General features: G+C 40.7%; 2 protein-coding genes, 1 non-coding gene and 1 pseudogene across 3 annotated transcripts; 1 reads left to right on the forward strand and 3 right to left on the reverse strand.

Moving 5' to 3' along the window:
- Positions 1 to 3,959: 3,959 nt before the first annotated feature.
- Positions 3,960 to 5,854, reverse strand: Sp5 (Sp5 transcription factor). The gene is made up of 2 exons (XM_027946003.3): positions 5,804 to 5,854; positions 3,960 to 5,105 (listed from the first exon to the last, which is right to left on the reverse strand). Exons 1-2 carry the CDS (start codon positions 5,852 to 5,854, stop codon positions 3,960 to 3,962), a joined length of 1,197 nt encoding a protein of 398 aa, XP_027801804.1.
- A 56,282-nt stretch (positions 5,855 to 62,136) lies between these two features.
- On the reverse strand, positions 62,137 to 436,825 carry Myo3b (myosin IIIB). The gene is made up of 34 exons (XM_071619301.1): positions 436,800 to 436,825; positions 436,166 to 436,349; positions 435,166 to 435,300; positions 427,939 to 428,043; positions 427,611 to 427,710; positions 424,946 to 425,022; positions 404,671 to 404,816; positions 329,773 to 329,838; positions 299,001 to 299,156; positions 285,497 to 285,593; positions 284,445 to 284,561; positions 283,293 to 283,397; positions 279,935 to 280,018; positions 278,859 to 279,061; positions 274,337 to 274,435; positions 273,890 to 274,004; positions 267,799 to 267,925; positions 265,867 to 266,077; positions 264,931 to 265,078; positions 263,363 to 263,516; positions 259,328 to 259,416; positions 257,412 to 257,541; positions 227,476 to 227,555; positions 218,632 to 218,709; positions 216,142 to 216,347; positions 188,458 to 188,569; positions 187,346 to 187,508; positions 184,588 to 184,668; positions 170,505 to 170,607; positions 147,094 to 147,154; positions 146,065 to 146,161; positions 63,507 to 63,613; positions 63,086 to 63,132; positions 62,137 to 62,272 (listed from the first exon to the last, which is right to left on the reverse strand). Exons 1-34 carry the CDS (start codon positions 436,823 to 436,825, stop codon positions 62,137 to 62,139), a joined length of 3,945 nt encoding a protein of 1,314 aa, XP_071475402.1.
- Positions 315,558 to 316,150, reverse strand: LOC114101198 (PRELI domain containing protein 3B-like; annotated as a pseudogene).
- Positions 436,826 to 495,660: 58,835 nt separating the features above from the next.
- LOC114101245 (U6 spliceosomal RNA) lies at positions 495,661 to 495,764 on the forward strand. Its single transcript, XR_003584253.1, has one exon. It is a non-coding gene; the product is annotated as a U6 spliceosomal RNA (small nuclear RNA).
- The last annotated feature ends 30,729 nt before the right edge of the window (positions 495,765 to 526,493 follow it).

The following is a 526,493-nucleotide window of genomic DNA, read 5'->3' on the forward strand; positions in this document are numbered from 1 at the left end:
CAATTTTAGAACCTATATAACTCGGTAGGTATTTTCGTGAATTTGAAGACTTAGCTACTTCTGTTGTAACATTCTGTGAAACTCTCACAACAGAACCAAAATAAATGAAAAATGCTGCTGCTTTAAAATGATGATTTAAAAACCTATAGTATTTCAAAACAGTGCAATCTGGGGTCGAAACTGCGTTTTCTATAAATGTCATTGTTTGAAATAGGTATCTGCAAGAATCATGCTTCAGCAAGATTAATATTTTAATTGACATGTCTTGTTTAACTTAAGGCAAACAAACAATATAAGCCACATAGTTATAGATTTAAACTCTAGGGGTTGGGGATGTAGCTTGGTGCTTACCTAGCATGCTCCTGGCTCTGGGTTTGACCTTCAGCATCTCAAAAAAGATTTAAACTCTAGAAAAATCTAGAAAAGATTAACATAGAGGTGAATAACAGATATATTTTCCTTAACATAATTTACTTTCATCCATTACCAGAACTATTAAATATTAGTGGTTAGCGAAAGGTATATTTACATAATTTTCCCTTGAGAAAAGCAAAAAACTCTGTTAAGCTCATAAATACACCATTCCAAATTAGCTAATTTGCTGGTTACTCAATTTCTGTTTCCATGTTGTTGATCAAAAGATTTCATTGGTTCACGAGTATAAAGTTTAAAATAATATATCACTACTTTTAAATTTTTCTAAAATATAGCATTCTATATTTGGCATGCTACCAAAACAGTTGCTTTTAAAGATCTAAAAAGTCTAGTGACATTAGGCAATCATTAGCATATTCAATTAATTTTTAACACTTAATTGAATTGTGTGCTATCTTTATGTAAAGCCTCGAATAAAGTTGGTGAATTAAACTTGGTTTTTGGATGCTGGCAAACCCCAATTTTAAAAATTTAGTTATATTAATAGTAGCTTGCTACCAAAATTCTCATTTAAATTTCATTAAATTTTTCTGCTCCAATGATACTTATGCATGTTATGTATAGTATTAATTCTTGCATACTGGTATGTTTAAAAATATTTTTCATGCCTTAAATTGTACTCTGGTTGCAGTTTTCTGAAAATGTATACAGCAGCAGTTCAAATTTTAACAGCTTGTAAACTAATACATTTCAAACTTGCATTTGAGCAGTTAATAGCTTATTTTCAGTATCAACATGAAATTCCTTCCTATGCTTGGATAGTAATATCACATTATTATGGCTTCTTGATTTCCACTTGGAAAATGGCATAAATAATTTTTTTTCTGAAGTAACTAGAGCTAGATTTGCAGTGGTAAATGAGCAACATGTTTTCAGCTATATCAAGTTAAAGACGAATTTTACTGTAGTTAAAAATATTTGTAGGTTCTATTAAGCTCAACCATAAGAAAAAAAAGTTATTGCCATAAATGACTTTGTTTTGCTTTAAAATTGTATGTGCCTTATTTTTGGTAAATTCCATACCTTTTACCTTGTCCTTTAAACAAACACATGGTTATAAGAAAACTATCTTCAATACCTCATCGGTTTAGATTTTAAATTCCACACTTTATAGCTATTTTCACTGAATTTTATTTTCAACACTTCATCCCTTTGAATACTATATAAATCATACCCGTCAGTAATAGCCATTAGACTCATTTCAAAATTGCTGTTTTTCTTTTCTACCAAAGGCATTCTCTCATATGTGATAATCACTTCAAATTTCCTGAGTTCAAAGCCCTTGGTCTTTTCACTCTCTCACAAGGATTCCTTTCCCCATCACCTGCCAAGAAACCTTTTCTGATTCTGAAGTTGATCTTAGGGCATGTTTCAGCTGTGAGAATTTCTGTAACTTCATGGAATGGAAGTTTCTGTAACTCCTCACATTGAGTTGTACAAGTAAATGTATACTCTCCATCTAAATCAAGATTAGATTAACTAGAATAGGTCTAGATGAAGAATACACATTTACATGTATATTACTATTACTGTTCGGCAACTTTATTATTATTGCTTGCAAAACTGCCACACCCTTGAAAATTGAGCCTAAATTGCCTTTCCTAGATAAAGAACCAGAACCACTCACATTCCTATGTCATTAAATAGTTCCAAAATCTAAAATGAAAGTAAATGGCTCCAAGGCATACTTCCACAAAGAATCTAATATTCATTTGTTATCTTGTCCATTATATAGTAAAATTCTATTTCTTAGGAGTATAAAAGTAATTTTCATCTCAATTATGTTCATGTTGGAATATTATTTAATGCAAGTCTTAAGACCAACCCTGTTAACTTTTAAGCATTTACTCTTTGATTTCAAACAAAATACAAAGGTAGCAGTAATTTGTAAGTTATGAAATATTATCCATTTACATACATCTCTATTATGAAAAGATTATCCATTGAAATTTGTCATTTATGATGTTAATATTTTAAAAAAATTTAAGCCATTTCCTTTCTGTTTTATCTCTTTTTGCTAATTCTAAATCAAAAGGTTTAACTGCTCATTAAGATTCAAGTTTCAGGCTTAAAAATTCAAATATTAGCAAACACCAATAAGTTAGTTGAGACACTTGAAAAACACACTGTAAACTTTAAAATTTCAAATTTTAGAGAAAGATGAGAAGTTGAGATAAAAAATATCCTGTTTCCACATTTCCAAGCTGTAAGGTCCTCCCTGAGAATAATCTTAGTCTACTCTGATGATTAAAAAAACAAAATAAAATCCCAAGATACAAAATGGAATTAAATGTCCTGGCCTAACCAGATATTTCTAGTTAGTTACTTTGATACAAGACTTGTTAATATTTCCATAGCAAAAAGATTAAGAAGCAAGCAAGACAGTAGTTGTAAATGTTGACTGGGCTGAAATATGGAAGTGACACCTGGGAATGGTTATATTTCTGGTTCTCTTCCAGGCAAGGAACAATCATAACTAGGGTCCCCAGTTTCTCTGTTCCCTTTAACTCCAAATCTCACCCTGTGAACAGATTCTTACATCTATCTATTCTTACAACCTGTCTCCCTGACCCAAGTACAACCAAACTCCAGGGAGATAGAGCACCTGTGTGTGACCTGTCCTGAGAGTACCAACAAATGGAAAGCCTCAGGGAATTCGCCACTTAAGAAAAAGAATGGTTATTGTTATTTGCACAGGTTTCTGCAAACACAACCCGACAGTGAAGTCCTAAAGCCGCAGGAGAAACTCAAACTGACGGGAGAATCTTACCCTAGCCTCTACTACAAATCTGACCTTGCCCTACTTCTATCCATGCACCCAATGCTTGCCCATGACTTCGCAAACCAAAGAAGCCGCCGACACATGCAGCACACTGGAGCCATCAAATTCCCAGTGAAACCTGACCGCTTTGTAAAGCCTCCCGGAAGAAGAAAAGATCAAATGAGATCTACTCTGCGGGGTCTTCCTAAGGTGACCCTAACGTATTTATTTTCACGCTGCAACTGCTGGTCGCTTTACAGAGACATATCATGCTGTAGCTCTGCGTGTAGCTGAGGACAAAGAAAACATTTTATTAATGTTATAATTATTATAATTACTCTTTTAACAAAGCTATTAAATAACCTGTACAAAGCCCGAAGGGTCCTAGCGAAAACCCGAGCAATATTTAAAATCTCCCAAGGTCCTTTCGCTTTCATTCAGCAGCGTTTCCTATATACAAGGCCAGCTCTGGGTGATACCTCCCAACTGTAGGTCTCCCAGATGGTGGAAATGATTCAGAGTTTAGAACCACTCCTAGGGTAACTCAACATCCCAACCATGACCCTACAAGTCCCAGATCCCAACCGTCCCTCTGTTCTAGGGCTAAGGAAAGTGAGAGCCCGGCTCTACTTTGGGAGGCGGACAACTGAAGTTCATCTACTAAGTCTCTTGCGCCTGCTGCCCACAGACCCCGGGACCTCCGCAAGAGGTACTGGGAAGGGGGTCTGAGGCGGGAGTGACCTCGGGGCACCCCAGGATGGGCTCACAGGTCCCGCGGGTTCTCCCGCTTAACCCCGGTCTCAGCAACTTTGAGCTTCTTATTTTGGTGCGTTTTGACGTGCTTGGCAAGGTGGTCGCTCCGCATGAAGCGCTTGCCACACTCGGGACAGGCGAAGCGCTTCTCGCCGGTGTGAGTCCGCAGGTGCCGCTGCAACTCGTCTGAGCGCGTAAAGCTCTTGCCGCAAAAGAGCCAGTTGCACACGAAGGGCCGCTCACCCGTGTGCCAACGCAGATGTGCTTTCAGGTGCGACGTCTTCCCGTACACCTTGCCGCAGCCCGGCACGTGGCACACGTGTTGCTTCTTTTTGCCCGGCTCCGCCTCAGGGGCGCCGCCCGCCGCCTGGCAGTTGGGGCAACGGCAGCGGCGGCACCTCCTGGCCGTGGCCGCCAGGGGGGCCTTGGTCTGCAACAACGCGGCGATCTGGCTCTGGTACTGCGCAAAGTCCGACGGGCCTAACACCAGGCCCCGTTGCAAGGCGGCGGCCGCGGCAGCGGCAGCGGCAGCAGAGGAAGGGAAGCGCGGAGCATGGGGGGGCCCGGCACAGGCGCTGGAGAGGCCGCCCCCTGGAACCGCGGAGGCCCCTGGCCCAGCGCCCGACTGAGGAATGCTCCACCACGGGAGGTCGTCGGGGGCCGGGTTGGGGGACAACTGGCGGCAGGTGGGCGGCGGAGGCGGAGGCGGCGGCGGGGGTAGGAGGTTGGAGTACCCCGGCGGTAGGGCAGCCTGCGTAGCGTAGGGCACGTAGGCCGGTGCACAGCTGGCAGGCAGACCTGCCATGCTCGAGGGCAGCATCTTGACCGGCGAGAACTCGTAGGGATACGAGGGGTCAGCTGGGGGTGTGAGTGGTAGCTCGTGTGCAGCCCCAAAAGAAGGCTGCAGGTGCGTTTTCTGTGGCGTCAGCCCCAGGCTGGGATGCGGGGGAGGCAGCGCGCCCGGTGAGTGCGCCGGCATGTCCGCGGTCCAGGGGTGGAAGAGCCTGGAGGGTGAGCCCAGCGCTGGGTCGTAGGGCACCTGCAGGAAGTCCGGGGCCGCTGCCGTGCCTGGCTGGCCGATCCGGCTACAGGTGGCGGCCAGCAGCGCCAGGGGCGAGTGCTTGCCCAGGTCCGGGGAGGCGCTGGGGGTGCGGTCCTGCATGGGCGGCGGCGGGGGAGGGCAGAGAAGAGACAAAAGGTTAGCGCTCCTAGCGCTGGACTCTGGGCCGGCCCGCCACCCCCACCTCGGCTATTATACCTCCGCCCCTCCTCCGCCCGGCCGACCCTCCCCCGTACCTTACACGCACACCCACCGGTCTCGGGAAACTTTTAGTGCCTGCGTTACCTGAACGCGGGGCGCGCGAGCGCTTCCTGCTAAACTACTTGGTGCAAAGAGACGCCATCCAGCCTTTAAGGAAGGCTCAAATAAGGAGGCGGAGGGATCCGACGGGCGGCTCCCGGGTCCTGGGTCAGTAAGAGTCTGGGAACACCCACAGTCCCGCGGCCCATCCTCCCGCTCTCGCATCTTTTGAGCTTTCTTTTTGGCGCTACCCTGGCGCTCCTCCTCTGCCCGCCCCAGGCTGAAATCAGCAGGACGGCTCAGCAGGGTGAACTGAGGCCCAGTTCTCTGTCACTCGCGCACCTCCGGACCCCTAGATTCACGTGCCCCCCCCCCGCCCCCAGCCACATTCTTGACACCAGGTTAGGTGTGAAGTTGATGTGGGCATCTCTAGGTCTGACTCCAGATGCACCCGCCAATGGGACTCCCTTTGAGATTCAGGGTGCACAGAATATCCAGAAAGGTGGGGAAGGCACTTCCCACCTGTTCCCGCCCTCTCCCGGCCCGTCCCTGACCTGGAGGAAGGCCTGCAGCGAGTCGTTCCGGAGGACAGCCACGGCGGCCATGGCTACAGCTTGGAGGCCGCTCGCTGTGGAGCGGGGCGCCACCGCCGAGGCATGGACACCCGAAGGCGAGGACGAACGGCCGCCCAGCGTGCCTCCCCGGCGTCCGCTTTGCGTGCCGGGGCCCTCCCCGCCCGCGCCAGCTCGCTCGCCCCGCGCGCGGTCTGAGCGCTTCAGGATCACCTCCAAGAATTTGATAAGGACTTTGCTGGGCCGCCAGCCAGTCAGAGGGAAGATTTATGGCTTTGAAGTTTGCCGCTACCCAATCATCAAAGAATAGCGGCTCTTTCAGAAGCGAAAGCAAATCCTTTGAATCCACAAAGCTCCTATGGTGTGTTTGTTGGTCTGGATAAAAGAACTGATTATTAGGGGGGATGGGAAGGGAGGAGATAAAGGCGGGACAATTAATGAAGTAATCACTATGTGGGAAATGTATATACACAAATAATTGGATTTTCCTGATCAAAGGGGGCCTTGCCGCCTGGAGACTCGCGCTTGGGTTGCTCTAGACACTCGATCACCCCGCCCCCCACTTGCAATTAAAGATTTTCACCGAGGCAGCGCCCAAAGTGACAAAGTGTCTTTGTTATCTCTAGAAAAATCTGCCTTCAACTTTCAGGCGCGGGACTCTGAGACCGGGATGAAGATAACTCTTCCTGGTAATTACCCCGAACCGGCACAACACACTCACCCGCCCGCGCCTGCCGCGGACCGGAGCGAACTCCCGGGGCAGGGCGTGGGACCGACCGCACTCGGTCGGCCGCGTGTCCCCGCGACCGCCGCAGGCAGGGCCGTGACCCGGGGCGGGGCCAGGCAGCTGCCGAGGGCGGCAGTGGGTGGCGCGCACGCTCCAGGGCCGCCAGCCAGACTTGCTCTCTCATGACGTTACTGCTGGCGACCTGGAAGTTTTCCTCAGGCCACAACTTTTGCAAAGAGTGAGCTTGGGGAAAAAAATCCGCGCCGCGCTTTACTAGCAGAGCTGGGTTTGGAAGGACTCCAGACCAACTCCGCTTTACCACCCCGCTCTCTCCAGGCAGGCTGCCCTGTATGCTGAGGAGGGCCGGGCAGGCATCGGACCGTTATTAGGCCCCACCGTGAGTCCCCAGCAATGCTAGCAATTTCTCCCCGTGCTTCTCCAAGAGAGTGCACGTTGTTGAAAGCTGGACAGACTAAGGAGATCAAGTACTCGGAAAAAGGCACAGCCAAGAAAGCCTTTTTTGTTGTGGTGGTGGTGGTTCAAAAAATCACAAATCATACAAGGGACACCCCTGGAGGGGAAAGAAAAGTCAATACAAACTCTTGTTCCTACCATTTGTGGGAAAAAAAAGAAAGTTTTCCAGGTGCGGGGCGTGCTTCTCCCTGGTGCAGAGAAGCGCTCTTTGGGACATCTCCCCCGCCCCAACGTTTCTACCTACCGAGGTCCAGCAAGGGAGGTACAATTGGCGGGCTGTCTGCCTCCCTTGGGGCGCAGGGTGCATCTTACTGGGGTGGACACCCAGATCCGACACACTGGGGTCGCTGAAAGCCAAAAGAGGAAGAGGCTGGCGGGGTGTTGCGGGGTCCTCGCCGCAGCGGTGTTATTGGGCGCCGGGAACCGCCTCTGAGGCCTCGGAGCCACGTTTCACGTGCCTGCACAACAACGTGGGCCGCCTGGGCTTTGGCATATCCTGATCCGCCAGCTGGAGGACAGTTTCCTCTCCCCAAAGTCTCCAGCTCCTGGGGAAAACCCGAACCAGAGCAGCTGGCACCTGGCCTTTCTGCGTGTTGTCCTCTGGGGACCACAGTGCGACCAGGACTGGCCTTCGAGGACCAACGAGCCTTACTCCCCGTGCAGTGCCAGAGGTTAGCTTAACTCCAAGGGTTTCGGAGTCTGGACTGTATATTGGTACCCTTCACAATTCCATCAAGTGTGTAGACTTTATGCCATCAGGAAAGCCCACATTCCCCCACGCCCAGAGAGCCAGGGAACTAGAAGGATCTTACTGCCTTTTGTGACCTGAATACGATGAACGCTCTTCTCCTTTTCCCCAAGGAGACCTCATTTCTGAAACTGTGATCAATCACTCTAAGCTCGGAAACGCGGCCTTGCTCCTCCTGAATATGATGTCGGGGTGCTCTGGAAACGGAAGGGGAGAGGGCTTAGTGGTTTTGCCCTGGGGCTTGACAGGCCTTCCCCTTCCTTCACAAGTCAGGCCAAGAAAGGTATGGGGTCCCTGAGAAACATGGTACCCGTGGGAGCCCTTTATAGGCTGCAAGCCAGAGGTCAGGGAGCCCTGTGATGCGCACCCACACTGGCACTCTGTGGTTGCTACTTCACGCCCAAGCCTGGTACTTTGCCTGGAGTGTTTCCTTTCAGCAACTGGACACCCACAACTCCAACCATACACTCTACTTTTTTTTTTCTTCTTCAAATCTGTACATTATTTAGGTTATCTCAACAAAGTCTTCACTCACTGGCCTTTTACAGACAGCAGTGTTCTGGCCCCCTCCTGACAGCTTTCCAATTGCCTACACCCTCGAAGTCGGTTTGATTCTTTAGTTTTCTTCTTCTCTGGCTCCTTGGAACTGTTGGAACTCACCTTATCCAGGAAGTGGGTAGGTTGGGCTAAGCAGGCTTGAAAACATCCTCCTTTGTGTTAGCTATTTTACCAAAAAGGCTAGAAGAACCAATTCACATCTCCTTAGTTATAGCTGTTAACTTTTCTTCCAAGATACCCCATTAGACAATTAAGTCACCATTAGTGGCAAAAGAGCGGTGGCTAGATGATTGAAAGCTCAGAGTTTGTAGCCAGGTTTTCCCCACCTTGCCACTTTCTAGTTGGAGATCTTAATGTTAATAAGTCTTATAGTGCCTCAGTTTACCCATCTGTAAATGTGCTGCCTCTGTAGAGTAATTGTGAGCTTAAAAGAGCCACTGTATCTTTAGGACAGTGCCCTGGCTCACAGTAGGACCATTCTGGAGCGTTCGCAGTCGTTGCTCTTCTTCGTGAAAACTCGCGGGGGGGGGGTGGGGGGGGGTGGGATCCAGCCCTCCCAGGCCCTAACTGAAGTTTGAAGAGAGATTTTGCTGAACTGCTGTTTAACCTCCCTCCCTTCGCACTCGGAGCTCCAGAAAAACTTCTTCCTAATGAAGTAATGTTTGGAGCGTCCATTAAAAATGCAATGCCGGGAGATCAAAGTACAATATTTATTTTAGAAATTTGTTGCAATCACCAAGAGATACAGGTATCAAGGCCAAATGTCAGTTCCGTTACACAAAGCCCGGCGCAGGGGAAGAGCGTGTGGCTGCTCTGCCATAATGTAAAGAGACATCAAAGACCAAGCGCGCTGCAAAAGTGCGCAGCCGGGAGGGAGGGAGAGAGCCCGGGAGGGCTAGGAGAGCCCCAAACAGCGCGGAGGCGGCGGGGGCGGGGGTCAGTTCAAAGAGGTATCCGCTGGGGCGTGAGTTCACAGGAGGGAAGATTTAATGGGCTTTCCTTTGTTGGTGGGTGTATTTGTGCACCGCGGACCCAGGAACTCCTATGCGGTCCTCCCGCCTAGGGGCGGAGGTGGGGGAGCGGCGAATCCGGAGCAAACTTTCACGGCGGCGGGGGCGGGGAGGTTGAATACCAGTCTCCCGGCGGCCTCGGGCACAGCGGAGCGGCTCTCCACGCAGCTCTCCAAGCAGCGGGGTTCCGAGGCTGGGAAGTTTGCATCTCAGTTTCTCCGCAGGCAGGCAGGCGGCAAGAGCCGACCAGGTGCAATCTGGGAAAAGAGGCGGGTAGGTGAACCTGCAGGGGCGCTTGTGCCAGGGCACTTGTATAAGGGGCAGCCCTGCTCAGCTCGCTGTAGGATCCCCTGTGGGATCACCTCTGTGGGTGCTACTTCGCGCCCAAGCCTGGTACTTTGCCTCGAGCGTTTCCTTTCAGCAACTGGACACCCACACCTCCAACCATACACTCTACTTGATTTTTAAAAAATCTGTACATTATTTAGGTTATCTCAACAAAGTCTTCACTCACTGGCCTTTTACAGAGAGCAGTGTTCTGGACCCCTCCTGCCAGCTTTCCAATTGCCTGTATCTGCCTAGTTAGTACCAGTCCTTGCTTTATTAAAGGTGCTGGGAGGGAAGGGGAAAGATTTTTCTTCGTGCATTAATGGGGCTCTGAGCCGCCAGGGGATGCCTATGCGTTCTTTAGTCATCTACAACCAAGCGTTCTCAGAGCAGTCCCTCAGCAGCCTTTTGAAGTCGTGCTATAGCAGAAAGCTTCTATTGTTCTCAGCTCTCAACATGGAAGGGATCAAACTTTGCCTCTTCAATTTGAAAGATTTTTTTTTTTCTTTTAAATGGCGGTTGGGTGGAGGGATTGCAATCTGATACTAAGTTAACTTGGAGGATTTAGAGCTGTCTCCCTGTTTAAGCTGCAGACCAAATCACAGATGCCCCAAAGCCTATGACTGACTTGGGGGCTCTTTAACATTAATACGATGGAGAATTCAGTGGCAAGCAGTTGTCACACTGGGAACCTGGCTTGGCAATCAAGTTTTCCCTTGGAAACTTTTTCTTCCAAGGAAAGGGGAATATTTCCCCAACTAGAAACCTTGAGTTCACTGTAAGCTTAAGCTGAAATAATCACCATGTAAGTGACATAAAACCAGGAGGGCTGCATTATCTCGTCTAATTCTACTTCATTTGATGGCAAGGGGAAAAAGCATTTGCATGATTTTGTGCTGCGAACTTCAGTTGATATTCAATAAATGCTTACTGGTAGTGGGTGGTAGAGTGGAATTGTGTGTTCCAATGTCACTTGTATCATGATTGGTGCCACAGAGCACACTAATACCTCATGTCCTTTCCCATCTGTGGAAGCTAAAAAGTGGATTTCATAGATTCAGAGAGTTATCAGAAGCTGTGAAGGGTAGGGTGGAGGGAGAATAAAGAGAGGTTGGTTAATGGGTATAAAATTACAGTTAGAGAAGGAATAAGCCCTTGTTCTGTAGCACAGTAAAGTGACTATAGTCAACAATAACTTATTGTATATCTCAAAATACCTCGAAGACTTTGCATGTTCCCAAGACAAAGAAATAATAAATGAGATGATGAATATGTTACTTATTCTGGCTTGATCATTACATACCATGTACATATATCAAAATATCACACTGTACCTCACAAATTACATGTGCCTGTAATCCCAGGGACTTGGGAGACCGAGGGAGGAAGATCACAAGTTCAAAGCCAGCCTCATCAATTTAGCAAAACCCTCAACAATTTAGTGAGACCCTGTCTCAAGAAAAAAAAAAAAAAGGACTGAATGTAACTCAGTAATTCAGTGGTAAAGTGGTCCTGGGTTCAATGCCCAGTACCTAATAAATACAATGACTATCAATTTCTTTTCTATCATTTATAAGCTTAAAGAAAGGATAAGGTGAGACCTTTTCCTTACACAGAAAAAATTAACCACAAGTTGATCATAGTTCTTAATATGAGTCAAACTCTAAAACTCTTAGAAGTCAATCTTTAGGACCTTAGATTAGACAAAGACTCCTTAGGTATGACACTGTTATGATTTGGATATGAGGTGTCCCCCAAAAGCTCAAGTGTGAGACAATGCAAGAAGTTTCAGAGGAGAAACAATTGGGTTGTGAGTCTCAACTTAATCAGTGAATAAATCTCTGATGGGATTAATTGAATGGTAACTGAAGTGGTAGGGTGTGGCTGGAGGGGTGGAAATTGAGGCATGGCTTTGGAGTATATATTTGTATCTGGCAAGCGGAGTCTCTCTCTCTCTGCTTCTTGATCAGCATGATGTGAGCTGCTTCCCTCCACTATACTCTCCCACCGTGATGCTCAACCTCACCGTGGGCCCTGAAGAATGCAGCCCCTTTCTATGAATTAAGGCCTCTGAAACTATAAGCCCTTGAATAAACTTTTCCTCCTTTATAATTGTATTGGTTGGGTCTTTATGTCACAGCAACAGAAAAAGCTGACTAAAACAGAAACCAAAAGCTTAAATGACAGAAGAAAAATATATATATTGAATTTTGCCAAAATTTACAACTTTTGGTGTTTCAATGGATGACATTAAGAAAACGAAAAAGCACAATTCACAGAATGGGAGAAATAACTGGCAAATTACTAAAGGGACTTGTATTCATGTACATAAAGAAGTCTTACAGCTCAACCATAGACAAAGTACTCAATTTAAAAAGGGACAAAGGATTTAAGTAGTCATTTCTCTAAAGAAGATATGTAGGTGGCCAATAGGCACATGAGAAAATGCTCCACATCATTAGGTACCCCTGAAATGCACAATAAGGAAAGACTTCATACCTACTAGGATGGCTAGATTAGAAAAAAAGATAATAACAAGCATTGGATAGGATGTGAATGGAAACCCTCATGCAGTGCTGGTGGGAAAGTAAAATGGTATAGTCTTTTTGGAAAACAATTTGGCAATTCCTCAAAATGATATTTAAACAGAATTATAATTCCACTCTGAGGTGTATACCAAAGAACAGTGAAAACATACATCTGCACAAAAGTTTTTACATGAATGTTCAATAGCAGCATTATTCATAATAGCCAAAGGATAGAAACAACCTAAATGTCCATCAAATGATGAACAGATCAAATGTGATATTTCTATGCAATGGAATATTATTCATCCATAAAAAAGAATAAAGTCTTAATACAACTATAACATGATGAGCCCTTAAAACCCTGTGCTAAGTGAAGGAAGCTCATCACAAAAGATCACATGTAAGTAGAACTTACATAAATGTTGAGCATGGAAAGATCCAGAGACAAAGCACATTAGTGGTTACCAGCTACTTGAAGGGTGGTGGGGGTTTAAAAATGTCTGAAAAAGGAGGGCAGATGAGAATGCTCATACCTATTTGTGACATGGGGGCAAGGAGCTGTGGGTATTTAGTGAGGAGGGGAGTCTCTTTCAGAGAGAACTTCTGACTTGGAAGATGCCAAACAAAGCTCAAGGTGAAGCTTTTTATGCATTGGAAAGTATAAGGCATAGTCACTGTGGAGAGTAAAACGAATTGACATTCAAAGGCTTTTTGGTAGAGATAAACATTTTTCTCAAATTGGGATGATAGTTGCATAACCGTGAATGTACTAAAAAACACTGAAACATACACTTGGAATGCATTAATTGTATGATATGTGATTATATCTCAATAAAGCTGTTATTTAAAATATCAAAAGGACCCTTAGGTTTTGGCCCGAGGCATAAGAATAAACAACTCAGTTGCTGACAAAAGTGGGAGAACAAGGGGCTGGGGTTGTGGCTCAGAGGTAGAGTGCTTGCCTAGCATGCGTGAGGTTTGATCCTCAGCACCACATAAAAATGAAATAAAGAGTATAACTAATTAAAAAAATAAAAATTAAAAAAAATGAAATAAAGATATTGTGACCACCTATAACTAAATATATATATATATATATATATATATATATATATATATATATATATATATATATATATTTTTTTTTTTTTTTTTTTTTTTTTTAAAAGAGGGAGAATAAGGAAAGGAGACTGTTTAGCGTTAAAGAGAAGGCTGAATTCGGTTTGGGCTATTGAGTCAGAGATTATGCCTGGCTGCTTATGGGGAGATGCCTGCAGAAAGCTGAGAATGTGGGGAATAGGCAACGCATGCAAAGGATAAGGCTAGAGAGAAGAATTCTGAACTCTCACTAAGTAGGGATGCTGAATAATAAGTGGGCTCCTAGGAGTGAGTGGAGATCATGCAGGTAGAGAAAAGCTCCAACAGAATTTACAGGAAAACCACAAGTAGAAGATAAACAGAGGAAGATGAGCCATCAAAACAACAAAAGGAAAAGAGAGGCAGGAGGAAACAAAGTAGAAGTGGGGGGAGAGCAAACAAGGCCACCGGCTTGTCCAAGGCTGGGGAGGGTCTCAGGGTGAGAGGTCTCAGGCTGTGACAAACAGGAAGTTTGCCTCAGCAGGGAGCTTTGAGCAGCCACCTTCAGAAGTGAGGTGGGAACAGAAGGCAAGTCCTGAGTTTAAGCAGAAGCAAGAACAGATAGCAGGGGAAAGGAAGAAAGTTTTGTTGTGTGTGTTTTAGGCTGTAGTAAAAAGGAACTGTCAGAAAGGGGGCAGTTGATTCATTCTGTATTTTGCAGGTGCCAAAATACCCATAAAGTTGGCTTTGAGTACTTGAATAGGCAGCTTCTCCCATGTTGTTTTGCTGAGTTTCTAATTTTTCTCTTACCACTTATCAATATCCAGAAATTGAAAGCCAAGTTGTCTTCAAGGTATATCCCTCTTACTGGTGCTTCTAATAGTGACAGTACATTAGCCACCGGTGGCAAAGAATGTTCTTTGTGGGGAGAGTGGCCCACCAAGCCTCACAGCCTAGGATGTGAACACATCTTCTGTTATTACTGTGTTAAGAGTAGTTTCTTACTTGACATGTTCTTTACTTGTCCTAAGTGTGGCACAGAGGTACACAGTGTATAGCCATTGAAATCAGGAACTGAGATGTCAGAAGTGAATGTTTCTTAGGAAGTAAAATTGTTTCCTCTAAGGAACACTGTATTATATATAAATCCTTAACATTAGTCATCCTAAGTGTAGTACTTAGATGTCTCTTATAAGGCTGGTACTTGCTAGTCACTGTCTTCCTTCAGAGACACGACTAAATTCTAATCACTGGAAGCCACATGATTCCAAATATATATATATATATATATATATATTTTTTTTTTTTAAGAAAGGGGGCAGTTGTAGGTGAGATTCTAGATATAAGGGGAATTTGCAGTGGAGTTGTGAGTTTTCTTCGGTGAGGAGGGGAGTCTCTGCAGGAGGGAACTTCTGACTTGGGGAATGCCAAACAAAGCTCAGGGGGAACTTTCTTTGAAAGTATGAGGTACAGTCACTGCTGAGAGTGAAACAGGTGGCCACATATTAAAAGGAGAAGCACATCAGCTGTAATCCCCACTACTCTTGGGGAGGCTGAGGCAGGAGGCTGCAAGTTCAAGGCAAGCCTCTACAACTTAGGGACACTCAGTCTCAAAAGAAAAAGAAAAAGAGAGATGGAAAGAGAGATAGAGTAAAGAAAAAAAAAGTAGGAAGCTGGTGGCAGATGAGGATGCTTATGCCTACTTAAGTTAAATTTTGTCCTTGCTGTTGAAGTCGATGGCATTTGCACGTAAGTCCTGTCTTCTGTTCCACTTTGCTCCCATTTGGTTCCCTTAGACAAAATGGCAAGGAGAGGGGTAGCATTAATGTTCTGCTGTGAGGCAGTGAGGTGTGGCAGGGGGAAGAGCCCTGGGGTGCTACCTCCCTCCCCATGCAGGTGTTGAAAGTACTTTCAACAGCATTGCTATGGATATGAATGATCTTTAGAAACATCTAAGGCCACGTTCCAAAAGACATACCTCAGGAAAAGATGGTACCAAAGTTCTTATGTTAAGCATATCATTTTCTACTTAGTTTAGTCAACAACTGCCATGTAATTAAAGTAACCTTGTGCAAAGTATCATGTGATGCCAGAAGAAATAAAGGCACTGAGAAATCCACAGACTGGAGGTCATGGCAGGAGACTGCAGAAACTCAAAGTGTCATCACTGTGTGGTTCTCTCTTCTGTCTGTCTTGGTGCAAGGAACCAAATCTTTACTGGGTACAGTGTGGATATGCCCATTGAGCACTGCAGAGTCCGTGATAAAGAGGGGACACATCCTGCCCTCAGAATTAATAATCCAGACCTGAGGAAAATTGAGGTTGTAGGGAGCCATTAGGTCCTAGGATCATGGGAAGAATACTGAGGGTGGGAAGGGCCTTGCCAATCATCTTTGATTGAGGAACAAACTGAGACCCAAAGAAGTGAGGAGGCTTCCTGAAATTACCAAGCACAAAGAACTGAGGTATAAATACAATGTATTTCTAATGCTGATAAAGGAAATCTTGTTCCTTATCAAGGAAAAGATTCTCCATGTCCTGTTACCCATTTGTGGTGGCATTTATTCCCTGAAAAGAGATGAAAGTGATTAGTTGTTCTTTGAAGCTAAGTAATGACTTTACAGATAAAAAAAAATTTCTTGAAACTTGGTCTGGATATAGCAATAAAATAAAAACATGCATTAATATGTAGGAAAATTACTTTGGGTACAAGCCTAATAAAACTTTAATGAAAAACATTCTGTCCATGTGTCAAGAAATACAAATAAATTCTGAGTCCTCCGTTTGTAACCCTTTAAGCTGAGCACCCCTGGGTGGGTGGGGGGTGGAGTTGGCTAAATCAGGTTGGGGAAAGAGGTGCTGGTGAGGTCATGGTTTGCTCTGGTTTCTGGTAGTAATCTGCTGGGTGGCCACACTTATACTCTCTGTGTTCACACACAGGAACTTTCATACATAATGTGCTTATGTGACCATGTGGCTGGAGGGCCATGATGTTACTGCCCATCTCAACAATGTGGGATCTTGCAGAATCTTCTCTTCTACTCTGTGTTGTAGATGGGGGAAAGTGTAGCACAGAGTGGTTACGTAAATTTGTCCAAGGTCCCACATTGTGTTATTTGGATCAAGTCCAGGTAATGTCACTCCAGAGGCACTTTTTAACCATCACAGTAGAATGCCTCCCTGGGTGAATGCAAATTTCTTCCTATAATGGGAAAAGCAATTTCACGTGTGTGATGCAACACTATTAAATAGGGAGCCTGGGATAATGAATTGGCCACGTTACAGGTTATTATTTGCTGGGTGGTAAAAATGTCAACCCCATGTGAGTTGTCTGGATTTACCCAAGGGGAAATATGGGTCTTGACCTCAAAGATTATAGTCTCAATCCATGACTTTTCCTTTCATTTCTGGATTCTTCTTTTTCCTCTTTACCCCTGCCCCATGCCACCAGGGGGCACACAGAATCAGCTACAGTATTTACCTTGAAAGTTTTGAGGTACCAATTTTAAGGAGATAGGTAAGTATTAGTTCAGTACTTTTAGGGGTACACTGGGGACAGATTAATATAAGCATCAGGTCTTTATCTGTCCCCCTTTCCATTTAAAAGTTCATCTCTACTTCCTCTAGAATGGGCAAGAGTTCACCCTTGGGCCTTTTGGTCTTGAGGAAGCCATGATCCTTTTATTTGGGTCCAGTATTGTGGTTTAGTTTCGAGTTAGACCTGTTTTCTTTAGCCTGTGTCTTTCTCTGCAAAATCATTTAGATTTTGTCCTCCCTTTCATGGTACCACCATCCATCCCCCCTCTTTAATTGTTCTCCCCCTTGACATCTTGCTCATTTGTAATTTTTTAAAAGTTCTTCTAGGTGGCTGATACAAAAGTCCCCAAGATCTACATCAGGATCTCCATTAGCATTCAGTTACAGTGAACAGGATTCACCCTACCCAATTGAAGTAAAAAGGGATCCATTACAAGGTATTCAATCTCCTGGCGAATGACTGAAGAAACAGTCTCAACTGAGCTTTTGGAAATGACTGCCCAAGTTATGCCACAGACCTAGGTTGACAAGGGGACACTGCCCCTGCCAAGATCAGGAGCTGTGGAGTAACAGAGCTGCCTGCCTGTTGGAAAGCCACATTGACAGCTGCCCAGCTTCAGAATCATGCCACCTCTACCGTGATCTGTATCTTGTCTCTTGATAACTATGGCTATTGGGCAGGAACTTGGACTTCTGTTATAGTGGTCATACAAAGAGTACCACCACCATGATTACTAGTAGGAACAGCAAATGAAGAATTCCTGCATTTACTTCTGCCTTCCAGATTTGGTGTGCTATGTCTGGTCGGGGCAATCTAATCATATATCTGGAATCCTAGCTGCAAGTGAATCTGGGAAATAATTTTTAGCTTTCTAGAAAAGAAAGAGAAAAGCCCTAGAGATTGAAATAGTGATTAAATGAGCCAATCCAAGTATCTTCTATGTTTTCTGACTATGCAGTTGCTCACTTTAATTCCTAGCTTCCATTCCTAGACCCTTACTTCTCCCCCAAGGAGTTGCCCAAGAACCAACTGTTCTTTCTTTTCATTACAAAAATCATGGTTCAGTGTTATGGTTTAGATCTGGAATATTCCCACAAAACTCATATGTTGGGCAATGCAGCAGTATTAGGAGGTAAGGTGATTAGATCTGACCTTCTCAGTGAATTAATTCATTGAATAGACTACAGGGAGTTGTGACCTCGTTGGAGGAAGTAGGTCACTGGGGGCATGCCCTGGAAGAGTGTATCTTTTCCTAGTCTGTCTGTGTGTCTATTTGTCCCTCTCTTTCCTTCCTGGTTGCCATGAGCTGGCTAAACAGCTTTCCTTCACCATATCCTTCTGCCATGATGTTTTTGCAGTGGAGTTGAACCACCATGGTCTGAATCTCTGAAACTGTGAGCCAAAGTAAATATTTTTTTCTATAAGTTGTTCTTGTCAGGTATTTAAAAAAATTTTTTCGTATAGATGGACTGTATGCCTTTATTTTATTTATTTATTTTTATGTAGTGCTAAGGATCAAACCCAGTGCCTCACATGTGTTAGGCAAGTGCTCTACCATTGAGCTACAGCCCCAGGTATTTTGGTTGCAGTCAGGTATTTTGGTTGCAGTGATAACACTCTAATATACCTAGCCTCAGTGGGGTTGTGCCACCCAATCAATGTTTTATTGAGTTTCTACCATGTGCATCCCCTTGGTCATAGGTTGCTTCTGGTTTTAACCTTGACCCTTCTCTAGAGTTTCAGCCTTGAATTACTAGCTCCCTGATATGGCCTCAGGACACCTGCACCAAATTCTTCAAAATATGTACATCCCAGCAGGTACAGTGGCGCATAACTGTAATCCCAGTCAGGAGACTGAGGCAGGAGGATTGAAAGTTTGAGGCCATCCTCAGCAATTCAGTGAGATCCTCAGCAACTTAGCTAGTTCCCATCTCAAAATAAAATTAATTAATCAATTAATAAATAGGACGTGGGATGTAGCTCAGTGGTAAAGTACCCCCCGGGGTTCAATCCCCAGTATCCTCCAAACAAACAAAAACCCAAAGAAACAAAACAAAACATGTACAATCCCAGGAAACATGTTCCCTCTTCCCATTTCCCAAATCACCTCATTTCCACCAGGTTTCTGATTGATATTTTAACTTGGCTCAGGTTAAACTCCTCTGAGCTTCCTCCTTCTTCCCTCTCTACTTCCATCACTGCTAATTCTACCTCCATTCGATTGTTCAGTTCTTGCTTCTTTGTTCCCCCACTTCCATTTTCATGGTGGAAACCTTCGTTATCTCTCAGCTCCCATTTCAAGGTCCTTGTGGCAGACTGTATTTCCCAGGGATGACCATAGTATCTCCCATCCCATAATTAGCCTAGCTTCAGTGACTCATTTCTAATCAATACAATGCAGCAGAGGTGACTTTGGAGGCAGTAAAGGCAAGTGGCTTCTCTACCTGGTGTTCCTGGAATGCTTACTCTCCAGATGCTCTCCCAGGGACACTCTGTCTTGGAATCTAGTGGGAGAAACCCAAGCCACATAAGAGGCTATCTGTCAGTGCTTTGGCCAAGAGTCCCAACAGAACTCAACCTTCAAGCTATCCTAGCCCAGGAGCCAACATGTGAGCAAAGAAGCCTTGAAGTGATTCTACTTCCAGCTGTTTGAGACACACTGGCTGAGGTGCCAGACATCATGGAGCTGAGATGAGCCATCCTCTCTATGCTATGTCCAAACCCTTGACCCAGAACATCCATGAGTACAGTAAAAGAACTCTGTTTGTTATATAGCCAGAGGGAATCAAAACAGTCCCCACACCTATGTTGTCCATTATCTAATGACTGTCTTTCCAAAACCCAAGCAACTCATATTTTCACCCTGCTCAGAAACATTAAATGGCTCCCCAGGGAGCATGGAATTAGTTGTATCTTCTTCAGATTTGCATTCAAGATGCCTCATCTTGAATCCTTCTACCTTATCTTTCACTTCCGCCCACTACTCACCTTTCATTTCAATCTTATGAGTTATTAGATTTTTACCTGGTGATAAGAGACACTTTCCTACCTCCATGAACTTCCACAAACACTCCAAGACTCTGCTAGTATCCAGCTAGTACCCCTTAATGAGGGTGTGGTAGCCAGTAGCCAGGATCCACATACGGCTATTTGAATTGAAAATTTAGTTCCTCAGTGTCACTGGCCACATTACCAGACTCAGAAGTCACATCACCCTGGACAGCACTGTCTTTTGTGCTTTCCCTTTTCAATTAATCTCTTCCACACAACTTTAAAATTGCCTTTTTAGCAATTTTGATCTGAATGATAAGTTGAAGTTCATAATAACCCAATGTCGTAAAATTACAGCTGCATCTTGGCTTTCTACTCTCTTGGTGTGTTGCTTGGTAAATTGTAGGTGGCTCCAACACTTATTAAGTTGCCGGGAAGCAATGACGAGTCTCTGTATTAAGGAATTAAATGACCTCTTAGAATCTTTCCACTAAAATATATTCTCCCAGGAAAGCTAGGTCTCAACTGACTAATGATTTGGGAGGAGGGTCTTTTGAGAAGGGCATCCAGTGTAGCCTTTCCTGTTTTCTCTAGTTGCTATTTTAGGGATGAGAGAGAGAGAGAGAGAGAGAGAGAGAGAGAGACTCTCAAAGTAGGTCAAGTTTTGCCTAGTTGTCATGACATCTTAACACCTGCCAACTTGACGTGTCATCAAGCTAAGGAGGAATTTTCTTCTCACTGTCCACTGTCCTCACTGTCCCTCCTCTGACCAAGCAGGACATGGGGATAGTCCATTATTGAATTGACGTTTTCTTAAATGTCCAATTTAAGAAAAGGGTATTATTTATCTTTAAATTATTAAGTTTATGTAAATAAAGCAGATGAAACTAAGCTCTAAAATCATGTAGTATGTTACAAGACTACTTTGTTGTGTGTGTGTGTGTGTGTGTGTGTGTGTAGACAGAGAGAGGGATGAGAGTGAGAAAATTAATCATTCTAACATTAACCATCTAAATTTTACTTGTATAGTAAAGCACAGTTATTAGGCATGTAAATCACAGACACAGCCTTCTACAAGCCTCATAAAAGAGGTGCCCTTTGATGATGTTTCTATATGACACTATGTTCCTGTTACAGTGTTTTTTGTTATCATTTCCCTTCCTTCTTAACCACTGAGTGAAACTCCTATTAAAATGAGACATTTTTGAGGTTAATATTTATTTAATCTAAACATTCCATTTTAAACATAAGACCTGGACTCTGTACCAAAAGCCCCTTTTCAGTCACTCAATAACTTTGCTCTTATTTGACAGTTTTGACAATGATAAATGGGAATCTGTTTACCTTTTTCTGCTGAAAATTAGTGCATTGCACTTTGGTTTTAGAGTCAATGACTTTTGAATAATTTTGGGCTACATGCCTAACTTATCTGTCCCTTTAGATACTTTTTTTTTTCTTTTTGGAGTGCTGGGGATTGAACCCAGGGCCTCAAGCATGCTAAGCCAAGCTCTACCACTGAGCTACATCCTCAGCCCAGCTGTCCCTTTAGAATAATTATCATTTCAATCACAAGGGCAACATCTGGTCCTTATTTAGTTAGAATGAGTTTTTTTTAAAAATATATATATATTTTAGACAATGATGGACCTTTATTTTATTTATTTGTTATTTATATGTGGTGCTGAGAGTCGAACACAGTGCCTCACACATTCTAGGCAAGCACTCTACCACTGAGCCACAAACCCAATCCTAGAATGAGTTTTAAGATGCAGATAGCATTAACTTTTCTTGATATTTTAGAAAGGTGTTTTCAAGTCTCATCATTATTATGAAGCATTTTAGTGAAATGCTTTTGGGGCTGAGGCAAAGTCCGAGCCTGGGGCATCTCAGTGTAGCTCAAGCAGGTCAGCCATAGCCCCCAATCTACCGCCAGGCCCCCTTCTGCCTTCTGAGGGTGCCTTCATTGTCTGTCTTTACCTGGGAGTCTCTGCCAAGTCAGTGGTGCCCTGGACTCTCATCGCAGGAACAAGAGAGTGTTTTAATATCTGTCTATGTCATATGCCTTAATGACAACATCACTCTTCAGACTCCAACAACTTGAATATGATGGCTTACGTATAAATCTATGTAAAATATCTACCTATATTATTCTTTATTAGCCTAATTAATAATTGACAAAAATATAAGTTGCTCTGTTCTCTGGGCAAAACATGAAGGGTTACACAATTTTATTCTACAAGCAGTATAGGGAAACTACAGAGTTTTAAAATTACTCTCCCCTATTTATTTATTTACCTCTTTTTTGATGCTGGGGATTGAACCCAAGGCCTGGCACATGTTAAACTTGTGTTCTACTACTGAGCTCACCCCCTACCCATGTTCCTATTTTTAACTATCCAAACATGAAGGAACCCAGTCTGTGCATATACACAGTCATAGCTGTGTGGACTATAGGCAAGGTTCTTAACCATTCTGGGCCTAATTTTCTTCACTCAAGGAACTAATTCTCTCTCTCTCTCTTTTTTTCCTTTCTGTATTCCAACAACACAGTAACATTGTTTTTTTGTTTGTTTTTGATATGTTACATTGGAGAAGGTTTTTTCCCCTTTAAAAAAATTAATTTTGGTAAAGAATGAAATTGACCATCTTAACCATTTGAGTAGTGGTTAAGTATATTCACAGTATTGTATAATCTTCACATCTTGCAAAACTGAAACTCTCATTAAATCATATTTCCCTATTTTCCCTCAACCCCAGCCCCTGGCAAGCAACATTTTGCCAGATCCCTCATATACATGGAATCATGCATGTTTATTCTTTTGTGTCTGGCTTACTTTCATAGACCATAATGTCTTCAAGGTTCATCCACGAAGTAGCATAAGTAAGAATCTCCTTCCTTTTTAAGGCTGAAGTGATGACCCTAAGGAAGGAAGGAAGGAAGGAAGGAAGGAAGGAAGGAAGAAAAGAGAAAGGAAAACAAAGGAAAAGGAAAAGAAAACTTATTCCTGAAGGTAGCTAGGATTGTAACGTTTTAGGATAGAACAGGCTTTGAAATCCAATCTATTATTTTCACACGTGGAGGTTGAAGCCCAAAGAAGGTAAGTGACTCACAGGAGCTCATCCAGCAGGTTGGTGAGGAGTCTGGGTCAGAGCCCAGGTTCTGGGAAATGCAAGTCCTCTACCACAGGAAGTGCTGGGGCTGCATCAGGAGAATTCTAAGAAGAGTCACCAGGTTTAAATAACAAGAGGTAGATGGGAAACAGCTTTGGCTGCAGGACACATGGACCTGGAATGCAGGTCAGACCCAGCTGGGGTTGGGGTGTGGGATGTTGAGGTGGGGGTGGAGGGATGGAAGAATAGTATGGGGAAGGGGAAGGCAACACAGGAGGAGAAAGGCAGGTCAGGCACTGAGAACTGAGCCTTGGGGGAGGAACCAGGCTTTGAAAGGTGCTAGTGAATAAAAACATGCAAATAACTCCACCCTATAGGAGCTAAATCAAGTATTTTTCATGCCCACCTCCTCCACTAAGTTTAGTGAAGAAATCATGGAGTTCTCAGTGATTCCCCTCACCTGTCCACAGATGCTTGGCATACCTGAAAATAGGACAAAGACATTAAGGCTACCCAGAGAAAAATCCTAGCTTGCAAATGCCTCCTTGGGGAAACAGATTGACACTCTGGCCCATTAAACCATAATCAACACTCTGACAAGTGTGATGCGATTTCATCAGGAACTTTCTTGTTTGGGATAGAACACTTGAGTTGCTGGGGTGGCTATAAGGGGTGATATTCATTCAGAAGAGAACAGAAGCAGGAAGGAAACCCAGAAGAGGGATCCATGCATGTGCTCCTCTGCTTGATCTTGGCCTCATTTGTCTGCAGTTGTGGACCTGGGTATTTGGTGGTTAATCTGCCTTGACCAGAACAGTCTGACTGTGAATTCCTACAGTCTCCTGATTTATGATGATTTTACTTTCTCAACCCAGTTAATTTTTTCTTACACCAGAGTTTTGTCTCAGATGATTCATTAATAGTGGTATCAGGCAAAACATTACATAATGTGTATGTTTTATAGGCACCCAGAATGTATTCCTGCTACCCACGGGAACTCTAATTTGATGTTCATTTATTTCGAGAGACTTTGTTTTCCAAGAACTAATTCTTCAAAGACTTATCGAAGAGAGCTAAGCCACCTTTATGGTGGACACAATTTTCTTTTTCTCCCATGCTCCAATTCCTGGCTGGCTATAAAGCTATCAGCCTCATTTCCATATCAAACAAAGAGGAGGCAGAAAAATACTCCCCTGATCCACATAAAAAGACACATTACTGCAGATTGTCTAAGAACTTGTTTTTATGGCCAAAATTAGCAAATTATTCACAGTAATAGGTGAGTCAGATGACAATAGTATTTAAGAGAACAAAGCTGTTCCTCAGGACTCTGACCCCAAAGGCAGGTCCCCAGCTGCCTGAACATCTCTGCATACTGACAGCCAGAAAGCTACGGGGGGGGGGGGGGGGGGAGAGGGAGGCGCAACCAGGAAGTCTGCCACTTAGCCGGCGCAGCTACTAGAAAATACATTCCAGGGCTTGCTCCCTGCCTGCCCAAAGGCTCCATGGGTGGCCACTGTGTTAACTTAGTGGCACACATGGCTCCCATCTCGATAGTGGTCCCAGGGAAACTGGGGGACTTCAGTCACCCAATTGCTATTTCCTTCCTTGATCTGAAACCTTTCTGGAGGTTTTGGAGACTCTCAGCTGAAACAGGAGCTGCCAACTGCTAGGTATGAGCAGAATACTCTTGACCTGCTCTTAATTGATATTGATTTAATAACTCGCTTGGAAATGTACACTGGGGTGCAAGGTGTTAAAAACATTCTTGGCACCTTTCTGTATGAGACCTGTCCTGGGGACAGTTTATCCAGCCAGGGTAAATTGTTGTTGACCATCTGGGATTCAGCTACCCTTCCAATGAGGCCATGGTAAAAGATGAAATAAATATGCCCTGAAACTGGACCTAGTAACTTGGCCCTCCAGAAGGGAAATATGTCCTCAGGCAGGAGCTGGAATCCATCTGTGGGCAAATGGGCCCAGCATTCCAGAAGTAAAACCTGCAAGGAGCCCAATGAAGCGAGCAACTTGAGAATTTAGGCTGCTGTTTGTTGAACAAATACCTAAGATCAGTCCCCACTGTCCATAAGTAGAGGATATGTCTGGTGTCCTGGCTTCTCAGGGACCTGTCCTCTGACAGTTGGCAGCTAGGGCTCTCCAAGAGTGCCTTCAACCCTAGGGATTCTGGGCACTAGCTCAGAGGTGCTTAGATCTGGCTGCAGGTGAAAATCACTGAGGAGATTTCAAACATATCAATAATCCAGGCCTCGTTTATACTAAGAAAATCACAATCTGTGAGGCCTAGGCACTGCTTTTTTTTTTTTTCTTTTCTTTTAAAACTTTTACATTGAAGGTCTGGGAGGTTTCCTTCGTGGTAGAGTGTAAGTTTAATATGCAAAGACCCCAGGTTTGATCCCCAGCACCACAAACACAAAAATAACCTCTTACATTAAAGTAATTACAGATATACAGGAAGTTATAAAATACAGACATGTCCCACGTACCCTTCATCCAGCGTCCCCCAATGATCACATCTAACTATAGTTGAATATCAAAATCAGGAAATTGACATTAATATAATATATGTGTATAGTCTAGGTCATTTTATCACATGTGTAGATTTTTGTAACCACTGCTGAAATAAAGACACAGAAATATTGCTTTATTGCAAGACTCCTTCCTATTACCCCTTTATAGTCAAATCTACACTTCACATTCTATCACCAACCCCTGGCAATCATTAATCTGTTCATCTCTCCAATTTTATCATTTTGAGAATGTTATGGAAATGAAATTGTATAGTATGTAACCTTTTGACACTGGCTTTTTTTTTTCCCCACTCAAAATAATCCCCTTGAGAGCCATTCAAATTGTTGTGTGTATCAGTTGCTCCTTTTTATTGCTGCTTAGCATTCCATTGTATGGACACACCATTATTTATTGATTCACCCAATAAAGGACTTTTTGATTATTTCCAGTTTGGGGTTATTATAAATTAGGTCTCTGTAAATATTTGTACTTTGTATGAGTGTGTGTGTGTGTGTGTGTGTTTTCATTTATTTCACTTTTATAAAAGCTTCCTAGGTGACTCCCATGAGAATCAAGGCTAGCAACCCTTGGACTAGGGGAAAATAAAAAAGTGGCTACCAAATGTCTCAACTATTTATTAAATCCTCTTTGTGACAAGGTTGGTTGTGTATCAGAATGCATAAGAACACAGATGCCAGAGTCAGGCTGCCTGGATTCAAATCCTGGCCCTGCCACTTAATGGCTTAACCTTACTATGCCTTAGTATCTCATCTATAAAATGGGGCAGTGACACAAACCTCACAGTGTTTTAACATGTATTATGTAACGAATGCATAAGATATGTAGAGGATTAATACACAGCTCAATAAATTGGTGCTTATTATCACACTGGATATTGCCAATTCTTGGCTTAAAACTCCTCAATGACTATTACAATGGATGTCTCAGATCCTACACATAAGCCTACATGAACTTGTGTTGATGACTTACTATGGTGCTAAGGTCTAAGGATGGGTGGCACTTTCTCCTGAAAACCTTCTACTGGTTTTGCCCCTTCCCTATGCTCCTCAACACGCCTGGTTGCCCGTTATGCCCATTACTGTTATGCCAGTTCTCCTGGACATTGGAATTGCCTTTTTATATGTTTGCCTCCATCTGTTTATACTTGAGAGCTCCTTAAAGGCAGGGGCTTGGTGTCTTGCTTGCTGCTGCATCTCTGGTACCTAGCATGGTACTTTTCAGTCTTCATTAAATATATGTTGAACAAATGAATGAACCAGAGTCCTGTTAGTGTGAGTAGCAGGAAAGGATTTAAAGCCTGGTAAGTCCCTGGGGAGGTCCTGATCTGCTGCTTATTCAGGAAGCCTCTGCAGAAGGTGGAGCCCGGGGTCAGTCCCTGACTTGCTCCTGCTGGGAATTGCAAGGCCCTAAGTTTCCTCAGGAGCTTGCTCAGCTCCATCTGAGTAAGACACCACAGGCTGGGAGGATGCAAACAAGGGCAGCAACATGTCATCCTGAAGTCTGTAAAAGCGAATAAATTTGGACTCACAATTAGAAGAGACAAGAGTGTGAAGTGGTAGACCAAGTACTTTCTCGCCCCTAGGAGTATTTATCTGGAAAATGTGGAAAAGAATACCTTCTGCCCAGATTTTGGGGTCAGAATGCCTGGCTCCCAGCTGCTCCACTTACTACTTTGTGACTTTGGACACTTAACCTCCCCATGCCTCATTTTTTCATCTCTAAGATGTGTGTAATCACAGTACTTACTTTCTACGGTTATGAGGATTAAAATAGTTCATAAATATTTAGGATGATGCACAGAATTAATATTAATCAAATTAAAGAAAAAACCCACCCAAATACAAGAGGTTAAAGGATGGCTGTGGGAATCAGACAGAAGGAAAGCGCAGCCCTGTTGTCCATATGATTCTGTATGGCTTTCCAAAGAAGATTTCGCTCGCGCTTTTAGTCTACATTCAAAATTACACACTCGAATAAATACCCAGAAAATGGTGAAGCTGTAGCAAGGAGCCGTGGGACACCATGGAACCAATCCTCTCAGGAGGGACCAGAAGTTGCCACCATCTGATGTCTGCCTTGTGGCTGCTTGAAAGGAAGTTGGGGGTAGAAGTCCAGCTCCTAGTGGACAGGTGTTTGAAACCCAGAGCCATCCTTACAGTTGGCACCTCGGTGAGGTCTCCACAGACAGGCGCGGATTAAGTCGAGAGGAGACCAAATTGCTCTTCCACCTGGTGCTGGTGGCCCCAGCAGGACAGGGCTGAGGCTCAGTGACAGAGTGTGGGCAACCACAGCTAAAACCTTCATTTGCTTATGTTCTGTTCTGCAGAGAAATCTCAAGTTCTGGTCCCCAGAGCAGTCAATCCAACAACTTTCATAGATACTGTCATATTGGCATTATACTTCCATCTGGCCACAACTGTTTCAAAGAATCAGCCGCATCTCTTTTATTATCAAAAGAATAATGTAATTAATGCAAAATTTTAGGCCCTGAATTTAACTGTCAGAAGCAAAATAAAAAATCAGTACCATGGTCATTACCTTTCCTTAGAAGTTTTGATGTGAGTTAAAGAAAAGAGAATACCAGAAAAGAAAGGAATTTTGAAGTATTTTATTCTTGTTTTCTATTAGGAATTCAATCTCTTTTTTTTGGTGCAGGGGAGTACTAGGGATTGAACTCAGGGGAATTTGACCAGTGAGCCATATCCCCAGCCCTATTTTGTATTTTATTTAGAGACAGGGTCTCACTGAGTTGCTTAGCACCTTCCATTGCTGAGGCTGACTTTGAACTTGTGATCCTCCCAAGCTGCTGGGACTACAAGTATGTGTCACCACACCCAGGAGCAGTTCAATTTTGACTTTATTGATTTTTATTAATATATAGAGGTTTTTCAGAACTCAAGTAGAGCATATAGGCAAAATTGGGAACATAATAAGAAAGTAAGTTCCTCTGAAATTGAAATATAAATATTTATGAAATGGTTGTATATCTTTGGAAGTTTCTCAAACTGCCATAAGAAATGATCTGCAAATGTGACTGATAAGACTAACTAAGATGAACAGGATTCTAATTAGTGGTGTTTTGCTTTTCCTAAGACACTGTTGTAAGGTCAGAAGATTGTGGTGATGGAGGTAGAGAATGGGCAAGAATTTTGAAGGATGGAGTATTTGTCAGTCATGGGCAGATGATGCTCAGCTGGCCTGACTGAGGCAGGGTTTTCCCTGTCTTCAGGAAAACTCCCCTGAGCAGAGAGCCGCCAATGGAGATGATGCCCAGTTATCCTAACTGCACACTGGCTCACTTCAGACAGGGCCCCTTGAAAGTGCAGAGGCCTGCGCCCACCTTGAACACTGATCAGTCATCATGGCTAAAGGCTTGGGACTCAACATTTCCATGCATGGCCTGGGTGGCTGTAATGCAGAGCCTCCCAGCCAGCACTTGAGCACCTTCCTATGGCTCCTCTACCTCATGGACTTCAGCCTCTCCAAACACTCATCCTAACTTGGAGTGTGGTTAGATTTTCCTACTGACAAAAAATTCCCTTTCTGTTTTATTCATTCATCATCTGATAGATTAGAAAGAGAGGTTTCAGCTCTCCTAAAAACTCAGGAGGGCAGCAGAGGTGTCTCAGGGATCAGGGGTTGAAGAATCCATGGGAGCAGCTCGGCCCTGCAGAACTGTTTCACAGACTTTCTCCCAGGCTTTCCTCACACTTCACAGGAAGAAAAAGATCTTGACTTAAAACATGATGAAAACTTTTAGATTACACTGATCAATCCTCCAGAGCCAGAATATCACATGATAGTCTGAAGAAATTGAATCCTGAAGCGTGCCAGGCTGAGGCTGCACTGTGGGTAGGTGGTGACCCTACAAAGGCACAGGCCCCCACGTCTTCTGGTCTAAATCTTCTTGCTTCTATCTTATATCAGTCCACTCTGAAGTCTCACACAGCCCTTGTTTTTTGTAATTTTCAGAAGTTCCAATGAAAACAGAAGAGATGGAATCCATCTTCTCGCTGTGGGAAGTCTATCCATTACCTGCTATGCTCCACACCTGTCCTTGAACTATGGAAACCAGAGTGTACATCACGCACAGCCTTTTATATTCTTTTACCATAAAGATTTCTCCCTGGTTTTACATAGTTAACGAAATCTTAATTTCTAACAGTTACACAATAATCCATTATTATGATGTGCCAAATTTATTCATTGACTAAAAATGCAGTTTGTAAGGCCTTTCCTCAGGAGGATTGGTGGCAAGTCCATTCATAGAACCTTTTAACAAGAAAGAGAAAGATTTAAAACAGGATTAGATACTGTTAAAAAGATTACATGGAAAAGTATTCTACATTCAAGAATGAATGAAATTATAGTTAGGTTTCTTCAAATACAAATAATATACATCTAATGAAGGGAAAAGGGTCAGCTACTCTCTTCCCTTTAATATTTCTTACCTAATAATGACTACTGAATATTCAATGCTGGAATACCAACATTGCCAACCTTTTAGTTTTCATGGTATATAGGCCTGTTTGGAAATTGAAAATAGTATTTATACTGTTTTTAAGAGTATACTATAAAAATTTTTTGTACTATTTTATAACCAGGCTTCTTTTTCCTCCTTTTTGAGCTATTTTAAGACTAGATAGTATTCCATTATATGGTTACACTACAATGCCCTACTTGTGAATATTTAAATGATTTCCAATGGGGTTTTGTTTGATTGTTTTTGCTATTACATACAATGCTGCAAAGAACAATATTTTGTACATATCTCAGACTGGTCTCTCAGGATATATCCCTTTTGGGGGAACAGCTGAGCAAAAAGTAAGCATAATTTTAAGGCTCCTGATATATCTGGAGTTGTAGACAGGGACTCGATGTCAATGTATATCCCTACTAGCAGAGTTTGAGAGTACCCATTTTCTAATATGCTCACAAATAGCACTTCGATTAAGAAAACATTGCCATTCCGAAAGTAAAAAATGATACTCCATTTATAATTTCTAGTTTATTATTAGTGAGGTCTAACACTTTTTCATAATTTATCAACTTGTGTGAGCTGTCTGTCTTTATTGGGATGTTTTTCTTTTTTCTTAATAGTTTGTAGGAACTCACTACTCTCCATGAAGATAAGACTGTAACATCTTGATCTTCATGTATTCTTAGTGCATCATAGAAGTCAATACAGACGGATTAAGTGAAAACATTGTTTTTATGCCACAAATGTCATTTTTCAGATTATATTTACAATCTAATGTTTTAAAATATAATAACAAAACTTACCATTTAAACATTTTTAGCTGTACAATTCATTGGCATTCAATACATTTACGTTGTTGGTAACCATTGCCACCATCCACCTCCACCATCCACCTCCTTAGCATCTTCCCAAACAGAAATTCAGTACATATGGAAAATAAATTTTATTTCCCCAGTGCAATTTGATTACAATTTAAAATCATAAGTAGTGAAACCCATCTTTTAAAAATTAGATGTAATTTTTAACTGATACATAAAACTACAAAAATTGTAAATCCATTATTCTTTTTCCATTAGGTTGTCTTTAACATTATGTTTGGAAAGGTCTCCCTACCTAAAAAGTATGGAAACATTCATATATATTTTCTCCTACTTTGTTATAATTTCTTCTTGTTTTCTTTTCTTTCTTTATTTTTTTTTACGTTGATCCCTTTCTTTATCCAGATTTCTTTAAAAATCAAGCAAAAGTTAATGCCTGTGGGGAGACCATTCTCCTTGTATGTGTCATGTTGCTGCATGTCTCATGAGCAGACTGCCATTATCCTCGGCTAACTTTTCAAGGATGTTTATGTGGTGAACAGACTTGGAAAGTAGAGACAATGTCTCCTTAAGAGCAGAGGGCAGGTTTTTGGTTGTGCAATATTAATAAAGATAATACCACCATCTGGGGCAAAGATCAGGCAGGCTTACTGCCCATTACAAAAAGACTAGATTTCTTAAGCTTGGGGTACCTCGCCTGTATCCCCGGCACTGTATGCAGGCAGCAGCTGGCCCCCAGCTTCAGCCTGTGGGAATGGGAGATTGGAAGAAAGGTGCAAATGCTGGCTCTCTGGCTACTACTGCTGCTGCAGTGGTCTGGGACCTGGGAACTTTGTGCCTTCTGCTGTGAGCCAATGGCAGACAAACTTGGGGGTTTGCAAGCAGGTAGTTCATAGAGCTTGAGAATGACACTGAATTTTTTTTCCAAAAATTCAATTAATTTTCGAATCATTTCTTGACTGATTTGAAATTTCACCTGGATCATAAAGAAACACTTAGATATGGGGGCTGCAGGTGTAACTCAGTGGTTGGGCGCTTGCCTAGCACATGTGAGACACTGGGTTTTATACTCAACACCAAATAAATAAATAAATAAAATGAAGGTATTTTGAAAAAAGACAAAATTACAATTTAAAATAAAAAATAAGAGAAAAACTTAGATATACTTATGTTTATTTTGTATCTTTTTTGTTGTTCTATTTTTCTATTTGTCTACTCTGGAGATAATAATATATATATAAATTTTATAGTACATTTTAACATCCAGTAAATAGTTTCTTCTTTATTTTCCTTCACCTTATTTCTTCTTTTTTCCCCTCTTCCTGTCCCTGTAATATTTTGGGGCTCTTTGCATCAGAAGAAAGGTATCTGGCACATAGTGAACATTCAATAAATATCTTTTGAGTGATATTAATGAGATTGAGAAATAGTTCCTTTTCAATGTTTGCAATTATATTCATTATAGCAATGAAACTGGAAATAATTTGATTTCTCATGTGCTACAAATTTAAGAAAATAATTTAGTTGGATGTAATGGCACATGCCTATAATTCCAGTGACTGGGGAGGTTGAGGTAGGAGAATTGCAAGTCAGAGGCTAGCCTGGGATATAGCTCAGAGATGAAATACACTTGGATCAAAAGAAAATTATTTTATTCTATTAGAAAATGCCTGATATGAGGGTTCTTATACCATTTCTCTTATTTCAGAATTTCCTGGATATTTGGAGAATTCTGAAAGTAATATTTCCCAACAATCCTAAGGTGAGTTACAGGTCAATATTTGTCACCTTTTTATGGTCTTTACTATTTCATCACTCCTTATTTTCATGAGCATAAACTAGTGTTTTGTCTTTGCTAGGAATATTGCAGTTCACTGTCTAAGGGGAGTCTAGTAAAACAACAACAAAAAGTCAAATATAGCATTTTTTTATGAGGGTGCATTAGGAAGCAGCATAAGTGTTTGGACTTAGTATTCTGCCACAACTGTACTTATTCTTAGGGGCTTCTTCACTGACTTTATTCTTAGGGGCTTCTGCTTTTGGTGCCCTTCTCTGAGAACTATTTAGTTGGTCACTGCTTGGGCAGGGGCCTTGGCTGGGAAGGTGAAATTGCCAGCCACCCCCAAGAGTGGCCTACTACTCGGTAGAGAAACAATGAATTACCTGGCCCAGTTTCATCTGGGTTTTGCATGAATTTCTAATTTCTCTCTTGTATTCAGGGTGAACTGTACTTTTACATTCTGGAAAATTGGATAGAATTTGTGTCAGTATTTAATTTGACTCGGGTAATCTGAAAGTGCTTCATATAGAAATGAAGGTATTGAAATATTGGAGGTGGGACTAAGTTGAAAGTTTCTATCTTCCACGCACAAGATAAACCTAGTTTTCAGATAGTTTTAATACTTCTCTTTCTATAAAGTCAGGCTCCATGTTCTTTATTTTTTCTAATCGAAACTGTTTATTCTCCAAATTTAGTAAAGTACTTTGTCATGTGTGAGAAAAATACATGTAATTTCTAGATACATATAACTTCTAGATAATCACATTTTAGTGAGGAGCTTGTGATCTCTGAAACCAGTGACTGGAAAAGAAACATTCACATCAAAAAACCAACTCTTTGCCAAGGGTTGCCAGGATGAATTTGAAGTTGCTTCCTTATTCTTGAATGTGGAAGTCCCCTTGCCCCAGATTTAATTGTGAAAGGCATCTGCATCATGTGGGTAATTTTGAAGTTGCATAGATGGAGCTTAAACAGTCCGCTGTGGATGTTTTATGTTTGTAAACTTTCTCTAATGTTTATCCAGTGACAATGTGAGCTATATAAGCTCCAAAGGAATAGGGATCTCGTGTCTTTATCCCTTTGCTATTCCAGCTCTTGGCACAGTACTTGGAGTGGAGTAGGTACTCATTAAGGATGTGTTGAATGAATGGTGTTCCCTTGTTACAGACTGGAGAAAATACCCTGAAGGAAGGACTGTAATTTGTCTAAGGCATGTCACAAATCATAGTAATTAAAGAATTAGAAATGGCATTCTGTTAATTTTGGTAACTAGCCTTGATGACTGAACTAACTTAATCCGGGTAGAATTATTCCTTATGCTTCTATGACCACCTACACTTTGCTATCTTTTTTATTTTTATTTTTCTGGTACCAGGGATTTAACCCGGGGTTCTGAACCACTGAGTCCCATCCCCAGCCCCCCCTTTTTTAATATTTTATTTTGAGACAGGGTCTTGCTAAGCTGTTTAGGGCCTTCCCAGGTTGCGGAGGCTGACTTTGAACCTACAATCCTTCTGAGTTGTTGGGATTACAAGGCATGCGCCACCGTGCCTGGCTTCTTTGCTACTTTTTTAAGGAGCCAAAACATTACCAACAGTCCAGAAAGGAGGGAGGCTAGAACTAAGAAAAAAAAAAAAAGGGATCAACGAGATATAATGAAAGCTGCATATGCTTTAGTTCTCTAAAAAGATGGTCTAATCTAATTTAAAAAGAGTTTACATATTAGTATTGTAATTTACTTGCAGTGATACAGATCTGATATCTACAATGGGCCTGTGGACAGAACAAAGCTTTGTCAAAGGAAAGTGGCTGTCACTCAACCAGGAATCAAGGGCATTTTCAAAAGGAAGAGTTGTGTTTGTAGCCATGGGGAGAATTTTTGCAAATAAACTCTTTCTCCCATAACCAAGGGTTGCCATTTTACTGGTGGGAAAACATTGCCAATTTTATGAAACATTTTAGGCACAAAAGCAAAACCTCTTAGATCCTCTTCTGAAAATAACTTGACATGAGCATTTCCCCCATTCCCTGAGGTCTGGAGCAGAGCTCTGTAATTTACAGGACATGATTAGGAAGGTTCTATGCCATTTTAGACTAATTATGTAAATTGGAAGGAATTTACCCTTTCATTCTTTATAACAAAGTATTTCCCTTCTGTGAGTACTAAATTCTAATGAAGCTTTAGTTTGTTTCCTTTTGTAACTGCTGCCTTACAGTGCTTTGTCAATGAGCATTAAACAAATAACCAGGCATCTCTTTTTGAAAGACCAAAATTAAAATCCCAGATAAAGATGGTGAGACAAAACACGTTTTGCCAGTAGTTAGTCACCTCATTTGGCAGGGAGGGTTTGTTTTTGTTGCTGCTCTCTAAAAAGACACAATGATAATATAGTCGACTAGATTCTTCCCCCTTTAACTTTTCCTAACGTTTCCAGGCCTTACTACTTGGCAAACACAACTTGGGACAGATTTCTTTATTTTCTCCTCTGGCCTAAAACGAAAAACCCCCACTTTCCAAACTGTTACCACCGAAGAGTTTATTAAATGGCTGAAAAAGACAGCTGGTCCTACCATCTGTTAAAAATTTTCAGGGGCCAAATAAAACAGGTTACACCTTTCGCCATGCCAAGTCTTGTGATACCCCCTTCCTCTCACAGCCTGGGGAGGGCTAATCTGAATTTCACGCTCTGATTTTGCTATTGCTAATGTTGGAGCTTCTTATGCTTGCTTCTCCACATTGCTTACATTACCTCTCTTTTTTGAGTTACAAAGCTATTCTCACATTTCAACCCGACTCATTTGCAACCTATTACCTTACCCTTCTATAATCTCTATAGTTACACCAGTGACTAGAAGGAAATCCACAGATACCTAACTAATTTCTGACTTTTCAAGCCAAAGGGGAGAGCCAAAAGTACGTTTCTGTTGTTTTGCAACCATTTTTTTCTATAAGTGCTAATGGAGGTAATTCAGATTTTGGAACAAAGGCTTAGCTCACCACACGCTGCAGGTGTGAAAGGGTTGAAACAAAAGAGATGCTAACCCTAATGGTATTTCTTGTCATTAACAATTCTTTGATGTTCACACTGGAGCCTCCCTTTTATCTTTTAGTTTTTCAGCCATCTTTGTTAACACGCAGCTCAATTGAATCTTTTCCCCCCACCTCCCCCTGGCCTTTAAAGACATCTGCAAAATGTTTATGCTAAGTTAGTTTCCACTGCATCTTTTAGTACCAAGGCAAAGTAAAATGAGATAAAGCTTGTGAGGTTATTATTAAAACATCAGTAAGTTTCTATCATTAAGCTGAAGGGGAAGATCAATAAAAAAGGAGCACTTAATGTTACTTTAATAAGGATGAGTTTCCTGTAACAGGACTTGGGATTAACTTTAGGATCGCTGAAGAGCACTTCACAATAAAGACGTTGCTGTGATCAGAAAAGGGTGACTTGCCTTTACCCAATTAAACAGTTTGCAAATACTTTGAATGCACTTGATCTGTTATTTCCTGTTTCATTGAAAGCCTTCATCATGAACATATTTTAAGAATATTTTACCACTGACTTTTCTTCTCTTCCCTGTGTCATCCCTGGCAAGCTGCCAAAGATTTTTTTTTTTTTTTAAGCAGGTTTGCTTGTCTGTCCTTCTGTCCACTTAGGATTGGGGGAGGAGGAGGCGGGATGACAGGGCTTCAGAAAAGTTTGTTTAACTTGCTTTGATGACAGCAAAATGTAGGGAACAGTCAACACTACATAATATACTGTCCTAACCTATTCAGCAGCCGGATCTGCAACCATACTGTGGGAGCAAAGTAGAATCATATGTTTCTCACCCAAATGATTCAGCTAATCTTGCTAGTGTATTTTGCATTGTCTTGAACAAAACAGAAATGCTTGTTAATTACTTCTGAATTGATACATCTTTTATCTGTATGTGTGTGTGTGTGGGGGAGTGAATTGTTTAACTAATTTAACATTTTCACCAGTGTAAGTGGGGATCTCTGTGGACAGTTAATTTGTTTCAGTCTGAGAACTTGTTTTATGGCAAGTATTAATTTGGGGCCAGCACAATACTGAGTCACAACTGAGATAGACAAGGAAACTCCCCCGGCCTTTATATATAGTTTAGCCCTAAATGACAGATACTAGGGGAAAGATAATAAGCAAAGATAAAATACAAATTAATGTTAACAATGTATCTATTTTCTGATTTTCCTCTCATATTATTTAATAATTCTTAGCATTTATATGATGCTTTTCATCTTCAAAGCGCTTTACAAATGTTAACTAATTAACCATGAGGTAATGAGGCCTGGGTGATAATGCTGCAGTCAATTTTCTCTAGCTCAGATTATAAAGTAAAAATGGAGATGTATGTATTCATACATTTTAAAAAATAGCATTAGGTGGTCGTAGAGATTTTGTGAATCAGAGACTCAGGCAATTTATCATCTATGTACAACTTCTGTGTATGTCTTTGTGCAAAGAATACCTTGGGCATTTCGGAAGTGGATGAACTGTCAGGATTTTCCCACCTGGCAGGTGGTTGGCAAACTTTCTGTCATTTCATCCTTGATGGTACTATTCCTTGTTATTTTCACCTTGGACTCTCTCTTCTCATCTAATAACACAGACAGATCCAAAAGGAAGGACACTCACAGTTGGGAATTAGGGACAGACACCCATTTTCTTTTTTTCTCAGATTTTCCATGGACAGATTTTAATGAAATACATGCTAAAACACCTGTGTTATTTTGCACTACCTTTTATAACGATGTTGGTTAGTTGAAGTCCATTATTTTAGAATGTGTGTATGTGCTCTGTGGACAGTTAGTCTGACATTATTTAAGGCCTAAGTAATATACTTTTTATTTTTATGGTTTATTTTTTTTGGTACTAGAGATTGAACTCAGGGGCACGACAGGGTCTCAGTGAGTGGCTTAGGGCCTCACTAAGGCCCTGAGGGCTGGCTTTGAATTTGCAGTCCTCCTGCCTCAGTTTCCTGAGCTGCTGGGATTACAGGTTTGTGCCACAGCACCTGGCAAATGATATAACTTTTAAAAAGAAAAGCATACTTTATTTAATCAAAACTATATCATCTGATATGAAATGAACACTAGTAAAAAGTTAAGTGATTAATAAAAATGTTTTAGTTCATGGTAGACTTCAATTACAAACTAGTAAATATACCCCTTTATGAGAATGAATTGCTAGACTCAGCCTCTGAGGGCAGGTCTTGTTTTCCTGACAACTTAATTTGGAAAAGCTGAGAAAGTTTATTAGACTTCATGAATAAGTGTGTGTGTGTGTGTGTGTGTGTGTGTGTGTGTGTGTGTGTGTTGCTGAGGACCAGGCCTTGCTTTTGCTAGGCAAGCACTCTGCCATCGAACTACCCCCCAGCATCACATGAATTGATCTTAATGATTCAGAGGGAATTTTATTTAAACCACTGAAAGTCTTATGTGCTCTGTCTAATTAAAGAATTCTAGTTTAACAGGATTTATCTTATTTACTAAAGGCTTTTTCCTCTTTTCTCTGAGTTATGGTGTTAAGTTATGACACATAAGATTAACTGGTAGAGGTCTGTCTGCTTCCTCTGTCCTCCCAATACTTGGGGGACCTGTGGACATTATTTGGAAAAAGCCAGTCTAGAGTACAAGAGACAATAATGGGTTAAATCTTTTACTTTTCATTCTGATACTTTTGAAGTCCTGAACACTTAGTATGTGCCTCTATGTCTTCACTATAATAATAAACCAACCAAAGGGAAAGCTCAAGACTAGGGCATACTGAATCTGACTCATTTGCAACCTATCTGGTTGTATAAATGTCTTGTGCTATGGCTTTTTAAAACCAGTGCCTGCTGATAGATTGGACATAAAATCTACTGTTGTTGTAGGAGTAGATGCCCCCAAGAAATGAATGACATTGAATGGCTAAGAGGAAAAAAATCATTTTGGAAAAGATGATAAATGTGATGGAATGTTCTAAATTACGTGTAGAGTGCCAAGTCTTAGCCATGCCAAGGCACTGTGTTACGTGTTCCACACATAGCAACAACATGTTAAATATTTCCTGGTTAATTGATGATCTGGTTTAAAATCTGGGAAATTTCCAGGACAGATCACCTATCCTTGTTAAAATGAATGACTTAGCTACATGTGTAATTTCAGTGACTCAGGAGGCCAGTCTCAGCAACTTAGCAAGGCCCTATGGAGTTTAGTAAGACCTTGTCTCAGAAAGAAGATAAAAAGGACTGTAGATTTAGTTCATTGGTAAAGTGCCCCTGGGTTCAATCCCCAGTACCAAATAAATAAAATAAATGACTCAAATATATTCTGAGGTCTCTAAGACTATTTTTTTTTTTTTTTTTTTTGGTGTGGCCACTCTGGCCATATCAGCAGAAATGGTGTTGCTATTTTCCTTCATAAGGATAGTAAAAGGGGACTGATTTACTCTGGAGTAGTATTCCATGTTTAGGCTCTGTATGCCCTTTCTGTCCATCTGGAGGGCTGTTTTCTCTTTTTAGTAGGCAAAATTCTCTATTTACATTTTAATATTTTTTTTCATGTAGTTTTTTTTTTGGGTGGGAATGAGTTAAAACATTAATTAAAGACAGCTTTCCTGCATGGTCTAATTTCATTTTCTTCCTAATATTTCCCCTCTCAGATATTAACCAATAGCTCATGCTCAATTAGTTCCTGCATAATCTCTACTTAATTTTCTTACTTTACTATACTTATATACATGTATATAACTGGTTTAACACAAACATGTATTTTCCAGTACAGGAGGGAACTAGGTAAGACTGTGCTTTAGCTGTTTGGTGCCAGAAAACAGAGAGAGGTAAATATCTACTCTAACATTGTTCTCTTATTTATCTCTCCCCTTTTGTATTTTTAGTTTTTTGGTACCAGGAATTGAACTCAGGGGTACTTGACCACTGAGCCACATCCCCAGCCCTATTTTGTATTTTATTTAGAGACAGGGTCTCACTGAATTACTTAGTGTCTTACTTTTGCTGAGGCTGGCTTTGAACTCGCAATCCTCCTGCCTCAGCCTCTGGAGCCACTGGGATTACAGGCATGTGCTATTGTACCTAGTCCTCCCCTTTATTTTTGTGTAATTTAAAAGCTACCTTAGTTACTTCAAAATAATACCATGAAGCCAACAATATTTTTTCTTCAAAGTCGAAGTAAAACTTGTACATAGTTTAAAAAATTATTTAAAAGGATTTCTTTACCAAATGTCTTTTCTTTAATGTAATGCCCCACCAAAGAAGCTCTTTCTCCTTTGCAAAATGTTTTCAGTAATATGTGGGAAAAATAGTGCCCAGAAAACAGTAAAGGGCCCAGGAGAAAAACTGCAGAGTTCACGGTGGGCAGAGAGGAGAAAGAGAAGGTGTTGAGGCATGGCCAAGAGGATCCCACTGGAACTAAACAGGGGGTTTAGATGTCTTTAACTGCTGTTCCCTGCAGATGGCACGAAGCTGGAGGGCAAGGAAGCTGGAGGGGCGTAGGGATCAGAGGTAAGCTAGTAAGCCTGGCCAATGATGGTGGGGTCGCTAATATGGGACAAAAGGCAGGAGGAGGAGAAAAGAGAACACTGAGTGTCAATCTGTTTAGGCAGCTCCCAGAAGTGGCAGAGAGAGACTGAGGAAAAATCCTACTTCTTGTAATAGGGAAAACAGCAGCCATATCTGTAAGTCTCCTCAAGATGTTTAGGAGTGTGCAGTGATGCAACCGTGTAATCTCAGTGATTTGGGAGGCTGAGGCAGAAGAATTGCAAGTTCAAGACCAACCTGGGCCATTTAGTGAGACCCTGTCTCAAAATAATAAATAAAAAAATAAAAGGATTCAATCTCTAGTAGTATAAAAATAAATAAATAAAAATAAAGAAGCTTAACTTCAGAACAACTCAGAAGGAAATTCCTATTTCAGGGCTAAATTTTCCAGTTTTGTTAATCTCTACAGATTATAGGTGATTTAGATAGATAGATAGAGAGGAAATGTTTACAACAGAAACTTAAATATTTTGCCTTCTGCTTTGATCTTTTCAGGGACAGTTTCTTAGAGCTAATGCCTAGTCCTGCTCTGCAGCTAACCTGCAGTCTTTACTGCTGCTGCTATTAATTTTTAGCCCGAAGGGACCATTCCTTTGTCCAGAGAAAGGGGAGCTGGAGAGAAGAGTTTAGGAAAAGAGAAATTCAGAGACCCACTCCAAGGTAAATTTTTGACACTCAACATGATAGTTTAAGATCTTGAGTTTTAATAAACTCCACCCCAATATTTCCCACACTACTTAAATCAATGTTTTAGTCCATTAAAAGTTAAAAATGTGTAAATTTATCCATGAAGATTTGCAACAGAAGTTCTCAAACCTGTTGTGCAAGGGAATCACTAAGAGAGGGGTGATCCCTTACCTACCTCCTGAGCTCTAATTGCCAACGATGTATGATAGGCTGGGAAAAGGTCTCCACCAAGCAGGACTGGTGGCTCTGGTTTACCATGAGGAGGCTCTTGGATAAGCACTGGTTTAGCAGTCACTATCTTGACCTGTCCTGGGCTGGGGCAGGCCTCAAAATCTTCTTTCACCTGTCTCATCTTTTGAAGCAGAGGAGGTGGCTCTTGCCACCAAGACCTCTCTCAGCCCTATGGAATTGAGTGGGACAGACAGACTTCTGTGACCTCAATCACTTTGGCTCTTTTGTGTATATCCCAAAGCTGAAAATAGCAGGCTCCTTTCCAGCTAAAAATGGAATGGGAAAAAGTGGGCACTACTACTGAGAAAATGGGATTGGTTAAATGCGATGTGACAATATGACCCCCTGGAGCCAAAACCATCAAGAGAAAGTGGGTAATGTCCCTGAGGTCCTTGCAGGAAGTGATTTTTCCCTGTGATCTTTGTGTGAAAACCTTATCAAGTGGACAGCTCAGCATTTATCAGCAGAATCCGAGAACTTGCCTAGTGTGCTTATTTATAGCAAGAATGCAGAAAGAAAAGAAACATAAAATAATATAAGGGTTCCATGTGTAATGGAGATATGAGTTTAACCCAATCTCTGGCATAGACATAGGCATTCTATACATACTTATTGAGTAAATGAATTTTTTTTAACAGATCCAAGCTCCATTTCAAGCTATATAATATAAACATATGAGATACACAGATAATGTCTATCACACTTCTTAAGAGAGCTCTGACAGTTTTTAAACTCTCAGTTGGATTGATATTTGGTCACATGATTGGAAAGAATCTATAAGCACTGAGTTGCAAGCACAATGATTGGCTGCTCCAAAACCATACAAGTGTCTGTGTTAGTTGTTAAGAATATCTGCTGAGGTCTTTGAGAAGTTGAGGATCTGGTGGTGCTTGAGAAAATGGTATCTTATCATAACTTGTATGTGTTAGTATTGGGGAAAAGATGTGAATTGGCTAAGAAAAGTTATTAAATCACACAGACATGCTATTTGCGTAGAAACTAAAGATGCTAAATAATAAGAAATCAGAGAGACCCAGAGTACTCACTCTGCATTCCCTGTTGTTTTGTTCACTGTCACCAAGAGTCAGACATTTCTCTGCAAACCCATCTAGGTTCTTGCATACTACCTCAAAACCTCCAGTCATTTCATATTTCATAAACCAATACTCTAGAAACTTCAAGTTCATTTCTAATTCTGCCTCCATGAAGGTTCTGATAATCCATTCTGGACTCCCCACAACTTTCTTAATGGAGGCCCTCCTACACTCCCTCAGCAGACCTGCAGAGCCTAGAGTTATTTCCCAGAAAGCTCTGGAGCCCAACTGCACAGATTCGAATCCTCACTCCAAATTGGCAGGGGGGCTCTTGGATGAGTCACTGAACGTTTTCCACCTCAGTTTCCTGTAAAAATGGTACTAATCATGATGGCATTTATCCAACAGGTTACTGTGGAGATTAACTGGATCAATGAGAAAAAGCCAGGTCTTGGCACACAATAAGTACTTAATTCATGTTAATTGTTACCATTCTCAGATAAAAAATTAGATGAAAGCATCAGCATGTTTTATATTGAACTACATTTTGATCACTCTGGCCCCAGGCAGATTTCAGTCCACTATCAGCATCCATTAAAGACACTGAAATGCAGGCTACTAACTCCTGGAAAGAGCAAGGTGTAGGACACTGACATACCTGGATTTGTATGCTTGCTCCTCTCTGCCAGTAACATGACCACTCTGAGCTGACCATCTGTATTTTTGCCTACTTAGCATAGCTGGTGGGAAAATTACAGGAGAGATTACCAGTGAAATTGCCCATTTAAAAAAAAAATTTGGTAGTTGTAGATGGACAGCATACCTTTATTTTATTTGTTTATTTTTATGTGGTGCTAAGGATTGAACCCAGTGTCTCACACATGCTAGGCAAGCACTCTGCTGCAGAGCCACAACCCTAGCCCCCAAATTGCCCATTTTTGTTAAACATTTCACTTCTAATAATGGCTTTAGATGTCCTCAGATTATATCTATAAGTATCTGGGAAGTTCTTGAAAGGCAGTAGGCTTGGTGTCAATACATATTAGAAGAATTACATGTTAGAAGAATTTGGAAAATAGTTTTGGAAAGAAGAACATCTCCTTTCTCTACCAGTTTGATGTCTTCTCTGTGTAGAGACAGGCAGGTGCTAGATAGCCTGAGGTCACCAGGAAATCTGGTAGGTTGGTACAGAGAGCTCAGAATGCAGAATGAACTGACCTCAAGTCTCGTTTTGACTCTGTTACTCACTCATTGCATGGCCCTGGGGCAAGTCACTGGGCCTCTGTCTTGTCCTCTGTAAAGAGTGGATTGGGCCAGCTGTTTCCCAAAGGTTATCACTATTCTAAAATATAATCTTTCTGAGTTTAGGACAGTGCCATTATTTATATCCCTAAGCTGATCTGGCAAGTGGCATCCAACCATCCAGTGTTGTCAAAGGAAGGTTAATTGGTAGAAGTATTTTCTTTGCTTTAAACACTGTGGGGTAAGTGGCAATAAGAGTTTTGTTGTTGTTTTTGTTCTACTCCTTTTGTTTTCAATGGTACGTGGTCCAGTAAAACTCCAATATGTGTGAATGAAGAGAATACCCTGTGCCACTCAAAAGACCAACATTCTTGACTGTCATTGTTCAAGGGACTGGTGTGGAGAACAGCGAATACCAGAAGCTCTTATAAGTGGGAAGCACTACCCAGATAAGCAAGTAGAAGATCCTTCCCAGTTACCTTGAATTCATTGCTTATCACTGGTTTATGTAGGTCAAGGTAAATGCACAAAACCCTTCTCTATTTTCAACATGAGCATCCTAAACCCCTGAGCTGGCTGGGCCTGCAGGACAAACAGTCCCATGTTTTGACATATTGACAATCTTGAGCTGATGACCTATTCAGTCATTCAACCAATTGACTTGGTCAATAACTACTCGGTGGCATTATTGAGAGGTGCTCAATGAATCAAATGACTCAAACTACTGGGTGTGATTAGATATGGTATCGTGCGTGAGTCATGATACAAACAAGAAAAAAAAATTGGGAGAAAATCTCAACAACCTTTTAATATTTCCACTTTACATAGAATTTAATTTAGGATAAAAAACTAATATAATTCTGTCTATTCTACACAGAAAGGGGGTACCCTATGTAAATATAAAAAAAGAAGTCCCCAAACATTTACTTTAGGAATAGTCTCTGAACTTTGAAATGTCTATAAAATGGTGTAGGTGATATGACAGTCCTTTTCTATTGGAGGTTATTATGTTAATGGTCACTAGGAAACTGGTAATAAATACCTTACGATATCCCACAAATCAACATTAGCAAACATGGCTCTGAGCAAGCCACCTTTCAATGACTAATGATTAACAAGAATCCAATGCCCAGCTAGTAGACTAATTTTTCACTTTTGAATGCTATCTACTTCATTAAAAATAGAAAAAAATTAGTTCCTCTCATTCTCAAAGTCTTTTTTATCTTGAGATGGGGCCTTACTAAGTGACAGAGGCTGGCCTGGCACTTGTGATCCTCCTGCCTCAGCTTCCAGAGCTGCTGGGATTACAGGTGTGCGCCATGGCACCCAGTTTGCAGTTTAAATCTTAATCCTGATCCTTTTCTTTAATCTCTGTTCATTTCCATCCTAAAAATGTGGCCAATCCTGCAACCCCCTTGGATTGCCTTTCTACCCCTTTCCTTTCTTTTACCTCCAAATTTCTGGAGCAGTAGTCTTCTGCTGTAGGAAACTGAAGTGACTGAGCCAAACACCCAGTTAATAAAATGTGGAGTCAGATCTTAACCCGTTTCTTTTGCCTGGGACAACCCTAATGTGTCCTTCATCCACCTCCCTTCCCCAGCCCCGGCACCCTGATGTGTAAAGGATATTTTCCCAGGATGCATTGGCTTTGTGCCCCCTTCTGTTCTTTCACTCCAGTTCAGCCTTTCCTTACCTTTTGCTTCACTATCACGTGAGTCTTCCAGTCAATCTCCTGGCCTCTTGCTTCTCTCCTTTACACTACTGCCAACAGGCTCTTTCCGAATCCCAGCTCTGTTCATGGTAAGCTTCTGTACAAAATCCTAGAGGTTTCTCATTGCCTACTGCAGAGTCCCAACTCCTTAGCACAGAATTAAAACTCCTCCACAATCTACTTCTCCAGTTTTACCTTTTATTTAAGGTCTGAACTTCAAACCAGAACAGGGCTAGAATTTTCTGCTTCAGTCTGATTGGGCTCATCAGAACACTTTTGGTTGCCTGGTTGCACCAGGGTGCTTGAAATGTGGGGGAAGGGGCACTGTCCTTAAACCACACCAAGGGCCCTGTGTCTAGCATGACACCAACAGTCCTGTCACCCACATGGTAGGCTGTCAGTTTGTCCTATCTCAGTCCATTTCCACTCCACTGACCATTCAAGATTTTGGTTAAATACTAATGTTTTCATGGAACATTCCTTCCTGTGCCCTCCTCTGATCTTACTTTGCATTTCCTATTGTAAAAATCTACCTATGTCTCACTTCTCCCCTTCAATGTTGTCAGCTCAAGAGGAGCCCAACAACAGTATCTTAAACCAGTGGTATCTGGAGATTTGTCATCAGGTGTGGCACAAATAATTGACTCTTTATTATAGTTCAAGTACATTGACTTATTCAGTTTAAAAAGGGGAATTGTATGGTATGTGAATTATATCTCAATAAAACTATTATAAAATAATAGTTCAAATGCTTGTATTTGTAAATGATTTATTTAAAAATAATTTTAGGCAGGACCTGCTACAAAGACGAGATATAACACACTCACTCACATTTGTTTCTACTATTTCCTAAAACCTTATTTAAATGACAGTAAAAAAAGATTAAAGAGAGTAGGCTCAGTGGCAATGAAACTACAAGAGGGAATCAATAAGGAAGGAGAGATTTTAACATATTTCTGGAAGATAAAATATGATGGAAGAAGATAATCGCTTCGGTAATTCAAACTGCCCTCCCTTTATGCTAAAATAGGAAATTAGGATAAAAATTAAACTTGCCTGATTGAAGGCACTGGAGAGCTATGAGGGAGTAAAGAAACACGCGAGACCAAGGTCAAAGAGGAGGACTGAATTCAGAGAGGAGAATTTAGCATTTGCAACAACTTTTCATCCAGCCAAAACTAAGAGGTCATTGAGAAGCTGTGAGGCTGAGACATGTGGGGCTGAGGGAACAAATATTGAGAGTTTTACACACCTGTCTCTTAACACACACACACACACACACACACACACACACCCTGACTAGGGATCATGAAGTGCTGCTCTCTGAGAGAAAGTGAACCAAACACAGACTGCCTTAACAGGCACTGCAATTTATTCCCTTCCTTCCTTCCTTCCTTCCTTCCTTCCTTCCTTCCTTCCTCCCTTCCTCCCTTCCTCCCTTCCTCCCTCCCTCCCTTCCTTCCTCCCTTCCTCCCTTCCTTCCTTATATTTTTTAGCTGTAGATGGACACAATATTATGTATGCATGCATGTATGTATGTATGTACGTGGTGCTGAGAATTGAACCCAGTACCTCACATATGCTAGGCAAGTGCTCTACCACTGAGCCCCAGCCCCAGCCCTTGCAGGCCAATTTCAACCCATCACCAGCTCTGACACTGGATGAAAATGGTCCCACTTACTTATGCCCCTGGTATATATAACTGTTTTATGGAGAAAAGGACCGTTATCCTGGGCCTCCAATTTTTTTTTTTTACAAATAATTTTGCAGATATAATTGCCACATGCAATAAATAAATAACCAAGGGAATGAAAAGACACAAGAGAGAACCACAGTGTAGTCAAACTACTAAAAACAAAACCTTAAAAGCCAGGGAAAAAGACAAATTATATTCAAAGACATAACAAGTTGATTTACAACTCATCTTCCAACAGAAATAATGAGAACCAGTAGATAATGAAGTACTACCTTTGACTTTTAAGATAAATAACTGCCAATATAGAATTCTGTACCAATCAAAAATATCTTTCAAGAATTAAGGTTGATTAGAGAGGGAAGATGGCGGCGAGGGGAGTGCATTGCCCCCGTGTGCCGCGTCACTGTGTGGGAGAATGACGAGTCAGGACTGCTAAAGGCTATCTTGTTAGGAATTTCCAGCAATAGTGGGGTGCTCCGGAACCTGGAGGAAGGATTTCCATCGCATGAGGATCAGCTACGGGGACTCAAACGCGAGAGATTTGTCGCACGGAGGGTAACACTGCTTATTCAGCAAATCGCCCCGTGGCTAGAGTCTGCAGCGCGCGCTAGGAAACGAGGAGATAGCGACGCAGGGATACAGCGCTGCAGTTTCTGCCAGCCGTGCAAGCACCGTACTCAGTGCTGAATTCTGGGTTCGAGACGGGGGAAGGAAGCGGTCCAATTCGGTTCTCCACACCGGTCAGATCACAGAGGAGGCCAGTGGCCACCATCTTGGAGAGCTGACATCACCATCCCTGTTTTCGACTGACCGCAGCTCATTCAGCCATAGAACAGGTAATTTCAGGCTGCCATTCGCCTGCGGCTTGCAGACAGATTACTCAGGCTCAGTGCTAAATAACCCGCGGAAACTGCTTCTTGGAGCCTGCACTTATCAGAGCATACACCGAGCACGGAGTGGCCGAGTTCCGACTCCCGGAACTGATCTGGCCCAGGGCTAAGGAGACCGCGGAAACTGCTTCTCGGTCCGGGTCCTGCTGAGTACTGTGGAGGTAAATACCAACCGAGCCTTCGTGGGAAGTGGCAACAGGACTGAGACGGGGCCTGTGAGGGCCGGTCAGGACTCACCCGTTGCTTTGGTCACCCGGCAAAGGGAACGAAATGCCGCCATTCGCATAGGATACCAACATGGCAGAGATTTGATGTCATCAGAAAGCGGCGGAGGAGAGAACTTCATCAATACCAGCGGCAACAGAAACAGTTGGTCTCCTGGTAGGGAGGGTGAGTCACAGACACCCGAGTCTCTCTTGCTTTGTCTTCGAGCCAGAGGGGAGGAGCCAGGCTGCTGCCCGCGCCCGGAGCAGGCCCAGCGGCTCGCCGGCGTGGTGGTCGCATGACCCCAATTGGAGAGGGGGCGGAGCGGAGCCACCACCCGCGCCCGCAAGGTGGGCAGACCTGCGACCCAGTGGTACGCGGACTTGGTAGGAGGGGCAGGGCAGAGCCACCGCCCGCGCCTACAAGGTAAGCAGACCTGCGACAGACTGGCGGGTCAGGCCCAGCGGCCTGCCAGCGTGGTACACACGTCACCCCAACTGGAGTAGGGGCAGAGCAGAGCCTTCGCCCAAGCCCGGATCAGGCCCTGCCGGTGTGGTGGTCATGTGACCCCAATTGGAGTGGGGGCGGAGCGGAACTGCCACCCGTGCCCGCAGGGTGGGCAGACCTGGGACCAACCTGCAGATCAGGCCCAGCGGTCCACGGGCATGGTAGGAGGGGCAGGGCAGAGCCGCCGCCCGCGCCTGCAAGGTAGGCAGACCTGCGACAGACCGGCAGATCAGGCCCAGCGGCCTGCCGGCGTGGTACACACATCACCCCAATTGGAGTAGGGGCAGAGCAGAGCCGCCGCCTGCGCCAGGAACAGGCCCAGCGACCTGCCGGCGTGGTAGTCAGGACACCCCAATTGGAGTAGGGGCAGAGCAGAGCCGCCACCTGTGCCCGAAAGGTGGGCAGACCTGAGACCGACCAGCGGGACAGGCTCAGTGGCCTGCCTGTGCGACAGACACGTCACCCCATTTGGAGTAGGGGCAGAGCAGAGCCGCCGCCCGTGCCCGCAAGGTAGGCGACCGACCAGTGGAACAGGCCCAGCGGCCAGCCGGGGTGGTAGGCACGTCACCCCAACTGGAGTAGGAGCAGAGCAGAGCCTTCGCCCGCGCCCGGAACAGGCCCAGAGGTCCGCAGGTGTGGTAGACAAGTCACACCAATTGGAGGGGGGGCAGAGCAGAGCCGCCGCCCGCGCCTGCAGGGTAGGCAGACCTGCAACCGACCAGCGGATCAGGCCCGGTGGCCTGCCGGCGTGGTACACTTGTCACCCCAATTGGAGTAGGGGCAGAGCAGAGCCGCCTCCCGCGCCTGGAATAAGCCCAGCGACCCGCCGGCGTGGTAGACACGTCACCCCAATTGGAGTAAGGGCAGAGCAGAGCCGCCGCCCGCGCCTGCAAGGTAGGCAGACCTGTGACAGACCGGCAGAACAGGCCCAGGGGTCCGCGGGCGTGGTAGACACCTCACACCAATTGGAGAAGGGGCAGAGCAGAGCTGCCGCCCGTGCCTTCAAGGTAGGCAGACCACCGCCCGACCCTGCAAGGGAGACTTTTCAACTATACAAGAGCAATATAAATATATAGGGGGGAAAACATTTCAAAAACACAACAGTTTCACCAAGCAGAAAGAAACGCAAGCAGTATGAAAAGACAAGGAAAGAAAGGACCACAAGCAATGCAGGTCAACTCAACTTTAGAAGAGGTAACAGCTGCAGCAGATGGAATGTCAGATAAAGAATTCAGGATATACATGCTTCAGATGATCTGGAGTATCAAGGAAGACATTAGACAGCAAAATCAGACAATGAAAGATCACTTCGACAATGAATTACACAAACAAATCCAGGAAGCAAAGGATCAACTATCCAGGGAGATAGAGGTTATAAAACACAAACAAACAGAAATCCTAGAAATGCAGGAAGCAATAAACCAACTTAAAAACTCAATTGAGAATACTACCAGCAGAGTAGAACACTTAGAAGACAGAACATCAGACAATGAAGACAAAGTATTTCAACTTGAAAAGAACATAGACAGCTCAGCAAGACTGTTAAGAAACCATGAGCAGAACATCCAAGAAATATGGGATAACATTAAGAGACCAAACTTAAGAGTCATTGGGATACAGGAAGGTATAGAACTCCAAACCAAAGGAATGAGCAATCTATTCAATGAAATAATACGAGAAAACTTCCCAGACTTAAAGAATGAGACAGAATCCCAAATCCTAGAAGCCTACAGGATGCCGAACGTGCAAAATCATAAGAGATCCACACCTAGACACATTATAATGAAGATGCCCAACATACAGAATAAGGAGAGAATTTTAAAAGCTACAAGAGAAAGGAAGCAGATTACATTTAGGGGTAAGCCAATCAGGATAACAGCTGATCTTTCAACACAGACTCTGAAAGCTAGAAGATCCTGGAATAACATATTTCAAACACTGAAAGAAAATGGGTTCCAACCAAGAATTGTGTATCCAGCGAAATTAAGCTTCAGGATGGAAGATGAAATTAAAACCTTCCACGATAAACAAAAGTTAAAAGAATTTGCAGCTAGAAAACCATCTCTTCAAAACATCCTCGGCAAAACATTACAGGAAGAGGAAATGCAAAATAACAATGAAAACCAACAGTGGGAGGTAGGACAGTAAAGGGGGGGAAAATAATCAAAGAGGAAAACAAACCATGTTTAGTAACATAAATAAACAAATATGGCTGGAAGAACAATCCATATCTCAATAATAACCCTAAATGTTAATGGCTTAAACTCACCAATCAAGAGACACAGGCTAGTAGAATGGATCACAAAACAAGACCCAACAATATGCTGCCTACAGGAGACGCATTTGATAGGAAAAGACATACATAGGCTGGAGGTGAAAGGTTGGGAAAAATCATATCACTCATATGGACTTCGGAAACAAGCAGGAGTGTCCATACTCATATCAAATAAAATAGATTTCAAGCCAAAGTTAATCAAAAGGGATAAAGAGGGACACTACATACTGCTTAAGGGAACCATACACCAACAAGACATAACAATCATAAATATATATGCCCCAAACAATGGTGCAGCTATGTTCATCAAACAAACTCTTCTCAAGTTCAAGAGTCTAATAGACCACCATACAATAATCATGGGAGACTTCAACACACCTCTATCACCACTGGACAGATCTTCCAAACAAAAGTTGAATAAGGAAACTATAGAACTCAATAACACAATTAATAACCTAGACTTAATTGACATATATAGAATATACCACCCAACATCAAGCAGTTACACTTTTTTCTCAGCAGCACATGGATCCTTCTCAAAAATAGATCATATATTATGTCACAGGGCAACTCTTAGACAATATAAAGGAGTAGAGATAATACCATGCATCTTATCTGATCATAATGGAATGAAACTGAAAATCAACGATAAAAGAAGGAAGGAAAAAGCATACATCACTTGGAGAATGAACAATAGGTTACTGAATGATCAATGGGTTATAGAAGCCATCAAGGAGGAAATTAAAAAATTCTTAGAGATAAATGAAAACACAGACACAACATATCAGAATCTATGGGACACATTGAAAGCAGTTCTAAGAGGAAAATTCATTGCTTGGAGTTCATTCCTTAAAAAAAGAAAAAAAACCAACAAATAAATGATCTCATACTTCATCTCAAAATCCTAGAAAAAGAAGAGCAAAACAACAGCAAAAGAAGTAGAAGGCAAGAAATAATTAAAATCAGAGCTGAAATTAATGAAATCAAAACAAAAGAAACAATTGAAAAAATTGACAAAACTAAAAGTTGGTTCTTTGAAAAAATAAACAAAATCGACAGACCCTTAGCCATGCTAGCGAAGAGAAGAAGAGAGAGAACTCAAATTACTAGCATACGGGATGAAAAAGGCAATATCACAACAGACACTTCAGAAATACAGAAGATAATCAAAAATTATTTTGAATCCTTATACTCCAATAAATTAGAAGATAGTGAAGGCATAGGTAAATTTTTTAAGTCATAATGTCTGCCCAGATTGAGTCAGGAGGATATAGACAACCTAAACAGACCAATATCAATTGAGGAAATAGAAGAAACCATCAAAAACTACCAACTAAGAAAAGCCCAGGACCGGATGGGTATACAGCAGAGTTTTACAAAACCTTTAAAGAGGAACTAATACCAATACTTTTCAAGCTACTTCAGGAAATAGAAAAAGAGGGAGAACTTCCAAATTCATTCTACGAGGCCAACATCACCCTGATTCCTAAACCAGACAAAGACACTTCAAAGAAAGAAAACTACAGACCAATATCTCTAATGAACCTAGATGCAAAAATCCTCAATAAAATTCTGGCGAATCGGATACAAAAACATATCAAAAAAATTGTGCACCATGATCAAGTAGGATTCATCCCTGGGATGCAAGGCTGGTTCAGTATACGGAAATCAATAAATGTTATTCACCACATCAATAGACTTAAAAATAAGAACCATATGATCATCTCGATAGATGCGGAAAAAGCATTCGACAAAGTACTGCAACCCTTTATGTTCAAAACTCTAGAAAAACTAGGGATAACAGGGACATACCTCAATATTGTAAAAGCAATCTATGCTAAGCCTCAGGCTAGCATCATTCTCAATGGAGAAAAATTGAAGGCATTCCCTCTAAAATCTGGAACAAGACAGCGATGCCCTCTCTCTCCACTTCTGTTCAACATAGTTCTCGAAACACTGGCCAGAGCAATTAGACGAAAGAAATTAAAGGCATAAAAATAGGAAAAGAAGAACTTAAAATATCACTATTTGCAGTTGACATGATTCTATACCTAGCAGACCCAAAAGGGTCTACAAAGAAACTATTAGAGCTAATAAATGAATTCAGCAAAGTGGCAGGATATAAAATCAACACGCATAAATCAAAGGTATTCCTGTATATCAGCGACAAATCCTCTGAAATGGAAATGAGGACAACCACTCCATTCACAATATCTTCAAAAAAAATAAAATACTTGGGAATCAACCTAACAAAAGAGGTGAAAGACTTATACAATGAAAACTACAGAACCCTAAAGAGAGAAATAGAAGAAGATCTTAGAAGATGGAAAAATATACCCTGTTCATGGATAGGCAGAACTAACATCATCAAAATGGCGATATTACCAAAAGTTCTCTATAGGTTTAATGCAATGCCAATCAAAATCCCAATGACATTTCTTGTAGAAATAGAGAAAGCAATCATGAAATTCATATGGAAAAATAAAAGACCCAGAATAGCAAAAACAATGCTAAGCAGGAAGTGTGAATCAGGAGGTATAGCGATACCAGACTTCAAACTATACTACAGAGCAATAGTAACAAAAACAGCATGGTACTGGTACCAAAACAGGCGGGTGGACCAATGGTACAGAATAGAGGACACAGAAACCAATCCACAAAACTACAACTATCTTATATTTGATAAAGGGGCTAAAAGCATGCAATGGAGGAAGGATAGCATCTTCAACAAATGGTGCTGGGAAAACTGGAAATCCATATGCAACAAAATGAAACTGAATCCCTTTCTCTCGCCATGCACAAAAGTTAATTCAAAATGGATCAAGGAGCTTGATATCAAATCAGAGACACGCCATCTGATAGAAGAAAAAGTTGGCTATGATCTACATACTGTGGGGTCGGGCTCCAAATTCCTCAATAGGACACCCATAGCACAAAAGTTAATAACTAGAATCAACAAATGGGACTTACTCAAACTAAAAAGTTTTTTCTCAGCAAAAGATACAATAAGAGAGGTAAATAGGGAGCCTACATCCTGGGAACAAATCTTTACTCCTCACACTTCAGATAGAGCCCTAATATCCAGAGTATACAAAGAACTCAAAAAATTAGACAATAAGAAAACAAACAACCCAATCAACAAATGGGCCAAGGACTTGAACAGACACTTCTCAGAGGAGGACATACAGTCAATCAACAAGTACATGAAAAAATGCTCACCATCTCTAGCAGTCAGAGAAATGCAAATCAAAACCACCCTAAGATACCATCTCACTCCAGTAAGATTGGCAGCCATTATGAAGTCAAACAACAACAAGTGCTGGCGAGGATGTGGGGAAAAGGGTACACTTGTACATTGCTGGTGGGACTGCAAATTGGTGCAGCCAATTTGGAAAGCAGTATGGAGATTTCTTGGAAAGCTGGGAATGGAGCCACCATTTGACCCAGCTATTCCCCTTCTCGGTCTATTCCCTAAAGACCTAAAAAGAGCATGGTACAGGGACACTGCTACATCGATGTTCATAGCAGCTCAATTCACAATAGCAAGACTGTGGAACCAACCTAGATGCCCTTCAATAGACGAATGGATAAAAAAAAATGTGGCATTTATACACAATGGAGTATTACTCTGCATTAAAAAATGACAAAATCATAGAATTTGCAGGGAAATGGATGGCATTAGAGCAGATTATGCTAAGTGAAGCTAGCCAATCCCTAAAAAACAAATGCCAAATGTCTTCTTTGATATAAGGAGAGTAACTAAGAACAGAGTAGGGATGAAGAGCAGGAGAAGAAGATTAACATTAAACAGGGATGACAGGTGGGAGGGAAAGGGAGAGAGAAGGGAAATTGCATGGAAATGGAAGGAGACCCTCAGGGTTATACAAAAGTACATACAAGAGGAAGTGAGGGGAAAAGGAAAAATAATACAAGGGGGAGAAATGAATGACAGTAGAGGGGGTAGAGAGAAGACGGGAGGGGAGGGGAGGGGAGGGGGGATAGTAGAGGATAGGAAAGGCAGCAGAACACAACAGACACTAGTATGGCAATATGTAAATCAATGGATGTGTAACTGATGTGATTCTGCAATCTGTATATGGGGTAAAAATGGGAGTTCATAACCCACTTGAATCAAAGTGTGAAATATGATATATCAAGAAACATGTAATGTTTTGAACAACCAAGAATAAAAAATTTAAAAAAAAAAGAATTAAGGTTGAGTAAAGATATTTTCATTAAACAAAAACTTAGAGCAGCATACCCATGCTAAAGGAAACACTAAAGAGCACTGTGTAGGCAAAAGAAAACAGAACCCAGAAAAGGAGGTCAGAGATGTAGGAAGAAAAGAAGCAATGAGGAACAATGAAAATGGTAATTAGAAATTTAAACAACCTCTCTTGGGCTAGGGATTTAGCTTAGCAGTGAAGCACCTATTTAGCCTGTGTGAAACCCTCGGTTTGATCCTCAGGACCACAAAAAATACAAACAACAACAGAATGCTTCTCTTAATAAGAGATTGATAGAAAAAGCAATCAAAAACTAGTAAGATGACAATAAACTTGACTATTGCATATTATAGAAGACTGAAGAATACAATTATTTTTTAACTATGTATGGAATATTTACAAAATTTATTATATGATTTGCTGTGTCATCTCAACAAATTTCAAATGCTTAAAATCATACTGAGTTTGTTTTCTGGCTGTAGATATTTAAGGTAAACCTGAACAACAAAAAGATAAGAGATAATCAGCATCACAAATTAAAAAGGGCATCTTACTATACAATGTTATAAAATATCATATGAGATATTTCAAATGGTTCTAACCAAACTTGAAAATGTAGAAGAAATGGAAACATTTCTTGAAAAAATAAGCCTATCAAAACAAATAGAGGAAGAAATAGTAAACATGAAATCTTATTAAGATGAAATCTGAACATTGAATCTTAACTTATTGTTATTTATTAATCACAATTAAAACATTCCCTTTTAAAAAAAAGAAGTCACATATCACTCCCCAAGTAATTAAAAATATCTAAGAAAGAATTAATGTCACTTTTATAAAAACTCTTCCAGCAAAAGACAAATTGGGATATGAGTTGGAATAAGAGATTAAATAAATTTATATGTTAATCTCATCATGAGCATAGATATTTATTTTTTAAACTAACAAATTAACTCCAATGATATATAAAGGGATAATAAAACATGAAAAAGTTGGATTTATTGCAAGAATGCAAGGTTAGTTTAATGTACTCACTACATTAACAAAATAAATGAGAAAATAATAGGATTATTTGAAAATATAGAGAACAATATTTCATAAATTCAATGACTCTTAAGGAGAAAACCCTCTTAAGAATCAGAAACAAAAACAAATATCATAATTATTAATACAATACTGAAAATTTTTCCTTTTAGACTGGGAAAAAGACAAAAGTGTGTACTATTAGACTTTCTAATCAACAGTGTACTAGAAATCAGACCCAGGTAAGTGTGGAAGATTGATTACAATGATGGTCCCAATGCTGTGTCTTTCCCTGTATTCCTGCACTTTGCATTTCCTCCCCTTAACAGATGACTTCTATTTGTCCACCTCTTGAGTCTGGGCTGGCTTTGTGATTTGCTTTGGTTAAAGAATGTACTAGAGGGCTGGGGTTGTGGCTCAGTGGTAGAGCACTTGACTAGAAGGTGTCAGGCATTCTCAACACCACATAAAAATAAATCAGTCAAATATAGAAGGCCCATCAACATCTAAAAAAAATTAAATAAAGAATGTACTAGAATTGACAATGTATCAGCTCTGATCCTCAAGAGACAACTCTTCTCTCCCTCTCCACCCCACCCCTTTTCTTGAGGAGATTCTGCCAAGGGAATGAAAACACACAAGAGAAAACGACAGTGTAGTCAAACTACTAAAAACAAAACCCTGAAAGCTAGGGAAAAAGACAAATTATATTCATGGGGGAAAAGAGCAAGTTGGAGGATAAGACCAAGTAGAATAGAATCAAGTTAGCTAAGTTATCTCTGCTGTGGCCCCAGGCATGAGAGGAATCAGCTAGAGTCAGCAAAGCAGCAGAGCTGACCTAATTGCAGACACAAAAGTGAGCCTTGGCTATATTAGCTAAAATTAGCAGAAATATTCATCCAACCCAGCAACAATAGCTAACTGATACAGGCAGTAAGTCAAGAAGAAACAGGTATAGTCTGGGGATGTAGCTCAGTTGGTAGAGTGCTTGCCTTGCATACACAAGGCCCTGAGTTATATCCCCAGTAGAAGAAGGAGAAGGAGAAGGAGAAGGAGAAGGAGAAGGAGAAGGAGAAGAAACAGGTATAAAGATTGGAAAGGAAGAAAAAATCCATAGTTATTGAATACGGCATAATTGTATATATATAAATCTAACATTATCTATGGATATATTATTTGAATTAATTAATTAATTAATTAAGCAAAATTGCTGGATCTCAAATGGAAAATATCAATTGCATTTCCATATTAACAGCAAAAAAGAGAAAATAAAAGTCTTTAAAAAGCATTTTAAATAACATCAAGTTACATGTGGTACATGGAATGAAACTAACAGAATCTCTTCAATTTATAAATCATTTTTGGTAGAAGAGAAGGAGTAAACAAATGGAAGGATATACCACATTCATGGACTTTCCAGGCATTACTGGAAAGATAATACCAAAGAAATTCCAACAGCTTTTTTTTTTCATTATTTGATTCTATAATATTTAAAATCTCTTTCTTAGAGAAGAAAACAAAAACAAAAATGATGGGGCACTTGCTGTGCCATATTCTGAGGCTTATATTACAAGGGCATAGCAATTAAGTCAAGGATAAAAAAAGAAATCAGTGGAATAAAATGGAGAATTGAGAACAGACTAAATTGAGAACAGAATAAAATAGAGAATTGAGAATGAACACTTGATTTATATAATGATGGAATTTTAGAACAGTAGAATAGAATCACATTAATCTCATTAAATGGGGCTGAATAGTTGAATATAAAAAAATATGAAAATGGACCCTTACTGCACACCATTCACAAAACCAGTCTGGGTAAGTTGAAGATCCCAAAGATATTTTCCTTTAGGATCTTCTGGAAATGGAAAATATCTTTGTGATGTTGGGGTAGAGTAAGATTTCTTAACTAGCCATAAAAAAAGCACTAATCAAAAAGGAGATGATTGATAAATTGCATTATTTTAAAATCACACACACTTTTTTTTAAAATCAAGACACTTTTATAGAAACTGAAAGGGCAGTCTATCTAATAGAGACAATATTTTCAATATGCATAACTGAGAATATAAAATACTTGCTTCTAATTAAAAGAAAAAAATTGTCAATCCAATTAAAAATAGACATGTGACAAAAGAAGTAATCTGAACTGGCCATGAAATGCCCTCAATATCACTCTTAATGAGGGATATGTAAGCTAGAATCAGTGAGATTTGACTAAATACTCATCGGAGTGCTTTGATAAAAAGGACTTGTCATAGGAAGAATTGGGGAGAATGTGGATCAGTGATTGGACTCTTACAGAACTGGTGGGATTATACATTGGTGGGGTTACTTTGGAACACAGTTTGACATTATCTACTGAAGTAGGGAAACATATACCTTATATTCTGCAATTCTAATTCCACGTATATAGCCAACAGAAAACCATGCCAATACTAAGAGACAAACATAATGCTTATGGAAGTAATTTCCAAAATAGCCCCAAATTGGAACCAATTCCTTATTAAAAGCAGAATAGCTAATTAAAAAGAGAACAAAATAAAAATAAAGAAAAAGAAAAATTATGCTGTACTGCAGAGATCTGCATTAAAAACCAAAGAAAAAGAGGTAAAATTATTTTAAAAAGCCGAATAGCTAAATCAATTTTCATATTCATAGCCTAGAACACTACATAGTCAAGAAAATGAGTGAGTCCATACGTTTACATTTCACAACATAGATGAACTTCACCAATAGTACGTGGAATGAAAGAAAGAAGAACTAACAAAATCTCTCACTGCATGATTTCATTTGTCTAAAGTCCAGAAAACCTAACATAAGAGGCAAAACCTAAATAGTGTTTAGAGCTGCATGTACATGTGAAAATCAAGGAAGTGTTTACACTTAAAGCCAGGAGAATGGTTGCCTTGAGGGAGGTGTGGGAATAATGTTTGGGAAAAATCAGCAGGGAGACTTCTAGCGTGCTCAGAGTGGTCTATTCTAGACTGGAGGGGCTGTTACACAGATGCTCACTCTGTAATAATTCATGGAGCCAAATCTTAGGATTTGTGCCCCCCATCCTTTTTTTGGTATATTTATTATATTTTAAAAGAAACTTGGATGGAAGTGTATCTACAGATGAGCCAAACGGACAAAAGAGTGGCTCAGAACATGAGCAGCAAAGGGTCTGTAGTGAAGCTTTTAAAAAATGTTCTATGTCCAGAATTATTTGTGTGACCTGACGTGGTCTTGCAGCCTGCTGACTTTCTTCATGTTTGGTATCCTCACAGAGATACCATTGAAAGTTGACAGTTCAGAAAAGTAAATTTTAATTATATAGTTAAAGTTTACAAGGTCAAAGTAAAAAACAATGTAAAATTATTAATACTGGGGGAAATAAGGTGGGGAGCTGAAATAAAATCTATATTATTCATAGAGGGAGAATTAATGTTATTTAAATGATGAAACAAGCAAGTAGAAGCAAATTACAGTTGCATGTCATTTAACAATGGGATATATTCTTAGAAATGTGTCATAAGTTGATTTTGTTGTGTGAATGTCATTGAGTGTGTTTATACAAACCTAGATGGTCTAGCCTACTGCACACCCAGGCGCTATGGTATAGCCTATTGTTCCACAGGGGTGTGCACAGTTCACTGTTGACCAAAATGTCATTACATGGCACATAACTGCATTTAGAGATATGGTGGAAACCATTAGAAAAATTAGAATTAGAAATGATTTTTAAAATGGTGGCTTCTGGTGAGGAATGTGGAGAAGACTGCTTTCCACTATTTCCTTTGCTTTTTGTGTGTATTACTTTGATAAATCTAGTAAGACAGTTATGAGCTTCCAGGATGTATTATTCTCATCTACTTGAATTAGGAATTGCTTTTTGAGTTTGTGGCATTATGAATAACCCAAGAATAATGTCTACAGTCTTGTCTTATCTGTGCTGCAGCCGATAGTGACCACTGTTTCCAAATTACTTACAGGAATTATAGCTGTATCACTGCTTAATTATTACAGAGCTTCTCAATTATGATTTTACAATTACTTTCTTTTCTTATAATTACTTTCTTCTTAACTTTATTTATAGAGACATTTTATTTATTTAATTTTTTTTAAAACCTTACTTTTTTTTTAAGAGAGAGAGAGAATTTTAATATTTTATTTTTTAGTTATCAGCGGACACAACATCTTCGTATGTGGTGCTGAGGATTGAACCTGGGCCGCACGCATGCCAGGCAAGCGTGCTACCGCTTGAGCCACATCCCCAGCCCTATAGAGACATTTTAATTAGAAACAAGCAGGTTTACAGTTACATTGTATACGGACAAGTGGAAAGTTATGAACATCTGAAAAACAACTAATTTTATCAAATTGAAAGTAGACTAATCAGTCACCAGGTATGGTGGTACACACTTAATCCCAGTGGCTTGGGAGGCTGAGGCAGGAGGATTGCAAGTTCAAAGTCAGCCTCACCAATTTAGTGAGGCCCTAAGCAACTTGGTGAGACCCTATCTCTAAATAAAATACAAAAAAATGAAGGGGCAGGGGAGGAGCCTGGGGCTGTGGCTCAGTGGTTAAGTGCCCTGAGTTCAATCCCCAGTGCCCCCCACAAATAGACTAATCAATGCTAAAAGTGAAATTTCTAAAAGCATTCATTTATTACCCTGCCTGAGGTATTATTTCTTAAACAATGAAATAAAGGTAGTTTTGTTTCTTATAAACATTGCCTTTTGAGTGAAGAGCTGAAAAAAATCCAAGATTCATCTTTTAAATGTAAAATTTAGCTATTGAAAAATTGACTATAGGGCTGGGGATGTGGCTCAAGTGGTAGCGCGCTCGCCTGGCATGCGTGCGGCCTGGGTTCGATCCTCAGCACCACATACAAAACAAAGATGTTGTATCCGCAGATAACTAAAAAATAAATATTAAAATTTTTTCTCTCTCTCTCTCTCCTCTCTCACTCTCTCTTTAAAAAAAAAAAGAAAAATTGACTATAACTTCTTTTCCTTTTAAAACTATAATTTCTGAGATCTTTAAAAGGCATTTCACTATTTCTGTTCATAAAATGTTTATTAATACCCTCTCTTTAAAAACTCTGATAATAATTTTTCTATATATTTCAGGGTTTCTTTTTTTCCCCTCAAAATCTAGATACCCCAATGCATACTATCTGCTAAGTATTTTAGAGCTAAGAACCTCTATTCTGAGAAAGGATCCTATAGGTTTTTTTTGTTTTTGTTTTTTTTTAAAATCACACAACAATCTTATATATTATTTCACATAGAGGAGGTCAAAAAAGCATGTCATACTGAATCATATTAAGTATTAGAATATATCATATGATATCATTATAATAGGACTAGCTCAACCTTGAGTGAAAAGAACAGCTTATGATGTAAGATTGATCAATCACATATACCATATAATTGAAAGTAACTGTTCTGTCAGATGTGTTTGTGTGACCAAATGAAGTCTCTCCATCTATTCTGTATGCACTGGTGTCTATTCTTCCAGACACTGTGCTGGGTTCCTATGCCCACAAAGATGGACAAGATCCCTCCCCCCGCAGCCACTCCAGCCAAGTGGAGACAGCTGACCAGTGAGTGGAGTTACAAAATGATGTGCCCCAGACTTGGACAGGTCTAAGTTTTCTTTCCTTTTCACTATTTGAGTGATGGAGGTGTCTTGGCATTGAAGCCTTCATTGAGAGTGAAGGCTTTTCAGCATAACAATTAGCAAGAGAGGTGTTCATTTACCTTGTAGAAAGAATCTGATTTAGGCCTTTGTGCTGAAACAGAAAATTATTCTGTGCTAGGAGACCTCAGGGAACTCCTCCAGGATGTGGGGCCCTCAGAAGTGGAGCCCTGACCCCAGGGGAGGCAGGAGGAGTGGAAAAGCCCCGTGGGGGCGGCGGGTAGAGACAGGAGCAGGAAGGGGACTCCTAGACCTCTATAGGGGCGGATTCTACATGGATTGAAAGGTGACTTGGTGGGAAATCAAAGGCAGCTTATCTGCATGATCGGCCTACTTTAAGACTTTGCTACCTTCTTAGATGCTGGGGACATGAACTGTCATTACTGTGGTGCAAGAGTTCACAGCATCCCACAGGGACCCATGGGATGAGAAAAGGAGGGACTGCCCAGCTCAGGCTGCACAACAGATGTGAGAGAACAATAAAGACAGAAGAAGATATTTAGGAATGTGAATGGTTCAGCGAGGCTCAGCACAGACCGTGCATCCAAAGAAGCCTTCATGTTCAGTAACAATAAATTATCGACTCTTTTTACCTTGGGCAGATTTGGGGCCAGGAAGTGCAACTCAGTGTTGAGCAAAAGAATTTCCCTTTGAGGATGAAGAAAAAAAGAAAAGGTGGGCTGCGATATTCTCAGGGATACCAGCCACTGGGGACAGAGACTTGTAGTATTCGTCTTCCCCATCCAGCACTTTGAGATGGCTGCAACAAAGAAATGAAGAGGATTTTTCATCAGAAAAAGCAAACAAATGGCATAGTCTTCCTGGAGGCAGCAAAGTTATGTGAGAAGTTGGAATGGGATTGGGTTCCAATCCTGGAGGGGAGGGCACTTAGGTATCACAAGGTCTCACAGCACAGAGGTTGGGGGTTCCGTCTCTGGGTCACATACTGACAAGGGGTCCATTTTAGTAGAATCTAGAAGTTGTGATCACCTTGAAACTTGATTTGTGTAATTAAATTGCCTGTCTCCATCTGGTTTCCTCTAGATAAAAAATTCTCCTCCTGATCTCCCCCAGTTCTCAATACAGTACCGATTATCTACTTCCCTGCTATTCTCAGTAGAGATGCTAACAACAGATGAGCTACAAGCTAACTTCTTACTGTCCTCTCTTTCTCCATTGGGGGAAATTTTCTTTTGTGCATGTTTTAAGGCCCAGGGTAGGATAATGCGAGCAGGAAGCAGCCCATTTGCACTCAGAAGAATCCTCTTATTTGTGGAAAGAGAATTTAATACAACCCGCTACCTGTCTTCAATTATGAAGAAAGTACAATTCCCTAGAATAATTAGGAGAAATAACATTTGCCCTTAGGTGACAATCTCAGCCTTTCCGGACAAAATAGATGCAAGTTTTGTATACTTGCTACTGTGAAAAGTCGTTTCCAATGTCAATAACAGTGGCAATATCCGGATTGAATATTTTTAGAAGCCTCTCTGGAAAGTTTTGCCTTTTCTGTAATATCACAAAGGACCCCTTCTGTTTACAGTTGCTTAGAACTAAGAAGACAGATATTTACCCAAGTTTTCTTGGCTTCCTCTTGCTCCCTTGATATTCTAGAGTTCCCTGTGGAGAGGGCCAAGAACACACAGTCAAAGCAAAGCAGCAAGTCGTTAATTTTTAATTCAAAGTGATTTTGTGTTGAATGCAAGCAGATGCTGATAATATCAGAAGTCACAGCATAATTTTTTTGATCAAAGGGCTCAAGTGAGCCTGATGAAGCATGCATCTTGCTCGTCTTTGATAAACCACATCAATTATTCACCGTGAAGGCAGACATCCTGACATGAAAGCAACAGATAAAGAGCCTAAGCACATGTTCACGAGGAGAGCATAAGAGAGTGGGGGTGGGGCTGGAGGGGCTGGAACAGGTATTAATAACAGAATTATTAACTGGAAACAAAGCCAGCGAAGCAGCTTTATGGCCACTTTGAACTCACATTTAACTGGTTATAGTACATGGTGTCCTCAGGGCTACTCAACATTTTGGGCTGCTGACAGCGTCGGCGAGGTGTTCGCTGCTTCTGTGCAAGACCATCTTCTGAACCTGCAACCAGACAGCAACACTTGACTGTAAGCCGTCCCAGGTGTGGGGGGAATTAAGTGAAAAATGGCTTTTCACACAAATGCACTCAGGAGGAGCTGTGACCTGTTTTAATGGGCGCGGGGAGCTTTGCAGCAACTAGGAGAAATGTCATCTGAAAAGCACACGCTCAGGAATCGCTAAGTGTAAACACCGGCTGCGGTCTGTAACTTTGCCTTCATATTTCTGATCTGAATCAGCAGTCTGGCGTGACAAAAAGCAAATTGGTGTGTCCTTACTGGTGAGGGAGAGGTTGGTGGTCAGCCTCTGCCAAGGAGAGCACCTTCGGTGCAATAACTCCATTAGGATGACCAAGGCAATCTGGGATTGTTTGCACCACATCCTACAGTGAGAGTTCAAAGACATCTGGAGCACACATACTCTTGGGAAGATGAGAAGCAAATCTTTTGGTGGGATACACTTTGGGGGAAAATAGCTTGAGCTAGTATTTACCAAAGTGCTTTGAACACTACCACTGATCCATGCAGTTTCTGTAGAATGTGTCTAGGAGGGGAAGGAGGGTGATCCCATGTCATGGAGCAGCCTCTCCCTGTTAGTCTTGATTTAAGAACCCTGGACCAAGAGTGCACTGGAGATTAGGAAACCACGTGTCAGATGAATTTCTGATTCATTCCCCTCCCAAGGGAATGATTTTTGTGGACTCTGCTGCCCTTTTGGTCGTATATCTGAATCCAGATCCAGCAGTTCTAACTGCTCGCCAACACTCACACTCACAGATACCGTCACAGAACACTGTCTGCGGGCGTCCCAGCGCTGTGAGGAAGAGAGTGTTTCCTGAACAGGGTGTTTATGATGAACTAATTGTTCATCAAAAAGAGTCAGTGATCTGAATTTTGAATCTTCTTTTAAGCTTCAATAGAGATTTTCATTACTGAAGGAAATTCTGGGGGATTCTTTTCCCTGTACATTTTACATACTCTGTTTTGGAATTTAAATTTATTTTTAATAGTTACAAAAAAAAACCATTAAAATTTACATATTAATGGGGTACCATGGGCTGTTTCTGTACTTGCATATACACCATGTAATGTTTCCATCTGGTTAAACATATCTATCTCTTCATTTATCATTTCTTTTTCTTTATGGTGTAAAGAGTCAACTTTGTTTCTTCTAGCTTTATGAAATGTACAGTAGATTACTGTTACCTATAGTCTTCCAACTGTGGGATGGCAAATCAGAACTTCTTACCCCTAACTATAACTCAGTACCCATTGATCAACCTTTTACCATCTTTGACCCCTGCTACTCTTCCCAGCCTCTGGTAACCAGGATTCTACTCTCAGCTTCCATGAAATCAACTTTTTATATTCTGCATATGAGTGAGATCATGCTGTACCTGTCTTTCTCATCCTGACTTATTTCATTTAGCACAATTATCTCCAGTTGCATCTGTGTTGTTGCAAATGACAGAATTTCATTTTTTGTTATGGATTAATAGTATTCCATGGTGACTATGTACCACTCCTTCCTCTTCCTTTCATCCCTTCTTTTCTTGGAGATTGAACAAAGGGCCTTTCACATACTAGGTAACTGCTCTACCACTGAGCTACATCTGCAACCCTTTTTAATTTTGAGACAGGGTCTAAGTTGTTCTCTGATCTTGAATTTGCAATCCTCCTGCCTTGGCCTCCTGAGTTGCTGGGATTATAATAATGAGCCCTGGCACCGGGCCTCCACATCTTCTTTATCTAATCTTCAGTTGGTAAGATGCTCAGGTTGTTTCCATTTCTTGGCTTAATGAATAGTGTTACCATGAACATGGGAGGGTAGATGTCTCTTCAACATATTCATTTCATTTCTTTTGGGTAAATAATAAGATTACTGAATCACATGGTAGTTCTATTTTTAATTTTTTGAGGAACCTCCATACTGTTTTCCAAAATGACCACATTAATTTATATTCCTACAAATAATGTACAAGTGTTTCTTTCTTTCCACATCCTCAACAGCACTTGTTATCTTTTGTCTTTTTAGGAACAGCCATTCTTGGCAGGGCAGAAACACATGCTTGTAATCCCAAAGTTTGGGGAGGCTGAAGCAGGAGGATCACAAGTTCAAGATCAGCTTCAGCAACTTAGAGAGACCCTGCTTAAAAATAAAATAAAATAAAATAAAAAGGGCTGTGGATGTGTACTCAGTGTTAGAGCACCCCTGGGCTCAATCTCAGTATTGCCAAAAAAACCAAAACCAAAACCAAAACCAAAACATAACAAAAATCTCAAAGAATAACCATTCTTACTTGAATGAAGTAATATCTCATTGTGGTTTAATTTGCATTTCTCTTATTATTGGTAATGTTGATTTAGTTTTTTATATACCTGGTGACCTTTTCTATATCTTCTTTTGAGAAATGTCTATTTAAGTCTATTGCCCATTTTAAAATTGGGTTGTGAGTTTTTTGGTTTTTTTTTTTTTTTTTTTTTTTTTTTTTTTGCTATTGAGTGTTTTAAGTTCCTTACATATTTCAGACACTAACCCCTTGTCAGATGTATAGTTTGCAAATATTTTCTCCCATTCTGTAGGTGGTATCTTTGCTTGGCTGATTGTTTCCTTTGCTGAACTGTAGCTTTTTAGTTTGCTTAATCTCATTTGTCTATTTTTGCTTTTTTTTTTTCTTCCTAGGGTTTTATTCAAAAAATCATTGCACATTCCACTGTCCTGTAGCATTGTTTTCATATTTGGGGGAAGTTTTAAAATAGAGAGCTATTAGGCAAGGACCATAGAAAATAGCAAATTATCTGTTTTCTAAGTGTTTGAAGTTTTTTTGGGGGGGAGGGGTTATGGGGATTAAACTCAGAGGTACTCAATCACTGAGCCTGAGCCACATCCCCAGCCTTATTTTGTATTTTATTTAGAGACAGGGTCTCATTGAGTTGCTTAGCACCTTGCTGTTGCTGAGGTAGGCTTTGAACTTGTGATCCTCCTGCCTCAGGCTCCCAAACCACTGGGATTACAGACATGCACCACCATGCCTGGTTAGTATAAAGTTTTGTGTCTTGATTTTTCTTGAATTGTATACATGTGTGTGTATAATGAATATACAATTATATATAATATACATAATTGTATATATATTTGGACAATATTAATCCTCGATTTTCTTGAATTTGAACATATCTGTGTTTGGAAAAGACTACAGATTTTAAAAGTTGTTCATTTGACTACTCATTTTTTTTTCAACAGAAAGACTGAGGTCCATAAATGTTGAATGACTCATTTTAGATCAAGTGGCAAGGTGAAGACCCAACCCTAGATCTCTTACACATCGTGTGTGTGTGTGTGTGTATGTGTGTGTGTTTAACCTCAGCATATTGTCTTACAAGAAACTTTTAAAGCCAAAAGTCGAAACAGAAGCTTCATGAAAACACATTAATTAACATAGCAAACCCCCTTGCTTTCCCAGAGTTTCCACAGCTTTCACAAACAATCCTGTCTTCAGGAACACGGTACAGAGCCTGGTCTGTTGAAGTCTTTGTCAGAACTAACATGGGTTCCTTTTAATGGTTCCAACACACCTACTTCCTGTTAGCTTTGCAACATTCATATTCTGAAGGGTGGTAGTGTGGGGGTAGGTGTGAGAACCCTTGTGTCGTCTCCTTTCTGATTTATAGATTAATGAACAGAAGTCTCCAGAGGTCAGGTTGCTGGTGTGAACAGGCACTAGAGGTCTGACATCTGCTCTTTCTTAGACCTTCCAATATTGCTGGAATTCTATACATGGCAATTCAAAAGACTGATCTAAAATAGTTTTTGGGTTCAGCTGGAGTTCAGCCCAGTTCAGCTGGACTTTATATAATGTTTACACTTGATCAGAGGCTTTTATTTATATTCTTTCAAGTGGCAAAGTTTAATATAAGATGTGGTTCTCGACTTTTGCTCTGGATGACTTTACTCTTCCCATGGGCTGGTATTCTCCTGATTGTTGGAAGGAATTAAGTTATTGGCTAGAATTTTATCAATTCTAAGACATCTCACATACATTAAAAAGAACTGTTGTGATCATATGGCATCTACACTATACTAGAATCTGGCAAAACTGATTGCCTAGTTTAGCACTGGATTTTAATTTTTTTTAAGTTCAATATCTCCATGGCACGACATTCTGCAAGGAGTGCTGCAACTTCTAGGTGTTTTGCCATTGGGAAAAAAATCTAAGTGTCACTGATACATGACCAATTTTAAGCAACCAAATAAATAATTGGAAAAAAGTTATTATGTAATAAAAACTGTTGGGCTGGGCTTGGTGGTGCACACCTATAATCCCAGCGACCTGGGAGGTTGAGGCAGGAGGATTGCAAGCTTAAGGCCAGCCTCAGCAACTCAACGAAGTCCTACATAACTTAGTGAGACCCTGTCTCAAAATAAAAATATAAAAAGTGCTGGGGATGTGGCTCAGTAGTAAAGTGCCTCTGGGTTCAATTCCCTGTACCAAAAATAAATAGATAAATAAATAAATAAATAAATAAAAACAGTAAATACTGTTGGAACAATTTGATATTGGTATGAAAAATACATAAATTAAATTAAGATATGATAACACTTAATCCTATATGCAAGGTACTTTGCTGAATGTTGTGGGGGAAGACAAAGGGAAATAGACAAAGTACCTGCTTTCACTCTAGTAGAGGACCATGAGTCTTGAGAAGGTAGCAGCTAGTGCTGCTGAACCCAAATTAGTTGTTTAAAAAATTCTAAATCTTTATTTTTCTTAATGAACCTCTTGATTTTACATGCTGCAAAAAAATTCAGATGAGCTCTACAGTTAAACATTTTAGACATTCCCATACAAACTTTAGAAAGAAAGAAAGACTGTTTATTTCCACTGTGGAAGGAGATATTAGTGACAAGGATGGGTTCAATTATATAAAGTCAAATATTCCAGATGATGAACACTTGTACAACTAAAATAAAAGGAAATTCAACAGAAAGATAAAAAACAATTAAAATAAATACCCAGAAAAGTCTAAATCCATAATATAGATGATCTGAAAAAAGAGAGTCAGAGAAACATTTATAATCATCTCTGTATCTGCAGATTTCATATCCATGAATCACAAATATGTGTGTGTGTGTGTGTGTGTGTGTGTGGCCCTGGGTTCAATTCCCAGAATCAAATATAATATGTTCCACACATAATATATTATATATATAAATATGAAATATATAATACATACCATATACATAATATGACATATATTTGGTACTGGAGATTGAATCCAGGATCTTGTGTATGCTAAGCACACACTTGACTATAAGCTCTACCACTGAGCTATACCCCAAACCTCAAAAACATTTGAAAAAAAAGATTATGTCTCTACTAAACATTTACAGACTTTTTTCTTGGCAGTAATCTCTAAATAGCATAACAACTATTTACGAAGCAGTTAATGTTGGATTAGGTATTATAAGTAATCTAGAGATGCTTTAAGGTGTATGGGAAGACTTGCATAGGTTATATGCAAATACTATGGCATTTTATATAAATGACTTGAGCATCCTCAGAACTTAATTTTTGTTGGGTCTTAGTGAAGTCCCCCACAGATGCCAAGGGATGACTGTATGTTGAGTTATAGTTAGGAAATGAGATACTGAATGATGTTCAGTGACCCCAACAAAGAATTGAATGAAAACAATTACAACTACTTCTCTATTAATGACTCCAAAGTTCAAAAGACAATGGGGGAGGGGTCTCAGTAAACAGTGAGTCATGAATTCACAGATTTCATCCCTCCTCAAGTGACACTTCACAACAAATATCAAGAGCTAAGCAACTTGTCCATCTCTCATAAGTGTCTTTCAGCCAAAACAAACTCTCCAGTTTGTAATACATAGGTTGCTGCATCCCTACTGAGCTTTTTAAAGTTTATTATGTCATGAATCTCAGTTTGTACTTAACATAGGTCTATTTCTTTTTTCAAGAATCCCTGTGCCTTTTGAGTTCATATTTGAGATCTTCAACATATCCTTCTTTTCTGAGTTATAGATTTTTACAATAAACTAAAGCTAAACTTCAAGAAAAGCAAAAAAAATCTGAACAGCATTTCAGAGCACTGGGAAACTCAATACTCCCTACTCCTGAACCCCAAATCCTCACACTGTGTGACTGCACTCTTGTCTAAGCCTTGGTGAGAGATAAATAACTGAATTCAGTCAATTTGTTTTATAACTTCAAACAATGGGTTTGGAACTTCCATATTTCTTTTCTCTGTATTGGACATGCAGGTAGATCCAAGCTAGAGTTGCCACTTAAAGCACAGGTAACCCAGTTAACTTTGGTAGCAAATGATGCTTTTTTTATAGTCTTAATATGTCCCATGCCATATTTGAGATATACTTATGTTAAAAAAAAAAGGATTGGTTGTTTTTCTAAGGTTCAGACCTAGAAATTTGGCACCTTGAAAGGCACAATTTTAAACCACAAATCAGGCTTTTTGTTCTCTCCTATGATCCTAAGAAAATGACTTCCACTGCTCCATTTTGACTGCTGAGTTACAGCTATTTTGGCTACAGGTACTCTCCCCTACACTGTCCTCTAAAACTGAATGTTTTACTTGGCACAGATATACCAGTTTTGGTAAGTTTCCTAGCAAGATTGCAGGTACACGAGATCATAAGGGCGAGCAGGATGGGACATGCAGCCCAACATTCCCTGGCTTGGTGGGATGGTATGGGTCTCTGAGAAATGAGTAGGTAGTGAGTAGGAGTCCTGGGATGCAGGAGAGAACCCGTGGGAGGGCTACCATCCCTGGCACCCCCTGTGGGTCCTCAATCGGCATAGATATCTTCTGGATAGTATAACTGCTGATCTGATTGCCACTTTGTGGATGAGGCATTCCCAGGGTCACCTGCCAAGCAAAACATCTCCTTGAAGCAAACAGAGGGTTCAGTGTTCTAGATTTACATATGGCAAATCCCATAAGGGTTACCAGATATACTCCTGGGGTATTAAATGGGATTAGTGTTACACAATTGATTTACAGAGCTCTGCCGATTCTGCATAAAGGGAGGTGCATAATTTCTCTGACTATGGTTCTCAGGGCATTTGAAGGTGACAATAACCCAGCTGTCAGCTGGGCTCCCCCCTGCCCCCCAAAAAAGCGGCCCATGCTACATGGTTCTCCAGAGGATTCCACCAGTAGCTTCCAGATGATCTGTCTTTTCTGGCTCTGTACCTCTTTCCCCGATCATTTTGTCTTGAGGTAGCAAATCATGTTTTGTAAAGAATCTTTTTCTTTACTTCATCTCATTTTGGGAAGGACAAATAACCTGAGATAACAGAGGCATAAGGAGATTGAGAGATTACACAGAAGTTAGAGGCAAAGCTCAACTAGGAATTCAGGTTTCTCAATATCTGAATGGAGGATTTCTTTTATACTATACCAGTTATTCAACTTTTAACATACCAATGCCCAGATCAAAGCTTGGACAACAACATTTTTATATTAAAAAATCTCTTTAGGTGCTTCACATGGGCAACCAGAGTTGAGAATCACAGTACTTAACCATATTAAATCTTTCCTTCCCAATAAGTACCACATTGGCAGAAAGTCAGTGCTAATCTATACTACTTTACAAATGCAGTCTAAGGAAGGATCTTTCCAATGTGTTGCAACACGACTTGTTTCTGATAGGCCTTGAGGCATGGGCTATTTCAGAGCCTTCACACGGAGGATGAGGGGGAATTATCAGATTTCTAAATTTAAGTCATGACATAGGGAGAATAAGCCTCTGGGGTTTGGCCCCTTGCTTTCATTGTGGAGGGACAAGAGGACTAGGAAACTTAGGTCCCTCCATTTCTCCCATCAAAGACAGGGCTAGAGCTCACGATTCCTGATTCAGAACCCTGATCTATGCCTCTGTTATAATGCATATTGTTTTACTGAGACTTTCTTAGAAGTTTTCACCTCACCAAGTCTAACTTCACAGGGGACTAAGGAGTTTGTTCAATGGGCTTCTGGAAAACACACACACACACACACATACATACACACACAACCAGAAAGACAGATTTTCTCTTGGGGTGCATGTAATTCAGATCTTGCTTTCTAAGATGAAAGGAAAGCTACAAATTTTCCCAGTTGCCATGTTATGTCATGAACAATCTTCTTCAAAATTGCAGCATTGCTACAAAGAAAACAATCCTGAGTTAAATTAGTGCCTGTGGAAGATGTTGGAGTTATAAACTGTCAATGTGGAATTTTCTACTTATTAGTTAGGGAGGTGGCAAGAACTTTCTCAGAAAACCGTTCCATAGCTCAGGGCTTGGTACCCATTCAACAAAAAATGATTGAATGAATGAATGAATGAATGGTGACTATTCCCCATTTTTGTTTAGATCTCTTCCATTTATTGCAGCCTACCCTTTGATTCCCAGACTCTTAATCAGGATGTTGTTGTCAAGGCTTCTAATAGGAAAAGGGCCTTTCCTATCCTGGGACACCTTAAGAACTTGCAGTATACCAAAGAGGGAAATGAAATCAGCCTTTTAAAAGCAAAGATCTTTAGTATTTTTTTAAAGGGGTCTGTTTGGTATTTTTCTGGACTATGTATTCAATTTTGAACCAAAAAAATCAGCCATCCATTTAATTTGGGTTACAACTTTTGCCCCCACTTAATAATAAAGTCATGAATATTTTTCCATGCTATTAGCCTACTTTAAAATAGTATCTTTTAGAGTTTTATTTTTTACCATAATAAATGAACATGATGTTCAAATAAATGAAGTATGAAAAGTCCAATTTTTTTTGACCCTCTGATTCTCTTTTCAAAATAGTAGCAACTGCTGGGACAAGTTTCTCACGTTTTCTAGAAAGAGTTTAAATGTCATAATTTCTAATGGTTCATTGGTATTTCATTTAATGGATGAATCATAATTGATTTACATAATTTCCTGTTTGGGGTATAGAAGTTGTTTCCAATATTTTTCTAAAATAAACAAAACTTTGAGGAATGTATTTATAGTTTAATCTTTGACAAACCTGCATTCTTTCTTAAGATAAATTTCTAAAAGCAAAACTATTGACCAAGAAAGATGCATATATTTAAAACTTTTGTTTTTCCATTTGTCATCCAGAAAGTATGTAGCAAAATATTATTCTGCCTCTTGCTTTTAAGATGACCTGTTTCGACAGTCCTCACCAGCATGGGACAGATCTATATAAAGAAATCTAGTAATTCAGTAGCTGCAAAAATAGCAACACATTTATATTTTTATTTGCTTTTCATTGATGACTTGAGAGGCTGAATATTCCCTGCCCATCACATTTATTAACCATTTGTGATCTAGGTTCCTCTGAAGCTAGGAGCAAGCAGCAGCAAACTTCATAAGTGTTGGCTGTGGGTGGAACAGGTCATTGCCTATGTGGTGGGATGGTGGATGAGTGGCCCCCTTGGCTAACTGGTATTGATATTTTAAAAATTAGCACGTTGTAGGTGAGTACACTATCATCAATCTACCTCTCAAACAGTTTTTTACTTTATTCAGCATTCCCTGTATTATTATTATGTCTTTATTATTTTTGATACCAGCTAATTTCCTCTTTAGTTAAATATGCTTCTTTTAAAATGAAACTTTATGTATCTATAAATTCAACTCAGTCATTTGCCATAGTTAGAAGTCAAGCACATAGTAAATAAAATGAAAACAAAACAATACCACTGTGCCTATGTAATATTCCTATAGAAAGTTCTGGGCTTCTTCTTCCTTTTTTTTTTTTTTTTTTTTTTTTGTGTGTGTGGGAGGTACTAGGGAATGAACCCAGGGGCACTTTATCACTGAGCCATATTTCTATCCTTTTTTGTTTTTAATTTTGAGAAAGGGTCTAGCTAAATTGCCTATAGCCTCGCTAACTTGTTGAGGCTAGCTTCAAACCTGCCAATCCTCCTGTCTTAGCTTCCAGAGCTACTGGGATTACAGAAGTACGCCACCATGCCTGGTGGTTCTGTGCTTCTTAAAGAAGATCTAGGGACACCTTGATCATTCTAGCCAGTGTTCCAGATCTCTGTGAGTCAGACTATTCTTATTACTGTTTGACTCTTCAGTCTCATGGTAACCACACCCATTGTGTCTTTGATGATTAAACGCTATCACTTGGTCTTGCCCCCTGGGATCTAATTATCTGATTCTCTTCCGAATCTCAGTTTGATGACAGCAGTTTCCACTGTAGTCCCTGATCTATAGAGACAGACCACAGAGCTCTTCAAGGATGCTGGGTTTGTTTCCATCACAAATTTGTCTATTTCTCACAGGCTTCATGTGATAAATCCAGCTTAACATCCGAAGCCTATGGATACTTTTCTCTATAGCACACCAAAGCAGTGCTGGCATCTCACCTTTATTTAGTCTACCTTTTTGCCCATGTTTCAGCCAACCAACCTGACTGTTAGAGCCCTTTCTAATCTTTTGAGTTACAGCATTGAATCTAGAATCTCTGCTTCATGGCCCCATATCAATAAATTCAACCCAAGCCAACTCTATATTCCTTCCACAATTATGCCACATCCTTATTGTCCATTTCCACACATGTTCTCTGGATTTCTATTGGTATAAATTGGAAAAATATTGTAGTTATTTTGAAGTGAAGCTCAGTTCCTTTAAGGTCACACTTTAAACCTTGCTTTTGGAGCCTGTGAGACTTAACACCCATTATAGTTTCAAAACCAAAGATATGTGGTGGAGTGGGTCCTGAGGAGAATCAGCAGTACCTTTCAAGGCAAGATCTGTATCCTCTTCCCTTATTTCCTCATCTCAGATTACCATATTAGTTTTGCTTGATTAGGTTTCAACGGACATTTTCCTTATCTGTTCCCCCTCCCAGGGTGCTCTTCTGGAAGTTGTAGTAGTGAATCAGAACAAAGCTGAAAAGTCATTCTGACTTAGAAAGACTCTTCACAGTGAAATATAAATTTAGGGCAAAAGTCGAGGGTCTCAGGAAGGTTAGAACCAGCTAAGTTTTAAAAGACAATCAGAGTGCCAGCCATGTTTTGCTTTGGGTCCTCTTTCTTTTTGTTTTTGCATAGCACTCAGAATATTTGCACCATGTCACACCTTTTATTTTAGGAGTTTTTAAATTGCTTATTCTGAGACCTTCCTTGCCATGTTCCCTTATATCAGGTGCTTCCACTTGGTGATGACCGACATTATCTGTGTCTTCTTTGATGATGGTTGTTCCCTAACCTCAGTCACAGGAAGGGCAGGATTTAAGGAGAAAAAGGAGCCCGAACTGTGCCCAGCAGGAAAAGAGCATTAACTCAGCTTTTTGAAAAATGTCAACATGAAAACTCTGAGACCTGAGTCTGATGCTTAGTGGACCCATAATAGGCAGCAGTCTGGGAGGTGTCATTTCTAGATCTCCTAATGAGATGCAAATCACCTAGTGAACTATGGAGGAGCTGGGAAACAATGTCCTGGGTAAAAGCTGATAAAAATGGAATGAAAGAATCTCTTTGAAGACTCGAATGACATTTTAAATGCTTGAGGGTATGGAACACTAGATAGTGCTGGTTTTACTAAACTAATTGTGCCTGGGTCTTTGATTCCCCAAGGCTGGGGACTCTGGGGCCCTCATCCCCAGCTCTGCTTCACTGTCCTGGTTTGGGTTCCTGCTGATAGTGTGCAAAGCCTGGTCAGCTGTTGTGAAAGCATAGGCCATGGTGGCAGGGTGGAGGGGGTGGTCAGAAGACCTGAGTATACAAGTTCAAGTTTTGGCATTTACTGGTATATGACTTCGGGCAAATCCCTTATTCCTCATGGGTTGCCTGCAAAACAAGGGGAGTTGAACTGGTGGTATAGTGATTTTTTTTTAACAAAGGATGGTGATGTGGCAAATTACACATTCTCATCTGGAGATCCTAAGCTGTTCTCATTGGAGTCTTGCTCCTTTTTGGTGTGTGAGGGTCTGTGAGCTATGAGAGGCACGTCTGGTGGAGATGTGTTGCTAGAAGTGTGTGAAGGTGGGAAAAGGGAGAGAACCATTAGCCGAGAGGCTTTTAAAAAGTCCCTTCCAACTTTAGGTTGCTGTAACTGCACAGTAATAGCTACTTAACCTCGTGGGGCCCCATCTGTGAAACGGACATCAATGCTTTTGACCCTCAGCTTGCTGGAATTTAAAGACAATGAATCAAACTTTGTTCAGGCTTCAGAAGGAAATGTTCTCCATAAATACAACAGAATATCCTTCTAACATGAGTCACTCATTCAACGAGCACGCTGCACAGAGTGGGCTCCTCTGAACCCCTTTCCAAGTCATTTGGTTACTGATGGACTAAAAGTCCTCATGATAATCTTACCTACTCAGCCTGTGCCCAGCTGTGAGCAAAGACTGCTGTGTACAGGTTAATACCTCACAGCTGTACAAACACCCACCCAGGTCCATAAATTCTTAACTATTTCACACATAAGGAAGGGCAGTCATTAGTATGAATGAGGGCTTGGGGGAGGTTATGCACACAAATGACTAGCAAGTGTGTGTGTGTGTGTGTGTGTGTGTGTGTGTGTGTGTGAAAAACAGAGAGAAAGAGCACTTGATCTGAAATAGAAAAGAATGTGACTGATAGACCCAAATGGAATCACAGGTGTGCTTTTCATTTTGCATAAATGAGATGCACAAGTGAAATCATTAAAAAAAATTGGGAGTGAAAAGACCCATTATTGTACTTCTTTCAGTCTTAATCTCAAAGCCAAGAAAATAGTCTTTGGGTGGTGGGGGAGTTAAATAGAAAATAGTTGTTGGATTATTTTCCTATCTTGGGCTGACTATTGGGACAAATTTCCTCAGTACATTATAAAATTCAATTTTGTCCAACTCTCTGGTAAACATTTAAAGAGTGGGTACAGATCATTTAGTTCTCTGCTCCAACAAAGAATTTAGACTTCATTTCTTCAGGGTCACACTGACCTCCTAAATTCCTTTGCATCTTTCTCTCACCATCTGATATGAAGTTAATGAAAATCATTATGGAAGCAACGCACAAAAACTTGGCCTCCCTGACCTCCATGTACTGAGGAAGTTAGTGAGTCCTGAGCCTCTCCCCTCGACTCAATATTCTCAACAAATGGATGTCATCAACCTTTTTCTCCTTTTAAATTCCCATTATCTGAGTCATTTACCTGATCAATATAGTTATAAGCATGTTCCACTGTTTTTGTCTCCCCAAACAAGCCAAGCTTAACCATAGGAAATACTGCAGCGGTTACCAGTCTCTGTGTACTTGGATACTTGGGTATCTTCTGTGTTAGACAAGTAATGTAGCCCTTGACAAGGACATTAATCATTGCCTTCCCTCAGGCTTCTTTGCCCTGACTTTGTATAGGGACACTCCATGAAATGCTCTGGTTGCTAAGTTTGACCAGACTCAAAGACAGTTCCAGTGTAATTTAAGGTTTCCAAAGGAACCTATTTCAGGAGGTTCAAAAGAGTGGCCCTGATCCCAAAGGAGACATTCTCTCAGGGACTTGTTTGTCTTGACTTTGTCAAATAAAATATTAACAACCAGAAGCCTGGTATCATTTATCTGACAATAAAGAGAAAATTGTATTCACAAGAGCTCTCCACTGGAGCGATCTTGGACATCAGTGACAGCACTGGGAAATGGGCCACCAGCTCTGACGGGGTGGGAAGCCCTGGCTGACTTGGCAGCGTCTCACCTCCAGTTTCTTACAGCCTCATCCTGTGTGAGAGAGGGACCCAGCAGGGAGGGGTTAAGTGGGTTGAGGAGCCAGTCCAGCCAGGGGTCACTAGCAATCAAGGACCAGCATTAAAAGGCAGCAGGAGACTAAGGGTCTCTGACAGGCTCAATTCCAGGCACCATCTGGAGGATGGACACTGGCTTAAGAGAGAGAGGAAAAAAAAAAAAAAAAAACATAAAAATGAGTTCATGGAAGCCCCTGTGTGGAGATATAAACATGAGCACTTGTCATTTCCAATACAAGTCCTTCACTGAAAGTTATATTATTTTCAGAGTGGTCTATTTTTGGGGAGAGGGGGTACTGGGGATTGAATTCAGGAACACTCAACCACCGAGCCACATCCCCAGCCCTATTTTGTATTTTATTTAGAGACAGGGTCTCACTTTTTGCTGAGGCTGGCTTTGAACTCCCTATCCTCCTGCCTCAGACTCCCAAGCTGCTGGGATTACAGGTGTGCACCACTGTGCCCAGTGAGTTGTCTATTTTTGAGAGTAGGGACAGTCAGCCACATTTTCAAGTCAGTCCCAGGCCACGATAGACCAGTTACTGGTACCTGGGTTAGGATCAGCCCAGGACCAAGTGTTTGGTCAGGAAACTCCTAAGTCTTTGCCAGTGGCTAGAGTTGGTGGTCAGTGGTCATAACACACATACTGAATACCCAGGTAACCCACAGGTGTGAGGCCTGAAGTGTGGGCAGGGCTTCTACAAATAAACATACTTAATTATATCCCATACAACAATACCATTGGGACTAAGAGGAAAAAAGCCAGACAACTTTACTTAGGCTGTGTCCAAGTGGATCATTTAAGTTGTCATTTTTGATGCAGTGAAAATTTCAAAACAAGTAGGAGGCTGTTCATTTCCTCAGGTAAATCCAAGGTGATCTGTATGAGGAGATGGTAGTCAGGGTGTCGCATGTTGCGTGTATCTATCTGGTCATGGGCTTGGTTTACATTACTGATTAAATTGCTTTCTCTTTTTTCTTTTCTTCTCTTTTCTTTTTGGCACTGGTGATTGAACCCAGAGATGATTTACCATTACCATCGAACCACATCCCTTGTCCTTTTTATTTTTTATTTTGAAATGGGGTCTTGCTAAAGTTCTTAGAGCTTCACTTAAGTTGCTGAGGCTGGCCTTGAACTTGCAATCTTCCTGCCTCAGCCTCCCAGGTCACTGGGATTATAAGCATGTGCCATCACCCCCAGTGCTTTCTCTTTTTTCTTTTAGACTTTTGGGTCTCCTCTCCCATTCCTATTATCTATAAACATGTAGGAAAGCAAAAAAGGTATTAAAACACAGGATTTTATTTCTTTGTCATAGACCGAGAATGGAAATGACTTATAAGGTGATCCTTAAGCTAATATTACACAGCTTATTTAGACAAGCTTCTAACCTCATTGTGAGAATAACTAATAGTATAGTTGAATTCATAAAAAGAATTTGCATTCCAGTTCCTTGTAGCGTGGTTTAACATTAGTCTCTAGTGTATCTCTTGTTCTGGTATGAAAGCAGCCAGAGTAAGGGAGAGAATTCCAGACTGTATTTGTTTTTAGATGGGAAAGTACTTTTCTGATTTTGCTGTGATTACCCTTAGGAAGCTTTAGGAAGGTTCTAGATGGCTGGGATAGGGAAGGAGTAACAGGAAAGGCTGTGGACACTATCCTGAGATACAGGATCCCAGAGAGGTTGGGTCAGGTGATACTGGCTGCTGATCCAATGGTACTGGGGCCCCTGCTTGGAGGAGTGCTCAAGGTAGCTGCAAACCAGCAAAAACCCAAGATTCTGAGTGTTGAAGTTGGATCATTTTTAATCATCCTATGCTAACTGTATCCCAATTTATATCCATAATTGGCCAGCCTGTCAGAGATAACATATTAATTAAAGGTCCAGTTATAAAGAACAGAGCTTGTTTAAAGAGACATGCCAAGTCCCAGAGAGGGAACACTGTGGCCATAATAAAAGGCACAGATTCTGTCCTTGAGGTTTCCTCTCATTTTCGTGGTTCTCATGGAAACTTTCAGTTACCCTGGGATATAAATAGGACTATATGAACATGAGTTTTAAGTAATGGAAACCCACCAATGATTAGAGTTAAGGGGTTCCTTGTTTATTTTGTATTCACTATGCTGTTTAATAAAAATATCCAAATTTGAAGATTTCTGTTAGTGTGGATGATCCTTGGTAAAAGGAACTTCTAGGATGGCTTTAATACCTGCAGTGACTATAGATTTTATAATCTTTGGATGTGATTTACAGGAATATATGAATATAGACGTGTATTTTCTTGTGTATTAATAGTACAAGAAACTGTTAATAGGGACTTGGGGAAGGCTTGTGAAAGAATTGTAGTTTTCACTGTATTCCTTTTTTTTGTTTAATTTGAGATTTTTGTTTGCTTTTTACACATGTACATGTATCACTGTACATGATACTGACTTTTTTCCCCTCTGTGGTGCTGGGGATCAAACCCAGGTCCTTGCACATGCTGAGCAAGGGCTCTACCCCTGAGCTATGTCCTCAGCCTCACTGTACATGATACTTAAAAGTGATTCTATGTTCCATGCTTGTACAATTATATCAAAATGAAGCCTACTGTCATGTATAACTAAAAATAACCAATAAAAAATTAAAAAACAAAAATGAAAGACAAAATATTAATTATAGTACTAATAAAATGATTACATGATAAAAATAAGTTAATTATATGTTTAAAAAATGATTCTTTTCAGGCCAAAAAAGGCATGTTGATTCTTTTCTAATTCAATTAAACATTGATTGAGGGTATTTTAAAGTAAGTCACTTTATAAGGACTAAGGCATCATCTTTAGCCTCTGGATTATAAGGATAGATTAGGATCAGAAACCTTATCAGTTATCACTGAAACACTGAAAATTACTGATTTTCTGAACATTAAATAGTTTAAGCTTTCTTATATGAATGTTGAAATGTGGGCATTTTTCTTTTGAGAACTATGCAAGGAAAGAAAATGAAAATCAGATTATGGGTATTTAAAAGTATAGGACCAATTTAAAGTTAGAAACATTGGCCTAGTTGGTTTTTGGAATTAAGACCAAGGTCTATCCATTTCAAGTTCCAAGACTACTTCCTAAGGGTCAGCTAAATGCAAATACAAGGAATTTGAAATCTAGGGAATGGGTGGCATAAGTAAATAAATAATAGAAGGCATAATGTGGTGTGTACCTCAAGACAGGTACAAGATTCAGGTGAGAAAGGTCAATTCTAGTAAGTGAATCAGTAAAGGTTTCACATAAGAGGTCATTTTAAGATGGAGCCTGAAGGATATGTACCAGGTGGGAGAAACAGGCAACTTGTAAGTCAAACCTTCTACTGAGAGAAGGTGTTATACCAGAAGGGCACATGCCTGTAATCCTGGCAACTCGGGAGGCTGAGGAATGAGGATGGTAAGTTCAAGGCTAGCCACAGCAGTTTAGCGAAGCCCTAAGCAACTTAGTGAGACACTGTCTCAAAATAAAAATTAAAAAAGGGCTGGGGATGTGGCTCAGTGGCAAAGAGCCTTTGGATTTAATCCCCAGTACAAGAAAAAAAAATGAGTATTGAACTCTTATTATGTACCAGATACTCAACACAAATTAACTTACGTAAAGCTTCTTTGTGTGTGTGCTAGGGAACAAACCCAGGGCTTCAGGCATGCTAAGCACATGTTCTACTACTGAGCTCCACTCCAGCCCCTTATTGAAGTAACTTACCTGGGAACAGTTCTCCATGACTTTCTACAAATTGGTGTCAACTTTTGGTGACTATCTTTTCAAACTATTTGTATGGCAAACACCCTGCAAGAACAGAGATGTGTTTCCTCTAGAGCAGAGTTATTTCTTGACTAGGGTAATCAAAAAAGCGTGTCCCTTTAGGCCAAAGGTAGGGGAGGTTTGCCAGCATCTCTTTATGAGCTTGGGCATTTTGAAGCTCAGAGTGCCTTCCCCGTGACGAAACCCACCTGTGTGTGCATGATATCCGCCTGGGCCATTTCCCATCTACTACATGGGACTTGGGACAAGGGGAATGAGCGTGATTATGAAGTGGTGATGCTCTGGTGTCCTTAGTAATAAAGTCCTTGGTCTCTGACCTAGGAGTTTCATGGCATCTGCCAATTTCTAAGAAAATATGGCAGGCTAATTTGTTAGCCTGTAAGCAGGACAAATCTCAGACCCTTTGCAGTACCCATCTTATATAGAGAGAAAGGGGCAGAGTGAAGTTTGGTGGCTTGCCTAACATAGTTCATGAAGGGAAGAGGAGCTGAGACTCCAACTCAGATGCTAGCTCTAGAATGATTATAATGAATCAGCCTCCGCCTGAGTTATGTGTGGTGGGATCACAGATGTACAGTCCAGAGAAGCAAACTGGAGTCTTGCCTGAATGTTAGAATGAGGTGTTGGTATGAAATTCTTATGAAGAATTGCTCTTTGGTTTGGCAAAAGCAAAAGCAAAAAAAAAAACATATTATGGTGTTGCTTGACGCTCTCCAGAGATTTCTCATTTTAATTGGAGAAAACAACAGAGTCTTACAAGCCTCACCTCCTATTCTGGGGGACAGCCTTTAAGGAGGCCCTCTAATGAGTCCCACCTCCTAGTGTCATACAAATTCTCTCTCCTTGGGCCCAGCACCCTATTTCTCATGAATAGGACATGGCAGAAGTGATGGGCAGAGATTAGGTATCAAAAAGACTGTGGTTTCTGCCTTGTGTGCTTTCTCTCTCTCTCTCTTTCTGGGGAAGGACAGTTGCCATTTTGTAAATCAGCTGTGAAGAGGCCCGTGGTGGTGAGAGGATGCATTGGGAGTGAGCTTTGGAGGGGGTCCCAGCTCCTCCCGTGAGACTTTAGATAAGACTTCAGCTGTGGCCAGCAGCTTGGCTGCAACCTCATGACCATGAGCCAGAAGTACCCAGCTAGGCTGTTCCCAGATTCTCAAAACAGAAACTGATATAATAAATATGTTCTGTTTTAAACCAGTAAGGTTTGGTATAACTTATTCAATATTCCTCTCCTTATTCACTTCCCTTAGTCTATACTGACTCCCCTGCTGTTTCTTGAATGTAACAGCTTTGTTCTCACCTTAGGACCTTTGCACTGGCTATTCCCTCTTCATAGAAAGCTCTTCCCTCAGATATCTTTGTGCTTCTGGCACACCCTGTCTGGTGTTCCTGATTTGTGGCATAATTTTCCACCTTCTCATATACAAGTTATTTTATTTTCTGTCTCCCTCCCTCCACTGTCAGCTCCCCAGGGGCAGGGATTTTTGCCTGTTTGGTTCACAACTTGTCCCCACATTGTCTAGAACTGTGTGTGGCATCTTGCAAGCACTGAGTAAACATTTATGTGTGGGGAAGGGAAGGAGATGAGTCAGGAACAGGATTTCTGGATTTGGGTTCCTGTGGGAGTTGCAAGTTCAGAAACAAGTGCGAATGGGATCTGCGAGGTGGGAGTACAGAGAAAAGTGGTGAGGGGAGGGTGGGTTTCAAAATGAAAGGACAGCTCCATAGCCGTGAATGGTGCAGAGAGGCAGAGGCAAAGTCGAGAACCAGAAAGGGACTGTGATATTTACTAACAGCAGTTTCAAGAATGTGTGGGAGACAAAGCCAAATGGGTGAGAAAGGGAGTGAGTAGGAGGTGAACAAGGGCCAGGAGCATGAGCAACTCTGCCAAGGAGGTTGGCTTTGAGGAGCAGGGACGAGAACAAACAGGTGAAGGGTTGGTGTTGGGAGGGGACCTTGTAAAGGTATGAGACTGAGCCCGAGTCTCCCCTGTGCATCAGGAGGGAATACAATATGGAATCTTCTACTTAAAACGTGAGCCGTGAACCAGAAGCATCGGCATTACCTGGAAGCTTGTTGGGAATAGGGAATCTCAGTCTGGCACACTCTGTCTGGCACACCCTGAACCAGAATCTGCATATTAAGGTTCTAGCTTGTTTTTGTGGACATTACATTTGAGAAACTCTGGTGTAGAGCCCAGAGAAGTGCTGGTGGGATGAGGAGGTGCAACTCCTCTGTGAAAATGGGAGGGGCAGCTCATGATGGGTGCAGCTGGACCAAACAGCTAGAAATCCCTGCAGGAAGCAAAGAGGGATCCTGCCTAGTGACCTCTCTTCACTACAAAGAGAATACAGGAGGGCAGCGAGTCGGCTGGCCCTGATGAAGAGCACCAAGTACATAGCTGTTGGGTACCAAGCTGCCATCTCAGGTGGGATATCCCATCTTGTGCAAATGATCTCGTTTAGTCCTCCAACAAGGTGAGAATGAGATTATCCTCATTTTGTAGAGAGGATAAACCACTCAGGTTTACTCAACTAAGAAGCACAGAGCAGAAGCCATGATTCATTTGCTACCAAAGCCCACCCCTTTTCTGTTATGCTCTATTATTTCCCTTGCACAACCAGGGTAGGAGAAGTGGAAAAGAAAAAGGATTGAATATGGCAGCTGCCCCTCCCATTTTCACAGAGGAGCTGCACCCCCTCATCCCACCAGCACTTCTCTGGGCTCTAGACCAGAGTTTTTCAAATGTAACGTCCACAAAAACAAGCTAGAACATTAATATGAAGAAGGTTAAAATCAATGCCAAGGGGAATGGGGGAGATACTTGGGACTAGCTCTTGGGAGGGTGCTACAGGCCAGCTGGGACGGGAGGTGATCATTTTGAGTGGTGTCCATCTGCACTGATGTGCTATATATATATATATATATATATATACACACACACACACACACATACACATATATACACACATATATACATAGATTAGCATATATACATATATTATATATATACTAATATATATATATATATATATATATATATATATATATACACACACATATGTTGGTGAAGCAGGCAAGAGGCCTTGTTAACATATGTATACTTATACATATGCATATATGCACACACATATATATGTGTATATATATGTGTATATATGTATATATAATATATACATATATATACTAATACATATATATATATATATATACACATAATATACGTATATGTGTGTGTGTGTTGTTGATAGACCTTTATTTTATTTATTTATATGTGGCGCTGAGAATTGAACCCAGTACCTCACACATGCAAGGCAAGTGCTCTACCACTTGCTGAGTCCAGCCCCTGCCCTGCACTGATGCGCTTTTTAGCCACAGCTTGTGGGAGCTCTGGGGCAGGAGGAGAGGAGGAAGGATTAACCTGAGCTTGGTGTTCTGGGTAGCAGGTGGAAGGCCTGAGGTGGGTGGCGGAGTTGAAGGTTGCTTAAAGTATCCAGTGGAAGCACCTCTGCTGGGAGACCCTCTGAGCCAGTGTGAATTCAGGTCCCCAGCAGGTGTGGGAGCCAGGAGCTAGCGGGCTGGATGGTGTTCAGTGCTCCAAACCAAAAGGTGGGACGGGGTTAATAGAGACCATCTGGTGTTGGTGTCTAGACTAGTACTGAGAGTTGGAAGGCAGCTGAGAAGTGACTGAAGGGGTCCAGGTAGAAGGGCAGATGCTGGATTGTGGCCCTGTCTTCCCCATTGCCACAGTCACCTGCTCTGTAGGTCAGTCCACTAGGCTAGAACTGACCTCGTCCCAACCACTCTGCCTGGGCCTCTCCCCATCCAGAGGATACATCCCTTCTGATGCTCCAGCCCATGGAAGCTAACTGTCTTTAAAAAGACGGTGTTTGGGTTTTTTGTTAAAGTGAGAAGAATTCTGCCTTGTGTCCTGCTCTGCTGAGGAAGGCTGCTGGTGGCCTGGGGGTTGAGGAGGTTAACAAGGCCTCTTGCCTGCTTCACTAACATGGCTCTTCCTCCCCTGCTACCCCCGATATACCCCAGCTGGGTGACATGGGACCAGCCCATCGTACCCAGAACGGAGCCTCTCTGGCTCCATGGCAGTGTATGGGTCAGTGCCACAGACTCCTTTTCTTTCTGATGGTACAATCTGTCCCTTATTGTGTATTGGATTTTATTCAGTGCTTCTCTGAACCAGGCCTCGTTCTACACACTGAGGATGTGGCGGTGAGCAAAGGTCTCTGCCCTTAACAACTTTACCAGCCACTGGGGCGAGATACAATAAACAACAGGGAAAATGCATGTGAAATTTAATTAGTTAGAAACCGATGGAGATGATTTGAAAAAAAAAAAAAAAGGAAGAAGAGTAGGGCAGGGCACCAGGACTAGCCCCACTGTCCCTAAGGTGCTGAGCACCAGCACTGCTGGATTTCCTTCTCAAGGCCTGGGGACACTGACACAAACCCTTTGCTGCAAACATATGCCAGGTGTGGCCCTTGCTCCACCAGCTGGGCCTGGACAGTCCTGTGTTCTTCTCTGGAAAACATTTAGGCTCATGGGGGCTGATCAAAGTAGGTGGCAGACAAGACAATGCATTTCTTCACGCTGATGGGCACAAGTGCAGCTTCGTAGGGAAAAGGGCCCAGCCCAGGCTCTCCTGTCCCGCCCAGGTGTAGAGTGGTGGTGAGACCCAGCAGCCCTCTGCTGCAGCACCAGTGAAACCCAGTGTCCTTAAAAGCTGGCCTAGAGACCCACTAGGATGCTAAGAATATTTTAGACTTTTCCAAAAGAATTCTTGGGCCAAGGAGGTAGTGGATTAAAAAATTGATTTATGAAATTCACACATTTGATCGGGGATCCACACACAGGAGGGAAGCCCCAATTCGGTCTGTGTTAGAGTCTGTAAACAAGTCAGGATGGCGCCTGGCATTCTGCCAGAGGGAGTGGTTTGTGAAGTAACTCCAGCGAGCCATTAAGTGTGGAGATTCCTTATTGGTTGACTGCTGTATTGAGTTTATGTTAATTAGATAAGCTGTGTGGAATGTATAAATACCTCTGTTGTCCTACAATAAAAGGCTCCCACTCCTGCTGTATCAATGTACACAAGTTGTTCGTCACCCCCAGGTTATTTTGCTGCAGCCGGACTGCGGCAGGTCTGCATGTTCTCTGTAGCACAGGAAAATAAATCTGTAAACCCTCCTTGAAGCTGCAGGGAGGGAGGACTTGACATCTTACGAACAAGGGGTGGGTTATGGAAATTAATTGTGCTATACCTGTGATTATGATTTTCAAAGATTTGTCTTATGTTATTGCTAGTCTCTTCCACATGCTGTCTTTTATTTATTTTATCAAATGCAGCAGGAGGAGGCTTTTGAATTCTCCTACCTTGTCCTCTCCTATCCCCAGGAATGTAACCTTGAAGGAAAAAAATAGAGAACTATTCCTAATCCCATGTAAAGTTCCCAGAGGTTCCACTGTTCCCCAATACCCCTGTTTTGTGCAGTTTTTATTTTCACATACGTTTCTTATAAATTGCTGCAATAAGCATTATTTTAGGGGCACATTATTGGGGATATCAGTTTGCTAAATGACTCTGGTCCTTGCTCTAAAACAAATAAATGAATGAACCCCTCGAATCATTCAAGACTTATCACTTGCTGACAGAATCTCTACTGAAACAGGTTATCCCAGCCATGGGTTAAATGCACTTCTCCTATGCAGTGTCATGTAAGTAATTATGAGTGGAGTGTTTTTAATCAGCCAGATCTCTGCCTGCTAAGGATCTAGGTGGTACCCATCCAGTTGCCTCAGGCTAGCCTGCTAATTCTATCCATTCCAGAACATGGTTTGTTTGTAGTCCTGATGAATTTGCCATGCTGTTACTTGGGGTCGATCTGCAATCTTCCATGGAGGTTTATAAAGCAGAAGCCATGCTTGTACGGGCTACCCTACAAAGCTGAGAGACTCCGGAACTCCTCGGGCCTCCTAGATCCACCCCTATTTGGTTCAGAGTCTCTTTTCTGTGATAATATAGCTTCAGAGAGTGTGTTTTCAGCTCTGTCTCACATAGTGAAAGATCTATAACCTCCCTCCACAATATATAAATTGCTCATTAACTAGAACATGCATCTCACATCAAAATATGCAATTCAGATTTTATCCACTACCCAAATGCACCGTCCTCCAGAGTGCTGAGTGATGAAATTGTTCAAACACAGAAATTAGCATTTTAAAAGTTCTCAACTGATAAGAAGTACTGTGCTCTGTTTATTTTTCCTGAGTATGTCTTAGTAATAGCAAGTGATAAGATATTGAGCACAAATGCATTCCACAAAGTAGAAAGTAGTGGAGAGTAGGAAGGAAGTTGTTTGGATTTGAGAGTGCTACCAAAGCTGGGGGAAGGAATATACTAGGCCTCTTAGTTTTGCTATTCAAGACCCACAGGGAGTGTATGTTTAGACCTTAATAGAAAATTACTCGACTACCTGATAGAGGGGATCAATTTTGTCAACCAAGTTGGATTGACTGTGTGCACCAGGCCACTGTCTCGGCCTCCCCTTCCATGAATTGGCTGCACTCAGCAGTTGAGTACAATGAATATGCTGGAAATAAGTTTTTCAGGTGGATGTTGCTGTTTTGGCCTAACCTCTCCATCCCTCGGCTGTTGTAAGAGAGTCTTCTCTTTACCAAAGGGATTTGGTATTTGGATATGGCCGATCCTTCCCTCTGCTCCCCATAAGTCAGTCTTAACACAGCGCCCAGGCCTGGCCCTGTTCCTGGCCTGCAAGTGGTTAGCTCAGGAGTGGGCAGAGGGCCCAGCACACTAAAATAGAGAGGACCCCTTGCTCTTTGGGATCTTGAGTTCTACCTTGTGGTTTGGGCTCAGGGCTCTTGGGGGCCACTTGATAAGCATTCAAGATGCCAGGTGCTGAGAGTCAGTGCTGAGTGATGAGGAGAACAAGATGGCAGCCTAGCAATGTTGCTGGAGCCCTCCCCAATTGCATTTTGGCTTAAGCTAGTTTGAGAAGGGTTTCTGGTTCTTGTTTCTAAATGCATCCTTACAAAATGAGTAACTTCCATCATTTTTGCCCTTCTTGCTAATCATCAGCAATGACACTCCATACATGCACACTGTGGAGTGTGGTATGGGGCATGCCAGAGACCTTTGTCAGCAATTCCCCTTAGAGTGGGCTAGTCTATAACATATTAGGTCATTTGGTCCTTTTGAGCTACTAATAAGGTAAGGTATGAGGTTCCTGAAGGAGGATCTGTTTGTATGGTATGTGTATGTGTGTAGCGTTTCATTGTTTTAATATTAAGGAAGTAAACAGTGGCATTTGTGAGGAAGCATGAGCCAGGAACTCAGCAAACACGTGGGTGATTTCCCACCTACATCAGAGGAAACATGAAAGAGCAACTCTTAATTACAACCAAATATTAGCTCTGACTCCTGGGAACTCATCATCCCATCTCAAGGTCTATATTTATGAAAATTTAAGCAATGTCTTAAAACATGTTAATTTGTTCTTTGTTTATTTCTTTCCCTGACAGATTAATTTATTCCAAGGGACTTTGGTTCTCAAGCGCTTATATATCGATTGGGCCCATGTACGAAATAGCTAACAGCCTGGGGAGGAGATTTTGGTGGAAAACAAAAGTCTTTCTTGTAGTTTTCCTTAGGTAATTAACTTTTCATTGTGGGCCCTGGAATGCTTCCAGTTTTCTCAGGATTTGCATCTCTGACTTTTAGATCAATGGTTAATTTCATGAGAGCCTAGCAATGCTTGAAATCTCTCTCTCTCTCTCTCTCTCTCTCTCTCTCTCTCTCTCTCTCTCTCTCACACACACACACACACACACACACACACACTCTCTCTCTCTCTCTCTCCAGGCTTGAATGAGCCAGTTGGAACACACTGGGACCAAAAGGAAAGTTTTGTGCTGTTCACTACTGAGTTATGTCCTGAAAGCTTCCACATAAATGACATTTTGACAATAAGAATCTGAAGTACTGATTCTGGAGAAGCAAAGGAAATGGTATGAGAAATGCTGTTTAGCAGTGATGGACGATTCTCTTAGTGGGTTTTGGATCCCATTAGAAAGTCAAAGTAAAACTTACAAAATGCCATCTTTTTCCTGTCTATTAACTGATTGCCAATTCTTTTGTGGTCTCTAACTGTACTGAGAAGTCTATGACGCTTGCACATTATAAGTATCAGTATCTCATAGAAAGAAAAAGTACATTAAACAAGTAAATGATGAAATTAGCCCAGAACCCATATGTACCCAACCCCCCCTAATGTCTGTGATTATTCTTTACCTCATAAGATTAGCTTTGTAGAATAGTAATCCTCTAGAAATGCCCTGATCCCTAAATTTTAGGCAACCTAAATCATCCTTGAATTTTAACTCTAGGTAACTTTAAAAGTAAACAAGTTTGAAACAGAACACCAAAAGTCAGTGACCTTTAAAGATATTATTTACTCTTTACAAAACAAATATTTTGAATCAGCAGAGAAATATGTCACTTTATAGAATTCCTGATTTCTATATTTTTTCTTTACTAGAGCTTCTAGTAATTTTTTTAAAAGCCTACAATTACTTGTAAAATGTTAAATACAGGTCAGAACATATGTTGATATTTTTATAATATTGACATATAAATAGGCTAAATGGCATAAGCCTAGTCCTATGTATGCTGGGACACAGATTTGAAATGTACATAGCTACTACTATCCGGTGAAAGCAGTAGCTGTTCAAGATAACTAGGATAGACTTTATTCTTCCTTTTACACTAAATATTTCTTCCTCCCTTTTTTGGGAGATTGAACCCTGGGGTGCTTTAGCACTGAGCTACATCCCAAGCCCTTTTTATTTTTTATTTTGAGATAGTTGAGGGTATTGCTAAGTTGCCCAGGTGACCTTGAACTTAGAACTTAGATCCTCCTGCCTCAGGTTCTTGAGTTACTGGGATTACAGGTATGCACCACTACCATGCTTGGCTACGCTAAATATATCTGTTCTACTCCCCAAGTGCTTCTCCCAGAAGAAAAATTCACATCCCCACCCTATTGAGCTCTGAGCTCATGTGACTTCCTTTAGTCAGTGAAAGGGTGTAGGCATTTCTAGGCAAAAACTAGAATATTATTAGCCAAGTCTTGGCCATAGTGAGGATATGGCTAGAAACTGCTCCAACAGAGCTGGGACCGGGAGGGAAGGTGACAGAGCAGAGCCATAGCCAGCCCACAAACTGTAGCACTAGGGAGAAAGAGACCTCTATGGTTTTAAGCCAGTGAGTTGTGGGCATTGTTTCTGCATTATCATCGTATTTATTCTGAGACAGTAGCTTCAACTAATTACTAGTTTTTAGTTTGCACCTAGAAATTATTATTGGATAGTAACAAACTAAAAGCAACAATATCATATAATTCAACTTATTATAATTGAGAAAAGTAGGAATATAAATTTCTACTCACGAACACTTTTCCTTCCCAGCTTATAATTGCTTATTAAGAGAAAAGAATATTTACTATGACTTTTATATATATAATATTTTATATATATAAATATACAAATATATATATATATATATATATATATATATATATATATATATATATATATATATATATATATATTAAGGAAGATTACAGAAGAGTTAGGTTGGAAAACACCCCCCCAACCCCAGCCCCACACTACTAAGCCCAGAGCCATACTCATCATAGCTTGTCTTCCATGAGTCATAGTCTAGAGCTGCTCTGGGAGCAAGACACACATGACTCAGACCTTCAGAGAGATTTCAATCATCCTAGTGTTGAATGGAGTTCAATAATAAGCAGGTCAATCATTACAAATTATGACATTTACACAGAAAAGGAAACAAATAGGTTGTTTTAAGTCAGAATTATAGAGCAAAGGGAACTAAAGGAAACGGTGGTAGGAGATAAATCTGGTCACATAAAGAGAGGCAGACATGGGCATATAGGGGCATTCCAGGCTGAAGGAACAGAGTATGCACGTAGCACTTCTATGATATTGAGGAAGATCAGGCCTGAGCAGTGTTGCTGGGCTGTAGTGAATAAGGAAGTCATGAGAAAGGTTGTGGACATGTCACTTAGGCCATAAAGGAGTTAATTTGTTTTTTAAACGCAGATCACTCTGTCTGATGGGAATCCCACAGATGCAGTGAAATAGAACACAAGTGAGTTGAGTAAGGAGGTGACTGCAGGTTAGAGGCAATGTTCGTCTGGACCAGGGTGGTGGCAGTGCAGAGAGGTGAACAAAATCAAGATATGTGCAGAAGGTCAAAACAAAACTTGATGGATTGGATGTGCAAGGTGAGGGGAAGGGAACGATCAAGAATGATTTCCATTTCTCTAACAGCTAGAGATATTGAACATTTCTTCATATATTTGTTGACTGATTGTATTTCTTCTTCTGTGAAGTGCCTGTTCAGTTCCTTTGTCCATTTATTGATTATTTTATTTTATTTTTTGGTGTTAAGTTTTTTGAGTTCTTTATCTATCCTGGAGATTAATGCTCTGAGGTGCAGGTGGCAAAGATTTTCTCCCATTCTGTAGGCTCTCTCTTTGTGTACTTGTTTCCTTTGCTGTGAAGAAGCTTTTTAGTTTGATTCTATCCCATTTATTGATTCTTGATTTTACTTCTTGAACTTTAGGAGTTGTGTTTAGGAAGTAGGTTCCTAAGCTAACATGATGGAAAGTTGGGCCTCCATTTTCTTCTAGTGAGCTCAGGGTCTCTGGTCTAATGTCTAGGACCTTGATCCTCTTTGAGATGAGTTTTGTGCAGTGTGAGAGATAGGGGTTAAATTGAGATTCCATCTCACTCCAGTCAGAATGGCAATTAACAAGAATACAAGTAACAATAAATGTTGTTGAGGATGTGGGAGAAAAGTACACTCATACATTGCTGGTGGGGCTGCAAATTGGTACTACCACTCTGGAAAGCAGTATGGAGATTCCTCGGAAAACTTGGAATGGAACCACCATTTGACCCAGTTATCCCACTCCTTGGCGTATTCCTAAAGGATTTAAAATCAGCATACTACAGTGACACAGCCACATCAGTGTTTATAGAAGCTCAACTCGTAATAGCTAAGCTATAGAACCAACCTAGGTGCTCTTCAACAGATGAATGGATAAAGAAAATGTGGTACATATACCCAATGGAGTATTACTCAGCCAAAAAAAGAACGACTTTATAACTTTTGCTAGTAAATGGGTGGATAGGGAAACTATCAGGCTAAATGAAATAAGCCAATCCCAAAAAGCCAAAGGCCAAATGATTTATGGATGTCAACACACAACAAGTTGGGGGTGGGGAGAATAGAAGTTCATTGATTAGACAAAGGGGAATGGAGGAGAGAGAGAGGGGGATGGGAATAGGAAAGATAGTAAAATGAATTGGACATAACTATCCTATGTTCATATATGAACACACGAATAGTGTAACTCCACATCATGCACAACCACAAGAATGGGATCCTAATTAGAAGGTAGAAGTTATACTCCATGTATGTATAAAATACATGTGTCAAAGTATACCTAGGTGTTTGTCAAAATACACTCTACTGTCATATATATCTAAAAAGAACATATAAAAAAAGATTAAAAAATAAGAAGAAAGACTTCCAGAATTCTGGCTTGGATTCTTGGTTGATGATGCTATTTACTGAAACAGGGAAGACCAAGGGAGGATTGAGTTTCCTGAGATGGTGAGGAGATTGTGTTCAGTTCTGGACAAGCAAAGTGTGGATGCCTGGGATACATCTGAGAAGAGATGTGGGGTGGGACATTCCCTGGGCAGTTCTGGAATTCAGGGAACCCAGCTGGCTGCCTACATGCACTGGGGAGTCATCAGCACATCAAGGGAACTTCAGGTTTGGGGAGTGGTTGGGGTGAGGGTGGGGGTAGGAAACAAGGTTCTCTGATGTCTGGAGAATTCCAGGGTTTAGAGGATTTGATAGAAAATAGGGAGAAGCTATGATATTTTGTGGGGAGCCAGCAGGGTGAGTCTCCATAGATGAGAAAAGAATGCAGTTTTAAAAGACCACAGAGGTCAGCCTCCTCACATGCTGCTGACAGGTGGAATAAGAAAAGGATAGAGAAGGCTGGTGGATCTGGCAACCTGGAGATCTATAGTGACCCTGACAATGTGTTTCAGGAGTGAGGGGTGCTAAGAAGATTCTGCAGGAGAGGAAATACAGACAGTAGGTACAGTCTCAAAGTGCTTTAAAATATGGCTAAGAGGCTAAGAGAAGAGGAGGAAAAAAGGAGAAGCCTGAATTAATTATTAAGGAGAGACGATGAAAAATCCTGGAGGTGACTAAGTTTCCCTAGAAGCTACCCATAAAAATCAGAGGCTTGAGCACTGGCTAGCCACAGGTACGTGTGTACCTGGGGAGGTGGTGATGTTATGCTGAAGATGAAATAAAATGTGAATGTGAATTTTTAAAGATATTGTCTTTTATCCCAGGGGCCCTGGGGAGTCATTGAGGCCTCTGATCAGAAGAATGGCATATAGAAATTGACAGTGGCATGTAGAATAAATTAGAGAAGCTGTAAAAGGGAGAGGACCAGAAAGGACATTGCCGTGGTCTAGGGTGAGATGATGAAATTGCTGGCTTGAGTGGGAACAGCAGAAACAGTGAAAAGGACCCGAGAGTGAATTTGACCTTTCTTCTGCCCTAACGCCCTTGAGAAGACAAATCCCATTAACCAGCAGTGATTCACTCTATCCAAATTTTGTTAGAAATGCAACAGAAAAGCCAAATTAAAAGGCTAAACCATTAAAGTGAATTGCAACAAGTCATTCAACTATATATAACCAAGAGATTGTCTTCAGGACTCCCTGGTGGCTTGCGTTCAAGGGACAGTCTTCACGCATGGTCACTGGTGACTTCCATGAGCCATGCCTGTGGCAAAGCGGCACTGCAAGACCTCCAAGTGGGGACAATAATCAACAATGATTCTTGACTTATGAAGTTTATAACATGAGCAAGGACATTCTAAATCACTTCATGATAAACATTTCAAGGATTCTTCAATTTCAACATGAAAAACAGTTTTAAAGTGATAAAAAGATTTGATCCCCAGCATTGCAAAAATAAATAAATAGAAAAGAAATACAGTTGTATATAAAATCGTAGGGGCAGAGACCAAAGGTAGGCACTTTAAAATGTGGAGCTGACTACATTAAAATTAAAAAAAAAAACCACATCCCAAACCCAAACACCCCTTTAACAGTGCAAACAAGCACGCAAACAACAACAAAAAGAACCTAAAAGCAAAGTTAAAAGGCAAGTGATGAAGTGAAAAAAAAATATTTGTAAGAGTCATATGAAACAACAGAACACCATGTCTAATATGTAAAGAGCTCACAAATCATTGAGAGGAGAGGAGATTTTCTACCAGAGCTCTTTTCTGGAATTCTTGTCTCCTTTGATGTAGCTGCCCAGAGAATAGCCAAACAGGTGGTACCAGTCCTTATAGAATTCTGTGCCTTCGCTTGATCTAGGCCAGTCTCCTGGGTAGTGAGGAGACAGAGGGTGGCTAAGACATGACCAGGGTGTGAGGGGAAATGTCTTTACAGTGATCTTGTACAGGCAGGATGTAGAAGAAAAGGAAGAGAGAAATAAGAAAGTATTTTTGTAGTCCCTCAACACACTGGGGCTTAAAAGCATTTATCACCTAGAACCTGAACTACAGTTGGCACTTGAGTAAATGTCACTGAGTTTAAAAAGAGGCATGAAAACCCTTGAGGCCAAGAGGTGGAGGTGGAATGGGTCCTGTATTTAATAACACAATAGTAAAATGGAGCAGCATAGCTAGCTTATCAGGTACCAGAGTCTCAGTTCAGCTCTGGACATTGGTAATTTCATTGAATTCCCATAGTAATGTTGGAAGATTTGTATAATTCCCATTTTACACATCCAGAAACTGAGGCTCAAGACCACTTTACCCATGTTTACATAGCTAGGAAATGGCTGGGTGATTAAAATTTGGGCCATTTAACTCCAGGGCTCATATTCCTTAACCACACCACTGTACTCACTGGGCATCCCTTGTCAGCAGGCACACTGCATGTGGCCTCAAGGGACTCAGGCCCACGGCCTGCAGTCACAAGTGTGGCTTAGCCAAAAGACTGCAGTTCAGAGTTTCCACATAGGATGGCTGGTTCTCCTGGGGCCATGAAGCATCAGGCTAAACTAGGGGACCAAGAGACTGAAAAAGGAAGAGCTGTCACAAAATAAATGATGTTTTCAGCCTTCTGATCACTCTAATCCTACTTTCCAGTGACCAGACTGCGCTCTGTTTATTCAGATGGAGGGGGCCGTGGTGCCAAGCACTGTACATTGCAGGGGAATTTATTCGTGAGGCCCTTTGATGTCACATGCATCCCAGGAACATGGGGTTGAGGCAGAGAGAGCAGCTTTGTGTTTATCCCTCTAAACAGAACCATTTGAGTACACAGACCAGAAGACCTGGTCCAGGAGCGCTGCGTTTTCTCCAATAGAGTGATTCATTGCTAATGTCTTCATTTTGGACACTGCAGTTGAATGTGGAACCATATGCTTTAAATTAAAAGCACACTAAGCAAATCACAAGTTTCTCAAGATGGTGCTTAAAGTCTGTTTTGGCATCTGTTGGTTGCCAAAAGACCCATATGATCCTGTAATTAAACAACAAATATTTTCTGCAAAATCAGTCATTTTAGATGTCCCCAAATGTTACGATTACGATTTTTAGATGCTATGTTAAGAAATAGGTTGCACAACTGGACCCGTTTAGAATTGTTTGTTCCCTGATCCAATGTTGTCCTGATATTTCTCTGGCCATCTTATTCTAATTCACTGTGTTAGAATGCAACCTTTTAGTTACACGAGCTATAAACAGCTGAACAACAGAACTGGAAGTGTTGGCCGGAGAACCACCAGTAATAGATGCTATTATATCTACTTGGCCAGAAGATTCATTCACCTGGAGGTTGATACTAGAATCAGTGAAGGTTCTTGGTTGCAGTCACCAGAAACCAACTGGGATCATCTTAAATAATAAGGGAACTCAAGGGAGGGAATGAGGGACTCACAGGATTAATGGTAGAGAACCCAGTTTGGACAATAGGCCGGATCCAGGGGCACTCTGGAAGGTCAGGTAACCAAGACAGGCCTGCCCCCTGCTGTGCTCTAACCTCCTCAGGTCCTTCCTGGTTTGGCTCATGAATCTGGGAGGAGAAGCAGCATGGCAGAGGTGACTCTGCAGTAGAAGAGGGATAGATGGCCTCTACATCCCTCCTGGACAGTGAGGAGATCCCTCTGAGAGCTGGGATGGCTGAAAATGAGGCAAGGGAATGCCAAAGATCCTCTGCCACACTCTTAAAATGGAGCCCCTGGCTCAGCCATGTTTTCCTGACTATGCAGAAAAATATGCAGACAGTATACCAACCCCAGGCAGGTCAAAGGGAGGTGAAGTAATGCCCAGCACCTAGTTAGCAGGAACCACCAAGATAAGGGACTTGGTTCTGAAGGACTCAAAGCTTGTAGGCCTGTATGCAGTGAGAACGATGGCTTCTCAAGCCTAATCAGCACGCAGTTTGCCTTACGCCTTCCCAGGGCCTGCTCTGGACCCTGGAGGGTAATGAGGTGTGTGGGGTAGTGGTAGTGGGGGCAGAGGATGGAAAAAAAAATAGAGGAACAGATGCTTATTCAAAAGTGTTCTTCCCCCATGAACCCTATGGGCAGGAGAAAACATACAGTCAGAATTAAGGAATTTCATGGCCAAATCAAGCCCAATTAGGAATGTGTGGTAATGCTTAGGTATGTGGAACACTTAAAAACGCCGTTCTGCACGATTTATGTTGTACTCAGAGGCCAGCTGAACTTAGGTAAATGCCTGCTGGAGTAAGAGAAGGCAGAGGGACTGGGAATGGTAAATGTGAACAGAAGGCCTCTTCCGAATGAGATGTGAGGGGCTCATGGGCCATCCCTCTCTCAGACCTGGTACTGGAAATGACAGCATTTGGAGTGCTTAGTGGAGGGTTGCCCTTCCAAAAGATTGTGATAAGGTTTCTGAGATTATTTGTAATACCCCAACAAATCCAGTCAGAATCACAATCAGGCTAATTAGAACAAAATAATTATAATCTTGGGAAAAGATTTAAGTGTCAAAATGCAGCATCTGCAAGAAGAATAAAGGTCTTATAGGTGGCAAAAATGTGGGAAACATCTAGATTCAGGCATTTTGACTGCAAAAGTCCCCTAATAATATGTAGTTGTATTAGAAATGGATTCAAAGCAAAAATGACTATAGAAGCCTCATTCATTATCTGGATTAGTGGAGTGATTTACAGGATGGGTTAAGATAAGAGTAAGAAGGGAACCCTACAAAGGCTCAGATGGCATGCTCTTTGGCAATGGGGGCCCTGGATATCTGAGAACACCCTTAACACTTAGGAATAACACATAAGGAGCAGAGGGACAAAATTAAGAGGTGGCAGAGATGTAATGGCTTCTACCTCATCATAATTTAGTCTTGCCTGTCCCAAAGTTATACCAGGCAATTCATCTCCCTAGTGGCCATAAGATTTTCCCCTCTAACCATCTGGCCATCTTTAGTTAAGGCTGTCAGGAAAGAACTACTACTGTTTTTTGGACGTGTTCTGCATGTAAAGGACTGTCCTTATGAATGGCATACACTATCTTTACGCTGCACCACAACCACAAAATGATGGTTATTTTTCCTACTTTGCAGAGACTGAAACTTAGATTCTGGGAGGATGAGGGACTTGCCTAACATCTCATGGCTAGTCTACGACAGAGCCTCTGTCCTTTCTGGGTTGTTCTCCTGTACAGGTTCTGTGGAACCTGCGATATGACCCTGTCTTTAGGCTGGCTCCACAGCACCCTCTTAGCTAGGCTGTGTGCAGCCAATAAGGATTAATAATCACCATCACTGCCCAGTACTACGTGGCCTTCAGGAAAGTAGACAACAAAGTGACAGATGAAGGTATGCAAATCTGGTTCAGCAATCTGCGAATCTGGCCTCAGGTACTCTAGGGACTAAAACCATGTAGCCTGGGTTTCTCCTCTCCTGCATCCCTGTACCCCACCATCTCTCCTCTCCCTGTCTCTCAGCTCTTCCCTCCCTGCACATTAGCCATGCTGTCTAATGTCTACAGTGTGCTCTCTACAGCCTTTCTCTTTCTCTGGCTGTGGAGGTGGCCATGGCTGTGGTAGGGCAGGAGGATATGGTTTGGGTGGGGATGGGATGAGAGGGAGTCATATATAAACCTCAGATAGGCCACATGAGGTATTTACTCCACCCCCGACCACAGAGACCAGAGGAATAAATGATTCTGATGGAGCAGGCCAGGGTTCAGTGTAATTTGCCTGCAAGCTCTATCAGAATCTCATGACAGTATCACTGTGCACATCAGGATGTACAGCATCACTGAGCTCCATGAAACAATAAGGATTCTCATCGAAAAAGGGTCAGATGTTTCACGATAGAGGAAAATCTTACAGATGCTCTTGACTAATAACTACCAGGGTGCACATCAGAGACAGCTGGAGACAAAGCAAGGGAAAGCCAAGGGTGCATCACGTTCAAGTGTATGGAGCTCATTTATTTTAAGATGTGCAGTTCTCTTTTAATTACTTATGATACTTCACAGCATACTGTAAGTGGATCTCAGTATGTTCTGTGAGAATAATAATGTGTTAGGAATAACAGATCTCACTCAAGTCACTGTTTTCCAGTTCTTGCAAAGAGATGAGAACGAGTCAGTAAAAGTCAGAATTCAGGATCTGATTAGTGAAGTACCTTTTCTGTACTAATGGGTACAAAGGGTTGTGGGGTTTGGAGTCAGATGACTTTGGTAAACTCTGTGATCCTGATTAAGCTCCTTGGGTCACTGCACCTCAGTTTTATCATTTCCAAAGGGGAGATGCTAAGATGCTAACTCTCCTGAAAGCTGGTGAGGGATTCACTCATTCATTGTATTCAAACAGTCAGACATATTTACTGAGCATCTGCCACAGCTGTGGGACAGCCGCCAAGGATGCAACATGAAACGGTGTGGACATGATCCTACCCTTGTGACCCTTATGGTCTGTGAGGGAGACCAGTGAAAGGATAAGATAGTCAGAAAGCACCTGGCCCAGAGCCAAGTACTCAGGAAGTGCTCAATGAATGTAAATTGCCTTCCCTTTTCTTTCTTTCTTTCTTTAAAAATGTTTTAGTTGTTGATGGATCTTAATCTAATTCATTTATTTACATGTGGTGCTGAGAATTGAACCTTTGCCTCACACATGTGAGGCAAGTGCTCTACCACTGAGCCACAACCCCAGCCCTTGCCTTCCCTTTTCTTTCTCTGCCAATTCATTCACTCATTTCTATAATCTGAATGTTTGTGTCCCTTTGACACCTAATGCCCAAGGTGATGATGTCAAGAGAGGAACTCTTGGGAGGTGATTAGGTCAGGAGGTGATGATATCATGAAAACAGGATTAGTGCCCTCATGAAAGATATTGAGGACTGTCCCCACCCCACCCCTTTTAACCCTTCTGCCATGTGAGGACACACAGAAACTGCCATCTATGAGGAACAAGTTATCATGGGATACCAGATCTGCTGATGCCTTATCTTGGACTTCCTGGCCTCCAGAACTGTGAACAATAAATTACTGTCTAGTAAATATTACCAAGTACTTTATACTAAGTTCAAGATATTTTGTGATCACAGATTAAATGAACTAAAACACCCACCTTGACCTAAAATTATAAATTTTCTGCAATTCTAAAATTGCAGAAACAATGATCTGCCTTTTCTTTCCTCTGAACTTCATTGTTCTCATGGATTGATTTATGGGTTTGGAGAGACGTTTTAATGTTCCCTCTTTGTCTAAAATTCTGCAGATTTTTGGTTTCCATCCCTCTTCACCTAGGGCATGGGGAATGGGCTTGTTAAAGGGAATCTCAATATTTCTGCCAAGCTGGCCCTGCACCATCAATCCATTATGAAGCACATTAGGGATAGTTCCCTTGTCTCATCTGAAACATCTTCAGAAAGCACTTCTATCAACAGATGGACACATATAAGGGCAGTTTTACCACATACATTAGAGATCATATGCCTTGAGTTGAAAGATAACTGCATGCTCATTGCAAATAGTAGACGTGAGGAAGGAAATCACCTGCAGCTGGTTCCAGATTTCTACCATCAGGCTCAAGTATTTTTAAAGACTCCAACACATAACTATTGGTGCATTTTGTAGTTATGTTACTCTTTTAGCAGAACGCTGGGGAAGAGACCTGAAGAAAGTTAACCAGCAAGTATGATGGCCTGGGGCCAAATGCATGCTCTGGGCTTTAGTTGCTCACCTGCAGAACAAGAGGGTTGAACTAAATAGTCTCTAAGACATCTTTTTAAATCCTCAAGTTCTATGATTCTGGGTCAGAATATCTGTGGGAGAATTTGCCAAAAGAAAAAAAATAGAGTTGGATTTTTGGCTTAGTGGTGGAAAGCTTGCCTAGCATGTGCAAGTCACTGGGTTCAATTCCCCATGATACACACACACACACACACACACAGAGAGAGAGAGAGAGAGAGAGAGAGAGAGAGAGAGAGAGAGAATATCTTTGTTATGCTCTGCCTCTCCTTCCAGTGCCACATCAGGCCTGCCAAATGACAAATACGTTATCCACCCTTTGTTATAACTAACCTCATGTTTTCATAGAAAATCTCTTTCGTCCACTGAAATATGAAAGGGTGTGGTTTACAACCCTGGCATTGCTTTGATTTTTAAAATTTTTGATCTCAGAGAAAGTGGTTTGAACTCATTTAGCACAATCATGAGAAATACTAGCCCTCTGTACCTTTAACACAGGACTCAAGAGTTCTAGGCTTCCTGGGAATGAGATGAGCCTCTGTGAAGGTCTAAAATTGCAGGCACATATTGATACTGTACAAGCTCTTAAGTCCACAGGAGTCTGGCGGTGCTCAAAGGAGAGCAATCAAAAACCTAAATTAATAATTATGTCAATAGATTTTCCTAAGGAAAGAAAAAATTATCTATGCCTGAGGCTACTAGGAAAAAAAAAAGATTCCAAATAGGGAGGGAGAAGTAATAAAGTATCCAAAGGCCCAGTTTGATAGAGTTCACTTTTAAATGTGGAGAACAAATGGGGTGTCATGACCTTTTTTCTTCTAGCAGCCCATAAAACAGTGCGTATATATCTGTATATACGTTCACACATACACATGTATTTCTAATTTTTGTTAAGCACACATAAAATATACACACACAAAGGACATTGGAATTAAATGACTTTGAATATATACCTATTATTTATGAACATGTGTATGTACATAATTTGGACAATGGTTGTAATAAAAAAATTAACTATTGAAAGTGACAAGTTTGAGATATATTTTAACCAAGCTCATAAAAATGTAAATTCCCCAAGGTTTCATGTTTGAGAATATTGTTTTCCTTCCTGTACCTGTGTTAGTGTGAATTCAACAAAACACTCCTAAAAACCCAGGGTGTATACAGTTGCAAAGGCAGATGTAAAAAGTTATATCGACCCTTTCTGTTATAGTTGGTTGACATTACTTTTCTGTATCACAAAGTGGCCATTTAGCAAAAATGCCAAAATTCTTGCTTTGTTGGCATCAGACAAACTTGGCAAGAGAAGAAATCAACATATCCATTCATTTTCTTTAAATCCATCCAAATGCTTTTACTAGAGTGTTGTTTATACAAACTGCTAAATATTTAGGTAATCAATTGTCAAGGTAGCGGTTCCTGGAAGAATCATGCTCTATGAAGCTGCCAAGATATCTGATTTTGACATCAAAATTAATTTCACAAAATTTTAGATTTAGTTTAAGTCTGATTCAGATTTGATTCAGAGCCATCAGTAATGGAAGTTCATCAATTAAGGTTTCAGGACAGCTGAACCCCAAACTTTCACCATGTGCCCTTCATTCAGGGGGCAGATCCACTTTTGAATTAAGAACATTTCATCTCACAGAAAAGGAAAAATAACGAGCCATTTCTTTGGGTCACGTATCTCTGTTGCCAGAAAAATAAAAGACATCAAAATTTTTTAGTAACATACATAAGAGGCACCATTTTTGCTTTTATGTAAAGTATCAATTCCACATGTAATTGCTGAATATTTTCTAAATTAAGAGCCCATGTGGTGAGCGGGTGCACACAAAAAGATAATCAGAAAAATCTCAGCATTAAAATATAGTCTCCAAGTCAAAACACATAAATCACGTTGGCGAGGCCCAGGCTGCTGTGAAAATTATTGCTCTCAGCCTCGTGTTTCTGTTGAGTCTGGTGCAGAGGAACTGCAAAGGACTAGGTCTGTGAACTTTAGGTCACAAGGTAAGGCAACCAGCACAAGTGGCTACAGGCCACAATGTAAGTCCAAACACAGGGGTAGAGATGTGCTTCAAATAGAGCCTTTACTAGAGGATGACTTGTATTCTAGTTCCTAGTTCTCAGTTCACTGGTTAGAAAACTCACTTACCCAAAGGAGCCACTTATCTAACTGAAGAAAATAAAACCTTTTCTTCTTGAACAAACACTGTGTAATTTGTTAACTGATTCCCAACTCCAAGAGGTGTGACTACTTATTTCTTTCAGCTATAAATTTTTCTGATCCCCTGGTGTCTTAGTCTATTTTCTGTTGCTATAACAAAGTACTCGAGGCAGGGTAATATATAAAGATAGTTTATTTGGCTCATAGTCCTAGAGGCTGGGAAGTCTAAGTGTGGTGCCAGCTTCTGCTTGGCACCTGATAAGGTATCACATAGTGAGACAGAGAAAGAATGCTCAGCTTAGGAGTTGCTTTCTTTACTTATAAAGCTTCCTTTTCTTATAAAGTCACCACTGGGTCCCTCCCTTATGACTTTATCCATTTGTAATAACTTCCCATAAATTCTATCTCCAAATACATAGGAATTAGGGGATTAATTTTCCAGCACATGAATACTAGGGGGACACACTCAAACTGTGGCACCTGGACTGTTCCATTGCCCACAAATGGTGCCCCTGTTGCTGGCTGGTTATCTCAGATGTTACAAGAGGGTTAGCCTGAGAAGTACCAGTGTGACTCCATATTCATTCCTAGAAAATCACAAAGGGGTGTACACTACTGAGGTGTTGTGGTTTGGTTGTGGTGGCCCCCAAAAGCTCAGGTGTGAGAGAATGCCAGAAGATTTGGAGGAGAAATGATTGGGTAATAGCTTTAACCTAATCAGTGGTTAATTCCCTGATGGGATTAATTGAAAGGTAACTGGAAGCAGGTGGGATGTGGTTGGAGCAAGTGGTTCATTGAGGGCTTGGCTATGGGATATATTTTTTGTATCTGGAGAGTGGAGACTCTCTCTCTTTGCTGATCACCATGTGAGCTGCTTCCCTCTGCCACACTCTTCCACCATGATGTTCTGCCTCACTTTGAGCCCCAAGGAATGGAGCCGGCTTTCTGTGGACTAAGACCTCTGAAATTGTGAGCCCTCAAATAAACTTTTCCTCTTCTCCAGCTGTTCTGGTTGGGTCTTTTAATCAGAGCAGGGAAAAAGCTGACTAAAACGTGAACATTGCTCTGTGAGATCTCAGGCTCCATCCTGTAGGCAGGGCTCAGAGGTGATAGGACTCAGCCTCCCACAATGTTCTGGTTTTTCAGACGTGAGCCAGGGTAGAAACAGATGTTCTTTTGGCCCCCCACCGCCCCCATAAGAGAAACACAAGCTCAAGGGATTCCTGAAACAAAGAAGCACTAGGAATACATTATTCACCTGGGATACATTATTCAGGCTAGTAGAAATATTTGAAAATGGAGGACAGGTTAGAATTTATTTGTGTGACTTATTACCAGTTTTCTTCTTTGTGCATGTCCCTAGAGCAGTCATTTTCAACCTTGGCTATACATTAGAGTCATCTGGGAAACCTTAAAATAATCCCAATGGCCAGGCCACACCCCAGAACAATTACTCAGGGTCTCTGGAGGTGAGACCCAAGCAGATCAACTTTTTATTTTAATTTTATTTTTTTACAGCTCCCTTGGCAATTTCAATGTGCAGCCAGCCAAGGTAAAGAACCACGGCATGGAGGACTAATTTGTCAGTACTACAGACCTTGGTCTCAGGAGCTGAGTGCAGAAGGGTGGAAGCAGTTTCAGGTACGATAATTTGTTGAAAAGAGTTCTAGATATGTAGGGTAACGACCTAATGTCTGCTGAGAACTTATTTCAGTTTTCCTCCTAAGGGTCTGAATCAAAGGCAGAGATGGCCTAAAAATAGCAGCAGTTTGCCTGGCTGATGGCAAGGCTGGAGATTCTAAGCTGCCTTTTAAGCTTATTGCCTTCTCTCTTTAAAATACTGTAACTATCAAGAATCAAGTTACAGGTCAATAAAAGTTCTTTTTAATTATATTAACAAGCGGGAAAGGTCCAAACCAATGCCCACCCTGTGTGGGTATTCTCTGGTACTTACATAACCCTATTACCTGAAATCCAAGAAACCCTTTAATGGGGGAAAAAAATCTACCACCGCCACCAAAAGGGCACAGATGGTTGAAGAGAACTGAATTTCCTTAAAGGAACCACAAGTGATACATTTTCCACTTTAATTTATATCTGCCCTTCATCTCCACAGGCTCAATTAATAAAAGTTATGCATAAATCATATGAGAGACCATTAAATCAACCAGTTCACAGTGCTGACTAATTGGTAAATAAATACTTTATGAAAATGGTGACGGGTGTACAGATTGTTTTTCCCTTTTTAAAGCGGGGTGGGGGGATGGGAGGCAAGGAGTGAGGGGAAGCTAGATAAATAGCTTTAGTACAGATGCTTATAACTCATCCAATTCGATTTTAAAATATTTTTCTTTTTTTTTTTTTTTGAGGGAGATAAGCTATAAACATAGAGCCCTACAGACAGACCACAATCCTGGATGAAAAGTTTAAAAATCAAATAAAAAATTCAGATTTATTTAATTAGCTAGATGCCTAGTAGCATGTATGTAAGATTTTCTAAATCTGTGTGTTACCAGGTTTTTGTTTTGATCCATTAGTTTGGCATAACTTTAGGAAGAGGAGAAGAAAACAAGATGGGGACAGGAGAGGTCAAATCCCAGCTCTTTGCCAGGATACCTCAAAAATAGAAAAGGTCTTTTGTAAATTATTTTGATTGCTGAGAATTAGTTTTCTCCAAAGATTACTGCTATATATGAAAAACAACATCTTCAGGATAGAAAACTTATTTCTGCCTCCAACATCATCATGAAGTCAGCTGATCTGCAGGCCAGCTATGTGTGGGCAAGGTGCTAAACCTGTGTCCTCATCAAGAAATACGAATGGTACCTACTTACTAGGATGTTGTTAGGATTAAATACGATATTGTATAAAACAAAACAACAACAACAAAATAATAATAACAAAAACCAACTTAACCCAGGTGCAGGAACAGAGTATGAAATATGTGTTATTATTGCTGTTATTTACTATGCATGGACAATTCTAGCCCCAGTATGGATTTTTCTACTGAGAAACACGATGCTAGTGTAAATGAGTCCCTTAGTGCAAAGGCTTGGGCTCACAGCTGCATTGAGACAAGCGGCCTCAGGCAAAATGGAAATTTAGAAAAACTATTCTCTGGCCTTGACCTGACATCCCCATCTCTCATGGAGACTTTGTGGCCAATGGAATGACGGAGACAAACTCAGAAATGAAAAAGTGTTCCCAAAGGCCTGGAGGAGAAGGCTCAGCCAGAAGAGGCCCAACCTCTGCCTAGAGAGCAGGTGAGGGAGGTTGGATCTCTTCCCTGAGCACCTGCTCTGCATCAGCACTCAGGTCAGAGGTGGAACTAGTGTAGGTCCCGGCTCTCAAGATGACTCAGTGTGTTAAGGGATGCAGGTGTGAGGCACACGTACATACACCCATACCCTTAAAAACATTAAAGTCCAATGGAGTTTTCTGAGGACACAGGCAGGGACTCAATGTGGCAGTAATCCAGGGACAGAAGTGACCAAAGCAGAGGCAAGGGGCACTCGGCTAGGTTCTGTGGTGTCTCTGAGCCCAGCTGCTGATTTTACACCCTTTGAAGTAACCTTGTTGGAAAGAATCTTATGCTCTCCAGAGAGGTCTCCTGAGGGGCTTCTGTGGGAGAGTGAAAGAACACCCCATTGTTTCTCTCCCCAGCCTCTAGGGGAGCAAGGCCACGGTGACAATTGTTTTTCTTAACCAATTAACAAAGGTTTAAATACTTAATGCCTGTTGTTGAGTACTTATTTCACTATTCAGGGGAACCAAGTAACCATAGTCCTGCTGGGATTTTTTTTTTTTTTTTTTTCACTTTGAAAGAAAAAGCAGGGGGGTGGGAGCCGAGGAAGGCAGCGGGCAAAGTGAGGGAGGGGAAATTAGGGGCCACTTAAGGAAATTGGGTTTCTTCCTGGGCTTGAGGGAGAGCAAGTACTTTCTGGGTACCGGTAGATTGAATGTATTTTAACATATTGTACATAGTCCCCAACATCTGTTTGTGTAGGGATTCTGGAGTCGGTACCACCCACAGCTAGTAGAGAAGCAGTGTTTGGAGTTTTCCACTGACTGAGGAGACACATAAGAGAGAAAGACATCCATTTGACTTTTGTTTGGAATCATTCAATAAACATTGGTTTCCACCCGTGAGCAAGGAGCCTGACAAAGATTCTTTGCTTGTCCAAATTTAGGCTTCCGATCCTTCTACGAGGCCCATTTGTGTACTTCCTTTAAAAAATCCAGTTAAAGGAAAAGAACCCTGATAAGTCAGTTTAGCCAGACCCTCTCATCCTGACATCTGCCCTGGTTTCTCATCTTCAGATGATTTCTGATCATCTGACCTGTCTTGTGCCAGAATCCTCTTAGGTTGGTTTGGCCAGAATCCCCCTCACCCCTGATATTTCCCCTTAGTAATTTCCATCCGTTGACCCTATGCAGCTCCTTGGCTATAAATTCTCACTCACCTATGCTGTATTCAGGGTGGAGCCCTTTCTCTCTCTCCCTCATTGCAAGACCCTGTTGCAGTGGTATCTATATCTATTGTGATAATCCCGAATAAAGTCTTATTTACCATGCTCTAACAAGTATCATTGAATACATTTACTTTAACAAGTTCTATTAAGGTGTCATGGAAAATGCTCTTAGTATGAGATCCAAAATCCTTAGCCTGTTGGTAGTTCTGTCCCTTGCCTATCTTCCTAAGCATATGGTACACTATATATCAGGCAGATGGACTTCTACTTCCTTGTGTATTCCCTACTGGCTTTTTTTTTATAGCTTCTGGACCTATCCCTCAACCTGGAACACACTTCCCACTATAAAGAATAAGAATAATTTCCAATCATCCTTCAAGTCTTCATTATAATAGAGCTTCATTATGATTTTCCTAGGACACTCTTCCTGAGTCCTGGGATCAGGCTGTGTTCTCTTGCTATATGTTCCTGTAGCAATCTAAACTTCCCCTTTTAAGGCACTCCTTTCATGACTACCATGGCTTAAAAGCCTTTCCTCATTTCATGAGAGCAGAAACTATTTCTATCTCATTTACAGATTATGTCTCAAATAGCCTAATACTTCATGCCTAACATATAATATTTGTTTCCTTTTTAGTTTTTAGAATGATCTCAGTCTATAATGTATCCTATAGTAGGAGGGCACTCTATTGTCTTATAATAGACACCACTGAATAGCTCTGTGTGCATATGAAAGTACCCAAAATTTAAACCAAACAACACACACACCCCTCAAACCAAGATTGGCCAGTTTTTGATTTTCCTAATACTGAATATCATGTGGGTTTAAATCTCTAGTCATGTTAATTGCTACTGTTGCAGATATTTAGCTCCTATCCCTGAGAAGGAGTAAAAAAATCACAGTCTCTGAGTACTTGCTACTGGTTACACTATATAGCTTGTTATCCTTTGAATATGAGGTATTCCTCACAAGCTCCTGTGTCAATGCAAGAATATTCTGAGGTAAAATGATGAGAAATGCAAGCTAATTAGTCCATCCTAATTTGAATGGACTAACTGGGTGGTAACTGTAGGCAGGTGGAGGAGGTGGATTGCCCCTTCCTGTCTCTCTGCTTTCTGGCCTCCGTGTTCCTCCACCACACCCTTCCACCAATGGACCGTGATGGACTGAACTTCTGAAACTGTGAGCCAGAATAAGCTTTTCCCCCTCTAAGTTGTTTTTTTTTTTTTTTTTGGGGGGGGGGTATTTTGTTCACAGTGATACAGAGCTGACTAATACATAGATCAAGCTTACTTTTTATTTTTCAGTTTTTCCTGCATAGATAAATTATTCAAGGTGTTATAACTAAGTGAAGTAGTAACACTAGCTTTGGCAGAAAGAAAGCACCAGAGTGAAAGAGAACCCAAGAGCTCTGCCCGCCAAGGTTCTGCAGACAAACTTCTGTAAAATATTTACTGAAGTCTCTGATGCTAAAGAACTGTGCTGAGCTCTGAGGAGAAACTATGGAAATCATTCATAAGTAAAATTCAGAAGGGTCTAAAAAATACATTTTGATTCAGTAGAATTTATTTCAGAATGTAAAGGATGGTTCAACTTTTTTAAAAAAGTCTACTGATTCTGGGTATGGTAGCCATGCCTGTAGTTCCAGCGACTCAAGAAGGAGGAGGATTGCAAGTTCAAGGCCAGCCTCAGCAACTTAGTGAGAACCTGTGTCAAAGTAAAATAAAAAGGGCTGGGAATGTAGCTCAGTAGTACAGTGTCCCTGGATTCCATCTCCAGTATCACAAAATACCTAAAAAAGAAAGGGTAGAGGAACAGACTGGCATCTAACCTCCCTTGACAGTCTGCTTCCCTCTCTGGGTTCAGACCTCCACCTGCTAAGGTCTTCTATGAGGAAATCCTACTTCCTGTAAAGTAGGTTCCACATACTGAAGCTCGCTCAAGTCCTCATCAATAATCAAGGCCTTATAACTGTGCCCAGGGTCCCCAAAACTGGTGCCACAGCTCTAATATGCAGAGAAAGGGAGGTCTGGCCATTCCTGGAAAGTTCCAGAACTCCTTGTAGGAAAGTCAGATGACTGACTCTGCTCAATAGAGAAAAAAGGGCAGTAATCTCATAGGGAAATACAAAAGTACAAACAGTGAGAGATAGATGGAAACGTAGAAATATATTTTTTTAAAAGTCTACTAATGTATAAATACCAATATGCCACACTACTGGAAAGTTAAAGAAAAAACCATAAGGTCTAAAGTAAAACTTTAGTCCTGTGGTTCATTCATCTAAATAGATGCAGAAATACTTCTGACAATATATAATCTCTTAAGAATTATCAAACAAGAAATAGAAGATAACATACTTTATCTTATAAAATCAATTTGTTGAAGCTTTACAAGAAAAAAATCATACTTAATGGTGAAACTTTAAAGTATCTTTTTAAAAAAATTAAGATCAGGAGCTGAATAGCCATTCTCATTAATTTTGCTTATATTCAATGATGTATTGATACTTCTAGACAATGTGATAAAGCAAGAAATAAGAAGAGCATAATTGGAAATAAAGAAATACATATTTCTATGTAACAGTAATGATAGGCTATATAGGAAATCTGAGACAATCTACAATGAAACTAAGAGTCTAGAAAGTTGATGTTAAAAAAAAAATCAACATACAATAATGGGCATGGTGGTGCATGCCTACAATCCCAGTGACCTGGGAGGCTGAAGCACAAGAATGGCAAACTTGAAGCCAGTCTCAGCAGCTTAGTGAGGCCTAAGTAACTTAGCAAGACCCTGTCTCAAAATACAAAAATAAAAAGGGGTGGGGTTGTAACTCATGGGTATAAACAGTAAAGCATCCCTGGGTTCAATCCCCAGTATATATATATAAAAAAAAAGCATACAAAACCCAATAATGTTTCTATATCCCAGCAATGACCAATTTAAATATATAATAAAAAACCATTTATAATAACACTAGAAAATGTAAGCAGAGTAACTAGTCTCCAAGGTGATCCCCAATGATGCTCCTACCCCCACCACCTTCTTGGCATTGGAGTACTTCTGTACTTGGAGTACTTCTGTACTCCTCTCCTATATTTGATATGACTGATATGTGTAATCAATGGGATCACAGAAATAACTGTGTGTGATTTACAAGGTTGGGTCATATAAAATATTATGGCTTAGGTCTCTCTCTTGATCTTGTGGGTAGAAGCAGCCACCATGTCAGGAGGACACTGCAGCAACCTGAAGCAGAGGCCCACAGGGTGAAGAACTGAGGCCTCTTGCCAACGGCTAGTTAGAAACTGAGACTTCCTTCCAATAGCTGTATTGGAATTGGGTCCCCTGGCTGTAGTTGGGCCTTCAGATGACTGCAGCTCTGGTTGTCTCAGGAAGGATCCCAAGCTAGGATCACACAGCTCAGCTGCTTCTGAACTTCTGGCCCTTAGAAACTGAGAAATAATAAATGTCTGTTTTGCTTAACCATGAAGTTTTGGGGGTGGTATTGCAGCAATAAAATAAATAACTTTAACAGAAATTAATAAAGAAGATTTATGAAAGACATAAGAAAAACATTTAAAAAACATTAACAATTTAAACTACACATCTAGGGCAAAATTCAAACCTACTTCCTATGCAACTTGATGAGCAAATCCTAAAATTCATATGGAAGGTCACAAGAGCAGGGATATTGAGGGAAAAAAAATGAAAAATGCCACATATGTGGAAAGGGATGAGATTTGTCTTCCAGATATAAAATTTATTATGCAGCTACTATAATTAAGACAGTGTGGCATTGGCACAGAGATAGACAGACAAATCAATGGAATATAATGAAAAGGAAGTCCAGTAATAGATTAGGAATCTTCATTCATGTGGTGGGCAGAATAAGGCCACTTCCCTCTTCCCTGGAAAGACATTCACATCCTCGCCCTTTGGATCTATGAGTATGTTAGGTTACACAGTGAAGGGGAATTGATGTTCCAGATGGAATGTCTGTTGCCAGTCACCTGACTTAACCTTAGAATATGGAGCCTTTCCTGGAGGGTGGTGGGCCCAATGTAACCCAGCTGAGACCAATGGAATCAATGGGTCCTTAAAATAGGAAGTGGAGGTAGAAGTTGGTGTTGAAAATACAGCCTCGGGAGAAGGACTTGGAATACCATTGCTGGTTTTGAAGATGGAGCCAAGGAATGCAGGAGGCATCTAGAACCTGGAGAAAGCAAAGAAATGATTCTCTGCTGGGGCTTCTGGAAGGAACACAGCCCTAAAATCACCTTTTTGGACATTTCAGATTTCTGACCTCAAGAATTATAACATAGGGGTGTTAGTGTTAAGGTTCTGGGTTCAATTCTCAGCACCAGAGGAAGGGGTATGTGAGGAGGAGAATTGTCGTAAATCTGTGTTGCTTTTAGCTACTAGGTTAGTGGTCATTTGTTACAGCAGCAATCGGAAACTAGAACAATCTACAATAGAGATGGTTTACAAATCAGGAGGGAAAGGATGCAATAAGCAGAGTACGACCAATCGGTTATCCATAGAAAAAAAAAGAAAATTAGATTTTATATATATATAAAGATATATATATATAAAGATATATATATATATAATATATGAAGAAATTATATTATATATAATATATTATATATATGAAGAAATTCAAATAGCATATTATAAAGTATTTATCTCTCTTATCACTTTTTTTTGCTATGTCATTATGTTTCTGACTCTTTTTTTTTTTTTAAATCTGAATATTCCAGGAGTTGGTGAGGACACAGAGAAAAAAAAGGCTCTTAATCTGCAGGTGAGGGTACAAATTCTTATTGTCTTTGTAGAGAGCAATATTCTGAACAGTGGAAGGTGTACATTCTAGTGGCTGAGCAATTCCTTTCTAGGAGGTACATACCCTAGAAATCTCTTGCCTTTATATACGAGGAAGCAAGTACAAGAACCTCATTTGTTTATTTTAAATAACTTTTTTAGTTGTTGATGGACCTTTATTTTATTTTGTTTATTTATATGTGGTGCTGGGAATCGAACGCAATGCCTCACATATGAGGCAATTGCTCTACTGCTGAGCTACAACCCAGCCCCTCAGCATCATTTATAATACTGAAAATCTTAAACAACCTATATGTCAATGGAAAAGCAGAATTGTGTTGTCTCTTACAGTTGATGAGCAAGTTCTACTTGCATCAAAATGGATAAATATTGAAAACATTTTAAGGAAAAAACCCCAAATCTACAGAATGACAAATACATTCTGCATCTGTACAAAGTTTTAAAACATAATGTTTGTGCTTTCATGTATGTAGGGTTTTGCAGGACCGAAGCTTATACGATTTGAGGGACTCTTTAAGAAAGAGAATATATAGCTATAAATTGGGTGCAAATGTGAATATTAATTTTGAATAAGAAAAAAATCACAACACATTATAAATTAAAGCTGACAAATGCCACAAAAAATAAAATCCAGAAAAACAATGTAATACTCTGATTAATGATTAGACATACCTTTATAACACCATGTTCTTACATTTGTTGGCTGCATTCCTTTTGATTCCAGTGTTGTAATAAACTTTTCTATAGAGAGTTAAAGGAGACTTCTCTCTTTTATCTAGCATGATTAATCAAGAAAATGGGAAAATGGGTCTTTAGAAAAGAACCTTTAAGCATCAAAACTCTGTAACTTCTGCCCTTCTTGCACTACAAGGTTGTTTGTCTGACCTCTCAGGGCAGCCCGGGCTGTAGGCTCTGAGCAAGGAGCACATCCTTCTCGAATGGTTGAGCATGGGAATCGAGGCACAGAGCATCTACCAGGGGTAGTTCTCCTTAGCTACTGGAAGGTTGTGGAGGTAGTGCTGGAAGTGTCTGGGCCACCCACTCCAGACCTGGAGCTGTCCCCCAACTGGAGTGGCACTTGAGGCTCCAAACCATGGTGAGGGCTCCTACCTGGCCACTGGCTCTGCAGCTTCTGAGCCATGCAGCCCAAGATTCCTTATCTTCAGGAAAAACTGGCTCCACCAACACTTTTAGTAAAAGTAAATACAAGGGAATGAAAAGAGAATTCAGGACAGTGATTACTACAGGGATCAGAGAAGAACAGGGTTGGGACAAGTTAAGATGGGATTTTAACAGGTTAAGATGGGATTTAGAATTTTCAAATTTTTTTGTGTATATGATATATATATGTGAGGGATCTAATTTTCTTTTTTTTTCCTCTCTGGATAATTGATTGGTCCCACTCTGCTTATTGTATCCTTTCCCTCCTGATCTGTAAACCATCTCTATTGTAGATTGTTCTAGTTTCTGAGTGCTGCTGCAACAAATGACCACTAACTTAGTAGCTAAAAGCAACACAGATTTATGACAATCCTCCCCCCACCCCTTGTGCTGGGGATTGAACCCAGAACCTTAAAACTAACACCCCTATGTTATAATTCTTGAGGTCAGAAATCTGAAATGTCCAATTTAAAATGTAAAATTTTAATTTTAAAATTTGTGGGTAATTTTTGTATTTTTTCTTTTCTTCTGGGTTATTGAAATATTTTATCATTATTTTGTAAAATAAAAACAAAGTCTAACTGAGAGCACTTGGTCCATGTCAAAAGGTCTCATCCAAAGAAGTATATTGTTTACAGAACATGAATCTTTACATGTGGTGAATCTGATTCCCCAGTTCTTTGCTGGCCATAGTTTTTCCATTTTACTAGTTATAGAACCAAGAAGTATATTTTTATTACCTTTATATGAATAGTTGCTTCTATAGTGACGTGTTCCACAACCATACTTTGAAATTAAATCCAATTCATGACTTTTACTTTGCCTGGGATCTAGAGACTAATTAAAACATGGATTTCTTAAAAACAATAACTTGTTGATCCCTACAGTGTATAGAATTTTGGTAACCAACTCATTTCTCTAAGAAAATGCTGAGCATTTTTGAGCAACTGCTAAAAAGCTAAGCTTGGGTGAGGGGCTTAGGCCCGCCACGTAAGGCTGCCACCGGCTGGAAATGGCAGGATTCCTGGGGGCTCTGCTCACACAGAACACAGTATCTACTCATCTCAGCAAGGTTCACACATAAACTAGGTGTTAGCTCAGAGAAATCATTGCAAATTGTGGATAATATAATGAATATATTAACAGCCTAGGATACTTAACACACTTTTAACAAAGCGTAAATTATGCAAAATGCAAATTTGAGCAGTAGTTAAGAGTGCCCATGTGTTTATCTTAGGATGATTTTAAAATATTTCACCAGAAAGCAAACACTAAGTTTCTAATACCTCTTCCCTGGGAACTACTTTTGATATTATTTTAAAACAAAGATTCTTCACAGCTGCTCAGGAGAGGGGGATACTTCTAATATGGAACAGCTGCTTGGTTTTAAGTCCAGGTCATCCCTAAAACTACTTCAGCACCAGGGATAAAATCATAATTAATGTGCCTTGTCCCCCTTTTGTCTACCCCTGCCTCTTCCCTCCAAACAACCCTCCTTAAGTTTCATGTCCTCAGACATCACAATGCCCAGAGCCTTGGTCTGCCACTGGGCGTCTGTGGGAGCCCTGTTTCCCTCAGGCCGACAGCTCTTCTGAGTTGTGGAATGAGCCTATGCCCCTCCTACTTCTTCCTAATTTAACCCTGAAGGTTAACAACTGGGGACCAATAAAGTCAAAATGGTGTTTATTTATACAACCTTGTTTAGAAAGGGTTTGGGCATACTATTATATTTATTTCCAAAATATTAAACAGGTAAAACATACATGCATGGGCAGACACACACACGCACACATACACACATAGTCTCACATCCCCTGAATTTCTAGAACACTTTGCAGTTTAAGCAAAATCTTTCCTCTTCACATTTAATATTTGGAAGTGCTTGAGGTCAGAGGAAAACACTTTCATTAGGCGTTTGATGTTGGGAAGGAGCTCCAGGCAGTGCAAGACAAGTTGGCTTCCATTTTAGGAGCTCCTCGGGATGTGGGAAGAGCAGCTAATGAAATGTTTCCCTGGTTAAAGTCATGGGAAAATGAATCTTCTAAAGTGGGAGATATTCTATTTTAAAGTGCACAGTAAGATTAAACACTACCCCAAAGCTAGAATATTCTAAAGGGAAGTAGGGACCCACCAGCTCCTCCAAGGAATTTATATACTTGAAATCATCAACCAAAGGCTCATCAATGGAATTGCTGAGTCACAGATTACTAGAGTTTATTCCTAAAGCAAGAGACCAAAGAAACCCAGCTTTCATGTGTGAGATACCAAGGAAAATGAAAATAAAAACAGATATTTTTCTAATATAGATGCCTTCCAATTCTAACCAGTTAGCCCATATCTAGCTACCCATCAACCTAGGGGTTACTGGGTACATTCTACCAGCATTCATCTGCCAGGTAGGTAACAGGTACTATAATAAGGCCCACTGGGCAGGCAGATGGGTAGCTTCAGACTTTGCCCCCAAGGAGATTCAAGTCGAAGGTAAAAATATATTTTCAGGAAAGTGATAAATCAAAGATAATGGGTTTACTCTGAAATTTTATTGGTTTGAATAATTAAAATGGTTTTATATAGAATTTTTGCTCTTTGTTCCCATAGTTTTGAGTTCTACTGAAGTGAAGGTCTTGCTATTCAAGAGAAGAATGCTTCCAACAGGGGACACAACAATGGTTGCATGAATTAGAAAACAGATTGCCAGTTGGCATTTTGGGGCTCTTCATGCTACTGAACCAAGAGGCAAAGAAAAGAGATTGCTCTACAGGACGTATTGATCCCTATCAGCTAGGAACTGGACTTACACAATGGTAGAAAAGAGGAGTGTATGCAACCCAGAAGATTCTCTGGGTATCTCTCAACACTTGTAAGTTTAATGGTAAAAGTTAATGAAAACTACAACAGCAGAAATATGCAGAACCACTGAAGAATCAGATCCTTATGAGGTTTGGGTTGCCTTGTCAGGAAAAGCATCTCAGCCAGCTGAGGTTCTTGCTGAGAGATCATAGAGTATGGAATAAGGAAACCATAACCATCAACTTTATGGCTTTGTGACCATTTCATTTCTACTCACAAGGATTACAGCAGCTATGCATGTTTTCTTCTTGCTTTTTAAAAAATGCACAAGCATGTATACACAAGCACACTAACTTCTTTATTCTTCCATTCTTGTCCTAATGTTATTATTACTATTACTCTCAGCTTCACACTCTGTGATGATGGAATAGGATCTTGCAAATCCTTTATCTCCTTTGCCGCATGACACCCTGTTAGACTCTGTCAACAGGGGGAGCTAGGGAGAGACTGCAAGGCAGCATAGGGAAGGAGGGGCTGCTGCATCTTTTATATGTCACATGAAGCAGGTCTTCATCCTTACAGCAACAGGTGATTATAGCAGTAGCAGTGTTCCCACACTATGAGAACCAGCCACATTGGTCCCCTCAGATCACTTGTTGGACAGTGACATTACTGAGAAGTCTGGGTTTCAATTTTATAAGGCCCCTTTCAAGGCTACAAGCTAACAATCACATCTTTTTGTTCTTCAAGTTTTAGGAGTGGTAGACACTTCTTAAAGTGTGTCTCTGGGACACTGCTCTGTCTCCCTTTTGCCCTTTCAATTGTTTTTTTTTTTTTTTTTTGGGGGGGGGGCGGTAACTGGGGATTGAACTCGGGGGCACTCAAACACTGAGCCACATCCCCAGCCCAACATTGTATTTTATTTAGAGACAGGGTCTCACTGAGTTGCTTAGTGCCTTGCTTTTACTGAGGCTGGCTTTGAACTTGCAATCCTCCTGCCTCAGCCTCCAGAGCTGCTGGGATTATAGGTCTGTGCCACCATACCCAGCTCAATTGTTTAATATTGGTTAACAGTTAAAGAATTATTAAAATCTTGCCAGGTATGGGGTGCATGCCTGAAATCCCAGCATCTTGGGAGGCTGAAGTAGAAGGATTGTTCAAAGCCAGCTTCAGCAATAAAAAGGGCTGGGGATGTGGCTCAGTGGTTAAGCACTCCTGAGTTCAATCCCTGGTACCAAAAACCAAAACAAAAAAAGAATTGTTAAATTCTCTCTGTGAAAATAATCGGCATGGTTTCTGTTTCTTGATTTGGGTCTTGACTGATAAAATGAACACTTGTCTTCCCACTACCCATCTTACTCCTTCCACAGTGTATAGCATTCATGCATTTGAAGAGATCGAGTCCACCCGCAGATCCAGAGATGGATCTTGGTAGGCCTAAGTCAGGGTAACTCCATTCCTTTTTTTACAAGGGATTGGTTCAGATAACCCAGGCATCATTGAAATGGCCCACAGCATCCCCCTGGCTGGAAGGCTTGATTAAGGGAGGTCTAATTCAGTTCTGAGACACGGAAGCTCCAGCTCCTTATGAACAGTGTTTTGCTTAGATATAAAGCCTAGAACTGCTCCAGCCATTTAGCCACTAAATGGGGAACCAAAATGAGGGTGAAGCTAATCCTCCAGGATGACAGAGTTGTGGGAATTGTAAAGGACAGAGTGTGAAGTCCTGATGAAGTCATGCCTCATGTACTCAGGACATTGCAATTAAGTGAGTCAATAAATCTTCTTTATTGTTTTAGCTGGTTTGAGTTAGGTGTGCAATTACTTGCCAGCAAAAGACTTACAATAAAGTCACCAAACTTATTATAAAGGCCATGCTGTTTTATATTAAGAGACAGCATTATTGTACACCTAAATTAAACAGTCATGGAACATTGATGGGGTTCAGGACACACTCTCTCAAAATATGGCACGTGGTGTTTGGAAACAGCAGAAGCAGGAAGGTCTCTCTGACCTTCTCTGCCATTTTCCCCTGAAGCAGAACATGAAAGAATTCTCTGACCTTCCCTTGAAATAGATGCCTAGACCAGGAGAAAAGGAGCTAAAGACTCGGAGACACAGAGAAGCATCTTAAACAGGCCTTGCTAAGTTCCTCCAGCTTATTGCCATTAGATCACACACATTTTTGTCCAATCATGCTTTTCTATAACTGTCCACTTCTTCATTAGACCTAGCATAAAACACACAGGTTTTCCTGTTTCTTTGGTTCTTCGTTAAGAAGGCTCTGTGTCACCTAAAAATCTATATTAAATAAATTTATGACTTTCTCTGGGTAATGTGTCTTTTGTTATAGGGGCCTCAGGCCATGAGCATGGCAACAGGTGAGGACCAGGTCCTACCTTTCCTCCCCTACAATGCATCTCCCATGTGAGGTGTGCACCATGAGGATGGGGAAAGGACTAGTTCCTTCACTTTGGACCCTTCAGCTAGATTCACTTTTACACAGTTTCTCCTCTGCACCTTGAAAATGCCAGAATCCTTTATCTGAATAGGAACAGTTTTCCTAAATTTGTTCTTTGCAATCATAAGGATACAGGCATCTGTCTGTTTTTACATTTTTCAATTGGTAGTTTTAATATCCTGAAAATATGAATTCAGGTCCATCTAGCACACATTAAGTTCAGATTAATCAGGGCTTGTACGCGACTTGACTTCCCTCAACTTTACCTTGCCCTCCTTATGCTGGCAGGGGGTAGGCCAGGCAGGAGCAATGGACTGGTGGGTGGACTGTTTTATATCCAAAGACCCTCACAGAGGCTGCCTCTGCCCCTTCTCCAATTGAATGGTGTGAATGTCCATGCTTTTCTCCTTTGATTTTGTAGCAAGGAACAAAGAAACCAATAACAAAAATCCCTTCTCACGTTTGTAGATTTTTTCAAAATAATTTACACAGATGGTTTAAATTGGATACCCAGCCCCCTGGGACATAGGCAAGGGAGGTATGGCCATTTAGTGACACTCCCAGAGGGTTAGGGCTCTCACTGTCCCCAGACCAGTCTAGCAATGTGATGTTAACATAATTATTAATACTCAGTAGATGTTGGCTAATGAAGAAAAGTGAAAGATGAGAGCTTGCCAGCAGAGTGACTTTCCAACATTGCTGGGGCTGTAGAGCTGAGGGACAGCAGTTAGGACAGGAGCTAAGGATTTGTGACTCCCATTCCTGTGCTCTTTCCCTGATATAAAGCTGCAGGGGGAGGCTGTGAGAGGAGACTCAAAGGTCCTGGAAGGCACCAGGGAGCAGGGACGTTTGCCGGGAGGGGGCTGCTGAGGGACAGTTTGCCACCTAACCACGCCTTCACACGTGGACTCTTCCTTTCAAAGCTGACTATCCCGCCATTTTTCTCCCCTTCCAGCCACACAGGGGACCCTCTCTAGGCTTCTGGTGTTTTCATACATGAGCCTAAGGAAATTTGCTGTGGGGACCCAAAGAAGGGAACCATGAATGGAAGGGAACATATAAAATAGAATTAATTTGGAGCTAAAAAAAAAAAAAAAAAAGAAAGAAAAGGTGAGCTCTGAGGATCCTATGTGTATGTAATGAAGCCCAGGGAGAATGTGACAAGGGCACTGGACAGAGAATTGGGGGCATTTGGGGCTGGCTGGGACTCTGTCCCTAATTGGGGGTGATTTGGGGGTAAGTCACTTGTTTTGAAGTTTTCATTTCCTTTTGTAAAACAAAGCATTAGACTTTTTAGAGATCTGGAAAGACCATTCCAGCTGTGAGACCCCAGGTGGCAATGGGAGTGGTCAAAAGGGACTTTCTACTCAAAACCTGCCCTGGTCCTGCCATTTACTCTTTTTTAGACAAGCTTAGTATTTTCTTTCTGTTTTTAAAGAATATAATGTGTATGAGAAAAAAATGTAGAAAATATAGGTAAGCATATTAAGGAAGAAAATAAGGACTGCTCATTCCTATCATCCAGAGTTTACTGATTATTTCAGTTTATTTCTGTTCATAATACAGATCAGGGGTTGACAGACAACTATATAACTTTTTTTTTTCATAGAGCCTATGATCTGGAAATGGTTTTTACATTTTTAAATGGTTGAAAAAAATAATAATATTTGTGGCCCATAAAAAATTACCTAAATTAAAAGTTCAGTGTGTATCAATAAAGTTTTATTGGAACACAGTCATGCTTATTTATTTACATGCTACCTGTGCCTCTTTACCCTCCAGGGGCAGAGTGGAATAATGGCACCAGAAACCTCAGGGCCACAAAGCCCAAACTACTGATACCGGATTCCTTACTGAAAATTTTTGCTAACCCTGATAAAATAAATAAAAATGTGTATGTATGAAAAATTACATTATATATTTTTTATTCTACTTTTTCTCTTAACATTTAAGTACAAACACTTGATGGTAACTGTAAATTTTTTTAAAAAAATTATGCTTCTTTTTTTTAAGTTTTAATATTTATTTTTTAGTTTTCGGCGGACACAACATCTTTGTTTGTATGTGGTGCTGAGGATCGAACCTGGGCAGCACGCATGCCAGGCGAGCGCGCTACCACTTGAGCCACATCCCCAGCCCAAAAAAAATTATGCTTCAATAGTGCCCTAATGTTATGTCCTTTAAGATGTGTTATAACTTAAACATTCTTCTTTTGTTGGTTACTTGGTTTATTAAAAGTTTCTTAGAAATGCTGCAAAAATGCTTAGGGATAAATATTTATATATTTGGTTATTTCTTAAGATTCCTAGAAGTGAGATAATATCAGAAAGTATATGAACAGCTATAGATACACTAAACATACTGCACCAATTTGCACACCCATTATTCGTAGTGAATGACAGTATTCATCTCCCTGTACCCAACTGAACAATTATAATTAAGGGATGGGGAGGGGAAGGAGAGAAGGAAGAGAGGGAGAAGGAGAAGGAGACTAAGATTGAGACTGATTAAGTGCATGTTCATTTGCTTCTATGAGTGTATTTCCTTTTCAATGAAATGGGGGTAAGAGTTCTAGGAACTAAGTGATTTTGGGCTGGGGGATGTAACTCAGTGGTGGAGGACTTGCTCAAGGTGCATGCTCAAGGTGCTGGGTTTGATCCTCAGTACTGCAAAATAAATAAATAATAAAACAGCAGGTTTGCTCTGAGTATCAAAAAAAAAGATATAAAAGCACCTCTTGACTATTACAGTATAGTAACTGTGCTCATAATTATCCTGATTCTGTAAAAGTACACGTTCTCCCTCTCTGTGTGAATATGTGTGTGTGTGCTTGTGTGTGTGTGTGTGTGTGTTTATGTGTGGTGTGTGTGTATATATCAGCCAGTTCTCACCCCTGTAGGGGAAAAATCCAGTTGTACTGTAACTGTCCTTTTTACAAGAGAATCAGGTCTTAACTTCACAAAGAGTATTTCACCCTTGAGTTACATTCTTAAAATTAGATCCATGTGTTTCTTTTAATTAGTATTTGATACAGTATTAATATTCTTATTTATCTTCTACATGCCATATGGATTAGATTCTCATTACCTTTGATCTTAATACTTTTAAAATATGTAAATCAGCAGACACCCTCTTTAAAGCAGTGTTTGCATCCCTGTCTATTATTGCCTTGGGCAAAAGGAAAATATCTGCATTGCAAAAAATCCCCCAAATGTGTGGAAATCCTGAAAACCATATATTACACTGGTCAATCTCAACAAATAAAATAATGGCCAGCTGCAAATAAAGCCAATTAGAATGCAGTATTTCTTAAACCTGACAGAGGTTCAGTGGGGCCCACTATGCCTGCAAAATAATGTGCCCATGTAGTGTCATAGGCACATTTCTGGGCAAAACTAGCTAAGACTTTGTGATCCACTCAACTTGTGTAAATAGGATACATTAAGCTTTTCTGATTGGTGAATGCCAACAATTCAGATGAAATGCTTCAGTGGTGGGAGCAGGGTGTGTGTGTATGGTGGGCTGGAGGAGGGGTGTCTTTTTTATTTACTTTGAGCTGGTGCAAGTCATTGTGCATTCTTGTTCCTTAGCTTTCTTGCCTATAAAATGGGTAGATTAAGCAGGTGATATTGTAGTTCCAAGCACCAATAAGAAAGAATAACGAGAACACCTTTTTAAGGAACTTTAAGTATTAACTGGGATTTTAGTTAATAATCAACTCAGGAGTGAATAGGGAAGGAAAAGAGCAGCTATGATTGATTGATAAAAATTAATCTTAAACTTATATGTTCTAATTACAACCCAATTCTTAGAAGTGAGATAATATCAGAAAGTATATGAACAGCTATACATACACTAAAAATACTGCACCAATTTGCACATCCATTATAAAAACTCTATTCTCTTTTTCTTAAAAAAATGTATTGTGAAAATTGTTATTAGCATTATCTTTTTACCTCTTAATTTGAAATTCTTCAAGTTTGTGCTGGACTAGTCATTCCCTCCCCTTAGAGCTTTTCCAATAATGGTACAAAATATTTAGGAAAATTTTTAGTCAATTAAAGTAGTATTTGCATGCCACTAAATGCCACAATTACCCTTCTTATTTATAAGAGTACTTGTCTTTTGTCAGTTATTCATTCTACTTTGGAAAATAAACAGCTACCCAGACTTTCCAACGGGGTTAACAGCCATCTTTGGACCATAGGAAGGCTTATGCTCTTACACCTACCTATGGTTCTTTTTGGGAGAATTCATTTTTAATTCATCATAAAGGTAGCCACTCTACTGTCTTCTTGTGCTTTAACTCACAAGCACCCTACATCCTATTCATTACTAGATTCTATGCAGTCTGATTTTAAATTCAGTTAAACTTGCTGACACAACATAGAATAGAGAGTGTCCCTTGGAAGCAGTCCAATTTCTAGAATAACAGAATTCTCCCATAGAGAGATTACATGTACTTAAAATATATGTATATGTATTTTAAAAAGATATATATGTGTGTGTGTATGTGTGTGTATATGTGTGTGTTTGTGTGTGTGTGTGTGTATATACACAAATATATTTATTATTGGAGCCTTACCCCAATTACTAAAACAGAGACAAACTATAAGGCCCAGCTAAAATATCAAGCACAGGAAATTGGAGTTTATATGACAGATTACTGAAGTGATAAGAGGTTCAGGAATACCCAGAGGAAAAACAGTCATGACATAGGTTATTTCTCATAATAGATTGGACTAGAATAAATGAGAAACCAGGTATAGATTTGTAACACAAGTTTGCATTGTGAATTTGTTTCTCAAATTAAGTGAAATATATTTGTATATATATTTTTTTGTTGTTGAAATCATTTCAAAAAGAGGAGAGCCCAGCAGAACACCTGCCACATTGAACAAGACATGCATCTCATCCAAAGGGGCCAGCCTTAGCCTTGAGGATGGGGCTGTGCGGTTGGCAGAAGGAGGAGCTGCTGACCTTAGGCCACCTCCTCCGCCCAACCACTGATATTTCAATCAGCACATTGAAAGGCTAACCCTCGTTTTCACACTTATTGCTCTAGGATCATTTCATCATAATTCTCACAGCTATCATGGAGACTCAGGGCCTTAAAAAGTTGTTGAGAAGGCATTGTTTTTCTGAATTCTGTTTAGGGAGAGTTCAAGTCAGAAACACTAGCATCTCATTCTAGATTCCTGCCTCTGCCCTTCCCACCAGACATCAGTCCCCACGTCCGGCATGCCTCTGGCCTGGACTGGAGTGATGACCTCTCTGCCAATCTCATCTCTAGTTTTGCCTCTATCATTCCTACTCTCCACAAGGAATTCAGAGGTCACTGTCTAGATGAGCATGTCATTCCTCTGCTTAATATCTTCAAGGGCTTTCCATAATGTTCAGGACAGATGGCAGTCCAGCTCGGCACACAAGGCCCTTCCTGATCTGACATCCCTTACCATTTCAGCTTATCTTCTACTCAGAGCTCCAACACCACAAACTCCCAGTCCTCTAATCCTTTTTTTAAAAAAATTATTATTAGTTGTTCAAAACATTACATAGTTTTTGACATAACATATTTCACACTTTGATTCAAGTGGGTTATGAACTCCCATTTTTACCCCGTATACAGATTGCAGAATCACATCGGTTACAAATCCACGTTTTTACAAATTGCCATACTAGTGTCTGTTGTATTCTGTTGCCTTTCCTATCCTCTACTATCCCCCCTCCCCTCCCCTCCAGTCTTCTAATCCTGTAAGAACCATCATAGACCCATCTTCTCCTGAAAGTTTTCCCTAAGTCCTGAGTCCACATTAAATGTCCTTATGTTGGGCTCCCATTAGATCTTGTGTATAACAACATAATAACAATCATCCTACCTGAGGACAGGTACAGAACCATATTCACATTTCTATTTCAGTGTCATATATCATAGCAAATAACAAATGAATGTCTATTCAAGGAATAAAAAAAGAACCACTTTAGTTGCTCAAAAACATCCACTAATATCTCCTACTCCTTCAGAAATCACTCATTGCTAGGTAAAAGCCAGCAAGTCTGATGAATTAAATCTACATAAATGCTGTATAACTCAGGAAACATAAGTTTTGTTAACAGTGTGCTTTTAGGAAGTAATTCTTAAATTACCAAGAGACACTATTATTGAGTCTTTTAGAATGATGGAATAGATTCATTTATCTCATAAAGAATGAATCCCATTGTGCTGGTTAGCTTTCTGTCACTGTAACAAAATACCTGAGAATAACTTACAAAGATAAAAGGTTTATTTTGGATCACAGTTTTGAAGGTCTGTGGCTGGGCAGGCCCATTGCTTTAAACCTCTGTGGTAGGTAAGCCATATGGAAATGGCAGGGAGTGTGTGGCAGAGCAAACTGCTCACTTCATTGTCAGGGGACAAAAGAGAAAGAGGAAAGGACTGGTGTCCTATAATCACCTTCAGCATACCTCTAATGACCTAAGGACTTTTCACTAAGTCCCATCTCCTAAGAGTTCTACCATTTCTCCACTAGCACCGCCCAGGGTACCAAGTCTTTAACACAGAGGACCTCTGGGGTATACTTATCTAAACCAGGGCACCTACCTTTATTTCTACACCACAAAAGCAACAATGATAGCAAGAGGGCCAAGGAAAAGGCCAGAGGAATTGCAAAGGCTCTGCCTAACATTTGCAGATGGGGTTGCTGGGGTCACATTAATTGGTAGAATAAGTATTTTGATATTTGTGCAATTGAAAATAACCTGGAGATCAGAAACACACTGAGAAAAAGTTCAGCCAAATCCAAAAACAAGAGTGGAATAATCTACAAATGGCCATTTTCCAAGAACAAATAATCAGAGTGGTTATTTGCTAAATAAAATCAGCCCTCTGGGTCTTACAATGATTAAGGAAAACCATCCAAAAGCAGGGTTAGGTGTCTAATACCACTGAGAAGAGTAGCATGTGTTTGCATGGAAAATAACAACACAGTGGTCCAGAGCCCAGGCTATGGAGCAAGGGAAGCCTGGGTTGAATCTCACCTTGACACTTTCTGGCTAGATAAGTGTGGACAATGCGAAATAGAGATATTTTGTTCACAAAGATCCAATATAAAAAAAAACATTAATTATATGTCTTGTAACATAAGACTAACTTAAGAGAAGGACCTAAATAAAAAGTAGACCAAACAGCCCAACCCCATCCAACCCTGATGATGATTTACATTCAGTTCTTTTTTTCCTTTAAACACCACTTGCCTGACCCTGTTACAGCTGCTGGGAGAGGTTGGTTTTCTCTCCAAATTGGAAATTCTTTTTCTTTAGTCAGGAACTTTTGTACAAGATCTAAATCTGATTTCACAACATTTGAAATGACAATTTTGGCAAGTTGGTAGTTTAATCTTGGATCTTCCCCCAGAACCATACCAGTGTCTGAGTCTCCTTAATCATCTTCCAAACTAGTTAAATTAGGTTTAGGTAGAGAAAATGCCTTCATGTTCAAATAATCCATATTGCCTTATAATGAGGACCTTGTGGACAGAACCGGGTGCTGCAGACGGCGCCAGCAAAGAATATCTGAATTCTAGGATTTAGGGAATAAGAGAGCAACTCATATTAAACAGGATTCCTAGTTTTCTAGGGATCACAGTTCAAAACATAAAGCTTGAGAAGATAACTGTCTGATTTCACAGTCTCTCTCTCACATAAGGTTCCAGGAAGGTTCCTCATCTGTCTTTGGATGAGGACACAATTCAAGGGCAGGTTCATGGATTCTTGAGGCTGTTGATGACCGAGCGGACATCTTACTCTAGTTATAACCAAGGATACCACACTAGTGTGAAGAGAAGACCATGACGCTTGAGTAGCTTTGGAAGTTGCCTGTATCCCCTTCCTCTAGGGAAATGCAAGAGTGAGACACTGACTTCTGCTAACTTTTGGGACAAGGAATGAAGCATGCACCTAGGAAAAGACCAATACAGTGAAGAGGAAACAGAGCTGGCACTCTGGTGGTCCTCGGAGAAGTACTGGGGCTGCAGGTAAAGGTAAGGCAGGATGATGAACCAAAAAAATTAAAATTAAAAAATAAGACCTTCACAGTCTTATGATTAAAAAATTTTTTTTTAGTTGTTGATGGACATTTATTTATTTATTTATATGTGAGAATCAAACCCACTGCCCCATCAGCTACTGAGCTACAAACCCAGCCCCAGCCCCAGTCTTATGAATTTTCAGATGTTACTTCGCTTTGTTTTTCTCTCTTCCCACTCACCCTAGCCAACAAGGTTAGAAGGGAAAAATGGCAGACTGGATGTCTAGATATCTTTGGATAAGAAATACCAATTTATCTAATAGGACATACGCCCCCAGCTTCATTTTTGCAGACTTTGTCCTTGAACATTTTTAAAGAAGATTATTCAGCCTTTAAAAAAAATGCTTGTCAATCCTAGAATTGTGGCCCAATTCCTGCTACAGTAACCCCACTCAGGAATTATAAATATCTCAACACCTGCAATGAATGTCTGTGCAATTTCCATGGCTTTTTTTTTTTTTTTTTTACACCTTAACTTCAATATTCCAAGAGCCAATTGAAACCACTATAGAAAGTCACTGGGCTGTCACTGATAAGCAAAGTATCTTAGGCACAAGAGCCAGCACCTCTGTAGAACATGGTAAGGCAAACTGCAGGATTCAACCCCGGGAGCTTGGGTTTCAAAGAGCTATGCTTCTCGTCTCTTACTTGAGCAAAAGAAGATCCAAACAAAGTCATGCAATAGCTAAACCAATGCCATCTGTGTGGAAATCATATTTTAAACACAAACAAAATCAAACGCTCCATATGCCCTCACTCTTGAACATTTGCTAGAACATTTCTGAGTTATTTATTGTTAGAGAGTCAGTGTGGTCGAACAAAGGAGGCAGCAGTACCCAGACCTGAAGTCCTGGCCTCCTTCCACGTTCTTCTGCCTTCATTTATTTATTCATAATTTTACACATCCCTTCCTATGGAATTCAGATATTTTGCAAAGTATGACCACAAAGTAGGGTTTTTCAGGCTTTGCCATGTCATGGCACACAGAGAAGTGATGCTGTGTATATGAGCTGGTAGACAGACACCGGGTAAACAGGCTGTTCCTGAAGCCTGTCTTGCTTGGCTGCTCTGAGAGCCCAGAGCATCAATACTTTGGCACAACCCATAACCTAGCCACAATTCATCATAAGCTCAGTGGTAACCATGTGAAGCTCATGGTAAAATGCATGTGTTTCCTTGGTGATGTTAAAACTATTACTTCCTTAAAAAGTTGCTAGATGGAAATTTTACTTAAAAGGACATCAAAAAATATGCATGACTCTTGGTCACCCCCACCCTAATTCTCATCAGGCTGTTTTTTGGCAGGTGGGAGGGGGACTGTGTTAAAATCACTAGAGATGCAACTTTTCAAACACTTGTAGTTATTTCTTGTCCTTATGAGAAGCGATGGGAGGTGTGGCTTTCCTCAAGGTGATGTTCAGTTTGTCATTCTCACTGTGTTTTATTTTTTCCCCATTGGGCTTCCTGCCTGGAGCCTCAACATTCTGGGAAGGGCTGCTCATTGGTCATCTCTTTTTCAAACCTCAGCCAAAGGCCAAACAAACCATCTCCTGTAGACTGGATGCAAAACAGAGTTTTGTTCTTTGCTGCTCTGGTTGGAACTATACCTATTAACTTCTTAAACATTTCATTACAGTTTTTTTTAATAATAATAAAAAGTAATGTCATACTCTCAGGTCCAAAGGGAGCTTTGAATATTCTGTAAGTCCTTTGTTTTGGATCTCTCACAACTTTCATTAGCATCCCTTAAAATTTTAGGGTAAAATTCACACAGTCAGTTGGGAATTTTACACTCACAAAGACCTCATTGATGTCCTTGTTCATTTCATTAACATTCATCTAGTTATAATTTTGGATGAGAAAGATAATTTTAGTCAAACACATTATTACTATAGGCAACAAGTTTATAACTCAACCACTTCCTCCTTTTCTTCTACTGTATTATTTGATTTTTGCTCTTAGGGCATAGGCTGGCAAGACAAGAGGAAATGATCTTTGTGACAATGTTTGCAATTGATATAGCTCAAGTTATTATTTCAACCAGAGGTTGCTAATAAAAATTATACAATCTGTTTCTCACATGCCACTTTTGTTAGTTGTCTTATTTACAAATGTGAAAATATTTCTAGGTTAGATGATTGACAAACACCGATGTTCAAGTCCTAAGGCTCAAGTCTATGACTTGGGCATAAAATATGGTGGTTCTTTCTTAGTGCTCTTGCTCTGTTCTTAAACCTGGACCCAATCATGACAAGATATGAGGAACGCACACACTCCACTAATCTTGTTGCCTTGCAGGAGGTACCAGAAGACAGCAGGGCACTAATCAGAAACATTTGAACTTCAGATTTATGTAGAGAAGATTTACTTACTGAGAGTGACGCCCTCTTCAAACTGCAGAAGGCTTTCACACTTGCTGCATAAGTTTAAATAATTTGAACTATCTTCTACCAGCATGATCTCATAACCAGAGATTTCAATATTTTAATAAGTTTAGCGTGGATAATTTTAATAAGTTGATCAGTGAAAATGCTGTTGAAAAAATTAGAATTTTTCCCACTGGCCACTCATAACTCCCTGTACAAGATCAAAAATACTTGTTAGTTGCTAGGGTGAGTGGAACACAGAGAAACTCTGGTGACAGAATTCTAGGGGCAGTGCATGTTCAAAGTGAGACTTAAGTATAAACTCCATTTTAACATTATTGCCTACACAGTTCACATGGAAAAAAGTCTGAGGAGTTACTATCAATGAATCATAATGTGTTAGTCATATTTTAGAACTCATTGTTCCTCTATGTCACCATGTACCTAATCTTCACTTTCAACTCAAAGAGACCTTCAATATGACTTCATCCTTCCCTTTATAACGTACAGAGTTAGGAATAAGTCTCTTCGGCTCCTATTTTAGATATTTTCTTACATTAAGTGATTTGAATACAATCTATTGGGTATTACTAAGAAAATAATAATCATTTTAAATTCAACATATTTTCATCTTTTAAATCCAAGTGCATTTTAATATGTTATTCCCTGCTGATATTAAGGCCAATATTTCAAATTGTCATCACTGTGTGCCAGACTCTTTTGCAATACAGGTTTGGGGATTTTTTGAGGTGTGTTATGAGAAGTGTAAGGAGAGGAGGAGAAAAGACTTGAAAGCAAACTACACTCCCCTTTCAGAAGGTCTTGAGACCTTCCCTCTAGACTATGCAAATGTATCTAAAATGGTATGCTTAATCAGATAACCCACTTACTTTCTCTCAACCAAATAATTGTATATAGCAAAATAAATCACAGAGCAAACTTGACCCTCACAGACTTTTCCAAGGCCCACTGTTAATCTCCTTTTCCATTCTTTCTTAGAGACCTCATTCATTTTCATAAAGGATGTGTACAAAACAAACAAACTGACAAATAGAAATGCCATTCCTTAGAGTCTCCTACTATTCAAGTAGATGAATGTGACCCATTTCCTAAGCTCCACTCCCATTACTACAACCAGTGACCACAAATGTTTCATTTCAAACAGTATCTCACATCTGGCAAATGATGTTTGAAATGAAATTGATTTTACCATTTGGACTACCTGTAGTAGTCAGCTTCTCATTACTATAATGAAGTACCTGAGGCAATTAACTTATAAAGAGAAAAAAATTTTTTAACTCATGTATTGGAGATTCCAGTCCAAGATTGGGATTGGGTAGCCCCATTGCTTTGGGTCTCTGGTGAGGATAGAAGATGGCAATAGCAGGGAGTGCATGGCAGAGAAAATTGCCCACCTTATAAGCCAGGGAGGAGAGAGAGAGAGAGAGAGAGAGAGAGAGAGAGAGAGAGAGAGAGAGAGAGAGAATGAGAACACACCAGGATCCCACAGTTCTCTTTGGGGACACACCCCAAGGACTTAAGACCTCCAACTAGATGCTCATTGGTTCCATCACTTCCCATTAGCATCACTCTGTAGACCAAGCTTTTAACAATTGGGTCTTTTATTGACACTAGTTCAAACCATTGCACTACCTACCTGAATTAGTTCATTAGTTCATCACTCAGTAAATACTTATATAGTGCCTACTGTGTACTAGGTACCATGTCAAGCACTTCCTTGTTTCTCTGTTTATCAACCATCATTCTCAGTGACCTATAATTAACACCATTGAGTTATTTCCATACTTCAAAACAACCAGTAATAAAAATATCATGCGTAACTTAATCTAATTATGTGTGGAAGATAAATTTATACAACAGAGATTGCTGGGTCAAATGATAGATTGACAGACTGCTTTCAAAAATCTTTGCTGCTCCACCACAAACAGCATTTCAAATGCTCATTTCCTTAAAAACAAAAACCAAAAAACAGTATTGGGGATTGAACCCAGGGCCTTCTGCATGTTACGCAAGTGCTCTACCACTGAGTCACATCCCTAGCCCTTTTTATTTCCTTAATTTTTAAAAGAAGGTCTTGCTAAATTGCCCAAGATAGTCTCAAATTTGCTATCCTCCTGCCTCAGCCTCCTAAGAGGCTGGGATTACAGGTGTGCCCACCATATATGATTTCCTTATATTTTTGACAGCCTACATATTTATCTTTTAGTTCTGTTCTTGTCTAAAATATACAAAACCATGCTTTTCATTTCTCATTAAATTTTGAGATTGAACATTTTTGCATGCAGTCATAGGCCAATTTGTATTTCCTTTTATGAATTATTCCTTAAAGTTCTTTGTCCATGCCTTTCTAAAAAAGTGTTTGGGGTTTTTCCTGAAAGATGGTGGCAGTGCCTCAAAGAATAGAGTAGAAATCCTACTGTTGAGTGGGATGGAAGCTCAAGCCATTTTAGTTGGATATTTAAGGAGAGGGAGACCTTAGAGAATTGGAGTATTCATGTAATGCTGTAGCAGAACCTAAGGTTATTGTGAAAATAAAACAGTTCTCCCTTACTACCTGAAATGCTTCATAAATGTCAATTTTAATAGTTACATCTTATTCTAACATGTGGCAATACCAAATTCCTTTTATTGATTTCTCAATTTTTTTCTAGACTTTTAAAAGAAAGAGATTCTGAGTAAATCATCAGGATAAAGGATCTAAACTTTTTTAAGATTCTCAATACATACTGTGAAATATTCTTGAACAACAAATTATATCCTTTACACTTCTGCCAGCATACTCCCAAAATAACCTCTTGTCTATTTTTTTTTTCCTTTGCTCTATTTCTAGACTATACCAGAAGTAGCTGCATTTTTTGGCACATACTGTTTCCACAAGGCCTTAAATATTTGCCTTGGGATTTTATAATTTTTGCATATAAGTGGACTTTTTCTTGCCTGCACTTCTCAATATTCCATGTAGGAGGTCCTGATGGGAAATCTGATGATTCAAGAGGGAAGGTCTGATTCATATGACTTGGAAATTCTCAGGTCTGGAAATGGACATGAAACAGTGCCCTGAGCCCATGTGCCTCCACTGGTTGAACACCACCTTGAATAGACATCACTGCCTGTCCATGCAACATGGGAGGCAGCAAATGTAATCAACTCAGATATGTCTCCCAGCTTCTCCGGCAGATAAAAGAAACCCTTGAAATGTGAACAGAATTCACTAGGTGGGGCTTCCAGGAAAATCTTTCTAGCTATTTTGGAAAAAAAACCAAATATATATATATATATATATGGAGAGAGAGAGAGAGAGAGAGAGAGAAAGAGAGAGAGAGAGAGAGAGAAAGAGAGAGAGAGAGAGAGAGAGCGCTTTGATAGCTGGAGATCTAGCAGTCGCTATTTTTATTGGTCTTGGGAACATGCAAGGAAAATAAAGAAAATTGCAGAAATTGGCCTTGCTTGTTATTTTTTGATCTTTTAAACTAGTGCCAGAAAATTGCCCATCCCTGGACTTCTGGTGACATGAGAAAAATAAATATTTATCCGTTAAAGTGGTATTCTAGTACAAGTTTCTTTTCTTTTCTTTGCACCAGGGATTGAATTCAGGGGCGTTAAACCACTGAGCCATATCCCCAGGCGCTTTTAATTTTTTATTTTGAGACAGGGTCTCCCTAAGTTGCTTAGGGCCTTGCTAAGTTGCTGAGGCTAGCTTGGAATTTGAGATCCTCCTCCCTCAGCCTCCCAAGCCACTGGGATTACACATTACTTGGTGTATGTCACCAAGCCCAGTCAAAACATGCTTCCTGAAGCAGAGAACAATTCCTATCTAAAGCACTAGTTTAAAAAATATCTTCCAAAGATGTGTTTTTCAACTTTGGGAGAGAGGATGAGAGCCTTGTACTAGTAACCGAGGTTAAATGGAGTCCTTTTAAAAGAAGTAGTGTTCCTTCCTTCTAGATCCTCTCTTCATCCATTTTTACCTCCCTCTGGGCCCAGAGGATGACTTGTGTGGGTTACTCTGACTTCCCACGATTTGGGCCAAGAGAGAGCCTGAGCAGATCAGAGGAAAGGAAGAGAGTGAGAACAGAAGGAGGAATGACATTCTCCTGTTCCCCAGCTCCCTTCCTGTGGAGTCGTCTTGAGTTGACTGTGTCCTTGCCTGAAGATCATCTCTCTTCTCAAGATGAGATGGCTGACTCCTGTTCCCACATACTCTTTCCTTCTGGGTTCCAGATGTGACTTTTGTAAGTACAGAAACTGTGGTTATTTTTCAGAAGACAGAAGGATGACTAAGTGTATGTTGAAACACAGGCCTTCGGTCCTGACCCCAGCATCTTCCCCAGAAAAAGTCATGGAACTCTAGGGAACTCAGTGACCGGGGGTCCATCTACCTAGTTTTCATGGAGAGTTAACTGACTGCCTCAAACCAAGTGTAAACACTTCACCTCTAGACTTTTAATCTAGCTTTTTTAATTTTATTTTTTGTGAGTTTTTTTTCCTATAGCTTGATTCTTCTCTACATTTTACCTCATGGTAATTTAATGAAAGAAAACCTACAGACAGTGTCAAAACTCCAAAACACCAAATATGAGATCTCCGGGACCATTATTACTCTGATAAAATTAGTGGCCTATGAAGTCAAAATAGGGTTAACATCTAACTGATAGTAATGAGAACCAGGGAAAAACTGTTTTCAAGGACAGCAACAACACTAATTTATGTTGTGCATAAATTATCTTAGCATATAAAAGTGGCTCAGAAAACATTAACCCCACTTTGTAGGGAGTTCAAAGTAAAATGTAAAGTGATATTATCTCAAGCTTTATGTTCTAACTTTCAGTCTAGAATTCCACTAAGAATTCTCCTTCTTTATTAAATATGGAAAACTGAGCAAGAGTTAAGCAATAATTTGAATTAAAAAAGGAGCTATGCTAGATGGGGTGGTGCATACCCTTAATCCCAATGACTCTGAAGCTGAAGCAGGAGGATCAAGTTTGAGGCTAGCCTCACCAACTTAGTGAGGTCCTAAGCAACTCAGTAAGACCCAGTCTCAAAATTAAAAATCATTTAAAAAGGGTTGGGGATGTGGCTCAGTGATTAAGTGCCCCCCCAGGTTCAATCCCCAGTACCAAAAAAAAAAAAAAAAAAGTGATGAAAAAATAAACATAGGGCTCAATGTTTTAGTCTTTTGGAAGACTCCTGTTTTTTTTTGTTTTGTTTTGTTTTTTTTAAGGGACAACTAACTTTCTTTCTCTTCCTTCCTTCCTTCCTTCCTTCCTTCCTTCCTTCCTCCTCCTCTTCTTCCTTCTTCTTCTCCCCTCCCTCCTCCTCCCCTCCTCCTCCTCCTCCTCCTCCTCCTCCTCCTCCTTTTTTTTAATGAAGAAGAAAAAGACCGCAGCCACCTGCCTGCTTTGGCACTTTTGAGAAGCTGTGTATCTAATGCTTTGGTGATTGTGCACATCTTGCATATCATTTGATGACTTTTAGAGACAAAGCCCCCAAAGAGGAGTCTACCTGAAAAAGCCATGGCAATGTACAAATATTTGAAGATTTTCCACATGAAAAAAGAAACAGCCATTTTAAAATTGTTCAGCTGTGGGAAGCAGGAAGAAATTTCTATCCATCAAGCTTTCTAACCATGAAACTGAACATCTTCAAAATACATCAGTTCCTCTCATTGGTCTTAGGAGTCCTAACCCGGGATGCAGACCCGGATGGGAATGCGAAGTGTTAAGGAAGTCCTTGGCATCACGATCAACAGGTTGCTGGTGAATATTCGTGCATGCATGGATGTCACTGGCTTCCTAGAGGGGCTCGAGGTGAGATGGTCTGCAAAAGGAGGTGTGAAATCAGCCTGGCTGACCTTTCCGTCAGAGCGCCCAAGGGAAGATAATCACCTAAGGTCAATGTTTAGAATTCTCTGGGTCAAGATCCCTCATGAGCAAAACCTTTATGTCGTATGTGTTCGATCCTCTAATCCTCTAACTTAGGAGTTATTTCCAGTTGTCAACTATGTTCCGATGGGCAATTTGCTCAGGGCCATGGGTTAGAGGGGATATCTATGCTAACTCCCCTCTCAAGGGAAGAGGAAATGTGATGTCCTTTTTCCCCGTGCTTTCCCACAGCGTTAAACAGAAACTGCTCCTTGAAGTGAGGCCTCCACTAATAGAGTAAATGAAAGGATGCAAGTCTGGAGCAAAGAATGAGCAGACTACAAGAGATGGGAAGTCCCCTGGTCCCCAAATGGCAAGCCAAGATGAAAATCAGAAGGCAGAGTATAGTGTGGTGCTCTGAGCTGAACTGCTCTGTGCATCGGTAAATGCAGCTGTGAAGAACAAAGAGAAGGGACACTTTGTAATTCGACCCTTGGAGATTTGGAATAGATCCTTGCGTGCTCTGTCCCCCACTGGTACCCCAAACATTCCGACCTTGTGTAGCGAGTTAGCATGGAAACTGTCCTTTGGAGGACCAATCAGTTAAGAGCAGAAACCAACCTAGAGCTCTTTGCATTTATCTGATTTCTGCACAAATGCAGAACTGAACATTTAAAGTGGATGCGTGCCCACTGGGAGAACCCAGCCATTGTGCCCTGGCATAAAAACGTCTCCTCTGAAATTAGGATACTGTGTAAACTCATCCACCAAGAGCTTTGTAGATCTCTTGCATTTATTTCTCGGGCCTGTTTGAATTTGTTCTTTTAAAGAGGCTGCTTAGGGAAAATACCTGGCACCAATGGAATGAAAAGGGATATCACTGGTTTCTGCCTTTTAAAAAGGGAGAGTCCCCTTGGGAACGCTGTGTCTTCATGTGTATTAGGTCAGACGCACTGGCCTGATGGCTGAGTAGGCTGGCTGTTCCAACTGCTGCTGTGAGTTCGAATGGGGATGGAGTCGGTGGAGGCTCTAAATGTACCCTGTGCCATTTAGGTGGATTAATATGACACAACTCCTTCCCTTACACAAATCAATCCCACTCTTCAGTGTAGAAAAGGTTTAAGGTGATAAACTCGTGACACCTATGGGGACATCAAGGCAAAACCAAGTAGAAAGAAATCCTAGCACACGCCAGAAAGCTTGGCCATTTGGATGGAATGAAGAAGGGGCTGCTAATTTCGAAATTAACTACTCTCCAAAGTGATTCTCAAGGGGCGTGATAGAGCACGCCTGCAATCCCAGCGGGTTGGGAGGCTGAGGCAGGAGGATCACAAGTTCAAAACCAGCCTCAGCAACTTTGCGAGGCCCTAAGGAAACTCAGTGAGACCCTGTCAATAAATCAAATATGAAAAAGGGCTGCGGATGTTAAGGGCCCCTGGGTTCAATCCCTGGTACCAAAAAGAAAAACAAAAACCAAACAAATGTGATTCTCATTAGAGGAGTGAGAAATAGCAGAGGCAGCAGGGGAACATTATTAGATGCTCACTGTGGACCAGGTTCTAATCAACTTGCAGTGAGCCCTCATCTGGAGCCTTAGTTTTGAAGGACAGTCCTGACTCAGCGCCCTCCTGGAGATGCTACAACATCACACATGCACATAAACACTCTCTCTCTCTCTCTCTCTCTCTCTCTCTCTCTCTCTTTCTCTGTCTCTCTCTCTCTTGGAACCTAGGAACATAGATCGTGGAACAGAGAATTTTACATAATACAAAGAAGGAAGATGTGGCACCGGAGGGATTTGTGGATGGCAGTAGTGGGAAAGGCTTAAGCAAAGCTTGGGCCTGGCACTGTGTGTGTGACTTGAAGTGGAATTTCAGGAAGTCAGCGTGATATATATATTTTGATAGTAATGAGAATTAAACCCAGAGCTTAGTGCTTACTAAGCAAGCACCCTACCAATGAGCTATATCCCTAGCCTGTGAATTGCTCTTGGTTGGGAGAAAAATTATAGGCTCATTTAATACCCATTGTTTACACTGGATTTCTCCATCCTGCCTTTACACCAATAATATGCACAGAAATATATGGTTTTTAACATTGCAATTAATGTTACTCTAAATCTAACCACAATCCAAACTAAACATCATGCCTCCACCTAAAGCCAATAATCTGACCCACCCCCAATGGCTTTATGTCCCTTATTTTGTTCTCTCACCTTTGAGCCTTATTAGGATAGAGCACCTGAAATCTTGTGACCAATGAAGAAGCAATCAAATAACTTGGATGTAAATATAGCAGAATTCACAGTCTACAGATAAAGATAGAGCTAACAGGTCAACACGTTGAGGCCTTTATTCTCCCAGTTCCTTTATAAAGCAAAGAGGAAAATACACTTAACAAGCTAAGATGACCTTCCAAAGGACCCACAAGAATAGCCTGGGCCAGTCCAGAGGCATCCCTTCCTCTAGGTCTCTTGAGAACCCAGCCTGGATTCAGTTAGCTCTTAGGGGATCTGCTAGGATGGAATTTCCTCATTTACCAAGTGAGTTGAACCAAAGGATCTCAAAGTCTATGATCTAAAATCTGGAAGGCTAGGCCATATGTACTTGGTAGAGAACTTTCTCAAAGGACAATGAAATATTCCCATGAGTAACAAACAGAAGCCCCAGTCACCAAATTTTTTGTCAAATGCTTACTATAAATGAAGTACTGTATTAAGCATTTTCTATGCACAACCTATAATGGAGGTGCTTTTTATCATTCCTATTCAGACATTAAGAAAGAGAGGCACAGGAAAGTTAAGCAACTTACCCAAAGTCACAAAGTTGTTAGAGTGGCACAACTGGGGCATAAATTAAGCTTGACTCCAAACACTGCTCTGACATACTGCCAAGGGTATAGGATCATTGTTTCTTTTCAAGAACTCCATCGGCCCATCAATAGAAGAGAACAAAACAGATGCCCATCAAGAGAAGGATGGATTTGTGTAGGGTGGTCTGTTTCTAAAATGGGATACTATACAGCAGTGAAAAATCTTATAAAAATATTTATTTTTTACTTGTAGTTATCAATACTTTATTTTATTTTATTTTTATGTGGTGCTGAGTATTGAACCCAGGGCCTCACAAGTGCTAGGTGAGCACTCTACCACTGAACCACAACTTCAGCCTGAAAAATCTTAACAATATAATGCTAAAGGGGGAAAAACAGAAGAAGAATAAAAATTAAATTATGGTATTTAGGGCTGTATGCCTATGTGGCTACTGCAGGAAGAAGAATGAGAGTCACAATCCTGACGGGGCACATGAGGCTCCTGCTGTGGGTGAGTTCTGTCTGGACATCTTGGTTGTGCTTGCCTGGGTACTTACATTATGATAATTGTTATGCTGTTCATCTCTATTTAAACTTTTTTTTTCCCTGTAGGCATGTTACATTTTAAGAATTTTTTTCAAAGTCAGAAACAACCTTTACCTGGTATCTCTCACATGTGAACTTTTCCCAGTATGGAAAGGCAACATGCAGAGGGCTGGAAACATCTTTCTTTACTCTTTGCCTGGCCAATTCCTGACCCTTCTCTTGCAGGTCTTAGCTCTGGAATAAGCTTTTGGGACTCTACTCTTCTCCCTGGAGCACCAAATACATTATGTATTTCCTAGAGCTCTCTGTGATTCCCTGGTCAAAGAGATTTGATTTCAGACTCATTTGTCCATTTCTCCCTTGAAATATAAACTTCACAAGAGCAAGCCTGGATTTGTTCCCTGTGTATCACCCACAATAAACAAAGAGCCTGTCATGCTCAATAAACACCTGTGGGATGGATACCAAAGAAAGTCAGTCATCAAACACGGCCAACCCTCCTTGAATTTAAAACAATAATTTCTCTCTTGCTAAATCTTGTTTTTAGTGGAAGAAAACAACACCAGAGATTCCCAGTCATCCCAGGGATTTCTTCTTACTTAAGGGGCATAAATAGAGAGGACACCAAGAAGATTGAAAAAAAATTAGAAATTAAAGAAAAATCTTTCTAGGGTTCTACACATAGCTCTATAACCAAGTTTCTTTTTAAAAAATTATTTAATTTGTGGATCACATCTACTTGCTCTCCCTACACCAGTTAAAATGCTTACATCCAATTGAGAAATCCTGTTTATGTCATGGTTCTCATCTATCAACTACCATGCAGCCAACTACCCTGATCCTCTCAGCTGTTCTTATTTTCTTGGGTAGGTAATGGGTGCCAAGCCAAAGTGGGAGTCTGGTTTATTTAAAAACATTTTTCTCCCTGATTACATTCATGAAAAAATTCATTATTGCTCTGCAAAATACAGTTAAAAGATGAAAAGAGTCGGGCATGGTGGTACACACCTGTAATCCCAGAGGCTTGGGTGGCTGAGACAGGAGAATCGTGAGTTCAAAGCCAGACTCAGCAATAGCGAGGTGCTTAGCAGTTCAGTGAGACCCTGTCTCTAAATAAAATACAATATAGGGCTGGCGATGGCTGAGTGCCCCTGAGTTCATTCCCCAGTACCCTCTCCCCACCCCCCAAAAAGAAGAGAGAATGAAAAGCCAGAGACTGAAAGAAAATATACACAAAACACATATCTGACATGGGATTGGTATCCAAAATATTTCAAGAATAAGAAAATAACACAATTTAAAAAAATCAGCAGCTCTGAATAGACACCTCACCAAAGCTGATATGTTGATGGCAAATGAGTGAATGATAAAATCTCCAACATCATATGTCATCAGGGACTTGCAATCATGAGATGCTACTATGCACCTGTTAAAATGACAAAAATCCTAAACATTGACAATCATCAAATTCTGGAGAGAATGTGGAGCAACAGGAACTCCCATTCATTGCTGAAAAATGGTACAGTCCCTTTGGAAGATAATCTGGTAGTTTCTTGCAAAATAGACTCTTACCACACAATTAGGCATATTAATCCAAATGAACTGAAAACCTACATCTATACCAAAACCTGTCCACAAACATTTATGACAGCTTTGTTCATAATTGCCCAAACTTGGAAACATCCAAGATGTCTTTCAATAGATGAATGGATAAACAAACTGTGATACATCCATACAATGCAATGTTATTCAATATAAACAATCTCTGGGGTTGTTTTCTTCCACTAAAAGGAAATGAGCTATTAAGCCATGGAAAGACACGGAAGCATCTTAAATATATATTATTAAGCCAAAGAAGTCAATTTAAAAGGCCATATCCTGTGTGATTCCAACTATATGACATTCTGGAAAAGGCAAAATGACAGAGAGAGTAAAAAAAAAAAAGGTAAAAATAAGTGGTTGCTAGAAATTTGGGGGAAAGGGAGGAGGGAATAGGTGGAGACAGGTGGGTTTTTAGTTCGGTTAAACGGTTCTATTTCATACTACATCGGAGGATGCATGTTATTACATATTTGTCAAAACTCATAGACTGCACAACATCAAGAGTGAATCCTAAAATAAAATACGAGCTTTGGTTAACAATAATGGATCAATATTGACTTATCAGTTCTAACAAATGGGCCACAGGAATGCAAGATTTTTTTCTTTTTTGGTTCAGGGGATTGAACATGGGGCCTCCTGCATGCTGAGCCCACACCTACCATGGAGCTGAAACTCATCCCCTGCATGATATTAATAATATGAGAATTCTATACTTTCCTCTCAATATTTCTGGAAACCCAAATCTATTCAAAGTCTAATGGAAAAAAAATTAAAAATAAATTTTAATATGCTCAATCTTGGAAAACAAATAAAAGTCAAAAGAAGAAAAAAAGACACTCTACTTGTCTCATGAAATAACAGTATGTTTAATTTTAAAGTTGAAAGAATCCTTTAAAATGAAGTGAACTGGGCCACTAAGGTTAACAGGGCAGTCTCTAGAGCAGGTACTGTTTCAATTACTTCAAATAAGAAAAGAATTTAAAAATAAAATCTCCCTAGGCACATTTTACAGTCATGCCATCGACATCCCATTCTGGAAGCCAAATACACAACTTGGCTCACACAGCCCCGCCTAGTGTTGTCTGGCAGCTGCGCTCCTGATGTCCTGGGTCCCTGCCAGAACCTAACTTGGCGGCAGCAAAAAGTGCATCTCAACCTAATGTACGCAGGAAAGCCCTGGAAAAGTTCAGCAGGAACTCCTCTTGGACATGTTTGCGGGAACAATCTAAGCAGAGATGATGTCACAAAAAAGCCAACTCTGTCATGTGCTTTAATGAGTTGCAGGAATGAGAACAGGCTGCAAACGGATTTTCCTGAGGTATGTGGCCTCAGGAATGGTGGCCTGGAATAGGACTTCCCTCTGTGCCTTCTAACTGCCACAGCTGTGGCCACTTCTCCTTCTAGCCTCCAATTCCTTCTCCAGAGTTAGCATCTCACTATCAGCTCAGCTGACTCAGGAGCCGGTGGGTGCAGCCCCAACCTTCTCGGACAACGTCCCTCAAATTTCAAAGACTATGGAAATACATGATAAATCTTTTCCTCTTGGTGGGTATCTAAAGAGCCCCAGTTTGGGGTAGAGTCCTAGGACTGGAATTAGCTACCAGGATGACAACTGATGTCCCAAGCGCTCTGCTGGTGTCAAAAATAAAGCAAAACAGAATCAGACAAATGAAAACCCCGGATCTAGTAAAAATGAGAAAAGTCTTAAGCAAAATAGGAAAGGTGCATGATTAATAGAAACGGGGCTAAATTGAATCTGGGACTTGTAGAACTCCCCTGTCTTCCTTCTCCTTCCACCTTTCCCCTCATGGCCATGAGCTCTGAAGTATACTTCCCTACACTAGCCTCCTTCCTGTCTTTTGCAAAATATCCAGAGCACAAGTATCATGGCAATGATGCCTATGTTAGAGGTTCGTGAAAAAATTCAGAGAGGTGAGTTTTAGAGGAATTTTGCCATGCAGGAGAAGGCCAGGTTAGCACTGATGCTATAGTTTATAAACTCAAAATAACCTTTAGAGTGATAATTCCTAATAGTTTTAGAAATTGAATATCAACTTCTTAGAAGGGAGTGAAGAATACTCCCTTTTGTCTCCAGTATGTAAAGTTATAAGTAAATGTAACCCTGTCCTTGACAACTTCCTGAGAATTTAATGTGACCTATTAAAATAAGTGAAGATACTCAGTGAGTCTTCAAACCTGGTCTAGAAAATAACAGTGGCAAAGACCAACATATTTGAATAGCATTTGTCTCCTAAGTGTCTTCTTACACTTTCTGGTTCTGTGGTTGACATATAGAGTAGGTGCTCAATAAATGTTTGTTGAATGATTGAGTAGAAAACCACATGTGTAATGCCTACTTTGAGTCAATGTAGTCTCATACAGATGGAACACTCAGAGCAAGAGTTCTCAAAGGAAAGTCTCTGTGGAACTTGACAAAAATGCAGATCCCTCCCCAACCCCCCAGGTCAGAAACTATAAGATGAATTCAGCAATCAAACACATCCTTTGGGTGATTACGGTTTCTGCTGATGGTTGAGAAACACTGGTCTTAAAAGATCCTTTTAGAAGGGACATTTTTCCCACTGTGCATGCTAAAAGTCAGAATCCAATTCCTGTACTTCCTTTGCCATCTCACTGAGAAAACTCTGACACTGAGACTTTACCAAATTTGATGTGTTTGTTTAATATATGTGTGTGCACACATATGCACATGTATATGTTTTCTTTTTGGTGCTGGGGAGGGAACCCAGGGCCTTATCTACTCAAACACACACACTCTACCACTGAGCCTCACTCCAGTCTTACCAAGTCTTACTGATGAGGGTTTAAGGTAAATTCAATGTTGTTCGGGTAAAAAGAAAAGATGTTCTTAGCCCAACAATGCCAAAAAGAACAAGAATTCAGAACCGCAGAGATGACCCATAAGTGAAGACACAGTGGGCTTGCTGACTTGTATGTGGCATTCAGGAATGGAAGTGGGTATGGGACAGAAAGGTCCAGAAGGCTTTCCTCCACTCGGGGTCTGGTTTCTTTGTGCTTTCCCGAGAGAGATTATGTGGTCTCTGAGACGAAGTCGTAGGAACATACTCTCCCTGTCAAACAGAGACATCTGAGCCCTTGATGAGCACAGTGTTGTCTAACAAGCCGCTTGCAGCCCCTTCCACGCATAGGCGCCAGGGTGGGTGACTCTGTAGTGTGGATCTAAGGCAGAGTCTTGCCTGATAGGAGGATCTAATTTAGAAAAAAGTTCCTGCCCAAACCAAGCTTAATCTCCAGTATCATCATAGCGTGACCAACTTGTCCCAGTTTGCCTGGCGCTGTCCCTTACCTGGGACTCCGTTTCTTAGAATCCTTCAGTCCTAGGAAAATTGAGATGTTTGGTTACCCTAAGGATTAAGGGCTTTAGGGATAAAATGCAGCTCAAGTTTGCTTTCTGATAGCTGAAATGCTGCCAAGGGTGAGAAGTATTTAGTGATAAGCAACCAGAAAGGTAAAGAAAAATAATGAAGTAGCTGGTGCTAAGGGAGAAGCTGGGGAAAGAATGTGAATGATTTCCTTGGCAGCTGTTCAGTGGACAGGCCAGGGAAGCTCTGAAATCAGATCACCAAAGACCGAGGCCAGGCCCTGGATGCTCTCTGGTGGCTCTGATAGACCCCAAGGCTGCACACTGCCACCTATACCCCTGTAGGCTGGCACAGTGCCATGTGCTCCTCAGCACCCTAAAAATTGAAGGTGTGGGCTGGAGTTATGGCTCAGTGGCTGAGTGCTTGCCTAGCACGTGTGAGGCACTGGGTTCAATCACATAAAAACAAATAAAGGAAGTGTCTATCTACAACTAAAAAATTAAAAAAATAAAATAAAATTGAAGGTGTGATGTCATTGCAGTTACTCCTAACAGGGACAATGATCTTGTGACCTTAAAAAGAACTACAGTTAAAATAGATTCCTTGTAGATGAGAAGATAGCAAGAGAACACTTCCCTCACGTGAGGTACACAGGGAACCTGGGTGGGCAGAGTCCCCAGAGTTAAACTAAAGCCTGAAAATGGGAGCAAAGCCCCTGGTGCCTGCAGCAGGTCTCTCCTGTGTGGGAGGTCCTACTCCTGCAGGATTTCCTCAGATCCTCCACTCACACCCATTTATCTTACTGCAGAAGGAAAAAAAAATGGTTCAACCCTGTTTTTTAGACCACAGCAAAGAAGGGCAAGGAAGAAAGAAGGGAAGAAAAGTACATTAACAATGGCAAGGAACATCGTTTTTGTGTTGAGAGAGAAGAAAGAAAAGATGGAATCAGCACATTAACTAAAAATCCTAAGGACTGAGGGTCATTTAATTTAAGGGCAGGTGGCCCCATTTCATGATGGTCTCTGGCCGTTTCTCTGCATCACGGCCCAGTGTGGTAATTGTTAATAATCAGATCCCGAGACACTGAGAATGGTGTTTGGTACACTCAGTGTGAAAGGCCGTTACAGGTTTTAGAAAGTTTCTTTGTCTGGAAAAGGCTCTCATGCAGACTGTCTCATTCCTTGATGACATCTACCACTGATCCTTAAGCCCAAATCTGGAGGGCTTGCTTAAAAACAAACAAACAACAACAACAAAAAAAAACAGAAAACAACAACAAAAATAAAGAAAGAGAGAAAGGACAAAAAAGAGAGAGGGAATTTCATCAAAGGAGAGGAAAGATCAGTATCGGATTTGAAGGGGACAAAGAAGAGACAGGGAAAACAGTGGAATGAATCTGACCGAGTTTTCTCATGAGCATGCATGGGTGTGGCGCGGTGGGTCCTGGATCAGGTGTGTGCACAGAACGCTAATTAAAAAAAAAAAAGTAAACTGTAAATGGATTCAAGAGGGATCAGTGGAGGGGTGGGAAGGGTGGGTGCTGGGGAATGGAATTGGAGCAGGTTGTGTTCCTCGCTTTTGTGATCCTGGTGTATATAACTAAGAAGAAGAAGGGTTTTGTTTTTTTGTTTTGTTTTGTTTTGTTTTGTTTTGTTTTTAAGTTAAATAAAAAACAAAAGCAAAACACAATTGGAATGATTCTCCTCCTGTGCTAGAAGTGCTGCCTAGCCCCTTCCCTGAGATGACACCCTCAAATGTGGACTCAAAATGTGGACCAGGGACCAAAAAGGCAGCCCACAGGAAGCTCCTGAGAGTTGCAGAATGTCAGAGCCCCGCAGAGCTGCAGATTCAGAGACTTCATTTTAACCAGATTCCCAGGGTGGGGCTAGGATTCTGAAGAGCTGCCCTCTGTGGTCTGGCTCCTCATTTCCTACAACTCTCCTCTCCTCTCCTCTCTCAGCTCCAATCATAGAGGCGCCTCTCTACCCTCCTGCCTGCTCTCTCAGGGCTTTGCCCGGGCTGTTTCCCTGCCTGGAGAGCTCTTCTAGCTTCAAGCCTTCAAACCTGGAATCTGCAGAGAAGCCACCCAGACCATCTATTTAAGGAACAACCACCCCCAGCCCCACCCTGCATACTTGGGCTTCTCCTCACCACCCTTGCTGTGCTTACCCCAATACTCCACTGACTTCTTTATTTTATTTCATTTTTAAATCATGCATGCTGTTTCCTGTTTCTCTCTGCTAGCCTATGGCATCTTGTGAACAGGAATGTGCCTGTGTTGCTCACTGACTTGTGGTCATGTGGTCGGCAGGCTGGCTCCTGTTACTGGTCCCCACCAAGATTAGTAAAGAAAGTTCAGTAAAGAATGAGTTGGTGTAGAGTCAGAGATTTAGAGAAGTTGAGACCAATTTGCTATTGGCACAATATCCAAGTGCATGACTGTTTTTCTGGTGATTTATTTTTGTTGTGTCTCATAAAAGTATCACACTGCAAATTGGAAAATGATTGGGAAAAATGGTCTTTCAAAACAATTTGAGAAGTACTGGCTAAGGACAGTCTCTGGCAACCTGAAAGAATGGTCGTGTTTCCCCAAAGTACAGAAGTGCTGCCTAAATCCACATCCTTTCCCAAGCTCCAGATTGTGACCCTGAAGGACCTATTCCACTGAAGGCTGTTAATTTCTTTCCTTGAACAAGGTGAAGTTGGGGAAGTTTTCTAATTTGAGATTCTTGCAAATAAAGGGAAAAGTATGGCCTTAGATATTCATTTCTTCCCTGGGAAATGTAACTGTAGGGTGGCAGGAGGAGGCACTAAACTTCCACCTTTAATAGGGTTTTTGATTTCAGGCTTTACAGCCTCCCAAATTAGAATATCCAATTGAGTCCTGTCTTGTAGAAGGTCCTGCACAAACAACTCACTAAGAAGTACACAAACATGCAAATGGTAGGAGAAACATGCAGTTGAAATATCCTTCTTACCAGGTTTCCAAGGAGCTTCACAGGGACTCAGTTCTTGGTGATCTGGGGTAGCACGATGTGTCCAAGAAGTCAGTGCATTAGTCCCAGCCACTGAATTCTTCAGAAAGACCCAGTGAGAGAAACATTATTTTTTATCTTCTGATAAAGCAGCCTTAAGGACATGGCTTCCATTAAACTAAGGGACCCTTAACCCTGACCATCGTGGGAAGAAGCTAAGTATATTGGTGCTATTTGTAAGCTACCCCTGTCTTGCATAGAATTGAATGAAGGTCCCCTCCTAGGGGCAATTAGAAGCAAAGTCTCAATGCTTTTTCTTCATTAATTTAGTGCATCTTCTGCACAAGTCAACCTAGCCCCCTTCTTAAATTAATTATAGTCCAGAACAGAAAAAACAGCTATGTGCTGATTTTCACCTTTACTTAATTTTTATCCTTAAGAAAGAAACAAGAAAACCTATAGGAAGGTATTAATCTACTTAACATTTCTAAGTACATCATCCAAAGGATTTTGTTTTTTTAATCTTACATATGCTCAGCAGAGTTACTGGCAAAAACTGTACATTTTCTTCATTTCATCCTTTCAACATCAAATAGTAGGCAGCAAAAATTGGATCAGACTTCAAAGCCTGCTGTGGGCTCCAAGTCACAGAGAGACGCCTCCATTTCACATATTGAATTCGAGCAGGATATCAAAGTGCTACCAAAGAACCTCGGGTCCTTACTCAGAAAGAGGCTCTACCATCTGTAGAGTGGAGTGCTCAGACAAATCACCTCAGGGAGCAGTGAGCATTTATTCTCAGCAGCGAATTTCCAGGCTTTTGATTCTCTCTTGCCTGTACCTCCCTGTCTCTCTACTGAACCAAAGTTCTTTAGCAGGCTGGGCTTTTGTCTCAAAGACTTCAAAATATCATTAAGAGTTTCATGTTTGGATGGCCCAGCCAAGCAGCCACGGACAGGTCTCCTGCCCATGGACATGGTCGAGTCTGAAGGAAGGACATGCAGTTATTTCAGAATCAAAATGTCCAGCTACCTTATTCGTAGGTCTTTCGAAGACACCAAACCCATTTGGAGAACTCTGGGCCCGTGAATGCCTAAAGAAATAATAACAACAATAATTTTTAGAAGGTTTGAAAAACGATCATTAAAAAAAAAATAAAGAGGATTGTTTTCCTCCAAAGAGGTATGGAAACATATTCGTTAAGCTTCTATTGTTTCCATGCTGGTCCCTGGTTAAAAGGACATGGTCAGCTTAAGGAAACACATCCCCCTAGCTGTTGCCCCTACACAACACAACATAACACATCCAGGGTCTGCCTGAGGCCCTAAAGCCCAGGAAGCTGCTTTTTTAAAAAGTTGCATGGTTGAATTTGGGTTAATGAGCACTACCAGGCTTTCACAAACTTTAGCAAGAAGAAAATCAAGTTAATGGTAAGGCTGCACTTTCCATTCAGCACATTCACATTCACTGTTCAAGAATTTAAAAGAATTCTGTAGTCACGTAAGTTTGGGAAATGCCAGGTGGTATGAGTTCACAGGGTTTCCTCACTGTAGGAATAATGTTTTAACAATCACAATATACTTTTATGGATCTCTAAAGTGGAGACGGAGGCTGATGCAGGGTTCCTAAAGTAATCAGACCAAGAAGCTTAAAGTGATGACTTATTGACATCTAGTGAAATTTTAATTTTTCGTGGAACACAGTTTGGGAGAATCAATTGTGCTCCATCATATATGTGATTATAACACATGATTAAAACAGGAGCACTCTGATGGTGCTTTTCAGATGGAACCCAGCAAGAGGGAGGCTCTGAACAGGGAAGAGAAGTCTGCTTTCTGACCCTGCCTCAATACCTCTGGTCACACACTGCACACACACACACACACACACACACACACACACACTATCATTATGGGTAAATTCCTTATTCTTTACTGAAACTGACAAATTCATTTAATATATGAGAACTGTCTGTGAATATTACCTTGAAATGCATCTACTTACAGTGGATTATAAGTGAGATGCACATTCAAAAAATATCACATCAGTACCTGGGAGGAAGGGACTATAATCATTGAAACACCAAATCATTTGTGTGTGTGTGTTTAACCTCTGTCTCCCACCATGAAGTGTGAGCTCCATGAATTCAGGGTATAGAGCTGCTTTCTTCTATATTCTGTATAGGCACCTACCCCAGTGCTTGGTACATAGTAAGTGTTCAAAAAATATTAGATGAGGTGGGAGAACCCCAAAAATGGATCAGTAAGAATACTCTCAACATTGAAATTTGTCTTACTAGCACTTCATAGTTTTAAAAATGCTAATGTATCTAATGAAAGGTTCATAACCATTGAGCTAAACAGTTTAATTGCACCAATTACATAGATGAAGAAACTGAGGTTCAGAGAGATTAAGGGATTTTCCCAGGTTTCATGGCAAATACCTGGAAGATCTAAGACCATTGACACTTGTTCTGGCTCCAGATCCTCTGCTCTTCCACTGAACCAAGATGCCCTCTTTGCACTCCAGTCTCTGGGCATTGGTCCAAGGGACTCACTCATGGTCAGCCTAGGCAAGTCCTAGTTGCTATGGGACACTTATAAGCATTCTGAGCTTCTGTAGAAGTCCTGGTGAACTTTGGCGGAAATCTAGGGAAAACATATTGTCTCTGGAATTACTGCCCAGCTCCCAATTTCTGCCTTTCTTGCCACAACAAAAAAATTTAAATCTCCTAAGAACTCTTCTAACTTGCGTGGCTTTTTCAGGACTCAAAGGCCAGTATAGACACTTTTCAACACTCCACAGGTGGCTGGCTCATCAGTTTGATGCTCTCCCCGTTGAAGCTTTTGGAAGAATTTAATGTAAAGTTTATATGTGTTACTTGGCTTTAAAAAGCAGGGTTGAGGAGAAGGAGTGCAAATAAATTAGAAAGCACTTGATTAAACAAAGTGAAGCAGATTTCTTTCCTGAGAAAACTTCCAGAAACTTTAATTAGATAATATGCACAAATGTTTCCTAGACATCATTTTAACAGTGGACCCTTCTCCTGTAGAGAACACCGAGGGACCATCAATTCTTAGAGCACACCTTGGGAAATGCTGATTTAAGCATCTGTGGCACAGGCTCCAGGCAAAACCTGTATACAGAGTTATCCTGTGTGATGGTGCCGTGACCACGGGGATTGATTCTATTTCCAGCCTCGTTTTTACAGACGAGGAAATTAGGATCAAGAAGCTAATGTCTTGCTTCATATCATAACTGGAGAGCATGCAGCATAAGACCTGCTGACTGTGGAAAAGGAGATGCTAGAGGGAAATTACTGATTGGGGCAAGGATTAGCAACTGTTGATAAAATAGATGAATTGTTGATGGGGACCAGGGCACCACCATATAGACTCCTTATTGCAGTCACAGGAGGAACAGTGTCCATGGGGGAAATCCAGAAGACCACCATTTTAATCCAGTGCTCAGACTTAGTACCACTGATGCCAGGACAACATTGTTTTGGGATGCAAGACAACACAAAGTATTCAACATCGCTCCCTATATATATATATTTTTCCCTTTGGACTTGAATCTAATTGAGGCTTTAGGGTGTGCACAAAACACAAACCACAAGATAAATGGGACCTCAAGGAAGCAGGCACATTAATACAGAAGGTGAGTTATTTTATGGGGTAATTGGCTGGATCTTTTTAAAAAACAAGGACTCTTCTTAATAAGAGATTTAGGGCTATAACAACCTGGTACAATATAACATCCTAGGTTGGTCAATGGTGCAAAGGACATTCTTAGAAAAACTGGGAAAATTTGACTGTGAATTGGTATTAGAAGATATAAAGACGTCCTCCCTCTCTATAAAGTGTGACATAGTTTTTGAAGTATGCAGGAAATCTTTAAGAAATAGCATTGTCCTGAGCCTCTGTGAGGAATCACATGCTAAATGGCAGAAGCAGTGAATCTGGTTATCAAAGGGAGGAGAATAGGAGGTAGCTGTCGCTCTCTGTATAATTCATTGCACATTTCTAGGGCTCACTGGTGTCTCCAAAGCATAACTAAAGTCTCAAGCAGATTGCCTCCAGGGCTCAGCTGCTCCACGGCAGCCAGTTCACTAAATTGTGCCTTCTAGGGGTGCCGGAAACTCTCGGTCACCATTGAGAACCCTTATGCTAGGCATCTGCCCTGAAAAAGTCTGCAAGGAAAACTTGCACCTAATTCCCTCATAAACTATCATCCCCATGTGATGGGACAAGGGGCAGGGTTCAGGCTGCCTCTGAGTGCTGGCCAGCACCTCCCTTCTTCTGCAGCATAGGTCCCCAGGCCAGCTGGCTCTGTCATGCCGTGCTGGCAGCACTGGGTGAAGTCGCTGTGGTCCAGAGACTGGGCCTCAGCTTCACAGGCTCCAAAATTCAATTTGTCAGTTCACTGAGGAAGGATAATTTGGGGGGGAGTTGAGTTATACTAACCAAACTCAGAAGAGCCACGTCTGAAAACCAGAATGCTAGTGTTGGATTTAAAAGGAGCCCTATGATCTGTACCATTCCTGTTCTCTCTCTAGGTGGCTGATATACCCTGGAGACCAAATGTCATAGTAGAGTTAGAGCAGAGGAAGGAGGGTGCTCTTTGAGGATGTATCTGATCGATCAAGCTTGTCTGGTAACTGGTCTGTTCTGGTAACTGGGGGTAGAATCGGTAACTTTTTTCTTAGATGAGGAGTGGAGACACACTGCTGTCCTCCAATTCACCATTTTCTAAGCTTCATGTAAATTACCTTCTTTGTGTATTTTTATTAATTTTGATTATGTTTTTAAGATTATGTCTTATCTTTTATCAATTACAACTTAGAATGACTTCCAGACAAACCGAGAAAGCCATTAGCACTTCACACTTGAAAGCATATTCTAATTTCAAAACCAGATAGGTTGTAGTAAATTCATCATGGTTTGATTTTTTTCCTTAGTGTCCTGCTGTCTCTAAATTTGGGAGTATTTCTTGTCATAAATTTATGCCTCACTTGGTAGCCCTGGAAGAAAGGCTAATCAGCATGACCAATTACATTTGTTTCTGCTTCTTCAGTGACTTTGAGCAAATATTCTTTTATACCTAGAGCTCTTAATAAGAGGTCCATTTCTTGCTTCTCTAGAAGTAGCATTCAAACTTTCTTGCAGAAGATGTGCTGAGACCAGAATATTTGAACATAGTAGGACCCCAAGAACCTTGAGGAAGGCAAGTTTCAGACAAAAAAAAAAGCCATTTTAACTTTCCTTATGAAAATTATTGCCATGAGAGAAATAGTTTTAAGATATACAAGCTCAAAGGTAAATGAAGATGTTCAGGAAACAACATCAGACAAAAGCCTGCCCTTTGTTGAAGAACTTTTGCTGATTCTAGCATTAACCTTATTTCCAAGTGAACTGGCTATAGGTTGAGCCCTCATTGGCAACACCAGCATTCCTATTAGTTCTTACATGAAATTGGAATATTTTAAGGCTGAGAGTACAAATGTGGAGAAGGCTAGACCTGAATCCCCCAGCATGTCCCTGATTTGCATCAGCTAGCTGTTACTGCATATTCTCCTTACTGATGTGTTTATGTAAGTAGCTTTGAAGACACAGAAGTAGAAGGTATTAAAATGGTTTCAGAAGAACACAAATTTTCGTGTTAAGTTCAAAGGCACCCAAAATGTATGTTAATGAAACATTTATTACAAAACCCAGAAATCTAGCATTTCCATAATGCTTTGTTTCCAATTCACTATCACTACAGCCATAGCCGATGAACATTTGTCAAGCATCCACCAAGTCTCCCAGATGCTTTTGCATGCTGTCTCCTGTCTTGTCCACCTGACCACTGCATTCTTATCCATTGGCTCAGGCATCAACTCTTCTGAAAAGCCTTTCAAGCCCCAGCCTCCATGTTCATCCTCTACCTCTTCCATTCTAGGCAGAGTTGGAGGAAGTCTGCTTCATTCACACAATAGACTGAGCATAAGCACACAGAAAATTTGATTCTGCAATGGATTTTTCTGGTGCCACAATCTGATCAATTAAGTGTCTGCACATCATCTGCTACAGGTGAGCTTTGTGGAATTTCAATCAAAGGGAAAAGCTTGAGTTTTGAGGAATCAGAGCCCTTATTGCTGTGCTCATTCGTTTTCTTTATTTTTCAGAAGATGAACATGCTCCAAATTCTCAAGTCATCTAAATATTCACCAGTTACTAATCAATGAAAATGTAGTACCACCCTTTCTCTCCAAAATAAGTGTTTAAAATACCTGGCATCAAATTTGCCCCCTTTCTCTTTTTTTCCCAATTCAAATTATTTTTTATAAAAATAATATATATTCACTACATAGGTCAGGAATAACTTCCACACCCAGATATAATTAGTTATCTTGATGTATGTCTTTTCAGACACTTCTCTGTGCACAAATTATTTTTACTTTCTTTTTGTGGTACTGGGGGTTGAACCCAGAATCTTGCACATGCTAGGCAAGCATTCTATGCTGCACTATAATCCCCAGCCCTTTTTAATTTTTTTTTTTTTTGAGGCAGGGTCTTGCTCATCTGCTGAGACTGGCCTCAAACTTGTAATTCTCCTGCCTTAGCCTCTAGAGTCACTGGGATTACAGGCATGCACCACAGTGCCCAGATATAATGTACATTTAGAAAATAATGGCCCATGGCATGTTTATCATTTTAACCTTTCCTTATATGAGGATCTTTTCATATATGCAAGTGAGTGTATAATACATACATATGCAAGTGTATATGTATATTATCATATTTATGGCCATATAGTATTTCACTGAGTGATTAGTGTGATTTCAATAATCACTTATTTTTTTAATATTTAAATTGCCTTCAATTTTTTCACACTATAAACAAGGGATCCTTAAATATTCAGTGCATATCATTATGGATACTTATCTAGTTATTTCCATAATGTATCTCGTGGGGGTAAGACATATCATTAAATTCTCCTCTAAAATGAACAAAAAGGAATAGTCATAGCCACAAACATATGATCTATTTCCTAAAATATACACTGGGTATTACCAATCTTTTTAATCTTTGGCCAAAAAGCTGTAGGGTTTCATTTTGTTTTTAATTGGCATCTCTTGATTTCTAAAGAGGGCCAACATTATTCCTGGGCTGTAATGTATGGTATGAAGGAAATACAAAGAACACAGGAGAAGAGAAACCAACAAGAGTGCAAAATAAGTTCACCACTATTGCAGAAAAAGGGGAAATGAGCAAGAGCGAGCATCACAGCTTTAATGTTTTTCCTTGTTAGTTTTAGATACTTGGTAACCTTTATAACAATTTTGAATGCAGATCCCATGTCCCACCCCAATCAGTATCGTGGCTAAATGAGTTGCATATGTGAGTTATACTTAAATATGTGGATATATGTTTCCTCTAAAACACACAATTATTTTAAGTTTTAGAACATGGCTCAAGGTCAAATTCATCAGAAGGGCTCAAAAAGGCTGATAAATGTTTCATAAGGCCATTGCTCTAAGTTAGTACTAGATTTATGTACTTATGTTAATTTCCCAAATCCCACGGAGCCCTTTAAATTTGATCATATTTGTTTGCCTCATTGCTTTTCCCCAACCGAGAGCCCAGTCTTAATTTGCCAGATCTTGCATTTTCATTTCACTTCATTTTCCCCCTCCCTCACTGCTTTACTGCAGGCAGCCGTCACAGGGAAAGTCTGAGGAGCAGAAGGCTTTTTCTCATTCTGCTGAGAACGCTTGCCATATTATTAGAAAAAGGGACACTCCACTGAGATCCACTTACCAAGCTTCCTTCAGCTCTTTGTCAGTAACCTAGAGAGCTGATAGAAAGTCTGGCCTCAGGCCCAGGATGGGATGAAAGAAGCAGCAATGACAAAGGACACAGTGGCATCTTGGCTTCAGTGGAATTGGGTGGAGTGCCCCTGGGGGCAGCAGTGGAAACAGCTTCCTTAGTGTCAAGCACTGAGCTGAGGACATGGCCAGATCATCCCATTTAATCTCACTCTAGTGTGCTAGGTCCCCCGAGTGGCTCCATTTCATAGACCAGGAAGCAGAAGCTTGGGCTGTTTGAGTAGCCCTGGCAGGTCACACCCAGATCCAACCCAATCTGACTGACACTGGGCTGTTCTCTCACCTCCAGAGCCATTTGCCACCAACTCTTCCAGTTAATCACACAATCATAGCTGGGATCTTAATGAATGGTACCTGGAGTAACAAATATTTAGTTCTAGAAAATTTGCAGGAGGAAGATTGAATGAAGTCCTACTACATCTCAAAGTACTCTAGATCCCTGCTGATCTGTGGCTACCTTGTGTCTACGGATCGATACGAAGATACACACACTGCAACACACTCCAGGTTCTAATTTAGTGGCAAGATTTCTTAAGATTCTGTATGATTATAAGAACAATGTGTATGAAATGTGCAATCTAAGTTCCCCTATAGCCTCCCAAATATCATTCATTCTTCCCACAACTTTAAATTTGTCTCCTCCTGTTAGAGGCATCAGGGATAGAGCAGTGAACAAGGAGACTGAGAGTCTTCTGCTGGGGAACTACAATCTAGTGATCTACAATAATTGAAACAAATAAGTTAAAATTTAGCATATTAAACAGAAGTGACAAAAAAGAAAGTTAAAGCAGAGAAAGCTGATTTAAAAGTGTCCAAAGCAGGACCTAAAAAGTTTTAGATTGAGGGGCTATAGAAAGTGATACCTGACCTTACTAAATCAATAGAAATTGATATCTTTGAATGTGTTTTCAAAAGTTCCTAAAGGTCAAAACGTGCTGTTATGGCAGGTAGAGGTCAGAGGAGCACTGTAAACGCTTTGTAAAATGTTGAAAGATGCTATAAACATACATGTTTATGTTATGTTAGTTCCAAAGAACTTGGGCTAGAGTTGTCAGATAAAACACAGGATGCTTAGTAAAATTTGAATTTCAGATAAACAACAAATAATTCTTCTGTACAAGAATTTTCAGCTAGGTACCATGGCACATGCCTAGCAACTATGGAGACTGAAGCAAGAGGATCATGAGTTCAAAGCCAGCCTCAGCAACTTAGGGAAGCCCCAAGTAACTCAGCAAAATCCTATCTCTAAATAAAATATTAAAAAGGGCTGGGGCCGGGGGCTGGGGTTGTGGCTCAGTGGTAAAGCAGATACCTTGCACGTGTGAAGCACTGGGTTCGATCTTCAGCACTACATAAAAATAAATAAAGGTATGGTGTCCATCTACGACTAAAAAAAATATTTTTAAAAAAGGGGTTGGGGATGTGGCTCAGTGGTTAAGTGCCTCTGGGTTCAATCCCTGGTATCAAAATAAAATAAAATAGAAAAAAAAGAATTTCCAAATATTTCACAGGATACACATGAAAAATCTTATTTGTTATTCATATAAAGTTCAAATCTAAGTGGGTATCCTGCATTTTCACTTACCAACTAGGGTAATTCTAACTTGGGCAAATCAGTACCTCCACTTCTGAGCTAGTAGAAAAGGATTACATTTGTTCTTTCAGATGGAACAAAATAAAAATTGGATTCTAAAAGGATTAAATCAAGAGATGTAAATGGGTCAGGGTTAGAAATAAAATAAAAACTTAACAAAAGTGTGAGACTTATTAAGACTTTGCACTTCCAAAGGACAAATCCCTAAACATGGAAACTTTAGAAGACAGTGACAAGGTGTCCAAGTGGCTTCCTTTCTATAATCTCTGTTTTTCTCTTTGGTTGGGCTTTTTCTTTCTTTTCTTTTTCTTTTTCTTTTTTTTTTTACCCAGGATCTCACTATATTTCCCAGGTTGGCTTCAAACTCCTGGGCTCAAGTGATCCTCATGCTTTAGGTTCCTAAGTAGCTGGGACCACATGGTCATGCCACTGTGCCCAGCCTGGGAGGGCTCTTAAGGTAACTTGTGGGTCAAGCCACTTTTGAGTTATAGTTTTAACACTCAGCTTAAGACTGAATCAGACCATGGCATAGACTGTGGAGCTAAGAAGACTTCAGAGACAATTTACTATATCTTTGTCTTGCTATAACTGGAGAAACTGAGGCCCAGAGGGGTCATGTGGCTTGTCTGAATGAGCCAGAGAAAGATGAATCTAACATCCACCTTCCTTGGGTGATGATCTTTTTAAAAACCACACCCCCAAAAGATAGCATTGAACCTAGTTTTCCTCCTTTAATTCTGCAAGCTGTGCTCAGTTTGTGCTAAAATGAAGTGTATCATGTGTGTGGCCTTCAATGATGTAGCCTTCAATGACAGGGCCCAAAAACAGGTGAGGAAGGGGTGTGGGAGCACAGAGGGATGTTTCAGGGAATTTATAAACATGAAAAGCCTAAACAAGGTTGTGTGCAATGGCTGGTGACTAGTCAGCAATGTCACAGCAGAGAAACTTTAGGACAGTCACCAAGTAGGGCAAAGATGATGTGGATGGATGCTCAGGTGTGTATGGAAAGGGATCAGGAATCTAAAGAGAAAGTGGCAGCTGGATTGTCCTGTGCCAAGGACAGCATGTGGGACTGACTTGATATTTTTGTTGTAATTTTTACTTTGATTTAATTCATATTTATAGATAAGATGCAAGAAGAGTCTAAGAAATTCTGTTTATTTCTCTGCAGACTCTCTAACTCTTAACATTTTACATATATGCTTTGTCCTCTCTCTTTCTCTAGGTACTGACATACATAAGTATGCATCTACACACACAAACACACATTTTTCCCCCCTCTGGACCATTTGAGAGTTATTGCAAACCTGATAAACCTCTAAGTACTTCAGGATCTGTTTCTTAAATGGAAGGGCATTTTTGTTCATGACCAAAGTATAATGATCAAAATCAAGAAATTAATAGTATTAGTGTAAATATTTTCCAGTCTAAAGACTATATCTGATTCTGCCTAATGTTTCAGTGATGCCTTCTGTAGCAGAAGAAACCCTGGATCACACATTGCATTCAGCTGTCATTGCTATCATGTTCTTTGGCCCTCCACTGTTTCACTTTAAAGCCTACAGGCCAGTCATTTTGCAAAAGACCCCTCCTTTTGGGTTTGTCTGCTGTTTACTCAGGTTAGTTTCAGGATATGCACATTTGGCAGGAAAAGCACATAAGCAAGGTTGCTTTCTTCCTGGTGCATCACCTCAGGAGGCATGTGCTGCCTATCTGCTCAATGACTGGTGATGCTGATGGTCATCACTTGGTTAAGGTGGCTTCTGCCAGGTTCCTCCATGCTTTCCATAATTAATAAGTTTCCTTTGGGTATTTACTCTGAGACCATGAAAATAACTTCTTAGGTGGACATGGTGACTAATGCTTGTAATCGCAGCAGCATAGGAGGATGAGGCCTGAGGATTGAGAATTCAAACCCAGCCTCAGCAACTTACTGAGGCCCTAAGCAATTCAGTGAGATCTTGTCTCTAAATAAAATACAAAAAAAAAAAAAAAAAGGACTGGGGATGTGGCGCAGTGGTTATGTGCCCCTGGGTTCAATCCTCAGTACCAAAAAATTAATAAAGAAAAGAAAGAAAATAACTTCTTAATTCTTAAATTTTTGACTACTATTCTTGCCTGAGACAATTATTAATGGATTATATGTGGATAGATGCTCAGGTGTGTATGGAAAGGGATCAGGTAATTTATCTGTTTCCATCATTTCATCTACATTTAATATTTAACACTTTATTTACAAGAAAGGTCTTCCTTTCTTTCCTCCTTCATTCCTCCCTCTCTTCCTCGATCCCTTCTTTCCACCATTAATGTGGACTCATGAATTCTTAGGTTAGTCAATGAATTGTATTTTGTCATCATTATTTACTTTGATACTCAAATTATTCTCAATTTGGCACTGACTTAATTTTAAAAGGCTGGAAATAATGTACTCCAGAAAAGCACTTGAGAAAAATACACAATGGTAAGGATTACATAAAGAAAAGTAGGTGGCTCTGAGATGACAAAAACTGTTCTTAGTACTTCTATTCATGGGTGTTTTTAATGTGTCAGATGAGATGCTATATACTCTGCTATCTCATTTAACCTTCAGGACTTGGTGAGGAAGATATTATGCCATTTGATCTTTCATTTAAACATGAAGAAAACTGAGGCCCTGAGAAAAAGACTGGGTTCTGGAAGTTCTTAGCCTTACTAATAGCTAGTCTAGTGGCCTCCAGAACCCCTGCTCTCAACCATGAGAAGAACAGGAAAGAACAAGGCTTGCTGGGTATGGTAGCACACTTCTGTAATCCCAGTTATTCAGGAGACTGAAGCAGGAGGATCTCAAATTCAAGGCCAGTCTGGACAACTTAGCAAGATCTTATGTCAAAATAAAAAATAAAAAGACCTGGGGGATAGAGCTCAGTGGTAGAGCATCCCTGGGTTCAATCCCTAGTACCATAAAATAAAAACAGAACAAACAAAAAACCAACAAAACACCAAGGCTTTGGAAACAGGGATGCACTGTTCCTGAGAGTAGCTAGCCATTTTTCCCAATCTGAACTTTTTGCATTCTTACAAATGCAGCATTTGGAAGGGACCTGCAAGCTTGTCATCACTCCAGAGACATCCCTAACCTGCTTTGTGGAAACTGTCCAGCCCTTCCCAAAAATCCAGTGAGGAAAGCCCAGACCAAGAGATCATCTGTGTCAGTTTCCGCAGACAGATTCAGAAAAGCATGACATGGTCACATCACCCAGGGAGCATTCTTGACTCAGGGTCAGGACACATAAAAGCCACATTTGTTAGCCATGGTGGTGGTAGGGAAGGGGACACTAAGAGAAGAGCTGAGCAAGAACTCTGAAGAAACTCCATCCACTCAATTCTTGAGAGCCCAGGTGAAGACAGGGCTATAGCTCCCACTGTCCTCCCTGAGGCTAACAGACTAGAACCTTCCTCCAGCAAGAGCCCCACCCACACCATCACTGCACCTTAATACCAAATTTCAGCTTCTCCAAAAATGAGTTTAGGTGGAAGAGGATGCTTCATGCTGGTGAAAATAATTTAAACAAGTGCCCTGCCTTAGAGGAAAAAGCTCAGTTGGATCTGCTAAGAACATCCTTACCCTCCCAGGAGGAACAAACTAAAAATAAAAGACAACAAGGTGCTTCCTGTCAGTTGGTAAATCCAATAAGCAAAGAGGATGCCTCCGCCTGGCGCTGGGTAGTTAACGCCAGACTGACTCCCTCCATGAGAGTGGCCATGTGGTTCCCAGAGCCAACAGCTGCCAGGCAGAGCCCTTCAGATTAACCCATAGGTGGTGTTGAGCCACTTCCCATTAAGATATTTGCAAAGCAAACAAAAATGATAGCCCCACTCTGAGTCCTGGGAGCCTGCCAGGAGCGCTGGCTGTTCTTGTTGACACAAAGGGCTCTCTGGGGAGGGCCTGGGAGTGGAGCACGGAAGGCCATTCCTGCCTATGTCTCCAGACTGTGTTGATCTTGGGCCACTAGAATCTTGGTATCAGGGAGTGTTTATTATCTAATTTCCCAATCCCAGCAGTCGTGAGAGCTCTGTTTGGCCAGAGTTCTCTATTGCTCTGTCTTCCCAACCTCTATCACTCAGATGAAAGGAACAAATCCACTCCTCCCCCTGTTTTGTCTACTGATCAAGGAGACAAGTCTGAAAAGTTACTGTGATGCACACACAGAGACGGTGACATTGCTGCTGTTAACAGCTTTGATAGCAAACACTTGCTCGGGTTCCTCCTTAATTTAAAGTGACTAAGGCAATGCTAATAGAAAATATATTAGTGTATTTGTATCCTACAGGTAGGAGTCAGCTGCTATTTAATTCACAAAACAGACCTGGTAATAAAGTATTGATATTCTTTTCTTCTAATCCAAAAAAGAAAATGAAATAAAGTTAGTAAAATTGTGGGAATGTATGAAGTCAATCTTTTTTCAACCTATAAGGTTATCCTATAGATATATTGAAGTGTTGAACACTCTTATATAAAATTCATTTTTACACAAGGAAAAAATACTGTTTCCTGTAATACTGTCCACTTGAATATGTTTTCTTTTCTTGAACTCTTCAAAATAGACTGACTCAATATGCAATGGTATTTGGGGCAGAAATTTATTCTGAGCCTGTATACTGTAAAGGTCTTGACGAAAACAGATAAATCAGACATCAGCAATGTGCTACCTTTCTAGAATTTCCTACACTTATGAAATGGATAATGGAGGAGCATGATAAGAGATGCAGAAATGGTCCAAGAACTTAACAGATATTGTCATTACTTTAAATTTGCCTTTTAAATTATAGACCAGAATTTTAGAGACATAGGGAATTAATTGTGTAAGGAGAGAGAGAGGGAGAGGAGAGAGAAGAAGACAGGAAGAGAAGAGGGCTAAAGAGAGATTGAGATTTCTTTAGAAAATGTAGAGGTATTTTTACCTTAAAATGATTTTTTTTTATAAGAAAGAAGAGAGCCATCTGACATCTTAAACAAAATGAAAGCCAATTTTTTGAATCTTCAAAACATCTTTCAGTTTTAGATGCTGTTCATATAGGTAGAATTAAATGTGGCTATGTAAATGTGTACATATTTTAGAAAGAAAGTGAATCTAATCCTGCAGGTCAACTTTGCTGAGCAACTCTGCCAATAGTAAAGGTGTTTGGTGATAGATTAACATAACCAGGTCTTGGAGGGATGGTGCTGTGACTTCAGCTTTATAACATGTGTTGGAAAATCTAAAATTGGTTCTTGTGCTAACGGATCATCTTTGTCTTAGGAACCAGGCAAAAACACTGTCCTGAAGTGTGGATCTCATGGGGGAATAGGGGATTAGAAAACCCAAGTCAAATATGCAGTCCAGCATCATTTCTGCTGAAGTTTGCTGGGTCCTACTTCCTAGCAGCTGACCCTTAACTGAAATATTAAGGATAGACACTACTGGCCAATAACTGAATTTCCTAAAGGAGACAATCAAGCATCTTCCCAAGTATGGGATTTATTTTTTAGAAAGGATTAGATCTGTGATGGGAAAATGACAGTGTCAACGCATCTCCCTCCCTTTGCTTACTTCATTAGTTATCCCTTGCTTTCTGAGAAAGTCAGCAGCTTCCTAACTTTATGGAAAATTAGCATGCTCAAATCAAACCCAAGAAAAATAGAAAGCATTTCATTTGGACAGAAATGAAAATTCAAAGGCCACAAGGACAGTATTCACTCATCAACTATTTTGTATTATAATGGCCAAAGATTCTAGATTCTAGGCTCTATGGGTGACATAGAAATGAGTACCAGTTTCAGCCCTCAAGTTTATTATCCCGACAGCTAACATTTTTGTTCACTTAACTACATGTTAGGTAGTCTTCATTTTTTTTTATGGTTTATTCTCATATTGCCATTTCAAGTAGTTACTATTATTAGAAACATACTTGCCTCAGATCATTGAGCAGATTGGACAGAGACCTGAGCTTAGAACAGAGAAAGTCTGGCTCCAGAGTCTACAGACTGTAGACTGGATGTGGCCCCTGCACACAGAGACAGCAGGATTCAAACCCAGATGCTGGCAGGCCCAGGCCCATGATTTAAGCAGGTGAGCCAGCAGGGATCTTTGGAAGACAGCTCCTACTTAGTCTAGGATATGGCTACCAGATACTGCAATTTTTCAAGAGCTACCAGAATTTCAATTGTCATGTGGAATCTTTTTATTTTAATTAATTAGAAAAACCAATCAAGAAATGTTAAAAAAAAATAGTGTACAGGCCAAACAGAATTTGTCTGCAGACCATATTATATAAAAAAAATAATTTTTTAATCTTTTGGTCTATAGAAAATGTCTAAACCATTTCATGCAGTTCTTAGGGTCTTCCATATCGTGGCTCCCATCTGCTTTATCCTGCCTCACTTCTTTCCCCTTTAGCCTTCCTCCTCCTGGGCAGCTCCCACTCCACAGACTGGTCCCTGTACATCTCACTGCAGGGTGCAGCTCAGTCTGGGATGTGCTTCTCCTGCCCTGTCTGCCTCAGGGCTCTACGGGAGACTCCACAGGAGTGGGACCTGGAAGGGTGAGTAGAACATCAGCAGGTAAAGAAAGGACTGGTCAGGGAATTTTATCCAGAAGGAACAGAAGGAAGAGATATATAGAAATTGGAAAACAAAAGACATGTTGAAAACCACCAAACAGCTTCAAGTACTTGAAAAGAGAACTCTGATCCTTAGAATCTGGTACTATAAAGAGATTGCTGACATTCTTGACACACACAAATCTTCTAAAAGGGTCCTTTGCATAAGGATCACTGATGATTTAAGGTTTGTTGAAATAGTTCAGATAAATATTTATGTACAGCCATAAGCAAATCCACCAGGAAAACTGTAACTTAAAACAGATTTTTCCTTGAAGCTCCTTTTAACTGGTGATAAGGTTTCTGGCTTCAAAAAGGTCTTGAAAATAAATGTGACCAATTAATAGTCTAAAAATCTAGAAAGTCTAAGAAGTCTCTAACAACCAACTGAGCTCTGAAGGTGGTCCTCTGAGGGTATGCTAGTGGCACCCTGGAGATGTTGGTAAGGGTGAGTCTGGGGCCCAAAGCCCACCTCAGATTTACCCAAGATAAGAGCCAGAAACACAAGGGAAAATTCAGCTCTCATGTTAAAGCAGAGACTGAACATTATTCAGCATTTCTAAGTTTTCGAAAGTATTTATTTTAGTGTACATTTCTAGACCTAAACTAGAGAGGTCTGGACCTTTACTATGAATTTAGCTTTATAGGAACTTTTTATTTTATTTTATTTGTTCTAATTAGTTATACATGACAGTAGAATTCATTTTGACACATCATACATAAATGGAGTATAACTTCTCATTCTTCTAATTGTACATGATGGAGAGTTATACTGGTCCTGCAATCATATATACATATAGGGTAATAATGTCTGATTCATTTTACTATTCTTCCTAACCCAACACCCCCTCTGCTTCTTTTACTCCCCTCTGTCTAATCCAAAGTACTTCTATTTTTCTCTAGTCCCCCTCCTTTTTTGTGAATTAGCATCTGCATATCAGAGAAAACATTCAGCCTTTGGTTCCTTGGGATTGGCTTATTTCACTTAGCATGATATTCTCCAGTTCCATCCATTTATCAGCAAATGCCATAATTTCATTCTTCTTTATGGCAGAGTAATATTGTGTATATATACCACATTCTCTTTATCCATTCATCTGTTGAAGGGCACCTAGGGTTGGTTTATAGGAAACTTTTAGATACCACTACCCATGACTAATATTGCTACTACTTTTATCACCATTTTATACTTTGGATATTAGGTGTCCCCCAAAATCTCCTGTGTTAATGCAGGAGGTGAAATGATTATATTATGAGAGCTGTAACCTAAGCAATAGATTAATTCATATGATAGATTAATAATTTGAAGAGACTAAACATAGGCAGGTGGGGAATGGCTGGAGGAAATGTGCACTGGGGACATGCCTTTGTAGATTATATCTTGTCCGCTGGATCCTCCCCCCACACCCCGCCCCATATCCTGGCCATCATAGGTGAGCAGCTGTCCTCTGCCTGACCTTCTGCCATGATGTTCTGCCTCACCTCAGGCTCAGAGCAGTGGATATGAGACCTCTGAAATGGTAAGCCAAAATGACCTTCTCTTCCTCTAAGTTGTTCTTGCCAGGTATTTTAATCACAGTAAAGCAAAGCTGACTGATGCACACCATGACAACAACTCCCCATTGTCTCTCATTGAGCACTTATTATATGTTGGGAACTGTGCTAGCTCATTGGTATAGATTATCTCCAATCATCCCAATTATTCCCTTTTTGCAGTCTACGATACTAGGGTTCAGCAGAGGAAGGAACTTGCCCAATATCTCAATCTGTAAGCAGTTGAACTAAGATTCAAACCCAGGTCTGTCTCCAAAGACTATCCCTTTTCCACCCCAGGGAGATAACACACGGAGTGTCTACCATCTCATAAGCACCAGGCCTGCAGTCCCAGCTCCTCAGGAGACAGGAGGATCACAAGTTTAAGGACAGCCTGGGCAACTTAATGAGACCCTGCCTCAAAAGAAAATAAAAAGGGCTGGGGATGTAGCTCAGTGGTAGAGTACTTGCCTAGCAAACGTGAAGCCCTGGATTCGATCCCCAGGACCACAAAGTAGGGGGTTTTCTGGAGGATTCGTTCTGTTGTGTCATCTCAGCACCGCCGCATGTTTCGGCAGTGCCTCTCCACAGAGTGTCTGTCGAGATACGTGGCAATCTGTACTTCACAGCCCACATGAAAATCTGGCCCACAGTCGGCCCTGCTGACTGGGAGATTGTTTCTCTGGCTCATCAATTCTGAGGTTAGCCCAACTGGCTCCAAGCCCCACAGCCACAAGGGTGACACACAGGAGAAATATGTGCTCACTTTCCCCTCTTGTGAGGTGCCAGCTCTCTCAAGTCGCCTGAGTCATGCATGTCCCCATCCCTCTGAGGCTGAATCCTCACTGACCAAGCCCCTAGGAAGTAGCTTCTCTGGGGATGGGTTATAAACTGCTGTGTGAAAACATCTGCACCAGGATTATCGATCTCTTGCCTCCTTCGTATGGGCTCCTTTTACAACAACAGGCTGGCTGTGCTAGAGAATGTCACATAAAAAGCCTGGCGAGAGCTCTGCCATATGCAGGCCAAATTAAATTAAGGGGCCTAATCCTCACCATTGTACTTATCAGCATTAAAATGGAGGATTACCATCATGGAAGCAAAGCCCCATAACACAAAAAGACTATTTCCATGCCGTCACCCACTGTACATGGTCACAGGCTCACGTAGGAATTGAAGTGGGGACCAGTCACCCCAACCACTACCTTCTGCTTTCATCCTGAGGCTGGCGTCCCCCCAGCCAAGTGACCCCACTTCATCACACACAGATGGGAGCAGCTTTCCTATGAGGCTGTAGGCTTTCTCCCAAGAACTGGATGCTAGACTATCCTCCATCAATCACAGGGAGACAATTTTATGCCAATGAGGGCACATTTCTTAGCTGATTATGACTTAAGATTTAAGTTATGATAGGGACCACACGGATGGAGCAGAAACAGGCCTGCACTAACCATGTGGAGCCTACAGAAGCAGCAGAATGTCCCAGTTAAAAGCGTGGGTGCTGGAGCAGAAGGCCTGTACCCACATCCTAACTCTTGTCGCTTTACTAAATGACATTAGAAAGTTACTTGTAATCTCTGAATGTCAGTAATTATAGAATGGGCTCATCTCCCACAGAGGAGATACTTTAATGCACATAAGATGCTTAGCACAGGGCCCAGGAAGTTGTTAACGGACACCAAGTGTTAGCTCCTGTTATTATTGTTGGAGAGGGAAGATCTGGATTCAAACCCCAGACCTGCCATTTATCTCTGCGTGATACTGTGTGATCCCGGGAGGTACAGACTAGCTGATCGGGAGGCAGCACTTGGTAAACCTGACACATGCAACCCAGCACTACCCTATTTCCTTCCTTACTTCCTTTTTTTGCATCCTGAGTGTTGAATGAACATAAGGCCACACACATTCTGTTGCTGGGCACCTGGGAGCTACTTAGCCTCCCCAAGTTCAGTTTCCACATCTATAACATGGAGTAGGTAAAGCCAACCCAAAGACTGGTGTAGGAATTATGTGAGGTAACGTGGAAAAAGACCTGGCCTAGCCATAAAGGTTGGGTGAATCCGAATGTTGGCCTCAGCACTCCCCTGTTCCTATTCTCAGCAGTCCTCGTCATGTCTGGGTCTGCCTTGCTGAGTCTTCCTCTGATTTCCCTTCCCTCCATCTTACCCTGGTACCTGTCCAGCCCCATCACTGTCCCCTCAGGACTCTGACAACACATATTGTTCGTTGCTTCCCTGATCCCTTTCCTCTTTGCCTACTCTCTCCTGTAGACACTGAAAATGCCAATACTCTCTTTCCGGGCCTCCACCGCAGCTCCCTGCAAGGCCACCATTGCAAATTCTGGCTAGTGACATGCAAGGAGAGTCTCCTGGGGGACTTGTAGAAAAGTCCAGAAGGAGGCTCCCGAGGAGAACCCTTTCCCATTCAGCTTTTCCTCCCCATGTCAGACACTGACATGTGAGGAAGTCATGCTTAGTGTTGGTTCAGTCACCGTGTGGACGTAAGTAGGGGCGCTGCTGACATGCAGAGAGCAGCAAAACAGAGATGCAAGGGGCGTGTGTCCTAGACGACATCCCTGAGTGGCCAAGCAAGCCAGCCCCAGAACTTCTGTCTTCAGAGATCATGTCCTTAAATCTTTGGTTGGAGGTGTGTTACTTGCCACCAAGGACGTCATCATTAGGATAAGTCAGCTGTCTTATCCTACCTACCCTCTGAGCCCTCTATCCTGGCCTAAGAATTCCTTCCTATTAATCTCATGTTGATCCACAGAACACTGAGTTAGTGATCAAACAGAGGGGACCCCGCCCCTGGGGTGGGGATACCATAACACACTATCCCATTAACTATTCTGGACCTTCTTGTTGCTGCCACCACCCTTGTATTGAGCAAGAAGAACATTTTCCTAATAAATAAGGAATGGCCTTGGAAGTCAATTCCATAAACTTACTGAGTACCTACTGTGAATACTGATATTGGATATAAGAAAGAATAAAATTCAATCATTGCCCTTGAAAAGTTAAATTTTTATCACATGATTAATCACAACGCTGGACAAAATATGAACAGCGCCAGAGAGAGAGACAAACCAAAGTGTGGTCTGAACCCGGTCTTTGAACTGCCACCACTCACAATGATGTAAGGAGCTCATGCCCAACATAAATCAATTCATCACTAAGTTTATTGTTTAGTTGAGCTGATATTTTTTTGTAGCAAAGGTTTGTTGGTGGAGAAGGCAGTGGATTGATTTAACTTGGCACAAGTTCAGCCAAAGGCTGGCTATAGTTCAAGGAGTATTAAAGAGAAGTAAGGTCTTCATGGAAGAAAAAGGGACATGACAATGTACTTGGATGAGAAGGTTGAACAGAAAAGAATGGGCAGAGAGAAATGAAGCAGGTGCGTTGATAGAACAGTAAGTCTGATTCCAGTTAGCCCTAGAGTGGATGTGAGGAGAAATTGGAGGTGAGCCCAGAGAATGAATTGGAGTCGGAAGTGAGAGGTGTGGCACCACAGACTGGAAAGTCTGAATCTCTTTTGGTCTAAAATGGGAAGCCATTAAAGTTCTTTGAACAAATCAGAATATGTTGTAGGACAATTGATCAGATGTCAGAAATGAAAGCTTGTCCATAAAGAGGGAAGAATGAGAGGTAATAGCAGACCTGAACCAGGGAAGGATGCTTAGAAGATGTTGGAGGTGGGGTAAAGTAAGAGGTAGGGATCAAAAAGAACAATGCCAAGTTTCAAGGCCAGATCACAAGATAGTGTTTTTGCCTCTCATAGAAGTAGGAAGGTCTGGAGGAGTAGGTGCTTTTGTGGGGGTTTTCTACTGAGGCCTGGTGTGCAGGAATTAAGAATACACGTCTGGGCTGCGGTTGTGGCTCAGTGGGAGAGCACTTGCCTAGCACATGTGAGGCATGGGGTTTGATCCCCAGCACCACATAAAAATAAAATAAAGGTATGTGTCCATCTACAACTAAAAATAAAAAAGAATACATGTCTGGCAGGAGTGGGGTGTGGCACTGTGGAGGTGAGAATAGAGATCTGGGACTCAAACTCACATAGCTTGAGACCTGATACCACAATATACCATCAAGAGATGACATCCCTCAGGTGAGAAGTAGAGAAACAGGAGAGCCCAGGACCTAGGGAACTGCCTGCCTTCCGATGGTAGGTAGAAGAAGGAGGATGGAGCCAGAGAAAGCAGAGACTGGGGATGTCTCTGAGGAAGAACCTGAAGAATACGGTTCTGCAGACTCATGTGGAAGAGGACAATTCAAAGCAAATCTGGCTTATGGAGCTAAATGCTGCAAAGGGTTAGTGAAGATGAGGCTCTAGCAACTGGGAGCAGAGCTTCCTGAGGCCGGTTTCAGGGATGTGGGGGCACCAATCAGATTTCAGGATTAAGGAACAAGGGCTCAGTTTGGTGAAGGATGATGCAGCAGATCTGGGTGTCAGTCTCCTGAAGTCCACTGGTAAAAGTAGGAAAAGGGAGGGGTGGGGCTGAGAGGAGGTTTTATTAGAGTGGGAGCAGACCTAAGCAAAAGGGAAAGAGCTAGCAGAGCAGAAAGATCCAGAAGCAAGGTGAGTGCAGCTGGAGCTCAGCAAACAGGACCCCAAATATGTCTCTTAGACTTCTAACTGGGAGTACCTAGGAAGCAGCAAATGCAATAAGAGATTTCTCTGCAGTTGCCTTTCTGCCTAAAGACCGGACCACCAAAGAGGAACACAATTGCCTCCAATCTTCTTCTTGAAATTTCATTAGTTATATATATCAGAGGGAGAGATGGATAATTCAAATATCCCACCTAGAACCCAGAAGAACTTCAACTCAGGCCGCTGTCTGTACTCTGGGCTTATTCTCTCCCCTAAGAATCCTTTATTCTTCTTCTAAAATTGCCCACAGCCCAATGACCCTGTCCCCTCTCCTGCACAAAGAGGGTATTTAAGTCTCAAGTATCTGTGCTTTCTTTGCATTTCATATTTTGTGTGGCTCCCCCACACACGTGCATGTTAATAAATTTGTATGCCTTTTCTCCTGGTTATCTGTCTATTGCCCATTTATTTGCATTAGACTGTTATTGAACATTCGGAGGGCAGGTCTGAACTTTCCTGTAGTGCTGATCTCAAGGGCAGGGACACAGTGCCAGAAAGATCTGTGGTCTGGGAAATGGGAACAAAGGATGGCTGAAGGAAAGGAAAGATCATACAGTGCAGGCAAGGGCAGTGCGAAGAGCTCAGATATGCTCAGTGAAGTTATCTGTTATCAGCCTGAGGGGAGTTTAGCTGGGGTTGAAGTCGTTTTCAAAATTGGTTCACTGACTCGTCTAAGGTCAAACAAATGCAAAAATGTTAGCACTAAGATCAGAACCCAAGTCTTCCACCTGCCAAATTCAGTGATCATTCTGCCACATGGGAATTCTAAATTTTGTTATTCTAATAGGTACTTTTAAGTGTTTTCCTCAACTACCCTTGATTGAGCCATTCTATTTGGACAAGTAGCTAGAGTAGTCTACTTCAAAAAGTAGTCCAATGGCAATTTGAGACCACTAGGGAAGGGCTGGGTTGAGAGTTTAACTTTTCAAGTCTCTAAACTATTAAAAAGTCTCCAAAAATTAAGATTTTTTAAAAAAATTGTGAACCTGGGCTGGGGACATGGCTCAAGCCGTAGTGCGCTCACCTGGCATGCGTGGGGCGCTGGGTTCCATCCTCAGCACCATATAAATATAAAAATAAAGATGTTGTGTCCACCGAAAACTGAAAAATAAATATTAAAAAAATTCTCTCTCTCTTCTTTCTCTCTCTCTTAAAAAAAAAAAAAATGTGACCCATGACAGCTTCTCTTTCCATTGTGAAAAGAGGCAAAGAACTCTGTAATGACCTGCTTCTTTCAACAAATCCTTTACTAAACTCTTCATGAAGTTTCCCACAATCAATTTGGGGCAAAATACAAAAGACAAGCTTCCTTCCCCCTTTGGATCTTCCCTTTTCCATAGTCCACTCTTTTCCTGAAGCTGTGTCCTCCTCCTGGTGACCTGGGAACCTCTTCTGGAAGAAGGTCAGTTAGCTCTTTTCCCAGAAGAACAGGCCTAAGAGTTCCTTAGGTTTCCAAGGCTTGGTGTCATGACCTGAGCTCACAGTAACCATTAGGTTACTTCTGTAACCTTAGTGGCTCAGATGAGTGCTGAAAATAGTGCACTAGAGCCCTGGGCAGGCTGGCTCCACTCCTTTTGAGTTAGCTTTAACAAATACTTGTGGGTAAATGGGCAGTTAGAGTCCATGCCAGGTTTGTTGACATGTTATGTGCTACAGGATGCTTAGCAGTGTCGCTACCTTCTAGATGCCTGTACCACGACCCTTCCTTTCACAGGTGTGACTAACCACCAGCAATGGCTTCAGACAGTACCAGATGGCTGGTGGTGGGACCGAGGGATGGGTTGCCCCCAATTGAAAAGCACTGCTGTGATCTAATGCAGTCAAGAACTAGACAAGAACCCCCCCCCCCCAAACAGGACAGTGTTCAGGTTGCCCTTGTAGAATCAAGACTTGTGCTCACAGGATAATTATATGTGAGAATCGGATGGGAAACACGTTTTGACTCTACTCTCTTCAATTCACCAACATGACAGTGGTAGGAATGCTGTACTGCCAGTTAGTGTGCACTATCCTAATTTTTAGAAAATCTAGAAGTGACCCAACCAAAGTATAACCGATAAAGATAATCCATAGACTTGGCAATTGTGCATAATATGGGAGACACTAAAATGTAAAGAGTTAGAGTGGATCACCTGAGTTCACAACAGGAAACTGGTGTGGATGGAGAGTACTCACCAATTTTTCTTAGTGACATCAGGAGAGTAGCTTGAAATCTCTGAATAGTCATAGTCAGATTCTACTTCTGGGTGGCTTTTCAGATCAGGAGCAACCCTCAGACCTGAGAGAAAACAAATGAGTGCTTAGAGGTTTAAAGCTAAGTTCAGAAGCAGAGAGTTTAGGTTTTGTTGCCATCTGCACCTTAAAGCTCCTCTCTCCCTGCTCTCATGCCACTCCCTGACCATCTGGAACATTTTTCTAGGATATGTCATCAAAATTGACCTGTGTTCAATCCCCAGGACTGCAAAAACAAAACAAAATCCTGACCTATGCTGGGACTCCAGGTCTTGCTCGATGCCAGGTCCCAGCTAGCATGTTGGATAAAATAACTCATGCGACTTCTCTCTGGTGATGGATATAAATAGAGACCTCTAGGTGAGGCAGGCCCAGCAGAAGCAGCATGCAATAGTTGGAAGAGCACTGCTAGTCCTGTCTGGGCTGCCCACTGATGTGGGCAGGAGGTGGAGGAATGAATTCTCACAATGTGGTAGGATTAGCTGTAGTAGGGCATCATCGTCTCAGAAGTAACCCATTTCTACATATTTTTCTTTTTTGTATTGGGGATGCACTCTGCCACTGAGCTACATCCCTAGTCCTTTATGAATTTTATTTTGTGACAGAGTCTTGCTAAGTTACTGAAGCTAGTCTCCAACTTGCCTCAGCCTTCTGAGTAGCTGGGATTATAGGCATGTGCCACTGTACCTGGCTTCTAAATTGTTACTGAGGGCAATTTACTGATGAGCTTTTCAAGAGTGAGGGCAACAAATGCAATTGTTTCTTTGGGCGACTATGTCTTCCATGACTAATCGATCATGGCCCTCTTGTCCTCTGAATCTTAATTCAGCTTCAAGTTCCTCAACATAACACATTCATGGTTGTCAAAGCATGGACTCTCAGCTAGCAACATCAGCATCACCTGGAAACTTGTTGGAAATGTAAATTTTTGAGACCTACACTGGACCTAGTGCATGAGAAGAAACCCTGGGGGTGAGCCTGGCTATCCCTGTTTTTTTTCCTTAATTTAATAAAGTAAAATGATGTATTTGTTTATTAATTTGTTCTGTCAGGCAGGCATGTTCATTTTTTTTCTAGAGCATTCGACCTACTAGTTTTTATTCTAATTTGTTATATATGACAGCAGAATGCATTACAATTCCTATTACATATATAGAGCACAACTTTTCATACCTCTAGTTGGATCCCTGTTTTTAATAAGCTTTCCAGGTGACCCCATCCCTGTTGAAGTGTAAGAGACAGTGTTCTCAGATCAATGATTCTTAATCCTGATATTTCATCAAAATCACCCAGGATGATTTTTAACATGTCTGAGCCCAACCACTAGAGATTCTTAAATTGACCTGGCTTTTGCTAATTGATATTAGTAAAAGCTCCCCAGATGATTTTTTTTTTTTTTTTGGCAGTACTGGGGATTAAACCCAATGGTGCTATTTTTAAGGCAAGATCTAATTTGCCCAGCCTGTCCTTGAACTTGCAATCCTTCTCTGCCTCCCAAGACACTGAGATTAGAACCATAGTTCTAAGTAGTCACTTCCAGTCAGTTGGGGTAGGAAAGAGAGTCTACACCTATTCACCATCCTAATTTTAGATAATCTAGAAGTGACTAAACCAAAGTATAAGCTGCAAAGAAAATCTATAGACCTGGCAATTGTGACATAATTTGTAATGTAAAAAAGTTGAATATTATCATGCTAGAACATATGAAATGAAGCATAGCAGAAGAAAAACATGTAGCAATCAATGGTTTGGGGTTGTCTGTTTTGGGAAACGTATACTCTGATTTTGAAGTGTTATTTTGGTTCCTTAAATCTAAATATCTCTGTGTAGAAGAAATGTAATCCCTTGAGCTATTAGTGGTAGATCAAGCCATCTGTTGTTGTTATTATTGCTTTAGACACCAAAAGGATAAAGAAAAAATGTTAATGGAACATTATTATGTTTTTATTATTATACTAAAAGCATTATAACCAGCAATGAAAACAAAATTGAAAAAAAAAAAAAAAAGAGAAAAGGCTAGAAATGCAGCCTCAGCCTTTCAGAATATCATTAGCTGATTCCCTACCTCCCCCTCCTGCCGTCTAATGATTGATAAACTCCAGTTAAAGCACCAGGCCAGTCTTCTTTCTCCCTCTTGATTGTTCAGCCTCAGCTCACTTGTTGTTGTGATAAGCAACATAAAAGCAAAAGCTGATTGAAGAGGAAAAAAAGAAGAGCCCACTTCAGGGACACAAATATTTTTGTTTCCTTATTAAGATGGAAAATTGCCCCAACTAATTTGTAACCTAGTTTTCTGGCCCAATTCAGTAGCACCAAGAGCTACCACTGATCAAAGCCCAAATGGTACTGCCCCTGTGGAAAGCTGAGACTGCAGGCTTTTGTCTGTACCTACTTCAATACCCTTAGTTAAAAAAGAAAAGAAAAATAGTGTTCAATAGCAATCCAAACAGGTAAAAAGCACAAAGAAAGCCCTTTTTGGTATGGGACTCTCCTTATGAGGGTGCCATGTTCAAGACCAGAAAAAGAGGAAGAAGCAACATCTTTACCTGGAGCTCAGAGAATACTCCCAGTTACTTGGTTTTCATTTCCAATAAAAACACATAGAATTTCTGTTCATGTAATTGAAGGGAAAACTTATTCCATGTTTCTTATTCATTTACACTTCAGTCATCAAAATATTGATTTTAAGAGTTATTTGAAGTACAAAAACCAAACAGAAAACTTACAGAATATTCTTCATAAAGCTTAGAGGAAGTCTGCGCCTCCATCCCCCAGCTTTGCCTGAAGAGCAGGGAGAGGGATTTAGGTCAGACTAAAAAGATAAACTTAAGTAAACTGAGATTATCAATCCATTGAGTTCAAAGCAGGATCCAAAAATTGTCAAGTACTTTTAAGTGTGTCCCGGTGACAGTTGGAATCACCTAGTGTCTCTCTGGAAAATTAATCACTGCACAAGGAGATTAGAGAAAGAGAGATATGGAGAAAGAAACAAAAGAAACAAGGTCACTTCTTTTAAGTGAATGGGTGGGGTTCAAGGACTTTGGCCAGCCACATGATTAAAAAATAAAACTATAACCTTAAATGGCAGAAATATTCATAAAATGCCAAACTTGGGGAATGTCCAGCAGGGGCCATAGAGGCTTCTCCAGAGATGGGAAGGTTGATTGCTAAGATTTCTGGTTTCAAGAAGTAAAGCAAAATGGGGTGTAGAGTTCTCCAGAGGAGTTGGAGCCCTTCCAATATCTGATTGAGACTATAGAGATATATATTATATCTTAGAGCTTATAGAATAGAAGCTATTCATATTTTCCAGAAAAAAAATGAGCTGAGTCTTCACTAGACTGTTTTGAAATAAGACGGGCAAGTGTTTGTTTGGTGGTCAGGGGAAGAAAAGAAAACTCCCTTATCAGGGTTTGCAAATTCAAATGCTTTGGGATCCACCCAGGAAACCAGTTGGAGGATGGGGAGTGGGGAGGCCTGCAGTGAATGAGAGAATGCCCTTCCCACTTAAAGGTCCTCACCTGGGCAGAACCTCAGGAAGCTAAAAGAGAGACATGGGACAGAAGGTCCCCAGAGCTTCCAGTAAAACCAGCCTCACCAACACCTTCATTTTGGACTTCTAGTCTCCAGAACTGTGAGAGAATAACTTTCTGTTGTTTGAAGCTATAGAGTCTGTGATGATTTGCTATGGCTGCCCTAGGAAACTAGTGTGGGGACTGGGGTGGCATGACAGGTGTTAAGGACTAAAACTACTAGAAGAAAGAAACAGAAAAAAAAGATCAGGAATCTACATTCAACTTGATCTGGCTGCTGGGGAAGAAAAATTAGAGATAGGGAAAGCTCCATTTTTTTTAAACAAACATTAATGTATGGATGATTATGTTCTGCGTGTTGCCTTAACCCTTAACAAAAGTTAACTCATTTAAGCCTCAAAGTAACCCTAAAAGGTACAGAACACTATTATTCGCATTTTGCAGCTGAGAAAATTGAGGCAAAGGTGGATTAAATGACTTGCCCAGTGACACATAGCTGGAGAATGGCAGAATCAGGGTTCAAACTCACATACTTTTGCCCCAAAGTCTGAATCCCTAAATATTATATAGTGCAGCCCCACTTACTTAAACATTTGAAATTACCATCCCTACTTAATCCCTTCTCTCTCTCTCCCCCTCTCCCTCCCTCCCCTCCCCCACCCTCTCCTTCCCCTTAATATATGGAAGCAAAAATTCCGGCTTTCCCAAATTCTCTCATGTTCCTGGAGCTCTGAAGTTCCCACAGGTCAACAGCTGCAGGCAGAACTTCTGGCCTGGCCTAGTGTTTGGTGACCACCCAGAGGATAAGACCCAAGCACTGTTTCAGCTGGGACAGAGTCTTGGTAGGGTTCCCAGTTGGTGATCTGGGCTGAGTAAACTTTCCTGCCCCCCTAATGGCCCTGGCAGAGAAAGTGCATAAAGATGAGGCTCCAAAGCCCAGCCTTCCCCTTCTAACCACCGCTGGCAGATTTCATATGGAGCCAGGGTGGTTTCTGGTGGAAGTGACAGCTGGTCAGCAGCCATCCTATCAGAACATGAAGAGCCCAACTCGTGGGAGGTCTGACAGGCAAATGCCACCAAAAGCAACACCGAGAAAGTCAAATTCTTTTCTTGAAGAATAGGGTCTCGTGAACAATTTTTTTTCTTCCTACACCATATTTAAAATCCTGGCCTCTATCTCCAATACACAGGGCAAGTGCAATAATTTTCAGGCCTAGGAGAGCATTTTCCACTTTGATTCTCTAGTACTTAATTCCAGTTATTATCCCAGTTAAACGTTCACAGAGTTCAAAGAAAATCTTGCCTGATAATTGCTTTCCCCAACTTGGAAGTGAAGGAGGGAGGTTTCCCCTTACCCTAGGAATCAGTTTCCTGCTTGTCTGCGGAAGTTCCTTCACTCTGAACATTTAGGGGCTGTCGTTCCATTCACTGTATTCTCAGTCAGCCTCCAGCTGGATTTATTTTTTTGTAATTTATGCCCTGCCTGCTTCCAAAATGGGATTAGAGGTAGCTTCGTACAGCCTGTGCTCCTTGAGGCTCTGTTCATTGGCCATTACAGTACCCCTCGCAAGCCTGGGGCACAGATGGCAGTTGGTTCCACATGAAACTGTACCCAGTTGATGGGGAAACAATTTTAATGTTGTTTTTGTGACCACCCCAAAAGCACCTAGCAGAATGTTTTGCACTGACAGAATGTTGAGAAAATGGGGAGGAGTACAGCAGATCGAGAGTTAGGAAATCTTGATTACAGGAAGGTTCCTGCTACCATATGTAAAATGGGTAGAATTCCTAGCCTACTTCTCAAGGTTACTATAATGATAATTATTGCAAGCAAATCAAGGGAAAGCTCTTTGTATAAAAGAGCTTTCACTGTAAATTGCAGAGTATAAGATGTTAGGAAAAGTATAAGATGTAGGAAAGTAACAACTAACCAAGAAAGAACTCCTACCTATTGGATCATTTTAATTTTTTCCGGTGCTAGGAATTGAACCCAGATCCTCACACATGCTAGGCAAGTATTGTGCTACTGAGCTATATCCTTGACTCTCTAGAATTGTCGTTGCTCAGATAGTTCTGGTTTCCTACCAAGCAAGTCACTTATTTTCCTATAACTTTTACTTAAAAAGATAAAGTTCTAATTGCTTATATTGGCTTTATTCATAATCACCAAGAAAGAAAAACAACCCAAATGATAAAAATGATGGTATAGCCAGATGAATCTCCAAAGCATTATGCTATATGCAAAGAGCCAGACTTAAAAGTCTACCTACTGTATGACTCCATTTATAGAATTCTCTGGAAAAGCCAAAACTATAGGTACAGAAAAACCATCAGTGGTCACTAGGGGCTGAGGATATGGGAGGAGGACCACAAGGGAACTTTTTGGAAAGTTGTGAAGGGAGGTTACCTGGTGGAAAGTGTTGGACCAATCTGATCAAAGTATTTGAGTTGTATTGTATGTAAATCATACCTTTAAACCTGACCTTTAAAAAGTTACTTGAATTTGAAAAAATATAACAAAAAGGGTTCCTTCTCTTCAAACTGGGCCTATTCCTGGGAAGCGGGGCCAATCTGCCTCTCACCCATCAGGAGAGGGTGTGAAGGGAGGGTCTTGCTGTGGATGGGGACCCTTCACAACCATTTGCAGCATTGACCCTAGCTGGTTTTGACACTAAGCACTTGGCTCAGAGTCTATGAAATTAGCAGGCTCTGGTTGCTTGTACCTTTCAACCGTCACAACTTTATTGACGAGAATGGCTACCAGCTGTCACCCTTGCCTCCTCCTCTGTACTTGGCCATTCAGACTTCATGGCCACAGCAAATCAAACTGAGATCCTGCTATGGCTCTTCGTGTTGGGGTTTGAACTCTTGGCCAAATGGCTGCAGCTCAGCTGTTATGCTGCCAATCACCCGTCACTGTGGGTTAAACTTGATAGGCACACCAAGAAATCTCAGAAATCTAAAAGGCCACTTTCTTTCCACACCAGCAAGCAACAACTCTGGGTGATATTTAGTTCCTGGACTTTAGAATTTCTGGCTTTGTGGGCAAAGGAACAGACTTGCTATCTTCCAGAACAAGTTGCAAAAGGGCCTCCAACTAGTGAGGGGGGAAATGGTGTCAATCATCTATCACTTAAGTTTTAAGCAGTTTTGAATTTCCAAAAAAAAAAAAAAAATTATCCACACAATTGAATCAAGCTTTCAGAACCATGGAACAAAGCTCTTTGCAAAAACAAAGGCAAAACCAAAACCAGCTTCCCCTGTTATTATTGTGTTCTAATTTTCCTCTGACAAGTAAGACACAAGTTAAAACTTGGAGAGTTATCTTTTTATAAAGATTTTATTGTAACTATTTGAGATATGACTTAAGCAAGACATAAGTGAAGACTTGGACAGTTCCTTTTTTCATAAAGATTTTATTGTAACTGTATCTAAGACTTGACAGGCACATTTTTCTATGAAAGTAAGAGATATAGTTTCATCTTTTTGAAGTTCCAGCATTCTTATGCTAACCTTAGAAGAGTATTTCACATTTAGAAAGAGATACAGAGAGGGAACATTTGCTCAATATCTATCACGTGCCAGATACTGTGCAGGAAGGTTTGCATATAGTATCTGCTAGAGTCTGCACACGGTCCACAGAATTAGGCCTTAGTGGGTCCCATTTTGCAGCTGTCAAGACTTAGGCCGAGAAGTTAAGCAGTTTCCCTTAAAACTATATGGCAAATGGTGGCATAGCCAGGATTGAAAGCCCATTATTTTGACTTCAAACTCCACATGCGTGGGATAGCAATATTAACTCCTCCCAAAGCTTTGATTGGTATCTTATGTCCATGTCCAAGATGACCATCAATGGCAGAGTCTGGTCTACTGGAAAAAGTCTCTGAAAGCATGCTTAAACTCACAGGATACATAAGGGGAGATAATATATTGGGGGCGATGACTTCTATTCACAAGAGTTTTTTGAGGAGAAGAAGGCTGATCTTTATTGCCACAGAACAGTTAATTTTTCCTCTAGGTGTTTCTTCACTATTGTGTGGTTGAAGCTTAGAGAACTAATAAGCTACAAAATGTAATAACACGTTTTATTCTTCTCCTGTAACAAATGGAAGGCATGGCTTAAAGTTTGCAGTGCTGCCATTCCATGCCCTGGGGTGGGGTGTGGGGGATGTGGGTGTCCGGAGCTGCCATATAGGAGCTGAGCGCCCCCTAGCTTTGAGTGATGGAAATGTGGCGACTGGCTTTCCTGACCGGGAAGCAGGTGAATCCCCATCTCCACTCAGCAGAGGAGCAAAGCTTTGGGAGTAGGCGTCACCCAATGGAGTGGGCTGCTTTCTTGTTCCTTTGTAATACTACCCCTGACCTTTTATGGATCGAATGTTCCATGGAACTTCCCCTTGTGTGTCCCCTATATAAGAATAAATGATTCAAGTGACTGTCTTTCCAAGGGACCCCTAAGGTCGAGAGCCGTGCCTGGATTTTGTAAAGGTACTTCTGTGTGTTGTGTGCTTTTTTTCACCATTTTCTTCAGTTATTGAAGTAGTCCAGAGTTTGTGAACCCAGCATAGGTCGCCAACTTGGATATATGGCAATAGGCGGGTAGCATCTGGGCACATCCTTTTTATCCCCCAAAGACCTTCTATCTGAGGGCCATAATGGAGAGAACAGATTCTGAACTAAAGAGGCTTTGACCACTGACTTCTTCTGAAGTTTTGTTTGTTTTGTGTTTGGGTATAGGTACTTAGGATTGAACCCAAGAGCACTCTCCCTCTGGGCTACATCCTGCAGCTTCTCCCTCCTTTTTAAAAAATTTTTATTTTGAGACAGGGTCTCAAAAGGTGCTGAAGTTGGCCTCCAACTTGTAATCCTCCTGCCTCAGTTTCCTGGGTAGCTGAGATTACAGGTCGTCCCATCCTGAACTTTTAATCTCAAATCCTGGAGATGCCAATTGCTACACCAGAGTTTCATGGTAAGCACGTTTCCCTGCCATGTCAATGACAAGCATATGAAGCCACCAGCCCACATTGACTTTGCAGCTTTCTGTGTATGTACTAGGTAGACAGGAAACACGCTGTCTGTCCTCTGGCTTGTGCCATCCTAACATAGCAATAATTTTGTTACACAGCAAAGGACATTCTTCTGCATTCCAAACCAAGCCATGAAAAGAATTCTTTTGTTTGTGCCAAAGAGAGATTTGGCAAGGTTCATTTCTTGACAGATACCCTGAAGCCACAGGCCTGGTCTTTTCCCTGCTGTAAACCACTCGCTATGAGCCACACTTCTGGTGGCTGTCTGTGGGTCCTGACCATGCTCACAGCAGGCACGTTTTCCCAAAGTGAATCATGATGCTTGCCCCCGCCCCCCGACATTTCCCCCTCCAAAATGTTAAGCCTACAGCTGTCAGAAATCAGCCCCAGTTCTTCACTGACTAAGAGCTGGAGAGACAAAGACAGCATGACAGTGGACTGAGCAGGACCCTTGGCCTCAGCCTGAAGGGCACCTTGTCATCGGGGAAGCAAAGGTTTTAATACAGGGGAGCTAGTTTGCAATTCGCAACTCCTCTCAAGCCCAGGTGTACTACGTAATTTTTTCCTCCAGATGTTTCTTTGCTAATGTGAGAATTCTAGCCAGAAATGCCAGGAAAGGGGAGGTGGCCGCCTCCTGCCCTGTGGCCAAGAAGCATTTGGAACTTGTCTTCTCTCACACCTGTGCTTCCTCTGACAAGGACTCAAGCTTGAGGAATTAAGTTTTTGTGAAAATTGAACAAGAATCTTTCTAAGAAAGAGAAATGGAGTAAAGAAAAAACAGAGTGGATGTAGAACAACAAATGGAGACACAGAAAGAAGGGACAGAGCCATGCTTGTGCCCCTGGTTTATTCCATGTGGACCTTTCTCTCAACGTCCCTCTTGCACTCCTCCTATTTGGTTTGTGATCAACAACCCACATATGGACAACTTCATCAAAACGGAAAATATCTACCGTGATCATCTCTACCTGCATGAGTGATATCAATGCATAACCAGGGCTATGTTAAAGATGGGTCTTGCCCCTTTGCATTGTTTTAGATTTTATGAACTTCTTTACAATGTCTATTGACATAATAGAGATCTCTCATTTATTCAAATAGGGTCCCTTGAGGAAGAGCATATTTTAGAGTTCTCTACATTGGAGTCAGAAAATTTGAAGCCCCCAAACAAATCCTATTGTTTACCATAATGGCCCCAGCATAGAGCGTGTGCTTAAACGAAGCACAGTTGAATAAATGAATGAATGAAAGAAATGCCCAGATTAAAATGAAGTTGTCCGGGACGCCTACAGATACTTGCAGAAATCTGGTTCCAGGAAATTGTTGCACCCACCTAGTTTTTACCAATCCACCAAAAAAAAAAAAAATGCTAAAGGAAACAACCTAACTTTAAGTTAGAAAAGGCTAGCAAAAAAGCCCTACCCTGAGAGAGCTTAAACATTGAGACAGTTATAAATACAAAAACAAAACAAAACAAAACAAAAAAACCTTTGCAGAGTCAGGCCATCTGGATGTGGAGCTTGCTTTCCCTCCCAAAAGCAGCATTTAAAGCACTCAGGGTTCCAATCACAGGCGGTTTAAAAATGCCTGTCCACAGACTCAAGGCGCCCCCTTGGCCTCTGCAGTATCACTGCTGACACCCAGAAAAGCATTCCCCCAGAGGGCATCAGAGGAGAAATGCCATTGATGTTGGTGCTATTGTTATCTTCTGGTGAGGGCTGTATTGTTGGCAGGGCCCAGAAGGGAAGTAGGCAAAGGCCCATGGGAGAATAGCGAGGAGAACAGTTTCCACAGAAGCAAGGAGATGAAAAGGTGCTGTAAACCAGTGGCTCTCCTGCCCGTGTGTGTGTGTGTGTGTGTGTGTGTGTGTGTGTGTGTGTAAGAGGGGAGGCAAGGAGACAGACAAGCCAGCCCCTTCTGGGAGACACTCTTTGAAATTCTGTTCCCAGCTCTTAGGGTTCCACGGTCACCTACTCAGAGGGCATTGCCCACTACTTTGCTCTTTAAAAAAAAATGAATCCTGAATTAGAGGGTGATTTTAAAGTCAGTGGTATAAAAAAAAATCAAAGAATGAGACAATATAGATCTTTTAGAAACTCCCTGTAGGTAGTTTGTTTTGATAGTATTCACTGAGGAATATGCACTTTTTTTTAGTTGGATGAATGTAGTTAAATTCATTCTGTGAGATGTAACAGCTAATTAAAAAAATGATAGATTAGTAATGAAGTAAATACATTAAAATAATTTTTACTTAGAATAACTCATCTATTTACCAATTTTAAAAAGGACATTCTTTTAATTTTTTGGCATTTAAAGGAATGCATTTTCCTATGACAAGAGAGTATTATCAAACTTCACCAATAATTAAAAAAAATACCACTTTTGCCAAGGTGACATTCAAAGTCATTCCCCCAGCCCCCAAAGGAAACTGGCGAACAACCCATTGGCATAGGAGCCCACGCTCCCTCACCCCTGGTCTCCCCACAGCTCACAAAGGCCCTTCATTACCTGCACGGTTAGACACATAGGAAATGTGCCCTCGTGTACCCGGGGTGTTTTATCCACATGTTTTCTCTTCCAGCATTTGATCACTGGCTGGTGAACTGTTTGGGCCCACAGAGATCTCCAGACCACCAGCTCATGTATTTAAAAGGCATCTGTTTATTTTGAAAATGCAAATATGGCCTACCTCAAAGACTGACAGGCAAGAAGTGACCCACTGAGCTCACTGAGCTCGGGGAGAGGCTTCCAGTCTGAAGCCCGGTCCCTCCCTCCATCACACCAAGATCACTCTCCTCCTCGGAGCCACTTAACCTAAGCCTGGGAATCCGAGGGAAGGGCCCACAATTAAACCGAGCAGGCTCATCTCTCAAGAATCAGCCAGGCGGATCGTTTTACCCCCAATTTAAAGCCCTGAAGAAGCCACTTACAAAAGGACCCTGAGCCTTTGAAACAGAGGTTCCTCCTCTGAGGGCTGCCTGGAGGAGGGCCCCATGGTGGGGACACCAGCTCCAACCAGTGGCTGCCCAGTCCTCCCAGGGAGAAAGCCCGGGAAGGTTAATACCGACTTTGATCTCTGTCAAGGCATACCAGAAAGAATTAATTTACATTTCAGATGAAAAAGGTTGACAGCATGAAAAGGCAGCTTGTTGCTGGTATGTGAATGTGCAGTAATAGATCGGGAATTCTGAGAGGAAGTTCTGAGGAAGCTGAAGGGATCAGCCACGCGGCTGCTTTATTGGGAAGGAGATGAAAGGAAAACAAATTTCAATATGCGCTGCTCTGCAGCAACATGTAGGCCAAATGCTTCCTAAATTTCAAGGGCTGCTCTTTTAAAAAAATATAACGTATCTTAGTGACAACATTTTAAAAAAATGACTATATGATCCAGAACTAGAAATATCAACAAATGCATTTCACAGAATTTAAATTCTAAATAAAATGATTTATTGAAAAAATAATCAATTAGAGATTAATCTTAGAAAATAATGAGAGGTGGCTATGCTAAGGTATTCCTGAGCCTTTCCCTGTAGGTTTCAAAATTGAGGCGACTGCTATGTTGGGGGTCTTGTTCCACTTGGAAATGTCCTAGTGGCAACAGGAGGGGCTTGTAATGAGAAGATCATGCTTTGGGAAATCCGGACCCCAAACAAAGTCCAAATGTGTTGCTTTGCTTTTCAGGTAAATATAACAATGCCTTCAAATCTAAGCTTATCGAGGAAAACATTCTTAAGTCAAATATTCTGCCTATGAAATCGCAAATGCTGCCATCCTATTTCTGGAATGCAAAACCAGCACACCGGTCCTGTTGTGGAATTGGCTGAAGGGCAGAGACATCGTTTGCTTTCTCTTTGGCTGCCACCAGGGAAGTGGTGGCATTGGTGCCACCTTCATGCCTGCCTAAGACCCTGCAGAGTTGGTTACTGTGTGTCCCCACATCACTGGATAGTTGGGATCACCGGCTCTGAGGCTAAGGAAGAGGGGTGTTTGCAAAGCTTTGGGGAATAAAAAAAAAAAAGGAGGAGGCACTTTAAAGAAATGCGTCCTGTCCAGTTCCACAAGGCACCCAGCCTGCCGGTGCTACACTGAGCATGATGATGCAGCAGAGCTGTCTCTGCTTTGATGCAGCATTCATTTGGCATTACACAGTGCAAAACAGGGAGCCTCTCAAGATGATATTCAGAGAAGGAAAACTGGATTTATGATCTTTACATACTCTGTGTTAACCAATGTACAAGCTCCAAGTTTATATTTTTAAATGTGTCGAGATTTGGGCCAAAGCATAAGATCTGAAATTAGCCTGGTATCCTCTTTTGATGGAAGATTGTGTGTGTGTGTGTGTGTGTGTGTGTGTGTGTGTGTGTGTGTTGTGTATTGGGGAAGCAGAGAAAAGATGCAAGGTGAATTGTTCTCTTCCTGAGACTTTGAGGTTCTTGAGCTTAGAATTGTACTGGATGATGTTAAAAAGTTACACATTTGCATTTAAATGGCTTCCAAAATATTTTCATTCTGAATGAAGATTTCAGGCCTCCACTGGGGTCTAAGACAGTTCGCAGAAGTATCCTGGGAGCTGAGTTCTGTGTAGGGACCTGTTTGAAAGGTTGCAGCTGTCTCATTCAAGAATTTGCTTCCAGCTTGTCATTTTTCTGAAACCCTATCTTGCTCCCCATTGCTGAGCTCACTGGCCTTGACTCTCTCACTCCATCTCCAATTTCTTGTGCTCCTGAAGCTCCTGGCACACATAGGAGCTTGTTTCTTCCAGATCCTCAATTAGGAATATACAGCTTCAAATGAAGAAGGGAGATTGGCCCAGCAGCCACAGTGGACATGCCATTTGCAGAAGAGCAGAGTGACCTGAGAGCCAGGGAGGGGACAGATGAGCCAGTAACCAGAGCACGTGGTTCTCAGGCTGCCAAGGGCCAGCTGAGCCATAAGAGCCACCATGTGCTCACCCCTGGGGCCCAGAGGACCACACGAGCTATATACAGGTCTGGATTGGGGAAACTCTGATGGCTGGGAAAGTTGGCTGAGTGAAATTCCTTCTCTGCAATGCTGAGAGACAGACAGGTCTTGCAAATAATCAGAGACCTTCTAAACCAGTGTTGTGGTTGCACAGATGAGGGATTTGTGACTCCAAGAGGGAAAGAGATTTGTCCAGCTGGCAGTATGTCTGGGTTCAAATGCCACCTATAAGCTATGAGATGGTGGACAAGTAACTTCACCTCTCTGTGCCTCAGTTTCTTTCCCTAGAAAATCAGGACTATCAGAGCCTCCTTAGTCAAGCCTGGCACCTACAAATGCTCACTGTGACCCATGAGGGTGGGGGTGTCGGAACAAACGTGAGGACCCCCCTACTGGAACTGTTGGTTTACCCCAGGGCTCCTATTATTAGCTTTCCAGCCTTTCTACACATATTTGCATGTGAATATTTTCAGGTGGACACTGTTAAAATGATGTTTGAATTACCTGCTTGAATATGAGCAGCAGACTCACTCCTTCTGTTGCTTATTTTCTTAAATTTGCTCCGAGCTTCATATCCTCTCCAGGCTAAAAATATAAAACCATGTGCTAGGAATGACATTAATTTAAGAACGTGCCAGAGAATTGATATAAGCTGCTTCCCCCTCCAATCTATTATGCCTCTCCTCCTCCCTCTTGCTTTCTCACTGAACAAAATGAGTAGAGCTACGTGAGCTCTGGTGGGGAAGTGGGGCCTCTGTGTACTGGTAGCTTGGCTTCCAAGATGCTTCTGAGGAGGCATTTATTTTTGGTTTGTTTAAGCAGCGAGTTTCCACAGCACGCTGAATTCTACTTAGGAATCACTTGGGTCAGCTACGCCAGGTGAGGTGGTTCCCTGGCATTCCAATCCATGGGGAAAACCTGTCTTCGGGACTTGGGGTCATGGGGAGGATGGGGGGAAACTGGGGCTGGAGGGGTGGTGGAAGAACTGAAATAGACTGGTCCTTTTAATATTTTGTATTTAGGAGAAAGATATAAACATGAAAGTCAGAGAGAGAGAGAGAGAGAGAGATAAAAGAGGGGAGTCCAGGGAAATAAGGAACACTCTGCAAGAAGGGTGCTCAGGGAGGGGAAGTGGCCATGGAAGGGGAAAGGCAAGGAAGACAGCTGAAGAGGACAGGACAGAGGAAGGGGCTGGGTGAGTCCTTCAGATGCAGACTGAAGCAGAAGCCACCCAGCAACAGCAGCAGCAGTAGCTCTTCTTTGCTACCCCACCTTGGCCTGAGCATCACAATTCTTCCGTACATGGTGGTCCTGGGTTCTGAGAGCATGAAGGAGGTCATCCACCATGGTCAAGATCTGGTGCTTTCAAAAGCAGACATGAAGACCAATGGAACAGAATAAAAGACCCAGAGACAAACCCACTTACATACAGTGATCTCATACTAGACAAAGGCGCCAAAAACATATAATGGAGAAAAGATAGCTTCTTCAACAAATGGTGCTGGGAAAACTGGAAATCCATAGGTAGTAGAATGAAGATGAACCCCTATCTCTCACCCTGCACAAAAACTCAACTCAAAGTGGATCAAGGACCTAGGCATTAGACCAGAGACCCTGCTCCTACTGGAAGAAAAAGTAGGCCCAACTCTCCACCATATTGGCTTAGGAACCAACTTCCTCAACAAGACTCCTAAAACGTAAGAAGTAAAATCAAGAATCAATAAATGGGATGGTATCACACTAAAAAGTTTTTTTCACAGGAAAGGAAACAATCAACAATGTGAAGAGAGAGCCTACAGAACAGGAAAAAATCTTTACCGCCTTTACCTCAGATAGAGCATTACCCTCCAGGATATACAAAGAACTCAAAAAACTTAATACCAAAACAAAACAAAACAACAACAACAAAACAACAATCAATAAATAGGCAAAGAAACTGAACAGGCACTTCACAGAAGAAATACAAATGGTCCAAAAATATGAAAAAATGTTCAACATCTCTAGCAATTGGAGAAATGCAAATTAAAACAACAGTGAAATTTCATCTCACTCTAGTCAGAATGGCAATTATCAAGAATACAAGTAACAATAAATGTTAGCAAGGATGTGGGGGGAAAAGCCACACTCATACATTGCTGGTGGGACTGTAAATTGGTGCAACCGCTATGGAAGGCAGCGAATTCCTTAGAAAACTTGGAATGGAACCACCATTTGACCCAGCTATCCCACTCCTTGGTCTATACCCAAAGGACTTAAAATCAGCATCCTACAGTGACACAGCCACATCAATGTTTATAGCAGCTCAATTCACAAAAGCCAAGCTAGGGAACCAACCTAGGTGCCCTAAAACAGATGAATGGATAAAGAAGATGTGGTATATATCCATAATGGAATATTACTCAGCCATAGAGAAGAATGAAATTATGGCATTTGCTGGTAAATGGATGAATCTGGAGAATATCATGCTAAGTGAAATAAGCCAGTCCCCAAAATCCAAAGGCCGAATATTCTCTCTGTGGATGCTAATCTGTAATAAGGGAAGGTCAGGAGGGGAAGAATAGAGTTCATTGGATTATACAAAGGGGAATGAAGGAGAGGGAAGGGGAATGGGAATAGGAAAGACAATAGAATGAATTGGACGTAATTTCCTATCTTTATATATGACTACATAACCAGTGTAACTCCACAACATATACAACCATAAGAATGGGATCCTAATTAGAATAAATCATACTCTATGTATGTATAATATGTCAAAATACATTCTACTGTTATGTATATCTAAAAAGAACAAATTTTTTTAAAGGAAAAAGAAAAAGATCTGGTGTTTTTACAACCACTTGTCCATAGCACAGAAGCTCGGCTGCTGTTGATAGTACAGTGACTCCTACACGTGTACGAGGCACTCACAGGGCCAGGCAGAGGGAAAGGAGCCTGATGGTCGGTTTCCTTAGTCTACACATTCCAGGTGGGCTAGCAAAGCCAGCCAGCCTCTGATGGGGTGATGTGAATGCATGGTCCTGAGTGTATGTCGCACTAGTAATTCTGAGAGACGGGGCACGTGTGGGTGTGGTTGGGATGTGACACCATTGGGCCCCTCATACTGCCTCTGTCTTGTCACAATGACTGTGTGCTCATCTGCAAACTCAGGAACTGTGGCATTTTTCTCAAGGCTACATCCCTATTACCTGGTATAGGTGGTAAGCCCCAGTACTAATAGAAGGTGAGTACTCAGAAGACTGTATGAAAACAGGTCATTTACCTGACTGGATGGTGATGGCACCCTTCTCTCTCTTCTCTCTGACTCTTTTGTATCTCCTGGCTCCAAGCCACCCCTTGGTATATGCCTGTAGGATAACCACTCTGCCTATGACTTCTCGCAGTAGCAGATTTAATTGCTCGACATGGTAGTATTTGAGAAAAACCTGAAAGGATATATTAATTTTAGCATTATATATGAGCTTTCCAACAGAAATCCACTGTACCCTAATATATTCTTAAGGTAAATGCTAAAGTTATTATTTAATTAACATTTACAGTGATTTGACAAATGCTCATGTCACTGACTTCTTGGGGACAAATACAAGTCTCCTTCTCAAGCTGAGCCAAGCCTTGGTTCTTGATGTAAACAGATGATGATGTTATGGGGTATCATGGGTCCCAGGTGCTCACCAGGCTGCCCTGTGTCAGTCAGAAGTTCCAATTTCTCAGCCTGAGTTCTCTCTCCTTGTTCCCCACAGCCTCTAATGGAGGTACCACCAACAGGACAGACCATTGGCCCATGGAGGAAGTCAGAGGGAGAAGAACCTGCATGACCCACGCTGATCTAATTTCTGCTGAGGAGCACGGTGCTGCTATGAGCTCTTGGGCTAAAGCTGGCTTTGTGGGGAAATTCAGGATGGGCCATAAAATCCTGGGATCCTGCAAGGGCGTGATGTTCTCCCAAATGAAAACCTATACACGATGAAACTAATAAACAAGGTAGGCAATAAATAGCACAACATGAGTCTAATGAAAAAATGCACAGAACTCCAAAGGAAACTCATCACTGCCATTAATATGATTTGTATATTTGCACGTGTGCTAGAATACAGAGTCTTGAAAAGGGGACATTTGAAAGGGAGCTCAAAGATGTCAGTCTAGAAATGCTAAGTGACTCTCAAATTACATGCAGAACAGAGGAGGCAACTTTCCTCCTCTGGCCTCTAGGGTGCCTGGGCTCAAGAGCAGCAAAGACCCTTTTTAAGTTAGGCTTTTGCCTGCTAAGCTACACCCCTTACACAGCTATTCTTGCCAGAGATACCAGCAACAAAAAATACAGGCACACCGGAAAGCAGCACACAGGGATGATGTGAACAATAAAGAAAGAACTACCTTTGTTTTCCCCAGTACCCAGTGATCCAATTTGGACTTTTCCAAGATAGCAGCACAGCTCTCTTTACTAGCAGGAGGCGTTTGATGTGCTCTGAATGCCAAGTAATAATACCTACCGAATAAAAGAGGAAAATGAAGCATTTTTAGTCATTATTTGATTTAGTAGAGTTGCTCTGGACTCACTGGCCAGCCATGTTTTTTTAATAGTAACTATTTCTTGAGCACAAGAATAGCAAAGTCGATAGTGAAAGATGCACTATTTATATTTGCTAACTTGGCTCTTTCACATTTTCTGTGTTGTAGATTTTCCTTTTAATTTTGCTTTGTTAATTCACATTCAATGAATACTTGGTGTGTTTTGCATGCAAAATCAAGATTCTTAATCATTTAAGAAAGCTGACATTTAGATCTCCTAGTGAAATTCAGAATTTTAAATGTTGGCATTCCTATTATAAAAACAATTTAAATCCCATTGTACATATTTTGATTCTGCTTTGAAAAGTCCCCTCTAAAGTGATCTGTGGTGAGCAAATGATCATAGCCTGACACAACCAATTCTGGGCAGAGCTGCATGTCTTAATCGAGGACTAAAGTAGGCATGTTTTCTTGATGTGATCACCAAACCACACTTGTTTTCTTAAATGACATCATTTTAGTGAACTTCTAAACTTTCAGATGAAAGGGTTTCTGGGTAGATTCAAAGAACACCACCGAAGAGGAGGAAAAAGATCTTTTCCTAGCCCATCCTAAGTTCACGGCTGAGGTCCTTATAACAGAAGACAGATTAACAAGAGAAAAGAATTCAAATTTTATTTAAAGTAAGTTTTATGTGACAAAGAAGCTTTCCTTCATAAGGACACAAAGACCCTCAGAAACAGTTATTCTGGTGTATTTTTATGCAGGTTTGATGAATAAGTGGATATTATGATTGGACCAAAGGGTATGAACAAATGGTAGTGACCTGGGGAGGCGGGGTGTGGGTGTGGTGGGGGGAGGTGGGGGGGGGGGGCATTTGCCAAGGCCTGTGGATTTCTTCAGATTCTTCTGTATGTTCCAGTGTTCTTAGAGATGAGGGCCTTCCTTTTCTCTGGGCATAGGGAAGATCTCTCACACATAAGAGTCTATGACTTGTTTCAGGGAAAATCAGAAAATTCCCCCTAGGTTTTGTGACCTGCCTCAGGACACAAGGTCAGAGTGACCTTCCTGCCTCTGAGGTTTTCTCAGATGACAAGGTACCAAGCTTTGGGGTGGCATGTCCTGAATGCCATCACTACCAAAAGACTTTTTCTCCTCTCTCCTCCCTCTTCCTCTTTCATCTCCTCCTCCTCTTCTTCTTTTTGTTTTGGGGGTGGGGGGTGGTGATTAAGGGGCATGGTGGTGCTGACGATTGAACCCAGGCCTTTGCAAATGCTAAGCACATACTCTACTACGGAGCTACATCCCTAGCCCCTCCTTTCTTCTTCAGTCTCCCTGTTTTTAAAAATAAATAACTTGCTATATATACTATCCCTTTAGAAAATCTTACCTTAGTTTTTCTTCAGAAAACTTTCAAGGATCTTTTTTCTGCTCTTTGCTGCCATCTATTATTAAATTCAACCTCCTGAAAGCTTAAACTTTATTCCTTTGTCAAAGGATTTTTTTTTTCCTTCTTCATCTGACAAGGTTAATCTGCTAATTTGAAATCGCTTTTAAATATATAACTGTTTTTATTTTCGTAAAAAATCATCAACATAGGAAACATGTCCCTTCTTCTTGTCAAAAGGACTCATATCTTTTGGTTTATGGAAAAATCAATATACCTGACCAGTACTTGAGTCAATTTTATTTTCGTGCTACAAACTGTTTTATAAGTTAGGCTACAGGGCTGGATTTGCTGGATACTTCTGCATTCAGAAAACCTGGGACCGTTTCCACGGCTCTGAGTCTGGGTTCCCACCCTTTGAGAGGGAGGATAGTGTCCTTAGACCCAGGATAGTGGCTGGGGCGGTTGATGGTGGTGGATCCTTTGGTCCAGGATCTTCTAACAGCTGATGTCCTCCAGAGCTCAGTGGGAGGAGCCCAGCCTGGGCCTATGTGGGCAGCTCACGACATTGGCACAGATTCCTCAGCCTGACTCTCTCCAGGACTGTAGTTTCATCATGGTTTCTCTGGCTTGTCTTTGGTCATAGCAAAAAGACTGTCCTGGTGTTCATGAGGCTGATGGGATGGATGGAAGGTTTGTATGAGGTCGTGGTAAAGCTGATGTACAGAGCGCTTAAGCTGTAACAGGCGGTGGTAAAACCAGGATTTCCTGCACTTTCCTCCCTGGCCACTTGTCACATGGGCTCCCTCAGCTTCTTCTAGCAGCCCAGTTTAGGGCACTGTGAGTACTCAGCACTATTGGTGATGAGGTATTTAAAGAAAATCTAATGAGCTGGGCATGGTGGCACATGCCTGTAATCCCAGTGACTCGGGAGGCTGACAGGAGGATTACCAGTTCAAAGCCAGCCTCAGTAATGGCAGGGCCCTAAGCAACTCAGTGAGACCCTGTCTCTAAATAAAATACAAAATAGGGCTGGGGATGTGGCTCGGTGGTCGAGTGCCCCTGAGTTCAATGCTCGGTACAAGATAAAAAATAAAATAAAGAGAAACTAACGAATAACTAGCACTGTGAAACATGCAAGAGGAATGCAAGTTACGTTCCTATTTTCCAACCAAGGATTTATACTTAGTTTTCAGGCATCTATGAATGTTACTTAGCAACTGCTAATTTTTAAACAGGGATAATATGTCCTGAAGTAACATAAATATTAGGATTTAACTTTGATTTTTCAGTTTTTGAAGCCAAATCTATTAATTTATTATGCTGATAATATTTACATCTGACTTAGTTTAGAAAGAAATGAGTAATGACAATACAATGAGGTGAAGTTTCAAAAACCAATGTAGATACAACTGATTTACGTACAGTAATCAAGTTATAGAAGCATATCTTCCATGGAGTGAGTTCAGATTCCAGCATGGTGAAGCAGCACTTTGAGCTCCTGAGGGCTTCAATGTCAAGGCTACACAAAAGGAACCAATCTATGAGGCCTGCCAGGAAGAGGGTCTTTTGGGGGAGATCCATCCCACCTTCTTTCTGAAGCAGTTGATCAAGTGAACAAACAGGAGGTAGGCAGTAGCGAAAATACTAAGTGTACATGTCTATTTTGAGGGTCTTGACACATGACAGCATTGATAAAAACCAGTTCTTCCCTAAGATGCCTCTTGTAGGTAGAATTGATCTCACAGGCTGGAGTCTGAGCACTGAGTTAAGAGTCAGACAACTTTTATGGGCAAGTCACTCACTTGTGTTCCTGAACCAAATTAGTGGTTCTTAATTCTTTTTTTTTTAAGGTGGTAGATGAGGGGTTCAAGACTATGAATATCTGGGACAAGATACAGATATCTATCTTAGAAAATGCTCTTAACATAACACATTGTATATAATGTCAAGAGCTTCCCATCCATTTTGATGGCCCTCTAAGGACCTAAGAGTTCTTCCTGCTCCAGAACCCTATGGAAGGTGATAAATTTCATAACATCTCATTTTATTAAAACATATAAGCCATCAAAAGAGTAATTATTCAGCTGAAAAAATATTGCTATTCAAAATGTTGTTTAGTTTTCGAAAATGTTTTGTTATATGAAACGCAAGCTGTTCGAGGATATGTTTTAAAATATAATAGGCAAAGCAACATGTAAAATATGAGTAATGTATCCTCCTGTGTTAAAATTATGGAAACAAACTGGAAGGATTGGTAAGGTTCAAGGATATGTTAGTTTTCTATTACTACATAACAAATTACCTCAAACTTAATGCTTCAAAAAAAACATATGTTGTTTTAAAAACTGATCTCACAATTTCTGAGAGTCAACAACTCAGCAGTAGCTTATCGGGTAATTTTGGCTCAGGGTCTCTGATGAGATTTTAGTCAAGATGTTGCATAGGGCTGCAGTCATCTAAAGGCTTGATTGGCACTTGAGCATTCATTTCCAGGATGACTCACTTCTGTGCTTGTTGTTGGGAGAACTCAGTTCCTCACTGGCTGTTGGTAGGAGGCCTCAGTTCCTGGCCACATGGGCCTCTCCAGAAGGCTGCCTGAGTACCTTCACCACATAGAATATGGCTTTCCTCAGATCAGGGGATCCATGGGAGAGACAGGGAGCCCAAAGAGGAATTTGGAATGCCTTTTATAACCTAGGCTTAGAAATAACATACCCCTGGTTCTTCCATATGCTTCTATTCACCACAAGTGAGTCACTAAGTCCAACTCATACTCAATGAGAATTTAAATTCTACCATTTAAAGGGAAGAGAATCAAATAATTTGTGGATATATTTTTAAACTACCACAAAGGATCTCTAGAATGTCAAGTCTTCTTTCTATTGATGATAAAAATCACCTTCAGTTAAATGAAGTAACTTATCCAAAGTGACAGAAAATAAATGACAAAGGCTAAATTATTATTGAAGTTGCCTGACTTCTAAGTTATTAAGTTTTTAAAAGAACTGACATGAATCTGGATACTGAAGTTTGATTCTTGATGCAAAGGAAAGATACAAACAAATAAACAAAAAGGTAAAATTAAATGCTGCTTCTCACCAGAAAAGACTGATAAATTTGTCCACATGAAAAAAAAAATTGAAAATTTGGAAAGAATAGGTATTTTTTAAAGTTTCATTGTTTATCTATTACACTTTATTATGCAGTCCATAAAAAGGCCCCAACAAAATGCAATTGTATGGAATGTAGACATCTCTTACCAAATCAATGGTGGTAAATTTCTTGGCCAAACTTCAAAGCCTATTTAATCAATTTGACTATTTCCTTTGAGGAGAAAGAAACTTTTATTTCTCATTTTCCCTACTTGTGTTAGTTAGTACAAAGTCCTTGGTCGACAAAGAAAAGAAACAGAGACTGTGTTAAATGCACTGAAGTTGTCCTCTGAGTCCTGGTCCGTCTCAGGCAAGAGGAAGACTTCTTGGTCTTCATCATGGTTCCACTCATAAGAATGTGAGGAACATAAAAACCTGTAATGTCCAAACACTGACCTTCCAGAATGGAGACAGAACAAAGAATATCAGGTTCCCAAGAACTTCTAAGCTTTCCCCTAGAGGGAACAGAACTTTAAAGATTGGGTGGAAGTTGAAAAGACTGAGGGGCCATGGAGAAGGAGCTATTCAAGATGGACTCTATATCTACTGAAAGGAAACTTAAATTACAAAGGAAGAGAAATGTTTGGTAATTTTGGAATCTTTGGGTTTTTCTGATCAGTTATCAACAAGGTTATTTTTTTTCTTATAAGAGCTGGACCTGAGCTCTTCTAGATGCAATGTGGGCAGAATTGAACCTAAACTTAACTGATCAGACTTCAGACTCTACCACCATGCATTTGCTGCTAAAATCAAAGCACCTAGAATTTGCAGGACAGAATACTAGGAGAGAACTAGTGAGAGAGAGAAAACCCTGGAGATCTGTGGAGGATCTCCTCAAGTATTCAGCAGACTATTGATTGGCACAGGAGGGAACTACCAAATCTGAGGAAAGAACCATTAGTAAGGATTACAGGGAATTGTGCCTAATGCTCACACAGGGCTGGCAATAGTGCCTATTCTACCAGCCAGTTTAGTTAACCTCATAATTCACAGGACAATGAGGAAAGTACTCAGGAGGGTTTTGCTTTAATAATGAGAAAATATTAGTGATAAACATAGCTCTGCTTTCACCTAACAAATCTAAAAAGCAAGAAAAAAACGAATAATATTATTTCCACGTAATTTAATTGCATCCCAGAATAAAGCACAAAGATATTTGTAAGGATACAAAAAAGATAAAATTGGCAATATTTGGCATCAAATCAAGATTCCTGACCTGCAAGAAAACAGGACCCATTGTAAGAAGAAAAATCAACCAATTGAAATGGATCCAGAAGAGACACAGGTATTAAAATTTATAGATAAGGACATTAATATAGCTATTTTAACTATATTCCAAATATTTAAAAAGTTAAGTACACAGAAGGTATAAAAAAATCTAAAAAGAACTTTCAGAAATAAAAATTACATGGTGTCTGAGATGAAAAATATACATAACAGAATCAGCAACAGATGAGGGATTTCAGAAACAAGGATTTGTGAACTTGAAGACATGACAACAGAAAAAAATTACAAAAAATTAAATAGAAAAATAATTTAAAAAATAAAAACAGCATTGGTGAACAGTAGGGCAATTTCAAGTGGCCTTAATACATGTAACTGGAGTCCTTAGAGGGGAGGAAGAATAAAGGGAATAGAAAAAAAAATATTCAAAGAATTAGTAACTAAAACGTTTCCAAATTTTATGAAAACTGTAAACAACAGATTCAAAAAGTTCCAACCACAAAAAAGTTAAAGATAACCACACCAAAGGGAATTAATCCAAATTTCTTAAAACCTGTGATAAAAAGCTGGTATGCAATGTAATCCCAGCAACTCAGGAGGCTGAGACAGGAGGATCATAAGTTCAAAGCCAGCCTCAGCAACTTAGTGAGGCCCTAAGCAACTTAGTGAGACCCTGTCTCAAAATAAAATATAAAATGGGACTAGGGATGTGGCTTGGTGGTTAAGTACCCCTGGTACCAAACAAACAAACAACAAACAACAACAAGAAACATTGATAAAGAGAAAACCTTGAAGACAACTAAGGGGGATATGGGAATAAGTTACATTCAGAGAAGCAAAGATAAATATGATAGCAGATTTCTCAATAGAAACAAAGTAAGTGGGAAGACAATAGAATAAAATCTTTAATCTACTAAAAGAAGTAAATTCTACACCCAGTGAAAATACCTTTCAAAGACAAAGGCAAAATAAAGACTTCCAGATACACAAAAACTGGATTTTTCACCAGAAGACTCATACCAAAAGAAATGTTCAAGGAAGTCTTTCACACAGAAGGAAAATAACACAAGGTGGTAATAGGTATTTCTAAGAAGGAATGAAGGATGCTTTCTGGGAACTGGTTAGTAAATATTTATTTATTTTTTCTTTTTTGCAGTTCTAGTGATTGAATCTGGGGGTACTCTACCTCTGAGCTACATCCCCAGACCTTTTTATTTTTTATTTTATTTTGAGACAGTGTCTTTCCAAGTTGCCCAAGCTGGCCTGGAACTTGCCATCCTCCTGCCTCAGCTTCCCAAGTAGCTCAGATTATAGATGTGCCACTGCATCAGCCAAAATGTTTTTTTTGTTGTTGTTGTTGTTGTTACTTAAATATCTTCAAGATACACTTGACTGAACAAAAATAACAGCAGTTGATTATGGGGTTTATAATTCATAGATAAATGAAATGTACCACAATAGCAGAAAGATCAGGAGAAAATGAATTGAAATGAACTATTTTAAGATTCTTAACTATAGCTTAAGGTAGGCTAGGAGAAGTAAAAGATGTATACTATAAATCATAATGCAACTCCTAAAGTAACAAAACAAAGCACTATTCCTATGTCAATGAAGGTCAATAAAGGTAAAATGAAATAGAAAATCCTCAAAAAATCTTAAAGGAGGAAAAGATCACATGAAACCAATAAAAAACCAATAGTAAATTAATAGATTAAACTTAGCCATATGAATAACAATGTTAAATGTAAATGGTTAAAACACCTCCAATTTAAAGACAGAAAAATTCAGATTACATGAAAGAGTAAAACATCGATATGATGCTGCCAAAAAAAAAAAAAAAAGGAACAAAGATACAAATAATTTAAAAGTAAAAGATATATACTATGCCAACACTAGTCAGATGAAAACCGGACTGCCTGTGTCAACACAAGGCAAACGTAGATTTCACTATCAATTAACAGAAGTTTCTTTACACACACACACACACACACACCCCTTATCTGTTCTCTGGAAAACACTAATTAATACAGCTCCCGTCCCTTTTGCAGTCGTTTAGACACCAAATGGAGACAGAGACAACCTTGGTGATGAAGCTCTTAAAATACCACTGAGAGTTAACAGGCAAATCCTGTGAAAACCAGGGGATGGCATAAGGTTGTTTTGGGTAACTTCCTCCCGCCCCTAACATTTCTTCTCCCTTGGTTCCCCACAGATGTTTTACCTACTTGGGGTCTAGGAACCTTAATCCCTCCACATGCTTGTAAATATGTCTTCCTTGTCCAGTTTCAAAACTATATCTGAGCATTCTCACGAGGCTTTCTGCCCAAGAAACGAGCTGGCCCCTCCAAGAAACACTTAAATCTGGAAGGAAACTTAGAATCATTGATTTAAAAAAAATTATATGTATACACACACACACACACACACACCCCTACATACATATATACACACATATATATGTTTATTTATTTCTTTGAACAGAGGAGAAAGAGAGAAAACTGGCTCAAGTCTAGAATTTTGTAAATGGAAGATAAGAGGTTCACCCAGTCTTCCAGCTCCAAGGCCAGGCTCCTCACCCCTGGGCTCTTGCTGTCCACCCAGCACGGCACGTGTAGTATTCCTGCGTCCCTAACAGGGGACTTTGATGCCGCACCCCTTCTCGCCTCATTGGAACTTGCAATTGTCTATAGGGATCTGGAATCTTAGGCTTTGGGCTTAGGAGTGTTGATTTCCTATATGTGAGCACCAGCTGTCACGATCTTCTTGACCATGTGTGATGGACCCAACCAACATTCTGCTCCGACTGGGGCATCTGTAGGCATGTTTTTCAGTGGAAAGCCACATGCTCCGTCTTTAGCACACACTCTGGGTGATCACATTCTAGTGCTGTTCATCCTCTTTGAGCTGTTTTGCAACTCTTTCTAAACACAAGTTAAGTGGTAGAAAAATAAATTCTGTCCAGCCTGGTGATGATTTTAATTGACTTCTTCCCCACTGTGGAAAACCAGTTTTGTCTTCATTTACTATGCATCTCAACATTCCTTTGTTTCATATAAGCTGTAGCTGTGCTGTTTTGATTTTTCCTTTGAACTGATTATAACATCTGCCTGGTTCTCTCATATCACATGAATAAATTATTTTAATGTATACCACATAAATCTTTATTCTGTTTCCCAGTCATGATTTTTATCTTCTGCGCTTTTTTTTCTTTTTGGTACTAGGGGAGAACCTTACTGGGGTTTTGGTACTAGGGGAGAACCCTACTGATCCTACATCCTCAGCCATTTTTATTTTGAGTCAGGGTTTCTCTAAGTTGCCCAGGCTGGCCTCAAACTTGGTAGTCTTCAGACTCCCAAGTTGCTGGGATCACAGGTATGTGCCACCATGTCTGGCTTCTGCACATTATCTTTTAACAAAAGAAAGAAAGAAGTACAAATATCCAGGCCAGAGGAGCATGCACATACCCTGGAGGCAGAAGTCTTCATACCAGGGTAGACCTGATCCTATTGAGCAGTTCTAAAGGGCCTGCTGGGCTCAGAAATAGGGCCCCTTTTCTACTTACAACTTTTGAAGAGAAAATACTATTAATGGAATATATTCATGTTGAACTTAGAAAGTCAAACCATTTTCCAGTGAGATAACTTCACCACTAGAGTCTGAGATTGCTCTCTGTTCATGAGAGTCTAAGGAATTATCAGACTTACTGACTGCCAGAAAGGCAAGATGTAAAATGGTAGAGTAGTCCCTTGGTATCCACTGGACCCTCATTGATATCAAACTCCAGAGATACTTAAGTTCCTTATTTAAAATGGTGTAGTATTTGCATATAACTTACATACATCTTCCCATATACTTTAAATTAACTCTACATTACTTATAATACCTAGTGCAAAATAAATATCATATAAATAATTATTGTATAAATATTGTATTGTAGGGAATCATGACAACTAAAAAGTCTGTGCATGTTCAGTATCACTGCAGTTTTGTTTTTTAAATTTTCATCCAAGTTTGGTTAAATCCTTGGATGCAGAGTCCATGGATTCAGAGGCTGACTACTGAATTATGGTTTTAATTTGCATTTCCTTAATTACTGGTGAGGCTGGGCTTTTTGTTCTCAATGGCATTCTCTGACAATGAACAATACACACACACAAAAATTAATTTCTCTACTTTTTCCTAATGATTATTTTTACTTCTGAAGGGAAAGAAAGAAGAATTGCTCATTTTAATTAAAAAAATTAACATGGGTGAGCACTGACTTTTAAGAACCCCTCTCACTTTTAAATTGCATCTCTCACCTTGATCCTTCTGCATCTGCATTTTTACATTGTTTGGGAAAGATTTGTATCTTTTTAAAATGCTTTTGAAATTCTAACCCACCATGAAGGAGCTCGGCTTGGATTTCATACCTCCAATTTGAGTGCATATAAAACATCTGTACCTCTAAATGAAGATTCGCACAGGCCTAAGTTAAGAATTTTTTTCCAAGGATTGTTATATAGACTGAAACATTTTTATTTTCATATTTCTAAAATCTTTAAACAAACATCTTCTTTCAGGATAGATTATACATTCTGGGTAGTTTTAGAGCTTGAGTATAACCATGTTGTCTCCACTGACTACTTTCTATATTAAACTGGCTTTTCACCTCCATTCATTTGTTCTTTAAATAAAAGTTTATACTCTGGCTTAGTCGTTGTTTTTATCCCATAGGTTTGTGTGTTGGAGGCTTTAACCCCAAGTTGGTGTTTTGGGAGGTGTGGAAACTTTAAGTGGGGTAAATTGGCAAGAGTGCCTTGGATCTTCATAGGATCACTACCCTTGGAAGGGAGTACTGGTCTCCTGAAGTGAGTTCTTAGAAGAGTGAGTTGTTATGAAAGTCCAAAACTGACCCCTGAGTCTCTCTCTGGCTTCCTATTTCAGGAGATGAGCTCTTTCTCACATATAAGCTCCTGCCATTGTCCAACTGCCAGGAAATGACCCATCCAAAGAGAACACTCACCAGAGTTGAGCCAGTGCCATGCCCTGCCCTTGAACTTCCAAAGCTGTGAACTAAGTGAACTTTTTTCTTCATTCGTTCCTCAAGTATTTTGCTATAGTAATGAAAAAGCTGACTAATGCAATGTAGGACCTACTAATGTACCAAGCACGAGCAGAAGTGCTACATGACGTGAATGAGTAATGTAGACAATTTCCCTGTCCTCATGAAGCTTATATACTAGTGGGGGAGACAAACACTAAACAAAAATATGAAGGACATCATTTTAGGTAGGAGTAAGTGCTGTGAAGAATAACAAATTGAGGTGAAAAAACTCAATGAGTATATTTTGTGGTATTCTGACAGGCAGCCATAAGCAACCAGGACAGTAAGGGAATACAAGTCATGCCATCTGTGGAGCTGCTGAAGGAGCTCTTCAACAGTTATGTGCACACCACCTGCATCAGATTCACCTGGAGGCTTCACGGAAGATGAGGATTCCTAAGCCAAACAGGATTCTTTTGACATAGAATCAGAGTCTCTGGGGTTGACCTCAAGAATCTATAATTTAATAAGCTCATATGTAGATTCAACTCTAGTTTGAGAACTTCTGACTTAGGGGAACATGATAATTGACTGCCATCAAGTGGAGAAGGGAGATGATCTGTTCAGTAAAGCCCAGAGGAAAGAACTGGGATGGAAGTTTAGAAGCTTCTGCAGGATGATTTTGTTCAGGTGTAGGGAGGACATGTGGTGATCAGACATCTATAAACATGGAATGGGCTGTCTTGGAGGCCAAGGAGTAAATTCAATGGGAAGTTCATAAGATTAAGAACATTACCAAAGGATTTCTAGGTATTTTAGTAAGGCAATTGGACCTGATGACCTTTTGAGATTCCTTCCAACAAAGACATGTGTTGACTTCTTCCTGGGCTCAAAGAATTGCTTCTGTGATTTTAAAACTGATGTTTATCATTGATGCAATATTATTATGGTAACAAATCTTGACTTACTGCTTTATATTTGAACAATAAATTGAAAGATTCCTAGTTTCCCTAGATAGTCTGTTAGGGGCTCTTAGAAGCTCACCTACGGTCTCTCTTTCACAGGATAGTCTCAACACCCACCTAGAATCCTGGTTCTCAGCCTAGTCTCCCAGTCAGCAGCAGCACCACCAACTGGAAATTTGGGAAAAATGCAAATTTTCTCCTCTCTCTCTCTCTCACACACTTTCCCCAACCCCTACTGAATCAGAACCTGTGGGGGTTGGGCCCAGGAATCATTTTAATAAACTCCTCAGGAGACTCTCTGAGAAAGCTGGAGAACCACTGAGAGAAACAGAACCCTGGCAGTCAGGTGCCAGGAAAGAAAATGGCTCCCTGGTCTCTGTCATCTTTTCTCTTTGTTGGAGCACATCATTTTCCCTTGGAAAAGGTTGATTGCTCAGAATCTACCCTGAAGAAATCCTCACATGTGTATAATACTTAGGATTTGTCATTGAGCATCGCTGACAAACAATTGGAAACAATTTCAGCGTCCACCAGTAGAGAAATGGCTAAAAACATATCATGGATTTCAATGAAAGAGTTGAGAAGAACATGTGAGAGTGATGGAACAACATGGATTTGTATCTAATACACATTGTTAAATAGAAAAACAAGTTGCCAAATGGTACAAGAAGTGTGATTCAAGTTGAGCTAAAAATATAGAGCTTTATTTTCTCTTTCTCTCTCTCTAGTTCCATGTGTGTGTGTATTCTGAAAGTAAAACTCCTGAAAGAGTTAACAGTGGCAACTTTAATGAGGGGCAGTGACTGGGCAGAGGCTGGGAAATAAATTTAAGAATGTGGGGAAAAAATCATAGTCTTTATATAATACTTAAAATTTTTAGAGGAAATGTGTTCATACATTATTTTTATATTTAAAAATTAATTTCAAACACTAGGTAAAAATCATTATGGTTTAATTATAATGGGCCCAAATCCTGGCCAAAAGAAGCATAGATTTAAAAAGTTCAACCAATATCACTTGCATCTAAGTAGGAATATCCCCTGTCATGTGGCAAAGAGCTTTAACTGTTTTCCTGTTTAAAATATTCATTGAGGGATTTGCACTCTCTATCAATGACCACCCAGACTGTTCAGAAACCCCAAATACTGGACAATTATCTGAATAATTCAATCAATATAAATAATTTTCTCTTGTTTAGAAAATGGAAGTAGCAGAGCTATTTTGGTCTGGATAATTTGATAATTATACCCAATTGCCCATTTCCCTTCATGTATTTAAGATTCCAGATTTAGTTTATTAAGTTCTTATATTTACCATAAGCCCTTTTATTTTAATTTTTTCCCTTCATGTTTGGCCTTGAGTAAAGAGACAACAGCTGGCCACCATCTGCTGCCAGGGAGGAAAAAAGCCATTATATTCATTGTACCCTTAGGAAGACTCCTAAATTTGGGCCTTAGGACAAGAAGTCACACGGATCTGTGCTATTAGATTGCACAGTCCTGAGATTATAAACTCCTTCTGATACAGTACAACTCACTACAGCATTTTGTATACAATAGGCATTTAATAAATATTTCTGTTGCTATTGCATTATAAGTTTAATAACATAAAGGGAAGAAAATCACAATTAAACTGGGAATTGGAAATTGAGGCTGGGTTTATTCACTAATCAATTTGTAATAAAAAGCTAAACTTCAAACTACTGACTCTATCTTACAATTAGAAAATTATCAATGGACATGTTTTCTGACTGAGTTCCTTAGACTCTTTTTGCCGTGAATATTCAGATAAATTCAATTGTTGTTATTGTTTAGATACAAGGTGTCCCACAGAAGCTCATATATAAGACAATGTAAGGAAGTTTAGAGGTGAAATGATTGGGTTTTGATACCCTTAACCTAACCAGTGCATTAATCCACTTGAATGGATTCACTGGGTGGTTAGAGGAGGTAGGGTGTAGCTAAAGGAGGTGGACCACTGGAGATATACATTTTGTCCCTGGTGAGCTGAGTTTGCTTGCTGCTTCTTCGTTCCCATGTCCTGAGCAGCTTTCCTCTACTGAACCCTTCTGCCATGATGTTCTGCCTTACCTTGGGCCCAAAGCAATGGAGTCAGCCATATATGGACTGAGACGTCTGAAACCATGAGCCCCAAATAAACTTTTCCTCTTTTAAAATTATTCTTGTTGGGTCTTTTGGTCACAGTGGTGAAAAAACTGACTTCAACAACTGTCCTATTTACTTTGAAGATGGGCTTTGAAATTCAATAACTCATTTCACTTTTTGACTCCACCACATACTGTCTGTGACTTTGAGCCACCGTCTTCAATTGTAAAATCAGAATAATATTAATCTATTTGGAGGGTTAATACCAATGTTGCAATGATATATGTAAAACCCTAGAATGAAGCCTGTCATAAGCAGATACTCAATATAATATTCATCTCTCCCTTCTTCTCTTCCTTTCTTTGACAAATATCCATTTTTCTCTTCCAAATGTGTAAGGAAAAGTAGCTAGTAATCTTTCCTTTGAGTCAACCTGAAAGCATGGTGCTCAGCTGTAAGGCAGAGGTCAATGTAGAGGTCAGTGCAGGTCAGCTGATGGTCTGGGCAGCTGTTTCCCAGAGCCTGGTGTTGGGAAGAATTCCAAAGTCACATTCAAGTTCTGAAGGAAAAAGGCCTTGATTGAGGAGCCTGGTGCACAGCTGGGTCTAGACAGCAAAGTGCTTCCACAGGCCAGGTATTTATCTTCCCTGGGCTGGAAGGTTTTCTTTTATTCTTTCTCCTCTCCCCGCTTTTCTTCCTTTTGTTCATTATTATCTTCATTAATTTTTCTGCTTCATTATTATCACTACCTACCATATATTAGCCTCACTGAAATTTATCTTAAGGAATCCCCAGGAAAGGAAAGAGAGTTTTTTTTTGATATGGGGTGAGTACTGGGTGTTGAACCCAGGGATGTTGTATTTTTGAGACAGGGTCTTGCTAAGTTGCCCAGGCTGGCCTCAAATTTGTGATTCTCCTGCCTTAGTCTCAGGAGTCACTAGGATTACAGGTGTGGGTCATCATGCCTGTTCAGCCATGGATTTTTATAGGGTAGCCTGGAAATTTGATTTGAATGTCCTGAGTGAGTCTTCTCAACTGAATAAATATTGTTCAATACCTTCACAACATCTTTTCTTTTTTTCCCCCCTTTAATAATTCTTCTTACACTGACTCCATAGCTTGGCAGTGACTCCCTGTGTTTCTTTGGATAAGTAGATTGTTCTCTGTGACTGAGTTAGTTTCTGAAGCTGCTCATAATGCAGAACATAAGGGAAATCAGGAAAGATAGCCTGAATGTATTTTGACCGCCACCACTCAGTATCTTTGAAGAACAATGTGATTGATATCACTTCTTGCATCCACTTTTCAAATCACCACTACAAATTCTTGGCTAAATTTGCAGAGCTATCAATGACAAAGATGATTTTTCTGATAATTGAATACGTGAAAGGCAGCTGTCAGCAACAAGAGCAAAATGATTTGTTTTGGGTTTTGAATCTTCTATACCCTGAGGTAAGCTGAGAAGCTTTCAGCAGTAGCAAGGACACTTTGAACTCATCCTGCCCCCAAAGAATGGCTGGAGGTGGTCACAGAAATTCTCTTCAGTCTTTAGCAACCTGGAGAGGCAGATAAATCACCACCTCCTAGAGATGGGACCTCAGGAAAGCTACTTCACTTCTTTTACCTCAGCATATCCGTCAGTGAGGTTATACCAGACTATCCCTCAGAGTCTTTTGATGATTCTAGAAGGCACTTATAAAATTTTTTTTGCTTGCTTATTGCAAGATTAGAATAATGGTGACATAACTGTTAAAAGAAGTCATCTGAAGTCCTACCTCCTTGATACTCGAATATATAAACTACCCAAAAGGTATCAACACACACACACACACACAATTGGAGAGGTTAGCAACCAAAGGAAGGTGGGCAGGAAGAGCAGCCTGCAAGGACAGCAGTTAGAGGTCTCATCCCAGAGCCGGCCACCATGCGACTGCTGCCCCAGAAGGTCCCTGTGGACTATTCACTTAAGCGTGGACATAATTTCCTCACAGTGTTCCAGCTGTCCCTTTTCCCCTGAAGTACTGTCTCTTAACATGTCCCTCACTTCCATCGAAGTCAATTTCCAGGGAACTGAGGGTTTTGTTCACCTTGCCACAGAAAGCCTAGCTTATCTGAATGGCACGCTTAGGTCTGTTTATGTGAGACTCTCACCCATGTAGTTTCAGGGGAAATAAGTCCCAGGTTATCCCAAAGGATTGGTTTCCTAATTCCTTATTCCCTGTTGAGTTCCCATCTCTAGCTAGTACTTGAACTCATGCTTACCTCTAAATTCCTTTTTATGAAAGAATAAACCAATGAACCCATTTGCCAGTGGTTATCAATTTGGATGATTTTGCCCCCAAGGAGACATTTGAAAAGATCTAGAGTTTTTTTTTTGTTTTTTTTTTCATAGTTGGGGATCAAACCCAGGGCATCACACATGCTAGGCAAGCACTGAGCTTTATCCCCAATCCCCCAGAGACATTTTTGATTGTCACAACAGCTGGTAGTGGGGAGCAGTGGGTATTGTTGTCTAGCAGGCAGAAGCTAGGCAAGAAGCTGCTAAATATCTTATAAGATGTAGGACAGTGTCCCAGAAATGAAGAATTATCTGGTCCAAAATATCCAAGTATCAGGTTGAAAGGTTGAGAAACTCTGGTTGAAGCCACTAAAAATCTTTCTTTCTCTGCTACTCACAGTTAAATGCATTTCTGACTAATAGAGTCCTTCATTTAGAAAACAAGGAACACACACTATGGGCCAGACACCATGCATCTGAGATGTTAGAAATACAACAACAAATAATGCCTACTATTTCTTCCAAAGTTCATAGTCTAGTGGGGCAGACAGACATGTTAGGATAAAAATAAGAGAACATTCCAATTGCAGGCATATCAACGTTGGTTCAGTGTGGATGCAGAGGATGGAGCAGCCTCCAGCTTGGTCTCCAGGTAGCCTTCACAGGAAGGTGCTGGGCTAGAGATGGGGAGGAAGGGAGACTTCCATATGCAGAAGGCTTCCCAGGGAGAAGACAAAGTACAGCCATCAAGCATGGCCTGGAGGGCCCAAGGTCAGGCAGGCACTAGTCTGGGGTGGGTGAGGGAAAGCAGTAGGGGAAAAAATGAGAATAGTAGATTGGGGTCAGTTATGGAAAGCCCTGCCCACTGATCTTATCATCTAGGTGATGAGGAATAGGCACAGCTCTGTGTTGATGATAGAATCACAAGTTTTATAAACATCATTCTGATGTCAGTGTAAAGAGTCACGTGGCAGGGCAAAGGTGAGTGAGTTAGGAATGCCAAGTACACCTGAAGGCCAGGCAAAAATTCCACTGAGAGACATAATAGGGTTCCAAAGGTATGGCAGGGAATAGACAAAAGAGAAAAAATGTTTAGGATGTTCTTTGTCGGGTTCCTCTATAGTCCTTCCTATATGATTTTCTATTGGCTGAGTGATATTAAAGGCAAGAATGTGCTTCTCTGTCCTTGTGTGCTCAGCACCTTAGTACAGGGCTTGCCTTATTGACAGAGCCTCATTATACACTTTGTCTTATTAACAGGGAGGATGTGTCAATGATCAAGAACCGAAAAGGCCTGAGGTTGGTGGCTTGATCTGGTAGTGAGATACCTACATCTGCATCTTGGATTCATCCCTAGGGACATCTCCGGGATAAGTCTGAGGGTTAAAGCCTACAATCAAAAGTCCAAATATGAAGGCCTTAAAAATAATAGTCAGCTCAAGCCAGGCACAGTGGCACATGCCTGTAATCCCAGGAGCTTGGGAGGCTAAGGCAGGAGGATTGCAAGTTCAAAGCCAGCCTCAGCAACAGTGAGATCCTGTCTCTAAATAAAATACAAGATAGGGCCGGGGATGTGGCTCAGTGATCAAATGCCCCTGAGTTCAATCCCTGATACCAAAATAAATAAATAAATAATAAAAACAATAGCTTGAAAAAATGTCTGGATGTCCAAAGTGATTCCAGACCCTCTACTGGCAAGAGTATCTGGATCTCAAAGGATTATTCTAGAATCCAAGAAAGCCAATTGGTCAACTGTGGGGATCTTGTGTTAATTTTTTCAAATAGCCATAATAAATTTGGAGCTGACTCTAACAGACAATATGGTTAAATTAAGTTTTTCTGTGAGACAAATCAAATAATTGTATGCATAGGTCTGAAGAAAGCTCCAAGTATCAGGACCACTGGAAGAAAAGTATGGTTTCTGAAGCTGCTGAGATAATTACTCCACCAAAAGAATATGAGAAATTCCTATTCATTCCATGGAGCCACACAATTAGACTCTAGTTTCTCTAAAGATTTACAGGTTCTCTCTTGTATTGCATGTGGCCTTATGTTGCCAGGGAATACAAATAAAATAGTAATAATAATAATAATAATAATAATAATAATAATAGGACTGGAGCCGGGTGTGGTGGTAAATGCCTATAATAACCCTCCTTAACTTCCTTTTAGTCATAAAGGGAAGACAAAGGAAAAGAACAATAGAAATATTAAACCACTGAAAAGAAAAAAATCAAGGTCTTATTCACTTATCAATTAGTCTCAGGATTACAGATATAAAAATCTCACATAAAGGAGAAGTGATCTTTCTCAGAAATTTCCTACATTGTGATATGTAAAACTATGATGTCCTGGGTCAGGGAAGTAAAAATAAACCTTAAAAAATTGCACGTGAGTTGCAAGAAAGAGGGAATATATTGAATAACTTATTTTGTATTTATTTTTCTTACTGCTTAATTTTATTCATTCATATTTTAGATAGCTAATACACTCAGAATATGACTAGGTAAAAATGGTGGATTGAGTACATACATTTATTCTTCTTACTCCTGAAATCCCAATAAAATGACAGTAAGGGATATTTTAAAGGTATAAGTCCTTTGTAAGCAGAAAGAGAAAAGAAGTTAAGAAAGGGTGAGAAGCAGCCACGGTGGCACTTGCTTGTAATCCCAGCAACTTGGGAGGCTGAGGCAGGACGATGGCAAGCTCACGGCCAGGCTGGACCACTCAGTGAGACCCTGTCTTAAAATAAAAACTAAAAAGGTCTGGAGTTGTAGCTCTATGGTAAAACACCTCTGGGTTCAAGCCCCAATACCTCAAGACAAAGGTGGGGGAGGGCAAAGATAATCACAAGATTTTGGTAACAAGAAAGCAGATGGGGAAATGTTAACAGATTTAGCAAGAAAATTAATCCTAAACTGCAGCAAGGACAGCTGTAGGGCAACCTGGTTTGTATCAAGATTAGCCTCAGCAACTTAGAGAGGTCCTGAGCAACTTAGTGAGAACCTGTCTCAAAATAAAAATTAAAAAACAGGTGGGAGGACTGGAGATGTGTCTCAGTGATCAAGCACCCCTGGATTCAATCTCTAGTACTTTAAAAAAAAAAAAAAAAAAAAAGGACTGGGCTTAGCTCAGAGGTAAAGTGCCCCTGAGTTCAATCCCTAGTACCAAAAATAAATAAATAAGTACAAGTAATGAAGAAGCAGCCTTATCACCAGATTTTCCTCCCCAGTTGTAGAGGAAGATTTTCTAGAACAGAAGGTTTCTGTTTATAGTCACTCAGAGGTGAGTGATACTAAACCCAAACAGTGGGTAGATGAATGCTTCTACATACTGAGCATTGAAACTTTCAGCTTTCTTTTTCCACTGGACTCTAGAATTCTGGAAGCTGATCTAGGTAGAAGACTAGTTTATCAGAATTTTCTGAAAGTAAACTCAGTCCATAAATTGAATCAACATGAGAGAACTTTGTATTCATTTGAGAAGCTGGCCATCAGATGCTATATTTGAGCTTCTACACCCAGGGAAGATGCCATAGGAGTGCTACACAGTTATAACTCTGCCCAAAGGAAGAATATGATTCAACTTGGACCCCATGTAGGACTCAATGTAGTGAAAGGGAATGGGGAGAAGCTGTTGGTGAATTCCAAACCCAGAGACAGCAGGTCGACAACTTAATGCAGATATTGTATAAGAAGGAAAAACTACAGACCCACAGAAACAAAAAGAAGGCTTTGTGGAGCACGTTATAAATTATGGTAGCATGAAACAGGAAAAAGATGTCTCCTTGAGTACAGCAAACATTAAAGACTATGCTTAGAGCACAAACAGAGGCTGGGAAAGAGACCCTGACAAAGGAAAGTGACATCCAACACAGTCCCATGTGGAATATGAACATCATGGGTCAGGAACATCATGGACTGCATTGAGAGGATCAGAGAAATATGTCCACTATAAAAAGATGAATTCAAACCGGGCCAGCATACATACACAATGGGATATTACTCAGCAATAAAAGAGAATAAAATCATGGCATTTGTGGGTAAATGGATGGTGTTGGAGAAAATAATGCTAAGTGAAGTTAGCCAATCCCAAAAAAACAAATGCTGAATTTTTTTGTTTTCTCTGATATAAGGTGACTGACCCATAATGGAGTAGGGAGGGGGAGCATGGGAGGAATAGATGAATTCTAGATAGTGCAGAGGGGAGGGAGGGTAGGAAGGGGGCAGGGGGTTAGCAATGATGGTGGAATGTGATGAACATCATTATCCAAAGTATATGTATGAAGACACGAATTGGTGTGAACATACTTTGTGTACAGACAGAGATATGAAAAGTTGTGCTCTATATGTGTAATAAGAAATGTAATGCATTCCACTGTCATGTATTTAAAAAATAAGATCAATTAAATATTTTAAAAATGAGATATAAATCAGCTATTTGGCTTTCCATATGTCCAAAGATGAAGATGAAGCTGATTAACAAATTTTAGCCAATTTGAAGTCTGCTGCCAAGATTTGGTGATTTTCTTACATTTTGTCTTACTTTTTTTTCTAAATTGATTTATGATGTTTGTTTCTCTTTAGCTATTTCTTAGTTGGAAGGTAATGTTTTTGAAGTTTAAGTTGTTCTTTTGACCAACATTTCTTACTAAGATTTTTACTTTTTATATTGAGATCGAATAATTTGCACTTTTACATATATATACTTATTTATTTAGTGTGCTAGGAAATTGAACCCAGGGGTGCTTTACCACTGAGCTACTTTCCCAGCCTTTTTTATTTTTTATTTTGAGAAAGGGTCTCATTATGAGGCTGAGGCCGACTTTGAAGTTGCAATCCTCCCACCTCAGCCTCCTGAGCAGGATTATAGGTGTATAGCACCATGCCCAGCTGATTCATTTTTATATTTTATGTATTTCTTTTTTTAAAATTCTAATTTGTTATATGTGACAGCAGATGCATTACAATTTATAGTATACATATGGAGCACAGTTTTCCATATCTCTGGTTGTACACAAAGTAGAGTCACACCATTTGTATCTTCATACATGTACTTAGGGTAGTGATGTCCATCTCATTCCACTATCTTTCCTATCCCCATACCCCCTATTTTGTGTTTTGTGTATTTATTACATACTAATTTGTATTTTTGTTAGTTGAGTCATCAAGGCTAATATAGGTAGGCTAATGTGTCTCACAGTGATTTTTGCTAAATTTTCTTTGCATCTTTTTAATAAATGTTTCTATGTTTTTTAAAAAAAGGCTCCTATAGGTAGGTAGATACCTGGGTAGGGAGGACCTTTCTATAGTTACAGTTGGTTCTAGGGCATAGAATGGTCAAAATAAAAGGCAGCTGCCTGATGTTTTAGCCTATCTACACCCACTCCTTGGAGCCCTTGGGCCAATGGTTCAAGTGGGGATGACTCTACTCCTGGCACTTGATGTAAGGTCATGACCTTGGGCACTATGATTGGTTCAAGAGTGGGCATGTGATCCACACTGGAACAGAGAGTTCATGGTGTGAGAACTCTCAGAAACCCTCTGTGGCAAACTTCCCAAGGTGGTCTTTGCAAATACATAAGGAGGCCTGCCCAGTGATAAGAAATTTATTAGAAGAGAGAAAAACAAGGAGGATGGAAGGAAAAAGCCAGTGACTTGGTGAACTTGTGTGATGCCCTGGATCCAAGCAAGTGTGTGGACTTCCTAGTTTTATAAACCAAGACATCACTCCCTTTTCATTTTTGTTTCAACTAGTTTGAGTTGACTTTGGTCACTTATTCTTGTGAGATCTCACTAATATGCCAAGTAAGCAGCCTATTTCACAGAACAGTACCTTCACAAGGCATAGCCATGCTATGTGGGGGAGCTCCAAGGTTCTTTTTTCTGGAGTATGAGCTGAGAGGTGGGAAAATCAAAGGGGCTAGAATGGGAGCTAGAACAGAGCCCCTTGTCCTATTGAGCTTGCCTTTTTAAAAATTGGATTCTCAGGAAAAATTGTTCTTAGTTATAGAGAGAAGAAAGGCAAATTTGTTTCACCTCTTATTAATAAAGAGTTACCATGACTTACCTGAAATCTCACACTCCATCAATCTAGGTTGTCCATTATAGTGCAAGTGGACCTTAACCTCAACAAAGTCAGCTCCAAAGATAGGTCATGAGCTTCAAAAGAGCAAGGACCAGAGTCAGGAGATGGTAAAAGAAAAGAGAGATGAAGGAGAAAGGGTAGGAGTTGATTCAACTCAATCACTATTTATTAAGCACCCCCTAACTTATAGCAGGTGCTGCCCTGGACAACATAGATAAAAAGTAGGCTGAAAAATAACCCACCTCCCGGACAGTTCAGGCTGAGGTGAAAAGCAGAGCATTCCTGTACAATACAGTGTTATACAATGCAGCTCATCAGAGGGATCCTAGCCCAGTCTGGGGAAGTCAAAGAGGGCATCAGAGAAGACTCTGCCTATTCAAAGTCCTAAGGAAATGGGCAGGGGTTGGCTTGATTAAGTCAGCAGACTGAGGTGAGAGAAGGGGGATCCAGACAACATAGTGTGAGCAAAGACACAGAAGACTGGAACAGTCTGAGGTGTTTAGGGAGCTCCAGCTAGCTCAGTTTTGGCTGAAGTGTGATCTGTGAAGTGGTAGATACGAGAAGAGACTGAAAAAGGAGACAGGACCAAATCAGGAAGACTACCCTACTGGGGCCGAAACCTACTCAGTGCACGTTTGGATGCTTATTTTACTCAAGGAAGCAACAGGCTCAGATGGGAATTTTAGATAAATCCTACCCAGTCACTGAATCCAATAAGAAAGCTGTGGCATGAAGGTGGACAAAATAGCTTTAAAAGGCCTAGAACAGTCATAGATCAATGGAATAGAATAAAATGCAAAATCCAAAATAAACCCTTACAATGGTCAAGTGATGTTCCCCAAAGATGCCAAGACAGTCCAATGGGGAAAATGTTTTCAATAAATGGTGCTGGGACAGCTAGATATCCACGTAGGAACAAATGAAGCTAGACCCCTACCTACCATACACAAAAATGAATGCAAAATGGATCATAGATATAAAATACAAGAGCTATAATTATACAACACACACTTAGGAGTAAATCTTTGTGACCTTGGATCAAGTGATGTTTGCTTAGATAGGACATCCAAAGCACAATCAACAAAAGACAACCTAGGGCTTCAGAAGAATTAAAAATGCTGTGCTTAAAAAAACACCACCAAGAAACAGAAAAAAAACAACTCACAGAATGAGAGAAAGTATTCGCAATAAGGCACTAGTATCCAGAATACATAAAAATCAACAATAAAAATCGTCAGAGTTTAGAAACACATTTCTCTAAGAAGATACACTAATGCCCAATAAATACGTGAAAAGTTGTCTAACATTATTAGTCATTGGAGAAATGCAAATCAAAACTACAATAAAATACTACTTCATACCCACTAGATTAGCTAAAATAAAAAGACTGACAATAACAAGTGTTGGTGAGGGTGTAGAAAAATTAGAACTCTCATAACATCACTTATCAGAGTATAAACTGATATTGCCACTTTAGGGCTACCATAGCCAGAAATTCAACCTACAGGTAATACCCCAAATTAAGTGAAAAAAAAATGTGTTTACATCAAAAGTTATGCATGAATATACACAACAGCATTATCTGAGAAGTAGAAGTGATACAAAAGGCTACCAACTGAGTGAATAAACAAAATGTGGCATGTCCACATAATGGAATAGTCATCCATAAAAAGGAAGAAAAATACTGATACATTGTACATCATGAATGATGGTTGAAAACATTATGCCAAAGGAAAAATGCCAGACACAAAAGACCACATATTGTATGATTCATTTATATGAATTTTTCAGAATAGGTAGATCTAGAGAGACAGAAGTTAGATGATTATTGGTTTCCTAGGGCTGGTGGGGTGAAGGGTAAGGGAAGGATTGCTAATGGGTATATGGTTTCTTTTTAGATAATAAAATATCCTACAATTAGGTGATATTGGTGGCTGTACAACTTTATGAATATACTAAAAAACCATTGAATTGTAGACTTTCATAAACCCTGGTTATAACTTATTAGGCTGATAACAACCATCCCAACAACACAGGCCTGGACTAAAACCTTGGGAGAAAGGGTGGGAGAATCTCAAGGAAACCTGGTGGAGAAACTTTCACAGGTCCAAGCATCAGAACCTCATCATGTACTGTTTAAAGGAAGTGAAGGAGAGAGAAGTCCAAGTGACTCCTCATTTCTGATGGGGAGGAAGTGGAGGAATAGAAGGGAGAATGAGATGCAGGCGATACCAAAGCACCTTGGCTCTCCAGGCCATCACGAGAAGAACGGAAGATGCCGATGGAAAAAAGAGGGAAGAGTTTCATTTCCATCAACTGAGGCTGATTTAACAACTGTGATGAATGGGGTCCTACTGGGTGCAGTTTTCACATCCTGTGATCTCAACTAGGAGTCTGCAAGCATCTCTGGAAGTCTTAGAGGCTAGGTAAGGTCCAGGAATCTGCATGAAATCACTGACATTTTTCAAGATGTGGGCTCTGTGCATGCTTGACTTCTTGTCATGCAGATCAGAAACATCTTTTACAGAAATATTGGGTTACTTGCCAAATACTAAGTCTAAAAGGATACTAGAACCCAGGTCTCCTTATTAAATTGCACAATCGACTATAAAAGTTAAACAAAACATTAGCCTTGATCTTGTCCTTTAGGCATTTGCTAGGACACACCCCAACATATGCAGTTATACATGAAGTCCTAGTGTAGACTTTCTAAGGGACCCTGCTTCAGAATCCAATGACCAGGAAGACAGTGAATGTTCACAGTGGTTTTCTTATCGTGTCCCTCAACGGTCTGACTTTGGTGAGGTTTCGATACCTGCTCAGCCATACCTGGTTTCCTCTTTTGCACCAGTGAACAGAAAAAGACTTCTAGTTCACCTGGCCCCATCGATTGAGAGGGTGTTAATGGTTGATGAGCCAGGGACAAAAGGACACCCCTTTCCTCAAAGGCCCATGACTAGAGAATAAGAAAGGGCACTTCCAAGTCATTTTGCAAGAAAATTCTAGGATGATAGAACAAGGAAGCATTTGAGGTGTGGTCAAGTTTGCAGACTCAGGGGACTGGAGAAATTCTTCCCTACTCTGGATGAGACAATATAATCCCAAGAATACGACCTTACAGGTTTCAGTCCTGAATGCCACAAAACAGGAAAAGGTAAAGAGCAACCTCATACCAGCCTTTTTACCTTTCATTTGCTTCTGCTTGGTAAACCTGAATGGCTCTGTGGCTTGTTCCCTGCCTTTGATTGTTTTGTCTGCATATTTCCTGCTAAGAGTTTACAAAACAGCACTCTTGAGCAGGAAGATAAGAAGCACCTATTTGTTGAATAACATCAAGGGGGAAAACTGCTCGCTCATCCATTTTGTTGTTAAGTTGCTCAAAAGGATCAAAATACCAATTAACTTGCTGGCTCAGAAATCTTTGATACCCTCAGATTTACTGACATTTTGAAACTCTTGTTCATACTTGCCTAATGGCTTTCTGATTATGAACAAAGAAGTGCCAATCTGTTTAGCATTTGACCTGTTTTCTTAAATATTTTTCTGTATTCAACACTTTGTGGCTAAAAATACTTGACTAGTTACATTTATGAGCTAATTTTTTTTTTGTTGCTCCACCTACAAACTTAAGAGAGAGAGAAAACAGAGGCTTAAAGACATTTAAGCCATCTCATTCTTATTTTTAATTTAAAAGCTCTTGATGTAAGAAACTCTTTCATCCTTCCTTCTCCCATCCCCATGGAATTTAGCAGAATTTGGAAGACTTGATGAAGCAAGCGCTGCCATATTTAAGATCCATTATCTCCTGAGAATAAGGTTGAAAAAATGACCTTGGGCACCTGTTTTACATTGGGAGTGAAAAAGCACTAATGGTGGCCAGCAAGCAGATTTTAAAATGGATTATAATATTCCTCTCTGGGCATGCTCAGAGTGTAGTGCTTCTTTCTCAGAGGTGATTTTCGATTACTGTTGTTCCTTATTTCTTCACAGAACATTCTGTAAATCCGACCTGAAATCATATGCACACACAAGGCATCCCTGTGGCAATTGTCCAGAAAAGAGCAGCCCTGTATCCAAAGGCAGTTTCTAGGTTTAGAAAGCTATTTATGCAATTTATGTGTTCAATAAACATTGATTAAATGCAGTGAACTGAGATTAACTATGTGGATACTGAAAACAGACTGTTTGGGTTCAAGTTCTGGCTCTATCATTTATACCATGGGACCTTGGAAAATCATTTAAATTCTTTGTGCCACCTCAATAGCATATTACTCAGCCATAAAAAAGAATGACTTTGACTTTTGCCCGTAAATGGATGGAACTGGAGACTATCATGCTAAGTGAAATAAGCCAATCCCAAAAAACAGAAGTCAAATGTTCTCTCTGATATGTGGATGCTAACCACAACGAGCGGGTGAAGGGAAGAGAAATTCAGTGGATTAGACAAAGGCAAATAAATGAAGGGATGGAAAGGGGGATGGGAACAGGAAAGACAGTAGAATGAATCAGACATAACTCTCCTATGTTCATATATGAATATATGAACATATAACTCCACATCATGTACAACCACAAGCATGGGATCCTAATTAGAATAAGTTATATACCATGTATGTATCATATGTCAAAATACACTCTACTGTCACATATACCTAAAAAGAACTAATAAAAAATAAATTCTTTGTGTGACCTGATGTCCTCACCTGTAAAATGAGAATAATAATAGAGCCTAGCTTCTAGTATTGTTCTGTGGATCAAATGAGATTTTACAGTTGAGAATAGTGCCCTAAAATGTCCTGTACTCTTAGGAACTTTTAGGTGCCAGGTAAGTGTTCATTATCACTGTTATATCATGTCAGACCCTAGAAGAGGAATGGCTGCTTGGGTACATTCATATCCTCCAGAATCTTGGCCCATGTATGAAGGGATACATCCATCATAAATATCTGCATGATTTGAGACCTAAGAATTTGTAACATGAAAAATGCCTATATATATATATATTTTTAATGTGATCAGAAGGAAGCTTTTCTGTCCTCTGGATCACTGCAGCTTAGTTGGAACACAATAAAAATACAACATTTCAGCAAGTACATGGCAGCTGGTAACCATTCAATAACCTGTTTGGAGGGAAGTGGGCAGGAGGAGCAACCACAGGGGACAGGAATGACCAGGGGACAGTTTTATTTGCAACATCCATTTCCTCCTCCCCTCCCTAGGACTGGGGATGGAACCCAGGGCTTCATGCATGCTAGGCAAGCACTCTACCACGGAACTACACCCAAGCCCTATAACATGCATTTCCAAAGATGTCATACTGACCTTTTCACAAACTCTTCGAAGAGGATGCGGTGGGAATAACCCTGCCTTCTGATGTTGACGGTCTCCAGGATGCCCGTGGAGCGGAGCTGGGTGAGGACCCTCTCTCGGGAGAACTTCAGGGCCACTCGGTCATCATTGGGTTTAATGCAACGCACAAAGTGGGGCTGTCCAATCACCATTTTGGAGAGCAAGTCCATCAGAGAATACTACCAGGGAGAAAACCACACACAAAATGAGGTTAGCACCAGCGTGGACCCAGAGGGGCCTCTAAGAGCAGTTTGGGATTTGTGAATGACTCACAGACCTTTGAAGCAGAACATGAAATCAATAATACCAGATGGCAATATAAGTTCTCCTTAGAGCTAACTGAAGATTCAAAAGCATTCTTTAATCATCTCCTAGTGCCAAGCAATATCCCCGCTGGCAGAAACCTATCTAAGAACATGCTCTAGTTGGAATACCCTCAGGTATCCAAAATGAATTTCCATAAACCATAAGTTAAAATACCCAAGGGTGGGGCTGGGGTTGTGGCTCAGCGGTAGAGCACTCGACTAGCAAGTGGGAGGCCCTGGGTTTGATCCTCAGCGCCACATAAAAATAAATAAAATAAAGGTATTGTGTCCAACTTCAACTAAAAAATAAATATCTAAAAAATACTCAAGGGTGGTGCCTGCCTGTAATCCCAGCAGCTCAGAAGACTGAGACAAGTGGATTGCAAAATCAAAGCCAGCCTCAGCAAAAACAAGGCGCTAAGCAATTCAGTGAGACCCTGTGTCTAAGTAAAATACAAAGACAGAGCTGGGGATGTGGCTCAGTGGTTGAGGGCCTCTGAGTTCAATCCCTAGCACTCCCCTCCCCCACCAAAAAATAAAATAAAATACCCAACTTTGAGGGAAAGGTTGTTTCTTTAGCCTAAGAACTAACAGAGAGTCTAAGTGAATCCTACCTTTCTCTACTCTTCAACATCAGAAGAATAGAGAAAGACAAAACACAACACACACCAAGAAAAAATTATAGAAAAAGAAGATTATGATGATCAACTAACATATACTTGGTAGAGAGAGGAGGAAAGGAGATATGAAACCAGAGGGATACTTGTGCAGGGAAGCTGCTGCTGTCCCTCAGGCCAAGCACTGCTGGAACTCCTCTTCCAGCTCATCCTTCAGGGACAATTAGAAATCAGTTCCATGCTTTTATGATCACCCATTACTGATGAAAATTAGTCATGTCTAGCTTATCAAGGTATCATGATAAGTTTAGTTTTGAGGGACCATATTTTAAGGACATCAAACTTGTTGTCATGGTATAATTCTGAAAAACTATAAGCCAGAGGCTTCTCCAATAATGGGGGGTGGGTTGCTTGGGATCTTGAGGGTGATTTCCCATGGTCAAAGAGCCTCCAGATCCCATGGGAACATACACACGTGTACACGTGCGTGTACACATATAGCAAGGGTTACGAGGGGAATGATTATATGGCTGCTAGAGAGGACAGGACCAGAGTGGGGTTTCAAGATAAGAAATCAGTAACAATTAGAAATGTCCAAACACCAGAGTGATCAAGCAGGTACTGAAATCCATCTGCCAGAGATGTAGGAATCACCACATGGGTTGAGTGTTGGAGAGAAAGATCATACCATGAGCTCAATTTAGTCTGCCTCTGAAACCCAAGTGGTTCAGCTGGACTTTGTGGCCTTAGATCCTTTTGCACCCACTGGCCTTCCATGGAGTCTTCTATCCACAGAGCTCATTCTTAGCACTGAAGGTCCTGCCCTTCAGCCCATCTGCACCTTTAGCTCTTGAGCCAGATCCTACCCCTGATCACCCAACCCTGTTGAACCCCTTCCACTGTCAACCCCATTATACCACCTTATTCTTCTCCCACTGAGATAGGTTCCTACTTTGTCGTAACAGCATCTCCACCATGAAGCTACCCACCTTAGCTCCCGAGGGCTCCTGATCTCTAACAGGCTTCCAGCTCTAATGCTTTATAATAATTTGAAGATGAATGAATCTGTGCAAAGTGTTAGAAGAGGGCTGTGTCTTACCTTTGCTATATAATGGGCATTTAACAGAGCCCTTCTAGAGACAAATGTTTTTACCCAAAGGAGGCAGATGTGGGAAATAATAAGGCTCAGGAAAATGGATTTTGCAATGGGTCAATAAATCTCATACTTTTCTCAGTATCTGAACTTGGTAAGCTATCTTCGAGGATTTTATTAACTATGACTGTTTGCTGAAGAAATGGCTGACTCTTGTAGTTGTAAAGCCAAGAAGGCTAGCAGAATCAGGGTGCCCAATGGACAGGGCTGAGTGCCAATGTTCTCTCTGCTGCCACTTCCACTCCTACCCAGCCCCCACTCCCACCACCCCACTTTCTTAACTGGCTCTTGAGCTTCGCCCTGTTCCAATGACTTTGAACCTCTTGTAGGAAGGCTTGACAAGGTCTTTCTGGAAAAAGTCTTCCTAGAGATCAACAAGACCCCATACCCGGAAGTAAGAAGCCATGGTTTGCCTCTTCATGTTGGTGCTTTCTTCCGGATGCCGCATCACCTCCAGGGTGTCCACCTAGAAGCACAGAGAGAGGGAAGTGGTTTGAGAATACGGATACTTCCTTCATTCTCCAGGTTTTCCCAAATCTGAAATGCTATTTGATAAATACCTGAGGGACCTGATGTTTAAGATACAACAGCGTACACTGTGGGGACAACTTTAAAAGAAGAAAAAGGACATGCATTTTTCAAGAAAACTGGAAAGACCCCTGAGGCTGGGTGATTATAAGGACACAGATCCCAACTATAGGAAATGAGGCCACCACCAGTCACCCTCCATGCCATCAGACACTGATGCCCAACATGCTCCTGCCTCCCACAGTTCCCAAATGCTCACTGCAGGCAGGAGCTCAGGTACCAAATCACCAGGGAACCCAGTGGGTGACACATGTTCCCAATTATCTCTTCATCTACCTGGGCTGATGGAAGAAATTTCTGGATGGAAGAAAAAAAGTAGGAATGGATGACGAGCCACCTGTGTTTCATTATTGTAACTCAACAACAAAAATCCTTCTTTGGTGGGTGGAGTCCATGAGTGGCAGTTTCCCATCTACCCTGATCAGGTGGCCAGGGTATGAGGCAGAAATGTCAGCACATTCTGCTAGGTGGACTGCTGTCCAGGCAGCCACCTCCCCGTGGGGTGAGGACATCTGCAGCCTTGTTCAAGGAAATCAACAAATGGATGCTAAAAGCCGTGGTGAGGGGCGCTAGGAGGGGAGAATAATGTGGTACACCTGGAGGGGTGTTCAGGCCACTGAGAAAAATGGAAGGAAACACTTCAATTGGGTTGGAAAAAGAAAACAGGTCTGTTAAGAAGGGGGAAAAACAGGGACGAGTTATCAAAACCTAGAAGAGCAACCCAAACAGAGAGCAGGAATATGACCCTATGACCCGGGAGGAAGACACATCTGGGCTGTGCAGCTTTCTCTTTTATGGGCTGCATTCTGGGTGCCAGCAGTCCATCCACATGCAGCTGTAACAGCAACTCACCTGCCTGTCTTCTTTTTAAATTTGTAATGAAAAAAGGAGGAAAGGAAAAAGTCTGTATTTGGAAGGGAGGATGCTCTAATACTAAAAAGGGAAGGCACAGGGTCCCCTGTGGAGATGCTACCATGCTCAGATGGGTCTACACTGATGGGTCTACACTGTGGGTTTCTTCCCTCTCTCAACCCCCACTGGAGCACAGAGCTCAGAACTGGTGAGGTTTGGGGTAAGCTAATTAGGACTAAAGGGAAGATTTTGGCTGGAGTCAGCCTTTTGCTGAATGGTAAATTCAGAGAGATTTTTTTTGAACATTTTTTCCTCTGTATTTTCTCCCCTCACCTGGCTTACACACAAGAACAGGTTTTCATTTCCTTTCCAAGAGTTATTCTGTATGAGAATTCAAGGACAGTCACTGGACCTACACATACTCTCTTTCTCTCTCTCTCTCTCTTTCTCTCTCTCTCTCTCTCTCTCTGGAATTTCCCCCAACCACTTTGTGTGTGTGTGTGTGTGTGTGTGTGTGTGTGTAGTGCTGGGAATTGAACCCAGGGCCTGTGCCTGTGAAGCAAGCACTCTACCTACTGATCTATATCCCCAGCCCCCAACAACTTCCTTTTATTTAGAGATCCTCCCTGAACCTGCCTAGGTGGTGAGGGGTGGACCTGTTACCCCTTTCAGAAGGTACAGTAGACCGTTGGCATTCAAGAATTTAAGAGCTTAGTGACCAGAAATGCTTGATGGCTGAGTGTTAGAGTCTGTAAACAAGTCAAAATAACACCTGGCATTTTGCCAGGGGAATGTTAGAGTTCGTAAACAAGTCTGGATGGTGCCTGGCAAAATGCCAGAGGGAGTGGTTTGAGAAGTAACAAAAGTGAGCCATTAAGTGTAGAGATTCCTTATTGGTTGACTGATGTATCTAGTTTATGCTAATTAGATAAGCTGTGTGGAATGTATAAATACCACTCCTGTCCTGCAATAAATGGCTTCCACTCCTGCTGTATCAACGTACACAAGTTCTTCGTCACACCCCCTCCCCCGGGTTATTTTGCACAGCCAGCCGGGCTGCAGCAGATGGTGGCCCGTATGGGGAGCCCCGGGACACTCGGGGGTAAGTAACGAGAAAAAAAAAAAGCTGCCCGTCCATAAGATAGGACGGGAGCAAATCTGCTCGTCCCTAGGCAGATAGGGCGAGAGGAAAAATGACCATTTCGAGAAAATGGAGAAGATTGATACAGTATGTTTGTGTCTTGTTTTGTCTCAGTGTATTGTATTGTCTTTGTGATGGAAATATGGAAGGGGTGTTAAGTAAATTGATAAGGGAAAGAGGCACCCCAGTGGAACCAAGAGCAATTAGGGCATGTGTTGATGGAAGCCCAGGAACTCTAGTCAGAAAGAAAAAGAAAGTTAAGAAGAAGAAGGATTATCAGGAAAAAAATTGCAGCAAAAGGCTATTACTAAATACTTTTCGTTACCGGAGGGTGCGTGAATCGGTGCAGCGGCTGCCGAGTGTGCAAGCCGGTCACAGCGCAGCAAGGATTTTCCAAGAGGCGGCGGCGACTGGCCCTTCCCCGCCTCCTGGCCGGGGAGCTGGCTCTTCCACTGCCGCGAGCCCAAATCTAGACCCGACCTGGAGGCACAGTCTCGCAGGCTCTTGCTCCCTGTGCCCAGTAGCAGTTTAAGTCCGGGACACTCCCCAGGGCCATCTGGGGCTGCCCAGGCACTACAACCAGCAGAAGACGCTACTGGTGTCCCTGATGTTTGGTCATTTTCAATGCCAATAACTAAACTACAGTGGTTCTCCCACACCTGGAAACTAATGAGTAATGAACACTATTAAGGCTTATTTCAAATGCAAAAAAACCTTGAGATAATATACTAAATTGTTCAGAAGGTTGTTTTCTTAGTGCAATGCTACAGGATTTTCTTTAGCCATCCGGAGTTCCTGCCTTCCTCCCAGTGCGGGTGAAGACAAAGGTGGAAGAATTTCCAGTGTTGCTGAAAACCGGACGAGACTTCGGCTGAGAAATGGACGAGACTTCGGATCAAGCTAGTTGCCTGCAGAACTTACCTGGACTGTGATTTAAGCTAGCTGCCTGCAGAACTTACCTGGACTGTGATTTACCTGGACTGTGAGTTATCACTGCTTTACCTGGACTGAGATAACAAACTGTAATCTATAACAAATTGTAACTCGGTATCTTTGCTAACGGTGTCATTGCTGGTATAATTTTCCCAAGGGCTTCTTGCATGGAGCCATCAATTGGCTTGGTATTGGGGCATTTTGTATCCTCCCTTTCTGTTTGTAGCAGGTTATTTATGGTGTTTATGTAAAAACCACTATGGTGGTTATTTAAATTAAACAAAAGGGGGAATTGTTAGAGTCTGTAAACAAGTCAAAATAACACCTGGCATTTTGCCAGGGGAATGTTAGAGTTGGTAAACAAGTCTGGATGGTGCCTGGCAAAATGCCAGAGGGAGTGGTTTGAGAAGTAACAAAAGCGAGCTATTAAGTGTGGAGATTCCTTATTGGTTGACTGATGTATCTAGTTTATGCTAATTAGATAAGCTGTGTGGAATGTATAAATACCACTCCTGTCCTGCAATAAATGGCTTCCACTCCTGCTGTATCAACTTACACAAGTTCTTCGTCCCTCCCCCCCACCTCCTGGTTATTTTGCACAGCCAGCCGGGCTGCGGCAGCTGAGTCACAATTTTGTTAGCTTGTTTGGGCCAGCAGGCTAGCCTTGAACTTGTGGGTTCAAGTGATCTTCCTGCCTCAGCCTCCAGATTAACTGGGTCTACAGGTGTATGCCACCAGGCCCAGCTACTGGGACACGGTTTAAAAGGAATTGTAGATATTATTTTCTAGCTCAGCACCAGATTTGTAACCTGTGGCAAAATGGGGAGAGGGGGGAATGAAAAAACAGAATGCAGCACCAATTTGCACTTCTAAAGTTGTAAAACTGGTGGTGTGGACAGGAGGGAGGCCCCGGCAAGTAGGATCTGAGTCTCACCACCCAGCACTCTGTTTCAAAAGGACGGTCCTTGCTTTCAAATATAGAGTAACTCTTGGAAAGGAAATGAAAACCTGTTCTTGGTTACCTACAACCTGGAAATGCTAATGTTTGTCTGTAATTCATCACCTACATACTCAGCACTGTATTTTACTGAAGAAATAATAAGTCGTTGAGATATTTTCTAATTTAAGAATTCAGACAAGTCTTGGGTTGATGAAAGGTCTCTCGTATATTTACATAGTCATAAGGTTCTCCTGAATACAGAGTGGATCCGAAAGAGGGAACCAGTCTTAAAACAATCAGTAGAAGGGATATTCTAGATAAAACCACTGTCTGCCTAACTCAGGACACTTTCCTCCTATAAAACTGATTTACACAATAATGTAAATCATTTGGAGCTGACTGAGCAAGCTCACTTAGCCCAGATGGCAAATGTCCTGCCTAGTCCTTGTGAGTGGAGCTCGTTGGCCTTCAAGTTCCATGAATAAGCTTTGCACATTGTGTTGCAGGTCCCCAGCCATGACAGCTGAGCAGGTTTCCAGGGATGCCAACCAAAACTTGAGAAATAAAACATGCATTGAGTGAACCCTGTGTGAGATCATTGTCCTGTACTAAACGCTTTACCTACATTACGTCAGTGAACTCTCAAAATGACAATATAAAGTAAGTTCTACTATTAGTCCCATTCTACATATGAGAAAATGAAGACTGAGAGATTTCCAAGATTTTGGGTAAGTTTTCCAGAGTCTTGCAGCCTAGCAGTTCTGATTCCTAAATGTGACTTCTCAAACATTAAACATTATATACCACCAAGTTATGTGGTTTGATATAACTTATAAAATCAAAGTCTGAAGCATAGTATTATTAAAAAGATTTGCCTCATCTGTCAACTGAATTTACTCTAGGATAAAGACATAGACTCCAAAAGTCCCGTAAATCATCCAGATCTCAGCAAAAAAAAAAAAAAAAAGAAAAGAAAACCTGAAAAAATTTCTCCAGGTCTCAGTAAGTGCTCACTATTTGCATTCTGAAACCTCAGAAGTGCTTAGACTTATTATCTTCCTGACAAGGCCTTTTGTCAAGAATTTTTACTGCTACCAAGTGATATATTCATCCCTTAAGAAGGGTGCCTACAGCATCACCCCTCTCAAAAGCCCTTGTGGCACTGAACAGGAAAGCAAGCCTGGTATTGCAAACAGGCCTGAGCAGCCATGCTGCCTGTGTTGGAGCTGGCTGGGTTCAGGACACCCCTCTCCCCACCAGGACATGGCACCTTGGCCTTTGGAAGAGCAGAAACAGGAAGACTACTCCCTGCTTTTTGCTTTTCTTTTCTGAAGCAGTCCACAAAGGTCACTCTCTCACCGTTTTCCCTAAGGCCTTCATATGGCCAGTGTCTTATCTTATACCAGAAGGAAACAATGTCACACAGGGACACAAAGAAGGATCTAAATAAATTGCCCCCAGTGTATTAGCACAGGTCAACCTTTTTGCCTTCCAATGATACCTCTGCACAACTTTCTGTAAAAACACACAGATTGTTCCTTTGGGACTTCATTTCTGAAGGCTCTCTGTCATGTAAAACTTACATTAAATAAATGTGCATGCTTTTTTCTCAGCAATCTGTCTTTGTCATGAGGGTCTCAGTTATGTACCTTATGACAAATGAGGAAAAGATATTACTTTTTCTCGCTTACAGGGCACAGCTTCATCGAGGGCTGCTTTTTGCTCTTTTATCTTGGATAAGGATAAGACAAAGACGATCGGAGGTTGTTTTTAAAATTATTGTTGCCCTTCATATTTTGGGATGCCTTAATTTGAATTCCAACTTACTTCCTTTCCAAGTAAAAAAGAATCTATGGTCATTTTCATCTTACCTATACATAATAATAATGTTATTATTATTTTAATGATGTAAATATACTAGAAGGCATACTTCTCATCTGGGCAGGGCCTGTAAAGCAGCAGATACTGCAGGAAGAGAGAAAACACAGTTGGATGGTTCGGAAGGTAGGTGAAATGTCCTGGCAGGCTCCCGCAGTCAAAAAATCAAATAAGGGAAAAGAGGGGAATCTGGGCTACAGGAATACTGTACAGGAGTCTTTAATCTTTTTGCATCATGATCTCTTTTAGAATCAGGTGGAAGCCAATAACTCCAGAACAAACAAACAAACAAAACCACCCCATTTCAGTCCATCTTCATCTCTCGTGCATTCTATAATTGCAAATTTGCCCCCTTGCTAACATTTATTTGTAACCCCCATAAGTCAATGCTCACAAAGCAGTGAAAACTTTGAGTCTCCAAATGCACAATTTTCCAACTAAAGTCAAAAAGGGTGATGTTTCAGCTCTGCTCCTATAAATGAGTGTCTATTTTTGATGTCTATTTAACTGCCTCACTTTTGCACTTATTTGTGTTTTGTTGCTGCTGTTTGAAATGGTCCCCAGGTATAATGCAGAAGCACCTGTTCACCATTCCTATGCCCAATAAGGTTGCATGGTGCCTCACGGAAAAGGTACATGTTCCTTGAGCTTTATTTGGGCATGAGTTTTTGTGCAGTTGGCTGAGTTCCATGACACAAATGCTGCAATAGAAGTGCTCTTTTACATAAAGGAATGCTGGATATAATTAATTATTTACCAGAAATATATAGTAAAGCAGGTAGCATTAAACCAAAACATAGAAAATGAGATTATGCATTGACCTGTTGACTCTGACCAGTGTCTCTCAGGAACCTTACCCTCTATTTCCCCAAGGAGCAATGGGTCAGTGTTTGCTGATTCAGTGACTGCAGTGACTTACAGACTAGGACTTTCAGAAATACTGAGAATTGGCTGCATTTAATATAAACAAAAGTTTAAGTGTAAGATCAGGAGACTCTGAGAACCCCTCCATGCTTCAAAAATATGAAATAGAAAGTTCCAGAAATAAACAATTCACAAGTTTTCAATTGTGCACCATTATAGACTGCCATCCTTCTTGGTCCTGCACAGGATATGAATCAACTTATGTAAGTCCATTCTAGGGATCCACATAACCCCTGTTAAATAATATTCTCCCATGAAGTAGCAAGGTTGAAATGTAGGACATAAAAAAAAAGAAAATTCAGAGATGTGACCTGTTTATTTTTCTATCAAAATAACTGTTTTGGGGGTTACTACATAGTCTTCTCTGATCATTGGGGGATATATCCAAAGACCCCCCAGTGGATGCTGAAACTGTGGATACTACCACAACCCACATATCATGCTTTTTCCTATACATAACTATGATAAAGTTTAATTTATTTATTGGGCACATTTAAAGATTTAAGCCTGTTTTAGTCAGCTCTTTCATTGCTGTGACTAAAACACCTGACCAGCATAACTTTAGAGGAGGAAAAATTTTATTGCTCACAGTTTCAGAAGTCTCAGTCCATGGACAGCAGGCTCCATTCCTCAGGATTCAAGGTGAAGCTGAACATCATGGTGGAAGAGTGTGGCAGAGAGAAGCAGCTCACATGATGATCAGGAAGCACAGCCAGAGCTCCACTTGCCAGATACAAATATATATCCCAAAGCCATGACCCCAATGCTCACCTCCTCCAGCTACACCCTACCTGCCTTCAAATACCACCCTAATTAATCCCATTAGGTGATTAATTCACTATTTGGGTTAAGGCTCTCATAACCCAACCATTTCTCTTCTGAACCTTCTTGCATTGTCTCACACATGAGCTTTTAGGGGATAGCTCACATCCAAACCATAACAAACCCATAACAAATAATAAAATCGAGTACTTATGATAATATACTTTAAAAAATGATTACTCTTGTCTTTTCACTTAAAGGAAGTATTTTACAGCCTCTCCTGGGCATATTCAAATTACAAACATCATTACTCATGCTTTGGGGCTATTAGATTAAAATAAAGATTACTTGAACACAAATCCTCATTCAAGTAATGTGATACCATGACAGTTGATCTGATAACTGAGGTAACTACCGAGTACCTAATGTGCGAGTAGAATATACTGTATGGAAACACTGGACCAAGGGATGATTCATATCCCGAGCAGGACCAAGAGGGATGGCCTACTACTTAGAATGATGCACAATTTAACACTTATGAATTGTTCATTTTTGAATACTCCATTTCATGTTTTTTGACCATGGTTGACTACAAGTAACTGAAATCATGGAAAGCTAAACCACAAATCAGGAGGATTACTGTATATGCAATGAATATCAACCAGGCATCCCTTGATATCCTGGCTAACCATTAGCTGGTAGGGCAGAATTGTTCTTTTTAAAAAAAGCATACTTTACAGCTGAATATTTATGAACCCTCTAACCCCCTACACACATACACACCCAGACAAAGTATAGAACTCATGTTTCAGAGAGCAGAGCAGAACAATAGGAAAGAGTTAGATTTCTTTCCTCCCTGTTGATTTTATTTTATCACTGGTATCCTCCTCTGCAGGCTGGCAACAGCCTCAAGGACATATGTTTTATCTCTTTCAAGGTGGATTTTATTTTCAATTGTCATTATCTTGTATCTTAAGTGGTCTTTCTGAGAATCAGAATCGTATAGATTCTATGATGTTCCTTTTTTTTTTTTTTTCACATTTCCTAATACCTGATTTCCCATATAGCTTCAAACTCTCTACCATACTACCAGACTGCCCAGACAGTGGGCTGAATGAAGGGAACTAACGCCATCCACGGCAGCTTTATCTGCAGGGTAGGAACAACCGCTCTCCTCCACACCCACACATCATTGGTGCGAATTTTCTGCTCACCTTAGCTCTCCCAGAACTGAAATGTGGAGGCAAAGATCTTGAGGCTGCTATTATCTTGGCTCTTGTCTGGGCCAAATTACCTGAGCAAAAAAAGATAAAAAACTTAAATTGAAGGAAAAGTTAAGATACTAGATCATGAGTGATTTCTCCCTTTGTGTTCTTATCTTTTTAAAAAAACTTTTCAAATGATCTATTCTGAATTTGAAAAAAATTTGAATTTTGTAACTTCAATTATATCAATTATAATAATTACCTTTAGACTGTAAGTAATTTTAAATAATTTATAAATACAATTTATAATGTAAATTGTATTTGCATTAGTTTTACAAGCAACAAAAGTATCCAATTTACAGACTTAGAAGGAAATTACTTCAACATAATAAAAAATATGTATGAAAAGCCTACACCTAATATCATGCTTAACAGTGAAAAAATGCAAGCTTTTCTTCTAAGATCAGGAATGTCTAAGTAGTACACTCACTACTTCTATTTAACATAATACTAGAAGTCCTAGCTAGAAGAAGTAAGCAAGAAAAAGAAAGAAAATCATCTAAATCAGAAAAATAAGTAAAATTATTCAAGATTATGTCATCACAGATAACATAATCTTATGGAAACCCTGAAGAGTCCACATTAAGAAGATAGTGTCAACACTAATAAATGAGTTTAACAAATATGCATTGTAGAAAATCAACCTACAAAAATCAGTCATATTGCTCTACAATAACAATAGACTAGATGAAAAACTTAAGAAAATAATTCAATTTGCAATAACATAAAAAAGAATATAAATACTTAAGCATAAATTTAACCAAACTGCAAATTCAATATGATCCCTAACAAAATTTCAATGATATTTTTGCAGAAATAGAGAAAAAAAAATCTCAAAATTTGTTTGGAACCACAAAGGGTCTCAAAAGCTGAAATGATCTTGAGAAAGATAAAAACTGGAGGCTTTACATTTCCTGACTTCAAAACACATTACAAAGCTATAGTAATCAACACAGTGTAGTACTAGCATAAAGACAGACACATAGACCAATGAAACAGAGTGCCCAGAAATAAATCCACATATCTATGACCAATGATCCTTGACAAGGGTGCTGAGACTACAAAATGAGGGGAGGGTCTGCATGTTAAAGAATGAAAATGAATTCTTATATTATACACAGAAATAAATTAAAAATGAATTAAAGACTTAAGCATGAGGCTGGACACAATAAAACTCTTAGAAGAAAACAAAGAAGAGAAGTCTCATGAGACTGGTCTTGGTGATGGGATTTTGGATATGACACAAACAGCGCAAGCAACAATAGACAAGTTAGGCTACATGAAAACAATGCTTTTGTGCAGCCAAGGCAAAATCTACAGGGTGAGAGAAAACATTTGCAAGTCACATATCGGATTGGGGTAAATATTCAAAAGACATAGGCACACCTACAATTCAATAGCAAAAAAAAAAAGTAACCCAATTGAAATATGGGCAAAGGAATTGCATAGACATATCTCCACAGAAAGCATATATGGCCTCAAAGGTATGTGAAAAGATGTTCAATATCACTAATACTAGGGAAATTAAAATCAACTCATAATGAAATATTACATCATGGCTGTTAAGATAGCCAGTTATAAAAATAAAGCTTAAAAAATAGAAAATTACAAATGTTGAAGGTGTGGAAAAATTGAACCTTTTACACTGTTGGTATAGAAAACATAGTATGGCAGTTCTTCAAAAATTAATAAGAGATCTACCAAATCATCCAGAAATCTCACTTGAGTATTTATCTCAAATCCTTGAGAACAAGATCTTGAAGAGAGATTCGCATTCCATATGCATTGCACCATTATTCACTATTATGCAGAGGTGGAAACAAATAAGTGTTCCTTATCAGATGAATGGATAGAGGAAAATGTGGCATATACATACAATGGAATATTATTCAGCCTTAAAAAAGAAGGAAATTCTGTCATCTGTTAAACATAGATAAATCTGAAAGCTTTAGATTTATTTCAGTGAAAGAAACCCATCACAGAAGAACAAATATTTTATGACTCCACTCAGATGAGGTATCTGAGGTTGTCAAACTCACAGAAACTGAGAATAGAATGCTGACTGCCAGGGGCTGGGGCAAGAGGAAATGGGAATTACTGTGTGATGGGTACATAGTACAGTCATGCAGGCTTTAGAGACCTGCTTACAATAACACACATGTGGCTAAGGATATTGCACACTTAATAATACACTAGAAAGGGAGATTTCATGCTATGTGATTTTTACTACCCAAAAAAAAGCAGAGCCTGGCTACTCATTGAAAGATATGAATATGAATATGAATATGAATATGGAGAAAAAAGATGCTGGTGGGAATTTTCCCATTAAGAAGCTGGCTGACAGGGAAGGCCACTGTGAAGATTTGAGACAGGGGAACTGATTTCTCAGATGAAGTAGTAAGGGTCCTGTAGGGGAGGAAAAAAGACTTTTCTCCTCAGCCATCCTAGTTTCATGGCTGAGGCCCCCAGAACAAAAGAAAAACATGCAAATGTAATTAACATAAGTTTTATATAACACTGGGAGACTTAATAAAGAAATGAAATAGAAAGTGTGAAGAAATATGATAGGAAAAAGAATATGCTCTAATAGTGTAGGTCAAACATCCCTAATCTGAAATTCAAAATGCTCCTAAACCTGAAATTTTTGAGGGCTGATCTGATGCTACAAGTTGAGAATCTGCCCCTTAAACTTTGTTCCATGCACAAAGTTGTTGTTGAGATTATTATTATTGTTATTGATGCTAGGGATTGAGACCAGGGCCTGGCAAATGTTAAGCATGGGTTCTACCACTGAGCCCCATTCACAAAATTATTTAAATTTATTGTATAAAAAAGAGGGTGGGGTTGTAGTTCAAAAGGTAGAGTGTTTGCCTAGCATGTGCAAGACTCTGGATTCAATCCCTTGCACCATACACTCTCACACACACACACACATATACACACACACACATACAAATATATATACATATGTAAAATATTTATCATAACATATAAACATATTCTATGTTATAATATTTATATCATGTATATATTGACATGAATAAATGTATATCAATATATTTATATCATTCATATTAATACCTACATATATATCAGTATAAATTTATTATTATATAAGTGTATGTGACATACAAATATACATACATAATATAAAATTACCTCCACACCATTTGTATGAGGTTTTTGTGAAACATGAATGAATTTTGTCTTTAGACTTGGGTCCCATGCCCAAGGTATCTCATTATGCATATGCAAATATTCACAAGTTAAAAAAATAAACATTCAAAATCTTAAACATGTCTGGTCCCAAGCATTTTGGATAAGGGATATTCAATCTATATACAACTATTTGTTGTGAACAATTGACATAGATCTCAAAGCAAGAATAGAAAGCAAGAGAAGTCCAAGGAATCTCACCGAGTAGTCAAATAAAAAAGAAGAGAGAGAGAGAGAGAGAAGATAAATGAAGGGTGCTGCTGTTTTTACCTTTGAAGGCTCAGAGTGTCCTCTCAGACTCTCTTCTCCCCTCCTGGCTACCACCTACCCTTTATCAGACCAAGTGTGTGAAGAGATTTGTTTGCATTTTTACCCACAGTGTCATTTGATTCTGAAGCAAAATAAAAAGTTGTCAAAGAAAGGAAATGCTGCAATTTGTGCATATGCAAGATGCTCGAGATTTCAAAGTTTTAGCGAGTCTAGCACAAAGATGTCCAAATGTTTTCTCTGGCGATATCTTCAGAGGCTAAACTGTGATTAATAGCCCAGAAAGAACCCTTTGAAGCGGGATTGGTGACATCAAAGTCGTAATCCAGGGGTGGCAGGAGCTCTATAATGAGTGGGAAGCATTTTAACACATTTCAAAGGATTTACAGCATGAATAAACAATAGACCTCAGCAGATGCGCCACACACACCTTCCAGAAACATAACCTATAAGAAGTTTCCATTTTAATTTAAATGTAAATACAGTGTTCACACTCCTTTCAAATGTTAAGCATCCTCCCTGCTTCACCCCCAGATAGCCTCTTCCTGGCTAAGCACCCCTCCTGGCCCAGAACCCCCTCCTCCTGCAATTCTCAGAAATTGTGACTATATCTGTGGAAAGAGAACACGGAAGTCAGAGGCCTCTGGTGGAATTTACATCTTATGCAAGGAACTGGGTTAAGAGAGAATCTGAAAGGGAGCTTACAGGCAACCCCACATGCTTTCCCTACTTCCATCTTAAAGGGAAAGAGATAGGGGATCTGAAGACAGAGCTGGTGCTTTTAAAAGATGGCAATTTCCCACCTTCTTCCTAAGATTTTCATCTCTGGGCAAACACTTGGCACTGTCATTTCATCTTTAGTTGTTTCTTAAAAATTGCCCCCAAACGTTGGACTGTTGTTTTAAATAATCTAGGGTAGACTTTAGTCTCTCTCTGCTGCCCCCTCTGGGCTGACCTGACTCGGTGCAGGGCACTGGTGAGTAGATAGACATTCATTTGGGAAGTAGTCCTATTCTCTCTCCAAACAGGAAATACTAATCTATGATTGCAGAGTAATGCTGAAATGTCAAAAAAAGATGTTTCAAATTGCTACAAATACAAGGAGCTGTAAAAAAAATTCAAATCTTCAGGTCGTGTTATAAGATTAAGTCATCTAAGTAGACTGGAGGATTAAAACTCTTACCTCACAGTTAGCTTAGATACCAAGAATGGACATCATATCTTATTGTCCACATTATAATAACTATAATACTATTCCTGCCTCCATTAGCATCATTAGCATGGCGGTCGTGGGGTGGGGGAGAGTGTTCCTGCCCAGGCAAATAATGATTATTCACTTCCTGAAAGACTCAACAACTCTTCCATAGAAAGTGTCATCTACTACTTAAAAAAATTTTAAAAAAGAAGAAAGAAAATATCGACTGTTAGTTGATGCACTGTGGTTCTATTGCACTGTGGTTTGAATTCTTCTTTCAAAATCCTCGCCTTCCTGATTCCAGCAATCCTGGACTGCTATAGTGTGATCCTTACCCAATCCTACTTAAAGGCGCTCACTAAGAAAGATCTGCCTAAATCAAAAGGGGCTGTGAAGGGAAGGAATCAAGAATATATGAGAGAGTTGGTAATGTAGTTTTATTTCTCAAAAAATTCTGACTTTGGCTTCCTTTCTCCAAGGCACTGGCAAAAGTTTGAGAGGTGGTCTCCCTCGCTGCTGTAAGCAAAAAACTGTGCTTTGTCTCATAGAGAGGTTGGGTTAGGACAGACCTATTCCATAATAATACTTGCAGTGATTGAAATATTGTGGCTAGCAAAATGCAAGGCGTTTAATTCAGTAGTTCTGTTAAAACACATTATAGAGCCAGGAAGTTCCCAGCAGCTCAGAGGCTGAAGCAGGAGGATCACGAGCTCAAAGCCAGCCTTAGCAATTTAGCAGGCCCTGTCTGTAAATAAAATATTAAAAGGACTTGGAGATGTGGCTCAGGGGTCAAGTGCCCCTTGGTTCAATTTCCCGTACCAAAAAAACCAAAAAAACAAAATCACACTATAGAATTTTGCATGTTAAAAAAAAATTTTAGTTCATCTTTACATAACCATCTATCCTAAATCTATAACAAGGACTTGCTCAGATTTGATATTAAAGAAACTTAAGATAGCCATAAAATATGACAGAGCTGCAGGAGGCCAACTAGAAGAAAATGTATGATGTTAGATTTCTGTTTTGCCGTGTTTACTTTTCCTCCTGACACTTATCTGTGGCTCTAAGGGTTAATGTTAATAAGTGGGTAGAGCCGGAAGAGTTCCTAGTCCACATGGACACAGCCTAATCTCTCATGACAAGAACATGGATGATTTATACAGAGAAAAGGGGCTGTGGTTTTGTGAAGGAAGGAATCAAGAATACATAAGAGGGCTGGTGATATAGCTTGGTGGTAGAAGGCTTGCCTGGCATGTTCCAGGGGTCCTGGGGTCTAGCTTCAGTACAGTGGGGGAGGGGGAATAACCCTTTCTCCCATCTGTTCTATTAAAGGAAGAAATGCACAGATAACAAGTCCATTCTTTTCTAAATACATAACTTTGCTTTTATCATGCACGTGGGAAATTTAAAGACCAAAGAAACACCTTCTCCATTTTGGTAGTGCTTTCTAATTGGCAGTTGTAAGGAATTGCTACATAATTACCACATCCAAACTATCTGCTTGAAGGATTATTATTATTAAGAAAGTAAATAATATCTTAAAAGATTTGTGACCCAGAAATCTCAAATTACAAAGCTGGAGAAAAACTAGTAATTTTTTCCTCCCTCCTTAAGCCTTAAAACTTATAAATAGGATATCTGCCCAGCAAACAATTGGTCTAGTCCCAGACTGTTACCAGGAGGTAAGCAGGTTTTCTTTCCTGACACAGTAAATAGTGAATCACTGTTTTCTGTATTTTTTTGCTACAACAGCAGAAGTTGCCAATTCAGTCTGCCTTAATGATAAGAATTTCCTCTTAGAACCAAATGAAGGATGTTCATCCCCTTCTTTAATTTTATTGTTTTATTTTAGTTTTAGTTTTAGTTCTAATCTGTTATTGGAACAAGGGTTGTTTTACCACTGAGCTACATTCCCAGTCTTTTTATTTTTTGTTTTGAGCTAGGGTTTTACTGGGACTTTATTAATTGCTAAGGCTGGCCTTGAACTTAAAATCCTCCTGCCTCAGTTTCCCAAACCAATGGAATTACAGGCATGCACCACCATGCCTAAATCCTCCCCTTGATTGATTGATTTTGGTGGTGTTTGCTTGGGAAAACATGGCTGCCACAGGACATAATGGATGATCACAAATGTACTATAGCCCAGACTGCTGACATCTGCCTAAGATCTACCCAAGAGAATCTGACTCACTCCAACAAATGAAAAGAAATCCGGATATCCACATCTGTCAGCATTCATATGTCACTGAGGTATGCAAATGGCATATTCCAATGTCAGAGCAACAATACTTGTAAAAAATATATTAAGGGTCTCCTATGAGTCCTTCTTTTTTCTGGAATTGAACCTAGGGGTACTTTACCACTGAGTTAAAGTTTTTTTTGTTTTGTTTTGTTTTTAATCTTAAGACAGGTCCTTGCTAAGTTGCCCAGGCTGGCCTCAAACTTCCAATCCTCCTGTCTCAGTCTCCTGAGTAGCTGGAATTACAAGTGTGTATCACCACACCCAGCTGCTTCTATGGATCTTGTTGTTGTTGTTTTTTCCTCAAGGAGGGACAGCCTAGAGAAACTGTTAATGGAAGGAGATAAGACTTTAAAACAATTCATTGCAATTTGGAGCAGAACATATTCTAATAAAACTCTGAATAAAATGACACAACAGAAGGTAAGATTTCCTGAGAGAATGAGAAAAGACCCTGAAGAGTTGGCAATGGACGAGCTACACTTTGAAGGCTTAACAGGAGTTTGACAGGAGAGAGAATAGATTTTATTTGAAAGACGTGAGCAAGAAAGATGCAGAGTGACAATCTGGAAGTTCCAGAGGGTTCCAGAGAGGTTGTATGGCAAAATCCCAGGAAGCATCTCATTTTAAAACTAGACATTTAATAATAACATTAAAACATTCATTATTTTACCCCTGTAAGCATAAACACAAGCAATTTTTTATCAATGAAAATAGTGGGCAGTTTGGGGGGGGGAGAAATCACAGAAAAGGAAGAGTTTGCTTAGGCATCATAAATCACTCGTGGAACCATGAACAAAAGCTTTGCTTCACTCTTCCAGTGGCCTTTAGGCAGAATGTCCAGTCATTGTGTAGCTAAAGGTAAGTGATTTGGCTACAAGCTACTAGGGCACTCGTGCCAGTTAATTTGTATGCAGTGCTAATGATTCCAAAGTCTTCAGTCTATCTCATGAGTTAGGTAGTTACACATAAAGAAGGTGAAAAACCAGCCTCTACCTCAGAGCAAAGCCTGTCCAAGGAAGGGACATCACCTTTGTCCTTGCACTCCTAGGCACATTCCCACCCTGCTAAGTGGTTTATCTACAAATAACAGGAGAGATCTGCTACGCCAGGTGTCCCTGACTCAGTCAGGCTAGGTGGAGACCCATAGTAACCCCCTAGCAGCCACCAATCAGCATGAGACAGGGAAATACCTGGGATGCCAGATGACCCTCCCAATAGTTTATGGTGGTTGATAACATGTTGGGAAACCATGTAGTTCAGCACGTACACCCCATCTTGGCTTAAACCAATCAGTTCAAACGAATCCCCCTTTTGTAGTAACCAATCACCCCTACCCAACTTGTTCCCGCCAGTGAATGTGCTAATCCTGTTTTAGAGTTGTTATTTGATTTTCCCGCGGTGTGTGATGATTTGCTAAGAGATGCTATGATGTATGTGAAGTCCCTGCCTTCTCCAAAGAATGTATAAAACTGCTGCAAACCCTGGGCTCGGGGCCTCTCAGCGTCACCAGTTGCTGTGTGTGCGTGCGGAGGACCGAGCTAGCTCGCAATAAACACCTCTTTGCTGTTTACATAGATCTTGGTCTCTGGTGGTCTTTTGGGGGTCCCGAATTCGAGCATAACAAAGGAACATTTCATATCCTAAGACTAGCATCCTAAATAAAATGTCCAGGCAGGAGAGAATAAATATTACTGAGGATAAACATTAAAAAAAAAACTATCCCTAAAAATTCTGCTCAACACACCTTATCTACTGATGGGGGGAGAGGGGTGAGTACCACGACTCCCCCAAACACCTATACATCCTATGTTTTCAATTAAGACACCAAGAGTTACATGAAGCTTCAGAAAACAAGACAGTGTTAGCTTCCCATTATGCAGGTTGGCAATTCAGTGCCTGGAAATGTAAACACTACCTTGGACCTCCATCTTTAGCATGGAAGCAATGGAAAGAACCCTAGACTTGAAACTGAGAAATAGATTCTTATCTCAGTCCTGCCATCGACTTAAGGTCCCGCTTGTATTACATATTACAGGGGAGTTTGAGTAAATCGGTGTTTTCTGCTCATGTACCATAGCATTCTGCCTTGTGGCCGGAGTGCACACATTTTGGGTCTGCACAACTTCATCTAGATCAAGGTTGGGGGGTATGGTGTCAAGAAGGGTGGAATCTGTGGGAGGGAACTTCAAGGAACAACATAAGGTCATTCTGCTGCCAAACAAAGATTGTGTAACACCTGAGGCCAGGACATGTGGGAGCTTTACTTGGTTGTAAATGAGAGGGCTATTCAGGGCAGTAAACAGTACTTCTGAAAAAGCAACATCACGCCCAACAACAAGAAAACTAGTGAGGGTACTAATTGTTGGTGCCACAGGGCACGGTGGTGCATGCATAATCCCAGCAAGGCTGAAGCAGGGGATTGACAGTTCAAGGCCAGGCTGGGCAATTTAGTGAGAGCCTGTCTCAAAACAAAAGTAAAAAAGGCTGCATATGTAGCTCAGTGGTAGAGTACCCCGGTTCCATTCCCAGTACTAAAAAAAAAAAAAATTGTGGATGCAAATTGGAATAAAAAAAAAAGTTGAGTAATGGAGTAATGATATGCTTCTATTCAGCTTTGAAATTCTATCTATGGTTGTGAAAAATATTCTGAAAGACCCCTGAGTTGGGGGTAATAAGAAAAAATAAAACTAAAATCTGCAGAATGTATTATTTCTTAGACTTTAGATAGGTGACAGAAGGGGAGGGGCTTATATAAATTGAGAAAACTTAGATAATGGTTTTTCTGAGAAAATGTAGATGGTTTTACCAAAGCCTGGATATTTGATTTGTCAATGGTCTCGTCACAGCTGACCAGGAGCAAGCAGTAATGCTGTCTCTATGGTCTCTTCAGCTATTATACCTTGTCCCTCACTTTGCTATGGTGGCTAAATTGAATTTATTCAGCTTTCTAATTTTTATATCTTTCCTGTTCCTTAGCACATGAGGAAGGGGACACAGGTTTAGTTTTTGCTTCCTCTTAAAAATGTTTTTAAGATAAATGAATTCAAGGTTTGCATCTTCAACAATAGATACTTCATAGTATCTATTCTCCTAGTAAAAATTATGCCTCTTTCAATTTGGATATTAGCAAATATTAGCCATTTTTAAAAATTGAGTACTTATGCAAAGATAACTGCCAATTATATGACCCTTTTTTCTACTGAATCCCTGAAAGCAGCCCAAATTTGCTTTTGATCTGTAGATCAAGTTTAATTTTAACATTTATCAGTTCTTCTGCTTCATACCTAGGAAAGACAACTCCATATCATTAACTCCTTTATAAAAGTGCCTAGTATGAGATACAGGCATATATCCTTGAGAAAAACTACAGCAACTTGAGAACCCAGAAGTCAGAAGTAGCATACTGAGAAAGGCAGCATTCTACAGAAAACAAAACTGGCAACATGCCTGTTAATCAGCATCATTCATAGCTACAAAGCAGTGGTTTTCCCATTTACTTTGGAGGCTAAGGCAGGAGAATCTCTAAATTCATAGCTAGCCTAGGCAACTTAGCAAGACTCTGTCTCAAAATAAAAAGGGTTGGGGATATAGCTCAGAGTTAGAACACTTGTCTAGCATGCACAAAGCCCAGGAGAAAAAAAAAAATCAGTAATCGATTACAACCTAAGTCCATAAGATAAGACTTTATAAAGTTTTAAAACTCAGTTATTCTGAATACTATATCACAATTCTATAAAACCAAGTTCTCAAAAAAGTGAGCCCATACTTGAGAAATAATGTAACTTTTATTTATTTATTTTTTAATTGGTTGTTCAAAACATTATAAAACTCTTCACATATCATATTTCATACATTAGATTCAAGTGGGTTATGAACTCCCATTTTTACCCCAAATACAGATTGCAGAATCACATCGGTTACACATCCACATTTTTACATAATGCCATATTAGTAACTGTTGTGTAACTTTTATTTTTTAAAAGTTACATTAACTTGGGCTGAGGGTTGTAGCTCAACGGTAGAGCATTTGCCTAGCGCATGCGAGGCCCTGGGTTCGATCCTCAGCACCACATATAAATAAATAAAAAGAAAGGTATTGTGTCCAACTACAAATAAAAATAAATATTAAAAAAAAGTTGCATTAACTTGGTTTCTTTTTTTTTTCTTCTTCTTCTTCTTTTTGGTGGTGGTGGGGGCACGGATAGGGTACTGAGAATCGAACCCAGGGGCATTTTTTCACTGAGCTACATTCCCAGTCCTTTTTTATTTTTCATTTTGAGACAGGGTCTCACAAAGTCTTGCTAAGTTGCTGAGGCTGGCCCCAAATTTGTGATCCTCTGGCTCCAGCCTCAAAGTTGCTGGGTTTACAGTCTTACACCATTGCTTGCACCCAGCTTAACTTCATTCACTAACATACCTACAAGATTCAGTGAAAGAAGACTTTCTGGGCACTTTGTGAATTGGTAAACAAACAAAAAAACCCAAACACACACTTCTCTCTCTCTTTCCCTCTCTTTCTGGATGATATATCGATAAATAGATACACACATGCACTCTGTACATATATATAGTATACGAGAAAACTTATCTTCTGTAACTTCATATCTATAAGGTATGAGGAATGTGTGTGCATGGCTGTCCAGAAAACCTCTGGCAGTGTAGGATGTATAGACCACAAGTCTTATAGCAGGTGCTGATTTTTAAAACTTTCTAAAGTCTTATCTTACAGATTTAGGATGTAATTAATTACTGTCTCCACCCCTCCCTCCACCCCTCGGGCCTTGTGCATGCTAGGCAAGTGTTCTACCTCTGAGCTATATCCCCAGTCCATTTTATTTGGGGAAAGGATCTTACTAAGTTGCCTAGGCTGGCCATGAATTTAATGATCCTGCTGCCTCAGCCTCCCAAGTAGCTGGGACTAAAGGTGTGTGCCACTGCGTGGGGCTCTGACTAGAATCTATTAAGGCCAGCAACATTTATTTATCTGAGGAAGGTATTCTACAAGCACCATAACTGCCTGCTAATTATCCAGCTGCAGCTCTATGCACTCATGTCTGGATTCTATCAAGTCAAACTACTTTATATTGGTATTAACCTCTAAATGGTACATGGATTCCTTTTAGAAGTCACAAGCTCTTGGAAGCCAGTCACCAAGTATCTATTTCTTTTCCCATTTATTAATTAAAAAAAAAAAATATTTCTTCAGGGCTGGGGATATAGCTTAGTGGTAAAGCATTTGTCTAATATGCTTGAAGCCCTGGGTTCAATCTGTAGCATCACCAAAAACAAACAAAAACTTTCAGCACCTGCTATAAGACTTGCAGTGTGCACTACACATGACACTAAAGAATAAAAAGTTCATTGAAGACACTATGATGCCCAAGAATCTTTTAAATCATTTCTACCTTTGCCTCCTAGAGATGGATCATATCCACCAGCTCTTCACAAACTTCAGTATGACAGATTCTTCTTTCAGTCATCCAAGACCACTTATGGCTCATTATTCCGAGAAGCTAAGCAATCGTGAGCCATTTTGCAAAGTTAGTGCAGCACCATGATGAGTAATACATTTCTGGTTTAAATATTTCTAGAGAATGTCTCATCAAAGCCAAATGATGCAATACTGAAAGCTACCCATGAATCTTATTAACACTGTGCCTTTGACTCCCCCTTGGATCTTAAGTGTCCCGAGGACAGGAACTAAGTCTACTCTATTTACCTGTCCCTAGTACTAAGCATTCAAGAAATATGAGTCAAGGAATTGTGTTGCAATACATTTTTATTTAACATGACATCCAAAGCTCTCTAGGAGCAGGCGCTAGCTTACCTCATTTTTCTTCATGTTTCCTAAATTCTTAGTTGATCTCTAGGCATGCTCTGATTCTTTCATAGTTCAGACTCTTGGTTCAAGGTATTTGATGCCTACATTGCAGGGAGCAGTGAGTGATTAAGAATTTGAATTTTGAAGTCAAAACACCTGGGATTTGTCTCAGTTCTGCCACTTATTAGGAAGTGGACAACTTATTTGCCTTCTTACTGTCTGGGTTTCATCACCCAGACACAGATAGCTGAGTGAATATTTACTGAGTTTGGGGAATCAAGTGTTTCTGTTAAATTGATAGTTAGAGAGTTTCAGTGGCAGTGGAGATGCAGGTGCTGATGGTGCAGGGAATTTACCTGGAGCCATGTGGAACCTCTGGAGATCTTGGTTGGGAGGAATTCTAGTTGAAGCTAAGTCACTTGACTCCGCTTACTGACCATCCCTTCATCATATATTTTGGGCTTTACAAAAACTGCTATTAATTAAAGTTTCTGGTTAATCAGAGATTTTACAGATTTATCCAATTTTCTATTGCCTAGAGTCTCATTAAATGTTGATTTGGATGACTAGAGGGAAAAGTAAATAAATTGAGGATTTAAGGCTTGAGGGTTTGTTTTATTTTTTCCTGTTTATCTGATTAAGATATTAATAAATTAATTAACTGTGGTCCTGGGGATTTTGAACCCAGTTATCCTTTGCCACTAATCTGCATAGCCAGCCCCTGCCCTTTTTGTTTGTTTAATGTTATTTTGAGACAAAGGCTTACTAAGTTGCTGAGGCTGGCCTCAAACATTTGATTCTCCTGCCTCAGCCTCCAGAGTTGCTGGGATTACAGATGTGCCCCTCCCCATATCTGACTTTTTAAGGTATTAAGACATGAACATCATAAAAATCTCAACAAAGAGTGAGAGAAAAAGGGGGAAGGTGACCCATAATAATGTATAATTTTATCTATTGCTTTTTAAAAAATCAAGAGATCAAGAAAATAAATGTAGAAATCCATTTATTTTGTCCCATATCTGTTCCTCTGCTCCAGGTCAGAATAAATACTAACATTTGTTGAATATGTATGATATAGTAGATACTATGCTAAATGTTTAAAATGACTTACTTAATACAACAACACTGTGAGCCATGTCATCTGTCCACAAAGAAAGGAAACTGAGGCAAATGTGTTCAAGCCCCTTCCCCAAGGTCAGAGCACTAAGCAGATATGCTGAGAGAGCTCATCAAGATGCCCTAATTAAACTGTGGTTGTTTCAGAGATGTTTAGACTACCCAAGGCAGACCACTGAGTGATTGATGAGGTTGCTGACTGATCAAACTGATTGAACCCCATTGATTTTAGATGAGGTCTGGATTTTTTTTTTTTTGTCATTTATATACCAAACCAAGTCAACAGAAAAGGGGTCCCATTGACTACCCAGCAGTCACTGTTGCTAGGGCTAAGCCAAACCTAATAATCTGGAAAACAGTTGATTTGGTTTTTATATAACTTGAACTACTCTTGTGAAGAGCAAAGAATGAAACAACTTATACTAAGATTGAACCTTAATAAAATCTTAGCAGTCCTCTCTGTCAACCTCCAATTCTCCAGCTCAGTTAGGCAATATTTAATTTAGTTTACTGATGTCTCACATGTGCAGTGGGATAAAGTTCAAAATTGTTGCTCCATATAGCTGTGGTTTACAGTGTCTCTTTGTACAACATGTTGGCACAAAAACAAATGATTATTATATACTTCTAACATATGCACCAGACTATTAGGAGCTGTTCTAAAGAGAAAAATATAGTTTCTATTAACATGACCCAAATTCCTGGGGGGAAAATAGTATTAAGTTTGGATCACTTCTAAGTAAAGTGATCATAATTATAATGGCTTTGTTTCTAATTTCTTTGATTTAAAGTTCCTAGAGTTATCTGAGAGAGAGAGAGAGAGAGAGAGAATGGGTATGAATGACCTGAAAATTCCATTATAGATTTCATAGTGGCATAAATTAATAAACTATAAATGGCTTTGAGAGTTCTCCAATAGAAACTATTGAAATATGAAATGATATGGGAATGAAAAAACCTTTAATATTAAACAGGAACATTTTCTTTTTCTACAAATGAGAAGGATACTGGTAAAGAAAAGTAGACTCTATTTTCTTGCATTTCTGACCATTGGGAAAATCAGAGCTGCTATATTTGCTACACTTGACAGGATCATTAAAGAAATAAAACAAAAGAGCTGAACTGCCACTTAAAAATAAAATGCACAGTCGTTATCATATTTAGGAGCTATGCAGGAACTATTAAGATGTGCTGGAGGGAGATAGTGAATCTGATACTAATTTTTCCAATATTAGACTCTTTACCACAACTCATTATTGAAATCTATTTTCTTTTTCTCTGAAGCCAAAGCAGCAAGAGAGCCCCTAGAGCTAGGAAAGTAGGAGGAACTTTGAGAAATGGATTTGAGCCCCACACTGGAAGGGTTCTCTGGATGACAAAGACTTGAGGAGAAAAATCCTGGGATTTGCAGTGCCTCAGTGAGGCCCATATGATTCTCCACCCTCAAGATGTTTTTCACAAAAAGAATCTTATGCTAGTTTCATAAGCCTGAACATGAAAGCCATGTCGTAGCATTTCTACAGTAAAGATATCTATTGGACTTTCAGAATCAATATTCTCATAACTTTTGACAATTATGAGAATATGATTCACCTCACATCTCTTCACACCCCACAAGACTAGTGTTTCATGAAACACATGGTGGAAAACATTGCTCTACACTGAAAGCCTCTACTAGGCTTTTCTGTGTCTGCAAAGAGCCACAGGAACTGAAGAAAAGCTTGTGCTGGGGCTGTGCAACATTAGAACAACAACTTCTCTCACACACTGAGAATAGTCTGAAGTTAAGCCTGCGTATAACAAAACATTAGTTTAAGAAGGTGAGATACAACTCTAAACCTAGCTACTACAGAGGCTGAGGCAGGAAGATAGCAAGTTTGAAGCCAGTCTGGACAACTTGGTGGGAACTGGTTTCAAAATAAAATTTACAAAAAAGTGCTGTCTTGGGTTCAATCTCAAGTATGCAATGAGAGAGGAAAGGAGGAAGGAAGAGAAAGAAAAAGGAAAAAAAAAAAGAAAGAAAGAGATGAATCCACCTATCACCTGGCGTTATTCTCTTTGGGTTGACCATCATGAGGGGCATAATTACATTTCTGCATAGCAGTCAATATAGCAACTAGTAAGTGAAACATGGCTCGTCTGAATTGAGAAGTCCCCTAAACATAAAGCACACACCAGATTTTGAAGACAGTACGGAAGATGTAAAATATCTCAATAATTTTATGTTGAGTACATGTTAAATGATAATAAATTTGAGCTGGCGCCGTGGCCCACATCTATAATCCCAGCAGCTCAGGAGACTGAGTCAGTAGGATCTTGAGTTAAAAGCCAGCCTCATCAATGGCAAGGAGCTAAGCAACTCAGTGAGACCCTGTCTCTAAATCAAATACAAAATAGGGCTGGGGATGTGGCTCAGCGGTTGAGTGCTCCTGAGTTCAATCCCCGGTTCCAAAAGACAAAAAACTATAATATATTTGATGAGTTAAAGATGTAATATTGACATTGATTTCACCTGTTTCTTTTCACTTTTTAAAATATGGCCAATAGGTAACTGGGTAGCATTATACTCTAAGGTTCTTCAAAAAGAGCCAATTGAGAAATTTCAAACCATTGCAACTCAAAACAACATTTCAGTTAGAGATTATTAGGGGTCCCTTATCTGGAGACTCTTCTTAAAATCCTTCTTTATAGATGGGGAAGGTGTTCAGAGCCAAGTTCAGATAGATCTTTATAGATGGGGAAGGTGGAGAAGGTGATCAGAGCCAAGTTCAGGTAGATCTCAGCCTGAGATCTCTGTATTTCACCCCAATTGGTGGGATAGGAGAAACTGCAGACAGAACTTCTAAAAACCAAGAAGCATTTCAACTGCTTCTATCTGAACAAAAAGAAAACGGCACTTGGAGAATACAAATTCAAAACCTAAAGGCATCCTGGAGTGTGTCTTGGGTTGGGGAGCAAGAAGAATTTCAAAAGATGCCCTCTTCACTCTATGCCACACCACACACTCATCCTGCCCTCAGCAAGCCTAACCAAGATAGTCAAGATAATGGGAGTCTCAAGGACAAGGGCCAAAAATCATTAACAAGAGGCCAAGGAGCCAGGAAGGCATGGTTTCTGCCAGGGCTGCTGCTCCTTCAGCCTGTTCACAGAAGCCGCGGAGCCCCAGCCCCAGCCGCCTCGGCGCAGTGAGGCGGGATGCGCCGGAGTCCACCAGTTCAGGGCTGCAGGAGAAGCTGCTTCCGGCACCTTCTGTCCTTTAATCAGAAGAATGTAACGCTGTTTCTCGGAAAGCCCACCCCGCCCACTCGCCTGGGGAAGGCGACGGCAATCACTTTCAGATGGCAGCAGTCACTGCAAGCCACATCTGCAGTCCCCCGCAGGAGTCCTAATGAGGACCTCATCCTTGTCTCTCTAGATTCAGAATACAGAGTTCTGTCTGGAGCTCCTTCTGAAGTTCACAGCTTGTTAAAATAGACCTCGGGCTCCGCAGGGCTTGCAGCCAGCAACATGCATCACAGGACAGCCCACATATCTGATGTGCTTCAAGCACTCTCCCGACTACCGGGAGATTCTGTTCACAAACCACTCTCAGGCTCCAGGGAGCACCTCCGATGTGCCAGCTCCTCTCTAGGAGCTGAAAACAGGAGCCCACTACAGTCATGAAATCCTTGTGCTCCAGGACTTAGATTGCAGAGGCGCCAGGAGTTTCACCCAACCCAGAATTCTTGGAGGAGGTGGTGCTAGGGCTGAGTTTTGACGGGGTGGACAGGTATGGAAAGTGTGGTGATGTGGAGGGGAGTAGCAGAAGTCACTCTAGAGAACAGAATTAGTATGGAGTTGTGAAGCCATGTGATAGTACTGACTGTATAAATGCAGTACAAGACACCACCTCTGTTCCCATCGGAGCTTGCCATCTTAGCAGACAGAAAATAAGATGGTTACATGAGACAGCAGCACCTCAGGGCAGACCAAGGTGCTGAGGTGCACAGGTTCAGCTGTAGATTGTTGTAGAGGAGGATACTGTGTAATTAACATATGCTATTCCATTATTCACAAGTGACCCTCAGTGTCATTGCCCATTTCCTGAAACAAGAATCTTACTGTTACTCACTGTAGGCTGGGTGCTTAAAAAAAGAAAAAAAAAAAAAAAAAAAAATCCTCAGCTAATGATGGAAACTGCCAGTCTCCCGGAAAGCTTTTTGGTTCTCAGCCTGTGCTTTGGACATGAACTCAATGACTGTAGATACCTAGGCTCCCTGGGGATAAGCAAAAAACAGCTTTACTTTTCTATCTGATTTCCCCCATTTCTGTGAGAAGAGCAGCTCCTTAACCATATCTCAGGCCCATTTCATAGATTTACAGGTATAACCACTGAGACACGTCCCCAGCCCTTTTTATTTTGAGACAGGGTCTCCCTAGGTTGCTCAGGGCCTTGCTAAATTGTTGAGGCTGGCTTTGAACTTTTGATCCCCCTGCCTCAGTCTCCTGAGCTGCTGGAATTACAGGTGTGCACCACCATGCCAGGCTTGTTGCTTATTTTTAACCTTTAATATATCAACACAAGGGTTTTGTTTTGTTTTGTTTTGTACTGAGGATTGCACCCAGGGACACTCTATCACTGAGCCATATCCCCTCCCCTTTTCATTGAGAGACTATATATAAATGTACACCAAGTTGCAAGTTGCTATCACTAAGTTGCACAAGCTGGCCTTGAACTTGAGATCCTCCTTTCTCAGCCCAAGTCACTGAGATTACAGGCATGAGCCACTGTATTTGTCTTTAAAGCTCTTTTTCCCACTCTCCCCTCCCCTAGGCTGGATGTACTGGCTTTAGTGACTTGTGGACTGGCTCTTCTATGGACCAGCTCCTGGGGTGTGGGGAACAGAGGAGGGAGGAGAGGCAGAACTCTCCTTCCCTGATAGGGGACCCTACAGGCCCTCTGTGGCTCCTCACCAGGGTCCTTCTGCTTCACATGGAAAGCTGGTAGCCCCCCCCCCCCCCCGCCCCCCAGAGTTAAGGAACTCACACTCAACAGCTAACCTAGCTCTTTGTGACCTTTTAAGGACTGAGCTGTATCCTCTCAAAAGTACTTAGTTCTATAATCCCAAGTACCTCAAACTGTGACTCAACTTGGATGAAGGGTCTTTAAAATTGAAATGAGGCCTTTAAATTAAAATAAGTCTGTTAGAGTGAACCCTAATCCAATCTGATTGTTGTTAAAAGAGGAGATAAGGACACAGATGACATGGCCAAGGGGTGACCATGTGAGAACATAGTGAGGAGGGGGCTATCTGCAAGCCAAGGAGAGAGGCCATGGAAGAAACCAAGTCTGCTACACCCTGATCCTGGACTTCCTGGAACTGTGGAAAAACATCTATTGCAAACCATCCATCAGTGTGAACTTGTTATGGCAGCCCTGACTAGTACATGGTCCCTTGCCAGATGAGGCCAGGTCTCCCAGCCCACCCTGAGCTGGACACTCACACTGCATTCATGTCACATGTGCCTTTCTGCTCTCTGATCTCAATTTCTTCCATGTCCGTGGGCTCATGAAAAATCTTTCTGTTTTTTTCTGAAGAATTGAAAAACCCAAAAGGGAGCAGTTTCCATTATCATTTAATTCATTCTCCATTTAGCTTTTCCCCCAACAAAGGGCTAATTGCGTTTTATTAGCCAAGTAGGTGCACAGCTAAGGGATGAGATCACACACACACACACACACACACTATATATATATATTTAATAATTGACTCCAAGTTTCCATAATGACTCTTTTGGGAATTCCTTTTACCACTATTGGGAGAGAGAAAAACATATCTTCTTCTGCCCCCATGACAGCCAGGGGATGAAGGTAATTTGCAACAACCCTTCTCAGAACTGAGAATGTAGGATGCAGGGACTTCTAGTTTCACCCATGGACCTTATTTATAGGTGGTTTGATTCTATCCTGCTGCACACACTCACTCTGGAGAGAACACCTGAGTTTTCCGGTTTGGTGCTTGGTCAGTGAGTTCCTCTACTCTACTCATTGAGTAAGCAAATCCATGATGAGAAACCTGAGAAAATAATGATTTTAATAATTTAAGTAATTTTCTTGAGATTTGCAGAACTGAGAAACATCTCATGACCAGGCGATTAAGATGTGTGTCATCTGGCTACAAACCTCGCCTCTTTGAAGGTGCCCACCAGTCTGTGATCACCTCTGTCCTACACAAACCACCCCAAATCAACCTCCTAGCAAGAGGGCCCTTCAGAACAAGATGGTCCTTCATCTTCCCGTCAGCTAACTTATTGTAATGAAGTTCTTTCTCTACGTCTGCCTGGCCTCTTAACTAGTCGGCTTCTGTCATGCAGCAGTGGGCAGACCAAGCCTGTGCGTGGTGACAATATTAATACAGTAATGCCTCTCGTGATGAAAAGATGGGTCCCAATAGCACAGTTATTTAAAAACCAACTAACCATGCTTCATTACCAGACCCGAAAATAACATAGGAGGCCAAAGAGATATTGGGGTGGGGCAGGGAAGCCCCCTCTGCCCTGTAGAAAAGGAGCACAGTCCACCTTCCCAGTCAAGGACAAGGGCTCCCTGCCTCTTTTGGCCCAAGTGAAGACAACCCGGATTCTCTCAGGGTAAAACCCTGACCTCAGGAAAGACTCCACACCCCCACACAACTGAGCCATTCAAACCCATGAGCGAGCTTCTTTGCCCACCCAGGCCCAGGACTTGCTGCCCTCTTCCCTTCAAGGTGATGCCTCGGTGAAACCCCCCGGAAAGACCCGAACAACACCCTGCTCTTAGTTTCTGAAAAACCCCTCTAGATTTACCCCACCTCACCTGCTCTTAGTTAACCTCCAATCACCCTTCCCCATGCCTAGCTCCATAAAAATCCCCAAACTCTGTCCCCAGTAGGTCAGATTTCTTTACTCTTGACTTCCTTGTGAATTAACTCTTTAGCAGAATTTATTGTTTCAGGTGATGGGAATACTCTGTGGGGTGGAGGGTGCAAAAGGGCTTGGATTGCTAACATTAGCACCCAAGACTCTAAACTCTCTGAACCCCCCACCCACTACTCAGAAAGAGTGGGTTGAATTGTGTCCCTGCTACCCCAAGATCCATATGTTGAAGTCCTAACTCCAGGTACTTCAGAATGTGACCTTATTTGGAAAAAGGGGTTTTACAGATCAATAATTTAGTTGAGGTCATGTTGAAATAAGTGGGCCTCTAATCTAATAATGACTAATGTCCTTATAAATAAGGGAAACTTGGACACAGACTCATAGGAAGACCACCATGAGAAGATGAAGGCAGATATAAGGGTTGTACAGAAGCCAAGGAATGCCAAAGATTGTCAGAAAACCATTGGAAGCTAGGAGAGGGGCCTGGAATAAATCCACCCTCAGAGCCCTCCAGAGGGAACCAACCCTGCCTTCCCCTTGGACTAAGAAAATATGTTCATGTTGTTGAACCTCGGTTGGTGGTACTTTGATAAGGCAGCCCTAGAAAACTAATGTAAGCCTTAGATTAGGAGTAAAGAGAGGGTTTCAACTTAAGTTTCCATCTTACAGAACTCATTGAGTTCTTTATTGAGTACTTTTATGCTGTGGGCACTGCTCTGAGTTCCACATGTACAGTAGTAAATAGGACCCATAAGGACTCTATCATCAAGTTGCTTGCAGACTAGCATATATACTGCAGATAAGCAATGGAGATAGACACATGTCAGAACCTGATGGAGACACACAAGTAATATGATAGAGTGGGGAAGTGCAGGGTTTCTTTCCACTGGGTGGACAGAGAAGGTCCTCTTTGGAGGTGATATTTGAACTAAATTCGGAATCACAAGATAAAGAAGGATCTGGGGAAAGAATGTTCCAGACAGAGCAAGTAGCTGGGCAAGAGTCAGGAAAGGGCTTGGAATATCTGAGGAGCAGAATGAGGACAAAGAGTAAGTGGAAGAGTTCAAGGAGAACAGAGAGACTGGGACAGACCATGCAGGAGTTGGAGACAAGGAAGGAGTTTAGATTCTCTTCTAGGTGTGATGAAGATCCACTGGAAGTTTTATATAGGTGAGAGACCTGACCTGATTTGTAGTTTTAAAAAGACTACAGTTCAGTTGTTAGACTATCAGAGGCAAGAGAACAACCAGAGCCCAGTGAGGAGGTACAGGTGAGAGAGGCTGTAGGTTAACCATCTGAACTATATCTTCACCTTCACATGGTTTTCCTGTGTGTATGTGGGGGGGGGGATCCAAATTTTCATTTTTTATAAGGACACTAATCAAATTGGATTATGGGGCCAACCTAATGACCTCATTTTAACTTCCCTACCTCTATAAATACCCTATTTTCAAATGAGACTACATTCTGAGTTACTGGGGGTTAAAACTTCAATATACCTTTTATAGAGGGGACATAATTCAACCCCAACAAAGCTAAAAAAAGATGGGAGATTCTATATTGATGAGAATGACCACATTGAGAGAAATAAATAACTATGCCGAGAGGAAAGAAAACTGCAGGATCAAAGTCCATGTGAAGGTGAAAGGAAGGAATGAAGAAGATAAGTATAGAGCTGTCCTGTAGTGAGAGCAGAGAAAGTTCAGCCCTTCAGATGAGGAGAGAGGAAAAAAGAAATCCATCCAGGTATGGGTAGATTTCATTTACCCCTCTATTCATTTATTCAGCAAATGGTGATCCTGCTACATGCCAGGTATTGTTCAACGTTGCAAGGACTCATAATGGATAAACCGGATAAAAATCCTCTACCCTTCTGGAGTTCCCATTAGAGCAAAGACTGACTGGAAATAAACAAGTAAAATGCAGATAGTAGATTAAGTCGTGATAAGTGCTAAGGAGAAGAATACTAAGAAAATAAGGACTAAGACTAACAGCATCAGGAATATAAAATATTGAGTAAGTTGAAATTTTGGGGGTAGCCAGGTAAGGTAGAGACTGAGAAAAGACCTGAAGGAAAAAAAGAAATTAGCGATGGGTATGTTTTAAGGGGAAATGTTCCAGATAGAGGAAAGAGCAAGTGCAAGGGAAGGTTTAAAAAACCCACAGCTAACATCTTACTTAGTGGTGAAAGATGGAAAGTTCCCCTACCCTCCAAGTTCAGGAACAAAGCAGGTATGTCTGGTGCCACCTATTTGACATTGTAACTGAAGTTCTAGACAGTGAATAAAGGCATATAAAGCATAAAATTGGAGAGGAAGAAATGAAAGAATCCTTATTCACAGACAACATGATTTTTCAACATTAAAAAAAAAAAAAAAATCCCAAAGAGCCAGGTATGGTGGTGCACGCCTATAATCCCAGCCACTCGGGAGACTGAGGCAGCAAGAGGATTGCAAGTTCAAAGCCAGCCTCAGCAAAAGCGAGGTGCTAAGCAATTCAATGAGACTCTGTATCTAAATAAAATACAAAATAGGGCTGAGGATATGACTCAAGGGAAATTCCAAATGCCGAATTCTCAATGGTTAAGTACCTCTAAATTCAATCCCTGTTACAAAACAAACAAACAAACAAAATAAAACCCAAAGAATCTACAAAAATGAAAACAAAAAATAAAATAAGCTTTTCCTAGAGCAAATAAGTGAACTTAGCAAGGTTGTGGAAAATAAGGTCAACACACAGAAATCAATTACATTTTTATATACCAGCAACGAACAATAGAAAATATTTTTTAAGGGGGATATTGGGGATTAGACGCAGGGACACTTGACCGCTGAGCCACATCCCCAGCACTATTTTGTATTTTTTATTTAGCAACAGGGTCTCACTGAGTTGCTTTACACCTCGCTGATGCTGAGGCTAGCTTTGAATCCATGATCCTCCTGCCTCAGCCTCCCAAGCTGCTAGGATTACAGGCCTACACCACCATGTCCAGCAAAAATAAAATTTAAAAATAAATGTATGCTACTTCTGAAAATTGGGATACTTAGATATGAATCTAAGGAGACATGAATTTTTATATGCAAATACAAAATGCTGATCAAAGAAATCAAAGAAGAGCCAAATAAATAAATATACCATGTTTATGACTTGGAAGACTCAACATGGCAATGATGTCATGTCATTCTTCCCAAATTGATCTATATATTCCATGTAATTTTAGTCAAATTTAAGCAGAACTTTTTGTAGATATCTAATAGATAAGCTGAATTTAAAATTTACATGGAAGGGCAAAGGAACTGGAATAACCCAAACAATTTTGAAAAAGAATAAAGGGAGAGGAATCATTCTACTTGATTATAAGACCTACTATAAAACTAAAATAGCCAAGGAAGTGTAGTTTTGGTGAAGAGACAGATACATAGATAATGAAACATATAATAATCACATATAATAATTACTTTTTTTCATAAAGGTACAAATCCAATGCAATAGTTGTTTCAACAAATGGTTTTGGAATAACTAGACATGGAGAAAGAAGTGACCCTCCACCTTATATTTTATACTAAAATTAACTCAAACTGGGCCTTATATATAAATCTAGAATGTAAAAAAATTGTTGAGCATCTATTCACATGCAACTATACACACAGAGGCCTGTGTTCACCCTGGCTCTCATTAGGTGGTCTTTAACACCCCTGCTCAAATGTTCCTGTCTCATCCTGAAGCTGTTCTGTTCAGAGGCCCACCTGACTGCCTACAGCCTGCCATTTCCTTCCCATCTTGCTTCCTCCTCACACCCTCCCTCTGCTTTGGGAATCCCTTCCTTAGTGTCCTCTCCACTCCATCCTCCCCCTCCCCCTCCCCCTCCCTTCTAGTGCTTAGATCCTGGCTTAGAATGCTGCATTACTCCAGAATGCCCAATTGTCTTTACTCTCCTACTTAAAAGGAAACAAAAAATTCCCCAAGAAGGCTTTCTTCATTACAAGAAGCCTTTCCCCATGTTTGCCCATCACATTTCCTTGACTACCTTCTATTTTTACTTGCATAAACCTAGTGTTTATATTGACCTACTATCAGTTTATATACTTATTCAGAATTTATATTTTTTTGTTATCCTTTATGCATTTTTGGATTTGGCAATATTTGTCTCTGAACATTCTGGATATGACTTTCTTCTATGCTCCTATAAAACACCTATGCATAGCACCATATCTCAGCAAATTAATTATCTGTTGAGTGAGATACACTCTTACACAAAAGAAGCAGGATTCATATGGAGAGAAACTCACTCTCCAAGGATCCCTGATGGTATTGAGTTATCTGAGTCTCCATTTCAGGAAGAGCTGGGTACTTTCCATGTCTGTAGCCCTAAACTTTGTCACTTGGATTCATGTCATCTACCAGACCCTTCTGCTACATTGCCAGTACACTGGAACAACCATAAAGAGAAAATGGGAACTCTCAGAGATAATTACCAAAAGATACCCTCTTGAGGGCTTAATGCCCTTAAGGAACATTAATCAGGAATGGGGTCACTGACATCAAGGACTTCAGCAGAGATGGTGTTAAAGTGCTTTAAAGATATTATAAGATACAGTGTCATCTTGTCACCCCTACGCTAAATAAGAAGGGGAGACAATGGAAGTCAAGAGAGATATTACTATTGATTTTCACTGCAAATCAAATTCCAAGGGAAAAACCTGAGAGTCCTTGGACACAAGGCAACAGAGGTAAAACTCAACTCTAGATTCAAAGTGAAACCAGACTTGGAAGTTCAGAGAACATTCCCTCTGGTGCTACTTATATGTATTCCTTCTAGTTTCTCCCAAGTTCCTAACTCCTTTATCCTGCCCATCCTCCGCCCCCACCAAACTACTATTTGGAAGTCAGAATTCATGATTCAAAGACAGAGATGAATTTTCTAAGTTCTTTTTGAAACTTCTTCTCCTCCCTCACCTGAGCATTTTGAATACTACTTTAGCTTACTAGGAGCAAGTAGAATATTCTTCAAACAGGAAAATACGCCATGAAACCTTGGTGTAACATCTTTCCTGTTAGTGTTTTTCTGCCTACATCATTCAGATTGAAAAGTCACAGCTGCAGGGTTAGATGGTAGTGACGGTGCCATATTGAATTTTCATTCATAAAATCTCCTGAAAATTGTTGCTCAATAGGAAGGATTGCAAAGAAAACTTCATCAATCGAAAATGGCTCATCTCTGCAGGCACAAGCATAGTTGGACTGGCATGGGAGGGGAAGAAAGAGAGCATCCATATCGAATAGCTGTCCCCATTTACCCAGTTGTCACCAAGAGCCTTGGAATGAGAGTGCTCTTCAGGCTCTGGCATGTCTACCACCAGATGTAGCTTGTACCAGCAGAAGGGGCCACTGGGAGGGAGCTGCAGGAACCTGTAAACCTGAGCCTCATGATGCCACTTCACATCTTCAATCTCTGCAGTATTTCAGTATCTAGAATGTAGAGCAGAAGCAGGAAAGAGTGGGCAGGAAATAGGAAAAGCCACACAGATTATTCTCCCTGGTTTTCTATTATGCTTACTGCTATAGTTTGGATCTGGAATGTTCCCCAAAGACTCATGTGTTAAAGGATTGGTCCCCGGCTTGGCACTACTCAGAGATGATAAAACCTTTAAGAGCTGGAGCCTTGTTGGAGCTCTTCAGGGCACTGGGGGGTTGGCCTCACAGTGAGAACCCTGATCTCTTCCTCTTTCTCTCACTTTCAATGGTTTTGCTTGGCCACACACTCCTGTTGTGATATGCTGCCACAGGCCCAAAGCAACAAGGCCAACTGCTCATGGACTGAAACCTCTAAAACTATGAGACAGACCTTCTCTCCTTGTAAGTTGATGATCTCAGGTAGTTGTGATAGTAAAGGAAAGCTAACTAACAAAATTGCACACGGCATACAAGTTGTTGTCTCAATCTTGATAAAAAAAATTAAACCAAGCCTCAGTACTTTTTTATATCTACTAATGAAAGGAGTGTTTCCAACCCAGCAGCCCAGGCAGGATGCTAACTTGAAGAGGCAGAGATGTCAATCCAGTGTTCTCTGAGGCCTCTGCTTAAAAGTAAAGGACAGCAGTAGTCTAGCTATTAGGAGATCTCAACTGGAAATTTTTGATAAAGAAATTAAAGTTATTGTTTATATTTTAAGGGGCCTTCCTTTCATTTTTGTGGGAAAACACCCATAATGTTGTGAAATAGAATGCACATACAAAAGAGTAGGCAAAGCATAAATATACCGTATAATAACTATTATAATGCAAATGTCCTTGAAAACACTGCTGAGATCAGGAGCCAGAGCATCAGAGCATTGTCAACATCCCTTATGAGTCTTTTTAACAGATATCTCTCCTCTCAACATTGAGAAATCCAGTACTGTCCTCTTTTTATGTTTGGGGATAGTAGTCCCCAAAGCTTCCCAACTTTGATATTTTCCTTCTCCAAAGGGGCTTTTAAAGTTAACTCCCCATAATATCTATGCTCACTGAACTAGTACTCAATTTACTTCTTTTTGGTCCTGGGGATTGGATCCAGGGTGCTTAACCACAGAGCTACATCCTGAATCCTTTTTGTTTTAAGATAGGGTCTTGCTAAATTGCTGAAACTGCTCTCAGACTTTTGATACTTCTGCCTCAGCCTCCAGAGTTGCTGGATGACAGGCATGAGCCACCACACCTGGCCCAGTTTACTTTTAATAATACAATTCAGATTCTGAAGCAGGATGATAAAATAAAAATGACCAAAAGTTGGTTTCTCATACATGGACAATGTTAGCATATTTCTTTTCAAAACACTAGGATGTGTGGGATCTTGTTTCCAGCAGGAATGTACAACTACTTTCCCCTTCATAAGGGGCAGGCATATGCCTGAAACAGATACCTGCAATTTTAGCAAAAACAGGACAACCTATTTTGGTCTAGTGAGGTTTTCCCACCTTCAAAGTCTGTAATATAATAAAACCAAAAAACTTAGCCATAGATGCTTTAAATGTAAAAGCGTAACATGCTAGCATTCAATAGAGGGTGCACAATCACTTTGGAACTCAGATGTAAGGGCAACTATTTCATAAGGTGATAACTTAGGGTCCAATTCTAGGCAGAAAGTGAAGGTAAAAGAAAGTTTTATATGCTTTATAGCACAGTGATATTATCTCTGAAGCCCCCTTTGTTGAACAAACAGTGCCTTGTCACCAAAAGTTGTTCAGTGTTTAGTTGAATGCATTTTGACATGAATGATTCCAGAAAAGGGACACAGAATCATGCTTATTAGATTTGATGTTCATATGTGGCTTCCTAATTATGCTCAAAGTATGGAGAAAATCAAACTTAGGATTTCAAAAGAAATTATTATGCATAATATGCAAGTCAGGAATACAAAGACCTTGAAAGAGTATCACGTTTGTTTCCAGTCTTTTTCTTTCTTTCTTTCTTTCTATTTTTGTTTCATCCAGGTGATGAGGAAAGCAGATTCAAGGCAAGATTCAGAAAATGCTACAAGCTCTTTGGGAGAAAGGAAAAGGAAAAAAAAAAGAAAGAAAGAAAAGCAATAATTGAGGCTGTCTCTTTGTTCCTTTGCCTCCCGACATTTAAAGGATTCCAGGCAAGAGCAGGAGGCTCGCTGCGGAGCCTTACTTTCTGAATAGCGCCCCCTAGCGTCCATGGCTGCGAACTTGTTTTCATTTTTCCAAACGTTTAAGAAATCAGAAATTCCAAAGTTGTGAACAGATTTGACAAGTCGTTACTCACATTTGAGAGTCATTGGGATAGATTTTGTTTCAGAGTATATGTCCCCTATTAATACTGGCCATGTCCTTGATTCTACAGAGAAATCGCCTTAGGAGGAAGCTACACCACTGTGTCTAGCCAGCCCTGCACACACCTGCCCTGAGCTCCCAGGAGCCTACAATAAATTAAATCCTGGCTGTACTCAAGGAGGCTCTGCAGAGGACACTGGAGAAGAGCTTTCTGAGGGTCGCCCTGCTACTAGTTTTGATTATAGGAGAATGTCTGAAGAAAAAGCCTGATTTCAACTTTCCTCCCAAGTTAAGATGGAGAAGATAAAGCAAACTTTGTAGACTACTGCAGCATTTTTTTTTCCTCCTTAGCCAGGCTTTTCCTTCCCAGACCTGGCAGAGACTCTCTTTCAGCATATAAACGTCCCAAGCTAGACACAGTGGCAACAGTTTTAAGAGAGACATGGAAAGAAGAGGAAATGATGAGCAATGATTAAGAGGTCTCTCCCTCTCTTTCTTAAAAGCATATCCTCAGCTATTTCCATAGCCTCATAAACATAAAGCCCTTGAGAATAGAGCTGTGAGAAGATTGTTGGCTGCCCAGCCAAAGGCAGCAAACCCCAGGTAAATCAAATTGATCCAGCAAATTGATCCAGTTAGAATCCATTTGGCAAAACAGCAAAGACCTGGGAGTCCCTGTCTTTGGCCCTGATTTCCTGCTTCTTGGCATGAGGGCTGACTGAGCAACTAAACAGAAGTTGACTGTCAGTCAGCAAGGCCGTGTACTTTCCAGTTGATTAGGAGAAGGGTGGAATGGGGTTGATAACTGGGCTACAAGTTGGACTGTGTAACCCTGAGGATCCGATGATCAGTGATTTTGATATAACATACTCCCTTCACCTAGAATCACTCATGAACTGCAATCATCTTCCCAATAATTCTAGGTCAACAGAGACTATCCTAGAGACTTAACATGAGTGAATGGTAATATATGGCTTTATGATTTGAAGACTAAAAAGAAGCAAGACTCACTTGCCATGTGCAAGACCCTGGGTTCAATGTTCAGCACTGCAAACACACAAACAAGAAAAGATAGGCAGAGAAAATGAGAAGTCTAAAAGTTGATGTTATGGAAGAGAGAGAGAGAGAGAGAGAGAGAGAGAGAGAGAGAGAGAGAGAGAGAGAGAGAACATGTATTCTTTTGCTATATGGTTAAATTATGGAAGAAAAAAAATCAATGTTCTTTTCTTGAATTTCAATAAACCCTGTTTGAAGAGGTTCAGTGTTAGTTGTGTAGACATGGCAGTGTTTGAACACTAACTAGAAAATGCCGTCTGGGCTTGTGTAAGGACTGGGGCTGTCAGGGAGTGTCAGGTACCTGTTTTGGTCAAAGGGATGGAGAAGAGTTGCTGAAGAAGCTTGTTTTCTGACGTTCTCAGGACTATAACCACATCAGCAGGGAGGGTGTCTCTGTTTTTCTCAAGAACCCCAGAAGCATCATATAGTACCTGCAACACCAACAGCAAACGGGAAGTTAGCCGAGGTCACTGTCCATCTCTGGAGACATGGATGAGCTGTCTGGTCAGTCCTTATTGACCTCTGTATAGAAACTCTTGTTGACACAGTCAGGCTTTTAAATCCTAAGCACCAGATAAAGGGGGAAAGTTGTAATTTTGATAGGTCAATTTATCTTAGCTTCTTGCCCAGTGTCTTTGAAGACCAAAGACAAGTCCTATCAAAGATATATCACATCAGAATAAAAATGAAAATATATTGGTCACTGTGAAAAGCATCCATCCTAGGAGGTGAACACTATTGTTATCTGCATTTTACTGGTAAGCAAGCAGAGACTGAAGTAGCTGGATAACATGAGTAAGGGACGGGCATCGAACCCAGGCAGGCCAGGGTGCAGCTCAGTGGGAGAGCACTTGCTTGGCATGTGTGAGGCCTTGGGTTCAACCCCTTGTACCAAACACACAGAAACAAAAAAACTAGGGCAGTTTGTCTCCATGCTCACAACCTCCACACTCACCAACTCCCAAGGCACTCACAGGAGTCGTCACTCAAGGACACTGAGCAGTTCTTGGGTCTCAGAGGAAAGGGGATCCAGGCCAGAGAAATTTTAAGGAATATTCCAGAGCATCCCTAGTCTATGAATGAGCTTTGAATGGTAACTGAATTCAGCAAAGGACACAGAGCCCAGAGAGAAAAGGATCCTAGAAAGGAAAGGAGGAAAAAGGGGGAAGGAGAGTGGGAAAATGGAAAAGGTGGATAAAAAGAAGAGGTGACAGGAAGAGGGCAGGAACAGGAGGCAGAGATGATGATGAGGAGGATCTGGGTCGACTGGCATCTCAGACTCAGAGGACATTAATATGCAGTCAGACATCAGTGTGGAGGTAAATGAAGTACTCAAGGGCAAAGACTGGACCACAATTTCTAACAGAGTTCCAAAGAAGACAGCATAAAAAGACCACGTAGAGAAAAGCACAGTCCTCTCTCCTAGCATTAGAATTGCCTTTTGGTCGATATCCAATCAGGAAAATTAGTTTCAGTGTCATGATATGAATATGAAAGATAATTTTGATTCATTTTATATCAACTAAATAATCCCAAATGCCTTTTATTGAACTCCTACCCATTTTCTGGATCCAGGGCCTCAACGAAGCCCACAGGAACCAATTAGCCATAATTCAGTTGGCTCCTTTGGAAGTAACATGAGCAATGAGTTGTTGGCTACGTGACTGAAGAATTTCCTGAATCAGTCACTGATCTGTTTCGGGAACTTGACATTGAGACTCAGGCATAATATATGAGAAATGGAAACTTCAGTTAATGTTGTAAAAGCTTAACATCTGGATGATGAAGTGAAATATTTCTCCTTTCATCTGGACCTTTTTTGGTGGCCTGTAGACATATGTTTAAAGTGCTAAAAATTGAGCCCCACTGTGATATTAACCCTCCTGCACTACCTACGCGTCTCCAAATGACTTTAGAATGTGAACATTCACTACAAAACACTGTGAAATCTGTAATGTGTTTGCTCTCTGGAGAGCTGTCAGTCCTAGGCCAGCCTTCAGGTGAGAAGCAGATGGCAGCTCTGTGGGTCACCCCAGCGAGAAACTGCTTCTATGCCAAGAGGCAACTTTCTGTTAGTGGCACCACTGGGAGAGTCTGAGAATGACAATTTGGGGTTCAAGAATTAAAAGGAGGATGAAATCTGCAAGCAATTTCAGCAGTGGCACTGACAGGGTAACATGGGCACTTACCTTCCGTGACACTCAGGTATAGACTCACCTTTCCAGCGTAATGCCAAATGCCAAAGCACAGCGCCGCTCCTTTGGGCCTCCAGAAATACTTGCATCGTAAATTATTTTCGAATTTATCTGCATGGATTTTCATGTAGAAAAATCACAATATGAACTATTTGTTCTTTCAAACAAAAACATGTTCCCCAAGCCACGAGAGACCCAGAATAATGCCTTTCAGACAAGCCCAATATTACCACTGTATATACAAGACTGGAGAAGGATCACCCACATGATGGGCATTTCCTGCCTTGCCCTTGCTTATTTGATTAGTGTTGTGTTTAGTGTCAGGCTGTGCCCTAAGACGGCATGTTTTCCTGCAGTCCCTAAGAGCTCTGGCATGCATGCTGAGGACACCCCAGGCCTGCCAACCCTGCAGATAGCCCACGGAAGGCAGGTAGCCTTGGTTTAAACTCATCTTGGCAAATTATGACAGTATTATGGAAAAAAAGAAAACCACTGAGGTGACAATTTCAACCCCTAGAAGTGAATCTCTCCCATAAATCAATTTTCCATCTGGGGAAAAGGCTTGAACTTCCTGTTCCTCCCTCACAAGCACCTTTGCATTGTGTGGTTGCAGCTGGGAGCCTGCTCTGTGGGAGGAAGCGTGCTCAGGACCAAAGGCACACAGGCACTGGGGGCCTGGGGCCCCAGGCATCTCACCATCTAGTGAGGAGTGAAGCTCATGTAAAACCAAAGATTCCAGAAGAAGGAAGAGGTCAAAAGAAAAAGGCTGTTACTCTGCACTAAAAAATGACAAAATCATGAAATTTGCAGGGAAATGGATGGCACTAGAGCAGATTATGCTAAGTGAAGCTAGCCAATCCCTAAAAAACAAATGCCAAATGTCATCTTTGATATAAGGAGAGCAACTAAGAACAGAATAGGGAGGAAGAGCATGAGAAGAAGATTACCATTAAACAGGGTCGATAGAGGGGGAGGGAAAGAGAGAGAGAAGGGAAATTGCATGGTAAAGGAAGGAGACCCTCATTGTTATACAAAATTACATATAAGAGGAAGTGAGGGGAAAGGGGAAAAAAACAAGAGAGAGAAATGAATTACAGTAGATGGGGTAGGGAGAGAAGATGGGAGGAGGGGGGAGGGGAGGGGAGGGGGGATAGTAGAGGATATGAAGGGCAGCAGAACACATCAGACACTAGTATGGCAGTATGTAAAAAAGTGGATGTGGAACCGATGTGAATCTGCAATATGTATACGGGGTAAAAATGGAAGTTCATAATCTGCTTGAATCAAATCTATGAAATATGATATGTCAAGAGCTTTGTAATGTTTTGAACAACTAATAATAAAAAAATAAAAAAAGTTAAAGTGATTATCCTTTGTAGTTAACAAAAGAAAGAAAGAAAGAGGCTGAAAGAATAGAGGGTCTTAGCTGCCAGGAAGAAGTGCCCCCATCTTCAACCTGTAGGCACAGAAGCTTAAGGAACGGGGGCTTTAGAAATGAGACAGGTTGTCTGGCAGGAGGGGAAAGTGTGAGTCTGGAAGAAGCTTCTGTGCTACCTGGGAACGGAGGTGGATCGTGGATCAAGTAAAGATATGAGATGGGGGTACAAAAAGGAAGGGGAGCAAGTGAGGGCAAGGGTAATAGCATTTGTGTTGGTGGGAAATAGGAAGGCAGGAGGGTATAGGGATGGTGATGGGTTTCCTTTAAGATACAAATTCTACCAGGACATCACAATTCAATTAAAAATGGAGTTTATACTTTAACAACCCACCAGGTAGCCAAAATACATAGGGTATACTCATTAAAACACATCCATAAATTTGTTGATCGATTGTATATCTTCTTCTGTGAAGTGTCTGTTCAGTTCCTTAGCCCATTTATTGATTGGATTGTTTGGGTTTTTTGGTGTCAAGTTTTTTGAGTTCTTTATATTTCTTATATGTCCTAGAGATTAATGCTTTATCGGAGGTGCATGTGGTAAAGATTTTCTCCCAATCTGTAGGCTCTCTTCTCCTTTTATTAATTGTTACTTTTGCTGAGAAGAAGCTTTTTAATTTGAATCCATCCCATTTATTAATTCTTGATTTTACTTCTTACACTTTAGGAATCTTGTTAAGGAAGTCAGATCCTAGGTCTATGTGGTGAAGATTTGGGCCTATTTTTTTTTCTATTAGGCACAGGGTCTCTGTTCTAGTGCCTAAGTCTTTGATCCACTTTGAGTTGATTTTTGTGCAGGGTGTGAGAGATAGAGGTTTAATTTCATTTTGCTACATACGGATCCCCAGTTTTCCCAGCACCATTTGTTGAATAGGCTATCTCTTCTCCAGTGAATGTTTTTGGCACCTTTGTCTAGTATGACATACCATATTTATGTGGGTTTGTCTCTGTGTCCTCTATTCTGTACCCATTGGTCCACAAGTCTATTTTGGTGCCAATACCATGTCATTTTTGGTACTATATCTCTGTAATAGAGTTTAAGGTCTATATTGTGATGTCTCCTGTTTCACTCTTCTTGCTAAGAATTGCTTTAGCTATTCTGGGTCTCTTATTTTTCCAAATAAATTTCATGATTGCTTTCTCTATTTCTATGAAGAATGTCATTGGTAGTATGGCCATTTTGACAGTATTAATTCTGCCTATCCAGGAGCATGGGAGATCTTTCCATTTTCTGAGGTTTTCTTCAATTTCTTTCTTTAGTGTTCTGTAGTTTTCATTGTAGAGGTCTTTCACCTCTTTTGTTAGATTGGTTCCCAAGTATTTTATTTTTTTAAGCTATTATGAATGGAATAGTTTTCCTAATTTCTCTTTCAGTGGATTCTTCACTGATATATAGGAATGTGTTTGATTTATGGGTGTTGATTTTATATCCTGCTACTTTGCTGAATTCATTTATTAGTTCTAGAAGTTTTCTGGTGGAATTTTTTGGATCTTCTAGATATAGAATCATGTCTCAGCAAATAGTGATAGTTTGAGATCCTCTTCACCTGTTTGTATCCCTAGAATTTCTTTCTTTTGTCTAATTGCTCTGGCTAGAGTTTCAAGGATGATGTTGAATAGAAGTGGTGAAAGAGGGCATCCTTGTCTTGTTCCAGTTTTTAGCGGGAATGCTTTCAATTTTTCTCCATTTAGAATGATACTGGCCTTGGGTTTAGCATATATACCTTTAGAATGGCAATCATCAAGAATATAGGCAACAATGAATGTTGGTGAGGATGTGATGGAAAAGGTACACTCATACATTGCTGTTGGGACTGCAAATTGGTGTAACCACTATGGAAAGCACTATGGAGATTCCTCAGAAAATTGGAAATGGAACCACCATTTGACCCAGCTATCCCACTGCTTGGTTTATACCCAAAGGACTTAAAATCAGCATACTATAGTAATGCAGCCACATCAATGTTTGTAGCAGCTCAATTCACAATAGCTAGACTATGGAATCAACCTAGGAGTCCCTCAATAGATGAATGGATAAAGAAAATGTGGATATATATATTCAATGGAATATTACTCGACTTTAAAAAAGAGTAAAATTATGGCATTTGCCAGTCAATGGTTGGAGTTGGAGAATATCATGCTAATAATATTAAGCCAATATTATTTTGTGGGATTGGCTTATTATAATAATAATAAGCCAATCCCACAAAACCAAAGGTCAAATATGTGGATGCTAATTCACAATAAAGTGGTTGGGCAGTAGAAAAGAATAGTGTTACCTTAGATTAGGTACAGGGAAGTGATGGGAGGGAAGAGGAGGGGATGTGGGGATAGGAAAGACAGTAGAATGAAACAGATATTATTACTGTGTATGTGTGTGTGTGTGTGTGTGTGTGTGTGTGACTGCGTGACCAATATGATTCTGCAACATGTACACTCAGAAAAATGAGAAATTATATCCCATCTATGTATGATATATCAAAGTGCATAAATGCATTCTACTGTCATGTATAACTAATTAAAGCAAATTTTAAAAAATTAAAAACCCACATTCACTTGATGACATGAAACCAATTTCTGTTAGAAGTAGATGTGCCCATTTTTTTTCCAAAAGATACCTACCAACCAGGGTCTGGTCCCTTGCTTGGGGAAACCGACTCTCCTCATCTAAAAGTGCAAGCAGGCCCAGGGGCTTCTGGAGGAACATGTCCAGGAGTGGGCGATTGTCCTCATAATCCACAGGCACAGCATCAATGCCCTCGTTCTTGTACTCCATCTGGAAGGAAGCAGACTGTGAATCTCTCTAGCCAGAAACTGGCCTCAATACCACCAGGATACTTTGGCCTGGACTTTCCAGGTTTGGCAAACTTGAATGCATATGGAAAACAGGATGTATTGGATGTGTGCAGTAAAGGAATCTTCTGCATACCGGCCTGTTGCAGCTGTGCGTTTACGTGTGGCTTATAGGTGGCCTGTAGCAGGCAGCTCAAGCCAGCAAAAGTTGTCTCCCAAACACAGACTTGGGGGCTCCTAATTTAGATACTTATGCACAAAGTAAAACCGGAAAAAAATATTTTGGTGATAAATATGGTTTAAAACAGGAAGAAAGAAGACTTCTACATTCTACACAAAAGGAATCATTCTGGGCTAGAAACCTAGAAAAACTCCAGATTTCCCAGGGAGATAAATGGATGGAAGCCAAGTTGACTTGTGTGCAGGATGAGCTGGTGAGGCATGCTCTGCAGATTTATCCAGCTGCCATGATAAAACCAATATTGGCACAGTATTTTCACTTGGTGTCTCTGTATTTATCTAATTACAGCAGAGTTCATGTGTCCTCATATAGTTGCATTAAAATAATTGTCCCTGCACTTACAGAGCTTGTTCAGAATATTTGTTATTGTGTCTCTTTTATGCAGAAGGAAAGCTTGGGGTTTAAGTAAGGGTTGGTGTGGAGTAGGCTTTGCTATGCAGGCTGTTGCCACAGAAGAAGGGCACCCCTTGGGTCCACAAGCTTCTCACCCTATGGAACTTATCACTGAGCTCAGAAAGGAAAGACTTATATTTCTAGAAATCCACAAACAGACCTTAATTCCCTCCAGTTACTGAGGCATCTGGTACAGAGGAGATGGAAGATAGGGATGGCTAATGCAGGTACTAAAAACCTATGACCTGGGGCTGGGGTCATGGCTCAGAGGTAGAGCACATGCCTAGCCTGCGTGAGGCACTGGGTTCAATTCTCAGCACCACATAAAGCAAAATAAAGACACTGTAACCACCTATAACTAAAAAAAAAAAATAAAATATTTTTTTTAAAAACCTATGACCTGAATTCAAATATTTAATATTTATTTATAATATTTATTATTTAAATATTGTGTCATTTTGGACACAATCAGAGATTTGGGGTTCAAACAGAAGAGAGTAAAGTATTTCAGGCAATATGCACGAAAGAATTTTGAAGCGTGACTTAAGTAATTGGCTTGTCACCAGCTCCAATCAAGTGAGAAAATGTGAGTGTCCACAGAAATCAATACCTCTTTTTTTTCATACTAAATGTAGATAGTTTTTTTGACAGGACCATCTGATCAGTGGCTTTAAGTCTTTCTAATAGGGTTTTTGCTTCAAATCATGGGAAGTTTGGAGACACCTTTCCCATCGAGTTTAGTAACTTCAGAGTTCACTCTTACCTGCTCAAGAGCAAAGACATGCTGATTGAAATAGTACTGGATTTGCTCATTGGCGATGTTTATGCAGAGCTGCTCAAATGAATTCCTCCGAAAGTTCTCAAATCCAAAAATGTCCAAGATTCCCACGTTCATTCCATTACCTGAATGACTGCACAAGAAAGATGAATAAAATCCTTCAAGGGAGGAAACATTCATCTCAAGACCATGAGAATATGTGTGCCCGAGATTCCATCAACACATGGGCCCACCCACATGCAGATAGAAGCTGCATGCTGCCACCTCCAAGGCAGGGACAGTTTATGTCATCAACCATTGGTTCATTAGGTTTTTCAACAGTATTTTTTTTTTTTTAGGTACTAGAATCCTTCAAGCCCCTAATCAGAAGCTCCATCTATTACATCAATGCAGGGGCTATAGCCTCTGCATATGCATTATACAGAGCTTGTTCAGAAGAGTGCTGTTCAGAATTCAACACTGTCATTTCCTCCACAATATAAGAAACAACTAATAGCCAATGCTTTGGGGGCGGGGGGTTGTCATAGTAATAATGGAAGATGCTGTACTTTAAAACTTTTCATAAATGTCCATGTGATTCCAAAAACACAGTGAGGAGGATAGATACATCATTCTCATCTTACAGATGGGAAAACTGTAACTTTGAACATGGAGCTGATTAAGCTGTAGACCTCGGGTGTGAACTCAGTTTGTCCAGCTCCCAGCCAAGCCTACTCACTGGAATGGCTCCATCAATCATTCTCCTCCCTGTTATAAACACTCTGATTCTTTTGGATTCTATTTTGTCTTTTAAAGGAGAAAGCCTGAACGCTCTGCTAAAGAAAACCCCAGAGAAGGCAAAATGCTTCCTCTTGTAGACCCCAAGAGCCACCAGGTTGAGGACTGCTCTCCCAGGCCTTCGCTTGTTCTGGGGGCACTTGCCATATGTTTTTCTCTGGCTGCAGGAGTGTATTGATGCGATTCACAATCCAGCTGAAGAGCCTCCCATACAGAGCTTTCGACATGGCATCCCGAACATCTGCGGCCCTGTCCACAGGGTTGGCGCGGACGATGGTCTCACCCCGGGTGACCACACAGTGGGATGTGAGGGCCTTCAGCAGCTCTTTGGGGCTGATGCAGAGAATAGAAGCAGCTGGAACAAAAAGTAAGGATGACACTGGGAAATGTGGCCATCCCTTCATTCAGTCTATGGTTCAGCATTTATTCAACACCTTCTAGGTACAAGCCTGTATCCTAGGTACTTCAAGATCAACAAGCTGGGACCCTAGCCCCACGAAGCATTTAGATGGATACAGTGGCTCTCAAACTGATCTGAAGTCTCTTCATAAGTATTTTGTTGTTGTTGTTTTGCTTTATTTTGTTTTTGCATTGTGGGTTTTTATTTTGGATTATCTGAGAAGCATTCCACATGGCTTCCAAAGACATAGCATCACAAAGAATTGTCTTGTGTTAAATCAGAGTGGACAAGGCACGTGCAAAGGGGGAATAGAACATTTCAGTAGAGAATACAGTTTCAGAAGAAAAAGGCAGACAGCCAGCACCAGAGAAGTCTCTGACAAATTACTAATTCATATTCATGCATAAAACACCATGCTACTTTTAAAATAATGGAAATGTGAGGATGCTCCTAGATTTCTCATGGGATGGAAAGGGTCCACTGTCTATCAGCTGCTGTTAGCCTGATAGTCAGGATTCTGCACTCCTCAGGGCTGGCAGGTGCATGTGCGCACACATCCAGAGGTTTTCTGAGCCTTCTCTGGACCCATACTTTTTCCATGACACTAAGACTGAACAGCTAATGAGCCCTAGAGGCAGACCCCAAGTCTTTTACTCTGATACACTGATTTGGAGATAGGAGAGGGCCCACCCACCTCACAGCCTAGAAGTTGGATACTTGATGGTATCACTGAGGAATGATGCCTGGCTGTATTTAAAGAGAGCTCAGCCAGGAATTAGAACTTTTGAATACAATTCTCAGCTCTTTCATTGGCTTCCCTTGTGTGTCTTGGGAGAGCCACTTTCTTTGGGCTCCAGTTATCACCTGTAACACTAATATCGTTTTTTTGTTTGTTTATTTGTTTGCTTTTGGTGCATACTAGGCAAGCACTCTACCACTGAGCTACATTCCCAGACCTAAAGTAAGGTGTTTTTATATTTTATTTTTTTATCTAGAAAACAATATATTTATTTTTTTTATTTTAAATAGGTTTTTGATGAAAAAAAGGGGGATAAGGAGGGTGTGGTTGGAGAGAATGTCATAGTCTGTATTCTCTTCTCTTAGAGAGTCAAAAAGTACACTAGTATATTAAAGGTCCTAAAAAATGCTGCAGTTTAACACAGAAAGTTTTTTTAACTGTATTTAAATCAGCTCGCTTATTTATGACTGAGAATTCTCATTCTTTGTGCCACCGTAATTACCCACAGATCTTTAAAAATAAATTGGTGCCTGCTTTCTCTCCTGCAGATGCTGATTCGGTAGGTTCACAGTAAGGACCAATCTCCTCCTTGTTTTAGGCAGTAGAATCCCATAAGCCCTTACTCAGAAGCATCATTTTTTTTCCCAAAAATTATTCCTGCATTTTTCCCCCAAAACATTTTTCAAATGCAGCCAAGGTTGAGAACCACTGCCCAAAGTTACTGGCCATGGAATTCTTTTCTGTGGAATACCTATTTGCAGTCTATGGATGGAGCACTGATACTCCATAGGATATCCTTAGGGAAATGCTGCTTAGTGAAAACATCCAGAGCCAGTAGAATCAGCTACAGCTGCATTTTATTCTACAGATTTTAGAAAACTACCACAGTGAAAGAAATATTGCTTGGCAACACAGCACAGAAGCATCAAATAATTACCATTTTCCAAAGCTTCAGGATTGGGCACCTCACTTTTATCAGTTTGGTGTTGAGAGGAAATAGCTGCAAATTCAATGTTCCCGATATTCAAAATTCCAGCCAGAATTCTGTACACGGAGTGCACCTCCTGAAAAGGACATGGAGAACCGCATTTGAAGGTCATTGCCAATCAAACCAATGAGTCACTAGCTCTCTGGTGGAAACTGCTAGTTTTCCATCATCCCCCACCCCTTTCCTAGGCAGACACAAATTTCCCAACCTCCTTTGCTGTTAGAGGTGAAATTAACTAAATAGTAACAATGGAATGGGCAGAATAATGAGGGCCTCTTCTAGGACCAGGCTCTCTAGGGGTGAGCATGCACCCTCCACACTTTATTCCTCATTATTGCTGACTGGAACACCCAGCAACCCAGCCTCAACCATGCCACTGAGGACACTTTTAGACCAATGATGGATCATGTGGAACAGGGTTGCTCTGCAACCTGACCCTCCTTCCTTGGAATAGTGGTGTAAGAGGGAACTGACCTTCTTTGTTCTTTAGCCACTTTTTAGCTTTGAACCCTAACCAATGCCAGCTCCCAAATTCAGGTATGGTCCTGTCATCAAATCAAAAGAGATGTTCCTTTCACTTCTTTTGAGTGTAGCTTTTATGACAGAGTTGGGAGCACATCCCATGATGGCTCACTAGAATATCTCAAAGTTACATGATGCAGCATACAGTTATGGATGAAGTCAGGAAATGCTTTGGGACTCACTAGAATTATCTGTGTTATTGGGATATATAATAATAAATAAATATTTGGCCCTTATCACCAGTTATTGGCACAAGAGCTGTTAGAATCCTTGACACTGGGTGATAGAAATCTTGTTTTTGGCACCATGCCTGAGTTTATGCTAATAAGGTGACTTGGTTAGTCTCTAGATAGACTCAGGATAGGGGCTGGTTGGCCAAGAATGTGCCTAGAGGCTAGAACTTTCAGTTCCCAACCCACCAAACTGGGGAGGAGAGCAAGGCCAGAAACTGAGTTTATCAACAGTGGCCAATACTTCATCAATCAAGCATATGTAATGGACTTCCATTGAAACCCCTAAAAAATGGGCTTCTAAGCTTCCAAGTTGGTGACTACATGGAGGTGAGGGACAGTGGCATGCCCAGAGGGCACAGAAGCTCTGAGCCCTTTAATACCAGTGTTTCCCTTTGCATTTTTCCTTTGGCTATTCCTGAGTTTTATCCTTTCTTCTAAATCTGAACAATAAGTAAAGTGTTTTCCTGAGTTCTATAAATCATTGCAGCAAATCAAACATGGGAGAGGTTCATGGTAACCCCTAATTTATAACCAGTCTGTCAAAACCACGGGAGTCCTGGGACTTGCAATTGTTGCCTGAAGTGGGGGCAGTCTTAAGGGATCTGATGGTAATTTCAGGTACATAGAATTGAATTGAATTGTAGGCCATTCAGCTGGTGTCAGAGAATTAGTTGGTGGGTGGGGAGGGGAAAGACCTCACATATTTGATGTCAGAATGTGAGTAAAAACAATTCAGATTATTTCAGTCATCTTTTATATTAAAAATTGAATATTTATGTAGCACTATTTGTTTTTTAAAAATAAAGTTTATTTATTTATTTTAGAATTTACATTTTCTGTATTTGAAGCAATGACATGCTTAGGAAATTTCTGCATTTTATGCTTATAGAAGAAGAAAAATGCTTCCACAAAAATACTCAGGCAGATTACTTGATTTAGTACTATACACAGTAGCAAACTAATAGAAACTGTCATTACATCATTGATAAAGCATCGCCCCCCAAATTGAGCTTTCCTGTAAACATTACTCAGTAAAGCCAAAAACTGAACACAGGCTTTAACAGTGACATCTGCTGGATACCTGATAATGCTACAAAGACAAATGAGGACTCTAAGCTGGCTTCTCCCGCAGATAAATATTGTTCTTCTAACTTCTAAATCAAAGGCAAGATGTCATGTTTCTGACTTCAAGAATCACTGTTTAATCACACGACTTAAAAGTGGCTAAGGAGAACACCTACCAAATGGGTTTTCTGGGACTCGCTTGGATTTAACATGACAGCACCTCATTACCTTGATCAATACAGTGTGAGGCTTGTTGAGTGCATCAGGCGACTCCTGACTCCCTCGGAGGCAGATCCAAGGGAGTGAAGGAGTCTCAGGCAGTGACTTCTACATCTGCTATTCTATACCCAGTTACCTCAGGAGGGTATCTAAAACTTGGAATACTCTTAGAGGAAAAATGTACTTCCTCTAATTAAACATTATTACCTTTTATATGTTATAGTACAAGGCTCAAAACCTCCCCAAATAAAGTTTCTAGGTGTTTCGCCCCCTGGGATGATGATTCTCAAAGATCATGCCCTTGACACCAGCATCCCGCCCTGTTGCTTCTCTGGAAAGCATCTCTTCAACACAATGCCCAGGCAGCCAACAAAAGTGGAAAACTACCATGACCTTGAGTGAAAACTTTTAGGTTCAAACACTGTGTGACTCACCAGAGTTAATGGTAGCTCGAGTCTCCTTCCTTGGTTCAGTGAGGGAAGTGGGGAAGGAGTATCCAAGGTTCCCTTACTAAGGGGTTATTAGCCTTAGGGTGCTCCCTATGCACATTTCTGGGCTATTCCCCCTCTTGGCTCCTTTAGCCCTACATATGGATTAATCAAAGCTTCCTTTATAACCTAGGAACCTACAACCACCACTGTGTCTGCGTCAAACATCACCCATATACAGTCATGGCGAGCTCATTCTGCTGTATGTCCATCTGTGAAGTGACTCCACCTTCCCCCACACTCTTTGTTCAAAGTTCTCTTCATTTCTGCTCACAGACATCCTGGGGAAGCCTTTTCACCTCTCTCATGTCGTTTTCTCTTGCCTCATCTCCAACTATGGCACTTTTTCTGGAACCTCTGCCTTTTCTGTCTCTATCTCGCTGCTCTCTCTTTTATTTCCCATCAGGTTCCAACTTTCTATATGAAAAAAAAATGAAATAACTTCACTGAGAACAAGCAATGTTATCAGGAAGACTAAGAAGTCCTCCAGTTGGGTCATCTTCCTGGACTGTGGATGAGTGTGAACTCAGCCTCTCCATCAGCTGGCCAAAGTGGGGACAGTGTCCTCCATCAAAGCCCCACTGTGGATGCACGGTCTCTGCTGCCTCTCCCTTTTTCTCAGAAGGCATTTCTTTACTGATGTAAGCATTCCCCAGAAAGAGCTGAGGCCAGGCTGAAAGTTGAGAAGAACCTAGCACTGATTTACTGGACTCTCCCTCAACCTGGCTCCCAGGCTTCTCAGGCAGTTGTCCTCCTGTGCCTCCTTAGGAATTTACTTCTCCTATCAGTCTTGCTTTGCCTTCTTTCTTTTCTATAAATCCTTTAGTTTTTCACCAGTTCTGCCCCAAGCCCTGCCTTAGGACCATTGCAGGGCCATCTCCCTATAAGCTCTATCCAGCACCTTACTCATTTCCTAGGCAGAGGTTCACAACTGGGCATCTTAAAAGTCAATGGTACCCTATTGTCTAAGTGGAGACATTGGACACCTCAAGACCCCCAAGTTATATTTTGACATAAAGCCCTTCAATCTCTCTTCAGCAATACTCTTTGGATTCATACTCTATTTTGAAGAAAGGGAAGAAATTCTGCTTTGAACTTAAGCCTTCTCCTTAACCCTCTGCACCCAGGGATCTGCAGGATATATCCAATCTTGACCATCACCTAGTCCATCAGCCCCAAAAGTTTTCATGTGGTATTAAATATAAACACATTTTAAAACTCCGTGTGTTTAATATGTTATGATAATTCTCATACCAGCAAAACAAGCATAATATTAAACATAAAACAGTATGGTTTGGCTCCAGACGTAAAAGTTGGAAAGCACTGGTATTCACGATAGGGTTTTAGGAATAATCCCCTGAGACCCTTACAAGACACCATCATCATTAGTACACAGTTCCTTCCACCAGAGAAGTTTCTTTACAATAAACTCATAGTCAAGTGTTCCTTGCAGTACTTTTGGCCAGTATCCCAGAATTAAAATTCATCTTCCTGAGTCCACACCAAGGTTTGCTATTCATAATTTTGCTGTTAAGGGTTTGAGAAAAACTTCAGGGATTTCTGCAGGCGACTAATGACCTTCCAAGAAGGACAGGAAACATAATTTTTATTGAATTGACCAGTTCACTTAAGTTCTGCCTAGAAATGTCTGCCAGAAAAACTTCAGAGAAAGTTCTGTTACATCAGCCATTTGGCATCTGCTGCCTGACTTCATTAAACTGAATCTTTCTGAATTTAGTCACATTACTGTGAGTTTATAAACACAAAGTGAACTGAGTTAATCCAGCAAAACAGGTTGTCTGCACAAACATAAACACAATCTAATGTCAGGTAGAGAAGATCCAGCCTCTTCCTCAAATTTCCACAGTTACTAACTGACATAATTTGGTTTATTTCAAGTATGAATTAATATTGAACATGGGAAAGATACAGAGACATGCCATTACACTACAGTTATACATTTAACAGTGTAGACCAGGCACAAATTAAGAATTTTCACAATCATTTTTATTTAATTCTTTTCATATTTATTTATACATTCATTCATTAATTCATTTCTACTGGACTTTTCTTTACACAGGGGCTAGGGATGGCTTACTTCAAGGATATATACTTAATTTCTTCTGTTTTTAATTTTCTTACCTTAAAACAGCATCTGTTTGATTATTATCAGGGGTATTTAAAGGATTATTATAATAGCTTATTGTATGCATTCTATTAGAGCTGGGGCCAGTCTCTTCATAGCATTCTATAATCATCTGTATATTCCCTAGGAGTAAAATACTATCAACCTTAGGGGCTGACTTTGCTATGGCTCCTGTAGCTTTTAAGGACATATGCCCCCAAACACTTTGGAATGACCCAGGTGACTTGAAATGACTCTGCTGTCATCTCCACTCCACTTTGAGTGTTCTGGTGATGCTTACTGGATTAAAAAACAGCTCTGTAAATTAATAACATAAAGCTCCTTTAACAATGTTGAAACCTGTTTAATTGTTCTCCTCTAAGGAGCCAAGGGAAATATATTTCTATTTTTATCTGACCTTTGGGATTTTCCACTGTCTGTCAGTTTAAAGTCAGTGGGAGGCCAACAGAGAAAATTAGCAGCTGGATGGAAAAAAGAAAGGTATTATTATGACTAAAATCAACCGAGCTAGGGAGGAGGGAAGGGCTAGCCAAACTCACTGGATTATAGAAGCAATCTATTCCGAGTGGCTGTCCCAAGGTGACTGGAATGTTTTGTAACCTATTTCCTTAAGATGTAACACTCTTACCTACCTTCTAGTCATTTACTCCCTTTGTTAGAAAAGCAAAAGAAACTATATGTTTTGCAAAGTTGATGCTATGACATAATGTATCTCTGAATAATATTTGAGCCTTCGGTTATAAATATTGTCTATCACTCCTAGCATGTATTTAATAGAGACAACCTTTATCTGTGTGATAAGAGTAGTGCAATACTTAAAACTCTAGTTAAAAATGTACAGCTGTGTGCTGTGGAGAGGGAAGTGACAGCAAAAAAGTTAAAAGGGTTTTAATTAATTTGTCTCCATGCACAAAGAGGCGCTTCATAAAAATAATTCTGTAGCTTGGATGTAATGGGTGCATTCCTATACTCTAGTCACAATTCACTTTCATGGTGAATGACTCCAACTCAAAAAGGGACACTCTTGCCTTGGTGCTTGTTATTCAGCTATCGTGAATTGATGATAGTGATAAGAATTCATAGATACATGATCCTGACAACAGTGCTTCTCTGTGTCCACTGGGTGTCTTGCTACAATGCAGATTCTGATTCAGTCATTCTTGGATGGACCCAAGAGTCTGCATTTTGAATAAGTTCTCAGGAGATAACAGTTTGGGTCCTCAGACCACACTTTGAGTAGCAAGACCTTCTCAGATGACCACTGTAGGATGTGGAAAGTATCCCGCCCCAAGCTAGAACATCCATGTCTTCACTCATGGTCATTGAAGAATAGTAACTCTTGAGTTTCTCTCCTGACAATCACTTACCTTTTCAGAGAATCCAATAATCCTGAAACAATGCTGAATTGCTTCAAACTGGCTTCTATAAGACTCCTTGGAAATTATGTCATACATGACTCTTCCAGTTTCATCAGCTATGTACCTAAATGAAATGGAATATGGCCAAATACAATGAGCACTGACTTAGAAAATGGTACCTCAGGTTCCAGGACAAGTGCCACTTTGGATCCTTTGGAAGTAATTTCCTTTACCATCTAACATTTCGGGGGAATAATGGTGTACAAGGGCTGAGTAAAATGGCTGTAGTTGAGTTTTTGAATATTCTAGAAAATGCAAATGGCCACTTCCTCCTATGTATTTAAGTTAAATAGGTTGTGAGTTTCCAGTTAGGAAAGCAGATCCATTTACTTCTGAATTTGTCAGTTGCTAATTGTACATTCATGCAAAATTAACAAGCCAAACCCTGATACTTACCTAGGAGGTTTTTCCTCAGGAAGTTTGAACTCAGAAAGTTTCTTTTGGTGATAAAGACCAGCATAAATATAGTAAAATATGTGAAAATTTTTCTCTCCCCTAAAACAAAGAGAAAGAGACTTTATTAATACCATATTCTGGGATTCCCCATCATAAGTCATTTTTATCATTTCCATTCATTGCAAAATATTCTATGGTAATTTTTCATTCTCAGCTAATTAAATATACTTCACTCCAATTGCTGAATAGTAATAGAGTTAGGATTCATAATGTAATCCTCACAATGTTACATATTTAAACACACTTTACTATAAGCAGAGGGAGGTTTTACAGAATGGAACAGGTAGGTGCTCAGGTTACACATATTTAGAGCTCTTTCATTTCCAGCCCCACACCTATTCATCTGTCACATGCCTTCTGTTAGTAACCCCTGTTGTTTCAAAAACAGTGAGGTTCAACTTAGATCAGTCAAACTCCTCCTTTCCTGGTACCTCGGGCAGGAAGTCCCTTGCAGGTCCTACAGAGAAGGATTAGTCCCAGAACTGAGGTCTGCAGGCTCCCAATTGGTGTGCTGTCAAGGTACCACTCGAAATGCCATTCCTCAGTCTCTCTGGTCTTCTGCTGTCTACCCCTTTTAGGCCACTTTGGTCAGGGCCTTTTTAGATATGTGCACAGCCTGGGAGCTGGAGTCAGTTTATGATGGGAGAAATGTTCTTATCACTGCTCTGTATCCCAGATGTCCCTATCTGCCATTCCTCACTCATTTGTTCACTCAATAAATTTAAAAATTAATCTTTATCTTTTAAAATAAATTGTATTGTGTATATTTAAGGTATATGATATGATGTTATGGGATATGGACACAAAATAAAAAGGCTACTATTCAACTAATAAATGTATTGAGTACTGATCAAGGCAGATACTGTGCTGTGGGGTGTCAGGGACACAGGACTAAGAAGATTCATGGCTTTTGGGGGCATTCCTTCTAGAGATGGGTTAGATGAAAGAAACAGGAATGCCAGATGAGGGCTTTGAAAGAAATGAGCAGGGGGCTGAGTTGAGTTTTGGGAAAAGGGATGACCTGTGAAGCCCTAATGTCTGGAGAGGGGCTGGAAGGAGCTACAAAGAGAAGGGGAAAGAAGGCTTCTAAACAGGGAGCAACACATACACAAGGGCTCTGACCACAACACCCATGAAGGTTGAAAAGGGTGCCAGTGAGAAGGAGTGGACAGGCAGGGAGCGCCAGCCCACACAGGGACTTGGGAGGCACTAGAAGTACGTGAAGTGAACAGATCCGTAGTGAAAGTACTGTCCAGTCACAGCATGGGACTAGAAGCCACAATGCATACAGAGAGATGTATTGGGAGGTCCAGGTGAGAAAGCAATGTGGCCTAGATAGGGGAATGGCAGAGGTGATGGAGAGGGTGGGTTTAAATACATGCTTTGGAGAAACAACCAAAAGAACAGCCTAATAGATGGAATGAGGATGGGAGCTGGGGTCTGCCTCCTGGTTTCTACCTTGAGTATGGAGGGATGGGGGCTGCACTGGGTCTGGAGGAGGTACACCTGGCACAAATACCACTTGTTCCTTAACCTTCCATTAAACATGCAGGCTTAGGCTGACCCATCTTGATCGTACTTTCCTACAGTTTTTTAGAAAACATCTCTGATTCTCAATTCTTTCCAATTTCCCCTCAAAATCCAACCCTAGCATTAATTCGGTTTGATTTCCATCTCTTTATCTACCAGGAATGGCTAGGTCTTTCCAGCATTGTAAACACCATGAGATCTTAGTGGCTAATCTCAGCCAAGGCTTACTTCCTGCTCAGAGTCCCCATCCATGGTGCTGTGGAGAGGAATCAGCAGTCTAACTGTGTTCATTGTAGTTATGCGTGGCCCAGCCCATGGGGCAGCTACCATCTTACTCTTTGCTGGCTTCTGGAGAGTTACCAGTAAGTGCCCATTTGCCAGAAATGACTGTAAGACCACACCCAGCAACAAGGGGACCAGGAAGAGGAATCCTACAGAGTGCCCACAAATGATAAGAACCACCATGGATGAATAGGACTTGTAAGGCTCTTCCTTCTCTTCACCTCATTCAATTCTCCTAAGAGCCTTGTGGAGTTGGCATTATTAAGCCCATGCTGCAGGTGAGGAGAGTGAAGAGCCACACTCCCCAGAAATCCGTGCAGGTGTGAGAGGAACACTCCACACATTAGCTTTGTAAAAGAGCACTTTACATGTGAGCACAGAACAAGACAGTCTCCATCCTGTCAGAGGTAGCTCCCTAAAGGTTAAAATCATTCTAATTTAGGGACAAAGAAAGAAGCAGGGAACCTTATAAAAACAAATCAAGAAGCCACAGAGAAACATAAATGCTTCTCACTCCATTTCCTGTTCACTTGTTTAATGTTCACGCCAGCCTCCATTGTGTGAGGAAACTAAGAGCATGGTAGAGGAAGACGCTTGAGGTTTTGCTTGGGTTTTCTGTGGAGCCAGGGATTGACTCAGGCTCCGCCCAGGCTGGACAAGTGCTCCAGCACTGCACCCCCCACCCCACCCCCATCCCACCCCCATCCCACCCCCACCCCTGTGCTTGGGTTCTTAGGCTAAACCCAGGCCTGTGGATTCTCCTTGCCTAGCAGCCCTGGGAAGGTCTACCTCTCTACACTCATCCAGCCTGACATTCTCTATGTAGATTTAACAACATCCCCTGACTCTTCAGCACAAGCCTTCTCTCATCTCCATTGATTCATCGAAACTAGCGTTAGCATTTCAAAATGCAAGTTGGGTTTTGTGACTCCCCTTTTTGGAAATGTTCCACAGCCTAAGAGTGGTTTTCAAAAAAGGTCCAAAATCCTTAGCCTGCCTCCAAAGCCCTGCACAAACTACTCTGAGTCTCATCTTTGCCATTCTCTCGATTCTTGCTCTCATCCCCACCTTGTTGGCTAACTCCTAGTGATCCTCAGATCTCATATTCAATGTCTGGTACGGGGAGCTCTTCTTTCCTCCAGTACTAGCTGATGTGTTCTTCCTTTCTCCTGTTTCACCTTCCTAGAACCTTACAGTGCTTCCTGGCACCTATCACAGTTGCTCTATATTTGTGTTTATTTGTTTAATAACCAAGATCTTCCCATCTCTCCCCAACCTTCCATGTACTTCAAGCTCTATAAATACAACAATCTTGTCTGTCTTGTTGAGTCTTACAGCCCCAGGAAAGAACACAATACTGGTATACAGCAGGCATTCAATAGTGTATGTCTATGTCCAGATGAAGCTATATTCCTGAGGAACTCTGGTGTCCTGCAGTGATAATAATGGCAAGAGTGGCTAACACTCTGAGAGCATGTACCATATCAGGCATTCTTTAAAGTAATTTATATAAATGAACTCATTAATCCTCCCAGGAAACCCTAAGGTGGGCAGTAATAGCATCTTCATTTGACAGATTAGGCACAGAAAGGGTTGTGATATGCCCAAGATCTCAGTGTCATGGCTAGCATTTGAACCCAGAGCAAAGCCCATGCTATTCATTACAATTACCTATTTTTAAAAAAATAACTTTTAGTTGTCAGTGAATCTTTATTTTATTTATTTATATGCAATGCTAAGAACTGAACCCAGCTCACACATGCTAGGCAAGCCCTCTGCCACTGAGCCATAACTGCAGCCCCTGATTATGATTACCTATTAATACTGTTTTTCTTAAGACAGAATAATTGTGAATATTTTTCTCTCATCGAGAGGAAAAAAATGAACATAAGGAATATCCTCTGCTTTTTTTTAAATAGACAAATTCGATTTTAAGGGATCTAATGATTTTTTAAAATTATGTTTGTGGTGTCAAGAATTAAACACAGGGCCTCACACATGCTAGGCAAGCTCTCTACCACTGGGCCACACCTCCAGCCCAGATCTAATGAATTTTAAAAGTGTCTGCAATACTGTTAAATTCTACTGATACAGCCAGCTTAGGAAAAGCAAGTACACCTATTCCAAAAGCACTTTAACCACAACCCTTTGTATTATGCCCCTTCACATCTTTTTGGTCAAAAATTACCACTGATCCTTTGCTTAAATAATTAATTCCTTGCTCTTGTGGAGGCTGGAGAAATGGGAAAGAGCAAGGATGAAGATGGAACCATTAAAATTCTCAAAGCTACTGGGCACTATGGCACACACCATAATCCTATAATCCCAACAACTCAAGTGGCTGAGGCCTGAGGATCACGAATCTGAGGCCGACCTCAGCAACTGGAGCTCTCAGCAACTTCGTGAGAAAGAAAGAAAGAGAAGGGAAGGAGGGAGGGAGGGAGGGAGGGGAAGGAAGGAAGGAAGGAAGGAAGGAGGGAGGGAGGGAGGGAGGGAGGGAGGGAGGGAGGAAAAAGGAGGAGCTGGGGATGCAGTGGTACAGTGCTCCTGGGTTCAATCCCCAGCACACATGTGCGCGCACACACACAAAATCCCAAAGCCTCCAAATTTATATTGCAGAATAAAAAACAGAGATAAGTAGTGCACTCACGTTGCCTGTTTTATAACTCTGGACTTCTCAAGGAGATATTCAGAGATTCTTGCCCCCATCACAGCTCCGGTTGGTGTAAACATCATTTCCAGATATTTTCCAAAACGGCTTGAGTTGTCATTGATGGCCGTGCATGCATTCCCAAAGGCTTCCACCAGGGAGTTGACTTGTAGAATTTTCTCTCTCAAGGTCTGATTATTGGCCTGGGCCAGAGGACAGTCAAGAGAAGCCTTCAGAAACATTATTCCAGCAAAGTTGCTGGAGGCCCTCTCTTGCTGCCAAAGTTCACACTATTTCCAAAGAGCACCATTTGGGGGGATTAGCCAAAACTGCCCGCATCACTTTCTCCAATGAGCAACTCACCAGGTGGGTATGAATCAGATTAGGCTAGGTGAGGACAGCAGCTTTCAAATCTTGCTGTATCTCATTTAAAATCTTTGATAGGTAAAATGCAAAACAGTTTAAACAGAACTTTAAATAGATAGATGCCATAATTTTTCTCAGTCATTTATTATAGTCTTCACTTAGCCTCTTCTACTAAATATATATATATATATATATATATATATATATATATATATATATATATATATATATATTCCTGAAATTCTTTAGTTATATAACACATTAATTCTGAGTATCAGCAACCACTAGGGTAATTTTGCAATTGTTTCTTCAATGTCTACTTCACCAAACTTAAACGTTCATTTCCCTTAACTTTTGCCAAAGATGTTCATTTTCCATCCCTCCCATTCCTGTAGCAGCTCTCCCTAATCTGTTCATAGTGTTTAATCACTTTTACAATTTAATAGCTCCATGTTTCTATTACACTGAAAACATGAAAAATTAATGGCCAATAATCTGGTGAGTTCACACTGGCATTATTTTCCTCCCCATGTGAAACAAGGTTGGCATGCTGACATCTTAAGAGGATGAGCTCCCAGGAGGCAAATGTAACAAAGATGGAATGTTTTTATGTAACCCCTAATAAAAAGCAGTACTACCATCACTTATGAAACAGGCAGCTGCTCTGCAGGAACTCCTAGCCATGCTACACAAATCAGGTCAGTCAATACCTTTCCCAAGAAAGTCAGATGCTGAACAATCAGGTGGGTGCTTTCCGTCTTCCCTGAGCCACTTTCTCCACTGATGACAATGCACTGACATGGGAAATGGAGTATAGAGAGAAGAATTCAGGGCCATGAAACAACTTGTACATTCAGCCGTGGTCTTCATATAACATCCTCTGTTGTATACTTCGATTTTTCACCAAGCAATAAATCTATCCTACAAATCTTTCCATTTCAGTACATGGAGAGCTTCTTCAACCTTGGGCACAGCTACTTGTCATTTCAATGTACAGACATACGTTAATCTGTTTCTTGATATACTTGAGGTTTTTTTTTTTTTCCTTCTGTCATTACAAACAATGTTTCAATGACTAATGCTATACACAGATCATTATATTTATATGCAGGTTCATCTATAGAATAAATGCTGAGAAGTGGGGTTATTCATTATAAATTTGATTGATACTGCCAAATTGCTTTCTTAAGGACTGTACCAATGTATCAAAATGCCTGCCCTCCTACAGCCTCACTAACACAGTAGATTGGATCTTTGCCATCCTGATAGGTTAAAAAATGGAATCTCAGTGCAATTTTAATCTGCATTTCTTTTATTAGAGTAATGTTGGGCATCTCTCCATATGCTTAAGGTCATTTGTATTTTTCTTATACAACCTATCCATATCCTTTGCCTATTTTTTATTGCATTGTTGACCTTTTTATAATTCATTTCTAGGAACTCTTCATGCATAAAGGAAATGAGTGGCTGTGGCATAATAAAAAGTTTGGGTTTCGTCCCTGGTTTCTGGCATAAACCCTTGGAATCTCTTGAGTGGCCGGAATGATAGGAGCATTTTTGTTATTCACAAGGAGCTCCTTTGAATCACACTTCAGTTTACTAATGAAGTGGTTAAAGGTGAGGGACCTAGTCTGCTTCTAGAGGGGACTGGTCACCAGAAAGACCAAGCAGGTGATTAGAGGGTGGGAACCATCAGCCCCACCTCCCAAACTCCGGGAAGGGGAAGGAGGTTGGAGATGGAGTTATGAAGACTCTTGAACAACGATTTCAATGAGCTTCTAAGATGATGAACACATGGAGTATAGGAAGGGCTGTCCAGAACAGATGCGCCTCCCCCGTAGCTTGCCCTGGGCATCTCTCCCATGTGTCTGGTACTAGGTCGTACCCTTTATAATATAGCAGTAAACTTAAGTATTTTCCTGAATCTTGTGAATTGTTCTAGTGAATTAGCAAACATGAGGAGGGGTCCTGGTGACCCCTGAATTTGCATTTGGTTTGGTAGAACTGTAAGATGCCTGGCTACTCTATTTGTGGCTGGCTTCTGAATCAGGGCAGTTTTGTTGGATTGAGCCCTTAACTTGTAGAGTCTAAATCCAGATAGAAAATGTCAGAAATGAATTGAATTGTAGGATGCCCAGTTGATATCAGAGAACTGGAAAACTGATTAGTTTGGAAAACACACATTTAGTGTCAGGAAAAAAGAAAAAAAGACAGCATAGTGGGCGTAACTTTTCTTAACTTGAAAACTACATTATCTCATTCCATTTACTTCCTCTCCATCAAGTCTATGGGCATTTCACAAATCTCTGAGAGCAGTAAGAACCTGGAGAAACCAAGTTTCTAACCTACAGTGAATCCATGCATTCCATTTTATAACCTGTATTGCTGTAATTTTATTTATTTCTCAACAACCCCAAGTTCAGATTTTGCAGGTCTTAAGAAATATACACATGGTGATTTTTCTCATAAAATCTGCACTCCAAATTAGATCACGTCTCACACAGAATAAAGAAGCAAAAGAAAATACACCTGTTGAGAGTAAAGGAGTGGTCAAATGTAGGCTGTATCACTACGATGAATGGGAAGTCTGGAGGGTCAAAGGGTGAGTAAAATCTGTGGTGAACTGGCATTGAGTTTAAAGCTCATTCAGTCTTAGCCCAGCCCGTCACAATTTCTCAGCAGCTAAACAGTGTGATGCAAGATCACTGGCAACCCAAGTGCAAAATGTCATGTGAAAAGGTCCAAGTCATGAAAATTCTGAGACCTGAATAGGAAGGAATTTCATTTATGCCCTTCTACATACTGTTTTTATTATTATCATTGTCATGTAATCATGTTCTAAGTATACCGTTTTTCACCACGTGATCATCACTACCACATAACTATTGCACTATTTTTTCAGTCTAAAAACTGCTTTATGGGTGGTACATGCCTGTAATCCCAGTGGTTTGGGAAGCTGAGGCAGGAGGATCTTGAGTTCAAAGCCAGCCTCAGCAATGGTGAGGAGCTAAGCAACTCAGTGAGACCCTGTCTCTAAATAAAATACAAAATAGGGCTGGGGATGTGGCTCAGGGTTGAATGCCCCTGAACTCAATCCCTGGTACAAAAAAAAAAAAAAACTACTTTAGAACCTTTCATTCCATAATCATCATGAGGCACAATTCTATTTCTCATGTTGTTTAAAAGGTAAAGAGAGCAATGTGTTCACCAGTGGTGTATGGGTGCACATTTGTCTTCTCACGCACTGCGAGCCTGAAGCCTGGGATTCTCAGGGCAGTGCATGCACATTGTCAGTATATTTCTGAAAGGTGACTTTCAACTTGTGTGGTTGGTTTAGAACACTGCAGTACTCACAGTAAACACATCTTATATGAACAATATCAAAGACGAGGTATCAGATTAACCAGTGATAGCGGTACAGAATCTTTAGACACAGATAATTAAATTTTCTAAGTTTATATTCTGCAATGCTGTAGTAAATTTTCTCAAGTGTAATATTTCAACTGTAATGCACAAATCAATTACAATTAATGTTAACTTTTGTTTCCAGACACAAAAAAATGTTCATTAAACTGTCATGAAAAAATGACCCATTTGGACTATTCCATTTTAATGTATATTTGCAAGTATTCTGTGCATCCTAATCTTAAATGAAAGACAGTTTAATAATAAATTATATTTAGAGTAATACTGGCATAATTAAAAAAAAAAAAAAACGAATCACATTATGGTTGTATCCTACCTTTTTGAAACACACACACACACACACACACACACACACACACAAAACCCTTGGCATAAATCTTCAATGATTATGTGGTGAAATACAGTATTTGTATTAGAAACTTTATTACTTATTATGAGAGGTGAGTGCTCTTAATGTGAATGTTTCACATTTCTCCAAGCGGGCTTTGCTTTCTCCTGCTATTGTGGCCTTATCAGTGTTGCAGCTGCCCTGAGCTGCAATTTCATTTCCCATTTCCTGCAGCCTCAGCAGCAGAAGGGAAAGGTTCCAGGAAGACTCAGGAGCTGAAGGGTACCTGGTAGGAAAGAAAGGTGGGTCCCTACCTGGTCTTTGCTGAAAGTAACCAAGCACTGGTAAGCAGCATCTGCTGATGCAAATATGTGGGGGGGATTCGAGATGCGCTTCACCCCATGATAGAGCCTGGAAAACTGAAGAAAACAGTAACTAATTTAAAGGAAACTTCTAAGGGTCCACTGGACCATCTAATGCTTTCACCATCTGTTGCCCAGGAATCCAAGGTTGTATTACTTATGTAGGAACTTGCTGTCTCAGGAAGGCTCTGCAGTCTGCAGGTCCTAGTTCAAATTCCAGCTCTTGGGAGCCTGTGCCAGGGCATTAACTTCTTTGTGCTAAGTCTCCTCATCTGCCAGACAGGCTTACTAATAGCACCTATGTCACAGAGTTGTGGGAAATGATCACAACCCAGTGCCTGGCATGTCATAATCACTTGATAATTGTTAGCTATTGTTGTAGCTTGCTTTAAAAAGTTACCCTCCATACCTTTCTAGTATGTTGCATTATTATTTGCAGTTTGGAGTATATATACCTCTAGGGTGGCTTGATTTTATTACCACATCATCTTTCTTTCCATTTGCTTGTGTGATTTTATTTATTATTAATTTGATTGATTGACCAAATTGATAGAAGCCTTGGGGACTGAACCCAGGGCCTCATGCATGCTAGGCAGGCACTCTACCACTAAGCAACAACCCCAGGCCAGTTTTAGTAATTTTGAATTTCTTCAAGGATACTTATGCTCTGTTATGGCTTAGATGTGAGCTGTGCCCCAAAAACTCATGTCTGAAGCAATGCAAGAAGGTTTACCCAATCAATAAATTAATCCCCTGATGGATTAACTGAGTGGTAACTGAAAGCCAGTAGGATGTGGCTACAGGAAGTAGGTCCCGGGGTGTGCCTTTGGGGTACATATTTCTATCTGGCAAGTGGAGTCTCTTTCTCTCTCTGCTCTCTGATCATCATGTGAGATGCTTCCCTCCACCACACTCTTCTGACATCCTATTCGGTCTCACCTTGAGTCCTAAGGAATGGAGCCGGCTGTCTATGGAACAAGACCTCTAAAAACATGAGCCCTCAAATAAACATCTCCTCCTTTACAATTGCTCTGGTGGGTCTTCTAGTCACAACAGCAAAAAAAAAAAAACCTGTCTAACACATGCTCTTAAAGTATTCCTTACCTGTGGAGAGTAGATGCTTAGATTCTGGAAGGGGTTTAAGGCAATTAGAATATCTCCAACATATGTGTAAATCAGTGAGTCTGCATAACGCTTCTGCAAGTGATGAATAATTGTTTCCTGAGAAGTGGAAAAGAAGTATTGAGAGCAATAGACATTATATTCAACCAAGCTAGAGATTCTAAAAACAACAACGAATTTAGTCCTATAAGAATATTATTCTCTAAAAGATTGAAGTAGTTCATTGAAATTATACGGTGGATCCTACTGATCTCAAGTCACTAAAATAGCACAGATATTTGTCTTGAAAGAAGAAAAATAGAAATATACTGAAAAAAATAGGAATTGTTAAAGGATATTGAAATAGTCAACAAAAATTTTGTTATTGGGGAAAAAAAAACTTGTCTTACCCAATCAAAATGTTCTATTTAGAATTTGGTTAGGCTATTCCTATGGTAAAGTACAGACAAAATAGTAATTTCATTTCTCAAAGCATTGCACTTAAAATCTAGGTGGTAGGAATATGGAATTGAACACTTTGACATTATGCATTAGTGATTCAGTCGTTGAAATTAAAGCTCTCAAGAGTTAGACTCAGCAGAAGCAGGTCCAGCACAATTAATGGCTCTATTAAATGTGCATATTTTAAATGAGGATTATCACAGTATTCAGCTTTAGAATGTGAGCTATATTAACTTCACTATTTCCCTAAATGAAGCGCCTCTTAATGAAGAACAAACAACTATCTTGAGGGTTAATTGCCATTTTTTATTAGGCAGAAAATAATTTCAGGGATAGAATCCATCATCTAGCCCTATCATATAATGGGCTTTATAGGAAAAATCTAAATTCTTTCTCTTCATCATTATAGGGGCTCTAAATGAAAACAAACAGGAGCATAGTCACAGCAACCGAATGCTCCCTGAGTTTCACCCCCTGGCTTTACAATTAAATTGTCAAATGACCTTAGAAGAACATGGTCTACGACAGAAAGGTCAAACCATTCACATGCAACAAACGCCTCCAATGAGAACTGTCTACTAAATATTCAGTACCTCATCCAGGACCTCGAGATTGACCAAATCATCCTCGAGGCAGTATTTTTCAGCATCCTGCACATGATAGGGTCCCCTGGTATGCATCCTCTCATGCCTAGAAATGTATCAAGAGAGTATTGGCATTCAGGCAGTAAATAACATAGCAGAAGGTTTTAATGAGGATGGCTCATTCCCAGTGTTGTCACATGACATGTTAAGAGACTTCAGAGATGGAGAAAAGAAAGAGTAAACCGAGTGCAGATGCCCAGGCTCTCCCTGTGGAGCTACCAGTGGGAGGTGAGCACCTAAGCTGGGTCTCTCTCCTGCCAAGTGGGGAGCATTACCAAATGGGCCCGCCCATCACATATATTTACTTTCCTTAAAATCTAACCACAGCACTTCCAGGAATACATGCCTTTCCTGGTTGGTGTGGTAAGATCACTATCAAGCCATGTGCAATATTTCATATAAAAAGAGCCAAGTCATGAAAATCCTGAGATTTTAGGATTTTAGGAAGGAATTTCACGAATGGCATTCTGCCTTCTGTTTTCATTTCAGGCACCAAGTTTCACTGGGGTACAATCATAAGTCTTCCCTTCCTTCCAGGTCCCTTCATCTGTTCTGCCAGCACCATCCCCAACTTAGTTAGATATTTTTAAAGCAAACTTCTGAGAATGCAGTAAAAACCAAAGAATTGATCAGTTTACATTTTATCTTATTTGCTTATTTGAAACCCCTTTATGACCTTTGTCCCATTACAGTGAGGTGGCCACTGTTTGGTAGACATCTTCCCAGCCTATTTCTAAATATTGGTAAAATTTATATATACCCATGAGTAATATATAGGTTCTGTTGTTCCATTATAAAAATGATATCATATTGTGGATTTCATTCTGCAGGCTTGTTTTCACTTAACACGATGATTTTTAAAACTATCTACCTAATCAGTCACTTTAATCATATAAATATATACCAATTCATTTACCTAGTCCTATATTAGTCGATATTTAGGCTGATTCCAGGTTTTTTTGTTTGTTTGTTTGTTTGTTTTGTTTCCTACTAGAAACAAAATATGTTTTGTTTTGTTCCTTAAATATGTCCTTTTATGTATATGTTGGGATTTTCTCTTGGGGCCATTGTTCACCATGCATTTAAAAAACTTGGTTGGTAATAAATAACAATTGCCTTTGGCATATCAAAATATAGTTTTTCAGGGTTTAAAATTAATTCAGTGTTAAATTGGGCCTTCCCATAATTCCCTTCATAAACTTATCACTACTCCATGTGGTGCTGGAAGAAGCACTGGCCTAGAGGTTAAGAGCTCTGGGTCCTAGTCTCAGGCTTGAGAGTAATGGAGTGTGGGATATTCAGCAAATCCCTTAATGATTGGCATCTCAATTTTCTTCATTTATAAATAGAATCGTTCATGACTTGTTTTTCTTCTCTCTCTCTCTCTCTCTCTCTCTCTCTCTCTCTCTCTCTCGTCTGTAAAAACAGTTACAGTCAGTCATGGATATAAAAGATGCACAAAGGCTGAAAAAATGCACCAAGTCCTATTACATCCTTGTCAAAAATATGGAATAAATTTGCATAACTCCACACATTACTCAGAACACCATTAATTAAGCAAAATTACATGTAAAATAACCTCCATGTCCCACCAGTAGAGAAGGATCATGGCCGGGTTCTTCCCAGCCAACTTTCATGCCCATCATCATCACAGCATAAGAAGATGAACATGATCTTATCTAGCCAGGTCCCAGAAGCTGGCTTTGTTTCACTGTAAGTGCCACATGGAAGTCATGGAATGGGAACATACACCTCACCCTTGGCTACATACATTTCACAAAAGTAAGTGGAAAAAATAAAAAAGGAAGAAGCAAACTCATCAGCTCTGCATATTGAGTCTTGGGCTTATAACACAATAAAAATGGGCAAATAGAACATTGACTTTTTTTCTTTTCTAGCCTCTTAAATTAAATCTTAATTTCCAATCCCCATCACTGATACATTTAAAGGAGGCATATTTGAATCATGCTATTAGTCACTTCTACTATTAGAACCGGTTTTACTGCTAATTCATATAAAGTACAAATTGGAATGACAATTTTGTTTAATAAAACCAAATTTATAACCTAAGCATTTTCAAATTATCAACAGAACAATTTATTGGTCTATGTCCTTGCATATTGGTGACATAAAGAGAAATGAAATTGGTTTTAAATACAGATTTTCACTATTATTCAGAGCTGCTTCCTGATGCTAGCTAGCCATTTTGCTAAATAGGACAACAGGAGAGTGCACATTTCTGTCCAAAATCTTCTCCACATAAATTTAAGTACTTTTTTTGCATAAAGTTCATCATAAAGCAAAATAATGCAACATTTATTAATGGAGCAATTAAATTAAATTCAGCTAGCTAATCTCCTTCATAAATTCTTATAATTATATGAAATAAGCTAAGTTAGAGTTTAGTTTACATATAATTTGATCAAAAAAATAGGGATTTAAAAATTGCCCACAGATCTGGTTCTAGTCAAGATGGAGTAAGCACTCTTAATCTTCACTCCACTAAGAGCAAATAAATACCCTGGATGGAATATAAAGAAGCAGCCATCTCAGGATGCTCAGAGGTAAACAGTAACAGGCAGACTGAGAAAGGAAATCAGAATTCAAAATATCACTGAACCAGTGGAAAACACCCCTGGGTTTTGGAAAACACTCCCATCACTGCTGACCTGTACTTAAAGGCAGCCTGAACTGCATGCAGGGATGTCAGGCTTCATGTTGGAAGATATTTTTATAGCCAACTAACGTGGAAACACTAACAAAATCTCACTTGAAATCTTACAGATAAAAATACTCTAGTAGAAAGTTGATTTTCAGTGTGAACATACACAATCCAATATCACCATGATCAAAATTGTTATCCTTGGGGCCCGTAGCAGATTATTTGTGTGCCACAGAAATCTTTATGTCTGTCTGCCAAATATAACTACAAGAATCATACAGATGCTTTTTTGTAAATCTGAGCTCAATGTTCACCAAAATCTTCCTCAATGATATTTTATAAATAAAAGATAGCATTTAAAATATTTTACCCACAGATTTAGTAGTGTGTGATCTCTTTCCCTGCTTATGGGAAGTTAAATCCTTCAGACTTATTTGTTCCCCAAGTTGAAGCTGGCAATGTAGACACTGATATAGGATGCAAGATATTTCCAGGCTGATAGACAACTACTTTTCCAACCAGGAAAAAAAAAAAAAAATCCACCTATCTCTATATGAACGCATACATATAAAATATAAAGATATATATATATATATATATATATATATATATATATATATATATATATATATATATCCCTATCTGCCTTCCCCAACAAATAATGTCCCCACTAAAATTGTTGCCAGCTTTAATTTTCTTCCTTCTTCTATGATTTGGAGGGTCTACAGAAAAGAAAAAACATTATTGATTCCAATTTTTATCTCTTTTGGAAAACCTTATCTTGGACTTTACATATATTTATAAAGCTGTTATATTGCTTATATTTCTCTATTTTTAGTTGAAAGATTTTTAAATTTTTCCTGCATTAAATGATGTATTGTCACTTTTAACTACAAACTTAAATTTTCCTTAAAATTCACACGCGCCACCTAGTGCCTTACTTGAGAATAGCATCTATTGCTGACTTGATGAAATTCCTTTAAATTGCAAAAATTATAGAGCACCAACAAAAAAAATACTTGGATTAAATATTTCAAAGTTTGGAGAAATGTAGATGGATATACAAATGGATAAATAAATATCAAAAGACATTCTGTTAAATCAAGAGTATATAGTAAGGCATTATAGTTTTAATGGCTCCAAAGTTATTTTCAATTTCCAGGAAAGTCTATTGACTTTGGCTAGATTTCCTACTTGTGATTTATGAGGTCCTATTGACTGTCAATCCCAGATTCTATAATAAATGGAGTTTGAGGGTCGAAGCTTAGAGATAAGCTCTGGCTTAGACTGTCCCCTGGAGTTTGGGTTTGGTGTAATAGTGGTGGGTCAGGGTATAAAGTGGGGTTGACTTAGGTTTCAGGACTCGTAAAGGGGGAACTGGTGTGTGAGTCCATGGCCTAAGTGAGTATGAAACATCAAATCCAAAGAAGTGAGTGGAGAGCAAGAACAGAATGGGTAAGACAGAGCCAGAGATGGAGTTCCCTTAAGATAACAGCAGGCATAGGAGATGGGGGTCTTTCCTGGAATGCCTTTGACCCAGCCCATGTGTGGGAAAGGAGCTTAGATGGCAGCATAGTCGTTCAGATGCTGGAGGAGCTACTCCATGCAATGAATTCCTGAAGTGCGGCAGCTTTCCCTATTGTTCAATCTCTACACCTGCGCTATGGTTAAACCAATACTATGTGAATGTCTCCAACAACCCATCAGAGGGCCTGGCAGTGTTTTTTCCAGCTGCTGGTCCTATGAATAATTTTGCTCCCAGCTGACTCCTTACCCCTTAGCTTCTCCCTGTCTACCACCTATGTGGAGATGCCCTTATAGGCAGGAACAAACAGGGCTGCAAGAGTTCCACATAGGGCAGACAGGACATGGTATTCTCCTTCCCCAACAATGATGGAGGAGAAAGCAACGGAGGAAGTGCTCTAAATCATTACTCAACAAGGGAAGGGAAACAAATTCTTCTAACCTCAGCCACATGCTAGTGAGAAGTTATTCTTTGCACTGTGGTCTTTTAGACAGTCACCCTGTGGCAGGATCATGAAGGTCACCTCTGCCTAAGCTCCAAATCCAGTTCAGAGCCCTCCCCTCCATCCAAAGATGGAACTGGAAGGACTAGAGAATGACTGTTATGGTTTGGATCTGAAATGTCCCCAAGTCTCATGTGTTCAGAGGTGGTCCTATGGGGAAGTGAAGGAATTATGAGGGCTCTGACCTCATCAGTGGATTAATTCATTGATGGCTGAATGGATTAGGAGCAGGGACCTAGTCAGAGGAAGAAGGTCACTGGGGTTGTGCTCTGGAAGGGTTTGTCTTCTCTCTGGACCTTTGCTCTCTCCTGCCCCCCAACTCCCGACTTCCTGGCTGCCATGAGCTGAGCATTTCCTCCAACACACACTTCCGCCATGATATTCTGCCTCACCCGAGAGCAGTGGAGCTGGCTGAACATGAACTAAAACCTCTGAAACCCTAAGTCAAAATCAGCCTTCCCTCCTTCAAACCACTCAGTGAAATATTTTGGTCACAGTGAGGAAAGCTGACTAATGCAATGACTAATACTCCCACCACATTACAGATACAGAAGAAGTAACCTCTATGGAGGCTGGAGCAAAAAGGGGGATAAAGAAGAGAGGAAATGAGGAAGAAGGTTCGAGCTCAATGGGGGTGGCCCTCAAGACTCTAAGACAAAGGCTCATGGCCATGGACAGAGCCCAGGGACCATTCCCTTAACCCTGTAATCCTGGCATACAGAACGAGAACACCGAAACTGAACATAGAGGACAGTTGCTACCCCAGTAAGTGATGTTGAATACTTCTTCCAAATTATTTGTGGACCTAGGAAGAGAATGACAATGACAGACCATCTACATGTGACTATTCTACTGACAGTCAACTATGGACAGAAATACCACCCTGATACCCTTAACTACATGAGCTATATCTTAACCCCAAACTTAAGATCATATCTCTCAAACATTATAATTCAGAGATATAAAAATAGAAATCACTATAGTAACACCATTTTTCAACTAAGCACATTTGTAGCCAGAATTATGATAAATCAACATTTTATCATCAATTATATTAAACAGGATTTGATAATATACCCACCTTCTCTAGGAAGCAAGAGTCAGTGACAACAGAAGAAAATTAAATATCAATTCATTCTCTCAGTTAAAGACAGCGAGAGCAGATCCTAATCATATCAGGATACAGACTTATTTCTTCTCTGTTGGGGCAACAGGAGGATCTTTAACTTCCTATGTGTTGAACTTCAGCACATCATGAAGCGATCATCTGGGAGTCATTCATGTACATGGGAACCCAGGAACCCTCAGCATACAGAATATAGCATGTCTGTGTGTGTATGCATGGGTGTGCCTGTGCATGTGCACTCATTTGCAGGTAGACGCAAGTGAGTGAGCAAGACTGATTGGGGAAAGCTCAGCAAGTAAGCAGTCAGAAATCTGTTTTTAAAGGTCACTGCTGCAGGTTGAAAAGAAATAACTGAAGTCATTGTTTTAATCAGCCTCAGGCAAATTACAAGGGCAGAACCAAAAATCCATTAAACAGAGCAGGGAAAAAAAAAAAAAACAGCACCAATTCTTCTACCAAGTAATTCTTACAGTAGACCCTTGGCATTTGAGGGTTTAATATTTGCAGTCCCAGCAAGCCCCAAGTCACCTGCAGGGGCATGACATGCTTGTCATTTTACTGAGACTCACAGCTGAGTTCATGGTCATGACAACCAATCAGGCCTTCCCTACCTCCATTCATATTCCACAGAGTGGTTTCTCTTCTCTCAAGAACTCTTATGAAGTGATAAAATGCATGTTTCCAAGTCGGCTTCTCTAAACTTTAATGGTTAGATGACATAGCAGGTAATATTAATGAATTCAGGGTTTTGCAAAACTAGTTTGGGGAAGAAGTCCTTTTGAAGGTCAAGGAAATAGGACCTGACATCAAGGAAATGACCAAATTGTTTAAAAGCATCCCTAACAGATTAAGTAACAATGTAAACTCCAAGTATTGTTCACAGAATTTTAAAGCTTTTTAACCTTTAAGAGAGTAAGCCTTGGATCCATAACTGCTTTATTGTACCTAAACCAAATAAATGAAATTTACCAGAAAAATTTAAATTCCAGTGGGGTTATGCATATACCATCATCAGCATCAGGGAATGGCCAAATATCACTTTTCCATAGGTGCCTCTATAGAGCTACATAGATATAGTCACACACACACACACACACACACACACACACACACACACACCTATAATACACATGTAGTGAAACAGGAATGAATCTCAGCCAGGTTTTCCAAAAAGCTGCTATACTCAGAAAAGCTTAGACCCAGAAGAGGTGAGCTGGGGCCTTAGGACAAGCCCTCCTTCCGTCAGGCATGGTGCACCTTCAACTGTACCATGCTCAAGCTCCCCAGGATTCCAAGCCTTGTCTGGAGTATTCTTGAGTACCATTTCATGGCATTTCATGGGCCACACTGTCCAGCACCATCTCCCATCTGGCTCCTATCTAGCACCATCTCCCGTCTGCTCACTGAGAGGGCGTACATTTCTTGTTCTGACCGCCTACCACTGTCCTCCCTATCCAGTCTCTCCCTTTTAAAACACTCCCATCACCCTCTGAGGTCATTCTCTTTGGCACCTGGCCCAAGTTTCCCTTCTCTACCCTTCCCCTGCTTCAACCCTTGGTTTTCCCATCTCTCACCAATAGCTTTGTTCATTCTTCTCACATTCTGATCTCAGGGTTCCTCAACTTGTCAACACCTGAAAAACTTTTATTTCTTCTGTACTGAAGCTGTCTATAAACTCAGCTTTGCCAAGTTCCCAATTATCTCTCAAAAGTTTCCAAGATCTCGGTTCTACTCTCCCATTTCTCACCATCCTCCTCTGATTCGGCTCTTCGTCTCCATGGTAACCATCAGTACCAGGACAGGGCTCAGCCTCAAAGTCAATAAGCCTGTCTTTGCCTTCTTCACAGTTCTTCTAGAAACCACAAGGATTGTTTGCTAACCTTGCTTTGTTATGGGCCAGACCATATGAACAGTTACCAAACAGACTCCATTTTACCCTGAGACTCTATATCATGTAAGAAATGCTTCTCCCATGGGAAAGCCACACCTCTGTACCCATTAATAGTTACCAAGCATAGCATACTTGGCAACACAAAATAGCAATTACTGTGGTACAACTACCTGACCACTTGTAACAATTCCCTCCTTGCTGAAGTAGCAAGAATAGAGTCACTATGGCTATATAAGCAAGCATGTATGGCCATACAAGCAAGCAGGTATGGCCGCAGGGACTCCATCTCAACTGTTCTAGTCTCCACCTTAATATTTCTGTTACTGCTCCCGTGAAGAGACAGCTATGGGATCCATTTCTGAGAAAACAAAATGAAAGCTGTTTTCCGCTAAATTCAAAAAAATATATATTGTCTTCTGTACTTTGTACCCCACAAAATGTACTCATCCCAGGATATGGTGGTCTTGGTGACCTATATGACTTTGAAGTAGATTCTCGCCCCCGCTGACTACCTGCTGGATGGTTGTTTAGCACCTGCTCGGACCCAAGATGTAGTTGACTGAGTTGTTCTGCTAACTGATTTTTTAGCTTCTGTATCTGCTTGCTTGAGCTATGTCAACCCGGATGTGGGTTTTGCAGATTTGCCTTTAAATATCCTAAAATGCTCAGGCTCAGGGCTGTTCCTTGTAGAGATAGTTATGCATCCTGCAGGGAGTAGGCTCCGGCCGGCTGGCTAAATAAAGACTCTTCAATTTGGACAAAACTGGGACTTGGTGTGTTTTCTGAGTGACCTGCCCCACAACAGCTTGACTGCCTTTCTTTTGTCCACCCATCAGGTCCATTGAAGCCAAGCTCCACCCTGGAGAAGACCACACAATCCCCTTTGTGGGTGACCACCCATGAGCTATGCTAAGCATTCTCTCTCAGCCTTGAGCCAAGGGGGTGTTGGTCTGGCATTGCATGCTGTGGGCTGCATGATGCTGGTGGCCTCCACCTCTGCTTGACAAAGAAGTCTGCTTTTTCATGGCTCTGGACCTACGCATTACCCATTGGGGCTAGACCAGCCATTCCCTTCCTAATTTGGTGAAGAACATTCTATTAAGAATTCTTTGTTAATTTCCCTATAAATAAAGGGATTCCCAGTGTATGCTTTATCTTTGCTCTCTCGCCTTCTAGCATGATAGCAGGATGGGGAAGACTGCACAGAGGAAGGAAAAAGATCTTATGTAGAAGGAGACACTGAGGCAGAAGAGAGGAGATAACAGAGGAAGCAAGAGGAGTGGATCAAGGGTCCAAGAGGAAGGTTGGTTGGCCTTAGAGAGAAAAAAACCTGTAAGTTGGGAAAGATGCATAAAAGTTAGATTAAAAAATACTCAGAAAACTTGAGGAGGTAAAGGAGATACTATGAGGAAGCTCAAGGTCACAGAGCCGTCTCACCACACCACCCACCACCCCCGTTTTGTGAAAAAATTACTTCCATGTCTGTGTGGTCTTTTTGTTGCCAGCCCACACCTTGCAGAGGGATCCCGATTCCACCGCCCCTGTGGGATGCAGGCAGTACCCCTTTCTCTACTCCTGTTCCTTGTTGCTAAAAGTTACCCCAGATGACAGATGGGAATGGTGGTGTTGGCGATGGTACATTTTCTGAGAGTTTCTAGTGTCCGATACTGTCCTGCATGCATCACCTTAAACACTGATTAACTTCACTATACTGGAATGCTATTCAATCGCCTTCCACACGGGTTCTTGTTTTCTTTTCTTTCAGTACTGGGGATTGAACCTAGGGGCACTTTACCAGAGTTTACATCTAGAGATAAGTAGAGACTTATTTTTTATTTTTTTTTTAATTCTGAAACAGGGTCTCACTAAGTTGTCCAGGCTGGCCTCAAACTTGCAATTCTCCTGCTGAGCTCCCTGAGCTGTTAGGATTACAAGCATGCACCACACCTGTGTTTCTATACCTTTGAGCAATCGTTATCTCTATCATTAATGAACTCTTTATTATATTCCTCATAGTGTCTATTTCAAAGGTTTAACACCTTTCTGGAATCCAAAGCCCACTCCCAATTCTGAGATCACCTTGCTTCATGTTTTGGAAAGATAAAGACCTTACAACTTGAGCTTCCTCATAGTATCTCCTTTACCTCCTCAGAATTTTTATCTAACCCTTATGCATTGCTCCCAACTTACAGGTTTTTCTCTCTAAGGCCAACCAACCTTCCTCTTGGACCTTTGATCCACTCCCTCTTGCTTCCTCTATCCTCTCTTCTGACTCAGTGTCTCCGACTACATAAGATCCGTTTCCTTCCCCTGTGCAGTCTTCCCCATCCTTTAAACCTGCCTTCTTCCCTGCAGTTATAGGCTTCTCTCTCCCCTGGAGAAAGTGCTAAAAGTGGTCAGGACCTTCTTTGCCTTTGGGGGAGCAGCCTTCCATGGGGCTTTAACTTTCACTCCACTGGATCCCTTCTCAAAATCTAAGTCACTCTGGCAGAGGGGCCGTGGGAAGGGCTGTTTGAACCTTTGAGGAATCCTGTGGTGGGCAAAGAGCTGGAAGCTATGTGTAATGTCTGTAAGTACTAGGCATTGCCTTTGATGGGATAGGGAGAGGGAGCAGTCTTTTTGACTTGTCTCTTAGTGTTGGGCCATTTGTATTTGATTGCAGTGTGAACAAGGACAGGAAAGCAGCTCCATTTGGATAGGCTCTGATGTACTTTCCTCAGTCCCTACTCTCCCTCAACCAATCATCATGAAGCCCTGATAATACTGTTACCCTAACACCTTTTGCCCTTATACCCACCATGACAGCTCACCCAGTACCTGGTCCCCGCTGCACGCTGCTGTCAGAACGCCCTTCTGAAACACAACCTTGCTTGAATTCTTCAGGGGCTCCCCTGCCTCAGGAACAGGTCCAAGGTCCTAAGGCCCATCATGACCTGACCCTGCATACCTGCTCCCCCTTCTACCTGCTCCACACTGAGATCCAGTGATGTCAACCAATTGTTCACCGAATTCCCCAAGCCCAACCTCTTTCCAGCCCTCTCTTCTTTACTCTTTGCCCTTTGCTCATCCTTTCCCCTCAACCCAGAAAAACCTCCTCCCCCAATTTTCTTCCATTCATTCTCCATGACAATGCAAGCACCATCTTCCCCTGGTTCCAGGAGCCTTCCCCAAGCATCCCTATCCCAGGTTGGGTAGGTGTCTTTTCCCAGGTGCTCTAGGGGTACCCCAGGCATTCTTTATCCAGGTATTTATCATGTAAGCTGCTCTTAACTGATTCCTATGCATATCACACACCAGACTATTAGCTTTTTATCAGGAACTGCATCAAATTTCCCTTTGTAGTACCCATGTTTAGCATAGGGCCTACACACATAAATATCTCTATAATGAATAAATTAGATTTTGAATAAGAGATAGAAATTGATATCTTTAACATTTGATACACCTGAGTTCTATTTATTGTCATGATTTTATATGGTAAAAAGATGAATTTTTCATGGATTAAGGGCAAGAGGTAATTAGTGTTAAAAAGAATTAAATAGACCATGTACACTACTCCTTCTACTAACCTTTGTTGACATTTAACTCTATTCCGAGCAATATTCCAAGTATTTTACATGAAGATTCAACCCTTAAAATAATCCCCATTTTATAGAAGAAACTTCAGAAAAATAAAAATTAACTTATCCAGTAAGTGGGTGAGCAGGGATTCAAGCCTGGCAGACTTAGTGGTTTTGATTCCTACATCTTCCTACTGCACGGCCCTCTTTTTGCAGAAAGAAAAAAAAAATTAATGGGCATTTGCTTCACTCAGCAATTATTCTTTGTTTTCTCCTTAATTATTCTATGTTACCTTAATTATTCTTTGCTTTTCCCAACTTTACTGGAAACTCATAACTTTAAATATATCCATTTATCAACATTAAATGATGGCTGACAGTTTTTCCTGGTGAACAACAACAACAAAAAAATATCTACATAGCCAACTCTTTGCCAGTTGCTAAAAGGAAGTCACCATGTGGGAAAGGTGGCCGGGTAAGTGTCAATTACACACATCGTGCTTCCTTTGGAATTAATTAATTTTTCTACCTTCTAAGGAAAGGGCTGTTTAAAGTATTGATGCCTATTTGTGAGGTTGTAATTTTTTTTAAGTGACTGTTCAAAGAAACCCAAACTACTGACTGAAACTCAAGATTATAAAGACCCCATGAGAAGCCTCTGCCACCTATGAGGCTTTGGACATCAAAGGGAGTTAACAAAGATAAAGAGAAATTAGAGGAAGCAAACAAGAGAGATACAATTCTCTATGGTGAAAGGAGAAGAGTTTTTAAAAAGCGAACATAGATCTGGTCAGGTCAAGTCACACAAACACGCAATGCTGGGTAACTTTCCAAAGGAGTCTTAGAAACTATTCTGCAGCAGATTTCAGAACAGGAAGCCAAGGAGGAGACTCTGGATTTGACTTACCGTATTTAAGTGTTAGCTTTGTTTGGGGCTTGGTTTGTGTTTTATTGTATTTCATTTTCCTTTGGGGTGGTTGTGCTGTGTCTGTGAAGGTGGGTGGTAGGGGGCCATTCCTGGTGTATAGGAACAAAAGCGAGGGAAGAAAGGGGATTTCAGTTCCCTGGGGCTTAAACACAAGTTCCCAGTGCTTCAAAAAGGCACCAAGCACAAGAATTGTTCTGTGTTTCTCTATCCAGAGGCAAGCCACAGAAACAGAAATGGCAGAGAAAAGAGGAAAGAGTAGGAAAAATTTATCCAAAATGGAATCTGGTGTTAGCTGGAGAAAATCAGCAAAATATAGTTACCTTGAAACTCTGCCTCTGGCTAGCTGTTGCCAGTGTTTGACTTTTTGATTTGTAAACAGTTTTCTGCAGAATATATGAATATTTCTAGAACTTGTGCCTGATGCTATTTCATTTTCTTCACCTCCAGTACTTCGGATGTCTTTTAATAATAATGGATTGAAGCTTATCTGTATCCTGGCTGGTTTTATAAAATCAAATAATTGCTGAGCAGAGGAAGTAGGTTTATTTGCATTTTTTTCCCCCCTTAAAGAGAAATTCTGCCACCCTCTGGACAGAAACTAAAGATCTATTTCTGAGTGACTCACCAAGAACACTGTTTTATGCACTTGCCCTAGAAAATAACATTTTTTTAAAAAAAATCTACCTTTTAAAAAAGGGAGGGAAAGAGGGGTGAGAACCACAGTTACTTTGATAACATAAACATTAGCTAAAAAATCACTTTAAAATGCTAAATTCACTCCAAGAGATCTTTAACAAAAGGGGGAAAAGTCTCAGAACACATTAAAGAAAAAGATGTTTAGAATTTAAAGAGTAAAATTTCCAAAAATCACTTTATAGCCTATATTTCTGTTCCCAAGTCTATGACAGCCAAGTAAAGATTTTTCCACATAATCTCAGACATGGCTGCTTTCCTTTATTGGTCAAAAGAAAAATTTGCATTTTTATTAAATACAAATATATACATGTATCTATTGGTTTTTAGCGAGAGCAATCCAAACATGAGGGCAGTGAGATTTCAGCTATTTGAGAGAAATTAGCCACAAAAGCACAAGCCTGCCTGCTCATCCACTGGGCGTGGAGTGCTTAATGTCACATAAATGAAACTCTCCCAAATGCAGGGATGTGATCATTACCAATAACAACACTGGGCAAATCAAAACACATGCCGTTTTTCTAAATAACGGGAGGGAGGATGCGGAATGACATGAAGTACCATACCTGATTTTAACAGCAGAGTTTAGCTGCTTCTGCTCCTGGAGCACCTTGGCTAGCCGTTTTTGCAGGAATAAAACCTTCCCATGAGCTCCTTTAATAAATGGATGGTCGAGGAGATGCGTGACGGAAGGCCTCTTTTCAAAATCCTTAATAAGACACCTGTTTGTAAAAATAAACAAACAATCCAAAGTACAATGTTAGACACTCTGTTCCTCTGTGAATGTGGCAGAGAAGAGGCAGGAAGGCTTATTTATACAACCTGATCGCTGACCTTACATAGCTCCTTCTTTATTGATGTAGACCAGAAAGTAGAAAAACAGCTAATATTCTCATATTAGTTAATTGATATATCAGAAATCTATTTTAGATTGTTTAAAATCAGTATCAAAAGCACGAATTTTGCCATCAATTTGCTTTGAAGTATTCAAAACATTAAAAAAAAATAGACTGGTCAGACAATATTCTGTCTGATTTTTCATTATAGAAAAGTGTTTTCGATGGAGTCAAGTTGATTAATCTATATATTTTATTTTAGAAGCATATAGAATTAAATACCATCACCTCAATTAAATTTTAAAACATGAAACATCCATTATTTGGTGATAGGGAAATGCATCAAGGGTTTTGTAAGGCAGGAAACAACTCTTAAAACACAGAAAATCCAGCAGCTTGATTTCGAATGTCTTCTGAAAAAGCAGAACAACCTCAAAACAGGAAGTGACCACCATATCATTCAGATGAATTGGGATGGGATTGTGCAAACAGGGAACAAAACATCCATTCAAAATGGTAAAAATTGGGTTGCATTTGAACTCTGCGGTTAATTGGTTAAAACCGCACCAGTGTAACCACTTTCTGTTTCAGACTGAGTGCCCTTTTCAAAGAAAACAATGACTTAGTGCATTTTGCTGTGTGTTCTTTGTTATTGAAAATGATTTTGACACAGGAAATTCCTCGTGAAATGGAATCTGATGAATACCTCTCCAATTACCATCGCATTTCTATTCTGAGGAACTGCCCTTGGTGAGCAAAAGAAATTTCAACATTCGCCCTGTTAAGCTAACAGTCTTTAGCTCACCTTGAAGGCTTAGGATAAATACTGGAGGCCATTCTGCCTACTCCTTGAAATAAACAGCTTCAGTTTACCCAAATGTGGCATGCCAGTGACATCTAAAAATACTACATATTTTAAATAATTAAATGCATCCACAAATGGTCAAAAAGTCCAGCATCCCCTCTAGTACCTTTCAGCACATTTACGCAGGATTCCTAAAACCATCCTCGACCGTGGGATTTACAAAAAGAACTTTAATCTGTGCAGTTTTCACTGCAAAACTCTTTCACATTCCTCACCTTCTAGTCCTGGAGGATATTCAGTGACTTTCCCAGCAGGCTGAGGATTGGCTCAAGGACCCCCTGCCTCTTGCAGCTGGAGCTTGCAGCTAGAAGAGCAAACAGCACCTAGAGGATCCCCATCCTCTGCCCACAGGACTATAAATGCCGCCTCTACCTTGCCATCAGAGAAAATCAATCATTTGACTTTTATAGGTTCAGAGTCTTTTGAATAACCTATTATTCTCCCTATCAACAATACAAAATCAATGCACAGGCCTAAAAAAAGACCGGTCCTGTCTTTTTATCAGCAGTCTTCCCTTGATGCATGTCTATTCATCTGTCTATGTGACCACTGAAGGAAAATAAATGTGAATCACTGTTTCCTGAGAAGGAACCCCAGGGGTAACTAGTTGATCAGTGATAAGGATGATGGCCGGTTTCCGTGGCTGGAGAGATGGTGTATGAAAACTTCTAAAATAAGAATGGTCACATGTCCTTTGAGGGTTTCTGCTGAAGAGAGACCTGGGGTTACACAACACCCCCCTGAGCCTCAGCGGGAACAAGTGGAGCCCAGGATCTGCTGAATCCCCAGCTATAACTGCCCAGGGACAGTGGGCAGGTCACATCAAACACATTCCCAGACTGGAGTGTCCCCATACGCAGGGACAGAAAGCTCTCATAACAGCACCCACTTACACTTCTGGTTTTGCTTTCTTTCTGCATCAGCTTTGATGCTTCATCTAACTACCAGCAGGTACTTGTTGAAAAGGGAAAAAAGAGCAAAAGGACTGGGGCAGCCTCCTTCCCCGTGCCTAGCCCAGCATTTCAAATGAACAAACTCAGAGAGCTGGGGCTGAAGGGGAGACAAGTAGCCATTTTTTTAAAAATTCATAGCATGTGAAGGCGACAGTGGACCAAAGCAGCCTCCAGGGACAGGCGTCCTCGGAGCATCAAGGAGAGGACTGAAGACAGGTCCTTCCAGGCACTTTGGTAAGGAAAACTCCTTGAATAGAATTTGAGAGCACCTAGGAATCCCCTACTCTACCCAGCCTTTTGAGAATAGGTCTCTGCTGGGTCGGGGATGCAGCTGAAGGTAGTGTATCTTGTTTCACAATATTAGCACCCACTGGAGAAGCAAGGCTTCCAATGCTGTTGCCAGGTCATTTGGCATGTTGGAGAGACTCTGGATCACAGAGAAAGAGAAATGTGTGAATAATGAAGAGAGAATCAGACAAGGAAGAAACCCACACGTGAATCTGTTGTCTCGTGGAGATCCAAAAACTGGAAGGGATGATCAAGAGGATTTGTCAGTTCTCCATGCTTACTAAGCACAGAGTGGGCTGAATGTCACACCGTGGAATCAGCAAAACTGAAACGTGGTGTGTGGGGGGACAAACGCTAAGTAGTGTATGACAATCCAACTGCACTGGAGGGTTTTAGGGGAAGGGCAAGAAGGCCTTGAGGGTACGACACTCCTGTGTACTTTTTCTGCCTGGGGGCAAAGAGCCAGACTGAAGTGGAATTACTGTTGTACTAACAGAGGAAAGTTCTCCTCTTGGAGCAGATATGGCTGAAAGTCATACTAGATAACAGCATTGTATTACTTCATTACTCGCAAACACTTATTCCACAGCACCAGAATTAGTCAAAATAAACTAATTCATTAAAAAAAATTATGACCCTTTTTCTCAAGGAACTATAATCTTATTGGAAAGATAGAAGGATCAGAGAAGCATAGGAAATAGAAAAAGCCAGTGTTTGCTTACATATTTAGGATGAGAACTAATAACATGAAAACAGGATTTCAGAGACACAGGGACCAAGATATTCTATTCTAATCCTCTGTTTCAAGAGGTGAGGAAACCGAGGTCAAGTCCTGATAGTGATAAAGCCAATGCACCAAGTCCCATGGGAGAACCCCTCCTGCTCTGCAAAGCAATATGGGGATGGAGGGAGCTGTGTCGGGGGAGCTCCAGTCAGGCTGGTTAAAATGGAGCCAGGACTGGGGGGACTGATGTAAATTAGATTGGTGGAAAAAAGGTAGAGTGGAGGAATCGCACAAAGCAATGCAAGAAGAAAAACCAGGCAGCTGCAGAGCCAGGAACAGTCACCTCACTCCTAAGCAGCCACCTAGGAACATCTAGGAGTAATCACTGGCTTTAGTCCCTCTATCAACTTTTTATTGCTTTATTGCTTAATACTATGCAATTTGATGCCCCAAACTCTTACTGTTTGAGTGTGTCAGTTCATCTTTCCATCTAACTCTCCTTCCAGGCAGGGATTTAGTGAATGAAGATAGAACTGACTACCAGCATCATCAGAATTCCGGACAGCCTCCTAGTACTTTTTAAAAACAAGATGGAAACCGCTCACCTGATTTGGAGAACAAACGCAAAAGAAACAAAGTGGAGTATATGTATTCATTTCAAAATGCTTATTAAGCCATGAATTGCAAATTTCAGACACAGAATATCTTTCCCAACCAGGGGCTGAGCAGGTTTTTATAAATAGGATGAATAAAATAAAGGGCAAATAAAAGTGTTGTGGGAATGGGTGCCAACCCATGTGAGGAAAGCTGGATGAGGCATTCAGCAAAAGAAAAAGAGAGACAGAAAGAAACAAACCAGTTTCCTGGTCAAAGAAGTTTGAGAAACATTGGTGATCCTCTAAAAAAAAAAAAGAAAAAGAAAAAAGTGAGTTTGGAGTTTCATAATGTACACAAGCATCTTAAAAGTTCTCACAAGTACTGAGGTTAAGAAAACCTCTTAATTTTGTTTGAGACCATGTTTCAAACTTGACCACCACAGAACCTTGTTTTTTATTTTTTCATCAATGGGTTTAGCAAATGACATCCTTAGAAGCTCTGCTGCTGGAGTTAGTAGAGTGCTTTTAGAATGGGGGCAGAAATGAGCCTTCAGTTCAGTGGAAAAAGGGGAAAGGCACAGAGCCCTTAGTTATTGGCACATCTGGGACACTTGTGGGTTATTTGAGACAATGTCTCAAACAGGGGAAGGACATCCTCAAGCTCAGAGTTTTTAACTCTCTAAGAAATTAAACAGGAACTATCTTTAGGGAAATTGCTTTTGTCCCCCCAAATCATAAGTAAATCTTTTATTTGCTGAATTTTTAATCTCTTTTTTATAAAATTTAGGTTTAGATCAGTTTCTATGTGCTAAGAGACAAAACAACAGAATAGAAAAACACATTATGCTGTCAGACATAGGTAAGAGACCCTGGATTTACAAGGCCATGGTGGGTGGTTTGAATATGATAGAAAAATCCACCACAAGAAAAAAGGAGCAAATTTCAGCCTTGAAGGAAATCAATCCATTACCTAATTTGAAATTCTAGTACTTTCCATCATGCTTTCTTGGCTGAAGATTAATTCTCAGAATTCATTAGTGTCACCACATTAAACACAGGTTGTTGCAACCATTTGCAGCTATCTCCCAGCCTGGCTTATGCCCAAAATAGGCAAAAGGGACATTTTTTTTTAGCAAGAAGCAAGGTTGGGCTATGGAGCTGAAGGCGCCTGAGGGCCCCCCTCCTTCCAGACCATAATGCACTGTCGCTGTATAAACTGCCATTTCATAACCAAAAATCCGGATGCTGCAAGGGGGAGCTATTTATCAAGAGTCACAGGCTGATGTTTACCCGTGAATAAACGCTCTTGATATAGAGCAGCTGAAAAAGCAAAAACTAAAAATACTGGTGAACTTGATGAGAAAAGCGTGGGGAAAGGCAATCTCGTCCCACACAGCAGGGCAACACTAGATCAAAACTTGGGATTTATGTCTCTTCTCATTTCTTTATCAACATTCTGTCTTTCATACTTTCTGCAATTTTCTTGTAGGCTTGCTACTTGGATGGTTAAGTGTTCCCTGTCGGTACAGAATAGCTAAATGGTTTTTGATCTGAGCAAACATTTCCCTGCCCCGTGATTCACCATGCTGCCCTGCGGTTCCTATCATCCTCAAACAGCAGCCTGACTGACAAAGAGGCCTTCACATCAAGAGGAGAAAATCCTCCAGAGAATAGACTAATTATAGGCTAAATAGCAGAGCCCGGGGTACTATGTCTTGGAAGAAAATTTCCATTCTGAAAGACAAGACTATGACAAACACAGGCATTTCCCCCAAAATGACTAATGCCTTAATTTAAGAAAATAAAAAGGCAGACTGAGAATCTTGACATTGCCTACGTTGTTTCAGTAAACCACCGCCTCTCTGGTGGAATAGGTAACTGCGTTCCAGTTTTCCTGAAACTCACAAATATCATATTTGGTAGTGGTGTATTAAAGTCTGAAATTCCATGGTAACTTCACACCTGGGGTGGGGAATTGGCAGGGTAGAGGTCCTCACCTGGAACAGTTAAATGAGATCTGGAGCACATACTTATGAGGTAGTTTTACAGTTATCAGAGAAGAACAGACGCTACTTACTTTAAAACAACAACAAAAAAAGGCCTGAGAAGGTAGGAGGAAAAATTTTAGAACAGAAGACTCAGCCTGCCTTTGAAGTGGTAATAGGAACAGCTTCTGTCCTGCAAAGTAGAAGAGAGAGGAAGGGTAGTTGCCATTTTGCCTGAGATCCCAAGGAGGGAGGCCTGGATGCAGGGTTGGGAAGAAGAGCAACTCAGCTTAGTACTAGGTACTTAGTACTTAGTACCTGCAGGCAGAGCTGTCGGCACCGAGGGTCCAGAGGGAGCTCAGATGAAAAGGAAATGGAAAAGGAAGAAACTGGGAGATGGACAAGAACCATTTTTCACACCCAGCAAAGAAGACTCAAAGAAGGTGAAGCAAGTAGGAGAGAAAAAGTGTGGTGTGGTTTGAAGCCCAACAAACAAATCTATGAGCAAATAGCACAGAATCTCCCTTGAGAGTAAAGAAATGTGCACCAATGGAGCTGGAATTCTTAGAAGGGGCTAGAGGCCTGGCTAAGGCAAACAGCTGCACTGTGTAACCCCAGAATGCCCCAGTGGTACCGACTGAGTGAAACCTAGCAACACTCCTTTCACACTGTTTCTGATCCCTTGGGCCATGGTAAATAATTAGAAAAGCCCAGATTAACTGGTTGTGTCCCTAGAGAAGGAGCTGTGATACAAATTCTAGGTCCTTAAGCACTGCATGTCTGGGGACAGCCTGAGGGCCACAGATGGGAAGGAGAGTATACACAGACATCAGTCTGGAGAAAACAGGGGACCATGTAGAAGTGTTAGTCAATGAGAAGAAGAGTTCACTTGCTACAGCTCAGAGTCAAGCAGCAGGTGAAGATGAAGATGAAGCACAGGTTCAGGGTAAAGAGAGGCGAGTCCAAGGAGAAGCCAGGGGAAGACCTGAGGGTGGAGGTATTGCTTTATCATTTGTTGTTGGGACTTACGCTGTTCTTCCCAAGTGGCCCATGGCATTTGTAAGACTGGTTACAACCATGCCTTCTGCTGGACATGATAGCAGCCCAGGGACAGCCTGATTTTTGTATCCTAGTACTCAGGCAGTCTTCAGGATGGTACTTGGTGGCCCCTAGTCACCGATTCACACTTCCCGTTTTCTTCATTTCTCTCTTCCTTAATTGGGTTTTTGTGAAAAGCACTTGGCTGTTAAACAGGTATTTCTCCAAGGCAACTCCAGGCACGTGGAACAGTCAAGGCACCAGACAGCGTGTGTCAGTACTTCAAGATGGAGCCCCAGCAGCTGGGTTACAAGATGTTGGTCTGATCAAGTGCCACCCTGTATTTCTGAGGGCTGGGGAAGGTGTGATTATTGTAGCTCAGAATCCTGCCAATTGCTGGATCTCTCAGTCCACAGTATGGCAGCTTCCCAGAAGCTGGTAGGCACTGCCACTGCTGGCATAGCTAGGCATCTCCTGCAGCACCCCAGCCACTATCTCCTGGGCCTCTCCAAGGGATGAGATCAGTCATAGATCAGCCTTGACTTCTTTTAAAGGTCTTTGTTTAAGGTGAAGATTAAAGAAATATTTGCATGAAGCAGCCCAGGAAGATAAGGAGCACCAAAGGGCAAAGTGATAGGTGCATCCAGAGGATGGTGGTTATAGAAAATGTGTGTGAGTTGGGGCAAGATAATCCAGAAGTTAGCAGATCCTTTTTTTTTTTTTTTTTTTGGTACCAGGAAGTGAACTCAGGGATGCTTAACCACCAAGCCACATCCCCAGCCTTTTTACTTCTTATTTTGAGACAGGGTCTCACTGAGTTGCTTAGGGCCTTGCTAAGTTGCTGAGGCTGGCTTTGAACTCATGATCTTCCTGCCTCAGACTCCTGAGCCACTGGGATTATAGGCATGCACCACAGCACCCCGTGGCAGATTCATTTTTTAAAGATACAATTGTTTTGTAGAAACATCATCCTTAAAATAGTCTGTTGGTGTATTTAAATAATATAAGCAATCACCAAAACCATTATTCTCCTAAAAATGACACATGTAGTAATTCATTTTAAATAGTATTGATGCAATAATACACAGGGATTAAGAGTGAGATATGGGGGGGGGGGGGTTTCTAGGGTTGTGGCTCAGTGGTAGAGAATTTGCCTAGCATGTGTGAGGCACTGGGTTTGATTCTCAGCACCACATATAAATAAATAAAGGGCCGCCAACAACTAATAAAATATTTTAAAAATTATTCACTTTCTCTCAGTGGGATCCGTACCTCTAAGGACAAAATTCCTGTTTGACAGATGTCCTAATCAAACTCTGCAAAGTTCTGGAGGTCTGGGGAGGGGGCTTTGAGGGGTCTGACAATTCAGCAAAAACAAAGACCTTGGGAATTTTCAAGTTCAAGCCTTTGAGTATTCTTGTTTTTGAATGTCTGGCTAATTTCTTTGATTCAAAAATCAATTTCCATTTTGACAAACAGTCATGGTCTGCTTCTTAGTCCAGGCTTAAGTGCCCAGGGACATATGAATTGTATTCTTTCCCCTTGATCCTGCTTGCCACTCTGCCCTGAATTAAATCCATAATTTTCATTTGTATGCATTTTCTCCTTACAGAGGGAAGAAATGGATGGTACCCAGCCATTCCTCATAAGAACTGAACAACCAGTTCCACAGTGCATGATTGTTACATGCTCAAGACCACCCCAGGACTGGGGTGGGGGCCAGGAGAGTGCAAAACAAACAAAGATATTGATAGGGAACACACAGACACGAGTGGTGGGAACATGAGGTTAAGGGAACAATTCTATAAACTAGGCCCACTTTGCTGACTCCATATGCTTTCTTAAACTATAAATGTGTGTGTGTGGTGTGTGTGTTTACACACATACACATATATATAACCTGCAGCCCTGCCTGACATAATTCAATAGGATAGGTTACATTCCTTAGCAAACAATCTGTTATCTGCAGGAGAAATATAGGCCCAAAATGCAGATAAAAAGAACATAGGTTACCCTAAAGTGGGGGGACTTTTGTGACCCTTATGCAGACCTGATCCTAGAACTCAATAACATAAGGATAATTTCTACTAATCATAAAATCTGTAAAAACAGTTGTCATGTGCCATGGGGACTTGAAAATCTGATGTCATCCTACTGTCAATCAAAAGATAAGAGGTAGATGTGGGCTGGACTCTGGAAACTTCCTTGGGAACCCCCCTCCCCCTATAAAACTGGAGGGCAGGAGGGGTATGCCATCTTTCTCCTCTCTTAGATGACCCACCCTCTCTCTTAAGAGTTTCCCCTTTTCCCTTTCTTATCTCTTCAATAAACTCATGCTGCTACTCTGAGTGTCCGAAAGCTCTCCAACATGGCAAGTGAAACAGGACACCAGGGGCTGCCTCAGCTCAGTGGCATGGCTCATGTCATGAGAAACTTAGCATCTTATGGGGTAATACTGAATTTACACATATAAAATATTTAGAGAACAAGGTGATATTGAAATTATTGATTCATTCAAAAACATATTAGGTATTTGCTATGAATGGCACTGTACCAAGTGCTTGGGAGAAACACACCTGGAGTGAGACACTGGCTCTCGCAGATTTAGAAAAAGTAGCAGAATGGACATGGACATAAATAACCATAATTCAAGGATAAAATGAATAAGCACTAGAATAACTCAGGCATAGTAAATTATTCTAGGTAGGAGAACAAGTATTTCACGGGAAAGATGATACTTGGGTCTTAAAGGACAAAGGGTACATCGAAAGTGCAGGGAGAAGCATTCAAGTGAAGGGTACAGAAGCCCCTTGGGGAGGCCCCTTGGTATAAAATGCAAGACTCAATCAGGGAACAGAGTAGAACAGAATCCTGCAGGTGTAATAGATAAGAGTAAGAATCTGCCTTGGAACTTTTTTCTGGAAACTAGAAGGCCTTATGCAATGAGCTTGGGTTTGCTTTCTTAATCTTAGCCATACTGACAGGGAGTTTTTAAGCAGAAAGATTACACAATTAGATCTTCCTTTAAAACAAACTGGTGGGGCTGGGGTTGTGGCTCAGTGGTAGAGCGTTCACCTAGCACGTGTGAGGCACTGAATTCGATCCTCAGTACCACCATAAAAATGAAATAAAGACATTGTGTCCACCTATAACTAAAAAATAAATATTTTTTTAAAAACTGGCATCCAATTACAGAGTCAAATGGAGGAAGGGAGGGGGTCCTTTTAGGAAACACCCATTGAGTCAGCACAGAGGACCCAGAAGAGAAAGATGATGGTGTAGCTGTGGAAACTAAAGACAAGCCAAAAGCACAGAAAGAGAAGAAAAAAAGTTGCTGGTGGAATCTAAGGCAAATTTAATTTAATAGACGTACCTACAGCTATATCTTTGTATACATCTATCTTTCACCTTCACTACCCACAGGAACATCTCTCAAAGGACCCCAAAACCTTGAATACCAATTCCAGGATCTCTTTTTAGTTCTCTTTGTGTTCAAGTGCTCTGCTCAGGCCTGGCTCACGGCCACTGTTGAGCTGCCCTGCTTTCTTGAACATTTTCTTTCCTAGTCTGCAGCAATGCTCTGTCTCTCAGTCATTCCCTTACTTCTTGACCACTCTTGCTCATTTATTTTCATTGCTGGGTAGAGCAAAGGACAAGGGCAGAGGAGATGCAGTATGCGGAGACAAGGAGCAATGGGCATAGAACAGAAAGCATTTGTGTCCACAGGCTTGGAATGTGCTCCTAAGGTACCACTCAGTGTGCTAACCAATATTGAAGAAATTTGCATATCACTGGGAAGGCTATCCCTAGCCTTGGGGACTCACAATCCCAAATAAGTATGAAGATTCTGCTGAAAACCAGTGAGTTAAACTCAAAATGCATATTTGGCACTAAGTAAAAATTACAAGTGTAAAAAAATGAGTAAACACAACTGATTAATTATTGCAAATGATCTTTATAACAGTTTTAATGAGATATTAATTCACATACCATACAGTTCACCCATTTAAAATGTATAATTCAAAGCCTTTTTTTTTTTTTTTTTTTTTTGGTACTGGGGCTTGATTGAACTCAGGGGCACTCAACCACTGAGCCACATCCACAGCCCTATTCGGTATTTTATTTAGAGACAGGAGCTCACTGAGTTGCTTAGTGCCTCTCTTTTTGCTGAGGCTGGCTCACAGCCCTTTTTTAAAAAATAAAGAACAGACATTTTTCCTTCCACATTGTCCATTTACACAGTTGTGCAACCTTTACCACAATCAGTTTAAGAACATTTTCATCACTTCAAAAAGAAACCCCATACCTCTTTGCACTCACTCCCCACCCCATGTCCCTTTGACCTTCTCCATCTCAGGAAACTACTAATCGATTTTTCTATTTTTATAGATTTGCCTAATTTGGAAATTTCTTATATGGGCATTTCTGTGACTGGTTTTTTTCACTTAGCATGTTTTCAAGGTTAATCTCTATCAGAGCATACATTAATATTTCATTCCTCTATAATACTAAAAAATGTTCCATTGTATAGATAGACCACATTTTATTCATCCATTGATCAGTTGATAGGTTTGGGGGATTATTATTAAGCTATTATGAATTAATGTTATACCCATTTCTGTGTTTTTGTGTGCACATGTTTTCATTTCTCCTGGATGTACTCCTAAGAGCAGAGTTGCTCTATGTTTACCTTTTGAAGAACTACCAAGACTGCTTTCCAGAGCAGCTGTGTTGTCTTACATTCCCACTAGTAGGGTATGCATTTGATTTTTAATACTTCGTCCTGTTCCAGAAATAATTCCAGGCATCTTACAATAACAGGTGTTTCAATGAAGGTATATGTAATGAGGCAAAAATAAAGCAAAGGGTAAATTTGGGAAGAAAAATAGAATTTGGAATGCTAAATAAATGACTTTGCCAGAGAGGTCCACAAATTTGGCTCTAGTCTTCTAAGCAGACAATGTGGAAGGAAAAATGTCTGTTCTTTATTTCTTAAGATCCATTCTAGACAAATAGACTACTAGCTGCTTAGAGAACAGTGATAATTGGTAATGAAACTAAAGATAAGCTCTCCTGGGTTTTCACAGAAATGACTGCAAGTAATGTAATGGATACTGTTTCTCTCTAGTAAACATGGCCACGAGTTCCATAGAGTATTTTTTTTCTTCCTTCCTTCCTTCCTTTCTTTCTTTCCTGCAGTGCTGGGGAATTGACCCCAGGTCATCACGCATGCTAAGCAAACACTCTAACCACTGAGCCACATCTCCAGTCAGAGAGCTATTTTTTTTTCCTCTTTTAAAATTGGTGCATTGTCGTTGTACATGATGATGGGATTTGTTGTTACATATTCATACATGCACACAATATAACAGTGTAATTTGGTCAATATCATTTTGCAGTATTTCCCCTTTCCTTTTCCTCCTCCTTCCCCCTGGTCCCTTTCATAGGGCTGTTTCTTAGAGTGCTCTTCAATCCTAACTAATGCCTAATACCAAAGAATCATCTAGCAAAAAATTCATCCTGGGTGGCCAATACAAAGAGGCACAGACCTCTGATCTTAATCCAGGGCTAACCCTACAAGAGACCTGGTGAACTTTTACAGGCTCAGGCCCCTTGATTCCTATGTGGAAAGCAACACTCACACGCTGGCAACCATCAAGTGAAGGAAAGGCAGGTGCCAAGGCACACGTGCTGATCATACAAAGTCCAAGAAGAAGATTGCAGGGAAAGTATACTCCTTGAATTGAGAGCAGCCCAGAAGAAGGAGCAATTTTATCCCTACTGTGGGAGCCGGGGGAGGGGGAGAGGACTGAGCATCCCAAGTGGGTGTGGAAACAATAGGGCAGTCAGTTTGCCTCCTAAATGATGCTGATAATGGTTCCAGCAAGAAGTTCAAGCTGTAATCTATGGTGGGGGTAGGGGATTCACAAGTGTCCTGGGGTCACTATCACCCACACTTTGTGTCCTTCCCTCAATGTGTGTTCTTTGGATACAGACGTAAGTGGATTCAACATTCCTCAGTGGGTCACCAATTCCATGCCTATTGTTGATGGATTGAACATCAAACTGGGGCAATGAATCAAGCCAGACTTTCCTAACAATCTCACCACTCCTGAAAAACCTGGAAAAAAAATCTCATCAGATCACATGGAGTTGTGAATGTTTTATGCAACTCTGGATCGTACACAGCTACTGACGGACTGTCTTGGTTCATGTTCCTGAGGACACAAACTGTTAGTGTCTGTCACTCGTTATCCCCCTTCTGAGTCAGAAAGTTTCAAAGGACAATGAACTACAAGGCCCAGATTGGTACTGCTGCTGCCCCTTGGAAAGAGAACTCTTCCTGAGGAAGTGGCCACCCAAGGAAGCCTGTGAGTATTGCTTCTGTGTGTGCTTTTAGACCAAGAAATGAATACGTCACCCCCCAGGGATGTCAATCCAGTGCCTTGTTCAAGCACTAAATTTTGTAAGATACAATATTTTTCTTTTTTAGGCAAGGGAATGAATAAAGACACAGACTGCCAAAGAGAGTCTGGGGAGTCCTTAAAACTCCTCCATTAGCATGATGGAGCAGTACAGCTCCATCTATTACATCAAAGCCTCATCAGAGGCCCTAATCCTCTCTGAAAGGAACTCTCAGGCAGCCAAGCTATTAATTTGCTGAATAATAGGCCATCTGATTAACCCTTGAAAAGCAAAGCACAGGCACTGCAGGCAACAAATGTTCCCAGGGGCTGAGAATGAAGGAGGAGGCCTTTGGAACAGTTTCCACTGCAGTGTTAGGGAACCAGCGCTAAGCCTAGGTTTCTGAATGGTTAGCTTTCTGCTTCCCTTCCCCATTTCCCCATTCTCTCTCCCTAGAGCATGCTGATTCCCTTCCCTGGTACTGTAGTGTGTCCTGAGCTTTAAGCCAGCCACATACTCAGTGACATGCTTAGATAGGTGATGTGGAACTTTCATGTCACAGAATAGACCCACAGCTGCAAATCAGTGACAATAAAGACTCTTTTAAGAACATTTACCCAGGACTGGAGTTGTGGCTCAATAGTAGAACCCTAGCCTGGCATGTGTGAGGCCCTGGGTTTGATCCTCAGCACTGCATATAAATAAATAAATAAATGATAAAAGATCCATGGACAACTAAAAACATATTTTTTTTAAAGTTAAATAACAGTTCTAGCTCCAAAATAATATATTGCAAGTACTCTGCTGTCTTAAAATAGGGATAGAAAAAAGGGTACAGAAAGCTTTCTCTAAAAGAAATAAACATTAGGAATACTTAAGAAGTTCATCATGACACAGTAAGGAATTACTTAACCTTTGATAATACTCTTTCTTCATGAGAGCTACAATATTAAACAAAACTACGTGAGAAAAAGTTTGATAATGCTTCCAAAGCACAAAACTTATTAAAAAGCTAATGTAATCAAGATAATCAGTTATTGGTATAGCAACAGACACACAGGCAGTAGAATTGAGAACACAGAAATAAATTAAAAAAAAAAAAAACATTTACACACCTATATCTGCTCTAGAGCAGGTCATGTGTGATCTGGGGAAAATAGAAAAGGAGGCAGAACCCACAGCTGGGTAAAAGGAGGGGGTGTGGGTCACCAGCTTGGGCGTGAATGAGATCACTTCTAACTCAACAAGAGAGGCCTAGCATGGAACCAGGTTGATTCTTTTATGGGATTCTGCTGCTAGAGGTAGACAACTGGATGCTGTGTTGCCAAGGACAGGTAACAGGTAAGCTGGGTGGAGGGTTTCACTTGGTGTGCTTTAATAAATCACATACACATCAGCGTTTCTGCTGGTTGTATCAGATAATGAGATGAATGATTGAATGTATGACATGGCGGTCAATTATCATGTGGAGGATATAAATTCTATTGTGCTGAGGACATTTATCTCTGTATTGATCTGGCTTTGCTAGCAAGGATCATAAATTACTAGCCTTCCACAATCGTATGATAAATACTCTAATAACACAATGCCACCGACTGTTTTCCCAATAAATTCCCTTATGTTTTCAGTTAGAAACATGCAGGGTTTATTTTATTTTACTAAAGACTTTATTTTTTAGAGCAGTTTGGGGTTCACAGCAAAATTAGGAGGAAGGGACAGAGAGCCCCCTCCCACCCCCAGCTCCTGCTCAGGCAGAGGCTCCTCCGTTATCACCTCCCCCAGCAGGACATTGATTACAATTGGTGAACCTACACTGTCAGATCAGAAATCAGAACTACCTGAAGTCCATAGCTTACCTTAGGGCTCACTCTTGGTGTCATCCATTTTATAGGTTTGGAAAAATTTATAATGACATGTATCTACTACTATGTTATCTTCTGCATATTTTCACTGCCCTAAATCCTGTTATGCCTAGTCATCCCTACCCCCACCCCACCTGCTGACAACTGCAGATCTTTCTGCCATCTCTAATTTCTTCTTTTTCTTCTGAAAGGCTCCTAAATGGAGCCTTTTCACATTGGCTTCCTTCATTCAACAATGTGCATTTGAGGTCCTCGCATGTCTTTTTGCAGCTCGATAGCTCCTTTTCTTTTGAGTACTAAATAATATTCCATTGCATGGATGTATTACAGTTTACTTATTCATTCACGGTCTCTTGCTTCCAAGTTTTGGCAATTATAAAGATTTCATAAACATCTGTGTGTAGATTTTTTTTCCCCCGACACAAATCCTTTGTGTGGAATGCCCAGGAGTATGATTGCTGGGTTGGACGGTAAGAGCGTATTTAATTTTGTAAGAAACTGCAAACTATCTTCCTAAGTGGCTGAACCATTTTGCATTCTGTCCAGCAATGAGTAAGAGCTCCTGCTGTTCCACATCCTGGCCAGCAGCTGGTATTGTCAGTGTCTCAGATTTTGATCATTCTCATGGTAATATCTCCCTGCTGTTGCACTGGTTTAATTTTAACTTTATTGCCAAAAAGTTACAGGTAGTATGAAGACCATGGAGGAAGATCTGTTCATCCCAAACAAACAAATAGTGATGTGTTACAGCCAGCAGCCACGAGCTCACTGGGTATCATTGTTACCTTTCCAGGAATTTTGTGAAATAGCTGATATCACATTGGTAGCTGGAAGGTGGTCATGGTGGGCATATTTAAACCATAGAAATCAGTAAACACTATAAATCAACCCCACCCCGCCTCTGCCCAGCAGGATATTACAGAGCACACCACTGCTTGGGTACTGGAAGTCTCAGGGAAAACTGACTGCCTGGTCATTCCAAAGCATGGTCATAGGGGTACAAATCTCTTTTTACTACCCATTTCCTCTAATTCTTTTTTCCTTTTTCACTTTCTGCCTTCTGTTGGAAGGACGAAAATTTTCCACAGACCCTTTATTCTTTCTGTTGGTTTAAAAACTATACATTGTTTTTCTTTTTTTCTTTTCCCTCAGGTAATGACTTTATTTTTTTAGTTAACATAACCAGCCCATGGTATAGCATGCTAAATCATAAAGTACAAGTCCAAGGAAGGTAATACCTTTACTAAGTTACAAAACTTTGGCAAATCAACACAGTACTCTATAATACAATAAAATATTATATATGTTGGAGTCATATATTAGACTTAGTGATGATTTTTACTCCAAAAATATCATTTAAATACCAAATCAAAACACTGTTTTTTAGTAGAGTAAGTTATTTTATACAATTTAATGTCTTGTAAGACTATACAAATTCTCATTTTAGAGTCAGCTCCCCCATGCAGGCTGTGCTAGTCTGTATTAGCAAGGTGAGTGTGTATGTATGAGGAGAGGCTCTGCTTGCTTGGCTCTGGGGTTGGACCAAACTCAGGTACAGTTCCAATGCTTTATCATTTTTCTACAAATGCTGCCACAGCCATTGGTGTCCTCATGCTTCCTCTTGCTGAAGCTGCCAACTCTTCAATCTCAGCATTTAATTTATGTATTACCCATTCCTTGCTTCTTGGCCTTTACTAGCATTAGAAGATATCGTGGTCGCCATCAGTCCTTCCAGGTAACTGCTAAGGCTGACTCCCTGCACAGAGATGATGGCTTCCTGAGTCAAAATAGTCTTTTCTGGATCTTGAGGATGTGGTTTGTAGATAAGTCTCTCATCCACTGAAACCATATTTGTAAAGGAAATATTAGTTGATTTATGTTCCATTATTTTCTCTACAGGATCAACTACAGAATGTTCTTGCACATTTGTTTTGGTTCTTGCTGAACCAATAAGAGACTTCACAATGGAAGGCAGTCCCCTCTCTGTGCTAAGAAGTCTGTGGCTGTGCAGCTTTCCAGAGGGATCTATATGCCTGTCCAGCACATCAACTCCAACCACACTCGGGTTCATAGGGTTTGGGTATTTCTACATTGCAGCTGTTGTAACAGTTTCCCATGGGTGGTCGAAGATGAGCTCCTCCTGCCAGCAGGTCCAGATCTTCATGGTGCCGGCGGCCTGAGTCCTGTCCCAGAGACTCTGGGGAACAATGAGGCCACACTACCCAGCCCCACCCTACGGCGGCCCCACGCCCTATCCCGGCTGGGCCAGGCCTCAGCGCCCTACATATTGTTTTTTATAGTGTTGGGGATTGCCCTACAGGCTTAACATGTATGCTGAACTATAAATTTGCCAGTAGTTCTACCCTCTTTCTTTTTATAAATTATTTTATTGGTGCATTATGATTATACATAATCTTGGGATTCTTTGTGATATATTTGTACATGCTCCTAGTATCAATTGTTCTACTTCATTTCCCTATATCTTCCTTCTTCCTTCCTTCTTCTCTCCTCTGATTGCCTTTTTTCTACTGGTCTCTTTTCTATTTTCATGAAGTCCCTTGTCTTTCCTTTTTCCTCTCTAGCTCCCCCATATGAAAGAAAATATATGAACCTTGACCTTCTGAATCTGGATTACCTCACTTAGCATGATACATTCATCTGTTTTCAGCAAATGACATAATTTTGTTCTTCTTTATGGCTGAGTAAAACTCCATTGATTTTATATATACAATTTTCTTTATGCATTCATCTGTGGATGGACACCTAGGCTGATTTCATAACATGGCTTTTGTGAATTGCACTGCTATCAACATGGGTATGCATATGTCGCTGTAGAATGAGGACTTCCTTTTTGGATTCTGTCCTCTTTATAAGCACAGAAATCTATGCATGCTTAAACCACATCTTGAACAGTGCCTTCCCCCAAGCTTAAGATTAGTGTTAGCTTTTACATATCTTATCCCAAATTGTTTTCCTTCTTAAAAATTAATAGTTACTTATTTCACTCCTTCGGGCTGTTCCATGAAATTAACTTCATTTCAAATGAGTTTATATTTCACTTGTTATTTTTGGTAGTTTCTTAGAAGCTTCAATGCGTTTCAAAACTTCATTTGGCAGGCTCATTTTGGGGAAAAGGGGTCTGTTTCCTTCTCCCCTCTCTTCCCCTGTGTCCACTCACATTTTAAAGTTATGTCTGCCCAGCTCTCTGAGGCTCTAGCACAGAGCCAGGTATTAGAATAGCATTTTTAAAAATCATATTCTCTTAGGTATATGGACAAGCCCATCACAGTGACAACAAAAGTTCTGGTTGCTTATCAATCCTTCTATCCAGAAGGCAGCCCAAAGCCATAGTCCCAGATGATGGTCAGCACTGGCCCAGGTGATGAAGAACAAAGTGGAAGAAACCTCGGTGCTTAGAACATGGGCTCATGTGACCCCTCCCCCACCCTATTTTTCCCCCCAGCCTCTTTTATCAGCCCAGGAGACCAACCCCAGACTCTTGAGCAGAGTCTAGCTCCAGACCCTGCCTTGCTTGGAGCCCCTCGTCCCATTTATCAACTGAAGCCAAACTCCCAGCCCTGCTGCTCCTCCTGCCAGCAGCTTCAGTCTAGTTGAGCACTTTGTGTTTTTGTTCCATTCTGATCCATCATAGAGTTTAGGTTCCTTCCCTCTGTCCCTTTCCTCCATTCCTTCCTTGCTTTTCTCCTTTCTTCCTTCCTTAGCAATATGATTTTGGCCTTTTCTTTTCACATCGGGGCTTGTCAATGTTATAGGTTCAGAAAAGTAATACATCCAAGGACCCCTTTGGACAGAGAATTTCCTGTATGGAAGCACATAAAGGCAAAACTCCTTCAAAATCAATCTTGTAATTTCGTCTGCTTACTATCATCCTAAATTATTTTTCTTTAGTATGTTTCTTCATCCGCTGGTATGAAGAGTGTTTTAAGCTACTAATATATATGGCCAAGATTAGCACCCATGAGAAGTGCCATTGACCTTCTATAGCAAGGAAGCAGAGTTTGTCATGACCTCCAACTTCTCCATACCTCGATTTCCACCTATCTATCACACTAGACGCTGTCCTAAAGCAGGCTTGGCCTGGCAATGATTAAGGTAAAAGGAAACACCACTCTTGTAGAGTCCTGGCAGTGACCATGGTCCTAAAACACCATGAGCCATGAGAACAACTGTTTCTCTTAATCCTGAGTTCAGAAGTGGCTCCTCTCCAAACAAGGTGATGGAGAAGGTAAAATAGGGAAGTGGGAGGTGGGGGATTGGAGAGAAGTGGGCAGAGTTGTTAAAAAGGAATGACCATTGAGATTGGTGGGGGGTGGGAGGTGGGGGGATTGTTTGGACATCATTTCCATATATTCAAAGAACCAAAACAGAATCCACAGCTAACCTTGTAGCTTTCATCAATCATTTTTTTAAAAATCCTATGATGATTCTGGGAGTTCTATGTTCATTTTTGCTCTGGGAAGGTGGTGGGGGGCAGGGTATGCAAAGCCCCTCCCCTTCTTCAATTTTGTGTTTGTGGTTAGGAGTCATTGTCCAAAGATCATATGTTCTAACATTCAATTTCTAACCAGGTCCATTAAATGCTATGCATAAGTTGGAGGATGTCACTTCCTCCTAGAATTCCGGTTCTTCAAAAGACGCTGATGTTTATTGAGCTGCCACATGCTGGAATTGTGCTAGGTACTCGGTACAAAGCAGAACAGATTCATTCTCTGCTCTCAAGGACATCAAAGCTTGAGTAGGGAGACATAAACAAGCAGCTTCAGGATGGTTTGCTCTCCTCTCCTCTCCTAATGACAGGAAAGCCTATAAATGGCGCCATGCAGATATGAAAGCATGAGGGAAGAGCCCGCTGAGTCTTCCTGGGGCAGTTAGAGGAAGCACCACCTTTTTTCAGTTTGTTGGGATGGGCAGGCAGCCTGGAGGAGAGGGTGCACTGCATAGACACAGAGACCAGATCCTTTATGACCTTGTGTGGTTTCAGTCCTAGCACATCCTTTAAGTAGTACAAAGCCACAGAATGATTACAAGCCAGGAGGACTTGATCAGTTTGGGAATAAAGATCATGCTGACTGTTTTGCAGGATGGTTTGCAATGACTGCAGTTGCAGAGTTGGGGGGATATTATAGAAGCTGTTACTCTAGTTGGAGCAGAGAGCTGAAGTTTTACCTGAAATCACCAGGACACTGTGTACTAAATGAAAGGAGTCAAACATGAAAGGTCTCCTACTGTATTACTCCATTTATATAAAATATACAGAACAGGGAAGTTCAAGAGACAGAAAGAAGATTGGCTGGTGGTCAGGGACTAGAGGGGAACAGGAAATGGAAAGAAACTGCTTAGGTAGGTGTGGGGTTTCTGTGTGGAATGATGAAAATATTTTGGAACTGGACAGAAATGGCAGTTGCATAACATAGTGAATGTTTGAAATGCCACTGAATTGTTCATTTTAAAAGGCTAATATTAGCGAGGAGCCGTGGTGCATACCTGTAATCCCAGCAGCATGGGAGGCTGAGACTGGAGGATGGCAAGTTCAAAGCCAGCCTCAGCAAAAGCAAGGCTCTAAGCAACCCAGTGAGATCCTGTCTCTAAATAAAATACAAAACAGGGCTGGGGGTGTGGTTCAGTGGGTGAGTGCCCCTGAGTTCAATCCCCAGTACCAAAAAAAAAAAAAAGGTTAATATTATGTTATGTGAATTTCACCTCAATTAAGCCCACATACACACATTCTAGCATCATGAGCCTAAGAAAAGATATTGCAATATGACACAGACCTGGGTTTAAATCCCAGCTCTGCCAGGATGCAGCTATGAGACCTAAAGCCTCTCTGTCACCTAACCTTTAATAAGTTTAGTATCCTGAGCAGTAACCTGCCTTGTATGACTTGAATTCACTGAAATCATGCAAGTAAAGTGAATTTCACCATGTCAGATGCACAACCTCCAACAACCAGCTCTAAGTAAGGCATAATGTTAGATCTGCGATGTAGCTCCATGGTAGAGTGCTTACCTAGCATGCATGAGGCCCTGGATCCATCCTCAGCACCATGAGGGGAAAATAAAAGCTTCTTGTTAAAATTATTATCTGTATTCTCCTCACAGACAACTCTAAATTTATTCAACTACTTTTATTTTAACTCTCAAGTATTTTTTAGGATATGCCTGATTTAGATGAATGTCAGCTAATTGGCTTTCTTTAGCTAAGTGAGTTTTGTCATAAATTTTCACATTGCAGAGAACTTGGTCAATATTAAAAAGAAATGTGAACTCTACATACACAAAAGTATGAGCTACATTAAGTCCATGGCAGGTATCACTGAGTGACACTAGTCTATGCCCACTGCAAATAGCAAGGGAACTCATGGACTCTACCTTAGACACAGATTCAGAATCCTCCACACAGCGTTCCAGGAAGGGGGTCTGATGGTCAGAGTGGGGTTGCAAGATGACACCCATCTGCTATCTCCCCATAATAATTTGTTCCAGGAGTACAGTTGCTCAGCAAGGTGGGTGAAAGAGAGATGTCACTAAAATTCAATATTGGACAGTCATAGTGTCTTAGAGACTCAGAAATTCGGGTGTCTTGAACGAAGAACCAGAAAGAGTACATTGGAGCCAAGTTGGCTGTGGCAGCAGCAGCAGTAGCAGTAGTACACTGGTTCCCCATGGAGGGGAGGGATAACAGACAGAAACACAAAGCACAGACCTGGTATGGAAAAAGAAAAGCAGCAAAAAAAATAAAATAAAATAATAATAATAATTTGTTCCTCTTGGAACATTTATTGGTACACGTGACCAATAAATCTCAGTACTGAGCATATATTTAGTTCCTGAAGCCTCTTTAAAGCCAGCAAATCTTTGGCCATTACAGAAATTCCCCAATTTTAGTATTGAGCAATATGTTTTAAAGGGAGAATTTAGCATAAACCTTTAAAATTGTATGCATATTTAAACAAAAAAGAAAAGAAGGATGGGAAGAAGGAACACAATGGCCTTAGGTACAATACTACTACCTAATATTCCCTCGAAGCATTCACAGGTAGCTGGGTATTATCCTCACCTACAGTGTAGGAAACAGAGATTTGGAATATCTAATGATTTAAGGTGCTGTACCACCCAGTCATGCGTGTACTGAGATCCTAGGCTGCCATATCATCTATCACAACCTGAGCGTTTGGAGGCTGGAGGTCCAAGATCAAGGTGTCAACAGGGCATGTTCCTTCTGAAAGCACTGGGGAAGGTCTGCCAAGGCCTCTCTCCTAGCTGCTTGTGGTCCCTTGGATGGATACATCCTGACACTAGTCATCACATGACGTTCTCTCTGTGTTTCTGCACCAAATTTCCCCTTTTATCAGGACACCAGTCATATAGGATTGGAACCCACCCTACACCAGTATGACCTCATCTTAACTAATTATATCTGCAAGGGTCCTGTTTCCAAATAAGGTCACAGTCTGAGATACTGAGGATTAAATCTTCAGATATGAATTTTTAAGAGGCCCCAGTTCAAACCATAACTTGGGTGATCAAAACCAGGCTTCCTATGCTTTATTGTGTGTGAAACATTGTTTTAGCCTAAGGGCTCAAACTGCTGGACTCTCTTAAAGGCAAGAATTTCCCATTACTCACTCAAATATTGCCTTTTAGCAAAATTTTTTAAAAAAAGTAATAGCCTTCATATAAAAAATCAGTGATGATTTTCCCATGCATTAACCTGACATGATAGCTAAATATCATGCATTGAATGACCTCATGAAATTCTGAATTAAAAGACTAAGAAATGAACAGAAACCACACACGTACCCAAAAGTCAATGGAAGACCAAGAGATTCTATGACATCTTATTATTTTTAAAACTACTATTGTAAATTTTGAATCTAACACACACACACACACACACACACACACACACACACACAGTTCTTTCTTCACTACAGCCAAAGGGTTATAACTGATATTTTTATCCCTACCATAAATGATCAGTGGGCTGAAAGAATGTAGTACTGGTGTTGTGGGCTGACACTTTCATTTTTTCTAAATATTTATTTTTTAGCTTTAGGTGGACACAATATCTTTATTTTACATTTACGTGGTGCTGAGGATCCAACCCAGTGCCTTGTGTATGCTAGGCGAGCACTCTACCACTGAGCTATAACCCCAGCCCAACATTTTCATTTTTAATTGAAATTCTAACTGACTCAGGGCCAGATTTCCTTCTGCACCACAATCTGTGGAAGCAGCCTGGGAAACTCCAGCAGTCAGGGAGCAGAGAACTGGGGTGTCCCATGGAAACAGGAGAACATCATAGCTCTCGGGAGAAGCCCGGGAGAGATGTCCACACAGACACTCCACCTTGTCCTTACTGCCAGTCTCTCCCAGGCCACAGGTCATCCTTGGCGGGGGTCATGACAGCCCCTCCTTAGGACCCTCTTCTTCACCCCGTGGGCCCTACAGGCTGTCCTTCCTACTCATGTCTCTTTTGGATAGCACCACCATCGGGAGCTGGTCATTATCACCATTTGATAATGTCCATCTTATAATAAAATGTTCATCGTGAACATCTGTTGGACCCTTACTCTGTCTCTCATTTAATTCTTGCCCCCCCACCCCGCCCATCAAGTGGCATGAATCAGAATGCTGTCTGTCTGCAGCAGTGGGGAAGGAAACAGTGCTAGGACCCTGGGAGGGAGGTCACACAGAGCTGGGAACTGTGGAAAGAGAAAAAGAGACGGGAGGTCCAGGAGGAAGAGTGAGACCCGACTCCAGAGATTTCAGGCTCTTCAGAGAATATATGTTGGAGAGATTCAGAGCATAGGATCTGAAGTCAGACTGTATTCTAGACTGTCACTTAGATTTCTTTTTAATGGTACTAGGAATCAAACCCAGGGGTGCTCTACTACTGAGCTACATCCAAAAGCCTTTGGTATGTTTTGTTTAGAGACAGAGTCTCACTAAGTTGCTGAGACTGGCCTCAAACTTGTTATTCCTCTACCTCAGCCTCATGAGTAGCTGGGTTTATAGGCATGTGCCACCGCTTCTGGTGTTTCTTAGATATTCGACATTGAATAAGTTACATAACTTTTCTGAGCTTCAGTTTTCTCATCAGTAAAATGGGGCTAATAATAAATGTATAATAATAGCCACTTGGAATTAAGATCATATCTGTAAGTGATAGGTTGTAGCCAATAATGCATTATGTGAAACCGTCAGAGGGTCTTAGAGTAAGGAGATTTACTCCTTCCACCTGACTAAGAATGTAAATGTTGGCACTCCAGCAGCCACTTTGGTCCATGAGGTGCCCTTAGGAGTGTAGTAGCATGACGGAAGGAGCCCAGTGGCTGCTATGTAGGCCTGCCACCCTAACCCTAACTCCTTATTTACTTTATGTGAGAGAAAAATAAAACCCAATCTATTCTATGCCACTGCTATTTGAGGTTTTCTATCACATACAGACTTGATCTGAGCTTGGGATACAGCTAATATTATATGGGGATAATATTAGAAGGACCTCATGGACTTGTAAGAACCCAGTGACTTGTAGGACTTGGAGAGAACAGCACCAGGCATAAGGAAGTTACTTATGTCATTGTTATTTGCCAGGTTCTGATATCATTTAATCCCCATGGCAACCCTGTTCTCAGCCCCAAGTTGACAAATGAGGACTGGAGGATCAGGAGGTTGAGTGGCCCTCCGGGGATTGCACAGCCGGAAAGAGGCACTGCGGATCCACGCGCTACAGCTCCACCCTTGCACAGAGGCCTCTCCCTGATGGTGACCCAGGTGGCACTCTAGCGAGGGCCGCGCATGTACCACCAGGCCTGTGTGTGCAAACACAGACAGTGCAGACGTCAATGTCACTTCTGTTCATATCCACGCAGATTCTTTCTGATATGCATTATAAAAATCAAGTGCAATTTTTAAAAAAGAAGAAATAAAAACCAATATGGGGAAATGGTCTAAGATGTCATTTCAGATCCCACAGCACAGCCACAGAAGTCAGCTACCATAACAGGCCATGAGCACTACTGTGAAATCTGCATGGGCTGCAGAGCTGGTTCTCACAAGACCCCATCCAGCACCTGCCAGGAAACACAATGTGCTGACTGGTGTCCGCAGCCCTCATTTTACTCTTTTAGGTATTCTAGATGAGGCCAAAACTCTTATTTCTCTGGCAATGGTACAGTTCCTTAAAGGACAGAATGTTCTAGAAATATGTGGACACTGCACAGTTTCAAGCTTCAAGTCCTACAGAGTCACTTCTTGGTTTACACTCTGAGAAAATCACATTGTATTCTCCGACTGTATAAGTGAGATCAACTCAGGCCCAGCCCTCAGTGGGTCAGATGATCTATGAGTTCATCTAAATTAGATGCTCTTCTGGGAGGTGTAACCTTGAAACTCATTGCTTTATTTGTCCTCATGAAGAGAGAAAAAAAATCCCAATTTTTAAAAACGAAAAAGGAGACAAGTTACATTTATAAGTGTACTGATTGATATCTGTTCATAGGGGAGAGAAGAATTTGGGGGTTTTGAACTTAAATTTTTTTTTAATTTTGAGCTTCTCTGTGAGTTTTTATTAATTCACGAATTCCCTGTAGTTCAAGAGATGCTAATTAATTCAAGAAGCAATAATAGCTAATCATTGGCTAAATAAATCTAAAATGGAGAGTGTGTCACTAGAGATACCACTGCTCATTTTAATTAAAATTACCAATTTGTGAGGTAATGTAAATAAAGGTTATTGTGTTCTTCTACTCCAGCAGGGATTAACCCTTTGCATGGCCTCCTGAGAACCCAGAAGGACGTAAAAGCCAAGAATATTTGTGGGACTTCATAAATGACTGGGTTAGGATTTTTTTACCGGTGCAAATCCGTTGTTTGCTGACCTTATAGACCCAGGTGGCATCAAGCAGCCTTGAAACACAGAGTGGGGAGCGGAGCTGAGGAGTGTTGCCTTCAGGGAAATACAATCCTTGTCAAAGAAATAGTCGCCCCAAATGGCATACCAGTCCTACAGAGAACCCAAGTGTTCCAGCCTGAGCTGGGTTTGGGTTTTTAAGGAATAACACATGCAAATGTCATAAGCTTGCAGCTCAGAGTGGTCTCATTGGGTTAACATTCAGCACAAGGCCTAGGCCCATGTGGTTGTCACCTGGAGGGACAGGAACGCCTGCCCCAACATCTTGTGAATAACTGCAGCACTCACATAACTCCCTCTGGGACAGAGAGACCTATGCACCAGCCACAGACGGAGCACAGGGAACACTACCCCAACACAGGGCTCCTCTGAGTACTTCAAGATGAAGGAAATCAAGAAATCTGCAGAGGCAGGCAGACCCCTCTGACCTCCCACCTGATGTTTGAGGAAGAGCCTCATGTGACATAAGTCGTGCCTTTAATCTTAACTGTGAGGTCCAGAGACATCTGAACAGGCAGGTCGTGCCAAGTTCCCCCCAGTTCATTAGGCTTTTTGTTAGTCATACCTCTGCGCTATTGTCCAATCTTCATCAAACCTGACCTGAAAACACAGGTTCCCCCCTCCAAGTCCTTGGGCCTTCATTTCTGAAGGCTCCCTTGTCACCCAACTTACAATAAATAAATTTGTTATACTTTTCTCTTATTAATCTGTCTTTTGTTATAGGGGTATCAGTCATGAACCTTGCAATGGGTGAGGAAAAGATACCACTTTGTCTCCTCTACACTGCCCAAATGAGTCACCCCAAGAAAGCAGTTTATGTGTGAATGATCATATAGTGTCATCGTTAAATCCAAAGCTGAGCTGGAGTGATGCTCTTGGTGGATTTGTCCTTGACCAAGGGAAATCCATCTTTACTGTCTCCATAATCAGCTCAAAAACCATTGATGATGAAGTCCTAAATCTAATTCTCAATAAAATCCCAAAAGTTTCAGAGGCAAACAGAGTATAGCTCACATTGCCTTTGGACCAATGATTATAGTTTAGTCCAAAGGCCTAAAATTAGTTTGAAGTTAACAAAGGGGTTGGGGGAAGGTGGGCAATTGGGACCAAGTTGGAGTTTACAAATGAAAATTATTGTTATCTTATCAAAAGGCCACTTCTGAATGGAGCCCCCAGACGAAGCAGAAGTCTGGCTGGTACTTGAACCAGATAAACTTGTTATGCAAATAGCTTTAGCCATAGGGGAAAGGGCTGATAATGAAATTGCTACAAAGCCAACTGCACATTTATAGAGGTGACAAAAACATCAGGCAGGGTCCTAGCATAGGGATAAAAGCAGTGCAGAATTTATGTGAGCATCGTGTTTAATTTATCATAACTAAGCTGTCAGGAGTCATGCTTTGACAAATGCATAACTAACACATATAAATGAGTCAATTATCACTAACAACCAAAGGTTCAGAACCAAACAGGGTAACTTTTTTTTTTTTCCTTTTAAACCCCAAGACAGGTTTGCTAATAGGATTTTAGACTTTAAAAATATATCTCCAGTCTCCAAATAAGGAGGCGAGAAGCAAATCTGAACAACACTTGGCCACATCCAGGGTTGCTGCCGCCTTGCCTTGCTGGCCCTCCTGGATACCTGTGCGCCTGCGCTCACATGGCCTGTCCCCTTCCTCACTGCTGTGATCACTAGGCTGCAGCCAGCCTGACCCATTCAGACCCCTGCAGCCAATGAGATGTCAATGAGAGGAGTGACCAGCATCAATTGAGAAAGCCTTAAATGACTAAATGGATAATGGGTCTGCAGTTTACATGGGGACAGGTATCAAGTTTTTTAAAACTGTTAAGAAATTTCTAGTCCTATTAGTTCTTTAGAGAGAATCAGTTTTGTCGACCTGAATCCAATGCTCTGTGACTTGGTCTACAAAGGGAACTGAAGCAATTATCTGAATAATTTGGGCTAGAAACAATTTTCCTAAAATTACCAGTTAATCAATCATCTTCTCCGCCCCAGTCCCTCCAATAATTGAAAGCTTACAATCTGAAGACCTTAATCCTCCACCCTTCTTTTCCAGTACAAGCAAGGTAAGTAGAAAAGTAAACCAAAGCTCTCTCTTTAAATAGACATTTCAAACCCAGGAAGTGCCATTGTTTATATTTAATTAGGGAATTGAATAAATACAGCGAAATCACTTTTGGTAGGTTGAGTGACTACAGCTTAGGGCAGGCCACCTCATTTACAAAACCAAAGGATAACTGTTTGGAAATAGTGGGCAGGTTTTTGACTTAAAGATATGAAATGTCATGATCAGTCCCCAGTCTTGAAAATTCTTAAAAATATTGTTAGAAGGAGAATTCATGGTTGAAAAATCTAAAATGTTAATAGGAAAAAGAGGATTGTGCAGCTGAGGTCAAGAAAGAATCTATGAACATCTATAAATATATAATATATTCACTAATAAAAAAAATAAAAACAACTTATTCAAGAAAGAGAAGATTGAGCCAGGCATGGTGGTACGCACCTGTTATCCCAGTGACTCAGGAGGCTAAGGCAGGAGGATCACAGGTTCAAGGCTAGCCTGAGTGACGAACTCAAAATAATAAATAAAAAGGATGTACCTCAGTGTTAGAGTGCCCCTGAATTCAGTCCCCATACTACAGGAGAGAAAGAGTGGGGAGGGGGCAGTGGGGAGGGAGAGAGGGAAAGGGAGAGGGAGATTGATTTGCCGCAAGGAAATGTCAGGGTGGGGAAGAATTTCTATGTTGTGTATAGCCCTAAAAGCCCCCAACCCTGTCGTCAATGATGTACTTTTATTGTCAAATCCATCCAAGCAATATCACGGTTGTTTTAAGAACACAAACTTACTCTTGAAAAAGTATACGGAAGCCAAATTTCTATGAGTCAAATCACATTTTAGAAGCATCAGGAAAACTTGGAATGAGAAGGTGCATCAGTGAATGGGTAATGGATTTTTCTAGGCCAACACCTTAGGAAGGTCAATCAAGGGTATCTGTGTTCAGCAACGGAATGAAAAGGAAAAATGTTTGGATCGGTCCTTGCCAACAAAATCACTGGAACCTTAGCTCCCAGATTTCTTTCTCTGGGGTGGTCGAAAATGTGGCCCCCAAGCCCAGGGCATATCCTCAGCTCTCTGTTCCCTCTTCCTCTTGTGGCTCCCAAACCTCAGGAAGGTGCCCTTCCTCTGCTCCTGGAGAGCATCATCCCCACTGCAGGTATCTGATGTCCCTCCCACCCTGGCCTGGCATTCCCACCCTGACTGTGGCTGTACATTCTGCAGTCAGAGCAAAAATGTCAGAGTGGGGTTAGAGGACAAGAGCACGTCCTCCACCCCTGGCCTTGACCTTCACAGTCACATTCCCACAGAGCCTCTCTTGGTAGAGTTCTTTTCCACTCGCCTCTCCTGAGGAATGTGGCATAAATCCAGGAGGGATTAGACAATCAACAATTTCAGGGACCCTGATCTATATTGCATTTGGAATGAAAATTAAATACAGGTCCACAGCTCTTATCCAAACCCTTTGGGGCCAAATAAATTTTATCAAATTTTAGATAAGTAAACTGGTACATTTTACTGTATATTACATAACACCCCCAGCAGGATCTGGGGCAGCACACTGTAATCAAATACTAATATATCTGCAGCAAAACACATGAATATTCACACTAAGTAAGACAAATAATGACTATAAATAGCCTCACATCAGTTCAGGTCATGTGTTGCCACCAAATCAGTTCATACAAGGTCAGGTTTTACTGCTAAATGACTCAACTGTGAAAGCGATTTGGTTTCTCGGAGCTCTTTGGATTTGGGGATTGTGGATAAGGGATTACAGACCTACACTGTGATTAAGGAAGATGATTAAGACACCCAGTTTGTTTTGTTGCCCAGATTCTTGATGGAAGCTAAGTCTGCACATCGGCATCAATGAGAAAAATGTGTGTTGACCTTCCCTACTTCATGTTTATCAGTTATTTGGTCACTTCTGTCCTCCTCCATGACCTCTGAAGAGCTTGCTTAATACACTAGGCTCTGGGGCACCTCTTCCCAGCGGGGGCACCTGTGCATGGCTTGCAGTAGATTGTTCAGATTCCTAGCCCAGGATTCACCAGGCCCCACCTTGGGACCTTGGGACCTCTTCAGCAGACCTAGGATCTTCTGCAGACTTGGAACCAGTGTGGTCCTCTTCTAAGTCCAGGCCCAGGATCCCAGCATTGGGTCACCCTGCTGGTGTCACTGTAGGTTCTGTGTCTTAGATTCAGGAAGTCCTGCCTGGTGGCATAGCTGATATCACACCATTGAATCAATTCTCATCCTGTTCTCTCTCTATTACCTGAGCCTGGATTGGAGAGACTCACTATGCTGTCCCAGGCCCAAGTTCCTACTTTGTCCCCCGATCATCTTGGAAACTAGATGGTCAAGATCCTAGAGCCAAGCCCAACATCCAAGCAGCAACACTTGCTAGAGACTGTCACCTCTGTCTTCTCTCTGGTCCTGGTCCCAGAGTGAACATCAGATTTTTAGATGCTGAGTCTCCTCCTTCAGTGAACATGACATGGTGATAATATTTGGTTCATGACAGAGCAGGTTCTCAGATAGATGTGACCCATGTGATCAAAGGGACTGATTTTAAACGAGTCAAATGGAGCTCCTTATTTTTCAGATCCTGCAGAGGCATCCTCTGTCACTCACTGGAACAAATCCTACATCCCAACGTGCTCTTAGGCATAGCCATTTCTAGCACTCAGTAAATTCCACAGCTTGGATTTCCCCAATCACTGTCCAAGGCCTTGCTAAATAAGCAATGTTCAGAAGAAGAAATACTCACTGTGAAATAAAGTGGTTGAATTCCTCACACCATTTTTCTGGATGCAGTAAGGTAGGCGGAGGATTTCTGAAAAACAAAAGCAATTTTTAAAAAGTTAAAGTTCAGCAAAAGGCAAGATGTCAACTTGTCTTTACTGATGTCCTTCTAAATGGCTGCAATAAAATCTTCTGTTTCTTCCCGGGTGGGAGTCACTCATTAGCGGTAACATATCAAGTACCAGCACCTGCTCCTGTGGTCATTCATTTCCATGTCCCCCTCTTTTTCGGCACCTGTGAGAGTTACACAGCTCAGGAACATTCTTCAGCAGCAGACACTCTAATGAGGGGTGAGGCAGACGCACCAGCCATTAGAACGGAGAGGGTTACCAGGGCCACAAGAAAGCTATAAACATAGTGCTAGGGGCTTTAGAGAAATAGACTTTTAATTGTACAGGATTTCCAGATCATTATGGTACCATTTGAATTAATTATAGGATGCATCTAAAGTATACTCATAAATGTATCCATCACATTTTTAACCATTTCCTTGCGCCAACTTCTGCAGTAGGCCCTGGAGAAAGCAGATCAGTCAAAAGAACATCCCAGATTCCAAGAGGCTCCTGGGTAGAAAGGGAGACTGACATATTCTTTTTCTAATTATTGGAGATCCCAGAGAATGAGAGGACCGCAGGAAGACCCTCAGGTAACCAAACCACCTCCTGGTGAGAAAGCAGAAAACGGGAAGAGCCCAGAACATAGCTGAATATTTACCCCAAAGAGATTTAATTTTAAAATACAAGTGACTGCATGACTTTTAATTGATAATATTCTTTTTTTCTAGCCATTAATGGAAATAGGAGCTTGTGGACAAGTCAAGTTCAGTAAATAAAGAAAGGAAAATTTCTGCACACTTAAATTATGACTGCAAGTTTTAAACCATTATATGTAATCTGTGTTTTCTCCTGGGTTCTAACTGCTTCCCAAAGCTGCAGAGTGCTCAGCTTCAGCAGACAGAGGAATGGTTAGCACCAAGAATTGCCAGAACAAAATCTGTATCGGGCCGGGTATGGTGGTACACGCCTGTAATCCCAGAGGTTCGGGAGACTGAGGCAAGAGGATCGCAAGTTCAAAGCCAGCTTCAGCAACTTAATGAGGCAGTAAGTGACTCATGAGACCCTGTCTCTAAATAAGATACAAAAAAAGGACTAGGGATGTGCTCAGTACCAAAAAAGAAAAAAAAACTGCATCAGAATAGTGTGATTCCGATTTGCCTCTCAGAATCTAGTTTCTTCTCATATTGTATATGTGTGTGTGTTGATGGAATTTATTCCAGGAGAACTTTACCACTGAGTTATATCCCCAGCCCTTTTTTTCATTCTGAGACAGAGTCTTGCTAAGTTGCTGAGGCTGGCTCAAACTTGTGATCCTTCTGCCTCAGTCTTCTGAGTAGCGGGAATTATAGGCATGTACCACCATGCCTGGAGTCTCTTTATGGCACAGTTTTTATTTTTGACACATTGTTGTCATAATAAAGACTATAATTTCTTTAGTTGCTTGCCCCTAAATGTGGCTACCTGAGTTCTGACTAATATAGAAGTAAAATTATTGTGCAGTATTTCCAGAAACTCTCCTTAAAAGAAAAGAGACATTTCATTCTTTTTCTTCCCCCTTCTTGCATTCTGGAGCATGGAAGTGATGGCTGGAGCTACAGCAGTCATTGTAGACATAAGACAAACTTGAAAATAAAAGCTCTGAGCTGAGTTTGGCAGAGAAGATAAGGAGGAAACTGGATTCATGATGTCATTACAAAGTTTCCATACCAGCTCTTGATTGCTTTTACCTCCTTAAATAGGAGAAAGAATAAGCTTTTATCTTCTTTAAGCTGTTATATACAGCTGAGTCTAATATTTTTTAATTTTTTAATTTTATTTATTCTAATTTGTTATATATGACAACTAAAATGCAATTCAATTCGTATTACACAAATAAAGCTCAATTCTTCATGTCTCTGGTTGTACACAAAGTAGAGTCACACCATTTGTGTTTTCATACATGTACTTAGGGTAATGATGTCTGTCTCATTCCACCGTCTTTCCTACCCCATGCCCTCTCCCTTTCCCTCCCTCCCCTTTGCCCTATCTAGAGTTCATCTAATCCTCCCATGCTCTGCCCCCATCCCCATTATGAATCAGCATCCTATGTCAGAGAAGACATTCAGCATTTGGATTTTTGGGATTGGCTTACTTCACTTAGCATTATATTTTCCAACTCCATCCATTTACCTGCAAGTGCCATGGTTTTATTTTCTCTTTAATGCTAAGTAATATTCCATTGTATGTGTGTGTGTGTGTGTGTGTGTATCTCACATTTTCTTTATCCATTCATCTACTGAAGGGCATCTAGGTTGGTTCCACAGTTTAGCTATTGTGAATTGTGCTGCTATAAACATTGATGTGGCTGTGTCCCTGTAGTATGCAGTTTTTAAGTCCTTTGGGTATAGACTGAGGAGAGGGATAGCTGGGTCAAATGGTGGTTCCATTCCCAGCTTTCAAAGGAATCTCCATACTGCTTTCCATATTGGCTGCACCAATTTGTAGTCCCACCAGCAGTCTATGAGTGTGTCTTTCTCCCCACATCCTCACCAACAGTTATTGTTGTTTGTATTCTAATAACTACCATTCTGACTAGAGATGAAATCTTAAGAGTAGTTTTGATTTGCATTTCTCTAATTGCTAGAGATGTTGAACATGGTTTCATATATTTGCTGATTGATTTTATATCATCTTCTGAGAAGTGTCTGTTCAGGTCCTTGGCCCATTTATTGGTTGGATTATTTGGTTTTTGGTGTTAAGATTTTTGAGTTCTTTGTATATCCAGAGATTAGTGCTCTATCAGATGTGTGTGTGGTAAAAACTTGCTCCCATACTGTAGGGCTGAGCCTAATTTTGAGCCAAATATTATTTCAGGATATTATCCTACATAAGAGTAGAATACAATTTGAGAAGTTATGTAACAAAAGCACAAGCACAAAGGTGTGTAGAAGCATAACAAAGGGCTGCTTATGCAATGTGGGGAGTTCCAGAGACTTTAAAAAGATGAGGACCCTGAAGATTATGTTGGATTTTTCAAGTTAGAGAAGGCAAAGGAAGTCATTCCAGGGTTAGAATGCAGCACGCACCAAGTCACAGAGGTATTTAAAGAGTCTGGCAGGTTTGAAGAAGATGAGTAATTTTGAGGTTAGACTCGCAGTTTGCTGGATCATCTCCAGTCTTCTGCTCCCTCCGTCCTCATCCAGGTCAGTTCTGCAGGTGACAGCTGCAGGAACAGCTCACTGCTCAGAGCTTCACCTGCCCCCAAGCATCTCACATGACCACGAAGTCCTTTCTGGGCAGACTGGAAGGACTCAACTGCAACAACGTTATGGGTTCAACGCCAGTTGCCCTCTGGGTCTCCCAATAATTAGGTCAAGTATGTGCCTGTCTCCCTTTCTGTTCAGGAGCCTCTTGGTGTCTGGGGCATTGTTCTGGCTGTTTTGCTTTGTCCAGTTACGCAAGGAGGGGCATCTCTCAGCCACAGCTGAGAACGCCCTGGCAAGGGTCCAGTGAGCAGTAAATGGCAAGAGTCCATTGTGGCGCAGGAATACCGTGCTATCTGCTTTCAGCCTGTTCCCCAGCAGGGAACGTGGGCAGGGGCCACTACCTAGGTGTTGGCCTCAGGAGAGCAGCAGCAGGTCACCACTCAGCCCACCCACCCTCATGGCTTCTCGTGAACCCACACAAGGAAACATCTCCACTGAAGCTGGGCTTCATTGGATTTGGGTTGGAGAAGCCCATTGGCTCTTGTGGATTCCCGCCTCTCCTGGAGCCCATCGCACTGTGGCTCATAAACTGCAATCTTGTGAAAGATTCTTATCTGTGTATAACGAAACCCAATAGGAGTTTGTAGACTTGACAGTGCTTTCTAGTTCTCTCACAATCCAGGATGGTCCCCAGGTAGTAATGCTGGCACTTCCTCAGCTCTGCCAACCCTGCAGATGTAGCCCTGCCCAGAGTCTCTCTTTAAGAGAAGGCGAGACTCGACTTCCAGAGCCAGTGACTGTGACCCAGGGACTCCTCATGCATGAGGGTGGCCTTCAAACGGATGAGTGGCTGGAAGGTCCACACAGCCCAATGACCAACTCTCATGTTGAGCAACACAAGACCACAGAGACTGCCAGTCAGCCGAAAGGAAGACGACTATAGTCATGTGAGTTTTGCCCCCCTGGACTAAAATACTTGGTTTGGATCCAAAATTCAGTTCCTAATAAGATGATCCCCTGCCCAAGACAGCATCAGGACCACATGAGGCTAGCAGTGAGAGGTGAACCTATATGTCCATTTTGACATAATCCTGTGTTCCCCAAATACAATGCAGGTAAAGTCAACCCTCCTGTCCTCAAAGCCGGAACAGACTGGATTCATCCTAGTCCCTGAAATAGAGAAACAGCCCATTGGATCATAGTGGGCACCTGGTCTCAGGATAGTCATCTAACTGAATCTGGTGACTTGTGCCACAGTGTGACTCTGTATGATAAGCTGGGCCCACTCAATTCTCTTCCAAAGGTTTTTTTTTTTCATATATATATATATATATATATATATATATATATATATATATTAACCTTAAATACTGAGAGAATAAGGCTGTTTAGAAATGGAAACCGAAATATCCCCAAAGAGGCAGACAGAGAGGCCACAGCATCAGCAGAAATGATGCACAGGCTGGACACAAATCATGGGGAGAAAACAGGCTGGGTAGAGAGGAGGCAGGAAACCTGCCCAAAGGCACAGACACCCTGCACGGGGAAACCAGGTAGGTGTTTCTCCCTCTGGTGCACCTGATATTAGCAGCCCCAGGGTTCTGTTGGTGGCCCTGTTCTCTTCCCATTTCACACATTCACCAAGGGTTCACTGTATGTTAACAGCTGCCCGACCAGCATCTCCCTCCTTGATTTCTTGTCTGTCTTTTAGGTGGTACATCTAACTACTTCCTAGCTGGTTACTGGGGCACATGTTAAAGTCAACATATTCACAATCTCAACTCCTTCCTTTTTAGGTACTGGGAATCAAACCCAGGGTCTCATGCATGCAAGGCAGGCCCTCTACCACTGAGCTGTAGATCCCAGCCTTACTATTTTTTTTTCTGGAAGTTTTACATATTTAATACAAAACCAGTGCTATAAAACCTTCATAACTAAAGAAATATCACATCCCTAGTTAAATATTCTCAACTATCCAGATAGTGATGACGTTTTCAGCTTGACATGACAAGATGATCATAACCTTGATACAGCATAAAATGTGTAAATCCTTCTAGACCAGCTTGATGCTCCTCTAATGTCTCCCCTTGGAGTTGTATCTGATTTTATAACTAGTTTTCATTTGAATCCACTGGGGAATGAGACAATTTTGCTTTTGTTTTTGGCCCGGTATCACCTGACCCTGAAAGTCTTGTAAGAAGACACAATGAGAAACCAAATCAAGTACACACTTCACAATGTCCAAGAACAAGCCAAAAGTCAACTCCTTCCTTAAAACTGCATTCAACCTGGTTCTCAAAGTCAGAAACCTGGATTCTACATTCTCTTTTTACCCCACAACCAACTGGAGAAGGTATAATGGCTGCCCTGAAGATATACACCTTCTAACCCACAGCACCCGTTACTGCGCTACTGTCCATGGTAGCAGGAACCTTGCTGACCTGTCAAGGTGGAAGACCTAGAGATGGAGACGTTATCCTGGGATCTGGATGGGTCTGATTTAATCACTTGAGTCTTTTTCAACCGGAAGAGGGGAACAGAAAGAAAACACAAGAGGCAGGAAAGATTCAAAGTATGAAGAAAACAGGGCCCTCCATCACTGCCTTTGAAGACGGAGGTGGGCCATGAGCCAAGGAATGCAGGCAGCACCTGGAAGATTCTGAGCCTCAACTGTACCAAATAACAATGGGACCTCAATTCTAGAAACATACGGAACTGCATTCTGCTAAGGACCTGAATGAGCATTGAACAAAATTTCCATTTAGCCTTAAAAAGGGAGCACAGCCCAGATGATCCCTTGATTTTACCCAGTGAGGCCATGTCAGATTTCTAACCTTGAGAAATTTGTATTATTTTAAGTCCCTAAGTTCATGGCAATTTGTTATGACAATGATAGAGAGCAAATACATCAATCAAGGCCAAGTGCGCTCAATTCTACTTCCTAAATCCCTCTGTCATCACACTTTCGCATCCCAGCCTCCTGATTTTTCTCCTTCTCTACAACTCTTCTCCCTCCCCCAATCCATCTTGCACTGGTTAGGTAGAATTTCTTTTTTTTTTTTTTTTTTTGAATTTTTTAATATTTATTTTTTTAGTTTTCGGCGGACACAACATCTTTGTTTGTATGTGGTGCCAAGGATTGAACCCGGGCCACACGCATGCCAGGCGAGTGCGCTACCGCTTGAGCCACATCCCCAGCCCCTAGCTAGAATTTCTTTATAACATACAAATTGACCTTGTTGTTTCTTTGCTCAAAATTCTTCAGCAGATCCATACTATCTTTATAACATGCAACTCCTTTGCATGGTATATGAATGCTCTTGCCCACCTGTCTACCCAATATCACCTCAATCACTTCCCATGCTCACCCAAAGCCACAGTGCACAGAAAGTGTAGTTCCTAAAACTGTTCTGCTCTTTTTGTTTCAGGTACTTTGCACATGACATACCTTCAGTTTAGAGTGTTCTTCCCAGTTTATCCACTGGGCAGGCTTCTACTCCTGCTACTGCTCTTTGTACCTATAGTGCCGAGCACAGCAGCACTCAGTAATTTTGGCTGAATTAAGTGACTACATGAATTAATTCACAGAAGCATACAATATGATGAAAGTCAGAAAGGTTGCCTGGACCAAGTATGACTTGGTTTCCTATGTAAGATAAAAATTAGATAAAAAATGGAATAGCCCTTTTGGATATGAGTATCCCAACTAAATTATTCACAGTAAGCAGGGTTTGAGGAACAAAGGAATGGTGACTTGGGTTGGATTTGATAATATAACCCTCATCCTTCTACTTAGAAAGCCCAAATGTCCCCAAAACATATCTAGATTTAAGCCTCATTATAGACCTTCTTGGATATCAGGACATTACATACACATGGTAGGTTGGATATAGAAGGGGGTGAAGACCACCATCTGTCACAGGATGAGCACTTACTACCTACACAAACCCCATGCCAAGTGCTTCACAGATAGGCCAATGAAACCCCACAACAGCTGGGTACAGTGGAACACACCTGTCATCCCAGCCGCTCAGGAAACTGAAGCAGGAGGATTGTGAGTTCAAGATCAGCCTTAGCAACTTAGCAAGGCCCTAAGCAACTCAGTGAGACCCTGTCTCAAAATATAAAAAAAATAGCTGGAGACGTGGCTCAGTGGTTAAGTACCTCTGGGTTTAATCCCTAGTACCAAAACAAAACAAAACAAAAACCAACACAACAGTCCTATGAAATAAGAATTCAATCCTCGGGCTGGGGTTGTGGTTCAGCAATAGAGCACTCACCTAGCACGTACAAGGCACTGGATTCAATCTTCAGCACCACATAAAAATAAATAAATAAAATAAAGATATTGTGTCGAACTACAGCTAAAAAAATACTTTAAAAAAAGAACTCAATCTAGTTTCAAGAATGATGAAAATGCAGCTTAAAAAGAAAAAAAAAATTCTCAAAAACATCCACCAAAAAGTGGAAGAGTCAGGTTTTTGAATTCAGATATTTCATTTTCCAATGTCCACACATGTTCCTGTTTTCTACGTTTATCTCATGAAGAGTCTATTTCTTTGGAAGAGGAATTAAGACAACACGTTTGCAAAAAAAAAAAAAAAAAAAAGAAACCAATTAGCAAGCAACACCTCAAGAAGGTGCAAAATGAAGTCCTCAAACATGCCAGCACCCACCAAAGGGATGTGAGCAAAGCTTTCTCCAGGATGCTAAGTTAATTAAGAGAGACTCCCTGGAAGCTGTGCCTCTGGGACAGGTCCTGAACAGAGGGGACACAAACCAATTGGCAAGGGGTGGAGGGTGTCGGGGAAGGAGAGAAGGAAAACTGAGAGGAAGATATAGAGACCAAAGCCCACTCATTAATAACCATTAACATACTACAGTTTAATACTTTGGAATGTGTTCAACAGGAATTCTACTTATTTACTCATAAAGGCAATAAAGCAAGACATTTGAGCGTAATTATCTGTTTGGAAAGTATTAACCACAGCCACAGAGCTGCCATTCTGATTGCAATTAGTAAATCACATTAATGAAGTTGAACAGGCATGTGCTTGTGTCCTGTCCCTTAGTATCATGCCCCAGCCTAGCCAAAGTGGCTTTTCTCCTAAGTCACAGCTTACATGTTCAAAGTTAATCATTTAAAACGTGTTTATATTTATTAGTAATAATGGGTTTCCATTTTGGTATAAAAAATTTCCCAGTACAGGAGCACAGAGTAAAAAGCAAGATTCCTCTTCACTCCAACACCTAACCCAGGTCTCCTCCCAGGTCAGTATGGCATGTGTGTTTTCAGACCTTTTATACCCATTTGTTCCAATTGCTATTAACATATAATACATATACTGTTTTTTCTGTGCTGTTAAGTATATAATGAGTAAGATATAAATTTTATAACATATTAATTTATATAACTTTTCCAGTTCAGGGCAGTAGAAATGAGATTCCATGCTACACATTAGCACGCTGGTACTTATTTTTTTCCATTCATCTATTGGTAGGCATTCGGTTGTTTCTAATTTTCAGACTACGTGTCTAGAAATCATATGTGATTTTTAACTTTTAAAAGATTTCTTTGGTGTCAAACAGCTCTTACCAGCGAACACTTCAGATTCTATCAAGTAACCTAAAAGCTAGAGCAGGCCATTGATTGAAATGGCTCCCTGAGCAATTTCAGAGCAGAGGGGACCCCAGAGAGAAGCCCAGGAGGAAGCAAAGGAACAGCAAATGGCCCCACAGGGATGTGAATAGCACCCCTGGGCCACAACTCCACTGAACACACTGTGAATGGCGACCTTGAGTTGTTCAACTCCACCAATGTCAAGCATGGAACCCTACTGCTGGGTTCCATTCAGCCACTTGCAAGAATCTGGCCCCAGTGGTGGGTATCTTGGAGCAATGACCTTTACATATATGATGCAGACCAAGATCTATTCAGAACACACATGTCACAATTCTGCCAAAGAGGAAGCATCTCAAAAAGTCAAAGAAATAGCTGAAGATATTTCTTTAAAATCCTAAAGTAGATGAAATGAAAATAATATAGAAATCACTTTCATGATGCTATTCACTGCACCCTTGTTTCATGTAAAGGCACCCTGTGCTACGCGCTCCATCCATTAGAAAGGCTTCTTCCAAACAGAGTTAATCCTTTGAAGTAGGGGAAAGCAGGAAAGGAAGAAATTTGTAAGGAGGACACTAGACAGGGAAGTATCTGGAAGGATGCAAGAACAAAACGCACCTAAGTCACATCTCAGCCTTTGATGGCCACTAAGAAAGGAAAGGGTTGTGATCAATACCTAGGAAACTTTATTCCACAACAACTGAAGAAATTACGGAAGGCAATAAGGAAGAAAGCAAAGATTTATACTTAAGCTTCAAGCTTGTTGATTCTTTTGATTCTAATTCTGATTAATCTTTCTGATCCTGTCACTTATATAATGCCACCTGCAATGTCAGTCTCTAATCATTAAGATGTAAAGTCACTACATCAAATGACATGGCTCATAATAAACCCATCCTTAACCATTTACAGTCAGTAAGTGACAAAGTATCTGCTTCCTCTGACTTTTCAGCTCAGCAGGAATCAGCTTCAAAGGTCATTGCAGGATCTCAAGCTCACATGTCCCCATGTCAGCTATTATTACCCGGGCCTGTACCTAAGATGGGAGGGTCATCAAGCACCATCAATCCTTGGCCACTACCCCAACACTTCAATGTTCACAAAAGGCAAGAGTCGCACTCCCTCCAGTCTCTGCAGCACAGGGGCACCTTTCCTCCACTGTCCTCTCCTTATGCAAACATGCAGGATTCATAAGCAGCTCAGCCAGGCATGCAGAGTGCAGGAGAAAGTCAAGGGCAAGAAAAGGTGCCATGCCAGTGGAGATGATGGAGGGACGAGTGGATGTGTGGCTCTCTGCCTGAGCCACAGTGGTCATCTCCCTGCGCCATTCCTTAATCCCCTCCCTTGACAAGAACAAGCACCATCAAATCCAACTGTTAATGTCTAATGTGGCAAAGATGTAGACCTTGCCCCAGGGCTGACTAATGACCTTTTTCCTTTGTGGTCCTCCACACACAGAGAGGAGACTACAAACCTGTCTTTTTCACACATTTTTAAATGCATGATTTTTTTTTCTTTACTTCATGGCTTTAAAGCGCTATGTTTCAAGTAGATCATGTTCTGTAAATATTCCTCCATCATCAAATTACTGTTTATGCAAGATCTTTGGGATTGTACTCTTTTAGGATGATCACTCTAGCTTGTCTGAACATTGAGGAGATACAGAATAACACTGCAACTGGATTAGCATTTTTCCCCAATATTTATTTTTTAGTTGTAGTTGAACACAATATCTTTATTTATATGTGGTGCTGAGAATCGAACCCAGGGCCTCGCACGTGCTAGGCAAGCGCTCTACCACTGAGCCAAAACCCCAGCCCTGGATTAGCATTTTAAAATTATAAAGGAAAATTTTTTTTTAAATTATAAAGGAAAAAAAATTCATGAAGGAAAAAATAATTATAGGTAGCGTATGAAAATCACAATGATACAGTAGATGATCAGAGGATAGCAAAGCCAGGGGTTGAACAGTTGTGATTTCCTGGAACTTCCATCACTTTCCTCTGGTGATAAGTGATTTAGAGTATTTTTATACGAAAATCACTGGGGAAGGCAGGGGCCATGGTTGACAATAAAAATCCAAACTTCTCTTTGCCTGGGTCCTGAACTAATTTGGAAACAAGATTAAACAGTCAGCAGATAGGGAATAATAGATATGAGCTGAGATACAGTACCCAAGAGGCAGCACATCAAAGCATGCCTACCCCCAAACACAAGGCTGAGAGTCCGACCTCACTGGAAAGAATGTAATAATGTCACTTGGTGGTGAAAAACCCTTGGGAGGGCTGGGGAGCAGGAGATCACGTGCTGGGATATTTTTTGAGACTCACTGGGAAGCCCCCTTTTGAGTAAAACCAGCCGGAGGGGGCACAGCAGGGCAAGTGCCTTGTGTGTCCCAAATGCCACTGGGAGACAAAGGCCACTGAAGCAAGAAGGAAAAAGCACACCAACACAAGTGTCCCTTCCTCCTACAGTGGCCTTCCAGTGCCCTCTACTGGCAAAACTTAGCATCTGTCACATGGCAAAGGAGACAGGTTCACCAAGCCCACAGAGCAGAGCTAAGGGTAGATGTGGCATCCAAAGGCTGATGGCTGGCGCAGGAATGATGTGACTGAGAAGACAGAGGCAGGGGTGTCGTGATGTTCCCTCTTTTTTTTATTTTAAGATATGAAACATCAGATTTTAAGAAATTTCAATTTCAGGCTGACAACTTCAAGTTACCCATTGAATGAGTCCAGTCTCCTGTGACATCATAAGAACAATTGCTGGAGATCTGTGAGAGGTAATGAGGAGATGGTGAAAACCCTCCTCTTCTACCTAAGAAGTGAGTTTGCCATGGAGCATGAAATGCCCTCAATATGACTCTTTGCTTTCCATCTGAGAAGTTCCTTATTGAATTGGGAATGTTCTGGGAGGTATCATAAACTTTTACTGGCCAAAACTGTCCTTGGGGATAAATTACAGTCAAGAATGAAGACTTACCAGAGAAGTGAAAAATTGTGCTCCATTTGTGTACAATGAATCAAAGAGCATTCTGCTGTCATGTATAACTGATTAGAACAAATAAAAAATAAATTTATAAAAAAAGAATAAAGACTTAGAAAAAAGGGGCTTAGAGTCAGGCACATTGGCACACACCTGTCATCCCAGCTAATTGGGAGGCTGAGGCAGGAGAATCATAAGTCCCAGGTCAGTCTGGGTAAATTAGCAAGACCCTATCTCAAAATACAAGAATATAAAGGGCTGGGAATGTAGTTCAGTGGTAAACCCCTTTGCCCCAGGTTTGGTCCCCTGTACCTACCCCCACCAAATAAAGAAGGGTCAGGTGGCATGGCACCTCTTTTTACTCTTTCCGTTCCTCTGTTTCTAAGATTTATCCCATCATAGGAAGACAAAAGTCAATGAAAGTCTGTGTAGGCCAGGCGCAATGGCACATGCCTGTAATCCCAGCAGCTCAAGGCTGAGGCAGGAGGATCTCGAGTTCAAAGCCTAAACAACAGCAAGGTGCTAAGCAACTCAGTGAGCCCCTGTCTCTAAATAAAATACAAAATAGGGCCGGGGATGGCTTGGTGGTTGAATACCTCTGAGTGCAATCCCTGGTACCAAAAAAAAAAAAGGTCTGTGTGATTCAAAACTTTTGCAATAGGATCGTGGCCACAGAAAGGGAACTCCTCTTTCTTCTGGGCCCCAATTCCCCATCACATCAGTGGAGTGCTGGGTTGACAGGAAGTAGGCTGAGGGAAGCAGATAATGGTTCTTTCTCCTACTCTCTCAGGCCAATCAGGAACCCAAGACTTCCCTATATACTGGACCATTTGTCTGCAGAGTTTAATATTATTTCTGGAGACTGAGTGATGATAATAGCATTGGTTAACATGTCTTGAGAGCTTACTCTGTGTAAATACTGCATGAAGAATGAACTCTATGAAGCAGATTTTTTTAAATCCCCATTTTATAGATAAGGAAATCGAGATCCAAGAAATTCTGAGTCTGGTAACATCGTGGCCAGGCTTCAAATACAGGCAACCCAACTCTAACTCTACACTTGCAACCACCTCACCAGCCCACCCAGTTGGTTAACAAGATAGCACAGCATCTTTAAATTATGCCATTCATGATTCAGATTGAGCAATTCGTGCTATATAAATGGGAATAGGAATGTGATGTGGGACGCCAGTCAGCTTCCTGGCCTCCTATCAAGTTACATTTCGTCCTCTTCGATCACCAACACATATTTTATTTGGGATGCAGAATGATCAGTAATAGGGAGTATAAGCTGAGAATGTTTTCATCTGTCAAGTTTTATGTGCTTTCTGTCATTCAACTCCCTCCAAAGTCACAGCTGGTAAAACCAAATGGATCATTTTACCACAATCAGACCAACGTCACAGTTCACCAAGCACCATTTGTCCTCTAAGGCAAAGCCATGCACCTAATTATAACACCCTGTTAATAAATTTATAATAGACAAAAAGGAATCGACTGCTATGGATTTTTTTCCCTAGCAAAGCAAAACCATTTAGAGGGCAGATTGCACGTCTATTCCTTCTTTTATTGTTTCCATAAAGTTAGCAATAGATTCTAGACAGGAAAAATCAGGGCAGACCTCAGATGAACAGATTGTATCATCAGATCCTACCACATTGTCTCTAATGGGGAAAATTAGCAGCTGAACATCAACACCTGTCACTATGAGCAGACCCTGGCACACACACCAGGTAGGACGGCTGTACAGTTCCTTAGAGCAATCTGAGCCTGGGCCACCAGAGACTGCACACATGCCAATGCCCACAGAAGCATAGGCAGGCAGGCTCCATTTAAAATTAGGTGGATGTAGGAAATTCCAGGGGAGATGTAGCAGCAATTCCTAAGAAAGACTGGGCATGAACAAAAGTGAGCTCTAAAAAGGCTTCATAGAAACAGTGCTAACTATGTAAGAATGGAATTGCAGACTCGGCCAGAGAAACCAGCCCTAGCAGGAACCACTGAACATTCATCTCCTTTCAAGGGCAAAAGATGCCCCAGCAGCACCCCTTCTCACACCTGGATGGCTTGGGTCATGACTCCACTGAGCTGGATTACGGCCGATTGTTTTCCCCAGCCTCAAGGTCAATTGCAATAATTGCTACTGAATAGATTATTCCACAAGCCCTGGCAATTTTCAAAGGGGACCCAAGTGAGGAAGCCCACATTTATTTTTCTGACATTATAAGCATGTCTTCTCTTTACAAGGGTTTCGGCCATTTTTCTGCCTGGTTGCCTAGCAACCCTTTAAAGGGACAGAAATATGGGAGAGGGATGCTGGAGACTTACAGATGAGTGAATTTGTATTTATTTCCCAGATTCCTATTCCAAAAATCAATCTGTTGCCTTCTCCTAGGGCAGGAGTAGGGTAGGCAAGGCAGGGCTGTGCTCTAATATAGCAAGAATACACAATGCCAGAAAGTGCAGCTACACAAGCGGATTCAGCAATCAATATGGGATATTGCATATTAGTCAGCTACATAAACATCAAGTCTTGAGAAACATGTTGAGTATAAAAAGTGCCCATTTCATCATCCTCTGTCAAGAAAGTCTCAGAGCAGCCTTGAGGGAGTCCTATAGGCTCTCCCACTGCATCCTTCATCCTGTCTGCCTGACACCATTCCTTTCACTAAATTACATGTCCGGCAAAAAGGACATTTCAATTCAGTTGTTCCAAGTTCATTTGCAAGGAATTAAGCTAAGTGGTCATCTACAAGTCTTTTAATTTCCCATGACTGTTGTTCCTTTCCTCTTCTTATTTTGTATGTTTAAACTTTCTCTCTCTCTCTCTCTCTCTCTCTCTCTCTCTCTCTCTCTCTCTCTCTCTCTTTCCTCCCTGGGATGGGTTAGTTAAAAATTTATCTATTCTATTATTTTTGTCCAAAAAAGTCCGTGATTTACACGTTGGTTCTACTGTTCTGTTTTTTTCTATATTGTTTCACTAATCTCCACTAGTACTTTATTAAATCCTTCATTTTGCTTTACTTTAAAAAAAAAAACTAATTTCTTGAGTTGGAAGCTTAATTCATTTACTCTTGTTTGTTCTTGATTATTGATACAAGTATTTGGGACTATGAATTTACCTCTAATCTCTGCTTTAACTATTTCCCATTAATTTGAATGTGCAGTATTGATTCTGATATGCAATATTTTGAACATTACTATTTTCTATTTATCTACCTCAGTTTCCATTGAGATTTTCTTAGCCTGAACTTTTTGCTTTCTGTGGGATTTTTGGTTTGTATTTTTGTTGCATTATGGTCAGAGAATATTGTTGGCACTATGTATAAATTTGGAATTTAAGAATGTTTTTATAGGCTTTGTAGCTTTTGTAATGTATGTATATGTATGTACATGAGTTACATAGATCTTTAAAACATTTAAACATAAGCAATATATTCATATGTAATATATAGTAAATATACTTTGTAAATATATAATTATATAAAAACAAGTATAATAGATACATAGATATCACAAACTCTATCCCTTAAAAATAGAGAATGTGCTTCCCAAGTGTCCATAAAACAGTAACAAATACATACACTGTTGCTTTTCTTAATCTATTGTTTAAAATATCTCTCTCATGCAATGAGATATGTTCATTAAATGAACTCTGCAGCCAATGTGAATCTCTTCATACTTTCTGAAATTTCTGTTTTATGAATGTGATGCCACAAATAGATATGCTTCTGACATCATCTTTATTCTAAAATAACATCTATAAAAAATTATCTTCTTGAACCCACTTGAATCAAAGTGTGAAATATGATATATCAAGAAATTTGTAATGTTTTGAACAACCAACAATAAAAAAATTTAAAAAAAAAAGTATCTTCTTGGACTAAATGGTTCTGTCATGAGTTCAATATTGCCTATTAAACTAAGTGGTCCTCTACAATTCTTTTAATTTCCCCTGATGTTCCTTTCCTCTTCTTATTTTGTATGTTTAAACTTACTCCTTTTTTCTGGACTAGGTTAGTTAAAAATTCGTCTATTTTTGCTTTATAAAAATCAGGATTTTTTAAAGAAATTGAGAAAAAAATGAGAAGACTGTATTAAAGGACTATATTAACCCACAAGTTTCCCATTTCCTGTTCTCTTGATTTTTTACTATAGACTTCAAGTTACCATTTGTCATCATTTCCTTTTAGCCTAATGGAAAACCATTAGCATTTCTTGTACAACAGTTGAGCTAACAACAAAACATATTCATATTTGCTTATCTGACATTGCCTTTATTGTACCTTCATTTTTTGAAGGATAGTTTTGCTAGATGTAAAATTCTCAGTTAACAATCCCCACCCCCCAAGCAGTTTGAATATATCATTGCACTGCCTTCTGACTTCCATCTTTCAAATGAAAAGTTGGCTATTAATCATACTTATGCTCCCTGTACATGGCCAGGTACTTTTCCCTTGCCATTTTCAAGATTTTCTTTTCTTCTTTCAACAGTTGACTATAATATGTTCAGGTGTCAGTCCCTTTATATTTATCCTACTTTAGGTTTGTTGATCTTCTCAGTTGTATAGACTGATTTTTTTAAATCAAATTTGGGTGGTTTTCACCCATTGTGTGTGTGTGTGTGTGTGTGTGTGTGAGTGTGTGTGTGTTTCCTCTTATCTCCTTCTGGGAGGCCCTTTATTTGTGTGTTGGAATGCATGATTGTGTTTCATGTGTCTTTGTAGCTCTGTTCATTTCACTTCAATGTATTGTTGTTGTTGTTTTCTCCTCCGTGTTCTTCAGATTGGTTAATTTCCACAGATCTATTTTCAGGTTTTTTAAGTCTTTCTTTTTAACACCTCAAATCTGCTGAGCTCTCGAGTGAATTTTTTTTTCATTTTAATTATTGTACTTTTAACTGTTATTGTGGTGGGATGGAGGAAGCATAGCATCTGAAAAGGGCATAGCTCATGAAGTTTAGCTTCATGAATTCAAGTCTGCAACCACCATTTATCAACTGCACACACTGAAACAATTCACTTGGCTTCTCTCTACCTTAAATTCTTCATCCATAAAATGGGAATACCAATAGTGCCTAATTCAATGGGCAGCTTGAGAATTGAGGTAATATGTCAAGTGTTTAAAATAAAGTTCCATAAAGCAAGCAAGCTAATCAATAACTCTGATACTATTAAGACTGGTGATAGAGAAATTTTGTCATCACTAGCAGAGATGGACTAGAGTTAGTTTTGTACCCTGTATCTGAATACTGGTGTAAAAGACCCACAAATATGACCCTTCCAGCCTCTCTTCTCAAGTTGCATTGTTCCATTGGTATCGTTGGCTGTCTCTAAATTATACTCCAGCCACACCACTAGAGCTATGATAAACTCACTTGGTGAGGACTTTTGACACATGAGGTAGATTTTTCTAGCTTCTTGCCAGAGTTTGGATCTACAATGTTCCCCAGAGGCCCAAGTGTTAAAGGTTTCGTCCTAGCCTGTGGCGCTATTGGGAGGTAGTGGAACTTTCAGGAGGTGGGGCCTAGTGGGAAATCATTGGTCACTGGGGGTATATCCTAGAAGGATACAAAGAGATTACCAGCCTCCTCCCTTTCTCTCTCTCTCTTTAACTCCCAAGACATGAGGTGAGTGGCTTGGCTCTGCCACATGATCCCATCATGATACGCTACAACAGGCCCAAGGCAATGACGTCAATTGATGATGGACTGAAACCTCCAAAACTATGAACCAAAATAAACCTTTTCTCTTTATTAGCTGATTTATCTCCAGTATGTATTATAATGATGGAAAGCTAATACACCTCCTCCCTGGAAGATGTGGACCTTGATTCTCATGCCTGTAGGTGCTAGTGATCCTTAAGCTCTAACCTACACTGGCAACTCAGAATCACAACACTCTACCTACTGAATGATAAACACATTCTCTGCGTTGAAACAAGTTAGTGGGTGGCTCTGCCCTTGCCATCCACTACCTTGAATTTCTTGTATGTGGCTCTTACCTTGAGCTAAATTTTGTCCAAACTCCTTGAGACAATGGAATTTTGTCTGGAATCACTTGTCCTGTGGGCACAACCACATCAGCACCCTGGGTCCTAGTTCTTCCCAGTCCCAGCCATTCATTTCTATTGACCCATGATTCTGAATGTCTCCTTCACTGTGAGCCAGTTTTTCCTTCCTAATCCTGGTTCTGCATTGACTGCAAAGAAAAATAGGACTATAACACTCGGTAAAATCAGTGTGTCCTTGCAATGATTTACAAAGTGGTGTTTTGAGAATTCATAGTTAACCATTAACGTGGGATTAAGACAAACCCTAGTGAACCAAGCAAACCAGATTTTTCAGTCCCATTTAAGGAAAGTATAAGGAAAGATAAAGACAAACTGTTTAGCTCTCACTCTCCATTCTTCAAACTTGCATGCAACTCCTAAGTTTTCCAATGACAACTAAAACACTTCACACTTCACAAAACAATGTCACAAATGTATTTCATATGATCCTCAAAATGACCTTGTGACCTAGGTAAGGTGACAGGATCACTTCTATTTAAAAGATGGGGGATAAATTCAAGGAACAAGAAATACAACCAAGTCATTCAGCTATTTGGTAAAGAGTTAAGTTTGCAAACAAATGTTTCTTGCTTTCAAGTCACTGAGTTTCTCAGTGTGTTCCACAAATCAGTAGTCTCATGAGAAATTCTATAACCAAAGAATTCAGGAAATGGTGAGGATTTTGTCATGATAAAGACTCTGAGGACCCATGGAGTAAATAAACCTGGTTGCCTTTGTCTTCCACGCTTATCTGACCACGGAAACCCCTGCCCCTTTTTAAATAACTGTTATCATGCCTTCGAATTTTGGAAAACACTGTCCTACATCACACTGCCTCATAGGAAGCACCAGGAATGCCAGGTTGAATAAAGAAGAGGCTCCTTGGAGGAGAACTCTTCTCCTGATAACCTCCAGCTCTTCACCAAACACCTCCTCCTGCATGCAGGTAGAAAGGGACTTGTGATGGATCAAAGCAGGAACAAATCAAAATACACAGATATCTTTACTATAAGATCTGGAACCTTCTCAAAGTAGCCCTAACAGCGTTTTTCAGAACAGAGTTTACAGCACATTTGCATCAGAATAATGTTCAAGAAATTTGGAGAACATGAAGATGACCAGCCTCAATGGCCAGATCTAAGGAAACAGCATCTCTGGGGATAGGACCAGGGAATCTGCATTTTAACAATCTCACTAAGTGATTCTGATATGACTAGAATTTGAGGAACATAGCCTAAGGTAGTCAACAACAGATGTGAGGTACTTTTCCAATTAAATCAAAGTCTCAAACTAAAATGAAAATGGCCCAAGATGCATCCAGTGGGGGACTATTTGGTTCCTCGGTAAATAACCACATCTCAATGAGACCAGCTTTCCTGGGGAAGACTATTCCATGGTCTATCAGATCTCTTCATTAGGGAAACTTCCCTGCTATTCTTTCTAAGTAGCTTTTCTTAATTTGATCCTATTACTCCCATGCTTTATACACAGCTGAGTACAGCAGTTATACTCAATAAACAAAAATGCCACACAAATGCCACTCCAGGATTACATTTCCATCCAAGTACCCTCAATGGCCACGTCTCTCTGCAAAGTGAAAGTTAATCTAGGTGTCCAGGGCCAGCTTTTATAGGTCTCCCATCTTGATTTGGGCAAATAGTTCCATCTTCAGAGTCAAGTGTTCAGCGACCAATGGCCCCATTCGTGCAAACAGATGGTATTCTCACAGCTCCTCGGTCACATTACAGAAATTGGGATTCAGAGGGCTGCTCAAGATGGAGGCACTTAAGGAAATTGAAATGTGACCATAACTATTGACTCAGTTATAAATGCTGTGATTTCCTGGTCTTGAAAAAAGACCATGAGCAAGAAAACATCGGTACCATGACAATCAAATGGAATGAGCCAAGGCAGCAGGGGGACTTTTGGGTTGCACACCAGGAAGTACCTACTGAGGATCTAGATTATTAGGAAAGGCAAGCTGCCAATAGGCGGTGCAGCATCCTCCATGGGTCATTCAAAACAGAAATATGACCCTCCACGATTTCCTGCCCAGGCACAGGTGGGTAGACAAAAAATGACCTTTACAGCTTTCAGAAGGAAGATTTTCCCGAGTCTTCAAAAGAGGCACTTAGGGAAGATTGTTCTTGGGAACAACAAAAAAAGCTCAGGAAAAGCAAATGATCCATTTAGAAATCATTTGAAGAACTTCGATTGATTTTCCTAGGAATAACTTGGTTTCAGAGTACCTTGGAGAAAGTTCAAGAGATCGATATGAATATATAGATGTGCATGCACATTTGCATATATGACTGAAGTTGAGAAAATAACACTGGAGGAATAATGAATATGGAGTACTTGGCAAATTATTCCACCTAAAAATGTAGTAACAATCAGTGGTAACCCTATAAACAACCCACTAAGCAAGCTTTGGAATCATCTGTCATTTTGAGATCACGTTTGCATTGATCTGCTTAGATCCTAGGAGAAAAACAATGCAATCTTTCCAGCTGTCTCTTAGGACCAAGGTCCTAGGCACAGAAAGAAGCAACCGCTGGGAGAGCCTGAGAGTGTGAGCTCAAATTGCCTGCGTTCAGTCCCCAGTTCTACTGCCTGCTATCTGCATAAGCCTACACCATTTCCTACATCCTTTAAGCCTCAGTTTTATCATATATAAAATAGGATTGCAATGATATCTCCGTTACAGAAAGCAAATGAATGTTAAATAAAATGATTTGCGTAAAACATTAAACACCATGTCAAGCATGAAATACACATTGGATAAGTTAAAATCGTCCCTGTTATCAAGAACTGTAAGTAGATCACGAGTCTCTTCGTTTTCATTAATTCTCCAGGTCATCCCTGACAATGTATGAAAACTTTATAAGGAATCAGTCTTCAAAATAAAGCAAACTCACCAGAATCATAAGTTATATGCTACTTTTAATTCCTGAAAGTTTATCTTTTCAGAAGCAAAAGAAAAGGGGGGTTTTCTTCTTTTTGAGAACCCCAAAATAACAGAATAAAACCAAGAATAAGATGCATGTGATTCTGATGCAAAACTTGACAGTCTCCAAAGTATCAGTAAAGGTCTTAACTACCCAAAACAATTTCTATGCAGTTAATGAGCTTCTGCAAAGAACGGCCAATGCCCTAATTGAAGAACTACCCTCGAGGAACACTGGGGACAAACGTGAGTAAGGCTGAGTAACACAATGTTGGGTAACATACCTTTAATGAATTCTTTTATATATTCTAACTCCAGAGAGAAAATCCCAGCACCAGCAAGAGATGCTTTTCTTCAAACAATTCCCAATCTAGAAGGACCACCCATCTCTATGGACTCATCTAAATCTTACTCTTCCATTAGGACTTGTCAACCCATCCCCACCAGCCATCCTAAGACATTTGGTTTAAAATAAATTCACTCACTAATACTTAATTGAATTTCCTACAAACAATAAATTAAAAAACTCCGTGCTGAGAACTGATATCAATGTATTTTTATATAAACTCCCCCTTTCTTAACCATGTTAAATATATATATATACTCCCCCTTTCTTAACCAAGTTAAAGATCTAATGAAAGGTAATAAGACACACCACACAACCAAGAGAATGCTGAGGAGGGAAAGAATGCTTGAGTGGGGTGAGCCAATAAATGGCATCCTAACCTGCCTGCAAGAAGTGTCACTAGGCAGGGGTTACACGGGGAGGAAAGCATATCCTTCCTCTGGGTGACAACACCTTCAGCATCTCCTACAGATGGCTCCTTGCTATGACTTCACGATAGCTGCTGGTTGAATACATGCATGAACAAAGACCACTGAGCCTCTTTGCCCTCATCCAAGAAAGCAGGAAAATCAAGTTCAAGGTCACAGAGGCTTTCTGGAAAGAGGTGCTTGGCAAAATTTGACCTCACCAGGATTCTATTCTATTCTATTCTGCACACTACATAAGCCTAATGAAGATGTGAGCTGGGGGTAGAGTAGCCAGCAGGATGCTATTTTTCTGAAAATGGCATGTGATAGGGGGAGCAGTGGGGAGGAGCACAGCCCCCCTCCCCCCCTGGCTTCTAAAACCCAACCGGACCCTTGTTTTCTTTCCTGAGCAAGTAATGAATGGCAGTAATTATCCACACGGGGCTCTGTGTGAGTCACAAGGCAGCTCTGGCTCCTGTCTCCCTACAATTTTGAGCAGAATGTGTGCGTGCATGTGTGTGTGTGCGTGTATGTGTGTGTGTGTGCTTCACCCACCACTATTGAGGGATGCAAAATAGACGACAATCACATTGCGGCTGGCTTTTGAAGACTTGATGGGCAGCTGGAGAGAAATCTTCTCGCAGCTGCTGGGATAAGAGGGTGGCCAAGGGGTGGGCGTGGAGAGAGGAAGAGAGGTTCTGTCAGGAAAGGGAAACCATCAAAATGGATTCAGTATATTCTCAAAGGGGTATTTCTAAAAGATCAGGGTTGCTGATGTCAAAACTAAATCAAGTCCAGGCAGCTGGTTGCATAGCTGTTCCTTTTAGAAACATCCTGGGTGCTCAGGTCCAAAGATAGGGTCACTGCCTCAGACAGCAGCAAGATCAGACTGGACCAAGGCTGACCTTGAGGAGGAGCACAGCCCACAGCCCTGAAGCAAAGGGTTCAGTTGCAATGTTCTTCTTCCTTCATCTGGAATCCCTTTGCTATGTTAAAGTTAATATGTTTTTCAACCAGTTAGATAAGATGATTTCTAAATTCCCTTCTACCCTGCCCAGGTGGAAAGGAAGAGGGCTCTCATTCCATTACTGAGCACTACATGCTTGGCCCTAGGCCATAACTGTCATACACACACACACACACACACACACACACACACACACACACATCACAAGGGAAAGATCAGAACCCTCAATTTACAGAGGAGGAAAGCAAAGTTCAGAGAGGTGAAATAACTAGCTCAAGGATGTAAAGTGACAGGGTGAGTAACCCAGGCAGGCCGTCAAAGTGTCCCACCCACAGTGCCATGCTGTGCCTCCATCTGGTCACAGAGTACTCTGAATTATGACTTCACAGGTCATTGAAAACCATTGTTAAACCTATTATCCCATTATCAAGGATTAGTTGGCCTCAGTGTGAGATACAAGAACAGGCACCTGCCTGGGTACAAGGAGAACAAGGGAGGCCCAGTGCACAGATATTGTTCTTGGAGAATGGCCTGGGAAGGGCCCAGAAAGACGGGAGGCAGAAGTTGCATGAGGAACCCAGGGGACAGTCACAAGTGGGACAGTCACGGGGGCACAGCTCTCCAGAAAAAAAAATAGCAATGCTGACTGAGCTGCAAAACAGCTTCCTGACTTGCCTTCCACCAGCCCTAACTCAGCTATTGTCCTAGTCTCACACAAGTTCATTCTAGACCCCAGCAATTCTGCCCCAATGGCTTAAACACTTTTAAAGAAAGTGGGCAAGGGCACCCTGCCTGCGCAGCATGAGTGTGCTCCACAGTGTCACCGACAGGGCAGCCTTTTCAAATACACAAATACCATACACATATTTTTAGGTATCATTTATTCAGAGAGACTCTAGTCTCTAACAAACCAGGGCACAGGTGTAAGAAATTGCCATACACTCCTCCAACCACGGGAGACCTCACAAAACTCCCTTAAAACTCCCTGGAATATCTCCTAACAACTGTATTTTAGCCTTCTACTCATGAAAATAGATAATAGAATGATTTTTTTAAAAACCTGCTTTGGAACTGCTGGCTCATCTGATCTTTCCCCTGATACATTGGTGTGTGTGTATGTTACCAGTTACGGGACTAACCGGCACATGTTCACTGGGGCCTGACCAAGAACCCCTTATTTCTATCCTGTTTCCAGCTTCCCTTTGATAGTCTAAGTAGATCTAGATCACCACAAACTTACAGGTAAAATAGAGATGTTAGTCAGTTTTCCATTACTATGACAAGATACCTGAGATAATTAACTTATAAAGAGGAAAGTTTTTGTTGGTTTTTTTTTGGCTTATAGAATTTAGAGGTTGCAGACCATGGTTGATCCCATCACTATAGGCCTATGGCAAGGCAGCATATCCTGGTGGGAGCATGTGGTGGAACAAAAGAACGTATGTCATGAACCAGAAAGCAAATGGAAAGAGGAAGAGATGTGGGTTCCACAACCCGCTTCAGGGGCACAGCCCTAATGACCCAAAGGCCGCCCACTGGACACCACCTCCTAAAAGTTCTACCACTCAATAGTACCACCTGGGAGACTAAGCCTTTGACATGTGAACCTTTAGGAAACATTCAATATTCAAATCACAGCAGAGGGGAAAGGCAACACCTCTTCTCTGGCTAATGGCCATTTGCCAAGCTAAATGCAGTATGTCCCTAAGGTCTCCTCCAGTCATTCCTGAAGTAGCATGTCAAAGCAAAAGAGGTGAAGCAAATTAGGCATCAAAGATGCTGAAGTGCAATTAGAGATTTTATTTTTAATGAATTTACAAAATGTCTTTTAGTGTTTCCCTTCCTAACACAACTGAAGAACTACAAATTTGGAAATCAAGAATGCCAATTGCTGAGAGTGGAGGAAAGGGAAATGCCAACATATGGGTTACTCTTGTCTAAAACAGTGGTCTAGATCCTGCATGTCCCTAGTGGTTAAGAAAATGCAAGGGTGACATCACCAATGGAATATAGAGAGCTCCTCTCTTTGTAACCTGGAGATATTTGCAGATATGTGGTGGAAAATCCCCACTCTATGTGAGGCACTCCATGCGAGCTCACTAAATTTAAATGCAGCCAGAACTCAAACAATTGTAAGTAAATGCACCATCACCCCTAAGTTGCAGTAGGTGTCATTTTTCCTGGTGAACGGATGGAAGTATTTACACATGCCTCTCACTTCCTGGAACAGCAGTTAGTAGCATGATGCCCAGGGCCAAGCAAAAGTCTTCCTTATCTGTAGCTAAATAAACATTTCCACTCCTTCCCACTACTCTTCCACACAGAGATCACTATGGCATTTAACTATTGGTTTAGGTCAAACTTTGTTCACAGTCTAAGAACTGGTTTGTTAATCACCAGCAGCAATTCCGGTCCCTTTCCCTTCCACAGGCATGAGACAATTTTTACCACATTTAGTCAGGGCTCTCTTTGTTGAGTACTATACTAACTATGCAGAGTTTAAGACCCTCCTGACGGCCAAGGGCTGTATTAAATACTCAGGGTGCCCTCCTCATACTCTAATTGCTCATGGATCAGTAAATGCACCTGTAAAAAAAAAAAATGCTGTCTAGAGTCTCAGCTGGATGGGTCAAAAGGATGCTTGGGTCAGATTTTGGCGCCCCTTCTGGTTCATCCTATCCCAGAGCCGTCTTGGAGAAATCCATATGCAATCTCAGCAAACCTCAACTATTCTCTGAAAACATTTGTGACTGTGAAAAAACTGAAGAAATATGCATCTCAGGAAATGTGACTGCATTAGTGGTAGAAAGCACATCAGAGGGCACAAGTTAATGTGAGCTACAGAGAAAAATGCCCAAGAGCCAAAACAGCATTGGCAAATAAGAACACAGGTAAAAGACTCACACTTCCTGATTCCAAAACTTACTACAAAGCAATAACAATCAAAGCAGTATGGAACTGGCTGAAGAACAGACATGTAGATCAATGGAATAGAATTAAGACTCTAGAAATAACTCCATTTATCTGTAACAGATAGATTTTCAACAAGGGTGCCAAGACCATCCAACTGAGAAGGAACAGTCTATATAACAAATGATGCTAGGAAAACTGGATATACACAGGCCAAAGATAAAGTGGGACCCATAACTTACACCATATAGAAAATTAATTCAAAATCAATCATCAACAGACTAAATATAAGAGCTTAAATAGAAAAAAGAAGTTAGAGCAATAAGTGAAGAGGGCAAAGAGGGTTCAGGACAGTGGGAAGAGAATGGAAATGTGTGCAAATACCTAATGGCAGAGGAAAAAAAAAGGAAGCCAGCTGTCTTTGGCATTTAGAAGATTTTTCAGTAGTACTTTGGACTATTGCATGCAGATAACTGGTTTATCATGCCCAGCAATTTGTAATATGTAGAGACACTCATTCAAATTTTTAAACTCAGTGGGCCTACCTAACACTGCTGTTTTTACTATTGTATTTTTATTTAGTGTTCAAAGGGCCGCTTAAAATTTTCACCCACTTTGTGGTATCTATGGTGGAAATTACATGCCATGGTGGTATGCATGATTTTTAAGCTCTCAGAGAGGTCCCCTGTGAGAATATCTGGTGTCCTATTGAAGCAGGTCAGAGACCCCCACCCAGAAGACCCTTTCCATAATTAATCAGAAACCCGCACCATATTTGTAACATATAAGTTCCTCATCTTGTCAGATATAGGATATCAGCTGTTGGCAAAATCTTCTGTAGACAGCATTGTGGTTGGTAGTTGACCCTTTTTGTAAATGCCAGGTTTACAGAAAGAAAACTTATAAAACCTCTGGTCTAGAGGATGGAACGAAAAGCACTTGTCATGTAAGCCCTTCCTCCCACTAAAGTTCAAAGAATTTCCAGAATCTTTGTTCAGAGGATTTTAGGCGATAGCCCTCTCTGGACCCTGAAGTCAATACACCTGCTTCCTGAAAATTCCTCAGTTATCCAGCCTCCTCTGTCCTACTTCATTATGAACTTGATAGAATGAATCTGAGCCTAGTGCAGTGTGCACACCTGTAGTCCCAGCAATTTGGGAGGCTGAGGCAGGGAGATTATAACTTCGAGGTCACCTCGGTGTTAGGGCACAGACAGATGAGGATGGTGGGAAAATGAGGTTAAGAGAATAATTCTATAAAATGGGTCCACTGTGCTGACTCCCACCTGCTTTCTTCACCCGCACAAGCAATTTACCTGCAGCTCTGCTTGGGCTAAATGGACAGGATATGTCACACTCCTCAGCAAAGTACCTGTTATCTGCAAGGAAAGGCAGGGAGAAAATAACATTGATAGGAAGAACCCAAGTTATTTTGAAAAGAGAGATATTTGGTCTTTTCACAGACCAGATTTTGGAAGATAAGGATAATTCCCCCTAACCACAAAACTTGTAAAAATAATGAAAAATCCAATTAGAACTGCTCAGCAAGGGCCAAGGGAACCTAGCATTGTGATGGCAATAGGTACCTGAAAGTCTGATGTCATCCTGCTGTCAGTCAAAAGTCAAGAGATGGACCTGGGCGGGACTCTCGGGAGACTTCCCTGGGACCCCCAATAAAACTGGAGTGCAGGAGAGGCATGTTGTCTCTCTCCTCTCTGAGAGGACCCACTCTCTCTTGAAAGTGTCTCCTTTCCCTTTTCCTATCCCCCCTTCAATAGACTCATAATTTTTACTCTGGAGTGACATGTCTGAAATCTTTCTGACTCGATCACAAGAATCAGGGTTTGAAGAGGGGGGTCTTCACGCTGCCTCAGTTTTCCAGAAGACTGCAGCTCTGTCACATTGGGGCATAAAAAAAGACGCTGTCTCAAAATAAAAAAATAAAAAGGGCTGGGAATGTAGCTCAGTGGTAAACTGCCCCTGGGTTTAATCCCCATTATGGCCAAATAAATAACTGGGGGGGGGGGAGTAGGGTGATGGATATCTTTAAGTGTGCATCTTCAAATCTAGCAGAAGATATATGTTGTGACATATATGTATCTATAGATACATATATATGTTGTGACATATATGTGTATATATATATATATATATATATATAGTCTACATGGCATTAAAAAAAAATCTCAAATGCCTTTAAAGAGAGGGCTTGACCTCTTCAGTCCAATCCTGGGCCCTTTCTCTTCCTATTGTCTTATTTCTCACTCAGATATTCCCCTCATTTTCTTTACTGTTTGTCCTCTGACTACATTTATTTCTGTGCTCCCTTCTCAAAAAAAAAAAAAAAAACAAGCATGTTAGAGGGTGCGATCTTTCTTGAGCCTGGGAATAAGAAGAGCTGAGTTCAATGGTGAATGTCTGTAGGAATGTGAGAAAGGATCTTTCTGGTAATACAGAATGCAGCTGGCATTTTCAATATATCAAGAAATGAAAGAATTCCTGAGAGAAGGGTGGGAAGTGAAATCTACATGAGTATGGAACCAGCCTCTTGGATTTTAGAGCACAGAGACCCACAGCCACTGAGTGTGCCCAGCACTAGATACTCTGAGATGGAAGAGATGGCAGCAGCATCCTCCTATAAATCGAGATTGGTACAGAGGACCGGTGACTTTTATATTCATTGATAAAATCCTCGGGAATATTGCCATCTATTTCCTCCAGACCCACAGGGTGCCCTTGTGCCAAGAAAGGGGAGGGAATTGCATGTGTCACAATCTCTCAGCAATGTGGCTACAAAAATAATCACCCGAGACAGTGATGTCTTTAATTTTTGCTTTCAGGCTTCTGTGGGCCAGGAAGGCCTCCAAAGGGCACTGCGTGGGGCAATTACAACAGCAGCTTGCAAAGTCGCTACAACTAAGCATTCACATCAGCTCAGAAACCCAGAGCAGACTATTATCACAGTGTGTTCCGAGACAATGGGGTTCAACAAGGCAAACAAAAGGCTGAAAGTAGGAGGTTGCACGTTCAAATCATTGCCCTGCCATTCACTGGATAAATATGCATCGAGAAATGACTGTGAGCCAGAGCAGGCCAGACACTGGGGACACAAAAAAGAGTGACTTCCCATGCTCAGCCAAGACAAACCATCCCTTCCACGGGTGCCACAAAGGGTCTTGCCTTTGTTTTAAAGGCCATGTGGGAGGCTGGGGAAGCTCAGCTAAGATGCAATTTAACAGCTTAACAGGGTCACATACATGACTGACGTGCAGCAGATTCTCTGTCATACTGCAATAGTGAAAAAAGTGCACGGAAAACCTTTGACTTGCTGAGTAGAGCAATTTAATTTTCTTAGGTTAAAGGTACAGTTCACTATCTGTTTCTGAGAACCTTTTCTGTGGTGAAAGTACATTTTAAGTCGATGGCAGAGACAAAAAGAGAATCTTGTGATCCACCTAAAATAAAAGACCTGATGAATCACAGATTTTTCAAATGAAAGAAAGATTTTTATCACTTTTGGATGAACAAGAACAAAACATATGAAAGAAATGTTTTCCCCATTTCCATTTGCCAGAGAATACACAAAGCTGCTTGTAAATGATATTAATAATAAAAAACAGATTTCTACTAGAGTATTCAATTGTACAAAATACTCATATGCATAATCCATACCTAATGACTTTAATGCACCAAAATGGCATCTCAGACCCAGCTTCAGAAGGACTTGGCTTTGTTTTTCCTCAAAATACTCATCTGTATATGTTGTCATTTGGAACCCACACAGGTAATGGTAGACAGGCTAACTGGGACCAGAATTACAGGAGTCTTCCTGTCTTGCATGGGAGCTGTTGCTCTGGGTTTGGGCTCTCACGCACAGTGCTCCCACCAATGGAAATCTCTACTTGAAAAGAACATTTTGAAAGCCACAAGTCAAACTAATGACCAGTTGCCAGTCACTGTCTGATGACCAATTACTTTCAAGGATCAGGTTGTTTGAATTCAAATTTCCTCATATGTCCACCCCTACCACTCTCATCAATTTATAGAGCTCATTAAACAATGTAGAAAGACTGCACATGGTTCAGACTTTAGGTTTTACATGCTATGGAAGCAGATTCAAAATAATCACTAAAATCTGCCACATGCAAATTTGACACACTCCTCATTAAGAGGTGGGGCTTATGCCCTCACCCCTTGAATCTTGGCAGTTCTGGGACTGTTCTGAGCAACAGAATCTTGCAGAAGCAAAATGGCACCAGCTGGGAAACCGACCTTAGAAGAATGGCAGCCTCTACTCTCCACCTCTGGGAAGGCCTGCCTTGGAGCCCTGAACAAACGTGAATCCAATTATCCTGTGGGGGGAAAACCACCTGCAGAGAGAGAGGGGTGTCCCCTGAGCCCAGGCCTCTCATCATTCCCACCGAGGCACCAGGCATGGGAGAGAAGCCAACCTGGGTCCTCAGACTGGTCCAGTTGGTTTCCAGAGATTAGCTTTGGGTGACCCAGGTCATATCACATAAGAGAAAAGAATAACCTGGCTAAGCAATGCCCACATTCCCAGCCCCCAAATCATGAAATGTGATCAAATTCTTGCTGTTTTAACCCTCTACATTTGGGGATCGTTTGTCATGCAGCCATAGGCGCATAGAACAAAATTTACAGAGCCTCAGGACTACTTGAGTGATGAGCACAGGGGGAAGTGTCCTGAAAAGGCATTAATTATAGCAAAGAAAAGTCTGTATCTCTTTCTCCTTGTTATTATTCCAGATTTAAATGCTTAGGAACAGGTCAGGAAACTGGAAATGTAAGGGTTGCATCACAACTAAATAATGTTTATTTCTAGTCACAGAGAAACTACCTCTGAGACCATCACTGTCTATCCAGAAATGGATTGCTTCTGCAGGAGGAAATGAAGGAAAACCACAGAGACATTAAAAAAAAAAAAGACTCATCCTTCCAGATAAGAAAATGCACCTTAAAGTAACAAAGAAAAGCATCAATCTGTTTTAATCAGAATAAAACAAAAAGGGCAGAAACAGACCCATGTACCCACATATATGTGAGATCTTAGTGTGTGGTTAATAGATATTCAAATCCCCGGACAAAGAAGAACTATCCCTTACAGCAATGGAGAATGGAGGATGTGTCCTATGATACTGGGACAATAGGTTATTCATATTTTAATGTCTAATTATATTCCTCCTCAAATCAATCAGAAAAATAAGTTCCAGATAGACTAAAAATCTAAATACCCAAAATATTTTTAGTTGTTTCTTGTTGGTTTTTGTTATTATTGCCGTTGTTTGTTTGTTTCCCATACTGGGGATTCAACCCAGATGTGCTTTACCACTGAGCTACATCCTCAGTCCCTTTTTATTTTTTAATTTGAGACAGGGTCTTGGTAAGTTGCTGAGGCTAATCTCAAACCTGCGATCCTCCTGCCTCAACCTCCTGAGAAGCTGGGATTACAGGTGTGTGCCACCATGCCCAGCCACAAAAATCTTTAGGTATTTTTATTATGTAAATACAAATCTTCAAATGATAAAATAAAAGATACGTTTGAAACCTTGAGAGTGGAAAGAGATTTGTATGCATGATACAAATCCAAAAAACATCAAAGAGAAAAGGTGATAGGTTTAAATGCATGAAAATTTCATATTCTATACAGAAAATAATACATTAAACAAAATTGAAGGTGAAAAGAAAGCTGAAGAAAAATAGAATAGAATCAAAATATCTTACTAAGAAAGTATAAAAATTCCAAGAGAAAAGTAGATTAAAACATCCCTAGATGAACAAGCAATTCGCTTAGATGAGGTGTAATTGCAACAATTTTAGAGAATAATGCTCTACTCCACCAACATCGAAGTGATGGAGATGAGGTGCAGTTTTACCCGCCTCATTAAAATTTACTTTTTAAAAATTACTAATATCCAATATTGGAAAAAAATGTAGAGAAACAGGTGTTCTCTCTTACACTGTTGGAGGAAAACATAAATGGCACAACTATTTTTTAGAACAACTTATCAATATGAGTCAATATTAAAAATAAGTATATCTTTTGACTCATAAATCAAATTTTCTACTAATTGTACTATAGAAACATTCACACCAATACATGGAGATACAAATAAATATACACACAATGGAGCTTTGTTTAAAATAGCTATGAAGAGATAGAACAAAGGCCCATCTATAAGGGATAGTCAAGTACATCATGAAATATCTATAATAGAATATAGCCCAGATACTTTTTAAAAGAATAAAGTAGGTCTGCATAATTACTGATGATTAACAATATCTTCAATAAAATTGCTACATAAAGAGAATTAGCAAACATGAATGGTATGATCACATTTTGTTGAAAAAGCAAATTTACAAATGAGTGTGTATGTGCATTCATATGTCAGTCTGTGCATAAGAAAAAACAATGTACATACACCCATACATTCATATACCAGAATAGAGAAGATAACCTGGGAAAATATAAACCAAGTTGTAGTTATTGGCTTCATACAATGAAGAGAGATTAAAAGTATTTTGTATTGGGTGATCTTTTTTTTTTTTCTAACGAGGACTTATCACAGTCCTTTTATAGTAGAAAAACTAGTCAAAGCATAAAGTGGCATAAAAGAAATAGTGACAAGCCAAATACCTTCTTCTCTGTGCAGCTGCACCCTTTCCTCATGGCCAATACCTCCATGTTTCAGCTCTTTCTCCTAATAAATGTTCAACTCCAGAGAGATTAGCCAGCGTTTGTGTTGTTTTTGCAGGACCGAGTCTCTAAAGCAGTGATCTCATTGCAGGAAGTCAATTAATTAGCATGAAGTTCCCAAATCCAGGAATTCCCTCCTTCTAACAGGAATATGTTACCGCCCTCAGGAGTTTATTGGCATGAAGAAGGCTGGACCCACAGCTCTAACAACTGGCTAGTTAGTTGTTCCTTCATTATCCCAGGCTGAGATGGAGGCTACTGTCACTTGTTATGGTTTGGATGTAAGGTATACCCTGAAAGCTCATGTGTGAGACAATGCAGGAGTGTTCGTACAGAGGGGAAATGATTAAATTATGAGAGCTGTAACTTAATCAGTGAGTGAATTAATCCAGTTGATGGATTGGTCATTTGAATGGATTAACGGGTGGTGACTATAGACAGGTAGGGCATGGCTGGAGGAAGTAGGTCACTGGGGGAATGCCCTTGGGGATTATATTATCCCTGGCTCCTTTCACTCAAGCCTTCTCTCTCTGCTTCCTGGCTGTCATGAACTGAGCAGCTCTCCTCCACCAAGATGTTCTGCTTCACCCTGGACCAAGATTTATGGAGTTGGCCAATCATGGGCTGAACCTCTGAAACTATGAGCCAAAATAAACTTTTTCTCCTCTAAGTTGTTCTTGTGGGGTATGTTGGTGACAGAGATTCAAAGATGACTAATACATCACAAGTAGGCAATGATGCTTTAGTTAGCTTGCACAGTTCAACACCAGCCAAATCCATCCCAACTTTGGAAGAGAGAAAAATACACTCAAAATTTTTAACAAAAATACTTCCATTCAATGTTGTGGGTTTGTTTCTATCTTTAAAATTCCTAATCCTGATAAGTAGGTAATCAATTAGGTTGATTTATGAGTTAATTCTAAGGGCCTTGTGGGGTAAGGGTTAAAGAAATACAAGATCTCACACAAGGTTAAAATCTGAGTCATGGAATTTCAACTTAACTGTTATTACTCACTGCGCCCCTCCCCTTCTAAAACCAGAAGTCACGCAGACCTCATTCCCTATGGCAGAATTAGGGATTTTAGGGACTTTGAGAGCTGCTCAGGGATACATCCCAGCTTGGTGGGAAGACTTGATGATGCCTGCTCAGGCACTTCAGTCTTGCTTCAAGGCTTTGGAGAAGTCTCCAAAACCCACAAACACCTATCTATTTGGAATTTCCCAGTGAAGCTTTAATCTGCCTCCTGCTGCTGGCTCTAATTATCTTGCCAGCGCCTGACAGGGGAAATCCGGCAGCCTGCCTCCACTCTGCCTCTGTGGCAGCTCTAGGATGCCCATGTCCTATGGGCTTTCTCATCTTACCAGCCCCTGCACACAAAAAGGCCGGGGCACACGAGGCCAGCATGTCCCCACTGCTGCCTATGTCACCATCAGGAAATGATTACTCACAATAACTATCATTTGTCATTGTACATATGCTATTGAGAATTAGTCATTAAGCCACCTCAGCATCTCCTAATCATTGCTTTGTTTTGCCTGGTGGATGCTTGGGTGTGGCTAAGGGCAGCCTCCTTAAAGGATTCTACCTGTGTTTTCTCTTCCGGCTATTTTAAGCAAAAATTGAATTTAGTAGAAGAGTTTGAATGCAGAGAAAGATCTCTGTAACATCCTGCCTGATTTTGACTGTGTTCTGTGCCCAGAGATAAAAGTAAAAGTAGAATGATCTATAACCATTAATTCAATTTGAGGTACTATGATTCTAAGTAGCTGTTTCCTGATTTCAGGTAAATCATTTGATGTACTAAGTAAGCGAAAATATGATCCACTTCTCCAGGTTTAACATATGAATATATTTGTTGTGATTCGGTTATTTAAGTCAGTGTAGAATATCTTCATTAATCCTGTAGGATACTTTTAACCAGGATTTGAACACCCAAATAAAACCTGGTTGAGCAGCTGGTACAGATAACGAAGGAGCTTGTGGCCCTCCCTGTTCAACGGATGATCAGCACACTGGACTAGTAGATTGGGTTAACAGTCAAGGAAATGACTCCCACTGCTACCCAGCCAGAGCTCGGCTCCTCCTTCTGGTGGAGGAGCTTTCCCCAGCTGGGAGGCCTCCTCAGCTATAGCCTGTAAAATCAGAAATGTCCACAAGCCGGCACCCACTGTGATTCATCAACTAACTGAAAGAACTCTCTTTATCATTGAGCACCTCTTCCTGAGATTGCTTTTAATCTCCAAAAGATTCCAAGAGATCTGGTGCATAGAAATCTTTTTCATCTTCATGCTTAGCTAATTTTGAGATGGGGAAAAATAAAACGAACCCTAAATGTAAGGCTTACTAAATAAGTCACTTGTGATGTAATCTGGTAGGTTTCAAAATAAATAAATAAATAAAGATACTGATGTCTATTTAGTAGTGAGTGGTTGAAGCTACTTGTAGGCTGGATATGCTAAGATGAAGATAGTCACCAGGATTCTAGGTTGGACACTGCTGTGGTTTGCTCTCCGTCCTTGACCCTTCTCATTTTAAATCCCAAACATGAAGAGAAAAAGAGAAGTAGGTTTTCTTGCATCTGTATCAGTAAATCCTTTATTCTGCTACCTTGTTCCAGCCTCCAAGTGCCCTTATGCCTGACTGCCAATTTCCCAGGGAGACCAGTGCTATCCACATTTCTCCCTCCTCCTCCTCCTCCTCCTCCTCCTCCTCCTCCTCCTCCTCCTCCTCCTCCTCCTCCTCCTCCTTCTTCTCCTTTCTTCCTCCCCCTCCTCCTCCTCCTCCTCCTCCTTCTTCTCCTTTCTTCCTCCCCCTCCTCCTCCTCCTCCTCCTCCTCCTCCTCCTCCTCCTTCTTCTTCTATGTTTCTTTAGTTGTCAATGGACCTTTATTGTATTTTATATGTGGTGTTAAGAATTGAACCTAGTGCCTTGCACATGCTAGGGAAGCACTCTACCACTGAGCTACAACTCCAACCTACTTCACATTACTTCTTAAAGGGACATTAGGGGCAGGGATTAGAGGAAAATACACACATGACAAGGATTTAGAAAATAACAATCTTGCTAGCCATGGTGGCATATGCCTGTAATTCCAGTGGTTTGGGAGGCTTTGGCATGAGGATCGCAAGGTCAAAGCCAGCCTCAGCAATTTCATGAGGCCCTAAGCAACTCAGCCGTACCTTGTTTCTAAATAAAATTGATATATATCGGCTGGGGATGTGTCTCAGTGGCTAAGTACCCTTGAGTTCAATCTCCAGTACCAAAAAAATTGGAAAGAAAATAACATCCCCTTTTTGAAAAAAAAATGAAGAAAGAAAGAAAGAAAACAACGTCCTTATGTGATCCTGTGACACCTAGGAAAGTAGGAAATAAGGAAGGGGCTGATATGCAGATTTAGACTCCATTGTTTTAATGTGGGTCTTCCCCTATCAGTTCCAGTCTTTTTTTTTTTTTTAAAGAGAGAGGTAGAGACAGAGAGAGAGAGAGAGAGAGAGAGAAATTTTTTTTAATATTTATTTTTAAGTTATCGGCGGGCATAACATCTTTGTTTGTATGTGGTGCTGAGGATTGAACCCCGGGCTGCACGCATGCCAGGCGAGCACGCTACTGCTTGAGCCACATCCCCAGCCCTCAGTTCCAGTCTTCTAGGCACGCAGTTGATGAGCCTGCATTATCCAGAAGGTTGTCCATCATGGTGGCCTGTGAAAGAGACCATGGTGAATTGCCTTCAAAGGCTTCTACCCCAAAGTGTCCTGTTATCTCTGCTCTCATTTTCTTGTCCAAAGCAGTTCACAGGTCAGACTCATGCAAAGGACTTGGTAAGTGCAATCCACCCTGTGCCCAAAGAAGGGACCCAGAATACTAATCAGCTCTATTGATTGTCACAGTGTCCCTGCCTACCTCAGGATGTGAGGATCAAATGTGACAGTTCTTTATAAGACCTAGACAATATTGAGTTATTTTACTAGGTGCCACAGTAATATTGAGAATGTTCAAGATCTTTCCCACAAAGATGTTTTAATCTCATCCCAACAACAAAAGCATGAACATTTCTTGATACTCAGAAAATGTCAGATGTGTCAATCTCATCAAAGATCCCATATAACTCTTTCTGTGACCTAGGAATGCAATCTTTTCTCCTTACCATCTTTGCTCACAATTAAAAGATCTTTGTCCCAATTTCTGGGACTCAAGAATTGGGTTTATTTCCATTTGTACTCAATGTCTGGGAACAAAGGGGGAAAAAAGGAAACTAGATTGTTTGGTTTCTAATTCTGGCTTTTCCATTTGATGGTTTCAAAATCTCAGCCAAGTTACTTATTCTTTATGGGCCTCCGTTTTCTTCTCTGCAAAGTGGGAGTATAAATAATATTTACCTTTCCAGGGTGTTTGAAGAGATTAAATATAGATAGTAATATACTAGCTCATAGCAAGTACCAACAAATTTTGGCTTTTTTCTTTTCAGGAAAAAAAAGAAGAAATTTACTAGAAAATTATTTTAAGGACTATGATAGCAGAGAAAATAACTGTTATGTCAGCCAAGCCAAGGGCAATGTCTAGGGAGCAGGGATAACTGTAGAAAATGAGATGTAAGCCTCCCTCAGTAGATTCATTCATTTAATCAATCAATCAATTGGGCATTCATTTACCACTCTCTGCCTTTTCCAGGAACTGGGCCAGTTCTATGATCCAGAGATAATCAAGATAAGATCCCTACCTTTCTCCATGAGCTCATATTCAAGTAGGGGAGACACAGGCATAATAGTATGGTGATCCCAAGGATAAGAAACATCATCATAGATATAAATCCAAAGGAGAGCCCAAAGTAGTCCCCAGTCACCACCCATCCAAAACCTCCATGCCAGTTTGTCTGGACTTAAGACTCTCAAGGTCTAATCCTCTAATTTAAGAATTTCTCTCTCTTGTTAAAATAGCCCTGAGAGAAGAACCACATTATTCTCATCACTTCCAGCTAGGACCCACGGTCCAGGGTCTGATCTGTCTTGTGCCTTGAGAGGTCCATATCTTTCAGCTCTCCTCCCCATTCCTGCCATGGGGCCTAATATTTCACATCTGACATTTCTTTATTTTGATCATTCCTTAGACAGCCGGGACCTTATTTGGAAATAAAACAAATAACGTTGAGAATAATTCTGGTTCTCTGGAAGAAAATTCCCAGAGAAGCAGCCCTAGAATATGACATATTTATATGCACATATATAAATATACACATATATAAGCCTTCATCAAAATTCTAACAACCCCCCAAGTAGTGCTTCTGGAATATGATTATCATCATTGTTGTTTCTTAGCCTAATCATTTTTTCCTTCATATATTTGTGTCTTTGGTCTCACAACAGCACCTGTGATAGGCAAGTGTTCCCTAATTACTAATGGTACATTCACAGCTATTCCTATAGTATTGCTGCTGTCCTAATCACGAACAGCGATTAAATATCCTGCAAGCAATTTTAACATTCATCAAATTGATAATGGCAAGAAACAAATTGGAGCCTTTCAATGTTTTACTAAATGTGCTCTCTAATTCCTTATTACTCTATATATTTCTGGAAACTATTTCCATACACAAACCAAGCTGAAAAGAAAAGTGCTCTTTGCTGCAAAAATAAAAGAGCGAGTTTAAGCTGCCTGCCACCCTGGGGATAATCACAATCACATTAAAATGCAGCTCGATGGCTCATCTTTCTTCTTTCCCCTCTATCAGTCAGTAAATTAATTCCTTTATAGATATGAACATCAATATTCTATTTTTGTAAAAAGTGCCTTTTTTCAATTACTTCCTGAGAAAAGCAGAGTTACTATGGCAATGTCTGAATTCTGTACTCTTTAGCTTTAGACTACCACTGTTTTATAAATGGGAAGCTATAATTTAGCTCAATTCATTTAAAAAGGTAGAAGGAGAACACCCACACATTCTTAACAGTCTGTGGCAACAATGTGATGTGTGTGGCAGTGGGGGTTTTTGTTTCTCAGGCCTATAAAATGTTGCAGGGGGAGTAGGAAAAAGAATCTTTTCCTGCAGTGAATTTCTACATTTCAGCACCTAGCGACATGCCTCAGTCACAATGGAGGTTACATACAGTTTGTTGAAGATAAAGATAAAGAAGAAATTATGCATCTTCTTGCAAATCCATCCCCCACCACCACTCCACAAGGCTCCCTTCTAGAAATGTCTTATTCAATATGAAAGAATCAACTGGTAAAAAGATTTTGTTCTCCTTTGGACTAAAAAGAATAGGCTCATGGCCTCTCCATGGCAGGACTTTGCTCAGTTCTATAGCCTCCTTCTAATCCCACATCATGTCATTTTGTAGTTTCCAATGTCTAGATGATAAGAACCTTCTATTGACTGCACTGACTTGGAGAAATCTAATTTGTTCCTATTGGAGTGGAGAGTACACCCTGACACCCCTCTTATGACGTACCATTGGGCATATCTAACCATTAGCTACCAGCGTTTATACAGACTAATAACATCCTAGCAACTTGTATTTCGTTTCTAGCTTCTACACGGTTAGCCCTTTCGCAATCCATTTTTCATTCAATCAGCTTCTTTTCTCTATTACTACCTCTTTTAGCCACGCCTTAGGCTGGAAAGATAAAAGAAACTCCCTCAGCCCATGTATGGTCTAGTCCTCTGCTCATCAGAGAAAGAGCATTAGGGCCAAATTCTGCACCAAAAAAAAATGTAGGGCCTGTCTCTTTCTTGGAAAGACCTTCTACCTTTGGAAGCCCTATTACAACTATTTGTCACCTGGAATCCTGAGTGAGTGTCAGAGCCTCCAAATTCATAGGGCAACATTTTATCCATTTTTCTAGAAGAAAGTTATATGATTTTCATCAGGATCCTGTGGTTCCTTTGCTGGGAAAATGAAGTGAACTGCCTTAGCAGATCCAGAGTGGGCTTCAGATAGGGGAGATCTGAAGCAGATGCCAGCATTCCATAGAATCACATCTTCAACACGTTGAGAGAAAATAACTGAGTGTAGAATTCTATACCCAGCTAAGTTATTCATCAAAAGTGAAGGCGTTTTATAATGAAGAAGAAATAATATTTTCAGAAAGTCAAAGATAGAGAATTTATCACTCAAGGACTCTGAGAGAAATTTTAAAAGTTGTACTTTCATCCCTTTCATTCTGAATGAAAAAAAATTGAATACTAGAGGCTATATTGAACAAAGATGTTTGGCAAATATGGAGTGTGTTGTTGTTGTTTTTTAATGATCATAGTAAAGACTAATTTGGGGGCAGAAGATGTTAAAAACAAGCTGTAATCAGAACATATGGAAGAATTAAGAGATTTACAGAGTTAAAGCCTTTTAAGTTCTTTCTATTCAAAATATGTAAAGATATAGGATATATTTAGACCTTGTTGAATCAATATAGTATATTAAGAATTTAAGGGTATCCACTAAATAATATGAACCTAATGTACAATTTCCAAATGATAGGGGGAAAAGGAAGCAATAAAGAAATTCAACCAATACAATGTACAAAAAAAGCATTAGAAATAAAAAATGAAATGTTAGAAATAAATCCAAAGAGACCAGAAATCATGATACAACAGAAAAAAAAAAACTAGCCAACTAAAAAGCCTCAGGTTGAATCTTTTAAAAATTTAAGTCTATGTTATTTATAAGACATTCTTGAAGCATAAAGACACAACAAAATTGAAAGGACTTAATAAGATATAAGATGATACTGGCAAAAATTTGTTATGGTACAACTAAGAGATTACATAGCAACAAAGGAAACTATTAATCAGGAATAAATACCAGTTCTGTATTGTTAAAATATAAATAATTACAAGAAGAAAGTAATCAATCTATAATAAGTGTGATGAAAATATTTCATAAATTTACATTTTACAGTAATTTTATTTTCACAAAAAATAGGGAGAAGATATGGAGATTTCCTAATACCTTCTACTCCCAATATACATATCTCCAACCAGAGAGGTGCAATTGATCCTAGGATGCATCATTATTACCCAAAGTTTAACTTAGGGTTCACTCTTGGTGGCATATGTTCTGTGGGTTTGGACAAATTTATAGTGAAATGTGTCCACCCTTATGTTATTACACAGGGTAGTTTGACCAAGTGTGAGAAGGTTTAGCAAAATTAATTTGATGATGATATGTAGGATTTTGCCACTCAAAATTAAATAACACACATTCCTTTTAAGGATCCTTAAATCTAAAAGTTGAATATAAACTGAATCACAGGTTTTTTGATGAATAATATTAAATTGTATCTATAAAATTATACAGTGTATAATCACAATGAAATACAACTAGAAATCAATTTTCAAAAATATAACAATCTATTTGCTTGAAAGAGTGAAACTAATAAATTAATTTGAGTCAAAGAAAATTATAAACATAGAAACTAGGAACTACTTAGAATGGACTCACCATGAAAATAAATCTGTCCAAAATCAATGTTTTAATATTTTTTAAAAATCTTTTTTAGTTGTAGTTGGACACAATACCTTTATTTTATGTATTTTTTAATGTGGTGCTGAGGATTGAACCCAGCACCTCACACATGCTAGGTGAGTGCTCTACTGCTGAGCCACAACCCCAGCCCTAATGTTTTAAATATTTATTACATTATTTCTATGTATATATGGAACAAGGGGAGAAAGACTAGGCTGTCTTCAATTTAAGATTGGGGGTGAAGTGGGGGAATCACAAAATAAGTTCAAGAAAAATAGTATGTATGGAATATCAGTCAAGTAGAGGCTAAGATAGAATAAAATTGATCAAACCAAAAATTGTTTCCTTGAAAAAATCAAAAGGTTCTAGTTCTAGGCAAGATGAAGGAAATGCACTCTGCTTCCTCTCTCCCACTGAATGCACCTACTAAGTTTGGACAGATTGCACAGAGCAATTATGGGGAACTCTGAAAAGTAAGTGGGAACAGACAGATGAGAGCAAAAGACCAAAATCCTGAGTACTGCCCAGCCAATAGTGATTATTTTTTTCTTCCATATCCCCGAGTCTGGCCTTAAGGTAACCTGAGCCCAGAAATCTCCAGGAGAATGATTCAGTTCAGACTGAGAGGAGCTTCCTGGCAGCCATAGGCACCTAAAACTCTAAAGGAGGCGAGGGAAGATCTGTGTCCCTAACAGTGGGGTAAACCCCCACTGGTTTCTCTATCCTCCAGCTACTTGGCCCCTGACATAACAAGTGCAGTCATAGAAAGTGTGTAATGAAGCTGGGTAAATGAATCCCCAGATTTTTTGCTGGAAGGCTGAAAGGGGGGGATTTCAGGAAACCAGCTCATGGAGATGGGGTGTGGGAGACTTGGAAAGCAGGACATGAAGATCTACAGCCTAATATAATATTACTCCCCAAAATATAGGAAAGCATTCTCTTACAATGCCTAGCACTGCTTTGTTCAGCATAACACAAGAAATAAGCACTAAAACTAATAAAAACAAGTATTAGAACTAACAAGCAAATATACCAATTGTAATAGTAACAGCAAAAAAAATAAGCATCTAAAATAAATCTTTTTTTTCTAATGTGTAAAACTTTTATGGAAAAAGCATAAAATTTAACTGGAGGACATAAAAGACCTAAACTAAAGGAATGCTATGCCTTTTTGATGTATGGTAAAACTCACATATTAAAGAAGTTGATTCTTCCTGATTATTCTTTATGCAAGTCCAAATAAATTCCCAATAGGATAAAACTTGACCTACTGTCCTACATTTCATATTAAAAAGTAAAAGGCCAAGAATAGCCATGATAATTTTTGAGAAGGAGGGGGCAAAAAAGAGAAAGAATATAATGGTTATGACTAGATCAATCTGGGAAAATCTCTAAGTAAAAGCAAACGGGAAATGTCTGAGAGCACACAGCACAGTTATAGGTCACACAGTACATTTATAGGTAGACACCAATTGCCCCAGTACTGACCCAACAAGACCCCAGGGCTGGTGTAGAAAAATTACTGACATTTATTCATACCCATGGTTTTAGGTTCATCGGATCTAGAAAGCATCTAACTCTGCAGGGGCTACCAAGAACTTTGACCTTCAAATGTAGTTCACTAGGATTTGAAGAGCCCAGCCATTTCTTTTGCATTACTTATTAGCTGCTTCAAAAATTCAGTTCACCCATTTTCACATTTGTCCAGACTCCATGATTTGGCTAGTTAATGGGGGCTTGCTTTACAATAACAAGAATTATTTCAAAATATAATGAGTCAGCAGGGCATGGCGGCACATGCCTGTAACACCACCAGATAGGGAGGCTGAGGCAGGAGGATCACAAATTCAAGCCAGCCTCAGCAATTTAGTGAGGCTCTGAGCAACTTAGCAAGACCCTGTCCAAAATAAAAATAAAAAGAGCTGGGGATGTAGCTCAGTAGTTAAGCACACTTGGATTTAATCCCAAGTATCAAAAAAAAAAAATTAAAAAGTATAATGACAAATTGAGTGATATTCACACTGGAGTTTTGAAATAAATCAATGAAACCAAAAACAGAATTAGAAAAAGATCTACATGTAGATGAGATCTAAATTATATGGTAGATACAATAGGTAAGACACTAATTGATGGATGATATTATAATAATTGGCTTTATAAAAATATAAAAAAGAATGATTTCGCCCTCATATCATATACAAAATTCTTAATTCTAGATGAATTATCAAACCTTAAATAAGCAAAATAAAACTTTAATACTTATTTTTTAAAAAGTAAAGAATAACTGTACAACTTCTAGGTACGTAATGATTTCTACAATACAAAAAGCAGAACCAAAGCCAAAATGATTGAGAAACTTGATTACACTAAAATTAAAAGATTTCACTTTTAAACAAATGAAAAAGATATGGCACAGTCTAAGAGAAGATATTTGCAACAAGTTAAAAAAATAAAAAAATAGTGTCCAGAATGCATAAAATGTGCCTATAAATTTAAAAAGACAAAAACAAAATTCTGTTTAGAATCATTTTGGTAATATCTGATTAAATTGTTATAGTAGTTTTAAGTATATCCTCCAGAGAAATCCTCATACAAATCCATAAGAAGACAAATAATAATATTGTAAATGCTTATCAATATGGACATGGATAGATAAGGTAGTGTATAGTCCAACAATGGAATACTACACAGCAGGTAAAATGAACAAACTTTGTTCCAATGAACGGAGAGAGACAAATGAGATGGGTAGAGGTGTTTTGCCATTATTATATTTTGGGGTGGGGGATGAAAAAGAAATTGAAGCAAATGTGGAAGTCCAAACATTATTTTGAATTTATGGAAAGTTGTTTTAGTCAGCTTTTCTACTACTGTGACCAAAAGACTTGACAAGAACAATTTTAGAGGAGGAGACGTTTATATGGGGCTCATGATTTCAAAGGTCTCAGTCCACAGATGGCTGACTCCATTCCTCAGCACCTGAGGTCAAGTAAGAACATCATGGTGAGAGTGTATAGAAGAAGAAAACTGCTCAGGACATGACAATCAGGAAGCAGAGAAAGAGAGAACTCCCCCATACCACGGACAAAATATAAACCCCAAAGACACGCCCCAGTGACCCACCTCCTCTAGCCACACTCTACCTGCCTACAGTTACCAACCAGTTTAATCCCTACCAGGGGATTAATGCACTGATTGAGTTAAGGCTCTCATTACCCAATTATTTCACCTCTAAACTTTCTTGCATTTTCTGACACATAAACTTTTGAGGAACATCTCATATCTAAACCACAACAGAGGTCATTTTATTTTTTTTAAGTCTTTCAATATGTTTTAACTATTCAGCATTAAACAATAAAGTCAATTTAACAATGTAGGTCCTTCTCTTCAGGGAATTCTTTTATCACAAACATCTTACCCCAAAGGTCTCTTTTTCTCTCTTTTCTCTTTTCTCTATCTTTCCAAGCATTCACAGAATTCTTTGAAAGCCCCAATTCCTCCGGGGGAAAAAAAAAAATTTCCTGGACTCCTCACTCTACCTATTTCTCCTCCCTTCTCTGAGCACTACCAATGTGTGCGCCTTTGTCACCATAGCTATTATACTGACCTCTAAGCGGCTCACCCACAAGAGAACTCTGCTTTTTAGCAGGTCAAAATAGTTGAACGCAGGGATGTCATACAGTTCAACCAATAGTCACATTTACATGTCTGTCTTTCCTCCCAGGCTCTGGGTGCTCCAAGTGTTTCCATCTGAGTCACTTATAGAGGGTTGGCTCTCATAGGTGCTCAGTGGTCATCTGAATTGAGATGAACTGATCCCATGAAGATGGAAATTTCATCTGCACCTTTTCTTGTCTCTTTCTCCTGGATTTAAAGGATAGATAAATGGCATAGGTGTTTCTCCACCCCAGATCAGCAAAGAACTGTGCTGTGGTCATTGCTATTGTCTTCGTTTTCTAGAGTTCTGCTTGTGGAAGGGACTAGAAATAGCACACGTAAGTGAAGAACTCACAAAAACCGCTCAGCTGCAAACAGGATGCTTGGACATCTGAGGAGCACAATGGTGTGTGTGTCTTTGCATCATTTATTTCCTTCACCCACTTATTCACTCAGAATCAATATGCAACTTAACAGGAACAACCCATGAATCCCAACACAAGGTGCCACCCTGCCATTTTCACCTGGAGGTGCCACTGCCTACCTTCAGCCTTCTGACATCTCACCCTGCACACAGAACTGCCCCAGACCTTTCAATTCAAGAAGAGGCCATTAAGGTTGTCATTAGTGGGGGGCTGGGGATGTGGCTCAGGGGTAGAGCACTTGCCTAGCATGAGCAAGGTCCTGGGTTCAGTCCCCAGTACCTCAGGAAGAATAATAATAAGAAAAAAGGTTACTGTTGGTGGATTGTAGCTTTAGGTTAGCTGGTCTCAGGAATGAGCCACAGAGTGAGTGATACTAGGACCCAAGGTGTTCTACTTGTCTCCCTTCTTTCCTTTCTGTAAAGGGGTATGTACCGTAATCACTTTCCAAAGCAAAGGGAGATATGCTAACAGGGAAGACATCATAAAATTTTGTAAACACTACAATAAATTCTTTTTCATATTGAGGGTATTTGGAACCGTCTTTTATAGCTTCAAAAACCCGCAGCTTTCTCCAAAAATAGATGTGTGCTATTTGAATTCCAAAAGTCTGTTTCATAAAGGAAATGGAATGAATTATAGAAGGGATTCTGAGAATAATCATTTTCTACATCCTTGCTGTATATAGGACTAGGGCATTCTTAACATTTCAAGCAGGGAAACCTGCTCTGGTTACCTTGGTGATAAACTGGGGATAAAAATTACACATAATTGCTGCTGATGTCACTACTGCCATATTGTTTCCAAGGCTACAGATTGTCTCCAAATAATTGTAATGCTCTGTGCATTGGAAGCCCACTCTGTAGCAAAGAGCTTAGTACTGCAGTTATTCTTTCTAAATCTATCTAATAAACCATCCATGGCCTCTCAGGGACTTTGGATAATTATGAAGATAAATAGGCACTGAAAATGCTTCTATCTCAACCTATTCCAAGCATACAAATATAATTTGAAAAAGCTAATATATAGAAAAGTTAGTTTCTATCATATATCAGAAAATTTCCTTCTAAAATGCATTTCCCCTAAAATGCTAGGGGGAGGGAAGCAAATTGCAGAAATGTACATTTATGTATTCTGCATGGAAAATAAACATGCAGCAAACTGTTGACCGTGGTCCTCTCTGAGGAGGAGGGTTTCAGTGGGTTTTCATTCTCCAGAAGACACACATTTGTGTAATATTTGACTTTTTGCAGTCAGTGTGTTACTTTTGCAATCAAATAAATTGTTCAGGTAAAAACAAATCCCTGTCCTCAGCAGCACTATCCTTAAATCATCAGAAGAGAAATGGTTTCTGAAGCTGAATGCACAGATGAAGCCATTGATTAAGGATACATTTCCCTCTGACCTGCTTTGTGCACAAAAACAGTAAGTTCTTTGTGTAGTCACACTCGGCCACAATACAGTTGTCCTTACGTAAGTTACATTATGCAAAAAGCAAGTCACTTTTTGCAAACCAGCGATTGGTGTATTTTGATCTAATGACCTCTTGTATCAGCTGTAGAATGTTGACTGCCCAAGAGATTGCTGCCAGACAGCTGCGGTCAATGAAAAAAAAAAAAAAAGAAAAAACACCATTACATTTCAGCTGCTCGGGAAATCCTATTTAAAGCATAATATGCTCTAAAAACAAGTGGTAATGATGTGATTAACAATAACAGTCTTTAGAATGGAGTCTGTGAACTCCTACTGCAAAACTGGGCTTCTGGGTGCAGCTGGAGCCCTTCATCTCCTACTACACTTGACCGATGGCAGACCATGCAGGCGCCTCCAGACAGCCCTGCGCAGGTGTGCAGGTGTGCGACTTGATGACCCTGGCTCCCCCCATTGACCTTGTTAGCATGACATTTTCCACTGTAGCAAAACAGAGCCGATGCTCACTGTGTCTCAGCTCCGTTGCACACCTGACCAGCTGGTTTTGAATGATAACAATTTAACTTTGGAGCCAACTCACTAATCCACAAATGGCCCACATCTGGAGGAGTCTCACCTCAACTTTGAAGACTAGAATACACAGGGACCAGAAATGAGAATTATAATCTAAATAAATAAACTCTAAAGCCAAAAGACAGTCCCCCTTTGTCCCACAGGGTCCTGATTCTTTTTCTGCTGGTGAAATTTACATTGGAAATTGCTGCTACAAAAGATGATGGAGATCAAAGAATCATGTTTACAAGCAAGGCAATTGGTTCTATTGGGCAGGCATTTCATTATCCACCTGTGAAGAACCGAGTACTTAATATTCCTACCGGCCTCCATGATGGACATCGTTTTAGGCTCCAGTGATTTATTTTTGTGCTTCCAATACTTGGTCAGATGGTGCCTAACCACAAAATTTACAACCTCATTATAGCAGCAAAGTGTACAATTAAGATGACAGGATTGTTAAGCCACAGGTTTGCCTGCTGTATAGAATGTTTCCTCATTTTACCAAGGTGGATTTTGGAAGCTCTTGGATAATAATTAAGCATATGGGTTTTATACTAGGAAATTCTTTAGAGCATCACAAGATCAGGGTGAATATAGATCAGGTTTATGAATAAGTAATCTATAAATAACAGAGAATCCATTCATATTGCTCCAATTTTCCCTAAGTGACCCATTGATTTGCCATCTCAATGGGCCATCGTAGGAATAATTCACTCAGGATTGGAACCCACATTACTTTCCACATCACCCACTGCTGACCTGGATGAAAGTCTCTTTCAGTGACAGCAGGCATAGGTGGGAGATCTATACCAGCCCTTTACATGATTCCATTTGTCTAGAGTGACTGTCACTATTCCAGAAGTAAACCTCACAAATGATCTATGAATGATCCCTTCTAAGAAATGACATTGGCTGGCATGGAAAAGTACAGAACTGCACCTCCAAGGTCATTGCAGAGAGAAGGGCAGCTCAGATTTAGTAAAGTTTACAAAGTTCTGCTGTTAAAAAAAAATCATAACTGATGGAGAGGATTTAAAGGTCCACAACCACTGTAACTATATGCAGAAGCGCTTGGAGATGCCTGATTTTTCTTTGTTCCCCCCTGCATACACAAAGCAAAGCCACTATTATTTAAGGTGAAAAATTCTTCCTTTACCCCACAGGATGCCAAGGAAGTAGTTTAAACTATTTATTTTGCTTCAATTTTTTTCTGCATGGATTTTACTGGTTTAATGGTACTACGTATTCTCTGCAAAGCATAAAACAATTTCTTAATAAAGGAACATGACTTAGAAGTCAAAACAAAAGACAGGCAAACCATTCATGCTCTGACAATGAGTTTTTCTTACAGGTTCCAGAGACTTATTTTTAAAGTAAGCTGGTGGGCAGCTAATGCATGTGGTATTTGGCATAAACACAAATAAGAAATTCAAAAGGCCCTTGCTTCATGTCTTTCTAAAATAAAATGAATCCAACCACCCAGTATTCAGGACATAGTATGTATGGAATATGTCATAGTAACAGTAATGACTTCATGAAATCAAGTTCCAAAGCAAAGGTATGGGAAAGAAAATGGCAACTCTGGAAATTGGGGATGAAACTCAGGGTCTATTCTAAGATATCAGGAAGTGCTAAAATAAAGAGGCCTGTTTCCTTTGTTAAAATCAGAATTTCCCAAATGCATTTAATCCTGCAACCTTCTTAAGTTGTTGTGTGGTTTTCAATTAGCCTCTTTAAACATCCTGCAAACCAGGGTTTAAGTCTGGGAGAAGCCTGTTAAGAACGGCATAATCAATACTGTTTAAAGTTTCCAAATCAAATAGTTAACAGGTAATAATATCAGATGAGGGCCTACTAGAAGTTGGAGCTCAGGAGTATGAACTTACTTCTCTTTGAACAATATGTTTCTATCACTTCTTAAAACTAGAAAGTAGAGAAATAGTGGCTTCTCTTGGCGAGCTTGGCAAAAAGCAATCTGTTCCACGATCAGAATCCTACTATCTGGATCTTAAGGTCAGAATTTTCAAAAAGAGAATTAGGTAAAACTATACATTATAAAAATGTTGAGTGGCTAAGGATGTAGCTCAGGGGTAGACCACTTGCCTAGCACACACAAGGCCCTGGGTTCAATCCCTAGCACAACAACAACAACAAAATAGTGCTGAGATTCTTTTTATTTTAAGGTAATTAATATGTTGTGGAGGGAAATCTTATTTTGCTTTGCTTTTCTCCTTTTTAATTGATTCTTTTTTAGGTCAAGTTTGTTTAATTATCATTTATATACAGTAAAACTCACCCTTTTTAGGTGTTTAATTCCAAGTATTTTGATAAACATATGAAGTCATGTAGTCACTGCCAGAATCAAGATATAGATCGTGTCCATTACACTAAACAATTGCCCCCTGCTCCTTTGTAGTCAGTCCCCACCCACCCCCTGCCTTTCAGGTCTTGATTCTGCAGGATAATTTCCTCTACAGCATTCTTAGTGCCTCTGCAGTTCACTCATCCAGTATTTATTGAATGCGTACTAAAACCAGGCACTGGGACACAAAGAGAAGCCTTGTGGCTTCTCTCCGAAGGCTCCCAAAGGTATGTTAGGTAAAGCTCTCCTGGTGATATTGAAAAGAAACTCACTTCAAATAGCTGGAGTAAAAGGAGTTTTGTTTAAGGAAACAAACCTTGATGAATCTAAGAACACGAAATTAAATCCAAACAGGCCTCAGGAAACAGGCTGGGCAGGCTGGGAAGGGAAGGACCAAGTCAGGAAACTGATCATAGCCTGGACCATATCGGCTCACCAGCTTCTAAAGTCAACTTGGTCTCAGTCCATCTCTCTCTCTCTCTCGCTCTCTCACACACACACACACACACACACACACACACACACACACACACACTGCTTATATCCATGCTATATAGGTCCAACATGACCATCTCAAAAAAACTCCAGTTTTTTTTCCAACCTCTCAGCTAACATGCATACTACCAATTGGCTGAACTTCTATGTTTCAGCTAAAATTTCCAAGAGAGGAAATAATATTGGCCCAGCACCATAATATATGGCATCCCCAGCTGTCCTCTCTTTCTATTTTAAGTAGACTCTCCAGGCCTCTGTTAATAATTATGACCTAGGAAATCGGGATCTTTTTGAACCTGGTGATGTCTCAATCCAGGAATAAGGCAGGAAACGGATTTATGAAATGTACACAAGGGTCCAATCCTGCTTCATGGGTTTGAAAAGGTTTCACAGAGGAAGTGACATATGAGCTGAGTTTTGAAGGATCTTCATCATGTAGAGAGTGACGGGGTCCAGGAAGAAGATGGAATATGGGAGAGCAGAGAAGATGAGCATTTCTGGCTGAGGAGACTGTGTGAAAACTAGAAAGAACCAACAACGAAGACATGTCTTGCAAAGGGAACTTCATTTGACACGACTGGAGAGTAGGACATCTGAGCAATGTCCAGAGAAAACTGGTAGGAACCAGAGCATGAAATGCCTGTAGGCTACAGCAAGAGACCTGGACTTCATTCTATGGACAGCTGTGGGTCATTCAGGGACTTGAGGAAAAAAGGAAAATGCTAGACTTATTGGGAAACTATAGAGCAAGAGCTCTAGTCCCAGAATCTTCAGGTGCCACCTGTGTCTCCAGTTCGTAAGAGAAGTACAGAAGGGTTGCCCCCGGCAAAATCGCTTTTGTCAGCTGAGGTTTGGAATTTGGCCCCTCACACAGCCGTTGGGTGAAGTGGGCCAGCCTGGGGCTCAGAAGGTCCCTTCAGCTTGACTCCAGGTAGCCCTCAGGCTTACAAGAGCAGGCTCAGTGCCCTCCTTGGATCCTTCCTGGAGACCCAAGTTTGAATCTTGGCCCTCTTAAAACCAATCCCACGGGAAACACAGACACACCACCCCTGTCTCAAAGAAAGAGAGCAAGCAGTTCCCCCAGTGCTCCTTCCCGTCATGGTTACCACCCCACCCTCACCCCACCCCATCACCACTATAGGCCGCTGCACCTGGTGCCTCAGCCTACGCTCTGTGGGTGAGCCAGGTGAAGGGGGGACGTGGGCTTCCTTCAGAGTGTGGTGTGACTAGAAGTTGATGTTTCCTTAAGAAGGACAACAGTGCTATGGAGAATGGACTGGAGAGGTTGATTCTGGAGAGAGGGAGACTAGCTGGGGGGCTGTTTCCATGGCCCTGGTGAGGGGCTGATGAGGGACTAGGTGGCTGCCCAGTGTCCTCATGCCTAATTGAGCCTCAGAATCACCCTGAGAATTCTGGGACCTGAGCTCTTGCTCTATATTTTCCCAATAAGTCTAGCACCTTCCTTTTTCCTCAGGACTACTCAAACACAGAACACTGGGTCCTGCTCAGAGCACTTCTAATTCAGTAAATTTGTGGTAGGGCCTGAGAATTATTTCTAGCACATTCCTAAGTCACGCTAATTCTACTGGTCCTAGCTTTGAGAACCATTGGATAGCCTTCCCATGGGCCAAGTCAAAAAGGAAGTGTTTCTCTCCTGCCCCATTTTGTGATGTCACTTATACTAAGGGTCTAAGATAAAACGTAGAAAAATAATAGCCCCCCACCTATTGGCTGGTGTCTGCAAGATGACTAGACACAGGAAGCTCTTTTCACCTTGCTTTATACTAAAACCTGGGTTTCAAACAGGCCACGAAACCTACGAGTTCTACCTGAAATTCTGAGATTATATTCAAAAGCCATTTTAGGTAAAATTTCCAAGTCTCATTGTAGTCTTAGAGTCAGCACTGGGCATAAAACAAGAACTCATTAAATTTGGCTTCTCTGTAGTTAAAACTCTCATTATGACTATTAGCAATTTTCAAAACCTCTTCATAAGACCAGGCAAGCAGTGCTGATACACCACCTCTCCCATGATCACCCAGCTTAAGGAAGTTCTGCATTTGTTAGAATGGCTAATTACAAGACTCTCAGCCTCAGGCCACGTCGCTCTTTGTGCTGGGCCCAGCACTACACTGAGGCAGAGGCAGCAGATGGAGGGGGCTAGAATATCAGGTATCTGGGCATCAACTTTGGTAGGCCACCTCCCTTCATAATTTAGACCCTTCTGTTGGAGATTTGAAAATATATTCTAGACAGATGACATGTTAACAGAATCATTTCATGCTTCAGCGTCCTCCCAGTGTGATTTATCTGTATCTGGAGGCCCCAGAGGGCCCTATTCAAGAGATTTATGAGCTACCTATATGATTCCATTTTGTTGAAAGGAAATGTATGCATTATTGAGAAACAAAATGATAACATTTATTTTAAGATTATGCCACTTTCCAATTAGAGGCTTTAGAGCTAAAACATGCTCACCACTTTTACATTGTCTGTGCCCATTTTTCTACCCCATTAACAAATACTGAAACAACACCCCAAAGACAGAAGAAAGAAATCTTTCTCATTTCTGAATCTTGGCAACTGCCTTTGAGGCTACAAAACCCAGATGGGAAGCCTCAAGTTGCTGCTTGGTAGCCATCTTTATGGACTTCAGTTTCCCTGTGTGAGAAATGGGCATATCATTTCCTTGCAGGAGCTGAGAATTCTCTGAGATAGTACGTGTAGATACACCATGTAAATGGGGAAGGCTTACACAGCCCCTTGGCCAAGAAACTGGCAGGGGTGGTAGATGGAGTAGAATATTTTTCTTTTTCTTCTCTCACATTTACCAAATTCATCCACAGAAAGGCTGATGAAATCAACAACGACTTGTACCAAGGGTCTAAATTGGGGGATGGCTAGCCTTGACTTACAACTCCCCAGGTGAGTACTCTCCTTCCCTGGGGTCACAGCTCCCCACCCTTGTGAGGTCCTTGCAGCAATTGGAGGTGAGAGCACAGCCTGGCTCTAGCAGTGGCTGTCCTGCTCTAGAGGGCTTTCAGAAGGCAGGCCAGGAAGGATAGGAGCCCGAATCTTGCAAGGAGGTGGATGGGAAAAGGTTAAAAGCCTTGGGTTAAGGCTAAAAAAATCAAACCCAAAACCAGAGAGAACAGGCTCAGAGAAAAATAAAGATCACCTCAGATCTAAGCCAGCTATGCGTTCCGAGTCTGAGAGACGAGCACATTTCTAAGTGAAAACATTAAATTCTGTTGTTCTACCATCCTATCATGCTCAGTCCAGTCCAGTGTCTCTTACAACTGCCAAACAGACGGGTCCTGAGAGTGCAGCGAAAGGTATTTGGAATCTTTCTATTCTCTTTTCACCATTTCTCTTTTACTTTGACTTATTTATTTACTTTTGGCATTACGAGGGATTGCACTTAGGGATGTTCTCCCACTGAACTGTATCCCCCAGGCTTTTTGATTTTGTATTTTGAGACCGGGTCTTGCTCAGTAACCCAGACTTAAACTTGAGATCCTCCTGCCTCATCCTCCCACGTCACTGGGATTCCAGGTGTGTGCCACTACACCCAACATCATTTCTCTTTTTAACACAATATGTAAATACACCCCCAGTTTTAAAAGATGTAAATGATACCACTGTAGAGAAAAAGCAAAAGCCCTTCCCACTCAGAGGGGAGCACTGTGAACAGTTTGGTGCACACCTTTGGAGCACTTTCCCAGGGGTTTATGTCTATTGAGATTTATAATAACTAGGATCATACTGCATATAACAACCTGCAACTTGTTCTTTTTCATTGAGCTTCATGTTTTGGAGCAGTTGTCCTCCATGCGTGGACCCCAGACCAGCAGCATCATTATCACCTGAGACCTGTTCAGAAATACAAATTATTTCTGCCCTCCCTTCCCCCACCCCCCACCCCCATCTACTGAAATCAGACACTCTGGTGGTGGAGTCCAGCAATCTGGGTTTTAACAAGCCCAGCCTATGATTCTGAGGCACACTAAAGTTTGAGGACCTCTGTTTTTTTGAGATCTTTCCACACCTAATAATAAAAGGTGGATTATAATTTCATGCTCCTAGGACATTCTAAAGTGGTAAGGTGAAAACCACGTAGAGTAAAACTCATCTTTGAAGATTCCTTAGAAACAGGCTGTTTCAGTGACCAACACTCCCACTCCAAATAAGGACAACTCAGCCAGCTTTTTTTCCCAGGCTGTCTCTTGATGAACTGTTTAGGGGCACAGTCAGATGAACAGTGCACATCTTTAACCATCAGGCGCACCCTGAGTGTGGCAGGCTCCTTCAGGTTAAGGAGTGGATTCTGAGAGGTACAGCTCAGGTTTGAGAGGGCTCCCCACAGGGGCCCCCTACTAGGCTGAATTCAGATAACTGGAAGGCACCTATCATACAGCTTAAGCTTGTCCTTTTATTTTCTTTCACGTTTTCTTGATTTCTATATATAGCGATTTGACCAGTTTAAGCAATTTTTCATGTTTTGAATGGCCTTGTAAGTTCTGTTGAGTGCTCATTTCTTCCCTTTTATTCGATGAGCTCTTTATATAGCATGGATACTAATTTTCTATCATGTGTTGCAAATTTGTTCTTCCTGTCGTACTGTAGCTCCCTGGGTACTCCTTTTTGTACTCACATCATTGGTTGTGTTATTGACCTGTTTTATATAATCTTTCCAACTAGAAGACTAACAGTCAATGAAGATGGTCACATGTATACATGTATCTCCTCATCCCCTCCTGACAACAGGTTTGTAGTAGTTATATGCAGACAAAAATGTTCAATAAATTGAATAAATATATAGAAAAGCAAAGTTGTAAGCACACAATAGATAACTTAATATTTAACACTTTGACACATTCCCACTAGGATTCCTTCTTTCAATCACTCTGTCCTCTAAGATTTTTAAATTGGGTTCTTCAACCTAGATGCCCTTCAAGAGATGAATGGATTTTTAAAAAGTGGTGTATATACACAATGGAATATTACTCAGCCATAAAGAATGGGATTATGACATTTGCTGATAAATGGATGGAACTAGAAACTATTATACTAAGCAAAATATATCAATCTCAAAAAAAAAAAAACAAAGGCCAAATGTTCTCTCTGATATGTGGATGCTAACACACAATAAAGTGGTGGAGAGGGAAGAATAGAAGTTCATTGGATTAGACAAAGGGGAATGAAGGGAAGAGAGAAGGGATGGGAATAAGAAAGACAGTAGAATGAATCAGACATAACTTTCCTGTGTTCACATATGAATAGATGACCCGTGGAGCTCCACATCATGTACAACCCCAAGAATGGGATCCTAATTAGAATAAGTTATACTCCGTGTATGTATAATATGTCAAAATACACTCCCCTGTCATGTATATCTAAAAAGAACAAATAAAAACCTAATAAATAAATTGGGTTCCTGGTATCAGACTACTCCTGCCCTTTAGCCCATCCTTTCTTGTACACAGACTACCACAGCCAACACAAAAGCTAAGTCTAATCAATCTGACACTTTTCTCAACCATTTCAGCTTGTTTTCATCACAACCAACAAGATGATAATTTTTCAGAGTTTTCTTTTTTCTCTGGAGAGTTTCTTTTTCCCTTAAAGTCCTTTATGTATCACCAGACCACCTCAGATCCTGCAGTTTCTTTATCCATTTCTCCCCAACTTGGATTCTCTTGAAGCCTAAACTCCTACACAACTAGGTATCTAAATGCAAGATTTTCTGCAACTCTGACTTCACACTCTGGGTCTCCACGCCAAGCCTTCAAATTTCATCATCTGTGTTCTTAAACATAATTAAAGGCACAGATAATTAGATTTTCTTGGAATTCCCACTTTAAGTCAGCACAAACCTTTGAATTGGATAATCTTACAGAGCTCAAGACCTGCGAAAGGATCCAACCTCTACCTCTTGTCCCTATGGTAAGAGCAGATACATAACTGTATCTACTGCACAATTACTATTTTTTTTTTTTTGAAGATCAGATATGTGTGTTGGAGTGGAAAAGACCAACTTGTTGTTCACCAAACCAATTCCCTTTCCTCATCTACTTCTAAGGCTGGGTTTCGTCTCCCAGCCTTAGAAGTAGATGTTACCCTGAGACTGTTAACCAATGGAATTTGGGCATCAGGAATTGTTGAGAGCCACAACCAACTCAAGATGGTGCCTGGCATTTTGCCAGAATGAGTGGTTGAAGGGTAGCGCCAGTGAGCCATTAAGATGATGATAATTAAGTTAAGCTGTGTATAATTATTAAGATAATGACTGATTGCTGTAACTGGATGATGCTAAATTGAAACAAGCTGTGTATTCAGTTGTGTATATAAACCTCTGCTGTCCGGCAATAAGGTGGCTCCTGCTACCTAGGGTGCCCGCTACTTTTGAGTTCTCGCGGAGTTCCCGTTGAGTTCCTGTTGAGTTCCCATTGAGTTTGTGTGGGTTTTGGAATAAAGTTCGTTCCTGCTTGAGTCTACAAGTGGCTCGTGACCTCCTGGTTATTTGTGCCCAGCTAGACTGTGGCAAGGAATGGATGCTATTGTTGTGGAATGCTTCATTTTTTTTCTCCCTATGTCTGTCAGTCCAATGCAGAGCATCAGGAGAGGACTAGGAGGCCCTCGGAGGCGAAGGTTCACTTGTGAAATATGCCAGCACCTCCTCTGCCTGGGTCCCCTGAAGACTGTGTTAGACAGATCCTACCCACCCTGCTGCTGTGTGAGCTTTCTGTGAACAAAAAGGAAACTTTGATCTGATGAACCACTGAGAACTGGGGGATTTCAAACCAGCTTTCCTGACTCTAACTGACATAGAAATATATCCCTAGAAAAATATCTGAGGAAATACATACCAAGATACTAACCAGATGTTGTATTTGGTTTTTCTCCATTTGATTTATTTATACATCTGAATTGTACACTTTTTAAAGGTTTTTAAAATGATAAAATATATAACAATATCCATTCTGGAAAATTGCAAGTTTAGTCATTTTTAGCTGATATCCCCCAAGCAGAGCAGAGGGCTTAGGCACAGTCATTTCTCCGCCATCTACTATCAGAGGAACCTGTTAGCAATGACACAGGACTGTCTACAGCGTTTTTGGACTTTCCACCAACTCCTGACTCCATGGACATGCATTGGTAGTGAATGAAGAGGCAGGAATTCATTACAGACTCCTGGTTCTGATACCTACACAGAAGCTGGGATTTCCCTCTCAGTGTATCAGAATCCTCCTGCTCCCAGGCTTGAGAGGGAGGGGCTGATGGGCACATTTCTGTATGCAGAGATCTGAGCTTTTCAACACAAACTGTTAAGGAATAGATGAGGCAGAGAAAGGACGACTTCAGAGTATTCCAAAACCAAAGGTATAATTTCTGTTAGATATTCTACAAAAATATAATTAGCTTAAAACCAACAACTACCACCTTGATCAGTAACCTTGAAATTCATTTCTTTTTAACTTAGGAAGCATACCAGGAAATGACAAGAAGTTAGTTTTAAAATTAAAATGAGATGCTCTGTTGAGTTTAGACGTGCTTTATTTTATGACCAAGGTGGGCACTCACTTTATTACGCTACAAAATCCAAATATTAATCTTAGGTTAGGCCAAGCCACCAGAGAGCTCTACCTGAGGACCACAGTGTCTTATTAAGTCGAACTGAATTTTTCTTTGTCGTCACGGTATTAACGTATATGAAAAAAACTGTTGGATTGACTTAAAGATGCTAGTGAACACATCATTTACTATGCTACCCATTCTGAGCATTCTGCTTGTTGCTAATCCTTTGAACACTGCAAAGAGTGTAACTGATGATATTTTTCTTTTTGCCTTGGAAGCCAGAAAACTCAGGAACAAGTGAGTAGGAAAGCATGATGTCCATTTGGTTTGACATCCTCCCCTTCACTTAATTTTCTCTCGCTTTTTCTCTAAACATGCAAAATTCCTTGCCTTGTTTATAGTCTGTGCTTGTATAAATGGCTTTAAATACTTTCAGGAATGAGCCAAGTGATGGAGAGATGCACATCTAACTAGAGAGATCAAGAGATCAAGATGCACATCTAACTAGAGAGATCAAGGTGTAGGATTGGATGCTAACAGTACACTCTCTGTAGGACCACAGAGCTGCTTCAAGCAGTGAATCTGGTTTTACCTGGACTATAATTCAACCTGGAAACTAACATCCTTCAACTTCATCATCTCTGCCTATCTTGAAGTTCCTGGTTTTGAGTCCCTCTGTCATGACAGCTCCTTTACTGTTGTCAAGGGCTCATGCCTGCCAGGGGCCTGGGTCCCTGCCTGGCCTGACACTGACTGCCTCTGTCTCCATGTCTACCAACACCTTGGCAAGAGAACTGGGTCCCTGGCTGTGTTCCTAATAACCCTGATGTGCTGATGTTGGCCTAGCCATGTTAGGATTACCCCCACATTCACAGATGATTAGGTTCTTACGTTTAACTCCAAGTTCTACAGAAAAGTGCTTTCTTTAAGAATCTTTAAAAATGTCCAAATCCTTTCACAACCTCTTGTTTCCACTCAGCCGCATGATTCGCAGCTGAGCATTCATGGTGCCCTGAAAGTGAGCAAGACTTGCAAATCTAGAGGAGATACATGTGCTGAAAGTGTCCATCTCTAGCCAAGGGGTCAGGGAGAGACTCTGGGAAGTGAGGACCAGAAAGCCTGTCACCCGGAGGTAAGAAAAGTCCCATAATGAAAGCATGAATTCTATATAAAATCTTAACAAGTCCTTGGGGGTGGGGGTCTTGTCTCAGCAGTTATCTCTTCTCACCCATCTTCACTTTCCACTTGCCCCTTCTGCTCAACCTGACTTTCCTACATGACAGCCAGTTTCCCCACTTCCACCGGCCAACCCCACTGCCCTCAAATCCACTTACAGCTTAACTTTTGCCTCGAGCTCTTGCTCTTTACTCTGCTATTACTGTGTCCCAAAGGTTGCCCGTCATCAAAGGTCTCTTACATGCAAATCCAAAAAGCATCTTCTTTCCAATTTTCATTGCATTTATCCTTACAGTGCATTTGACAGTAGCAATAATCATAGCAATTATTTATTGAGCACCTACTCAATGCCAGGGTACTTTGCTTTGCCATGTCTCTCCCTCACAGCACCCAATAACATTAGGTCAACTTGGAAAGTTCACATAACTTGCTCCAAATCACACCCCCAGCACGTGGTGGATTCAGGATTCCAGTTCAGGAATACCAGGGCTGTAGATGCAAGATGATGGCAGATGTCTACCACTCCTCGAGTGGAAAGGTGGAGTCTATTTTCCTCCCTTTGAACCTGGGAAGACTCTGTGATGGTTCCAATCAGTGGGATGAGGCAGAAGTGGTGTGTGTGATTTCCAAGGCTGGGCCTTAGAGATCCACAACTCTGCCCTGGGCAGCTCCCTCCTGGAAGCAGCCTCTGGAACAAAGTCCAGCTACCTACCAGAGCCCGAGGTGCTGTGAGGAAGCCCAGCCCAGGAGAAGGCATGCAGATGAGCACCTGGGCATGTAATGAGACCCTCTTGGACCTTCCAGCCCAGCCTAAGTACTGGCTATTGAATGCCGAGGAGACGATGAATGCAGCTGATATTCATGTAGGTGCAGAATAACCCTCCAGCCCTGCCTGCCTCAATTCTTGACCCACAGCTCACAAAAAACAGTTTGTCATTCCAGCCCCTACTTGGGTTGCTTGCTACATATCAAGAAGTAACCAAAATCCAATTCTTTTTTAATTACTAGTATTATTTGCAGTACTGGAGATTGAACCCAAGGCTGGGTGCATGCTAGCCCTCCAAAGTCTGATGCTTAAAGCAGGTACCCCTTGACCTCTCTGATTTTCACCATCTCCTCACTAATTTCCAACCAGCCAACTTAACAGCTCTATTTTAACACCTATTTAAGGACACAACCATCCTCAATCACCTCCAAATCATTCATTAAGTTTAAAAACATTCTGACAACACAGTATTCATTAACTAGGTGTCATGACAGATAAAAAGATTCAGAAAGATCTAGTCCTAGCACTCAGAGGCCTTTACACTTGGGGGTGGGAAAATCGAATAAAAAACGCACCGGACCCGTGAAAGTGGAAGCTGGGGTAGGAACCCGAACAGGAAGAGTGCAGCCTGGGGTTCTGACCCAGACCCCAGGTTTAGAGAGTGGCTTCAATGCATGGTTGGTGGAACCTGCCCATCCTAATGACAGCAAGTTCTGCCTCAATTTCTCCCACAGACCCTGCCCCACAACTGGAGACCAAGTCTACCCAACCACCCGCCCCCTGGGCCGTGGCTCCTCCCCATGCCCTGCCCTGACCTCCTCCCGCTCGCCTGGCCTCCTGCCTCCATTTCCACCAATTTACCCTCTCACGGTCTCTGGAGGGACCTTTCTAAAACACAGGTAAAGTTTTTTGTCATTGTTCTCAAAAGCAGCTAATGACTTCCAGTTTCCTAGAATCTCAACCAATGGCTCCTGTTGGTCACCAAAACACTCAGCATCCTGTTCTCAAGGGAATTTTCCACCCTGTCACACACCCCAGCAATACCAGGCCTCTTGCCTTGGCACAGCTTCAGCTCTGGAGGGTCACTTACCGTCCCCCTCCATGCTGCGGAAATTCCACCCCTTGGAGATTGGGCTTCAATGAGATACAAGGCCTTCCTGGACCTCCTTGGTCAAAATTAATCACTTTCCCTTTGCTTTCATACCTGCCCTTTCTTTGCACCTGCCTGATGTGTATACTTGGTTACATGATGGCGTTTCAAATAAACTGATCTCCAGAGGATAGAAACTCTGCTTGACCCATCTCTACATCTCCCCAGCTTCGAGCCACCCTGCATACACTGCAGGTGCCCAGACATACACACCCCATCCTAACCCTTTATATATCTGCCTTGAACCGTTTCGGAAGCACACCTAATCTGTAGGTCTTAGACATTTGTACACTTGGTCCAAAAGAACCAGCTTCAAATCATCCTGTGTGGCATGGAACAATACCAAACACAGCACTTGCCACAACCATGCAGGCTTCTCTAGAACATCTTTATCCTGCAGCACCTCATAATAAGACTGCATGTGTGTGCACATCCAACACACCATGGTATTAGAAATATGTGCTGGCAGCCCCTCTACTTGTAACACACATGCACACACACACACACACACATACACACACACAAACTTAGAAAATGTATACCTGATCTTCCCCTCCAGCTACAATGCCCTTTTTCTGTCCTAATAAACATGTCTCCACTCACTATCCAAAGTTCCTGGTTTTATCCCTCAACCTTTTTATTATAAAATGTATCACATACCATCTAACTAGGATAACCACTCCTCTGGAAAAGAAATAGAGTTATTTTTTAGGAAGTTCTGGGGATTGAACCTCTGCTCACCTAGCCTTAGAACATTCTAGGCAAGTACTGTGCCACTGAGCTCCATCCCTAGCCCGTTTTATTTTCAGACAGGGTCTTGCTAACTTGCCCAGGCTGCAACATGCCATCCTCCTGCTTCAGTTCTTCTCAATAGCTGAGATTACAGCATGAGATCTTGCCAGCACCCGAACTCTCTCCAATTTGGTTTTTATCCCAATAGCTCCATTAAAACAGCTCTGGCCAGGGTCACTAGTTTCCTGTATCTCATCAGATCTCAGTCGTCTCCTTACTCGATTAGCAGCGTTGGATACACCTGATTATTGTCTTGCCCTCAGCCCTTTCTTCCTTGGCTTCTACAATAGGATCCTCTTTAAGTTCTTCTCTTTGGCCACTCCCCAAACTCCTTTTTTCTTTCTGTCACCTTTCTTGCCTGAGTTGCCCTCAAGAGACTTTGTCTTCTTTCTCTATACCCATGACACAGGCGAAGTCTACTCATCCGTGATGCCGATATCACCTAGACTCTGGTGACTCCCACACTTATGTCTCAAGTCTAGATGTCTCTGCTGAACTCTAGACTCCAGGGTCAACTGCCTACTCAGTCTACTCTGATGACAAATTTGCATCTCAAACTCATTGTCTGAAGTGGAGCCCTTGATTCCTGCAGCACCCGACCAAGTCAGCGCCACCCACAATCAGCCCCAACTTGGAAAAGGCCAACTCTTGTTTTCCAGTTACCAGAGCCAAAAACTGAGATTTTCAGTAGGTACTTCCTCTCATACCCTATATCTTATCCATAAACAATCCAGTCAGCTCTTCGATGATAGCCATATCCTACTACCTCTTACCCCTCCACCTTAGTCCTCGGGGCCATTCTTCCTCACTTGGATCCACAAGAGCCTCTTACAACATGCCTCTCTGCTTCCACTCTTACCAGCACCTTCTCTAGCATTCCATTTTCCACCCAGCATCCAGACAATTCCCTTAAACAGACGTCACTTCGTGTTACTTTTTCTGTTTCAAACCAGCTTCCCATCTTATTCATCGAAAAATCCAAAATCATTACAGTGACCTATAAGCCCCGACATGATCTGCCCCCACTCCCTTTTGGCATCATCTCCTACCACTCTCCCCGGCTCTCACTGTGCTCTAGCCACCCTGCTTTCCTTGATATTTCTAAAACAAGCTCGCCATGTGCCCACTTCACTCCCACCCCAGGGCCTTGACACGTTCTTTTTCTCTAGACATGGCTTGATCCTTTACCCCCTCAAGAAGTCTCTCTTTGTGAGCAAAGCCTTCCCTCAGAACCTTATACAACACCAAAGCCATTCCAGCTGCCAGCCTCTATTTCCCTGTTTCCTCTATTTCCCACCTTCTCTTCCTTCAGTCACCTACCAACACCTATTATTTTTGTTTGTTTGTTTGTTTGAATGTTATTTTTCTCTCCCTCGGGAGTATAAGCTCTATGAGGGCAGGGATGTTGTTTTGCTCACTGTGCACCTGATACAATGCCTGATCATAATAAATGCCCGACAAACATTTATCAGATGATTGGAAAAAATTACTTCCCAGCATCAACCTACAGTCCATTTGTAAATAGGTCACTGTTCACACACATGCTCCTAAAGGACTGAAATAGTTTTAATTAGGAAGTTCTTGCTTTTTGCCAAATTCATTTGGCAAACTTTTGTCCCTGGGGTTATTCATTCCTTACTTGTAATTTTATACCAGGTGCACTGATTTTTTAAAATCTAGTTCCATTTGGAAAACGTATTATTAGCAAGCCACTGAACTATTTCTATGTTGGTAGACATATTTAGTTAAATTTGGGTATTTTTCTTTCCATTTAAATAGTCACGGAACTGCCAACCAATGAACTTTGGAAGGAAGGGCGGAGCCAGGAGGAGGACCGTGATCTCCAGGTACCCACACACCTCATCAAGGTGAAGATGCAACGCATTTTCCATTTGTTCCTTTGAAGTCCCTGGAAAAGTGGCGAGCTCTGCCAGGTCAAAGAGGACCACCCAGCAGGACCAACACCAAATCCAGTGAGGAGGGAGACCCATCAGTTTCCTCACATTCACTTCTCCTGCCTTGACCTTGAACTTGGGGGCCAGGATGTATGGGAATGATAAAAAAAAAAAAAAAACCTCACTTCCAGTCTCTGGGCTTCCCTGGATTATATCAGTGGTTTTAAATGTCTTCAGGTCATAGGCCCCTTACAAAGCTATGGACCCTTGTTTCCCGGGCTACTGTAACAAAGTACCAAAAACTGGAGGGCTTTGAATTGTAGAAATGTGTGGCTTCACAGTTCCGGAGGTTGGTCTCATCTTCTGAAACCTTCCTTGCCTCCCCCAGCTTCTGGTGGCCCAGGTGTCCCTCGGCCCATGGAGTCCTTGTCTTCCCTCTGTATGTGTCTGTCTCTGTGTCCAAATTAACCCCCTTTCATAAGGCACAGACAAATGGCCTCATTTTAACTTGATCACTTCTATAAAACCCTTATTTCCAAACAAGGTCACATTCTGAGTTTCTGGTGGTTCAACATCATTCTTGAGAAACACAATTCAACCTATAACAACTATTTTTTTTAATGGTATGTTTTGCATTCAATCTCGGGGAATTTATAGACCCTTGGAAACTTGCCCTCTGATGCTAGCTTTTATTAACTATGTGTCTTTGAGCAAACCATGACTCTGAGCAGAGTCCTCAACTCTAACATGAAGTGAAGCCTCCTATCGGAGTTGCTGTGGAGACCCAAAGACATTGTGTATAAAGCAGTAACTGTAAATTATAAGGGGACCAACAATTGTAAAAGAGCTATTCAGGCTGAACTAGGGCCCAAAGCTCATGGTGTAGAACAGGAGTTTTATTTTTCTATTGTGACACTTTACCAGTAAGAAATTTTTGCGTGTACAAACTACTTCCTTCCTTATTGGTTGTATAAATGTGTAACTAAATTTTAAAATTGAATAAAGTGAAATAAACAGTGTGCTTTGCACTTGTAGAGGTTTATCTTCTGAATGCTGAAGAATCTTGATGATGTCATACGAATAACCTCATGCACAAAGTACACTAAGGAAGAGAAAAGGGCTCACCATTAACAATAGTGAATGTAAATCCACATCTCAAATTGTCTTCATGGTGATTTTGTATTTTTAATGATGTCCTGGAAGATATGATTAGTTTGCCTTTGCTCTGAACCTCATGTGGCAGATGAAGAGCTTTGTCCTAGGAGAAGTGTCCTTATTTCAGCCATTTGGAGGGTTGTTCACTGATGCTCACATTAGAATTAGATTTAGTCTTTGTAGAAACCTTTTAAAGTCACCTGTCCATTTTGTGAAGATGTATTTAGTTCAAACTCAGCGGAATTTGCCATAGAGTCACTTAAAGAGGCACGCTTAAATGAAAGTGTTTTCCAAGGCTTGACAACCAAACCCACCATCGGGGCTTCTACAGCCCCCTCTGCTGCTGATCCCTGATCCATCTATAAGCCAACCCAGGCAGGACCATCCAACACTGCCATGGAGGGTTCATCTTTATATTTGCACATTTTGCCTCTGGTTTTTTAGATGACCTATACATAACTATAGAAGTCCTAGTATTTTCTCTCTGCCCTCTGAGGGAATGTTTCATGTTTCCACTTTGGAGACCATAGGAACCATCAGCACCACTCTTATTCCTCTCCTCTCTTAAGTGTATGTTGATATGATAAGAGCACCTGTTTAGTAACTACGGTGGCCCAAAGGGTGAGGTTCTGGGCAGAGGAAATAGGGAGGAGGCTAGAGGAAGTAGGGGAGGTTTTCCTCCTCTCTGAGTCATTAAAAGAATGGGCATAAAGATGGAAGAGCCTGTTTTTCTAGAGGAATTGACGCTACTCCATCAAGAGAAGAGGCCAGAAACTAATTATAATGGGAAGACTCTGGGCACAAAAATTATTTAGGGACTCAGTGGTATAGTACAGCTCAGAGCTCAGGGGAAGATTTTCTTCCCTTCCTCTCACTGAAACTCAGTACCATGGCACCTAGGACTGGAGGGCTTGGGGGTACTTAGAACCAGCAGCCCCAGTAGGCATCAGAAGAGTATTCTGAGGGTAAATGAATGGGCAGAAAATACAGATGAAGAAGGGTCAGATGTAAGAGAAATAACAGGAGAGAGGTCATATAATGATGGTGGCTCATAATGGCTATGAGGAGCACATTCTTGATTTCTAAAGATTCCTGGGAAATACTTGAGGCACCATCATAGGAAGATGTCCAAAAAGTGTCTGCATATGAACCCCCAGCATCTGTGAATAAGTTATGTTTCATAGCAAGGGAGCAAAGAGTTATGGTCATTAATCCACTGACCTTAAAAATAGGAATATTATACTGGATTGCCTGGGTTGGTCCGAAGAGTCAGTGTCAGAGTGATGCAATGTGAGAAAGACTCTACCCACCATTGCTGGCTTTGAAGACAGAAGGGGCCATGCACCAGGGCATGCAGGCTGCCTCTAGAAGGTGGGTCAGGAAAAAAAGAGATTCTCCCCCAGAACGTGCAGAAAGGAACATAAAACCCTGCAACCCCTTGATTTCAGCTCAAGGAGACCTGACTTTCATAACTATAAGATAACCACTAAATTTGGGGGTAATTTTGTTACAAGAGCAATGGGAAATTAATACAGGAGGTGTGTGGTGGTGGCCATTTTTTTTTCTCTAAGAAGTGACATAGCAGGAGCAGAGCACAGTACCTAGGTGTCTGAATCCCAGTTTGATATCTGCCAATTCTGCTGGAATCCAGTAGAGCTCTGCTGGAGGAAGGCCCCCTTATGGCATTTGGAGTGTGGCCCAGGTCGAAGCCATTGTACCTTGTGACTAAGACAGCCAATTTGGGGTTGGGGTAGATATTTGCTCTTTCAAACCTCATGTTAACCATGCAAAGTTGTCTTTCTGTTTGACCTCTATGGAGCCTACAGCCACAATTAAACTCATTTTTTTTTTCATCTGTGGACTATTAACTCCTAGTTCTCTAAGCCTGTGCAGTTTGCCAGAGTTTCTGAGAGTTCTAATTGCTTTTTAGAACCCCGTTGTCTTTGACAACTACAACCTTTTGGGATGTCAAGACTGACATCCAGAATACCAACTACCCCTCCCATGAATGTGACCGACAGGCTACCAAAGTCCTCAAATTCATTAGATATTTGAAAATGTTCAGCAGGCAGAGCAGTCAATGGTGTCCTGACTCAGGCCTCCAGGATGCTGCCCACCTGGTGTGCTGACACCGACACCTAGCACGCCTTCATACAATCCTCCTGGGATATGAATCCATCACAGCTACCATTCTCCTGTCCACATTTCTCCATCTTAGCCATCAAGATGTCATAGTAGAATTTACCTAAGGCTAAAAATCCAAATATATTATGTTTTAAACAGTCCCCATTCATACCAGTCTTACAATCACACCCAACAAGAAAATTAGTCTGAGATGGCTTGTTTCTATTGTGAACCCATGATAACTCCTAGTGATCACAGGTTTTTCTTCTGAGAATTTACGAACTATTTAAGGGGAGATCTTAGTACTTGTCTCAGGATAAAAGTTAAGCTCACCAGATGGTACTTTGCAGATTCTGCCTTCTTTCCTCTTCCAAAGAACTGGAACACCTTCTCCCTTCTCTACTCCTCTAATTCTGGTCCTATTCTCCAGAATTCTTCTAAGATCACTAGCAGCAGGTCAGTGTTCTCACCTGTATGTTCCCTCAGCATCTGGGCGCTGCTCCTCCCAGACAAGAAACCTAAACTCAAATGGAACAGCTAGGTGTTCTCCTTACAACCCTCTCACCTGGCTAGGGTTTCTGTGTCCTCCTTCCAATGTGATTAGCCTTTCTGGGGTAGGATGGAAAAAAAATTCACTTTGATAGAAGACATGGGGGCAAAATGATTCAATTTTAAGTCAATGAACCTGTGTCTAGGACTCTTGCTATTATCCCTTTACCTGGAAATGAGAAATTTCTAGAATTCTGGAGGAGGTTGAACCTACCAGGGGCCAGAAAGGACCCTGTAGAAGGAGGCAGCCAAGTGCTCATCACATAACTCATCAACCAAGCCTACAGCCACCATGGAAGAGAATTGAGAGGAACCCCCCTTCAGAGAATAACATTATAGGCATGTGATGGAGACTAAGGCCAGCCCTGCTTCCCAATGAACAGTACCTGACCCAACATTCAAGTGTGGAAAGTGGGGGGGCAGGGAGGTGTCCATATCTCTTGATACCATGGATATTAATGGCAGAGTCCTTCAGACAGATGGAGAGTAAGTTGTAAAGATTTATTGAAAAATCCACCTCATTCCTTCATAATTCCCCATATGATCATCAATCAGTCAATTAGCTGAAATTTCAAATGATTGATCTCATGGGTGGCTCTTTTTAAATGGAAGCTTTCAATTCTTAAGATACAAAAATTCCTTATAACATAAATATACCCTAGAGCTCTTTTCTTTGGTATCTCCCAGCAAAAAACTGCTTCCTCTGTGCTATTCTGGGAACTTTACGTTCATTAACTCTTCACAACAAGTCGATGAAGCTGACGCTATTCACATCCCCATTGCCTAGGGGAGGACACGGGGACCCAGAGATATGAAGTCACTTGGTTGAACTCACACAGCTAGAAGATATAATGCTGCTGATTGAACCCAGGCAGATCAACTGTAGAACTCAGCAGTAAAGCGATTATGAAACTGGCCCAATTTCCTACCCCTTCCTTTATCTATGCTCAGAACCCTGTCACCAATGTGAGAACAACCCTGGCTAGCCTGCTGGGAGATGAGAAACCAAGGGAATGCAGCCAAGTCATGCCATCCAAGGCCATCCTACCCCAGCCAGCCCCCGCCAAATCCCCAGCAGACCACAGACCTACAAGCAAGCCCAGCCAAGAGCTTCAAAACCACCCAGAGAACCCACAGATCCACGAGAAATCATCAACGATTGCTGCTCCAAGCAACTGAGTTTGGGGGAAATTTGTTACGCACCCATAGAAAACTGGTACAACACAAGCTTGGTCACTACCCTGTTTTCCTTGTGATGACAACTGGCTTTGCTACACTCTAGGATTCTCCGGGAATGGACAGATCCTGCCGTGTAGGGCTTTTCTCGAGGCTACCACCCCATCTCTCTCCACCACTGTCTTGCCCCAGCCCTACCAGCTCACGAAGGCAGTTCAAACTATTCCTCACCTTGAGTTCTTAGTTTTTACTTTGGATTTGAAAAGAAACCAGAGTGCTTCAACTCTTTCGTCCTTTTTGAGCTCTGTTTCCTTGCCTATCCTCTTTGCCTACCTCTCCATCATCTAGAAGCTAAGCTGGAATTAGCCAAAGTGCATGGTGCCAACCTAATGGAAACAGGGTAATGAGGGAGAAACAGGATTGTGCTGGAAGTCAGCACCTCGCATCTTTGGTATTTCCCCTCTCGCAGGCTGGGCTTCTCCCTCAGAACGAATGGGGACCGGCTGTCCCTGAAGGCATGCTCTTGCTTTGCCACCTGATCCCCAAATGAAACCTTGCAAAACTGAACTGCCCCTGCCTGCCAGGACTCAGGGGGGCAGCAAGCTGTACCTCCACAGGAACTAACAGCCCCAAATGCTCCACTCAAATTAAAAAGGAATTTGGAAACATGTTCCACAGAGTGGAAGCCTTCTGGGGCACTCCTGCCAGGGGACTCCATCTATGGAGCTCCCAAAGAATTGGAGTGTCAAGGCCTGGTGCAGAATATATCGTAAGGGGGTTCAAGGGGTGGGGGCAGAAACTCACTCTGAAGGCATCCTGAGGGAGGTGGACCACAGTCTGCTAACAATGGAATTAGAAATCTTCCTCCCAAAGAAAAAGACTCATAAAAGATAATTGTTTTTCTATCAGAGTATTTCAAAACTTTTTTTTGCTATTAGGCACTCAATAAATGCTAAATGATGCTAATTCTCCTAGCCCTCCTTACTTTATGAGTGAAGCTGGGATTGTGTAGGTTCATTGCTTAAAAGGCCAATAGCTAAGTGACCTAGGTTGGTGAAGAGAAACCAAAAGTCCCCAGGGCAGATCCAGCCTTACTGTGCCATTAAACACCCACCACCCCTCACTCATAACACTTCCACAACAACAGTTTAGTTTTAATTTCTTTTCCTTGTATTTCATAGCCTGGAGGGAAAATGTCCTGTGACAATTCTGTAATAGTAAGACAATTACTGGTGACTCAGGGCTCCCTGCTGCCTCTCCATGCTCTACAGCTGAGGAGCAGGCAGGGTTGCGCTTCCCATGTAGGAATGACTTGGTTTGTGAATTAGGAAAATCAAAATCAAAAGGAATCTTTATCTTAAAAAAAAAAAAAGCCTACTTCAGATGGAAATTCAGCTCAAGGATTCTGCTTCAGCATGCGAGCTAATCATAGGCATGAATCCCTAAGGAGACCTTTCAAACAGGCTCAGAAATGTTCCAAGGGGTGACTTGCCTATCTGAGTTCTCACCCACAGGATCCAGGCAATCCAAGAGGATCCCCACCCTGCATTCCCCAAGTCTGATTTACTCTCTTTTTCTCCATCCAAATCCTGCCCCTTTCACCTTTGCCATGAATGGGGAAGGAGAGCAGGTACAGTAGAACTATGTGCTCATATGTGCAAAAACCCTATCTTGTTCATCTTTGTAACTCACACACCTCACCAAAGCCTGAGTTAGGATAAGCAAAATTAAGGATGTCCTGGAGTAAAGAATGTGGACACTCCCAAATTCCCAATGGATTGTGTTCTGGAGCACTTTGTTGATGGGTAGCTTAAAAACTTGGGAAGCTACCAAGCTACTTTTTCCCCATATGCATAAAGTTCCAATAGAGACTAAATTCTCAGACTGGGCTACAAAACTTTAGCCTAGAAAAAAGAATCCAATAATGCACCCAAAGTAGAGAACATCAGCTATTATATCACTTCCTCCTAAACAGTCAATTAAATTGTTGTTTCATGAGAAAATGCATTCCCATTCAGGATGGCAGAAACAGCCTTTCACCTCCCCCAACACCCAGAGTGAGCTGGCCTTGAACAAATAGAGGAAGGCAAAAGGGGAGTCAATGCTGGAAAGACCAGAAATAGCCCTGGCCTGGCAGGGAGGGGTTTACAAGGAGAATGAGATGGACAGAAACGTCTAGAGTCTAAGAATGCTACCCTGAAGTACCTCTCTGCTTTTACATAACATGTTCTGCAAATCTCTATTCAAATACTTGTCGTAAGTGTTCTAAATTAGGAAATAAAAGGCAGTTGCTTGAAGGGGAACTTGGAAAAGGAAAGAATTTCTGGGTTCTGGGTCATAAATTGAGCTAAGGACATCCTATGTTCACCTACGATGGCCCTCTTGATTTTTGTGCCTCAGTTCCCTGACTGATACAACCACTGATACTAATAAAAATTCCAATTTCAGATTGACAATGGCAGTTTAGAGTGGGGAGCAGGGAAGGATACAGGAGAGTAGCTGCTCAAGGCCAGTCTATGTTCTATTCATCTCTATATACTCCAGTCCCCTCGGTACTCAGCACATAATTCACCAACTAATAAATACAATTTAAGGAAAGGTTTTAACTTTTCAGTATAGAATCAAAATGTATGGGCTTTGGAGTCAAACTACTCAGATGCAAATCATTTTTCCTCCCTAGATGCAGGGCCAGGGGCCAGCTGCTGAACCTCCATTGGCTTCAGGTTCTCCCACCTAGAAAAGTGGCCACGGACAGCCCCTCCCTCCTAGGTGCTGTAGGGATGAAATGCTTTTCCATCAGTGAAACACGGAGCGCTGTGCCTGCCATAGGTAGCACTATTATTAGTATCCTCAACATCATTTAGCTAGTTGTCTAGTATTTTGCCCCCAAATTAGTTCCTCAGGGAACCTGGCATACATGAAAGTTGGTTGGTGTAGTGAGTTGAATTGTAACTCCCAGAAGACACATTTACCCAGAAGCTGAGAATTTGAACACATGTGGAAAGAGCGCCCCTGCAGACGTCATCGATTAAGGCAAGATCTTGGAGATGATTCATTCTGGATTAGTATGGGCCCTAAATCCAAAGTCATAGAATAGACAAAAACGAAAAGCCAGAGACCCAGGGAAGAAGGCCATGTGAAAACAGAGCCACAAGCCCAGGAACACCAGGAGCCACAGGAGGGTGCAGGGGTGAGGAAGGGAGGGTTCTTCCCCAGAGGCTTTGGAGGGAGTGTGGCCCTGCTGACCCCTGCACTGTGACTTCTGGCCTCCAGAACTGTTGTGTTAAGACCCCTGGTTTTTGGTAATCTGCAAGAAAATTACCAAGTCAGGGACAGATGACTCTGAACAACCTAGATTTAGTGAGGGAAACAAGCCAAAATGTGAAGTGGTGATTATCACGCGTCTCCTTTTCTTAGATTGTGCATTGCAGGGAAAGTTCTGCTCAGCAAGGTGCAATGGCTGACTTTAGGGACTGCAAAGTTCAGGCCAGCCCATCCCATCCAGTTCCAGCCAAGAGCGTCTGCTGGGAATCTTGAAAATAGCGTGCATCTTCCCACCAAGAACGAAGCGGAAACAGTAATTGTGCCATGAGAACCTGGCTGCAATCTAACACCAAAAAAAATGGGCAGGCCAGGAAGCGCTCAGTGCCCATCCAGGACACATACCCACAGGGTCCACACCGCCTTCCTGCACCCCTCTGTGAAGGTCGGAGGAGTCATTATCCAAGACTCTAAGTGAAGGAAATATACCTAGTTGTTAAGGGTCCCACATGATTGTATATTCTCCTAACTCTACAGGTTCCAGAAATCTATCTATAAAACAGATCTCCTTTTAAATAAAAAATTAAAATGTACACGGGTCATTGCAGGACCCTCCTAAGCCTTTGGAATTTTTAACAGAGTCATGAGAGAGTCGAATCCACTGATGTTCAGAGAAATGGTTTTCATTCTCTTCCTCTCTTCTAACTCCTGGAGAAAACCAGCAGCAGACAGAGCAGCAGCAGTCAGAGAGGGTGACTTTTTTGGAGCAAAGGCGTTAGACAAGATGACACATCCTGACAGGTTCAGCAAATACTGAAGGCTGTGCCAATCAGCAGATCCTTTCTGAGTGTTTGCAACGGAGGAAAGATTGCGAGTCACACAGTATTTCAAAGACAGGTCACGATTACTTCGTGTGTCATCTTCTAATGTGAAGGTCAGGGGAGAGGAGAGGCGGGTGGAGGCGGGAGGGGACGAGCAAGGAGACCCGTGTGCAGGCAAATTAACCAGGCAGGACTTGCTTCCTATTTCCCAGCACTGCCCAGGGAACTGTGTAATTGCTGGCTTTGTTGACATCTGAGGCTCTCACCTCGCAGGTAACCGGCACCTCATTAGCCCCTAAGTCCTTTGTAACTTGTGAAAGTCACTTCTTCCCCATCTCAATCAGGGTTCTCTTTTTTCCCCTTAAGTGATACTCAATTTTTTTTTTCCGGTAAGAAAAGGGTTGCAGTGAAGAGACCAGTGAGGAAATCCAGAGAAGGAAATCACAGATTCTGGATCCCAGAATATCCCCAAATGGACCCCATTGTTTAACTGAAAAGAATTCTAGAATACTGAAAATACATTCAAAACGAAAAGAAATAATTCTGAAGCCAAATGAAACCAAAAAGATTTCTGTCGTTATTTGTCATTTGTTTTTCTCTACTAGGAAACAAAAAAGAGGAAGAGGGGACAGAGGAGAGAGAGAGAGAGAGAGAGAGAGAGAGAGAGAGAGAGAGAGAGAGAGAGTCCCCCCGCATAAATCATCTGAGAGGCTTTTAAAAATATGTAAATGCTTAATTATCTCCATTCTCCATCAAAGCACTTTTCTGAGGAAGGGATACATTTTTAGCATTCAAAATTAAAATAATACACTCACGCATGCACACTCAATCACACACATATTTGTGCACACACATACTTGGACAATTCACAACCTTCAAAGAGAACCATGCAAATCTAATTGACAGGATAAGTTTTAAGCAAATTACTTGGTGAGCCCAACATGTTTTCCCCTTGTTGGGGTGAGGGGACACTATAAACAGTATGTACAAATATGCTAACTAAAAAAATAAAAATCTTCCTCCTTCCTGTCCAAGAATGTCAAGCCAGCCCATTAGGGTTGTGACAATGGCAAATGTTGAGCACACACAATCGCACTGAGAATCTGCTGACCAATTATTGCCGACATTCCCTGGTTTCATCAGATCCATCACTTTGCACAGAAATCAAAAGGTGGAAAAAGGGCAGGAGTTCACCAGGAGAGAAGCAGCCTCTGCCTAAATTGGGATAAGGACCCTTTTCTTACAATTGCCCTGCTCTTGGGACCCTCCCACCCGAGGAGGAGAGCAAGGGCTTAGTTATTTGTGTCCAGATTTAGAGGCTTCTCTCAAAACCGAAGAGATGAGTGGAGCAAAAGAATAGAGATGATTAGAGATCAGAGGCTTAGCTGGGCACAGAAGCAAGCTAAGTGGAGTCATTAGAGATGAAGGGTCTATTTAAACATGCGCGGTGCACACATTTAACATCTTGTAAAACGTTTGAATGGTCGGTCTGTATACAAATGCATACTAAAAACAGGAAAGAAAAATATATACCAAAGTAAATGATCGCTTATTAAAAATACACATATACGTATCTTGCTAATCAGAAGCCACACCTTAACCCTGATACTTGGGCAATTATGTTGCCACAGTAAATAAACAGCAAGAGGTAATCCATTTGCAACAAATCAAGCCACACACAAATAATTTCAGACCCTGTTTCTGGTTTCCTGACATATTACTGTACACAATGCTGCCGTTGGGTCCTACATTCTTACATCCCTTTGAACGCTCACCAGACTATTAATTTAAAAAGTCGGGAGCTTCATCTGCTCCTCAAATCTTCATAACCTGTTTTTGTATGTTGGAAAAGACAAAAACACTAACCGGGACTTGGGTGGGAACCATTTTTGGAATAGTGGTTGGTGCTTGTTCACATCTGGATTAGGTTTAAAAATGATAACATTATGATGATGAACGCCAGAGAGCCTCATCTGCATATAAATAGGACTAATCAGAAATGCAAATTGCAATCAAGAGAAATTTTTAAAGGCTGTGATAGCTGTGTGATTGTGCAGATAAGGGAAGGTCAATGCTTGTATTGTTACATCAGTTAAGGCCCCCCAGCCTGCCCAGAGCCTGCCTTTGAATGGGGCATGTGCAAAGTACAAATTATCTATCAATCTGCCCCCTGACCCGGATGGAGCCCTGGATAACTTAGTTTTCCCTAACTAGAACCTTGAGCTGGCCATCCATCAGTCCCGTTCCAGTGAAAGACAACAAAACCTCTTGTCCAAACCTCCTAATGAATACACAGAAGAGAAAATATACTTGCATTTAAATACCCTCTAAACAGACCTCCTTTCAGCATGACTTCCCACTGAGTCAGAAATTAAGGGATGAATAATAAAACATATGACTGATAGAACATTTTTTCTGATGCATTTCATTGCTGATCTGAGTGGATACAGCAATATAATATGCATTTTTAGCCCCCCAAATTTCCAAAATACCTGAGAAAGCATAAAATTAAAAAGAAAACACCAGAGTTTCAACAGATTACTTAATCCTGAATTGCATTTGCATTCTTCTCAAGCAAAACACAAAAAAAACGAACATCTCAGAAACATCGGAGTGCTGGAAATAACACAATTGTTACAAGGTCCTGTCATTCCTTGGGTTATGTTATCTTTCAAAAACATTCTCTCTGTGTCCCCCTCCCCCGCTGGTTTCTTCTCTCCCAAAAGGAAATATATTTTGCAATCAGGCTTTCTCAGATTTGGAGAGAAATTGCGTAAAAACTCTTTATTATCCCTCTAATGATGCTTTCACAATGCACTAATGAGTCAAGAGCGCCATCTTGTGTCCTACCTCGGAATCTTAAAGAGAGTTTTCACAGGATGCATGTCAAAGAGGGGAGGGTCTCCATCCCCCAGTTCAATGGCTGTGATCCCTAAGGACCAGACGTCACAGCGAGCGTCATAGGAAGAGTCATACTGCTGCTCACAAGCAATGACCTATGAGACAAAATCAGGGAAAAATAGATCAACCCCTGCCACCTCCAATGTCCTAAAATGTCCCTTGGCTAGTTCAGCTCCCTTCTTGGTTCCCTTAGCTGCAGACATTAAATTCCAGTGAAAATAAGATGTATGTATTCTAAGGCTTATTTTTTGTGACTGATTTGTCGACTGATTTGTCAACTTATATGTTCGTCAACTTTTCAACTGTATCAGTTTAGTTCAAGAAACATGCATTGAACCATCCAAGTACTAAAAACCAGTGCAAGGGGAAGCAGTGCAATGGATTCCACACGATGGCCACGCTGTTATCCTTCAAGGGAAATATGTCCACCCTTTGCTTCCTTACCAGCTACTGAATTCAACAAGGAGCAGTTGTCCTCAAATATGCTTGACTACCGTACAACATCCCCAGCAGGGTAAACCACCCAGGGGAAGATACTGGGTGTCTGAAACGATTAATGTAAAGCAGAAACAAACCCGCTGTTCCTGTTCCCTTTATCTCGGAATATCTGCCCCTTCTTCAAACCCCAGCATCTGGTTTGCAACTGCCTCTTTAGTTATGGGTCTGACTGGGTACAGAAGTAGCAGACCCAGAAAATGATCCTGGGATCATCACTGGGTTGGGGAGCATGGACCTCCTGTAGAGGAATCTGTTTCTCCCAACTCTCTGAGTCAGAGAAAGTCCCTACACTCAGACAGGGTTAGGAGAAAGTAAGATCGACCAAAGGACATGGAGGGACTGGGTGCCTCCATTTGACCAGAAATCTGCTTTCCAGAATCCCCCTTTACTATAGTTTCCCACAACTGATGTGTGGTGATCTGGTAGACTAGGGTGGTGGGGCTTCCCTCTCAGCCCATTGAAATGTCTTTGACGTTTGCTCTGAATGCGATCGGACAGTTGACTATGGTGAACAGAGAAGTGGCAGATCTCGTAGATTTGACAGCGGGATTACCCTGGCTGCTGTGTGGAGGTGGATTGAAGTGGAACATGAGAGGAAGATGAGAACCAGTTAAAAATACTGCTGCGGGAATCCAGGTGTGACATGGTGACAAATTATCAGATTGGGGATGCAATTTTGAAGGTAGAGCCAACTGGATTGGTAGAATGGGGCATATAAGAAAGAGGAGTTGAGGATGACTCCAAGGCGTTTGACCTGAGCAACTTCCAGAATTGGCTTTTCCCGAGATGGGGAAGGGAAAAGGGGAAGCAGGTTTGGGGTGCGTTAAGCCTGAAATATCTGGGAGACGTCCAAATGGAGAAGTTGATGTTAAGATTCATACTGGACTTCTACTTTGGAGAACTGGAAGATAAGTCCTATGGTCTAAAGGTGTACCCCCAAATTCATGTTTTAGAAACAGTCCCCATGCAATAGAGTTGGGAGGCAGGGCCTTTGGAGAAATGTTTAGGTGACAAAGCTCCATTCATAAATGGATTAATACTGCAATACAGAGGGCTTGCAGCAATGGAAAGCTCTCTTCTATCTTCCTCCAGGTGTGGTAATAGTAAGAAGGCCCAGGCATATGCCAGAATCTTGACCTTGGATTTCCCTACTGTGGGAATACATTTCTCTGCTTTATAGGTTATCCAGTCTCAGGTATGCAGCATAAAATGGACTAAGACAAAAAGGGATGTGTGTTGTTTTAAGCCACTAAATTTTGGGTATTGTTATGGCAATGAGAGAAAACTAGTGCACCTTCTGTCTTCCACATCCAGTTCTTTGCACTTGCAAGGCCTGGGGAAACGTGTTGGCCATCTTGCCCTAGACTTTGTTCTCTTGCTCTCACAACTGCCCTCTACTTTCCTTCTTTTCTGGCTTCTCAACTGGAAAATGTTTTTCCATATACAGGCATTCTTGGCCTGGCCCCATCCCTCTGTTCAAATAGAATGCCCTATCATAGAATATCCTGTCATACTTTCAACACATAATTTTCAAGTGTGCATTCCAACTAAAGTTCAAGTAATTCCAATTTTGGAAACAGAGGCCATTTCATTGCCCCCAAAGACCTTACTTTTCTCACCCCAATCAGGTGACAACCTACACTATTTATAAAGAGCTCAAGATAAGGCTGTTCAACACCTTCCCTTTCAGAAATGACATTTTCAGAAGTGTGAGACAAACATCATTTTAGAGCTATCAATCAGCAGACAGTTCACTGTCCTCATTCATGACACTGTGTTGGGCCCTGTGAGAGAAAGAGAAATAGACTCTACCCCTCTCCTAACAGGTATTACATCCAGTTGGAATATACAGTGCACCTCTAATAATTAAATGACAGACCATGACAACCATAAATGTCCTCAGTGTGTACTAACATGTCCAATAAAGGATTCAGACTTCAAATGCTCATGAAATTAAAGGGAGACACTTCCAGATAAGCACCCCAATGAAAATGTCCAATATCCACAGTACGACTCCCAGGGAGAAGTTCAAATCCACATCTAGCCATGTTGGGCATTCCAAGAACACATCAAATGTGGGGCTGGAGACATCCTAACACTCTTTGAATGTTGTCATAAAATATTCAAAGCATTTATCTGGTTTCAACTTCCCTGTACAAATAAAACACCATCTTCAGCTCAGTCTGATTAACAGAAAAGCGCTTGTCAGTCAAATTCTTCTCCCAAAACTCAGCTCATCATGTATCCTTTAAGCTCAGCCTTCCAAGGAAGTTTACAGAAAATCACACTAATAGAATAATTCACAAATAACTCTTTTGTAACCATGCAGGCATGGTAGTAAGTCCTGAGGGGAGAAGTCTCACATGCAATTTAATCTCCATCATAATTTCACGAAGGAGATGCTATTATCTCCTTTAGTCACTGTGGAAACTGAGGCACAGCCATGTTGAGCAGCTTACCCAGAGTCATGCAGCTAGGAATCGTCATGCTGGGATAAGGAGCAAGTCATCTCTGTGCATTAAGTGGTATACCTAATAAGGGCTATTCCATTAAAATTATCAGCTTTGCTTTCATATTTTGACTAAGATTACGCCTTTTTTTTTTTTTTTTTTTGAGGGTTTTGTCACCTACATTCTGTCATCTCCTCAGAGGAGACTCCTCCGTCAGGACTGCTCCTTTCCAAGAGTAGACAAAGGGGCACGTGTGATGGGGTTTGAAGAAGCACTCTTAAGAGGATGCGTCTGACTGAAGGTCAGTACCTGGGACTGAAAGCCAGCACATCCCGAATTTGTATTCCCCGTCAATCTAACACCACGGAGTGCAATTATCTCTTTCAGAGAAGAGTATAATCTTTCATCTTAGCTCAGCATCCTCTTGGTCTCTAGGTAAAGGAAAGCTGAGTTAAGGATGCTGAGATCATCCAGTGGCATTTGATTCCACGGAGAAAGGAAAGCAGTGACGGCATGCGGATGCACTCCCCTGAGACCAGACTTTGCGGGTCCCTGAAGTCATACTAGGGGGATGGACAGAAATGGGTTGAGATAGTGTTGACACCAGGCCAGGACCCAAACACCTCATCCTTTCTCTCCCTCCACCCCCACGGCCCCTGACCTGGAGACTTTGCTGCCACCCCAGCAGTGTGACAAGGGGTGGCAGCCGTGGGATGAAAGAGAGAAAGGGCATGAGAGGGAGTTTGAGAGAAGACCAGCAGGACCTGGAGTGTGACTTAACAGGGGAGGTTAGGCGAGGACACATCAATCCTGGGTGACCAGGACAATGATGGTGCCATTTACAAAAAGGAAGTCAGGGGGAAAAAAGTCAGTTTGCCAGGCAGTTCAGATAAGGTCTGAACCTCCCCCTAAGCAGGTGTAAACCAACCACTTGTGTTCTCAGGACCTCTCCTGATCTGCAGAATGGCAACGTGGGAACAAAGGGTTTCCATCATCCCTTTGGGCTCTAACACTCCGTGACTTCACAATTTCCAAGTAAGAGATCTTGGGGAAGGTTCTCAAACCGAAAGGCTAACATCTCCATGCAAATGAGCTACAGCGAATGGTGGATGGACACTCGAGGGGATTTTAGTGCAATATTTTGCAGAAGGTCTTAAGGTCTATGAAAAGATGCCGGCTGCTGTGCTAATGCCTCCCTTAAAGACAAGCGTCAGGGACAGAGCAATTGTTTAGATGCTGCTTAATGGAGCATGTCCAAGCTCCTACCTTAAAATGCGAACTTATGGCTCTTCTGGTGCACTTAGACTTCCCTGTTGCTTATTTTAGGAAGAGGAAAGACCCTAAAGCCGAGATTACTAGCAATATCTATGCACTGGAAGCCTTCAAGCCCAATGCCAATAGCTATTTTACCCCAGAGGTGGGCTTAGGTTCCCCAAATGTTGGTCGTAACCACTTTGGCTTCCCCAAACTTTTCTTTCTGGTGAGGAGTGAGGACAAAAGAAACAAGTTTTCACTGATGACTGAGCTCAAACTGGTCTTTGGAGCAAGGGCTAGCTGTCCCTCTCCCCGGATGGTGGGAATCGTTCTTTCTAGCCTTCTAACAATCTCCATGCTGCAGACTCCTTAATGCACCCCCAGTGGCTCTGTACTGCCCACAGATGGGACCCCTCTTGTTCCTCCTGCAGGAACTTATGGTGGTGGGGGGAATGCACCAATGGATAAAAGCTGCTGAAACAAACCATCTTGTCTCCCTCAGCATGGTCAGCTGAGCTCTGTCCTGAGTCACCAGTTGTCAGCAGCCCTTGGGGCCTAGAGAGACTTGCTTCTCTGCCAGAGGAGGAAAATTCTGAAGCCACGCAACTCCCTTTTGATTTTGCTGCTTTCCTCACGGGGAGATTTTTGGCCAAATATTTCATCTCTCTGTCCTTCCTCTTCTCATGTCAACTGGGAGCTCCCTTCTCATGAGCCTCGTCTGAAGTATCCCCTATGAAAATACTAGTTATTCATCTTCTTTCTCTGGTACCAAAATGTCAGTAGTAGCTATCCAGGGGTCATTTGTGTCTGGATTATATTTATTTTATTTACTTCTTGAGGATCTTTGGGATTTTCCAAAATGTCTATAGGGAGTATGAACTATTTCAATGATAAAAAGGGGCAAGTTTGGTTTTTTGTTTTTGTTTTTGTTTTGTTTTCATTCATTTTTCATCTTAAGGGTATAAATATTGAAAAGTTTGCTTTGATTTTCAAGGGTGGGTTTCCTTCTTCAGGGTATTTGTTGACTGTTGAAATTCTTTATAAGTTGTCAGGTTAAAGTGCCTTGGTTATAAAAGTAAGTTCCCATGATATTGATAAAAGAAGAATGCCAGAAATTCCCTTCCCAGGGAGAATACTTTCTATTGCACACAACAGGCTTGGGGAGCAATTTTTGTGGGGCAGGGGGTGGATGGGTTCTGGGGACTGAGGGCACTCAACCACTGAACCACATCCCCAGCCCTATTTTGCATTTGATTTAGAGACAGGGTCTCACTGAGTTGCTTAAGGCCTCATATTTGCTGAGGCTGGTTTTGAACTCACAATCCTCCTGTTTCAGCCTCTCAAGCTGCTGGTATTGTGGGGCATGCACCACCGTGCCTAGCTGTGCATTTCAATCTTGACCAAGAGTAGGACTTACTAACAAGGCCCCCCAAGACAGGGTGAGAGGTGTCCTCTGCCTCTTACAGAAAGACTTGGGCTCTCAGGACTTGAGCCTCTGTCATCTCAAGGTCTCTCTATCTGAAATGGACATCTGGTTTTGACTAGGAATAAAAGGAATAGAAATAGTCCTGAGTTCAGAAACCTAGATTTCTCCAAGATATTTAACTCAAATCGTTCATTGAATTATATATCAAATTGCTGCTGGGCCAAAATCTCTTTCAATAATGTGATTTTAACCAATGTTTCAAAACAAATAACATTATAATACATTTTGCTCTCCTAAAAAATAATTTACCAAATTTAAAATAGAAAAGGTCTTTTCAGATATTATTATTTTGCCACTAATATTACTAAAGGTCATTTAAAATGTAATTAAGCTTGGCTTCTATATTCTTGTTCCTCTCCTTACTAGAATTGATTGTGCAATGCAAAATAATAACCAAAGATCGAGATTAAAATTTCATTCAAGTACACAGGCAAAATGCTGTTATCTCAAGAGCTAAATTCAGCTAAATAAGAGGCAAGGCAAATAGACCTAATGCTATTAATCCTTGGCTGACCTTGAGCCCCAACGTGCAGGAAATAGACTGGCAAATAAGATGGGCTGAGGTAGGTAGGTAAATGGGATTCTTAATTTTGCTTACACCATTCACCCAGCATAATTGATAAATGTTATTGATTGCAAAGATTTCTAAAATAGAACTTCTCTGGAATCGAAAATTGCAGTGATAAATATTCCAGTGGTAAAAATATTTCATAGTTTTAGATGCAAACATCTTCAACTGCTATAAGCCAAGATACTTGAATAAACGAGCCAAATCTCTTCCCTAGAACAAAATGTAACTTCAAGGGAGGATATATATATATATATTCAAGGGAGCTTTGGGGGTTTGTTTGTTTGTTTTGCAAAAAGGAGGAGGACTAAATGAACTGGAATTGATTTTTTTGTTGTTGTTTCTTTCATAAAACTTAAATTAAGAATAGGATTGAATCTATATTCTGAACACAGAGAAATTGCCAGAAATAATTTAAACTAGAGTGTTCTTACGAAGGGTCTCTAATTAAAATGTGCTGTTCTACAAGTCTTTTCCCAGGATTGTAATATTCAGCTTAAACCTTAAGAGAAATAAACCCAGGTTCAAATTAAAAACACAGGGTGTGAGCTCACATAGCACAGACCCCCACCGCAGCAAAGGGAGGGTACAGGGGACTCTTTCTGGATTTGAGGCCAGCGTACAGCTGATGTCTGCACCTAAATTCCCCAAAACCCTGAGGACACAGTATTCATCCTTCCTTGTGTGGTAAGTCCTTCTTAGAATTATGACAACACTCACTCCCATCCTCCCTACCCTCCCCTGTGAAAAGTAAGCCAGCAGGTTCAAAACTTGTGTCCTGCCCTGAGACTTAATGGACTTCAGAAGTAGCACATTTGCTTGGAGGCTCAGTGCATCCCCTGCCTTCCCCTGGTCCAATAGCTCCTCATTGGATGCTGAAGGGACCTCAGGACTCGTTCATTCAATCCCTTTATTTTAAGGAAAAGGAAACTAAAGTTCTTAGTGGAAAGTTAGTTGCAAAGTCACACGGCTGATTCAAGACCAGAGTGGGAGCAAATTCCATGGTTCCCCATTGCCTTCTGGAGTCAGCCCTGTCCTTGGAATTCTTATATCATGAATGCAGGAGCCACCTCCAAAGAGGCTGAATCCTTGGTAAATGCAGCCATAGTAATTCCCACACTCCAAGCTTGTGAGCCTGTCAAAGAGGATTTCCTACTGCTGCTCACTTTCCGGCCCTTCCCTCCTCCTTCCTTACTCCCCCTTGACTCTGCCAGTTACAGCTCACCTCCACCCAAACACCATCAAGGACAGGGTGAGGAGGGGCTCTCCAGTTCAGGCCATGGTGTGGCCTATTAGGTTAGGTACTATTACTTTAGGTGAAAAGACAGATTCAGAAAGGTTGGGAACTTGTCCAAGGTCACACAACAAAGAGACAAATACACCTGAAGCATGAGCCCACGACAAGAAGCTAGTGAGAAGGAAAAAAAAAATGTTTTGTTTTGTTTTTTTTCCTCCATGATGCATCTGAAAAACAGGAAGGAAAGCAAATTAGACGGAATATCTGAATGTCCCTGCTCTGCTGGGGCATGCCTCTCCATCTGCAAGTAGTCTCTTATTCCTGTCCTCACCAAATAAAGATGCCCTTGGGAATGTCGCTCGTTCCTCTCACAGAGTGATTCAGTTTAATTTTCTAAAACTAAAAACGGTGTGGAAAATCCCTGGGACAGAGGAGGAGAACATCACAAACACTCATCTCCCCACCTCCACCTGCTCCTGAGTCGCCCTCCTCCAAGGCTGCTCTGGATCCCCTTCCTAACGCTGACCGCCACCTCCCTTGGCTTTCCTCTGACAGATCACTGGGCAAGGAAGCAGAGGCGCTGTTTGCATGGGCATGAATTCCCTGGACAGCCAGGGACCAGACCAGGTAATTTGGGACTCAAAGCCCAGGGACAGTGAAGGCCAGCTCTGATGTTCCTTCAGCAAATGCTTCTGCTTCTGAAGGAAAAAAAAATGAAGAAAGGGAAACAGCAGATGCCTTGGCCCTCCTACCTCCCCAGAAGAGAGTGGGAGGACCGCCTGGAAAGTTCCAAGTGCTCATGGAGGCTGCTCCTCCTGCTAAGCCCAGGGTGGAGAGGACGCGAGGCCTCTGCTTTGGGCCTCACGTGCTTCTGCCCAGCTGGGACCTGAAGCCTTCAATTGGGGTCCTATACTTAGACCTGCCAAGAGGAGGGTGGTGGCATGTCACCACTGCCTACAGGGCCGCCCCCCACCTCCACGCTCCCTGACATGTGATTTATGACTCAACTTCCCCGTAAAACTGCAGCCAAAGGGAAGCCATCACTGGAGCTGGGGAGGGAAGGTGGGCTGCATCCCATCATCCACACCTGCCATGGGCCCTTCACCAGCCAGACACCAGTGCTGAGTGGCACCTTGGGCCTTAGAAGGCAGAGCCACTCTGTGAGTGCAGGCAGGGCCAGCCTCAGAGCTAGAAGCAAGGGAATCTGTCTGTTTCTTAGGACAGAGATTTCTGCTCTGTTACCCAGAACAAGAAGGGAAAGAATCTGTCTCTCAGGCTGTCAAAAGACACCTGGAGGGAACCAGGGAACAGCAAAAGCTACAGGATCTTAGAGATGAATTCTGCTGGAGAAAACCACAGGGGTTTTGGCCAAAGATCTAAAGATTTTTATTTTTGTTTTTGTTTTTGGTACTGGGGATTGAACCCAGCAATGCTTAACCACTGAGCCACATCCCCAGCCATTTTGGTTTTTTAGTTTTTATTTGGAAACAGGGTGTCATTAAGTTTCTTAGGGCCACCCTAAATTGCTGAGGCTGGCATTGATCTTGCAATCCTCCTGCCTCAGCCTCCAGAGCTGCTGGGACTACAGGCCTGTGTGCCTCTACCCCTGTCTCAAAGATCTCAAGATCTCTCACTTGAATCTTTTGAGCTCCCAGGACCTGGCAGATCTACCCCTGAGCTACACCCCAGCCCTGCCCACTCTTTTTAAAGAGGACCAGGTGGGTGGGGTGTAGCTCAGTAGTTGAGCACTTGCCTAGCATGTGCAAGGTCCTGGGTTTAATCTCTATCACTGAAAAATCAACTAAATTAAATAAAATATATAAGGACCAGGTACCATGGACCCCAAAAATTGAGCCATGGTCATCTGGTTCATCTTCCCAAGAGCGTGGTGAGGTCCACCCTAATTATTCAAGGAACTCCAGGGCCACAGGACATGAGAGCTGGAAAAGGCTTTTCCCCTAAAACCTGCCAATGTTCTCTGAAAAATAGAAGGGACCTTGGAGCAGAACTACCCAAGTCAGTCCCTTTTTTAAAAAGAGGAGAACAGGTTCAGCAGGGGTGAAAGTTAGGGTAATAACACCACCAATTTTTAAAAGCATGCACTAGGCCAGGTACTGCCCCAAATGATTTTAATACATTATTTTGTTTTGAGGCAATTTTCCCCCTTCCCATTTTACCTTTTAATGTCTCTCCATTTAACTGGTTAGGAATACTCAGTAGCTTGCCCAAGGTCAGTGGTTAAGAGGCTAAGCAATGCCAGGTATCACAGTGCACACCTGTAAATTCCAGTGGCTGGTGGGGGGGCACTGAGACAGGAGGATCACGAGTTCAAAGCCAGCCTCAGCAACTTAGTGAGGCCCCAAGCAACTCAGTGAGAGCCTGTCTCTAAATAAAATACAAAATGAGACTGGGCTAGGGATGTGCCTCAGTGGTTAAGTGCCCCTGAATTCAATCCCCAGTACCAAAAAAATTAATAAATAAAAGGCTAGGCAGGTATCTACAATTTGCTTCCAGATGTATCAAGCTCCACAATTTGTGCACTTAATTATTTTTATCTAAACTGAATCCATATTATTATGTTAAGTGAAAAAAGCCAGACTCAGAAAGTCAAGGGTCATCTATTTTCTCTCATGTAGAAACTAAAGAAAAAAAAAGGGAACAAAAGTGGGGGTGCGCAGCTCATGAAATTAGAAGGGAGACCAGAGAAGTAGAGGAAGGGGAGCAGAAGGAGGGAGGGAAGAGGGGAAGGGGAAACACTGGGGAATGAAACTGATCAAATTATGTTCTGTGCATGTATGAATAAGTCATAATGAATCCCACTATTATATACAATTATAATGCACAAATAAAAATCAATTTAAAAAGACAAAAGTAAAATAACTGAGCCACACAACTGTGCTTTAAAGATGAGTGGCAGCACTAAGACAAAAACTGAAGCCTCCTAACTTCAATCCTGAAGAATGTTCTTTTTCTAGATTTTTCTCTCGGGCCTTACTTGTGCTGGCTTTCAGTGCTATGTTGAAATATTGCATTTTCCTCCACATACTAGTGTGAAGGTTACCAATACCAGAACAAAGTCACTTATGTCTAACCCCGGTAAGACGGAGCCAGGAAGCCATGAAGAAGAGGCACTCGGCATTATGCCTGGACCCACAGATACCAAAGGACATTTTCTCCAAACTGCAGCTTGCTACATGAGTCAGAGAGACAGCTAACACAAGGACAATGAGTCACTTGCACAAGAACACTTGCCTGACACACACCATCTCCACCAATGACTGACATCACTTCCTGGGATAAGCCCCTGTCTCATAGTTTCAAAACATTTTATGTGTACTTTTTTTTCTTTTGTCTGTAAAGCTTCCCCTAGTACCAAACTCTTTGGCTGTGCCTATAATTTGCTGTAGCTTGCTGTTTTCATCAGCTTTTTCACTGCTGTGACTAAAGGATCTGACCAGAACAACTTTAGGGAAGAAAAGTTTATTTGAGGACTCATGATTTCAGAGGTCTCAATCTATAGACAGCAGACTCCATTCCTCGGGCCTCGAGGTGAGGCTGAACAACATGGCGGAAGAATGTAGCAGAGGGAAGCAGCTCACATCGTGATCAGGGAGCAGAGAGTGCTCCACTTGACAGAAACAAATATATATACCCAAAGCCATGCCCCAATTCCCACCTCCTTCAGCCACAACCTACCACTTCAGTTACCACTCAGTTCATCCCTATCAGGGGATTAATTCACTGATTAGGTTAAGACTTTCACAACCCAATCATTTCTCCTCTGAACTTTCTTGCATGTTCTCACACATGAGCTTTAGGGGGACACCTCCCATCCAAACACATGCATATCTGTAATTTAAGTTATCTGATATTCTGGCACAAACTCTACGAAGACTCATTTCTCTATTACTCATTTTAGATTGACACTAGGAAGGATAATTCTTATCAAAAATAATTTTTTAAAAAATGAAGAAAGATTCACAGCTTACCCAGTATGTGGGTAGTTATAACAACAATTCGCTATAGTACAGTGGTTTAGAGTGAGGATCTTAGAACCAATTATATTATCTGGGTTGAAATTCTGAGGCATCACCTAATAACTTGTCCAAGGACAGGAATAGGTACTGTCTGTGACTTACGTACTTAACCTAAAACATTGGATTAGTAATATCACTGACTTTATGAGGATTTTTTGAGAATTATGGATCAGTTACTACATTTAAGCACTCAGTGCCTGGCACATAGTAAGCGCTCAATAAATGACAACTCCTAATTGGGAATCAAACTCATTAGCTAGAGCTCAGGGAATAAATGGTAATAATGACAATGATACTATTTCAGTACGGTAGTGTTTCTCTGGCTTTCTCAACCCTTCAACAACAACAAAAAAAAAAATCTCATTTTTCATCTCTATTCCTGGCAGTGCCAAAAGAAATAGCATTATCATATCATTTAGCTAGGAATGGCATAATTAATGAACTCAAGAGTGGTTGCAAAAAGCTTGCTATATTTCTGCATTGGTGTAAGCTGGTTGTTATGGCAACCATCCCCTGTCAACGACCCTTTGCCAGACAGAGAGAGACCAATTTTGGGAGCCGTCACAGCACATCTGTTTCTCTGCTCAACTGATTAGCTGTTGTTTGCAACAACGAGCAGATGGAAGTAAAAAGGGAAAAAAAATTTTTCTAAAAAGAAGCAAATGTTTATTTTATCCACAAGTCTGTTTTCCAGTACAGAAACAGACCTTTAGCTGTTTTATAAAGATTTAAGTATACAGGGTCCTTACTACAAGGGCTGCTTTCTTGCATTGCTGGAATTGCAAAGTGTAGTCAGGCTGTAAATTATAGGTGATAGTTCCTTCATGTGTATCTTTTTAAATGATGAGCCTCTCATTCCCATTTCAGGGCACCCTTCCACCATATTTTTGGATGCCTCTGTTGTATGAGCTAACGCACCTGCCTGGAGCGCACCTTCCACAATGAGCACCCTACATGAGTGCACTGTAAAGAGAACAAGTACAAGAAATATTTCCCTGCCTCTCTCTGTTTCTTCACCTGCAAAATGGGGTTTGCATTCTCATGCTCTCTGAAAAGCCAAACAGCTTTAACACCTATTAGGTAAGGGAATTGACTCTTCTGAAAGCCCCACTGTTCTCAGTGGCAAAATGGTGAAATGGTAGCTACTATTAAGAATGAAATAAAAGAATGAAATGAAAAGGCACCTATCCTGGTAGATGAGCCAGTCCTCGGGAAGTGCAGGCTTCCTGTCCACTGCACATTTGCTTAGCAACCACCATATTCAAAACATCTAACCATCAGCAGGCATGTGGCCACTGGGCTTTGGAACTCCACTGGAGCTGGCCCTGAAGGCTGTCTGCCTGCCAGACAGACTTCACCCCCTGAAGTTGCTGGGCCATTAGGAGGTCAGGGATGTCCTGGATAAAGAGACAAGGCACCTCTGGTGGCTAAGGAACACTCAAGGGGCTCTGGAAGGCAGCCATTTATCATCCAGAGTGGGGAAATGTTTAAGTGTTTATAATCAGCATGGACACACCAGCACATGCCAGCTAAATATAGGCATTTCTTTTAAGAGTCTACATATATACTCCTTGACTCTTCCTGCTCGGCATGCATGTGTTTCTAAAGTACTTCAGTGTTCTCAAGGGTTTGAACCTTCAGCCTGCTGTCTTTAAGTGTGTGCACCTGGTAATTTGGAGCTTCTCATGGTGGGATAATATTCCAGGTGGGGACCAACTTCATTTCATCTGTCCCCTCCCCTATGATGGACACTCAGAGGCCACCACTTATGTGATAGTGGGAATGATAGATCAGGTATCAACTCTCCTTAACCCTCATTATCACCATTAATAAACACAAAATAGGCATCTTCTGCTTTTGGCTATCAACTGGGGCATTACCTGACATATGCTTGATGCAAATATTCGTGGAGCAATGCTAATATTGACAGTGGGCACTGGTTATGTTGGAAATGCTTTAGTTCAGTAAGTCACAAAATATGGATTCCAGTCACCGTGGCCCACCTAGCCACTCTATGTCCTTGGACACTTGGACTGGCCGCCTTTTGCATTCTTCATCTGTAATATTGATGTAATCATCCTAATTGGCATGCTCACAGGTAATTGTGAGTATTTACAAAATAATATTTGTAAAAAGTCTATGCATATGTGGGATAGTATTATTCATATTATTTATTATAAGAAATTGGCTGTCAGGAAAGAGTGGAGGAGAAAAAAGAAAACAAACATAGTTAACAGAAAGATTATTTTGAAAAAAAAAAGATACAGGTTAAAACTACAGGCCAGGAGTCCAGGGGATGTTTGTGTGTGTGTGTGTGTGTGTGTGTTGCTAGGGATGAAACCCAGGGCCTTCCACATGCCACATGCTAAGCACATGCTCCACCACTGAGCTATGACCCCAGCTCCAGAAAATAAACAGAAGGTTGAAGGAAGTGGCTATGACTTGGAAAACATGAAAGCAGATAATTAAAAAATAAATAAAACTGGCCACTCTATGTCCTACATACTCTATGAGACTATGTAGGTAGACTGAACAAGACTCTGAAGGTGGAGAAGCCTACATGGGAAAGCTATTTGATATGCCTGGCACATCCAGAAAGAACTGTGTTTGCCTCAAACACCTACGGCAGAGAGTGAGTGATCTGTGAGTGTGTGTGTGTGTGTGTGTATGTGTGTACATACGTGCATGTGCACAGGCAAAGCTGAACTCTCTAAGCGAGGACCAGTAACCAGCAGCCCTGCAGGTACCAAGTGGCTGACTGATTACCTTGGAAAGTTGAATGATTTACTACAAAGGAAGGTATTGGGGGGGGGGGTCACTCTGTGTTGAATTAAGTTGAAGTCCTATTTCCCGGGACCTCCGCAAGTCAACCTTTCTGGAAATAGGGTTGTTGCTGTTGAAACTAGTTAAAATGGGGTCTTATAAGGATGCCTCACCCAACATGACTGGACTCCTTCTAAGAAGATGGCCATGTGAAGATGGAGACCCACATGAAGAACACCAAGACACCACGCAGGCAGATGCTGGAGTTGGGCAGCTGCACACCAACAATTACTAGGACTGCCAGCAAACCTCCAGCAGCCAGCAAGAGACAAGGAAAGACCCTGGGACCTGCAGAGGAAGCAGGACCTGCCAACATCCTGCTCCTGATGTCCAGCCTGCAGAACTGAGAGATGATGAATCTCTGTGTTTAAAGCCACCAGGTTTCTACCACTTGGTTAGAGCATCCAAAGGAAATTACAGGGGTGGACAAGGCTTCAGATCAGGACAAGAGAAGACTCCAATTTAACATGGTGACTGGCTGCAAGAGCAGTCCCGTGGAAACAGTGGGCGGGTTTCTTCTGTGTGATCACACCCTGAACGTTTCCTCCTGTGGCTGTTGGAATGCTAGAGCCACTACTGCCACTCAAATATTCACAGGTAGCATGGTGACAATAGTCCCTAAGGTAATCCCTGAACAATGAACACACAGCTCCCAGCAGTCACAGCCAGAGAGGCTGAAGAATCTGGGTTCTGGGGCCTGGGGTTGTGGTCAGCAGCAGAGCGCTCGCCTAGCATGGGCAAGGCCCTGGGTTCCATCCTCAGCACCTCATAAAAATAAATAAATTAATTAAAGATATTGTATCCAACTACAAATGAAAAATAAATATTTTTAAAAAAAGAATCTGGGTTCTGATTTAAGAATTTGAAGGGTTTTTTGAGGGGATACCAGGGATTGAACTTAGGGGCACTCAGTCACTGAACCACATTCCCAGCCCTATTTTATTTTTATATTTTTATTTAAAGACAGGGTCTCACAGAGTTGCTTAGGGCCACACCATTGCTGAGGCTGGCTTTGAACTCGCAATTCTGTCTCAGCCTCCCAAGCTGCTGGGATTATAGGTGTGCACCACCGCACCTGGTCAAGAATTGAGTTTTTGAAGACTTTATTGGGCTGCTTAATCAACAGCCTCTGGATCTACCTCCCTCTGCTCCAATTATATGAAACATAATTTTCTATTATTTAAATATTTTCTCATAGTAATCTTCTCAACACATAGTTTTGTTTTGTTTTGGTCCTAGGGATGGAACTCAAGTGCCCTTTATCACTGAGCTACACCCCTTTTAATTTTTTTTATTTTGAAACAGGGTTTCACTAAGTCACCCAGGCTGGCCTCAAACTTTCAATCCTCCTGTCTCAATCTTCTGAGCCACTGAAATTACAGGTGTGTGCCACCACACCCAGCTAAAACCATAGTTTCTATGTTGAACTTCTTTCTTTCCTTTTTAAGACATTTTTCCCTGCCGTTACAGTATGTTGCTGAGATATTTCATTTATAAAACATAAAACATTGTACTGATCTTGACTTTTAGATTACCACACAATTGATTTCCCCAATAATATCATTTCAAAATACTAGATGCTAAGGGTACCCCGTAGTTATTTGCCAGGTTTCTGTTCTCGAGACTAAAAGGCTCAGGGGTCACTCCAGTTCAGCTGGGCTAACTGGGCTGCACGAAATAACCACACAAGAGACACAAATACCTTTTTCTTTGGGGGTCGCTGTGACGGCTCCTCTGACCTTAAGGGTCCGAAGAAAGAGAGAGAGGGAGAGCACGCGCTGACCCCTTTTATTGAGGAGAAGCTATTCAAATGAGGCAAGGGGTCAGGTTTCAAGGGGCTGAGTCTATCTTCATGATGTCCACTGTCAGCAGGTTGACTGACACCTGAGTAGGCCAACCCAAGGGCAGAGTAAGAGAAGAGGACACACACAAGGCACTTCCATGGAAGATTCTATCCTAAACAGGGCAAAGGGTTATATTACAAAGGAACAGGTGAGCATAGCTTCACCCATGGGGCTGTAGCAAGACACACCCATGCACAAGACACCGTTCCTTAAACCCAAGAAGGGTGGGGAAAGCTCTGCCACATTTCTGTGACTGAGCGCCTCAGCACCCAGCCAGGGAGTGTGACTCAGTCACATGCAAGGTTGGTCTCCCATAGTTATTCTTCTCCTACCTTGTTAGGGTGATACTGTTCCACCAGTATTTTTCAACTTTAATAGTGTCCAAATCAGGCAGGGAGAGGAAACACGTGGGGAATGTGGACGTGACAGTTGATTAGTGCAGCAGCTTCGAGCTGCCCCAGTGAACTGTGCATCTTGACTGCTCATCAACATTTGATTGTGGTGTGGTCACATTTCATTAGCTACCTGGGTTGTAGTACAGCCTATTTGAATTAACTGTTGTGGCTACTCAAGCTTGTGAAATAAAAATGGGGATAAAAATGGAAAAAGAATAATGTGGCTCAATTTCTCAAAAATAAAATAGGATCAAGGATCTTTCAGTTCCACCTTAAAAATAAAATCTCAGGTTGTCTGCAATGGGCTTATTCCACTGGCATTGGTATTTAATGCATTGTTGTTACATTTAATCTAAATCCACTTATTCACACAAACAGAAGGGAATGTGTATTACGATCAATGTACTATGCAGGCTATCGTAGGAAAACAAAGTTTATTTCAACCATTATGAATTATACTTTCTAGGAATGCATTTGATCACAGAGGAACATTTATTGAATTGCACTGACCAATGGAAGGTTCTCCTGTGGACCTTCCTATGCTGGATTTTTTTTAATATATTTTTAGTCATTGATGGATCTTATTTATTTATTTGTATGTGGTGCTGAGAATTGAACCCAAGGCCTCACACATGCCAGGCAAGTGCTCTACCACTGAGCCACATCCCCAGCCCTATGGTGGATGTTTTGATCTGGAATGTCTGCCAAAGCCTCATGTGTTGAAGGCTTGCTGCCCAATACAGCAGTGTTCAGAGGTGGGACTTCTGGGGAGTGATTGGATCATGGGGGCTCTGACATCATCAGTGGATAAATCCATTGACAGCTGAGTGGACTACTGGAAGGTCCTAGAGACTGGGAGGTAGGACCTAGTTGGAGGAAGTAGGTCACTGAGGGCATGTCCTTGAAGGGTTTTATCTTGTCTCTGACCCCCTCCTTCTCTCTCTCACTCTCTCTCTCTCCCTCTTTCAGCTTCCTGGCTGCCATGAGGTGAGCAGCTTTGCTCTCCCCACACCCTGCCACCATGTTGTCCTGCCTCCCATAGCCCAAAAAACGTCAGAGGCAGCACGCCATGGACTAAAACCTCTGAAACTGTGAGCCAAAGTAAATCTTTCCTCCTTTAAGCTGTTTTTCTCAGGTATTGTATCACAGTATGCTGACTAACAGAGGATTATGGAGCCTCTTCACTGCAGCAGGCAGGATGTGGCTGGCTCTCCCCTGCCAAGAAGGGAACTGCTTCCATGCAGTCTGGGCAACAGGAGCTCAGAGATGACCACCAAACTTCCCCTCATAGAAGCACTCCACATGTTGTTCAACCCAGCTGAAGCTAGAAAGTCACAGATACCTCCTCATAAATGTATGAAGCTAGACTCAGGCCTTTCTTGATTATATCTTGTGTTCCTGAGAACCAGTCTGCTATGGATAAGAACTGTCTGTCATATTATGCCATATGAATATGAGCTGAGTGACCTTGGCTAAACTTTCCTTTCAGAACCAAATCAACCAAAATCTACAGAGAAATTTACTAATGCTCTAGCTGAGGAACCCTCCTCACATGAGCACCTACTCTGTGTGGAGAACTGGGCATCCCAAATCTCTGCCAGAGCTTAAAGTCCAGATGGACAGTCCACCCACCTGCTGCTATGTGCCATGGTAACAGTGTGCTAATGGAGGGCGGAAGGCTTTAGTGTTGGCTCCTATCCAGGGATTAGGGGAGATTTCCTAGGAAAATTGGCACTTGAGTTGAGACTTGGAGATTAAGGAGGAATTTTCCAGAGCTCTGAGGGTCATTCTGGGTGATGATGTAACAGTACACCAGGGCTCAATTGAATGACTTATCAGTATGGATTTGGAGAATTATCTGTTGTTCACTGCTGCTGGGATATTAAGAACAACGAAGTTGGGGAAAAGTAATTCAGCATGAAGCTGGAGAGAGGAGCTGGAGTATGAAGGAAGGACTTTGTTTACTATCCCAATAAGTTTTGTTGTCGTTATTATTATTTTGGTACCAGAGATTGAACCCAGAAACACTTAACCACTGAGCCACATTCCCAGTCCCAGCCTATATATATATATATATATATATATATATATATATATATATATATATATATATATATATATTTTTTTTTTTTTTTTTTTTTTTTTTTTTTTTTTCTTTAGAAACAGGGTCTTGCTGAGTTGCTAAGTGCCTCACTAAATTGCTGAGGCTAGCTTTGAACTTGTGGTCCTCCTGCCTCAGCCTTGGACTTCATTCCACAGTGTGTCTCCAAGTGGAATCCACAAGTCCCTATGAAAACTCCACTTCTATTTTAGTAGTCATTACGTTACTACTACTACTGACAATGATAATGGGAGGAGGAGTTAAAACACACTCCAGATCCTTTGCCATTTAATTCTGGTGACTGTATTGTTTATTATTAATCTGGCAACAGTTGGAGGTCAGAGGAGGTGCAGTTTGAACAAAGAGATCATACTGGCTAAACACAGCTGGTCACCACATGTGGGCTACAGTAGGTTTGCCAGACTCAGCCCATGTGGTCCTTCTCTGAAAGGCGATTACATGGTCAAAGACAATAGAGATTCACAAACAGTGTCATTTGTCTCATTAATGTCATGTCACTGGCTTTGTAGTTTTTTCATAATATACTTCTTTTCTTTGGGTTTTATAGTTCTGTAGGTATGTGACAAGAAGCGAGCCTATCTGAGAAACACAGAGATTGTAGTAAACACTGTAATATGTCAGGGTTTTCTTTTTCAGGTGTTTGGACCCATTACTCACTCCTGAAACAGGCCACTGACAAGTGGGAACCACTGAAGGAATCTGAGCAGAGATCAGTGTGAAGCAATCCCTGAGTGAGGAGACCACCTTGGCAGTGACACAGAAGGCTGTCCAAATGCCCAGAGGAGATGGAAAAACATCTAGGGAGGTGGCTGCCTGCACCCTCGTATTTAGAGAGCCTTTGCTTACTTCCACAGAGGAGGCCTGGGGACTTTAGAATCAAATACTGACCTGATAAGCAGAATACACTGGCATTTCAAGGTGTGTCTTATCTAGCTCAAAGGTTCCCCAAACTTCCACCTGTGTCATTTCCCAGAGAGTTTTGTGATGAGGCCAGAACTGAGATAGGACCAAATCCCATGTTTTAGTGCAGAGAACTAACAAAGTGCAAGAGATTTGCTACGTACGTGGCAACAGAAAACAACCAGGGCCACTACTTAGAGCTCCGTAGACTAGTTGACACTGAAATGAGGCTTGTTGTCAAGCCATGGGTCACTTGTATGAGCTGCACCCATCCAGGGAAGGTGACCTTTTCTTAGACAAAGATTGGATGGACTTTCCCAGCCATGACCCTGGAGAGGTCTGCATCTCCTGGAGGGGGCACCTTCTTCTAACTGCATGAAGGTCCCTTATGATCTAGTTGTGACTTAATCTTGCTTCTGAGATCAAGCCTTATCAGCATCACTCACCAAAAATAGAACTCTTACCAGAAATACTAGAACTTACTACAACTCTTTATGAAGATACAGGAATTCCTTCTTCCTGAAAAATTTGGAGAACATATAACTCACCCATAAAAATCCACAGTATCCAGGCACTCGACAACATAAAGAACTAGATACACCTTGCTTACCTCAGGGGCCATCCAGAACGGGGTGCCAACTGACGTGTTTCTCCTTAATCGTGTGCTGGTAAGTTGAGCTGAGACACCTAAAAGAAACAGGTATCAGAATTTGGCAGTGAGTAGATGATGATTCCAGATTAGGCATTGACAATTGCTTTTTGAAGGACCAGATAGTAAATATTTTAGGCTCAATGGGCCATCTGACCTCTATCACTACTATTCAGCTCTGCTGTTGGAAGGCTAAAGAGCCACACAAAACACGTAGCTGGGTGAGTTTGGCTTCACTCCAATAAAATTTTATTTATGGATGCTGAAATCTGAATTTCAGAAATTTTTATATCTCAATATATTCTTTTGTTTTTTTCCAATTAGTTAAAAATATAAAAAGTCATTCTTAGCTCATGGGCCATACAAAAAATAGGAGGTAGGTCATATTTGACCATGAACTATAGTTTGCTAAGCCTTTAGAGCATTTATCATTCTATCATTAGGTAGAATCATCAGACGTTTTTCTAATGAATATTCCTACCATATCATTGCAAATTTGGAATCAAAAGAAAAATATCAATATCTAGGATCAACCCAAAATATCTTCCTATTATATTTCCCAGTTCAGGTGATTTCTTTCTTAATAAGGTGCTTCATTTTATGGAAGAGGAAGATTGGCATATATTATCTATAATAAAGCATCAGTGTAGACATAAAAAGATTTCAGAGCTTTATCTTGCCTAGAAGCCTGGAAACTTGGCAAGAAAGTTATATTTTTCAAATGGAAAGAGAAATTGACAGTAACGTTATTATCTGAAGCTCAATGCTGAGGACCTGAATTTTAATATAATTCCAATGTCCTCTAACTCTCTTCTCTACACCATGGTAAATAAGGTAGAAATTAAAGCTACACTGAGTTAGGAGTTGGGAGACCCATTTTCTATCCCAATTATGCCCTTTACTGAGGTGTGACTGCCTCAGCTTGAGTCTCAGTTGTCTCAACCTTAAACAGATAATGACAACAAACAGCCACACCTAACGTAGAAGGTTCTTCTTAAGACCAAATAAGAGGACCAGCGTGTTCACAATGGTCAGGTATTATTTTATACCAGCAGACGTCTAACACAGCCCTAAACAGAACGACAAGGGATGCCACTGACAGAACGTGGACTGTATTCATTAGTGAAGGATACAGCCCTGAGGGGGAGGCCTAGATTTTCCAAGGACCCGTGGGTGTTTGTTTTTATAGCTGCTTGCTATATCCAAAAGATGGGGTCTTGCTTTATTGCCCAGGTTGGTCTTGGAAATCCTGGGCTCACCTTTTCCTCTGGCCTCAGCCTCTAAGAAGCTGGGCCTCCAGGCATGTACCAGTGCTCCCAGCAAGAAGGCTCTTTAAACTCTATTTGCGACAGATAATTTCCCACTTTACTAAGACTGCCACAACAATTTTGGTAGTAACCACTATGGCTATCTGGTTTCAATTTCTAGAAATTTGTTTTGCCACAATTGGACATTAAAAACCTTCTACTGGAGAAACTGAGAAGAGTTACCCTTGGGCAAATCGCAAAGTTCTGTGAGTGGATAAATCAGTATTCATCCTTAACTGCCTCCTTGCAGGCTACTTGCCTCCCAACATATGCACTGCCCTCTGGACCACGTGGAAAATATATCTCTGCTACACACACAGCACAATGTTGAAGCTCGATTCCTCCTATTCAGAGAGGAGCATAAGAACAAAGTATTCCCTTGCTATTTTTCTTTGCTTATTTGTTTTGTAAACAGATGAATACACCTGGAAGAACTTCATTTGCTTTTAAGTAATTTCTTCTGAAAAGCAAATGATTCACTGACATATTTTTATGCCAAATTCTTTCTTACCAATAAAATGATGAATACTCAAAATTGTTAGTCTTGTTTTTATTATGATGATATTGATAACATTTTGAAATATTATCTAAATGTTTTTTCATCATTTGTAGCAATGACCCTAAGGAACTAACTAGTATTGAACTCATTTATAAGAATAAACCAGCCCATAAACCTAAAATGGAAAACCAAATGGTTTGTTGGTTTGCCAATATCAACGTCTAAATGTTGTGAAAAGATATTTCAGTTCTCTGGCCTCAGGTGACATTGTCTGCATTTCCTCCCATCCTTCCATTTCCCCTTAATGTTTTCAGTCCTACCATCCTCATGTGTCGCAGCAATAATCACAATTTAAAGAGATGTTAGCTCTGAGGCCCAAAGGACTATCCTACCTTCTGCTCACAGGGAATAAGTATGCCTAAGGCTAGTGAAAGTCCTTTGAAAAACCAAACTGCTTTCTCTTTTCATATGCAAAAGAAGAGATGACAAAAATGCAAATTATAAACAATTGCCCTGAGATGTGAAATTCTTAGCAGAAAACCAAAAACTATCCCAGCAAGTTCTTTTTATTTATTTTTTTTGCAACACTTTTATTTTCTATCTTTAATAAAATTGCTAGTAAAGCTGAAAATCGATTAACAAACAGCATCTCCTAGGGTGATCCATCTGGTCAGCCCCCCACTCCACAGCCTGCGTTTGACTGGAGAAGTCCTTCAGCCTGTGGTGTAGCAGAGAGGCGTCAGTCTTCTGAGATTGCAGTAAATTGTCCCCTTTGGCTAAACTGCACACATCAAGAAAACAAATGACACACAGTCATTACCAAAGTCAACAAGCTTGACTCCTCCTTCTGCCGTCAGAAGAATGTTGTTCCCCTTCACATCCCGGTGGATGATTTGGTTGTTGTGCAAATGCTGAAGGCCCTGCATGGCCACCAGGAGAGAGGAAGGGGAGATTTACACGCTTATTTTAAAGCAATTACCCCACTATTACAAAGTCTAATCAAAGTCCACATTTGACTCCACTTTCTTTTTGTCAATATCCCTTGCATATTAAATGGCACTTTCCCTGTCATTAAGATACAATGAGGCCCCACGTGATGGACCACTTGTCCCACCAGCTGCCATCCCCAGCTCAAAGAACATTCTTACCAAGAGAGCCCCATACAAGATGTAGGAGATCATGGCTTCATCCAGTCGCTGGCCGCACCTGAGAAGGCCTTTGACCAGCTCAGTGACAGAGCCCCCGTTACAAAGCTGTGGTGAGAGGTGCCAGGCAGAAAGGAGGAGTAGAAAAAAAAAAAGAAAGAAAGAAAGAAATGTCAATTAGGAAGGAATCCCACTGGTTACTCACTCAACATAGTAAAATTGCCGATCACAAACTCCATCCTGGAGTAATTAGACTTCAAATTTTCAATAGCCAGTCAAATCTAGCTCTGTGTGCACTTGTGTTCTTTATTCAAGGTAAGGATTTATGAGCCAAAGTGTTCACCCAAAAAAGCTGACTTTTTAATTGTCAAGTAAAACATGAAAGCACAAATTATTATTTAGAATTTTTGCAGGCAAAGCTTATTAAGAAATCATGGTGGCTTACTGGATATTTTTCATCTGATGTGCATATTATTCTTTTTTCTTTTTTTGTTCAAATGTGCATTTTGAGGATAAGAAAGGACTGGAAGAGGCAAGATAGATGCCCTTGATAACCAACAGGAAATAAATTTCAGTGATTTTCAGTGATGCACTGCAGACATCAGAAACCTGATCAGTAGCTCTTTCTAGATGTGCCAATCAATGCGTGTCAGGTTTATGGGGGTAGAGTTATGTCATAGGTGCACTTGGCCTTCTCGTATTCAACTTTAGCTTTTCCAGCAACTTTAAGCATCTCTCTGTCCCTATAATTTAAAACACTGTAAGATTTTACTTTATGACTTTGTTTTATATCAGTGAAGTATGAGTACAGAAAGCAGGTATATTGTACTTTCTCAGCAATTTAAGAGTTTTTCAAGGATAATTTTTGCTAACCCCAGAAGTCAATGTGCAGGTTTGGGTTTGGCACAATCCATCATAAATTGCTCATTAAGTGACATATTGTGACTACAAATCTAATATAGAATTAGAGAATCTTTAAAACAAACATAAAATTATTATCTCTTGGGAATTACTTAGGAGGGATCCTAAAAGCAATGAAATGCATTAAAGACTATGATGGTCCAGTTTGGGATTATAGGAAGTGACTTTAGAATCTACTGTCTACCAATGTCAGACTAACAGGATGCCTCTAATGTCCCTAATGTTGACTGCCTGCATCATATCTTTGCTCTAATCATACAGAAGTTGAATGTCCCCCAAAAGCCCATATGTTAAAGGCTTGGTCCCCAGCTGGTGCTATTGGGAGGTGCTGGGGACCTTTAGGAGGAAGGGCCCTAAGGTCAGTGAAGATAAAGACACACACACACACACACACAGAAATGGGGGGGGGGGTTGTAGGATCCTTTCCATTCCTCTTTCTCATTTGCTTCCTTAGCCATGACTTGAGGTGTGTGCTCTGTCACCTGCTCCTCACCATTGCTAACCTGCATCCCCACCAGAAGCCTAAAGGCAATGGGTCTAGCTAATCATGGACGGGAACCTCTAAAACTGTGAGTCCAAATAACCCTTTTCTCTTTATAAGTTAGTTATCTCAAGTGTTTTGTTATAATGGCAAAAAAAACAGGGTAACACCACCTTTTGAGGAACTCTGTATTCTTTCAATTCTAGCTGCCTTCCATGACTCTGAAAGGACAAATGATATTCAATGTGCACCTCTTTGTTCCCAATAGTCTGTGACTGGCCAGTTTATAAGCTATTACTCAATCACAAATACAGCACAATCCCTAGTCTCGAAGGGTTCAACACCTAGAAATGGACACATGAGAAACTGGGTATGGGGCTGAGGAATGATAGGTGTGCCTAGGAGCATGTTGGCACCAAAGAGGGAAAACTGAACTCTGATAAGGGGTGACCATAAGGGGTTGGCCTGGGAAATTCTTCTGAAGGCCATAACATTTGTAAGTCTGAAGGACAAATGAATTTGGAGCAGGAGGGTAAGAAAGAGAAGAGTACCCTAGGAAAAGAAGTCTGTAAACATCCCGTACAAATAAAGGAAAAAGGAAAGTGGTGGTGGGAGGTGTGTGTGTGCGTGTGCATGCATGTGCTTATGAATTCTAAACACTGCTATTCTTGGGACAAAGGGGGCAAGGATCCTGGGTTAGGGAGAGAGGGAAAGAAGGTGGGGGACAGGAATGAATGACAGATATGCCCTTCTAAGGACTATGGGCTTTATTTTTCTAGGTCTATTTTTAATAGTATGACATATCATTAGATAAGGAAACTAAGCTTTTAGGCAAAGGGTCTCAGTGTTCAGATTTGTATTCTAGAAAGATGACTCAGGCAGTAGATTGAAGCATGGATGGAAGAAGAAAGACCTGGGTATCCATCAGGAGATGCTGAAGCCATCGAGGGAGGAAGGGTCAAAAAGTCAAGTCAGGAGGATAACAAGGACAAGGCAGGTTTGGGAGGCTCTCATGAGGTGGAATGAACAGAAACTTCTGATCCACTGGATGTGGAAGGTGAAGAAGAGACAAGAGTCTGCAGATGCTGGGAGACTGAGAGAAATCTCAACACCCTTTCCTCCTCCAGAGCAAAGGAGTAACAGGAATGCAAGACAGGACAGTGCACTTGTCAGGGCACTCCCCAGCCTGACTCCCATCTAGGGGAGGCACACACTTCCTTGAATTACAAATGCAGTATTGAAATTTTACCAAGAGAAAACTTAAATTCAAAGCTAGGTAAAGACCCAAGCTAAATACAGGCCTATAATCTTCCCTTGTTCCTCCTTTCTCCTTCCCTACCCTACGTGTGGCTGAATTTGCTACTTAGGGCCTTTTGAACCATATTTTAGGTGGTAGCCAATTTACAAACTTTCCTCAGAGCCTCAGAACCCATTAAGGGATTAAGAGCAGTTATTTGTCAGCAGGATCAAAACTCAGCTGTGGATTTCAAAACAACAAAGGGATCTTACTCAGGAAGCGCCTTTTGTTCACTAAATGTCAGAGTTTAAGAGCTATCTGACTTCCCAGAATCCACAGAAATGTATAATTAAACTGCTCAGGGCACCTTTAAAGGAAGCTGTCCTGTGAAGTTGACAAGCCCACCAGCAAGGTTTGTAAAGTGCAGCCTGCGGGTTATAGAAAAAACACTTTAGTCAATTGGATATTAAAAAAAAAATGCAGGTATGCAGGTACATACTCATAATTATCTATCCAGAGTAGGTGTTCAGTGAAATGGACATGACAAGAATTATATTTAAATTCATCAAATTAAAAAAAAAAATCCCCTTAGAGTTGGAAGAAGGCAACCAAGCCTCCTGCCCCAGCCCAGAGGGTTGGCACATAAGCCCTTCATTCCCACCCACTTTGCCAGCCATCAGATTCAAGTACAGAGGTGTGTCTCCATCCCTGCAGTTCCTCCCTACGCCCTCAGCATTCAGAAATGTGGCAGCTGGATGCATTTAGAATTTAATGAGCAGTTTACTCCAAACCAAGAAAAATAGAAAAATCATTTACATTCCACATCTATTTTCCAAAACACGTTGAATATTGATTCACAGTATGTGCATTTGTTAGGACAGTCATAATTTCAAGCAATAAAATATTCCTTGCTCAATAAGCAGTCAACTCTCTTTCATATCATTAAAGAATGGCCCGTGCACACAATCTCCAGACTTTTGTCCCAGCCCAGGTTCCAACTGTCAAGCAGCTTCTGTGCCTACCCATTTGATGTGGCTCAGTCAGATATCAGAAAAAAAAAAAAAAAGAATTTCTTTTCAGTGCTATTTTGTTCACTAGGCAGTCAAGATCAAGGTCTTTCAGGACTATTAGTTTCTACAGAGAACATAAAGCAAACGTCAGAGTCAAAACTACCCTAGAAGATGACTCAGGAAGTGTCATGTTGGACACAATCCCTATCTCAGTCCAGAGCAGCACATTTTCCCCCTGTGAGGGGATAGATCATGGGTACCAGGTAGCCACTGGCTTGCAAGCAGACAAATGAAAACCATGTCACTTGACAACCTAGAGTTGCATCAGAGGGAGATGCTCATACCACAAGAGGTAGGTTGGCTCTGAAGCTCCCACCTCCCATCTCAGCCTCCATAGGCACACGTAGGGTGAGCAGGATCACTGCCACACCTCAGCTTCTTAGCCATCTTTTATGAGCACACAGAGCAAATGCATGCAGGATGCTACTCTGTCGCATTTCTTCCATCCAAGTGTTCTGTCCATCATCTTGACTCCCCATCTCCAGTGACTCTCATTCCAGACTTGCCAGAAGCTACTGTCTAAGTCGGGGTTCAATACTTCAGTGCTTCCTGTCTGTGGCCCATCAGAACCTACCAGTCCTGTTCCCTCCATTAGAGTCCTACTAAAACTCTGATTTGTTAACCTTCTGGACTTTCCAGGTCAGTATCAGTGGGTGACAATGGTTTGATTTCTAACACTTCCAATGATATATTCAGACCTAGACTGGACCTCCTAGGGCCACATGTAAAAGCAAACACTGAACAGACACACACCCCCACTTTGACTCTACGTACCTAGATACTGAAGTTATCCTTAGATTTCAGGAAAGAGGGTCAGATTTTTATGAACCTAATTTTTTTAACCTGGCTTAAAAACAAAGTTTTCCTTTTCTTTCTTTCCAGCCTTATTTACAGCATTCTCAATTTTCAGTGCTATTTTGTTCACTAAAGTTGAACATTTGATTCATGCTAAAATGAATAGCTTCTACCTGTCAAGGCATTACTCTAAAAGGAGAAAGAGAAAATATAGTTCATGGCTTTGCACATATTAGATATTCTTTCTGAGTATTGTGTTTTGCTCAAAGGTTTAATTCCTTACTACATTTTATTAAGGTGAAAGACAATAGGACTTACAGATGTTTAAGAATTTAATATTCACTTAACATAAAACACTCGCAAATTTTCCACAACATTATATATGTTTTCTCTCCATACCTTTCTAATATATGGTGTCTAGGGGAGCTTTTGTTTGCTTTCTACTAACAAATGAGGAATGAATTTCAGAAATGACATTTTTATTTGCTTTTGTTTTCAGAGTAGGGGTGATTTAAGGGAGTTATTAATAACATTTTCCTATCCTCTAAAATTGCCATGTAGAATAGCTCCTCACGCGTCCTTTCACCACATTCAGCAAGGAAAGAGCAAAGGCAACATAAATTTAATCTCAATGCACAGGATGAGGAGAACAATACTGAACAGACGGTGATTCTGTTGTGTGCATTTTCTAAAGCACACCTTAAAAAGCTGCAATGGAGCAACACAGCAAGCAAGGGTGCTCTCTGTGGCCTGTCACTGTCACGCAGCTCTGTGTGTGTGGTCAGGAAATGTCATGATCCCAACTGAAGACCCCAATTGTGTGTTTCCATACCCCCCAACATCACACGCAGCACAGGGGATGACAGAGCAGGCTGGAGCGTGGTGCTATGGTTCTGAGAAGCCTTCCCCAAAGAACCACATGTTGACAGCTTGGTCACCAGCCCTTGGTGTTATTGGAGCTGGTGGGACCCATAGGAGCTGGGACCTAGTTGGAGGCATGCTCTCAAAGGGGATATTGGGGGCCATGGCCCTTCCTCTTTCTCTTTTTCTTCCTAGCAACCATAGGTGAGCAGCCTCCTCCACCATGTGCTCCCACCATGAGGTACTGCCTCTTCACAGGCCCAAAAGCAACCGGCCAATCAGCCATAGACTAAAACCTCTACAACTGTGGACCAAATAAACCTATCCTCTTTTAAGCTTCTGTATCTGAGGTCTTTTGTTATAGTAACAAAAAACTGACTAACACAGAGGCTTTCCCTCCAGTTCTGGCATCCAGCTGGTTATGTGACTGAAGGCATGTTGCTCTGCTCCCTGGGCCTCTGTCCCTGAACTGAACACCAAAGGATTGAACTGAAGAAAATCTGTTGGAAGTCCAGAAATCTTGTGTTTGTATAAGACTCAGTGGTTCTGAGTACACCCAAGCATCCAGCAACCTGATTTAGTGGGCCCATCATGGGACAGAAAAGACTGAGCCCATTCAGTATCCCATCAATCAGCTCTGGGATGAGCCAAAACAACCAGCAAAAGTCATAAATGTCAGCATACTGGATTGCTAAGGTATAACTAATTCAGTGTCTCAGGGCAGCCTCATTATCTGCCTGTGGTCACCCTGAAAAAAACAAGAGGAAGCTGGCGGGGGGGCGGGGGGGGCATAAGCACAGGGCACTCTCTCATGGTGCCTTCTCATCTGCCAAGGTCCTTCCTGGCTACCTTGGCCACACCTGAGGTGCTATGACTGCAACATCTGCTGTCAGAGGGCCGAAGTCCAGAACAAATCAGGGTGGGCCTGGTGAAAATGAGGTGAGAGGCCTGTCCCATTGTCCTTGTTATTTTAGTCCCATGGAGAATTGGAGTTTGGGGAATTGACCCTTTTGCATCCAGATACACACATTCATTCCTGCCTACAAAGGAGAGAAAATGGAGGGCTCTAGTGGATACAGTGCTGTCCCTTCAAATTCCCTCTTGACAGCAGATGCTGCTAGGAGTATCTCCTTCTCCCTGCTCTCAGCTCCCAGATGCACCCCTCTTAGAAATTCTCCCCAACTACAGTTAACTGCCTCCCCCAAGGCCATGTTCCCTCCCAGGGGCAGGGTGCAGCCAATGACTGGCCAACATAGAGATAACAGTTCAGGACAACTCTTTGAAGGCCCAGCTCTCTACTTCCTCAGAGAATCTGCTGAGGCCTTGGTTACAACCACATCTCAGTTCAATGTTTATCTTGCCACATCTGCCTTCCACGCTTTCTTCCAAACCTATCCCTCTTCCGGAATTCTCCAATAAGCCTTCTATATGCAACTCTCAGAGTCAGTTTGCAGGAAATCCAATCTATGATGAGGACTAATGAACGCAGATGAGCCAGTCCAAACATGGTAAGCCAAGAACCTCTTGGGTTTATAAATTTTAAAAATGAGTTGCAATTAATTGGACAATATTCTAAGAATTGTTTGTAGTCTAGGGAACAAAATAATCTTTTCCAATTGGATTCCTGTATTTGCTCTCTAGCAGATGAAAAGATGATTAAACTTTTGAGGAGAGAAACAAGAATAAAAATTTTCTCAGTATGCAGCCTACCTGTGAGAACTGGAGAGAATTCCACATCAGGTAAGGTATCTGTGTCACACAGGAGAGACCTGCTCCTCCAACATGTACCTTAAAACACTACTGAAGTATCTGCTTGCCCCTGGCATTCTGTATGAATCAATGGTTACCCAACAGGAGCTTCTTACCTCCAGGACCAGCCACAGCTGTCCTCCCACACAGTGATCCGCCTTATAATACATCCCATAAAACTTTACAACATTGGGGTGATTCGGAAGAAACCGCAGAATGTTGTATTCTGCCTCAATTTCTTCATCCATATCCTAAACGAAGTAAGAAAAACACACACACTGGATAAAGACCAAAGTGCAGAGAAAGGCCCACATACGGCATCATGCTGAATCGATTAATAAAACACGTATACATTTAATGTCATCATTACCTTATCTTCAAAAAACCTAACAACAGAGATTCAGATCCTGATTTAAATCTTGCAGTTATTAATTCATTAATATTTCTTTATGACATTCTCTTTTTCTTAATGATACTATTATAAATATCCTTTTTTATTGAAAAAAGTCTAAATTTTTAAAGCAGTTAAGCAGAAGTATCTTGAAGGGACCTAACACAGGATATGTCACACACAAGTTCAATGTGCAAAAAGGCATGGAGCATTCTAACTCCAGTGCTCTGAAATAAGATGTCAACCTAGGATGATCAAATATCACAAGTCCAGGTCACTTTGTGACCTACAGGGAAACTAGGAGTGAAATACATCACTCTTTCCAAGAGAGTAATTTTTGAAGAGCCCAGAGGGCCAAAACCAAACCAACGGTCAAATAGAAAGAAACAAAAGCCAAGTAAAGTTTTAACTCCAAGAAGAGTCCCTTCCTTCAGAAGAGCTGACAAACCATGACCTATTTTGAGATTTCTGTCAGCTTTCATGAAAACTATCCCTAAAATCAGTTGAAAATGTGCCCTGAAACACGAGAAATTCTCCCCACTAGAAAAAAACACTAGAAATTCTCCCCAACTATAGTTAACTGCCTCCCCCAAAGCCATGCTCCCTCCCAGGGGCAGGGTGCAGCCAATGACTGGCCAACACAGAGATAACAGTTCAGGACAATTCTTCGAAGGCCCAGCTTCTCAGTATGCAGTATGTGGTTATAGCTTAGTACAGTGACTTACACTGATGGGGTCCAGAATTTTCACTGCAGCCAGGCTCCCATCTCTCTTATTAGTGACCTTGTAGACCTTGCCATATGTGCCTTTACCAATGGTCTCTATAATTTCCCAGGTGTCTGTGGGATCCGGAAGCGATTCAAGACCAAGCATCATGGAGTTGTAATGAAATAATCCATATAGATGTTTCCTGGTGGAGAGAAAGTTTGTTATGTCCGACAATTGATTACAGGATCAGAGCCAGTGGGCTTTGAAAACACAAATATTTGTTTCTTAACCAGTGATTTTTGTTACTTTTTCTTTTCTATTTCCCTTTCCTATTTTAAGTAGACTGAAAGCTCAATAAGAAGCATTCTTAAGAATGCTCTGACACACCCTAAAAATACAGCTCTCAAAGTGGAGATGATCTACATGCTACAGAAGAGAGTAAAAGTTCCAACGAGGAGGTGCTGATCATGACTGGGCAGTCGTCTGGCTAGGCAGAGAGTGATGGCTGCTGCCCGGGAAAGTAGGTTAAAAACTTCAAGTCTAAAAACCTTTGTCCCAAGGATACAGTAAGCTTGACCAGGGTTCCCTGGTGGCTACTGGAAACCAATGCCTAACCTCTGTGTGCAAAGACAAAGAAAATTATTGGATGTACCAGACACATCCACACATAACACCCATTGGTGGTAGGTCTTTGGGCCTATGAAACATGAGCCAATCTCAGATCCCATTCATATAGCAAGAGCCTCATGTATGAATCACAGGGAGGGGTTCACAGGGTATGTCAATTCACTCTGCCTTAGTTGACGTGCCCTGTTTACCAAGGACATAGCTCCGTAGAGTTAAGTACCAACAGCAAGCTCAACAGGCAAAGTCACCCAAGACATAGCCTGTGGAAAAAACCCTTCAAGTTTTCTTGTTCTAAGGCTGGGTGAGGGTCTTAAGTCTGGTCTGCCTTTAGATCCCATGGGCAGGATTCCCAGGCTCCAATAGCAAGAGCCATGGCAACCAACCCCCACTCTTTGGCTTGGTGCCTCCTACTAAGATCCCAGTTTGCATTTCTAATGATTTTCTTTTTTTTTTTTTTTTTGCTTTCAAACTCTTTTTAAATTTATTTTTCATTTATATATGACAGCCAAATGCATTACAATTCTTATTACATATATAGAGCTCAATTTTTCATATCTCTGATTGTATACATAGTATATTCACACCAATTCATGTCTTCACATATGTACTTTGGATAATAATGATCATTCTACTATCATTAATTACCCCATGCCCCCTCCCTTTCCCTCCCACCCCTCTGCCCTATCTAGAGTTTGTCTATTCCTCCCATGCTCCCTCTCCATATTCCACTATGAATCAGCTTCCTTATATCAAAGAAAACACTCAGCATTTGGTTTTTTTGGGATTGGCTAACTTCACTTAGCATTATCTTTTCTAACTCCATCCATTTACCTGCAAATGCCATGATTTTATTCCTTTTATTGCTGAGTAATATTCCATTGTGTACATATGCCACATTTTTAAAAATCTATTCATCTATAGAAGGGCATCAAGGTTGGTTCCATAGTTTAACTATTGTGAATTGTGCTGCTATAAACATTGATGTGGCTGCATCACTGCAGTATGCTTTTTTAAAGTCCTTTGAGTATAGACTGAGGAGAGGGATAGCTGGGTTAAATGGTGGTTCCATTCCCAATTTTCCAAGAAATCTCCATAGTGCTTTCCATATTGGCTGCACCAATTTGCAGTCCCACCAGCAATGAAAGAGTGTGCTTTTTTCCTCCACATCTTCGCCAACACTTATTGTTGTTTGTATGGATAATAGCTGCCATTCTGACTGGAGTGAGATTAAATCTTAGAGTGGTTTTGATTTGCATTTTCCTAATTACTAGTGATGATGAACATTTTTTCATGTGTTTGTTGATTGATTTTACATCATCTTCTGAAGTGTCTCTTCAGGTCCTTGGCCCATTTATTGATTGGGTTATTTGATTTTTTGGTGTTTAGCTTTTTGAGTTCTTTATATAGCCTAGTGATTGGTGCTCTATCTGATGTGTGAGGGGTAAAGATTTGCTCCCAAGATGTAGGCTCTCTATTCATCTCACAGATTGTTTCTTTTGCTGAGAAGAAACTTTTTAGTTTGATTCCATCCCATTTATTGATTCTTGGTTTTAATTCTTGCGCCACAGGAGTCTTATTAAGGAAGTTGGGGCTTAATCCTACATGATGAAGATTAGGGCCTATTTTTTCTTCTATTAGATGCAGAGTCTCTGGTTGTATTCCTAAGTCCTTGATCCATTTTAGGTTCAGTTTTGTGCATGGTGAAAGACAGGGGCTTAACTTCATTTTGTTGCATATGGATTTCCAATTTTGATTTTCTAGACTGCATTCTCTCAAAACTGAGATCTTCCATCTGGTACCAGAGTTTTTGTTTGTTTGTTTGTTTTTCTTTTCCCCACCTTGTCTAATGGGGGCTTTTCAAAAATAATAAAAAACATTTTTTAAAAAGGCACACTAGGGGCTGGGGTTGTGGCTCAGAGGTAGAGCAATCACTTAGCTTGTGCAAGGCCCTGGGTTTGATTCTCAGCACCACATAAAAAACAAACAAATAAAATAAAGATATTGTGTCCATCTACAACTTAAAAAAATAAAAATAAATAAAAAATAGGAAAAAAAGGGGGCACACTCCTCTCCAAGGTGCCCACAAGCAATACCGCAAGGGCCCTGACTAAGCCTCCCTGGGCTGAGGCACTGACCCTGAAAGGTCCACTGTTCAAACAAGCCTTTCATGTGCTGGTTTCAAGACTCTCAGAAACTGCAACCTCTCCTCCCTTCCAGTGCTTCACAAAATCAATCTTTCTCACTAGATGTTCACAATTTTTGCAATATCTGTCCATCATCTGTGATTGTAGTTACTAAACACTTTTAAATTACTTGCTTTTTCCCTTGAATGTCTCTAAAGGCACTTTATAGCATTACCCTAAATGTAAAACGAATATCATGTGCCACATATCCAAGTTAACTGCAAAAAGATGATTCCAATAAAAACAATAGATGTTTAATGCCACTGCCCCTGGGCTTCTGCTGAAGGCTGATCATTAAAAAGGGAGATCATTGAAGGATGGAGAGAAATTAAAGGTTGGCACAAACTTCCCTTGATGTCATCAGAAAAGCTGAAGGAGAATTAATTAGCAAGGAAATAACTCTGTTATTATGTGATTCAGTGTTCTTTACTAAAAGGTCTTCATACCCCTGATACCTGAAAACATTGCTCTAGGGTGGGTTTCTACAAAAGGAACAGTTAAGGGTGGCCTGGCAGGCTGGGGAGGGTGCCCAGATAAGATTCCAACAGCAGAGATGTCATTCCTTACACTAACCACTGAAGTGTCTGTTCCTCGTAAGCACAGACACCTGTGTCTGGGCTCAGTACTAGGACACAGGAATGCTCAAACCCAACAGCTGGCACAATCCTGACCCTGACTAGCTGTGAGACATGAACTAGTGACTCGTCTTTGCACCTCAGCTTCTTCACCTGCCTCATGGGGCAGTGGCCATTGTGGTGTATGAGGCTAACTACCTCACCGAGCTGCTGTTCCAGTTAGGAGATGAGAACAGAAGGCAGTGAGCATCTGGAAGGCTGAGTAAGTGTCCACTGTCACCACAATGGCAGAGTACCATGGTCTGCCTCAGAACCTGCAAGGCTTGGCAGACATTTCCCAAGTCAGTTTTATTTCATTTTCAACCACAAACTAAATGAGAACAAAATAAATTTTTGCTCCCATCCGTTATTAGTTTTCAGACAAATGACTGGAATTTGGTGTGGGCAAATGACCTTGAATCAGAATGTGGCAACAAGAGACAAGCACTAGGGCCATCAACACAGGTGATTTTCTAATGATTTTTGGCTACAAAACACTTGTGTGAAATTCGTCTCACTTATGATGCTGATGCAGAGGGGGAGAGATGGGGCACAGCTCTGACTGAGGTGGGCTGCCCTGTGCCCTTCATGGGAATTGACAGGGTGACCAACTGTCCTGAGGGACTGGGGCTGCCTCTGTTTTTCTTTTTCTTTTTTTTTTTTTAATTATTATTATTATTTTCTAGTTGTTGGTTGACCTTTATTTATTTACTTATATGTGGTGCCGAGAATCGAACCCAGTGCCTCACACATGCTAGGCAAGCGCTCTACCAACTGAGCCACAACCCCAGCCCTGCCTCTGTTTTTAGTATGTAAAGTCCCACAGCCTGGGAAACCTCTCAAAACAGAGCAAACAGTACAATTTGTCACCCCGGACTCTAGAGTCTTCTGAGAGCATTCAACTCCTGAGAGAATTAATAGAAAACCATTGATTAAGGCCCTCATCATCTCACCCCCCTGATGGCTGAACTGTACCCCTCCCAATTAATGAGTCCTAACCCCTAGTGCCTCCGAATGTGACTATATTTGGAGATAGAAACTTTAAAGGGGAACAATAGGACCGTTGATTCATATGAAGAGATTGGGGATCAGACAAGTAGAGAGGGAAGACCACGGGAAGACACACCTCTACACGCCAAGGAGAGAGGCCTCCAAGGAAATGAACTCTGCTGACACCTTGATCTTGGACTTGTAGCCTCCAGAACCATGACACTTGGTTAAATAATTCTGATTTTTAAGCCAAATACCAGCCTCTGGTACTTGGTTTTGGCAGCCCTAGCAAACCAATGTTCCCCTGTTTTACAGATGAAGAAATTGAAGCTCATTTGGTGATGCGCTGTTCAGAGGTAGTGCAGGAATGGGATTCCAGGCTTCCCTAGGTCCAATCCTCTGACCTTTGTTCCACAGAATAGAAGGGACTCATCTGGTTAACAATGGTCATTCTTTCTGTCCCACTGTGCCAAATATTGAAAAATTCTGTGAGGGAAATATTCCAATCACCTTGGACTCTAAGAGCCTCACGGTCCTAATGAGCAGCAAATTCTGCTCCCTGAAAATAAGCACAACTCACCCAGAAGGATTCATTTATAGTGAACGCCAGTGCTAGGGAAGCAGAAAGCAGAGAACTTGAGTCCCATTCCCTGTCTGGCATTCACAGACAGGGCTAAATGAAGGTGCGACAGTACAGGTGCACTCTGACAGCAGTGCCTGTCTTCTCTTTTTAAAATCAATACCTGACTCTATAAACTCTCACGCTACTGATTAAACAGCCCAAACAGCAGCAGTTCATACACCCCTGTAAAGTGCTGATCCCCTGGTCCAGGAGTAGCTGGAGCAGCCCTTTTGACAGCTCAAAAGCTACTCCTGGTCAGAATTTTAACCTTAAGGGTGGACTGCACTTTGCCTACATCTGTGTTTAGGGCATGGCAGAGTTAGGGCCAAAAGTGCCGTCTAGTCTCGAGGGTAACATGGAAGTAGCCAGGTTTGACCAAAGGAAGGGTAGTAAGAAGGATGCCCCTGGGACTTCAGGCCTCTGCAGAACCATGAGAGGCAGGGGCCCACACCAGTCCTAGAAATAGGAGTTGCATGCATTTATTTGGGCATGATATGGAAGAGTGACCTCTGGAGGCTAGAAAACTCAAGTTACACAAGTCACATTCATTGACAGACAAATAGAAGGACTTAGGTCTATCTAGGAAGAGTAGATGATGGCATTTGTCCATGTGGGGGTTTGGGGAGACAGCCTGCAAGCCAATCAGAAGCCCTATTGGCCTGGATGTGTCTCTGTGTACAGCTGCTCCTAAGTGAAAACTTGATGAACATGTCTAGCTTTTGCATGTAGTAGGATGATGTAAGTCCACACCACAAATGGTTTTTACCAAAGTCATTACTCAGAAATATTCCATTGTTCCCCATATTCCGGTGGCATCCACATCCTTGCACTATCAGGAGCAGCCAAGGTATCAGCAAGGCAAAAAGACCTCACATAGGAAAGCTATTCCTGTTCAGTAAATAAGGATAAAATAGATATTAATGCAGGATATATTTTTTTAACCTTTTCCCACACATCATTATCAACCAAATACCTAGGAAATAGCCAAACTTCTCACTACCTAAGCCTCTGTGTAAATAGACAGACAGCTGTTTACTTAGTAAAAGACTACTAACAGAGTTCCTTGGAAATTAAGAACAATTGTCTTTCTCTTATCTTTTTTTTCTTTTTAGAAGGCAAACTTAAAAGGCAGGGATTATATATTTTTAAGATATTTGAGAAAGTAGACTCAATAATATTCTTCCCATTGAAAAGAATATAAGCATTAAACACCTCTATTTGTAACTCTCAGCAAGGAGGTCAGTCTTGGGCCACCAAGACTCAGCTCACAAGAGAGCGGTAACTTGCCCACATGTGAAAAATACACTGGAAAAAATATCTCAGTCCCGTGGAGACTAAGTGACCTCTCAGACTCAAAAAACAGAAAATTCTGTTCCACTGAAACAAACAGAACCCACCTGGAGGGATTCATTTACAGTGGGTGTCAATGATGGGACTGGGAGAAGGCTGTAAATTAATAGCACAGCTACTGCTTTATCTTATCAAGATTGAATGTTTAAAGACTTCCTTGGGAGTTTTGGTTTCAATTATCAGCAGGGGACATACGTTTAAAAAACAACCATGAAAAAAAAAAATTCTGTGGTTAGCTTTGACAAACATTATGCCATAGAAATTTCCATTTCCTAAACTTTGAGCATTGCAAAAAGAAAGTTAAAGCATTATGCTATGGGATGGAAGAACACCCACTACCTAAGAAACCGTGTTGCCAGAACAAGTAAACCTGAATCTGACAAAGCTTCAAAACTTCAGATGACCAATTTACAGAAATAACAGAAGACAGAGAGCATGTTGAATAACTCTGGAGGCATAACAAGCTGGTTCCAGATTGTGAAAAATTTTCCAAGACAACTCAATTTCTTCAACGAATGAAGAAAACCCAATTTCTTCAATGAATGAGTTGCAAATAAAAATAAATATATTGAAAATTAATTCTAGGATTAAAGAAGTTTAAAATGCATTTCAAATGGGAAATAAAGTGTGGGTTCATACAAAAAGCTTAAAAAAAGAGAGAGACTGTAATGTTTATGAGGTCCATAGAACTCTGACCAGCTAATTGACAATGTTGGGGAACAGTGTTAATTATATTCTAGTTGTTATCCTTATTTTTGTGGTGGTGTACATAAAAAGCTTTCTTATCTTTTAGTAACACACTCTGAAATATTTATGAATGAAATAATTCTATGTCTGGAATAATATAGAAGAGAAAATACTGAGGGGCATATGTGAAATCAGGTTGGTTACAGGGGCCAATAAGTATTACGTTGCATACGTGGGATTGCATGATGATATTCTGTTTACTTCTGTGGGTTTTACAATTTCTATAATAAAAAGTTTTTTTTTAATCTGTGTAGGTAACATACATCAATTCTGGTTTTCATACACATGGTAAAAATCCCGACTCCCTGAAGTATTTCCCACCCAGCACAATTCCAAGAAGTGTCAAAGTTGGTATGGGCAAGCACCTTACACACAGGGAACAGTAAGCCACTAAGAATATCAACAAAGAGCACCCAGGCACAGGGCTTCTATTTCTGCTCTTCTTTTTCACCCTCAGTCTGTGTTGGGAAATGAGAAGGAAAAGAAAGACTGTTCCAGCACCCACACTCCTACTGTCAGAGTGTCACCTTCCCTCTCCACCCCTCGCCTACTGGGGCACGTCAGTCCCCCACTGGGCCTGATGTCTCAGATAAATGCAGAGCTGTAGTTAGGAAAAACTAATGAACCGCTGAATGGCACAAGGAAAATCAATAATGAGAAGAATGCAAGCGACCTTCTTCTGCCTTTGGACTCCTGTTCTTTCTTCCTGAAGGAGGAAAAGAGAAAGAACATCAATACACAGAAACTGAGAAGATCAAAAAGACTCATCACCGCCAAGCACTGTAATCGTTTTCATCTTGTTCCTGAAAAGAAACTGCCCAAGGGCCGGAAGGTGAATGTGCTCAAAGCTGAACAAGAGCCGCGTAAGAGAATCTAGCAGGTGGACAGCCTCTAAGCAGCCCGTGAAAGGCTCAAGAAGAAAATGGATAGTCTAAGATGAGCCTTCACTTTAACAATGTAAGAAATCTAAGAAACAAATTTCACACAGTGCCCTTAAAATTGATTTGCTTAGTGATGAAGGAAGAAAATCAACCCAAAGGAGGAAAGTACTCCTGATAAATCCCTACTGGTTCACCTGTGCCCCGTCGGAGTCCCTGGGAGCTGATCTCCCACACTGGATCTAAAGCGGTAGATGAGCCCGATTCTTCCAGGGTTGCAGGGAGCATTACCACACTCCTTCAGATGTGTGGCCTATTCTTCAACAATCTGATGTTTCCTTCCTGCTTTGCCTGTCACCTCTTCAAGTGACTCAAAAACTGTACTTGCTCCAAGGTGATGGTACTTCCTCTCCCCTTCTTTCAACAGCAGGTTATAAATCAGCCAATATTAACATAAAATATTATTTATGCATTCAGTAAGAAGGCAAAAAAATTCAGTTGTCTTCAGTTTTACAAGAAATATAACTAGAAAGAAGAATGCAAGTTCTGCTTCCAAGGTTCCAAATTTGTTTAGAAAATCCTTACGACTTCTGGGGCAAGATAGCAAAGTGAAGCCAGGAATCTCCTTTCCATAAAACCAAATAAATGAACAACATTAGTAACAAAAACTTGAAATCCAGCAAAAAAAAACACAAACAGAGTGCACTAGCAGTACCAAACACAAGAAGGGACATAAGGTCATGCCCTAATCTTTAAAAAGTAACATTTAGGGGAAGTGAGAGATGGAAGATCCCAGGAGTCACTGTTATGCCCAAACCAGCTCGCTCTCTTGTCCCAGAATGTGGTGGAGTTTGGGAGACAGTAAAGGGGTGGAAAAAGTCCCAGCAACTTTCCCTACTTAGAAGCAGAGAGGATGAGTTAGCAGCAGGGGAAAAAGTACAGGCTCATTCATTTACATATTCAATAAGAACTTATTAAGGAACTTTTATATTCATTACTCAACACTAAGCTCTTAAAAGGTAAGTTAAAGAAATAACTAGGCTGACTTCTACAACAAGGAACATTTCCAAAGCCATGCTCACCGGGTGGAATGACCCCAGCACTTTAAACAACATTTCAGAAAGAAGAGCACAGTTGATACTTATCAACTAACATTGCCACTAATGTCCAGTACTCGTAGATCTCAGGGGGGGGATGAACAGTTTTCAGAAGACAGGCAGTTCCTTGTAAAACCACTGAATGTCAAGGCAGAAAAAGAAATTTTCAGTATGTAGAACGAACACACACACACACACACACACACACACACACACACACACCTCAAAACCAAACACAAAAAAAAAAGAAAAAAAGGATCAAAAGCTCAGATTTCTTTCCACACTAACAATACCAGAAAACTATGTAAGCCATGCATATAATGTTGTGTGGGGAGAGCATGTACAAATAGTTTTATATTTACCCAAATTGTTCAAGAACAAAAACAACAGACACCTTCAGGCATGCAAAAGCTCAGTGACTCCATTGGTCCTTCCTAAAGAACCATGTAAGTCTAAGATCTAGCAAACCAAGATATTAAAGTGGAGTTCTAGTAGAAAGCCTGACAGAAAGAACTAAACCTTTTTATATTTACAAATAAAGCCAATCACCAGTGTGAAGTATGTTTATAAAAGGGAAATGTTATACATTTCAACAATAAAAAAAAATAACATACCAAATCCAACAATTTGAGGCAAAATAGAAGGGAAAATAAGGATGAAATTTTCTCACTTTTCTAGACTTGTTAAAGATAAGAAATTAAGAAAGTGAGATTTGGGGCTGAGGCTATGGCTCAGTGGTAGAGCCCTTGTCTAGCATTTGTGAGGCACTGGGTTCAATTCTCAGCACCACATATAAGTTAAGTAAATAAAATAAAGGTCTGTACATCTTTAAAAAAAAATTAAAAAAAGAAATTGAGATTTAATTATTATCTTACTTGAAATTATTAAGTTAGCAAAGCAAAATGATGGTATTAAAAAAATATATGTGTCAATCTTCTTTTCCATCTCAGTAAGTAGTCAATAGATAATTAATAAATAGAAGTTAAAGCCACTATATAGAAATCTCTAAAAGACTTAAAAATAGATTATAAATCTTTGATATTATTACAAAAAAAATCATGCTTACCCCTGGAAGCATACAGACATAACCAAAGAAAAGATAACCCATAGGGCAGGAGATGGCGGGGGCTGGGAGGAGGAAAGGGAGAAAGCATTAAAACCAGAAAATACAAATTAAAATCATTAAGATTGAAAATATATATATTATATTAATAAATATAGGATTCTTTAAAAAGGCCAAAATATAAAAGAAAAACTAATCTTTAGATTCCAAAGCTAAAACCAACTGTCCAAGGGCCAGAGTTGTGCCTCAGTGGTAGAGCACTTGCCTAGCATGTGTGAGGCACTGGGTTCAATTCTCAGCACTGCAAATAAGTAAATAAAATAAAGGTTCATCAACAACTAATAAAAATATTTTTAAAAACTGTCCAAGAGTCTCCTTATGACTCAGAAAAATTAAAAATATATGTATGTATATATGTATATGTGGATAGTTGGATAGATAGATGATACACATCAAATAAATGGTAACAAAACAGAAAGAATCATAATATCTGAAAAGAGTAAAATCAAATCAAAAACTATCAACAACAACAACAAAAAAGAGTTATTTTATATTCAACAATAATAGCAATTACCAGGCCCCAAGTACTATTCTACACAGTTAGAATGATCTGAGTTTACATCAAAAATGAGTTTATAAGTATTATAAATCTTTCAGCACCCAAAACTGTCAAAATCCATAAAAATATAAAATTCTAGAAGAAGTCAACAAAACATAATAATACTAACAGGCATTGTTAGCCAGCACAGAACAAGATGACAAAGTATTAAGAAATATAATATAATCACTAAACCCAGTAAATGTGTATCAAAGTGCTTATCTAACATAAAACATATTTTCAAGCACTGGTGGGATATTTTAATTTAAAAAATAAAGAATACATTAGGCGGGCTGGGGATGTAGCTCAAGCGGTAGCGTGCTCACCTGGCATGCGCAGGGCGCTGGGTTCCACCCTCAGCACCACATAAAAATAAAACAAAGATGTTGTGTCCACCGAAAACTAAAAAATAAATATTAAAAAATTCTCTCTCTCTCTCTTTAAAAAAAAAAGAGAGAATACATTAGTCCACAAAATAAAGCCTCAAAACATCCAGGAAGATGGAATTAGAATGATCTTCCCTGACCACACTATAATAAAAATAAACATTAACGGGAAGAAACCTAGCCACCTAAAAACCTTTTAACTCTCAGATCTTGATGCAAAAGAAAAAGTAAAAGCTGAAATTATAAAGTATCTATATTTTTTAAATGACAATAATAAACATACTAACACCCTCACAAAAAATTTTGTGAAGCTGGACTCAAGACAAAATCATACCATTAAACATTTTATCCAGCAAATAATAATAGAAATAAAATCAATAAACATTCTATTCAATCGTTTGACAAAATGATATTAAAGTTCATTTGGAAAATTCAATACATGAAGACATGAAAAATTTGGAAAAAAGTTGGGGATCAGGTAGCATAATCTGAGCAGATATCAAGACATACTATACTGCAACAATGATCAAAGCATTATGCTACAGATATAGATACGACACAGAATACAATCTAAAGGAATACTCCAATACATCAGGGAGAAGGTTTATGATGAGGATCACATTTTGAATCAATGGGCAAAAAAATGAACTAAATAATAACCATTCACTAAATAGTGCTGACTTCACTTGCTTCCAACTATTTAGAAAGTAGTTAGGCCAGAACACTACCTGACTCCTTTCACCCAAATAGATTAGAATGGATCAAACAATATATATTTTAAATAAATGAGTAAGTATATTATAATCTTGGCATAGCCAAAAGATCTTTCCAAGCAGAATATAAAACTCAAAGGCCATAAGTAAAAAATGTGTAAGTACTAAAACTTTGTGAAAAATAAAGTGAGAAAAAATATTTGCATCAGAAGTTAATTTTCTTATTTTATCAAAAATACATACAATAAGAACAACTTAATAGAATAAGAAATTGAAATGTAAAATAGAAAAGATGCTAAATCTTACTCAGAAATTTTAAAGTGCAAATGAAAATATTGAGATAACCATTTATCTCGTAGCAGACTGACAAGATTTTTTAAGTTGATAATAATCAGTATTGGGAAGAATCTGGAGAAATAAGCACCGTAGAACAACATAAATGAGACTGTAAATTGGCATCATCTTTCCTTGAGGATTAACTGGTCAAAATCTGTCAAATGCCCATATCCTTGGTCTCTGCAATTCCACAATTCTATGGTTGTTTACCCTATGCACACAACCAAAAAAAAGCATACTAGATTCAACATATAAACAGACTGTAAAACACCAAAACAAAACATTTGATCATCTCAATAAATGCAACAAGAAGCACTTGGAAAAACTTTAATGTTCATTCAGCATTGTTAAAAAAAAAAAAATACTCTCAATCTACTAGAAATAGAAGGGATTTCTTTAACCTAACACAAGCATCCAGGAAAAGCCTAGAGTTAACACCACACTTAATGGTGAAAAACTGAATGATTCACTTTAAGATTAGGGAAAAAGCGAGGATGCCTGCTCTCATGGTTTTATTCAGTATTGTAGGGAGCCAGTGCAATCAAACAAGAAAAGGAAATTAAAAGCATCCAGAGTGAAGAGGAAAAATTAAAATGGACTTTATTTGCAGTTGACATGATCGTATGTCTTAAAAATCTGATGCAATGTATTTGAAAAACTACTAGAACTATTTAATGAGTTCATCATGAGTAGAGGATACAAAGTTAAAATTTAAAAATCAAGTATATTTGTATATCTTACAAAGGAAACTTTTCATCAATGCTGAAGCTTGTATAGAAATATGAGAATATGTCCTTATGCCAAATATAAAAAATATGTCCTTGTGCCACAGATAAAATATATATACACATATGTGTGTATGTGTAAGAACTAAAACTTTGAACTTCTAGGAAATAGATATACAAGGATATTTATTATAACATTCTTTCCAATAGAAAACTGGATACAACTTAAATTATCCAACAAGTTATAATAATTACATAAAAGGAAATACTATCTAGCCACACGTAACCACTAAATGGAAAGAAGGAAAATGTTGTGTCAGTCTGGAAGGAATGCAAACTCAGCAAAACCTTGTCTCTAAATAAAACATAAAAGGGGCTGGGGATGTGGCTCAGTGGTTTTAATTCCCAGTACCAAAAAACAACAAAACAAAATTTGCATTCATAGCCATTTGTGTGTGTGTGTGTGTGTGTGTGTATTTGCAGAAAGCTACATGGAAGCTCTGTTATTTTGTTTTGGTCTTTTTGGTGCTGAGGATCAAACCCAGGGCCTCATGCATTCTAAGCACATGCTCTACCACTGAACTACATCCCAAGCTCCCACAGAAATTCTTAAACTTTAGAGACAGTTACCAGGAGTCAGAGACATTGGAAACAGGAAAAATAAAACAATTGTTAAAATTTGTGTACTTTTCTGTACTGGTCATATTTTTGATGATGTGCCATTATTCTACTTTAAAAGATAAATCGTTTTTTCTTTCGTGTGAGTAAGAGACTTCTATGGAGGAGATTATTTTGGCCAGATGCCTGCAGAAGTTAAGTCGTGGAAGAGCAGAAAACACATGAAACAGTAGAAGCCCATCCTGAGAAGAAACAGAAAGGAGCAAGACAGAGGACTGGTGAGCAGACCAACAATCAGTTCTCTTTTTTGCCCTCTGAGGTCTGCTGAGCTTTCTTGTCAGTCCTTGGATCCCACATGATTTCCTACTGTGCTCTTCTCAGAAGCCCCCTTATCACAAGCTGATTTGAGTTTCTCACAAGCCTGTATCAGTTCCTTCACAACTCCAAATGGGCCCAGCCTTGTTAAATACCCTAAATTAGTCCTTAATGGAGGAACAGCCTTACCTTGCTGAAAGTGAAGCAACCTGTAGCCTGCACTCTGAGAGCTCCTGTAGTCAGTCAAGCCTGTCGAGTGTGATTTAAATAGAAACTTGTCCAGCAACATTTTATACTCAGGAAAAATTCATGACCAAGACTTCTATTTCTGGGGATGCTTTTTGAGAATGTTTCTTTTAGATAATATAGTATGAATCGTGTGTGTGTGTGTGTGTATACATATGTGTGTATGTGTGTGTATATATGTAAACAAATCATTGAAGAATGCTTCCAAATCTAGAGAACAGCTTTTAGAAAGAAGTCGTAAAACCAAGCATAGGAAAATTGTACAAATGTTAAATACAAAAACTAAAAAATATCCAAAGATATACAAAATAAGAAAACAACCACATGACTATGAAAAAGTGGAGAATAATTCCAAACCAACATATAATCAAGTGATGGTAAAGACTGGTCAGAGTAGGAACCGTCTTCTTCACAAACAAGCTGTCTGCATGCTAGACAGGGCCCAGATAAGAGTATGGCTCAGATGTCAGCTCTCCTAGGAGCCTTTCCCAGTGTTCCCATTGGAAATGACCTTTCCTTTATGCTCCCACCTAACAGGTCCTCTTTCCTAGCAGCGAGCACCTTGCCTGACATTCCGTTGTTCACATGTTGGTCTTTTCCACCACTGAGTTCCCTGAGGACAGAGGCCATGGCTTAGTAAATTTTTTCTTTCTCATAGGCAAAATCCATTCTATAAGTGCTCAATAAATGTCCAGTATAGCAATAAAACCCAGAACTTTAAAAACCATGACAGTTTTCTAGTGAAAAAAAAAGTTGTGATTTCATAGAATATTAAGAAAATAAAGAGAAATAAGAAAATTATTACAACACATAAAATCTCACCATCCAAATGTAATCACTAATGATAAACATCTCCATTTAGACACACATGTGTGCACGCGTATACAGTCATATATAGCTATGTTTGTTTGTTTCACAAGGCAGAAGATCTGATTTCCAGCCCAATCGCTACTAAATTGATGTTTTGAAGGTTTGTATCCATCACAAACATAGTGCACATACTCAAGCCTTGTCATCACCCCTACAGCATTAGCCATTGTTCGCTATCTCCATCTTTCCAGAACATTCCTTTACCTTTGTCTCCTTTACATCTTCCTTTCTTAGTTCCTCTTCTGCCTCCCCTGTGCCAACTCCCATTCTCCCCATGAATGTGGACACTCAATCAAAGCCCTGCCTTTAGTCCTCCACTTGTCTTCCAAATGAGCCAATTGTACCTAAGACTTTCACCATCATGTCTTAACAGGTGACTTCCTCTCTCTAGCACTATTTCCTCTCCGAAGTTCCTGCCCAAAATAATAATAATCCTCCCTTATCTATAGTTTTTTTTCTATTCAGTTGCAATTACCCTTGGTGAATTACAGTCCAAAAATATTAAATGGAAAATTCCAGAAATAAATAATAAGTTTTAAACTATTCACCACTCTGAGTAGCATAATAAAATCTCATGTCATCTTGCTCCATCTCACTTGGGACATCAATCATCTCTCTGTCCAGTGTATCCACACTGTATACACTATCCATCCATAGCAGTAGCTATCAGATGGACAGTCAGTATTGCAGTGTTTATATCAAGTAACCTTATATAGTAGCCTTGTGCTAGGTCACATGCCTATGTCATTCACCTCACTTCACGCCCAAAAAGACACAACTCAAATACAAGTCATTGCTCTGCAAGATAGAAAGTAAGAAATGTCCCATAAGGAGGGTAGCAAGGCATTTACTGAGAGTTTGCCGTGAACCGAAAGTAGGGTCTTAGAAGCTTAGAAGTTTTTTTCTATTAGGAAAAGTCTGGAATGATTATTCCATCAACCCATAGAATAAATGGAGAAAATAGTATTAGAGAAGATATTCTTATTTTTTATATTTTTCTGAAACTCTTACACTTGACAGGAGTGTAGAAGGATGAGCTAAAAATACATTCCATATCCAAGCACCTGTCACCATGGCCACCCAGGACCGCCATAAGCTCTCAAGAAACCATTTGGGCAAATTAGGAAAAGGTATCTCTACTGCAAGGGGACTTGGCTCCACGAAAGGTACACAGCTTGGCAAGCAGAGCCCCAGCGAGACTCAGGATCACTCACTAATCAGGAAGCTGACTGGGGATTATGGTAGTTATAAGGCTTGAACTAAGGCAGAAGTCCTCAGATGATATTGCAGAGAAAAAATTATTAGCATTGAAATCTATTGATTCGGTTCAAAACAGAATTTCAAAAATCAAAAGAAAATGCAGAACCAAAAATCAATGGCAAAATGTTGAGACCGGATGACTATCTGAAATGGGGGGCACAGAGGAGGCACAACTTTGGGGAGACTCAATTTGGGACCTGCTGAGTTGGAGTTTCCAGTGGAAAACAGGAGATGCTATCAGAAAGCAGAACTGGAACTTGGAAGGGAGAAGGTGCCTGGAGGACCAGCTAAGAATACTGCAGAGAGGACACAGCCACCCATGCCCCTGAGGGGCTCTCGAGGGGCTGGCAAGGATAGAACCTTGCAAGGCCTTTACATCCAGAGAGGATGAGGAATGTGGAAGAGGAGCCAGAGGAGGGGCTGACAGTGACGTAGGGAGAGAACAGACAGGATGAGGACAGGGAGCTTCAAGTAGACAGGGAGCAGACACTGGGACTTGATGCTCCTGAGCAGGTAAGGAGGAGGAGGGGTTAGGAAAAGTCTGGAATTTTGTCTTCAAAAGAAGTGCGTAAAAGAAGAGCAGCCAGATCCCCAGGAGTCTCCAGGGAAGTGGGTGGAGACCAGGCTGACCCCAGCACATGTTGCTCAGCCTGGGGTGCAGCCCTGAGCTGCAGGGCCTCCTGGGCTCACAGAGTTGGCAGGGAAAGATAAATGGGTATGGTCTGAACATTTTTTTTTAAGACTTAACAGAAAAATCAGAGAGAAGTCATAGTTTTCATGGGCTGGTAATAAAACCGTTTGTCACGTTGGCCTCTAACTTTTGCAAAACAGCTTCTATAAATTAAAAAGTCTAATTTAGCTACCTAAAAATAGATTTCATTTGTGGAAATGACTAAACCTTACCAAAAAAATTATTGGGAAAAAAAAGCATTAATAAAAAGAACACATTCTGCAAAATCCTTGATTCTAGTTAGGGAAACGATTCAATCTTCTGTGGAGAAAATATCTGCTCCAGGCGGGAACGTCACAAGCCATATCATAGATCAAAAGAGAAAGCACAATGATTTGATCACAGAAGCCTGTGCAAGGACAGGAGGGGACTCTTTTAAATGTACAAGATTTCTGAATTCTAACAAGTCCCATCCAAATTACTTCACACATTTATTAACACTTCTTATAGATGGTAAGTCCTGTCAGCTCTACTCTAAAAATATGTTCCTGATCCAAGTACCTGTCATCACTGGCACCCTGTGCCACAGCAAGCCCTCAAGGAGTCAACTGGGCAAATTAAGGAAAGGCATCCCTACTATAAGGAGACATAGCCCCACGAAAGGTGCACAGCCTCATCATAACACGTCTGCTTATCTATCTCATCCTCAGAGGATGTTTCTAGAACCATCTTGTTTATCATGAATAGCCTGTTGGGGGGAGGAGACAGGGAGTGGCATGCAGGATCCCCCTGTGACAAGGCGGCAAGGAGCCAGAGAAAGGCCAGCATCCTAACATTGTCCTTCTGCAATCTTGGCAAATTTCTAGTCTCTTCACCTCCCCCTTGTGCCTCAATTTTCTCATTTGAAAAGTGAGATGGTTGAACTAGTCACTGTTTCTCAAGGACAAACCCAGGGTTTGTTCAAACTCAGGGTTGTTGACCTTGAATCTCCAGGGAGACACCCAGGAGACACTTGAGGGAGCTCCAGAGATACCAATGATCCCTACCTTGATCTCTAAGTTTCCTTCTCCCATGTTCTAGGAATTTTAAATCTTAAACATATACAAATATTAAGAGAAAGAAAGAAATGTGGCATAATGGAATCTGTCTAATCTCTTTCGAAATCAAAAGAAAATGCAGAACAATGTGTTACCACATTCACAAATCAGCCATGATGTGGCAGTCGCTAAGGAACAACATATGCCCACAGCTATGAAAATGATTAACTAAATCATCCGATTTTTCACTTCCTTCCAAAGCATGGGGAAATCTTAGCTTTAGCTGTCTTAACCTTCTCGAAGTGAAATACATTTACAAAAGCAACTGCAAATTACTGATGACTAATGCCCTTCAACTTGGCCTCAAGCTGAGAAATTCTGTGCAGAAATAAAGTGGTTTATAACCCCATGGGTCGGTTCTATTATAAACTGTGGGTGGTGAATCAAGTGGCTATGAACTATGCTGCGTGTGTGTGTGTGTGTGTGTGTGTGTGTGTGTGTGTGTGTGTGTTTGAGAGAGAGAGAGAGAGAGAAACAATGCTTAAGGAGGATATTTCTCCTGTTCCTTAGCAGGAGTTTAACAGCCCAGACACAAAGCAAACACGAGCTATGAGGACCCAGGGATCTGGGTGATGCCTGTCACCACCTCCCCCTTGAATGCCCACCAGCCAGGGCAGCTGCATCTGCCCTTTGCAGAAAAGCAATCTAAAGCAAGCATAGAAGAAAGCTGGAAGGAAAATAACTGCAACTCACATCGATGACCTATTTTCTGAATCCGGCTTAAGTAAGATTGAATTTTCATTCCTTCAAAAAAAAAAAAAAAAATAGCAGAACACTGCAGGACCAGAAAAATGGTGACTTTAAGGAGCGCAGTGACCAGAACGTATGACACATTGTCACGAAAGGACTTTCTTCTCCACCCAGGTTCCAGGGGGTGCTAGTCTCAGATGACCAATGTGGGAGGGACTGATAAATCCACCAAATCCTTGGCAGCTTTGCTTCACTTTTAGCCAAGATTAACATGATGCTAATTGGTAGTGAGGGAACCTGATCTAGTTAGTGAGTCCTATCAGCACAGGCATCACAGTCCAAGCCATCCTCATAGGTCCCATGTGCATGTCATTTCACAGTTCCAATTTTGCATTCTTCCAACTAGAGGTTGCAATGGCCCTTTGTTTCTGATGCAGCGCTATCAAAATGAATCTTTTTTTTTTTTTCCTGAGCGGAGTGCTCCTTGATGGCATGTACTGTGCTTGGGTTCACTTCTGAACTATAGGTGCACCAGGGGAACACCCGGGCTTCTAATCTGAATCCCTGACAAAAGAAAAGCTGACTGTCCCATAGCTTCAGCAGACTCCCTAGGCTGTGTGCAGAGCACTGGAGTGTGTGGAGCAGGAAAAGCAAGATACAGGAGGAAGGGTCTGCTTGTCTGCAGGGAGCTTCCCTTCTGGCCGGTGACATGACTTGTGGGCTCATGTGAGATAGCCAAAGACTATAACATAGCAACCAGGGCAGAACAATGCTGATTCACTAGATCTGTGAATTCTGAGAAAGAATCGGTTCAACCCATGATCAAGACCTTAGTTGAAGAACTTTCTGGAACAGGTGAATCTAAATATAGTGTTGGGAAAAAAAAAGTCAAAAATTGAAATCAAGAGCCAAGAAAGAGCATGCAGAAGATGCAGAAAATAAGAACAAAGATATTACCACTGCTGGTCAATAATGGCCTTTTGTGTTTCCATTTACTGTCTTTAAGAATCTTTTTCTTTTAATATTTGTTTTTTTTTTTTAGTTTTAAGTAGACACAATATCTTTATTTTATTTTCATGAGGTGCTGAGGATCAAACCCAGTGCCTCATGCATGTTAGGCGAGCACTCTACCACTGAGCCACAACCCCTGCCCTATCTTTAAGACTCTTAAGAGGAAAAACACATCCCAGTGTTCCCGACAATGTTTACATACAACAGATACAATATATGTCCTAGACTCTTAGAGTTGGACTGAATTTATTGATCATCCTATTTGCTGAGTGAATAAATTAAAGAATAAATAAACAGGATATTAAAAAGATCAGTCTGGTTCCAGAAGGATCATAGACGTGATCAAGAGACCATGTTGCATCAGTACGCAAGAGTCAGTTGATGGTAGAGCTTTCAGGAAACCCCAAGGTAGAAATTTTATCTCAAAAGTGATAGGAAGCCACACCAGGAGTGGAGTGATGTTGAGAATTTTCTTTAACAAAGATTGCTCTAGCAGTTTTTGCAGACGAGAACAGAACAGGAAAGCCAGTGGGATCCCACTTCAGCAAGGAGTTAAAGCCTATACAATCTGGAAGGTCACTAACAGCCTGCTTAGGCTGTAGGGCAAAAATACCAGCTGCCCCAGCAGTGCTAGGCTGGCTAAATTGTCTTTACAGGGATTGACCCTGGGCCCTTCCAGAGGATAGAGCCTCAGAAATTTATTCTACCTTCCTTTACCACCTTCCCACCTCTCTCCTCAACCTTGACAGTACTTATTAGCTCAAAGGGAAGAAAGGGACATGCTCCTGCAAAGGGCTAAGCGTCTGATCTGCTCCCAATAAGCATTTCCATGTTAGAATGAAGTTAAAATGCATTCTCAGGGTGACAGCAGCAGCAACAGCCTGACAGCCATTTGCATAATTCTTTTATGTAACAAGCTTCACAATAACAACAAGCAAATCTATAATTTTAAATTTGCTCAAGCTACTATCTTTAATGGAGCTAACTACCAAAGCACCATAAAGATTGCAACTTCATGAATCATGTCATATATTATTTGTTCTCTCTAATGATACATTTTGGGGAAACAACACTGAATCTGTGTTATTGTAGAATCATCAAGTTATTCTGAGATGTTCACTTGTGCAGAGTAGTACACAAGGTGTACAATAAGGTTGGAAAGCAACTTGTTTAGAATGATTATCTAAGAGTGGCAGAAAAAGTGATAATTTATATCAATAACAAGACAAGCATGTGCACAAGTGCACACACACACACACACACACACACAAGTCAGGAATGATTCAAGAACCCAGAAGCAAAAGGATGTTGTCATAGATGTCCATTGCAAGTAGGGGGAACACAACATGGTCAGCAATGTGAAGGCAGGACCAAACCTCTCAAGTCCACTATTATATACTCCACACCTAACAAGCATAGCATGTGACTATATAAGGTTGAAAGAAATAAATGGCTGGATAAGTGAATGAAAGAACGAATGAATGTGATTTGTCCACATAACACAGGTAATTAATACACCTAAGAAATGTATGCAAAAGAGTCATTTCCCAAGAGCCTACATACCCACATATTGTATGCATAGGCACATAGCTACACAATTCAAATAAAAATAGCTTCAGAAGGTAAGCATACATCCAAAAATGACTTTAATTTTCCATTCTTCATTATGGCAAAAGTCATAATTTCAAAACTAGTAAATCATTTTATAATATTTTTAAATGAATGACTACGGGTCAACTTTTTAGTGTTCTTCATCCATTTATGTAGTACCAGACATTTAGTGGCTGAAAAATTGCAAAGGAAGGTAAGAAAGAGCTAACTTTTGGGTTTCTTTCCCTGAATGATTTTTCCAAAGAACATCCTATTACATTTTATTCTAAACAGATGCGTTTTGGGTAGGACCAAATAATCCATTTTCTGCTCTATTTTTAATATCCACATTTTCATTTCATGGGTTTTAGCCTTCAATTTCAAACGACACTCTAAGTTCAATGAGAACTTAACAAGTCATCAGCTGGGACTTTTTTATAAAAAAAAAAAAAAAAAATCTTAATGGTAGGAGGAGGACCTCTGGATTAATTATCTGCCCCAAATAGAGTTGCCACTGAGAAACAAAGCAAGCAATGTATCCAATATGAGATTTTTCAAATCTGTGAATCTGCAGTTCACCTGTTTTAGGTATACACATGCATGCGCGGGGTGATAGGCACACAGAGAAAGAATGACTAAAGGGTGAGAGACAGACCAAGGCCTGTGGTTTTTCGGGGTTCACATTCCCTGGGGTTTGTTCCTGTACATTTATACTCCCCTCTACATAAAGGATGTGTATCTTCCATCATCTTGAATGCCATAAAACTATTGCAATATTCCCACATTATTTCCCTGATTATTTTGGATGAGTCCTTATTGAGATGGTTTTGGAATTAGTATTTTTAAACTAATCCTTCTAACATACCCTCTCATCAAGACACATTGTGATTCAGTCTGTCAACATTCAGTGGTGCCTACAGTGTGGCAGCTCCTAGTGACAAAGTGGACTCTTTGTCCCCATGAGGTCTATGACATGAGTGTTACAGAAGACACAAGCAAGGTGCTATGGGAGCCCAGGACAAATGGGTCATCCAGCCTCCACTGTGGTTCTCCAACTTGGCTGCACATTAGAACCACCTGGGGAGATTTTAAAATACTGATCTCTGGGTCCCATCCCTGGAGAAGTCCGATTTAATTGGTCTGGAGTATAGTTCTGCGGCCTATAGTTTAAAGCTTCCAGATAAGCAGCAGAGTGAGAAGCATTGTTTTCAACAACAAAAAAGAAAAACTTAAGAGAGCAATTTTATAAAAGTGATATGTTTCTGTACCTTTCTTTATTAGCTTGAGGGGCAAAAACAAAATCTTACTCATTATTTTTTTTCTTTTTATTTCAGTATTTACTCCAGAGTAAAGATAAATAAATGTTTGTTGAGTGAATAAAGAATAATAATATTCTTTGCATAAATGCAGCTTTCATATTTATGATCTCATTTAATCCCTGTAGTAACCCTGTGAATTTACAGATGACGCCCAGAAAGGTAATGTGAACCATCAGAGGTCACCTAGCAGAAAGAGGTATAGGCAAAAATTGGGCACAAGTTTCCTTATATCGCCAACATCTAACTCAAATCTTCTATTTCTATGATGACCTAATTTATTACATTTGAACAATTATGTGTAATTTTTCTTGAATCTTATTAATTCACCATTATTACGCACCTATAACTTCTAAATTTTAAAAAATACAATAAAATTATTTAGAGGTAGAAAGTTAGCATTATTTAATTGCCTTTAGTATGAATTCCACCCCAAAGTGTCATTTTCTTTAGACTTCAAACATAAACTGGTAAACTCCTGTCAGAGATAAAGGCAAATCTTTTCCTTGTCTTAAGTCAGGCTGCCATTGAAGCTACTGAGCAGAGCAGCTTTTCAAGCCACACTGCTAATTCTTAAATGCTAATCTGTCCATGTTCAACTTCTAGGCTAAAGAAAACCCCTCTTCAGTGAATTTAATGATAATTAACCTTGTGTCACATAATAATCGGAATGCACTTGGTAGCTGTCCCCTTACTCTAGGCAGGTGGAGCTGACTCTTGCATATTCGACACCTGTTGCACACAAGGATCAAGGTGCTTTATGTTTGTCCATTCCTTTGGTCCTTAAGACAAAAAATGAAGTGGGCGTCGTGGCCCATTTTACAAGTTAAAAAACTGAGACTAAGAGAGTTTGAGTGTATTGGCCAAGGTCACATAACTAGCAAGTAGCCAAAATCAGGATTCAAACACTCGTCTCCCTTACTCTCCAAATGCGCTCCATCCACCACTTCTGTGCTGAATGCCAACCACAGGTTTAGGAGATGAGAGAATAAGTCCCCTGAGCCCTCCGCCCAAAGATGTCCACGTCCTAATCCCTGGAATCTGACTATGTGGTTAACTTTTGTGGCACAAAAGTCTTTGCAGATGTGTTTAAATTAAGGATCTTGAGATGAGGAGATTACCATGGGTTATCTGGAGATGGGGGTAGCTGATGTAATCATTAGGGTCCTTGAGAGTGAGAGAGGAAGATGGGACTGTCAGGCATCAGAGTCAGGGAGAGATTTGAAGGTGCTACACTGCTGACTTTTCAAGATGGAGAAGGAGTGCAGGTACTCAGGATGCTGGGAAAGCAATGCTGCAGATTCTCCACCAGGTCCTACAGAAGGAACCCAGCCCTGTACACACCCTCTGGTTAGCTTGGCCAGACCCATGTCAGACATTGGACCTCCAGACTGGAAGGTAATAAGTCTGAGTTGGTTAAAGCTACAAAGCTTGTGTTTATTTACGCTGGTAAGAGGAAAGTAGTTTAGAAGGGATAGCAGTTAGCCAATTCATTAATCATCTTCCTTTGGTAATTTAAAGAAACGAATTTAATTTTCTTTTTAAATAGCTTGTGTCTTGATTGGGAATCCTTACAACCAATACCAAACTAAAATATGCTTGTGTTATAAGAGTCTTAATTGGTGGAACAAATCTAGCCCTATCTAGGGTTTTCTAAGGACATGATAATAAGGGAAGCTGCATTCAAATTCAGAGTACCCAAATAATTTGATAATTTATTATTTTTTAGTTCTACTGTGGACATTATCTGACTTCCTGTGTTTATTCGCAAGATTTATTACATTTATTCATCATTCATTTTTGATGAGGTGCCTTCCATGCAGCGATAATCATACAAGTGTACCGATAAACAGATGCCTGTGTAGACTCGGCAGTGCCTTAAGATTTTCATTTTCAGTATTAGTTTACATGCCATCTTTGGATTAAGTGGGTGTTTAAATGTTTAAGTTTATCAGACATCTGTTATAAGAGAATATAAATAATTCAGTACAGAAAATTGCCCCTTTAGAGTTGATAGAAGTGGCAAGTAATATTAAGTTTAATATAATATAAATGAGGAGTTTCAATCTTATACTAAGTTGCTTTGATGATTAATCTTTTTTTTTTCAAAGAAAAAAAATTAGAACTCTGTCAGAGAAAGAACACACTGACATCGATTAGATCTTACAAAAGTTTGATTTATTTCTTTCTATCAGAGTTTTGAAAGTTAGGGAGGAAAAATCTTGATGTTAAGAGATATGGGAAATTATTTAGTATAATATAATGACCCAGTCAGAATTCAAAGTCTCAATTAAATTGCAAAGTTGCTCATTTATCATTCAATTTGCTTAGCTGGGGACCTCCCGTTGGTCCTGCAAGATGTGTGAGGGGCTGCTTAGGGCCTAGCATAATGCAAACTTAAATTTACATCTAAGTTGGTGCAAAGGGCTACTCTCAGTCAGTAATCTAGATGACCTCTCTGAGCCTTTTTCCTATTAAATGAGAAGGATGTGTTATTGGTATTCTCTTGGATTTTAAAATATTATTTGTTCCAAGATTCATGAATCGTAGCTCTAACAGGACCCCCCTGATAGTGGTCTTAATATAATTGTCAGTTACCAACTTAATCTAGTTAGCGTAAGTTGATGGGGCATCTGCCATATTTAAGGCCATTGCTACCTTTGGTTGGAGAATATGAGTAGATGTAGGACACAGAGGCCCTGCCCAGTGCTTTTGTGTGAATTATGAAAAGCTGTATAACTTGATATGAAGCTGAGCCTTTGTGACCATTAGAAAAAAGTTGCCCTTTTCTCTGGGCAGACAAAACCTTGCACCAGGGCACATGTGTTGGTGAACACAGCATGGGCTGGATTTCAGCTTCTGGTTGCCTCCTTGGCTGGGTGACATTGGGCTGTGCACAACTTATTTAACTGTAATCCAGTCCCCACATTGTAATTCAGTTGGGGAAATAGCAAGTGACTTTATATTCAATTCTTAGAAGTTCTTTCTGATGCATTGTTGATTCCTCTAATGGAATCACAGGAAGTAGGATATTTTCATTTTTTAACAACTCTTGTGAGGAAACCACCATATGGCTGTTTGCAAACGGTTTTGTCAAGCTTGTTTTTAAATATTCAAAGTGCTTATGAATTTCACACGTCTTGCATACAAAAAAAGAGGCTGCTAATCTTATCTAGTCATCTGGCAAACATGTTTTTAGAACCCCTGCCAGCCACTGGGACATCAGCAGTTGATGATAAGCACAGAACCACCATCCCTGTTTGTGTAGAGAACCATTCCAGGTGGGGTTGGTGGCAATAGTAAAATAGGAACTCTCCAGATACTGGTAGAGGATCTTTTTCTTTGCTAAAATGATGGCTTACTGAGCAGGAGGAGTGGAACCAGTGGTGTAGATGGTTGCCCAGGAAACCTTTTCTGCTTAAAAAATAACAGGTGTGGGTCTGGGTGTGCAAACACGCCTATCATCAGCTTAGTCTCTCAATCCTGGAAAGGAAAGGATGCTCAAGAATAAATCAGATTTTATATGTATCATTAATCTAATCTTGTCAAATGCATATCATAAGAATTTCCACCATCTCAGAAAGATTAAAAATTTAAAAATTCCCTGTCAACCCCTCCCCTTTCAGAAGCAACCACCAAATTCCATCACCGTAAGTTAATTTTTCAGTTCCAGAATTTCATGTAAATAGAATCGTACAGTATGCATGTATTTTTGTGTTAAATTTCTGTCATTCGGCATCTTTTGCTATGATTGTTGCATTTATAGTAGTTATTTTGTTGTCATCTGTTTTGCTAAGTAGCATTTCTTTTTTAAAAAAATATTTTTTTGTAGTTGTGCTTGGACACAATACCTTTATTTTATTTATTTTGTATTTATGTGGTACTGAGGATGGAACCCAGGGCCTCGCACATGCTAGGCAAGCACTCTACCACTGAGCCACAACTCCAGTCTGTAAGTAGCATTTCTTTTATGTATCCATCCCAGTTTATCCACTCTCCTGTTGATGGACAGCTGGGTTGCCTCCAGTTTGGGGCTATTGTGAGTGCATTTTATGTGGACACATGTTTTTCTTTCTCTTGGGTAAAAATCTAGGAGTATCATGATGGGCCAGAGGTTCTACTTTCATTTTTAATTTAAACTTTGTGTTTTTTCCTATAATTTTGAGGTACTTAATTTAGTTAAATTTTATAGCTATATTTTAAATTATTTTTTAAAACCATTTTGTATTGTGAAAGAAAATTCTATTTGAAATGGAAATAACTCCAAGAACTTTTCTTTTTTTACTATTGCAGATAAATTTACCTTTTCATGGATTAAAAGAGCTGTCAAGATTGAACAATCTATAAAACAATGCCATTTGGAGGAACTAAACAGTATCCAAGCTTTAGTTCTGTCATTTAGTAGTAATTACCCTTAAACTCTCAATTCACATTCCCCGCTGGACGTGGTGGTGCACATCTGTAATCCCACCAGCTCAGAAGGTTGAGGCAAGAGGATTGCGAGTTTAAAGCCAGCCTCAGCTACTTAAGCAAGGCCCTAAGCAACACAGCAAGACCCTGTGTCTAATAAAATACAAAAAAGGGGCTGGGGATGTGGCTCAGTGGTTAAGTGGCCCTGGGTTCAATTTCCAGTACCAAAAATGTCAAATCACATTGCCCAAACTTCTGAACAGGTTTGGAGACTTGAGAATCACCTCTGTGGCTTTTTTTCTAGTCATATGCCCATGCCACCCTCAGATTTCACATGTTCTCCCTAGGGGTACACAAAGCCCTGGTTGAGGGTCACTGCAGGGCTGAGTCCTTGTGTTATGTACCTGTTTGGCTTGGATCTGGAACGTCCCCAAAGGGCTCATGTGTTGAAAATATGGTCCCCAATGCTCAAAGGTTCAGAGCTGGGGCTTTTACAAAGTGACTGAAGCATGAGGGCTCTGACCTCATCAGTGGATTAATCCACTAGTGACTGGATGGCCTGCTGGGAGGTGAGACCTAGGTGGAGGAAGTAGGTCACAGGGAGAGCCCTGGAAAGGATTGATCTTTTCCCTGGGCCCCTGCCTCTCCTTCCCTCTCTGCATCCCAGCTGCTATGACAATAGTTCCCACTACTTCCAGAAAATACTTCATGACCTTTTCACTCCACCTCCCCTCACCCTAGCAGAACTGTACTTTCACTATCTGGAGTTAAAAGCTACTGTGGATTTAGTGACCTTTAAAATGAACTCCTGTTTTGTTCTTTTCAGACACTAAACAAGGGCTATGTCTATTTAATTTCGTTTACTATGTCTACATAATTTCATTTAAATTCATTCTGGGGAAATTCATGCACTGTGGGCCTTAGTAGTATGCCCACAGTGTATTATGGGACACTGAGGCCCACGGGTGGGAATGGCAGGGATAGAACACAGATCATTTCTCCACCACAAGAGAAAGATGGAGAGGTGGACCCAGGAGCGCTCAGCTGGAGCTCTCTGTCTACAAATCACTATGATCAACACTCCCTGTGAATCACAGAGATCACTGAACTCAGGAAAGGAATCCTCTGATGGGCCAGGACTGCGTCAATACTTTCTTCTGTAAGATGGGGGCAGGGACTGCCCCTCTTAAGCCACATGGAATAGGCTCCCCAGAGAAAATAGAATTTCTACTCCCAGTAGAAGGGAAAAGACGTGATGTTATTCAGGCAGTTCATTAAGACTCAAAGCATGTTTTCAAAGAGAGGACAGTGACACAGCAGCATTCAGAAACACAGCAGCAGCTCTGAAGAATGTTTTTTCCAGACATGGGTTCCCAAACCACAAAAAGCCCTGCTGCTACTTGCCAAGACATTTGTCTTTCAAGAATAACATGCTGGTTATCTTGAGCCTGATGCTAGCACCAGGCACAAAGCAAATATTAAACACTGATGTTTAAACTGTTTTAAAATTTTATAAAATAAAGTACAGGCTGCTTTAACCATAGGGGAAATCTATTATTCAGAAGAAGTTAGGTGTAGAAATAAAAAGTGCTCAGTTTACACATTTAGACAAGAATGTACAAGCCAATGAGACCTTGGAGAGACAAGAAAAAGAGGGAGAAGAAGATCAAGGAACTCTGTTATAGAATTTTTGATTCTTCCCACTGCAGGAATGAGAGGCACAAGAACACAAAGTGTGATGGAGCAGAACCAGGCCTTCAGGAAAGGCTGAACCCACGTAGTGGTCTCTCCCAAGGCCCTGGCAGTGAGGCAGCCCTTGATGGTGATATTTTAATGAGGAAAAAAAATGACAATAAAGAAAATAATGTTTAGAGGTACAGACAACCTTTAGTTTTAACAATTAAAAAGTAAATACGTTTTATAACTCTTTTAAAATAGTCACATTTTTCCCTTATGGCCTTATTCTTGTCTATAGCTCAAAACCTTTGTACATCTTGCCCAGACCTCCTCTCAAGGAGGAACTGACAAGCCCAGTGGTTCTCAGCCTTGGCTGAACCTTGGAATCTCCACAGGGACTTTTAAAAACACAAGGCCTGGCCTCAGTCTCAGGGATCTCTTAATTAGGACCCAGTAGGGTTCAGGCATCTGTCCACAATGGCTATTATTACTGGCAACAACAATAGTACTTTGATTACATGGAAATGATTTTATACAAGTAGTTCATTAACACTTGCAGCATGTTACTATTATTTACTATGCAGTTAGCAAGCCAGATGCTGAGAGCCGGGAGCTATCACTATATTGAACAGATTAAGGGAAAATGATCATCATCATGCATTTTATGCTCTGAACATAACCTGAAAGATAGCACATAATTGGTACACATTAAAACTCTGTACACTGAAGGCTGCTGCTGCCATCCCAGATGCCAAGGTAGGAATAAGAGTGGCACAGCCCCAGTGTGACTATGTACTTCTGTTAACAGAGTAGGATGAAGGGCCTGGTGGACCTTTTCCAGGTCAAATCCTTCAATGGGCAGAAGGAGGGCCCTGGGCTGGAATTCAGGAGACTTGGATTCTACTCCTGGCTACCTGCCCAGTCATCTCACAGAAGCCACTTGAATTCAAATTAGTTTCAAAGCCCCTTTAGGGAGAAGGATGGTGAGTGCATTGATTTTTCTTTCATTGGGTAAATTTTGAAGGACAAGTAAGCTCAAAACTTGCATAGGATATGAAAAATATTCCAGACAGGGAATTCTAGAGAGCAAAAGAAGGAAGCATAAAATGGCACAGCATGCTTAGGAACCTGCAAGTGTTTTAGGACAGCTGGGGCATACATCCCAAGGAGAGCAGAGGCAAAGGGTGGAGCACAGGCAGACTGGACCTTGAGGCCTCGTGCCCCTGGTTGGGACTCAGTATTCAACAGAGGTTGCTGGAGAGTCAGCAGCACAGCGTAAGGGAACGTAGGTATGTGGTTTAGAAAGTTCCCTGGCATCATAAGAACAGGGGAGCAGTGGGCTGAAAGTGGAGGAGGGGTTGCCATCCCATCTGACAATAAGAATTCTACTTAGGAGGCTACTGCAGACACTCCACTGCTCATTATAAATGAGGGATGTGTTAGAGGCTGTTCATACACAGCAGAAATATTTCTTAAGCCAGCTTTTTTTTTTTTTAATGTGGTTTCTTGGCCAATATTTCAGAATTGCACAGGGATGGATTGACTTCCAGTCTCATTCACGGGATTTCATCGGAACACTCACACACTCTCCTTTCCTCTCTCCTTCCTCTCTCCCCTCTCTTCTGCTCTTTCTAACAAGATCTTTCCACATGTCAAACAAGATGGCTACTAGCACCCCAAGGTGTATAGCTTGTAAAGTTATTTCCCCCAAGTGGACTAACAGCTCCAAAAGAAATATCTCAGAAACAACTCTGACTGGTATGGCTTGGGTCATGTTTCTATCAAGAATCAATCCTTATGCATCACGAAATGGAGCTTTCTGACTGGCCAGGTCTGAATCATCTGTGTTGTGAGGTGAACCCTGATTCCCTGCTCAAGCCACCAGGAATGGGCTTCCCACAGGAAATAGTACTTCTACTTCCAGAGGAAAGAAAAAAAGATGTTGAGTGGGAGAAAGGAAAAGTTAAAAAAAAAAATATCCACTAGAGATGATTGTACCAAATGAGCCCTAAGATCCTGTGCTATCAGCCCCTTCTGAATAAGATAGGATAGTTAATGGGTCCCAGTTAAGATTTCTTCTTCTTTTTTTTTTCCAAAAGTAAAGACTATTTGATGAAAATAATCTGCGGAGACATTCTAAATATTCTAGTTAAGCCTTTGTCCCTAAGGGCAGAAAATGGAAGTGGGGTCAACCCAAATGGAAGTTACAGGAAAGTTCAAACTCCAGGGTTAAAAGGGCACAGCCAAGAAGGTCATGGCCAAGCCAATAGCCATTTGGCACTTTTCCAATACTTATTTAACATAGATTTTGATCAAAATCCTTACCCTGGTTAACTATATTAATCCCTAGACTAGCACACCTAAAGGGTAACCTGCTATCAGGTCCCCTTTCACCCTGGGGAGTTCTACCTCTTTTCTTCTCACTTAAATAAAGCCTACTTCTTTCACTTTTGCCTTCCATCCTTGTCTGTGGATCTCATTCTTTGACTGAGAGACAAGAACTCAGAAAGAAATTGGTGGTTAACTGCTAGGGTCCACCATTAAGAGCTGCAACACGCCACCCGCCACTTGAGAGTGGTGGAGAAGAATTCAGATTTGCCTGCTGGACCCTCAGAGCAGCAGGCATCTCCTGTAGGGATTAGCTCACACTAAAAGGGGCTTTCTCCAGGACAAAGGCATGCAACTTAAACAGACCCCACCCACCAACAGAGGTGGAGAATCCAGTTGTGTCTCAAACTCTGGTTTCGTCTCTACCTTCTCCACCAGGCCAGATTCCCAAAGCCCCAGGTCCCAGTCCAGGAGAGGGGTTGAGACATTTCATATGGATATTGGCTAAAATTTGGTCTTTTGAGGAAAGCTGCACTTTCCTACACACACACACACACACACACACACACACACACACACGACACCCCAGGTGAGGAATAATGAACAAGATCTCATGACATTTGCACTACAGCTTTATATTACAAGATTCAACTTTATACTACAGGAAAGAGAAGGAAGATAGATTCCCATGAAGCAAGTGCCCTTTAGAAAAGGCACTAGAACTTTATTTAATTATTTATATTGTGAAACTGGAAAGCATTCAACAGAGCCACAAAGACAATGTCTTCAAAAATGCACACAAATAAGTTCCTGAAAAAAGGTCAAGAATCTAGCCTGGCATCGTGGCATAATAGCCTGTAATCTGAGCAGCTTGTGGGGGCTGCAGCAGGAGCATCACAAGTTCAAGGCCAGGGTCAGCAATTTAGCAAGGCCCTCAGCAACTTAGCAAGATGCTGTCTCAACATAAAACATTTTTAAAAAAAAATGACTGGGGATGTGGCTCAGTGGTTAAGTGCCCTGGGTTCAATACCTGGTACCGAAAAAAAAAAGAATCCAGACTTTTTCAGCTTAAAGAAAAGATTAAGGATTAAGGAGATTAAATAAATGGTTTGTATAAAGAAGTGACTTAGTTCCTATCTGCAATATTAGAGAGTTGGGCTAGACATAGAAATAATGTTTCATCCACAGCCCAGTTGTGCCAGGCCAGGTTGAAAAAAAAAAATGTTCCCAAAGACAGAATGGAAAACATATGATTTATGGAGGAAATCTTACAAGAGTTCAGAGACTGTTCAAGAGTTCAGTGGTGATAGGTCAACAGATAGCACCTCCCTCCCTCACAGTATTTTGCCAAGCAATGCCCTCCTCTCCCTCCTGGTGTCTTGTCTAGTGGCAGCCAGCTGGACCAGTGACATGTATCCTTTCCACAGTGCCCTAACTCTGAACCCTTTCCCACTCAGAGGGAGGTTTTATGTAGGCTGTGGGAGCAGTGACATCATCAGCACTAGCTTGCTTAGTTTGCTTGTCTGACATCATCCCAAAGAGCAACTGTCCTGGTGTACATGCAAGAAAGTAGCTTTCTACAGATAACACCGACTTGCCCTAGTTCCCAGAGCCCATAGAGAAGTCAGTGTCCATATTCAAGATAATATGTATCTGTAATTTCCAGCCCAGGCTTGCTCTCATTGTCACCTTAACTTGGCTAGATTTGGGGGAACAGAAAAGGAACACTCAGGGACATGGTGTTTTACTGTCTCCACTTTCTTTAGGGACAATACAAATAACTATTTGCTTCCTTCCCTCTTCCTTTTCTCTCTGTTGTTTAATTGGAAAGATTTGTAGTATGTTTAAATGACAAAGAAAATCTTAACAGTGAAGATACTGGAAGTTAAGATAGTTACTAGAGTAGGCTGACAAGAAAGAGAGGCCACAGAAGGAAGGAAAGAAGGAAGGGAGGGAGGGAGGGAGGAAGGGGCCCATAGATTCTCTGGATAAATCTTAGGTTGCTGGTTCTTTCCAAAGAAAGGAGAACTAACTGATGCTGAGGTTTATTGAATTTTTGGCTAATCTTAAAATTAAATTAGGTGATAATTTATATTATCCTTCTTTGACTTTTGGCCATGTCCCAAAAATCACCCCCAATAACATTAAAAGATCCAAATATAAGTAGTTTAGTCAAGCAATATTCCATTCACACACCATTTAACAATTCAATAGAATGATAAAGTGTTGTAATTCCAACATCATTTCTTTCAAAGTATCATATGGGTTAGGCACATTCCTAATTAAAGACTTCCCACAACACAAAAATTTCACTAAGGAAAAGAAAACAAGGAACATTTAATTTTGTTATTTTAGCCCCACATTAACTCTTTTTGTTTTAAAGTGGCTTATGACTCCATCAACTAATGTTTACCCATCTACCATGTCAAGATATTATCCCAGATGCAACAGGGAATTCAAAGAAGCAAAGGTGAGTTACTAGCATTGAGCTTAAAATTTAGTTGTATAAAAAAAGCATCATATGTTGACAAGTTAAACAAAAACACACAAGAATGTAATATGAGAAACATATCATGAGGCAGGTCACAGGAAAATCCAAAAGAAATGTGAGAAACCCTAAGACAGACAGGGGTCATCACTGAGGGCTGGGAGACTGGCTGGGGGAGGGTATCTAGAGGGGGACTGAGAGGAGGTTCAAGCCACGGGAGAAAGAAAGGAACAGACATAAGGGTGAAAGGTTCAGACCCAGAAAGCCCAACTGAGGACCAGCAGAGGATCTCTCAGGGATATCTACAGGGTTGGGCTGAGTGAATAGTTTGAAATAATCCTGCCACGATCCAATTCTTCAGGGTTAAGAAGTTTCTATAGAGAATCCCAAATAGAATCAACATTTTAGGACCAGCAGTCTAGGTGAAATTTATTTATTTGTTATGTAGCTGGTGGTCCTCTCCTTATCTCTAAAGAACTTGGCAAACACAGCCTGGATCTCCATCTATAATCCCACATCTGTCCTCTACCCTCCCGGAGATGTGTTCCCATTCTGCCCTCTTCAATACCAATGTGGGTCCAGGGTAGGACTGGAGTTGTCCATTCCCTGTGGTCTAGATGTTCTGACCTACTGGCCATTGGACTTTTCCCGGGAAAGGGTATCCTAGAGTTTTCCTTGCCCCTTTCATCTCACCTGCCTGTTTTAGTAGGCTATGGTAACCCCCTTCTAGAAACATTTCTGGCAGAGAGGTTAGCGGGGATCCCAGTCAAGGAGGGCAGTGTCAAAGAAAGAGTGGTGGACAGTCCTGAAGGCTACAAGAAAACTCAGGACCGAAAAAGGCCATTGAATTAGCTGGTGAGGGTGACAGTGGATTTCAAAGATGCGGTGCAGGCAGAAGCCACGCTGCAGGGGGATGGACAAAGGAACTATAAACCATCCCCCCTCCCAGACTTGAGAAGGACAGGAAGGGGAAAATAGAGGATGGAGAGTGGGGTCACATGATCATCTGAAGTTAGAAAAAAAAACCTAGAGTTATTTTCCAGCAAAGGGTAAAGAAACCGAATCTGGAACCAAAGTCTAAGGTATAGTAAAATTTTCCTCTTGTTGATGAAGTATTTATGCCTATTTGTCACCAAGGATTAGCTTCATTTTCCAAAAGCTCAAATGAGCTAGTAAGTATATATGAATCTAGGTACTCTTTCACTTGGACTGTGAAAAGATGCACATAAAAATTAATATATGCAAATCATTCTAAAACTATAAGCCTTGTAAGGACTCTCTGACCCCTTTTGATTGAATTTGACTGGCCTAAAAACAAGTAATTGAAGTATTAAGAATCAATTAACAGTGAGCTGGCTGATTGTCATTGAACCTTTAATTAGCAGTATTGGTTTCAGTATCACTGTGCAATAGTTTGCAGCTATAAATGAATTGATGGCCCAGCCACCAGCTGACATTTTGAGAACCTTGATACATCATCACTTTTTCCTGCTACTAATTAAGATTTATATCTTCCACTGTATTAATATTGCAAAGGCCTTTGTGATGGAGACTGGATTTTTCCACTGCCTTTGTTTTCAGTGGGGCTCATCGATTACAGCAAACCCTGTTTGGATCCCAGAGTTGTAAACGCCCTCCTCGGGAGTCAGTTTGAAGTGGGTCCTCTGCCAATTCATTCATGTGTTCAAGGCCCACCACATGCAAATCACCTAGCTGCCGTGCTAGGGCCAGGGAGGAGGAGAGGAAAACCAAGATGAATAAGACACTCACCTTAAATTTAAGCTGCTCATTGTTCCCAGGGGAGACATGGTACTTGGCTTTGATGCAGTAGGATGCAAATGACAATAGGACAGAAGCACTGTGCTTGGGAGCATAGGAGACGGAGCAGTTTGTTCTGACCTCCAACTAGTAACTATTTAAAATGTTTATTGTCACAAAGATTCAAGAGCTCACCCTGAGGTCATCAACTGGGAAGGGGACTTCAATTGAGAAACTCCTTGACCTGTGTGTGAACATTTGTGAAGAAAGAAGTTCATCCAGGTCCAGGCCATGCTTCCCCCTTGCTACAGGGATGAGCTGTCTGTCACATTGACTTGTCAGAAAGTCAGTACTTGGGTTTTGCCGGACATGACTTCTGTCTCCCAAAGCAGCTCAATGCCAACTGTTACTCTTTGAATTATGTGGGTTCTGCTGTGATTAAATAAATATGTATTCAAATCACTTTGGAAGCATTTTTTAAAAGTTCCTTTCCAGATTCTCTCTACCTAAGCTGGGCATAGTAGCAACACACCTGTAGTCCTAGCTACTTGGGAGGCTGGGGTGGGAGAATCACTTGAATCAGGAGTTCCAGACCAGCCTGGGCAAGACCTTGTTTTAAGAGAGAGACAAACAGAAAGAGAGAGAGAAAGAGGGAGGGAAGAAGGAAGAGGGAGAGAGAGAAAGAGAGAGAGAGAGAAAGCAAGACTGCGGGACAGAACAGAAGAGGGAAGGAGGGAGAAGTGAAGGGAGAAATGGAGGGAAGGAGGGAAAGAAAAGAGAAGAAACCATCTAGATCCCACTCTTAAGAGATTTTGTTTGAACTAGTCCCCAGTATTATTTTGATGATAGAATTTTTGAGACCACAATTTGAGAAATATGGACTAAGCTAGCCCTCACTCTAGCTTTACAGTTGAAGAACTGAAACCAGAAGTGACCGAGGTAATACGTGTAATTACAGAAGACTCTTATATGGCACTTATGAGCTGGGAACATGCAGTACAAAACTACTCAGTCCTCTGGAAAGTAGATATGGTTGCAATCTGTTTTTACAGATGACAGAAGTGAGTCATAGAGCAATGAACTAAGTTACTCAAAGTCACAAACTGACCTTGAACCCAGGCTTTGAATTCAGACTTCCTGATTCTAGCAACTGCTATAACCAGGACCTCATAGGGCCAAGTGTGGATCTGAAGCCAGGTCACTGGGTGCCCAAATGGAGATGTCATCCATCATACCACATGCCCCAAAGGTTGTGAATCAAAACTTGGAAGATTCTGTTGGCCACTGAGAGCTCAGTGATCTTTCCAGGAGGAGCTGGCTTGTTTCAGAGACCACTTTACCTTTGTAAAATTCTGTACTTGTTTAGGACACTCTGAGAACCACAGCTCAACTTCAGAACTGCCGAGAAGCTTAACTTTAACTGATACCTGCTTTGAGCAATTATCCTGATCTAGTCTATTAGCAATTCCAGTAAAGACCAGGAAAGAAAAAGAGACCATATTCCAGTAGCTGAGTGGGTGCTAAAGATTAGAAACCCCCAAATTGTACTTCTAATTCTGCCTTGTTATTGAACTCTTTGATTATTTCTTTTCCCCCTGCTTGAACTGACACAGAAATCAAACCTCACATGGAAGAGTTTGGGGAAGTCAGAAGTTCCAGATCATTAAGAAGAAAGGGTGGGAAGTCTGGTTGACAGAAATAAGCTTGAAAACAGAAAGGCCTAACCACAGATTCAAGTCCCCCCTCCCACATGAAAGAATAACCTTCATGAAACAGTTCTCTTTATGACCTGCTGTTTCAAATCTCTGGCAATGTGCAACATTAATTAACCAAATCTTTTTATTTCTGAGTACCTTCATTAAAGAAAGAAAGGAAAAAGGAAAGAAAAAAAGAAAAAAAAAGACTCATTCTCCCTGGTCTCTTCAGCAAGCTCTTCTTTGTGGTTTGTTGCTTGGCTCTGATAGCTAGAGGTTCCATTCCAGTTGGTTCTGCAGCTCTGACTCAACTGCCAACTTCCTGACTTTCAGAAATCTCATTTCCAGGCCCCTGCTGTTTTCCTGCATGGTGTTGTTTGCTGGCTCTGGTTCCCGGGAGGCGCCCAAGCTCAGATTAACTGTGAACTTCCTGCCCTACAGCCTTGTTATCAGAACCTCTATCCTTCTTCAGCAAGCTGCTTCTCCGCCAGCAGAATGCTCTTTCCAGCATCTTGTTCCTACATGATGTTGTCACAGTAGAGACACCCTACAAATAGTCCTGACACTAGGGCCACGCAATAAAGAGCCAGAGCTCACTTTTGCTGTATTTACTTTTAACAACTGCTGGTCTCTAGATCATCAAGAATAATAGGCACAATTTGGAGAATGGTGTTGCCTGGGATTTTATCTGTTGCCCAGGTTCGAACAAGGAAAGCAATCACCTAGTGCAAAGTTGCCTGGAATATAAGCAGTCTTTGTTGGTTTTGCCACATCAAAGGCTTTCAAACATGGCTCTTGTCAAAGAATTTCCCTGCTAATCCTAATTTGCTTTGAGTTTTTGTTGAATAAACGTGGATTTTTTTCAAATCCTGCTTCTGTATCAATTGATATCATTGGGAGCATTTCTTCTTTAGATTGTTAATAGGGTGCATTATGTGGATTGGTTTTAACACACGGAATCCTCTTGCATTTGCAGGTTAATCTCCGCTTGGTTGTTGTGTACTATTCTATTCTTTTTTCTTTTCTTTTTAATTTTTTTAGCTGTAGATGGACACAATATCTTTATTTATTTATTTCTATGTGGTGCTGAGGATCGAACCCAGTGCCTCACATGTGCTAGGCAGGCACTCTACCACTGAGCCACAGCCACAGCCACTCTTTTTTCTTTTTGTATTGCTGGGTAGTGTGTTGGGAATTTTTGTGTCTATGGACATGAGAGTACTGGTCTAGTAAATTTCTTTTCTTGTACTGTCTTTATTCAGTTTTGGTTTCAGGTGAATGATGTCCCCAGAAAATGAGTTTGGAAGTATTTCTTCCTCTTCTACTTTCTGAAAGACATTGTGTAGGATTGATTTCGTCTTTAAATATTTGATAGACTCAATGAAACTTTCTGATTTTTGACTTATGGATTCAATTATTTTTATTATTATGAGACTATTCAGATTTTCTATTTCATTTTGGTTTCATTTCAGGAGTTCCTGGTTTTTTGAGGAATTGGTCCATTTCATTTAAGTTGACAGATTTATGCACACAAGAAACCAATGCCTCAGTCTAGCAGCCTCAAGGAAATGAACTCTGCCAACAACCTGAGGAAACTTGGAATCAGATTTTCCCCATTGAGTTTCTGAGGAGATGATGGCCCCAGACAACACCCTGGTTGTAAGCTGGTAAGACCCAAAAGTAGAGAAGCCATCGCAGACTTCTGACCACCAAGAACTCTGAGACAATAAACATGTATTGTTTTAAGCCACTATTTGTAACCATCTACCATATAGCATTGAAAAGTAGTAATCTTTTTTCCCAATCTTCTGCCTGTATAACCATATTCAAAGTGAGGTTCTTGTAGGCATCCTCTGATTTGTTTAGACCATTCACATTTAATATAATTATTGTTAAGTTCAGATTTAGATCTACCTGCCATTTTATTATTTTTTCAGTATTTGTTTTCTGTTTGAGTTTGCTTGTTTCTCTGTTGGATCATTTTTCCCTAACTTTGCTTTTAATTAGTATTTTCTGAAGTTAGTTTCCTCTTCTCTGCCTTCTTTTGGGTTAGCTGAACATTTTTTAGTATTCCATTTAAATTTATTTATGTTCTTACTATATATGTTTGCATAGTTTTCTTTTTCCAGTAGTTGCTAGAGGGACTACAACTTAACCAATATTCTATTAGAAGTGCTAAAACACAAGCAGGCTGAGAAGTGGTAATTTCGATTTAATATTATGAAAGGGGAAAAGATATAGTGAAATGGGATGGAATGAAAAGAGTTGGAATGGAATAAAATGGAGATTGTAGCCCACTGTTCCCACTCAGTCCAGAATGCTAGAGTGACAAAATGCTCAAAAATAATTCTTCTTTTACAGATTGACAAGCATCAAATTATTTCCTAAATCATTTCTCTCAAGTAATTGATGAATTTTTATTTGATATAATACAGAAATTGCATTTTTTTTAAAAAAAAATTATTTTTCCCTCCCTATCTCTACTCTTGCAGTCTGATCAGAGGTGGGCCTTATTGCACTGCTTTTGAAAGTGATCCCAATTCACTGCTGGGAACTCCATCCAAGCTCTCTTTCACCGTTGGTCAATCCTCACCAAGTCTAGCAGCCCATACTATGTACCACTGGATGTTAATCCAAGAGAGAAGGTCAAGTTAAAATAGCAGTCCAGATCCTAGTTTGAAGGGTGCACCAGGGCAGACCTGAGCCAGTCCTGCAGGGCCCCAAAGCAGGTATCATTCATATTCCCCATCAATCTGAGTTCTATCAACAGCCCATCTTCTCTCTTCCTCCTTCTGAGTAAGGAAAAGCTCCACTCTTCTCTGCCTCCCTGTTCAGCATGGTGCTAAGGAGCCCTCCCTGTCCCTGGGCTCTTAGCACTGTCCTCACTGGTGAAGATGCCAGGACTACTTGAGATTCCAACATGGACTCACACAGTCACTGAAATAGCAAAGGGTGGTGAAAGGTGACTGAGTAGAGAAGGGTAATATGTGCGGCCAGAGGGACAACTGTTCAGAGGCCTCCTCCTCAGCCAGGTGCAGGCAGCAGCTGAACAGTGCATTTGGAAGCTACTCCAAAGTCCTGTGATGGAGGTGACCTTAGTAAAAAGTCCATTTGGGTATACTGTAAAGGTGGATGGTAGGGTCGGGGAGACCACAGGCATGCTCTTTCACTTCGCTGAGAGACAATTGTGACAATTGTATCTCTCAGAGTGACAACTCTGACCCTAAATGCTTAGAGATATTGTGTCACATTCTCTTATACTGTTTCTTTCTTGTTTCTTTCCATCAACTAACACTTATATGACAAGATGAATGAGATAATTACTTAAGTAAAATGAATAATATTTAACTCTCTCTCCCCCTAGGTCTATGAAAGTCATGGAAGACATGTGTACATTGTAGCACCCTTTACAGAATCCAAGGGACGCAAGTAACTACTTCGTACTGAAGAGCTTAGCCCTGGCAAGACTGGGGGAAGCAGGATGGTCTGGAGATAGTCCTGTCTGTAAACAGGCAGGCCACACATCTGGACTGAAGTATCCCTTTTCCTCCTTCATTCCTTCAGAAAGTCACTCCACAGCTGGCACTGTGTAAGCTACTGGGATATTTGTGGTCTAAGAATCACCCTGTAAGAGTTAGAAAACACTAATTATCCATCTGGCGCTACTCTTGGCATAGCAGTGTGACCAACTTCCCAGCCCACTGCTGCAACATGTGGCCTTTGTCTACCTTTTCCCCAGTGCAGAATGAGAATAATGTGCCAAAGCTTTTATAACCAAAGCTTCCAAGAACAGATATGTTTTTCCCGTGTTCTCTTCCCTTTTCTATTCATCAGTACAAGAAAACTAAGTGGGTGACAGGACCACAAGTGGGAAAAGAAGCAGGCCCCTGAATCCATATGGGGGAGAGCCGTTCACTGACTAGAAATACCTGTATTTACTGTCACATACATGCATTTCTATTATGTTTGAGCCATTTACACATCGCAAGGTTTTTTGTTTTGTTTTGTTTTTGTGTTTTGCAGTTAAGCAATCCTAACCAGCACAGAAATTAATGCCTTAAAGTAGAGAACTACTGACTGAAAATTGTAGGTTAATAATATGAGAATTTGCTTTGGCACCACATAGCAAAGAAACAGATATAGCAGTCTGAAAACCTGGAGAGTCCCCTATCCTCTGGGCAAAGTACTTCATAAAACTATCTTCTGTGTTAACTTACAGGTTTAACCCAATACCCACCATACCTGTAGCTCTAGGGAAGGGGTCAAACAATTATGGTTCATGGAGAATTTCCAACCTGCTGTCTGTTTTTGTAGTAGAGTTTTCCTGGAACTAGCCATGCTTTCATTCCCTTTTTGTCTATGGCTGCTTTTGCACTATACTGGGAGCACTGAGGATTTACAAAAGAAAACTCACCACCCTCAAAACCTAAAATATTTACACCTTGGCATTTTAAGAAGTTTATCAACCTCCAATCCAAGCAGTAATGGGCCTAGGTGGGGACGGAGGTACAAAATGGAAGGACTCCCCTCTCCAACAACAACCAGGATTTGTACTGTGATATGATCAACAAATGAACTTCTACTATATTTGAGCCATTTTATGTTTGGAACATGTGTCAGCATATTAGCCCACCCTGCGGTGGTAGATTCATGACAAACAGCCCCACATCCTCTCCAAATCCTCTCGAAATGTCTTTTCCACACCATGACGCTTTCTTGCTATAGATGAGCTTTCATGTCCCAACCTTTGACTCTGGGTTCAGCCACGTGACTTGCTGCCATCCCTGGGACATTAGCAAACACAGCACAAGCCAAGGCTGTTTTTGAAGAATCCCTTGTACAGTTTTGCCCTTCCTCTTGCTCCTCTAACTTTGCCCAGAGAACAAACCCAGACTATCCTGCTGGAGGATGAGGCACGTGGAACAGAGCTGAGTTGGCACAGCTGTTTCCACCAAGGCCCCTAGAGGTGTGAAGGAGCACATCCAGGATCAGCAGAGCCACCCATCCAACCTATAAATTCAGAAGCAAGCATAAGTGTTTATTGCTGTAGGCCACTGAGGTTTGGTGGTTGCTGCATAAAGCATCATGTGATTATAAATAATTATACATTAACTAACACATACATATATGTGCTACTCACTGTTGTTCATAAGCTGAGGTCCTTATCTTGGGTAAAGCTGTTCTAAAGTCTTATGAGGTAGTTATCATATTTGCCATTTTATGTATAAGGAAAAGGCTCAAAGAGATAAAGTGACTAGTGCCAGCTGCCCCAACTGAAAATGGCCAGAACTGAGGCTTTATCTCTGATCTTTGCACTCCTAGATCCAATGATTTTTACTACAATACTTTTAGATCTTATCTAAAATCTTACTCAGGTATCATGGACTCAAACACACAGAAATCAGGCAAGTGGCATGAATAGCAAGAGACCACCCATGTCAGAGAGCTGTCAGGGAAGGATGCAGATTAGGGAACCCGATGGCATGTGCCCTTTCTCAAGGGGCTGCCATAATTCAACTTGGGGAAACAGTCGCCACACAGAAATGAGAAGAAGTTCCCACATTGTCTGGTTTTTCAAGAAAAGTCAGAAATTCAAGATTTTATGTAAATTATTCTATTTTTAAATGCTAGCTCTATTTTTAAAAATACAGCGCAGGCTAAATAAAATGTGTGTGCAGTATTTGACCCATGAGCTGCCAGCACGGGGCCTCTGCCTTCTAGTTGCACAATGTATTACAATTTAACAGGTTTTCATCCATTATGTCATTTCTCTCTTATAAAAGCCCTATAAAAACAGGCAAAATAGATATTATCATTAACACCTTTTAGAGATGTGGATATGAGGCCCAGAGAATTGTAAACCACTTGCCCAAATTTATATAACCAATTGGTAAGAGTCAAGACTGGCATTTTCCCTTTTCACATGATAGTTGAAATTTTCTTGTTTCTGGGGCAAGAACAGTTGAAGTGGGGGTGTTGGGGGTAGGTTCCATAATTTCAGGAAGCTGTGGTCTAGCCCAGTTTCCAAAGCTCTGCACTGTGTATAGATCTTTGTTTAAATTAAGAAAAAGATAACAGTAATTCCCCCCAAGAGTTTACTTTCTCTGATTATTTTCTTTTTCTCTGTAAGTGAACCACATCTACCTACTTAATTTATAAAAATCTGTCTGCCCATCAAATAGCCTTAGGCAATAAAAACAAAAAAAATCATAATTAAAGAATTAATAGAGTTTTAAAAGCTAGCAGAAATAATGATTAAAAACATAGGCATCACATCTATAAATTAAGCATAAAATTACATCAAGAAATAATTTCCTTCTAGTATCCAATCAAGGTGGCTCAGCACACTGCAGAGACAATATTATATGTAGCAAACCGTCTAATAAATAAATGGCCCCCATCAAGGCAAGCCTAGAATTTCTGCCTAGGAAGCAGTGCTGTTTTTTACTTGGTTACTTACTTGCTAACCATTTTAGCAAGTTTATATTTGAAGGAGGAGAAATAGGAAGCATGTAGGCAACAGGAAAGAGGAATAGATGTCCTTTCACTGTTCCCGGCAGGTCCAGAGTGGCCTTGAAGCTTTCAAGGGTCAGAGTGTCCCTGGAGTCATCTTTCTCTATTCTGGGGACTCTAGTTTTTCAAATGGGCCCAAGACAATGACGTGAAGGACACAGTAGACACACGAGGAAGGTGTCAGGGACACACAGGGTCAACCATCTACACCAGGCAGGTATCCATCTGTAGGAGAAAGGCCATTCATAGGGACATTCCCATGAACACTAATGAGATGTTTGACACAGTAGATGTACAGCCATCCACAGACTGCCCATATAAAAGGAAATGTCAGTTGGTGCTGAGCATAAAATGTGCTTGAGAAATTCCCTCATTGAAATTCCAGTCTTTTTTTTTTCATATTATTTGGATATAAAAGCATATATTTTAAGTCCTTTCTATCTTTTAAAAAAAGTCCAAGATCTTTTTATAGGAACAAAATAAAGATTACTTCCTCATAAGATTGTTTTCATCCTGCCAAATATGTAAAGTAACTACTTGATAAGCAGAAATTGCACCTTAAACCCTTAAATAATCATCACCAGCACAGACTGTTTGATATTTCTGATTGCTGATTTTTTTTCCTAAGAAATTCACACAGCAGAAAATACTCTACAAACATCAGAGTGATATAATGGAGCCCTGAGAAGACATGACCGTTAGACAAGTGATTTGGGGGAAAAAAATATGAATGTGGACTCCCCACCACCAACACCCCAGAGTGCTCAGCTGCAGAGATGGAATTTCTGGGAAGATTTCTTTAGCATAGCTTTAAATTCACCCATCAAAGTAACAGCCAGGATGAATCTTCCTGTTGGAAACAGCTTAGCGTTTTACGAACTCACTACATTTCTGTTATCCTCGGAGCAGATCTTTGCTTCCAGGAGGTTGGGAGCTGCCAACCAGGGACGCTGCTGAGCCAGAGAGACACCTCCCACCCAGGCCCATGGGTGCCGGCTGGCTGAACACCCAGATTGTGTGGAATAGAGAGACTGTAAGGTCGGGCTCCTCTCCTACAAGCAGGCTGGCACACCAGAGAAATCCATTAATTAACATCTCTCTTCAGACAATATGAGCCTGTTAGATACAGAGGATGGAGCTTCCCCTGCATCCCACAATTTGCATTACAGATATTTTTAGCAAGTGACCAAATACTAATTCTTGGAATCCCCTTAGGGGACTCCTTTGCTTATTTAAAAAAAAAAAAAAAGTCAGATTTATTTGTTCATGAACCAACTTCTGGACCCACCTATGATAGTTTCTCTAATAAAAAAAATAATAATAATAAATTAAATTTTAAAAACAGGGTTTAAAGTGAGAATTTTATTAGATTCTGCCTAAGTTATAGTCAATAAGCCTTTTAGTTCTAACCCCCTATTCTTTTCACTTAAAGTAGAATAGACTGAATCTCTGACAGCAATGACTTAAAAATTGAACAGTTGTCTCCTCCAAAATTGCCTTCTTTTCACCACAGAACCTTCTCTAATTACTCATTGAACAAACACATATCAAAGCCCACCCTGTGGAAGCCACTTCTCCAGGCCTGGGGCGACCATAGCGCCAAGACCCTATCCTACTTCCTCTGGTTCCTCTTCTACTCTCTTCTCACAAGAGACAATTTCAGTGTCCTACTTTGGTTGTTGTTAAGATTTTCTGAATATGAAACTTATACATAGATAGATTTATATATATTCACTGGAAAAATTGAAAAATATTGACATTCATGAAGAAGACAAGCAAAATCACCGGTAATCCCCTCACTCAGAGGTAAACTACATTAAAACGGGGAGTGGGGAGACATATCTTTTCAGAACCTTTTCAATGTATGTATGTGCACAACCACACATTTCATTTTTTAGAAACTCATTAATGGAGAGAGAAGGTATAAGAAAGAAAGATGAGAGAGAAACAAACAGAAAGAAATAGTGATTAAAGCAAGCAGAGCGGAGAGGGGAGAGAGACAAAGGAAGAGAGAGATGGCAAGCAGGCAGGGTGGCCTTAAATCACTCTAGGTCTCTTTCCAGTCTCAGGGTCCTGGACTAGTCAATTAATGAGCCTCTGTCCTTCTCTTATACACTAACCCCATCCTGCAGCAATTTCCTGCCCACAGGCACAAGGCCACTTAAAATTACCATGGACCTATGTATGAATAGTAAAAATCACTGCTGTTTCCTGACTACTGGTTTAAAAAAAATACTCTTTTTAAAACTTTTAAAGAATGACAGATTTAGCAGCATCTAGAGGATTGGGAAAACATGAACAACTTCCATTGTGAAATGTTAATACTGCATTACATTTGTTTATTTAGATTTTTTTTTTCTTTCTGCTTGTAACTCAGTGGCTGATGAACCTGCCTCACCACACACAGGGAGGGCCTGCAGATTCCTGATCACTCCCTCTCCCTTTTTGACATTAAAAGGGTTTATTTAGCAAAAAGGCAAAGAAGGGCTGGGATTATAGCTCAGTGGTAGAGTACTTGTCTTTCATGTGGGAGGCATTGGGTTCAATTCTCAGCACCACATATAAATAAATAAATAAAATAAAGATCCATCAACAACTAAAAATATATATTAATTTTTTTCTTTAAAAAAAAAGGCAAAGAAAAAGTCTGTTTACAATCTGGCAAAAGATTCTGGTTGAGCCCAAGGTTAGTACTGTACAAAGGTAGATTGAGGGTATTCAGAGCAAATGATTTTGATTTAAAAATACAATCAAATCATGTTTCAGAGTCAAGATATCAGGCAAAACTGCCAGAGAACTGAATTCATTCCCATTATTTTTGTGGGGGTTTTGATGACAAATGGACCATAGTTATGTTCTCACTCTGGTTAGGAAGAGAAAGCAGACACTTTGATGATCCCCATTCCAGGGTCCCCTCTCTGTGCTGATATCCAACAGAAGTCCTGTCAATACCAAGAAGTTACTCCTAAAGCATACAGAGACCACCACTGTGCAGCCAGCAAAGCCCTCAGGAGGTGACCCACAGGATGGGGTGGTGGGGACAACCTCAGTTTCTCTACCCATGCAGGCACATCTGCCTGGGAGCAGCCACTCCTGGCAAACAGCACAGATGTTTCCAGGCCATTCCGGCAGCAATGGAGCCAGCACCATTCCAGCCTGCACCGTGCCCACTGCCTCCAGAGAAAATGGGCTCATCTCAACCCCTTTTTGCCTTGTCATGAGGAAGGGAGGACATTTGGACAATTAGCTTCCTGTCAAGCATTACCAACAAGGAACATGCAGAGCTTGGAGGCATCTATGGCCACACAAAAACCACAACACAGCTCTCAGAAAAGGTCAACGGCATCTGCTGGTGGGCTGTGTGAGCATTCGAACATCACACAGGGAGGGCTGGCAGATTCTTGATCACTCCTTCTCCTGATCACTCTCATCTCCTCCTGAATCACCCTCATCTCCTCCTGTCTGAAGACAGTGAAGACACCCCTGCCTGGCTTCACAGCCCACAGAATGGCAGAAATTTATTTTAGACCACTGCATCTATTCCCTCTCCAGGACTCATCACTATCTTTCAAAAACATCAATATGGCCTTCTGTCAGCTGTTCCTCTTTCCAGGAAGAGATGAGGCAGGAGAAAGTCATGCCCAGCCTACCCTGGGCAGAAAGGGAAATAAGACCCCCTTCCTTTTACCACCTATCCAGTGCTCATAAATGCCCCAGGACTAATTGCATATCAAGATTTTTGAACTACAGGGGGAAAACCTGGCAGATTATTTCATCTAAACTCTGACAAAGAACACACTCATGGGTCTGAGAAATACAGTGTCCTGCCTGCTTCCAAAGGTCCCCTCAGCAAAGATTTGCCTGTGGTTCTACCTGCCTTGTGACCCGCTCTAGGACCTGGCTACCCTGGGCAACTTGCAGACAGGAAGATGGTGCACAGCTGTGGGGAAGGGAACCTGACAAACTGCAGGATGGGCCTCACAGGGAAGAAAGCAGGTGAGGCACCTCAAGAGGGTGCAGCAGATTCTTTCACCAACAGACCTAATTAGAAGGTAAAAATCGAACGTTTACTATTCACACATAGTTGCACTCAAATTTACAGCTCTTGCTTAACACTTTTTCTACCAAGAACACATTAACCAAAAAATGAGGAGGCGGGTGCCCAACAAAAATTTTCAAGCATCTTTTAAATCAAATTTCCTGAAACCTCACTGATTTTAACTTCTTGTGCCACAGCTGATGTCATCATGATCACTGACCAGCAGGTAGAGCTATATTTTTTAAAGGAAAATTCTTCAGGATGAAAACCAAGACCAGGCCGCCCTCTGCACACCCTCTGCCCGCCCTCTGCCCATGGTCCAGCGCTCTGAGATAGAAGCATGTGGCTCTGGGAATCCTCTCTCTTACCCTGTTTGGTGTCCTTCCGTCTGTTCACTGCTCACCTCCGATGCTGCTGCTGCAACAAACAAGCAAAAAAGCAGAATCGTGACAGCCATCTGATACCTGAGGTCCTTGGCTGCCACCAGCCCCCTAGGGCCCCCTAGGGACCCCTAGGACCCCCTGAGCTGCCGGGGTCCAGGAATTATTTTTCATTCACTCAGCTTTTGGCCAAAACAGGAAGGGCCTTACCTGCCATTGTTGAACCCTGACCAAAGAGGAGACTAAGCCCAGGGAAGTCCTGCTCCAGAGAAAAAGAATCAGAAGAGATGAATAATGAATAAGTCACCTGAACTTGAAGCGGCTGGTAAGTGGGAGGCCTAGGTGAATAAAAGAAATAAGTGCCAAGTGGAAAAGGACATGTTTTTTTTTTTCTAAGGAAGCTTGTGGTAGGGGCGAGAGGGTGATCATATTCATGTGATGTAAATTATTCATGTGTCCAAATTATTAGTTTTAGGTGGAGGAAAACTAGGCCTTGTGTTCCAGAAAATTCAAAGGAGTCATTTGCTGTTAGAGAAAACATCCTCTGGAGACAGGTCACCCTGTTTTCTGCATCTGCTTTGACTTTCAAGTGGGTTTTGAGGAATCCATCCAAGTTCCTCTCTGTTCTATTTGTTTCTTTCCTAGGAGAGTTTATTTTGCAAACAGTTTACTATGGTAAGCACAATAACAATACCATTCACCAAGTCTCTTATCCATGTGTCCTTCCTTAACAAATATTTGTGAAGACTATCTCTATGCTTCCACTGGGACTGCAAAGAAAAAGAAGACTGAGAACATGTCCAGACAGACTTGCAGTCCTCTGACATTAGGCACCTGTCTATAAGTAGTGGCCTGCACATTGCTCTCTGTAATCCAGGTTTCTCCCCTAAATTTCCTGTCACACACAATAGTACACTCACCATTTTTCTTGGATGTCACAGATTCCAATAGGCATCTAAACATAAAATAACCAAAACCAGGATCCAAATCTGCTCTTCCCACAGCCTTGTCTATCTCAACTAATGGCAGCTCTGTTTCTCATTGATCAGGGTTTTCCTGGAATAATTGTGCTTTCTGTGTTCATTGGAGTCTGTTTGGGAACTAGAAACCACAGTTATCCCAACAGAGAGTTTCATACAAATAATTAATAACCAGCATTAGAGGTCCGGAAGGCAAAATGGCGCCACTGAGGTTAAGTGTGGAGGTAGCAACAGCTGAAAGCAGCCTCCTGCCCCCGGAGCTGGGAGAACCGAGAAGGACCAGCATCATCAGATCCTACAGTGTTGAGGAGGGGCCCACAGAGCTGGACCAGACCTCCGAGGAACCACAACCAGCAGGTGCTAGCACTTCTGAGAGACCAGTGAGGCTGTTCTGGAAGTGTGGGGGGAAAGCTAGAACTTGAAACCAGCGCTGCTGCCTGTGGCAGCCTGGGACGGGAAGTCAGCAGCATGGAGCATGTCCCTTCTCCCTTCTCCCTTCCCTTGTATCTCTCTCCAGCAACTCCTTTCAAGAGAGCTGAACAAAGAGCTAGCTAGCAAAGCTGAGGGATGGTTTGTAGAGAAAAGCTGACTGAGAAATATTTGCAAAGCCCACCTCTTTGGCTACTTAGTCTCTGCACACCTTTCTTTCTTTCTTTCTTTTAGTACCAAAGATTAAACCCAGAGGCACTTAAACACTGAGTCACATCTCCAGTCCTTTTTTAAATTTTTATTTTGAGACAGGGTCTCACTAAGTTGCTTAGGGCAACTTAAACTGCTGAGGCTGGCCTTGAACTTGCATTCCTTTGCCTCAGCCTCCTGAGCTGATGGGATTACAGGCGTGCACCATTGTGCCCAGCTCCACATAGCTTTCTACAAAACCGCTGCTAAGCCCCACCTCTAATTTTCCAACAAGTCCTCTCAGTTCTAACTTTAAAATATTTTCAGGGTTTTACTGTTTCCTCACCATTCCACAGCCACTGTTCTGATCTAAACACCAAATCTCACCCAGAATACAGCAATACCCTTCTCAAGGGTTTCCTTTACTTCCCCAAAAGTCCATTCTCCATGCAGAAGTCAACATGATAGTATCAGTTAATCAGAGCTGCCATAGCAAATTATAGCTATTCCTCAGTATCCTTTGGGAATTGGGTCCAGGCTCCCTGTGGATACCAACATCTGCAAGTGCTCAAGTTCATTGATATAGCTGCATACAACCTGCACACATCTTCCTGTGTACTTTAAATGTACTTCCTATGTACATTACATCTCTAGATTACTTATAGTACCTAATACAATGCAAATGATATGCAAATAGTTGTCATAGTGTATTGCTTAGGGAACAATGAAGAAGAAAGTCTGTACATGTTTAGTACAGAAGGAATTTCTTTCCTGAATGTTTTCCATCCTAGGTTGGTTGGATCTTCAGATGTTGAACCTGTAGATACAGGGGGCCAACTGTACCATAACCTTGGTGGATTAAAACAACCGAAATGTAATTCTCCAGTAGTTCTGGAGGCCTGAAGTTTGGTATCAAGGTTCATCAGGGTGGCTCCTTCTGAGGGAGCTTTTAAGGGAGAAGCTAGATGCTTCACATGTCTCCCCTAGTTTCTGAGAGTGGCGGGCAGTCCTTGAAGTCCCTTATCTTACAGATGCCTCACTCCAGTGTCTGCTTCTATCTTTGCTATCTTCTCATTGCCTTCTTCACTGTGTTTCTGGATGTTTCTGCAGCTACTTCTCTCCTTGGATTTAAGGTCCATCCCAATCTAGTACGATCTCAAAATGAGATCCTTAAATTAATTACACCTACAAAAGACCCTGCTGCCTCAAAATACAGTTACATCCACAGGTACGGGTTTTATAACAGGCATACATTGTAGGGGCCACCTTCAACCCGCGGCAGTGGATCAGGTTAGAACCCAGATCACATCATTCCTCTGCTCAAAATCCTCCAACAGTCCCGTCTCACCCTGGGCGGAGACTGCAGTCCTATACAATCTGGCTATTTCACCTCTCCGATTTCCTCTGCTGCTACTCTCAGGTTTCTCACACCAGCAGGCGCTCTGTTTCTCAGCTCTCTCTACACACACACCAGGCTTAGGCCTTTGCACTCTATATGGAAAATTCTCCCTCTGAACACTCCCATGACTCGCTCTCAGAATTCTTCATATATTTTCTAAAAAGTCACTTTCTCAGTGATACTTCTTCAGACCATGCTACATGAAACTTACTTCAACCTCATTTCCTACTTTATTTTTCACAGTAGCACTCAACAACATAACACCCGATTTATTTTTATTTTTTTATTTTATTTTCTATCTCCCACTCTTAAAATGCTAGCTCCATAAGGACAGGATTTTTTTTTAATTATTTTTTAATTGTAGTGGGACATAATACTTCATTTTATTTACTTTTATATAGTGTGGAGGATCAAAACCAGGGCCTTGCACATACTAGGCAAGTGATCTACCACTAAGCCACAACCCTAGCCCCTATTTTATTTATTTTTATGTGGTGTTGAGGATCGAACCCAGTGCCTCACACTCCCAGGCAAGCACTCTGACACTGAGCCACAACCCCAGCCCAGGACAGGATTTTTTTGATGATTGCATTTACTGCTATACCTGAAGCACTTGGCATAGTGCCTCGTACCAACAGGTCCTCAATATTTATGCTTAAAAATGCAGCTTATACAAACAGAATTGCACAAAATAGAATTTACTAAGCATTCCCCACTAACGTGGGGCACAGTACTAAAGCAGCATTAAAAAGAACAAGCACATCTTTAAATGAAAACATGATTTCACAGTGCAGCAAATAACATCTTAGAGTGTCTGATTCCCCTTATCCTGATGACATTTGATGATACCAAAGAAAAATGTCTAATTGCCACCAACTTAGGCACAAACAGTATATGAGGATTCTGATTTTTCTGCTTTCTTGCCAACACATGTTATTGTCTGTTTTTCAGTAAAGCCATCCTCATGAGTATGAAGTGATATTTCATATGGTTTTGATTTACATTTCTCCCTAATGAATAATGATAATTATCTTTTAAATAGATTTAAACATATACTTAAAATCTTATGTATTTATCCCTTTAGTTATTACTTGCAATACTCTTCAGTTCTTCTTATGAACTCATATTTCAATATGATATTGGTTTCTTCCTGCCTGAAGGTCTTTTTGTTTTAATTAATTGTTCTAATTTGTTATGCATGACAGCAGAATGCATTTTGATTCATAGTACATAAATGAAGCACATTTGTGTCTTCATACTTGTACCTAGGGTAATAAAATCCATCTCATTCTACCAATTTTCCTAGCCCCATGTCCCTCCCTTCCTCTCCCTCCCTTTGCCTTATCCAAAATTCCTCCATTCCTCCCATGCTCACGACTCTACCCCATTATGGATCAACATCCACTTATCAGAGAAGACATTCTGCCTTTGGGTTTTGGGGATTGGCTTACTTCACTTAGCATGATATTCTCCATCTCCATCAATTTACCAGAAAATGCCATGATTCTATTCTCTTTTAATGCTGAGAAATATTCCATTGTGTACATATACCACAATTTCTTTATCCATTCATCTACTGAAGGGCATCTAGGTTGGTTCCACAATTTAGCTATTGTGAGTTGTGCTGCTATATACATTGATATGGCTGTGTCACTGTAGTATGCTTTTTTTTAAGTCCTTTGGGTATAAATTGAGGAGTGGGATACCTGAGACCATTCCAAGTTTCTGCCTGAAGGTCTTTAACATGTTCTGTACCCCAGGTCTGTTAGTGATAAATTTAGTCCACATATTTCGTTTTTTTGAAATATTTTTTGCTGGCATTAAATCTTGAGTTAGTAGTCCTTTCTTCCAATTCTTTAAACATGTTGCTGGCTGTGTTTGGCTTGTATTTGTAATTTGTTTTGTTTTGTTTTCTGATGAGAAACCTAATATTCTTACTCTTGTTCCACTGGATATAACCTGTCATTTTCCCCTAACTGCTCTAAAGACTATGCATCAGTTTGATGTTTGATGTGCCTTGATATTGTTTTCTTCATTTTTCCTTTGCTCAAGTTTCATTAGGCTTCATATAGGTTTCGTTTTTAATATATTTTTAGATGTAGTTGGACACAATACCTTCATTTTTTTTTTTTAATGTTGTGCTGAGGATCGAACCCAGCGCCTTTCATGTGCTAGGCAAATGCTCTACCACTGAAGCACAATCCCAGCCCTGACTTCATATAGTTTTGATGAAATTTGGAAATTTGGGGATGATTATTCTTCAAATAGTTTTTTCCCCACCACCTTTTCAGAAGCTCTCTCAGACTCTATGCTACTTGAAACTCAGCACACGGATATTCTAGCTTGTTTTTCAACTATTTTTTCTATTTATTTTTTAATAGTTTCTATTGCTATCTTGAAGTTCATTATTCTTTTTTCTGCTATGTCTAATCTGCCATTAATTCCCCTTAATGTATTTTTTTTTAATTTCAGATGTAAAAAAGAAATGGGAGTTTTCATCTCTAGATATTCAATTTGGATCTTTTTTATATCTTACGTGTCTCTGTTTACCATTTTAAATATTTGTAGTACAGTGACAATAACTGTTTTTATATCTTTGCCTACCAATTCTAACGTCTGTTTTGAGTTTGGGGTTGATTCTGATTGATTCTTTCCTTGCTGTGGGTCATATTTTCTTGTTTCTTTGTACACCTGATATTTTTTTTTTTTTATTGAATGTCAGTCATTTTGAATTTTTCTTGTGGGTTGCTGAGTATTTTTGTATTGTTATAATATCCTTGGCTTTGTTCTAGGACACAGTTAGGAAACAATTTAATCTTGTTTTTCTCAGATTTTTTTTTTTTTTAGGTGGGAACAGACTAGTCTCCATTCTAGAGTTTATTATTTACTACCCCTGCAGCCATAATCTGAGTACTCTACCAAATTCTTTAAGAATTTTGAAGTTTCCATTTTGGCTGGTGGGAAAGATAATATTTTTGACCTTGTCTATTAATGACAATAATACTTGTCTTTCTAATTTTTTGAGTGGTCTTTCTCCAGCCTTGTGTAGTTTCTGCACACACAGGCATTTTATGAGTTCTCTTCCAAATACTTACGGAAATCCTCTGAAGTTCTCTGGAAGTAGCCTGCTGTGCAGCTCTCTCTTCTGCAGTATTTGGTCTAGGAATTCTACCTGCGTTGGGCTCCCCATACCAACTCAGCCATCTTGTTTCGGGGAGCTCACCAAGTTCCACCTTTGATTCCCTTCTTTTATAGCCTAGAAATGTTTCTGAAGTATTTTTAGTACTGCCTAGATATTGATGATGCTCAATTAGAAATAATTGACTTATATGGAGTAATATTTATGTTCCAGTTTCTTTCTTTGTCACTGCTGAGAATCAGTCTCCCTTGTTACCTGGAAGGACTCTTGCTGGAAAGCTGGGCATTATCTCTATCTATCTATCTATCTATCTATCTATCTCTATCTCTATCTCTCTCACTGTAGAAGCCAGAGGGACCCAAACATCTCTCTTACTACTGTTGGGATGCTGGAATGTGGCTTGGCCTTTGAACCCACAGGGAGTGCTGATCATTGGTGAAGTCTAGCAGGGACTGTTAGGGTAGTGGAATGTGACTGCCCTTGGTGGGGAAAACCAGGGAGTTTATAGAATGGCCCGTGATATGCATGGGATTGTGTGAGGTGTTTGTGTGTGTGTTTACTCTATAGAAGAAGGACTCCTAGTGCCATATCTTCAGGTATAGTGTTGATGAGCCAAGGGAAGTGGACAAGTAGGACCAGAGAGATCTGCCCTACATTACCTACTAGAGCAGGAAAAGGGCTGGTTCCAGTGATGTAAAAGGTAAATATACTTAATGACAATAATGATAGTAATACAAATAGCTTATGTATTTCAAATATTTGATGTCAACTACTGTGCTAAGGAACTGGAATGAATTATCGCATTTCCTACACATTGCCAACATATGTGGTAGAGACCATTTATATCCCATTTTACAACATCAATTATGACCACTACATTGACAAATCCATGGACACTTTAAGTCTCCATTTTGACCTTTAGTGGCATGGAACCTATTAATCTCTCCCTTCTTTGGAAGTTTGACTTTTTTTCTGGGATATCCTATTCTTTTGGTTCCCATTCTTTGGCCACTGTTCTGTTTCCTTTGTGGTCTACTCTTCCTTTGCTGTCATCATTTATGTAGGGGTCTCTCACTGGGTTCCATCCTAAGCCAAAACAGTGGTCACTGTGCCCTCCCCCAGGCCAATTCCAGGTTCTAAGGCACAACCAACCAAACCAAAAGTATAATTATACTAGTAACCTTGGAATTTAGATCAAATACTTTGAATTATATTTCTAAATTACCTTATTAATTTTAAGAGGCACCAAATATTTCTGGTCCCTCATTCATAACCAGCATGGATTCCAGGTGAAAACCTGGTCCTTGTGGTCCTGATTCATTTCTGTATGAATCATATTAACATTATTTTCAAAGATCTGTGTGAAGTTCCAAATGATTCCTTTCAAGATGGGAAATATAATTCATACCAAGAGTTTGACTAATGTAAACCCCAAACACACCTGTCTTCAAGATGAACCTTGCACTGAGAATCATTTTGGATGACTAAGTCTCTAAGTTCTTGCAAGTTTAATCATTTTAAGCTCAAAGTTTTTAAATTTCGTGATAGGAGACAAAATGTATTTACATTTTAAGTTCTTTAACAAGGTAAAGTGAACATAATTTTACCTTCTCATAGAGACTCAGGGTCATCAATAAAAATATCAGTAAATGGCCCAATTTAAATAGGAAAGGTAGCAGAATACAACAGTCATTAATATGGTATTATGTAAAAATGTGGATGTGTAACCGATGTGATTCTGCAACTTGTATTTGGGGTAAAAAATGGGAGTTCATAACCCACTTGAATCAAATGTATGGAAGGTGATATGTCATGAGCTTTGTAATGTTTTGAACAACCAATAAAAAAAAATAGATTTAAGATCAAGGGTTATTTAACCCTGTGCTCAATGGACCCAGAGAGTTGATTTTGAGTTCTTGGGACTATTAATAGTTGCTGTTTCTGTCTCCCTTTTTGTTGGCACCTGCTATTTCTTGCTGTTACCAGTTAGTCTACCTGTAGAAGCTTCTCCCATGTTTAGTTATTTGCTTTGTCTGAGAACTCAGATGATTTGTCAGTACTACATATAAAGTTTATGTAAATGAGTCTAAATGGAGCCCTGAGAGAGTTCACATGTGAATAAACTAAAGTTGTTCCAATGCTTTTTTTTTTTTTTAATAGGGTACAAATAAACAAGTGAGACATCAATCCTGGCTTCTCAGATGTTTTCTGGGTTTGTATGGCTTTTCTTACTTTCTGGTTCTTGGTTGAGTTCTATACTGTTTAGGCTGGTGAGCAGCAGGTTTCCCACCAGGGGGGACAAGGCTTCAGGTGTCCTTCATTCTCTATATCATCATGGGCACCACTTGAGTGGAAATATAACCAGTTGCTTGGATTAGCAACTAATCAAAATATCTCAGAAAGATTAACCAGTGATAGGAGGCAGAAGGTGCCCTCACAAAAATTTCTTCATTCCTTACAAAGAATTATTAAAAGCATGAGGTCTCACCCCAGCCTGAGGAAACTTTGTTCCCTAGACTTGACCCTGAGTCAGCTCATTGCCAATGAAGGGACCTTGGGCTGTCAGACTCCACACTCCTGACCCTGAAGAAATGGCTCCCAAGCAGGGTTTCTTCCTCTGCCTCCTTCCCTGGCAGCACACCCTCCAGCCCCCTGAATTTCTCAGAGAAAACCCCTGTCTGACATTTCAGTATCATCCTGGGAGCATTTTCAATGGGTGAGTGAAATTCCAACCATTTAATTCCTTAAACAGCAGAAATCTCAACTGTTCCCAGGAATCTGTGCATTGGCTCAGAAAGAGCCCTGCTGCTTCCGTTATCCCCACATCCCCTGGCATGGTACTGCAGGAGTCCGGGTTCTCCCCTGGGCTGCAGCAGTTGCTCACGCTGTAGCAAGCTCGCCTTCCCAGCCATTTCCTTCTGCGCAGCTCCAACTTACCTGACCTGTTTTCTACAAGATCTACAGAGGGCATAGAAAAGTATTGAACGGCTCTAGGTTCTGTGTTGTGTCCTAGTTATAAAGCCCAATGTCAATGTGAAATACCACCTTTTAGCAGCTCCATACCTCAGAGGTTTGTGGTTGATTCTAATGAATGATCAGCTTATGCTTCTTGTTTTTTGTTTTTGTTTTTTTTTTCCTACAGTAAAAGAAAAGAAAGTCTTTTTCTTCCAGTAGGTTCTAGATTCTGTATTTTAAAATATCATTAGGGGCTATACATTTTCTTAGTGAAATTAAGGGTTTTCCCCATTCACCCTTTCAGGATGGAACTATTATTTTCCCTTTGATTACTGGGGAGTTTCTTCCTTTCTCCGTCTCTGGCTCAGTGTTCTGGGTCTTTAGGCACGCAGTTGCTATTCAAGAAATTGTCATTGGCTGAATGAATGAATGAAAGGATGGATATGGGCCCCAGAGAAATGGAGTCAGCCAAACATGGACTGAACCTCTGAAACCGTGAGGCCCAAATAAACTTTTCCTCCTCTGAGTTGTTGTGGTTAGGTATTTTGGTCATTATGATAAAAACCTAGCTTAGGAAAAAACATCTTACAAAGAGAGAGAGAAAAAAAAGAGAAAGGAGAGAGACAAATGATGGATGGATGGATGGATGAATAGATGGATGGAAAAAACGGTTCTGCATTGTTGTCTTCTGGGACACCTTCCCAACATGACATAAAATCCTCACGATGCTGCAGGGCAGCTTTTCTTCAGGGACCTGCCAGTCAAAGGAACATCTCTTCAACCTATTTAGGGTTCAATAGAATTTGTAAATAAAGACTCTTATTTGCTTCTTTGTTTTGCAGAAGAGCTGGATGAAAAGAGCTGGCTACCTGGGTCCTGGTTGGAACTTCTCAGTGAATGGTTGGACCATCTGTTTCCAGCACAATTCTGTTCGGTCAGCCCCCTTGGCATCCACTTGGTTCCGGAACAGCTGTGAACAGTTTAGGGTCTGAACAGGAGTTCAAATGGCTCCTCTGGGCTCTGAAGCAATTAAAGTTGCAGCTTGTTCTTCTTTGTCGTGATGTGTAGGCAAAACCAGACCTGATTGTAAAATGAAATTATAAAAAACCTTATGGTAAGAAACCAATGCCCGGGGAATGGGTCAGTTCCCACGGCTCTCAGCCTTTCTCCAGAGAGCCTAGTTAATCCTGGGTCCCTACCTTTTGGCTTGTAAATAACTGCCCTAAGAGTCTGACTCCTCCCTCTTGAAATGTAACAGATGCCTGTGAAAAGAGCCCTTTCTTCTTATTTGTTTCTGTGAGCCTGTTAGAGAACCTATGCAAGGCCTTCAGCCGCACAGATTAGGAAATCTCTCAAGAGAGGAAAAAAACCCCAATGATAGGATGAGTCTAAGATGACAGAACCTATAAATGTAAGAAACTGTGATTATTAGGGCTCAGAATTTGGAGTTTGTTTTCCTCTACCAAACCCACCCCCCACCCCCACTCCCCCTGCATAAAATAAAGTTAGGAGTCCTCCTCTGAGTGCTGCTTGCTGCTTCTCTACCAGTCTGCTTCCCATAACAATAAGGCCATTGGGTTTTGTGGGCTTTTTAAAAGCCTTGGCAGCTGCTGGCCAGGCTCTGGAGGGCATCCTGCCTCAGATCCTCTGGGATGCATTTGCCCACAGAGAACACTGCAAAGACAGCTCGAGGTGCTGAAGTCAGGGACAATTTCACAGGACCAGGCCACGCTTCTGCGACTGTAACTTCCTGGATCTCCCAGACCTTCCAGTCTTTTTTTTTTTTTTAGAGAGAGGGAGAATCTTTTTTTTTTTTTTTTTTTTTTTTTTAGATGGATACAACACAATGCCTTTATTTTTATGTGGTGCTGAGAATCGAACCCGGGTCCCGCCTGTGCTAAGCGAGTGCTCTACCGCTGAGCCACAATCCCAGCCCCACCTTCCAGCCTTCCAGTCTTTCTCTCTTTTTCCTGGAGATGAGCCAGGCTGCTGGGGACAGTTTCCTTCTCTCAGTGGGACCACCTGATTAACATTTCTTCTTTTCTCTGCTTCAGTTCCATCTACAGCTTCCTAATCACAGCATTAGCACCTCAGATCTGATCCTACTCCTCATAGGGTAAGAGGGCTTTGAGCCAAGAGAAGACAGGCTGTGGTCAGAAGAAGTGGAAGGAGGCTCCCTAGCAGGAAAATAGGCCATGTCTGTAAATGCACAGGAAAAGTGTTCTTGCAGTAGTTGGGTTAGGATACTTGCTTAGTCCTTGAGTGACTCCCCACATATCATTAGCTGCTTATTAGCTGCAAGGGAGAAAATAAAACCTAAAGCAGTAGCTAGACAATGGAGATAATGCTTGACTCGTCGACTGGATGATTAAAAGTAACCTCATTTCTGCAGGACAGGTGATATTATGTGGCTCCAGATGGGATACCCCGGATAGTATACTCATCACCTGGGCAGCTAACCATGAGGAAACATCAAAAAGACATCCAATAAGGAATATGCTAGTCAAACAAAAGCAGTGTGTCACGCTCACCTTGGCAGCAGATACACTAAAATTGAGACGATACAGAGAAGATTGGCATACCTCTTGCATGAAGATGACCCACAATGCGAAAATTAAAAAAAATATAGTGGTGGGGGTGGGTACAGTGGGATCAACATCATAAAAGCTGAAATAAAGAAGGCTAAAGAGATATGACAACAAAACACAATACCTGACCCAAGACCTGTGCTGGAGGCAGAGCAGGGCTTAAAGGACATTAATAGGTCAATTAATGAAACTGACATATGGAAGGTAAGTTAGATAAAGCACTTTGCCAACTATTATGATTATCCCTCTTCTTAGGAAATACTGAAATATTTCAGTGTAAAGGGACATGAGGCATGTAACATACCATTCAGGAAAAAAAATTGCATTATATAACAATATACACTGTAATGTATTTGGAGGAGAGGAGGAACAGGCAAACAATACAGCAAGTGGCATAAAGCAATGACAAGATAAGTTATCCTTGTACTTTCTTTATTTTTGTGAACTTTTTATAAGTTTTAAATGATCACAAATAAAAAGTTAAAAAATACAATTGTAGCTATTCTGCTTTTCATATATCCTTAGAGTCTGATGCTAAGGACAAAGGCCGGCCAGGGTAAGGGCCATATGAGGCCACATCCCTTTGGCACCACTCAGCCGTATCAAGTATCCTGAGCTGGGAGTGTTTTGAACTTACCTGTGATTTTGAAGCAAATGTTCCATGACGTCGACCGCACCTGGGGACACTGGGCCTCCCTGAGAGAAAGGTATCAACAACAGACCAAAGAGGGCTGAAGGCCGGGCGGGTGTGAGACAGGGAAGGTGATCCGTGGCTCCGTTCTGCCCAATACCAGGCCCAGGACAAGGGTTGCAGAGATGGCAAACCCCAGATGCCTCCCCAGGCCAAGTTCCATTCAGAAAACAACACCCTGGTGTGAGGACTGACTTATCCACAAAATACAGTTTACCTGACTTGAAAGCTCATTTTTTGAGCAAAAAGTCAAGATGTAGCATAGCACACAGGTTGAGTGAGGCTCTGATCTAAATCCTGCCTCTCCCACCACCAGCTGTGGTCCCTGGGGCAAGTTCCCTGCCCCTATCTCTGCCCCTGCTTCCTTTGCTGTCGAAGAGCTATGCCCAAAAGTCATGCTGAGGACTGAGAGAAGTGGTGCTTGATGAGTATGGAGCTCAGGCACAAAAAGCTCAACTCCAGCTCCTGGGAGTATAGGGATGTGTCCTTTCTTGACTCTGCGGTGCAGGCGGATGCAGTTATAAAGGCCCCTGTGAGGGGACTGGAGCTAGGGACAGGGCTTCTGACCAAGAAGGGTGCCTCACTAGAAGAAAGTCTGGAGACCACTTACATCTGACAGCATTTGCCCTGCAGAGCTTCCCTGACCCTCAGCCACAACCAAGTCTTCGTCCACAGTGCCATAAGGACACAGCACATATGAAAGCAAACTTTATTTGACATGTTGGACACTTTTACCATAAAAGGCAAATCTCTGATTTGAGAAATTATCAATTCTTTCTCTTAGATCAATTCTTTTTTAGCCTCCAATAAATACTTTAAAAAGTAAAAAAAAAGCTTTGAATATTAGAAGAAACCAGTCTTTGGTGGGGGCGGGGGGCAAAACACCCCTTTTCTGCAGTAGAATCATCCTCCAGCCTGGTTCTATCACTGAGTTAGTTATCTTTCCATCACTGTAACAAAACATCTGAGGTAAATAATATTATGAAGAGAAAAGACTTATTTTGATTCACAGTTTTGAAGCTTCCAGTCCATAGTGAAGTAGCATATCACAGCAAGAGCATGTGATAAATCAAAACCTTTCACCTCATGGCCAGAAAACAAAAAAAAAAAAAAAGAGAGAAAAGGAAAGAGACCAGGATCTCACTCTTCCCTGCAAGGACCTACCTCCAGTGACCTAAGGACTTCCCACAAGGCCCCACCTCCTAAAGGTTCCACCTCCCAATGGTTCCGCCCCAGGTACCAAAGCTTTAACACAGAGGCCTTGGGGAGCACTTAAACAACCCATAGCTATCACCTGCCTTTCTGGAGCTGCACAATGGCTTCTCCACTGTAATTTCAGAGACATTTAACCTGAGCCACATGAGGATTCTGACTTGGGCTCCACATGCTCACTGCCTGGACACTGTTTGCCTGTTGGAGCTGTTTCTGTTTCTAATATTCTCTTCCCTTTACCTTTGCCTAAGGTCTGCTCCCAGCACCTGGGAATCAGGTTGGCCCTCCATCAGTACAGTGCACCAAGCATGCTATCTCATCCAATTCTTTGATTTTGTAAAGAAAGTTCTCCTCACACAATGACTCCATTCATTCATGATATGAACATTTGTCAATGCCCCACTGTGTGCCAGGTGTGAGTCTAGACATCACGGTGTGGAGATGAATGAGCTACCATCCCTGCTCAATAGGATCTCAGCACCCAGCAAGACAGATGACCTCAGATCATCATGGCAGGGTGGAAGCACAGCTCAAAGGCCTGGACTGTTTCTCAATGCACCTTCCATGTAAGAATCCCTGAGCAGCTTAGTAGACTGCAGCATTCAGGCTCCACGCCATACCTGCCAATACCTGGGCATGAGGCACCTGCATTCTAACAATGATGTCAAATACCCCAAAGTAAAAAATTGACATATTTTTTACTAAACAGTCAGTGGCACAGGCCTGCTGGGGATGTTTTCTATGGGGTTTCTAGGAGCCAAAAGGACTGAAGGTATTGATAAAATGACAGAGGCTTAAGCTGGGCACAATAGCACATGCCACCAGCACTCGGGAGACTGAAGCAGAGAGATCACAAGTTTGTGGCCAGTGTGGACAATTCAGTAAGACCCTGTCTCATATATAAGGGGCTGTGGTTATAGCTCAGTGGTAGAGCAGCCCTGGGTTCAGTCCTCAGTACTGCAAACAATCAAGCAAATAATAAAAATGGCAGAGCCTGTAAAAAAATTCCTAAGAATTGGAAGGCCTGGGGCTTTGGGAACACAGAGAAGATGAAAAACTTCACCCACCTGAGGTTAACTGAGGTACAGGACAGAAGGAAGTAACAAAGGCCATTACAACTTGGAACCGAGCAGCAGATGTCTAGTGGATGACCTGGGACAAAGAGACCCAAGCTCTAGCATCAGGACAGGAGCCTGGAAGAGGAAAGAAGTCAAGAGGTCAGTGTTTCCAATCCAGCATATCTGTACGTCTCCCTGGGGACTACTGGATGCATTTGTGACATTTATAGGAGTTGAGATGGTGAGCTATCCACACCAAAGCTGTCAGTGTGTCACCATGGTAAGAAATGTTCCCAAAGTGTCCAGCACTGGTACTGCTGCAGTCTTCATGAACGTGGAGCTCGACTGCAACCTCATTCCTGAGGACTTTGTTGTGGGACCACCCCTGTATGCATGTATCCCAGATGGTCCCTGGGATACAGTGAGTCAAGGCCAAATGCTCAGGTAAGTATCCAGATGCTCAGGTAAGCAGAGGCCAGACACAGCTGGTTCTGCTGCACTGGTTTCAACACTAATCTCATCATAAGCACTTTGTTAATGACTTCTGTCCCTGAGAGATCACGTGGTTACAATCAGACCATCCTGCAGTTCTCGATAGTCAACCAGCTTGCCTCCAACACCTCCCTTAATGTGGCTTTTTTCCTGGGTCTACTGTATTTGTTTTAACCCACTGAACCCCAGCTGTACCACTAACTCATTGTGCAACTCTGGGAATGTTATTTACTTTCTTTGAATCTCAGTTACCTCATCTACTAAACTTGGATAATAATTTGTATCTCACAGTGTTGCAGGTCTTTACCACTTCCGTAATTGAGGGTCATAAGTACAAGGCCCAGAATTTGCCAGTTAAAACACACACACACACACACACACACACACACACTTATACCCATTTTGTTCAGAAGTTCACATATTGATCTCGATTTGAACATTCGGTTAATGAAAAAGACTTCAGACACAGCAGGGATTCTCTATAGATATTTTTCTATGGGTGGTAGGTTTTAAAGTGTCTCTGGGCCTTTTGGAATGGATGTTACACAATTAGCCTGCCTTTCGCCTGAGAAATCAGACTAATTACTGTCGAGGCGTGGCTAATGGGGTCTTTTGTGAACTCCCTCCCTAAATGAGAAATCTTTAACTTTTCACAAAAACTCAATCTCATTTGTGCTGCTGATTCCTAATATTTCTAAATAAATGCTTGGCCTCTGGGCTTTTGTAGTCAAATAACCCAAATCAAATCAAGCTGCCCTGCCAGAGGAAAAATTAATTTTGTGTGAATCTACTGGAAAAAAAACTTTTAGAATCAGCTTGGAATCACTGTCAACAAAGAGAAGCTGCAGCCTGTTCTAGGGAAGTTTTCCTGGACCTGGGCTTGGGGCAGGATGGTGTGGGGTGCTATCCAATTTGGACTGAAATGGCTTTCTGAGATACCCAAACAGTAAATACCAGCTTCTTTTGCAGTTCAGAGTCTGCAATAAACAGGCTACTTCCTGGACCCCAAGTCAAATACCCCACAGAGACAGGGTCAGGTTCTGTGTCTAAGGCCGAGGAGACAAAAGTGAGGGAGGCCCGTCTGTGTCAGCTTGAAAGGAGGCAAGAGCCTGCGGAGGGAAGAGGAGTTAGAGCAGACAATCATCTGTTTTCAGTGTTTCTGGAAAGAACCAGCGGAGCTGGTGGAAATGCAATAGAGGAGGAGCTCAGGGTCAGCTAGGAGTAATTTAGTGCCATCTAATATTACCAAGTCATCCAGCATTCCCAAGCCCTCTTCAACCCTTTAATTTAAGAGTTTTCTTCTCCATAGTAGCTTAGGATATTGAGTCCCCAATCTGTCCTGATTGTAGAATCTAAAAAAAAAAAAACAAAGTCCTTGTTTCTGGCTTAATAAAGATACAATTCTTTTTTTGTTTCTTTAAAGATATTTGGCAGAGGGCTGGGGTGATGGCTCAGCGGTAGAGCGCTTGCCTCGCACGTGTGGGACCCTGGGTTCGATCCTCAACACAACATAAAAATAAATAAGTGAAATAAAGGTATTATGTCCAACTACAACTAAAAACTAAATATTAAAAAAAAGATATTTGGTAGAAACTTTCAAGAAATAAAACAAAGAGGGACAAGAATAATTTCAAGACATAAGGACAATAAGATTGTAATGGCAATATTTGGTAAACAGTAGGAGCCAGTAAATCCTAATTCCTCTTCCTTTCCTCTACCTGGTCTAAAACATCCTGACAAAAGACCTCTTTTAAATTCCTTTAGCACCTCCACTGTTCCATGCTCCTCCCCTATAGGACATAAACTCAGGCAGGGGCCTTCATCACCAATGATAGACTGTACAAGCCATTAAAGGCCCACACTCAGCAGAGGAAGAAAGCCTTAGTGGCCATGATTCTCAAACTGCAGTACACAGGACCACTTCTACATACCAGAAAGGAGTCATCCTTAGGACCTGGACCCTCAAGGGGTTCAGTTCATGCCCTGTTCAGTCTTCCCACTACAGGATGCTCTGGGTGAGTGTGCAGTGCCCACAGCAGCTGCTGCCTCTTTTTAACAAGCACACGGGAGTAAGATTCCAAGCCTCTCATGCAAGGCCATTCCAGTGCTTAATTGCCCTTCAGTTAAGATGTTCTTCCTTACATTTAATCAATTCTCTCATTGCAAGACTCATCAACTTCTGCTCTGTTCTCTGTGGAGAAGGAAAAACAGCAAGTTAGTGTGCAGTTTCAAACCCTTCATTGAATCACAATGTTGGGGCCAAAAGAGATTGCAGATATTATCTGGCGCTACCCCTCTAGTCAACCCTGAGGATGCTCACCTACAGATATGCATATGCTCAGTGGGTTAGGAGTTCCACTGCCTGCAAAACGTACAAGGAAAACTGTCCAGCAGGTAGTGGACTGTCTTAGCCTCCTACACTGTGCATTTTCTATTGTACTGTGTTGCCTTAATTTGGAGTTGGGGCTGGGAGCCTCCTCCTAGACTTTTCTGTTCCAGAATATACATATGAAATTCTTCATTATTCCTCTAAATAAAAGACATATTTCTATTCCTGTAATTATTCTAGTTACTTCACCAAGTAAAATTACAAGATATCTAATTAAATTTGAATTTCAAATAAACAATAACTTCAAAAAACAAAAAATACAAACTTCCCAGTTAAATTTGAATTTCAGATAAACTAACAACTTTTTAGTAAATATTTGGGACATACTTATACTTAAAATTTTGTATTGGGCATGGTGGTGCATGCTTGTTATCCCAATGGGTCAGGAGGCTGAGGCAAAAGGATCACAAGTTCAAAGCAAGCCTCAGCAACTTATCAAGATCCTAAGCAAATCGGTGAGACCTGGTTTCAAAATAAAATATTTTTAAAGTGAGTGGTGGTGGGGGAGTGATTTGGGGATATGGCTCAGTGGTCAAGCTCCCCTGGGTTCAATTCCCAATATCAAAAAAAGAAAAGAAAAAATCTGTGGCTGTTGCTTATCTGATAGTCAAAATTAACAGATCATCCTTACTTAATCTGGCTACTCTTCTTCCTTCTTCCAAGTATTCTAGAAATATATCAATTAAAACTTCATAGAGAACTCTTCGTATTTTGGCAATTCTTCATACTCACTAAGGACATTTCAATCTCAGTCATTACACTTGAAGTCCCTGCTGCTACAAAGTTCTTTATATCTGAGTGGCATAATCCCTCGCTTTGGGTCATTACTAAATATTTTGCTTATTATAGAGACCCCATTCTTGCTTTTTAACTTCCTACTCTGATGTACTTTCTCTCAACACTTATTACCTTCTGACAAACTATTTGTACAGTTTCTATTTCCTTCCTTAAAGTAGAATATAAACTCCATGACAGCAAACACCTGGCTTTCTTCATTGCTATCTCCTTTGCCTGGAGGCACACAATATGCCCAGGTACTAGTTATCTAGTGCTGTATTTCAAAGTACCCTCAAATTTAGTGGCTCAGAAAATAATCATTTATTCTTTCCTACTATTTGTGTGGTCAAGAATTCAGGAGTGACTTGTCTAGGAGTTCGGACTGAGGGTCTCTCATGAGGTTTCATTTGGATGCCAGCTTCAATTACAAACATCTGAAGACTTGTTTGGGACTGAGGGACCTACTTTCAACATTGCTCTCGCATCCCTCATTGATGCTGGATATTGGCCAGAGGACTTAGCTCCCTTCCACATCAGTCTCTTCATAGGACTGCCACGATGTCTGTGTGACGTAGTTAGTCTTCAAAGTCACACATTGTTGTTTCCTCTATATTGTATTGGTCATCTAGGCCAGCACTGATTCAATGTGAGAAGAGACCTGTATTAATTTTCTATTGCTGCAAAACAAATTACCAAAAAATCAGCACCTTAAAGCTGCATGTCTATAATTCCAGTGACTCCAGAGGCCAAGACAGGAGGATTGCAAGTTCAAGACCAGCCTCAACAAGTTAGTAAGGTCCTAAGCAACTTAGTGAAACTCTGTCTCAATAAATAAATAAATAAATAGGGCTGAGGATATAGCTCAATGGTTAAAAACACCCCTTGGTTAAATGCCCAAAGAGAAGAAAAGAAAAACTACACAAATTTGTTATCTCACCATTCTGTATGTCAGAAGTCTGGGTAGGATTCCTTGGGTTCTCTGCTCAGGATCTCACAAAGCTGAAAACAGAAATAAATATTCACAAACAAAAATAAAATACTAAGGGCTGGGAATATAGCTCAGTTGGTAGAGTACTTGTCTAGCATGCACAAGGCCCTGGTTTCAATCCCCAACACCACCAAAAAAAATTTAATTAAATGCTAAAATTGTAAATATAAATCTAATATGTTAATAATTGCATGAAATATAGTCTACAAAGACAAGTTAAAAGACAGAGATTGTCAGAACAAAAGTTTTTAATGCCCCAACTATGTACTATCTCAAGTAAACTCAATTTATATGTGATAATAGAGGAAAGTTTAAGGTAAAAGGATGGGGCAAAATATACCACACACAAATTTTTTTAAAAACTTAGTGGCTGTATTAATAACAGGCAAAGTTTGATTTACAAGAAAATAAAATGACCAAGTCATAAAGAAGGGCATTCTATAATGATACAATGTCCATTTTACCAAGAAGACCTAATAATCCAAAGTGTGTATGCACCTAACAACAGAGTTTCAAACATGAAGGAAAAACTAACAGAATTGAAAGGAGAGACATATGAATCCACAGTTACCAGTTAAAGACTTCACGTTCTATTCAGTTATTGACAGAACTAGTACACAGAAAATCAGCAAGGTTATAAGAAGAACTGAACAGCACCATCAGCTAGCAGCCTCCAAGTTAAAGTTTTAGAAAACTCTCCCCAACAACAGAAATCTTTTACAGTATACATACAACACTCACGAAGATAGACTACATCCTGGGTCATAAAATTAACTTGAACAAATTTGAAATTACACAATATATGCTCTCCAATCATAGTGGAATTACATTAGAAATCATTAACCAAAAGAAAAAAGAAGAAAACTCCAAACATGAAATGCTTATATTAGAAAAGAATAATCTCAAATCAATAATCTCATCTTCCTCAAGAAATCAGAAAAGGACAGTAAAGTAAACCACACAGAAGAAGAAGGGAGTGGGACTCAGTGAAATTGAAATCAGAAAAACAATAGGGAAAATTCAACAAAATCAAAAGCTCTCTCTTTTTTTTTTTTAACCCAAGGCCTTTAGTTCCCTTCCACATCTAATTACATGAAATATAGTCTACATAGACATGCAAGGCAAGCACTCTACCAACTGGGCTATATCTCCAGCCCCAAAAGCTAGTTCTTTAAAAATAACTGTAAAATTGGCAAACACTTTAAAAGACTGAAAAGAAAAAGGAAAAAAGACAAATTTCCATATCAGGAATGAAAGAGATATCAACAATATCCATTAATGGGATAATAAGTGGATACTATGAACAACCAAAGGCTCAGAAATTTAAAAATTAGGTAAAATGGCCAGGGCACAGTGGCAAATGCCTGTAATCGCAGCAGCTCGGGAGGCTGAGGCACAGAATCATGAGTTCAAAGCCAGCCTCAGCAAAAGCAAGGCACTAAGCAACTCAGTGGGACCCTGTCTGTAAATAAAATACAAAATAAGGCTGGGAGTGTGGTTCAGTGGTCAAGTGCCCCTGAGATCAATACCCAGTACCAAAAAAAAAAAAAAAAATTAGGTAAAAAAGACTATTTCTCAAAAACATCAAGCTATTAAAACTCACTCTAAATGAAATAAATAACCTATGTAGACCTGAAACTACCAAGTAAGATAGTCCATAGTTTAAATTTTTCTGGAAAAGGAATTTGGAGGTCCAGATTGTTTCAATAGCAAATTTCATATATATATATATATATATATATATATATATATATATATATATATATATATATATTTATTTTTTTTTTTTTTTTTAAGAGAGAGAGACAGACACAGGGAGAGAGAGATAGAGAATTTTTTAATATTTATTTTTAGTTTTCGGTGGACACAACATCTTTATTTTTTTATTTTTATGTGGTGCTAAGGATTGAACCCAGTGCCCCGCACATGCCAGACGAGCGCATTACCGCTTGAGCCACATCCCCAGCCCAAATTCCATATATTTTTAAAGAAATAATATCAATTTTATACAGTGTTTTCCAGAAACATCTCATTTTATGCTGCCAACAATACTCTAATACCAAAACCTGACAAAGACAGTATAAGAAAATAACAGACCAATATCCCTCAAAAACATAGATGCAAAAACCATCAAAACAATTTTGGTTAATTTAGTCCAACTTTATAAAAAATAATAATAGGACATTATCACCAAGTAGAGTTTCTCCTAGGAATATGAGGCTAATTTCAATAATAGTATAAAGATAATATCAATTGATACAGAAAAGGAATTTGACAAATTCAACATCTGTTCACCATTAAAACTCTCAGCAATTGGGCTGGGGATGTGGCTCAAGCGGTAGAGTGCTCGCCTGGCATGCGTGCGGCCCAGGTTCGATCCTCAGCTCCACATACAAACAAAGATGTTGTGTCTGCCAAAAACTGAAAAATAAATATTGAAATTCTCTCTCTCTCTCTCTCTCTCTCTCTCTCTCTCTCTCTCTCAAAAAAAAAAAAAAAAAAAAAAAACTCTCAGCAAACTAGAAAAATAGCAAACTTAACTGGCTTCTTTTCCTCTAAAATGGGAAGTGAAGAATGTGCTTTTACCAATGTAAGTTAATATACTGGACATTCTATCCAACTCAATAAGACAAGAAAAAGTAATTCAAAAAAATGTCTCTATTAACAGATGACATGGTTGTCTGCATGGGAGATGACAAGAAAACTACCAAAAAACCTCCTAGCACTAATACAGTTTGATAAGGTTTGATAAGGTTTTAAGATACCATACTGACTCACAAAATTATAGGATCTCAGATACAAATCTGATTTTCAGACTTAGATTGTTTTCTGAATTTCTGTAGTACTCCGGCATTTTAGAGTTCTAAAAGAAAGGTCTAAACCGACAAAATTAAGCTGTGGTGTTGAGAGGACAGTACTGGCATTAGCTTGGGGAGGAGAAAGGGTGGCAGCAGTACTCCAGCAGGTCATGGGGGACTTCTGATGTCTGCTGGGATCCTGTTTCTTGACTTGGGTGATGACATGTTTATTTTGTGATAATTTATTAAACAATTACAAATTGTATGATTTTCTGAAAATTTGTTGCACATCTAATATGTTTTAAAATATTTTAAATAATAATAATAATATAGAAAGTGCTATCATGTCTTGAAACATTGATGAAACTGCATTTTGAAATTACAGTTGGCATTTGGCATTCACCAGTTAACACTAGTATAAAGATCTGAGAAACACATTGATTAACCTTACCTAATTTACAAATGTCATTAGCCCTTTATGAATATTTTATTCATAAAGTATTTGTTTAATAAAATTGGCATCAGTGTCACCCATATTTTCCTTACTATTACTACTTTTCAATGTCAGTAATTGTTGTCACTGTGGCTAACATTGATGGTCCTTACAAAGCATTATGGATGCTTTCATTTAGGGAGCAGTGGTCTTGGGGTCAAAGTGCTGGGACAACTATCCCATATCTGCACAAAGTATGTCCTTGGTCTTGTTTGTTTTCTTCTAGCATCTGGAGTTCCTCTGTTTCCCTCCCTGTCTTCCCCTTGCCTCCAACATGGGTACCAAAGGAATGTTCTTGAGACTGCCCATAGATGTTAATGTATTCTTTAAAATTATATGTTTTCAATGTACTTAAGTTTTTAGTTTACATAAATTATTTGTGTTGTAGATCTTTATCATTTTTCTTTTTTCACCCCACATGTTTTTGAACATTTACGTGTCACTATGACACATCTAATTCATTATTTGACAGCTGCAGCATTTACTCAGTGTGTATCTATTACTTTTCCCTTTGTGATAAATAACAAAAGAGACTGCAGAGAATAACCTCTTACTTGTCCTTGTGAAAAAGTTTCTCTGGCAGAACTATGGGATAGCCTTGTCATAAAGCATCAGTGTTCACTACCGTCCTAAAGACACAATCCTAAATGCCATGATCCTGAATGCTGAAATCCCAAAAGATCAAAATCCCTAAAACTAAAATCCCCCCCAAAACAATTTTTTTTAAGTATTTTCTAGTTGTTGACGTACCTTTAGGTGCCTCACACATGCTACAACCCCAGCCCCAAAAAGCAATTCTTGAAAGAGATTAACGTCCCGAATGTTGAAACCCTTAAAGCTAAAATCCCTAAACCCACAATTCCCACTTCTACCAAAACTAACATAAGAGGACTAGAAAGCTGAATTCTGAAGAAATGCCACTCAATACAACAATAATGAAAACTTCAGCTTAAAAATGCATCATTTGTCTGCTTTGGGATTCATCCCAGCTGGTGAAATTCCAGGAGCTTTTAATGAATTAAATCTGCATTTGCCTGAAGCAGTAGTGAAGTTACTGACTGGTTCAAAAATAATTATGTGCATGGTAGGATAAGAAGACACTTACACAATGGTGTTGCTGCTTCATCACCAGTAGTGTTTCTGCCAAATTTGTGGTCTGTATATGAGTGCAAATGGAATAGAGTTTTGCATACTAAAAGCAACAAAGAGCATCGCACAGGAGATGGAAAGATTTAAGAGAGAATGCTCATATTGGTGTACATTGAGGTACAGAAGAATCTCAAAAACAGCAGCACCAGGGGCTGGGGTTGTGGCTCAGCAGTAAAGAGTTTGCCTCACACATGTGAGGCACTGGTTTTGATCCTCAGTATCACATAAAAATAACAAAATAAAGGTATTGTGTCCACCTACAACTAGGTAGAAACTAAATGTGAATATATCCTTGGAGGGAGCCATGCACCCCATACTCACACACTCCCCCAAAAAACCAGTGACCAGCTATTCATTTCCACATAAGACTTCAAAATATTGTTGATGATTGTGAAAGTTGACCATCTTATTCGTCCATCTCTGCAATTGCTCATCATCTATCTTTATAATACATTTATTCATATGTCAAATTTTCTCCTTAGTTTTTGTGTGCTATTTCTTTTTTAGCTTCCCCTCCCCTTAAATTGTCAGGATTTTTAAAAAATAATTCACTGCTGAAATATATGCTGTTTTTCAAATCATGTGTGATACTAAAGGTATAAATTGTATAAAGACTTTTAAAGAGTTCTGATTCATATGTATTTTTTGCATATTTGACTCCATGAGTATAAATATTACACCATTAACTTTGTGGAACTTTGTAGGTAAGCATTGTGTGTAAGTAAGCATTGTTGTGTAAGTAAAAATGTTGAAACTCCCTCAGTAAATGAAAATATGCCCTTTATATATAGCTGCATTCGTGAAATATATTACTTCTTTAGATTTTTGGTTCTTTGGGCCTCTGCAGATATGGTGGTGACCCATAATGAATTTTGATCACTTATCAAAAGACTTATGTTAGCCAACAAGGTATTTCAGATGACTAAAAAAGCTGGGTGTGTACAATTACCAATGATGGTAATATTCATTTATACATTATACTGGGGTCTTTGGGGGGTGGGTACCAGGGATTGAATTCAGGAGCACTTAACCACTGAGCCACATCCCCCATCCTTTTTTTTTAATATTTATTTTTTGGTTGTAACTGGACACAATATATTTATTTTATTTATTTATTTTTATATGGTGCTAAGGATCAAACCCAAGGCCTCCTACGTGCTAGGCGAGTGCTCTACCACTGAGCCACAATCCCAGCACCCCCAGTCCTTTTTTGTATTTTATTTAGAGATAGGGTCTCACTGAGTTGCTTAGCGCCTCGGTAAATTGCTGAGGCTGGCTTTGAACTCATGATCTTCCTGCCTCAGCCTCCCCAGCCGCTGGGATTACAGGTGTATGCCACCATGCCCAGTACATTATACTTTTTGACCTATATTTTTTATGAATATGGCTCACGTGCTTATAAATGTTATACCTACATGATTGTCATTAATATACTGGCATGTTTATGTTTGAAAAAATAGGTATGTTATTGCCCATTTATGTGTAAAGTAGCCTAGGAAGTGTTCTGTCATGTTTTTAATGTTTCCCAGGATAAATCCCCCTTTAACAATGTAAATACCTTTTAAAGAATTTTTTAAAATTGTTTTTCTAAAATTATATATTTGGATTTTGATCTTTCAATATTTCAACATGTAGGACTATGACCTTCAATATTGTGTCTTTCAGGATTATGGTCCTAGCCCATAAAGCATATATAATTTATCTTTACTGGGTATAGCTAGAATGCTCTCCAGAACAATATTTCATTGTGCTTTTAGTCTGTATTTCCCTGATTGTTCAAAGGCTAAGGACTTCTTTCATAGACATAGTCATTATATAGATTTTTGGTTCTGTCAGTTGTCTGTTCATATCCTTTGCACATTTTTCTGCAAGAGTTCCAGGTACTTTTTACTAATTTAAACAAGTCTCTCCAAAGCACAAACTATAAAGTACACAGTTGATAAACTTGACACCACATAACCACTTCTTTTCTATAAATGACACCTTAAGCAAAATTCAAAGTAAACAAATAGATAACCAAATTGGGGAAGAAGATCCTGGATCAACTAAAGCATCAAGGGAGTTCCCATTCTACCTAATTTAACCCTTTCAGGGTACAGAAGCCAAGGCCATCAGAGTCCCATTTTATAGATGAGATCAGAGAGGTAAAGGACTCACCAAAGACCAAACTAGAAGATAGAGCACAGGTTTAAACTGATATTTATCCAATTTAAAACCTAAGCTCATAATGGCTCCCCTCCATTTCCTTCAGCACACTGAGAACACCAATCCTCCACTTACCCACCTTCATTTGTATCTTTTGCTCCCTTTTCCCTTCTTCAAGGTCAATATTCCTTAATATCAGTCACCAAATCTGAGAAATTCATAGCTTTTACTTTACAGCTGTTTATGGTTCACAATTACATTGCTAACTCCTTATCTTCTAACCTGTTTCTTCCCCAACCATGCTCATTTGCTCACTCTCTGGCCTCTTGTTCACTAAGAGACTCAAACTTCAATTTCTTTAGTCAGCATGATTGGCCTGCCCAATCTTCTATCAGGTACCCCCACAGAACAGGATATCATAGTGGCCACACCCCACATTTACTCTTCAATGGAGGAATTCCCCAGGACTCTGTCTTCTGCCCTCTCTCATATATTTTTTCCATGATCTCATGGAAATCATCCCATGTGTCTCTAGTTCCGGACAATTTACTGCAAGGTTAGTAAGTCATCAACACCCCAGAAGTATCCCAAACTCAATTCTATGTTCCAGTGAAGATTTTCCTCCACCACACTTGTTTAAGTCAGCTGTTTTTGCTGTGCATGCCAGGCATGAGCCACATCCCCAGCCCCTTAATTGGGTTTTTGAGCACCTTCATTTAGCAGTCCCTAGTTTTTTCTCCACTTCCCTTGGATCCTGATTATTTCCCATATGGACCAAAATAATTGAATCTTTCCTTCATAGTGCTACAACATTTTTTTCCTCAAAACTCGAAAAGAACATCACTCCCCTACTTAGACTCCTGGGATGGCTGGCTGGTTAGAAGTCCTTTTTTGTGGCATCTAAAGGCCACCAGTGTGTGCTCTCCACCCAGCCTGCTTTGCTCCTGCTGCTCCTCCAGCAGGCCAGAGTCTCCTTTACCTTACACCTGTTGGGTGAAATCTTATGCATTTTTCAAGGCCACTTTCAAAAGCCATCTTCCTATCGAGCCTTGATCACCCAGCTGGAATTAACCTTCCTTGTCATTCCACTGGCACTTCACTTCCGCAACTTTAAGTCAGCCTTGAGGATGTGTCTAGCTTTTCAACCATCTTCATCACTTCTCACACAGCAAAATATTGAAAAAGATGATAGGTCTTAGGGTTAAATTCCAACTCTGCTATTAACTGTGTGACCTTGCACCAATTAATCCCTCTGGATCTAATTTCTTCATCCATAAAGTCAGTGGAAATAATGTCTGCCCAATGGGGTTGCTGTAAGAATCACACAAGAGAATGTTGACAAAATGCCAAGCAGGATGATGTCTTCTTATTTGTAGTAGGCACCCAAAACATGATAGGGCACTTCTCACTTTATATCCTCCCAGATATCTAAAGAAAAGCATCTACGAACAGCAGGCTCTTAAAAACATTTATTGGATCGAGTTGTAATATTGACAGGAGAAAATTATATCAATAGAGTCTAAGTGTGTAGAGCTAGAGCCATGAGGTAGCCAGAAAGAAGAAATCAGGAGGAAAAAAAAATTAAAGAAAGGGAAGGTTGAACTGTAGGAGGCAGAACCCAAAAATAGGGGCCCCTGGGAAGCTGGGTTAACTTCCTATGGAACACCAGTTGTAACAACACCTTTAAACTATCATTGAGACATCTGTGCATGTTATGTCGACATGATCAAATGCTCTGCTCTCACTTTTCTATCTTGTCAGAAGTGCTAAGCAGTAGGCCGTTTCACTCTATTCTCTTTATCCACCCATTTTACATTACTTGCAAAAGAAACAAGTATTTTCACAAATGCTTTCCTCAATCAGGTAGATAATTAATTCACATGTTTAGCTTTCCTCTTCCCATCCATACAGGTTTTTTTGTTTGTTTGTTTTTCCCCCTGGTGCCGGGGATTGAACCCAAGGGTGCTTAACCATATCCCTAACCCTTTTTTATATTTTATTTAGAGAGAGGTTCTCGCTGAGTTGCTGAGTCTGGCTTTGAACTTGTGATCCTCCTGCCTCAACCTCCCGGGCTGCTGGGATTACAGGCAAACCCCACCTGGCCCAGCTCAATTCAGGGTATTGATCTTGATCTTGCATACATGCTCTCTCTCCCTCCCTCCTTCCCTCCCTCCTCCTATTCCCTCTAGGTGGACATGAGGACACACACACACACACACACACACACACACACACACACTGAGATAATTGAGATATGGGAAGTATACATCAATATTAGGATAAATATCTTTGTGTTATAAAGACTAAGTATCAGTGAGCTTACAAAACAGGGGTGGAAGATGCCTAACAACAACTGCTAGTTACCATGAAGCCTAAGGTTTGGCTTATTTTATAAAATCAAATCAGTATCCCTAAGCACAGTTTAGGAGAAAAGACATAGAAGAACCAAAAGTATAATTTTCCCAACAAATTTATATCATTTTATAAAGAAATAAAATTATGTATAATAAAGCTTATTAGCAGTAGAGTTAGCAAAAGGTGATATTATCATAACTGAGAACCATAGGTTTTTATTTCACAAATAATTAATTATAAATCCTGACACAGTGGTGCACACCTATTGTCCCAGCTCCTTGGAAGCTGAGGAGGGAGGATTACTTGAGCCCAGGACTTCCAGCCCAGCATAGACTACATAGTGAGACCCTCAAAAAAAAATTTAATGATTGAAAAGTACAGAGGAAGTAATTACCTTGATGCAAATGTTTCTTTAAATAATCAAGAACATTTTGGAGAAATTGCTTGACCATAGTATCCATTTCAGGCAAGCAGCCAATCTGCGTAGACCTAGGTCCTGAACTGCTTTCCTCTTCCATAGCCTTTGACCATGATGAAACCATGATGGATCTTCGCAGTGATGGGATCATCTCTACATAATTCTTCATCATGTATATACCCTTTGGAAGGGCACTGATCCGAGGAAATGTAAAGGTCATTGAACTCAATGTAAGCTTAAGAAACCCTAATGTCATATAAAAGAAACTTGAAGGTAAAGTTATATAATTACAATTCTTTGAAAGCCTCTATATGATAAAACTAATTTTGATAACTTAGAAATTTTAACAGCAAATGACTGGCAAAAGAACTAAAATCTCTTTTTAAAGGAAACTAGCTAGAGTCTATGGGCCAATATAAACAATGAAATAGCATGGAAATATAATATTTGACCTCAGGTAAGAATTCTCAAATATTTTAGGTAAAAAGCACCAATTTCAGGCTGGGGATATAGCTTAGTAGATAAAGTACTTGCCTTGCATTAATTTCATTTCAATTAAGCCTCTTTCACCCTGCACAGAAATCAACTTTCACACCCTCTAAGTTCACTTTGGTTAAACAGTGGCTGGTATGTGACCTGAAACCAACCCCATTCTTGGGTAGGTTTTGGCTGCCTCATTGCTACATGGATGGAGCTGTATTGGGTCCTTTATTGATGTTGGAGGCATCCTTCTTCTAATCCTCTCCTCTCCAATTCCTCCCTGCACTTACACTTACAGATCTGAGGCCACTTTTTGCATTTTGCTTCTGCATGCAACACTGACCTCCTCATTTTTTGGAGAGGTAAGATTCCTTCCAGTCTCCTACAGAGGTATCCTGAGACCTCCACCTTTTGGCTCATCTGGACCCCAGGGGGTCTCCTACCATTGAGATTGTAGAAGGGGTTGCCCTCTCATTCTCTGGTAAAACTTTGTCTAGTAATGGGGGACATCAAAGGATGCTATGATCTCAACCACCACCCCAGTCAAACTTCCAACATGGGAGCTACCCAGTCAGAACTTCCCCTTAGGTTGTCTCATAAATAATTTTAAGAACCTCCAATTCCATACAGACCTTAAAATTAGATGCCTCATTAGGCTTAGTACTCAGATCTAAATCTAAGTTTGACAACCTAAGCCAATAGACTAAATTTGGAATTTGAGACCTTTGATCCAAAAATTCTCCAGAATTTAGACAATTTCCTCTAATGAAATGCAAATGGCCTGAGGTTTCTTACCTTCAAGCTTTCTTTTACCTTTGCTCAAGGCCTTCATTATGCCAACCTTGCTCTGCTCTACAATTAATTCTCAATACCTCCTGGCTCCATAAGTCCCCTAGATCAGGTCCTGGTCCCCAGCCCTCTTTTTCATTTACTGCCCCCAAAATAGCAGATGAACTCCCACCAAAAGTAAGTAAAGCTGGAGGCTATAAAGGAAAGTTTCATAGACAACTCTTTCTAACCTCCCACATAGGCAGATTTGATCTGTGTTTTTGTATTTGCTAGTAAATGGGCCCACTGTACTGGCTCCTACATGCTTTCTTTTCTAAGAAGCAATTTACCTGCGGCCCTTTCTGGCCTCTGTGAACAGGATATGTCACATTCTTTAGCAAACTATCTGTTCACTACAGGAGAAATGCAGACCCAAAATAATGTTGATAAGAGGTGGGTTGGATTCCCCTTTCACACAGGTGTTGGGAAAGTCAGTTCTGACTTGCTTCAGTCTCTTTTCTATAAGAGAAATTTGATGCATGGGACAGAGGAAGGCTTGAGACAACTGAAAGCAGTTGGCTGAGGTCACTCTCCAGTGCTGCATGAAGGTGTCATGTCCTGAGCCTGACCCCAACAGCCCTCAGGGGTACCAAATATTGACCACCATCTGTCTCTGTTTCTGATTGACTTGTCCTGATGGTGGAGGGCACCCTCAGCCAATGAATCTTGGATCCTGAGATGAAATCTCAGTCTGATCTGATGTCTTTGGGAAAGAGGTGACCCATTAATTTCCAGAGTGTGAGCCAAGAAATCTCTCCCTGTTCAGAAATGCTTCTACCCAAATTCTGTCCATCCTGTCTGCCTCTTAAACAGGGAACCATTATGAGAGGTTCTCAAGACAGAGCTCCCCTAACTTTAAAATTAGACTACATTCTCTAGACTCTCACAAGATACATTTTCTTTTGTATTCCCCTCATCTGATAGGAAAAAGACCAGAAAATCTATCTTGATTTTCTGCATCCAAACCTGGCCTGATTACCAACTAGGGAAATGAAATATAGTTAAAATGCCCTATGCATAAGGTTTTACTCAAAAACAGCAGCTTCTCTTACTACTTAGTTTTTGCCAGATTTCTGTCTCTCCATGGCTTACAAAGACTGCAGAGCTTGTAAGATTTACACGGTTTGCAGAGAACTGATTGAGATCAAAGCGGGGGGAAAAAGTGTCACTTGTGGGTCCTAAATTGTTGGCTATCTTATCTCCTCTTGGCAATCTACCATGCAAATTTCTTAACAAGTTCTTCCCTAAACACTACAGCACAAGAAGGGAGATGGAATGATCTCATATATACAAGTCTTCTGTACCTTGAAAATATATACCAAGGATTTCAGGGCTCTCTCATTCTTTCAATATCTGAACTGACTCTAATCTGACCAAAAAATGCACTCTGAACTGATAAATGTATTCTGAATGCTCCTTTACTAATTATAGCCATGTCAATTTTTTATTTATTTACTTATTTATTTTAGAACTGTTTTTTAAAAAATTCTTTATTTTTGAACTCATGGTTTTATGGTGAATTCACATTTGATTCTGCATGCCTAAATTAAAATATTTTTCTGATCCATCTTATTTTATTTAACCATAGATGTTTTTATACTCTTTCTTTGTTCAGAGAACAAATTTTCAAGAGTTAGCTCTCAAATACACCTAGCATACACCAACTGCACTGACCTCTGTATTTAAGTCTAATGTGAAAGCCTAATAATTTTAATTATTTTAATTTCTAACAGTTTAAATCTAAGAGAGGCTTTAATAAACATCTGTAGCATTGCCTCCTATCTATGGAGATCTACCTATCTACCCCAATTTTGTCTATACTGTCTGCCTCTTATCTGTGGAAAAGATTTCTGTTTCCTGTATATTTTATGTATGTGTGCACACCTGTGTATTGTTGTTGTGCCTACACATGTGCTTGTGTCCATATATCAGGTACATTGTATCAAAATTGGAATATAGATAAATGAGCACTCATAAATTAAAGTTTAGAAGAGAAATGTATCCAAATATCTTTTAGTTCACATGACTTAAAAAGTTCAATTTAGCCAGGTATGGTGACACATGCCTATAATCCCAGTGGCTCAGGAGGCTGAGACAGGAGGATCACAGCTTCAAAGGCAGCCTCAGCAATGGAGAGGCACTAAGCAACTCAGTGAGATCCTGTCTTTAAATAAAATAAAAATAAGGCTGGGAATGTGGCTCAGTGGTCTAGTACCCCTGAGTTCAATCCCTGGTACCCCCCCTCCCAAAAAAAGTTCAATTTAAATTAGGTAAACAGATGAGAGTAAAGATGTTTTTAAAATTACTAACTCACATGTTTTTCTAGGTGGTCAGACAATTAACAGAATGTTGGTTTCTATAAAATTTCTAGAATATAGTATCCATTGTTTGTAGGATTCTTCTTCAACAAGGAAGAGATAGCTACACTGTTAACTACACTTGTCTAAAATCTTGGTTTTACAGTTAAAAATGAGTAAATTAGATTTAACATCAACATCAGTTGGATTAATCATAAATATGTTTGTTAGAGGAGATGTGATTAATTTACAAAGTTAAAGTGCTAAAAATATCAACTGCTAAATATGAAATCATGTAGTCTTGACTCCTTAAATTCAATATGGTAATATATTAAAACACTAAATGTGTTTTTATAAATTGGTAAATGAAAAAAAGAGTTTAAAATTGCTTTGTTTCTGGGTCTTCACTAAAGTAAGGTTACCAAGAGTTAAAGTTCAAACAGGTGCAATACTGTATTACTGTATGCAAAGAGTCCAAAAGTTTCAGCTGTGTTTCAATTAGAATACTGTAAATAGCATGAAGCATTTCATCTTATTAAGAGGAGTAATTAGAAAAATTTATAAATTTAACAAGAAAGCCTTTTTTCTAAGGTCAAATATTAATGAACCAATATAAACCAAAGTTTAATACTCTATAGGTTGAAGTAATAAGGATTTATTAAAACATTAATATGCTCTTATCTATCAAGATAATTTTTTGTGTCTGTTAAGTTTTATTATTTATAGGAACTAGTCTTGAAGAAATTAGGGTTTGTACAGCTCTGGTTAAACAACAACTGTTATTTTAGAGTATTACACTATGCTACAGATTCTCTATTTTCCTAAACGTATTCATATATTTTATAAATATACAACTCTTTAAAGTAAAGTTTAGAAGAACACTTTACCAAGCTGGTGCTTTTCAAACTAAAATTGAGAGTAAAGGTTTGGGATTATAAAAATTATGTTTCTTAGTTTATAGCTATTACACAAACTAAATGTGTTTTTACTTTTGTTAATTTCATTTTGTATTTTTCTTGTAAACTTTAACTGTTATCCATTAATGCCTTACAAAAGTACAACTTCTAATATAACAACCTGAGTATTGGAACCTTTTACCTCCTTTGGGACTGCAGCCATTATTGGGTGTTGGCTGAGGTGGCCTCATGGGCTCTTCTAGAGCATTTCTGTATATGTGACCTGGCTGGATTGGCGTGCACGGGCTTTTGACCTTAGCCCCACCTAATGGTTTAACCTGAAATCTGCCTATGCCCCTAGTGATAGTAACGTAACTGCCCCCTATTGGTTTTCACTACTTTCTCTTACTCCCTCCTTATATCACTATATAACCTTGTCCCTGACACAATAAAGCTGAGATCTGCTGCACCTTCACAGCTGACACAACTCCCTGCTCAGTGTGGTTTCTTCCCAATCTTGGGGTGGGGACTGGGCCAGCCCATTTCCTCTATAGCTATAAATTCATTAATTATGTTGTTCATCTTATATATGATTCCAGACAACAGCTTAACAAATATTTTTCTCCTGGATAACACACTCTCTTTCATCCTTCGGTGTCAGCTTTTCTTGCCATACCAACTCTTAAATCACTGACACATGTTTTATAAATCTTTTTTTCCCCCCACAAATAATCCCATTTCTTGGAGCAGTTTTTCTATCAGTAAGGATAATCTAGGTTATGATTCAATAACAAACAATTCCAAGAATATTACTGAATTAAAACCCCAGGTTTACTTTTGTCCATGTTTATTTTGCTTATACAGCATAGGGCTGACTTGTCCTCAAACTGGACCCAGGCTGACAGAACAGGCACCCTGAAGCAGAGATGCTCTTTTCATAAATTAGTGTTCATATATACATGACTGTTTCTGGGCTCTCTGCTCATTCTTTTGGACTATTTATCTGTCTTTGCACCAAGTGCACATTATAATTGCTATTGAATTATAGTGTCTTGATAACAGACAAAACTTGATAAGTTTTTCATCTAGTTCTTGTCTAAGAATGTCTAGACTTAACTTTGACCTCTGCAATTCCATGTAAAATTTAGAATCATCTTTGAATTTTGTTTGTATCTGTGAAGTTTGACTGCATTGGCAATGATTATAAGTCAATTTAAGAAAAAATAACATCTTTATAACTGAGTCAGTCTACCAATTTATAAAATGTAAATCTGTTTAATTAGGTCTTCTTTGATTCGTCTCAATATTTTGTTTGATCCAAAGGAAACTTGAAAATCTTCTATTACTCTAGTATTTGATACTTGTATGTTTTGTAGATGGTATTTTTCAAACTTTTTCATATTCTAATAAATAGAAGTTGATTTATGCATACGTATGTTTTGTTATTGTTTGTTTTGCAATCCTAGGAATTGAACCCAGGGGCACTCTACCTCTGAGTTACATCTCTAGCCCCTTTTGTTTTTTATTTTGAGACAGGTCTTGCTAAATAAATCACTGAGGCTGGCCTCAAGCTTGTGATCTATCTCAGTCACCCAAGTTGCTGGGATTCCTGGTATGTGCCACTGTGCCTGATTGGTTTTTACATATTGACTTTATTTCCAGTAACCTATGAAAACTCTAATTGGAGTAATTTTTCTGTAGATTCTTGTGTATTTTCTGTGTTCAGAGTCATATCATGGTACACAATATTGTCATCACTGAATGACAATATTTCTTTTTTAATTATTGTACTTTTCTTTTGCTTGCCTCATTGAACTGATTAGGACATCTAGAACAATGTCGAGCAGAGTAGTTATAGAGGATCTTATTCTTTTTTCCCAATCTGAAAAGTAAAGTTTCCATTGTTTCATCATTAAATGATATTTTCTGTAGCTATAGCTAGTCTTTTGGTAGCTAACCTTTATCAGATTAAGGAAATTACCTTCTATTTCTAATTTGTTAACAGTTTTAACTATGAAGGCATGTTAAATTTTGTCACCTTATTTTTGCATCTACTGGATAATCCTTTGATTTTTATCCTTTATATGTAATGTGACATATCACATTGTTATGATGATGTTAAGCCATCATCCCATTATTTGGTAGATGAGTCCAACTTGGTTATAGAAAATTTTAAATATAAGTAAAACCCGAGTGAATGTTATAATTCCCATGTGAACATTGTCTACCTTCACTAATTAAGAGCACCCAATCAACCTTCTTCTACATATCTATCTTCTCATTTCCCCCCTCACCCTAGATTATGCTAAAATAAAGCCCAGACATTGTACTATTATTATGTTTCAATGTGTCTAGAAAAGTACTCTTAAATATACCATAATTACTTTAGATGCGTCTCTTGTGAACAGCATATGTTGGTTTTCTATTTAATTCAGCCCAACAACCTTTGTGTTTTAACTAGAAATACAGACTATTTGCAATTTAATGTAATTGCTGTAAGCAAGAACTTCAATGCCCACCTTCTTATGCATCTTATATTTTCTACTGACTCTATTTCTTTTCAATTCCTGTATCTTATTTTGGGTTGCTTTTTATTATTCCATTTCCATTCACATATTAGTTTAGAACTTTTGCCCTCTTTCTACTCTATTTTTTAAAAAGTCCTTAGAAATAAACTTTCCAGGGTATAATATTAATTTTCTTTTTTCATTTAAGAGATATTGAGTATCTCTGTGTATCCAACGAAGTCAAAGCAACAAGCTAGGAAAATAAGCAGCACAGACTCAGGTGCTCAAGAACTTAAGTCTAAGCCAACTTCTTTATTTTTCTTCTAAATTCAGACTTGGGAGATTTTTTTCCATCACGTAAATATCACGTTTATAAAAAGAACCAAATATTTTATAACCTTATTGTAGAGACTGTCAGCTATTTATTACATCAATCTTTTTTGTTGTTAAAAAGTTGACTATTTGGGGTCTTGAATCAATTCAGAGGATCCAGCTGCTCTAAATCTTTACAAATATCTTTATACCCATGATGCCTGTGTTCACAACAACTTTAAAATGAAGCTTTATCTCCACCATACAGATGAAGAAACTGATTTCGGTGAGATTAATTGATGTTCCCAGGATCAGATGGCCACTGGATTTTAACACAGAACTGTCTGTTTCCAAAGCCTGCATTTTTCCTGACATTATTACCTAGCAGATTTGTCAAAATGTAGGCTAGAATAATTGCAATATGCATTAATACTTTAAAAATAAATGATATTAAAGTTTTAATTCACATGCCACAAATTCATCCTTTGAAAGTGAAAAATTGAGTGGTTTTATTATATTCACAAGACTATATAACCATTATTACTAATTCTAGATTATTTTCATCTCCCCGCAAAAAGCCCTGTCCCCACTAGCAGACATTCCCCATTTTCCCTTCCCCCAAGTCCCTGGTGACAAATAATTTATTTTTTTCTGTATGGGTTTGCCTATCCTAGATATATCATATAAGCAGTCTTTTTATGTAGCCTGTGTCTGGTTTATTTTACTTAGCAAAATATTTTTAAGGTTCAGCCATATTATACCATATCTTAATACTTCATTCCTTTAATGATTGGATAATACTTCACACTATGGATGGATAGGAATATCCTTCTGTTTATCCATTGATTGGTTGATGTACATTTTTATTATTATAAATAATGCTACTGGAAATAGTTGTATACAATTTTTTGGGTGAACATATATTTTGTTGTTGAGTATATAATTAGGAGTGAAATCACTGGGCCATATGGTAATTCTGTTTGATTTTCTTAGGAACTACCAAGCACTGAATTAATCATTTTATATTCTCACCAGCAAATGTATGAGGGTTCCAATTTCTCCACATCCTTTTTACCACTTATTATTGGCCATCTTTTTAATTAATACCATCCTAGTGGGTGTGAAGTAGCATCATTTTGTGGGGTTTTCCAAATTTTTGTTTTGATTTATATTTCCTAATAACTAATATGTTGAACATTAAAAAATTTTAGTTGTAGATATAAATATAAATAAATATATAGATATAAATAAATATCTTTATTTATTTTTATGTGGTGCTGAGGATCAAACCCAGTGTCTCACACATGCAAGGCAAGCACTTTACCACTGAGCTACATTCTGCCTGATGTTGAGCCTTTTTACTTATGCTAATTTTCTATTTGTGTGTCTTCTCCAGAGAAAAGCCTATTTATTTGCCATTAAAAATTTGAGTTGTCTTGGGGAGGCACGGGAAAAATGGAGGAACTTTGGGCAAAGGGGAGAAGGGTTGGGAGGGTGTGTGGGGTAGGAATTATGGTGAAATGAGATGGACATAATTACCCTAGGTACATGTATGACTGCACATATGGTGTGATGATACATACTGTACAACTAGAGAAATGTAAAGTTGTGCTGCAATTGTGTACAATGAATCAAAATGCATTCTGCTTTCATATATACCTATTTAAAATAAATAAATTAATTTAAAAAAAGGATCATTGAACTGTATCATAAAACTGACCCAGACATCTTTAAGATGATATTGCTGTTCAAATATAAAATTTCATGCCAGATGAGGAATTTCATTCACTTGATCTGTTAACCTCAAATAATAGAAAAGAGGTGGGCCAACATTATTTAAACTTCCTCCAGTTCAATTCATTTGACAGATAATTGTTTTAATAAATTCATAAATGTGTATGGTAAAGAACAGTGCCTTCTAAAAAATAAGAGCTTAATAAACAATTATTATTATTATTATTATGTAACTTTTGTCTATGTATACAAATAAATTTAATTTCAAAAGAAAAAATTTGAGTTATCTTTTTGTTGTTATATATTCTAGATATTAAACCTTATCAGATATATGATTTGCAAATATTTTCTCCCATTCTGTGGGTTGTCTTTTTCATTTTCTTGTTAATGTCCTTTGTAGCACCAAAGTCTTTAATCTTGGTGAAGTCCAATTAATTTTTTTAAGGAAGGAAAGTTGCTTGTGCTTTAGGAGTCATCTAGGAAACTATTGCCTGATCTAAAGTAACAAAGATTTGCAGTTAATATCTTAACTTTTAATCTCTTCTGAGCTAATACAACAATTTGGAACATTTTCATTTCATTTACCTCTGCCAACTTATATTCTATGGTTGTCAAACACTCACATGGACTGAAATTTCATATAATACATTAGCATAATAATTATATGCTGTAAGTGTCCTTTTAGATATATTTATATATTACCACAAATTCATTTTGTTTCCTGCCAAAATTCAATTAGGGCTTATTTTCCTCCTGCCTGAAAAATTCCCTCTGGATTTTCCTCCCTTGGTGAGGATTTAATGCTGTTAAATTCTCTCCATTTTAATGTCTTTGTCTTCATTCTTGAAGAATACCTGTATAGAGAATCTTTGGTTGAGAGTTATTCCGTTTTTCCCCCTTCAGTTTCATTGTGATATATCTAGTTGGGATTCATTTCTATTTATCCTACTTGGAGTTTATTGAACTTCTTGAATTTATAATTCACAGTTATTCATAACTTCAGGAAAATCCTCCACATTCTCTTTCCCTTCATTTTCTGGGACTCCAATGAGAGGTGTGTTTGAATAGTCTCACAGTTATGCTATGACTTCTTCTCTTTCTCATTTTCCCTCTTTTAGTCTCTGTTGTCTATTCTAGGTAGTTTCTTCTAATTTACAGTCCAGTTTCCTAAGTCTTTCCTTAGCTGCATCTTATCTGGTATTAAACGACTACATTGAGTTCTTAATTTTGGCTTTTGTTTCAGTACTAGAATTCCTAATTGATTCTCTTTATTTTTTTAATTTGTTCTAATTAGTTATACATGTCAGCAGAATGCATTTTGACTCATTGAACACAAATGGAGCACAGCTTTTCCTTTCTCTGGTTATACTCAATGCAGATCACACCATTCATGCAATCATTCACATACATAGTGTAATGTCTATCTCATTTCATCATCTTTCCCAACCCTAGACCCCCTCCCCTTCTCTCACTCTTCCCTTATCCCTCTCCCATTTTGGATCAGCATTCACTTATCAGAGAGAACATTCAGCTTTTGGTTTTTTGGATTTGGCTTACTTCGCTCAGTGTGATATTTTCCAGTCCATTTACCTGCAAATGCCATAATTTCATTCTTCCTTAAGACTAAGTAATATTCCATTGTGTATATATACCAAAAGTTTCTTTATCCATTCATCTATTGAAGGGCACCTAGGTTGGTTCCACAGTGCAGCTATTGTGAATTGAGCAGCTATAAACATTGGTGTGGCTCTGTCACTGTAGTATGCTGATTTTTTTTTTTTTTTTTTTTTTTTTTTTTGTGTGTGTGTGTGTGGTGCTGGGGATCGAACCCAGGGCCTTGTTCATGCAAGGCAAGCACTCTACCAACTGAGCTATATCCCCAGCTCTGTAGTACATTGATGTTAAGTCCTTTGCATTTATGTTGAGGATTGGGATAGGTGGGTCAAATGGTGGTTCCATTCCAAGTTTTCTAAGGAATCTCCATACTGCTTTCCACAGTGGTTGCACCAATTTCCAGTCCCACCAGCAATGTATGAGTGTACCTTTTCCCCCACATCCTCACCAACACTTATTATTGCTTGTATTCTTGATAACTGCTATTTTGACTGTAGTGAGATGAAATCTTAGTGTTGGTTTTCATTTCTCTAATTGCTAAAGATGTTGAACGTTTTTTCATGTCTGTTGATTGATTGTATATCTTCTTCTATGAAGTGTCTGCTCAGTTCCTTAGCCTAATTGGTTCACTTTAAAATGAAAAAAAAATTACAGTAAATATCAAATGATTTCAGTACCTAGAATTCCTGTGGTCTGCTTCTACTATCTTTCTATTAATTCTGGCTTATTTACATTGTCTTCTCATGTTCTTTCACTTTATTTGAAATCTTTCAGAAATAATTGAAAATTTTGATAATGTCATCATCCTCCAGAGGATATTTATCTTTCTGTCAAGGACTGGAAATCATTAGCAATCCATGACCAAGACCTGAGTTTGTTCTAGAGCAAGAGCACAATGAATACCTCTACTCTTAGGCTTTTCAATAAATGTTCCTTAGTCTACTTGTGATTGAATGACACATTCTTCAGATTTTCTCTAGAAAGAATGCATTTTCATGGCTTAAAATAATCTTTTATGGTCTTGATACTTTAAGGTCAGCATGACCTTAAGTAAAATCATTGGGCTATACTTTGAGAATTTTTAAAATTGTGCTCAACTTTGCCTTGCATTGTATGTTGTTTGTATAAAGTCTTAACATTAGTCTGATTCTCTTGACTTTTCCAGTGATTTTTTTTTCTTGTAAGCTCTGAGAACTTATATCTTTATAGTAAAAATTTTTTTCTAGGGTAGGTCTTAATTAGCTGACTATCAATAGTCAATTTTCCTGGTACTATGTGTGCTCTTTTAATATGAACTCAGAAGTTTATTTCAGGAAAGCATTCTTAGACTTTAGGTGTTTTTCCCCCTCCATTTCAAAACAAATTTTAGATTTACAAAAGAGTTGCATGGATAGTGCAAACAGTTTCTATATATCCTTTGTTCTGCTCCCCCAACACTAAAAGCTCACATAACCTTAGCACAATTATCAAAATAAAAAACTAGCATTAGTTTACTACTACTGACTTATTTGAATTTTGCCAGCTATTTTTGGTGTCTCTTCTCCACAATTCCACTTGCACGTAGTCATGTCTCCTTAGTCCCTTCCAGTCTGTTGCAATTTGAAGTTGTTCTTCATCTACACTTTCAAAGAGTAATGGTAAATGATTTTGTAGTGTTCTTCAGTTGGATTTGTCTGATGTTTTCCGCATGATTCGAATGAAGTTATCCAGGTTTTTGCAGTTATGTGACAGAAATGACATTGCATCATATAAAGGGAAGTCAATATACTTTAGTACTGGTGACAGCTTTAATCACTCGGTAAAAATGGTATATCATGTTTTCTCACTGCAACTTACTACCTTTCTCTTTGTAATTAGTACAAACTTTGGGGGACAGACTTTAAGACTATGCAAATCCTGCCCACTCTTTTGGCAATTTCTCTTCAGTAAGATCAGCCCAGGGTTGGGATGTTTAGAAGAAGTTATATGCCACTTCCAAGATTAGGTTACAAATAACACTGGAGCTGTCATCATGGGTATGCTTTTATGAGTGTTTTATCTCTCCCTCTCTGTGATCACTTCTTCCTGAGAAAATCAGCTGCTGGACACTAACCATGTGAGTTTAGAAGCAGGTCCTCTCGACTCAGTTAAGCCTCAGATGACTGTGGCCCTGACCATACCCACATGGATACAGACAAGGTGAACTGTCATCTTGTTTTCATCCACTGGCAGCCTGGAGATCAACAGCCATCCTCCAGTCATGAGAATGAAAGCTATAATCTAACTATGTGAAAAAGGAAAACAGCAGGAGCCTAAGCCAGTAATAATTTTTTTGAGCAGCTGCCACTTCCTGGTTTGCTCACCTTCAGACTTCCTTTCCCCTTAAATAAACACCTGGCTATGGCTTAAGTCAGATTTTCTTTTGCTTGAAACAAAGCTCATTCACGACTAATATACTGATGTGAGGAGTGGTAGTTTGAATCCAGGTCTACTAATTTCAAGCCCTAGACTCAGATGGAAACCATCACCATCTAAATAAAACACAAAAGCTAATTAGAAGTAAGTTTTGATGCACATATGGCTAAGTGTCCTGGGAGAGTTAGACAATTGTGTTCTACAACTCCACATTTGTCAAACTTTCCTACCTTCTCACCTCTGGAGGCTACATTTCAGCTTCTACCTCTACCACCTCAAAACTATGCTTATCAAAGATAATAAATTACTTAATTTGTCACGAAATCCATTGAGTACTCTGGTTCTATCTCACTTAGCCTCTCCATCACACTTGACTATTGTTGACTTTTTTTCTGAAGTATGCATCCTCCTAGGGTTTTATATTCCAACTCCTACCTACCGCTTCCTCCTATCAGTCTCATCATTAGGTCCATCATCTTCTGCCTGTCCACTAAATGAAGACACAACTTAGGGTATTACACAGACTTCTCTGGATGACACACTCCCACAACTTCATCTATAATTTGTAAATGGAATCCCCAATCTAAGTCTTCATTTCAGCACTTTATCTTGAGTGCATACTTGAATACAGTAACTACTACATACCCACCCACATGGATAACCCAGAGAAATCCCACACTTAATGTCAAAATCTGTGCACATCACATTCAATTTTATGCATGATCCTCCACCACTGCTTCC

This window comes from Marmota flaviventris, chromosome 11 (assembly GCF_047511675.1).
Source record: "Marmota flaviventris isolate mMarFla1 chromosome 11, mMarFla1.hap1, whole genome shotgun sequence".
Taxonomy (NCBI): domain Eukaryota; kingdom Metazoa; phylum Chordata; class Mammalia; order Rodentia; family Sciuridae; genus Marmota; species Marmota flaviventris.

Excerpts from the sequence above, each read along its gene's own strand:
- Sp5 (XM_027946003.3), bottom strand. The coding sequence starts at position 5,854 with ATGGCCGCCGTGGCTGTCCTCCGGAACGACTCGCTGCAGGCCTTCCTC. Across the intron at positions 5,106-5,803 it reads CGCTGCAGGCCTTCCTCCAG|GACCGCACCCCCAGCGCCTC; the intron begins GTCAGGGACGGG and ends CCGCCCATGCAG.
- Myo3b (XM_071619301.1), bottom strand. The coding sequence starts at position 436,825 with ATGGGTGTTATGTGTGGATGTGTCTG. Across the intron at positions 265,079-265,866 it reads CAGCCAGAGAAAAACATATG|TCATTCAGGTAATGGAATGA; the intron begins GCAAGTGCCCCC and ends TTTCTTGTGCAG. Across the intron at positions 187,509-188,457 it reads GGGTACTGGGGAAAACAAAG|GTTTTTCTCAAATACTACCA; the intron begins GTAGTTCTTTCT and ends ATATCCTTTCAG.